The following is a 576716-nucleotide window of genomic DNA, read 5'->3' as shown; positions in this document are numbered from 1 at the left end:
AACAAAACGCAGCATTTTAATGTAATTCACTGCTGACAGACTTCTGCTCAATTAGAAAATCCGTCTTGTCATAGGTAGAGATACAGGCCACTGAATGGGACAATAGTATAGGTATTAGGTTGGCAACATCTCCTTAATATATCTTGGAGTGGAAGTGATCTTTGCTTTATTAGCAAATAGATGTGCAACTGTTTTAACTGAGGCAATTATGGACAATACTGAGCATATAAAAGTACTAAAATTATTTTTAGAAGTGACTGCATGTGCTCTGCTAGGACTGCAGAATTGTAATTTACTATACATAAGAAAGAACACAGTAAACATTGCCTCACATACGCAGCTTCTCAAATTTATATACTGTGTCTAAACATTCTGCATTTTATTTTAACTATTTGGCAGCAAATCTTACATGCAATAAACCAAAAATGAACTCATGCAGTTTCTTCATTTCTGCTGTTATATCTATGCTATTCTCTAGCCTTTGCATGGATCCCTCTGTCAACTATTTATGATTTTAAATACTTTTCTGAGTTCCCAGTAATGCTGAGTAGCTGTTTATAAAATTTCAATTTCTCCAAGGTCTTTTTTTGCATTAGTTCTTCAAGACATTATGCTTTGATAGTTCCATCACTTTCAATATGTAAGATGTGGTAAAATAAAACACCAGATTTTTATAATTTTTCATATTAAAAATGTATTTATTTTCATATTTTTACTTTCATTATTTGGCATAATCCATTTTTGTCATTACACCTGACTTCAACCCACTGTTTAATTTTTTTTCTGATAAGACACGGTGTATTTTCCCTATTTGCCACAAATCTGATTTGGGCTTTTCAGAGGGAGGAGGACCATGTGTAGAGTTTTCTAACAGAAGTGGGAATTAAATTCTTTAAACCCTTTACCTGTTCCTTCTAGAATGTTGATTGCCAAAAATAGTTCAGACCTAATGTCTTCCATTACTTATTTCTTAGTTGCGTGTCTAAACCCTCACTGACACTTGAATAACTGATGTTCCCATTGGAGCTCACAACCGTGCAGCATTATGAAACAAATGCTAGATTCCCCAGAAGCTTCCAAGAATGTTTGGAACTATCGCTTGATTAAATAACATGATCCATTAAACCTCTTTGTCTGTTCTTCCTCCAAATTTTGCCTTTCATTCATACCCCTTTATTCTCACTCATTTATATTGTCTTGTCTTTTTTTTTGTCTTCTAGCAGCCCTTTATTTTCTATTTTCAATTTTAATTTTCCATTGCCATATTTACCCATTTCACACTCTTTTTCTGTTCACATTAAAATATCTCCTGGGATTTACTTTCTAATTTCAGTTTCCTTTCATTGTCCCAGATCAACTAAAACAGTGGATGTGAGCCCTTCTGAAAGAAGAAAGGATATTTTTTCCTTCATTTCATCAGCCTCTCTTGTGAGAAAGAAGGGTGAGAATGGCAATGAAGAAAGAAGAAAGGCAGAAAGAAGGACGCCTTTACTGTGCTTACATCTAGCAGCTACAGGAACATACTGAAGGAAAAGTGTCACCAGACTGACAGATTTTAATGAAATTAGTTAGTGGAATCTTGTACCTTCTGCAGAATAAACATGAACCACTTCTTTTCCCCTATTAATGCAATGCAAGGGAAGTGCATGAGATTTAATCCTTGACATGGCTCTAGAATTTGCTGTAAAACTGACTCCAGAGCTTTCAGCAGTTTGGCAGAGGACTCAAGGGGAGTGCATGTGAAACCAATGAGAAATGGCCACAGGAAAACTATATTAAGCCAGGTAATATGACTTAGAGTTTTAATGAAGAACTGGACTGAATGCTTTTTTTTTCTTCACTATGCAGGTGATTCTTGTAGTTTGATTTAGGATGAAAATGCTAATATATGCTCCATTACTTGTGTGGTTCCTGGCCCTAATTTAGGACAGCATCAACATACTTTGAAACTGTTTCTCCCCTAACATTTAAATCATATAAAAAGTCCTTGTGATTATATATAAAAAATCATACTTGTACTGAACCAAATTCTGCCCAACTTAGTCCCAGGTGCTATTAGAACTCAAAGAGATACACTTTGATTAGGAATGGCTTTGATGTTTTCTAAGTTGCTTGAGGAATTTGGATGACCAATTCACACTCATTTTCATGGGAGCTGGACAACCATTCAATTTCTTTTTACATAGCTGAATGTTTTATCCTTCCTGTACACCAACAAATTGAAAATAATGCTCTAAAAAGCTTCACTATGTACGTTTAGCTAAAATCCCTAAGAGATGGCTTTAATACAGTTCAAGCCTCATACACAGCATCTAAGTTTCTACCCCCTAGATACACATGGCTCAGTTACAGACATAGTTATTTAGAAATCCTTCCAGTAGTTACTAAAATAACTTTGACCATGACAGAGGCTTTCTACCAGTGTTAATTGTTCAGGTTTTATACTTAATTGATGGATTTCACAGAGCAAATAATGGGGCTCTCAAAGTGTTTTGTCTAGAACAATTGAACTGTACTTACTAAGTCCATTGGATAGTTAGTTATATTTAAAAAAAATAACTGGAATTACACAACCATGGTTTTCACTAAAGAAAAAAAAAAAGGGAGAGAGGTATTCAATGAGCAGTAGGACCAAGGATGTCTGTTTTCTTACAGATGTCTTGCACAGCTGAAATTATTTTGCAATGGTGCTTCATCCTCTTTATTCATAGCATCTTCCTTCAAAACTGTCTTCCCTGTCTGTCAAAACTCCGTTTTCCCTCCTTACATTGGATTACAGGTAGTTTACATTTTGCTTCATTTCCACCTGAACATTCACATATAAAGGTAACAGTGTGCAAGGTCCTACAGTTGGGTCAGAGCAATCCCAGGCACAGCTACAGGTTGGGCAGAGAAGAGATTCAGAGCAGCCCTGCAGAGAAGGACTTGGGTGTTGGGCGATGAGAAAATGAACACGAGCAGGCAGTGTGCACTCGCAGCCCAGAAAACCAACCATATCCTGGGCTGCATTGGAAGGAGAATGACCAGCAGATCGAAGGAGGTGATCCTGCCCCTCTGCTCTCGTGAGACCTCACTTGGAGTATTGCGTGCAGTTCTGGCGTCCTCAACATAAAAAGGGCATGGAACTGTTGGAACAAGTGCAGAGGAGGGCCACGAGGATGACCACAGGGTTGGAGCACCTCCTGTGTGAAGACAGGCTGGGAAAATTGGGGCTGTTCAGCCTGGAGAAGAGAAGGCTGCATGGAGACCTCATAGCAGCCTTCCAGTATCTGAAGGGGGCCTATAGGGATGCTGGGGAGCGAATCTTCATTAGGGACTGTAGTGACAGGACAAGGGGTAATGGGTTAAAACTTAAACAGGGAAAGTTTAGATTGGATATAAGGAAGAAGTTCTTTCGTGTGAGGGTGGTGAGGCACTGGAATGGGTTGCCCAGGGAAGCTGTGAATGCTCCACCCCTGGCGATGCTCAAGGCCAAGTTGGACAGAGCCTTGGGTGACATGGTTTAGTGTGAGGTGTCCCTGCCCATGGCACGGGGGGTTGGAACTAGATGATCTTAAGGTCCTTTCCGACCCTAACTATTCTATGATTCTGTGATTCTATGATTTATACAGAGCACCAAACAAAGGGACTTTTCCCACAGAATAATAATGTGGGTCTTGCTTATCATTATATTTTACCCATAGGAATTTTCAAAGATGAACTTCATCTTTTCGTCAAACTCTATTAAATCTTGTCAGCAAGTTCTGCAACCATTGGGAAGCCTGAAGGAAAGCTGACAAAAGCACAACACAAACGCACAAGACTTATTTTTCAGTGAGCAGAACTAAAAATCTCACTGTTATCAGCATTACTGCAGTATTTCTGAGGTCTTTTTTTGCTACTCCAAAAGAAACATCTAATATTGCTTGAAAAATATTTGCATACTAAATCTGGTGATCATTTAGCATTTATAAACATTTTGTTGTAGTGTTTTGAAGATAAAAGTTAATTTCTACTCCACATAATTCAAATATACATTTCACAACAAAGAAAGGGAAAATAAAATCCCTTGTTAGCAAGTTTTTTTTCAAGAAATGCCAATCAGCCAGTTTCAAGTCTATATTAAAAGATGCTCAAAGAACTCACAGTTCACTATCATGAGCATTATGGAGATGATGTTTAGGAGTTTCCTTCTTTCTACTTTAGAGTAAGCTGTGATGATCTACAGTCATTTCAGACTAAGAATTCCCAAACAGTCTCAGAAAAGATAGGAATCATCTGCCTATACTGAACACAATTGTACTGACTTTAATAATACAGATCCGTCATGCTTGCCACAAGTAGAGATAGACCTAAAGGAAATAAGGATAAAAATACAAAAGAGAAAAAATGAAAGAAGAAAAAGTGCTAAATCTTTTAAAATGTTCTGTCCAGTTTTCTTGGATTTTTTTTTTTCCCCTCTGAAGTCTTGTCTTAGAAACAAGGCAAATATTGGTTTGCAATATATGATACATTGGGAGAACCTATAAGTATGGTCATACACTAACATGGTGGAATTTACTGCTAGGGCACTGCCTGTCTCAGATACACAGTAGGTTGCCCACTTTTCAACACAGTGCAGTTACATTTTTTCATCTGGGAGCACAACATTATAGGTAATGCTACATTCCACAGAAGTCCATTTCCTACATTTAGGCAGTGTGGATCTCTTCATTTCTGCATTAACAAGACACAATAAGGTATAATGTGCTCATGACTGTCCAAATCTGCCCTTTTTTATCAGTAACATTAACTAGCTGAATGCCAGAAATGTCAAATAAAGCAGCAAAACCAGCCATAGTAGTTTACTTTTGGATAAAGGTGATATTTCTACTCTTTTGGTACATTAGCTACATTTGAAATGCCACAGAACATGCACAGAACTTGTAATATTTTTCAAAGCCCCATTATTTATGCAAAAGTCAGCATAAATAAAGACAAAGAAGGTTCCTGTTGGAGTTAAGAGAAGTTAAAATATATATATTAGGATTGGGCAGCATCCAAAAATAATCCCAAACAAAACCCAAACCAGCAAAAAATAGGTTTCTTTCAGAGAGAAGTAGAAATAAATGCCTATAAAATTTATACGGCAGTACATAAGTCAGACCAATTCTATTCAAGGGGCAAAACAATGAATATCTTCATGGGTGGCCAAGACACATAGGCCTGTACTTCACTTCAATCGATGACCAAGAATCCTAAACAGGAAAACAGAGAAGAAAATAAATAACTTGTGAAAGTGAGCGGTAGCAGCTGGAATCAGTCTATTCCCAACCCTTTGATAAATCCAAGATATAAATAGCTCAAAGGAATACCTCTCTAAAACAAGAGTGATAGGTACATGCTTAATACTGGAATTGCCAAAGTGGCACATAACAGTTTAAGGCACAGCATTCAAGCATGGACTATTCAGGGCGCTGAGAACATTAGCAATTTGAGGAACATGTGGTAGAAGGATGATTCCAATACTGTTAGCCTTCCTTGCAAGAGTGAAAGGTGCAGAGGAAACTAGAACTGCCAGACCTACCCGAACAGCTAAAAAAACTGGCAAATTATTAGAAATATTTTTTTTCCTCACTGACAGTCAGGAAGACTTACTGAGTTTGAGTATCTCTTGATATTCATGATGCAAGGTCTAGATTTTTTTTTTCTTCTTAATTTGACTGAAATAAATTAGAATAAGCCAATTTTTTAATTAAAAAAAAAAAAAGAGAAAAATACCCCAAAACAAAACAACAAAACAAAACCAAAACAAATCTATGCTTTCAAAGTCTTTAAGACTTTAAGAGTTTTGCAGATGCAGGTATTTGCTACAGGAAAATATTATGGGTTTATGTCTACCATAAGTGACTCTTATAATTTAAACTCCATCATCTGTAGGCATAAGGTGGCAGCTCTCAGAGGTGTCATAACACATCTGCAGTACCTTTCCATGGGCTTCCACTCATGCTGAGCTCAGGAAGGAGTAGTAATGAAGACATGATCCAAACCAGTCTGAGATTCAGAAAACCCCCTTTGGCACCTTACCCTGGTTTTGGCTTCAGTGTGAGAACAATGCTGATAACACACCAATGTTTTAGTTGCTGCTAAGCAGTGCTTATCCTGATCAAGGATTTTTCAGTCTCTCATACTCTGCCAGTGAGGAGGGGCCCAAGAAGCTGGGAAGGAGCACAGATAGGACAGCTGACCCGAACTAGCCAAAGGGTGAGAAGCATCCCTGCCCATGGCAGGGGGTTTGGAACTGGGTGATCTTAAGGTTCTTCCCAATTCAAACCATTCTATGATTCCATGATTACATAAGCATTAATAGTACTTTTAAAGGGTGGAGGAACTTAAAATGTTTTAAATTATTGGTAATGAGTAAGTATTTTTTATCAAAAATATGATCAAATAAAAAACCTGAACTTTGCAAATATATTTCCAGTAATTCTCTTTTTTGGTTAGGTTAAGAAATTCATAGTCAAGAGGAGCTGAAGGCTTAATTTGTTTGGGGTATTCTAATCTAAAAGACCACCTTTGAACTCGAGATGTTCATATTTGTACTTTGGTTCTGGCCAGAAGTAGGAAATGAAGCGTGAAAGTGCAAACAAGTCAATGAGGTACAAAGCTATTTTGAAATTTGTGGGGGAAATAAATAATAATAAAAAAATGAAACGGTTTACTATAACATTTTGTGACAATTTAGATTCTGTTCTTATTTTAGCTAACTGTTTACCCATCTGATATTGGAAAGTGGTATTTTCAAGATGAATAGCGGAACGTGCCTACAAGAAACAATTCTGACCTTTCTGTAATACTAAGGAACATTTTACGAGTGATTGGGGTTCAATTACTAACTATTCAACCTAAGCTTTTTGGTTAACTGGAGCAGATTGACTATTTGAGCTTCTAAGAAATACAGATGGACAAGGTCAATACATCTCTGTTTTTCATCCAGGCAGTCAGGTAGAAAATTAGTCAACTGAACATCTGTCTTTGGTTGTTTTTTTTTTCCCTCTTCTGGTTCTTTTTCTTTTCTTTTTGATTTTATTTTCTCTCTTTCTTTTTCTTTTGCTTTTTTTCTTTCTTTTCTTCCTTCCTCCTAATTAGGCTTGTGGGAAAGCTTTCAGCTTATTTATATTGTTCTTTCAGCCCTGTAGGCTGATATTGTCCTATCATAACGTTCCACCAAGCTCTTTGTTTCTGTGCTTGCACCAGTGGCTACTGACTTTAAATCTGAGTCATTAAGAACCTGTTGTGTAGTTTTTAGACATATTACCACCAACATAAAGGTCAGGTCACCCATCTCTAAGATAAACTGCTGAACGTTATTGAGGATAAGCCTGCATATAGCTTGGAATTCTTCAGTAGAAAACATCCCTACATTGACACAAAGTGTTCATGCAAGACTGAAGTCAGAGGAATTTAAATATATCAGCCATAAATGGAAGAAAATGTGATATATGTGATAAATGTGATATAAAAAGAATATATGATATATGGTAGTGAGGTGGCTCATGTGAGACTGAGAAATTGAAGTACAATTCCCAATTTAAACATAAAGAGACATTGACACATTATGTCCCATGGGCATTTTCTAATTACTTTGAGTACCTGCCATTTTGAGGTTTATAATAATTTTTTCTATAAATCATAATGCTAATGATTTACATATGGTTTCTCACTAGATTTTTAGGGAGAAGGAACTTGCTAGTTTAATTTGAATTCAAACGTATTTTTACAAGTCCTGGCTCTAATGTCAGTATTGTAATTTTTCTACATTTATGCAAGGGCAAAGAAGTAGTGATAAAAAAAAAACACCCAACTATCCCACTAAATGTGATCTAAAATATCTCCTGTATATCAGAAATGCCAATTTTCAAAGTGCAATATCCCCAGTGAAAGCCTGATAATGATCCATTTCCAGAGATGCAAAGATGCCATTTTAAACCCAAATGGTTTTAAGATAAAGAGACTGGACCATCCCACACAATCATCTGTTTCTGTCCTCGAACATGCACATATTTTGTGAAGGGATTTAAATTTTTAGGAAAGGGGGGAGAAACACATTGACTGAATTTTGCTTTAAAAAGTAACTTTAAATTGCTATGAAGTTGTAATCTTGCTTTAAGTTCCAGGGAAATGATGTTAACACACAAGAGGAGGATCAGGAGGTTAGGATGAACCAAAAATAATTTGGAACATTTTATTTCATGCTCTGTAATTTCTTACACGATTATTTTCACCACTGTTGTGACTGTTAATGCCCTTTACTCTCATTAAACACAGCATCTTATGCCCTGTCCTCACATAGAATCATAGAATAGTTAGGATTGGAAAAGACCATAAGATCATCTAGTTCCAGCCCCCCTGCAATGGGCAGGGACACCTCACACTAAACTTTGTCACCCAAGGCTCTGTCCAGACTGGCTTTGAACACCACCAGGGATGGAGCATTCACAATTTCCCTGGGCAATGCATTTCAGTGCCTCACCGCCCTCACAGGAAAGAATTTCCTCCTTATATGCAATTTAAACTCCCCCTGTTTAAGTTTTAACCCATTACCCCTTGTCCTGTCACTACAGGCCCTAACGAAGAGTCCCTCCCCAACATCCCTATAGGACCCCTTCACATACTGGAAGGCTGCTATGAGGTCTCCACGCAGCCTTCTCTTCTCCAGGCTGAACAGCCCCAATTTTCCCAGCCTGTCTTCACACAGGAGGTGCTCCAACCCTGTGGTCATCCTCGTGGCCCTCCTCTGGACTTGTTCCAACAGTTCCATGTCCTTTTTATGTTGAGGACACAGGAACTGCACACAATTCCCCAAGCAAGGTCTCACAAGAGCAGAGTAGAGGGGCAGGATCACCTCCTTTGACCTGCTGGTCATGCTCCTTTTGATGCAGCCTAGGATACGGTTGGCTTTCTGGGCTGCAAGCGCACAGTGAAGCCGGCTCTTGTTCATATTCTCATTGACCAGCACCCCCAAGTCCTTCTCCACAGGTCTGCTCTGAATCTCCTCTCTGCCCAACCTGTAGCTGTGCTTGGGATTGCTCTGACCCAACTGTAGGACCTTGCACTTGGCATGGTTAAACTTCATTATGGATCCCTGGCTCCATTTAAGGAGATTCAGTCTCCCAATTTTTCATGAATAAAAGATAGATCTAAATGTTTTCCCCCTAGCTTTTCCTAGATCAAGGCATATATAAGTAAACCAGCATTTTTACAAAGTTAGACACTAAAAATAATTATTTCCAACCCAACTAGTGCTTACCTATTGTTCACAAACTCCTTGCAAATTCTTAAAAAAAAAAAAAAAAAATTACTCTTACTGTCCTGGGTTCAGAAGTAGCAGTCATTTTTCTCCTTCTTGGTAGCTGGTGCAGTGCAGTGTTTTGACTTTCCGCTTCAGGAACAGAGCTAATAACAACGATGTTTTGGTTTGGCCAAGGACTTTGTGAGCCTCATGCTCTGCCAGGGAGGAGGGGAAGCCTGGAGGAAGCAGAGACAGGACACCTGACCCAAACTGACCAAAGAGGTATTCCATACCATAGCACGTCATGGCCAGGATGCAACTGGGAGTTAGCCAGAAGGGCTGGGAGACTGCAGGGTTGGAGGAGGTATGGGTCGGTGCTTGATCGGGCCTGGGGGGTGAATTATCGGTTGGTTGGTGGTGAGGTGTTGTATTCTCTTCCCTTGTTATTTCCTTTATCATTGTTATTATTGGTGGCAGCAGTAGTGATCTGTGTTATACCTTAGTTACTAAACTGTTCTTATCTCAACCTGTGGGATTTGCATTCTTTTTGATTCTCCTCTCCGTCCCTCCGGGAGTAGGGAGAGGGAAAGAAGGGGGGGAGTGAGTGAACGAGCCCTCTGCCTGGTTTTAAACCACAACACTTACAAAAAGGAGAAGCAGAGAAAAAGTGTCTTAGCAAGCTGTGCCTGGGATTGCTCCAACCCAGGTATAGGACCTTGCACTTGGCATGGTTAAACTTCATAAGGTTGACATCAGCCCACCTCAACAAGCGTGTCAAGGTCCCTCTGGATGGCATTCCTTCCCTCCAGAGTATCAACTGAACCACACAGATTGGTGTCATTGGCACTGTCCGTGTCACTTGTTGAACAAGATCGGTCCCAACACCGATCCCTGAGGGACACCACTCGTTACTGGTCTCCCGCTGGACCTCGAGCCATTGACCACAACTCTTTGCGTGTGGCCATCCAGCTAGTTCTTTATCCACTGAGTGGTCCATCCATCAAATTGATGTCTCTCCAATTTAGAGACAAGGATGTCGTGTGGGACAGTTTTGAACGCTTTGCACAAGTCCAGGAAGATGACATCAACTGCTCTACCCCTGTCCATCAGTTCCACAGCTCCATTATAGAAGGCCACCAAATTGGTCAGGCAGGATTTCCCCTTAGTGAAGCCAGGCTGGCTGTGATGACCTTGTTGCTTTTCATGTGCCTTTTCATGCCTTCCAGGAGAACCTGCTCAAAGATTTTGCCAGGCACAGAGGTGAGACATACCTAAAGAAAAAGATGTCCCAGTCTTAGGGTGAAAGTCAGTAGTATTTCTTAACCAAATGCAATCAATACAGTTTTGATTCACCAGAAACATCCATGTTTGTATGGTTCTTTTTTTGTGAAACTTAAGAAACAAACTGGCAAACTCTTCTGCCTCAGGATTTAAAGAACTGTATCAATTCAACAGAGACACAATCTAGAAAGCGTGTTTGTGTTTCTAGCCAAGAATATTGCCTTACTACCTTGAAAAATAAATCGAAATTTAGTGAGGCAAAAGGAATCTTGACATTAGAGTGTTCTGATTTGGGAGGGTTTGGTGGAGGTGAGTGAGAAGCTGTGCGGTACTTAGTTCCCATCGGGGTTTAAACCACAACAGACAGGTATCTTGCCTCAAAGGAGGAAATGTTGTAAACTGAGAGGAAGTTCTCTGTTGTACACTTACACTGTTCTTGCTCTATACATTAAAATATGCACAAATATGTGCCAATTTGTGCCATTGTTTATGGGAAAGAACTAAAGCAGAGGTTTCTGCTTGCCTATGCAATGCATGCTGGTGACCCCAATGCATTTGTTTAACAAAAGCCACTAAAACATGTCAAGGGCACTGCTCCAGGCTAACCAATGAACAGATGTTTAGGTTTGTTATAGAAAGACCCATTTAGAGAATGTGATTGGGACAGCAGCTATATACGATACTGTCATGGGATGAATTCAGACAGAGCAGGAACACAAAATGGTACCTGATGACTCTTCTGTACCTGATTTAATTAAAGAATAATTTTGAAGTTACATGAGAATATTTTTAAGGGCATAATTTAAAGATAGTATCGTTAAAGTTGCCAGTGTACTGGATAGGATTTTTTCTTTACTATGGATGGAGTAACAAGGCTTTTCTTTCTTTGAGGGCTGCTAATGTAACTCTGGGATTCTGCTATCAGAAATTGTGTCATCAGTAACTGAGAAGAATTACCTTGCAGAAGCTTATTATTTAAAAATATCAGGTTGCACTCAAAACAACATGGGAGAAGCACAGATAATGTAATACCATTTTTACAAATGCATTCATCACAAAGCGTACGTCTTAATATACTGATTATTCTTCAGACTGAATGTTATGTACCATCTCTCTCATTCTGCTGAAATGTAGTCATCTCTGATACCACTCTTTCTATAGCAGCGCAAAAGAACATTTGACAATTTATTGTAGGATTAGAAATAAATGACTCAAGCCTGTCAGTATATCTTTATGATGGCTTTGTCTGGTCTGCATTTTTAAAAAATCAACTTTTTGCTATCTTTACACACGTGCAAGTAAATTTACTCAGGCAAAAAATGAAGCACTGTAATTATTTGAAAGCCTTATTTCTGTTATAAGTTTAAGAAATAACTTAGTTAAAGGCAAAATGGGAAAATCAAAAACGTAAAATTGTCAAACTATCTGAACTACCTTGACTGAGGTAATTTTAATTGCTTTTCAATGTTTGATTTATGGAAAATTCAGTCCCACCTTTTGTTCTAAAAAGCCAGGAAAAACTGAGACATCAAAAATCCTTATGGGACTGGAAAATACCTTTCCATTCAGTTGTAATTTTTAATGACTGCAGCAATGAGCAAAGACAAAATCATATTTTTAATGATAAAATTATTTTCACCCAGAACTGTTGAATTTATGGGGGACACTTCCCACTGGATTAGCAGTCAAAAATCAAGCTCCTTAGCCACCTTCTCACAGTACAATGATCTTACCTTCATCTTTAATCAGAAAAAGCAGCACAGTGCCTGGAAAACTACCATGGGCTGCTTAGTTTAATTATGTCTTGGCATGGTATCTTCTGGATCAGGAGATAGAATTAAGCTGAACTCTGGGGTTTACAGCTACTTAGAATATATTAAGACATGCTTCATTCCATCTCTATTCGGAAAAAATATCTCTTATATAAAAGTAGGGTGAAATATTTGTCTAATTTATATGAATTTAAAATGGATTCTGAAGCTTTTGAAATGTGTGTTACTATCTGTGTCTGAATTGTGCAGTAATACAACAGATGTGAAATTGATGTTTTTTTCATTCATGGGACGCAACATTTTTTTCATGTATTTTGACAGTGAAATGCTTTTTGAGTGCCTTATTTTGAATAAAACAATCTTTGATTGCAATACACATGAAGAATCACATTTAAAATGTTCTCTTTTAAAAATCTCAAAGTATTTATAAGAAATCATCAGGTGTTATCAGGAGCCTCTGAATCCCTGAAAACCAGTCTAGTACATGAAAGTCAACATTTAATGTGCTATAGTCTCTTTTTTCCGTGCAGTAGCTCCAAGGAAATCAATTTTTCAGCTTGAGGGTGTTTCGATTTGGTGCAGTTCTGTAACACTCATAAATGTTATCCAGAACACCTTCAAAATAACACAATTTAATAATCACAGATGTTTCTACTCTGTCTTCATAGCAGTGTTATAATATCATGACAATAAGATTTATCAGATTTCATGGTACCTACAACATGCACAGAGCTATTTTTGGCAAGGTTTTAATCTGACTAAAAATGAATAAAATGAATTGGAAACTGTAAGAAGACTTTGAATGAAAGTTTTGTGATATTTTGAAAATAAATGCTAACCTCTTCACATAGCTGAGATAGGATCAAATTACAATCCCATGATAACTGTTGCATTTCTGCTCCAAGATACTGAAATTTCAAAATGTTCTCCTGAATCCGGCTGGGGGATGAAATGCTTTAGAGTATAAACCATACAGGGCTGTTTCAAATGGTACTGACTGCAATTGTTCTACAAAGACCTTTGAAGTTAACATGCTGTGGTGCTTTTTCCTTCATATCTCATCATACTAGACATAGATCTTAAACTTTGGGTTCCTAAGTTGTCAATTTGTCATGGTATGCCTCTAAAATCAGTGAGTAGATGGAGATGTTACCAAGTGCTGATTCATCATTCTTCAGATCTGAATGGATCTTTGGAGCCATCCATACCTCCTCACTGACCGCAATGAGGATAATGACGTTGGAAACAGGTTCAGTTCAGAGGCTAAACACAGCTCTGATGGGTCTGTGCCCTACAGTTTAGTAGGAAGAGCTTTCCTTGTTCTTTATTCTGCTAAAGCAGTGCTGCAGGCAGGAGAAGGGTTTAGAATCTGTCCCCAAAAGTCCTAACAATCAATCAATAAATGAGAGGAAGCTTTATGTTAAAGTATGAATCAAAAGCTGTACAAGAAAGTATATGTGTCACGCTTTTAGCTGTGTTTTGTGAGATGATAGTGAAGTCAAAGATAGTCACAGATTTGGGGACATCGGGATTCTCCCTTACGTGCCTGGAGGCATAAGGCGCCTTGAATGTGAAAATAGAAAAGTAATGACTGACAGTAAAAATCCCGGAACAGAGGCATTTACCATAAGACACTCTAGTTCTCTGTCTACAGGTCCGTGCTTTAAGTACATGTTGAATAAGCAAGGTCAGTCTACATTGTCTGTATTCTCCACTTGTTCTTGTTACAGAAACAGATCCCTCTAACCTTCATTCCACTTAAATAAAAGCCTTCTACTTTTTTTTTTTTTTTGTAAGATTTAAAGAACCACAGTCCTGTGCTTGCATAAACTGCAGTTAGAAAACTGGAACCCAGATGATAAAGAGCCATGCATAATATAACATTAATTGCCATTTAAACAATACATCTGTAAGCCTTTAGACTCAATTCCAGGAAAAGCATTTCAGAGAATATAGATAGTATTGTCCATTGAACTGGCTGTAAACATGAAATTAGGAAGACAGTGAAATAATGTAAGGCAACTTGTACATGATTTTTTTGTTAACTCATCCTTTTTGTTCAGCATTTTCAAAACCTTACTAACTGCATAAAATTGTTATTCCAAAGATCACAGTTTGGCATTTTTAACCAGTCTACTGCATATCTTGCCTATGACAAGGAATCTTGCCTATGACAAGGAATATTACCCTGTATTTGCCATACACTTTTAGATCAATTACTTGTAGAGAAATCTCTTTTTTGAGTAGCATGTAAAAACAACAACAACAAAAAAATACACAATATTAAATGTAGTATTCAGTGACTTTTATCACTCGTGGGTTGTATAAGACCTATGAATATAGAAAAATAATTATGTGTGGCTGTTTGATTGACTTGGTCTGAACAGCAGTGCAGAGAGAACTCATAAACTCCTAGGTTCAATGTACAATCTCAGCTATGTTTGTCTGCAAAGGGGCATGAGACATAGTTATAGTCCAGTCCCCACCATGGCTTTCCTTCAGCAGGGAATGCAGGCATACAGACCAGCAAGCAGTCATGGAGCCTTACAGCAAGTCTACTTGTCTGTACTATTTGGGATATTGGGACTGAGATTAATAAAAAACACCTTCATCACAGTATATACTCACACACTAGCAATCTAGGACTCTTGAAAGCAAGCATAAGGTGTTTTCAAAAGAGTATTAAAAATAACTTTTACACTATTTTTAAAATGAAACTTCTTTTCTATATTTCCCATTTGCACCTTTGTCTTACTTTCAAATATTTTTTTCACAATGGTAAAATATGGAATTTAGTGCCTTTCCATAAAATCTACTCGGTGCTTTGCCTGAATAAACTGACCCAAAGGCCTTTCTCTGGATAACATTTGCAAAAGCTTTATATTGACAAACACGTGCTTTGCTTGTACTGTTTCTACCAGTGGAATTTAGTAAACATACCACTTAGACACTGGCACTGTTAAATAACAATTTCACCTTAAAATGTATCACCTGTCCAAAGCATAATTAAAGATGAAATCCTTTGGGCATTTTTATTTCTTTGAAGCTGCAATTTCAATTGTTTTCTAGAAGCAGGTTAGGTACATGCTGCATATCCCTGTGTATATTTCAATTGGTTTCTCTTAAATACCTGTAGCACAATTTCCGATATAGGGATCTTTATTTGAGCATTTTGTGCTTGTTACTGCCTACGTAGCAATTGTTCCAGTGTTGAGCATGCAGCTTGGTTGCTTTCTGGCACTTCTGCAGTGAAGCCTTGGATTAAGAGGCTCCAGTCTGAAGAGCCTGTCCTAACAGTCGCTTACCAGGGTTTGAGCACTCTGTGTCATATATGCACCTAGTATAGGGCTCCTACATTTTTTTTCCCTGAGTGACCCTGCAAACTACTGAAACCATTGATACAGAAAGGTAAACAGGATGCGCACTGAGAAGAGGTCTTACAGTGAGACTGATTCCCAATAGAAGGCAACTATTAGACACCAGGTAAAAGACACCATTTTGATGGCACAGTAAGATGTCAGGTGTACACGAACAACTGACTCTACATTCTTTCACTGGCTTTATGCACTTGGTCAAAAGTATATTTTCTGGGATGTATAAAAGGCTGATTAAGTGTCATATTTAGTTAACAGAGCAGAATACTTTGTTAATGTGAGGAAAGTAAACTTTTGTCTGTAGCAACTGGAGATCAGGAGACATGACATATTGTCAGCTATTAAAGGAAATTCTCTCAGTACAGCTGCTAGAGGATTTTCTACAGAAGTAAATTCAGTCAGTAATGCTAACATCACCATCACTGAGACACCTGAACTGTTTCTGCTCATAAGGTTGGATTCAAAGAATGTTGAAAAAAAATGGAAAAACCTTGCTCAAAAATCTCAGCGAAATGGTTATAAAATACTAAAATCTGCAGCTCAGATTTTCATCTTTTGTTTGCGCTGGAGGAGCACTCAGCAGGCAAGAGTGTGGTGTTCATAAATTGTTCATTAAATGCCTGGTCCTTGAGGGGGAGAGCAGGGAGAATGGTTGCTACTGCACTCTGTGATAGACTTCATTGAGTTCTTCCATGGAAATGGCATTTGGCTTTCTAAATACAGGAAAAAAAATGTTTAAGGTGCAGAGGTCATATTAAATCCTAACACAAACTTCTCAAGTTCAGTGAGGATCATCAAGGTCCTCTTTGCTGTTGGTCATTTAACCACTCTGCAATGCCTTTTAATCAATCTAACTGTATACAAAATTGTGGACTAAACACTGCATGGACTTCATCTCACTTACTAATACAGTGAAATAAAGCAGCTGTTATAAGGTGCACAACAGTTTACTAAAAGCAAATGAAAACATGAAAATGGAAAGTAACAAGATGCTAATTACTACTGTTGCAATTTTATAGAGACAGATGCTCTTCATTGTCTAGATAGATGCCAGAGGTTTAATGACCAAAAAAGTGAATATATTTTTTTATTTTTTTTAATTTTTTGAATGTTGGACCATCAGTTAGGTTTTATTAGAGAGAAATCTCTAGTCTGTATGTCTTATTTTGCAACTCCTAGCTGTTGTTTCTATCATTAATGCAATCCTGGGCATCCGTAAGTAATCAACACTGTAACTGATCAATCCTTCCAATCCTGCTTTTAGCAGCATGCCTGTTAAAACACCAGTGATTTGCTTTCCTCTTAGCTCTCTCAGTGACACTCCTTTTCTCTCGCTATGGTAACTCCTTTGCCATTCTCATTGCCAGCAGTTATGAGTTCACATTGCTGAGGTGTTTTAGAAGAGGAATGTTGCAACCTGGAAGCTCTATCCATGTTCAACAATATTTAGCTTCTGAATAATCAGTTATGAATGCATCTTCTGCAAAAAGATTTTGCTTATTATGTCTGGCTCAGAGGCAGAAAGCAGCTTTGGTGCTATGAATGGTGCTAATGATTTGACAAAAGAGAGTTTGCTTCATCTAGTTCCCATTTTATTAATACAGATCAAAAGTTCTTCTACATGGCATGAACACTTTATTCATGTAAAGCAAGTGACTGAGACTTGTGAGTGAGCACAGAAAATGATCTGTCTATTGTTGATAGTGTCACAGTTTTGGAGAGAATCCAGAGTGACAAGTTTCATTCTATACAGTATGATGTTAAAAAGTGGTGGACCACACTTATTTACAGACACTAGTCTCCCTCTATGCAAGTAAAGTGCAGCCATTTTCATTTTGCTTATCTCTACTTTAAATACAACATATTGCATGGGATCCATTATTTCCAGTCATTTCCACTTTTTTTCCAGTTTTCTCTGTTTCTCATTCTACACCAGACATCCACTTGAACGATATAAGCCATCTGTAGTTTGTAAAACACCTTTAAGCTATTGTTTTAAAGTTTTATACCTTTTAATGTTTTCCTATTTATTTCCTGCTGATATCAACACATGTGCTGCCAAAAGCAATCTTTGGTGGATACTAACATATTCATATTGAACATTTGATCCAGAAATTTTGCAGATAATAGGCAAAGGGAACATCTGTGAGAAGCAGATAATTTTTAATATTTATGGATAGCTCATTTCCATATGAGATGGAATCGGGTTTGTAAGGCTCTGTACAATGCTAGTAATTTTTCTATAGTCCCATCATGGTGAGGTAATGAAGGGAGCAGTGGTTCTTAAGAAGGAACACTGAGTTTATGAATTAATGTTGAAGAAAAGATCCCCACCATTATTTGATTGAAATACACTGTACAAAGAGGATGATCTTGCATATTTTAATACTGTCAGGATGCTCTTTCAAACAGGACAATCTAGTCTGGAAGCACACCTATACTTAGGAACTAGAGTATGAAGTGAGAATAATCAAGTGGTTTTTGAACTTTCCAATAGACACAGCTCTAAAGAAGAGCAATATGCTCAAAACATTATCTCAGCATTATTAACAATTTATAAATCTTGTTTCTTCATTGGCAAATAGGTCAGTTGGTTGAGCTCTTCCTCTGCCACTGGTTTAAAATTCCATACTATTATTTCACTTGGCATAGAAAGCTCACCCACCTGAGGTCAAAACAGGTTTATACTGAAATTTTTCCTAAACCCACGAATGTGAAACTGAAGATTCACTTACCTTGCTTATAAAGATAGTGAAGATGTATAAAAGTGGAACTAGATTGCTAGTCGTTAATTCATTGTAACATCAATTTTGCATGGGTTTGCAAACACACCAGCTGTAAGTCATAAATGCCTCACCTATTCTTTTTATATTTCTGCTTTCAACAGTAAGAACACCAGATGTAAATCTCTTCCTTTTCATTTCTAGGCACTGATGGCAATTATTCTATGTTTGATATCTATTTAATTATGTTTCACCAATAAGGGGAACACTTTAAGTAGCACACGATCTTTGAATTCTTTTAAAGAATGAAGCATGAATCAAAAATTCTATTTTGTGGCAGCTCCCTGTAGGTCCCTATGTTAACTAAAAATATTTAATTTCAGCTTTCTGATAAAATTTTCAGTTTTCTGACAGAAGTGAGATCACATTCTCTTATTTGTTTGTTGACATTAGCAATTCAGGATGGATTTTTGCACTCAGAGCACGTCTGTGATCTTTTGCCAGCACCTTGTCAGAACAGACCTAGGATTAGTATTCAAAGTCAAAATGGGCCTATTTCAGCATGGAGCTTGAACTTAAAGCTTGCACCCCGTCTACCACCTGGGACAGAGAGGTGGTCAGCTGATTTCTCACAACAGCTTTCTAACAGATTTTTCAGTGAAATCAACACATCCATGAATGACATTGTGAATGGGTAAAATTCCTGTAGGTAAAAGTGAAACAAATGTCTTCTACACCAGAGCTATCTCTATTTAACAACAGTGAAAATGACTTCACAGTCTCATGTCCTCTCATTTCCCTTTATTTTCCCTAGGTCTTATATCTCCTTTAAAATAGTGCTATATCCAATAGATCTCAGCCTGAAAGTTTTGATGAAACATATGGATATTGACTAAGCATAAAAAAACCCAAAACCAAAATCACTAAGTTATTCAATGAAGCAAACATGCTGCATGGTATAAAATTTATATATCTATGCTGATAGCTGTGCAAGCTTGCTGATCTTTCCTTAACCTTGCTGAACCTTGCTATGGTGAAATATATGCATTGCTTTATAGACAGATACTGACTTCTCTGCAAATCAAATGGGTGGAGTTAAATCTTCTCTATTTTAAGAAATATTTCAAAGCTTGTGGAAGGGAAGAGACTGCAGTGCAAAAAGGAAAGAATTCCAGATGATGCAAACAGGATCACTGACCAAGTATCTCCTTCAAGTGACATTTGCAAAGGACTGCAACTTGGAAACACTAAGAATGCAATTAGAACACAGTGAGGATCTGAACTGGAGTGAACAAAGGCTGAGATGATGCAGAAAGTTTCTATCACCATTTCAAGTTTGCTTCTCACACTTTTAACAGCTGCCCTGTCACTCACATGAAGTCTGAGTGGATTAGAAGGATTATCAAAGGCAGCATGCCTTCTATTCTGCTTCAAAGCTAATCAAAATTGGGTACACATGCAGTTATCCAATGCCAGCATCAATCAGAGTGTGACTGACACTGACACTCCCTGAATCAATTCCAAGATGTTGCCCTACTGAGCACAGAACTATGCATCACAAAAATCCCCACTCCCATGAGACTCACCTGGACTTAAAAATCTCTAGGAACTCGAATTCAGATCAAGTTTTTAAAATATATGACCAAAGCCAGGTTCAATTTTCAGCAAGAATGGCACATACTAAAATACGCCACATTCAACAGAGCTAAGATTTCCCAGGGATACCATTTTTTCAACCACCAACCTAACTGGATATTGCTTGTCTTAGGAGATTGTCCTGGGTTCAGCAGTAGCAGTCATTTTTCCCCTTCTTGGTAGCTGGTGCAGTGCAATGTTTTGACTTTCAGCTCGGGAACAGAGCTGATAACAAGCGATGTTTTGGTTTGGCCAAGGACTTTGTGAGCCTCATGCTCTGCCAGGGAGGAGGGGAAGCCGGGAGGAAGCAGAGACAGGACACCTGACCCAAACTGACCAAAGAGGTATTCCATACCACAGCACGTCATGCCCAGGATGTAACTGGAGTTAGCCGGAAGGGCTGGGAGACTGCAGGGTTGGAGGAGGTATCGGTCAGAGCTTGGTCGGGCTGGGGGGGGCAAGTTATCGGTCGGCTGGTGGTGAGATGATGTATTCTCTTCCCTTGTTATTTCCTTTATCATTATTATCATTGGTGGTAGCAGTAGTGATTTGTGTTATACCTTAGTTACTAAACTGTTCTTATCTCAACCTGTGGGAGTTGCATTCTTTTTGATTCTCCTCTCCGTCCCTCCGGGAGTAGGGGGAGGGCAAGAAGGGGGGGAGTGAGTGAACAAGTTACCTGACTGGGTTTAAACCACGACAGAGATCAAATGAGACTCTGCTCCTGGTGGCATATCTCCAAGTAAACATGTGGTACACAAAGGAAAAAAAAACAAAGGCACCAGACCTTAGATTCAGACTGCTGCAGAATACTTGGAGCCTGGTACATGCATATGAATGTGTTTAGAATGTGTTTCAGCCTTGGCTTCATTTCAGGTTTATTCAGAATTTCTTCCAAAGTTTCAATTCAGTATCACTATCAGCAGCTCATCTCTACATCTCCCTTTCACAAAGATCTCAAAAGACAGACTGAATCTTTAGAAATGTATTCTGACCCTAACCATTAGCAGGAAACGGAAAGGAGTGCATCCCTTTAAGTAGTGGCAATGAAACATGCAATTAACAATAAAGGAAAGATGTAACAAAACAGCTTATGCTAAAGGACAAAATCCTTATGACATCTTCAGAAAGCTCACAGTAAAACACCCACATATTCACAAAAATAACAAAGCCTATAAAATACTGTTTATGATTCTGAATGAGGAAAATCAAATAAATAAGAAATATTATTACCAAATACTGAAGTCAATCAACATGTGGCTGACATCAAAGATTGAGGCAGTTGGAAAAGTTACCTGTGAAATGAAAATTGCAATGTACAACCAAGGAACACAGACAATTACCAGAATAGATCAAACCAGAAATCTACTGAGAAATGTAGAGCTAAAATGCATCGAAGCAAGCAGATTTCCAAAGTGTCTACAACTGTCAGATGCTTAGTTTTGCTACACTTGTCACTGGTACAGTTGTCTTAGCAAAGGGGAGGATTATGGTTTTTTTTTCTTTGTTACAGAATTTAAAGTTATTACTGGAGAAGTTTCCTTAGGCAAATGCTTACCTCATTTTGTGTCTTCAGTAGGTATTTAGGGGTCATAAAAATAAAGTGCAGTGGTCACATAACCAGCAAATGTGATCCAAGAGGACATACAGAGGAGAAGATAGGGTAAAAACAGAGAAGTTTTGTTTCCTTTGCATGCAGCTTTGTCAAATAAGGTACTTGAACTGGCTGTACAAAGATCACAGTTCTAGTTCACAGGGCAGGTGGCAATCCTAGAAAGACTTTCAAAATGAGGTACCAATATGATGTTGTCACTGGAAAATAAACTTTGCTATGTAAGACTAAGAATTTTGATGTGTTCAGTTTGTTTGTAAATAAAAATAAAAACAAAAAAATTAAGGCAATGTGATCACTGTTTATAGGTACTTACAGAAGGAAAAGATTTCCAGTAACAGAGAGCTTTCTATCTTTCATAATAAAGACATAACAAAATCCAGGGATTAGAATTTGAAGCTGGACCTTTATTTTTTGTTTTGCCTTCTTCATGGTGCATAAGCAAATATTAGGATCATCCAGGCATATTTCACCTAATTAATTTCCTACCTTTGCAAGGGCATTAGGGATTAGTTCCAGTCTTTGCCTATAGCATAGTTAAACCTCATGAGGTCTAAAATTCTTTGGTCTAATGAACACCTGTAAGTTTAGAATAAAGCCTTGGTAAAACTTAATGACCTGATATAGATGATCTTAGGGTCCCTTCTGGCTTCAAACTCCAGGAAACTTTGTAATAATTTCAAAAATCATGTTTACTAACCTAAGCTGTGCTCGATATATAAGCCACCTAGCATAGCTGATCAAAAAAGAGATGTCCCCCTTGAGCCAGGAGCATGCTTTAGAGGAGAGAACAAGAAATAAGTGGCAGTTAACTGAAAGCACTTCCCTAAATCCCTGTATCATGAAATACTCCATTAAAATGTTACTTTGAATCCCTAACAAGCCTCGATCAAGGAAGTCTGGATTCTTAGCCCCAGTCCTCTAAGCATCTAATCCTACAAGAGTTCCACATCGATGCTCCTCTGTCTGTGGCGTGAAGTGTGAAAGTACTCATTATTAGTACTGGGGTTATAGGGAAAGAAACCAAGTCTATTCTCACTCCTGAAAAACACATCTTAAGAGCTGAGGGGATGTACTCCCTTACACGAAATTTAGCACTTCTGCAAGTGTCCTGGGTTCAGCAGTAGCAGGCATTTTTCTCTTTCTTGGTAGCTGGTGCAGTGCTGTGTTTTGACTTTCAGCCTGGGAACAGAGATGATAACACTGATGTTTTGGTCTGGCCAAGGACTTTGTGAGCCTCATGCTCTGCCAGGGAGGAGGGGAAGCTGGAAGGAAGCAGAGACAGGACCCCTGACCCACACTAGCCAAAGAGATATTCCATACCACAGCACGTCATGCCCAGGATGTAACCAAGAGTTACCTGGAAGGGCCAGGGCACTGCAGGGTTGGACGAGGTACCGGCCTGTGCTTGGTCAGGCTGGGGGGGCAAGTTATCGGTTGACTGATGCTGAGGTGTTGTATTCTCTTCCCTTGTTATTTCTTTTATCATTATTATTATTGGTGGTAGCAGTAATGATTTGTGTTATACCTTAGTTACTAAACTGTTCTTGTCTCAACCCGTGGGAGTTGCATTCTTTTTGATTCTCCTCTCCGTCACTGGGTGTAGGTGGAGGGCAAGAAGGGGGGGGGGGGTGAGTGGACGAGCTGTCTGGCTGGGTTTAAACCGTGACAGCGAGGAAGTCAGGAGCTTTTCTTTATTAGTATCTGTAAATCAAAGCTAAATGCTAAACCACAAGAATGGTACATTATCGAATTTAATCTTGAACAAACTCCTCCAAGTGAATTCTGGTTTCAACCAAAACCTGACAAAGTGAGAAAATACCCACAGTTCGTTCAATCAGAATGAGAATAAGGTCCAGTTACAGTAGTTCACCAGCGCAAAAGTTTGAAACCTTCAAACCATGTCTGCCCTCACAGAACAAATTCAATACTGAATACCGTAAGAACAGCCAGCTCTATTAGGAAAAATACTCACAGACACTCAAACTATGTTTCAAGTCATATGCACAATGATTTTACTTTCTGCATTTTTTTCTAACCTTTTCTGACCTCTTCTAAACCTGCCTGATGTTCCTTCCTTTCAGTCCTAGGGTACAGTTTGCTCCATCCAGCTAGATAATACATTGATACCTTCATAATCATAGAATCATAGAACAGTTAGGGTTGGAAAGGACCTTAAGATCATCAAGTTCCAACCCCCCTGCCATGGGCAGGGACACCTCACACTAAACCATGTCACCCAATGTCGTGGTTTAAACCCAGTCAGGTAATTCGTTCGCTCACTTCCCCCCCTTTTCTTGCCCTCCCCCTGCTCTCGGAGGGACGGAGAGGAGAATTGAAAAGAATGCAACTCCCACGGGTTGAGATAAGAACAGTTTAGTAACTAAGGTATAACACAAATCACTACTGCTACCACCAATGATAATAATGATAAAGGAAAAAACAAGGGAAGAGAATACATCATCTCACCACCAGCCGACCGATAACTCGCCCCCCCCAGCCCGACCAAGCTCCGACCGATACCTCCTCCAACCCTGCAGTCTCCCAGCCCTTCCGGCTAACTCCCAGTTACCTCCTGGGCATGACGTGCTGTGGTATGGAATACCTCTTTGGTCAGTTTGGGTCAGGTGTCCTGTCTCTGCTTCCTCCTGGCTCCCCCTCCTCCCTGGCAGAGCATGAGGCTCACAAAGTCCTTGGCCAAACCAAAACATCCTTGTTATCAGCTCTGTTCCCGAGCTGAAAGTCAAAACACTGCACTGTTCCAGCTACCAAGAAGGAGAAAAATGACTGCTACTGCTGAACCCAGGACACCCAAGGCTCTGTCCAACTTGGCCTCAAGCATCGCCAGGGGTGCAGCATTCACAGCTTCTCTGGGCAACCCATTCCAGTGCCTCACCACCCTTACAGTAAAGAACTTCCTCCTTATATCCAGTCTAAACTTCCCCTGTTTAATACCTCTGTATCTGATATTTGCCGATTTAAAGATCTTATGATTGTTTTGTATCATTTGCAGCAAAGTTCCTAAGCTTGCAAATATTTCAGTAAATCACAATCCAGAAAGCCATTGAGGAACTGTGTAACACTAGCTTTAAGCAGATCCTCTGACTTAGTCTTTCATGTCTAGTAGTGTCTGTCAGGCTGATCCCTTTCTGGGCCCATAAACTAAGTGTACTCTTCTTCAAGTTCTCCAGTCATTTGGTTGCAGTTGCTCAAACATAATGCTGTATTACACAGATTTGCAGCATGCCAGGATACAAGCACAAAGCAATAGATGAGCATTATATTTTCAGCACAGAGTTTTAAATGAGAAATCAGTGTTCAGACAATTACACAAGATATATATTATTATATATATATATTAGTATATTTACTCTCCACATTTGCAAGGAGTGTCATTCTACTCAAATAGAGGTATAACCAATAAACCACATTCAGCACTCATGCTTGACCAAGGTTTATGCAAACTCTCTATTTTTATAGCTTTAATTTTTATAATTTAAACCCATCTAAAATCACCATTCTGGTGTGAATCTGAGAAGGCTCAAGATTAAAATAACTAGTTATTTGCAATATTAATCTCTCCCCTATATTAACATAGATATTTTAACTTTATAAAATAACTGTAGAAATTCTTTACACTGAATTCAGAGTCTCAAAGAAGCATTTAATTTTTCATTAAGACAGCACCCGTATGTTGAATGCTAAATGCTCATGATTAACAATATTTGAATAAACTACTTACTGATGATAAGTGGCTATATAATAAATACATATCAATGTGATGGGTTCAAAACGTCACTTAGTATATTTTTGGGTATTCAGTTGGTCATTAACCTACACTGTAACTAGTGGCTGTTTGAAATATCTGTTCTAATGTTTTTGAGCTGAGGAAAAGCATGTAAAATGAAACAATTGTGTGTTAAATATATAAACCCCAAGATGTTACTCTATGTATTTACTTAATGTTAAAACCTACATAATAAATACCTATTTTGCCTTTCACAGCTGTTAAATAGGTACCATTTTATTATTTGCCCTGTAATCAGTAGAGATTAAATATCCTAATAAGTCTCAATTAAAATCATCAGATATTTATGATACTTATTGTAAAGCTCCATAAAAAATAACCTGCCACTATTTATAGCTCTCCTTAGAGTACAATGTTTCTGAAATAGACAGAACCTCTACTGCCACAAGCAACAATTTGAGATCAGGTTTATTTAATTTGTTGGAAAGTAGAGTACAATGGTGAAGTCTAATAGATGGTCAATTAATCAATTAGTAGATAGGTAACCGTGTGAGCAGTTTGTAGAAAGCGAAACACTGCTACTTTCCCCCACTCACAAGAATTTTCCTTCCTAGTACATACTAACTTATCTTTTTATTAGTTATCCAAACAAACATGCATGTGAAATGACCTCCATTCATGAAATTAACTTTATTCCAACACCACACAGGGGCATTTACAGAATACAAATTTTGTGATCTTTTGTCTTTGTAGTATTGATTAAATGAAGATGATAGCCTTAAGAGGCTGTGAAGCCCATCTGTGCTTTTCAGTCCACATTTCAAAGACTTGTATTGTATAAATTATAATAGGGAGGTAACTGAGAACCATAGTTTATTATTAAACTGTCAGTTCCGAAAGAAATTTGAACTTCAAAAATTCCTTTCTTCTGTGTTTATTGTATATGTGGATCAAAAAAAGAACTGTCTGGGAACAAGTAGTCTTTGAATAAGTCAGCATGAATTCTCTCTTACACACAAGCCACCCACCCAACATTAGAAACCTATGAAAAGATTAATAGATAGATATTAGACCTTTATATCCTGCAGTTTTTCTATAGAAGATCTAAGTTTAAAAAATAGGTATTGAGATAAATATGCAAAGAAGAGAAAATACAATGTGCGTGAAATCTTTGTGCAATTCAGGAAAGTATCATTTTTTCTGGCTTATTTATTTCAAATAGTTAGCATTTCACAATATCCAGAGTGACTATAACTGCTTAGCAACAGATTGAAGAGGATTCACACTAGATGATATATGCATGAGCCCCACCAACTAAACAATTAGCATAAACAAAACAATATCGCTATCACAAATATATTAAGGCAACAGCACAGAAAATGGATGTTACTGCTTAATTATCACCAACAAAAGGATTTATTTATTTATTTATTTGTTCCTTTAAGAGTGTAAACCAGTTGTTATGAGAGTGAAGAGTGCCGTAGTGTATGCAGTGCATATCCACTGGTTATATGCCATTAGTAAGACATGGCACCATTGCTATGACTTGTTGATGCCAAGTGAGAGATAACGTAATTTCGCAGTGGCATGACTGGGCATCTCTTTGCTGCTACTTCAAAGCGTTCATTAGCAAATTGTGATTTTGAGGGCTTAGGAAAGGAGAAAGTATCTGTTTGGCAAAGGTATGACCTTATTTTACAACAGTTCATAACTGTTTACTCATAAAAAACCTTGCCTTTCAGTGAGAGTATTTCTTATATACCTTGTGGATTGGTGCACATGCAATAATTTAAGAAAAGGACAGAGACAAAGGATCAATGTCAGTATAAGAAGCAATACCGTCAGGAGTAATCTGTAATTCCTTGTCACTGCTCTGCTGTGGAATGGCAGAGTATAGCTGCAGGCATATTCAGCTAGATATTGTTTTCACTCAGAGAGGGAGTGGCAGACTGCTGAGATCACAAAAGGCATTTTTGTTTTTCTAAACACAGCATCCCTTAAATAACCTCTCAGATAAAGTCCCTTCACCTTTACAATCTGCAAATGCCCTTGCTTCCCAGCTGACCTTGGATAAGCACAGAGCAGTGTGTCTTTTATTTCATGACATCTAGCCAACGAATTGGCAGCATTTCTTTCAGAGATGAATTCTATTTCTCTGACTTACTCCTTAGTAGTGTGATTGTAAAGTGATAAACTGTCCATTTAGATACATCTAAACTGAGGTGGCAAATTAAATTAATGCAGAATGCACCACCCAGTCAGGTGATGTTGGCAGCTGACAGTAAATAAACCTGGGTACACCACAAAACTGGTCTGGAATTTGTGATTATATAGGGCCTGGGACAACTCTGTGATATCACTCTTCCTGCATGAAATCTCAATGCATAATGAAAATTGACTGAGTCAGTAACAAAAAACTGCTGTTAGGGCATTCTCCTCCCAAATGATGCCCAGAGGCTGGGAATTTCCTCTATGTAGCATGAATTACAAACAGAAGTAGAATAGTCACAATCTTAATCTGTGATATCAGACCATGGATTAGGGCCTGGTTTTAGGAAGATCTCTGGAAGGAAAATGTGTGTGATGAGCACAGCTTACAAAGTATCTCTACTTTAATACTGCCACACTTATAACTTGTAGCCAGCAAAAGCTTCTGGATTTTGCTGAATAAAGAAACTAAACAATCTTATGTGTCATTTCACCTTCACTTTAGGGAGTGCAAGCACCTACAGATAGCAGGACAAAATGTTCTTTGGTTGCCTTAAGAAACTATATCATATGGCTATTCCTACTTTGCAATTCTGTGAAACAAACCAATTATTTTAGGTTCTGATGCTAATTTATCTCAAAGTTCCTCTGTTTTCTCCTCTCTTTCAGAAGAAAAAAAACTTTTTACATGTGTGATGAACACCAAGCCTAGTCAAACATGTGCATCATACCTATTGGGGATGGCTGTATTTTGAATATTTAATTTTGTTTTCATGTCCTCTTCTCTCATCCCATTTCCTATTTGCAGTTCATGAAAACTTTCTGTTGCTATTGCAGTTTTTTTAATGACTTAATATCCTACTGTTCTTTCCTAGAAAGCATAAATTGTAAAAGATGTACAGACTAGCCTTTTTTTTAATTGGTTCTAAGAAAGGAGGGATGAAGTTTGGCATTTTTCATTTGGACACAGTGCATTTTTATTGAAAGTGAAAGATAATGGCTTTGGCAGTTCCTTTTTAATCCAATCTACTCCTCAGTGTCCTCGAAAAGAAAATTAGAGAACATAGCCACAGTTGGCATTTTGTGATAGGGTCCATTTTTCTTCTATTGAGAATACAGACACTAGCTGGCATTTCTCAATTAGGTTCTTTTTTTTTTTTTTTTGCCTATTGATAGTGAATTCTTTTATGTGGCTTTCACTTTAAACTGCTCTATAACATGGACTGCTGAATACAGTAAGTCTGATAATTAACTGGAATGATAACATGAATAGCTGTTTGTTATAATTTCACGGTATTTCCTGTGATTGCAAATGACACCACTCTTTGTTCTAATACATGTATCTGGGAAATTGGGATTTATTTGTATAACACACAATAAAATCATTCCTTCACTCTAACACAGACAATTATAATAAATGACTATTTTTTCCTACTGTTTAGCAACTAATTTTACAGACAATTAAATTGCACTAACAAATAGATTAGTCAACTTTAATGTGAATCAATATACTTGGTTTTACTGTTTTATTTTGAAGCAAAATATGTCAACTTCTGTACATATAGTAAAATCTCTACTAGCCATTTGTATCAATGACTATTATTCAATCAACCCGCTTTCCATGGATAATCAATCTATTAATTTGGCTAAGGTGTTTGTTAGCTAGATTAGGCATGTGCACATGAACAAATCAATTGCCTTTTAAACAGGAAAGTTAGGGGAAGCATACAAAACTGGCTATGCTGATTATGCCTAACTTTTCAGAAGAAAGAGGAGGAATAAAAAAGTTACTGCAACAATGAAATTTTAAAATTCAGAATTTCTTCTTATTTCTTACAACATCTGTGAGATACATTTATGCAATTTTCCTGATACATATAATACAACTTATTCTTGCTCTTTGAAATATTTCTATCTAATGGTATGTTAAAACTAACAAACTAACAAATAAATAATAACAAACTAACAAACAAACCTGGAAGAAAGTTTGTTCTGATGTCTATTTTTGTAAAGCCCAGAAGCACTAAATTCCTTTTTGAATTCACTTCAAAGCCTAGAAAGTTCTTATTTCACTCATCAACAAGTATCAGGGGGGTTTATTGGCATATTCAACGATTCAAAAATTTTTTGAAACAACTAAAATTTAAATTTAAATAATAATAAAATACAATAATAATAATAGAATAGAACTTATTGTGGCCATACAACAAAATAAGCTGCCCTATAAAACAATTTTATAGTCTTTGGCAGAAGGATCTCTCACCCTGATGAATTAGGAAGGCCAAGAATTATTTAGACAATGCTGTGCTACGGACTGAAAACAATCCAACCATTGCAGATTTGCATAAATGTATCTTTCCTCATAGCTATCACTTTCACCAGGAGACTAGGGTAGGCATAAAATCTTGTGATGTCCTTGAACATTCATTCACATGACAAAGTAAATGAACTACTTCTCAGTTGACCACAAAACTGAGGAGAACTAATATGGCTTTTAACAATCTTATGCATCTCAAGATCAAATTTAAACATAATGATGCTCTCTTTGGCAGGAAAATCTCCAGGCTTGAAGAGTCCAGTAGCCAAGATTAGCTCATGTTTGGACTATAACTTTGCTATTGAAAGTTTACTTGTAACATCAAATCTGTCAAAACAGCCTCCGTGAGTTCCTTGATCAATATGAGAGCTAAGCAAGAACAAGAAATAAAGTCCAGGTTTACGTAAATAATTTTCCAATTAAGAATCAAATCCTGCAATAAATGTTTAGCACAAAAAATAAAAAACTAAATAAAGTTCATAAAAAAAAATAAATATCAAGATTAAGCTAGTTAACTTGGGAAGTTGTAAGCAGAAAATATTTTTAAGCTTATGCATACTTTCTACAGTGTGAACACATTTTGGTGTAGCGTCTGAACAACACTTTTTCAGAAGACAAGGTGAAGGATAACCCTCAAGGGCAGAGTTGCAAGCTCTTTTAAGACAAAGTAGAAATGCTAATCAAAGTGCAGATGGTTTTTCTCCAGAGAGGTGATTATTTTTTCATAGATCCTTTCTTAGAAGAATGGCTTAAATACGTCAACTAAACTTCATAGTAGAATTGTAATAGTACAAACTAAAAAGAAACATTTCTCAGGCATAACCTTTTCTCAGGCACTTAAAAAAGACATTTTATTTCCTGTATCAAAAAAAAAAAATCCAAAACAAACAAACAAAAAAAACAACACAGACTTACAATCGCTTCCCTTCCCTGTGCACTAGAACAAACTAACTTTAAATACCTGATGAGCCTTAACTTATGGTCATATCTCCGCACTTACTGACAGTATCTTATGCATGACTTTTCTTTAAAGCTGTGTGAAAATATTTAGCCACTTAATGTTTAGTTGCAGAAATAATGGCCTAAAAAATAACAAAAGAGTTGGTATAGAATCAGAGCTCTCAGGTAAATTCATTCTAGTAATGGAATAATATAATTTAAATAGGCAAAAATCTGATAATCTGTTGCTATTTAATTCTTTTTAATTAATTTATTATTTGTCTATTAGGTTTGAAAACTGTGCTGTTTAAAGTATGATTTTTAAGAAAAACATTCCTAAAAATGACATCAAAAGTACTTTTATTCAGCAGTTTACAGTGACATCAGTGTTGTCAGTTTATCTCAGTGTAACTAATTGGGCTTCAGTAAAAATCTTTGTGTCCGACAAAGAAAAATCTAGACTCCACATGTTAAGTATTTGTTGAAGTAGAAAAGTTTAAAATAGCAGGATGTATTTTTCTCACTAGAGGCAGCTAGAATTTTGAATACAAATAAATATTGCTTTAAAAATTGCTCTTGATTCATGAAAAAAATTGGGGGGTGGGAGGGGAGAGAGAACCCAAAAAACAAACCCACAAGAAAATGCTAAAAGCTGCATTATGTGTTGGACAGGTAAGGCAAGTTCAAGCCAACATCAGGATTGAAAGTTCCTGTTATACTATGTCCATTTCTGCAATATAGCATACATGTGTGAAAGTACAGATGGTATTGCTATACAGGGTGAATAGAAATTATGCTCTGGTAGGAATGATCTACAATATATTTTCATAGTTATAAGTTGTAACCTATACAGATAGAAGTACTGTGGATCTCTGTATAGAGATTTCCTTCAGAAAAAAATGTTTTAAGTTTGAATATGCATAATACATAGAGCCAGAAAACAGATATGTTTATATTTTTAAAAACAGCCTTTATTTTTCTAGAAATGCTGCGCTATGGCAGATGGTCAACCTAAAATTATAATTGCCCACAACTATTGCATTTACAGGCACCCCTCCTGCCTCCCTTTCGAAATAAGCCTACCAGTCACAACCCACCCACTTAACGTAACAATAATTTCTAAAGCCGCTCAAGAGCATCTCCACAGAATCTAAGTCACAATATAGCCAGAAAAAAAGTTTGTTTAGAGAAAGTCCATGGTGAAGCAATACGCCTCAAGAAAATGTTCTTGACAAAACTGCTCCTAGCAGCTACCTCTCTAAAATAAAACTTCAGCTACCACTGCCTCTATACTTGAGGGAAGCTTTTATAATCGCTAGAAGAAAACAAGATAGCCCACAGCTTATCTAACCTCTTATATTAATTCAGAAAGATCCCTGCAGATCTTGTAGACTCATATTAGGGCCAGATTTTAAAAGATATATGGGTACTGAACACCCTGAGGAACTTCTTATAGGAATACCTATGCTTTATGTCACTTCCCTGATAATCAGACCCACAGGCAGGCTCAAAAAGCATATGAAGAGAGGAAATATCTATAAGCTGACTTTAGAAGCTAGAAAGCCAAACTAATCTCAAAACCAGTAAGGCACCTGACTCTGCTCAGGAGCATTTAGCTCTTCTGAAGCTGGATGTTTACATAATTCTCCACATCTCTAAGGGAAAAGCCCCTCTACTAGTTCAGATCTTGGAAATCTGACTTGAAATATTGTTAACGGCCTTTCAATCTGCATGATCTAGACAGATAGGAATCCAGGTGTCCCACCTCCTAGGAAATTATTTCAGATTCAGTATGTGACTAATATGGCAATTCTACTGCTAAAGTTATTTCAGTCAGTCTAAATGAATTTAGGAATAGAGTTTTGGCTGCATGACCTTATGGAAGAGATGGGAGCTGAGGATGAATTTCTTATTAAATATTCATCTAATTGAAGATAAGTCAGAAACAAAGCCTTGATCTTTTCCCAGCTGAACTGTTTTAAGTGTTCGATTATAATGTTTGTCTTATATATTCTTCCCTATGTAGTGCATCTTTCAATGCTCAGTTATACAGCACGTTAGTTTTAAGAAGGGAGCTTGGATGTGTCTCCACTCAGAGCTGATGTATTGCTGGCTAGTAGTTATGCTTCTCTTCCAAAAATGAGAAATGTGCTTGAATGGCTCAAACGTCACAGAATCTAGAACTTAGGTTTTGTAAGACCTGTAACCGCTCATATCATCCAGTAAGTGGCCTCAATAATTCCTATAATTTGTGATGAAAATCAACATTAGGTGATTTGAGGAACTTCTCCTTCTGTTGGGCTCTTTATAGTTGCCTGTTGTTTGTAAGATATTTGGATCAACCCCCTTCAAAAACATGGAACTCGTGTATTCCTCCTGCATGGTTTTGCATTTTTACCTGATTGTTTTGGGGAAGCATGTCAACTGAAGGCAAGAGGCATGTCAAAAAGAACCCCAACAAACAAACAAACAAACAAAACCACTTAGACTGAATGGTTATTGTATCCAAAAATCTCAATCTCATAATGCAAAAGTTACAATCTGTAAAACTGAATGGAAAGATACTTTAAAAGTATTCTATGACATAGACGGCTGAAGAAATAGCTTAAGAATCTTACAACTGTATTAGTTTTCAGCATGAACTAATCATAAAAGCAGAAACAACAAAAACTTTATAAAAATGCTCTAATGAAGCACAGCAATGAATGGCTAGTGAAATGAGGAAGCAGCTGATTTTATATGACCAGTGGCAGCTTGAATTGCACCTTGCCACCCAGCAGGAGAGGTGACAGGACCTCAAGACTTGACAATCCCATGCTGTGAGTAAGATGTTGCTGCAGAAGGGGGAGAAGCAACCAGGTGTGCCGTAGCTGCTCAGCTAACTTCACTAAACTTGACTGTAAATGCAGTTGTAAATTATTCCCACTAATCTACCTTCTTGGATTTTTTTTTTTTTAACTAAACTAAAATTTAAAAAAAAAAGACCAAAAAATCTATTGCAGCATCTAATTCAAGTTTGAGTGGGGAGAATTACTCTGCTGAGCACCAGAAAGTCTGAGATTTCTAGGTTAGGATTCACAATGGTGTTGATGTTTCTTTATATTTGAACCTGGTCCTTTTTGCTGCTAATTACCTGAAGTTGTCAAAAGATATCAGGAGCATTCAGCACCAGACTAGAAACTCTAAATGAATCTAGATAACTATGAATAAGGAATTCTGAAGTTACCAAAGATAAGCTGCATAACATTTTTGGACATAAATTAAGACATGTATGTTTAGGCACATAAATTTAGACCATTGTAATATTTCTCCTCTCAAGACAACTTTTAAGTCTCACCCTATTAGTCTTCAGTTTCCTTCACAGCTTCTAAACCCATTCTAATTTATCTTTCTGTTCAAGAAGATGACATTCCCATTCTTCCTTATTCATTAAAATTGAGGAAATATTATAGCAAATGGAGAGGTTTTCAGATGAAGTAGGGGCAATTGAGTACACAGTTACTAAGCAAAGTTCATAGGAGCTGGGTGCTTGATTTTTTTTATGCAATTTCAATCCCTCTGCTCATAACTTTTAGCTTCATTTCCTTTGACCAATCTTTTTTTCTTAGTACAGAAATAGAAAAACCTTTGAAGCAATGGGAGTAAAAAAAAAAAAGTTTTTCTATTTTTCTGAAACCAACAAAAATAGTCAACATCTGCAGTAACTTATTTTATATGACCTTTTGACACTGCTTTCACTCATAACAGCGGAAATAGCATAGCAAGTAAATATACTGCTGTTGATCTGGAACACCAGTGATGTCAATGTTTGTGGTTATCAAGAGCACAATGAATGCCCTTGACACTTAGGGCTATAAGAAATGAGGTTTTTGAGTGATTTTAGTTCTTTGCTTCATTCTTTACTGGGGCATTATTAAAACTGAAAACTTCACAATTTTCTTATTCAAAGACCTTTTCAATAGTTAAGAATATGCTTTCAAGCCATAACTGTATCAGTCTGTGTGGTTGTGCCTTTATCAAGAAAATATATACGCATTTTGTTTGTGATGCTGTCTAAAATCTTGACAGCTAAAGAATTAAGCTTTGGAAGTGTAGATTCATTTGTGCTGTTAGTTGCAAGTGCGTAAAAGCCTCTCTTTTATAGGGTGGATCCAGTGCCACATTGATTATGCAAATAGCCTTTGTGAATGCCTTGGGCACACATTGCTGAAATTGGGTGGTAAGTATCTCAGAATGCAGGCCTGAATTTTGAAGCAGTCAGTTGTTCTTATATTCCTGCATTAGTGAATTATAAGCTACTGAGAAATCAGTTCCCTTTTTACTTCTACAAGGTGCAGCTGGCTCAAGATGTCTTAAATACAGTTTCGCTTCAGAGAACAGGCGTGTTAACAGTGTTTATACTGTGAGCAGGTGTTTTTATTTGAAAAATCTTTTTTCCGTAATGAAAAAAAATCTGGTTTTAAAATAATAAATGAAAAAGGACAAAGCTGACACAGTAGGAAAAAAAAATCTAATTAAAAATAATAAAAAAGTTGTCCTGAATACCTTTTTTTTTGTGCTCCTCACTACCCCAATGCTACCCCAATTTTCCATTTTGAAAAAAAAAAAATAAAAAAAAGGAAGGTCAGGGAATTTGGAGAAAAACTGGAGAATATAATAAAAAAATAAATTAAAAAAGCTACTTCTGGTCATCTGTGATGATGTTCACTTTCTCTGTGGAACTCCTCTTGCTTTACTACTGCTCTTTCACAAATGCCAGGCTCAGAAGGTGGTTTCTTTTGGAGATCAAGTGAAAGCTATGCCAAGAAAACCAAGACACACCTTAGGGCCAAACGATTAGCTAAATACGAATTTCCCTGTAGGGAAAGCTGATTGTATCTTTACAAGCTTAAAGGTAGGGAATCACTGAGTGCAATCTGGAAACTAAACAAGCAGACTTAAAAGGGGAATAATTGATCAGGCTAACAATTCATCAAAAGAATCCACAGAACCCTGACACAACGGATTTTCTCTCAAACACTGAAAATCCACTTAACAGGATCAGACTTAAAAAAAAACATACTCTTGGAATAAGGCAAAGCTTGCTAAGACACTGTTTCTGTGCTTCTCTTTTTTGTAAGGTAAAGAGTAATTTTTTTTTTTTTAAGAATTTGCAAGGAGTTTCTGAACAATAGATAAGCACTAGTTGTGTTGGAAATAATTATTTTTAGTATCTAACTTTGTAAAAATGCTGGTTTATTTACATATGCTTTGATCTAGGAAAAGCTAGGGAGAAAAAAATTAGATCTATTTTTTATTCATGAAAAATTGGGAAACTGAATCTCCCTAAATGGTGCCAGGGATCTATAATGAAGTTTAACCATGCCAAGTGCAAGGTCCTACACCTGGGTCGGAGCAATCCCAGGTACAGCTACAGGTTGGGCAGAGATGAGATTCAGAGCAGCCCTGTGGAGAAGGACTTGGGGGTGTTGGTCAATGAGAAAATGAACATGAGCCAGCTTCAGTGCGCGCTCGCAGCCCAGAAAGCCAACCATATCCTGGGCTGCATTAAAAGGAGTGTGACCAGCAGGTCAAAGGAGGTGATCCTGCCCCTCTGCTCTGCTCTCGTGAGACCTCACCTGGAGTATTGTGTGCAGTTCTTGTGTCCTCAACATAAAAAGGACATGGAACTGTTGGAACAAGTCCAGGGGAGGGCCACGAGGATGATCAGGGGACTGGAGCACCTCCCATATGAAGATAGGCTGAGAAAGTTGGGGCTGGAGACAAGGCTGCGTGGAGACGTAATAGCAGCCTTCCAGTATCTGAAGGGGGCCTATAGGGATGCTGGGGAGGGACTCTTCATTAGGGACTGTAGTGATAGGACAAGTGGTAACGAGTTAAAACTTAAGCAGGGGAAGGCTGGATATAAGGAAGAAATTCTTTCCTGTCAGGGTGGTGAGGCACTGGCATGGGTTGCCCAGGGAGGTTGTGAATGCTCCCTCCCTGGCGGTGTTCAAGGCCAGGTTGGACAGAGCCTTGGGTGATATTGTTTAGTGAGAGGTGTCCCTGCCCATGGCAGGGGGGTTGGAACTAGGTCCTTTCCAACTCTTTCTATGATTCTATGATTCTATAATCCTGTAAACTAATTTGACCAGTCTAGTGCCAGATCCTGACAAAGATTCTTGAAGAAAAACATGGTTCTCTTTTTTGGGAAATACACATTTTGAAAAAATACTTCTAACATTTGACCATTTCATATTATGATGTTGGAAGACTCCAAGAGTATATTGGTCTGTCTTATACTGCCTTCCTCAGCAGAGAAGTGTTTTCATATAGTTTATTTAAAATACAGGGTGGGTTGGGTTTTTTTAATAAAACGTTATAATAGTCGTTTGGATATTAACATAAAGGCACAGTAATATACAAGTTGTCTTGGGTTTCTTGAATTTCCTTTGTTGTTTTGTTGCTTGGTTTCAGGTTTGTTTCTTTTTTTCTTCACTCTAACACACCCTGAAGACAGATTGTCTTTCTTCTTTCTCTCTTCATCCTCCTGTTTATCTTCCTAATCAAAATAACATTTTGGATCTCCCTGCATCATAGAATACCAAAATGTAGGTATAACCACATTCAGCACCTACTCGCAATTTCCCATTCCTTACTCAGATCCAGTTGCAAGTATGCTATTAGTAAGGTAACATAATTATATTAGAAGTGCAGAATCTTCTTTCCTTATATCACTTCCCCTCCCCACTTCCCTTTGTGTGAGTTTCTTTCAGGAAATCTGGGACAACAAATAACATCTGTTAATTATTTTTCTGTTTTTAAAATGCTTTTTAACATGCCGTTGCCTAAACTGTGAGTTTACAGTTACCTACCTCTTGGGAAATTAGGATGTTTAATGTCTCCATCAACTGTTATAAAATATTATGCAATTATGAAAAAGGCAAAGTTTGACACAGTAATTTTATGTAGACTGATTCTGCGAAAGATTGGTCTCAAAGTGGAATGGGATAGGGTGACTACTCTGCTACTTCTACACTGCTAGCACACCTGAAACTTGAGAAGGTGTCTGGTACTGCACAGTGAACAGTAGATATTTCCCTTAGCTGAATATGTTCTATTTATGGTCACAGTAAACAAGACTGGACCTAAAAAAGTCCATGCAAATGAATATGATAATCTTTCAACATTCTGCTGAAGTCCTCACACTAGAAGCAAAATTGAAAATTATCATTTTGGTGAAGTTCTAGTGATGATAAGAAATGATTTTAGGGTTTCAGGGAGAAGACATTAATAATGAAAACTGCATATAAGGAGAATACCATACTTTCATTGTATAATTTTTAAAAGCATTCAATACTTTTCAAGCTTTTACACTTTATAATCATATGGTTATGTGTAAGATTTCCATAACAGTTTAGCAGTTTCTGCAACTACTTTATAGTGTATGAAACTGTAATCCAAATAAGTTTTGGAACCTTTCTTAGAATAAGTATTTCATAAAGTGCTAAGCAAGTGAGTGTCATTCATATTGGAAAGATATAAGCAATATAAATGTTTTCTTGTGACATAAGGCACTTCCTTTCATTAAAGATTCATAAAGGTCCTTGGAATATAAGAGGCCTTAATTGGTCCTTAATTTACTAGAGTATCAAAGTAGTCAAATATTCATTGAGAAATTAGTATCCTACTAGTCTCATCACAAGCTAACTGCAAACCAGCTAGGTCAAGAAGAGACTAGAACCTGTAATGAAGCCAAATAGAGGAAGTTGGAAATATTCTATGAAAAAAATGCATATTTTTCATACCCTGTTACCCAGTGGGATTCAATCAGAACCTTCTGAAATATTTTGCAAAATAAATGATGGCAGTGAGGCCCAATTCAGAATAACTAAATTGTTAATTGCTTCAGATGTGGAAACTCGTCGTAAATTTCCAGCTGTACTTCATATTGTAGTAGGTTACAAGGTTTTCCTAGTTGAGTATTTCTCAGCATTTCCAGCTGGAACTGTTCCACTTCATATCAATAATTAAATGTGTATTGGAGCAAAGACTAAACTACTGACTTCCTCTTTCCAAGTGAGTGCCTTAAATATTGGCTGTGGAACACTGCTGCTCTTTGGCCAAGTGGGTAAGTTACCAAAGATGGAATAGCACCAGAAAGAGTTGTTAAGTAATTCTGACTCACACTGTCTCCATCTGATGCTTTGGTAAAACGAAGAGTGAACATTTGACCCTGCATGAATGTTCTTCTGTTAACTACCAGTAAAGTTCAAAATTGTTTAAAATCTCAAAAATAAAACATCAGCTGTGATTTGAAATTCTGGAAGCTTGGGATTCCTATCTTGAAAACTCATATCTTTCTAAGATATTTTACAAAGAATAAGCACGCTACTTTATTAAGAAGGAGAAGTCCACCAGTGGAAAGTTCTTTTCTGGAATCAACCTAAAAGCCAAGAAAGGCTACTTTCCATTGCAGGGATCTAATTTGAAGACATCAGTATTCTATTTTAAAATATACTTGCTAGCAAACACTTAAGGACTGAACCAGACCTCTCTTCCTCATTTTCGTGATTTAAGTAAGTCCCGTGGTTTAAGTAAGTCCAGTCAGTAACTCAGAACCACGTAGCCGCTCTCTCACTCCCCTCCCTTCCTCCCCCTCCTCCCGGAGGTATGGGGAGGAGAATCGAAATAATGGAACTCCTGCAGGCTGAGATAAGAACAGTCCAGTAACTAAAGTATAACACAAACCACTACTGCTACCACCAATAATAATAATGATAAGGGAAATAACAAGGGAAGAGAATACAACCGCTCACCACCTGCCAACCGATACCCAGCCTGACCGAGCAGTGATCTAACCCTTCCAGGTAACTGCCCCCAGTTTATATACTGGGCATGACGTGCTGTGGTATGGAATACCTCTTTGGCTAGTTTGGGTCAGGCATCCTGTCTCTGCTTCCTCCCGGCTTCCCCTCCTCCCAGAGCACGAGACTCAGAAAGTCCTTGGTCAGAGTCAACATTACTGAGCAACAACTAAAAACATCGGTGTTATCAGCACTGTTCTCAGGCTGAGAGTCAAAAACACAGCACTGCACCCGCTACTAAGAAGGAGAAAAATGACTGCTACTGCTGAACCCAGAACACTCATGCCCAGATCAACCTGGATATGTAAAAAACCTCTGAATTCACCCATGAATTTGGTCCAGAGATTGAATCTATTGAATGCTTGGCAAAAGAGAATGGTCTATAGAAGCAACACTTAGAAGAAGATAAACAGCAGGAGACCGTAACAGCAAATTCAAGAAGTGGGAAAAATAAACCCAGAAACAACTGCTTGAGAAAGTTGAACGGTAGGAGACTTTTAACAGAAATCACAAATAACAGTGAGAAAAAATAAGCCAGAAAAGCAACTGCTAGAAAAGCTAACCAGCAGGAAACACAAAAACAAAACAGTAGTAAAACAAGGCAAGGAAACAAGAACTGAGGGAAGTTAACCAGTAAAAGATTTCAGATGATGAAAAGTAGTAGTTATACCAAAGTAAGCCAGAAAAAAAACAACAGCTAGGAGAAGGTAAGAAAGATCATGGGGAAATCAAAGAAAGAAGCCTTTTCTAAAACGAAAAAATCCTCAGTTCCTTTGGCATGGAATAGAGCTATGTATTCTGTCAGCCTCAGATAGTCACAGAGAAGAAAATACTGTATAGAACTGTTTGTGCAGAAATGTCATTTTGAAAAGATAATGTTTTATAACAGTTTCCAGGGTTACAAAAAACAATAAATATATATATATATACACATATACTTAATGTTTGTTTTATGTCTTCAGAAAATCCCCACTCAACATGTGGTTAAAACCAGCTTCCTCATATTCTACAAGTATTTCACAGACCAGTATGTACTGGGAGGGCTCATTAATTTCCACTGTACACATCAAAGAAGCATTGCTATGGGTAAAATTTGCATGGTTCCAAACAATGAGATAGCAGGCTAGAAGAACAGGCAGTGTAAACCCAGACATAGCACCAAAACCAGAGAAAATGAAGGAACTAGACATAGTTCAGGAGTAAAAAGTGGAAGGTATGAGTTTGTTTCCTTACTTATTTTGAAAAAAAACCCTATATCAAAACTTCAGTTTGAAGAAGGTAGGACTGGAGTGTAGCAGGATGGCAAAGTCAAACTACTCAAAGAATAATCAAAACATATTTACATGAAGATGGTTTCTGTTGTAATTCATCTAAGTTTTACGCAAGTTGCTTCAAACATTTCGGCATGCCTGGGAAAGGTGCAGAAATGTACTGAAATTTCCCTTCCTGGAAATGAGGGTATATGGGTTGTATATATAAACAGGTATCAATGCTGACATGCTTTCAGCATGTCAAATGGGTGATTTGCATGGGAAGTATCTTGTACAGTTAATCTGCCTTGCTGTGCAGACAAGAGTACTTCCTGCTTCAAGTCGATTCAAGTGGAAATGGGAAATGCTACTTTGCACAGATGTAAACTACTATACATAATCTTCTTGGACATATCTTGCCTCTGTTGTGAAGACGGTTCTTCACTGCCACCAGATTATTTTCTTTGATACTGTCTTAATCACAAAGAAACACATGAAAAAGTCTGGAAAACTGAAAGGATATGAAACAGAAGTAAAAAATACTCCTAATAATAATATTGGTTAAGAAAAGCTCATTTATCCAAATCATTTTTCTGGCTCATTACAGTACTTTTATGAACTTATGTGATATTAACTTTGATTATAAAAAAGTGGTTTTGATTACAAGCCAGTGTATTCCCCAATGGAGAAATCCAGTACCAGAGGGCCTCCTCACAATTAACTGAATAGAATTACTCATTTAGAAATTTCATTTAATTTTGGGAAGTTTGTGAAACACCAGTCAAAACCAAACTAAACCAAGAAGTTATAAAGACAGCCCACCCTAAATTCCACAAACAAGAAGTTTTACAGCTGCATTTTATAATCCTCCCTTTAAAAAATCTGTGCAATATTGTATAAATAAATAAATGACACAAAAAAATTAGCTGGTCTCCAAATGATACTTCCTATCTGACACAGAATAGCAAGCCTTATGTGCTTGGCAGAAAAACAAAAACAAGCTGGCTTATTTAGAATTCAGTCTGATTGTATGCAGACAGAATTCTTCTAAAGTACTTCAGCCGAAAATAATCCACAGCTGCTAAGAGTCTTGGTTTTGTGCTGCCTGTGTAACTTGGATAAATTCAACACAGTCTCCCCTGAGAGAGACAACTTGCAACAGAGAGAAGTGTCCTGCAAAGCCATGTTTCTACACCTTCTTTGTAGATGGTCAAAGACTAAACCAAGACAAAGTCCCTGATTATTTTTGTCCCTTTTAGAATTGCAGAAAATACTAAACTTTTGTCTTCTTGTAGCTTCTCTAAGATGCCCTTTTTCCACCTGGATGAGAATTTGAACATCAAATTAGAAACTATGAAAGGGGAGAATTTGCACATGAATCTAGAAAACCTATTCAAAGTGAAACAGTGTAAGCTCTTGTGTAAAGGCATAACAGTTACAGAAAATGGAAGTATTATTTGTGTACAGTGTCTCAGAATACAGCAGGGCAAAGTTTTCAACACAATGCTCAAGATTAGGCAGTATTAAAATAATTCCCATATATGTGTCAATTTAACTACTTGGATGAAATAGCAAATTTAACTTTTTCAAAATGATAGGTTTGGATTTTTTTTAAATACTTGCCTTTTTTTTGTTTTACAAATATTTTTAATTCAAAAGCACTTGTGATGAAAGAAGAAAACTTATCAGTTTCTACTCGGTTGAAATGTTTGGGGGTTTTGTTTGCTTATTTTGTTGTTGTTTTTTTCTTTTTTCTTTTTTTTTTTTGTTTGTATACAAACAGCAATGTTTCTTCATATCTCACTATTAAACTGAGTAACTTCCTATTTGGTGCGAAGGGCCCAGCGAGGCAGAAAAGGTGGTTTTGCTCAGCTATATGAACACAAATGTACACAGGATATCGAAAATTTGTTGCAGTATAATTTTTCTATTTTGTCAAAAGATAGAAGAAAGTTTACATCTCACCTATTATCAGTGGGTGCTAGGTTTTAACTGATCAGTTAGATAAATATGGATCTACTTCTGCGTTAGTGAAACCAAATGGAACCAAATTGTTAATTCTGTGATAGCAACAGCATCTTTCTTTGAAACTGTTTTCTTTTTAGCTAAGAGAGTTTTTAAAGGTAGAAAATGCTAATAATCAAGAGTAAAAAGCATATATATTTGTCAATCTGTTCATCTCTTTCATGTGAATTGAATTAGGACTTTTCCTTATGAAAAAAAAGTAACTAAACACACACACACAGCACCACCCCAAAACAACAACAGAACAGAAAAACTCAACAGCATCTCATTTACTAAGGCATCAAACACAAGCCATAGTTTCAAAGTATTTGAAAAAAGACAGTTAAATCCATGGCTAAACAGACTTTACTTTTATTTTTTAAAACTAGGTTTTAGCTAGTTTGGGGGGCTAAAGCCTCAGGAAATATCAACATCCTAGGATTAGACAAAATAGAACAATTTACTATTTTATTTATGGAGAGCAATCTCTGAATATTTAATTTTAAAGAGCTTTAAAATTTTGTTTTCTTTTTAGAGTAAAGTGTTGAAATACTTGCATAAAGGCATATTTTGTGTATTATGATGGAAATCGCTATTAACTGATTTCTGTGGTCATTGGGGTACTAATTATAACAAGCTTTAGAGAGCAACAGATATTTCTCTGGTACCTAGTACAAACACACTATGCCCCTGGCTGCTCATAATTCTGTCTCTTAATAATAATGAGCCTTACAGTCATATTATTTGTAGCAATCAGGATAAAAATGATTTGGCAGAACTGATGGAATGAATTTACATCACATTACAATTTTACCCATGAGTTACTAATTGATCAATGCTGTGTTCATTTCTATTATTGTTTTTTGATTCTGTCTTACTAATATGTACTGACAGAAGAGGAGTGACTTCCCCAAAGGGTGAAAAAGCCAGTTTAGAGTAGAGCGCTGGAGAGATGAATGACATTCGTAAGCTCTCTTTACAGAAATCCTCTAAGACTGGTTTCTGCATGCCTAGTCTCTTCCCTAAGAATGAAAGCCAATTTAGGTATAAATCTTCATCTCAGTGCTGGGTCCTTAAAGCCTTTGATTCCAATAAGAGAAATTTCCAGGGTATCTGACATTATTAAATTGTATTAAAATGAAACTCCTTGCTGAAATTCAGTATTTTCTTTATATTTTGTTTTCAAATAAGACTCCAAATAATGACAGTGCTGAAACATCACTTTTGAACACTTACCAAATAGAATATTTTATTTTTTTTTTTAAATTTTAAAATTACCTTAGAATTTGATTTTTAAAACTCTGCACATCTTCATATATGATAATGCAACCCCCCAAATGTACAGACCTCAAATGTTTGTGTATTTTAGCAAGCTTAATTTTAACTTTTTTTTTTTTTTTCCAGTTTGGACACACGCATTTTTTAAATTCTTTGCAGACAGAATTTTTATGCCCAGATATACTGATAATCACAGATTGATTTGTATCTTACTGTGCGATTTTAAAAAAATTTTAAAAACACATTATCCAATTAAGATTAGCGACCTTAACAAAATTTTAGTCTAATAGGTTTTCAATTTCTATCGTGCTTCTACAAATGCTGTGGAAAATGGGCCCTAATATTTCTGTTTGGGTATCATACTTTTAGCCTCCTATTTTAAAAGAAGTCTTCTCTTATTCCCCTCAACTGAGTAAGCTGCTATATATAATTAAAATTCATCTTTTTTTAATCTTTTCTCAGGACACAGGGAATGTTTTGCTTTCTTTGAGAGCATACTCTGCATAAATACACATATCAAAACAGTCTTTAAAATACAGAAAATGCAGAAATACTAAAAGCCACTTGAGTAAAATATATGAATTCAAACAATATATTGAAAATATATTCTATAACATATATTTAATTACATTAAAATGTAAAGAAAAACATCTGTCTCCTTAAATCAATCAGTTTCCTGATCCTCTTTTGTTGGCAGATCCAGAGATAGCTTCTCTCTTCTCACTCTTTTGTTTCTCTCACCTTCCCTTAGGCCCTATCTTTCAAGCCCATATCAGAAATCAGCTCTTTTGATATACCTGCCTTATCATACTCTGCCATCAAGGTGTCTTTCCAATTGTTCCGGCTTATAATATCAAATAATTCCTTCATTCCATAGCTCCTGGTAGGGACATCCATACTTAGTGACTTTTTTTTTTTTTCTCAAGACAATTGTGTAATGTGAGGAAAAATTTGTTAGTAATTCTTACTAATTATTCTGTATTTCAATAGTTCCAATCCAACAAATGTAGAAAAATAATTCAAAGGCTTTCACACAACATCCATACAATATAATAATAATTATTATTATTATTATTATTACATATTCAGTATCACTAGTGACCTGTATTATTTACTGGTATTCAAAAGATTTTCTGATATTACTCCACTTTCCAAATCTATTTGTTTGAAAAGCAGACACAAGGGTAAAGTCGAGACTCATTCTAAAGCAAAGAATGGTGACACTTAATGTAATTGACTCACAGGCACACCTGTGCAAATTTGAGCAAGCCGCTTCTCAGGGTCATAGCTCCTCTTCTGTGGATTGGACATAAGTCTCCTTTACTATCTTAAGTACAAGGCTAAAAGCAATTGTTCTGTGTTTGCAATGGGTATAGCTGCTACAGCAGAAAAGGATGAATAAACTCCAAGTTCAGTAGGCAGTATTTGAAAAGTTTGAAATGTTTAAAAGCTAAACATTGATTTCTAAGTAATACTGATTTTTTGTGTAAGGGCTTTTAACCCATGAATGCCAATGTTTTATATAAGAACAATTAATTTCTAATTAAAAGAGAACAGTGATGTAGACCTTTTGTTCAAAATAACATGTGACGAGCAGTACTCAATCTACTACTGCTCACTCAGTGTCATTCATGGTGCGTCATCCTCTTTTTACTCTAGTAAATTGTAGCTGTCCAACTCAACAACATACTTATTCCATGAATACAGTTTTGAAGATGCTAGTAGCTTTGGGTGTTTCAACATGTTTTGCTGGGCTGATCTGAGCACTTAGCACATACACACCTTAGCAAATTGTGGGTGTTCTCACTTTGAATATCTTAAAAGCTATACGTTTTTTGGCTACCTTGGAGCAAATCAAATACATTTGGCTCAAAAGGACATAGCCTCAAGTATCGCTTACCAAGATCTTACATGTTCACTGTTGGATGTGTGCAGCTTCAAAGTGGGTGTTGAGAGCAGAGGAACCTTTAACCCTATTTAACCCTATACTCTTTTGTTTCTGTTTAGACAGGCTGCTGGCTGATTTAGGTGTCAACATATTATTGAGTTGTTTGACTTCAGGACACAGTTAAATTGAACATGGACAGATAAAATATTTCATAATTTATCAAAAGGAAAAGGTGTGACAGATTAAGCTGAAAGGTATTGCTGCTATTTAAGAATTATTTTTTTTTGTCTTAGACATTCACATTAATATTTAGGTTTTTTCTGTGGTAGGTGAATTCACTTGACATTGCTATATTGAAAAGTGAGTATGTTACATAAAATAGGCATTAACACATAGCTACAAAGGAGTATTTTTGCCTTATCTCATATTTCTTCCACTGTTCAACGTATACTCTGCCAAGGACTCCAAACTCATGTTTCATGCACTTATAAAACAGGAGCATCCATAACCCTGATTCCTGAAATATCAGTGCTTTGCCAATATGAGGTACCTTAGTAACAGGTTACTATGTAACTCTTGCAACCCAAAAGACAGATTGCTCAGCAGAAGACAGTGTGGGGATAGGAAAATCAAGAAAGGGGGTTCAAATACCCAAGTGCTTTGCTAGTGAAAGCTGATTTATATAGTTAGTTAATTCTCTAAGAGAATCTGAGGAAATTTAACTTCCTTTCATCCCACTCCTCAAAAATCAAGACCCTAAATGTAGTTCCCTTTTTTTCTGATTTTAGTTTTTATTCTGAGGCTGCAAACAAAACTAAAAAAAAAGTATTTAATATACTATTCTGCAAAAATTATGTGAATTTTTCATTAATTTACTTGGGATGAAGTATGGAGGGCATTAGTTTTGAATAAAACATATGATCTGGTGATTAATCAAATCCCTATTCTGATAGAAGCAATAATCTATCCGTCTGGAAACTGAAGGGTATACAAGAGCAAAAGTGAAAAAAACAGTATTCTCAGTCTGAAAGCACCTAATGCTGATTTACTCAGGGGAAAAAATAAGAGAAAATAAGATTTTTTTTTCTTTTAAAAAAGGATTCATAGATTAAGGTTATCTTTGGAATAGATAACATTAGTTACATGTGACCATTACAGTAATTTAGAGAACACAATTGTCCATAATTTCAGTTGATAATCCAAAACAGTAAAACTCTTTCTCTGAAACACAATATAGCTTTCTTAATTATAATTTATATCCTGATACGCTGTCCTTGTTTTTTTTTCGTTATTAATTACATATGACCAGAATTGAATCATAGAATCATAGAATCGTTAGGGTTGGAAAGGACCTTAAGATCATCTAGTTCCAACCCCCCTGCCATGGGCAGGGACACCTAACGCTAAATCATATCACCCAAGGCCTTGTCCAACCTGGCCTTGAACACTGCCAGGGATGGAGCATTCACAACCTCCCTGGGCAACCCATGCCAGTGCCTCAACACCCTAACAGGAAAGAATTTCCTTCTTATATCCAACCTAAACTTCCCCTGTTTAAGTTTTAACTCGTTACCCCTTGTCCTGTCACCACAGTTCCTAATGAAGAGTCCCTCTCCAGCATCTCTATAGGCCCCCTTCAGATACTGGAAGGCTGCTATGAGGTCTCCATGCAGCCTTCTCTTCTCCAGGCTGAATAGCTCCAACTTTCTCAGCCTGTCTTCATACGGGAGGTGCTCCAGTCCCCTGATCATCCTCGTGGCCCTCCTCTGGACTTGTTCCAACAGTTCCATGCCCTTTTTATGTTGAGGACACCAGAACTGTACACAATACTCCAGGTGAGGTCTCACAAGAGCAGAGTAGAGGGGCAGGATCACCTCCTTCGACCTGCTGGTCATACTCCTTTTAATGCAGCCCAGGTTACGGTTGGCTTTCTGGGCTGTGAGCGCACACTGAAGCTGGCTCATGTTCATTTTCTCATTGACCAACACCCCCAAGTCCTTCTCCACAGGACTGCTCTGAATCTCTTCTCTGCCCAACCTGTAGCTGTGCCTGGGATTGCTCCGACCCAGGTGCAGGACCTTGCACTTGGCATGGTTAAACTTCATGAGGCTGGCATCAGCCCACCTCACAAGCTTGTCAAGGTCCCTCTGGATGGCATTCCTTCCCTCCAGGGTATCAACCAAACCACACAGCTTGGTGTCACCGGCAAACTTGCTGAGGGCACACTCAATCCCACTGTCCATGTCACCAACAAAGATGTTAAACGAGACCGGTCCCAACCCCGATCCCTGAGGGACACCACTCATCACTGGTTTCCAGCTGGACATTGAGCCACTGACCACAACTCTTTGTGGGCGGCCATCCAGCCAGTTCTTTTCCACCGGGTGGTCCATCCATCAAATTGATGTCTCTCCAATTTAGAGACAAGGATGTTGTGTGGGACAGTGTCAAACGCTTTGCACAGGTCCAGGTAGATGACGTCAACTGATCTACCCCTGTCCATCAGTTCCACAGCCCCATCATAGATGGCCACCAAATTGGTCAGGCAGGATTTCCCCTTATGAAGCCATGCTGGCTGTCACCAAGCACCTTGTTGTTTTTCATGTGCCTTAGCATGCCTTCCAGGAGAATCTGCTCCAAGATTTTGCCAGGCACAGAGGTGAGACTGACTGGTCTGTAATTCCCAAGGTCATCCATTTTCTCCTTCTTGAAAATGGGGGTTATATTTCCCTTTTTCCAGTCATCGGGAACTTCAGCTTGCGTAATTTCAGAATCAGATAAATTCCATAAATTCTTTAGAATCATATAAAGATATTGTGGCAGTTTCAGTCAACCACTGTGATGAATTCTCAATGAATGCCATAAATGATGGGCAACTCTCAGAAGGAAAAATTATACAAACATATCGTGTGTGTGTATGTATGTATGTGTCCACATGAATTTGAGTACAGGACAAAAAAAGTTAGCTCATGCAGTGAGCTAATTGCTCACTGCAAAAGTAATACATTAGTATTACTTTTTAAAATATCTTGGCCCTCATATTACATTTACTTTAGTAGCAGTCTGCAAAGGATTAAAAGGTAATAAAGTTTGCTTCCACTTAATGGTCAATAAAATTGACCTGCGTACACAAGTCAGAACTCCACTGTGTTTAATTCCAGTAAAATTCTGTTGTGGCATCTGAACAGAGGCTGAAATGCTGCAGTTTTACTTTTCTCTCTCTGGCTAAGTCAGAGTTTGTCTTTCTTCATGGCTTAGCATGAAGTCATATGTAATAGAATAGCATATAATTCACAAACCAAGTAAACAGAAATTTAAACATAATTATGATGAAAAAATTGTACCATTTACAGGGCTCTATATTCCATGTATATTAACTTTTCAGGTGCACACAGTTTATAACGGGTTAAAGAAGGACTGGTAAGTGTTATTTAGTATATAAAATGCAGGAGGTGAATGGGTTTCACACGAGTCATGGCTTTTAATCACATGCTTTTATGCAATTTATAGCTCATACTATTTATATGTCTACTACTTAAAATATACATCATATACTAAACCTTTATAAACTATAAATAAATAAAATCTTTAGTATTGTAGTATAAGCCAAATTATCACCTTAATTTTTTCATCTGCCTTATTCATCATTACTTTTCATTAATCTAAGAAAATAAGTAGTTTGAACATGAACACCAACAGGAAAACAAATTTTCCAATAGAAAGAAAATGGAATTAGTACATTAAACTAATAATAGAAAATGGGAAATAAATCACAATGAATTCAATTTACTATTGCCACATTATTAATACATAAATATGAACTTCCATAAGGATAAGAGGAGACTGCATTTCCAAGACATTCAAACTTCCTATAAATTTTGATTCCATAGGGGACAGTCAACTAGATAAGCAGTTAAAGGAAACATTAACTTCTGAAATCGATATGACTGTAGATGTAGCTATTCACGTGCCTAAGTGACTTGCTGGATTCAAAATATTAAACATATATATTTCATATAAAGCTTCTACAGAAATAAATCTTTCATTCTATCCCTCTATTACCCAGATCAGTCCTCTCAAATGATTTTCAAAGTGCTGTTACAATGCATTACATTTCTGGCTGAGCTGATTTTGAATTGTACTGCTGGAGTCCTTACAGAAAACTGACAAGTAGCCATCCAATTGCTGAATTTGCCTAATACCTTTTAAAGCTGCAGTGAAAATACTGATTTCTAGTTAATACTTGCCAGTAAAAATTCAGTCTCTCAGCAGTAATGAAATAATTCCTTTGGCCAAGCAGCTCTGAGACGTCTCATTTTTTTTTCCAGGCATGGGAGTAAATCAGTATGCTGTAGCCATTTTATCTTTTTAACTTTTAAATAATAGTATCCGTCACTCTTTAAGAAGAAGCAAGTTTACTACTTGGACATTTTGTGGATAATAATTACCCTGTAGATGATCTGCAGAGCATTAGCATTTTCTTACTTTTCTCACATTGGAGACTGGCTGATCTACAATGTATTTGCTAATGCCAATACAATGAGCAACGTCCATGAAGACAAATCGAAACATCAGTTCAGTCTGAACTTTACAACAGATCTGCCTCAGAAAGGGCAACTAAAATGAATTTCCCTTATAGTCCCTCATAATGTCAGCTAATTGCTAGCTCCACTACCTTAAAATCTTTCACAGAAAAAAACTCTCAATCCTTTTACAATGAACTCCAACACACTTCATATAGCATCGGTGATATAATGACACTACATCAAATTCTAAATGAATAGTTGCAAGCAGATATATTAAAACATAACTATTAAAATTTCAAATATTGGACTTTAAAACTGTTAAATGAAATAATGCGTAGCAGTACAACAGATGAAAAAAGTATTTAAAACTACAGTATGTCAGTCTATGAGGAATAAATTTTATTTTTCACAATCCATCATATTTATCACAAATAAATCTTGAGTCTTGTAAAAGGAAAAATATGTATTCACACCAATTTATTCCCTTCACAGTCAAAAAATCTTGACTTCCCACTGAATGTATTCTATTAAGAGAAAAATAAGCAAATGCTATATAGGTGCATACTTTGTTTCCTTAAAAAAATCGAATGCAGTTGTGATAAAGGATTCATAAATCTGTTGAATTAAAATAATTACAGACTGAATAATCACATCTTAAAACTATTATCTAGAATGTCTTGATCTTTCTTTCTTCCTTTCAGCATTTTAAAAGAAGCTGCAGCCCCAAATGCAAAAGGCAGTCTGTACTCTCCTTGTCTTGCTCCTATAATTCATTCCTTAGGTACCCACCTGCTAACACACAAGCCTGGCTGAGAACTTGCAGGTACACCTGAAATTTCATGGTTTTGTTCAACAAAGCTATGTAGTTGCACTCAGTGTTTCAAGGATGCAGTATATACACTAGCTTTTTAATGTTAGATAGAGATTCATGATCTCCGCTAGAACTGAAACAGATGGATTTTAAATCCAGTGGAAGTTTGTGGTCATTAGGTCAACTGTTAATTAACTGCAGACACCTAAAAACATGATGCAAAAGTTAATAACAATTAAGAGAGGTTTCAAGCTATTACTACTTCTGAAAGATTAAACCTTGAAATCTATAGATACATATCTAAGCCCAATTAGATTACTTTTGAACAGAATTTTTAGAGTTCTTGAGTTTTACAAATTCTCATCAAATTTTTCAAGACTCAAAAGTCACAACTCTGAAAAGCCATGTATATCCTTCTTCAGGTTGTCATTAACATGGTGTACGCTACCCAACAGGAAAACTATGTACTACAGGGAAGACATTTGCTTCTTGTTGTCACAGGCCTCAACAGCATTCATCATAAATACATCTCCTTGTCAAATATTAATTAATATTTACAGAATCAGAAGATGAAAATTATTTTTGTAAATACTATTTGTTACAAAAATTAAAGCAACGGTTGTTCTAGAAGCCTAATGTGAAGATAATCCTTCTAAGCACCTTATGAAAGGTCCACTAAGGTTGTTTTTTTGCCAGTCACCCCTGATACAAGACATTGCCATGAATGCCAAAGTTTAACCAAATATACCCTGTGCTACTTATATGAAATATAAGACTTTTACAGGAGGAAAAATACTACCAAAATTCTGTGGTGGTTTTCAGTATTCTAATGGTTACTAAGTTATTTCTGGTTATTTTAGGTTAAAGGACAGCAGTATGTTCTATATAATTTATACACACTAAAGACTATTATAAGAGCTCTTATTTCTCCTCAGGGTTTCTATCAGCTAACCTTCTCAAGTTTACTTTTACAATTATGACATTACAGAAGCCCTGGGAAAAAATAAATAGCAGCTTTACAGTTTCCCCTGACATTTACTTTTATTCTTTGTTATTCAGTTTCATTAGCTTGTTTAGCCACTGTGACATTTAACACATGGAATATATCTTTTACATCTAGTTACAAAGAGCTACCACATACTTAAGGGGATGATGACTAGGTTCTGCTAATCGATATTTTAGAATTTTTTTATTCACACCTCCAAAAAGTTATATCTTGATTCAGATTATAAAGGTATCTGCTGTAATTCTGGACTTGATGAAAAGTGCCTTTCCTAGCTGATGCTATAATGACTTGGTATAATACCATGTTTTTTCCTGCCCCTTCTTCCATTCATTTTCCAAACTGCTGCATAATGTTTTCCAGTTTTCTAATGAGAACTGATGTGGGGCATAAGGAAGGGAATAGCTAAAATGTTACTATCCCTATGATATAAAAGATAAAAGAAAAAAATCCTTTCATATTACAAAGCCTATCATTTCATCTTTTCAAGTCAGAATTCTTATGAACAAACTGCTTGAGAATTGGCTCCTATAACATGCAACTTTACATGTGCCTTGGAAAGAATTACAGTTCTATAATACCCATTGAGATTTACTATTATTCGTTCTGTTATCTGTGTTTATGTCTAAAATAATGTTCTGTGATTGGCGCTCGACGGAAGAACAGGTTGAACAGTTGAGTGCTTACAGCAATTTCAAGCAAAATTGCATGTTCACAAAAATGTCTTTATATAGAAGGTAAGCTAAGCATTCACAAAATCTGCAAATCTAGGATTTACCTTACAGGCGGGTACTGCACTAGAAAATCACAAGTTTTGTCTTGGAAAAAAAAATCTGTTTTCTAAGAGAGAAGTTAAATCTGAGTGTTTTCTGACTGTTCTCACCATTTGCAGCAGAAAACAATCTGGTTGTTTTCAAATGTGTTCTGACATTTCCAAAACATCTTTTTGTTAGGCCCTATGAAACAAACGTCCTTTATTAAAAACTAAGGAGATCAATGCCAAAATCACAGGTTTCTCAAAAACAAATTATGGAAACTATTTCACATGAGTCCAGCATTTTCTAAGGTTCCACTTAAACAACCAACTAAACAAATCCAAAACAAAATAAACTCTTTATGGATTCTGTATATGCTGTGAAAACCTTAATAATTAGTCATGAACCAGTATGACTAATACTCTGAGAGAGAACTAGCATTGATTGAAATATATTAGGAAAATAATATTGCATAACTCATCTGTTTGTGCAAAGATCAACAACATAATGCTACCAAACTGCCTTTAGTAATGTTAACATGATTGCTATGAAAAAGTGTATTAAAAAATTTTTAAGCAAAAATGAGGCATGCTGTTTCTCTCGGACTTCAGGCACCCAGATCCTAATCCTTGCTCCTCTGAACGTCATGTCTCTTATGTATGTAATATTCCTGAATGGTTGTGTTCTATTGTAAGAGTGACACAGTTCACTGGTAATCAGACAATGCTTTCTAAAATTTGTAGTGTTCTTTTGAGTACTTTGATTCAAGAATCAGTTCCAGCAGGTTACATTTGTTTGGGGAGTGTTGGGGAAAGTGATTTTACTATTTCTGAATGAAAACAAATGGCCAGTGTTCAGACTGCAGGTGATATAGAACATGTACCCTCTATTTTCTACACAGATACATTCATGTTTTTCTATTACCTTTTTCATGTAATATTTTTGGTTAGTCTACAAGTGTACCCACATCATTTGTTTATGTAATGCTAAAAAGATGCTTTGATGTGCCTGCTGTTGTTATGTGTAACTTTAATGAAAGAGAGGTAATCTGGAACTGAAGAACCTTCTTCAAGCACAATGCTCTCTCCTGTTATGTGGTGCTGTTACAACTACAGACATTTTTTCCCATCTTCACTGGGTTGTTTCTGCTCTCATGTAAATAAACAAAGAACTTTGAATCCATCTATACTTCTCTCCATCACGCAAGCTCACTCCTTTTCCCCACTATCTCCGTTTTCAGTTATAACAACACAATGCTGTCACTAGACTATCTAGGCTATGTTTTCTGCGTAACATTTTTGAGGTATGGCCTTTCTTTTCAATTTAAACAGGCAATACTCCCATTAAGATGTTCAACATTTTTCATCTCAATTACAGCAATATCCTTTTCCCCTTCTTGAAAAATATAAACTTGTCCTACTTGTACACTGCAAAGATCTTTTTAATGCTTTGCTACTTTGACCATTTCAGCTCTCTTTGCATCCTCCAACTAGCTTCTTTTCACTGCTAACCTTGCAGAGTCTGCCATCACACATTTGATACTGAGGTACTGACTTCCTCTCATCACAGCATATACTGGCCTCCATCCCCACTTTTAATTTTTTAGAAGATCATTTTCAGGCTTTCTGCTTTGCTAACTTTCTACTTTGCAGTCTCTTTTTTTTTTGTGAAAAAATACCTCATGGTACCCGCTCACGCTCTCCTTTTCTATGAGATATCAAATACTGACAGCATCTTCTGATTAACTATAACACTTTCTATCCTAGTACTGAAGAGCTACTGCACTGTTTCATTAAGATGTCTTCTTCTCTGTATCCAAGAAGATATTAATTTCCATTTAGATTGTTATCCTTCTTTGCTGATGTTGTTTACAGCAACTCGCACAGCACCTTCTTTGGGACTGTGGCTTTTAGGTGTCACAATGCCTAGATGAAAGGTCTCTGAGGGTAAACCACTTAAAGCTTGCAGTTGCCTCAAAAAGTTGCTGATTACTGTCGTGTAGTTTCAGTGAAGAGTGAACTATATGCATGATTCCATTTAAATATTCATCTCAAGTATGTCTGTTAAGGTAACAGTATATATAAAATCTAAAGCTTAGTGAGACACTTCACTGTAACTCATAAGGAGATGCAGGGAGAGTACAGCTGCTCTTTCAGGCAAATGATAAATGATCATTCAGATTCACGAGATGACAACTTGATGAGCAAAATGATGTTTGCACCACCCAAGCAGTGAAAAGAATGCTTATTTTAGTTGAGATAAGTTTTCAGACTTCCTGGAAGAGTCCCAAAACATCATTAGCTATAAAAGCTAAAGTGTTCCTCCAGGAAGTGTCCTACTCTAATGAGTGGAGCCTAGGTGGGCAAAAAGACAGAATATGTGACCAAGTGTCTAGATACTGCAGAAAAGTCAGCTTGACAAAGGAAGCAAACACAGTGATACAGATATAACTTAACTGAATAAGTGGTAAAAGTAGGATTGTTTTTTTTTGATTTCTTCAATTGTCTTTCATATATTTTTCTTGGCATATGGTTTGTTTTACATATTATAAATAGACACATTATTTCCATTTATTTATTTGACCAGAGGCTGGATTCAAAGCAACTGGTTAAAAACCTGATACTAGTAATCAAGCATGTCATGAATCCATATTCAAGTGACTGAGGTGCTCATCTTCTATACATATATGTGTCAGTTCCTGGGGTTCCTAGGACCTGATGATCTTACAGGTCTTTTCAAACCTAGCTGATTCTATGATTCTATGATATATATCAGTTGGTAACCTTCCATGCTCCCATACCAGCTTCATTGCCTGTTCGGTAGCTGATATCATAGGGACCAGTGGCAAAAAACAGCACTCTAGCATATAGCATATGAGATATATAATATGGTATATAACAGAGGAAGAGTCAAAGGATCTGTTACAGTGTGGTCATGCAAATAACAATGAAAGAAGACATTTTAAAGCACAAATAGGGACTATACCAAAAGCCACATGACACTAAGAGAAACTAATGGTTAAGCTGCATTAATCATGTAACATTCATTTTTCCACTGAAATTCTACTACAAGGTGAAATTCTGCTAGCATCACCCTGCTAAGCCTATTGCATATTTGTCACCTCTCGAAGATAATAAGATCCAGTGCAAGCCCTCGCTGCTGCCAGGATCTATAAAACATGAGTGGGTTAAGAATTTGGTTGTATTTGGCAACCACCACTTATTTCCTACCTTAGTGGTTCAGAAATCTGTGCAGGAGCACTAAGATCCAGAACAGTTGCATAAAGAACTCGGAAAATGACATTAATTCCCATGCAGTTACAGAGATGATTCTAATTTTAGCTAGTGATGTCACTAGTTGTCTCAAAGACATTTAGAGGAAGGGTTTTTCAGCACCAGCTATATACAATGCAAGTCAGTTATAATAGAATTTCTTTTTGGAATGCCTCTTCTAGCTGAAGAGAGAACAGAGGGAAAGCAGGTGTCAATAGAAAATTTATTAAAATGCCATTTTAATATTTTTCTGTCTAAAATAGCCACACATCTGTTTTAGTATGTCACAGACTTATGACTGGTCAGCCATTTTTATTTTATGCAACTCATTTCTCACACTTCAAGTAGTTTTCATCTTCCTGCTTACAATTAAATTGGAAAGCACAATTACATATTATTTTTGGATTGTAGGCAACACCACTTTACCGCTAATACACAAGCAGTAATTTAGTCTCTGTGTATTGTTGTTTCTGCTGTTCATAAACCAACAAGCTCTTGTGGCTTATGTCATCAGCAGAAAACCAAAGCTGAATTATAGCCTTGCATTCAATCTCTGTATTGTGCACAGAGATTGCCAGTTTTTCAGAAAGCGCAATTTAGAGACATGGGATCTAGAGACCTATAAAGTGTATTTCTTCCTGTCAGTGCCAACAGTCAAAGTCATGAGTATTCAAAAGAAAAACAAGATATAAAAGCATTTCAAAGTATACCTAGAGTTTTGCAGATTGCAGAATGCTTTCATTAATTTTCCAAGACTTTACAAAAGCAACATTCCACATGATCCACAGAAACAGTTTCAAAATTAATCAGATACTGGGGCATATCAAAGAAGGAGAGCTGGGTTACAGGAAGGAAAAACAGAAGAGGAAAAGAGGACTTCTCACAATCATATATACTAAGAATTTATTGCAAGATAAGTAGCAAACACATGACATAAACTGTGTGGTTTTTGAAGATGGTGGAACAATTTACTCATACAAGAAAGTATTCTACCAGTTTTTGTTTCAAACTAAGTTCAATAATGCTATCCAGAAGTTGCAGAAGAGGGTTAGAATCACGGATTCCCTCATTTTATTTTTGTCTCTGCTACTGTTTACTTAACAAATTAAAAGTTACTTGATCACAATCAAACACCTGAAGTGTTTCAGCCTGGGAAGATGCTTATATTCTCAAGCTGCTGTAACATTTGGCACTTTTCCAAAACCAAGTACCCTAGAAAAATTCACAGGGAACTGTTGAAAAACATATTTTGAGGCTCTGATCCTTTAACATGTGTTTGGACAAACCATCTTGTGAGAAATTTTGTTTTGACCTCCTTCTTGGTAGATGTTTATTTCAGATTTCCAAACTTAAGGTGGCAGCAACAGTAAAAATATACTTAAAGGGTGTTCCTGTGCATTGAAATTGAACATTTTTGACAGGTATAAGTTCCTGGACAATGGAAATACAGTAACAGTTTGAATTCAATAACGTAACAAAAACAAAGTTTCATATTGATAGTTGAGTCCCAAGAACACAATAATTTGCAACAACAGCAGAACAGTGAGATGTATACAAAAGCTATGTATTGTTTTAGGTAACATATCCCATTATGTGTAAGACAGAGAGAACAATTGCTTACAATTTAAGTTTGATGTGAAAGAGAAGGGTTTCTTTATGTGGCAAATAGCGTGCATGATGGTGCAATCACAAGTGGTGAGGGTGCTTATTTACACTTGAAAGATAATCCTTGCAAGGATTTTTAGGGCTTGCAAAGTATGAATCCATGTTTAAAAAGTTCAGCAGCTTTCGTGGCTTTGGGTTGGTTTAGGATTTTCTAAGATGCTCTTAAAAATGCCCCGTCCAACCTGGTCTTAACACTTCCAGAGATCGGGCATCCACAGCTCCCTTGGGCAACCGGTTCCAGGTTTATCTAAACACGAAACACACTGGCAAAACGGTAGACTGCACAAGTAATTGCACTTTAAGCATTGCATAATTTAACATGTATGAACTGTGTCAATTTAAAATAGATGTTTTCAAACTGTAAGGCTTGAATAACCCAGAAGAATTCTAGTAATGGACACTGAAAAGACAAACTAGAAGGACTGAAATGGAAAATAGTTGTCTTTAATAATAAAGATATAGCAGCAAAATCAGGTGTTCAAGAAACTTGAAATTCCAAGTATAAATCACAAAGGGTAGGTTGTAATTTAAGACTATTTTAAGACAGACTTAAGTACAATTATGAGAAAAGTTCACATAGCTTTCAAAAAAACTGCCATCAGTTTTCTGAGGCTTTATTTTTTACTGGATATTTTAGTAATGAAACAGCACCTTGTGTTTCAAAACATGATCTTGGAGGGAGTTTACATTGGAGAGAGTTTTACAGTGGAGAGTTTAGTAAGGTTTTCAGAGAAAGTTGCAGTATGTTTAGCCTTGTCTTTTTCTTTACAACCGTTATTAGGTAGCTTGGTAAATCTGGCATTCATACAACACTAACACAATCCTGTATTGGTGTCACAGTTTACAAGCTGATGAGATGCCAGATAGGTACCAAGGCAAGAAGAATAATTTTTCTCTATGTCAGTAAGATTCCAACAGATTAAATAATAATACATTGTGATTATACAAGACAAGAACTTCTCCAGCCTAAAAGACACCCAAGAACAAAATTTACAGACATGGATGACCATAAAGATATTGTGTTGATGAAGGACTAGTCTAAAGAAAACCAGGACAAGATTTTATGCCAGATGATCATTATCTGAGATATTTTCTATATATACTATATTTCCAAAGAACTGAACTCTGACATTACCATTTCAGTTCCACTTCAGACACTGTTTAGGGCTAGCTCTGAGGCTACATATTATTGTACAGTCCATCCTTCCACTGCAGTTTTATACTTACAAACTTACTCCAAAAGTCTTTTGTTTTCTCCATGTTTTTCTGAGAATGATCCAAATTCCTTTGCAAAGTCAATTACAGGCAATAGTTTTTGTGTTATTTGCTTCTATTTATATATGGTAGAGAAAAGCAGGTTACAGAATGACTGGGAAATCAGGAATGGGGGGCAATGGGCTTTCTGCTAACTAGCATACTTCTTCCAGACTTGAATGTTCAGATAAGGTCCAAACACGTGACACCCTTTAAAAAGAGTATACCTGGTTGTAAACTGTGGCAGGGACAACTTCATACCCAGACATTCAGCAGAGCTACACCGTCAAGATGAATGGTTTCTAGAAGTTAAAATGAGACATTTATAGTGTATGTAATCAATATATGTTGCTTTGAGAATAACATTATATTTCACCCTATTACTTTAGACAGAGAACATGTCAGATGTATGACTGCATATGTCAGCGCAAAGTCAGGACAAGGAAGAGTTTGATGTGCTACTAACTCCTTCTAAAACCAGTGTAAAATATACTATCATAATGGAAAACTCATTCATCATTTCAAGTTTCCTGAGAGCCTGAGACATAGCCTGAGCCAAGACATTTTGAGCTGTACCCTTCAACTACTACACCTTCTGAAAACAGACAGAATTCCAGTGGCTTAAAGCAGTTTATCAGCTGGCCTATTAATTCCAGAGTGTCAAATGTGAAATCTCAACCGTTCATGGAGAAAAAAATTGAATACTTCTCAGGCTGAACTGAAACATAAGATGCTTATATTCAGTAATAAATGCTAAATGTTTTTACTGTAAAGAGTTCTTCAGTGTTATGCATGCTTTTGTACCTTAGGAATTTCATATTAAACATTTCTTAATTTGGAATCCTACTTTGTTTTCAATATTAGAGCATAATCAGTCCCTATTCTCTTTTGACAATACTATATTCATTTCATAAGCCTACAGGACACGCTTTCCCCTTTAATGTCACCTTCTCTCTGTTTCCTTATTTCTTAGTTGTCACTTATATAACACACTGGCACAGAAAAGATGCTTCACTGTGGTGCCATGCAAATGCCAGCTGCATTCCATCCCCCTGTATGCCCCTTGAGACTGTCTTGATTTGCAAAGAGCTGTTTCCCCTTGACTCAAAATTATGAAAGAATAGGAAGGAGGTTTGAAATAACATTGGCAATCTGACAGTTTCAGTTTTGCATTCTGAGAATTTGCATATTTCCCATTAAAGCTTATTTGGCACAAGTTCAGAATATATACATTGACAGTTAATTTACAGGGTTAACACTGTAATTTTATAAATGCAAGATTTCTTGTAATTATTCCTCCCAAACTGACATCTGATATTTTCAATAGACAAAGACAAGCAGTTGCTTCAAGAAAACATCGATAGGTAGCATTTTGTAGGCAAACGTACTCCAGAAGGGACCGGTCTATTTTTGGATCATTAATGGCCAGTCCAGGTTTCAAACACTAAATTTTATTAGAGTGGAGTTTACTAAATGTTCTAAACGAGATGTCTTAACACAAGCAACAAGCTCATAAAATGGCAAAATTTTCTCAGTTCATTTTACAGGAGGCACAATTGATTACTTTACGACTTAGGAGCCACAGCGGTCAAAACTGAATCAAATTTGAGTCACACAGGTAATATGAAAAGAAGTTTGATTTTTACAGGTTTTTAACATTGGAATGAATGGGAAAAATTAAGACTACTTGGTGAATAATGTATTTTAATAGGAGAGCCTACGTTCTAGGGAAATACTTCAATTTCAACCTGCGTCCGATCTCTTACAGTGAAGCCTCTTTTCGGTTAAAAGTATGAAAGACATTTCAGTAACACTGAAAACTTACAGACTCTACAGGTTATTAAAAATGCCTCCTGCACTGGCAAATTTGTATTCGGTTTAGGTTTCCATCAGAATCTGTAGGATTTATATTATGGAATTCCAAGTGACAGGTGCTATGCAAGCAGCCATAGTAGTATTTTCTGTAAAATTCCTCTGCACTGTACTAATAAGGAACACATACCTGGAATGAAGGGAAAAAGGCTTTTGCAAAACAGATTGTGCTAATAAATTAACCAGAAGCAAAACCATTGAACAATTTTTCTTCTTTTGAAAGAATGGAAGAGAAAGAAAACAGCACCAGTACTACTACAGATTTCATCTACAAGTATTTTAATTAGTTAAACAATTTTAAAGGGAACTGTTTGCCTAACTTACTTGTATTTAAATCAATGCCTTTCCTGCTAAAATTACAGTTTTATTACTGTATTTCATACATGAACCATGTTTTTAGTTCTTAAAACTCACTGATAAGAGGGGATGAAAAAAAAGATTTTGAACAAGTAGAAACCTGTTTGATGATGCTTACAGAAACACAATTATTTATTTTAGAGGAGACAGATTATAACAATATATAACACTATATACCTCTTTCTAGATCTGTTGGTGAGACATTTGAATCCTAGCAGAAAAATAAAAGCCCTTTCTGTTGGAAGCACTGGGATTCACCTATATGCTTTTAGTGAGAGTTAGTGTAAAAGGTCTGGGAGTTTGAACCTACACAAAGCTCTTAACATTACACAACAAAAAGATTTTGCTTGAGTTTTTCGGAAAGTAACCTTTGGCAGTGATTTAAAGCCTCCTAGGTTTTTTAAACCTATTTTATACAACTCTTGAAACTTTTTTTTTTTTAATACCATAGTCTTGAAAATATTTTTTATTCTTAAACATGTTTATTGCATTGTAAAGTATTTTACCAAAAACCTTTCAGAGCAGGACAATCCTGGTGCTGGATGATTTTTCCTTTTTACTATGTTCACTACTTTGCTGGTCTGGGATTCATTCATCAGATGTCAGATCTTTCTAAGCATCCCTTGCCTGGTCCACTTCTTGGTGAAGTCACGAGCCAGGGTTACAGTTCCCTGGAAGACTGGCTATTGGCACTCCTAGTAGTAATTAGTGGCCCTAGCAGTTTGGGTCTTTATTTCATGAGACACTGTTTTTGTTCAAGGCTGTTCTTCTCAGAACTTCACACTCAACAGGAATTTTAATTAATAGTTTAACCTTTCAGGACAATGAAGTACATACAGCACAAGACTTTGCTGAAGAATATATTTACCGATGCAGTTTTAAATCAGAAACTCATATCTTACTATTGCAGTTGCCTTATGTGTTACTAGGGCAAACAAAATCATTAAAAAGACAGAAAGGTCCTTTTGCTGTGGTTTTCATTTTTCCAAGTGCAGATGATGCATGCAAAAATGACATCGATAACATTTCTCATAGAGCTGAGGGTGACAGTGGAGCTTGAGAGGGTCATTTAATAGACAGAGAGAAATAATTTCTCAAATATTCAAATGCTTTGAAGAGAGATTTAGGGGATCAAAAGATCTATGGGCTTCAGAATCCTCTATTTGGGAAAGAAATGTAGTGCCTCAGAAAAAATGCTTCCAGGACAGAATCCATCCACTTTCACCTTCTTGGACGACACACATATTAAGTCTTTTATAGTTATAAATCTTTCCATGCTGCTTTAGTAGTTCACTTGCATATCCTTCCTCATGTACATTTTTATTTTAATAACTGAGCATGGCTTAACTACATAAGACAATATTCCCAGTTGCTGCAAGTAACTCACAATAATGCAGATACTCAGGAAGCATCAAGTATTTGCTGAAAAACACCCATTACAGCAGTGGGTTCAGTCCTAAAGGTATTATCAGCTTTTCCCTGATAATGCATGCTAAAACTAGCACCAACTTTATGGAATCTGATGGATTTAGACTTGACTCCTGATGGGAATAAAGAAGCTGCTAGGAGACTAATGAGAAAAAGCAAGCTTAAAAAAATTGAGGACTGGAATATAAGCAATCATCTGCATCCCAGCTTTGCCTCAGGCAAACTGAGACCTGTCTTTTCTGGGTATACAGGCAAAGAAAGTGTCAGTATTATCCACATGCAAGCCTAGGAGAATTAAAGATTAGTGTCTGAGATTTGATATAGACTAAAGCAAAACAACCTGATACAGATTTAAAAAAAAAAAAAAAAATCTTGCTTGGCTGTATTTTCTTTCTATTCTTTTTCTACCATAGCAGAAGTATAATTAAGATGTAATATTTATATCACATGAAGGGAATAACAAGCAGGAAATAAAAAAAATAATGTTTTTCCTCAAAGTTCAGAGCAGATCCAGGTAGTCTGAAAATATACAGAATATATGCAGTATTTACAAGCTTGTTAAAAATCCTTCCATTGCCTTCTAAATAGCCATGGAAAACCAACTCAGAATTAGACAGCATATCCCTTTGGTCTCTCTACTCTAAACAAATATTTTAACCATTCTATCAACTCTGAAATTTTATACTGCAGCAGTCCTTTATTGTACCTGTGTGAAAAATTTTTGAAATTGTAAAGCAATTTTCTATTTCTTCTATCTGCTTTCTATGGTTCTTTTCCTATACAGTGCCTGTTACAGCATTCTGACATTATATCTGTGGTAGTTACTATGATGAGCAACAACATTTGGGCCTGCCAATCTTCAAAATCTGTAAGTGGGCTACTGCCTGCAGGTATATTAACCTCAAATTTTTGAGCTTCATATTACTGCTTGCCTCCATTGGGTATTTTGTTGCTTTCTTGCTCTGTTTCTTTGATCAAAAATGGATTTTCAGCTCAATGTTGTTGTCATTAAGTTTGTTACCTTTTTCCCCTTTTATAGCGTAAATCTGCTTTGTATGTGGCATTTTGAACTAACAAAATACAACACTGGAAAAATAGGCTGCACTGGAAATACTCCCTCAGAGAAGAAAGAATGCATTGCATGGCCTTCATGTACCTTTTACTGCAGATATAATGAATCCATAACAGCAACCTCTTCCTCACCCACCAAACAGCTAGGTAGATGCAATTTACAAGCAATGGATTGATTTTAGCAAGAAAGTCTCAACTGACACAGGAAACGTTCACTTCTGTGTCTGCAGAGTTGCTGAAAATTTTGTGTATAAACTGGGTAAGACCTCATGGAAATATCCAGCTGAGGATTTAGCAGATGGTCTCTGAGCACAATATATCAAACAGTTCTGTGTGGTTCCCTAATGTTATGTTCACCTAATACTAAACATAAGCATGTGGGTAAGCATTTCATCAGTATTTGGACCCAAAATAATTATCTTCTTCTGAAATAAGAGCTTTTTTCAAGATTGTTTGAAAATGTTTACTCATGAATTATGTCTATGGTACATGTGTTTAAAACATTATAGCAACAATGACCTTTCTAGCAAGCTCCGAAGGATGTATTGAATTATTTTTAGATCATTATCAGTTCTATTAAACTGGACAGCTTTGTTTTGCATGGAATGCACCAACAGCATGCACACCTTCCACATGCTTGAATATTATTTGTGAGATTAAAAAATAAACCAATACGTTGAGATAGGTGTGTTTTCCTATGACAAGGAATAAACTGAAAAAAATGACCATAGAAAAAAAATCATCCAGACATCCTCCAGACACTCTGAGCAACTGAACAGTGTAAAGAGTAAATATGCATGTAAATCTGATCTAACAAAAATCTCCCTTTAGTCCCTCCATCAGACTTTCAGAATTCACTAACAAACTTATCACCAGACCCAAACAGTCCCATAATAGTAGTGAAGTGTCAACTCATGTTTAATTTTACACATCTAAATGTTCAACAAAGGCATAAAAGCAAAATCACATATACAACTATTTAATGAGTGGCAACATAAACAACCCTGTCCTCAAAGCAATCTTGTTTGCTAAGAATAAACAGTTGGCAAGCAGGGTACTTTTCATTGATTCACTTCTCAAGATAGCCCTTTGATAGCTGATTCCTAACTTCCTTAAGGTACTGGCACAACTGTTGAGTTCTGTGTAGTTAACAAAGCTTTCCTTGTTTGGTATTGAGTTCATCCCAGGTGGGTTCAGTGACAGAGCTGGAGGCTAGAGATGCAGCTTCTGAACACACCACTCTGTTCCTTTCTAGTTTAAAAGCCCTTTCAATCTGCATGACTATTCTGATCGTTATGCTACAGGGAGAGAAAACTGGACCAGGGAGATTCTGACATGATAGAAGAATCTATATCTAGAAAACACTATGATATTTCTCTAAATACTTGTTTGCTAATTCCCATCTGTGCTGCTCCTAAAATACATTCAAACTCCTTCTCTTGATGTATAGAGACTGATAAAAATGATACATCACTCAAGCATACATACACTATTCCAGCATCAGCTGCACTGTTTGTGATAAGAACCAAAAAGATTGTGTTTATCATAAAACTCTCCCAAGCTGCACTGATCTAATAATTATGAAAATTGCATGACATTCCCACAAACCTGGTTTCTTAAATTCAGATGAAACAGTCTAAGGTACAAATATGCATGCATGCAACATGCATACACACAGAAAACGAAAGCAAGACACAATTTATTTGGATCTGAAGATAGAAAACAATTTTAATATTGAAATAAACTCTAAATTTTGGTTTATTTTCAGAGAGATTTTGTTAAACATTTCTGAACTGTCACAGGCAACAGAAAAAAAAAAAAAAAGAAAAATGCTACAAGGCAGTGAAAACTTTTTTTTTTTTTTTATGAATCCTTGAGAGCAAATATGCCTGACAAAGGAAGGTTTCATGGATAATCTCAAAGCTTTGTAAACTCTTCACTGTTCTCAGTGCAGGACAGCTTAAGAACATAGGAAACAGAAGAGAAATCTGTAGATGTTTGTCAGTAAAGTCTGCAAAATATCATATTGGAAAATATTATGCAGATATAATATTATTATATTGGAAAATATTAGAAATATTTTAATATTAGAAAATATTGGAAATTATAATTATTATAATTTGAAAATGTTATAATATTGGAAAACATTAATCAGAGCTCTAAATTACCAGAATCCCGGTCAGTATCAAGGAGAACATAATGCCATGCAGGTGTGTAACAAATAGTAATGAAAAAATCAGATTAATAATATTACCTAGCTGGGGGGGATGGGTACAGTCCTGACTTAGGGCCCAAGAAGGATGCATTACTTAAATATTACATAAACCTGGTTTCAGTGAAGCAAACTGAGATGGAGATGCTTCTATGGTAATTTTTTAAAACGACTGCTTTTACTGACTGGACCTACTACACTTCAGTGGAAGGAGTCTTGTCTAGTGTCTGCTTTTGGATGAACACAAAGAAATTACACTTCCTGCCTTAATATTTTCCTTATAATTGTATTTTGCACATGTACTCCATCCTTCCTAATTACTACTCCATTAAAAGGAATTTAAAAACTTTACTTTTAGATCAGTGAGACTGACATTGTTCTGACAGAATTTGCACTCACATTTGTCCAAGTTCGGAGTATTTCAAAGAGAGCAGATTTCACTTACTAAGAAACTAACTGAGCTAGGTGATACAGAGCTTTCTACAAAGAACATTTCCTCTTAAAGTGTAACCCACAGTATGAACTTCAATGTTACTTGAAGTAACACCTACTATTCAGTTGGTCCTTGGCTAGTACAAGTTTTACTTACCTACTTCTCACGCTGCGCAGTTAGCATGGAGAAGAAAAAAAGATCCTTTCTCATAGCTATTATGACATGGCATGTTTGTGAACAACTTCTACAGCCCTGGACTTGAGCAGAAACTCCAAGCTCATAATATGTACTTTATCAGTACTCACCATAGCAATTGGGTAATAGTATTTGTGGATCTAAACTGGTACAAAGCAAATTATTTCTGGACAAATAACAGAGCTTGAGGACTTGTATCAGTATGCAAAAAACAACTATTTAAGGTCTTGACTCTTACTGGGGAGGAATTGATCTATTTAAACACACAAATCTTTTATTCCTTAAAAATCCCACATCTTTTGATTTTCAAAATTCTTTACCAACTTCACAAGAGCTTCCAAAAGCCTGCTGCCCAAGACCTCTGTCAATAATCAAAGTGAGAGCAACTAAGACAGAAGTGGTTCATCCAAGACAACTGAGAAATTCTGGCATGTTGCTGAACTCCTGTATTTTTCAAAAAAAAAAGGAAATTTATTTGAATTGATGAAATAAGAAAGGAAAAATGAAAAATTTATGTCCCTATATCAAGTTTAACTTTCTAGTGGAATAGGACTGAAGCATTGAGGCCTGAGTACCTATAAACTTCATACCTTTTCTGTGAAAGTTATGCAGAATAATTTTCCCAACAAATTAACATTAGTTCATTATCTAAACATCAGGTTTATTCATTGTTTCAGCACTTTGTATCAAAGTAATAATTTAGTTTGCCTAAAAATCATTCTGTTTTGAATTTGTTGGTTTGCTTTTTATTGGAATTCCCTTTCTTTTGTTCTAGAGGGGAAAATAGCAATTTAGTTCCCATTTTACCTCCTGAAAAGCATGTATTGAGTCAAAACTCTCTACACCTTTGTATTTATCTCCAGATCCATGCCAAAAAAGCCTAGTATTTCCCACTTTTTTCTCAGCTTTTTCAATGTTAGGAATCTCTGAAAACTAAATGTTTTTATGGGCTTTTTTCCAGTTGGTTCTAATACGTAACAAACGTTGACATTCTTCTCAGAACTCCAATAATCTTAGCAGAAAACTGTAACTTGCCCAGCATTTCTTATGAGAGGATAAACAGGTACCATTGTGCTGTAGAGATTGTAAATAAATAATAATATACTTTGTGAAAAGTAAAACCTGTAAGACTTTCATAAGCATGTGTGTATAGTAACATGCCAGAGAAAGAAGAAAGGAACCATCCTCCCAGCTACAGGCAAGGTAGGAAAGAAGGGGAATATGAGAATAGATGTGAAATAAAATAAAACCAGAAGAAAGAAAAAAATACCACAGGAAAACATTTACTTTCAAAGAGCAGAAAAAGAGATTTGGGAAAAAAAAACCCTCATATCATCACTAGAAACTCAGTTGTCACTTTTGTTTTAACAACCATAGATTCTAAATAGTTAAAAGCCATCATCAGATGAATTCATGCTCCCTAGAAGAAACAATCTGTAACTTGGGAATATCAAGCTTCTAAAAGTCATCAACCCACCTTGTATACATTTTTATTGAAAGATAAAAATGAAAATAGAAAATAAATATACTTCAGAATTCTTCCTTAAAAAAATTCTGTTCTTTCTATATAAATATTGAATTAAATCCTGGACAGGTATAGGTAGATGGGCCTGTAGCTTCTTCTACATTCATGACAAAACACTTTAACCAATCTGATATGTAATTCAGCTAAGGACCCAAGCAACACATGTAGAAAAGAAACAAATACTGTTTAGTCTTTTCCCTCCTTCAAACAAAACTTGCCTAGGAAATTAGAATTAAGTTTAGTTTCATAAAACTTAAAGCACATAAGCATTTTCTGTGGATTTTGGTTTATGAAAAGGATGAATGCATTTGGCTGTTTTTATTACTCTCCTCAGCCATGTTTGTGGAAGTTCATATAGCAAGAAAAGAACCCAAAACCCTTCCATTTGGGCATGCTACTACAAATTTTAAAAAACTGCTTTGACATAACAAAAAAATTGTAAAAAACTGTAAGAACATCAGATAGAAGATTGCTCCATTAACAGTTTAGCATCTGCATTTCATGTACATTATCTGTAATAGCACACAACTGTGTTCTTTAACAGTTTAGAATTTATAATATTTTCCTATAATAGCCACAAAGTACTTTTACAAACTAAGGGCTCAGATTTTCTGGAAAGTAACTATTTCAAATTAGGTGCTGAAAATATTTAGCTCTGTATGCTTCTAAAAGTCTGCTCTAAATGTAGCTGTACTAGGCCCTATGATGAAGAAACCATCTCCTACTCAAGCAGACAATCAACACTGAAGTTATCGGATTTGGGAGCTGAATCTTTAGTGCTTTTCCAATGATGCATTGCACAACAGGGTAATGCAAGTAAACTTTTTTTTGTTGCTCCCTTATTTTTTATTCTTTGCACCTTGTTATAGAACCTAATGTTGTGATTCTATGGGCTTCCTCTCAAAAAGAAGGCAGTTAGGATTAGCACTACCATTTATCAATCATTTTCCAATTTACATGCACTTTTAATCCCTAAATGCTGTTACCAACTAAAAAAAAAACAACAAACCAACCCCCCAAAAAGACACAAGCAAAACCATTCATTAGAAAAGAGTTCTGAACAGTAAAATGTGATATTTAAAAAATTAATAAAATCTAAAAGACAAACTTTTCTTTTCATTTAGTTTCTTGCTTTGCTGTGCAGACCCTCCAATGCAATTAAGGTAAGTACCCAGCTTCCACAACAGAAGGACTGTATTCAGCTGGATGTGCATATACCTTGACACTGGGACTCCTAAAAAATAAATTCTTCAGATGAACAAAGGAGTTATAATTAACAATATAGCCCATAAATTAAACATTTTTCTGCTCATAACTTCATAGCTCTAGATCTGAAACATTAGTACTTTTAACTATTGTTTAATATTTCAATTAATTTTGATTAGTTAGAATAATTTTCTGTTGACTCACTACTAGTGTCTCTAATATTAAACCTCATTATTTTTTATGGTAAAAAAATGCCAATAGAAATGAGAGAACCGAAATGAGATCATATGAAATCACTTTATTATGTTTGTGTAAAAATTAAGTATTTTTAAATAGACATGAATAACCTGAGATGCAAACTCAGATGTTGATCACCTAAGTGCAAGGTCCTACACCTGTGTCGGAGCAATCCCAGGCACAGCTACAGGCTGGACAGAGAAGAGGTTCAGAGCAGCCCTGCAAAGAAGGACTTGGGGGTGTTGGTAGATGAGCTGGCAGTGTGCGCTTGCAGCCCAGAAAGCCAACTGTATCCTGGGCTGCATCAAGAGGAGCGTGACCAGCAGGTCAAAGGAGGTGATCCTGCCTCTCTGCTCTGCTCTCGTGAGACCTCACTTGGATAATAGTGTGCAGTTCTGGTGTTCTCAGCATAAAAAGGACATGGAACTGTTGGAAGTCCAGAGGATGGCGACAAGGATGATCAGGGGACTGGAACACCTCCCGTATGAAGACAGGCTGAGGAAGTTGGGGCTGTTCAGTCTGGAGAAGAGACGGCTGTGTGGAGACCTCATAGCAGCCTTCCAGTATCTGAAGGGGGGCTATGGGGATGCTGGGGAGGGACTCTTCATTAGGGACATTAGTGATGAGACAAGGGGTAACAGGTTAAAACTCAAACAGGGGAAACTTATATTGGATATAAGGAGGAAGTTCTTTCCTGTGAGGGTGGTGAGGCACTGGAATGGGTTGCCCAGGGAGGTTGTGAATGCTCCATTCCTGGTGGTGTTCAAGGCCAGGTTGGACGAAGCCTTGGGTGATATCATTTAGTGTGAGGTGTCCCTGCCCACGGCAGGGGGGTTGGAACTAGATGGTCTTAAGGTCCTTTCCAACCCTAACTATTCTATGATTCTATTTCCAAATGTCCTCTAGGATCCCGTACCATGTACACAGTGTAGAAGGCAAGAGTTGGGGACATCTGCATGTACCAGAGGAAATACACTGCTCTGTGCTCTCCATGAAATAACATGCACTGTTTTATATTAAGTACCCTATCTCCGTTGGGAACAACAGTAATTACATGCTAATTCACTTTAATGGTTCCGCATTATCAGCTGATAATCATGCAATTAACTGAAGTCACCACCAAGAAGTGTGAAGAGGTCAGAGAATCAGAACATATTCTGGTAAGTAGGGAGATCTTTAAATCGATGGTGTATTTTAACAAGAGCCAATAGAGAGATTTAAGGGGTGGTGTAATAATGATATAGGCTGACATCAAAATTAGACTGTAAAAGGACACAAAACACTGTAGAGATAATGTTCATAAACTAAGAAAACTAACCTGAAATGAGAAGAAAAAAAAAAACCCCAACCATCCAACCACTTAATCTACAGAGGTGCCAGTAAAACTTCAATACATCAGATGAAAACCAAAATAGAGTTGAAAAGTGTGAGAAGTGCGATTATCCAAATCATGGAGAATTGACAGAAAAATCTACATGAGAAAGATTTTTTTTTCTTGTACTTACACCCATCAGGATAATATTCTTTATGAGACATTAACAAGAAAAGTGTTAAGAGAAATTGGTAATGCAACACTGATCAACTGAAAACATCATTGGAAACCTGGAATTATGTCTGCCCATATTGCTCACAAGAGCTAAGTAAACACTGATGAATATCACTTCTTTTTGTAACTTGTGTTTGAGTCACACATATCCTTGAATATGCACAGATGAAGAATTATGTGTCTTGTTTGCCTATTGCAAACATTTGACATTTCATATTCAGTCTGTGTTGGTTAGCTTTGATTAGATACATGAATTACACAGGATGTTTGCTCTTTGATTGGAGCCCTTAAAAATCAGGTTTTCAGGATGAATATTTACATGTACAAGCTCAGAATTTGATCATTATGAGTATCTTTTAACAGTCCATGAACACTGCTAATTTTCTAAACCATTTTTGCCCCCAAATTCTTGTGCTTAGTATGTACAGAGAGGGAACACAAAAAAAAACAACACCCCAAACCAGAATGAGCATTGTCAAACCAAGTCAATGCAGGTATTTTTTTTACCTTTAAAGTGCTTATGGTGGCCTTATATAACGATATTATAAAATTATAAGGAAAATGCTTTTTGAAACTATTGAAGGAATTCAAGTAGCAAGAGTAGCAAGAGTACTTAGAGAAAACAATTTCAACACATGATCTGAAATCAACTTAGCCCTTTAAAACTACCTCATTTAAAATTCTGAGTATTTTTGTCTTTCTTGTGTGCTGTTCCTCACAGAATCTCTATTTTGATTTCCAGACAAACTTCAACTATCCACATTTCAAAGTTGAAAGATTTGTGTTTCTGGAATTTAAGAACAGCTTTAGCTTCTTAAGCATTCTGCTCATGAAAATATTCAAAATTACTATTATGGAAGAAATAGTCAAGATGCAAGACTTTTAGAATTTGAGTTTAGGAAGGATTATGAACAGAAAGAATAGGGTGCGTTGAGGAAAAAAAAAAGAGTAAATGGAATAACATAATGAAAGAATAAATGGAATAGCATAATAAAAGAGAAAGACCTAATCAGATATAAACATGAACAGAAACCTTTGGGAGAGAAGTGATAGCTAGGAATCAATTCAGATTTAAAATTGCATGACAGAGGATCAGAAAATGCCAATCAATAAGGATCACTTAATAGCATCAAGTGTCACTGAAAGATCCAGCTAGATGAAAAGCAATATCAAACTAGAATTAGTCAAAACAGATTTGTTGGGAACTTAAAAATGAAATATAATTTTTGATATATGATACTAATTAAACCCCAACTTTTTTCACAGAATGACTTTTGTGTTGGACCTTTCACATTATCCTTAATACTGCACAGGAATTTTTAATAGCAGTTCTAAATAAAATTAATGAGGTTAACAAATAGTATGTGGAAGTATCATCTTTGTAAGGAAAAAATGTTGTAATTACCATGAAGACTAGCCTGCTTACAAAGTCCCTAAGTATTTTTGAGCTATAACATGTGCCCTATTCACAGAAATTGTATGATGGCTCACCAAGCGTTTTTATTTGAAATTTAGTATATGTATACAGGCACAAAAAATTTACCAGTTGAGTATTTAAAATTTGAAAGTGTCTTCAGATAATTTTCAAAGGTGTTCTTTAATATGTGCAAATATTGTAATGTTCTTTAAGCTTTTCCTTTCTTTCCTTTTAATGAAAGGATATTCAGCTGACATGTCTCTGGTCAGGCAAATTCAGGAAATAGTATTTTTGGATTTGTTAAACAACGTTCTGGAATCTTAAATATAGCTGTTATTATTAAGTACCCATCTAGGGAAGAGGAAAGATAGCTAAAATATTCAGTAACATTAATTTATATGTAGCTTTTCTGTCAGTGTTTTTTGTAAATGTAAAGAATTCATACCTTGACTGTGATGCTACCATAGTAAGAAGAGATGGGGTTAGGCATTTGCTATATCCTTAAATGAAGATAAATTTTCAAGGTTCATTTGCAAAATGCATCTTTATCAATACTCTCTAACTGCTAAAGCAAAACCTTTTTTACTTCTATACAGAATTATTGTTCCACTGGTAATTATTTTTGTTTCTATATGCATGCATACTGGGTAAGAATTTAACACAAATGTCTAGTCAGAGTAATTAATCTTCAGTTACAGCAGAAATCCAATTGAAGCACTTGCGACATTTGCATTAATACCAAATGAGTTCATGGTGATTAATGCTGTTTAAAAGATATCAGAGGAACTAGTATTGATTAAGCAATTATTTTGATGTACTGAAGTTTACTGTAATTTATATCAACTTCAGTTTTTGAAAAATTTCTGTGCACATCAAGTCTCAGAATTGTCTAATCTAGGAGTCATGACTGGGATACAAAATGTACCTTCTATGACAATACAGGAAATCTTTTTCCCAACTTAGAAGACTGCTAAATAACTGTTTTCATAGTGTGTTTTGTTTTATTTTTTTCTCCTGAGACCAGTTTCAGCAAAAATTAGTATCCTCACAAACTTTTCCCCAAAGCAAGTTCACCTAGTTAATTCTCAAGGGGGATTAATATGAAATCCAAAGACTATTTGTGTTAATAAGGAAAGAAATTGGCTCTTAGCCAGCATGCCACATGCTTGACCATCTAGGCCTTCTTTGTTGATTATTCTGTTGGAGTCTACTGCAACATCTCCCTGATGATTAGTTAAAATAAGCAAAAGCAGATGGTGGAATCTGTTTGCCATAAAATTTTCAAATGGGAGAAAGGGGAAAAAAAATAATCCCTAAGGGCATGGATACAATTTGACTTTTCCTTCATAATGTAATGAATAAATTTAAGGTTAACACAACAGTCTGGATCTAAGATACCTAGATTATTGCTTTATATCCTGTTGGCTCAGATAAGAGATAAACCTTGCAAGAATATAGGCATTATAAAATAAGTCTCCTAATCATTCTGTGGTTTCTCTCAATGTGTGTGCACAGGGAGGAAGACTAGAGAACTTGTATTCTCTGCCACCAATTTTCCTTTCAGAAGACAAACAATCTTAATGTTTTTGAGAACTCTACCTTACTGTAGGTACCAAACCGAAAAAAAAAACAGGAAACCACCAAAATTACATCAACTCATGAATTCAAAGAAACGTCCAAGACTAGAAATGCAGTGAGTTAGTATTGCAACTATTTGTTTTACTGCATGAGTGATATGACAAATCTCCCATCCAGCCACTTAGGTTGCACCAATAAAATGCTGAGATTATAACTACCATTAATTATTTAAGAATGTTTCAAAGCTGCATCAGGGAGCCTCAGACTTTATATCAGGAAACATTTCTTCATAAAGAAAGTGGTCAAACACTGGAACAGGCTCCCTAGAGAGGTGGTCAATGCCCTAAGGAATCAGTAGTTTAGAGGTATTTGGACAGTGCCCTTATATATAACCTAACCCTTAATATAACCTAACTTTGGTCAGCCCCACTTGGACTACATAATCATTGTAGGTCCCTTCCAACTTAAATCCTTTAATAAATAAAAAAGAAACCCACCAAAAAAAAAACAACCCAAAACCAAACTTGTCATAACCTAGAATCTCTTTAATTGAATACCTTCTGGCAGGGCCCTCTGGGTATACTGTTTGCCCTGCTTGCACAGGTAGGAGCTATGCCTGTCAGGCTGGCACAGTCCCACCTGTGTTGCACAACTCTCAGCCCCAGTTCATCTTCTCTTTTGGGCCAGATCAAGTCCGCCACTTGCTGACACCTTTCTTTGCTATAAATTTGAAATTCTGTAGCCGTGGTAGAAAAGACCATATTCTGTTGCCCTCTATAAAGCTCAGAAAACACAATATCATTTAAATATTACCACTAAATGTTGAAATAAACCAAAAACATCATCTGGAGTATCATTACTGCAACAGCGCAGGGATTACAGCAGGCACCTGTGGCATCACAGCTACAATAAAATTATCAGCAATTGTCTACTCTTTTTGCAACACAAATGTAGTCCCCCCAGTCTAATCAAGAGTAAATAATTTGACTAATATTTAAGTAAGATATAGACACTAATTTTAAGCAACCAAACAAGGAGAAACTAGTCTTATTCCTCAGATGGTGCTCTCAGGAACATACAACTTTAATTTACAGCATGCAGATTGAAAAAGAAAAAAATAACTGGAAGAAATTAACATATGATTTCTGTATTCACAAAAAGTATCACTATAGTGATAGTCTCAGGAAATAATCTTCCCAGAAGTTATGCAGTATTACAAAACACAAAAAGGACACAAGCAATCTTACAACTGTGTCATAAGATTGTTGGATTTTAAGCTGTCTGGAGTGATGAAAGATGTCTGGAGGATCGTTAACCTGAGCCTCTGACTACACGATAGGGCAGATCATGAGAAGACACAGTCTGATAGCCATACAAACATAATTTTATAGCAATAAATTAAACTTTTTTTAATAAATGAAATAAAGCATTTGTGCAGACTTTGATCTATTTAAAATAAATATAAATGGTGCTTTCATGTAGGCATATAAAATTTAGTCTTCTTTAGAACACTGCAGGCAGAATAAAGGACTTGAAGTAATGCAGCTTTAAAGCATTGCCTCATGATAGTCCAAACCCACATTCAGATAGAGAGGCCCACTGCTCACTTTTCATAAGAACTAAAGTCACTGAAGTCACTCGAGGAAAATTATTCTTTGTGGAAAATACCTGATCTCAGAGATGAGTGATTCAAAGGGAACTCTCAAAGCATCGTCACAACCACCAAAGTGCCTGCCTTGGACCGTTGGGTTAAAGCTGTCGAGCACAGCAGGGGCTCCACAGCAACTACGTTGCCAGTATTGCAGGTATCCTGCTGAGAGCAGGGAGTTTGATAGGAGTGAGTGCAAGACCTCAGCTTAGGCAATTATCTTTTGCCAGCTCAGCCTGGATACAGCTGGGCTGAGCATGATCTCAACCAACACAGGTCGTTGGAAACGGAACGGGGGGAAATCCCAAACCAGTGTCTAAAACTTCACCAGCACCTGCATAAAATTTGAGTATCATGGTAGATCTGATTTTAAGTGTTGATGTTAGAAATATTCATAGACGAAGGAAACTACTCTCCTAAATCTTCATCCTTAACTATTACGAGAGAAAAACTGCATGTGTCAAGGTACTAACATCCTGAAGTTACTGCTGCATGGAGGCCTATCCTAGATTTCCAGCATGACTAAGGTAATACACTCTGGGGAAAGACAAAACAAAAAACAAACAATGAAACCCTTCGACAGGACAAAATGTTTTTCCTCTAAGTTTCCTGTCTCGTCTAAGTCTTTATATATTAAGTACTATATAAGTACTTTACATAATAATTGATATTATATCATAAATTCAGTGTTAATACCAAGCTCTAGCAAAGCCCAGGCAGAGTTCCATATTCCAGCTGGTCATTGACATAAACAGCTACATCCCCTCCCTGTCTGTCTGGCCTGACTTTCCTAAAAAGCCTATAACCTTCCATTCCAAAACTCCAGTCATAGGAGCCATCCCACCATATTTCCATGATGCCAATGATATATCCCTGCAAATGTATGCACATCTCTAATGCCTCCTGTTTATTCCCCATACTACATGTTTGTGCAGAGGCATCTGAATGAAGCTCTGAATAAGGCCGACTCCTTGGCTGCAGCAGGTCTGCACCTCTCTGACCATTCATTATAGGTGTTGGTATCTAATTTATAGGATTGGGATGAATCTACTCCTCCCCCCCCAACAAGCCTACTTTAAAGCTGCCTTGACCAACCTGGCAAGTCTTTGACCAAAGCAGCTCTTTTTCTTTCTTTGTCAGGCAGGCCCCATCAGCCTCCATAGACCCAGCCTCCCAATGCAAATCCCATGGTCTAAGTAACCCTGACTACGGCACCAACCCTCTAACCACTTGCTAATCTACCATATTCAATTAGCCATTTTGGGGTCCCCCCTTTACCTGGAGGATCGATGAAAAAGCTATCTGAGCTCTAGGGCCCCTAACAACCTTTCCCAGAGCTCTGTAGTCTTTCTTAATTCTTCCCAGACTGCTGCTGGCTATATCACTGGTATCCAAACAGAGCACTAGAATCAGACGACAGTAAGTGGGACAGCCTCTCACCAACCTCTCTGATCTGAACTCCTGGTAGGCAACGCACATCTCTCAAGAGTATGTCAGCCTGAGAGGTGGATGCCCCTGCATCTTTCAAAAGAGTCTCCTACTAGTATCACCCAATGCTTTTTCTTGGATGCACTAGTAGTTATCCTCTTTATTGGTGCGGCAACAGGTTGCTCTTCCATTGAGGTGGGTGCTACCTCATTAGACCCCTCTCAGCAGACCTGTGAAGCACTTCTGGGTGCAGGCATCAGACACTGAAGGAAGCCTCTTGCTTTTGTTTGTCTACTTCCTTCTCCTTTTGTTTTCTTTGCGTGAGAAATTTCTAACCTCCTGAATTAATACCCTCCTTCCTTTTGGGTTTGCTAGGGGGATGCTTGAAGCCTCCACACAGTGGCCTGCAGGTACCTCACAGTTTGAGCTTGGAGCCAGCAAACCAGCTCCCTCTCACCTTCCCTCTTCCCCTTTAGTCTCTTGACCACCTGCTGCAGGAGGTTCTATACCAGGGTGCAGCACGTACTGCCCGGTCCACCATTTATTCTTGTCTCAAGCGAATTGTTGACGCACTTCCTACAATATGAGGTCTGCACTGCAGCCCTCCCTGTCAGCTCCGCCTGGGTGAAGACAGTAATCACCTCAGACCTCCCAAACCAGGCCACAGCCCTGAAGTGAGAGCATACAACACTGCTTGTCCTGCCTACACACGCTGCCCTACTGCACACACGTTGACAGGTCACGGTCCCAGGGGCGGTGGTGGTCATCAGTGCTGGCACCGCCCCCTATGACTCAGACGCACCGTGTGCAACGCTGCCATCCCATGGGCAAGTCCTTACAAGGAGTTGGGGTTTCTGTCGTGGTTGTTGAGGACACAGTGTTCTGTCCCCCGTTCTGCAGGAGAAGCCAGGTAGGTTAACACCACAGTTTTCCACATGATTTCTCTGCTGCGTAGCAGGGGCTGAGACAGCCGTGAGGCGGGTGCAGTGCTTTTGGCTGGGCAGGCCCTGTTGCTAGTCCTCAAGACGTTGAGCTGCTGGAGTGGGTCCAGGAAAGGGCAGCAAACCTGGTGAAGGGTCTGGAGAACAGGTCTGATGAGGAATCGCTGAGGGAACTTAGGGGTGTTTAGTTTGGAGAAGGCTCAGAGGGACGTCTCTACAGCTACCTCAAAGGAGGTTGTAGTGGGGTGGGATCAGTCTCTTCTTCCAGGTAACAAGCAATAGGACAAGAGGTAACAGCCTCAAGCTGCACCGGGGGAGGTTTAGAATGGAAATCAGGAAAAAATTCTTCACAGAGTGCTCAGGAATTGGAACAAGCTGCTCAGGGAAGTGGTGGAATCATTGTTCCTGGAAGTGTTCAAAAAAGGTGTAGATAAGGCTCTCTGTGACATGGTTTAGTGGTGGTCTTGGCAGTCCTGGGGTAATGATTGGACTTGATGATCTTAAAGGTCTTTTCCTACCTAGCTGGTACTGTAAGCGCTGCTGCTGCACATGGCCATGGCCCGTTTATAGGGTTGGGGACAGAATGCCTGATTCTGAAGGGTTCTCATTGCTATTCTGGCTGGTAGAGGCTGCAGTTCATGAAAGTTCATTGTAAAAAGTTCTCTGAAAATTCCCTCAGGGCAGGCGGGCAGCAGATGCAGAGACCTTTGCCCTGTGAGTACCTGCACAGGCTGCAGCCCCTCACTTTGACGGTGAGAAAAAATATCAAAGTAATCTTAGTTATTTTTCTGTTTCAGGCCAAATTCAAGGGAGAAATAAAAAAGAAAATATTCAGTTTTGAAAGGCAGAAGACCAAGAAGAGAATTTTTTGTCCATATATTACTTGGACAAAAATTATGTCCACAGACATGTGCTAGTGTTCTTTTATTGGATTGAACAGGATTTAATAATGGCTTTGGAAATTGTATTTCAAACACAGGAGATTTGGTTTTCCAAAGTAGGCTAAGGGAGGTGTTGCAAGGCTGCTTCATGTAGCCTTATGCTGCAAATAGTGGCACATAGGAGTAACTGAACAGCTTCTATTTAAAAACCAAAGCAAAACAAAAAAAAAAAAAAAGGAAAAAAAAACCCAACACCAAACCAAAAAACAATAAAGCAGACTCCCTCTTATTCTAGCAAAATCTGGGGAAAATTTGGTAGGTGAAGGAGCTGAAGTTACACTTGATGTCCAGGTGCCTGACATAGTGTCCTGGGTTCAGCAGTAGCAGTCATTTTTCTCCTTCTTGGTAGCTGGTGCAGTGCGGTGTTTTGACTTTCGGCCTGGGAATAGAGCTGATAACAATGATGTTTTGGTTTGGACAAGGACTTTGTGGCCTCATGCTCTGCCAGGGAGGAGGGGAAACTGGGAGGAAGCAGAGACAGGACACCTGACCCAGACTGACCAAAGAGGTATTCCGTACCACAGCACGTCATGGGCAGGATCTAACTGGGAGTGAGCTGGAAGGGCTGGGAGACTGCGGGGTTGGAGGAGGTATCGGTCAGAGCTTGGTCGGGCTGGGGGGGGGGGGGCAAGCTATCAGTCGGCTGGTGCTGAGGTGTTGTATTCTCTTCCCTTGTTATTTCCTTTATCATTGTTATTATTGGCGGTAGCAGTAGTGATTTGTGTTATACCTTAGTTACTAAACTGTTCTTATCTCAACCCGTGGGAGTTGCATTCTTTTCGATTCTCCTCTCTGTCCCTCCGGGAGTAGGGGGAGGGAAAGAAGGGGGGGTAGTGAGTGAACAAGCTGTCTGACTGGGTTTAAACCACAACAGTTCTTTTGGCGCCTAACGTGGGGCACAATGGCTTGAAATAACGACAGATCTGACCGGATTAATAGTCACTCGTCACAATGCTGATTTATTGGCTCTCAAGGTTGTTCCGCTTGATCTCACAGTTTCAGTATATCATATCTTACTTCCACCCGGTATTTGCTGTATTAGTGTTTTTCAAGTGTGGGGCTTGGGCTAAGGTTTTTGTCCCATTGTACTTTATGGTAATGACTTGTAATACAATAGAATCATTGATCATGAAACTGATCTGGCTTATGTTCCCAGTGTGGTCACCACCTTTATACTTTGGGAGGTATATAATAGAAGTGCTTAGCAATTACACATCTTTTTTCTCCTTCTCAGGTGCTCAACCTGTGAAGGAGACATCCTTTAACCCTCCCAGTCCTCCCCCCAGACCATTTACATTTGAGAGTTTTGAATTTTTTGAATGGCCTTTTAATGCTGTTGAGACTCGTTTGCTGATCGTGATGGGAATCACCATGCTAGCACTCATACAGAGTGTGTTTTGCCCATGACTGATTTCAAGAGTTAAGCAGAGTCAGGTTTGGGTCTTATCTGGGGTCAAATGATGATGTAGGAGGACCGAGAGATTTTCCCTGAGGCTGGACAGCCATGAGTGGCAGGGTGTGTGGGAAAGTATGGGCAAGTATCTAGGTCAGTGGGCCCCTCCAGTACTTTGGAATTTCACTACCGAACAACTGCAAAATCCAGAAGACTTAGTAAAACACTTAAATGAGGTGTGTGGTCATTCTGGCCATACCAGAGATGGACAAATCATGGCAACGTGCTGGGGCTTGGCCTATGCTTACAGGGCCTTGTTCAACACTACCCAGCACCTTCAAAAGGAAAAGAATGTCGGCGGATCTGAGGGCAAAGCAACAGTCAGCACAGCTACTCCAGCTCCAGGCACAGCAGCTTCACTACCCCCAGCGACAAATACAGTCGTTAACTCAAACTTTGGCTGCAATGAACAGCGCAGCTACCCCAGTGACAAGTACAGCAGCTGCTCAAACTTTGACTGCAACAGACAGCGCGGTTACCCCAGCTCCAAGCACAGCAGCTACACCACCCCCAGCAACAAGTACGTTGCTACTCAAACTACAGTGGTAATTACTGCAGCCAAACCAAAGGACCAATTCATACCAATATCGGTTGCCCCTGTACGCAAGAGAACAAGCAAAAAAGAGGCAAGAAGGGTGAAGCAAGATGAAGAAACAATGAATTCACCACCCGGTCTAGCATCTGATCAGGAGTCATCATTACATGGCGAAGAAGAAGAAGAAGAGGTAACTTCTCGACCTCGGACCTCAACTGAGCTACGGAATATGCGAAAAGATTTTACCTGTTAACCAGGGGAGCACACCATCACCTGGTTACTCCTATGCTGGGACAATGGGGCCGATGGTCACGAACTAGAAGGTACAGAAGCCAAGCAGCTGGGATCACTTGCTAGAGAAGGGGGAATTGACAAAGCAATTGCAAGAGAGAAAAAGCCCCTCAGTCTTTGGAGGCGGCTCTTGGCAGCTGTGAAAGAAAGGTTTCCAACATTCCAAGGATGATGTTATGAGTCGTTTGGCCAAGTTGACTACTATAGACAAAGGCATCCAGTCTCTGAGGGAATCAGCCATCGTAGAGATGATCTATCACATCAAGCTGAATAATGGGAATACACCCATAGATCCAGATGAAGTCGAATGTACACTACCCGTGTGGCGAAAACTCACACGGAATGCACCGTCATCATATGCTCATTCATTGGCAACAGTAACCTGAAATGACATAGTACCACTAACAGTGGATGAAATGGTTCATAAACTCAGAGAGCTCGAAGACAATCTCACCCCTTCCATCATCTCAGCTGTGGCAAAACTGTCGCAGGACCTCAAACAATTGAGGGACGATCTATCTGATTTATCCAGCTCCTCACGTGTACCAACACACGTCTCAGCTATTAACAAAAGGCGTCCTATTGTTCGAGAGAGGAGATACAGGAGGTATACGCCACGGGGTACCCTATGGTTTTACCTACGGGATCATGGAGAAGACATGACAAAGTGGGATGGAAAACCTACTTCAGCTTTGGAGGAACGGGTGAGTGAACTGAAGAGGGGAGCAAGGGCCAAGACTGATCATCCCATGAGAGCTACGGCTTCAGTCTCTGGTGAGCAGTTTCCCAGATGGAGTGGAAGAGCTGATTTTACTCCAGCTCCTGTGATAACGAAGAATAATCCCTTTTACCATGACTTAAGTGTCCAACGCTGTGATGACCATTAGAGGGGCCCTGCCTCCAGCCAGGTGGAGGTAGGGGACAATCAGATTTACTGGACTGAGTGGATCAGATGGCCTGGCACGTCAGTCCCACAGAAGTATAAGGCTCTAGTAGATACCGGTGCACAGTGTACCCTGATGCCATCAAGTTGTCAAGTGGTGGAACCCATCTATATTTCTGGAGTGACAGGAGGATCCCAAGAGTTGACTTTGCTGGAGGCTGAAATCAGCCTGACTAGGAGGGAATGGCAAAAGCACCCTATTGTGGCTGGTCCAGCGGCTCCATGCATCCTCGGCATAGACTACCTCAAGAGAGGGTACTTCAAAGACCCAAAAGGGTACCGATGGGCTTTTGGTATTGCTGCTTTGGAGACTGAGGAAATTGAGCAGCTGTCCACCTTGCCTGGTCTCTCAGAGGATCCTTCTGTTGCGGGGTTGCTGAAAGTTGAAGAACAACAAGTGCCAACTGCGACCACAACAGTGCACCAGAGGCAATATCTCACCAACCGGGACTCCCTGATTCCCATCCATCAGCTAATCCGTAGACTGGAGAGTCAGGGAGTGATCAGCAGGACCCGCTCGCCCTTTAATAGCCCCATATGGCCAGTGCAAAAGTCTAATGGAGAATGGAGACTAACAGTAGACTATCGTGGCCTGAATGAAGTCACACCACCATTGAGTGCTGCCGTACCGGACATGCTAGAACTTCAGTATGAACTAGAGTCAAAGGCAGCCAAGTGGTATGCCACGATTGATATTGCCAATGAATTTTTCTCAATTCCTTTGGCAGCAGAGTGCAAGCCACAGTTTGCTTTTACTTGGAGGGGTGTCCAGTTCACTTGGAACCGACTGCCCCGGGGGTGGAAACACAGCCCTACCATTTGCCATGGACTGATCCAGACCGCACTGGAACAGGGGCAAGCTCCAGAACACCTGCAATACATTGATGACATTATTGTGTGGGGCGATACAGCGGAAGAAGTCTTTGAGAAAGGGAGGAAAATAATCCAAATCCTGCTGAAAGCCGGTTTTGCCATAAAACGGAGTAAGGTCAAGGGACCTGCACAGGAGATTCAATTCTTGGGAATAAAATGGCAAGATGGACGTAGACAGATCCCCACAGATGTGATCAACAAGATAATAGCAATGTCTCCACCAACTAATAAGAAAGAAACGCAAGCTTTCTTGGGTGCTGTGGGGTTCTGGAGAATGCGTATCCCAAATTACAGTTCGATTGTAAGCCCTCTCTATCATGTGACCCCAAAGAAGAATGATTTTAAATGGGGCCCTGAGCAACAACAAGCCTTTGAGCAAATTAAACGCGAGATAGTTCATGCAGTAGCCCTTGGACCAGTACAGACCGGGCCAGATGTAAAAAATGTACTGTATACTGCAGCTGGGGAGAATGGTCCTACCTGGAGCCTCTGGCAGAAAGCTCCAGGGGAGACTCGAGGTCGACCTCTCGGCTTTTGGAGTCGGGGATACAAAGGATCTGAGGCCAGCTATACCCCAACTGAGAAAGAGATAGTGGCAGCCTATGAAGGGGTTTGAGCTGCTTCGGAAGTGATTGGCACTGAAGCACAGCTCCTCCTGGCACCCTGGTTGCCTGTGCTGGGCTGGATGTTCAAAGGCAGGGTCTCCTCTACACATCATGCAACTGATGCTACATGGAGTAAATGGGCTGCACTAATTACACAACAAACTCAAATAGGAAATCTGTCGTCCAGGCATTCTAGAAGTCATCATGGACTGGCCAGAGGGCAAAGATTTCGGAATGTCACCAGAGGAGGAGGTGATGCGTGCTGAAGAGGCCCCACCATATAATAAACTGTCAGAAAGGGAAAAGCAGTATGCCTTCTTTACTGATGGCTCTTGCCGTATTGTGGGAAAGCATCGGAGATGGAAGACAGCTGTATGGAATCCTGGAAACAAATTGCAGAAACTGCTGAAGGAGAGGGTGAATCGAGTCAGTTTGCCAAGGTGAAAGCCATCCAGCTGGCCCTGGACATTGCTGAACGAGAAAAGTGGCCAGTACTTTACCTCTATACTGACTCATGGATGGTGGCAAATGCCCTGTGGGGATGGTTGAAGCAATGGAAGCAGAGCAACTGGCAAAGCAGAGGTAAACCCATCTGGGCTTCTGCACTGTGGAAAGATATTGCTGCCTGGGTGCAGAACCTGGTGGTGAAGGTACGTCATGTAGATGCCCATGTACCCAAGAGTCGGGCCACTGAGGAACACCAGAACAACCAACAAGTGGATAAAGCGGCTAAGATTGAAGTGGCTCAGATGGACTTAGATTGGCAACATAAAGGTGAATTATTTTAAGCCTGGTGGGCCCATGACACTTCAGGCCATCAGGGCAGAGATGCAACATACAGATGGGCTCGTGATCGAGGGGTGGACTTAGCAATGGACACTTTTGCCCAGGTTATTCACGAGTGTGAACACTGCACACCGTCTCTCCTGCTCTGAAAGGCTGTTACAAGAGATGGAGCCTGGCATCATGGACCAGATGGACGCAGCAGCTTCATAGCTACTGGTCCATGCACCTAGATCAGAGTGATGGTATATTGAAAATGTGGGATCTGAGCATGACGTGAATGGTATGGAATAAGGGGTGGATAATGTCCTGGGTTCAGCAGTAGCAGTCATTTTTCTCCTTCTTGGTAGCTGGTGCAGTGCGGTGTTTTGACTTTCGGCCTGGGAACAGAGCTGATAACACCGATATTTTGGTTTGGCCAAGGACTTTGTGGCCTCATGCTCTGCCAGGGAGGAGGGGAAGCCGGGAGGAAGCAGAGACAGGACCCCTGACAAGCTAGCCAAAGAGGTATTCAATACCACAGCATGTCATGCCCGGGATGTAACTGGGAGTTACCCGGAAGGGCTGGGAGACTGCAGGGTTGGAGGAGGTATCGGTCAGAGCTTGGTCGGGCTGGGGGGAGGGCGAGTTATCAGTCGGCTGGTGCTGAGGTGTTGTATTCTCTTCCCTTGTTATTTCCTTTATCATTGTTATTATTGGCGGTAGCAGTAGTGATTTGTGTTATACCTTAGTTACTAAACTGTTCTTATCTCAACCTGTGGGAGTTGCATTCTTTTCGATTCTCCTCTCTGTCCCTCCGGGAGTAGGGGGAGGGAAAGAAGGGGGGGTTGTGAGTGAACAAGCTGTCTGACTGGGTTTAAACCATGACACATAGTTTGTAATTTCACAGGTCTTTGTTTAGAGTTTCTACTCTATGTATCTGTCTAAACCCCAGCTCCCCCTCTCTGCCATCTTCCCACTCTCCCTCCCCGCTGTCCCCCCCTTAATATTTTGGTCTTATACACGGAAGTAAATTTTCATAAACAGGTAAATTCAGTGGGGGGAGAAATCAGTCCTAAATATACTGCATCTAAATGTATACAAATATTGGTAATCCACTGACTTTTGTCTTTTTAAATGGTAATACAGTTCACTATCAATTTGAAGTATCAAATTAGCATTAGCAGCAGTAAAGAACAACTGGAGATGTTAGTAACATTTCAGGAAAGACAGGTAAGTTTTATAGCAGCAATTTTATCAGCCATTTATTTTATAAATTTTATAAATGTTGTAAACATTAGAATCTTGTAAATCCTTTAGATGGTATTTCCAAGGATAAGCAGAGATTGTCAGAAGTTAAGGGTGGGGTTTTTAACTGAAAATTTACACATTCGCCTGGATGTGATGAAATTTAGGTAGTCTGTTTTTTGTGACTGGCTTCTGTTTGTTTGCATCAATGGAAGCATATAATTGTCCTGATTACAGTTACACTAAAATCACGCTTTTCTTTAAAAAAAAATACCAACAACCTTTTTTTTTTTTTAATTCATCAGATCAAGCAAACATTATCCACAGTTGTCAATTACCAGATTTTGTAACACTGGAACTTGTTGTTCCACCTGGGCATAGTCACATTGAAATTCAGAGAGTGGGAAATAATACCCAGTGCTGCCAGTCAGGTAGGAATCTTTTCCTCTGTTCAGCAGGAGCTTCTAGGTCTTAAAGTGTAAGATGTCTGTGGAATACTTTGGGATCTCTTTATGTATGAAAGAACATAAAAGCCAGATACCGCTACTGCTGGAAGCCAGTGAGGAGGAAATACTAATCTTAGCCCAAAACAAGGCTGGCAGATTTTGCTTGGAAGTCATATTTTGATATATAGCATATAGGAGCTAGAAAAAATTATTATTTAAATGCTTCAATATGAATATGGCATGGAAATATTTTCAGTGATTTACCCAGAGTTAGTGAACCATGAAGGCTACTCTTAACCTGGTGTAAGTTAAAGATATTTAATTTCACTTATGGTTGATACCTGTCATACTGAGAAGTGGTAGTGCACTGGAATTACAAACCCTTTAGAAAGCTGTCTGGCCCAGCAGTTGTATATGCCTGCCAAACAGTAGCAATACCATAAAGGAAGAGTGGCAATTTCTATACTTTGCTGTCAATTGCTATTTCTTGCTATCATGCATACTAAGGATACATTTTCAAACAAGTGGCTATTTTAGGAAATTCGACCTGGGAACAAGTACTGAGCTCTGGAACTTGACAAAATGATAATTTGCTCATCTCTTCTTGGGTGTTTTTCAGTAATGGATATGAAGCTTTTAGGCTCATCTACACATGTCTGAAATGAATAATTTATTACAATAGTACAGACTTACGTTGTGACCCTAAAACTCAAAGAAGGTAATAGTCAAAGTCATAGATGATAAACTGGGCCATAAAACATGCTCATTCTTCTGCTGTCTTCATGAAATGATGCAATCTTGAATGGATGTAACTCTCTTTTTCTGTGTAGAATGTAGATTAATTAAAATGAATGAGAGACTTTTGTTCTCCATACTGGAAACATGAAAAGCATCTTAGGAACTTTTATGTGGATCATTGGAAAATAAATTCTCTTAGATGTGTTAACAAAATACATTGAATCATAGAATTATAGAATAGTTAGGGTCGGAAAGGACCTTAAGATCATCTAGTTCCAGCCACCCTGCCATGGGCAGGGAAACCTCACACTAAACCATCTCACCCAAGGCTCGATCCAGCCTGACCTTGAACACCGCCAGGAATGGAGCATTCACAGCTTCCTGGGCAACCCATTCCAGTGCCTCACCACCCTCACAGTAAAGAATTTCTTCCTTATATCCAATCTAAACTTCCCCTGTTTAAATTTTAACCCATTACCCCTTGTCCTGTCACTGCAGTCCCTAACGAATAGTCCCTCCCCAGCATCCTTACAGCCACCCTTCAGATACTGGAAGGCTGCTATGAGGTCTCCACGCAGCCTTCTCTTCTCCAGGCTGAACAGCCCCAACTTTCTCAGCCTATCTTTGTGAAGCTTTTCTGCTACCTTCTAGCTTCTTATCTGGTTAGTCACTTGAATCTTCTCAAAGAGGGCAGTGAAACATGATTTATTCATGACCAAGAAGAGATAAGAGAAGATCTTTCATCTTATTGTAACATGGGACTCACTTTGTCTCTAGAGAAGAATTTTCAAATGTTCTTAAAGAACAACCTCTACAGTTGATGAGATATCATTGCTGATTCTGGGTTCAGAAAATTAGGCTTTTTATAGGTGCCTATCTGTCTCTAGTTATCCAGATCTTTCATTTGTAATCATCAGGTTTTTTTAATTGTTTGCTGCCTTTGTCCAGTGTCATTGTGATTATGCCTTCGGCACAGGCAATTCTAAATGACATCCTCATTTCTCACAGTTGGGATGTCACTGGATTACATAACTGTGCTACCCTAGTTAATGAACAACTGAAGCATATAGTTAAAATACTACCTTGGAGATGCAAAACCAAGATAAAGGACAGCCTGGGAAACATCAGAGCCTAGCCTTCCAGCTTTTCAAATATCAAATAATTTCACATGAGAAATGGGTGCCCAGTGCTTTGAAAACAGAATCAAAACCCAAGGCATAAGTCTCTCATTCTTTCAACTGTAAAGTTACCTTTAAAATGGAAATTGATCATACTAGCTATTTGTCACAATTATTTCACTAAAATAATGAAGGTAAAATCAGAAGCCACCAAATTTCTCATGTAATAACTCATGACTACAGATCATGACAATAGTGCAAGAATCTTAGTCTGATGCCTTTCTATTGAGTTATATTGATCATTCTCCTTAGAAAAAGTTTGGCTTGTTTTAGGATGTTCAAGATATCAGGGAGACAGCTGGGAATTAGAATTCCAGTAGGCCACTTCCTAATGAAAGGCAATTTTTCTGTCTTTAAACTATGATGTTCTTTATAACTTCTCTGTTGATGCTCAATATAAATCAAAGTCTTAACTTGAGCTTAAAGCTTTGTGTCTGGAAGTTCTATGGCATCCAGTAAAAAATACCATATAAAACATATCATGAGATCATAAGACTTTGCCATTCACCAAGTTCTGAATTTTTTATATTTCAAGAGTACTGATAATTCTATTGTAAATAACCTCTCATAGTTCAGGTCACTAGTGTAGACACAAGGTTTGGGGAAATTGAATAAGAAAAGCTAATAGAAGAAGAACACAGCTTTATCCTTTCTAGCTATGAAATCATTAACAATGAAATGTCCTTCCTTATAAAATCTCTCATTTCTTTCTTAAGAAAAATGTTGTTACAGTTTTAAGTCTAAAATATAATTTCCTGTATTTATTAAAAATAAACTAAGGTAGAAGGATTATAAGCATTAGAATTTTAAATAACATTAAGATTCCTAAATAATTTATAATTAAATGAATGCTTGTGAGATTATTGTAATGATGAGCACACGCTAATACCTGAAAGACTGAAGCATTTGGGATACTTTAGCATAATTAAACAGCGATAAAACCTCACTTACTGTACCACTTCTTACACCATAAACTGTAAAACTTGTAGTTATACATGGAAGAAAAGATTCTTATAATGTCAAAAGGTATTTTTTATTGTCCTTTTCCTTCAGGATTTAAGTGTGTGTCCTGGGTTCAGCAGTAGCAGCCATTTTTCTCCTTCTTGGTAGCTGGTGCAGTGCAGTGTTTTGACTTTCAGCTCGGGAACAGAGCTGATAACAATGATGTTTTGTTTTGGCCAAGGACTTTGTGAGCCTCATGCTCTGCCAGGGAGGAGGGGAAACTGGGAGGAAGCAGAGACAGGACACCTGACCCAGACTGACCAAAGAGGTATTCCATACCACAGCACGTCATGGCCAGGATCTAACTGGGAGTGAGCTGGAAGGGCTGGGAGACTGCAGGGTTGGAGGAGGCATTGGTCAGAGCTTGGTTGGGCTGGGGTGGGGGGGTGAGTTATCAGTCGGCTGGTGCTGAGGTGTTGTATTCTCTTCCCTTGTTATTTCCTTTATCATTGTTATTATTGGTGGTAGCAGTAGTGATTTGTGTTATACCTTAGTTACTAAACTGTTCTTATCTCAACCCGTGGGAGTTGCATTCTTTTCGATTCTCCTCTCTGTCCCTCCGGGTGTAGGGGGAGAACAAGAAGGGGGGTAGTGAGTGAACAAGCTGTCTGCTAGGGTTTAAACCACGACAGTGTGAAATTGTAATTGTCCATAACATTTTTTAGATTTGAGTATTTCACACAGTGTGGTTATTTAGCATCAAGAAATTACAGAATATTAAAAAAAAAAATCCAGATTAGAATGCCATGAAGTGTGTCACAAAGCATGGAAAAAAGACACGTTTTTAAGATTTATTTTGACTAGACTATAATATCTAAGATGGCACCTATGAAAAAAGAAATAACAAAAACTTGTTAATCCATTTTTACTTTTGATTAAAATTTCAAATATGTCAGATCTGAAATTCATGGGAGATGAAAGAAATTATACTGAAAACAATGGAATTTCTGAGGAAGGAGTTTTTTCATATGACAAATTTCAACAAATTTTGCCAGAGTGAAACAAAAATTGTCTCTATATGTTAAGACCCTAGAGACACTGCCATTGGTTCAATTTAATGGATTCTTTCTTCATCCCTCTCTCTTTCCCCTTGCCTCACCCCAACCTTTTTTTTTTTGTTGTTTTTGTTGTTGTTTCATAAGGGCTGCAATGTAATAAGTCGTCTGATTCAGATCATAAGAATGTGTCAGACAGTGAATTACTCATACATAGTAGTACATAACATTATTCACCTTAGTGAAAATTCACCAGTCTTAGTGGATTTTTGTAGAGACATTGAGATCCTGGACTCCTCATCTCAGTTTTGTGGTTCAAGGCTTCTCTGTGGTATGATAATGAGCAAATGCATATGTGAGAATAAATAAATACCTAAGTGGAGCAAATTGATTAGCACTGAGAGAGTAATCAGCTAAATAAGTATTTGTTAATATAGCCTTTTTGTTTAAGTTTATGTAGACTGTTACTTATTTTTTGGATAAAATAACTAGCAGATTCTCTTTGGTAGAAGAATGGGACAATATGGTTAAAATTTTTAACAGAAACAAAGAGAAAGTCTAGCAACGCTTGACTATAGAAATCTATGAACTAGTGATAATCTGAATTGAACTACAGTTAGATCAAGTACAACCAGATGAATAATCTAAGTTCCATATAGTGTGGAATGGTGATTAAATTTGGCAGCGTGAATCACAATCAAGATAAACAGTAGATAGCTCTTGGAAAGAAAGGTTTAGTGTTTATTCTACACTGAAATAAATATGTGATCCTCTCATGAGTTTTTTGTAAAATCTCCCAATGCTTTGTTATCCTTCTGTGTTGATGTTAACATCCAAGTTTACTTGATGAATTGTTACTTATTGAAGTCATCACTTGCATTTAGAAAGGCTGTCTTCATGCCTGTTTTTATCTCATGTGGTCTAATCCACAAAAGAGATTGATTGCAATACATTTTTGAAGAGGGCTGTTGTTTTAGTTTAAGATAAAATTATCTTTTTTTTTAATTTCATAATTAATATTATTAATGAGTTGCAGTATTTTTTCTGCTGTGAGAGGATTTGGTTCAGGCTGTTCTCAATAATCATACTGCTTTCAAGAGCAAATAATTTCTATCAGGTACCTTTACTCTTCCCAGTATTCCTCACACAGCATTCTTTTTTTTCATTTCTTTGTTACTGCCTGGTTGTCCTGCCCTGCTATAATTTCTGATACTCAGTTGCAATAATGAGTTTATTCAACAAATACAAAATAAGATTACAGAGAGGGGTTCAGCTTTGGTGAATTGCCAAGAAATCACAATGAACTATAGCAATGAAGTTCCCCCTTTGGCTGGGGAAGTAGATGTAGTATTTTACCTGTTTAAATAAAGAAGAAAGACTAAGTCAAGAGGAATGTGTCAGTTTTTGTAATTTCACTTTGCAGGCAGGTGGGGGACACCTGAGGTCGGAACTAAATGTATCAACTGAACTCCATAGAAATAATAGTGAAACAATTTTTGTAACATTTCTATTCAACAGGTATAGATTAGGAGCTCCTAATGTCATTGCATAACCTTTATCTTAAAGAAAGCATGACATTAATTAAAGTAAATCTTATCCTTCTTTCCTGTTTAATATCAGGTCACTGTGACCATCTTTTCCACTCTAATTCTTCTCTGCCAGTGTTACCACTTACTAGGTTTAGTAATTAATTTTTCTATTTTCTGGTAGCTTAGACTTTTATGCCCCTTAGTAAGCCTGTTCTAAAAACCCTTCACCTAACATAACTTTAATCCTGTGGTATAAAAAAGGATTCCCATATGCCTGACAGCCTCTGCTGATGACTCCTTTGAAGACACACAAAATCATAAAGATTATACTGCTATCCACAAACCTCTTTTTTTTTTATTTTTTTTTTTCCTCTAGTTTTACTGATTGCCTATTTTTCCTGGCACAGGTAATTTTCTTATCTGATTTTTAGTGAGAACATGATAGGGTTTTGGCATTTCCCCATGGTAAGGTATTTTTTGCTGTTTGTAGTCTAACCGAACAAAAATCAGAAAATGCTGTTAAATTTTTATTAAACTGTTAAGATTTTCATTAATTGCTTTGCAATTAATACAAGATTTGATGAATTCAGAAATAATATTAAAATATTATATAAAATCCTAAAAAACTTATTTAGAATATTTTTTCACATTAATTACAAAAAGAAACTGGTTCCATAAAAGGACTTTAATTTTTGCCAGAGGCATGTGTGTTTATGTGTTTTCCTTAACTGGAAATTTCAGCATGGGTTTTGCTCAAGCAGCCTACTTGGAAGTTTTTCAGTGTAACCTACTTCTCATCAAAATCACAATCAAGATGTCAATTTTCACTACAACCCTTCACAGCAAAAAGGATTATAAAAATGGCAAACCAGTTGTTGGAAAGCTCATTTCAAAACAGCAGAATTCTACTGGATAGACCATATGCAGGAACTCAGAACTATTTAATTCATACTGAGGTGAGATTTTATGCATATAAGTCTCTGTATGTTTGAATCCTTTCTTTTTATGTCATTCATTTAATAAATTTTCTTTAACTCCTTAGAGTACTTACCAGATAATGTATTAATTGAAAAGTTAATTCCATAAAGGAATACATGATTGGTGATTATGAGCATAACATAATTCTTAACTATTTCTTTAGGAAGAAAAACATCTTAATAGACGATCTAGAGGAGCATGAGGCAGGGGGATTGTTTGTTTTGGTTTGGGTTTAATGTTTGCAGTGTAAGTTAACAGTTTAAAGAAAAAAAAAGGAAAGCCCACAAAGCTGAGGAACCGTGTAGAACTTCCACTGCTGGATGTTCATGACACTGCTTCTATTTCTGCAGTTCCACCATGCCGTATCCTGTACTTGGTAAGTTTTGCTGGAGGTCAGTAGGCTGCATCCAAGACCTTTGGTTGTATCTGCTCTGGTACAGTTTGATATATAGTCTTTTGGTTGTTTTTTGTTGTGGTTGTTTTTTTTTTTTTTTCAGCTTCAGGAAGCTAGAACCTAATTCTGCAGCTGCCCTAAGTCTTCAACATCAGAAATGAATCCATGCAATACCTCAGTAACTTAAACCTTTTTCAAAACTCTGACCTAAGACCAATTTTTATTTTCCTCCTCAAAAAACACCTGACATAGAAATCAGAGCTACCCTTGAAAAATTCCAACACTGCTTAGTTCTTGGCAAAAGAAATATAAAGTTTGGAAAGCCAATAAAGGCACTTGTACTCTTTTACTGCCAACTTTCCTTGCCACACCCCCCACATTGTGGTAAATATGGAGTTTCTTTCTTTTCTATTTCCACAACTGCTGCTTTTCTTTTCTGTCCAGACTTCTAATGCATTTCCCTGGTCCTGTGATTTTTGGAGTTAAAATCAATAGAAGATGACCATGAGATTGGGTTAAATTATTCTGTTAAACACTGTATTGTTTGAAAAAGCGGAATATGGTTCTTTGGGTCACTACACAAAGTTAATTTGCATTTCCTGGAGTAATTTTAGATTATTGAAATAAATCTTAAAAAAGTTACTTTCAGTTTGAATTTTTCATGTATGTTTTTTAAAGGATAAACTAATCCTTCCTTCCCTCAAATCAATCAATCACTCAGTCTCACACTCTAAACACATCCTTCAAGCAAAGTCTTATTTAACTAAAAAAAAATCGTAGAAAAAGAAAAATAAATGGCTTATGTTTTACAGATGTTACATATTCTTCTCTTTCTTTTTTGAGACAATGGTGGTTAAAAAAAAGCAATACTGATAGATTTCACACAATGAAGGGTTCTGGCCCCTCTGTATGGAGAAATGAGAAGGGTAAAATAATACAGAAAACAAATAGAAGTAGTGAATCCTCTTCATCTGCCTCTATGTAAGAGCATTACCAGACCAGCTTTTTTTCTTCCCCTCATTTCCTCTTCATGATGACGCTTTTTCTTCATTAACCCATGCTCTTTTTTTTTATCTCATCTCTTTCGCTTTTCTTTCTGGGAGAAATCAGCAAGGGCAAATTGCTTCATAGTTAGCATGATCACTGTTGCTCTGCTTTTGACCATATCTCTTGTTACATCCTGTATCTGTTTTGCTGAATCTATCAGTTTTACCTGTATTTTTGTACTGCTACTTTGGCCTGTTCCCTGTATTGCACCAAGTCCCAATACACTACTGTTAATATAGCTATATTCTACTATAATATATATATAATAACTATATATAAATACATAACTATTCTACTACTTAATAATACAGATTATGCATACACTAATTCATTATGGGTTTCCTTGTGGAATGAGTCAACTAGTTGTCAGTTTTGGATAGAAAACTTAGGGGATTTTGACCTTTTTTATCAGCTCCTCGTGGATGATATAGATACAGGGTGTGCCAGAATTCTACCTATGACAATCATCAGCCTTTTATGGCAGCAGATCTCATGTCTCCAAGTGTCTTCAAATGTAACACCTCGGGGCATATACTGTTGTGTTAGATCAAATAAGAGATGCATTTTCTGGTTTTAATTTGTCTTTTGGTTCCTCTGTCTCCTGGTCTTGCCTTTGACATACAGCTCTATGACATACATATGTCATTCAAACATCCATTGGTGCCAGATAGGACTCAAATTTATTTGTGTTGATTTGTGGGCTATAGCCTACCTTCACTTATAAAGTTTCTGGGAAATTCAAATCCTATCAGTATCATAAAAAATGACAATTAGAGAAGAGAGTATCTGCCATTATCATGACTACTCATGTTTCAAAAGTAAGAAATGTGGCATATTATGGGAAATGCCAAGCATATTCTCAGGAGATGCCAGTTTTGGATCAAAAAATAATTACTTCCTTTCATGATATGAGAGGGTTGTTCTGAACCAAGGCAGAGGATCACATATCCAGGAGCCCTTGAACTCTTCCTGTGGTAAGTGGGATTTCTTTGTAACCATTAAAAACTTACTGTTGGTCCATACTCTGATGCCATAGTCAGGGGTTTGGCTATCTATCTTGAACATGGGACCTCAGTTAGTAAGCCAGGTCTACTGGGGGCTGGTGGAGCCGGTTTGATGAAGAGCGGCTTTGGTACGAGGCTTGCCAGACTGGTCAAGGAGGCTTTAAACTAGATGTGTTGGGGCAGCGGGGCATCATTCCATCCCGTCACAGCCAGTCAGTTGCCAGCACCTATAATAAATGCTTGGAGCAATGTAGAGATATTCCAGCTGCTCCAGTCAATGAGATGGCTTCATTTGGAGCTCAGCTCAGATGTCTCTATGCAAACACCCATAGTATGGGGAACAAACAAGAGGAATTAGAGGTGTGTGCACATCTACAGGGATGTGATGTAATAGGCATCACAGAAACATGGTGGGATGGCTCCTATGACTGGAGTGTTGGAATGGAAGGTTACAGGCTCTTTACAAAAGACAGGCCCAGCAGGTGAGGAGGGGGAGTTGCCCTTTATGTTAGGGATAGGCTGGAGAGTATGCAACTCTGTCTGGGGACAGGTGAGCAGTCCACAGAGAGTTTGTGGGTTAGGGTTAAAGGGAGAACAGCTATGGGAGACATTACTGTGGGGATCTGTTACAGACAGCCTGATCAAGAGGAATCTGTGGATGAAGCAATCTACAGAGAGATAGGAACAGCCTCACGCTCACAGGCCCTTGTTCTCTTGGGGGACTTCAACCGCCCTGACATCTGTTGGAAGGACGGTAGAACCCGGCACGAGCAATCCACGAGGTTCCTTGATTGTGTGGAAGACAACTTCCTTCTGCAAGTAATAGAGGAGCCGACAAGGAGAGGTGCCATGCTTGACCTCATGTTCACCAACAGGGAAGGGCTGGTTGGAAACGTGACTCTCCAGGGCAGCCTTGGATGCAGCGATCACGAGATGGTCGAATTCGAGATCCTCAGGACAGTGAGAAGAGCGTGCAGCAAGCTCACTGCCCTGGACTTCAAGAGAGCAGACTTTGGCCTCTTCAGGAACCTGCTTCGGAAGGTTCCATGGGATATAGCCCTAGAGGGCAGGGGGGCCCAAGACCGTTGCTGATATTCAAGGATCACCTGCTGCAAGCTCAGGAGTGTTGCATCCTGACCAGAAGGAAGTGCAGCAGGAGGGCCAGGAGACCTCCTTGGATGGATAAGGAGCTGCTGAGGAAAATTCAAATGAAAAAAGGTTAGGAAAGCTGAGGCCAGTTAGAATTAAACTTGGCTAGAGATGTGAGAGATAACAGGAAGGGATTCTGTGTGTATGTTGAGAATAAAAGACAGACTAGGGACAACGTAGACCCCCTCTGGAAGCTATCAGGAGAACGGACTACCTTGGATTTGGAGAAGGCTGAGGTTCTTAATGACTTCTTTGCCTCAATCTTAACTGGCAAATGCTCTGATCTCACTACCCAAGTGGTGGCAAGTTTGCCAATGACACCAAGCTGTGTGGTTCAGTTGATACGCTGGAGGGAAGGAATGGCATCTAGAAGGACCTTGAGATACTCATGAGATGAGCTGGTGCAAACCTTATGAAGTTTAACCATGACAAGTGCAAGGTCCTACACCTGGGTAGGAGCAATCCCAGGCACAGCTACAGGTTGGGCAAAGAAGAGATTCAGAGCAGCCCTGTGGAGAAGGATTTGGGGGTGTTGGTCGATGAGAAAATGAGCATAAGCCGGCAGTGTGCCCTCGCAGCCCAGGAAGCCAACTGTATCCTGGGCTGCATCAAAAGGAGCATGACCAGCAGGTCGAAGGAGGTGATCCTGCCTCTCTGCTCTGCTCTTGTGAGACCTGTCTTGGAAGAACAAGTCCAGGGGAGGGCCACGAGGATGATCAGGAGACTGGATAACCTCCTGTATGAAGATTGGCTGAGAAAGTTGGGATTGTTCAGCCTGGAGAAGAGAAGGCTGCGTGGAGACCTCATATCAGCCTTCAGTATCTGAAGGGGGCCTATAGGGATGCTGGGGAGGGACTCTTCGTTAGGGACTAGGGGTAATGGGTTCAAAATTAAACAGGGGAATTTTAGTTTGGATATAAAGAAGAAATTCTTTACTGTGGGTGTAGTGAGGCACTGGAATGGGTTGCCCAGGGAAGCTGTGAATGCTCCATCCCTGGCAGTGTTCAAGGCCAGGTTGGGCAGAGCCTTGGGTGGGGTGGTTTAGTGTGAGGTTTCCCTGCCCATGTCAGAGTGGTTGGAACTAGATGATCTTAAGGTCCTTTCCAGCCCTAACTATTCTACGATTCTATGATTCTGTAGTCAGTATCTGGAAAATTACTACATCTTATCTTCTGATGGATTATCACCTTGAACAGTGACTTGAGATTATGAACTCCTGCAGCTCTCTATTAGTTTGACAACTTCAAGCATGAAGGTATGAGAGAGGGTTGCTGTAGATTTGAACATACTTTTCTAATCCTTCACGAAACTAAAATGTAGTTCAGAACCACAGGAAGAGCAGTTGTGTAGAAGCCCCCTGTAGATAAATAAAACTTGGCTACACCCTCCTTAATGTAGAGTTGCCTATTTGTGCTTCTCTGTCCACATGAAGAGGACAAATAGCACTTTGTGCAAGACTGAAAGAGTAAATCACGCTCCAGGAAACATTGCTACCTCTGTTTACTTTTTTCATATTATATGTCTCATACAGCAGAGAATGCTTAATACTATGCCATCTTTTCGCATTTTTAGTCCTGCACTGACATTTTGCCAGCATGGATTGGGAAATGGAAGAAGACATGTTTAAATTTCCAGCACTCGAATCATTTACCATTTCTGATATAGAGAAAATACATTTATCATTGCATAGTATTCTTCAGAACTTTGCTGTTAATATTTTTGATCACTGAAAAGGGAAGCGTAATAGCTTGAATCTGTACTTACAGGCAGCGAATTTGCAGATAGCTCACAGTTCCTTATGATCTGAAATCACCTGTTAAGAGTTAAAATTGGCCAGACAGACACAATTTTATAGTTACTTTTCAATGATTTATCTCACAAAGCAGATCTTTGGGTTGCAGAAACTGTCAAAAACTGACTTGTAAATATTTCCTGCTTCTCACACTATCCTTTGTTTTCTAAGATGTACTTATATTCTTTTTGTTGTAGAAAACCTAATTCAATATGATCCATGTTTTGGGTTTAAATTAAGTTATATTTTTAAGTCATCATAATCTTTTATCAGGGCTATTCTCTTCATTGCTGTGAATCAATAGGAAGGTTTTACTTTTGGGTGAAAAATTGAAACAAAGATAAAAATATTTTTCCTTGGTTTACTTCTAGGTTGTAATTTTTTATACACACTAAACACAACGATAAGATGCATCATGTCTTTAGAAGCATATAACCAGTTCACTTCAGAGTAGTTTTTCATCACTGGTGAATCTCTTATGATTTTTTTTCTTTTTTTGAGTGTAACATTGTGAATGAAGAATATGCCAGAAGGTTTATTATTCTTTAACTGAAACATTCATTTTCTCTTTAAACACCAAACAGTCAGATGTTTATAATTAAACTACTAGAGATATTATATACTAGTGTGACAGCCATCATATAATCATTGGGTTATATATGCATGTCAATAATTTTTTTGTTCTAAATATGTAATTTAAAAAAAAACTAGCTAGTGGTGTCTTCAACCTGGGTCATTTTCACTTGTCAACAAATTAGATTAAAAGCATAGAGTATTGAATTTATGGAGCTGTGAACAGAAAAATAAAGGCTTGATAGAATAATACACGAACACAGAGGTTTCACATTACAGAAAGTGGAAATGGAATATCGACTCCACATAGCCTTCTTATGTTTTTAATGATAGAAACCTTGCTAGTTGTCTATATGCAAGAGTTAAAAACTCTAGTGATCTAAACTGAAGCTCTCCCACTGACTTTCTGATGATCTAGTAAACAAGTAAGTTTCCCAATTTTACAAGTTGTAAAAGCAGTGGTATTGGTGTGATGAATTTATAAAATAAAAGCACGTACTGTCAAACTTGCCTTTTTTTTTCCCTGTGATCTAGGAATAATACATAAAGATGCCATTCCTTTCTCTAGTACCTTATCTTTGTCTCAATTTCAAATAGCTTTTGTGCCTTGAATTTTTCAAGTATAATTGTCAGTTCTTATTAATACAAAGTTTTACCACACTTATGGGGATATCTAATTACATAACTTTAATATAGTTTTTCTTAGAAATAAAGCAAAGCATGATTGAGAAGGTAGTGGCTTGTTAAAACTTGGTTCCACCCCTATGACAGTATGAATGAATTAACCACTGATTTGACCTTCCCTATGCCTTAGAGGTATGATCTGCCTTTGAAGTCCACTTGAGGGCAAACTTGTTCCTTGTGCTACTTTGCACATTGAACGGAAAAAAAAAAAAGGTATTATAAATTTGATTTAGTTCATATTGAAAGTGATACATCATCTTCTGAAATGAATTAATCTCTCACTAAAAAGACCAATCACCTTCAGCTGCAGACATAGTGCATCCTCTATTAAATCAGATGCATTATTCACTGCATCATATATATCACTTGTTAATTAAGAATCTACATTTTTATCAAAGCCTTGAATTAAATACATCATCCATTAAATCTTATCAATATTGAATAAAATAAAGTGCATGTTAAGTGGAAGCATCACCCGATTATGACATGAAGCCTCATAATGCTATGAAGTTTTGCAGTGCTTTCCATTACTCAGGAATATCCTGATTTGTGCTTAGTATTTTGACAGCTTGAGATCACAGAGAAAACCTCAGCATGTGAGTAACAATTCTTGATGTCTTTTTCTTTAAGGCTAATATAAATCATTCTTAGATTGTTTGAATGGTCCCATAAAACGGCAAGGGGTGCTGTTCCTCTCAGGAGAGCATCAATGAAGTTAGATCAGAATAAGAAAAATTATGACCCTCACAAGTGTTACTGAAGTATTCTGCAAGATTCTTCTTCAGTGACATAAAATCAGTTAATAACAACTGCGATTAATAGCAACCATGCTAAATGCAGGGCCTGAGAGAGGTTTTGTTAAGGGTAAATATACAAGGCAAGTAAAGATGTGTGCTTTAACTGTAGCTGGACAATGTAGATTCTATCAGAAGTAAAGCACAGCTCCATCAAGACTAAGATGGAGTGGCTAAATGGTCCATGATAATGTGACTATACTTCTGGTTTGTGAACCTGATCAGTTACAATGAGTATCTCTGTTTCCCTGCAGCTAGCGCAGATTGTCACTTTGAAGACTGGTTGAAAGAAGACCTGAGTATACCTATGCACAAAAGCAAAATAATACTTAGCAATAAGAAAGAAATTTTCAACAATAGCTCTGAAAGGCACCTTCTAAACACAATTCATTAAAGTTCTGCCTGATTTTAAGTTACCTTCATGTCAATATTTTTTTACCCTTTTTCTGTCCTCAGACTGGGGCAAGTTTACATACTAGTTAGATTAATCAGATCTATTGGATATGTCATAGATATATTGGAAACTTTGTGTTTGTTCCTCTGTATGTTTGCTGAAATTGTATGTTAATTTTTTTGTTTGTCTTCTACCTTCACCTCAGCATGCTTTTTGCAAAGGGAAAAAAGAACATTACCAGAAATACAGTTTAATTCTTTACCCTCTTTCTGAGCCTCATCACCTGTACCTACTTGAACTCATCTTTCTTTTTTTTTTTCCAGTGTATGTATTTTTTTAGTTTCCCCTCTCTCTTTCTTCCTTTTTCTTAACCATCCTGCTCAGTTTCTACTGTCTCACACCAAAATTCATACTGTTTAAGTCAGTGGATACCTACCCCTCTAAAACATCTCCAGCTGTTCTTTTTTTGCTTGTTTTTCATTTTTTCCTCTTGTTTTAACATTTCTTTTTCCATGAGCTTCATTTACTCCATTTCACTGATACTAGCCCTACCAAATGGAAACATATTAAAGATCCACGAGTCATTCCAATTATAAGATTATTTTAAGGGAAAGTGTCCTGGGTTCAGATGAACCCAGGATATAAAGGAAATTTTAAAACCAGTATATCTGGGATTGTTTAATTTGTTAAGGGACTTTTTTTTTTATGTTTTAATTAGCTGTATTTATTTTTACTTAACATCAAGAAATGTGCAAAGTGAACGGCTCAGTAAGAGGAGGTTGAGTTTAAAGAACATCAACCATCAGACGTATGGCAGCAAAAATAGTAAGTTGTCAGTTCTGGTCCCTCGGGACTTATCTTTAAATCCTTGTCCTGGTCCCTTATTTTTCCTGACATTTTCTATAAAGGGAATCACATTTCTTGTGTCCAGTTTATGTATTGTGGTGGACGTTCACAGTTCATCAGTGTTACCTAGACAATGCCCAGATCCTCTTACATGTATTTTCTATGTAAGATACTCTTACAGCTTCCCCTGACTCACCATGTTGGTGATCTTACACAGAACTCATTGTTCCTTGTTAGTGTGGCAATTTTTCAGTCAAATGTCTTTGATGCAGCAGCATTTAATACATTAAAACATTTGTCCAAAGCAAAGAAAAAAGAGGAAATGGATGAATGAAGCTGAAAAACTCAAAAAATAAACACAAATTCTGAAACATTTATAATCTTTATCTAAAGAAAGACATTTTAAAGAGTTGTGTTTAACCTGTATAAACCTTTTCCCTTCAGAAACCAAATCAACTGGATTTATACAGTCCTAATGCAATGATTCAAGTCAATCAAAGTTTTGCAAAAGTAATTTTGATAAAGACAGGAGGTTCTGGAGATTTTCACCTTTTTTTCAAATATAGATGAAAAAGCTGTAAGGAACTACTGCCTCATCTTACCCTTATCACTTGACCAGCAGACTTAATTACTGTAGCCATTCAACCTACAAACATACCTGCAGTTGGAGATCCCTAGTATTTTTGGGATATTTGATCTCCAGAGCAAGATCCATTAAACTTAATAAATATCCTCTTTCTGTTACACAAGTAATATTCTCATGTAATCTAATTTAAAATAATTCCCTGCATTGTTTTTGTTCAGAAGGGAAAACAAAAACTAAAAGAAGTGCTGACTTACTGAAAATGGCTGTAATTATATTGTTATATTTTGTTTAGAGCTCTGTTACTCAGGGTTACATTTTAAATGAGAAATATGTGGAAAATACGGTTTATTCACTAGTACTAGAGAATGACCATGTATAAAACCTAATTTAAAAGCAGGAGTTCTAGGTTGAGTAGATACTAAGTCACAGAAAAAAATCACAAAGGGTTCTTACTTTTATGTAAATAAAGCCATGTAGAGAACTTTTATTTCAAAGAAGAGAAAATGAAATAAAACACTGAACCAAACTGTCATTCTGTCTCAAAACAGCAACAAAAAAATATTTTAAACTCAATGATATTGAAGGACCTGAAATTAAAAGAAAAGGAGGTCTGACATAAAAGAATTATCACTTCCACACTGAATCATGGGAGAATAAAAGTGGATAAAGTTATTAGATTATCTGAGACGCCAAATACAAAGTGAATAGATTGTCACAACTAGTATCTTACTGAGGCCATTTTATTCTGTCAGAAGTAATACAATAATATTAACCAAACCTGTTTGTTTGATGTCCATCAAGTCTTCATTCAAATTTCTTCTTAAGAAAACAAGCCAATACAGTGAATCACATAAAATTCTTTTATTCAACATCTCTCAGTGCAAGGTGCTCATGGCAGTAAAGCTATTTGATGGTCTAGTTCTGGAGACCAGTTTTCAGAATGTTTCTGTAGTTTATATTTTGATAATGATAATGATAGCATGAAGATCCTTATGTTATCAAAGATACATGAGAAACATTGAAACAGCCTTTGCAAAGTAGTATTGTAACTTGATACATCAATCATAAAATAGTCTAATGGCCAGATACTTTGAAATGAGTTAAATTGTACAGATAAAATGTGTAGGTGCCAAGGAAGAAGTGAAGATTTGATGGATACCATGTGAAGAGATCAAGATACTCAGAATAATCCTTTCTAAAATGATTCGTACAACTTTCCACAAAAAGTCAGCTGAGATGAAAGATCAGTCCCCCAAGTAATATCTTCAAGATTTTCTCACTGCCTGCTTCCTAACAGTCTCCTGGAAACTCTTTTCAAAAGTTTCCATCTAAACTTTTCTGTTAATATTGTTTCATCTTCTTTTCAATCTCTTTCCCCAAAACCTATTGCAATGAGAATTTTTTCATAATTTTCTTACTATACTTTGGCAAATTATTGTTCAGGTAATTAGTATACTTCAAATTGAGATCTTAATACATGGATTGGAAACCAAATAGATATTAAAACTTTTTCAATAATGTCATCCTTATTTTGCTTTGTAATTTACTTTGTGTATCCGTTCTCATACTCATTTCCAGGAAGTAAACTGAACAAGCCTTTGCCAATACCCTGATCAACCAAATGCTACTTTGATGAAGGGGATGAGAACAGTTGTCTGTTCTGTGCAGTTACCTGATGAATATTATATAGATTGATTCAATAGATCATTTCTAGTTGTTTTGTTTATGGCAGTCCAAATAAAACAATATCTTCAGCAATATAATCTCCTCAGTAAACAAAAATGCCAGCTGACTGATGGATTAGAAAGTATTTTCCAGAACTGGACATTATAAGGCCAGGTTAGATGGGGTTTTTGGCAACGTGGTCTGGTGAAGGTGTCCCTGCCTATGGCAGGTGTGTTGGAATTAAATGATCTTTAAGGTCCCTTCCAATGCAAACCATTCTATGATTCTATGTGTTTTGGTTGCTGTTGCTTTCATAGAGAAATGATCTAGAATTACCTAATTATCAATTAATTCCAAGTTAATGTGAATGCAGATTCTGAGTTTAAAACAGAGACAGGATGAACTCAGGCTGAAAGGCTATTCTTACTGCAACTACAGAGTTTAAGTTGGTAAGATCCAGGTTTTGAGATTGCTTCCTTTAGGATCAAATCTGTATGTCTATAGTCTTTCCAGTCACAGCATCAAAGTCTTAATACTGAGAATACCTTCTGTACTGGAATAAAAGTAAATACAGCAGGCAAAAATGGTAACAGAGTAGAAACTAAGTGAACTGAAACTGAAAGGGGTGGAAATAAGGGAAGCTATAAAGAGACAAAATATATTTAAGACAATGTTCTTGTGTTAGGTTTTTTCAATATAAAGTTATTAAGATTTTTTTATTTTTAATAAATGGTAACTTTCTCCTTAGTATTCTGATAGGTTCACACCAGAAATGCATGTGCATTCAAACCAACGTACAGGATTCTGTCAAGCTCATATGAATATGAATTATCTTGTGTAATACCCTTTCAAGTCTGAATTTGCTGGAAAAGTCACAGGAAATTCTGTAAGACGTACTCTCTTTTCACAGGTTTTCAGCTTCAATTAACACTAGAGTCTATAAAGGAAACTGCTTTCTGCTGTCCTGAGATTTACGAGACGGCTGACCAATATGAAAATTTCTTCTTTTATTTAAGATTTTCTTGCTACAATTCTTTTATACCTCTGCACTTCAGCTGCCTAACATACAAGCAAACCAGCCTATAAAGAGTCTTGTAGCAATAAAATATTCATCGCTAGCACACCAGTGGAAAGCCAAATCCATTTCTAAAAAACCTTAATAGATATATTTCATATTTACGGTATAATTTACATAAAGTCAAACTTACCATCTAGCCAGCTGTCTTCATCTAGATACAGGAGGTTTGAGTTTGAACATGGCCAATATTATTTATATTAGTATGATTTCATTTTAAATGAAATTTACTATACTATTCAAGCATTTCTTGAAGGCTTGTTCCTTTGTGCTTCTGTGCAAAATACAAATAATGATCTTTTACTGACTAGGCACAGTTTCTCCAGGAAACTGGTTCAATAAAAAACTAGCTACAGAAATGATAGCCAGTCATTGGATTATCGTGTCCCTAATTTTAAATTTTATCGGAAAGTAGGTAAAAGTTTGTAGTCAACTCATGAGAGATATTCTTACTTTAATTTTTGGAAGTGCTAGCAATAGAAGCTGTTTTCCTCTACATAGTATCGGAAACTCTTTGCAACACCTAGCTTAATTTTTAAAAGTGAAGTTTGTGAAAGTTGATGGAGTTCTGGAGACAGAAATCTTCTACTGAATTACTGGGCAGTTACAGAATGTGCAACAGACATTTCTTCAGCCTTCTCTTCAGTGTGCTTCAAATCTAAACGTGGTTTTCTTTTTCTTTTTTTTTTTTCCAATTTCTGTGTACATTCTGACACTTTAATTTCTTGAATGATCCTTAAAGGTATTAATTAGCTCAGAGTGCCTCATGAGAAACAAACTTAACCTGTTTCGTGGGAAACTGAGCCTGTCTTGGGTAGTAGTGCCTTTTAGTCACTACTTGATTTAAATAACTTTGTAAGGTGTTGAAACATTAGAAATAAATGAGAGCCACTATCAGGAAAGGAAAAAAAAAAAAGAAAAGAACAATTCTCAAGTTGCAGTTGATATTGTAACTAAGTACTGGTAACTGTATTCTGCAGCTGACTAAAGAAATGAGCAAATCAAAACCATAACCAAAAAGAACATCTTTTCATTGAAGTAACATCTACAAAAGTAGGCATTCCTCAGGGAAGATGGGACAGATGCTTTTTAAATTAATATTAGTGCATAGCTCTGATGCTCAATTTGTCCTATAAGGAAAGATTTCAACCTCAAAGTCAATAATTCAATTAAAAACACTGCAAATGAAACAGAAGGCCTACATGAAAACTGGACATCATAGAAATACATATAAGGAAGTACTCTGATTTAGATGATAGATTAGAAAAATGATGCAGTAGGTCTTCAGTTTTTAGTAAGAACGCATCTTGGCTCTGTGTTTGCTTGTCCTGGTTCAGTAATCATATACACTCAAGTAGCTAGGAAAATGAGGTATGCCACTTTTCAAAGTGGTTTGGTACTGGGTGGAAGAAGTAGAAATGTGAGCAGCCCTGATAACACAACCCAGCATCTCCTGCACAAGGATGTGTTCTGGGACTGACCTTGAATTCGTTGCAGTATCAGGTGACTAAACATGACTGGGATTAAATACTAGTTTTACTACCACCTTCATGACCTAGTCACAAAGAAAAGAAAGAGAAAACAAAGACTTAACGCTGAGAAGAAATCAGAAAGAGATGACCCTTCAGTTCCCACTTCCTCTATGGATGGCAGCAAATCTAAGGCAAAGTAGGGAGAAACTATTGCATTATCTCGCCTATTGCAATAAACCGACTAATTTGCCAGTAATCTGATTCAAGTACACCAGTCTATGGGAATGTTACCTGTTCTTTCAAAAAATGAGCATGTATGAGAGTACTCCAAAGACATTCCTAACCACGCTATTTGCACTTCAATAGCTGGGATCAAAAAACAAGCTCTGGGACTAGATCTTTACTTACACAGCTCCAGGTAAAGCCCAAAGACCTGCAGACTCACTGCATGACAAACACTTCTAAGATTCTCTCCCGTAAATAGACAGAATGGTATAGTGCCATTATGTAACCTTAATGCAACAGATCTTTTCTTTAAATTCTCACCATCGTCATTACTCTAATTACTTTTTCTGAAGATAACACAACTCTACAAATTGTTTTCTACACATTGAGTTGCAAGCAGGAAAATTAGAATTAAAAAAAAAAAGCTCTGAAAGAAAGTAAACATTTTTAACTAGTTTGTCTATGTTGCTAGTGATTTTTAACTTTCGCCTTCTTGTCCTAGTGAACAAGATTTCCCAATAGTGCTTTCAACTGGCACTTACAGTGCATTTGGCTTGGAACAGTATACAAGCCACATATTTACAGGAAACTCTCAAATTTAAAAACCTCATGCCTATGTTACTGAAAATCTGTAATGAATAATTACAAAACAAATCTATAGATAGACTGGATAGATAGATTACGTACATTAATACCAGAGACAAATGCTGTATTGAAGCTACAGGGAACAGTTAATCAACTGACACAGATATCTATATGGAATTTATTTGTACATATGTCACCTTGAAAAGGGGATGAATAGAGTTTTCAAGTCAAAAACATTCCCTAGTATTTAAATTCCTGCTAGTGATATCTGTAGATGTTTTAAGTGGGAGTATACTAGTAAAGGTTACTGGTTTTGTTACTTGGACCTATGTTCTTCACAGACCTAAGCTTTTAAGCATTTCAGCATTCTCATTTACAAAATTTGGCTAAATTTTACACTTTTATTTTAAGCAATAGATAAGCTGTTTTTATGAAACTAGCAAATTACAACTTTCTTTCGAGTTCGTATTGTGTGAGGTGTTCTCTAGACATAAATGGAGAGCTCTAGTGAAGATATATCATGTATCTTGCAATGATATGTATTCAAGTAATCCTCAGTGTCAGCAGTCTGAATGATTTTTCTAGACTTCCACAGATATTTTTCAAATGCTATTCAAATGCTGAATTCTTGGAGACATTTAAAATTGAGATGCCTATCACAAGCACAGCTTTTATAGGTAATCATGCAGTGACTCTGATCGGAAGCATGTTTCATGTTTGTAACGCTTTAGAAGCAATGAAAGATGTTAACATGCATTTCAGGGGACGTATATAGATATTTGCTGTAAATATTTCAAGTTAGAAGACATGATATTACATTTTAATTGAAGTTGCTAGAAATTCTATATCTTTGCCATGATTTGTTCCCATATTTTAACATGATACAAGTTCTGATTGATGATACTCTGTAACAAGAGATTTTAAACATGGGGCAGGAGGGGTGAAACCAACTAAAAGTTTCCTGGAAGTGTCAGAAAGTTTAGTAAAAGACCAGAACTGGAAATGGTGTAGTTTTCCTGTATTTCTTGCCACAGGATATGACATTTCTAAAATGAATTAACTTATTCTACATTATACAGCAAGGAGTCAAGTGATAGCATGGAGATGATATGGGATTAGGTCTTTGATTTAAAGTTGTTACTGAACAGCTAGAGACCAAAAGTTTTCGCTGTTTATTGTATCCTCAACTCAGAGATGCCACAGTACTGTATGTCTCTATTATAGAATTCCTATCACAGTGAAGCAGACTTTCCTTGCTGCTCTGGAGGCAGCCCATTCTGACTCAAAGTAAAACTGCTAAACTTGCATGGGTGTATTGGAATTCCTATATACGTAGGCCTGGATTCATGAAAGTATCTGTTACCTCGTTGCAATGAATTTAGAATCTTAAAAGACACGATGCTTTATGAAAGGAATATCAATTTTTAGATCTGCCAAGTCACTGCCTTTCAAAACAATTACTTTTCTGAAAAACAGGGATTTTTTTTTCTTTTTCGCAATTACTGCATATCTTGGTTTAAGACACAAACAGGAGCAAAAAGCAGGAAAGTTTTTCTTTTGATCCAGCTACAATTAGCCAATATTCCTGACAGTAGGATAGACTTTATTAGGAGATTTGCATTCTAATTTCAGGTAGTTATGTTCACTATATTTCAAAGCAAATTATATAACTTAATCTGTTTATAACGCTGGCAGCAGTTTGGGAATGCCCTTTGTCCTGGGTATACATGTTTATTGTTGAAGTGGCTAGTAAAATACCAGTGACATAAATTAGCTAATTACATACATAAAAAGAAAAGCAATGATTCAGTTATGTTTTCAAAGGTCAATTAAATTCTTCACTTCCAAAATCCCTTCAACCTTTATTGACACTATTTGGTCCTGCTATATTACATTACATGCTTAAACTGTCTGTCTTTAGAAATAAATCTACTATACTGATAAATCAGTGGCGATTTGACATACAAAATTTGGTAGCCTACCTCTAATCCCGTATCCCCCTTGATATGCCTAACTCACGCAGAGAGGTTATAAATAATTTAAGAGAAATTAAAAAAATACAAGTGGTTGTGGTCCTAGTAAACAGTTCAGATGCTGTTTTACAATCTGTTAAGAGAAAACAAAAAGAAAGGGAGCTTGGAGTATGTGGTTTGAATCCACAGTTTTTCAGATTGCATTATTTTGTTAACTTTGCCTCATAGAGAATTTCTGCCTTCAAATATATACTTGATTCTATAATGGAATTGCACCTTTTCCCTAAAGCTTCCCCGTCAGCTGTGTAAATGTTTATGAGGTCAGAATATTTTCCTCAATCCTTAAATAGTTCTCCCTGGCATATGCAGTCTGTGGAGATTCTTCTAGAAGTTTCTTCTTTCAGGAATAACTTCCCCCTTCTCCCCTTTCCATTGAATAAATATGGCCAATTGAAGTATATGACAACCCTGATTTTTATAGCCCTTTAATAGCTTGTTATCAGGCTGAGAGATGTCATTTCTATACATCACCCTATGAAGATGAGAATACTTAAGCTGCTAGTTAAATTCTAGTTTCCATAATTTAAATAAGAAGGAGGTCTTGTTAGGAAAGTCTCCTGACTAAGATTTACTTGCCCAACTGCTTCAAAAAAAAATTGTTCTTGTTAATCTTCCAGGGGTACTATAAAGCTGATCTTATCTCTGACATTTGGAGAGGACATAGAAGGATGGGATGAGTAAGTTTTAATGAGATTTCCTGTGGGATGCATTTATGATTCTGGTATTTATTAGTGGGCATTTATTTGAATATGATTGAATATATATCCTTTGCTCCACATGCTGTCATTCAAATTTGTTGTCAGATATGTAGAGGTTGAAGGGTTCTTTATGTTTGGTTGTGGGGGACTTTTTGTTTGTTTGTTTGGTTTGGTTTGGTTTTTTGTTGCTTTTTTTTTCTTCTGTTGTAGTTTTTTCCCCCTGGCAGGAGGAAGGGGGAAGGTTAACAAGTCAGAGGTATCCAAGAAAAAATTATTTTTAATTTTGTTAGAATATATGTGTGCAAGACACCGTTGAATAGCTATGATGTTCAGCCTTTTTCCTCTGTTGTTTTTAGTATTTACATTATTTTTTCAGTTATTTGAGTTTATATTTACTAATTTTTGACTTTTCTTAAGAAAATTGACAACGCAGGAGGGAAAGAAACATTGTATTATTTTTGAAAAATGGTATTTCAGAACATTCAAGAAAGTCAATACTTCAACAGCACTAGGAATATAGAGTTGTAAGAGGTGTGGACTGTTATGAAGTCTCATTAGTCTTACGTTTGCTGTCTAGGTAATGTCTAACTGACCTCACTAATTTCCTTGTAATAGGTATCAAATGAGTGAACTGACTAGCTTTACTCTAGTGTATCATCTCAGGTCCACTGCAAATGTGTGCAAGCACAATGATCTGCATGTTTTCAATTCCCTGTCCAGGTTGTGATTTATTTTCTTTTTTTAAAGATGATGTAATCTTTTTAACAGAATCCCAGCATGCCCATCTCTCATGATTAATGTATATATATCTACACAATGAAGGCTTATATAGATTAGTTTACAATTAGATTACATGTGTAAATAGTGTAAATGTAGTCAAGTATATCCAAGTAACCCCTTACGTTTTAAAAGGAACAAGAACCTAACCTTGCTAGGTGAAGAGACTGTAGAGGGCAATATTATATGCTCACCAAAAAGGTCTTTCATCCCTGATGTTTGGCAATCTGATTATCAAGTCCCTTACACCAACAGAATAATGACTCTATTGAAGTCAAGGAAATTACATCAGTGTATAGGCCCAGTATTTCCAAGTCACTGCATAAACTTGACAGATAGAAAATCAATAGCACACAATTCAATCATATCATTAAGCTGCTTGACAGAACGTATATATGAACAATTGATGAACCAAGTATTAAATGAAAGGGTTTGGCACTATATGAGTAAGTGTATAATTGATAATTATTGATTGCCATATGAAAACATTAAAAAGCATTCAATACTCAGGAGAGAATGTTTCAAGAGGTGACATGCAGCATAAATGAAGGAGAAAGGAAGGCTGTATATTACCAAAAAAATGTATTTAAAGAACTTGCTGTAAGTCCTTTGCATATCTCCTTTTATTGTTTGTGTGTGGTTTCAGCTTATATTTGTGCTATTTTCAGAAATGGGAAAGAAAAAAAAAAAAATTCCTGCTAATGCAAACAGATTTGGGAAAGTAAATAGAAAAAAACATACCATTGTCTCATCAGGTTTGATTCATAAGTTCTTGATTTGAAAGGGACAACCGAAACATAATATCAGTGCAAAGTAAAATTATGACTTCCATTTTGTTAAAAAACATAACAATTAGCATAATTACAAAATAAGTGATTTCACTAAAATAAAGAGCAAGAACCTCTGTCCATTAAAATAAGATTAGCCAGTAACAAACATACCGTGCATTGCAGATCACCAGGGGTCTGCAAGCTTTTCAATTGCTTTGAAAGACAGTTAATTCATTTGACTCAAAACCCATCCATATCCATGAGAGGAAAAGGTGATTTGATCCACTAGCCTCTAAAAGTAGACGTTACTAAATAGTTTCAAGGAGCAGAAACTCCTGCTGTGAGGAGCTGGGCAGCACAGAAGGAGGTTTGTGTTCTAAAACAAGTTTATTCACTTCCTCTCTCTGGTGCATTGTGGGAGTGAATTCCATAAGGTAAGAGTTAACAATTATTTCTGACTTCTAATGAACTCATTCCTGGTAAGATATTTATCAAATGGTTTGCTAGCCATATGAAACGAATGATTTTTTTGCTCCCACACAAGCAACAGTGTTACCTTAGGAAGCTAGAGCTGAAGACAGAGGGATACAAGCGAAGAATTTTTGCCCATGCCTTTTCCTCACACTGCATTTCTATGTGATGTGCACACAGCTATGCTGACACTCCCATCTGAGTGGGAGGAAGTCTGTGGGCAGTACCTTATTAACTGGAAATGCCACTGTGTGGCTCCCCATGCTTTGGGAGCCTAATCTTCTACCTCTGTGTACAGACAGAATTTTACTGCTTTTCATAACATTTGATTCCTTAAGGCCCTATGTCTACCCTTATGTCTAAACTCAGACAGCATTAAATAATATTTCCTTATGTTTCCTGTACAGTATGTGAGAGAATTGACTTAGTCTGTGCCGGTCCAGGTGACTCGATTTTCTCTGACAGCCTACTGTGAGATTGGAGCCTCTCTACTTTTCCCAAATAGCTCTGTAGGCAGCATACTAGCATGTGAAAGCTCTGCACTGATGTCCTCAAAGCTACTCAGCTCCCATATTTCACAGAAATATTTTCCCATACCAGTGAAGCACAATTCAAGGCTGTATAGCCACTCATCTTTTAAAAGGGCTGATTAGTTCTGGTGCAGTATGGTGCTGCTGCAATACCTACTTCCAGAACTAGGGTAGCCTTTGTTTAGAAATACCAGCACCTCACTCCCCTTGTGCAGTGCAGACTGGCACTGAGCAATTCTGTGGAGACAGCTGTGGGCTGTTAGATGGACACAAGCAGGTATGAGTGAAGGCTATTAGAGGCAATACCCACATGAAGACAGCAATGATGTTTACTTTCCAGGACAAATGTTGTGTCAGGAGTCAAATAAAATTAAACTTCAATAATGAATGACTAAGGCTAATAATAATGTTAGTGAGTGTGGTTACATAATTCCCCAGGTATTAATATTTCTTCAGTTTTCAAAACACACCAAAGATTAAAATTATCATTGAAGGTAAATGTAATGGTTTTAAATCTGTAAAGTCAAGAATTTATTATAAGAAAAAGTTCTTTTCCTATAGCCATCAACTGAAAAATCAGTGCTTATAGGTAACAAAATGTTTCATTCATGTATTGGCTGATTCTGACATTTTCATGAAAGTCATGACAAACTGTTTCTTCTTCAGACATACTTTGTAATAGTGAACAAAAGTAATTAGTATGTTTTGCCCACCCACTGTAATGCTTAAGTACCTATGTAATGAGAACAAAGTATTTATAAATGAAACTTCGTTGGGTACCTCAGTGGCATTTACTGACTACTGTAATTGAAAATTCGTTTTAGAGAATAAATTCACAAAATGACCTTTTTATTATGGTACTAAATTTTCCTGATTTGAAGATAAATAAAGATATAAACATCTATTGTATGTTCTCTGCACGACTTACTATTATTGTATAACATAAAAGCTGTACATGCCAGCTGATGGAAATGGTTCTACTTTCACCACTTACAACAAAAACGGAGATGACCAGGCATGTTCCTTTCCCCCAGGATACTGAAATGTGACTTTTGTAATTGCTGCTGGGCCATTCCTTATCCTAGCAGCAAATTCAGTCAAATGTTGAAAGTGTGCCCTCTAGCCATTTAAGATGCAGTCCCAACTGCAACTTTACTGTGCTTATGAGAAGGAAATCCAGAGAACATTTAAAATGAAAAATTCTTGCCAACTTCCTGAGCATATCTAATTTTAAATTTTATGCATGAAATAAGAATTAAAGGATGTCACAGCACTAGTCACCGTACAACACTAAAATAATCTGGAAGAGGATGCTCCATTTGCTAAACAAGCTGTTTCTCATTGATAAACTTTGAGAAAGTCAGTTCAACTTTGGCACACACAAGAAGAATACGCATAAAACTTTTACACTACAGTAAAAGTGCCATGTAAAAAGTTGTGCAGCTCAGCAGGAACCAAACATAGGATCTTTGCTTTATGCGTAGTTGCTGGCTGTTACTTGGCTTAATTAGTAACAATATGAATGTCAGTGGACTAGCTAATCTTAATGAAAGCAATATCTGAATAAATCAGCCTACAATCTGTCCTGTATCTTAAAGACTTCCACCTGTAGTTAGTACCTACCATTACGCAGTTATATGGAACATTAAAATCCATGATACTCAATCTGATCTCAGGGTCAGCCTGTACAGAGCACTTTTGAGATTAGGAATTAATTTACCTTCTTTTAGGTGATTGCTTAACCCCTATTAGCCTGTGGTGCTTCAGTCTTCCTTTTGACACCTCAGAAAAGTGAGAAAACACCTTTATCCTATTTTATAGAAAACCATACCTGATAATCTAATCCATCATCACTACATTAATTGATTTGCTTGTGTATTTTGGTCACTATACATAAAAAACAACAGGTGGCAGTCCTTTTCTGTAATGACCTTTGATTATTTCCTACTGTAGTCTGAAATATCATCTAAGATAGAAAGGAAAAGAATAAGTCTGTAAGTATCTAATTTTATAATTTTTCAGCCTGAGTTTTTCTTTGAGTTTCAGGTTTATAGTAATTAAAAAAAGAACTAAAATTGCTAATTTTTATTTGACTGTACATCAAAACATATTTCTGGAGATTTTTGACTACACTATAAACCATTTGGGTTTGTGTAAAGTTGTTATTAGGGTCTTTTAAAGACTGAAAATATTTTAATGAATGTGGTCTGTACCAAAAGTTTGTAATTAAAATCCTACCCATGTTTAAATCTTCTTAACTGACTGTTTGTGTAATAATTCAAGCCTGTACAATTTTTTCTTGTTCCCAGCAGTATCAGAGTATAGTTCCATATGGAGAATCACATTAGTCATTTTCCAGATATTCATCATTTCTAGCGAGCTTACATTGTAAATGGTGATGCTAGAATTTTGATTTTTTTCTGAAGTGTCGTAAGCACCACCTCCAGAACAGATGCGATTGCAAGGGAACCATTGACAGTTTATTTTTCTGCAATCTTTCGAGTTCTAGTTATTGGAATAATTCTGTGCTTAAAAGTATTATGTTCTCCCATCCTGACTTGATACAATAATCTGTTTTAGCAATGTTTTTCAGCTTTTTCTCTAGAGACTAAAGAGACAAAATCTCTTGACTTTACAGAACCTCTGCAGTCTTGTAATCCAAATAAATCTCAATATCTACTCAGTAAAAGTTTCTTTTCACTTCCATCATCAAGTTTCCATAAACATAATAAAAGTTTTAATATAATCTATGCTTTCCTTTATGATCTTCCTGTTTCTTTGTGACACTGGACACCATTTCTGTCCTTTCTGTTTAGGCAAAAATGGTAGATCTCCTCTCAGACCTTTCCCCTGAGAATTTAAGCTGTTTGAGGATACTCTTTTCTCTCCCTTTATCTTCCCACAATATTTTCTATTTTTCTGCATCCTTCACATGCTACTAAAACTCGGACCAAATTATTATTATTCTCATCTGGGTGAATTACAATCCACTCATTGTTCTTTGTTGAACTTTTATGGTATCATGCATAGTGCATAGTTACTGATATATCTGATGAAGGCATCTTCCTCATTACTGCCCCACCCAGTTTAACCTCACCGTCAAATCCCTCTTCCGCCTTTTTCTCAGTGTCCAAGTATAAGTAATCTTGGTATCATTTGTAAGGCCGTAGATGTTCATCTGTTTTATCATGGCTGATTGTCTCTTCCTATATTTTCTCTGCTTTGGAGCTTTTGCATGTGTGTGCATACACGTATGTTAAACAGACAAGCCATTTCTTTGTTTTAAAAATGTTAGGCTAAATTTCTTCCTGTTTTTGTTTGGAATACTCTTATGAAACTTATCAAAAAAGGAGGTACCACTGTCTAATAGCCACCTCTGCTGTGTCTCTTACTAAAAATATGAGTGAGAAAGTGATGGTTAGGTTGTCTATGGGGGAATTTTTTACTTATTACTGGTTTTAAAATATGATATATAAAAATATTACATTGTAACTAATTAGCTGTTATTCTTACTTCTTCCTCTTTGAGTTATTATTAATTTCCACCTTTCTCAAATTAGCTAAGACTCTTCTTATGTGTAGGTTTGTGCTGCTTTCAGCTCAAGTCTATATTATGTACTAGTTTTCTGTCTTTTTGAGCAGAATCTTCTTGATCTGGACCAGATCCCTTCATAACAGCTAGGAAGACATTTACAATAGGCTGACCTTTCTTAGTTTTCTTCCATTGATCCTTTAATCTATAATCCAAAACCCAATGAAACTAGCAATCGAAGTTATTGACTTCTGAGCATTTCAGAGCTATTCAGGGTTTTCTCCACCCACAACAAGCATATCAGAAAGGAAGGCACTATCGTATTGTTACAGAAATGGGACACTACAAATGCATGCATGCATGCATGCTGTTAAGTTTATTCATTGTACATTTTGCTCCAGGAGCCTAATCCTCTAATGCATGTGTCTTTGTCGACGTACTTGCTAGCATTACAGCTCCAGTCTAGCTTGGATCAAGCAGCCTATTCAGAGTAGTTGCCAGGCATGGTTCAGAGGTCAGTCTGCCAGATGGTGTACCCAGCATACAGTGTAGGTATGAGCTGTGCCGTATTTGGCACTCTGAGGGAACTTGATTCCTTAAACAACATCTTCACAGGTTTTGCTGTCCTGCCAGCTGAATCACAGAGGAGTGTATAGAGAAGGACCTCTATTGCCAAGTAAAGGATAATGAGGTAGTTACAACAGCATGACAAGTTCCTACTGTTATGCAGTAAAGACACAGTAAACCTTAAGCATTCTTTTTGTAGGGCACGAAAACTTGAATAGCATGGATCCGAGCCAGGCTACCACATGGCCAAGGGATCAGTAGGGTGGATTTATCCAGGAACAGATGTAGCCAGAGAGACTAATAGTAAAGTCCAAAGAAGGAGTTAGGTACTGTATTTAACTTGAAATAGTAACAATAAATTAGACACCCAAGACAAAAATTAAAGACATCATACCTTCCCCAAACTTGGAATTACACTCTTTTTTTTTTTCTTTTTTTTTTTTCTGCCCTGATGAAGCTGGTACTGGACTCAAGAGAAAAGTTGTCTTTTGAGTCTTTGCTGTTTCTTAAGTCCCATGTTTTGTGCAGCCTCTGTGTACACACTCCTAGCTTTACGCATTAAGGCGTGTATTTATTTTTAAGGAGATCTGTGTTCCATTACACTACCCTATAATTGTATGAACCTAGAAAAAGAACATGCTGCAGCAGACCCTTATTAGTAGTAAAATTAGTAGATAAAACTCTGTAAATTTTGGGATTCATGGAAATATGGACCAGAAAGACTGCTTGGTCATTGAGTGCTGTATCCTCTTCTGAAGCGGAAGTACAGAAGCACTGTGTTAGGTACAAAATTCAAGCAAAACTTCTGTTGCTGACTCCCCTCATGATTTAGAAAATGCAACTGTTCTTGTTCCTCTCTCCTCTCCCCTCACCCTTTCTTTATTTTGTTAGTCATAGCTACCTATAATCAACTATTCATTATAATGTGCAGATAAGCTGGTTATATGCAGCTGTGTAATGGATAGAGAGATGTCCAAGTTAACTGTCATGTGGAGCAGTGCTAGTCTTCAAGCACTGTAATTATATGCATTTTTCCCTCACATCAGTTACCCCAGCTTTCCATTGCTGCATTAGTGAAGAGATGATTTAAAGAATTTTTGCACTTCTAGCTTGCTTTCCAGCCACACATCATAAAGTAGCTTTCAAAAGATAGTCATAATGAGTGTTTTACAGATTGAGAAACTGAGTCCAGGGAAGTGATTTATTCAAAATTATGCAGTGAGGGACAGAACCCAGGTTTCCTGACTCACAGTTCATTGCTCAAAGCACTGTGTAATGCTAAGTTACTTTAGAGGATACCTTTAGATGGCAGAAAGGAACCAGAGTAGAATAGCATCTCCTCCTACTATTCATGTGCAGTGTGTGCAGTCAACCTCTCCATTTTCTCATTCCTCAGGGGGTCCATCATCTCTCACCTCTTGTTTGGCAGACCCTACACTGAGTAATGCTGCACGGGGTTAAAAGAAAAGAGAGAAAGAACTAGAGAGAAGGGATGGCAGCTGTGCTGTAAAAGGGGACTATAGCAGTGCTTTTTAGTCTATAAAGTGTTTAGCATTCACACTTTCCGTTTTAGAAGAAACTTTTATCGTGTCTATCACAGAGGCACCACAAGCAAGGAAACCAAGGGAAAAATAAAAATTAAAAATGTTTGCTCCTTAGGACATGACTGAGGTTTTTTTAATTATAATTTATTTGACAATTTATTTTTTCCTGCAAATATTCTTATATAATTTATAAAGTATGAATTCAATCTGTGAACACTCTCCCCCAAATTTCAGCCTCACTTACACCTTGATTCAAGTCACTCATATCCAACATTCACAATTTGACAGTTAGCAGCTGTGTGAATAATGGCAATGATTGTGGGAAAAGAAATTTCTTTTGCGAGGAATGTTGAAAGGACAGTTTTCTAAGGGAAAACATGGCAAAGATGTAAATGCAGGTCCTAACTCTATCCAGCACCTCCTATTATAGACATTCTAAGCAATTCTAAAGGTGCTTTTTATGCCTTTATGTTCTAACATATCACTCAAAGGCAGAGCAGACTAAGAGGTTACAAGCAGAAATTTGATGGGAGATTGTTAATAGGAGTAGCTTAAAAGAGATTATACTGTAAATTCACATTCTACCTGACATCATGAATATCTTTGTATATATAAGCATTGAATGGTATGGCTTCACCTATGTAGAAAGGCTGCTCTCTATCTGTCATCTTAAGTTGCTCAGCAGACTATGTTTTAGAGCCTTAAAGACATTTTTCTTTTTAGATTTTGGTTTTTTTGTATATTCGACAGAGTTCACCCAAAAAATAGCTCAAGTAAGGACTGCCCATAAGAAATAGAACACATTATTATTGAATCAAGCTTAGATTAGTTGCACAGACAAACACAGAGCAGAGAAAAACTATTTTCCTGTTACATTTTTATTAGTTTGTGGTTGTCTCCAATTTGCCTTTTAAGAGAGTCTGGATTTCTCTCTGGGAGCCTCTCTGACAACATTCGTCTCAGCTTTGTGAGTGGAGTACTGAAGTCCCAGGTGGGGACTGATTTTGCTCATGATTGGAGAATTCATAAAAATGCAATCCAAATTTGGAGGATTGAAAATGAGGAACAAACTCGTGCTTCATGTTTGGAGCAAGATACTAGTATTGGTATAGGAAGCACCTAAAGGAGATAGTTAATTTTTATATGATGAAGTTTGCTCCAAATTCTTTTTGTATAAAGTGTATAATACTAGTCTACTCCTCCCACTTGATAAAAGCATTTCATTTTATAAAATTAATATTCCATTGCATGCATCTGAGAATATCTCATCTGCATAACTTAGAATCATAGAACCATAGAATAGTTAGGGTTGGAAAGGACCTTAAGATCATCTAGTTCCAACCACCTTGCCATGGGAAGGGACACCTCACACTAAACCATATCACCCAAGACTTCGTCGAACCTGGCCTTGAACACCGCCAGGGATGGAGCATTCACAACCTCCCTGGGCAACCCATTCCAGTGCCTCACCACCCTAACAGGAATGAATTTCTTCCTTATATCCAATCTAAACTTCTCTGCTTAAGTTTTAATCCGTTACCCCTTGTCCTATCACTACAGTCCCTAATGAAGAGTCCCTCCCCAGCATCCCTGTAGCCCCCCTTCAGATACTGGAAGGCTGCTATAAGGTCTCCACGCAGCCTTCTCTTCTCCAGGCTGAACAGCCCCAACTTCCTCAGCCTGTCTTCATACAGGAGGTGCTCCAGTCCCCCGATCATCCTCGTGGCACTCCCCTGGACTTGTTCCAGCAGTTCCATGTCCTTTTTATGTTGACGACACCAGAACTGCACACAATACTCCAGGTGAGGTCTCACGAGAGCAGAGCAGAGGGGCAGGATCACCTCCTTCGACCTGCTGGTCACGCTCCTTTTGATGCAGCCCAGGATACGGTTGGTTTTCTGGGCTGCGAGCGCACACTGAAGCTGGCTCATGTTCATTTTCTCATCAATCAACACCCCCAAGTCCTTCTCCGCAGGGCTGCTCTGAATCTCTTCTCTGCCCAACCTGTAGCTGTGCCTGGGATTGCTCCGACCCAGGGGTAGGAGGACCTTGCACTTGTCATGGTTAAACTTCATGAGGTTGGCATCAGCCCACCTCACAAGTGTGTTGAGGTCCCTCTGGATGGCATTCCTTCTCTCCAGCGTATCAGCTGAACCTCACAGCTTGGTGTCATCGCCAAACTTGCTGAGGGTGCACTCAATCCCACTGTCCATGTCAGCGACAAAGATGTTGAACAAGACTGGTCCCAAAACCGATCCCTGAAGGACGCCACTCCTTCACAATTACCAATAAGAAAGAAACTGACTACATCCAGAATTCCCAAAATGCATGTTGCTCTCTTATTCTGAGCAGGATTGAAAAAAAAAACCCACAACCCACAAAGGAAAATCCTTAAGTTTTTTTTATAACCTTTCAGTTGTATCCTAAATTCTTTCCATTACACATGCAGAAATTATTTAATGTCTCAAAGTACTTTAATATTATATATAATAATTATCTCGCTTTTAAACTTGCAAAGCCACTGACCTAGAAATAAAAACAGATGGTTTCTAGGTTTAAGGTTTATATATATGTGTGTATATATATATATATATATATATTGTTACCTTACTAGAATAGGAATTTGAATCTCTTTGCCCTTCTCTGTCTGAATGTTCTCCTTCTTTTCGAAAAGTCTTCTCATCCTCCTCCTGTGGGTCCCTTTCTTTCTAACTAGATGGGAAAAACCTAATCCCTTAAATAAGGATCTCATTAACAGCAGGCACTGAAAACCCTTCCACATGTAGTCTTGCTGTTCAAGAACACAGCTCAGATCCCCTCAGGCAGAGCTGAGGGTTTTTTCTCACATTAAGATAACTAGCTTTATCAAAAATTTTAAAGAATAATTATGTCTGCTGCTGCATTAAAATGTGACTGAATTTTCTAAAGCTAGAAATAAAAGTGTTTGCAATTGCATGATGCACTGGAGTAATTTTCAGCTCATATGTTCCTCTGATTTTCAAGAAGATAATAGAAAAATATACACATATACATTGTTCTTTACAAAAACCTCATTCTAACCCTTTTCCTTGGAGGTTTCTTTCCCTGATCTGTAGAATTGTGATAGAAAACAGCAACCTACAAAAGCATAATTATGAATATGTATTATTATTTTATGAACTATAATTCACAATTTTTCAATAGCTTCCTACTTTAAAAGAAAACAAACAATAAAAAAAGAAGTAGACTTGAAATGATTAAAAACAATCTATTCTTGACCTAGGTGGAGCCAAGAAATGTTAGAAGAAAGACAAAATTTTAAATCAGGAAAATAATTGAATGACCTCTGCCTGAGAAACTGTGCCATAAATTATCTTTGCACTCTGTGGAAACATTCTCCTTTGCCTTTAGAGTAAATCAGACAATTTTCAGACCAAACCAATTTTCTAAATCATAATTAGACAAGAGGCTAAAATAGGTCTTTGTAATGGATGTGGGTTATAAATTTAACATGATATCCATAATTCATCCCTGAAGAAAGGTCCTTTACATTCTGAAAGCTTGGATAATATAACTTAAGGAGCTGGCCTGCTAAATGGTGTAACAGTCTATCTTGCTTAGTTTACTTTAGAACTTTGATTCATACTGTGCTCAGTTCCTTTCCCAGTGGGAAAGCAAGATTCTTAAACCTCTTTCTCACACTTATTAAAATAATTCCCTCCTCACCAGGGCATCAGCCTTGGGCATGCCCAGTTCTCTTGCTAATAATTTTGTCTTTTTCAGTCCTTAGATGAGTTCTGAATTATAATTGACAAGCAAAAAGCTTAATTTTTTTTATATACATACACAAATTCTTAAAATACTATGGCAAGAGGGGAAGAAACATCCACTGCTATTCTATAGCACACTAGGTATTTAGCACACAAAAAAGAGTGGGAAAGATCAGTTTGAATTGCTGTAATAAATATGTCAATAGGTAAGTATATGCTTGTAAAAAAGCTTTACCTTTTAAAAAATGTGAGTTGCAAAATTTATATTTTATGTAGCAAAATTAGAAATTCTTGGTATTTCACAAAGTAGTCAATTGAGTTTTCAGGTTTCCTTCAATATCATGTCAACCTGCCAATTAACATTAATTCATTTAAAGCAGGTTAGTTTTCATTGCACTTTCAGTTAGTTTTTCAAGTAAGCCAGAGAAGAAAGGAATGCTCTCCATAAACAGTTATCATGAATATTTTCCAAGAATTTTAAGAAAGAATGTGGGCTCTAATTGAGCTACAGTTTCTATCATAGTACAGAAAAATGTATAATCTTTTTATTTTCACAGCATTGCTTCAGGTACTTATCAGAAGTTCCTACAGTGCAAATCATAGTTAGTTATCATGAAATAAATCTGACAAGCTGTTGTTCAAGCCAGTGTAGCTGCATTTGCAAGCTACATAGCAAAATAAGAAAGCCAGAGTCTTTTTTACAGTAAATTCTAAATCTGTCATTTAGCCAAACGACACAATACTCCTCAACAGAGGAAATAATTACTCTGTCTACCACTGCTGTACCAGCAAGCAATCTGCTTACTGGATCCTTGGTGTTATATGATGTTTCAAACATTTGGCCAAAAACACCAACCACTTGCTTTGGTCTTGCAACAAATTTGTTAAGTCCATTCCATTTTTGGCCTCATTTTAGAAGCTGTGTTTCATCATTCTCATCTGATTCTTGGCCACAAGCAAGAGTGGCCCCATGCCAGCATTGTTTGTCTCACTCAGGGCTGGTTTGAGAATGTTGAATCAACATCTAATTGAGCAGACAAGCTGTCTCTATTTGCCCCTATGTATCCATTTGTGGTTTTTCATCCCCTTGTGGAAAGGCTTTCTCATAATAAGCCTTTGATTAGATTGCAAGCTCTTTAAGTCAGGTATTGTCTTTCTACTAACTGTGTGTACAGATCAACTTTAATAAGGCCTTGAAACTTATTTGGCCTTTGTCAATACTGTGATAGTAACAGATGATAAGTTTACCCAATTCCTGACTTTCAGTGCTCCTCTGTTTTTGCTCTGTGACACACTGAATACTGCCACTGCTGCAGCATTTCTTTCTTTCTGCTGTAATTGCCTTCCCTTGCTTATAACTTAGTGAATAATATATGTTCACATTAGAGTGTTTGGCCCTGTGGGAGGACCTTCCAGTGACCTCAGTATTTTTTTTCAAACATCCTACTGTATGTGACACTATGAAATAAAGAAAGTAAACAACCAGTTTGCAGCTTAAATGGGTGCCACAGTTCAGATCTACAAATGCCTAAATAGAATAAAAGATCCTTTCTGGTCAGCAATGTATATTTGATAATTGGAGCAGTATCTTGCCCTTACTTTGAATCTTTACATTTAAGGAATTTGCAGGATGACAAAATGAGGAATATTAATGTTCTCTGGGCATTTTACATAGGAAGAAAGTGACATCCTCTGGGGTAAAATGACTTGTACAAGGTCACACAAGAAAACAGTAGTACAAGAAATATACCTTGGTTTGTATTGCTATCTAGAATTAACCCTATACATAATAGATGAAATTCTGGTGAACTTAACCGCACCAAGATCTCACTGAGTGACAATGTTACAGGGCAGGTCACAAAACATTTGCAATTTTCTCAAGGTGTAAACCTTTTTACAAAAATCAGGTAATGTGCTCGCACACTATCTACAAAGGCAGGAAAGTGTGCTTAAATCTAGAAATATGAAGGCTCGTGGTTACTAAGAACACAATTCAGGGAATATGACACTTAGGCAAGTAACCTTTTCTTTATGTCATATACCATATTTGCCCCATCATTGGAGTCAGCAAACCCAAGGACAAAGAGAGCAAGCAGTAAGCCACTTGGTAATCTTCTCATGTAGCTTCTGCAAAATATTCCCTGCAGTGCAGAATTGTTCAAAGTTGCACATGCTGTGTGTGGCTGAGTGAGAAAACTAGCTGCCATGCACTGAGGTATATTGAAAAGAGAAAGAAACTCAGTGACCTGTTAATAGGCATGCTGTGTGTGGTATCTCCTGGCTACAAGTCCATATATTAGTGATCAGCTGCATCCTTTTCAAACTAGATGCTGTTTAAATTTTACTGATTGGTGCAATGGTTCTTGAGTGTGGGAGAGGGGCAGGTTTTAGAAGTTTTTCAACAGTAAGTGACTTCTGTAGGTCTCAACGGGAATAATTTTTTTCCTGTTCTATTCCCTGTTTTAATTCTTCACACTGCACGAAGATGAACAGTTAATTAAATCAAATGTAACATCCCAGCAAAGCTTTTAACTCCAGTGCTATGAATAATGAAACTAAAACACATACTCTAGACTAATTTAATATTTTGGTATCTGATATTTGTCGGCTATGGGATACTTCAGTATCTCTTTAGGAACCTTGATTTGATGCTGAGAAAATATAATTCCACTAAAATCAGGTTGGATGTGATAGGATCAATTTTTTCATCATCAAAAACTAGGAAATCATAAACTTCTGAGGAAAAAAAAAAAAGAAGAAAAGAAAAAAGAAAAAAATAGGGCCAGTGTTTTAGTTGGGCTGCAACCCTGTGATCATCCAAGAGAATTTCATCACAAGAAATACCCACCTGTAGATATTATTGCGACCTCAGCTTTCTAGTGGCTGGTTTTCTTACCAATCTGAAAGGCTATCAAAGAGTACAATGATGTGTGTAAAATGCTGCTGGCTTCACTATAGGAATATCTACTGAGTAATAGCTAGAGAAAATACTTTATTGACACAAAGAGATTTTTTCTGGTCATACTTTTTTCAGATAGGATAGTGGTTTAGATGGGAAAAGAACTAACACTGTTAAAATAATTACATAAATATAAATGGATAACAGATATTATAGAGTGATTTTTTTTTAATAGATTTCATACTACAGCATTTTTAAATTCTTCAAAAGTATGGTTCAGTGAACATAGAGAAAAAATGAATTAAAGGATTCATTTAAAACAAGGATATATCACTGCCCACTGTATGTGTACAAGTATGTCACCAGAATGCATGGCAATATGTCATGGAGGTAGCAGCTACAGTTGTTGTAGAAAAAGGACCAAGAAAAAGAATTGGATAAACGGCCTTTTGATATATCAGTACAAAAACATGTTTACAGGCATCTGTCTTTCCTCACCAAATTTCAAGTATCTCATAGTTTGAATACTCTTAATTTCTTTATATGGAAGAAGTAATCCTGGTTTCTTAGGAAAGATAGCACAACACAGTGTGAAAAATAACATCCTGTGACATGCTAATGGAGAGTAAATTTAGCATTTATACCTTTTTTTAATGAGCATAGTTGTTACCTGTTTTGCTCATTTAAATGTTGCATCATAGAATGTTTTACAAATGTTTTTCATAAAATAATGTGGGTCATTTTTTATATTTTTAATAATAGTGTGCTGAATTTGGATAGTTTCATTTGCAATTTAAGTAATGCTTTGTTCTGATGAGATCTCTGGAGGTGGTTTTGACATTTAAAAGTGAAGTGAAGAGATTCAAAGTGATTAAAGCTGTCAAATGTTACCCTAATTGTGTGACTGCAATCTTTTCAGCCTCTTTCAATGAGTGTATACATTATACACGCTGCACAGCACTTCTGTTTAGATTGAGGTTTTTTATTAATGCCATCCTGATTGACAGAAATTATTGCAAGATCACAAGTGGAACTAAATTAGTTTGCCACTGCATTCAAGTAACATGCATAGCCATGAACTTTTAAGATGCAGTTGTCTACTTAACATAGTCCTTTCCCCTCCCCCCAGAAAAGAAACCAATGCTACAGTAGTGACAGATGAGATCTTTCACATTTATACAAAGCCGTACTAGTTTATAGGAATAAGAAAGCTTTGCCCATATTAGAATTATTTTAACCTTCATTTTGTATTCAAAATGCTTCTTGACAGGTCATTTATTATAAATACGGTTCTCAGCTAATAAAAGTATCAGATGTACTCTAATTAATTATGAACAAGTCAGATTTTCATGGCTGATATTTTATTAATATTTTGCTGTGTATTCATGGAAGCTCTAATACTTATTGATTCTTTCTTGTTTCTAAGCCACTTTGCTATCTTTAGATATTCATGTCTTAGCTGTCTGGATTGGCAAAATAGGAGTAGTAATATTCCAATTATTTGAGAAAAATTTAGTGTTGTATATCTAGTGGTGTTTTTTAAGGTAATTAGGTCCAAATGCAGTCTTGCCTTCATAGATTTGTCTTACTACACTAATAGGAATAAAGGGTAAAAACAACCCCTCAAAAGAAATGTTTCATGAGGGGTTTTTATCTTGCAAAATACTTAGTAATGTTGCTGGTGTGGTTTAATAAACTGCGTCACAACTGTTCAAGCAACCAGAATAAAATGCTCTGGACTTGTATATTCCAAAATGATTGGTAACATACAGCAAAACTTAGATGGCTGTAACCATAATCAGAAGTTTTCTTGTAACGTTAACTGCAATGACAGTTATGTTTCTGAGGATTCTTCAGACAATGAATTAAGCATTGCCTGGCCTCCATAATTCAAATGACCACACAAATACTAGAAATCTTGAAGCTTAGATCTCAAATATCCTGATTAGTCATGCTGCTAGAAGAGCTAAGCAAACATATAGACTCAAAAAGAAATCAAAATGAACCTTAATACTGTGATGACAGCAACAATTACTATGACAAGTTTATCTCAACTGAAAATATAGTAGTGAGGGCATCACACTACAGAGAAAAGATTTTAATGGGTTCCAAACTCTAGATCAAACATACTTACAGCAAGGAAATTGCAATATTTGTTAATACCAAAATTTGAAAGAAGCAAGACAAAAAAAATTCTGAAAAAAGTAAAATTTGGGTACAATTCCTGTAGTAAAATGTTGTAAAGAAGCAAAGACACTCAGGCTACTGACATTCAATGTTACTTATGAGAGTTAAAGGAGGGTGGATTGCATTTCAAATGAACATTTTGTTCATGTCTATCTTGTATGTAAGATGAACGTAGTGTACAGGCATATGGTCTATCACCACTTTAATTTTCTGCATTTTTATTTTTATATTAAAAAAAACCAACAGATGATTATGTTGTGTGATTCTCAGTAGCAGTAAATTATGAGGTAAAAAATTCTTTAAAAATTCTCCAACAATTGCAACAAAGAGATAGAAAGTAAATTCTCCAAAAGAACTTTTTTTTTTCCCCTTGTTAGATTTGCTTGAAGCTTTCTTGGGCTCAGTGAATCATTTTTATCTGGGCTGTAGAGAGTAGAAGAATTAACATTTGAAATGTTAATTGTTTTAGCAGCAAATTATTATATTGCTTACTCATTGATGGTGATTTATTTTCAGCCTATTTTAATGCCATGTTTTGCATTCAGGGAATTATTTGTGTCATTGATGCCTTTGGAATGTTGCGCACTTTTCAGTCATGTTGCAGTCTCTTGACAACAACGTTAGGAATTAATTACAATTCATAATTCTAATGGTTATCAATAAAGCTCAAGTTTCAATGGCTTTAATGCCTGATGAGGGTAAGTAATACAGTGGGGTGAATAATTCATAACAAATAATTTATTCGGTGAATTTGCTAAACAATGTCTGCAAATAATTCTTTAGCTTGTTTGCAAGCCATTCATCGTGAGTATTCCCACATTTGAAATTTGAGCTCATTGGAATGGACACATGGTCTTTATGTTTTTTTTCTGCTGTCTGGTAGTAATGCTAGAATAGAGTATTTTCATTTAAAGATCTAATCATTTGCTTTTTGCAAAAAGTTTCCCAGTTTTTTCTTTAAATTGACCAGAAAGGCAATTGGCTAAATGCCTTTAGACTAAAGATTAAGTTAGGATTATTTAGGTTAGCATTTTCAAAATGTTGAGGATATTTTTTAATTTTTGATTAATTATTAGAGAACTATTATATTTTTTAAAGCACAACTGTTTCTTATCTTTAGTGTTACTTTAGAGTAAAGGCAGCAGCTGGTATTGGCTGCCTGTAACTTTGATTAGGATAGGAAGGTGTCTGAAAAGTTTCAAAATTCCACATTCTGCTGTTAGATTTGATTTTTTGTTGTGGGGTAGAAAAGACATGGGATCAATAACCTGATGTGATTCAGCTAAGCTCAACCAGTCTGTGTCCTAGATTTTATTTACCTCCTCACTAAGCTGCTTGTTATGGTGGCCATGCTTTCACATTATTTCACATTAATGGCATAAATAATTTGTGTGACCAGTGCATATGTTAATTTACCTTTGTCACTTGGGCTGCAGCACGGCCATTGCATTACTTACTCCAAGTTGACTTTTGGAATCAGCGCGCAGGTGCTAGATGCTGTGTAGCAATGAGACTGCATACAATTCTGAGGAAAAAGCTGTCTAGCTGTTTCATAGCAGGAGCTTATGTTCTGAAAAGAGAGTGAGTGAGAAAGAAAGATCTTTCCTCAAATTTTCCCCTCAGTTCTCTTTTAAATGAACATAAATCCGCAGTGGAGATTTATGTGACTCCACAGTAACAAAGCTTGCTGTTACCAAGCTCATAAAAATGTAAGAACCACACTGTGACAGACCAAAGGTCCACCTTGCTGAATATTCTGTCCTAAGCAGCAGCTAATGGAAGATGTTCAGGGAGGAATATAGAAAATTGATGAGTACAGACGGCTTAATCCCTTCTCTGTTAGATCTACCAGCTTCCGCAGCTTCCTAAGCTGGAAGCCCATTGAAAACCGCCACTGGTAATTTTCCTAAATAATTGCCCATGCTGACAACTGACATGTTCATACTGCAAGAATTACTCAGTTCTTAATGAATTACACCCTCAGCACTCTCAGAAGTTTACAAATCCCTTAAAACTATTATGTATATTTCTCATGAATCTGAGTAACTTTTGATTTTATACTCATTGAAAGAGTCCATCCACTGTGCAGCTCTAACTATCAAAGAGCATGGTTCTAGCTTACAGATACTGCAAAATGCTATGTGATATAGTAACTAAGATTGATGTGAAATCAATAAAGTAAGTTTTTCAATCTTACTTGCCATGTATGCACATTTCGTGAAAGCACGCAGGCTGCTTGTGCCATCTGAGGGAAAGTCACACCAAAGCTCTTTGCATTCCAAGACTGTTTCTGTACTAGTGGCTGCTTGGAGTTTGAACAGGAAATGAATGAAAGATGTAAAAATAAATAAAAAAAACCCAAACTTTCTTTATAAACCATATTGTTTATACTGTAATGTAAAATCAAAGTTCCTCTCCCAAGAATCTGAAAGGACTCTACTGTCTTTTAGAAGTATGTTAGATGATAATCATATAATCTTCTAACAAACATTTGAATTTGTACCCAATATGTATATATGGGGAATAAAGACTCTCTTTTATGAAGTATATAATACTCTCTTTGATGCAATAGAATTCATATTTTATCCCAGCAATATATACTGAGTTTGGAGCAGTCAGGATAAGACTACAGTGGTGAATAGTCCAGCCTGAGGCTCCATGTATTATAAGGAAAAAAAAATCCTAAACATAGGAAGAATTGTTCAGTTGTTACTAATTAATTTTTTCTTAGGTATATGTGTATTTCATGTCTGCTTCATGATCTTCTGTAGATATGTGTAGATATTTGCTTGGGTGTGAAGTCACTGAGCATGGAATAAATTTAGGAGGTTTGGCTGTGGCAGTACCAGTGTCCTTACTCTTCGGACATGATACATTTGAAACATCACTACCTCAGCTCTTTTGACACAGCTGATCTCTTCCTGTTGAATGCCTCACCCACCAAAATTGCTATCCTGAGATAAAAGTCTGACATCATCCTTCAAATGAGTTCTGAGAACTTTAAAAGTTCAACTCTTGTCAATCATCGAGAGATTTTCAGATCTTATCATTGTCCATCACACAGGGGTATAACAGTTCTGATATCCTGCATTTCCTAAGGCACAGAATATCCATCAAATAAAATGCTAGTTTGGTCTGAATTTAAAGACTGACTTAGGGGAAAGAAAAAAAAGAAAAAGGAAAAACGCCTCATTCTGTATACCTCAGAACATAGTGCCTTAGAGAAATGAGAAAAGCAAAACTGGACAGTGACTGCTGTAGTCCTTCTAATCGATCCTCAATTATATGTCAGGCATCCCTGCCCATGGCAGGGGAATGGAACTAGATGATCTTAAGGTCCTTTCCAACCCTAACTATTCTATGATTCTATATAGGAAATTTGACTTTTTTCTAATAGGAAAGTAACTTAGACCCCATGTCATTCCAGTGCAGCTGGCTGTGAAAATGTGGTCTGTTCATTTAAAGCAAAAACACATCTTCATAACCTCAATACAGAAGAAGGCACAAGAAGTGTGTGCTACATATTAAACTGGACTTTCCCCCAGAAATATTTTGTTTCATGTAAAAATACCCAGTTAAGCATGTACATTCCAGATTAGCAGAATGTATTGTTTGGGATTTGTAATTTGAAAAGTAGTGGAATGGAAGACCTTTAAAATTAGATAATTGATGCTTCTAAAATTAGACAGAAAATACACTGATAAACTCGACATGTTTTCCCTATTGACAATTCTTAAATTTTATCATTTTTAAAATGAAAAATATACTGTCTGGGGTGATTGTATTTTGGGGGATCTCTTAGAAGCCTACTCATGGCTCTTTTCTTACTGCACTGAACCATCAGCAGTGAACTGCTCCAAATTTTCTACGTTTATGGTAGATTTTTAACACAAGACATCCCCTGTAGCTCAGAACTATCAACATGTGTGATTTAAATCAGTACTGTTTTACCTATATATATACCTGACAATGCTGGCTGGAGACTACCAGAGGCCTAAGCCCTTCTTATTGCCTCTCTGGACTGTCTACCTGCTTAGCAAAGTACCCTGTCACCTGTGCCTTTCTTCAGCTCTGCACTGTGCTGCATGTTGCTTCTGCTACTGTGGCTCACTTAACAGCACTTAATAGAATCATGCTTTCCTGTGTGGTCTGGGAAGTGGATGAGAATGCTGTTCTCAGTCTCTCATTGCTCTTTTACTTTCCAGTCACAAAAGAATGACCTGAACAGGAAAATGGGGATGATGGGTAGGAGTAGGAAGACATCCTGTGTCTCTGAATCTCTTTTAAAACAGGGATTTCAAGCTACTCTTGCTGATGGAGAAGAAGTGGAGATCTGAATATCTCTCTTTTCAAGAGAAGAGATTGGATTGTAGATTCTCATCATCATGAAAGAGAGTGAATGACCTCTAAAAAGCAAAGATTTCCTTTGTGTGCCCTAGGGCACCAGTAAGTCTGAGGAAGGTTCCAGACTGAATGCAGTTTTTGTTTTGTTCAGTAACAGAAAAGTAGTCCAACAGCACGGAATGCCTGTAAGTACAAAGCCAGGCACCTAAATAGTCATGAGTCAATGCTTCAGCTTAAAGTAGGTTAGCTGCTGTCTCAGATATTGTTTAGAGTAATTTTTGGATAGTAGGAAGAAACTTTGTGAAGGAATAGCATATTCAGGGCTCTCTAGAGCAACTAACTGTAAAAACTTTTTCAGACAGACATTTCACAGAACAGACCTTGCCTCCTGAATACGAGCCCACTCTGCAGATTGGAATCCTGATGTGCTGTTTAGATATGCTGAAAATACACACTCCAAAGTATATAGTAGTACTACAAGAGAAGGAAATAAGAGTAGGCTGAAAAGCTGGAGGGGGAGAATGAGTCTGTAAAAAGATAATATTTAGCAGTTATGGGTAGCGTTTCATTTTCACTGCACTTCACAAACATTGACTGATTAATAACCTCACAGCAATGCACTGAGTCCGGTAGTACATTTCCTTCCTACTATTATCCCCAGCTGGTGGTGGTGGGGAATGTATAGAACTAGATGGGGATGGAGGGGACATATCAAGAGCTGTCTGAATTCTCAGTAGTATCCTAGAGAATTCTTCCTTATTATTTTGATTTAAGCAAATTTTAGCTTTTGAAATCAGAGCCCACAGAGTGCCTCATTAACGACATTTTGCTGGCAGTACTTCCATTTTTTTGTTTCCAATTATGAGGCAACAAGTGAGTTCATCTGTGTACAACAGCAATGCCAGTCATTCGTGTTTGCAATATATCTGTTGTTTCTGTTGGTGGAGACAGGGAAAAGAAAGATGCACTGAGAACAGGCAGTGGGTGGTATGCTCTCAGCAGCTGTCACTGCTATCAGTTACTTGGTTTTCATTTATAAAAGGCAATATGGGATCTTTAGCTTTTATAGTACCCAAGGAAGGCTGGTTGGTGATCATTGATTTTATTTAGTCCAGGGGAGCTGCTCACACACACACTACAGTGAGTTGTGTGCTTCCTGCTGCTAGCTCTCCTGCCACTTACCATTTTCAATTATTTACAAAATCCAAGGCACATCTCAGAAAAGTTCAGTACAGGCTCCAGGACAGGCTGCTGTTACAGTACCCCATCCATATGCCTACCACTTTGTAACAGCAATTGACATGAGCAAATTGCCCTAATGAGATCTGATGCATTATGAAGGCCTGGACAGTCAAAAACTATACAAAATCTGGTATAACCATCATAAGCTGTAAATGCCATGGTCATCACTTTCCCAAGTAACCACCAGTATGTCACTGGTTCTCAGCAATTTAATCGGCTTTTCTGCAAATGACTCCATTCATTTTTTGTTTGTCTTAGCTTCTTTTAAGTGCTAAGAATATGATAATCTGAGGAGATCTGTTTTCTTCAGTGAGAGAGATGACTTTGAGTCTGTCTGCTAAAAATAGTTAAGAAAAGTAAAAGACCTGCTTTTCTCCACTCAAAAGATCCATGAAAATATGTCACTAAGGGCTTCAGAAGAAGCTTAATTGCAGGTGGATATTGGGAGGAGGAAAAAAAAAAGATAAAAAGAGCTTTAAGGGGAAAGAGAACCAAGAAGGCATTCCTGGGGATACTTGTTTCCTACTTTCTGCTATAGAGCTGGAAGTTATGAAAGAATATGGAGCTGAATTCCTTACCTTCTATCTTCAGTTCTGGAGTCTTTAAGGGATCATTACAACTGTAGTCAAAGTAGGTCAAAAGAGCAACAGACCTTGAAGAAGTTCCTATGATCCCAGAAAAAGTGATTGACTGAAACCGAGCTTCTGTGAGAACTCTGGAAGAACCTAAGTTTTTCTAGTTATCTGCAAAGTTACACTAGAACAGAGAAGGAGGGAATCGCCTTTTTTCAATGAAGGGTAAGCAGAACATAAAAGAGCTGGTCCAAAAACAAAACAAACAAAAAAAAAAAGGGGGGGGGGATTAATTGAAAAGCATTTTGTTGACTGGCAAAAAGACAGAAGTCTGAACATTTTAGCATGTGTTTCTGAACGAATCATGTTTTATTTATATTGGTATATAGCATATCCAAAGATACTTCTAAAAATACAGGGCCTAACTAAGACTATAGGGACCCTGCTATATTTGCTTTCAGATAAGATACTAAAATCATACCGTCCAGGTTAGAATGCTTATATTACTAACAATCACAGAATATAAGGTCTAGTAATGGCACTTAGAACTGATCGTACTGAAAAGTGAGCACAATATAGTATGTGCGGATTTCTGCTCTCAGAAGCTGATGACATTTTCACATTTGATGCTATTAAAACACTGTCGTGGTTTAAACCCAGTCAGGTAATTCGTTCGCTCACTTCCCCCCCTTTTTCTTGCCCTCCCCCTGCTCTCGGAGGGACGGAGAGGAGAATCGAAAAGAATGCAACTCCCACGGGTTGAGATAAGAACAGTTTAGTAACTAAGGTATAACACAAATCACTACTGCTACCACCAATGATAATAATGATAAAGGAAATAACAAGGGAAGAGAATACATCATCTCACCACCAGCCGACCGATAACTCGCCCCCCCCAGCCCGACCAAGCTCGGACCGATACCTCCTCCAACCCTGCAGTCCCCGGCCCTTCCGGCTAACTCCCAGTTACATCCTGGGCATGACGTGCTGTGGTATGGAATACCTCTTTGGTCAGTTTGGGTCAGGTGTCCTGTCTCTGCTTCCTCCTGGCTTCCCCTCCTCCCTGGCAGAGCATGAGGCTCACAAAGTCCTTGGCCAAACCAAAACATCGCTTGTTATCAGCTCTGTCCCCGAGCTGAAAGTCAAAACATTGCACTGCACCAGCTACCAAGAAGGGGAAAAATGACTGCTACTGCTGAACCCAGGACAAACACCCTCTTACAATATTGACATATAAGTGATCTATTTTGTATTTTTTATTTTCTCAGGATTTTTGCATAATTTTTTAGAGGAATTCTTAACTCATACTGAAGTTTGCATGCGAAGCAACCATAAAGACCTGTGTACAAAAATGAAAATACATTTATGGAAAACTTTCTGAAGTACTCTGTCGTCTACAGTTTCAAGGGTTTTCAGAGGTTTCTTAAGGGGGAAACATATTTCAAATATAGCTTTCTTAGAGAGTCAGCCACTGATGATGTAGTTTATACCATCTTCCCAAGATACTTGATCCTACAGGTGAAGAGCTAGGTTCTCCTTTCTAGCCTCTGACACTTAAAATTAGGTGGCATTAGAAGCCCAAACATATGAAGGAATGTGTCCTATATATTCTAGATCTATGTGTACTCTAAGAAAAGAAACTAAAAGTATTGGAAAACCATGCTGGAATGAATAGAAGCTTCACTGATAACGTCAGTGGAACTTATAATCAGCCTATATTAAAACAAAAAAAGAAAAAGCCCAACAACCTTCTGCTTGAATGCAATAAATTTTTCAAATATCTTGTTAGCACTTGTTCATCCAACAACCTAAATCAATCAGAAATGCACTATAAAAACATGCAAGGAGAAATACAGAAAAGTGGCAGCATGTTACTGTCACAGTAAAGAATGAAGATACAATGTTAGACTTTACTCCAAAAAAATGTTCTTTGTGGACGGCCTCTGTGACCTGTTCACTCTGAGTAAGTAGGGTCAATAAGGAGGCCTGATCAGAAAGATCACCTTCGAGAGTAAAGAAGTCTGCTTGTAACAGATTGTCCTGTTTTGTACAGGTAGATCTTATGATCAGTCTTTAATCTTCATTGTCTGAATAAAATTTAAGCAACCAGTTTTGTGAGAGATTTAAAGTTTTCCTAAATACTTGAAAACATACCAAGACCACAAACTCTAAATGTGTTACAACTGTAAGAAAAATTGTTGTGATAGAGTGCTCATAAAGGTCAGGAAACATACACTTCTAGCTGTGATTTTTTTTTGCAAATATATTTCAGTTATTGTAGTTAATAATCTCAGGGGATATAAGGGAGTATTTTGATCCCTTTTATAACATTGGTTGCAAGTTAGTCAGTCAAAATATCAGATAAGAAAGGTTTTGGTACAGTTTTTAAAAGGGACTTCTTCTAAAGCCAGATATGTGATTCATATCCTAAATCTTTTGTTTCTTTCCCAAAATATACTATGAAGCTTAAGAAATGGTAAAATGAGATTATTATTTACTCCAAAGAAATATATTTTTGAGCTCGGAAATACATAACACTCTGAACATTTGAAGCTTAAAAAAAAAAACCGGTATAAAAATAATACCAAGACATTTTAGAATAATTACTAAAAACAGCTTCAGTCATCAGCCAATTTGTACAATACAACACATGAATATACTCATGAACACAAGTATAGAGGTTTGGAGCACTGCATAGGTGCAAAGGGTCTTCCTATGTGAATTCACCTATAGAATCACAGCCTAAGTAATAAACTGCATTTAGGACTGCAGGCTATATGCATTCATATGCACTAAATTAAAAAAATGTCTAAAGAACAGTAGAAACTGAAAACGAAGTATTCTAATGATAAAGATATTTTAAACTTAATTCATCTAGAATTCTATTACTATGAGCATCGTGCCAATCAGTTGGTTAATATTGTATTCCCAGTCTAGATTTTTAGAAATCTAGTTTTCCCAGAAGTCAATAGCAATAATAATAGCAACAGTAGCAGTAATAACAATAACATTGACCATGGGAACATTTCAATAAATGTGTTTCTTACGAAACCAAACTTTCAGCCTAAAGTTCACTTGTACTTCTAGACATTTAAGAAAAGATTTCCCTCTCTACTTAAACATGCTCTTTTAATATCAAAATATAGATGGGGAATAAAGTGGAATTTTCTGTATATGGCATAGCAAAATTTGTGGAGAAGGCTCGTGTATTCTTGTAGACAAAGTGCACTTGGGTATCAGCCAAGTTATTTTTAATAATGTAGATGTAGTTTAGGAAATATCTAGCTAGACATCTCTGATATTTAGGCATCATATCGTTAGTCATCCTTGATGAGCAAAACGGTCCTGTTATCTGGTTTTAGAGTAAGCTGAGTACCTTAAAGATTAAATTCTTGTCCTGTCAAAGTCAATGGGGAAGACAGTGGGCAAAGATTTCATCCTAATAGTTCAATGTGGATCACATTAGTATATCATGTGAGAAATTCTTTTAGCTGGGGTTTTCATGAAGAAAACAGAAGGGACCATCCAGATGTTTTAGTCACTTATAAACTGTCATTTCTATATCATGTAGGTAAACATTCCATTTGAGAACTGCTTTTTCCCCCAGAATTCAATCATTCTACAATTTCCAAAGATTTTGAATTTACTATTTGACCATAAACTTGACCACACTTGCTTGCTCTAGTCCATAATCAAATAATATTAACAGAACTTGTATTTAATTCAGTATGTACTGTTTCTTATTGAAATGAATGGTTTATACAGTTTGAAAAGCTGTTGCCATGGACTCTGAATTTAAAAAGAAACAGTTATCATTAAGAGTATTTGTTCCAAGAAACCGTCATCTGCTTTGATAAATAGTAAAATCTTGATAAAACTTTGATTCACACAACCTCTCCACTTTCTGACAGCATTTTTTAATATCTTAAACATGAAGCTTTGCAATAAATGTAATAATGAATTTCTGTCAAGAGTTCTGAAGTTTTCATAGTGATTGGGCATACAGCTAAACACAAAAGGATACCTTTTGCTTCTTGTACTATACTGAAATCAAGTTTTCATTAAACCATGTAGTTATTGAAACGTAAAACAGATACCCCCCTGGAAAACCTGAAAAATTAACTTCTGATTTAATTTCACTAAGAAGATTCTTAAGCTATTTTGCAGAGTGCTAAATTTTTTTTTTTTTTTTTTTTTAAACATGGTATGGTTCATGGATGCAGAGCTCCATTTTAGGATTTTATTTAAAAGCCTACCAAAATTAGAAATCCTCAGGATCAGTTTCTCAACTATTATAAAATAACGACTCTCTGTTGAAGTCAGTGTCAGTGTTGACTGGGGAAAATCTGTTTGCTAGTACACGTATAGTGGAGGGATTTTTTTCTTTTAGTCAGCTGACATTTTATTCAGGAAATGAAGCAGAAAACATTTCATTAACAGTGAAAGAGAATAAACCTAGTTAACACCAAACAAGGCACAGTCAAAGGATCAGACATTAAGTGGGTGAAAATTTGTATAGCTCCGTTAAAAATAATGTCACTTTACAACAGATGAGGATCTGGACCTTCCTTCTTTAATTAAAGTTTTTTTGAAGATATTAAACAAGGACTCTTATCAGGCTTTTGGGATTATTGCGTAGCTTAAACCTATACTATTTTAATCGAGTCCAAACTGGTCTTAACAAAAATAGACTAGCATTCATCAATACATGGAGAGGGTTTAATGTAAGACAAACATACCCTTAAAGTATAAAACTATTATAATTTTATTACATGCAGAGGAAATGTTCAACAAACTTGTGTGTGCTATTTGTGTGACTTTGGTAGTTCATATTAGACTCAAAGAATCATAGAATAGTTAGGGTTGGAAAGGACCTTAAGATCATCTAGTTCCAGCCACCTTGTCATGGGCAGGGACACCTCACACTAAACCATCTCACCCAAGGCTCTATCCAACCTGGCCTTGAACACCGCCAGGGATGGAGCATTCACAGCTTCCTTGGGCAACCCATTCAGGTGCCTCAGCACCCTTACAGTTAAAAACTTCCACCTTATATTCAATATAAACTTTTAACCCATTACCCCTTGTCCTGTTCGTGATAGTCCCTAATAGTCCCTCCACAGCATCCTTATAGGCTCCCTTCAGATACTGGAAGGCTGCTATGAGGTGCTCCAGTCCCCTGATCATCCTCGTGGCCCTCGTCTGGACTTGTTCCAACAGTTCCATGTCCTTTTTATGTTGAGGACACCAGCACTGCACACAATACTCTAAGAGAGGCATCACAAGAGCAGAGCAGAGGGGCAGCATCACCTCCTTTGACCTGCTGTTCACGCTCCTTTTGATGCAGCCCAGGATATGGTTGGCTTTCTAGGCTGCAAGCACACAATGAAGCCGGCTCATGCTAAGTTTCTCATCAACCAACACCCCCAAGTCCTTCTCCGCAGGGCTGCTCTGAATCTCTTCTCTGCCAAACCTGTAGCTGTGCCTGGGATTGCTCCAACCCAGGGGTAGGACCTTGCACTTGGCATGGTTAAACTTCATGAGGTTGGCATCAGCCCACCTCACAAGCGTGTCGAGGTCCCTCTGGATGCCATTCCTTCCCTCCAGTGTATCAACTGAATCACACAGCTTGGTGTCATTGAGCCATTGACCACGACTCTGTGTGCTGCCAGCCAGCCAGTTCTTTATCACCGAGTGGTCCACCCATCAATTTAGAGACAAGGATGTCGTGTGGGACAGTGTTGAACGCTTTGCACAAGTCCAGGTAGATGACGTCAACTGCTCTACCCCTGTCCATCAGTTCCGTAGCCCCATCATAGAAGGCCACCAAAATAGTCAGGCAGTATTTCCCCTTACTGAAGCCATGCTGGCTGTCACCAAGCACCTTGTTGTTTTTCATGTGCCTTAGCATGCCTTCCAGGAGCATCTGCTCCAAGATTTTGCCAGGCACAGAGGTGAGACTGACTGGTCTGTTATTCCCCGGGTCATCCATTTTCCCCTTCTTCATTCTTACATTCCCTGTGTCTGCCTTTCAAGACTTGGGTGGTGTGGTCAGAGCATTTGCTGGTGAAGACCCTCCAACAGATATCAAGGAGGTTGAAGTCCCCCATGAGAACAAGGGCTTGTGAGCGTGAGGCTGTTCCTGTCTGTCTATAGAGCTCTTCATCTATGGAGTCCTCTTGATCAGGCATCCACAGAGTCCTCTTTATATTAGAAAAATTGTTTTTATTAAAACCATCGCAAAATCCACCCAGCAACTAGGAAAGAGAGTCATAGCATTTACATTAAAGAAGCAGATATTTTGGGACTTACCCTTTTTCTTTTCTGAAAAAAAATCAAACAAACCCCAACCCAAATAAAATCACCTTTTTACCTCTGCTAGGTAAGTGAAACACTTATCAGTGCAGTCACTAAGAGTCAGACAATGAAACTAAAGCTACATGCTGATGGAATTATGACTAGTTGCTTTGTGTGTTTGGAAATGGATCATGACCAAACTTTGTACAAGGAGGTCTCTGACATAAGGCACTTCAGCACAATATATCTTTTGAAGCCTGACACAAAAAAGGCTACAACTAAGTAAAGTTAGTGCAATCTTTACAGGCTGATACCCTCTTCCTGAGCAGGGCATGCTGGTTTGAGATATTACACCCTCCCCACAGACCCCAAATTATCTCCCAGCAGCTGGATGTTGGCACAAGTTGTTGGCAAAGTTGTTTTTATGAATACTCCAACGTATGTTTACAGTAAAATCAGTCCTGCTAACTTAGGCCATCTATCAAGACTGTTTAAATAGCATAGTTTGTTTTGCAACCCACTCCACTGTATAATAGTGAGAGCAGTAAACTTCCTCAGGACAATGATCAATAGCTATTGGCAGTAACATCAAACCACAGCAGCTGCCTGTAGAGCAAATATCTGTCCATGACCAGCCTTCCATGGCCTCCAGCTTTCCTTGGGTCAGTGGCTTTAATGAAGCTGAGGCCTGTGGGCTGCCTAAACAATTTAACAGACTGGACTAATTTTTTAGAATGGATGGAGAGACATACAGGCAATTTTATTCTGAGTTTTCAGGATAGATACCTAAGAATATAAACTGTGCGCTCTGCATACTGTGGTGATTGCACTGTAAATACTGAGAATACAATTTGGCCTCCTGGTGTTGTGTCTCATTAAGGTGTCTGTAATTAGAACCAGCCTGTTCATATGTTTTTAAAGCAATGGATAGACTCTTCTAATCTAGGAAAAGTCTGGATAGTTTGTATAATGCTCTCTTTCTGGATTCACATGATCAGGAGAGCCCAGGTCAGCTTTTATTAAGGATAATTGGGGTTTATTAAGGAGAAATGTCAACTCCAGGTCTACCCTAAATGCTGTGGACTTCTTTCAGAATCTATTCAGAAGAATTAATTTTGCAGCCTGTTCATCAGGAACTGTACTGATAGGACAAGGGGTAATGGATTCAAATAGGAGAAGTTCAGGTTACATATAAGGAAGAGGTTCTTTACTGTGACGATGGTGAGGCACTGGCACAGGTTGCCCAAAGAGGTGGTAAATGCTGCATCCCTGGCAGTGTTCAAGGCCAGGCTGGAGAGAGCCTTGGGTGACATGGTCTAGGGTGAGGCATCCCTGCCCATGACAGAGGATTTGGAACTAGGTGATTTTCCAGCCCTACATATTCTATGATTTTATGATTCTGTGATTCTATGATTTTACTTGTCCCCTGCTCTGCTTGATGAACCAATATACAGTTTAAAGCTGTGGACTCTGTATTTATATTTAAGTCTACTCTGTTTTGACTTAGGAAGAAAGAAGCTAGATAACATCCTAAAATGCTAAATAAATAAATTAAACTATTTCTTAACTTCTACTGAACAAAACAATTTTCATCCCAACGAAAGTCTTCTCATAGATTTCATGTAACATGTACCATCAGTGCTCCCCATAAGGCAGTTATTTTTTATCTAAAAAAATAATTGCTCAAATAGGAGGCAGACTTAGCTAAAGCACAGCAATCCAACTTTAGTGACAGGTAGCTGTAACTTTATAAATGTATGGTTTTTTTCATTAAAAGACCTTGAGGGTTTAAGTCATGTCTGAACAGCTCAAAACTCCCTATGATGCAACCTGAGATAAAAATAAAACCATTCTTTGGTGTACCATGATCCCTGATGCTAATGGGACATAGATCAAAGATAAAAGAGTAAACTCCAAAGAATTAATACATGGACATGAGCTGATAAGCTGGAAAAACTGATTTTTTTCTTTTCTCCAATATTCCTACTCAGAAAGACTGTAAAAAGATTTAAGTCCTGGTTTTTTAGTTCATGTTTACCAAATAGGTACATAAAGAAATGGAATTGTGACAAGTCTTTAAAAATTTACTTAATTTGCATTGCTAAACCATCTTTCATTAAAGACAAGAAAATCTATTCCCAGGAATAAGACTATATTTTATCCCTACTTAGATATCTGTTACTACAGTCAGAAATGTAGGGTGCATTTCTGCAGTCTCAATTTCAAAGTATGGTAAAAAAATGAAGAAAAATATAGCTTCTCATTCTCTAGAGTAGCTTATTAACTTTCACTGGGGAATCTGAAATGTGATTTAAATAGTAGATTGAAGAGCATAGCACCTGCCCATGAAAAAACCCTAGAAGATACTCAATTTCTTTATTTTTACTAGTATATAATAAACTAATGAGACCACAAAGAAAAGCAAGATTTTTTTTTCTTTTGTACAGTCACTCATAGAATCATAGAATCATAGAATAGTTAGGGTTGGAAAGGACCTTAAGATCATCAAGTTCCAGCCACCTTGCCATGGGAAGGGACACCTCACACTAAATCATATCACCCAAGGCTCTGTCTAGCCTGGCCTTGAACACCGCCAGGGATGGAGCATTCACAACCTCCCTGGGCAAACCATTCCAGTGCCTCACCACCCTTACAGGAAAGAATTTCCTCCTTATATCCAGTCTAAACATCCCTGTTTAAGTTTTAATCCGTTACCCCTTGTCCTGTCACTACAGTCTCTAATGAAAAGTCCCTCCCCAGCATCCCTGTAGCCCCCCTTCAGATACTGGAAGGCTACTATGAGGTCTCCACGCAGCCTTCTCTTCTCCAGGCTGAACAGCCCCAACTTTCTCAACCTATCTTCATACAGGAGGTGCTCCAGTCCCCTGATCATCCTCATGGTCCTCCTCTGGACTTGTTCCAACAGTTCCATGCCCTTTTTATGCTGAGGACACCAGAACTGCACACAATACTCTAAGAGAGGCATTGCAAGAGCAGAGCAGAAAGGCAGGATCACCTCCTTCGACCTGCTGGTCAGGCTTCTTTTGATGCAGCCCAGGATATGGTTGGCTCTCTGGGCTGCAAGCGTACACTGAAGCCGGCTCATGTTTATTTTCTCATTGACCAGCACCCCCACGTAATTCTCCACAGGGCTGCTCTGAATCTCTTCTCTGCCCAACCTGTAGCTGTGCCTGGGATTGCTCCGACCCAGGTGTAGGACCTTGCACTTGGCATGGTTAAACTTCATGAGGTTGGCATCAGCCCACCTCAAAAGCATGTCGAGGTCCTTCTGGATGGCATTCCTTCCCTCCAGGGTATCAACTGAACCACACAGCTTGGTGTCATCGGCAAACTTGCTGAGGGCGCACTCAATCCCACTGTCCATGTCACCAACAAAGATGTTGAACAAGACCGGTCCCAACACCAATCCCTGAAGGACGCCCCTCGTTACTGGTGTCCAGCTGGACACTGAGCCATTGACCCCGACTCTTTGTGTGCGGCCATCCAACCAGTTCTTTATCCACCAAGTGGTCCATCCATCAAATTGATGTCTCTCCAATTCAGAGACAAGGATGTCATGTGGGACAGTGTCGAACACTTTGCACAGGTCCAGGTAGATGCTGTGAACTGCTCTACCCCTGTCCATCAGTTCTGTAGCCCCATCATAGAAGGCCACCAAATTGGTCAGGCAGGATTTCCCCTTAGTGAAGCCATGCTGGCTGTCACCAAGCACCTTGTTGTTTTTCATGTGCCTTAGCATGCCTTCCAGGAGCATCTGCTCCAAGATTTTGCCAGGCACAGAGGTGAGACTGACTGGTCTGTAATTCCCCAGGTCATCCATTTTCCCCTTCTTGAAAATGGGGGTTATATTTCCCTTTTTCCACTCATCGGGAACTTTACCTGACTGCCATGATTTCTCAAATAGGATGGACAGTGGCTTCACAACCTCATTCGCCAGCTCTGTCAGGACTCCCGGATGGATTCCATCAGGTCCCATGGACTTGTGCACATTCAGGTTCTTAAGATGGTCTCAAACCAGATCCTCTCTTACAGTGGGCCTAGGGTCTTCATTCTTACATTCCCTGTGTCTGCCTTCCAAGACTTGGGTGGTTTGGTCAGAGCCTTTGGCAGTGAAGACCGAGGCAAAGAAGTCATTCAGAACCTCAGCCTTCTCCAAATCCTGTGTAGCTAGTTCTCCCGAGAGCTTCCTGAGGGGGCCTACTTTGTCCATAGTCTGTTTTTTATTTGCTATGTACCTGTAGAATCCCTTCCTGTTGTCCTTAATACCTCTAGCCAAGTTTAATTCTAACTGGGCCTTGCCTTTCCTAACCTGGTCCCTAGCTGCCTGGACAATATCCCTGTACTCTTCCCAGGCCACCTGTCCTTGCTTCCACCTTTTATAAGCCTCTTTTTCCATTTGAATTTTCCTCAGCAGCTCCTTATCCATCCAAGGAGGTCTCCTGGCCCTCCTGCTGCACTTCCTTCTCGTCAGGATGCAACACTCCTGAGCTTGCAGCAGGTGATCCTTGAATATCAACCAACAGTCTTGGGCCCCCCTGCCCTCTAGGGCTCTATCCCATGGAACCTTACTAAGCAGGTTTCTGAAGAGGCCAAAGTCTGCTCTTTTGAAGTCCAGGGCAGTGAGCTTGCTGCACGCTCTTCTCACTGTCCTGAGGATCTCAAATTCGACCATCTCGTGATCGCTGCATCCAAGGCTGCCCTGGAGCATCACATTTCCAACCAGCCCCTCCCTGTTGGTGAGCACGAGGTCAAGCATGGCACCTCTCCTTGTCGGCTCCTCTATTACTTGCAGAAGGAAGTTGGCTTCCGCACAACTGAGGAACCTCCTGGATTGCTTGTGCTGGGCCGTACCATTGCTCCAACAGGTATCAGGGTCGTTGAGGTCCCCCATAAGGACAAGGGCCTGAGAGCATGAGGCTGTTCCTGTCTATAGAGTGCTTCATCTGCAGGTTCTCCTTGATCAGGCGGTCTGTAACAGATCCCCACAGTAATGGCTCCCATAGCTGTTCTCCCTTTAACCCTAACCCACAAACTCTCTGTGGACTGCTCACCTGTCCCCAGACAGAGTTGCATACTCTCCAGCCTATCCCTAACATAAAGGGCAACTCCCCCTCCTCACCTGCCAGGCCTGTCTTTCCTAAAGAGCCTGTAACCTTCCATTCCAACACTCCAGTCATAGGAGTCATCCCACCATGTTTCTGTGATGCCTATTATATCATACCCCCGTAGACGTGCACACATCTCTAATTCCTCTTGTTTGTTCCCCATGCTATGGGCGTTTGTATAGAGGCATCTGAGCCGAGCTCCAACTGAAGCCGGCTCATTGGCTGGAGCAGCTGCGATATCTCTACATTGCTCCAAGCATTTATTATAGGTTCTGGCAGCTGACTGGGAGTGTTGGGATGGAATGATGCCCCCGTCCCCCAACATATCTAGTTTAAAGCCTCTTTGATCATTCTGGCATCCCTCCTACCAAAACTGCTCTTTCCCTTCATCAAACCGGCTCCACCAGCCCCCACTAGACCTGGCCTACAAACTTGGGTCCTGTGTTCAAGACACCCAAACCCTTGACTGTGACACCACCCTTTTAACAATTTATTAACCTGGCCAATCCTCCTAGCTTTTTTTAGGTCCTCCCCTGTATCCTGGAGAATTGACAAAAAGACCACCTGAGCTCCAGAGCCCCTAACCACCTCCCCCACGGCTCTGTAGTCCGTCTTGATGTTCCCCAGGCTACTACTATCTATATCCCTAGCACCCACATGTATCACCAGGAGTGGGTAATAGTCCGTGGGACTTACTAGAGCAGGCAGCCTCTCTGCCACATCCCTGATCCATGCCCCCAGTAGGCAACACACCTCCCTTGAGATGGGATCAGGCCGACAGACGAGTGCTTCTGTCCCTTTCAAAGTATAGTCCCCTAGTACTACGACCCACCGCTTTTTCCTGACAGCACCAGTAGAGAACTTTACCGGTGCATCAGCTGGCTGTTTCTGGTGTGTGTTTCCCCATTAGCCTCCTGCAGGATAGCCAAGCAGTTCTGCATGGGGACAACAGATTTAGGAGGAAGCCCCTTGCTTTTAATTGTCTTTTTCCTCCTTATTTTGTTGTTTGTTTTTTTTTGTCACTAGTTCCCAGCTTCCTGGGCTAACAGCCTCCTGCTTTCCTTCATGAGCTAGAGGGGAAGCTTGAGGCACCTGCATAGTTTGGGCCTGGAGCAAGCATTCCTGCTTCCTCTCAGCTACCCTGACATCTTGCACTCCCTGCCCTTTTCTTTGCATAAACATCAGTGGGATGTACACATGTATTCACTTCCTATACTTAATTTCTAAATCCCAAACTGTTAGGAAAAAATATAGCATCATCAAGACCACAGAAAATAAAAAGACGAGAACAGGGATACAGGGAGTAATCCTGAGTTCAAGGTGACTTTAAGAGTTAAAATTTAAAACTTTTTTTGAGGAAGTATTGGAAAACTGCAAAAATTAGGGGGTTTTATTGAGATCACACCAGATTTTTAATGTAGAAGTTGCAAAATAACCTTTCATAATTGTAGTGTTTTAACACTTTTGTGGAAGAAGAACTAAATTTCTGGGGAAGGGAGAAATCCTAACTCCAGGCATGGCAGAGAACCGAATAAAGAAGTCAAAGTTGTTGATTGGATGCACAGACTTAAGATTAATATTAAATCAAAGCAAATTTTTCAATGCTTTTCACCATGATCAGAATTCTTAATCGGATCGAGTTACTGAGGGGGAAAAAATAAATAGGACTTACTACTCATGTGGCCTTGAAATTATTACAAAGTTTAACACAGTTTCTGAGATATTACTGTTCTTCATCCAAAGCTGGGGCCATATTAACTTCACTATGCTAAAATAAGTAAGGAGCTATGAAGCCTTTCAAATAGGCTTTGCTGTATGGTGTTTTTTTTGAAAATCTGGCCTTCCATTGATCAATCTGCCACTTGTCTGCTACATTCGATAAGACACCAAAGCACAGGTCATCCAAGTAAAAAACAAAGTATTTCAAGGACAGTTTTCAGAGACTATCAAGAGGTTGGAATAAAATATTTATCACAATCTGCAATTGCAGAGAGGTATAATACATTTAATAAAACAGTATAAATATTACTATTGTGTTTGTTAATTATGTTTATTAACAATAAAGTCTTAAATTGCTGTTAATCGTTTGATCCATAAAGAAGGTAAAAGTTTATGACTGCAGAAAATACCTTGGTATATAAATTGAAGTTTATTATGAACACGCTTAATGTTTTCTTTTGAAACAAGTGAATAACCACTTCACTTTGAGTGAAACTATGTGAGGTCACTAAATAAAAGTCAAAATACAAAAGGCTTGTGGTGCTGTATAGTTAACTTTGTGCCAGAAAACGTATAGAAACATTCTGAGGCAAACAACACTCTAATTTTAATGAAATTGCATAGGAATAAATTAACTGAAAATTTTCATAACTATGAAATATGGGTATTCTTAAATTGCTTCTGGTTCTAATCTGTTTTAGAAGTGTATGTTTGTATTTTCTAACCTGATTCCCTGCTGTGTCTCCCCCAAATGACTATATTTTAGAGACAGTTTATGTGCATGCATGAATTACTATATATATATGAATTACTTATTATCAAACATTTGCTAGTTCAGAACTGTCCAGATTTAAGTTTTGAATCAAATCTGAAACAAACTGGCACCTGGATAAGCATATTAAAGCACATGTTCTGTGTTAACACCCAGTTTGGCTTTAACTTCTCATATGTATCCTTCTATAAATTCCCTCCCATGGCCTAGCTTCTATGTACACAGAATAAAACAGCACAGCAATGCTATTTCTGTGTTTCCAAAATACAACAACGTGCCTGTAGATTATTAAAACAAAATCCAGGGTAGATAATTTGCTTAGTTTTAGTCCCTAATGTACAATATATTTTCCTATCTCCTCCCATTTAGTGAAATTACTCCAGAAGAAAAATATCCCTTTTTATTGAAGTATACTGGATTAAAGTGAATTATTAAAATGCATAAAACAAGACAGTAATGTATAATGTGGTTTGTGACAAAATGTACTGTAACCTTAACTGTAATTATATCAAATATATTGATTTAAATTGCATAATCAAATTGTGCAGGTAACGATCCGTATCTTTCGTAATTGGGTTGTGTGTGCAAATGTAATTATAGTAATGGTATAAAAATTTGATGATGCCATCTAGATTAGATTGAACTTTGGGTGTACTTTAAAGAATATGCAGGGATTCATAAAAAATCAGTTTATGTGGAAGTACATTGTAACACAGGACTGATGTTTTCCTAAGAATGGAGCTTAATCCCTGTTAAAAACATGGCAGAAAAAGTTCTAACCAGGAAAGCGTCTTCAAGTTTTATGTTCCTGTTAAAGTACAGGACACAGCTGATGCAAGCATTCATGGAAGACAGCAAGTCTATATTGGGTAGAAGCAATATTAAATTTTCCCTGAATGGGCTTTTGTGGCTAGCAGCAGTTTCTATAGATGCTAAGAGCTTCAGTACTCAAAAGTATTTTGAACTTTTAAAACAATGACCAACAAGATTACATTTTGCAGTGTTGAAGGGAGAAGTATTTCATAATTCTGCACAATGCTGAACATTTATTTTTAAAAAAGAAAAAATAGCTGGTCCTTTACATATTAGCAAATGGTCAGTCTTCTGGAATGACACACACACAAGATTTCTTGTGATGGCTATAGTAATGGTAAGCAATACCTATAGATTTGCTATAGTCACATATCTTCATTTCAGAGTGAAAATTAGAAGTCCTAAAAAAAATCTTAAAGATCTGCAGAAAAAAAAAAAAAATACAACCCAGAACTGTCTCCTAATTTCTGGAGAAAATTCTTCCCTTTGTTATATTTTCAGCTCACACAGAAATCATTAATCTTGATAGTCTCTATAGGTATGATTTTTTTAAAGAGCAGAATTTGGCTCAAAAATTGAATTGATTTTGTGTGGATGGATGTGACTTTTCACGTAATGGGAATTGCTTGGGGTATAAAACAGCAAATATTCACTAGAATAAATTACCTCAGCCAAAAAACTATTGTGATACAATTGTGCTGACTGAAATGTGTGTAAACAAGTAACTTCAAAAACATATTAAAAAAGGTGCATGTGTGACTTACTTTCCTAAATCTACATTATTCTCATACCAAAATCCTATAGCTGTTTTTCATTGGTAGAATCATGTATCTAGCAGAATTTTAACTGCAGTCTTACAAATGCAAGTAAGACTAATTTGTCTCAGTACTTGAGGACATAGATGTAAAAACAAAAACAAAAACAAAAACCAGCTATACAGTTTCAGTTCAATCAGATGTGTTTCTAGAGGATTCAAAAGATGTAGAGAAAATTCAAATATGTGTACGGATAGCAGTCTGTGGTTATTAAATATTCAGCTAATTAGAGTTTTCTTGTGTCAAGCACAGGAAGAAACATTGCATGTTTCTGTCACATCTGATTATGCATACTGTTTAAACATCAAGGAGAACTATTCTTTAGAATTAGGAAAAAAATCATGGAACATATCTTCATTTTCCAAGACAAAAGGTGTCTATATACTAGTGGTAAGATATGATGAAACTGGAGGAAAAAATAGAGTATTTTATTATTTATTCATTCTATTTTTCTGTCTTTATTGAGAGAAGATATATTGCATATAGGAGGTATAGGAGTAAAAAGGTTTCATATTGTTTCCTTATCTTCTCTAGGTCATATCTGAAAAAAAGTGTAAATAAAGAAGTTCAATAGAAAAGTCACTGTTCTACAAGGACAAAGTGTTACTTTTATGAAAAAGTTTAACAATGAAAAAAGGCAATAACAACCTTTGTCTGAACAGAGGAGAAGAGAAGGTGACAAGGAACCACATCTGATATTATTACTTTGCTCGAAACTGCAATATATCTGAGGGCATATGCTGGGCACAGAACATATCTTAGACATATGCAAACCATCCAGCTAGAGTTCATATTGCATTTTTTATTATTTTTTAAGAAAAGCCAATTATTCCAGTACACAGTAATAATTTTTACTTCAAACCATGCAAAGGTTCCCACCTACAGTCCATCTAAATTTTCATGCAGAAAATCTAAGTTCATGTCACATATTTTAGATACGAGGATATTTGCATCATTAAAACTCTGAGTTGCTTGAGTCTTATCATAGCTCTGGTTCTCCTGCCTACAGCACCTACAGGGAGGAGAGAGTGATTCTACCTGCTAATCCCACCTGTTTATTTCAATATGTATTCAAAATATGCGATTATTTTGTAGATGTCAGAAGCTTAATCATGTCATAAGCTTAATGATGGCAAATACCATGAAACATAGCAAAGAAATATGTACTTACTAAACTCACAGTTCTCAAACATTTCACACAAAAAAGCCTCGAAACCAGGGCTGATTAATGATTTTTCTACATACACAAAAATTCTAGAGAATAGACATATTTCTAAGTATTTGAGGTAAAAAAAAAAATAATGGAAATTATCTTAGATTCAAAGATGAACAGGAAGCAAGATTATTTTTTAACTGGCATTTCTAATTAGGTCTCTAAGATCATGTTTAGCCACTGCTATGTTTTCCAGTGTGTTGAGAACTCTGACATTATCACAAAGGTCAGTGGAGTTATACAATGACATAGTACTAAACAAGTGAGAATCATCTTGTTTGATATACTCATGAAAAAAATATTTTTTTAACTTTGATGTTTCTTGAGTTCTATGCCTCTTTATATACTAAGAAAATAGGTACCTCATGAATTTTTGTGAATAAACACTACTGGTCTAAAATTGTTTACTCCTCAGAATAAATAAAAGTATCAATTAAGATCATAAGACCACTATTAGAAATTCAGCAGGAATGATAACATTCAGATCATCTTATTCTGATTATAAAGATAATCTTGTTACTAAAGTGATTTTTAAGGGAAATGTGTGTATTTGATGAGAAATTTCTTTTTAACTTAATACCACTTCATTTAATCTTTTCCACCTCCATAAGTCAGCAGTTGTCAGAAGCATAATGTGTTTTTCTTGTGACATAATATGTTTGAATTTATTCATTTCTTTTTACTGATCTACTTATGAGCCTTGATAATGTAGAATTATCAAAATTTCTTTGTGAAGTAGTAAATGGGGTGGTTTTTGTATAAAGACATTTATTTTGTGAGTCAGATGCACAAACACTAAGAATATCACTAATTGAGAGTTAAAGGTATCAGAGAAAAGATTTATGAAAGGAAGAAAACTGGCCCTTAAATGATCAGAGGGAAAAAAGAAATTTAAATGTGAAAATTTCTATTAAAAATATTGATCTCCTTTTTATTAAATACATTTTGTGTGCAACACAATTGTGCAAGTCAAAATAAAGTTTTCTATAGTTTATTCTAGACTGAAAATCTTTTAGGAATACAATTATAGCCCTCAATTTCTTCATTCAAAAGCTTTCTGAATGAAATTCAAGATTAGGTTTTTCTACTGAAGCAGTTAAGTACTTCAGCTGTTCACAGTGCAGTTGTCTCCTAATTATACTTTAGGTAAAAGAATATTTCAGTGGTCTTGCATACTGCAGGCAAAAAAAAAACAGACTAACATCTCAGAGTTCTTGCTGGCCATTCAGTTTCGCAAGCTTTTTTACAGCAAGCTAAAATAGAAGTTACAAATACTATCCTTTCATTTCTTAGAGATGTTTAGCTTTAGAGAGATGTGTAGTATAAAGCTGTTATTGCCCATTCAGTAGAAATAATATGCTTCTTTGCACACCTTATAGGCATAAAGCTGTTGAAGAAGCTATTCTTCAGAATACTGTAATCAGCTACAAGACCTGGTTTCTAAAATCCACAGGTGTCTTTCTCAGGCTTTTTGAAAGATTAATCTAAATTATTTAAACAACTCAGTAGATATGCGCACTTACCCATGTTCACTGGTACTCATTTATTTCTAACTTTGAACTCTGCAGTCCCAGCATAATAAAATATATAATCACATAAATGGTCATCAATTTAGTGAACTAACAAAAAAAAAAATAGAGGTGGTGCATAAGCACCTGAAGTGTATGTGCATGAGAGCACTTACATAATGGAAGGTACTCCTGATTTGAGCTTTGGGAGGGCTGAATCAAGCATCTGGAAGGTAAAAGAAATATTCATTCCCATTGCATGTTTTGTGTTTAGGGCCATCAGTATAATGACTCAATTCAAATGTAAAACACGTTCTGATGCTCTATACACACTTATAAAAATTTTTACAGCTCACAGAGTGTGATTGCATATGAAATATTAACATCCTAAGAGAGTCTGGAAACAACTGAGGGTCATTACCATGCTGGCAACAAAAATTATCTAATGCACTTTCTAGAAATAGTGAGAGGAGATAAACCTGGGATATGAATATCAAATTGTTAATTGTTTAGAGCCACAAACATGCTTACACAGTCCCGGGAAAGCAAGCAAATAGCAATAGACAGTGGCAAAACCATTGCCTTAATAGATACATATGCTCGCATCCAAAAAATTATTTTTCACAAAGTTGACAGCAACATATGCCTACCTGCACAGTAATTTAAGGTTGCTATTTATAAGTATTTTGGGTTTTGCTGTTATTTATACACTTGACTTTCACCTACCAGTAAAAAAGAGCCTAGTTTGTAGTACTTCTAGTCAGTTACTAATTGGGTTTGAACTGCTGCCACTGGAGTCACTCTGCTTCCTAAATGCAGTGGGAGTTCCGTAATAATTAGAGGTCATAGCTACCACAAAAGGGTTGAAATTACAAGAACAGAAATGGAAGCTTGGGTTTTAAACATTGTTCTTGAATGTATATGTTCCAAATTTTTTTTTAATTGTCTCACAATTCAGAACATTCTTTGTGGTACTTGTCTGAATCCTCACATCCTCAGCCCAATTCCAGCATGATTCATAACCATAATTCATAGTAAACAGCAAAGTAAATTCATGGTATGGAAAGGCATCCAACTGCCATGTTTCTGAAGCTTTAATGTTTCTGAGCTTTTCTGAGACCATTTTGTGATTGCAACACACAGATAAAGATAAATCAGTTGTGAGATAATGTCACATTTTGTGATCTATATAATGACTATTACCAGAGCATATATAAGAGCAAATATTATGATCAAGACACATTAAAAGAGATGGGAAGGTGTTCATAGGATCAAACAAAACTACCAAATTCCTATAGTTAAAAATTTGGCCCAAAATGATAAATAACACCATACATAAAGGTAAACTTTTCTTCCTACACCCCAGAAGGGTTGCTCTACTGGGACTGGTACTGGATTCTTGGACCAAGTTCATTTTACCACCTTTTTTATCTCCTAAGACACAACTAAGATTTATATCCTGCAGCAAGCCCGTACAGATTACTCAGGAGATGACTGTGTTTTCACAAGATAGTTGAAACGGTAAACAGATTTCCGTTATGCTGTTATAGTGGGCGACTCCTTCACCTCTTCCAAGACATTTATGAAAAAACTCCATGTTTACAAAGTTCAGATTTCGAATATCTTCAGCAACTCATTATTGTTTGGTTCTGACTAGATATTTAAACAAAAAAATGAGCTGAAAGATGCAGCTGAGAATTTAGGTGGATGGAATCTTTCCATATATTTCACAGAGGAGTATTTACTTTGCTTCTGCAATGCTTTTTCAGGGTCAAAGGTATAAATACTGTGTTTACTTATTTATGCAATGACTCACATTGAGGGATTCTCTGAATGAGAGCTGTACAGCATGAGCAGCTCAGAAATCGGCTGTTCTATTGAAGAGCATGGTATATGAAAGTACAAATCTGAACTTCTCAGTATTCAATAAATTCTTTATTATTATTTTTTTTAATTATAAGGGTCTGCACTTTCAATCTGAGATGTAAATTTTTTAGCTCGTGCTTAGGACCAAAGTAAGTTAAAAACAAAAGCAAAAAAGACTACAGTTTAAATCCCAAAATATTATTTTTTGGTTTTGATATTGCCAAGAAATAAACAATATACATTTTATCATTGTAATTGTCTTTTAAAATATGCTAGGTTTTAAAAAACAGTAGGTCTTATGATGGAAATGTAAATTGACAAAATGAATCCTTTTCAATACCATCTTTGAAATAGCTGGATAAGTAAAACACAACTTGGCTATGGAAATGGGAATTACTGCTGTAGTGACACTATCGTTCCAGCAAAAACCTACCAGTAAGTTACCATAGATTTTGATTCACTGCTAAGTATTTTGAAGCTTTTCTAAAATGAAAGGCTGAGACAGCTGTAAAAATTGAGTCTCCACCAGTTTAGCTGATTCAGCAAGGAATTAGCCATGCTCAGGAAGTCCTTTAAAAGATACTCTATTCTAAGGCATCAAACCATGAAAATATGTGGAGCTACTGTGATTAAGCAGTGCTGAACATATGTCCACATATTAAATACTGGGGTTAAACAGTAACACAAAATCTCTGCCTCACACTGAAGGCTTTGTGGACAATATTGCTATTCCTTTAATGTTTCTGTATTCACAGACAAATAGAAAGAAAGGATAAGGCCAAGATTTTGAATCATTATATTCAGTCTTTCAAAACAATGTTCACTTCTGGTTTTGGAGCACACCAATAGGGCATTTTTTGGCCTTCCAGCAGTACAAAGAGTGGGACGACCCTTCTACGGAGTGCTTGTAGAGAAATTCCTGGTCTCGTATTCCTTCTTCTCCTCTTGAAGTGCTTAACCTTCTCTTCGCAGTTTGGCTCCAACATGTAATTATATAAAATTATCAGCACTTTGATTGTAGTGTCCTCAATTATATTAAGAAGAAAATTCTAACCTTCACCATTCTGGGAAATAACTGTTAAAAATGTGAACGCTGAACTAAAAAACAGATGAAAAGAAATGAAATACTACTAAATTCATTATCGATCACCCAACTTCAGGAATTACATAGGTATGGGCTCATGCTTTTCAATACTTAAAAACGTAACAGTTAATAGACTTTTAATCAAGTCATTGCTGTTAACAGTACTGCATTACTCTGCTGCATGATACAAGAACAGAAAGCAACTGTAAAGCCCCTAGGGTGCTGTCCTGAAATCTAGAAATTATAGCCTCTACTCTCTACTCTACACAATAAATTTAAAAGACGGAGAGTTCTATTACTCTGATCAGCTCTACTGTAGACTTCATACCTTCAGAACTGTCAGTATGTTTCAACATCTGTGCAAAAGGCAGCAAGCGTAATCCAATTTTAGCACACATTATTTCATCACCATGTTAGTATTTAGAATTCAATTATTCACTCAGTGAAGATCCTGTGTAGCTAGGTTCTAGCCTGAGTAAAGTAAAACAGCTACACATTCAACAATTCAGTGGCACAACCCGCATTTTCATTTTTGTGAAATGGGAACTACTTACAGTTTTGCATAATAGGCCCATAAAAGACCATTAAGAAGTCCTCAAGTGGATTTCCATATAGGTATAAACTTTCCCTGAAGAGACCAAAATCTCTCCATTTTTTCCTAAATGGACTGTAAATAAAGATGTCAGGAATCACTACTATATGTTAGATAAACATTGCTGCAACTTGATTTAAAGGATGGGGAAATGTGCATTCATGATACAGATATGTAGAAAATAATTTGCTAAGAAGTGGCCTTGATTTGGGGAGTCATTGATAGCATAAGCATCTGTTCTGTTCTGATCACAGTGTCTCAGTTGTGGTGGTCTGAGGCCCAGTTGTGGTAGGCTGAGTCTCAGGGTGGTCTGGGCCAAGTTGGAAAGAATCTCTGAAAAGAAGTCTTTTTCTGTTCTTTGCAGTTATTCTGTTTCCTGGGAATAACTTTTAAAATGGCTTTTTACATGGATTTGCAAATAAGTATAAGAGGGTTTAGAAGAGAAGAGCATTTTTTTCCTAGTATATCTCATCCACTTGAATTTGCAGAAATAAGTATTTTAAGCTTTGTACATAGAATTGCACTCACCGGTTTTAACTGAAACATTTTTAAAGGGGCATTTCAATTTGTATGTTTACAGAAAGTATTCTAGTGCTATCTAGCACTTCCAAACATAAATAATGCCTTACTCATATGAAAAGAAAAAGATAGACCAAACTTACTCCCATTTCAGACTGGGGAGATATCAGGCAGCTTCAGCTAGAAGCTGCATAGCCTTAGTGATACTGCTCCAGGCTAAAAAGATCTGCTTCTTCCACATCTAAGGAAAATGATAGGGTGGAAACATATAAGACTTTTTAATTTTTTTTTTTTAATTGATGTTCAATTTATACTGTCAATTTATGGGCATCTATAAATTCAAAAGTATGCTCAGAAACAACAGCGAATTTCATATTATTGGATCTCTTTAATCTGCTGTCACCCATATACTAAATGAAAAAAAAGAAGTAAAAACATTCTGTTTTCCTTTCTTTCAAAATGTTTTTTCATGTGGGTGACAGGATAGCTACTTTGAATTTTCTGTGAATTGTTTCTTTTAGCAAATGATGTCAAATCTCCATTAGGCTATATCACACTCACAGCTGGAGACGTCCAGGGTCTACCTATTGCTTCAGTTGAGCCATTCTTCACTTGTTGGGTTTTTTCTTTTGGTGTATATAATGTGCTAGTAAGTCTGTCTCATTTTAGGTTAAATATCATCTGAAATAACTGATCCACTTCCCTCAGAATATTAATTATTCCTAGGAAATACAGTAATGCATTTTTAGGGTGGCTTTCTAATCCCTTTTTTTTCATCAAAGCTTTTATATCTGCTAGGCTTTCTTCTTAATTCACTGTGGCTCTGAGTTATAAAGTTGAAAAATATCTAATTTCTCCTTGGATGTTTGCTTACATTTCCTCCTTTTATTTCTTGTTGATGATTTTTTTTTCAGTTTTATTTCCCTATTTTAGAATGGATGTAAGCTATTTTATTCTTTTTTTATTTTTATTATATAAAGAAGGTTTATTCTTTTTGATCTCATCTTTTGTTAAGAAAAATAAAATCTATAGTAGGCTTAGCTGGAATAAGATTAGATAATGAATTTTCTCATTCCTGTTTTTCCAACTTCATCTCTCCATTTTCATCTTCCAGAAGAAATGATAAAGCATAGCTATAGGAAAAGAACACAGAGCATGGGTACTGCCAAGGAAGCCTTTGGATATTCGCTATTCCTCATCCTTTTTCCTGACTCTGGTTACCCTTCTTTGGTCACGTTTTCCTCAGATCTTTCTTCTTACACACCTACAGTTTTCCTGGGTGTTTTATTTAGAGCAAAATTAAATCAGGAATATGTATAACTTCTGGGTTTTTTTTCTACATAATCATATTGCTAACTAAAGTCATTTGAAGACAAGATATAGTAAATAGCCATCTCAAAACACTCAGCTTGGCTGAAGGTTAAGTGATTCAGGACCCCTCCAATTCAATATTTAATTTAATACAAAGCATTTTAGTATACAGTAATGATTAAATTATCAATATTATATCTTCATGTTTGGTCATTTTGTAAGTTTTACATGTACATATGATTCGTCTAGCTGAAAGTTTATCCTCTTTTCATAGCTGTATTATTTTACACATATACTTAGACCTTCAAAATAACAGCAGTTTTTCTCCACTAGTGTGTTCTCAGTGCCTCCAATAAAAAATAGAAATTAGAATGAGCTCCACTGACAAAGCATATTTGGCATATTCATAATTCAAGAAATGAACTAAAATATATTGAACTTGGGTTTGCACATACACACACAAGTTTGCTACAGGAACAATAAGACTTAGTTATGTCACAATGTTCTTATATGGGTGCACAGGAGTGTTAGTCTATATGTTTTCTTACAACTTATTAAAACACAGTATTTAAGTTATGCAAGGTAGTAAGGAAATCAGATTTTTTTTTCCCAGCAGTTTAAATACTAGACATGCAACAGTCTCAGGTGTCAGTGCCTTTTGACTTATTTCTCTGAGATACCAGTTTTACAGTAGATCTAGATCTACTGAATTCAGCAGAATTATTTTCAGTTTATATAACATGACGGAAGCATAAGCCCTATCGTTACAGATTTTCCATACAGTCAGCCTCATATTCACATTCATATGTACACACACAGATATTGAGATGAACATGTAAAAATTTTATTTTACTTTTTCCAGATTCTGATTATACAGATGTTAATTTGCATATTTGGGAAAGGTAGTTTTCATCCTGGAGAAGCAGGGAGAAAAATCATAAACCACATCCCATTTTATAACTCATAAAGCATTTATTCTACATGGTTTTGTTCTACAGCTGAAATAAGAGGGAAAAAACCTCTTTCTCAACTGTCTCTGACATCAATCACAGAACTGTTCAGAAAATGAATGTTATTCCTGCATGTTAGCAGGCTGTGAAAGTAAGGCTTGAAATGGCTGCCTGATTACAAACTTAACACCAACACCTCCTTAATCAACACTCCTTAACTCCCTCCAAATAAGCTCTCTATGATGTTATGATTTATTATATTGACTATGGTTTTTTTCCATTTTGCTTTTTAGGATCTCTTAGAAAGTTGTAATTTAGTTCTTCCCCACCCCCTGCTTCCCCTTAGTGAAGTGGCTGCCTTTGATTAGATTTGCTAGGATTTAGTTCAAAGGGAATTTATTTTTATTCAGCTCCAGGAAAAAAAAAAATAAAAATGGCATGAGTCTAAAAGAATAGGCATTAATAGTTTCACTGCCAAAATAAACCAAAACAAAATCCATAGTATTAGATCACAGATGTAATTTTCTTTAATATTTTGCTTACTACATAAAAGATAGGAACAGAATTTTCTTTCCTGCTAGTCTCTCAATTTAGTTTTTGAGGAAAACCTTGAATCAAAAAGATAAGACTTAGATAAGATGTACATTTTCAAAGCAGAAGAGGCAATTTATTCACTGCAGTACCTTCCAGAATGAGCAACTATTTCTCAAGAGTTTTTGACCAATTATAAAATGAAACATGTCTTCTTATTTTGAACAATATATTCTCCCTATGTGGAACAGATTACTTATACTAAAGGACATGTTTCTATTAATACCTAGTAGAGCCTAAGAGGAGCTGCAGTACATCAAAATGCTATCTTAGAAATAAGAACATAATCAGAAAATATTCCAGACAATTACAGTCTTCTGCAATACATTATTAGCTGTAACCTTGATCTCTAACCCTGTCATGTAAAGAGTTTACCTGGTGGGCATATTATCATCTATCATTTTACAATGTGATTTTTTTCCTCTCAGATTCTATTGCATTTATTGTTTTGATGCTTTTGAAACAGATACACAGTCAGACAAACCAATTATCTGACTCCTTGCCTGCTAAGGATAAAAAATACGTTATGAATCTTAGCCTATAGGTGACTTACATATCTAAGAATGGGAAAAAGGTTCTTATACCCTTTTTTTAATTCCATGTTATTTTTGTTACCGTCAGCATGATAAAAATGTTATTTGTTATTTGCTGAAAAAACTGTGTTGCTGGATTGTAGTTATAACTGGTACTTTGCTTGAGAAATCAACTTACCTCAATCTATTAAAATTTGGAGTAAGTGTAAAAAAATACAGTTGTATGAACAATTAATTAATGCATACAATGTGATTTAAGTGTGAACTTCTGTTGGAACAATGCTTACTTACAGATGACATTATATTGTCAAAAAAAAATGTTCTTTCAAATAATTTCCAAAGAATACTATATCTAAATATTTCCACACTTTGGACATTCTCTTTAAGTGTTTGATTTTGTAGCTTTAGGAAAACACAAAGGTGAAAATTTCAGCACAATACACAACCTCTGTAGCATGGAGTCATTCAACAAATTCCTTGAACAATAACTGTAATAAGACATGGTCTTTAAGAGGGTCTTCTTATGAGAGATATACAAATTAATATGTACAGTACCTCTATGTTTTTTAGATACTAAAAAGAAACTCAATTCCAAATTAGTTCTGTTTTTTTTTAAAACTAATTCCAGTACTGTTGGTCAGATAATTGCAACCTGATTTATTTGTCAGTGAGTGAAAAATTCATCTCATTCATCTTGTCATCAACTTTCAGTACTTCTGCCACAGAAGGGGAAAAAGAAGGTGCTAGAAATACAAAGGAAGGAGATTGAAGTGCAGCAGAAATTATTATTTTTTTCTCCTGTACTTTTGACATTGGCCAGATCAATAATATCAAGTCTTAGAATGTTTTCAGCATCAGTCCATTTCAACTGTTTTGAGGCAGGTAGCTCAGTTTCATGATTATTATTAATGTGCCAGACTGAGCCTAACTGACTCTAACATTCAACAGTTCTGTGCATTCACTGCTGACCAGTAATCAGGTGGGCCTGAAGTCTGGCCACTCGAAATTCAGCCATTTTCACAACAGTATTCTTTGAGTAGTCTAGTTTGTAAGAAAATAATCTTTGCCTTTTAAATTTACAAGTTCTCTCTTGTGGAAAAGATTGTGGGCCTCTCTTGTGGAAAAGATTGTGGGCCAGTGATGAACCAGCCAGTTCCCATTGCTTTCAGGGTTGCTTTAAATTATTTGCTTTGGTAATTATTCCATTCATGAAGCCATCCCTGAAGTCTTTCAGCTTCAAAGGCATATTTGAACAGGACAAAGAACTAGAAAGAGATTTACTTCTCATTCTCTTGAGTTGACCTGGCTAAATACACTGGCAACCTTCATAACTCCTTTTGAACAAAGGGTCTTCTTCTACAGTAACTTAACAAAACTGCATTTTGTTGCTTAAGAGTATTAGTTCAAATCCATAAGGAGAAAAACAAACACCAAAACTTCACTGGCAGAAACTGATGCAAGAACTAGATGAAATAGGCAATTGTTCAGTTAGTCAGTTCCACCAAACAGAAAAAGAAATCTCACCTGATTCAACTCCCCTATTTTAGGGATTTATCAAAGAATAGTAACACTCCTAACTGCAGATATTTTTCCTACATAAAGATTTATATTCATTATCTTTTCTGCAGATACTATCACTTCTTCTAACATTAGTATGAAAGTATGAAATACTGTCTATTTTCATTTATATAGTTGACTATAGATGCATTAGAAAGCACTTTTGATACTGTAAAACTTGGAAAATCGGTAAGAATAGGAAAATAACATAATCAGGAGTACTTCTTCAGCACTTAAAATTAGCCAAAAGTATATCTTTATTTTCATTCAAGGCTTAAAAATCATGCAAACTTTGGGGATACAGGAGTATCCAGAATGAAATACAGATGCTCCAGGTGTGATTCCATATGTAGTTGTCATATATTCCATAGTTGCCCTTAGATTGTTCTAATATTTGGATATTTCACGAAGTTTATAACACTTTCAATGACACATAATGTATGGATGCATAGCACCAACTAATCCTTCTTCAACCCCTTTTACACAGTGTTCAAAGGTGCTGCATTAGATGCTTTTTGCTTAACCTTCCCTGGAATTTGCCCGCCCTTTGGGGACACATCTGCTAAGGGAAAGATGTAATGAATTGCAAATACGAAACATTTATAATGCACAGAGAAAGGCACTTCACGTTTTCCAGAGTAAATTACATGGAAATGGGTCAATTACATAATAAGAACAACAATAATAACAAAAAAGGAAAAACCTTCTCTATTAGGTCATGATACAAAATGTCAAAGTGACAAAAACTAGAAAATTCAAAGATGCAGCACAGGCAAGATACAGCCAAGATACAGAGGTTTAGGATTAGATTCCAATTATGTGTCTTCTTTTGCAAAATGACTCTCAGAATTCTTACTCATCTGCTTCTGTGAACTGCCTTTTATTACCATAACATCAAACTATAGTAAGGTGACTGGATCTCCTTTAGGACAATTCAGTTTTTAACTTGTTAACAGGGTGTTCTACAGTGCAGTTGAATTTCTTTGCGAAATGCATAGATTGCAGTCTAAGATCTCAACTTTGATTACAACTAAAGTAAAAATTATGAAATAAACGTTCAATGAAAATGTTGCACAAGTAAAAATTAAATAAAATGGTATCTTGGGTAGGATAATCCTCAGAAGGGTTGTCACAGTGTAAATAAAAATGAGAGCAGCCTACTAAGATTCTAACACCATAAAGGAGTTCTTTAAGACCTGTATTTTTTCTGAAAAGAAGACATTAGATGGGAGATTGCTTTTCCGGAGATAAACGTGAAAATTACTAAACGATAATAAAAGGATACATGAAGATCATCCTTTTTGCTTAAACAAGCCAACAGCGTGTCCTTCCTAATGCCAAAGAAAGGGAATTCTTCTGCTTCCTTCACTCCTTCCAGCAGACAGCAGATCCAATAACAGGAAAAGCCAGAGAAAACATTAGGAAGTCTTTGGGGTACTGATTGAGCAGTGAGAGCTGACAACAGAAGAGTGTGAATTGACTACTATATAAGAGCCTGTTTCTTCATGCAGTACCTCATTGTGCTAGCTTCAAAAAGAGCAGTTCTATCTCAAGAAATTGATAATACATATAATCGTCTCTTCACCTGAGTACATTACATAACTGCTTCTAATATTATAGACTTGTAGATCAGAATCTAGGAAAGAGGAAAAGCTTTTGTGTAATTTGGTAGGAATAGAATGAAGTCTGGAAAAGGGAGGGAAAAAGAATAGCAACTACAAGAGAATAAAGGAAAAGTGGCATATATGCTTAGAAAAGAAAGTAAATCAATAAAAATCTAAACCAGAAAAGATACTGATGTACAAACAAAACAAAACTATAAAATTACTCCTCAAATATAGGGAATGACTGGAAGTAGTGTGCCTGGGAGGCATCAGACTTCCAGCAGATGACCAGTCTACTTACAGGAGTTGGTTAAAGTAGGGAAGTAAGTCATAGGCAATAGTGGATCCTGAGAATAACTTTTTAGTGGGAAGTTCCAGGGTTTTTTTTACCTCTTTGCAATCATAGAGAAAAAAAAAATAAATAAAAAGAGTAGAAAACCAAAATGGGTTACCTAAGGATTTATAAATGAATATAAAATTAATGTGCTTGGCATAAACCAGAATATACAATATACCATCATATTTCCTTTGTCTTCCCATATGTATGAATTGGGTAGTATTTTCACTGACCTGTTAATCATTGTAACTATGTAGATGGAGAGAAATAGTAGCTGATTGTCCTGATTTCAGCTGTAACAGTTATTGTTTTCCTTCCTACTAGCAGGTGCAGTGCTGTGTTTTGGCTTTAGTCTGAGAACAATGTTGGTAACACATTGATATTTTATTTGTTGCTAAGCAGTGTTTACCTTGATCAAGGACTTTTCAGCCTCTTATACTCTGCCTGTGAGGAGGGGCACAAGAAGTCAGGAAGGAGCACAGCTGGCCCAGACCAGCACGTCATGTTCAGTATATAAACTGGGAGGAGTTAGCTGGAAGGGACCAATCTCTGCTCACGTTGGCCTGGGTATTGGTCGGCATGTGGTGAGAAATTGTGTTGTGCATCACTTGTGGTTTGTTTTTTTTTTCCTTTTCCCTTTCAGTTTTATATTCTCTCCCCTTGTTATTTTCCCTTTCAATATTAGTAGTAGTAGTAGTAGTAGTAGTATATTGCATTTCAGTTATTAAACTGTTCTTATATCAACTTGTGTGTTTTACATTCTTTCGATTCTCCTCCCCATCCCTCTGAGAGGTGGTGAGTTACTGTGTTTGCTTAAACTGCAACACTGATCTAGAAAATTCTACATTAATATTCTATGTATTAACTGGGAGCGAAATGTAAAGTTTGAACTATCTTTTGTCAGTATAACAGACCAGTGAACACAAACAAATGTGTTCAGCATTATCAATAGGATTTTGAAGCCACATAGTAACTAATGCTATGTCAGATAAGTTAAAGATCTAAATGTACTTTTTGAGAAAAATATGATCTCTTACTCATCATTCATTCACCTAGGAAAACACATTGTAGTGCTGAAGGCTGTATACGTGACCTATTATTGCATACATAATGGGTATACTTTCTGTTCTGTTCAGATGATGAATAAACCTTTAAATCAATTTTTTGCAAAGCTGAGTGGAAAGCAGGTGTAAGATAAAAATCCATCTTTCATCAATTTCAGATGATATACATACACACACGAATGATGTTGGCTGGATTGGCAAGAAAGCCTTTAGTGTTTATAGTACCATGCCTGGGACCTCTTCTAAATTATTGCAAGTATTTCAAGTTAAGTTAATCTGCATATGACTTCTCTTCAGTATGCAAACTGACAGTGTGCCAGAAGCTAAGTCAGCACCTTCTGATGACTATGCCAAAATTTGCATGTCACCATATTTCCATTAGTGTTTTGCTGCTCTCCTGGCAGTGGTGCCCTGTGTCTTTGCCTTCTTAACCCTGCACACTGGGCCTTAAAGAGCCACTCTCAGGCTGTGACACTGCTGAAGAAAAAGAACCTGGGTAGTGGTTGAAGCCTGTCTCTGAAAACACACCCAATGCATGCCTCCTGTGCAGTTATTTTTTGGTACCTAACATGAAGCTGTTCCCCATCGCTGAACTAAGTGGAATATCTACTTTTTCTAAATCACTAACATTTTTAAAGTCTTTTAGGGGTTTACTCAGATGATGCATTAGTGAAGTATTTTATAGATTTTCATAGTTTTTAGATATATAGAAAAATTAAGACTCTTCAGTACCAGTTAGGGAAAATTAGGAAACAGATAAAAAACTAGTTGACACAAGATATACTAAGGTGTGAGTTTACTTAGCACATGAATTACTTAATTTTAAGTTGCATCTCTATGCATACTTTTAGTTTCAGACTAAGGTCCTTGGTTTTACTATTTGTATATTAATTTCACCCATCACAGTCCTCTTTGTTTGACAAGACTTGAATGGATTTGATGGTTGATTTTCAAAAATTTGGAAAAGTACCAGCTGAAAAAAATTGATGTTGCAGAATGAATTTACCAATAATGCTATAAATGCTCTGGACACTAAAAAGGGACCATAAATTCAGCACCTTTCACAGAAAACAGATTTTTTTAATGGTAAATAAATCAAAGTTTAAAATAGTCAAACTTACTTAAAAAAAAAAAAAACACAATACCTGAAACCTTGTGCACTCAGATTTAGCCTGAAGTAAATTTTTATAGCTAAGTAATAAACAACCCAAAATAGGTTATGTAATAAAAGTGCTGACACCATCCTAACTACATTCTAGAGCTGCAAACAGCTATGCTATAATGAGTCAGACTCATTGTGTCTTTCACAGACGTGGTTTCATTTTTAGAAGTACGCTGCTGATGGCCCACATTTGCATTACATAAACTTTCATGATGAAATGTCTTACCATTTCATCTGAAAAGTATGGAAGAGAGATCATTTTTTATTTAATTAGTTCTGAGTTTGCCTAAAGGCTTTAGGAACTAGAAATTTTGCAAGCTTGTTTTTACAAATTAGTTGTGAAGTAGAATCTGTCTTTGTGTTTCTCCATCAAGGTAATGTGCTTTGCTCACATTCATCTTTTTTTTTTTTTTTCCCTAATGAGCTCTTTCTGATAGTCAGCTGCTTTTTCTGCTCTATAGTTCACTGAGGGCACCGTGTTATCTGCATTATTCATTACTGGAACTGTGGCATACCTTGGTTAGAATCTAAACACAAAAGAGTTTCTAGGCATAACTCTATGTCTTCTATAAAAATCATGAATTATGTAATGCACAAATCTCTCCACAATAACACCACTTCTTTCTCTGGCAGGCGAGTCAGCTATTTTTATTAAATAATGCTCATCTGCCATATGGACTTCAGTATTCAAGTTAATCATGAAACTGAAATACGGCAATACCCTCTGAATCTGTAAAGTAATTTTCCAATTAAAGCTTTCAGAACACCACATATACAAAATAATTTTATGTGATTTTGCACATCAAGAACAAGAGGTCTTTTTAATTACAAAACCATTACACAAATACCTGCATTTGTAGTTGCTCACCATGCTCTACATAGAATTAAACACGCCTTGGAAAAATTCTATCATTTAAGAAAGCCACAGTAGCTGCAGCAACTGCAAAACAGATGTCATTAAAGAAGCAGCTACAAAGCTCTTTATTCCTAATTGCTAGTTCTACTATTCTTATATTAATATTATATGCGCATGCTGTATGTGTTTGAAACAGGTGGTATGTGGAAAACTTACCTGAACTTTTCTTTTAGACTTGTTCTATAATTAACATTACTGAAATTAAGGAAGCTTTTGTTGTTGTTGTTTTCATATGATTTCAGATGAGCAGGATGATTTGACTCCAGGAGAAAAATATTTGTATGGTTAGACAGGTATTTGTTATGATGAATTAGAGAAATCCTTCATGATGGCATCTAGCACACTTCATGGTGAAGCATAAAAGCAATTAGCATTAGCAGTAGTTGCCAAAAGGCTACATAGTGCTTGCTGTTTTGACATACTTTTGCTGAATATTATATATGATCCTGTGTATTTTAATAGTGCGAATAAAGAAGTAGGTTTGCCTTCTGAAATTTCCTCAAAGGGCACTTTTCCTATCATGTGAAAATATACTCCACAGTTAACAACTGCATTTCATGTATGTTGCTAATTCAAAGTGACTGAAGAAGTCTTATCAAAACAAGATTTTCCAGCATCCCGGTCACACACAAAAGAAAAGTTTTCATGCTGATTCAGCATGAAGCCATCCATGGGGATAAAGTCCTCAATTTTTTCTGAAAAAAAAAAGGTTATGGGAGAATAGAGAGTTTTCATTAGAAACTTAGCTGAGTTTATTCCCAACTTGTCCTCACTTGAGTGTTTATTCATAATAACACAATGAAGGTGTAAAATGTGATAAGTGAGAGGATCACAAAGAAAGGGGTGGTAGTTCTGGTGTCTTCCAATGTTACAAGTGCTTATTCTGTGTGTGGTCTTTCCGTGTTGGGAAAGTTATTGACTAGATGCATCTGCAAACTGGATAATTTTATTTTCCTAAACTAATGAAAACTTACTTTTGCTGTCTTGGGAAGCCAATGAATAATACAATTCTAAGAGACACTCTTGTGAGTGAAGAAAGGCAGAAGGCTCTGATGAAATGAGAAATGTTCGATAAAGAAGTACTGCCTAGGTAATGCGTGTGGTTGTTTATGACTTGCTTCTGTCTGTCACTTTAAGAGGTACAAAACAAACACTTTTAAATGTGTCTGTAAGACCATGCATCGTCAGTACTTCTAGTATGATTCTTAGCACTGCTATTAAAACATTTGAACAATAAAATAGAAAAATATACAAAAAAACTTCCACAAATGATCCAAAGGCTGACAGAAATATTAAATAATGAAGAAGAGAGTTCACTGATACTATTGATTATGTTTGCTTTGGAAACAGTATAAATAGATAAACATTTTAATAATGCCAAATATTAACAAACAAGTATATTTTACAGAAAGAGTATCTAAGTAACAACTATAAAAATATTGGCATTATGAAAAATAAACAGCTGTACTTGATTTCATATAACATAAGACAGATGCAGTACATGTGTAAAGGACATCCTTGGGTCAGCATAGTCTGTTATTTTGCACTAGCTTTACCCCTTCAGAAATACTTTTTTATTGTCTGCATTCTCTGTTAAAGGGTGACATAGTTTGCAAATAGTGCAGAGAAAACAGATGTAAATGCTGTTACACTATGGTAAATAGATGAGGTAGATACTGTTTAATGTCTTTATTAAAGATGAGATGAAATGCACCCTCAGCAAATACACAGACTTATCAAACTGTGAAGAGCTGACAATACACTGGAGGGCAGGGCTGCTATGGAGAATCTCAACAGCCTGAAGAAATGGGCTGACACAAGCCTCTTAAAGGTAAATGTAAAGTCCTGCACCAGTAATAGAATAAGCCATGCAAAAGTCCAGGCTGGATGCCAAATGCCTAGAAAGCAGCTTTGGATGAAAGGACATGGCAGGTCCGAGTAGCCAAGATGTACATGAATCTGTACCGTACCCTCGCAGCACAGAAATCTGATCACATACTGTCACCTGTTAGCAAAAGCATTGCCAGCAGGTGAAGGAAGGTGAATACCCCCCCTTCTCAGCACTTCTAAGGCTGTATCTGGAGTATTGTGTCCAGTTTTGAGCTCCATCAAAGTGCCACAAAGATGGAGCACTTACAATGTCGAGGAGAGATAGAGAGACCAGAGTCCAACTGAGATAGTTAAGTTGGGGAAATCTTACTACTGTCTTCATCGACCTAGCAGAAGGCTGTAGAGAAGATGAGACCAGATTCTTCTCAGAAGTGCACAATAATAGGATGAGAAGGATGGACACAAATTGCAACATGGGAAATTTTGAGAATATATTAGAAAAAAAAATAAAATCGGAGGCTGACAAAACCTGAGGTAGGGATTCAGAGTGGTAGTGGAATCTCCAATTTCCATCCCTCCAGATCTTCAAAGCTCAATGGGGGCAACCTAGTACAGATTGCCTCTACTTTTAGCTTGGAGATGAGGCCAAATGACTCCCATAGGTCATTTCCAAATTAGATTATGTTATGAAGTTATTCCAGGATTGGAAACAGACATGACAGTTTCTCAACTGAATCTGTTAGGGCCTGTATCTCAGAATTACTACAATTTGTGAATACTTACACAAGAAATCAAACATTGACAATTGAGCACACTTAGTGTGATCTGAGGAAAGATCCAGCCTCTAGAAGCTGGAGCTAGATATTTGGTCTAGATACAGCACGCATATTTTTAACAGCACAGATAATTGACTACTAGAACAGAATCTGTGGTGAAAGAACACATTAATGGAAATCTTTAAATAAAAGATAAAGATATCTTGTTGTTCAAATGGGAGTTAATTCAGGGAAATCCTATGGTTTCCTTTAAATAAGAGGTCATACTAGATGATTGCAGGGGTTCATTCTGGCTTTGGAGAAAATGTGTCTCTGATCCTCAAGTCCCTCTTTAACATCATAATGTATATGATATACATGTTCCAACTAAGCTCTTACTTTCTCAGCGTGCTCCCCTATAGATTGTCATAGGACAAAGATAAAGGCAACGAGAGATTTTGAGCATGTTTGAATTGGAGCTGTCTCCTGTGTGTTTTAGTACAAAAGAAAATAATTTATCAGTTGGGTAGATATGAGGTCAGAGACTTTCTAGAAGCTAACAGTACAGATATTCTCCCTAACTCCAAGCCACTGGCATAGTCAGCTTTAATTACCAACAAAGTTATTATGCATCCACAAAGACAAGCCTGTATTTCTACCAACAAATACTTAAGCTTTAGGGGCATCCAAAATTAGCTTTTTTTTCTTTTTTTTTTTTTTTTTCCCTTGATACCCTGCAAAGCAGAAAATACTTTGGCTGATGAATGAAACAACCAGCTTAGGAAAATGTAACAGAAACAGTGAGCATATTTCTGTTGGAGTACAGAGGGTGACAGACCTAATGGAAAATCTAAATATAATTTTGGACCAAATTCTCCAGAGCATTCGAGCATTTGATATTTGGAATATTTTGGATCTTTGCAGGCATTTTCCAGCTCTTGAAATAAGTTCCTAAATTTTCTCAGAAAATATAGAATTCAATATATGGTTTGATGTGATCGAATTCTTACAGATGTTCTGTATTTTTACAGACCATTATCTGTCTGTAGTAAGGAGAGTTATTTGATTGCATATGCACCTTTCACCTTTCACAATCTGACATGCTTATGTGCAGATATTGCGCATATATAGTAATGTATTTTAAGCACTAAGCCATTAACCTGTTATAGTAGAGTATTATTGAGCACTCCAGACCAACACAAGTAGTGTTATTGTAATAATTTACATCAATATGTTTGAGTTATACAGAGTTATTTAATAGACTGGATTTCTTATTAGGATATTTCTTTCTAGCAGATTGGACATGCAGTGATGAAGTGTATGTAACCTGAATTATTTGACAAGGGGCTGATCTGGAAATAGTTGCTGAGGGCCTCTTTCATCTCTTGTAAAACTCAAAAGAGACAGAAATGAAAAAAGGATAAGATTCAACTAAGAAAAGTATGTTTAATAACTATAGCATGCACCCCTGATTACAAGAAAATGTTAAAAACTTCATTGTTTCTTATTGACTAAAAAATATTAATAGTTTTGATTAGGATTTTTTTTTTTTCTCTACAGGAAAAGAGAAATTGTATACAACTGATGTAATGTGATGGCAAATAAATAATACTGCAGGTCCTCCAAGCTGGAACTCCCATTGTTAATGTTAAACATTCCAAGGGGCCTCCATTATCAGATCTTTATATTTTGAGCTAATAGAAGCATAATACTAGAGCAAAGCAACAGTGGAAGAATACAGAGTCCCCTGTGGCTGCAGCTGAAGTGCTAAAAACCTGTTTTTCATTTTTAAAGTGTTCCTCTGGGCATAGGTAATGTTCAAAGAAGCATTTTAAGGATAAAATGAAACTTTAAAAGCTTCAAAATGTAGTTGTAGGAAATCCAAGGTGTTTGTGACAACTCCTGCCTTATTGATAGTTTTTATCAGAAACAGCAACATTCAGAGCTTCTCTTGCTGCACCACACCACTTCAGAAAAGGTTGGCCATGACTTTCTAGAGGATCACTGCAACTTTGCAAAATCAATGGCTGCTTTGTTTGTTTATTCCAACTGAAACACTAGAGCTTTTAAAGAAAAAAAAAATAATGTTGATACTGAGCATATACGTAAAGCAAGTGAAAACAGGAAGAACTGTGTTCTCACTGGTGATGTTCTTACGATGGTAGTGACTATGTGCAGTGCATATACTCAGAGTTGGGTTAAGAGCTTGTGACAGGGGCTACACAAAGGCAGACAGATGCCTGGGTGAACACGGACTGCAAGTGGACAGAGATGCATGTAAAACCTTCCTGATCTCACGTTTCTGGTTTCCACACAGACCTTGCCATAAACTGCCAAATTGTGAATTTTCATTGTCAATTTTTGTCTTAAACTTTATTCATAAATAAATGAAGGAAAAGGAACCTTGCAAATCTTGCGATTTTTGAGTAATTCTTGAAAGCCTGAGAAACTAGAAATTTTCACCATTTCTCAACTGAGCAGCTTCTGAGATCACCAGATTCCACTGGGAACTTTCACAGTATGACAGCATTCTCTTGCTCCTTCGGCACAATTCGTTAGTCTTTAAAATCAGCTTAAAGCAGCAATGTCAGGTTTGTTTTGGTTTTGTTTTTTTTTTTAAATCTTTATGAAGATTTACTTATAGAAGAAATGACCAGTCAAACACAAAATTTACTCACAGAGGAAATGAGAGAAAGACATACTGACAGCATAATCACTGATGTCTCATTTCTTCAGGAAAATACAGCAATTATGGTAGAACCTGATTTCTGTTAGTAAAACAAAGTGGAAAAATACAACTTTGAGGCAAATTTTCAAAACCCTTTAAAATTTTTTCAAGTAATCTTTAAAGTCTTTTTCTTCCTAAATAAATCCCAGTCAGTACACTAATACCTGTACAACTGTAAGTATGTGAATAAAAGTTTAGTCATATATGTTTGACATAGAAAGTTACCAGTAAAACTATAACACTAGACACAAATACAAAGTTTGGGAGTCAAAAGCATTTTCTGCAAGGACACACCATTATAGGATAAGAATTTCAAACTGAGATAGAGGGGAAAAATCCTCTGAAATACGTTTATCAGTGAATGACCCTGATCAGCTGTGTTCCATCTGAGGAAGATCATTACTGTAGACGTCAGGGTAGTGCAGGAGACAGGTTAAAAATGGGTTTTAGATTATTGACACTTACTTTTTTATTAAAGTTTATTTACAGCTGTGGATAAGAGAACATCAGCCAAGAATTATAGAACTTTTTAAAACTCCAAAGATTATATCTTAGAAAACCTTTGTAAAATTCATAAAGTTTGTATTTCTTGCATTAATCCTATCTGAATTGATGTCTTTTGAATGTAATACTCTAATTTTTTCTAGTTTTTCTATTTTTTATGTATTTTTATTTATGATGTTTTCTGTTGAGTTTCTATCAAATCCTAAGCCTTTATTGGGCAAATCATGTGCTTAAAAGCTTTGCTAAATAAGGAGAGGATTAAATAAGTGTAATGATTTAACTTCTTTGTCTAGCTGGAATGTAAAGGCTATAACTAGCATAGCTGCCTACCTAAAGGATGGACTTTATCTGAACTACACTTTTAAACATACAGCTCACCTGCAACTATTTTCTGTTCCTTTGTAAATCTGAGTTTTTTGCAGAACAGACATTAATGGTTGATGCCCAAAGATACGCATGCAGTTAAAATGAACCCTTGTATTCCTGAAGGGGCATGTTCCTGTCTAATCAATTGGAACAGATAAAAGAAATCTGTAAAGCACCAACTCCTTGGAAGTGAAATTTGCTTTAGGAGAGAAACTGGACTATATTTACACATAGACTGAGCTCTAAGAAATGTAAAAGAACATTGGTGATAGTTGGCTACTTGCAATAGCAAATTAAAAAGGAAAGTCTAAATACTGATTTCTAGTGGATTTTCTTTGCCAGCTGCAGCCGAGAGTTTTGTCCCAAACTTTTTTTTCATTAATAAAGATTCAGTAGAAGAAAAGCCCAGGTGCAGACGCATTTCTGTACTGAAGAGCTGATGTAAGAATATATATATATTTTGATAGTTTCTGAAGGTTATTTAGAGCTACTGTTGGAAATAAAAGATCAGTCAAAATGAGATGTAGTAATTCAATACTGATAATCACAGTAATTCATTTACATCAGTGCCCTCATCCCGAGCTGTTCTGTTAAGCTTGCTTTTAAAAAAGATGATGTTATTTTATAACTTGCATACACTTTTATCTAAAGACATGAAAGTAAAAAGTAAGCAGGCAAATTAGGGCTCACTGGGGCTTGGAGCGCTGAAGGAAACAACTTTTTGAAACAACTCTCAGTCAGTACAAATATGTAAAGAAGCTATATAATCTGTCAACAAATGCTATTATACAGACAGGCATTGCCCCTATTATAGCAGGGTATGTCTGGATATAGAGCACATTTCAGTTATGAGTTCTCAGAGCCCTGTTCATATCTAGGGTTCCTAGACAAGACAGATAATTTCTTTACATTTCTATGTAATTTTCATGATGAGCATAGATGCTCCGTACAAAGCACACATGTAACTACAAGAACTGATAATTACATTGGCAAATATTAAAAGTATAAATAACTTACCCCATAACTATTAAGACAACTCATTATTGAGTTCTAGCTTCTGTGCTACTTCTTTTAGAAGGCAGTTCCAGAAACACATTATTCTAGTAATTTAGAACTGTCTCATTTCCAGCTAAATACAGTCATCACCGTTTTTTCCTAGTGACAGCATTATCCTTTAGCTTACACTATCACTGCTCAATATTTACCCCTGCAATGTGTTTTTTAAGCAGCAATCAAATGTGCTCACAGACTTCAGTTGGTTTTGCTTAGATGAACAACTCTTGCAAAACAGGCTCCCCAGTCCCTTGATCACCTTCTCAGCCTTGCTCCGTACTTTGACACATTTAAGGTGACTTTTCTCGGACCTTGGCACCACTACAGACCCCAGTGTTCAGATTATGTCTACCCAAGTTCTAATCTTACAGCAACAATATCTCAGTAGCTGTGGAAACTGAACTCCACCAATTAGTTTCCTGAAACTTGTTGAAGTAAGACCATCAGCAAAGATTACAGAGGGCAGAGAATGAGAAGACAGAGAAAAAAAATTATAATATGATTAAAATCATTAAAATGATGTTTTAGCTTTACATACAAGAATCCTCAATAGGGATAATGCAGCATCATTGCCTCAGTCATACTTGAGTACGGCTAATGATTCTACTTTCAGAACTTAAAGAAACAAAATCCAGAACAATTTGTTTCAAAGTATGTGGCAAGGCCTATATCCTATTTTTTATACTTGTCCCAACTCAGTGGGATATAATTATTGTTGGTCTTGAGACTGTCATTTAATCAATATAATTTTGAAAATTCAAAAAATCATATTTAATTTCAGATCAACTTTGTAGCTTTCTATTATAGTGAAAGATGTTCAACCTGTGAATTTAAAATGAGAATCCATGTAGGAACTAAAAAAAGGGAACAAAAATTTCTGACACTCATTTCAGTGGATTTACTTAGGAAAAATTATTTATTCTGTTACAGACAGAAAGATACAGTAGTAGTGTAGGTTGGGCCCACACGCAGTGATTCAGTATCTGATAAAACATATCTAACTGCAGCAGATAAGTATTTTTTAAGAAATGTAGTGTAAAACACATGGCATGATAGGTAAACTTAAAAATTATGTTTGGATACTGAATCCATGATTAAATAAATCTTTAAAGAAGGCCATATTGCAGCTCTTGGGTCACAATAATATTAATAATTTCAATTCGTAAAAAATACAATATTCTGTTCACAAATGCTGGCACATCATCTAATGATCTGTCGTTTAAGACAAAGCTCTCAATGCAGTGCATTAAATGATGCAGCTGAGACCAGGACAACTTTTTATACAGAGATGAAGGTAATGATCTATTTCAAGCATTATATGACACATTTCAGAATCATAAAGGAGGCAGTCGAGTTGTGAACTTTCTAAGCTCATGCCTCCTATCAAATCAGAGAACTACTTTTCTTTTCATGCATATTTTTGTAACCCACCAACTGTTTAGGTTATCTGGTAGGGCATACAAATCAATATTTTTCATGATGATAATATATCCACCATCTTCTGTGGATATTATAATCTTCCTGCTCTTAAAAGTAAACAAAACAACCAACCAAAACCGAAACAACCAACCCACCAAAAAAAGCCCCAAACTCCAATTTCAGCATGGTTTTGCCCTAAGCAGACTTCTTTTATTAATTTCATTGATTTTCCTGTGGTTTTTTTTTAAAGCTCTTCAATCGCAGAATTGCTTTTGGAGAGCGCTGTGTTTATTTACATGGTAAAATAGGTGGTGAGCATAGACTAATGTGGCAGTAAGAGCCAGGAATACTTTGCTAATGTACTGGCTCAACAGTGCACAGAAACTACATTTGAGATGCTGAGGGGCAGATATTCAGCTTGCATAAACTGTCATAGCTCCATAGATACCAATGTCGCAATGATGAGTTATATCATCTGAAGCTTTGCCCCATAAAACCAAGATTAATTTAGTGATACCATCATCTGAAATGCCCATTATTATTATTAAATTTAAAATTGTTTTTCTCAATTATCCTACTGCCTGAAATTTGTGGATCATTTTCTATCTACATCAGGTCATGAATTTAGCATATTTTCCTACACTGTTGCTCTTGTCTTCTTACTGGTCCCAGTATTTCAGCCTACTTAGAAGTATACACAGAACCCAGACCATTACATATACTCCACATGTTTTTTCATCATTTCTGACTCTTTTTACTTAGTTTTATTTGGATGCTAATCACAAGGTTAGGTGTATTTTCAGTCCTCAGGTTACACATTACTAAATAACAGGAAGGTCAGGATAATGGAAGAACAAAGAATTTTTTTCAGATCTGCAAAGCCATTGCAGGATCTTTTGTAAGGGGTCCTTCTGTTGCTAAGTATATTTCTCTTCCACAGCTATAAATCAGTCTTGTGAATCATGCAGATGCCTGTGACCAGAAGATACGTGACTCTGACATCTAACACATTTCACTAAACAGCCTGGAGTACTTCTTTGTTATTCAAACCATGAGGTGAAAGAGTAGCACAAACCATCTGCCCAACACTCACAGACACCTTCAAGTAACGATGGGCTGGAGTCAAAGGCTGGAGATACTGAATGGGCCCTGTGAATTCAGGAGAGCGCTTTTAGAAGTTAATCAATAACTGCCCAAACTGAGCTTTCTGAAAGCTACATGGTATTTCAAAGATTTCTGAAAGATGTTCCGTTTTGGACAGTTAAAACAGATTTCAGGTATGAAAACCAGAATTGCAGCTCACCAGAATGGAACCAAACAAGTTGAAATTAAAAATGCAAACAGCTTTCTCAGTATTTTCTCAATAGAATTTCAAAAATACTAACATATTTGAATAGAGTCTTTTGAAAAAATAATGGTAATGGAAAGACTAATTATTTTTAATTGTGTTCTTAACTGTTGTTGTACTTACCTTTGAAGGGTATCGAGTTATTCTTGTATCAATGAATACAGAATGAAGTGTTTAGAGAAGAATTCAGTCAATAGTAATAAATTGCTCAAAAACTGAGCAGTGTTTTAAAATAATCAATTGGCTTTTTTGCATATTCTTTTAAGCGCCAAATCACATGAAAATACATTTCTAGGCATATTAGAAATAAGGGTCTGATCCTGAAAATAAGTAGATATGCCCATAAGTACCATACTTATTTTGAACAGGTAGTAGAACTGAGTTGAACTGGTTAGTAGAATTAGTCACAGGTACAATTATTTTGGTATATAGAGGGAGAAGGAACAGGGTGGTGACTGAAAATAGGCATGACTATTGCATGATTCATGGAAAAACCTATTGCTTTATCTAGCATGATCAGATGTGCCTATAGTTTCCCACTGAAAAAAAATATCAGTGATGTGCATTCAAGTGTTGCTTTAGTGCAACATATTTTTGTGCACCATGCTCACTGATACTGGATGGACATAGTTGTAAAAACACTCCTCTTTTAGAAACCCCAACCCAGACAGAAGTGCCTGCTATATTAGTTGAAGGCTTCTTTAAGAATTGACAAGAGATTGAGTAAAGCAAACTTAAATCAGTGTGATTTGCTGTGGATGCTCCCAAAATTACTGGATTATAAGAGTATCTCCAAAGACTATTTCTCACAAAGATAAAGAATTTATAGTACCATCTGTAACAATGACATCTGCACTGAAATATATATAGCAACTGTAATAATAGCTTCAGATTAATGGAATACCTGGAGGTTAGCTACCAACAAAGAAAACAGAGGTTGGCATATATCAGGTCAGCAGTTCTTCCACTTTTGATCAGGCAAAAATGCCCACTTGCCTTGATCATTACCTTATAATTATATTTTGAATTAGACAATTTTGCCATGGTTAATTGTGGTATTTAATCATCAGCCTATGATTTATTATTAAAAAAGCCAAAAATAAAATCTGTACCACCAAAACTAGTTTAAAAATCAAAAACAAAGACCAGGTTTTGCTTTCATTAACTGAAATCAACTAGAGTCTTTTATCCCTTTCTTCCTGCTGCAATAAAAGATGACCTGAGCCCCCTTTGAAACCAGAACAGTGTGATCTGAAGAATGAAAAAGTGTTGACTGACTGGCACTGCATGCAATAATTTGAAATGAGCATAATCTTTTCAGGTAAAAACAGGGCAGTGCATTGTTGATATATGTATGAACATGGTCCCTCCCCCACTGCCTAGGGCAGGCAGCAGAGTAGAGATGGTCTGTAATGATGGCCTGGCAAACATGACAGAATCTTTTTTTTTTTCCACAGTTTTCAGCTAATCTGTAATGTCAGACTCACACCACTACATTTTCTGCAGCTCTACTAGACCTGCTGGTGCTACTGCAGCTATGGAGCTTGTCCACAACACTTTGCTCCTGGAATCTTGGGGGATGCAGTTCTCCCAGGGTGCACAGTACCGGGCTCTGGCATCTTTGACTCAGGCTGCTCTGACAGTGCCCACAGCAGTGTGTCGTCAAACGCTTTGTTGGGAGATGCTGCTGCAGCTGCTGTACTTTGGTAGCTATACAGATTTTAGATTTAACAGTCCTGGCCACTTTCATGTTTCCTCTTGTATTAATATTACAGAAAAATAATCTGAAGGCCAGGGCCAGACAGAGGCAAGGTCCCCCACACGGATTGCATGGCTATGCCTGTGGCTCCAGCAGCTGCAGCAGCTAGTGTCCCATCTTTTATGTAGATCTTAAAACCTGGAGAGAGGGCTGTAGATTTAGCATTTTCTATCAGTGTCTCAATAGCTCTGTATTTTTAGGTATCATTCTTGCTACCTTGAAAAAGAGAGAAAACTTCAGAAGTAATGCATTTTGGAAAGGTGATGATGGTTATTCTTTCTATTTGATATCCCCTTGCTGTAGGTCATTTCCTCAAAATCCCAGATGTGAAATCCGTCTTTACCCATAGGGTCAAAGAAAAAAAAGAGCTGAGAAACAGGAATGGCTGTTCTCTTTACCCATTCAAGCACTTGAAATTATTGCATGTGACATAATCCTTTAGGTCTATGGAATATCAGAGCTTTCTTTCACAGAGGTTCACTATTGAGCTGTAGAAACAATACAGAGTTTTTTGCTGTAAAAAATGTTGCCTAGCTTGATCCAAGATATATGCTCTTGCTCATTTTCAGTGAAGGAAGTTAAAAGATGCTTGAATAAATATTTTAAAAATATAAAAAATATAAAAATAGACACAATGAAAGTACTTTTTCAGTGTTTTGAATTTGAAAAAAATAAATATCGCATGTAGAAACTATAGAAAATACTTTGTTAATCCTTGCATTTTTAAACTTTTTTATAGCTGAAAGGTTTTGAAATCAACTCGATTTGCAAAACCCTTCCTTAACTCAAAAATTTCAGAAGAATTCTTTGCTAAGCTCAGTCATTTTTTGCTTGTAATAGTAAAACATTGATTGGCATAGCCCCAAGCCTTATGTTTTCATTCTCTTTTTGCCAATTACATTTCCAGGTTTTGATTTTATGTTTTTGCACACTGACGTTATGTTTCCAGAATAACTAAATAACGTATTATCTATCTTACTTATTGCTACTTATGTTCTTGCACGTTGTATTTTGTCCTCTTTCCAGTTTCGCACTTCTCTGTTAGGCATTATGTGCTCTTTCACTCCTGTTTAGCTATTGTAATTCATATGTCCATTTAGCTGATTTATTATAATGCAGCCATAAAAAAATTGGTATTTGAAAATACAGGTACAATTATGTCCTGGAGGGAATAGCACAAATGGTTAGTTAGATGGATCTTAGAAAGAGGCATGTTAAAAATTATTATGCTAAAGTAAGGAGCTGCTAGTTTCAGCAGCACCTGAGTGTCACGTAGGTATGAACCAGAAGCCAAACAAGTGGTAATATTATCCAGACCAGAGACAACATTTTTTTTTGCAAGAAAAACATAGTTTTATGACATTGTCACTGTTTGTTCTGTTAAACTCTGTTAAAGCTCATTATATAACAGGGAAATTGCATTTCACCAATCAGTGCTGTTCTCTTTAAATGCCTCCAGTCTTACCCCCGGCAAAGATTTCATTGCAATTAATCTATTTAAACAGAGCCATTGAGAGTTTTCTTTGTCATAGAACTTCAGGAACAGGCCTTATGGCAGCTGTCTGAGAGCCAAAGGATAATAATTTTACTGCACAGCAGCATATTTCAATTACAGTATAATTAAACCAAATGTTGAAGCCATATCTGAGAATTGGTATGAATCAGGTCTTCAAACATTTCAAATTGCAGCTTGAAAGTTAGGGTAAAATTCTGTCTTCAAGTCTGTTCTGCAGTGTGTAAAGCTGCATTAGCTGCTGATTGAATCAGTATGTGGAGCAACCACCTGAAGAGATTTCTGTCTTAATTTTGTGAACCACTGAATGGTCAACAAATCCTTTCAAAGTCCCGATGATCTCTTGAAGCAGTAAGTAAGCAACACACCACTAACAGATATAGAACCTATGAGTTTAATATTTATATTCATATATTTAATAGTTAATATTCCTACAGCACAGTCTGCTAATAGACATAAAGAGGACGGATGTGGCCTCAAAGATCAATCAGTGCAATTTTTTGCATAGGACTGGAGAAGTTTATAAGGTCAGAGCTCTTGCATATTTGTCAGTTATTGTCATGAGGATATTCCTACATTTTCTAACTGAAATATAATTTAATACCGAGCTATCAAAATGGAATTAAACATATACTAACTTACCTAAGATTACTTTCTTCATCAGGCAGTCACATTCTGGTTTTCTTCACTTAGTTAGTAACATAATGTTGATAACCTATCTAAATGTGATTGCATCAGACACAAAGATACAGTTCTTATAATTATTAAAAAATTCAAAACAAAACCAAAACAAACAAACAAAAAAACCCCTTCCAGACAAAGACTTGGATTTATTTTATTAATTTTTAATTTCTGTAACATTGTCCTATGTCATAAAGAGATATTCTGGGCACTACATGAGCAAATGTATTTTAAAGGGATAATTCAGTTAATATATATGCATAATTGCAGATTGACATCATTAACAGAAATATTTAATGGACTTAGAATCAATGAACTTATAAGTAGAAATAAATTATTGCATCCTTACTGTCAAAGCAATTTCAGGTTTTCTATTCATCCTCTGTTAAGCCTTTTAGCTTATTTCAGTTTTTAAATCACACACACTAGAGCTTTAGGGGCCTGCATCTCTGTGATTTATAATACAAAGGAACAATTATTTCTGCAGGTAAAATTGTGCTTTTTGAAAAAGGTAAGATAAACAGATGTGCCTAAAGCATCCTTAGAAAATCATGAAGAAATGACTAAATGTATTACAAATAGAAATAACAATAAAAAAATACAACCCTCAACTGTCCAAACTACTCTCTCTACTTTTGTGTGTCTACCTATACAATTCAAGTGGCTATAAAAAACCTGAGAACAGAAAGCCAAAACATTTTGGATAATCCCTTAAGCCCCCAAACAGTAAACAGAACAGGTTCTGACATGTAATTTATCAAGCTGTGAAGTTTCTGTTCTTATGTAAAAAGAACAAAAACCTAGTAAAACAAAAATAAATGAATAATGTGAGCACAGTCTTGGGAAAACTTAGATTTCTAAAAAAAAAAAACAAAAACAAAAAACCAACCAACCAAACAAAAAAAAACCCAAGTTTTAGCATCCTTTCTTCAAGTCCAAAAACCAAGGCAGTTGTATTCGACCAGTAGACAAAAATATCTTTTAAACGCAGATGAACATAGAAAAAAATCTTTCCTGAAATTCCTTGAATTTCCAAGAACTTCTGAAAGAAATTTTCTTGTTTGACCTTATATTTTCTTTGGCAAAAGTTTTGCAAGCATTAACATCTACTCTTTTATAAGCGCCAAAAAAAAAGGCCTGTAGCATTCAAGAGCAGGAACACCATATTAACTACATTCTAAACACCCTGAAATACCACAGGAATGGAAAGAAAGAGGTTGTTAACACTCTCCAGAAGATTAATTTTCTACATTCTGTGAGTCTTCACCAAGTCAGTATCACCTGATGGTATTTATCCTATTCCTTGCTAAAAAAACAACCAACCAGAAAAACCCTCAGAAGCATTTGCTCTGTGTTATTAATTGTTATATACTCAGAAGAAAACATACCAAAGCTGAGTTTCCAAGTTCCTTTCCACAAAGGCTTTCAAGGACCAATCCCTTCACCTGAATAAACACACTTCATAGTTCACAGGAATTCAGGTCTTATAGAGTTCCCGATGTCTTTCACTTAATGTGTGTGGAAGGAGTTATTTGTTTAGTTTTTTGCTGTATGCATCCCAGACTTGAAGGTTCTATGAAGAATGCAATGTTTGCACCTGTGTTTCAGATTTCATGTAGTTTCTCCTCCCATTTCTAATTTTCACTAAAATTACTTAAGTTAGCTTACGTGTAAGAAAAAGGTGATTTGGTTTTCTCGCAAAGTACCCTAATAAATCCTGTTGTTTTCAAAAGAAAACCTAAAGTGTGTTTAAGTGATTTTAATGATGGTTAATGCTTCAGAAGTAATTACTTTTCTGTTGCTTTTGCACATGTTCTAAATTTTATTCTATTTTATGACTCCAGATGGAAAAGAAGACGTTTTACGTAATAGCTATAAAGAAAGGCTTTCTTTTCTGTTCTTAAGTGTCAGCGGCATATTATAAAAGATTTTACTGATGAAGGTTCCTGTCAGAATTTTTTGACTGATTATCATTGCATGACATTCCACCCCTGTGAGCTAATTTTCAAATGATGTGTTTTGGTCTTCTGCTGATTTTGCCCCAGTGGTGCTGAAAGTCACTTTCATACATGTTCTCTTTATGAAAAGTGGGTTTGTTCTGACTGTGACCTTAGTGTTGAGGCCATATTTATTTAACTTTTTTTTCCCCGTGATCTGAAGTCAGTTGCATTGTGGTCATATAATCTTCCAGCCACAGCCAAAGGACCCCTCTCACAGTCTGCAGTGACATGTCTTCTGAGAATTGTGTATTTCTCTGCACAATTAGAGCTTCAAATACTTTGTGTCACATCCAGCCAAGGCCTGTGACAGCTGTCATTCAGGAATACGCTTTCTGACAAAGAGAGATGTATAACCTCACAGATCATGCAGTCTTTATTATTTGTATTTAATTATCCTCCAGTGGGAAATAATAACTCCAGTTTTTCTTATGTTTTAGTTTGCTGCAAGGTTGAAGCTTTTAATCACATGTACATTTCTAGCTTCCTTAAAGCAGGTTTTTTTCCTGTTTGTTCCCAATCTTTGCAGCCTCAGGGTAAACTCTGCACTCTTCCATTATTAATTTAGACAGTTACAATTTCCTAGCAAAATAATTAGACAACATGTGGCAAACTTTTCTAATAAACTAGATATAAAATGAATAATTAAGGTTCTTGTTAAATCAATAACATTGATCCAGACTTCTCTTGAAATCAAATTGTAAGAGAGTAATTTCTTCTGACTTCTGAATTCTGCATCTGAGAATGGAAGACTGACACTTGATTTTTGTTTGTCAGATACTGAACTTTAAATTCTTGGGTTTTCTGTCATTTAAATTTTCTGGAAACTTGAACAACGAAACAAATCTACATATTTGATTCTCTGTATTTTTTTTTTTGTGGATATATAAAAAGCAAAGGCGAGACAGTGAGTTGAGGAGGAGCAGATTTTGTGGATGCACTATCAGAAAACAGCTTCCAGTTCTCTACTGTTGGCCTGAGATCACTGACATAACCTCATGTCTTTGTCACCATTTTAGCCCTGAAGTTCTCAGGGTTGTGTTTAAGACAACAAATTAAGCCACTGAAATATAACCTGCTGTTTTCCAGTTGCAGTTGCAGCTGCTGACACGTTCTTGGCACTGCTGCTGCTCTCTTGTTAAAAAGTTGTTCCCAAGAGGAAATGATATTTAATTGTAGGCTAGGGTTACCTGAGACTGGTTTGATACATTTGATCTGCCTGGTAACTGAATACATTCCTTTAGAACTTTTTGAAAGGTTTAATGACAACAGGAGTTTGTTCATTAGCATGAAAATTACAGTTTTGTCTTTGCAAAATCAAGGCATTCTTTGACATTCACTGATATTAGTCTGCCTTATCTTCTAGCACAAGTTCATACACCTGTAAGACTTCTTCTTGGGGATGTTATTTTTTCATGTCAGAACAGTGGCAACTGATCAATGGTGTATACACAGTTAAAGAGCTAAAATGAACTAGAAGTTACATGACCCTTGTAGCAAATAAAAACTTGTCTTGTGGAAGTTGTCAGGTATCCACAGGCAAGATCATAGATGCCGTCACCTCACTAGGAGCCTTGGTGAAAGAAGTGCGATTAGAAATGCAAAAATCTGTCAATAAATCTCTAACTGTATTTTTAAATAAGTTCTCTGAAATGAAAAACACTTCAAGAATATACTATTTTAATAATCCAATATAACAGAAAACTTTTCAGATGGTATAACTACAGGTAACATAGCTTTAAATAATTTTGTAATTTTGTGTATTAGGCACAGAATGTATCTGTAATTTGGCTGGTTTGTCTTCGGCTGTGAGTGCCAGGTGTCACTAATGCCTGCATTTACAAACAGAAGCATCACCCAGAGTGTATAGACTTACTAAAGGCATAATTCTCTAACCACTGTTTGCCTAGGACTGAAATAGGAAATGCAGCCAAACCTGTACTCTGCCTTGAGATTGCTGGTTACCATAATGACTGTTTGGAACAATTAGTAGCCGGAGTAATTTAGAAAAGCATTCAGACTTCTCTATCTGATACAAGAATCTGGCCCAGCATGTATCTGGAGTAGGACTGGAATTGTGAAGGTAACACACCGCTAACTTTGAAGCCTACAGTCAAGTTGTGCTGTGTGCATGTCAGCAGCTGATAACCAGACCCTGTATCAATCTTGTAGGCTCAACACAGAAACAAATATTTCTCATCTACAAATGGTTATGGTTGGAAGGAAATGAATCCTATTTAAAGAGTTAATCACTTAATAAATCATTTCTTCTTTTTATATATAAAATTTAGAACTTTTCTGTGATATACATTTAGAGAAATTAATCTGAATAGAATGACTAACCTCAGAATGTTTGTGCTACAATATCTCTTTGAATGTTGAGATCTGGTCCCAGGAGTAACTCACCATTATAAAATAAGACTTCATGAGTACTCTTATCAGAGTAAATGTTTTAAGAACAAAAAAAAAAACGTTGTTATGGGGGGTTTTTTTGACAGTTTATAAGTTTACTAAGATGTGAGAAATCTTTCTTCCCTAAAAGAGAAGGCAACGCTATCTATGTGAGTGGAGTATTCAGCTACTATAATTTTCCCTGATTGTGTAGTTCTGATTACACAACCCTTTTTCCACTGCAGACTGCAGTATAGACCTCCTCCTTGAATCACAATTTGTAAATTTAATATTCACGTAGTAACAGGAGCTCTTCTACCTCCAACACTGAAATGCCCTAGAATGAAGACATTTCACTTGTATTTGTACTGTAAAATGTAGTGCCTGAATGGGAACTCCTCTCAAAATCTAAGTAAAAATAAAGTTCTTAATGCATTCCAGCCTCAGCAGATGATGGATACTATTCAGCTCTGTGTTAGCAGGAAAACTCATGTCAATAGTTTCCTGATTTGGAATCTTGCTAGTAACCGTTTTCATTTTTAATGAATTGGAAAGAGAATCAGTTGGCTGGTTTTCTCAAAGAAATTACTGAAGAGAAATACAAGACTTTTCCTCTTAACAAGACCCTAACTGAAAGCACCATTTCTACCTTTTCATATACAAATTGGTAGGAGGTGATTCACAATTCAAGAATTTAAAACCTGAATAACACTATCCTGTTCTGCCACCAGTCTGTGCTTTTAACGTATTAGCGCAAATGCTTTTTTATGAATGTGATTCTTAGCACTGTGGTGCTCTTACAAAGAAAATGTTTTATGAGTTGTAGGATATATAGTACCTAATTACCTATATAGTACCTAGTTACCTATATAGTACCTAGTTACCTATATACTATTTCCCTAGTTTGCTGTTACTGTCTTATACATGTGTATCTCTCATGCATTAAAATAAGGATTGAAAATCACCAATGTCAGGGTGTGTGTGTGTATATATGTATACACATATGTATATATCCATATTTATATTTATGTATACATTTATATGCATTTTGAAAACTGCATAAGTTATACACAGAATTCAGCTGAGATATGGCAATTCTCAGTGGAATATATCTCCAGTAGCAATCACTTTGACAGGTTACAGGGTCAGTACAAATCAAAGATATGGAGGTTAAGAATAGGAAATAGGACTGAATAGTTGTTCAAAGACCATCTTAAGGTGAATTAATGATTTTACATGGTAGCATGCAACACTACTAATGGTGTCATTACATTGTCCTGTTAAAGTTAGTAAAGCACAGTAGCTACTGTAAAGCAGAATAATATCATCTGGCTTTTTACTCAAACAATTTACTCAACAATTACTCTAAAAATATACTTGAAAAAGATATCTCCTATGTGTTGAATAAAAAATGTTGATATCTTACACATCTAGCATCATCCTTATGAACATCTCAAACTCTTGGCAACATAAACTATTTAAAGTATTCACATTTCTTAGAGAGTAGGAAATTTCTTTATTTTGCAGAAGAGGAAACTGAGGCATGAGTGAAGGCTAACGATTTTAAGTTTGATCATTTAAAATTAAGCACTTACTTTGGTAATCAAACACATTTCATTTTTGTAGTTTTTTTAATGGACTGTCAGCTTTTCTGACAAAATTTGTAATGTAGAGATGTGTAAAAATAACATTTTCCTTCTTTATGATTTTAAAGAAAAGACAACCAGTGAATATATATGTGCATTTTATATATATATATACACACACATATACATATATATAGATACACTTTTTTTAAAAAGTGCCTTACAATTGCTTGTGAATCAGGTATTTTGGGGGATTGACAGTTCACTAAGATTTAAAAAGGGATTAAGTATTGAATAGAATCAAAGAATCATAGAATAGTTAGGGTTGGAAAGGACCTTAAGATCATCTAGTACCGACCCCCATGCCATGAGAAGGGACACCTCACACTAAACCATGCCCCCCAAGGCTTCATCTCACCTGGCCTAATGCACTAGATGTGTAACACAGCACTCACTTTCTAGGACATAAGATTAACCGCATGAGACTAGGGACAGTTTTCCTGTTGAGCTGTGGTATTTCATTATTTGGTAGGTGAGGATTGGGTTAGGGATCAGTTAAGTAGTCTGGACACCTATAAATCAATGGGTCTGGATAGAATACACCCGCGGGTGCTGAGGAAGCTGGCGGAGGTCATTGCTGAGCCACTCTCCATCATCTTTGGTAAGTCGTGGGAAACAGGTGAGGTGCCTGAGGATTGGAGGATGGCAAATGTCACACCAGTCTATAAGAAGGGCAAGAAGGAGGACCCAGGTAATTATAGACCAGTCAGCCTTACCTCCATCCCTGGAAAGGTGATGGAACAACTTATTCTTGACACCATCTCTAGGCATATCAAGGATGAGGGGGTCATTAAGAGCAGCCAACATGGTTTTACCAAGGGGAAGTCATGTTTGACCAACCTTATAGCCTTCTATGAGCAAGTAAGTAGGTGGATGGATGGTGGTAGAGCGGTAGATGTGGTTTTTCTTGATTTCAGTAAGGCATTTGATATTGTCTCCCACAGCATCCACATAGATAAGCTAAGGAAGTGCGGGCTTGATGATCAGGTAGTGAGGTGGATCAAGAACTGGTTGGAAGGAAGAAGGCAGAGAGTTGTGGTCAATGGGGCAGAATCTAGCTGGAGGTCTGTGACTAGTGGAGTCCCTCAGGGGTCGGTGCTGGGACCAGTGCTGTTTAATACTTTCATCAACGACATGGATGAGGGAACTGAATGTACACTCAGCAAGTTTGCTGATGATACTAAACTGGGAGGAGTGGCTGACACACCAGAAGGCTGTGTTGCCATTCGGTGCGACCTGGACAGGCTGGAGTGTTGGGTGGGGAGAAACTTAATGAAATCCAACAAGGGCAAGTGTAGAGTCCTGCATCTGGGGAAGAACAACCCCATGTACCAGTACAGGTTGGGGGCTGACCTGCTGGACAGTAGTGAAGGGGAAAGGGACCTGGGGGTCCTGGTGGATAGGAGGATGACCATGAGCCAGCAATGTGCCCTTGTGGCCAAGAAGGCCAATGGCATCCTAGGGTGCATAAGAAAGGGTGTGGTTAGTAGGTCAAGAGAGGTTCTCCTCCCCCTCTACTCTGCCTTGGTGAGACCGCATCTGGAATATTGTGTCCAGTTCTGGGCCCCTCAGTTCAAGAAGGACAGGGAATTGCTTGAAAGAGTCCAGCACAGAGCCACAAAGATGATTAAGGGAGTGGAACATATCTCCCTTATGAGGAGAGGCTGAGGGAGCTGGGACTCTTTAGCTTGGAGAAGAGGAGACTGAGGGGTGACCTCATCAATGTTTACAAATATGTAAAGGGTGAGTGTCAGGATGATGGAGCTAGGTTTTTGCAGTGATGTCCAGTGATAGGACAAGGGGCAATGGGTGTAAAGTGGAGCATAGGAGGTTCCATGTGAACATCAGGAAAAATTTCTTTACTGTGAGAGTGACAGAGCACTGGAACAGGTTGCCCAGGGGGGTTGTGGAGTCTCCTACGTTGGAGATATTCAAGGCCTGCCTGGACAAGTTCCTGTGTGATGTATTCTAGGTTACCCTGCTCTTGCAGGGGGGTTGGACTAGATGATCTTTTGAGGTCCCTTCCAACCCTTAGGATTCTGTGATTCTGTGATTTTGTTCATCTTTGTCTAAAAGGGAAGACCACATTTTTATATGCAAGTGTAAAGACAAGTGAGGAGGAAAATTGCATGAGGATACTTTTTTTTAAAGCATTACTTCAATCTCATCATTCTAAACTGAATAGTTGTATTCCTTCATTGTGATATTTTATGTTTCCTGTGTCTCTAAGGTATTTGTATTCCAAGAATATGTTACCGAAGAGTATCTTTAAATAGACCTATTTTCTCAATTTTTGAGAAAAATCTTTTTTTTTTTTTTCTGATTTCCAAATATCATAATATCCCTGTGCTTTTCAGGCAATGTATGTGGCTAGCAGGGCAATAGGTTCATATCAGAATAATTTAATTAAAGCTGTGAAATTTGTATTGAGAGCTTCATTTTCTCAAACAGCATTTTGTCTAGATTTGGAAACTGCAACACATTTATACAGAAGAAGATAGGCAGAGCTGGAAATGTATAGTTATTTTTAGTGCATCATTATAATTTCAATAACATTTTTATCACTTTCAGTGGTAGTACCATCATATATCAAGTAGAGAAGCAAAAGCAAGGGTATCAATCTCATTCAAAATTCAAGCTTTGAGTACAATACATAGATCAGCATGTACATTTACTTCACAGATAGTGAAATAGCAAATGCATCAACAGAAGAATGGTTGAACATTGAGTAGAAAGCAGTCTTTACATATTAGTAAACCATTGTTTATTATTTGCTCAGTGGTTTGTAACCACATTCATGACTTGAAAGAAGATGGGGGGGAAGCAGTAGTGGCTTGTTTCTCTCTTTTTTCTGCCTTTCTGAGACTCCTCTATTGTTTTATTTGATTCACTTCCCTACCACAACCCATTTCTCAACCGCTTCATAATGTGAGTTCGCAAGAGGTTCATAACCCAGTGGATAATGCACTACTTTGCTAAAATGTGTTTTTTCCTATCCTTTTACAAGAGAATTCACCCAGTCTGTCACTGTTTAATGTTTCACTGCTGCAATATCTTTATTTCCAGTGTTGATGAATGCAAACATGACCATTCATCAGCAGCCAGAAGACTGTTAATTTATTTACTCAACCATTTACTTATTCTCTTTGCTCCTTTTTTTGCATTCTCCCACATATGAACTAGTTCACTTTCCCAGCTGTTAATGTCTGTATTGTGTCTGTTCTCATGTGGCAACTTTGTGATTGTCAGTACATATGATATCTTGGTACTGTAATACTATAATCCCCCTCAAATGAGACCAGATACCACCTATTTACAAACAAGACTCTTTATTCCTTTTCCCATGCAACCATTTATATTTAGATGTAATTAATTTGAAAGAATTGCACTGCTAATGCAACTGTTTGGTAAGGCCATTACCTGCCTCACTGTTTTCTAATTTTTTGTCTCTTCCATCCAATAGTGTTACCTCTGTTCATAAGATATATTACAATAATAATTTCAATAATCACACAGTGGCAAATATTTAGAACATTAATGTAATGGTCTCCCGTAGATCAAAATTGCTGTCTGCCAGAACATCACTCACAGAGAAGACCACTGCTCACTATACCAGGAATGCTGCTAACAACCTTCCCTCTCCCTTTTGCTGTAAGGAGAGCAAGTGACTTAATTTTGTGACATTTGGCTAAACATCTGAATAATGAAATAACAGGAGGTGAAAAACTTAATTCATTTTAAAGGTTAAACAATGCTTGTACAGCATGGCTAGTTTGGATACTTAGGGTCAATGAAGAATCTAATACATTAATTGATGCACTCTATTAAATTGTGGCAGGTGGAAGTTTCTCATTATTTGCACTGTAGCTTCAGATTTGAATCTTGCAGAAAAATTAATCCAAACATTACACACTGGATAAAATGTGAATGTTAACTAGACTTAGTAGAAACCCAGCTGTTTAGCTAGCCATCTTTTCAAGACAAGGAAGAAACTCAGGGGATGGCAGACATGAGAACAGGAAATCTGTACAGATATTTGAAATGTGTGCTGCTGTGTCTGCTTTCCAGTGAACCTTTCAACTCAGTTCGCTACAGAGCAACTGTTGCACCCACACAGTGATCCTATTTATCTATACCTTGGCTCTTCATTCCTCTGGCTGGTACCAGGCTACACACCATTCCTTGGAAGGAATGGAGTGTGCAGTCAGTGTTGATGTAGCCAGGGACCAGGGCATGTTGTGGACGGCCAGTATCCTAGTTCAGGGCATGACTTGTGCTTCTGCACTGGAACCAGCACCTCAGGTCACAGCGTACAACGTCGCTGCCCCACAGCATGCACATAGCTCTCAGTCGCTCAGACTGCTGGTGACACAAAATCTCTGTACCAGAGACATTAATTTAAATCATTTTCTGTGAGTGAATCATTTTAACTTGGAGCCAGATAGTACTGATGTTTGCAAGACAGGCTTATTAGATGCTATTTATTTCTGCATTGGAGGGAACAATGTGGATTGAAGTCACAAAAAGGATTATAAAAACTAATTTATGGATTGCTCCAACTGGAATCCACATTTCTTCCAGGCAGACAGGCTTTTTTGTTGTTGTTGTTATTAGCTTAATGAGGATCATAGTCTCATTTCATTTCCTTTGGAACTCACTCCTTACAGCTTGGTCAGTTTGTTTTTAGAACGCTGGGTTTCATCCAACTGGATTTGGGCCCATTCAAGCATCGTATTGCTCAAGTAGTTTTATGGCAGTTTATGGGTCTTATAGTTGAAATTGCCACCTCTTCTTTAGACACTATAATTTATGATATTTAACTTGTTAAAGTAGCTTCTAAATGTGGTACCATTCATCGTCTTAAAAATACAGCAACCCAAAACATTACTAACGTATACCGATATGCACACTCACATACTCAGCACTCATATTTTCTCTAGTGTGCTTTGCAGTATTTTGAAGGTTTGTTCAGCTGCATGAAGCTGGCTAGAGGGTGTCCTCTATCAAATTGTTTTATTGATGCTTGATCCAGAATTCTTAACCAGATTCCTTCTGACTGTTCCTACCAGATCCTCATCACTAGGAAAAACAAAATCTCTTAGCTGCACTGATATAAACCCTAACTGAAGGTGTACCTTAATGCAGAATTTAGCCCTAAGTGTTTAATTCTCTTTCTTGGCTCTGAATAGCTAGTTGCTCCCAGGTCTCTCATCTGATTACCAATTATTTCTCTTTCATACACCTTCTCTCTCTTCCTCCAGGGCTTTCTTCTTTCTAGCCTGTCTCCTCTAAATACTAATTCTTGATTCTTGTCCCCATTATCATGACTTGTCCCTATCAGACCTGACTGAACATTCTGCACAACCATGATTTAAGAGAACGAAGCACCAGGGACTGTAATTACTGGTCTTCTCAGCATGTTGAGACGTGTACTGGCAGCCCCTAAGACAGTTGAGCCACTATATGATTTAAGCAAGTTAGATCACAGGAAGAGTCTGTCAAACCACTCATTTGCATAGTTAATTTGAATAACTAGGATATTCTATTAGATATGAAATGTATAATGTTTCAACAAAATTAAAGATTAAGACATTCTCTAAAATAGCAAGGAAATTTTTACATGGACAGAGGTACATTAGCAAACTTTGCAGAGGCATTTATAAAGAAGCACAGTTTTTCATCCTACAGCTAGGTAAATATGACTCAAGTAAAACTGTGGGTAATACAAAGGAAATATCAGGACAAATGGAGGAACTTCTTAAGTAGTTCACACGTGTGAGCAGAAAACACTTAAAAGTTGTGGGAAACCCATGCTGGTAGGCTGGTTTTGTTTGAGTTGTTAAACATAGATTGCACACAGTCTGGATTGGGGCAAATAGTAGTGATAATTAAAAAATACATCTTATTGAAATTATATCTAAAGGACATAAGAAGAAAATACCAGTAAAACAAAATTGTACACAAATGACAGTCTTTGCTCCAAATTTTTATTGCCTAACGGGTGTCAAGATATGATACATAAGTGAATGTCATAGAAAGGATAAAGCAAATAGGCTGCATTTACTGAGGTTACACATAAATTGATTGAGAAGGGTACTTTTGAGATTTCAGTTTCGGATGTTGATATTAAAATAGTCCTTTCAGATATACTTCACCACCACCTTCATGTTCAGTATATGCTAGGAAGGAAAAACAGCAAACCAGGCCAGAAAGCAGCAGCAGTAGGAATCCCACTTGGACACCAGTCTAGGCAACGGAGGAATCTGTTGGTCACCCATCTCTCAATATAGGTACAGACCAAGTGAATGCAATTTTGTCCATATTATCCTGTTTCTGTTAGTATTTTTCAATTCCTGTGACATTATCCCATTCAAATTAACTAGAATGAATGTTTTCCAGCAAAAATCTCATGAGAGATTAAATATTCTAAAAAATCATATCCATGCAGAATATATTTACAGAGCTTCTTATAACTATTTAGCATGGATGCTAAATATCAACAGTCTGCTTAGTGCTGGAAGCATATAACACTGTGAGATGATCCTTTATCTCAAGAATCTTGAGATAACAGTGCCCCAGTATTTGTTCGTTTGTATACTATTAATTTCTAGTGATTGTCAAAACAGTGGCTCAATTACAGACACACAAAAAATGTGTATGGCTTTGTAACAAAGTGAATATATAAAAAGAAATTGAAAATCTTGGAATTTAAGTAATAAAGTATGCACAGAACTGTTAACCTAACCTGAAGCACACTTGTAAATCTTTATTCTGTTTTCCCCCTTTCCATCAGATCCTGATTGTCAGTAAAAGTAAAATATTTAACAGCTGCTTCATCACCAGTTCATGAGAATGCCTGATCAGCTCCCCCTCCCCCGGATATGACAAAATTAACTTAATCTGCCTGAGCACTCAATGAACAGTTTCCTGTAGCAAGAAGTAAACTAAACAAGTAGGTTAACACAAGCAATACCTTACTGTCACACCTATTTTCAGCTAGCTGATCTGTATGGATGTCAGCCTATTTTAAGCTGATGGTAGAAAGGATACTTTACTCAATTCATAGCTAACCTGAATTCTTAGAGCCCCCTTTTCTTCTTGGTTTGTCTGTATAAGCCACTACTATCAGCTCCTTAATATCTTCAGTATTTAACAGATCTTCATCTTTTAAATTTGAATATCTTTAGCTCTGTAGATACTTTCTATGGATTCCTCTAAAGGTGTGTTCTGTACTAATTAAGGAATACAACTGTTATCAGTGACTCCCTGGTTGACACTAGATGTGTATGTAACCAGGACAATTCTGAAAGAGTATCTTTATTTACAGAAATGCTTTGCCTGATCAGACATTGTAAATGCTTATGATAATCTTTTAAAAGTTTTAATAGGGAATAGTATACTTTTTACAAACATTTGGAATAACCCTGATATTTTGTGTAAGTTCACCTTTAGGCATGCTTGAGAATATTTCTACAGCTCACAACTAATGGGAGGCTCTCTTTTCATTTACTGCATAATGCACCCAAAAGTCAAAAGAGATCATAGAATCATAGAATCAGTGAGATTGGAAAAGACCTTTACGATCATAAAGTCCAGTTGCCCCCCAGAATGCCAAGTCCACCAATAGACCATGTCACTAAAACCATGCAGACATTACGATAGCTTTATACATTTGTACAGAAACATAACTTCTGTGGTCATGGCAGTCGGGTTTTTTTGGGACTCTGTAATAATGATTTTTTAACTCTAAACTTGGGTGGCTCTGAGTTCTCTTATATTTGTTGAGATTAAAAAAAAAAAGAAATATTCTATATTCTGATCATATACACTCATTTTTTATTTTTATTTTTTCTAAAAGCCCTTCTATTTAATGCTGAGATTATGATAAGGGAGACTGGGGCAGAGGTTGTTACTGACTGTAATCCTATGGACTGGAGAACTGCATGGCAACTTACAAAGAGGTGAAATGATTGCGGGTGAAGTTTAAATAATGCCTAATGAAACTATTCTGGAAAATGAGTAAAATACTACTCAGGTGTTAATGATCTTGCTCCTGGCTTCGCAGTTGTCATCTCACAGTTTCAGAATGAAATAGCTTTTGGGACTTCTGGGAAGGCAGGAATAGGCAGGCCCTGAAGAAGGGTGGAGTAAACTTGTACCTCTAACTGCCAAAGTGTACACATTGGAGATTGGGTAGTAGTATGAGACATAAATGATGAGATTGAACCAGGAAACTTACAGACAACCAGAACTGTTAAGCCAGTTTCCATCCTGCACTTACTGAACAAACATGGGGGACTTCTGTTTTTCAAAGTAGACCTAGAGGGACCAGTCTGCCAGCAACTGGATCTCAGACAAGCAGCTGGCTTGTTTCTCCCGCCTGCACTAGCAATATGTGTAGAAGTACTTAACCGCCTTTTGCATGAGTGAAATAAGATAACTGATTGGTTTGAAAAGGAAATCTATTAAACTGCCAGAATGAAACTGGAGCATTACATATACCTATACAGACTTTCAAATTTACTGTTGTATTGAAATACATGGTACTTGGATACGGTTTTTACCTGCTATACCTTCAGTGCATCCTAGGCTACTCTGTTGGTGCTTGAACAACAGGATCTCAATAAATAATGATCTGATGGATATCAAGAAAATGGATTTTTTTGCATTTATTAGCATACTGAAACTAAATAGACTATAAATATTTTAATGAGGATATTTTATAAGTGCGGCTTTCAATAAATTTTAGATTTTTTATTTCTATTTTGCTTTTTATCGATACACAAAAAGTTCATTTGATTCTTGAAAAATAAATTTATAAAACTTGGTGTTTATATGCATATTTCAGTGTTGGCTAAGATTGTCAGAAGTAACAGCTAATCTTCTTTATGTAGCAGGGTGCTGAGTAGGCTTAAAAGTCCTTTGCTTCCAGAATGCAATGTAATTATAAGACGTGATTACAACTGATTATAATCAATCAGCATAGTCTTAAGTGTAATTTATGTTGCTGCAGCTGTGGTTAGATTAAATCATCATATAAAATACAATTTCTCCAAGATATGTAAAATTATTTGAACAAACCCAAATACAGTAAACTCATAATGCCATAAATATAGAGTAAATGATGCCAATTACATAATAGTTTAGAGCTGTGTGTATCACAAAATAAGTTTTCCCTCACAGAGTGTATTTCTGATTCAAGACGCAAAATTGTCTTTCTGTTACAGTGACAGGACAATCTTTCTGGCCTTCTGAACTTTTCCTTACAGCATCTGTCACATATAATGTGTCACTACCAGCACCAGAACTACCACAGGCAGCAGAGCTCTTTTGAAAAACAGAAACTAGGTATGGGTGTTTATAGAACATGTTTTAGTAGGGTAAGACCCATGCTAGCTGTCAAAAACTGCTGAGTTGTCATTGCAAATCTGCTAAATAGTTTTGTCCATTTCCTTACGCTCCATCTGTAAGTCCATGTTGTAGCTGAGAAGTGTAAATACAGACATATCAGCCAGCTTTGCTCTAGCCAGTCTGGAGAACCCCAACCATGAGCCAGAGTCAGGGCTTGCTACAAAGGGCTGCCTGCTCCCAGGGGCCAGCCAGGACAACTAACCATGGCTCTGTTTTACTCTGTACTCAAGCAACTTTTCACTATCTGTATTTCAATTGTATTTCTGATCTTGGTGAAGGGTTAACCTCAGTTTTTTGCAGTCTGCAAAGTAGCAGTAACAGTACTTACTGCCTTTGTTAGGAACGTGTGGAGGACTAATGGAATGGTTTCTCAGGTCTTTCATTTTTCCACACAATTTCAGGTCAAAGAAAATCTCACCAAAGAATAACTTGCCTGGCAATCTGAGATTAGAAAAACTACAGCATGAAATGTACCATTTCTAAATTGATCAGAATACACACACAAGGAAATTAATTTACTGCTCTTTTACAAGACACCATTTTAGCTTCTGGCTTTAATGTCAGGCACAGGTAAATCAGTTGTTTCATCCCAAAAATGACAAGAGTATGAACTTTATAATAACTTAAACAACTGGTGCTCACAGTAAAACTCTTTGCTATTAACTCCTAAGACTCTGAATTCTTGTGTGGAAGCCCCTTTGCTCAGTGTACTGAGAATCTGAAATAAAAATGTTATTTTGTATATATAACATGAAACCTGATTCAGATCTGCCTAAGTATCCTTTTCCCAAAGTTTTCTCAATTAAAAGGAAAATGTATCTGTTCCCATTAGAAAAAACAACACCACCCCCCCCCCCCCAAAACCCTCACAAACCGATCAAAAACAAACAAAGCAAACCTAACCAAAACACAAACCAAACAAAAAAACCTCTGTGGCTTCTGCTAGGACGATATTTTACTCCTCAAGTTCTTCCAGAACTAATATATTCTAATGTTCTTCAGAACACCAATATCAACTTTAAGAGTAGCACTGCTACAGCATTATCTTAGTTAAGATAAAATCTAACCAGTTTGTAACAGCAAGGATTTTTATATTTTGAGTTTGAGCTTCAAATTTCCCTAGCAATACTAGCAATTAACATCTTTAATAAAGAAATGAATGTTCTTGAAATTATAAAACATTAAGATTTTGTACCCTACTTTCATATTTAATGACGGCACACTGAAAAGAATTTACAAAAGTGTGTAAAAAATTTGTGTTTAATAATCTGGAAAGTGAGCCTTTTTAATTCATATATTTCTTAACAGAATGCAAATGTATAAAATAGTATAAAAAATATAGTATTTATAATTTTTTTTTTTTTAAACTGGTGATATAGTTCATCAATTGATATTATGTTTCCTCTGTATTTCTTTTGATACTCTCTCTGTACCCATAAGATGCTTATTGATATCCTTACTTTACGGGCTTGATTATCACAATGAATTCCTGTGCCACTGAATAATTTAATTTTGAACCTTAGTAATTGCTTTAATTCTTTGCTATTCTCTTATAGTTCAAATACTACTTTTCAGAGCAGTATCTGAGAATGACTGGTAGTGTATTGCAGAGCGTAAAAAGTGTCTGTTTGACGTATTTGTTGTTAAACTCATAAATATTGAAGAAAAAAGAAAAACAAACCAAAAGTAGAAGGAAGGTCCCTAACCTATTACCACTTTCAAAACAACATTTTAAGGAAACATGCAAAGCCCATCATAACACAGCAAAGCTGAATAACTGAGGTTGTTAGCTGCCATTGAAAGAATTAATCTATGTGTCTAAATATGGTCTGTACCCAAATGGTATTTTTCATTCAGATGATTATTCTAAATACCACAAATTTAATGATCACCAGTCCCCAGTATGATTATATTTTAAAGTATTTGTAATCTAAATATTTTTAGCATACCATTTTCAAATCCAAATGCCTGTGTTTATTTTTAATTTAACTACACTGTACCAAATATGGCATCACTTCAACATTTAAATTTGAGTGTTCTTCAAATTTCCAGTTATAAAAGTTGTTTTTCTTATTCAGTAATGAGCCTGCATTTGAGCCAAGCAGCTGCATATGAAGGCTGCCAGAGTTGCTCTTCACACACTTTTCAGTTAGCTGACTTTAAATTACTTTAGGTATATAAAAAAAATCTCTTTTACTGCTTTAAAAGGGGAGGTCAGTATAATGTCAGCCAATAGACAGAATCTTTATATAAGAAATTACTTTCTGATGCTTTGCATTTTTAATATTCATGAGGTTTTATTTAATATATTTACATCGATAAGAGCCTAAACATGGGAAAATTCAAGTTTTTCTCTCATTTATTATGAAAGCTATTGCTAGTTTTTAAAACAATTCTGGTAAAATTAAAGAACTTTAAAGTACATACCATTCCTACATGATTTTCCTACTCAAAATAATCTTGTAGAACTCCAAATACACTTCGAGTTTTAAACCAGATGTTATCTTTAAGCATGTTCTTTTCATCAAGGAGACACAAGTACATACTAAGGCCAAATTTTTAAAGTTATGTAAGCAGTTAAGAATGCACATAGGCTGCTAAGAACACCTTCCAGAGCAGACGGTAGTCTAGGTGCATAAGGAGACAGGGGACCACTGATAAAAACGGTGGCAGGAAGAGTAAAGGATATACAGATACAGCGTGATTGTTTCATCTTTCCTATTTGGATCGTCAGTTGCCTAAATACTTTTCAAATCAATAGATGCATTGCTGAATTGGAACTGGATGTATCTCTTGATCATCAGTACTCACGTATTTATCAAAATTCAGCCAAGAAGTACCATTCACTAAATCTATTTGTAAATACTCAACCAGCAATATTCTCATTAACTCTATTTACTAAGCTCCTAGTTTTTCTTAAAAAATAGCAAATTGATCTTTAAATAATTTAACTAGTTTCAAATATGGACTTTACCACTATAATGATAATTATGACATAAAATAGATTTTCCTTTTAAGCATTAATATTCTGAACGCAATTCAGAAGTTCATTTCTAAGGCAATCAAAAAAGTGACTACAGTAGATTGTTGGTGAATTTTAAATTTAATATACTTTACTAAGAAGAAATAAATGCCTAATTAAAATCAAAGTGAATTATTTCAGATGTTTCTTGTTAAATTAATAAAAAATATTAGAAAAACAGATATTTCTGTTATTTAAAAAGGAAAAATGATAGAAGAGTGAAACAACAATGACAAGGGAGAAGAGTGCAATTTTTAAATTGTTAAAATATTCTTAGCTAAAAGAATGTCTTTAGTTATCTTGAAATGATTCCTATTTATCCATAATAGGGTCAGAACCTCTCACTTATTAATTATATTAAAAATCCCTTAATTATCTTTCTCTCAATTATCTGAACAATTTCAATGTCCAGCATGACATTTAGATAATGAATATGGCATTTTAATGGTATCACTAATGCCCATATGGATTTATTTAGCAGGTACTTAAATCTCTAATTTTCAGGAGTCTTAGAACCTTAAAATCAGCAGGACTATGTATTATCAATTACCACTTTAATCAGAAGTAGGAGAAAATTTTCAAAGGGCAATAGTAGTTAAATTCTCATAACCAGTTTGTAAACCAGTAGACCTTGTATTAAAATGTGAGGAGCCCATTTGCATTGACTCAGGCTTGTGTTAAACGTCATAAAATTTAGATCAGTCCTTTGCACCCAATTATCTTCAGAAAACTGATCAAGCATAGAAATGATAAAAGCCGTAATTTCCTTAATGCATCCATTTATCCATTTTTTTCTTTTTTTTTCCCAAGAACTGCTAATCACTAGGAATACTACAGGCACCTTATACCTTGGTTAACCTATATGCAGTAAACTCTGTGAAAATTAATATTCCTAATCACAATTCTGCCTGTAAATCTGAAGTTATGCCCCACTGATTTGATTGTGACATTGAATAGGTGCAGAGATGCACCCCACTGGAGCAGACTGCAAATCTATGTGCTTGATTTTGGTCTATATAGTGATGCATAGCTTATGTCTAACAAATGTAAAATAAAAAATAACACTGCTATTTCAGTTAGTTGAGATAACCAATAAAATACTTGTAAATGTTTTGGAAATTGAAAATTTTAAAGGAAAAATTAAAAAAAAGTATTTTACAATATGGTAATATATTTATTATTAGATAGAGCTTTATCTTTTTAGACTGTGTTTGAAAACTTGTTTCCTATTTAGGAGACAAGGACATAGAGATTATTAGGCAAATGCATGGCATGCAATGTGCTGTAATTTCAGATAGATGCCAAAACAGTAAAATACTATTTTATTATTTAAAACACTATTTTCTCATTAAAATATAAGACAATGTAGTTTTGTTATCATTACTGTGTGACATCTAGAACACCCCAATACTTAACACATGAGAACTGAACCAGTAGTTACAATTTCTTCAAAGTTACTGTTTCTTGAGGACACAAAACAATGAAACCAGAAACCTTACATTTCTCCCAGTAGCATACTGGTGAATTGTGCTCATTACCTCAGTTTTCAGCTTGATAAGATTTATTTTATGCCAATAATCAGCTAAAGCTAAGAAAAGCTATCCATGGCGATTTTCACGGCCCAACATCTGAATTGTAAATTCCACAAATGGACACCTTCATCTCCTCTGCCAAATATAGAAAACACAGAGATTTCATCAATTAATTTCATTTTCAGTGTTAGCAAAATGCTTCTATTTTTAGGAAAAAATACATGTAATTTTGAACTTTATCTTTTGTAGTTTAAACAACTGCTTCTTAAGTTTGCATAGTACTTATAATCCCTCTCTACAGTCATTTAGGATTGGTACCAGTCTTGTAACTTGGATACATAATTATTAGATATCTAGACTAGATAGCAAAACTGCTATGATAAGTAATGAAATTTACATTATTAAACCACTAATTGACATGAAGAGTAAAAAAGAGAGAAAGTTAGTTAAAAAGACTTGTAACATCTTCTCCAGCAGACATGCTCATTGCTAAATCAAAGAAACCTTACACTGAATAACATGGCAATCTGTTTTTAAGAAGAATACAGTAATCAGAAGGATTATTCTGAAACTTCACATTTTAAGAAGATGTCAAAACATGATGCCTCATACAGGTATAATGCAGTACAGATTTAAAAATGAAGATCTGTAAATTCATTATATATATTTTAATGATATATTTTTTCTTGAAACACATATATGAGAACATTACATAGACAAGTATAACTCTAGATTTGTGCATCCTTTAAATCCAATTTTAAAGAAAAAAAGTCCTATCAGGAAGTCCAATTACATTTAAAAGAATGTTGTAAAATGTGGTGCTTTACAAAGAATAAAAACAACTGACTCTGTGCTCTTCTACACTCAGTATTTTATGGTGAATGTTCCTCTACTCCTCATTAGAAAGGTCTTTTTCCAAACAGCATGAATCGAGACATAGCCTAAATCTTGACTTCAATTTCTCTGGAATTAAACCATTCTCAGCCATCACCACCATGACAGACTGGTGATTGCTTTATTTACAGTGCAAACAGCCCTAAATCCTCGAACCATAAGATTGAACAACATGGCTGGGGGAGATATTACTCACCCTAAGGAGGCATTGCCACTTCAAAACATATTCAGTCAGAGTAACTCCATGTTTTGTTTATTTGTCTTAAGTCATTAAGTGTATTAAGCAGTTTTGTTTTCAGGAACATGAATATAAAGATGATGGGTGATGATAATTAAGGTCCTAAAAGGCTTTCTATGTCACTGCTGTCTTCTATAGTTCAGACAAATGTTACAGTCACACTTAAACTTGCCACTCGAAAGTGTTTGACAAGTGATATTAATTTGTCTTGAGGAGTATCTTCAGATTATTTAGGTTTTTTTATTATTTGCTACATATCAACAATGGAATATTACAAATACAGCAGCTTTTCTGTTTGTGTTTGTAGAATTAATTACTATGATGAGTTTTCTCTAGAAATCAAACTCAAAGATCCATAGCCTTCATTCCTGTTTTTGCTGTGTTCTGGTGTTTGTTGTTAACAATCAAACAACTGATGCATAGCCACATTTTTCTCAAAATCCCAAAGTGCAAATGTGACAACTGCATGTAACTTCTTAGTTGTTTGTTTCTTCTTTGTGCTAGAAGTGTTTCTCACCAAGCATTAGGGCTCCTGACCAGCCCTTTAAGTTGAAATCTAATGGTTATATTCTAAACTCTAATAACTTATTTAAAGAGTGGTTTTGAGCTATTTTGAAGTAATTCATGAGCATTTCTCACTAAATATGGAAATATTTGCTTTTAAAATTACTTCATACAGTAAGTCATAGGTACAGTTTCACAAACCCTTGTAAGAAAAACCCTGAAATTTTTAATTTCATCAAAATGGATATAAAAATATCTGTAGACCTTAAAGCAGATAACACTGATTTGTGTTAGGAGTTGCTTATTTATGGTCTAATTCTCTGTAATGTTTGTTTCTTGCTATTTCCTAACAGGTGTATTTTCACTCAGGCATTCATTTGCGATAAAAGTTATTGAAGACTGTTTTCCACAAAAGTAGGTGTTTAAGGACCAAGAGTATCATAGATTCCCTTGTATGAATCCCTTCCACTTCATAGCAGGCTTCTTTGCTTCATTTATAGGCATCATCCAATACACAAACATGGCTAAATTGACAATCAATAACATTGATTGCCTTTCACTTCCTATTAGTTTTCAGATTATGATGGACATGTCCATGAACACCTTTCACGTGCTTTCTTGAAGAATGCAGACGAACATAGGATGGCATGGCATTTTAGTTGAAAAGGGCACTGCAAGATTGAGGAAGGCAACATTAAACTGGTAGTGTGTCTTTAGATTTTGTGTAAAAGTGGAAAGCTAAGTGAGGTTGCTTTATCTGGAAATTTATGAGGCCTAAATCATATGAAAGCTTTTAAAAAGCTGTGGATTAAGATGAAACAAATGAGTAGGGGTGGACAACAGTAGTATAGTAAGAATAGAAATAAAGCATTAGCAAACTAGTTATTTCTACCTATGACTCTTAGCAACTTCTCTGTTCTCAACTCTTTTCTTTGTTGTGGAGGTCAGTTTTTTCTCTAAAGAACAAACAACTTCTGAAGTGAAGTATCATCCCACACTTTACAGGTGCCAACTAGTGTATTGATGCTGAAGTACAGGCCAGCTTGTTCCCTTGAGATAGAACTATTTTATAGCCCAGTATGCTGAATATTTATTACAGAGCTAAATTGTTTTGTGGAAATGTTTCACATTAACTCCTTATGCTAACACTTCATTTAGGAATACTGGAAATCTACAGCAGAGTGCACATTCCAGCATGATAATTTATTTTAATCCCCATGCAACCATTGTAGGAAGTTTTGTCTCAGCAGCTTTCTTTCTGAAAATGAACAGTACTGAGGTCAGTAATTGCTGGAGTAGCAGCAGGTTCCTGAATCTTAGGATACCAAATGAACAGTTTGCATAAAGGAGGAAATACATTGTGGGAAAAATTAAATGAGGGGATTTTTTTGTTTGTTTTTGAAGGAAGCTTGTATAAACTGGTTTTGTGCACAGAGGAATTGTGGAACATCAGTTTGATATCTCACCTTAAGAGCACAGTACTGTGAAAGGGGGGTTAAAAAATCAAGTTTACTAAGGAAGCAGACTTTCTTTGCCCTCTCTCATTTTTGTTACAAACCTATATACAGTAGCTAGCAGAAAGAAATTGAAGGGATAGAGACACTGTGTTCCATTTCTGAGCTACTAATGGTGGAGAGTTTATTTCTATGCTTGTATTTAGTTAAATTATTGAATCACACTAATCCTCATTATTTATATTAGAATGAAATTTGCTATTGCATGGAATAACATTTTGTTCTTTATTTATGTAAATGGAAATTAAAACACTTGTTATTTTTAAAAAATCACTATACTAGAAGAGAAATGTTTCTTTTGTATAGGTCTGGAGCAGTGAAAATTTTGGTCAAAAATTAACTTTATACTCATTGTACCCAGTTGTACTATTACCTGTATTACCACTTCTACTTCCATAATACCACCCAGTCCTACAGTAATGCAGTACCAAACAATATGCCATTTTATCTTCATTGTACTTTGAATTTCTAGAAGTGAAGCACTGCTATGTAGAGTATGTAATTCTTTGATAATGCCTCACATATTATCAGCAAGTTTGACTTCTATCTCAGGTAACTAAGTCCTAAAAATATTTGACCTTAATAGGAAATAATGTACTGGCTAATTAGGAAATCCTACAGTAAGATGACTTCCTAATAAAGAAAAACCTGGAACTGAAACTCTGTCTTGTCTGGCTACCCATAGGAAATGCACCACTAGTGCTCATAAAACTATGCACTAGATAACAGCATTGTTCCATGATAGAACTCAGTTAAAAAAAAACAGATTTGTCAGGAAAAAAATAACTTAAAGGCTATGGCTTAAATATTAAATATAAAATCATTTTGCATGTTTCCCTAACAACAAATGATTGCTTCTTTTGAACCAAGCTTCTTACATGCATTTGGCCATCTGGTTCACTATACTCTTTCCTTGACCAGGTAAAGTTGAAGTAATCATACATATTTGAATACAGAAGATCTTATGAGAACATGAGCTAGTATTACATGAACGATGGTAGTGAGTGCACTAAAAAATGCAAACATTTCTCAACGATGAATGCTTTCAAAATGTAAGCTTCTGCCTTTTCTCACAGAGACCACCCCTGCAGCCTTCCTATGGCACTACCAAAACCTTGGCAAGTACACCCACTACAATACTGCATATACAAATCTAACTTGACAGTAAGAGGAAGATCAAAGAATACATGACAGGTGTTAGTCGTGTCAGTTGATGTTCCAATGGAAGGTTATTGAAATTGATAGCAATCAGAGCATTATGAAGAGTAAAGTACAATAGAAAAGTAACCAGTATAGATTTATTCTGAAATGAATAGATTTCATAATGATGTTAGCATCTGTAGGCATAATTTCTGATTTTCATTCTGATAGGCTTCTTTTTCCTGATATTCCCACTGTTATGCAAACTTTAATGCTTACAAGCTTACAAGCAGTTTTTACTATACAAAACGTATATGAATGTTCAAAAGGAACTGTCAGTAGTCATTATGGTTCTGGCTGTGAAAGCATTTCTTCTTGGTTAGACCTATGTAATGCCATAAGATCTTACTAAATTATCTGGGACTTTCTACAGGAAACTGCAGGTAAAAAAAAAAAAAAAAGCCACAAGAAAAATCAAGATTTTACCAAATCGATACATATCATGTGAAAAAAGAGCCAGGTATATGCTTTCTTGTAGGTTTCTCTGTATCCTTCCTATACCTTTCATCTATTTACTGGTTTTTTAGATCTTCCTATACTTTGGAACAGAGACCTTGTTTGGTGATTATGTCTTAGGTGCTTTACCATGTGAGTGTCTCAAATGAAAGCATAAAACTCAGCTTAAAACCTTAATGCCTTAGCCAAAGGGATACTTAATGTTTAAAAGATCACTTAAAAGATCACTGTATGCACATAATGGAGCAGAACTGCAGACATTTTGTAGACAGAGTGAAATAAGGAAACCAATAATTTTTTAATCTTTATTTTTGTCTTCTATCATTAGATTGCCTGTCATCTACCTTCCAGATTCAACACATAGTTCCCAGGAACATGGGAAAAGAGCAGAAAGCAATGATCAGCACCTGCAAGCAGGTAGACAATGCAGTGAGAGTATACATACTTTTTGCAAATACGCGTCAATAAAACTCCAGAGCTTTGGGGTTCTTTGAAAAGATTGAAAAAAAGAACTGCAGCAGAAGGATGCTGTAATCCACAGGCAACTGAGATGGATCAGGCATTTATAAAATGCAAGCCATGACCAAACAGGTAATCCCCATTTCCCAGGTGCTGAGTCAAAAAAAAAAAAAAAAATGGAAAAGGCAAAAAAAGAAGCAAAAAATGCTTTTGCTGACTCAGGAAGAACAAATGAACGAGTTGGGTAATTATTATCTGTTGATTGCTAAGTCTAATGCTTACATTCTGATTTCTGATCCTCAAAAGAGAGGCATAGCAAAGACTGACATTTTTCAATTTTAGCATGAAATGTATCATATATCATTATGCACACATTTTTATAGATGAATTTACTTGTAAATACCTGTAGACTAATATTGGTACTATCTTGCTCTAAGAATACAAAATCTTACCGGGGCTGTTAATTTAGACTCTTGTTTAAGAAGTTTAACACTGCCTGTCTGTGGTGTTTATAGGTCTTGCGTTTAGGGTCCAGCTTTTACCACTGATTCTAACGCAAAAAAAAACCCATATCAGTGTTGATTACTGGCAGCCCCTTTCACTACCCCAGCAGCTAATTTTACAGCCAACATGCTTAAATGAAATAAAAGTAATTGTATTTCCCTGACACAGTTCAAATTATCATCTGGGGGAGTGAGGGGGTGGGAAAAGCTTAACCCTCAAACAATGATCTACCACTAGAAGAAAATATCCACAAGGCTTAAAACATTTCAAAAGTCATTGAGGTTGTATCTTACACAATTTTGATGTGAAATGTGCTGTTACACATTTTGTTTAGATTAACAGTAACTGTTCCAGTATCTGAAGGGGGCATACAAGGATGCTGGAGAGGGGTCCTTCATTAGGGATTGTAGTGATAGGACAAGGGGTAATGGGTTCAAACTTAAACAGGAGAAGTTTAGGTTAGATATAAGGAAGAAATTCTTTACTGTGAGACTGGTGAGGCACTGGAATGGGTTGCCCAGGGAAGCTGTGAATGCTCCATCCCTGGCAGTGTTCAAAGCCAGGTTGGATGGAGTCTTGGGTGACATGGTTTAGTGTGAGGTGTCCCTGCCCATGGCAGCGGGCTGGAACTAGTTGACCTTAAAGATCTTTCCAGTCCTAACTATTTAATGATATTATGATTCTATGAACATTGACATAAATTTCAAATTAGCATAGTAACATATAATTTGTATTTATACTGATTTCATTTATTTTAAAACACTGGAGTTTTCAGGATGGAATTAGTGTGGATGAAAAAGGAAATTACCCCAGATGGGAAAAAAAAAAAAAATCAGTATTTAAAAGGTTAAGGAAAAATACAGTATATGTTGATGCTTTTTAATATTTTTGGATACCATTTCAAAGGAAACATCAAAATACCTCTATGGGCTAGCACACTAAGGAAGAAGACGGCTGCTCTTGATTTCTAATGCCTGAAGTCAGGTCAGGAATACCAGCTGTGATAAACTGTAAACCAAGTATGTATAGTTTGACAAGCCAAGCAAGGATTTGCTTTCTGGAGTGTTTTAAATCTTTTGTTCTTTAGTTCTGTCCCTCAAAACCTCAAAGTTAGCTAAACACAGCCCAAGATCAGGTATGAGGTTTGTAGCAACACTAGAGCTTGTGCTGAATTTTGTGTGCACATTATCTCATCCTAACTATTTAGCTGCTGAAGCTAAGAAGAAAATGTTGAACACCATAATCTTTATTAGGGAGGAGGAATATGAATGCTCAGCAGTAACACTATATTACCAGTAATTTAAACATGCTTTCCTCTCAAAAATGTTTTTAATATCTACAGATAGATTACAATAATTACAGTCTATTAGGTTCTTTTATTATTTAAATCTTGCACTGTGATAAAAGAATAAAGTCATTAAATGTAATTATAAAGAATTTAGATAAAGAAATTATTTGGAGAATAAGTGTTTCTAAGAACAAAACCAGTAGTTTATCTGAGTATTTTCCATATAAAAGAAAGCTTTTGTGTTATTACTATATTTACTCATGTACTACCTTATAATTGCCAGTATTACTTTTAATTCTGTTCTGTAGTGCAATGGTACCATTTCCTTGTGAAGGGATATTATATTAGCAAAGATGGTTTCTAAAATGTTTAAATTAAAGTTTTCAAAAAATATATACAGTTGCACTTCTCATCTTCTTGCTGGAGATATATAGAACCATACATGGTATGTTGTTTGCTTTGTTAAACACATCTGTGTCCAAGTACTCAGCAAGTACATGTAGCCAAATATAAAGGACAACAATCGACAGCTTTAACAGTTTTGGTACACTGGGGAGACAGGATGTAGGACTTATGCAGGATCTTAGTGTCCCACACATCACTTCTGAGCAAAATCACATTCCCAAAATTCAGCTACTAGAAAAGAGACTGAAGGAGAGTTCTGCCACAGCATTTATGAGTTATCTATCTTAGGCAATCAGTATATGGGAAAACCTGAAAGGGACTTTGATAACCATTGACATTTACACAGGATTCCTAATTTTAGCAGCAAGGTTTTGATGCATTGTCACCATTTTTAAAATAACCTCTGTACGCTTCTTCCTCTTACATATGCTTTTGAAAATTCACTCACAGATATCTAGGAAAAGTAAGGTCATCTGCAGTTAGTAAGTTTTTGTGACATATTTCTATTTTTACAACATTAGATTAAAAAAAAAAAAAAAATCATTATTTTATGGTGGGTAAGCCCTGGACTTTTTAAGTCAATGACAAATAACTTATTGTTCTTTTAATAGTACCAGAATTTGACTCAAGTTCAGGAAGATGCTCTAGGCCTTTATATTTTTAACATAAGAATATAAGTAATTAAGACTATCCAGATTACTATGCAGGAAATAAAGCAACTTCTTTAAATAAATAATAAATAATTTCTTTCTCTCACCTATTGTTTGCCTTTAGTGTTGAAGCTATGCTCCTGCAAAATAATTTTAAAAGTGAAGGCAGCTTCTGTTTGGTGTTCACTTCATCCACTTACATATTTATCACCTTTTTGCAGTGCAAACAATAGAATATTTTAAAACACCATTGTTTAATGACAGTGTTCATACATAGCTCTGGTAAAACATAATAATTTATATATTATTATTAAAATTATAAAACCTTAAAGAAATCATATTGAAAAAGCTACAAAGCTCTGGATCCTGAAATGCACTCACGAAATATTGTTTCTTGTAGAGTCACGTCTTCTTGTGTCTTTATCTCTAAGTGTCTGTGAAGAAGACTAGAGTAGACTGAGGAAAGCACTGACCAGTCTTGGCTAAACATACCTGTCTTCCCTATGCTTGACTTTACTTTCCATTCAGATAAAAGTGATTATTTGGGAACATTTAAGTATTTACCTCTAGAAGGCTTCAGTGAACTTACTGGGATATAAAAGAGGTACAAAACTTTCCCTTGTGCCCTTTGAAGGAAATTCCTGGGGGCTGAGCTTTGTGTAAATCAGGGGTAAAGGTGGCTTATTAGTGGGGCTGGTATAAGCAAAGCACGTGGCCAGTGATTTGGAGAGATGACATAAGGTAAAATGCTTTTGCCTTTCCTAGATGAGCACTTCCACTGCAATCAGCAGGAATTATATATGTGCTTATTATTATATTTAGATTTCTAGTGCTTAAATCCATGCATGTAAGCACATGTGGAAATTCCTTGTGGCAATGCAACATTTTGCCACCTTTCTTTCAATGCTGTTTTGGTTGTGTAACTTTGATTGCTTTCTTAAAGATCAGTCATTCTTAATCAACTCTATTTATATGATTATTTAAATGATACCTAGTTATACAATTAGTAAAAGTGTTTAGTCATCATCTGTTTTGAACATTGAATTCCAATTTGCAAATTGAACATGTCTACCTTATGGATATTTAAACATCTTTCTCAGGCACATGTCCCCTGTTTTTTATGGTTTTACTAAACCATGAAAAAAAAGACAAAAATGACAAAAATGAACATACTTCTTGGAGCTTTGATGAAAACCTATCATCTATGAATATAGTAAACAAAATTACAGAATAGGGATGGGTCATAATACTCATGTATATTATACTTCCCACCTAGACACCGTGATTCACAATCCTGATGCAGAACTCCTGCCAAATTGACTTTGTTTCAGAACTGCATAAAAGTGCCCTTATAATGACTCAAAAATTAAAGTCTAAATATTTTGATGAGGATAGTTTCATTACATTAGGCACAGTTTAACTTATTACTCAGTGTAAATGAGACTAGGGTAAGTTGAACCCACTCTATTTCCACTGTTTATTAGTCTTGAATCTGATAAAATACTTAGCATTGATCACTGAGGATGTTGAAAATCCACACAAAGAAATACAGGCTGTAGATGCTAAACAATTAGAATTTTTTCTGCAAATGTACTGCATTTCAGAGGTTAAGTGGGTAAGGGAAAAAAACGCACAGAATATTCACCTTTGAGAGTAGATAGAAAATCTGGTTCTCAATGTAATCATGTCCAAAAATTGTTCTGTTTTCACAGCTGCATGCCACTGCACACCATTTTAAACTTTGCATTTTGGCACTGGGAAGGAACAGAAGGTTAGAACGTGTGGAACAATATGATTCCCTCACCTCCTTGCCAATAGTGGAATTAAAAGAGGCTTCACAGAGGCTGGACTCTGAAATTAATTAAGCATCCTTTTAAAGGGGGTCATAAGAGGGAAGAACTTCCATTCTATTCCTGTGTCAGCTTCTTTAAGTACTGTCATTGGCTGGGAGAGAAAGGAAGTTGAGAGTGAGCAGACAGGTGTGCAGTTCCATTCTGTTTGCTGACCACAGCATACAACCCAGAGAAGAAAGAGGTAAGAGTAATTTATCGAAGGTATAACCCAGCTATAAATCACTGTTTCCCAGAACTCAGGAGACTGGGATGATACATATCCAGAGCTCTTCTTGGGCTGGCTTCTGCAGTGGTACAGTCCAAGGCCCTGTGCTTTATGACTGTAACTGAAAGTCTCAGTCTACCCCTTAAGGCATTATTGGTAAATTATTGAAAATCTGACAATAACAAAATCACTACTGTTTCTGAGTTGGCCCTTGTTCTAAAGGTGGAACTGTCAAGGTAATTTTTATCTTATGCTTGTATACAAAAATTAGCATACAAACGTAAGATAAAAAACTACTTTGTCTTCTGCTGTTAAAAAGTCCAGCTGACAAAAGAATTGCTTCAACTTTACTTCCAGCAATATTTTCTGAGCCAACTTGACCATTTCCCCTTTTGATATGAAAGTAATTCTGTAAAGGGGATTCACTGAACCAGAAAACATACATTTGGTCTCTCTGATTTCTAGCATTCACAACCAATTGAATGCTTATAGAAGTCAGTGAAAAATAATCCCATTTGATTCACTCCTCATTTTAAGTCATTTACAATACAGAGTATACTGACTAGCACTTTCTTGTGCTATGTGAAAGTATTAAGTTTTGACTCACAAAGACAGCTGTGAGGAAAAAAGCTCTAAATATTGTTGAAAATGCATGCCTTTGCTCCCTTTCTAAAGAGGAATGAAGAATTTAGTTCACACCAGAAATGATACAAAGAATATTCTTCCAATTCATTTTTTATTCGATCAATCATAAACTAAGATCTTGGAAGCAGAATCTCCTGTGTAACCACTGTCCTCATAAGACACTACATTTTTTGTATGTTCCACTGCAAAGAACACGAGTATTTGTTTTTCTCTGCTTAATTTGTTCAGAATACTGACTTCTAAGCTTTTTTTTTTATGGGTTACATAGTATCTCTTTTCAAAGCAGACCAGATCTTCCTCTATGTGCAAAGCTGATATACATGAAGTCAAATTCCATAGCATCAATAAGGGCCAGGCATCAGCTGGGAAAGGGAAATTAGCCCCTGATTCTGATGCTGTTCTTCTAGTTTACGTAGATTTCTCATTGAACTCAAAGAGTGATTTCAAACAGAGCAGAATATCTTTGAGAAATACAACTATGAATTGAGGCAGAGAAGAAACCCAAGATCTAAACATGATAGATATCTGAACAAATTAACTTCAGAACACTGGCACAACAATACAAGAATGAATCTCAAAGAGAACTAGAAAGCTTGACTGATCCTGATATTGTGCAAAGGAATCATTTTCCTTTTCTTTTTTTTTTTTTTTTAATGCCCTGTGTTCAGTTAATACACAGAGGCTGTGAGAAATTATGAACTAGCCCATAGCATCATTTAAAAAAGTTACTTAACTCAGATCTTTGCTGCAGCTTTCTGGTATACAGCCACAGTTGGAGAGATTGCAGTTGCAGAGATCATGGAGAATATTTATATTCAGTCATGTGCTTCTGTATTTACAGATATCTACTCTGGGATTTATCATTCTGTATCTTTCCTCAGAATTATTTTGATGTTCTGTAGGTTTTGTATGGGTAGCTGTGTTTGTCAATCTTGTTACTTTTTTAATGTGTTTTTCTAGACATTTCAGAATCAGAACATTTAATATCCCCATAAGAAACCAAGATTTAAAAAAAATATTTGTAAGGAGTTGGCAGTAATGAACATGGAGCAATCCCAGGCACAGCCACAGGTTGGGCAAAGAAAAGATTCAGAGCAGCCCTGCGGAAAAGGACTTGGGGGTGTTGGTTGATGAGAAAATGAACATGAGCTGTCAGTGTGCACTTGCAGCCCAGAAAGCCAACTGTATCCTGGGCTGCATCAAAAGGAGCATGACCAGCAGGTGGAAGGAGGTGATCCTGCCCCTTTACTCTGCTCTCGTTGAGACTCCACTTGGAGTATTGTGTGCAGTTCTGGTGTCCTCAACATAAAAAGGACATGGAACTGTTGGAACAAGTCCAGAGAAGGGCCCAGAGGATGATCAAGGGACTGGAGCACCTCCTGTATGAAGACAGGCTGAGAAAGTTGGGGCTGTTCAGGCTGGAGAAGAGAAGGCTGCGTGGAGACCTCATAGCAGCCTTCCAGTATCTGAAGGGGGCCTATAGGGATGCTGGGGGGGGACTCTTCATTAGAGACTGTGGTGACAGGACAAGGGGTAATGGGTTAAAACTTAAACAGGGGAAGTTTAGGTTGGATATAAGAAGGAAACTCTTTCCTGTGAAGGTGGTGAGGCACTGGAATGGGTTGCCCAGGGAGGTTGTGAATGCTCCATCCCTGACAGTGTTCAAGACCAGGCTGGACGAGGCCTTGGGTGATATGATTTAGCATAAGGTGTCCCTGCCCATGGCAGGGGGCTTGGAACTTGATGATCTTAAGGTCCTTTCCAACCCTAACGACTCTATGAGTCTATGATTCTATGATTCTATAATAAACCACAAACTGAAACATTAAAGCAAAAATATGAATTAGAGTCATGAGCTCTTGGAAAACCTGCCCAGGCAAGCCAATGTTTAACTTTCAAAACTCATGATTTTTTGTGAAATCATTAATTTATTATGATTACCATTAATCTTCCAGAATTTATCTTCTCACTAATAATGATACCCTGTTCACCAACTAAAACTTCTCAGGGAACCTGTGAGGACTTTTTCTTTCTTTGACCAGCACTATAAGACTTACTTGAACCAATAACAAATGTAGTAGCCATTATGTTCTCCAAGCCACTATGCAATGACTAGTTGTGAAAACTTTCCATTAGTTGTTGCAGCTGGTTACCTGAAAGACACACTCAGTGCTCTCTTTTCTGTTCTTATTGTTGTCATTCTTAGTCTAAAATAAAAGTGATTTTAGGCTGAAAGTGTGTGGATGGTTTTTGTGCATGAATGAAACAAAATTCCAAGTAATCTTGCACCATGTACAGGGTCATTTTTTGGTGATACTGGCTTCTAACTGAGATTTAGTCAAAAAACATTTGTTGTTTAACAATAGCAATAATTCATACATTGAAAACAGCAAGGAAGTTTGAAAAGCTTTCAGATCAGCAATGCTTGTTTGTTGTTTTTTTTTTTTTGTATAAAGTAATTCTTTTGGCAAGACATTTTTACTTTAGTCAGAAGCATTAGGCAAATATCACAGACAATGAAAAAAGGCGTAACAATTACAGGCCAAAACATAAGCATTACTTTAAATATTTTTAACTTCTTTTTTTTGAGGACAAATAATTGGATATTCATATAAAAAATGAAAAGAAGCGTTGATAAGAACAGCTGAAGCAAAAGAATATGAAATGTGAAAGGTTAGATTAGTCCACTTTGTGACAAGAAAATTTTGTATGTGATTTTGTACTAAGGTTAATATCATCTGAGCAGTAATACAAAAGCATAGCCACACATCCATACTTAATCACATACTGATAATTTTCTCTCTTATATTAACAACAGAACCAGTATCAACAATATGACACTGGGGAAAATGTGCACATTAAACCTGAAATTATTCTTTTTGGAATAACTGTGACAATTATAATGATGAAATAAGAGAGGTAGAGTGGCACAGCAATGCTCTTTACAGAGAAATGAAGCCTGTTCTTCAATTATTTCTTGATTTCTCTTTTTTTTTTTCTCCTAAGATATACTACATATAGAGGTATAATTGCTAACAGCTTGGTTATGAAAGCAAAATAAATTATCTACAGCTGTGTAAATAACAGTGATTGAACCACAAAATAAGAGAAAAATCAAGTCTGGGTCAGGCAGAAAAGGAAATTTTAAAAATCTGGATTAATTTAAACAGACTCCAAAAATATTTCAGTGGGGTTGATGGAAACAAAGTGTTTCATAAAAAAAACAAACCAAAAAAACAAAAACCAAAAAAACAAAACCAAACCCCAAACAAACAAAAAAACAAACCAAAAAGCAACCCTCTGTAAAACACTCCCATCTATTTTCAAATTTATACAAAATTGTATAGGTACTGTCTTATTTGGCAAAAAAGAAATAAAATCACTCTCCTATATAATTCGTGTTTCTTTATATTCTTATTTCAGATCATTTTGAGTCATGAGAAAGCACATCTTTTGCACACAATCTTATTTTGTATCCTTTCTGAAATAGGAATTTCTGTCTTCCTATGGAATAATATAATTGCAAATATCATCTACATCCTGTCAGAATGCATTTCCCTCGACAGTTAGACATTGCCACAATTATCCATTATGTTGGCATGTCAGTTTCTTTTGAACTATACGATGCATCCAGTTGCTACAGCTGTTTCCAAATCATCAGACAGTTTTCTTGCTTAATGTGGTCCATGGAGGGCAGGAATAAATTATCCTGGTTCAGGGATCCGGAATGTATCTACATTGCAAGATTATCAGGTGTGGTATTCATACTGTTGCTCAGCATTACATCTGAAAGGCATTCAGAAATTGGAGAACTGAAAACGACAGGGCTAAACTGTAAACACCCTGGTAGCAATGCTAGTTATAAAAAAGAGAATTGACTTTCCATAGGAAAATGTCCTTACAGTTCCTTACTTTAATGATCCTAGTCATCCTAGCTTGTATTAGATGAACAGGAAGGGACACAATGCAAGCTGGGTTGTGCCAATGCTGTCTTTAGTTCTCTAAAAACTGGCACCAGAGAGAAAAGTCTTCCTGTGCTCAGCAATGTATAGTTCTAGGGGATCTTGGAGTGCAAAAATGTGTATTAAAAACTCAGAAAGATGACCAAAGAAAACCTCTGAGGGTGCGGGGGGGGGGGGCAGGGGGGAGAAGAGGAGTGGTGAAAAATCTTTTGCCAGTGATCCTGAGAGCCAGAGAACATAAAAGCAGCCTCAAAGCCTAGAGCTTAAAACATAACATATAGGCTCCACACAAGCCTGGGACCTTAAAAAATCATGCATCCAAGCACATGGGACCTATTCTTAGAAGCTGACTGAAGGTTCTCTGCAGGGGAAACTAGGCTGGTCTTGAGACATGGGAATTCTACCTTGTATGTGATGGAATCAGATTCCTAGTCCTTACTCTGTTGACTGAATCCCATGACTTTGATCCTCTCCAAAAATAGTATCTATATTTATAGAAAAAAGAATATACCTATTTCCCCCTCTAATAACTCAACTATTAATTACTTCAACAAAAGATTCTGTCTTAAACACAATCTTTTCAATTTGCTATGAGAAAAACTTATATTTCTTCTCTAGTTTTTTAAATAATCCAAACTAGTATCTGATATCATAGAAGCATAAGGTATTGTATTAGATGATTTAAGGAAATTAGATTTAATTAGATTTAAGGAAACAGAAGAGTTCAGAGTGATTGAAGTGTCACTAAATTTTGTTTAACCAACTTTTGCTAACTTTTACTGAGATTTATGTTTGTTTATCCAAGACCGAAACATACAAAAAGCATAATCTGACTGTAATACTAAATACAGGTGCTCCTTACAGGCGTTCAGAATGCCAATTAAATTTTGCAAATTTTACTTATTCTGCCACGAATTCATAGAAATGCTACAATATGCTGTTTTACGTGAAACTTTGCACCCGAGAGAGAAACGAACCTGATTTAACAAGCATGTTTGATCCTCCAGAGTACTTGTGCCATGGTATTTAAATCACAAATGTATTTGCATTCTCCTGTATAAGTTTATGATCTTGTATCAGACTTTGCATTTAAAATTAATGAGCTAAGAGATAACCTTCTAGAATTTTATCATGTCATCTAATGACATCTCTATGGCCTACATATGATCTCTTTGAATGAGTCAGTCTTTGTTCAGTAAGATCCGTCTGATGAGAGTGGACATTTGAGGCAAAAGAATACACTGAGGGACAGTGTCTCAAAACTGCTGACTATATATATGAATAACTTTGAGTTTGTGTTAGACAATTATCCATGTAAGGGAGATATTTTATAACAGCTGGATAAAATTGGGTTTGCCTTTTTAATAATTTTGTTCTTTAAATACTTCCTTTATATATATATATATAAAAAATGATTGTGAAAGTGTGGCAGCAGAGATATTCTAAATACCTGCAATACTGGATCAGCTTTCAGTCTTGGAAACACTTCTTTTAAAATGGTATTTCTTCACCATGTGTTGAAGTAAAAGAATAAAGTATACATTTAATCTGGTTTTTGGAATTAAGATTTTTTTATTCTTCTGTCTTAAACTGTACTGAGGTGGTCACCAGGGTTTTATATGTCGTAGAATCAACCTGCCTTTGTAATCAAGAACAGAATCATATGCTTTGTACTGTACTGCATACTACACATCAGAAGTTGCCTTTGAAAACAGATACTATAAAATATTAAGAGCTGATGGACTTCTACATGATATGCAGCAATGTGGCAACTTAACATGTCACAACATAAACAATGAAAACTGCATATATTGTATTCTAGATCAGTTATTTTCCTTCCTTGATCTTTAAGTCCCAAAGGAAGATTTAGACATAAGCTACTAATGTTGGTAAAAATTCAGTAAATCTGTCACTTATTTAGAATCAGTGTTTCCTATTGAAAATGGCCATACAAAATTATGTCCAGTAGTCTTATACAAAATCCTGGAATTAAGCCTTAATATTCACTTTTTCTTTGACACCTATGCTTTTATTAAATTCTTGGTTTTGTTCAGTTCCCCAGCAACAATAATCCTGTACGACCTTCTCTCTTTCAAGCTATCAAGAATTTTTTGCACTTGGCCTAGAATTTTTTTCCTTTTGTTTTCCTGAGAGAATATTTTTAAGCCTTTTGGTAGTCTGCGAATGTGTGACACTACTATAGAAAACAGTGCTTACTTTGAGTAAATTTTGCTTTATAATAGAAATAACTTTTATTTTAACCCCAAATTTCTACCTCCTAATTTACATCAAGTAGCTCATCTACTTGTTGACAAAAGCTTTGTGGGGATGGAGAGGTAACACATATTCTACTGAAGCTTTAGAGTTCTGATCATGTAGCCATCTATCCTCAGGAAAGGCAGCTTTTGTGGAAGACACTTGTACATCTGAGTCTTGATGGCTTCCTGTGAACTACAGAAAAAGGATGCATATTTCCACTTTCTCAAGCATGTATGTGAAACAGAAAGCAGCCAGCTCAGGACACAGGAAAACACAGGTGACATCAGGACACAGAAATGTGGACAGCTAGCCAGGCTTCATTTGGGATTTTTCATTATTTTCTATGTCTGTTTAACATTTCTTCAGTTTTTCCTGTGCATCCCTGAGGTCCTTTTTATATTTTGTTAGATTTCCATCTTGCCTTTATACAGGGAATATGTGGGGGGTAGTGTTTCATTTTGTTTTCTTTTTTGTTTATGTTTGGTGGTTTGGTTTGGTTTGGTTTATCAGGTTTTGGTTGGTTTTTTTTTTTTTCTTTGAAGGGTTCAATGAGGTTTGAAAAATTTATTATGTAGTGTACATTACTTACCTGAAATATATAATATTCTCATAAGCCCTCCTTAACCATTCAGTGTATATTTGTGAAACCTAAAGAGTAATTTGAAACTTAGATATGATATGGCAGAAATGAAAAGTGGCAGAAAATTGATGAATGAAGTTAGGGTACTGGGATTTTAGCTACTTCTATATAGAAATAAATTCATATTTTGAAAAAATAAGTGCTGTGCAACAGAACACCAAGAGAAATGCTTTTCACTGCAGTACAATTCTCTTTTTGTTCTTGTTTTCCTCCTCTCAGCTTCAGAGAGTTTTAAGGGAAGCTGCCACATGTTTCTACCATATGTCTTGTTCTGTTCTGCCTTAATTCAGTGGATAACGTATCAGCCAGTCTTCATTTTTACTGTGTTTGTACCTCAACAGCAACGTATGGAAAACAGGTTTATGAATTTTCTGACTTTCACAGTATTATCAATGGCACTGGCTGCACATTTCTGTAGCTAGTAGATGAGCCCTAAAATTGCTGAGAAACATAGAAATAGGCAGTGGCAGTGTCAACAGACAATGGTTTGTTATGGGAACACATTCTCTCCAGTGCTGTATCTAAATTCTTCAGATCAATATGTGATTTGTGGTTCTTCACATACTCAATTATCTCAGGTTTTGAAGATGTTGCCTGAAGACAGAAGAAAGAGTATTGATTTGTCTTTAATATTTTTTGAAAGTGGTGCTCGAAACAATTTTGACTTTAAATGTCATGTTTTCCCATAATTATTTTGATCAAATAAGTATAGCATTTGATAGTTACAGGCATGGGTAATTTTGCCAGTTTTTACAGAAAACATTGCAGGATCTTTGAAGAAAATAGTTGTTTAATCCTTTCTCTTTTCTCCCTTGCTTAGAATGGAAGACAAGTGATAGTTATAGTACAGTGATCTAATGTAGCCCTAACACACTGATACATTTTGAACTTTTGTGTTGTATGTTTAACGCCAGCAAAGATGAGGGTGATGAAACACTGCAGAGCACAATCAACAGAGGACACTGAAAACTGGGCATTAAATCACTGATAGTAGTTAAATATATGGCAGTGTTTACTGTTTGCTTTTTGAGAGTGAGAAATACGACAAATGCTGCAGTAAATGGAAGCATACATGCTGAGATAAATAGCTATTTTCAGTTCTGCTATTCCACAAGTGCAGTCAAAAATACTCTGAAAGAGTTTCTTTAAGATGATTTGGGAGATAGGGGATCAGAAGAGGAAATAGTGTTTCATTACTCCTTTCTTCAAATATAGAAGGAGCAAACATGACAGTTATCACCACCCCTTTAAATAAAACTTAATTCATTTTACACTGGTATGTGCATAGACGTCTGCTGCTACTTTTTAAAGTTTTCCTCCCTTAGATTCTGTTTTTATTCCTGGTTGGAAAGATTTTGAAGAGCCAGGTCAGTGACTATGTTTTCTGCAGTGACCTACTGCTCCCTTACTGGTTTGTGACATAGGAGCCTCATGGCCACAGTGCATCAATGTGAACTGTATATAGTCAGGTTAAAGGATCTTGTAAATTGAGTTTTTCAGAATGGCTTGTCCATTCTAGAAAACAATGAAAAAAATTAGCTTAAATAACCCAAATTGTTTTATTAAAAGATCTTACGTAAGAAGATAAGATTCCTACTTCATTTATTTTGTTTCTATAATATGGCATGCAAGTGAACACTTGCCCCCATCATACTTTGTGCTGAAGTTATAGCCATTTAGGTTGTAAGTGGATAACACCACTATAATTATGAAAAAGGATTAACATTATTTAACATTATAAATTATTTTCCTTGGTTCAAAATTCCCTCAGCCTCTTTTTTTGGTTGGAGTCCGATCTGTCTTCAGGTGTCACAGAAAGATGGGAAATGATGGCATTTTTGCTCCTGCTCAGCTGCAGATAAGCCAGTGCAAGGTTGGAGATGCAGAAGGATACTTCACTGCCTTGGGAAGGCAGCTGCAAGTAATAATGCAGATAGAACTGCAAAGCAGGGGAAGATTCCACCTATAACCCACTCAGTTTTGGACCCTATTCAGGAAAACACTTAAGCACACATTTCCTGCTCCTTATTATGTCCCACTGGAACTTAAGCACGTGCTTAAGTGTCATCTGGTGCAGGAATGCTTTACCAAACAAATGCATCAGAGAAATAGACTTTCCCTACCACCACCCTGCTCCTTTCTGCCTTCCTGCCTGGTGCTTCTGTCAGCACAGCTGCAAGGATGGAGTTCATCTGAGCACGCAGGCAATTACTTGCACCTGAGGATCACCATATCAGACAACAAAACAATGTGTTTCCCACAGTTTTGCTTAATGACTGTGCAGTCTACTCAGGGCTTAATGAGGTAAAAGAGAAAAGCTGTTGGTAGCTTCTGCTTATTTTATATCAACAATTAACTTCCATTGTTCTTGATCTGTGTGAATGGGTTGAATCTTATGAATTTAAAGGTATACTCATTTGACACTAATGCCTTACATTTCATCCATGCTATTATTTTCATGCTGAACAGAGGTTATTTGCAAACATGCTCCTTTTCACTTTGCATCTTCTGTTCTTAAAAGTCTGAACTGAATGCATATTGAACTAAACACTGTATATTCCACATTACTAAGCATTCCTGCCTTGATTGCTTGCAAGCAGTGATATGAAGCAAAGGAAGCTCAATTTTTACTCTTTCCTGGAGGGCTAGTTCTACTGGAGATGCTAAATCATTTAAGTACTATACATATAATCCATAGAAATGTTTTAATGGTTAAAGAGAACTGGGAAAATGGGCTGTACAGCCGAGGTGTGCTAAGTGTAAGGACATCACCTTTCTTCTTTGTCCGGTTTGGTCAAAACAGTTTTTTCAATGCACACAAAGGTTGTAGGAAGAAGCTTAATTACCAAATCTGATTCCTTCTGTTCATAATAAAATCTTTATTAAATAAGCACTGGAATAGAGCTAAATTAATCATGAGCAGCCAGACCCACCAAAGCACTTATGCGCAACACAAAAAGCTGCAGCACATAACAGTTAGGCATCTGCTCCCTGTAGCTCCTCCATGCCCTGAGCCAAGATGCCCAGGATCCTGCTGGATTTTATGGAGGCAGTTGGACCTTTTGGAGTGAGGCTCATAATGGGTTGACAGCTGAGGTGGAAAATGCTAACATTAGTAGTGAGAAATTGCTGGGGACAAAAGAAATGAATCTTAACCTGGGTCCTTCTTGAAGATCAGGGAGATTCTAATGGAGTAATGGATAATAAAGATGCCATGGAGGGTGGAGCACATCTGTAACCCTTCAGACACAGAAGGGATCTGCATGACACCTGCTCAAGAGTCCCTTAAAGCTCATCCTTGTACAAAGTGTGTAGTAGATCAATAAAAAAAACACAGTTCCTCACTGTCTGCTGCAGCCTCGCTCATCTAGAGAGCAGTGAGGTGCAGCAAGAGCAGGAGCTGTCCTGCTGCGAGGTTGTAAGCTCAGGCAACACAGTGTGTGCTGCCAACTGCATCAGGGATTTCTTCCTTAGAACAGGGCAGTGACCTAAATTCTACATTTGCTCATCTGAAAAAAAATGAAAATAATGACTACATTTACCTCAGATGCTAACTAAATGCTATTTTTTTTTTCGTGAGTACTCTACCCACCATACCATAAGCCAAAACCAAACTTGATTTTACTTTCCTTTCATCTCTGTTTAGTAAACACCTGCAGCTTAGTTTTGCTCAACTATTCATCACTTTTCTACTCTCCTACATTTCTGTTTTTTTGGCTTAATCGTGACTTGAACTATTTCAGTCATCAGTTCTTGAACATCACAGAGAATAAAATGCATATTGAAATTCAAACTGCATATTTAAACCACTTGGAATTAACAGACTGAGTATTAATTACTGATTTCCATGTAGATGTATATTTGTATATATTTACACCTATTTACCTACATACATTTATTTATATAAATATATATATTCATTTGCATATGGCTATAGTATGACTAGCTGGTCTTAAAATGCTTAACTGTAAGCAGAAATTCACAATAAATATTATAAAATTAAACATTAAATACATTAATACTAAAGCAGTCACTGCATCGACACAAATGCATTTTGCTTCCATTTTAATAAATATAAAGCATTTTTACTTCAGAATAAACTATGTATACACTTACGATAAGAAAACAGAACCATGGCTTTAAGCTAATAATCCGTTTAAGAATATGGGTGATTGTAGTTTATGATGAGGTCCTGCAATCAGTTGTGCAAACTTCAGGACTCACCCTTACTAATTATCAAATATTTTGAAAGGATTTTTTTTTTTTTATTAGAAGGTTGTCTGAGAGTCTGAATCATTTCTGTGTAAAGAAGAAATTTCTCATGTTAGTAACATTTTACTCAATGGAAATGTTTGTGCTAAAGTAATGTGAGAAGAATTTGTGGAATTATATCTAAAACTAAAGAGTTCTGTATTTTTGGCATTGTGGACATTGATGTAAAATATTAAAGACTCAGCACTGAACATACTGCCATATGCGAAGAGTACTAAAATAAGGTCTGGATGTTTCATTAACCCAAATTATTTGAAAAATTATATTTTTTGTTTAAGTCCAGGTTTGTTGGGGACTTTTTAAATCTAGTATTTAGGAAAATGGTATTTTGCTTCATAGAGGGTTTTAAATAATTATTATTTTAAAAAATATTGTTAGGAAGAGTACAAATATCAAGCTAAGATATTTTGTAAAAAGAAAAAAAAAGCTGTTATGAGACTGTTTCATTACCAATAATAGTTGTTGGTTGGTTTGTGTGAAATTTTTTGATAGGAAATAGGACAAAACTACATTTTGTATTTTATTTTGCATTAATAAAAGTCACTAATGACTAATGGTAACACTGATGAAATTGTTCCAGGAAAGAAAATTTCAGCTTGAGTGTGTTTAAAGATAACTAGCTCATGTGCAAAGGAATTCATCTGCCATTATCCAAATCAAAGAAGATACCAGAGTATTTTCCTAAGCCTAAGAAACACCTTGAGCTCTGACCTCTTGCTGCGCCAAGACTTGGGCAGCCTGGGCAGGACAGGGGTAAAATATGAACAGAAATGGCAATTTTTTTGACTGTGGGTCAAAACACAAAGTGTGCCCTTCTTCCCTCTGGGCTTTATCTGGAGGCTTCACAGGGCAAGAGTGGGATGTGGCAGCACTGCCAGGCTGGGGTGTGGGTCAAGGGCAGCTGTACTACAACTCAGGAACAGGCAGACATTTTTAAGGGATCCCCACTGTGAACACGGTACTGATGGATTGGGGTTAGTCTCAGGTTAGAGCTGCTACGCACGACCAGTAAGAGCAGAGGTGCAAAGACCATGAACCCTGTTACCACACTGGCACCACTTGCCCTGGGGCACTGCACTGCTCACCTGGTCTGGTGACCTCTGTTCCCATACTGGCATGTGCTCATTCTCAGCAAACACCTGGTGGATGTTCCAGTTGAAATCCTTTAAGTGGATGGAGGCAAACTGTAGATATGTTTTTCTGCCAAAACATTGCCAGAAGTTCACAAATTGATATTTTTCTACAACATAGTTTTTATATTTAATATCGTACACTTAGTATCATGATCGGCACTGAAAAAGAGTGAAAAAAAAGGCAAACATAACCTGCTTTTTTTCTGTACTTAGAATAAAAGTGAAGTTTTTAATTAATTACTACCTTAATAGTACCCACTTTATGCCGTGTTTAAACTTACATTTTAAATAACCTATATTCTAATGAAGAGCCACAATGTTTTTTTCTGTTACTATTTTACTCTGAAAACCCACTGTATCTATTGAAGGGTAGAAAAGGGAACAGAATGAAGGTATTTCCCCAACTGAAGAATAGAAAGACCTATCTTACATTCTATTTTTTTCTCATTAAGATTGATCTTTGTTGTGGCTTATGCAACCTCGTAAATTGCAACATGAGTTGGACATATTAATCCCTAAAAATATTGGAACTTGCTTTTGATTTCCTTCCTCTGGTTTTACACTAAATGAACTACAGTGAGTTTGAAAGAATACAGAGTTAATATGCATGGCAGAATATCTTGAAATACCAGGTTCATCCTGCCCACCATATCAATTAAAAAAACATGAAAATTTGCTATTCGCTACTGCTGACAGTGCAAAAGGCAGCAGGACAAGTTTACACAGATTTTGTCTTACCTCTTCTAACTGCTTTTGAGAAGATGTAGAAGTGCAGAGACTTAAGAGCAATTTTAAGAGCAAGAGACTGTCTAGTCATGAAATTCTCATAGGTGTTGATAAATTCTAACAGCAAAAGAATAGTTTGCAGTTTTGTTTACTGCTCCCAAACATATACTAAATGATTTTTTTTTTTAAAAAAAGAGTAGGCTAACATTACTGAAATATAAAATAAAGTTTGTCAATTAAAATGGAAAATTAAACAAGGATTACTTTAAAAAGCACAAACACACCTGACAGCTGCATCTCTTGAAAAAAAACCTACAGTTTTACATGGATCAGTTGCTAGGGCTGATCTAAAGCAACCAAGTATTTGGAACAAGCATTTTTGAACAATGTTAGCAAAAATATCTCTGTTTTTTCAGCAAAGTGTGAGAAGTTTTGGGTTTGTTTCTCTTTTGAGCAGTTCCTAACTTGTATCTGTAGCTCAAGCTTGCAGATGGATTTTTAATGACAAAGAATAGTGGTGTCATAAGTATTTCCAGGAAGCATAATCTCAGCAAAGTATTCAAGACATCGTTGCTCTTCATGGACTGCATTAGACTGAGCAAACCTAAGTAGTGTAGACCCTCACACAAGCTGAGGGGAGAGCTGTGTGTTTCACCAGTGACATGTGGAAAAGCAATCAGACACTGGATTACATGGCTGTCACTGTCCATTTGCCTTCTTTACTCACTCTAAGCTCTTGCAAGGCCTCACTGGTAATAACATTGCTACACAAAGCAAGAAAAAATGTGCAAGAAATAATGGTTTTGGCATATTTAGACTTTATGTTTGCAATCTATTTGAAAAGCAGTTGATTTTTTTAATTCTGAGTACTGTTCATCAGTTACATACTTGAAGAAATTTTTGCTAATTATAAAGGTTATCCTTAAACTGCTGGAAGGTTTATGTTGTACACAAATCACTCTTTGTTGAAGGTGACTGGACACCTACCTATACATATCCTATAACTTTATTTTCCAATGAGCTGCACGAGGAACTGGGACGTTTAAAGAAGTGGAATGCCTGCTGGCTGGGGGACACAGATTTCCCTGCACATATTTTGCTGCAAAGTCTAGGTGTGAACTTGCCAGTTCACCTGCCTGCGGCCTACTCTTTCAGTACTGTGATTCGTTAAGACACAGATTAAAGCTAGTGTCTGTATGCTTGTTTACTCCCTTCATCAGCAAAGTAGACATATCCCACAGTGAGAAACCAAACAGCTGAAGAATTTTAGGTGCTTTTTTCATACTCCCACTTGCCCAAGAAAAATCAGCATTTGGCTATACATACATGTAACATTGAATAAATAATAACAGGATAATAAATAGGATATATAATGTGCTAAATATATGGATATATGATAAATAATAGGATCTTGTCTTACTGTGGAAGTAGGAAAAGATTAGCCTCTATACACTATATGTAGAACAAATTTTTACCTCCAGTCGAAATGTATCATATAGTAAGGAATTTTCTTAACTATAGATGCAAGGCCTGCCATTGACTGGTTGAATTTTAGTGTTTTAGGACAGAATTTTGCAACTGTTTGCCATAACTTCAAACCAGCAGTAGGTAGTGCCATCTTCACTGAACATGATGGGGGGGGGGGGGGGGGGGGGTGTTTTGCTTTGCTTTACTCTGAACATGAACAACCACCAATAGGTTAGTTTTTTTGAACAGAATAAAGCTCTGTATCACATTCTATGAGTCATTTTACATTTTAACAAAGATGATATATGCACTGGAGGGATCTTCACAGTAACAACAAATTCAGTATAAAACTAACATGCTTGTAACATACAGAATCTTTAAGTCTTTTTTCTTACCCATCTTGTAAAGTTTATAACTTAAACGATAGATATTCATTAGAATGACTTCAGTGGTCACTAAACTGGATATCTAAACACAGAGGAAATAATTAAATAAATATCTATCTGTGTCTTTTAGCCTGTTACATAGAAAATATCACAAGCTACAAACACTGCTCGGCAAATGCTGTAGCTTACGAGTCAAACAACTGACCTTTCTCAAAGCTTTTCCCATTGACAGCATAGCATTTGATGAAATAAATCATAATGATTTTGGCTTTGTATTCATAAAGGAGTAAAAGATGATTATTTTCTGTGGAAATAAGCAGGTAAGAACTCTGTGTCCTCTGCAGCTGACGAACAACCCCCAAAACAGTACAGCACTCTGGGGACAGTAAAAAAAGCCAGGATTATCTGTTTCAGCCTCTTTCCTCGTACTTTTTTCGCTGACCCTTAACTAGTAAGGACCTTTGACTGCAATATAGAGAGCAGCTTAGTAATGTATCTCTCAGAGCCAAATCTGCTACTTTGATCTTTTCCATTTTTGCTTTGCAAGTTCAAGATAACTCTTTCCTCCAGAAAAATGCTCAAAAGCTCTCTGAAAAAAATTATTTGAAACAAGTAATGTCTGTTTAATATAATGTTTGCCTTAAATTAAAACGTAATACATTGCTAACTTGAATATCAAATCAAGAAACAGTATTTGAAAGAAATGCTTTTTCTCAGGGTGCCTCTGCAATTATGTGGTGGAAAGTTCCCTACTGGAGAGATAATAAAGCTCCAATATGGATTTTTAGTACCTTGGATTGAGGAGGAGCAGAGAACAAAATATATCCTAAGCAGTATATCTGAAGACTTTGTATATTACATATACGTGTCAGGAGAAAAAAAGGAAAAAGTCCCAAGAAGACAGAGCCTGTAAAATAGTCAATTTGCACGTCAAAGTGAAGTTTTTTACAATGCTTTTTCTAAGGCTTTATTTAATCCTATTTTCATTATCTTAATTGAGTGTGATGCTTCATTTTGCTGGGAGGATTTGCACTGCAGTAAATCACACAGCTCATTTTTATTTTTCCTCCTGATATTTATTCCACATTTTTCTTCATTTTAAAGTCCCCATTTTTCTCAGCAGGCCAAATCCACCTCCCATTTAAACCAAAGTTTTCCACTGACTTTGGTGGGAATTGAGTCAAACCTATATTTCCTATGTCATGTCAAATTATTAGTCTTTATCCCTGAAGTTTCCATTATTCTAACACTTGCAAGACCACTCTTTACTTGTTCCTTGGCAAAACCTTTTTGTTCATACACATCTTCCCATGAATACACCTGCTGTCATTCTAAATACAGTACTAGCTCTTCAGATAGAAGACATTGTGGCAACAAATTAGGAACCAAGAAAGCAGTTTCCAAGCTATGTGCATCTTTGGTCTCATCCAAGTCATTCATTCTGTAGTTTACATCATTAGAAAGCTTGCTAAAAAAAAACAGAATTAAAATAATTGTCTTCTGTAATTACTAGGGGAACATGCACTCAGGAAAACTTCAAACTCACTTTGTGATACCAACATTGGCAACACAATGATGAAGAGGAAGTCTTTCACAACCAGACATTACCCCATCAATCAGTTTGCAGTCAGGAGAAAAACTGACTTTGTCATGATATGGTTCTTAAAGCAAAAGTAATAAATTCTATACAAACGGCAAGCCTGCAGCATAACTAATTTATTCATTATCCATCCCAGAAAAATAATTAAGTCATGCTTTCTTTCCTGGCTCTTCATTACAGTTTAGCCTTTTTCTGCAGCAGTCAGTGACTGAATGCTTATTAAAATAAATTAGCTGCAAAACTTTTAACTCTGTCTTAAGGAAAAACTAATCCACTTTTCTAGTGGAAGCAACATTGATTAAATAAACCTAGTTTCATGCCGAGCCAACTAATTCCTTTAGCCACAGTTTCCAATCTTAAATCATGTTGTATCTGTACTAGTTTGAGATGTATATAATGAGCTGTGGGTTTATAATTGGTATTAACCTCTTTCTGTAGACATTTCAGGTATTTTCTTAGCCTGGGTGATTTTAGGCATGGAAAGAAATGACTGTGCAACCTATAGGCATTATAGCACTCATGTAGTTTATTCCAGCATGCACACACATACTCCTTCAGACATACTCTGTTATCCCTCCGATCCAGCTGTTTAGGACAGGCTGCCTTGACATGAAATAACTACATCTGTATCAAACTGCTTCAAAGTTAATGGGAAGATCACTTTAAGAAAAAAACACAAACTTGCTCATATCTCATATCAGAAATATGATATATGTTAAATGTTAAAATAACATTTGAACCTAATACACAGAGAAGCTGAACTGATGGAAAGAATTCTCTCAGACTCTGGATTTTGCTTAAGAACTACATTGTAGAAGGCCAAATGCTGCAAGATGAGCAAATAAAGCTGAAGGGATTGTCACTTTAAAAACTATGTAGAATTGCCCACATCACTGCTTTTACTAAATCTATAGGTTCACATGTTAAAAAATAAATATTTTTTAATGCCACCAGCAGTGGTCAGCTAACAGTTTGCTTAGTAAGATAATCTAGTGACAGGTCAATCACATCACACACCCAGCAGTTCCCACAACAAAACAGATAAGAATCTGAAGTGAGCTCGTCATTAAATTAATATAATAATTAAGCTAGGGACAGATCCATCACCCCCTTCCCAAGACCAACCTTGTCACAGGGCATCAGAGGGGCTGGCTGATGCAGAAGCACAGCTCAGGAGCAACTGCAGCCTGAGGGTGCTGACGTCCTCTGCTCACACAGCAATCCCCCGTGCACTGGTGCACTTCCCATGGCTCTGAATATTTATAAAACCCTTAGCCTCATCTTCAGCACCCCATTCAGCTCCTCTGCACTAGGAAGGGCATTTTTCTAAAGAACCTATGTACTTCATGGATCTTAAGTCCCTGTAGTCCCTCATTACCAGCTGCCAAAGTTTCTCAGGATGGCACAATACTGTTTTGCAAAGCAGCCGAACAGCCCACTGTTTGAGGCTGGGTTTTGTCCCAGTGCACAGGAACCATTTTGGTGAAAAAGGGAAGAGAAAATACAGAGATCTCCTCTGCCGTATACGCTGATGCGGCCAACCGCACTGGAGGCTAGAAAATCTGCAGAGGGGCAACTTCTTCAGATTACAAAAAGCCTTCATAGTGCAGGGCATGTTCTCAGCTACAGTTAATTCATCAGCAAAACAGCAAAGTACCTGATGGGCCTTGGCAACTGCTCCATCTTCTGGGCTGCCTGAGCGCTATGGGACCTCACTCGGGCAGGGAGCACAGGGGTACAGGACCTGTCACACGATTGGGACAGGAGGGTCTGGTGCTGCTCAAGAGGGCACTCTGTCTCCCAGGGCAGGCTCCCACCCATCTTCCTGCTATAATCGGCAAGACCACAACACTCCATCCCACTCAGGCACTCCTCAAACTTCATATTTAAAAATCCAGAGGTGCTGCAAGACTGGCAGAACACACGGAGGAAACGTTTTCTTTACTGTTAGTGTCCATGTTTCCCCACCACTCTTCCCTACCCCCTGCCTTTCATTCACTTCTCTTCCCTTTTTCTGTTCAGCTCGTTTTATCTTAGCCAGGCTGCAAGCACAAGGGTGGAAAGGGAATATGTCTGGTCTGACAAAAAACTCCTCTTCTGTAGACAGGAGCCCACTCAGGGACTCTGGCTAAGAAACTGTTCTACATCTTGTATTGATAATATCTTTGGTCTTTGTACTGTGCTTACAGCTGTATCACACAAATTCTACCTATCCATAAATTTTTTACATAACAGCAAACACTGATAATTCATTGAAACGAATCTGTCCAAAAAATTAAAATTTTACATCTACTAGTAGTAAGCAGATGATTTTGTGTGCAATTGTCTTTGTAGGCAACACACATTCAAGAATTTAGCTCATTTTGAGTTATTTTGTATATTTGTTTGACTATGCCAAAAATTGTTCAATTGCTCTGCATTTACACCAGAGAATTACTCACTGAAAGTAGCTTACCTATCTCAGTTGAGACACAGGAGCTAAGACAGAACTGTTTCAGAGTTTTTATTTATAGTAATACATTTAGTTCTTCTAAGAGCTTATTAGAAGAAAATATATTTGCTTCATTGATACAGTGAAGAAATTCACAACTTTCTATAATTAATGTGTTAATATTCTTGAGTGAAAAATCCCCAATCTTTAGCTACATGTGCATTTTGATAAGAACATTTAAACTATGTTTGTGTGATATACTTGTTATCTAGTGACAACTGGAGGCCTGCAATAAACTAAAGAAAACATTTCCTCTTTGTAATAGGTTTAGTAGAGATTCTCTCATCAATGACAACTCATTTAATTTGATATATTGCACTTGCTTTCTGTTCCTTAATTGAATAATCAAAAATCTTATAAGTAATTAGTCTTCAAGGTAAAAATATTTTTATTACTATGTGTATAACAAAACAGTGTTGTTAGGTAAAATCTTCAAAGTATTCTTTTCAGCATAAAGTAAAAATCATTAGTTTCTGGTAGACCGACATGTTACATTTTTGTCAGTACAAGTTCTGTGTGGAAGCAGATGTTAGACAGAGAGCCATACAAGATAGCAGGGATTTTTTGTAATGCTTTAGTCAGAATTAGGTTTTGAAAGGGAATTGTTTCTAAGAACTTGGTTGCTGACACTGGGATAAAAGTCCTGAAAGAAAGGATTACTCTGCAGGCTAAGTGACCATTTTATTTTGAGCCTGGTTTATGCACCTAAATAAAACATGTTACAGTGTAAATATATGCAGAGTTTGCCAAAGTTTAAGAAGTGTGAACTGTGTTGGTGGACTAAGTCATCAGAAAAAGGAAAACAAATGCCTTTATACATACATTGTTAACTAAATAGCTTCTTCAGTGCGATTTTAATTAATACATTAGTTTGCTACAAATATTCACAGAATTGAACTCTAAAATGATTAATCAAGTCTAGGCAAATGAGTGCATAAGTAAAAGCAAGTGTGTGCATAGTTACATATACATGCAAACAGACAGAAACATTACACATGAACCTATTACACAAAGAATTGGGGATAAGGAGTAAGTCTTCAGGCCAAGCTTTAGAGGTCTGATGGAAGTTGCCTTCTTACATTGAAAAGTGTCCTGTGAGCTCATAGAAACAACAGATGACATGGCTGGGATTGACATTTTATTGTTCATAGGGCACACATTTTCCCAAAGTACTTTCTGTTAGAATATAAGGTCCTCCCTTATAAAATTTGTGTTGGAAGTCAGCAACTCAAACATGAAACAGTGAGGTGCTGCAGTAAGAGAGGATTATTGTGTATTATTTATTCTGACAATTCTCAACACGGAACATATCTCGACAGTCAACTTTGTCTATAACCTTTTCAAATAAGTTGGTTTTATGCCCTCTTTTAAGCGTACATTAAATTTCATCAACATTTTCACCCATATATATACTATTGTCTCCTGTTAATGAAGCATTTAAAATGTTACTTTTATTCACTAATTGGAAGTTCATAATTAGCTTTTTAAAAGGAAGGTAGGTGAGAATGTGCAGTATATTCAAAGCAGATTATGTGATTTCTTTTATTACAGTGTCTCAGATTTTACCAGAATTATAGAAAATAAAAGTATAGGATAAAACATGAATACATATTATTTTTGTGCTATGTTTGTTCTTACCCTTCTGTAGCTAAAAACATTTTTCAAACATTTATTTTTAAGAATACTAAAAATCTAACAAATTTGGCACAATTTGGTTTTGAACGTCACATTGTCCCACATATATATCTATTCCTCAGTACTCTTCAGGAATATTGAGAGGAATGAGATCTGACCTGCCTGAAATTACAAACTAGGAAGTAGAAATTTTACTGTTTTTCTTCTACAGTCAGTGGAAAGACATCAACCACTATGCAGACTTAGTTCTGGGGAGCCCAGAGCTCCCTCTATCATGACTTGGAAGAGAGCACATAAAGACTAGCTTTCCACATTAGACACTTCAGACAGAATGACTCACTCTCATTATGACTCAAATTTTGTGTGAAAACATTTTCAAGAGTTTCAATGTTATGATTTCCACATCATATAGCAGTCATATTCCAGAGAGAATGAAATCTCAGCTGTGTTTCTAGAAGGCTCCAGTAATTTGCTGTCTTTGGGTTCCCAATTTTCAATGCTTGAAAGGCCTGAACTCTAGCGCATGTCGGTCTAGGGTTTTAAAGGAAAAAATTGCAGATTTTTCTTCCTTAAGCACCCTTGTTTCATATCCATACTCCACTGGATTCTTCCATATGCCAAGAAATGTATCAAAATAGGTTCTCAAGAAGGACTGTCCCAAAAGTAACACATCTGGTGGTGTTTACTTCTTGTAAGTGGGACCTCTGATCTCGTTCAAGTGAACGCAAGTCCTCCAGATTTGTAACTAGCTAAATAAGGTAATCCCAATACTTGGAAGAGCCTGTCCTTCACAGTCTTATGCTAGCACTCATTAATGTAATTATCTCTAAAATGGAAAGGATTTTCTTTTTTGAATGTTATTATAAACTAGGAATTACCTGTTTTGATACTTTAAGTTAAAATTCTAAATACTTTCAAATTAAGAGTCACGCTGTACATTTTCAATGAACTAATGTGCAGTTTTTAACAAGTGAAAATATATCACATGAAAATGATTTTGCAGTGATCTAAACCCAATTAACCTCAAAGAATGCTATATGAATACAGACTGTGAAAGATTTTAATTATAGATGGAAATGCCATGCAATTATTGACCAAGCTTGGCAGAGACATTTTATGTTGCCTACTGTTACTGCGTACTGTTAGCTTTTTAATGTGGAAACAGAAAAAAATTAATATCAAATCAGAATGGTAATTTGAAGAGTCATGGATTGAATACTTGTTGACCACTTGAAATAATAATTTCGGCAGTCTTTCCAAAATAAAATTTCCTTTTAGCTGTTATACTACAGGTATGTGCTTGAAACAAAATTAAATGAAAATATATTAGTAAAGTACCTGATACAAAGAAGCACCAATTGCTGTTTCTAATTATGAAAATGTTTGCTACTAATCTCGTAAGTCTACTTAAGAGTCTTCAGTCACACTGAGCTTTCTTACAGCCAGAAACTACAGTTTCAGAAAAAAAACAGTGATCTGAATTATTTGTGACATTTTTATAGTAGCTGGATAAAGTTCAAAATTGTTTCAAGCATTACGCAATACATACAGTTGAAACAGTGGAATGCAAAGACTTGAGTGCTTGTAAATACATCTATGGTATCTCTATTCCATTTGGAGGTTCAAACAGGTAAGACAAACAATCCTTATAAAAATATAGTGGATAAAATTGTAGCTATAATGAAACAGAATTTAAGGACAAAATTAAACATTTTCCTTTTTTCATAAGTCAATCTCTTCTCTGCATTCATCCTGTTTAACTTACGCACATGCAAAAATACAATATTCCCATTTTACAGACAAAAATGAGGCAAAGAGAAATTTAAGCATTCGAATAAAAGATCTGCTAAGGGATTGATTATAAAGTGATGTTCTTTCCATTAAGAAGCTGTGAACATAGCACATATATTGTGCTTTCATGTTATACAAAGCTCTTCTTGGGCTGCACAGGGTAATGCTGCATTTGACACAGAAACAGAATAATTTTAAGTTGTAAGGGACCTCTGGAGATCATCTGGTCCAACCTCTCTCTCAAAACAGAGCCAGCTTTGAAGTTAAAACAGGTTGCTCAAGGTCATATTCAGTTGAGTTTTGAGTATCTCCAAGGACACAGTTTTCACACTGTCTCAGGGCAGCCTATTCCAGCACTTGACCACCCTTATTTTGAAAACATGTTTTCTGATATCACATCCTATAGTTAGTTATATACTATTACAGTAGAAAATTCTCAAGTCTCATGAGGAAGAAAAGAAATCCTTAAACTAATTTAGTTTATCCCAGGTTTTTGTTTTTTTTTTTTACTGAAAGCTAAGTGGCATTGAGTGCAGAAGGCACAAGAAATTATTAGATAGAGAAGAGCTGCTATTAATTTGCCAGTATACTACTTTTGAAGGCCAGCTATGCTTGAAAGACAATTTTTCTAGCAATTGCATAGAGTCTATGTTGCCATTATCCACGTATTCTTGTGAATTTGCAAGTTAATTAAAGCCAGGGAAGAGCATTCAGAACTGGGTTTGAAAACATATTCACAGAGATGGGTTTTCATCCTTTCCCCAGCAAATTTTTAGCTTTGGAAGTTAAATAAGAATGGTGTCCTAATGATCACAGAAAGCTAGTTGTCTGCAGGGCACAAGGTTTGATCACTGTAAAATCATCATCAGAGAAGAATGGAAGAGGATATTCAGAACCTCTTTTAAAAAGGGGCAAACACGATCAGTAGGCAAACTGACTACCAGACTTGAACAGATTTACATCAGAGGGAAAGACCTAAGCCTGAGGGCTAAACAGAGACAGACAAGACCATAGGAGGAATCTTAGGACCCCTGAAAGGGCTGATCACAAACCAAAACATTCTATGAACAATTAAAAGGAAGGATGTTGCTTGCAGGGTTGTATTTTTCCCTCCTCTGATCTTTCTCCCATGTTTTGCATATGAGAAAAAAAGTAACTGGTTAAAAAAATCATGCAAATTCTGCATTTCATTTAGCTCACCTGCATCTAAAGAACAAATCATTCCTCAGGGTGGAATGTTACGAGGAGTATGCTTCTATTACAAGGATTATATGTAGAAGGAGTCTTGGTTGCCTAGAAAAAGAAGCATCTAGCATGAAATACTTCTGAGTGCCCTGCTAGTGTTTAGGAGAATATTCATGCCAAGTGACATCCTCCTATAGTAAATATGAATCAGCTAATTATAACTGTAATCAGATGGAGATTTAAATAATGCCATCAAGCCCAATTATGTAGTAAAAGCTGTGGAAAAGGCTCAGAGGACTTAGGGGCTAACCAAGAGTAAATGTTTCTCCTGAATTGCCTGAAGTGAGCCTCAGTACTCTGCAATACTTCTGTAAAGGAAGACAGCCTTAATCTTGTGCTGCTACTTCTGATTTCATTATGCTACTTCTGATTTCATTATGCCCACCACTATTGTTTTCAAGATGCCTGTCTTAAGAGACTGATTCTCTATGTAAGTTTTTGCTTACTTCTGGACTCGGTCTTGGTATCCTGAGCTCTTCCTAAAAGGGGCATGAAGTTAGCTAGCACAGTGTTTTATTTAAGGTTTATTTTGCATTCTTTCTAACAGATTAATGGCTAATTCATTACATTTTCACCTAACATACTGACTTCTTCCATCCCTGAAGCAATTAAAGCTGCTTACACTATTTTTCCTATTTTTTGAAGGTTTATAATCATAGAATCATAGAACAGTTAGGGTTGGAAAGGACCATAAGATCATCTAGTTCCAACACCCCTGCCATGGGCAGGGACACCTCACACTAAACTTTTGTCACCCAAGGCTCTGTCCAACCTGGCCCTGAGCACTGTCAAGGATGGAGCATTCACAACTTCCCTGGGCAACCCATTCCAGTGCCTCACCACTCTTACAGTATAGAACTTTCTCCTTATATCCAATCTAACCTTCCCCTGTTTAAGTTTTAACCCATTACCCCTTGTGTGGTCAATACAGTCCCTAATGAATGGTCCATCCCTAACACCATTATAGCCTCCCTTCAGATACTGGAAGGCTGCTATGAGGTCTCCATGCAGCCTTCTCTTCAGGCTGAACAGCCCCATCTTTCTCAGCCTATCTTCATACAGGAGGTGCTCCAAACCCCTGACCGTCCTCGTGGCCCTCTCCTGGACTTGCTTCAACAGTTCCATGTCTTTTTATGCTGAGGACAGCAGAACTATGCACAATACTTCAAATAAGGTCTCATGAGAGCAGAGTAGAGGGGCAGGATCACTTCTTTGACCTGCTGGTCACATTCCTCTTGATGCAGCTCAGGATACGGTTGGCTTTCTGGGCTGCAAGCACACACTGCTGGGTTAAGTTTCTCATCAACCAACACCCCCAAATCCTTCCCCACAGGGCTGCTCTGAATCTCTTCTCCGCCCAACCTGTAGCTGTGCCTGGGATTGCTCCAACCCAGGTGTAGGACCTTGCACTTGGCATGGTTAAACTTCATAAGCTCACCTCACAAGCACGTCAAGGTCCCTCTGGATGGCATTCCTTTCCTCCAGCATTTCAACTGAACCACACAGCTTGGTGTCGTTGGCAAACTTGCTGAGGGCGCACTCAATCCCACTGTCCATGTCAGCGACAAAGAAACAAGACGGGGTCCAACACAAATCCTTGAGGGATACCACTCATTGCTGGTCTCCAGCTGGACATTGAGCCATTGACCACAACTCTTTGTGTGCGGCCATCCAGCAGTTCTTTATCCATCGAATGGTCCATCCATCAAATTGATCTCTCTCCAATTTAGAGACAAGGATGTCGTGTGGTACAGCGTTGAATGCCTTGCACAAGTCCAGGTATATGACATCAACTGCTCTACCCCCGTCCATCAGTTCTGTAACCCCATCATAGAAGGCCACTAAATTGGTCAGGCAGGATTTCCCCTTAGTGAAGCCATGCTGGCTGTCACCAAGCACCTTGTTTTTCATGTGCCTTAGCATGCCTTCCAGGAGAATCTGCTCCAAGATTTTGCCAGGCACAGAAGTGAGACTGGCCGGTCTGTAGTTCCCTGAGTCATCCATTCTCCCCTTCATGAAAATGGGGAGTTGTATTTCCCTTTTTCCAGTCATCAGGAACTTCACCTGACTGCCATGACTTTTTAAATATGATGGACAGTGGCTTAGCAACTTCATTCGCCAGCTCCATCAGGACTCACAGATGGATTTTATCAGGTCCCATGGACTTGTGCATGTTCAGGTTCTTAAGACGGTCTCAAACCAGATCCTCTCTTACAGTAGGCCTAGGGGCTTCATTCTCACAGTCCCTGTGTCTGCCTTCCAAGACTTGGGTGGTGTGGTCAGAGCATTTGCCAGTGAAGACTGAGGCAAAGAAGTCATTAAGAACCCCAGCCTTCTCCAAACCCTGTGTAGCCAGTTCTCCTCAGAGCTTGTGGAGAGGGCTCACGTTATCCCTAGTTTGTCTTTTATACACAATGTACCTACAGAATCCCTCCTTCCTGGTATCTTTCACATCTCTAGGCAAGTTTAATTCAAACTGTGCCTTAGCTTTCCTAACCTGGTCCCTAGCTTCCCGGACAACATCCCTGTATTCTTCCCAAGCTGCCTGACCTTGCTTCCACCTTTTATAAGCCTCTTTTCCCCCCTTAAGTTTCCTCAGCAGCTCCTTATCCATCCAAGGAGGTCTCCTGGCCCTCCTGCTGCACTTCCTTCTCGTCAGGATGCAACACTCCTGAGCTTGTAGCAGGTGATCCTTTAATATCAACCAACTGTCCTGGGTCCCCCTGCCCTCTAGGGCTATATCCCATGGAACCTTACTAAGCAGCTTCATGAAGATGTCAAAGTCTGCTCTCTTTAAGTATAGGCGACTGAGCTTGCTGCACGCTCTTCTCACTGTCCTGAGGATCTCAAACTCGACCATCTCATGATCACTACAACTGATGCTGCCCTGGATTGTCACATTTCCAACCAGCCCCTCTCTGTTGGTGAGCACGAGGACAAGCATGGCACCTCTCCTTGTCAGCTCCTCTATCACTTGCAGAAGCAACTTGCCTTCCACACAGTTGAAGAACCTTCTGGATTGCTTGTGCTGGGCTGCATCATCAGGGTGATACATAACAGGTCATCAGGGTGGTTGAGGTCCCCCATAAGGACAAGGGCCTGCGAGCGTGAGGCTGTTCCTGTTTGTCTATAGAGCGCTTCATCCACACAACCCTCTTGATCAGGTCATCTGTAACAGATTCCCACAGAAATGTCTCCCATTGCTGTTCTCCCTTTAACCCTGACCCACAAAACCTGTCCCCAGACAGAGTTCTATATTCTCCAGCCTACCCCTAACATAAATAGCAACTCCCCCTCCCCATCTGCCAGGTCTGTCTAGAAACTAAAGAGCCTGTAACCTCCAATACTCCAGTCATAGGAGCCATCCCACCACGTTTCTGTTGATACCTATTGTATCATATCATATCCCCACTGACGTGCACACATCTCTTAATTCCTCTATTCTGTTCCCCATACTACCGCCGTTTGTGTAAGGGCATCTGAGCCGAGCTCCAAATGAAGCCAGCTCATTGGCTGGAGTGGCTAAAATATCTCTACATTGCTCCAAGCACGTATTATAGGTGCTGGCAACTGACTGGGAGTGTTGATGGAATGATGCCCTCCTCCCCCAACACATCTAGTTTAAAGCCTCATTGACCAACCTGGCAACTCCAGCTCCACCAGCCTCCAGTAGACCTGGCCTCCCACATTCTGTTCTAACCATTTATTAACCTGCTAAACCCCCTTTGCCTTTTTAAGGTCCTCCCCTTTATCCTGAAGAATTGATGAAAAGACTATTTGCACACCAGAGCCCCTAACCACCTCTACCAGGGCTCAGTAGTCCTTCTTAACATCCTCCAGGCAACTGCTATCTATATTGCTAGCACCCACATGGCTCACAAGAAGTGAATAAGTCAGTGGGATTTATTAGACCAGGCAGCCTCTCTGCAACACCCCTGATCCAAGCCCTTGATAGGCGCACACATCCCTTGAGACTGGGTCAGGCCAACAGATGGGTGCCTCTGTGCTTTTCAATGTAGGGTCCCCTACTACTATGACCTGCTGCTTTTTCCTGGCAGCACCAGTAGTAATCTTCTTTACCAGTCAGTTGTTCATGGTGTGGCTGCGTTTTCTCATTAGCTCCCTGCACAACTGCAAAGCTGCTCTGGGTGGGGACATCAGAATTAGGAGGAAGCCCCTTGCTTTTAATTGTCCTCTTCCTCCTTTTTTTTTTTGTTTTTGTTTTTGTTACTAGTTCCCAGCTTCCTGGGTTAACGGCCTCCTTCTTTCCTGCATGAGCTACGACAGACGCTTGAAGACCCTGCACAGTCTGGCCCTGTTGCAAACAGTCCTGCTTCCTCTCAGCTTCCCTGACATCTTTTAGCCTATTGACAGCGTCCCGCAGCTCAGCCGCTGCTGCAGGAGGGCCTCCGCCAGAGCTCACTCAGAGCAGCCCTGCCCGTTGTGCACCCTCCCCTCACCAGACCAGTGCAGGCACTCTCTACACTCCGAGCTCCGCACTGCAGCCTCCCCTCTCATCGGCTCTGTCTCGGTGCCGACGCTGGCCACCGCCGGGGTAGCCAGAGCAGAGCTCCCGGACCGGGCCCTGGTCATGACCGAGCGCCCACCACCGCAGCTCGCTGCGCCACGTCCTGTTCTCCGCGCTTCCTGGGGCGGGATTTTAACCACTCAGGGCTGGTGCACCTCCTCCTGCCTCCGCCCCCTGTGAGTCAGCTGCTCCCGTCAGAAGCAGTCGAGGACTTGAGGCTCCCGCTGCTCGGAGTTGAGGCTCCTGGACGCTGAGCTTCCCCCTGCTCAGGTGTTGAAGGCGTCCTCTCTTGAGCTACTCACCTCGGCAATTGAGGGCCTTAACTTGAGCTTGAGTTTGACAGATAAGCTTAAATTTTGCTTTGAAGAAAAAAAAAAAGCAAAACCAAAAAAAACAACAAAAACCCAACATAACCCCCATCCACATGAACTGCATGAGCATTATAATAAAATAACCTTGAAGAGACAACTTAATTAGTATTTAAGTGAACCTGAATTACAATGAAATTCCTATGGAAATGTGAACACCCACCTGCATATCAAATAAAGTCACAAGATCATTGCTTTTACAGTAAATACAATTTCAGTTTATAACAACTGAATTCCTTAAAGAATGTGTCATCAGAACATAATAGATCATTTCAAAGATTTAACCACCTAGGAATGCATATGTGATGCACTGGTTTATAGGAAGGACTGGGAATAAGCAAGCACTAAGAGTTAGTATGAGCTGAGTTCATACAGAATAACCTTGAAAAGTAATTTTCACCTGTTTGTGCTTCAGCCAGCCCAGCTGGAATACTGCATAAAAAGCAAAAGCCAGTTGATAAGCAGATGCTCCTTTTAAGCTGGCTGTTAAGTGATGTACCTGAATTTGCGATGGAGATAATTTCACATGGAAGGCAGAAAGTTCCTTTTGTTTTGATGTTCCTCTCATTTTTTTTCTCCTTTTTGTTTGTTTGTTTGTTGGGGTTTTTTGTTTTGTTGGTTTGTTTGTTCTTGGGTTTGTGGTGGTTTTGTAATACATAGTTGGGTTAATAATAATAATAAATGAAAATCTATTCAATAGAAAGCTGTTAATCTGTGTCCTGTTTCTGCACTTTATCTCGATAGTAAGTGCTAACTGTAGAGTAGGAAAATTCTCTCAATGTCAGGCTGAGGCTGGGGAGCATCCTGGCATTAACACAGGCATGACGGTGCACACTACGCTACAGATGGAAGCCTTGCTACCCAAGAGACTCTTACTGTTTTCTCTTTTTTCCCTGAGACACCTCAGCAACAAGAGTGCAATGGACTCTGAATTGAAACTTTGAGGTAAATGAATGCTCAGGACACAAAACGCCCTTCCAAACCAGAAAAGCTGGTGGAGTCACAAACCCAAACTTATTCTCCTCTCAGATGTGGCAGAAATGTCCCCTCCTGCTCATCTGTCTTCATGTTCTGTATTAAAACTATAATGAGTGCATAACTATATTGCTCAAAAAAACAAAGAAAAATATGAGGGAAGAAGGCAATGATTGTCAGACAGGAAAAGAAACATGCTGAGTTCAAACCGACCATGACTAATTTAGCTATGGTAAGGTACATTATTAATATGAATTTTAAATAACAACTGGAACATCATGTGTTATTTTGATAACAAATAACAACAAAAATCCAAGTAATTTTAAATAGTAAATTTCCTAGAATGTAGGGATCAAACTAGCTGGTATCTGTCAGTACATAACTGTATTTTTTCACATTTCCAGTCCTATACCTTTGGGCAGAGATGTAAAATAATTTCATTCTTAATGACAGGTTTTGGAATTATCTCATAGGAGCTGGCAGCAGCTCCTTTATGCTGCTGTGATGTAGCAAAAGCTAAAGGTACCTGCAATAGATATGAATGATTTAGTAAGTGGATCAACTTTCCCTGCCCCAATTATTCACTTAATGAATTGGTGGTGGTGGTGATGATGATGATGAAGACAATGAGGGTGCACAGTCGCCCTGTTGTGTTTGCCTTACATTGAGGTTCAGTGTTGCTTTCAATTACAGTGGGTTAAATTAGGAAAATTCTGTTGATGTCAACATAAAATGACAGCTACACTGCAGGATGAGGCTCTCTCTAGAGCTTTCTGAATCTGCTGAAATTTCTTTTAGATGTGCTATAGGGTTCAGTGTAAGGCATTGTAACAAAACACTTAATCAAATACTTAACTTTAAGCATATGTGTAATACCATGCCTGATCAGCAAAGCAGTAACTATGTGATTAATGTTAAATAAATGGGACAAAGTAAGACCATGTGCTTAAAATTCAAGCTTAAATGCTTTCGTGAGAGTAGAACATATAACTCCTTTCCTTAAAAGAGCTATATTCCAAAATCTTGGCTGAATGGTGGTGGTTATATTTTGAACAATGTTACACACAGAACTCTGACAACATCTCAAGTAGGAAGTGTTATTTCTCACTAGAAAAAAATATGTTTCCATATAGTTATATGACAAATAAACTTACGGATAGATATTCTTTGTTGTTCCTAGTCTAACATTGTGGGAGACTCCTCATATTTAATTTGGCCTTGCAGAATGATGACACTCTATTTCTTTCATAAGAATGAAAAATTGTGATGAAGTTCCCTAATTAAAGAGAGATGGTTTAATCATGAGACACTTTCATGGGGCCCTAAACCACTTATGACTAGTAAACACTGGTAACCATATTTTTTCTGTAATAAAAGCTACAAATCTGTCAGTATAAGCAATTACCATTCTCAAGGTTTGTAGAACAAAGTACTCTGTTATAGGATCCAAACTTTATCATTGGGTATCATTTGGCTAACTACTTCCAGTACTGATTTTTATTTTGCCTTGCAATGTCCACTCCTATATAGGGAGGAGCTGGTTCATTATTTGGTGAAGAATTGTTCCAAGTTTAAGTCATTCTATAAACTGAATGATCATTCGGAAAATATTATAGTATGGCTACTTTCTTTTTATTCTGTAAGCTAAATCTTATTCAGTATAAATACTCATTTCTCTCTGACCTGACACCATGTATTTCCTAACTTTACATGCACTGGGGTATCTGTAAGTATGGAGGCTGGGGAAAATGAAACCTGTCTCTGCCACCACACTGTCGAGATATTTAAAATATGCATCTGCACATTTTAAAAGTACTCTGTACAGCAATTCCAAAGACAGGCCACTAAAAAAATTTGGGTACTTATGACTTTGAGTGTTATTAGGTCCACTCAATTACTCTTTCATCTGAAATCTGCAAGTGCTACTTCAGCACCTCCATTGTGTTTTGAGACTCTATCCTCTTTTCTGCTGAAGCTTAATTTCACTCCCAATACTTGATTGCTCTCACATTTTATTATTATGCAAACTAAAAGAGACAATGTACAGCTAGTATTTAAAAAAACCCACAAATGAATAACAGGAGATTGTGAGGTTCTTCCCTAATTTTTTTTTTTTCTTTTACTATATGGTGATCAAGCATTCTTTGAACGTATTTTTTTATTGTAAATTCTGTTTAAGTCTTTCTTATTTCTTTTTCAGTTCATTACAGTCCAAAACCACCTCACTTTGAAATATGGATGTGGTGCAAAATTAATACCAGAGGTGTTCTATGTATGTGAATGTATACAGGTGCATACAAGTGTCCATATTACAGTACAAACAATAATTACAAGAATTGCCATTTAAAATATGAATAGTCTGAATAAGAAACCTTATTTTCTTAGTGCAAGAAACAGGAGTTCATAAAAACCTTCTTTATTCCATACTCCTTATTAAAATACGACCATGCTACAAAGAATTGTGGAATTCTGAAATGTATTGCGATTTAGAATAATACACCTATACTGTCTGCAGGATTAAACTTTCATTCCCACCAAACAGAAAATTGTTTTTTCAGAGACTACAAACACTGAGAAGTAACAGTTTTATTCTTATCCCAGAAGATATGTGTATTTTAAGACTGAAAAATCTTCACAGTCTGTCATTCCTTAACATGCTGAATGACCCCATTGTAGCTATACTTAAAAATATTATTCTTTACAAGGAACAATATTAGATTGAAACATTGTCTATTCAGAATTTTCTTTTATTTTAGGGGTGGGAAAGATTCATTGTCCAAATCCTACATAATAGTCTAAAGGCCATGCTTCAGGGAACACAGTGGGTTGGGAGACATGTATGCAATGCTCTGGTCATTGGTGTATAACTAAGTAGTCCAGAACTATGGTTTTCTTCAGCTCTACCTTACAAACAAATGGTAGGCTGGGTAGTGCAGTACATCCGGTGCCTTTTGGAATTTTCAAAGAAACACTTTTCCCATGTTTTAAGTAACAATGGCAGATAAAGACTGTCAGCTTAATGTCATGGCGGATTGGAGGTGTCTATTGTTGTGCTTTCAGGCAGGCCTGACCAGTCCAGCTGTGGAGCTGCTTAATCTCTGTATGATACAGCATTGTTTTCTCCGTTATCTAAACACACGTACAGACCTTGGCATCTGTCAGCTATAACAGGGGCATCTCAGAGGCACCATTATGTTTAATTCAGACGTTTCTTAAAGCTACAGAAGTGTGAAGGGACCAAGTTTTGTGGCCTTATGCTTTGTATAATCTTCAAAAATTGTATTACAAATATTTGTAAAGATCATTGTTTACGTGCTAAGAACATTGTCTATGGATTCTGGACAAGCATAAAGTGACAGTGGAGAAATAAAAATATACTAATTTTTTTTTTTTTTTTAAATATTAGAAATGCCTTGAAGTGTGATAGAGAAAACAAAACTTTCTGAGCTAAAAAAACAACTTGATTCTTAGATCACTGGGATGGTATGAAAATCACCTAGTGAGTGTATGGGAAGCTGCTGCAAAAAGGAGAAGAAAATAAAAATGCAGTGAATATCAGCTGTGTTTCATAGATGTTCCAGTGAGTGGTGATTAATATGTCTAACAAATTCATATGAGGGTACTTTTCAGTTATGTTATGAAAAGTCATTGGGCAGTTTTATTTTTCATTGGCCATGAGCTAAAACAGTAAATCAGTTAAAAAGAAAAGTACTTCTAAAAGAAAGTATTCTTGTGAAAGCCCTACAACTGAAACGGCCAAGATTTGCACAAGTCTAATTGCAATCATTGCACGGCAGGTTGCTGATTATTTTAGACTGATTTGTATGAAACATGGAGAAATTCTGAATATATTGAGAATCATGATTGATATAATAAATTGATTGATATAATAAAAGACTGCATCTGCTTCCATGAAGGAAATTGTATCCAGCTAGCTTCCGAAATTACTCAGTGTATTGCAAAAATATGCAAAATGAGATTAGGAAAAGAAAGTTCTTGTAAACTAACAAATAATTATTTTATTTGAAACATTAAAATTGAAATGGACCTTTTATTTGCTTGACAGTCTCCATAGGTATCTGCGAATGAGAGCAAGCAACCTTACAAGTATTTGATTCAATACTTGGGAAAGATCTAAGAAAAAAGTGAGAGCTTGAGAGACTTGATTATTTCTTTTGTCTTTTCCAAATACAGGTATTTTATTTTCTTCTTTCTAATCATTTAGATCCAACTATCATTTCCTTAGTTTCAAGCTCGCAATATCTTATAACCTCTTTTAGGTTTTGAGATTCCTTTTCGTTCATAGTCTAATTGCTGCAGATGTGCTGAATCTGACAGGACATAGTTTGGTACCTTCTGATGTAGGCACGATACCCCATATTCTGAAAAAGTGTAGCAGTATTAGTGCAATCATTTTTCTAAGATAACATTTCTGCAGCTTTGACCACCCCAAGTCAAGAACATTATATAACTGTGAAACTGCAGTCTTCTCCAGCTGTTTGTATTAATAGAAATCTACAAAAATATGTAAAAGCTTAATTTCATTTGCTCAGGAATCCATTCTCATACTCTATATGAAATCAGGTAGGCTGCATCTGTATCATAACTTAGGCTTGGACCAGAGGAAGATGGCTAAAACCAAACCTGATCCTTGGTCCCACTTAGATCTTCACTGTCATAACATGAAGTCCCTAAATAACAAAGGGGAGTCAAACTTCAGTTGTCTAAAAGGTCTCTCTGCATTTTTTGTACATGATAGAGGAAATCCCTCAAAAGACTTGCATTCAGCTTATCCAACTGGTATGGCAAGCTTCCATGTGCAGCTAGGACAGTGGTAGGCAGAATAAATGGCCCAAGGCAAGCCATATTCTGTACATGCCTAGGGTTTCAGCTCTTGACCCTGTGGGACCATCCCCTTATGTTTGGCCAATCATTTTGTCCAGAGCTTGAACTTCACTGAATGCCTGGAGCCAAAAAGTATAAAAATATCCACAGGTTTCTTATCTTTGATAAAGAAATTCAGGGCAGGGTAGCTGTGGCTGCATACACTACCTTATTGGACACAGATATCAAGTGCTTTGTTTCCATACAGGTGTATCTTAATAAGGGAAAAGATGTTACATACAGTTGTTTTTGCCCAAAGAGAACAGGAAGAGAAAAGGCTTCCTATTTCAGCCCTTAAAAAGGTAATAGTGTACATTTTCCATCAGTTAGTCAGTATTCCCCAGAAATGCTCTGCCAACACTTACATCTGCTCATCAAGTTTTCACCAAATGTCAGAACTCTGTGTTCCAATACACATAAGTAAGCCAGAAAGGTTTCTGCTGATAAAAGAGGAAATATTCACTGGGAACTAACAGGACTGGTAGTGTTGCAATATGGGAACCAGAATATCAGGCTTTCATCCCTGCAGAGTTGATGTAACAACTTCTCTCTCCTCTTTATGAAGTACAGATCCTTCATACTTTATATTAGTTCTTACCTTTTGGAAAGATGCTGTTTTTTAAACAGCACATTTAGAGATAGACTCTTAGCAATATATAGGCAATGCATGAAAAATTGTTAGCAGATATATGTGTTACAAGAAGCATCTTCTCTGTATGTGCCATAGTGCAAAGATCAGCCACAGCTGTGTTTCTCAAACACATCATGAATTTTGTCCTCCATGCAGAAGTAACTTCCCTAAAGGAAGGAAATATGTGGTCCTGCCTCCCGCCTGCACTAACCTGGAGACTATGTCTAAGAAGCTCCATCATAGCTTAGCTGAGCTGTGGAAATCCCAAATGCTCTTTCAGGAGGTAGCATGTCTCTCTCCCAGCTGTGGTCTCTGGCCCTGGTAGGGATCCTGAGTTACTATGACTACAGATGATTTCATTACCTTCAAACCCTTCAATATCACCTCACTCAAATACAATTTTTTATTTTGGAGGGAACAAGCAACTTTTTGTTTATTTCAGTTGAGAAAACAACAAAAAAGAAAACTTTGAGAGTAGCATGAATCTTTTAATAGCAGTTATTTCCCCTGGATTGACTCAATTGGATCATTAAATTTCTTTTGTTGGGTTTAATAGAGAATGATTGAAAAATCAATGTATACATGCTTGAGATCATGGAAATGATGATATGTCAAAATGTCAGAGGGGCTGAAGGGGTAATGATAGAGTGCGGAAGAAAAGTCTCCCTTTGACTGCTGTACTTGGAAACTTGAAAGGCTCAAAGTTTCTCGCTAAACACTGTCTTTTACTTTTTGAAGCATTTGACATTTATTGTGACTCAGTACACTTTTTTTAAAGAAAGCGTTCCCCAAAGAAACCACAGAAATTCTTCTTCCACGCTTAAAAAAAAGTCACAATATCTTAGTAACTCTTCCAAACATATTTCAACTACATGTGAAGTTCCATATGATATTCAGCAAATAAATTCAGTGATGAGAAAAAAACCCAAAACAAACAAAAATTATGGAGCTTACATAGGTTATTTCTACAGTTTTTAGATAATTGAGTGCAATTGGTACTGTAGATTTATAAAAAGATATGTGAAAGTTAAAGCTCTAACAGAATTACCAGGATATTGCTCCTTTTTAACCCGCAGAGTGGATTCAAGATTTTCTTTAAGCCTTCTCTGAGAAAACTGAAAAACTATCTAAAAATAAGTACCATGAAGTAATTGTTTTCTAATTATTTGCAGAGAACTTGAGATTTTAATATTTTTTTTAATTGATTTTGGTTGGTTCGTCTTGTTTTGCAATGCATTTAAAAAAAAAACCTAGCAAAAAAAATTCAGAAATTGTATTTCTTATTTGCTTGAGCATGGACAATTGTTTGAAAACTTCGGAGACCTCTTTTGTGACAGCACGATGGTTTTTACTTCAAGTTATTTGTGCCAGCCATCATAGTTATGGTTAACCCATGCTATCAAAGAGCTTCAGGTGCCCTGTTAAGGTAATTTACATTTCCTTGGCTGTGCAGAAAAATGAAGAAGAGAGTGAAGGTGTGCCCATTTAAAATGATTTCCCTGAAATTCATAAGATGAGACTCCACAGTTAATTTTAAAAACCATATTAAAAAAAAAGACAGAAAAAACCTCCAAACCCCAAAGAAAACAAAATAACCAACCCTGTGTATATATAAATGTGCACATATAAAAATACTTTTTAAGAGAAAAAATTTTGATGCCCAACAGCCACATGTTGATTTATAAACTGTCAACTATCTCCTATAGCCCATTGTCCAAATTACAGTTTGGAATATTATTTCAATTCTACTTTTATGGAAAAGAAGTATAAAGATAAAGGGATTGTCCCTTTTGTATTAGTCTAAGCATATACCCGTTATAAAACTGTGTAGCAAGTGTTCTATAATAGCTTCTCTCTTCATGACCATTCAACTTATATATCTAGAATTACAAAACATATTTCTTCCAATTCTGAAAACAGAAACTATCATCTTGTCTTACTCTTACATTTTGTATTATGATCACATTTAGGAGTTTCAATACTGGCCTCAAACTCCACTAGGATGTGAAGTAATGGAAGAATAAAAATATAGATTTTGCTTACAGGAGACAAGAGGTTGATAACAGACAGAAGGGCAAAGGAGATCTAATTTTCATCACAGTCATGGGATGAGGTTCTTGTAATACAGCAACTGAATTTTAGTCAAATATTTTGTAGCCAACTGACTTTTTTTTCACTGAACAATATGTTTACTGGAAAACAGAATTTCTGGGTTGAATTGAGTAGGCATTCTGTCAGATAAAATATGCATGAGGGTGCAAAAGTAACAAAAGGCTTCAGTTTTACAATTATAAAACCTTTTAAAACTTGTTTTATAGTGTCATTCCTTTGTTTCCAAATTGATACTAATGAAAAAATCTGAAGAATCCAAAGAAAAATGAAGTATTTTGTTTTGAAATTAATAGAATTCCAATTGATTTATTTTCTTAATGAGTTACCCATTAACCTCTTTTTGTTAAAAACTTAAAAATTTATCAACCTTTTCTGTTTATCTGACATGACTGTGTTTGGGTCCCCAAACAAAAGCCCATCATCCACTTATAGCAATGACCAGTTTTAAGGAAGATTTTACCATGCTTACATGAAACGGAAATGATGCCTTTGTGGATGTTTGCACAGTTCCAACTAACCCAACTATGAGCAGCAACATGACAAATCGTGATCTTTTTTGGGGGTTGTTTTTTTTTTTTTTTTTGGGAGGGGGGGTGTGTGTAAAGGTTTATGTTGTTGGTCAATAGGAAAAAGAAGACTGCAGTTTAACAGCCAGTTAATTGAATCATAGTTTGTACCTTAGGGGCTGGCACACCGATGAGCTGGAGTGGAAAGGCAATGCAGCTACATGCCTAGAGCTGCACTTAATGATGAAAAGACCACAAAGCCCCATCCTTGGCCATTGTAGTTATGTGACCAGGCTAGTGGTAAACTAGAGATGATACTGAAAAGTGAGATAAACAGATTATGTCTGGTATAACAGAAATAGAACCAATTGAATCATTCAAATTTAAAAAAATACTGTTAAAGTAACAGACAATCCATTCCAGTGATATTACAAGCAGATAAAACTATGTATTTTAGTGACTGAGAGATAGGATGATGAAAATACAATGAGATTTTGTTTTCATCTGTGGAGTCGGTCTAGAGACCATGTGAAAGAGATGTTATACAAAATTTGAGTATATCTGCATATGAGGATTAATAGCTAATATGGAAGTAGATAGTATTTCAATTAAAGACATAGAGCATTCTGGAAAAAAGAGGTTGAAAAATCAGTTTCCAAACTGGAGGAACACCAGATAATATTTATCTTACTACAATAGTTCCAGGATATTTTTAAATGGACAAATGGTCTAATTCTGTATTGGTAGACTTTCACTCTGCTTCTAGATATAAAAAATCCAACATCTGTCAGTCTTAAATAACTAATTGCATTCTGTCAATATCAAAGTAAGGCACAGTTCTACACCTGTATTCACATCTGCATATAAACATTTCTCTGTCCACTGCAGTTAAAATTCAGTGCATTGAATGAGAATGATTCCCCCACCCCCAGTCAATGGGCATAGTTAGAAATCCTTATTTATTTCAGAGTATGTAGACATGGCATTTAAACTGGAGCTGTTGCAACTCAGAAGGATTTTAGTTCAGGAGGTAGTTGGGTCAATACCTGTTGTGACAATGATGGATGCTAATAACATATTCTCTGGTTCATAATAGATTTAGTATGAAAGCATGATTAACTTTCTCAACAGTTTGGGGGGATTTTTTCCACACCAGATCTGAGTGTATGCATAATCACTCCTTATTTTAGACTCATGATGGACTTTTACTAGAGTGATTTTATCAGGTGCATACCTGCCATAAATTTCCAGTGGGGCTTCTTAGTGCTGCTATTTTTCCCCGTGAAACATGATATTACACTGACCTTCTGCTCTGATGATCAGGGGTACCCATGCATCTATACTGTAGCCTAGAAAGGTTTTCTATAGTGCCAGTCTTATTAGTCTCTTGGATAGCCATTATCTGATATTAAATCGTATAATGGAAAAATATCTACAGCCCTACAAGCTTCTTTTTTTAAAGACATAACTGACAAATTCATAATACATGATCCTGCTTTTTTTATGTCCTTGGCAATTTTATCATTGATTTCAATGAGAACAAGAACAGAACTTGAGGACTTAACGCCTTGTTCTTGGTCATTAAAGTGTAAATTAAAAATTGATGGTAATTTTGGTGAGATACCAGATGTAACTTACTCTGTATAAAGCAGTTTAGACTGCTTTAAATGTGAAATAAAATGTCACCCAAATAAAGAGAATGAATAATGAAACCTTTTGAAACTAGGCATGATCAAAGGGTAAAACTGTGTCTGGTCCCTCTTAACCTCAGTGAATGTTTTTATTTGGAAGTAGAGAACTTTGTGGTCCTTACGCTGCTGTCAGTTATGGTAGAGCTAAATTTGACAATTTCAGTATAAATCATGAATAAAAAAATAAAAAGCATAAAACATTAATGAAAATAGGCTTTTCCTTCTCAAGTACTAAAAGAATCTTGTTAATTTGGTGATGTCCTCAATAAGGAATGGCTTAAAAAATTCTTAAAAGGTCTTTTGGACTGCTGTCCATAAAAAACTTTAAAAACACCTTCTATTTATCCTTTTTTAGTAATCAATCAGATCTCTGAGTTGTCATCATGTCTAAACATTTGCAGCTGATCACGTTTCACACTCAGCAGTAAGTCTTCAAAAGGGCTCAAGAGCTCAAGTCTTGGACAAGCATAACTGAGAGGTGCAGTCCTGATTTGATTACAGTTGGTGACAAAAATTAAAAAAAAAAAAGGAAAAAAAAGGTTAGCTTTTAATGTGGACTAGGTTAAGCAGGAGTTTAAATTCAAATAATTGAATGCAAGCATGCTGCATTTACCTGGGGTTGCAAGGACACCAGATTTCTTCAAAATCTTCTAAAGATGGATTTTATTGAGCTTAAAAGCAACGTCTAATATGAATTTGCTTGACCATGAGCTTCCTTTTGGGCAACAAGCTATACAAGCTGTAAGTTACCAAAAAAACAGTTCACAGCTACTCACATCTAATTCATACTGCGGTATGCAGCCCTAAGGTGGCAATTATTTTTGAATTCTGTAACAAATAGAGGTCGATATGATGGCTAACATAGAATAGCTGGTTTTTTCCTCCTTGCAGCCTGGAGAAGACCTCATGGCTGACAATAATATGTCACCTCTAATCTTATTTCCTATTCCCAAACTATATTTTCGTTGAGTTTCTTTTTTTTTGTTATTTTATTCTGCATTCTACCATCTGATAAAGCACAAGCTTTTTCACTAAAAAGAAAAAAAAAGATGTCTGGCTTTATAGGGGCCAAAATGATTGTATGTATTATACTTCTGTTCTGTGAGAATGCTCATTTTTTTATCAATATTACTTGGGGTGGTCTGGTAATGGTTTTACTTAAATATCAATAAATTTTCTGTGGGAGAAATTAATTTAAGGGAGACTTTGTAGTACTTTTTGAAATTCAGTAGAAAAAACTTACCAAATAAATTGAATGTGTAGTGCTATCTTAAAAATACAGGTGTATACTGTGTTTTAATAACATAATTTTCAATGGTATGTGGAAAACAAAACATTGTTAACAGAACCTTCATGTTTAGTAATATTACCAGTGAAAAGATGTCTAACAGTTGGATGAATTTAAGGACTGGTTTATATAAAAAAGGACAATTTCATTACTCCAAGGCAATTATAATGTTACATGGGAATATTTTATTGTAAACAAGTATTCTCCTGCCTGAATTGTCTCAGAGCTCAGACAGTCTTAAAAGCTGCTATGGAAAAACACTCTCATATATGTGTTGTTCACAAGCCAACTTGGACTTATAATGGCCTGAGTGGCAGTCTAAAACAGATACTTGACTTGTGTCTTTCACCCTCCAGGTCAATCCTGAATATCTGGCAGATCTAATCAAACGTACTACTCCAGTTTTCTTTTGAAATTCCATTATGGCACTGCTGCCTTCCTTGACATAACATGATTCCTTAAAAAGGCACTAAAAGAGCATGAACTTTCGTTCAGTCTCACAAGCAGAAGCATAAAGAACAGCAAAGCCCTTGAACAGCTAGTTTCTCCTTGATAGTTTCATTTTTAACATCGATAAAATTTTCACCTTTGTAGGAGGTATAATATGAAGATAATCCTGGTCCTAAGTTTCTTAAAAGATAAAATAGAAAGGATAAGGAAGCTTACAAATAGAATTACTTCCTGAATTTTTGTGTCAAGGTATTTGCAAACATTGCAGAAGTGTCTCATCATAAAAAAGCAGTTGCAGAAACCTCTAAATTCATTACCGCTAACACAAGACATTTATAAATGGGTAAATAGTATGGCTGTATAGATTTTTGTAGAGCCTCTAAGCCTTTCAGGAACCACATCCTCTTTTAGAATAAATTGTCACAGCACTGCAGGTTTGATGCGCACTCACCAGAAACAGCTTGAAAAATAAACAATTAAAAGAAAAAAAGAGGTGTCAGCGATTTCTGTCCCAGTTCAGAAAAATCTGAGCCAGCACTGTGACTTCAGAGTCTTAACTTATGACTTTCAAAAATGGAGCTTTAAATCTCTGTTCTCTTAGGAATGACTAAAATTGAGTTGAATTTATGGAATGCTAATGCAAGTTTATTTTTAATCCATGAATAGAAATAATCGCACAAGGTCTATGTATGTGCCTGTTTGCATGCTTATGCACAGCTGAATTGTGACTGAAACTTTATGTCTCCAAAAGCCACAAGAAATTAGGAATCCTTAAGAGTACAGGTGGAAATTTGAATCTCCCCAGTGTACTAGTTAGTACAACTAGTAGAGGTCGACAAGAACTGACTACTTCTTACCCAAGTCCCAGATAAAACAAAATCAGAAGTCAGTTGTGTCCCTGAGAAGTATCAGCACTGGGGAAAGCAAGGACTGTAAAATTAGCATCCCTTTTTCTTTTGGATTCTATATCAAAGCATATAGTCTCATAAAGATACTCACCAATCCAGTCCCTGCTTGCAACAGGTAAGGGGTAAAGCAATTAAACAGTCATTGCCAGTATTTTATCAATGCACAGAATTCCATTTAGGAAGTACCAATCTCCTTATGGATCTGGTGGCTTAGCAAATTATTTATGATGGGTATACAATGCGCTAGTAATTACAAAAGATTCACCTAGAAACTGTTGACTCAGTTAACCTGCCAGTCAAAATTTTTGTCTAGATGCATTACAAGTGGGAATTGATGCAGAGTTTCACAGGCTATATGCATCCAGGGCTGACTTGATTTACAGAGAAACAACGAATCTTACTTAGTGTTTCCCCCCAGATCATCTGGGTATATCAATGCTCCCACTGAGTCACTGCAGAAGGGAGCTCTAGCAAGCCTCAGGTTTCACTTTGGTCTTGACTTATACTTCCAGGTGGTGAATTTATTGTTTCTTCATCTCGCTTCACCCTTTTTGCCTCCTTTTTGCTTGTTCTCTTGCGTGCAGGGGCAACCGATATTGGTACGAATTGGTCCTCTGGTTTGGCTGCAGTGATTATCACTGTAGTTTGAGTAGCAACTGTACTTGTTGCTGGGGGTGGTGTAGCTGCTGTGCTTGGAGCTGGGGTAACCGCGCTGTCTGTTGCAGTTGAAGTTTGAGCAACTGCTGTACTTGCCACTGGGGTAGCTGCTCTGTTCATTGAGGCCAAAGTTTGAGTAGCGACTGTTGCTTTGCCCTCAGATCTGCCAACATTCTTTTCCTTTTGAAGGTGCTGGATAGTGTTGAACAAGGCCCTGTAAGCATAGGCCAAGCCCCAGCACATTGCCATGATTTGTCCATCTCTGGTATGGCCAGAATGACCACACACCTCATTTAAGTGTTTTACTAAGTCTTCTGGATTTTGCAGTTGTTCAGTAGTGAAATTCCAAAGTACTGGAGGGGCCCACTGACCTAGATACTTGCCCATACTGTCCCACACACCCTGCCACTCATGGCTGTCCAGCCTCAGGGAAAATCTCTCGGTCCTCCTACATCGTCGTTTGACCCCAGACAAGACCCAAACCTGAATCTGCTTAACTCTTGAAATCAGTAGTGGGCAAAACACACTCTGTATGCGTGTTAGCATGGTGATTCCCATCACCATCAGCAAACAAGTCTCAACAGCATTAAAAGGCCATTCAAAAAATTCAAAACTCTCAAATGTAAATGGTCTGGGGGGACGACTAGGAGGGTAAAAGGATGTCTCCTTCACAGGTTGAGCACCTGAGAAGGAGAAAAAAGATGTGTAATTGCTAAGCACCTCCATCATATACCTCCCAAAGTATAAAGGTGGTGACCACACTGGGAACATAAGCCAGATCAGTTTCATGATCAATGATTCTATTGTATTACAAGTCATTACCATAAAGTACAATGGGACAAAAACCTTAGCCCAAGCCCCACACTTGAAAAACACTAATACAGCAAATACCGGATGGACGTAAGATACGATATACTGAAACTGTGAGACCAAGAGGAACAACCTTGAGAGCCAATAAATCAGCATTGTGACGAGTGACTATCAGTCCAGTCAGATCTGTTCTTATCTCAACCCCTCGTGCCCCATGTTGGGCGCCAAAAAGAACTGTCGTGGTTTAAACCCAGTCAGGTAACTTGTTCACTCACTCCCAGTGAGTGGTGCCGAGCTGACAACAATCAAGATCCGTGTCCCCCCCCCCACCGGGGCTCTCCCCTTCCCCGCTCCCGGAGGAACGGGGAGGAGGATCGAAAGAGTGCAGCTCCTACGGGTTGAGACAAGAACAGTCCAGCAACCGATGTACACAAATCACCACCGCTACTGTCAACTACAACAATGATAAGGGAAAATAACAAGGGAAGAGAATACGATACCACCGGCCAAGAAAGCGAGTTCCACCCGGAAGCCCGTGTCCTTCTGGGTAACTCCCAGTTACCCCCCACCCCGGGCATGACGTGCTGTGGTATGGAATACCTCCCTGGCTAGCCCGGGTCAGGCGCCCCGTGTCTGCTTCCTCACAGCTTCCCCTCCTCCCTGGCAGAGCATGAGCCTCACAAAGTCCTTGGTCAGGGTAAACATCACTTAGCAACAACTGAAAACATCGGATTCACCAACACTGTTCTCAGTCTGGAAGTCAAAACAGCACTGCACCAGCTACCACAAAGGAAAAAAAACATGACTTCTACTGCTGAACCCAGGACAATTAGGTAGATATTTCCAAGGACAGCTGAATTGAGCAGTACCCTGGGCTGTATACCAGCCAGCATTCATTGTGTGTGAAGGGAATTTGTGATAACCCTGTATAGTAAGTGGGCATTATATACTGCTAAATTTCAGTGTAATTCCTGTGGTATCACATATTATATTCACATTAAAACCAAATGAGCTCATCATGATTAATGTTACTACAATGAATGCTGAAGGAATTAAAAACGATTATCCACTCATTGTAAAGGGTTGCTGATAATTAGGGCTATTACACAAAAAGGTACATTTTAAGCAATCACCACAGTTAATTCATTCAGCATTATATTATGCAGTGCTGATAACAATGAGTTCTCTTGGCACTCCTGTGGTTGCCACATGCGTGTCCATCAATAACCCATTGTACTGTACCTTCACTGGTTGAGCATCAAGTCACAAACACTTCAATAATGTGCTACCTGTTGGGAGCATTTATTATGCTTTTTAAAAGTTATTTTCTAACCATTAGCAAAACACAACTATAGAAACCATTTTCAGTGCTTGTATCATGGTGCAAAGATAACTTTAATAAGTATTTTATTAAAAAGAATGTAGAATGTATGCTTAAATATGTATGGTCACTTGTGTGTATAAATAGGCAGTTATACTTGAAAGCCAGAAGTAGTTAAACCAAACAAACCACTTTATTCTTTCATCTTCTCCTTTACGAATTCCCTCCTCTATTTATTCTCACCATTTGTTGTTTTTTTCTGATATTTTGACGTGGGCAAAGCAGGACTTGTGTTTTGTAATGGCTGTGAACAGATAATTCAGTAGTATCAACTCATACCAAGAGATCCAACGTGATAGCAATGTTTGTTTAAATTTCACATAATGTTTGACATGGCATAGATGTTTGATTTTAGTGTCTCTAGTATATCTCAGTTGTGCCTGATTACCTGAGCCAAATTCAAAGTCTGAGGAGAGTTGCTGTGTAAGCTACTGATTTACATGTTCTCATATAATTTTAACAATCTGCAAGCCATTTCTTTGGTAGTAATCCTATAGTAACCCGTGGACACACTAAAGAAGGCTTTTAGGTGGGTCTGGCACTGTGTTGTTACCAATCTTGTTTACTTGCTATTTGTTGTTGGTAGCAGTGAGCTCATGTTACCTAGTCTTTCCTAGAAGTAAACATATATCAAAACCCTGTAACACCAAAAGAAACCAAAATCACCAATAATGTAAAAAACACTTTCATCTACGTCTGGATTTAGTCCAATATTTTAAGGTATGTGCCACTTAATCACAAGTTCTCCCAAGGAAGATAGAGCCTATTATTATATTTAAATTAGGCATACACTTAATCACTTTGCTGAATTAGGGCTTTAGGAGTTAGACAAAATTTGTAATACAAAAAAGCCTTTCTTTTCCTAAGGACTGCAGGATTTGCCCTTTAAGCAGGACTTCCTTGTTATTTAGTGGAAGTATAAATCACTTTTACAAATGTCCTTTCACTTGCATAACTGTCATATATTTCTCTCTTCCTTTGTATTTTTGACAGTTTTAACTTGCATAAAGCATCTAAAAATCATGTTTTCAACAAATGTATTCACCTGTGGATGATAAAATGAAAGAGGTGGAGGCTAATAGTACTGAATTATAGGGTGGCAATTCAAAGCTATAAAAAGAAAGTCTTGAGGTCTGCTGAGTGCCATGCCCATTAAAATGTCTATTTTCAATAACTGATAAGAAATGGAATGTCAGCACTCTGTTTGCTCTTTTCCTTGGTGATGCTGACAAAGATATACCTTGTTGGTATTAAGCATAGAACACCTATTTTTGCAGACTAGTTTATATACCAGGAATAATGGTTCCCTGTGAAAGAACGTAATCTTATGGTTTCAGCATAACATTAGGGACTCCCCATGTTGTTTTCAGCAACAACCACTGCATTCCTAATGATATTTATTACTCATGGAAATGCTCAGTTTATTCTCCTTGGAAATAATGTAGCTGTTTTCTGTAGATGAAATAAAATACAATTATATTTTTAAAATATTTTTCTGTTATTATTGTAAAACAGAATAGTAACAAAACCTGAATCAGTGGATCCTTCAGTGATGCAGCTTAGCATTTGTCACGCAGATACATTTATTGATGCAGCCTGCGTACTACTTAATCAGTGTCAGAATATGAAGCTTTGTCTGTGAACTTCAGATTTCAGTTAAATTCTCAGTTTTAAAAAGAATCAAAACATCAATTATTATCCAGTTTTTCTAATTCAATGAAAGAGTCCACTGAAGCCATGGACAAAAGATATCTTACAATATCAAGGACAAGTTTTAAGTTCATTATTTGTCAGAAAGAGCTGCCCATTTTTTGGTCTTCTCTATATACCAATAGTGAAATAAAAGCAGAATCCTAAAGAACTCCAACATTTCCCACACTGCTTACCCAGTAATCTTTCTGAAGACATTACAAGGGAGCAGGCTGTCTCTTGTTCTGTACTGTCAGTGCTACTATAGACATCACCTCAGTGTTTATTTGCATTTTTCTTCAGTCTTAATGTCTCATCCAACATTTGTTGAAATCAATGGAGTCAATGGCTTAGAGGGGATGTCATTTTCTGAGCCCCAGAGCTTGTCAAAATGCAGTGTTGAAGCTAGGAAGGAGTGAAAGTTGTTTGTTTGACGGGCTTTTGTTTAGTAAGATGATCTGTAAGGAAGAAGGGAGATCTGTCAGTGCTTCAGCTTCAGTTGTCGATATGCTACATTATGCTCTGGACTCCCATACCCTACTTAAATACGATAAAGGCACATTACAACCATTGCAGTTAGGTCAGGGCAAGGTAAAGGAATCTGCTTAGTGCAAATGAGAGTTACATAGTAACATAGTAAATACATTTCTAGATTTCCTAATTAAATAGGAACAACACTCTTTTATAGCAAAATTTAAAAGCAGGCTATTTATAAATATATGCTTGCAGCAAACCTAATTTCAGGAAATACTACAATTTCCTCACTAATGATGCTTTGTCATTGTGTACTTAAACACTCAGATCTTCATTTTTCTCTTAGTACATTGTTTTCAAGCTGAATTCATTGCAGCCTTGTAGATTTCAAGTGAAGACATTTTTGAGGCATTTGAGTGCAAATTAAGTGTCTGCAAAATGACAGCAAATGAGGACACTACTTCATCCTGCTTCAGGAAATTTATAAATGAGTGAACAGGAATTTTGCCAACATTTACATGTACATACCCACACAAGAGTATGTATGAGCAATTTCAAGGAAAGAATAGTGTATCCTGGAAAATAACAAATTCTCGAAATGAAAGGCTCTGAACAAAAACATTTCTCATCCAAATAAAGGGGCCTTCTGTGTTGACCACTTATTCAGCACCAATCATTTGTGTGAATCAAATTTCTGCCTGGACTATGGATTTCCAGCAATGGATATTGGAACAATGCCACCCACTACTAGAGAGCTGTAATATCCTGGTACGCTTTGTGAGACAGCTCTTGCCTCACAGAAAACTGAAAAATAGTATCTTCAGAAACAAATCCCTTTGCATGTGATGTTTTCTTCTTCTTCATAACTAAAGACATTTGCATGAGAACAAGGTCTTTGTTTTAGAAGAATCCAGCTACTTCCACTGTTTATTTCCTGACTTGAAGTCATAATCCCTGCTTTGTGACATCATGGTTGGTTACAGTGAAATTGGTTATTATTGAAGAAACAGAGGGATTAACTGCAATCCTGCTGACTCTGGGGTGGGGGGTAAAGGAAATGTAACTTCAAGTAGGTATGCTTTTTCACTTGCTAGCATTTCTGCATGGCTTTTGCTTTGACAACTTTGTCTTCTACTGAATTATGTTCCGCCTCCTTTAAATGAAAAGCTCTTTTATGTGTAGGTGGGAAGCGAGCAAGGAAAATTATGTATAAGGAAAACCAGGTGTTCACAGCTCTCTCTCCATTGTTTATTAAAATAAATAAATATATAGACAGAATGTGCTCATTTTTCATCCAAAGCAAAATGAGACAGAAAGAAACAGACTAAGAGAACACAAATCAAGTATTGAACATAGTGATGAATTTAGTTTTAATTCTGGATGTCCCCAACTATTGATGAGGGATTCTGTAAAGTAGATTTGACCACCACTTTTATTGCAATTAAGTTACTTGATTAGTGTTTTCTTTTTAACTCTCTTCTTAATTATGACTTTTTCAAACTTACAAATGTTTCAGAGTGGTTTCAACATTTTCTGAGTATGTGCTTGTCGTGAACTATCCATTTATTCTCATGACAGTGGGTGACAAAGCGAAAATCCTTCTTTATAGAACAGGATATTTGCTTATTTGGAAACACAGATATCTTTTCAGCATGTTCATATTACTCAAAACATGTTCATGGGACTAGAGTTGATAGCAAATGCCTATCATACGCTATACATTTGGCATATTTTGAGGGTTTGCCAAGCCACATATTATAAGTTTCTGCCTGTAGCTGACTTCTATTAACAGAACATACAGTGTGGTCAGTGAAGGGCTTAAATGCCCCCGGTCATCCTATGCAGCTGGTCATTTCAGCCATTAATGTGATTTAATCCCATTTGCAAATGGATCACTTTCCCTCTGAAATGTATTTGTACTTTATTACTCTTAGTAGAAAACAGATCCAAAATGAGAAGGCTGTAGGCCTTCTCAGAGCAGCCTTTCAGAGCAGCTCACCACTGATTCCCCATTTCTTTCACAAGGCCAGGTATGATCTCCTAGGCTTGTGCATTGCTTGCAGGGTACAGCAGAGCCCCTGAGCAGATGCAGCTAGTGTGCACCCCCAAACTGAAACCAGTGTATCCACAAACTGCAAACTGCTCTGTATGGGTTAATGAAACCTTTTCAGAGGCAGGTTACCTAGCTCAAATAAAATACCACACTATACTACTTTTTAAAATACAAGTTATTACCCCTAGACAGAACTGCATCATGATGTGTAAAAGTACCTGCCTGGCTGTCTCCATTGTACTTTATTTTACTGGATAGACATGCCATCAATCTCATCTCATGGGTTCTCTTTTCCCCAGGCAACTCTTAGTTCTTCCTTATGCCTGTTTTAGTTTAAATTCATGTTTCTTCACTGATATTATGAATACTTTCAGGATAATATGAATGAGTGCTTTGTGCAGAGGCATGTACTTGTTTGGTAGAAATAGCTTTCTCGATGTACCCTGGATTTATACCCTTTTTTTTCCACAACCATCTCACAGCTGTCTTGACTAATCTGCTCAGACCTCTGTCTCGTTATGACCATGATCAAGCATTCAGAATTCAAATTGCTGTTGTTAAACACTGATTTTTATTTTAAAAGGCTGCATAAAAAAACAGTCATCAAGGTACAATTTTGGCAAATCTAATAAAGTAAATTTCAATAAAGAGAAACAATGAACTGCAAAAATGTTTGGTAGCTAACGCATTTATAAAATGAATTTGAAAATGCATTGTGAAATGCCCTGAGATTCAGGAACAGAACCATACTGTTCTTGCATGTGATAACTGGTGATTGTCATTAGGAAATGTGAAGACTTGAGAACTTGAAAAGGGAATCGACATTCTTGGCACAGCTGACAGGAAACGCCTGTATTTTACCTTCTCCATTGTTGCTTACTGAAATCATTAGATATGGGTGCTTTTACAGGGAGGTCTGTGGTACTTGTCAGTTTCACATCATTAATCAGTGACAAATTTTTCACAAATCCTTAATCCCATGTTAATTCTAATAATTTTGCAAGGAGCTGCCAAAAATTACTTATTGTTCTGTTAATCATTACTAATAGGAACAGAGGACTGCCTTGAATTTCTTCACGAAAACCATACTAATTAGAAATGTCTGAATACATACCAGTCCTCAGAGATTAATTTATTCATCATAATCAGTTAATCACTTTTCCTTTACATAATTAGACAGCTCCTGGTGGAAAGGAAGACCCCTTAGTTTTCTTGGAAAGAAGACTCCTGTAAGCTGATATTAGCAGAATTATCATTATGGTTTCCTTTGAGTGCATACAGATTAGTGCAGGTGGGTTTTTTTTGTCCATTCACCACAAATGAAATCTCAAGCGAGAAACACTTTTAAAAAATGTATTTTCTAAAGCTCCATCAGGAGAAGTTTTCTACAGTCTTACCCTTCAGCTGTCCACTGGGACTACACTCAAAGATTGCTGAAGAAACTGGTAAAGTTTTAGTATTGATGTGCCCAAACAGAAAACTGCTCACTTTGCATGTAGAGTAATGCAGCGACAGTCCAAATATTTAACCCTCTTGCATATTTCAGAAGCTGAGCTTTTCTTATCCCCTCAAGAGATTTTTATATGCCCTTCAAAAAGATAACAAAAGTGTCACCACCATTTACCTGAGCAGATCACTTTTTAGGTCCCCTGATCATCCATTTTAAGAACACTTCTGTATCACAAGTATGGATTTACTCAGAAGAAGAGCTAACAAGGAAGCTGTCCCATTAACATTCTCTTTCAGGGAATGAATTTTCTACCTTTTGATGTGGAAAACTGCCAGGAATTAAATTATCCAGGGACCCTGCCTGTTGTGGTGGGAAGTGCTGTGGGTTTTGATGTCCTTTATTGCACATTGACATACCTAATTATACTGACCTGTTACAAGCCACTGTGAGAGTATAGACACTTACATGCTCTGGAAATGAGTGCTCTTGTACTCTTTCTGCTTTCTGCTAACTGTCCAGCTAGACTAGAATAGAGAAACACTCCTCCCTTCTCTCTTGTGTGTCTGTAGAGCAAAGAACACAGCCTTCTCTGGTATAAATATTTTAAAAGATAACTACTACAGTTCTGTCAACCACTGAAATAAACTGCAAGTTAGAGCAGTTGCAACATAATGATGACAGATGTGTACTGTAGATAGTTGTTTAAATCTGGATTATATCCCAAAATGATGTCTTATTTCCAGCAACTGTGACACCATCTAAAGTCTTCTAAACAATTCTACATGAGTTAAAACCTCAAAAGACATTGTTTAGAATACAACATCTTGCCTATTAGGCAAGCTAGAGACTGGCATATCAAGGACTGTCTGTGACCTGATAAAACCTATTCTGTGCCATTCTTCTCGTTGTTTCACACACAGAAAGCCCAGAGATAAGCTGTGGGGCAAAATTTCATGCTTCTATTTTGCAAATAGTGTTATTAAAGCTATTTTGCTAATAGTGTTATTTAATGATCACAGTTTTCTAAATGTTTCTAAAATGTGAGCTTATAGAATAAAAAAAGGTGGTGCATACATATACATATCAGGTCAAATAACTGTCTAAAATCATGTAAGCAGAAAATGAGAGAATTTTATATTTAGTGACTGACAAGGAACATATTATTTAAGGTGGATGCTTGAGACCTGGCAGCTTCCTGAACATTTGGGTGCTTTTCAAAGTGACTCATGTCAACAATATTAGACATTTTAAAGTGAAAATATGAAGTAAGACCTCATGAGAAAAAAGGGCATTTTTCTCAATGTATTTTTTTCATTTACTTTCCTAGTAATAAAATAAAATATTTTATTGCAATTTCTGGCTGGAAGGATAGCTTTTGTGGAGTTATACTGTCTTTATCTTAGTAACAGAGCCACTAAAACGTAAACTACTTTCAGTTTTTCAAAGATGTCTGCTTGTGTTAACTGCAAGGTTATGGTATTTGGGGACCACAGAGCTCTCAAAATCTATTTAGCAGAAAAAGCAAAGAAAGAATAAAGAATCTTTCTTATCATTAAAGCATCCATGTTCAGAAAGCTTCCATAGATATTACCCAATAGGTTATTTTTATAAAATGCCTGTTTTGCAAAGTAATGGGAAATGATTCAGATCAAATAGTTGTCATTTTTTAAATGATAGCAAATATGGATCTACAGAAAATGGCTTCAGCAGCTTTGCTGTTAGCTGTGTTTCACTTAAAGCATGTTACATAACTTTCCTTTTGGACGGAAAATGCAATGAGAAGGTGCAGAAACAAACACAGATGCAAAGATGATGTATATTAGCCAGCAGTTAAACTGATGGGCTTATAAGACATTACAACAATATGGTAAAGTATGACAAACATAGAAGTCTGTAATGAAAAAAAATCAAGCAAATGTCTTCTTCTCTGATTATCTTTACTTTTTCAGTAAAGGTCCCAAGATTTTAGTAAAATCATTTAGCAAGCTGGGTAAATGACTTGGATTAACAGAAGAGCAAATGAGGATGCGTTTTCTAGACCCACACCAAACACATTGGAAAAAAAAAACCAAACAAAACCAACCAAAATTAGACTATTTCTCTTTTGTGCCTTTATTTTAATTTCATACATTTCCTGGTTCTCATGTGAGTCAAAGCCCTGAGTGGCTGTCCTTGTCATTTGAGATTTCCATTTGTAAATGTGAGAGTTTCTGATCATTCAGATAAGATTAGGTAATTCTACCATCATTCAAACCCAACAAAAGTCAGAGCATTTGGAGTTTTGTGATTTTGAGAATGATTTGAAAATGAAACCATTGTGTGTGTATGGTTAATAAAGAACTTTTAACCTGCCAGATTCGGGGTTTCACTGAGCCTTTTTAATGGTGTGAGTCAGTTCATGCAATATTTGACTCCATTTTTTACTCTCTTTCTGGATAAGAAACTGCAGTGTAAGCTACAGGGTTATAATATTCCTGAGGAGAGAATAAACAGTTGCTTGAATAATCTAAAGAGCTCTTGTTCTCCACCATGCTGATGTTTTTAGCCACTTGTTTTATATTAAAATATTTAATTCACTTTCACTATCTTATATTGTCATCAAGAATGCTAAAACCAAAATGCAAGTATTTTCTACCCTTGTTTGGATAAAAGTGTCTAAACCAGACAAAAATACTCGTTAGCCTATCATACACTGCCTGTAACTTGCTAATACTTGCAATATTTGTAAATAAAGGCTTTCTAGTTCATCATACTGGTTTCCTAACACAAATAAAATTCTTGATAAGGAGATCAGGATTAGGATAATAAAATTTTTTTAAAATTGGCTCTTGAACTTAACATTTTGTTTTTTTATCGTATTATGTAAGTAGTCTATAGATTTCCTCTTTACAGTGGTTCACAAAGCATCCTGAGCACATAAAATTCTGGAGATGACTGTGTCTTGCTCTGAACCTATATTAGAAGAGCTTCTGGAGAAATAAGCCTTTAGAACAACCAGTGACTGGCACTTAGTCAGAAAATAGTTCTCATGACCCCCAGTGTGAGGAGGCATGAGCTTTCTTTTATGTCAACAAGTGTTGTTACCCAACCAGCATGCAAATGGATAAAAAATTTCTCATTCATTTGAACCTTTTATTTTTTTTTGTCATTTCAGGAAATGCTTGAACTTTTCACCCAAGTGTCCTGGGTTCAGCAGTAGCAGCCATTTTTCTCCATCTTAATAGCTGGTGCAGTGCTGTGTTTTTGACTTTCAGCCTGAGAACAGTGCTGATAACACCGATGTTTTTAGTTGTTGCTCAGTAATGTTGACTCTGACCAAGGACTTTCTGAGTCTTATGCTCTGCCAGGGAGGAGGGGAAGCCGTGAGGAAGAAGAGACAGGACACCTGACCCAAATTAGCCAAAGAGGTATTCCATGGCACAGCACATCACACCCAGTATATAAACTGGGGGCAGTTACTTGGAAGGCTTAGATCACTGCTCAGTCAGGCTGGGTATTGGTCAGCAGGTGGTGAGCGCTTGTATTCTCTTCCCTTGTTATTTCGCTTATCATTATTATTATTGGTGGTAGCAGCAGTGGTTTGTGTTATACCTTAGTTACTGGACTGTTCTTATCTCAACCTGTGGGAGTTACATTCTTTTGATTCTCCTCCCCATCCCTCTGGGAGTGGGGGGAGGAAAGGGGGGGAGTGAGAGAGTGGCTGTGTGGTTCTGAGTTACGACTAGGCTTAAACCATGACAAAGAGGGGTCTACTCTGTCTCTGCCACTGCTTTGAAAATCTGTTCATTTTTTCTGCACTCTGCTATCATAAGCATCATCTTTCTGATTGCAAATCTCATTTTAAGCTTAACTCACATAAACTAGGGAAGCAGAGAGTCATTATAGCATAAAGAGTAAGGCATTAGAAATACAGAATTTTATATATCTTTAATATAAAGAGCACCCACAGAAAAATTGACAAGAGAAAAAAACCACCCTTGTGCCAGTTGAATCATCACTGGGTTGACAGACCTCAAGTTATCTACAAATAAATCTCCATAGAGTTGGATTGAGAGGATCAGATTTACAAAAGGTGTTTCTGCATAGAAAAATAGAGACCATCCTAACGTTTTCATAAGCATGCTACATTTTGATAATGCTTTCCTTGGGTCAAGGAAGGAATTTATAGTTAAAATGCCATAGAAACAAAGAATATCCAGTGAACTAACTATATGCTGCTTCCCTCGGGCAAGTATGGTCAAGATTTTGCTCTGCCTGATTTAGAACAGAGACTAAACTTTGCCAAAAAACAACTTTTGGTCTCTCCTGCAGAATTTGTTTTACTCATTATGAGTTGTTATTCTCGCAGATAAAGGCCACAGCCTATTAGTTAAGGCCCTGAATCACATAGGTAGCCAGCTTCAAACCAGGTATTCACCAGATACTTCTCATCCTTTAATTCTGCATAATTTTCTTAAGCACTCTCTTTCAAAGTTTACTGCTAATTTCAGTGTGCTTTTTGTATATTTTGCATTGATTTCATATCTCTGTAAAACCCTTGAAATTTTGAGGGAAGCAAAATTTCAAATACTTAGCCAGCCTACCTTCTTCATAGCTGTTATCTCCATGCTCACTTCTATCCACAAATGCTATCTGTGCTGACAGACATGCCAAAAAGCAAATTATTCAAGGAGGAATTATTGCTATGAAAGGAAGGATGAGAAACATTGCGGAAACCAGTATGTTGACCTTGGCATTTCTACTCTTCCCACTTTCAATCCCCTTAGGCAAATATTTTCCTACCTCTGTTACCCTTTTTTCCTTCTAACCTATGTGTTTACTCTGTGTCTCTCAGGGTATGGACTGTCTCTTATTATTTGTTTAAATACTGACTAGCGTAATAAGGCCCACTCCTGGTTAGGGCCTTCCAGTGCTAACATACTACAAATAATCACTGCAAAGCACTAGAAACTTGCATGTTGGTGATTCCAATTGTTATAACTGCTTTCACCTAGTTTCAATTATAATATTTTTAAAACAGTAATTCAGAAAATTCTACTACTGTGTTATATAATTCAATGTCTTTTTAAAGAACATGACATCTGAAATAGCAGAAATGTATACATACAATATAGATTACCATATAATACTGTTAAATTTTTTTATTATATATGTCTTTATGCACTTTTGAATATTTGATGCAGCTGCATGTATATGTATTGTTATAGATACATACTTAGGAAGTCAGATAGCTAACCTGATGCCTGACTTTTGTGAATGACATCCATTATCATAAATTACAAGAAATAAGAGATTATCATGGAGTACCATGTGTATTGTTCTTTGTCTCCTTGCAGAAACAGGAGAATATTAGATTTTAAAGAAAACTAACAGTTAGATTTTAAAGAAAAAAAGGTATTTGTATTTCAGGAGCAGGAAATTGCGTGGTGAAATAGAACAGATTTGACTCAAAGTTGTATAATAATGTAGCAAAATCACTAGTATAATATAATCTGATATAATCTGTAGAACTAAATGTTATCATCACTTTTTTCATCTTTATTTTGTCTGTAACAAAGAAATTTTTTTTTTAATCTTTGACAGATTTTAATGAGAAACCTACCTTTTGCTGTGATTGCTTTGCACTATGAAATTTCTGGGCAGCACTATAAACTCTGATGATACAGTTTTTCAAGGCAACACATAAATTAAGGTGACAGTATTAAAAACAGTCATATACGTGCTTCATAAATATACCAGTCCAGTCATTCAATGTAATATTAGTAATCCCAAACATATCGTAACCTTGAAAGGACAGTGAAGTTCAGAAACTGGTAATCTATATGAGGGTATTGTTTGGCAATTTTTCTCAGTGGACCAGCCTGTTGCAACCCAAACTTCACTTCAGATTTCATTTGACTAGAGTCTAAGTCTCCTTGGGCTAGCTCAGCATTAAAATATCTTAGGATGATCAGCTGGTTTTGAGATGATTACTTTTGAAGTAGGGTTTCTGGCTCTTGTTTAAATACTAGACATTTTATTGCTTAAGTTAAATGATATTTATATATATAAAAACTGTTCTTGGCTTTCATGAGAAATGACCACAAAGTCTTTTAATGTGAATTGGAGCAGTTAATTGAAAATTTTTCTTATATTCACTTACGTGATAAACCACTGGTCAAAATAGGGAGATATGGTCAGCAGTTTGTGGAAGACTGTGGTTAGGCAGAAAACTTTTTTCAAGTTCCCTTGAGCTCAGCCTACTATCAACAGAAGTTAACACTCGTTTTAAATTTCTGCAACTAACAGTTCACTCTATTCTCATTCAGAGAAAAGCCTTCTAGTCCCAAGCTTGTCTCTCGTAAACATCAATATTAATTGCCAGAGGCAAGAAGGGGCCTCTTGGCATTAAAAAGCACATGGTGAAAATACTACAAATTCTAAGTGCTAAATGAAATGCCAGCTAAGAAATCACAACACACAAGATAATTTACATTTTATTATATAAAATGATGCACTCAAAACCTGAAATCCAGAACTACCGTTTCCTGGATAAATGCTATTTATCACTGGTCCACAGACTTGTACTTATTTTTCTTCTATCTTTCTGGCACAGTTTATTTTGCAGCCCTTTCTAAAGATCAGCCAATTTAAACAAGGGGAATGGCTGCTAACCTTAGCTATATTTCAGTGGAGAAGAGGTGAGACCAGATATGCAAGTGTCATGGCTTAACCCCATCCGGCAGCTAAACACCACACAGCCACTTGCTTACCCCCCTGCACCTCGATGGGAATCAGAAGATTCCCCCTTCTCAGGGGGAAGAGAATCAGAAGTGTAGAACTGAGAAAACTCATAGGTTGAGATGAAACCATCTTTAGAATTTAAATAAAACATAAGGATAAGGTTGAGGATAAGGATAAGTAATGAAAAGGAAAACAACAAAGAGAGAAATAATCCCCAAGAAATACAAGTGGTTCAAATTAGGACAACTGATCATCAACTACTGAATGACCTCCAGTTAGTCCCCCAGCAGTGTTCTCCCTCCAACCTCCCTCTAACCTCCCTCCTAGTTTTGTTGCTGAGCATATTCCATCATAAGTATGGAATAACTCTTGGGTCAGCTGAGGTCAGCTGTGCCAGCTATGTTGCCTCCCAACTTCTTATGCATCCCTTGAGGTGAGATAAGAGGCAGAAAAGGCCTTGCTTCTGTGTAAGCACTGCTCAGCGATAACTAAAACGTCCCTGTGTTACCAACATGTTTTCAGTACAAACCCAAAACATAGCCCATACTAGCTACTGTGAAGAAAATGAACTCTATCCCAGCCAAAACCAGCACAGCAAGCTGCCTAGCCTCGGGCTGTAGAAGACACTGACACAGGACACTTATAATCATTATAGTCATTTGGCTGGTACACATTTTGCAACCGTTACCACTATCCTATGTTCTAGCAGTCCTTAAAATTAAAATAATGGACATAAGCAATTGTAGAAAGCAAGTAACCGGGAGAGAGTGCTGGATACCCAGTTTTGAAAAAAAAATCGACAGAGGAGGCAGGAGTAATTATTCATCCTGTGTTCAGTACCTCCTCTCTGTAGGCTGCTCTCAGCTACATCCTTCTCTGTGGGCTGCTTGTTTTAGTTCTCACCTCATGTCCCTCTCTCTCCCTGCATGTTACGTATGTGCCTATCTGGAAAAGGTTTCCTTTTATTCTAATTTATAGTCTAATTTACTTTCTCAGTATCCAAGATTTTCCTTGGATCTAGGTTTCAGTCGCTTAATGAAGTTCACATGTCCAGCGGTAGAACCAGAAATAACTTGGGATTTCTGGATAACAGTGCCCTGTTATGATTTTTACACTATGACTCCACAGATACATGCATTATAAACCATTATAGCTGCTTCAACAGCAAATATAATGTAGATTTTTGTCTTCTTCGGTCCTGTTCTTAGTGTTCATTACAGAAATACAGATTGAACAAGTGTGTTTTCTTCTTTTCCTCTTGGGAACAATAATTATACATTGTTACTTTTCTTTCCTGCACATTATGCTAGGTCTAGCCTTTATACTTTGACGCTACATCATATATTTGTCTTAGTCTGTTAAAGCCTAAGGGGTTCCTATTGCTAGTTTAGATTTCAATTAACATTTTTAAACAGAACTAAAAATAGCAGCTGTCATGTTACATTCTTTTCCACCAGGAACGAAATATCCTCCACTGTCTCTAAACCATAGTCCGTAGGACAATAATCACATACTCTATTTTTCACTGAAAGAACAGGCAGAGTGCTTTGCTCTTTCCTCCATTCCCTAATTGGCATTAGTGTTTACTTACAGGGTTTTTATTCTAGATTGTGTGACTGGTATGATAATAATATACTTCTATGGATCTGAAAGTTTATAATTCTACCTAGGATCTCAAAGCACTTAACCCAAGGTAGTTATGAGCTGCTGCTTCTGTGAAATTCTAACAGAAATTAAGCTCCCAGGAACAGATTTCTCTTTAAGTATAATTATGTTTCATTTCCATAAGAGAAAAATGAACCTAAGATCATGACAACAAGGTTATTATTGTCCATTCGGGCTCAGTGATAAATCTTCTATGTATGGTTAAAACAAGTGCATTTTAACATTTTGTCACATTGGTGATCTTGTCTCATAGTAGAAAATAGGCTTGGCAGTCTTTACCTTTATTGTGCAGGGAGAATGAAAAGATGCAGTTGAAAAAGAAGAGAGGTGTTTTCTTAAAAAAAATTGTACTCTGTTCATTGAATAATCTACGAGTCACAGCATCTGGTGATTTATTTATGCCAGGAGTTCATTTTTTTCTGAGCTCTTAAAAGCTAAGACTGACACTTTACAGGAAGCACAACAAAATGTGCCTTCTTTTTTTTTTTTTAATGGAAGCAACGCATTTATTGGAAACATTTTACTTGGAAATAAACAGAAAAAAAAGGAATATTTGATAACTTTCAGGGGATTAATTTATAGCCAACCTTTCTTAACCTCTATGAGAACTTAATGGATTATTAGAATGGCTTGAAGATTATTTTATTAGGCACTTTTTCCACTTTTTCTTTCCACATGAATATTCTGTGAAGAAACCCCTAAACCATAGTATACAGTATATATATACTTTGTGATACTTTGAAGATTTGGGAATGTAGTTTTATTATCACTCCCTGAAAGGTGATAATAGGTCAAAGTTTTATTGTAATGACATGTTTGAGTTGACTTAGAAACATCTAAATCCAGACTGATGATTTAAAAGAGTTTTAAACTGCAGCATTTGGAATTTGAAAAAAACACAAACCAAAAAACCAAAACCCTCTGGCTTTAAAGAACAGTTCTATGTATTTTTTAATGAATACAGTAAAGAAGGATAACTTAAACTATGAACTTAGAATCATCAGGTATGTGGCTGGACTGAGAGCAGTGAAAAGTGAAATCCTCTGTCCAACAAGCAGGTATAGCAGTGGCAGCATGCCCCAGCTTGTGCGGTGCCAGTGTGTCAGAGGAAAGAGGTTGTCACCCTAGTTCTGCTCATGGAGAATGAGAAAATTGAAAATTTTAAGGGCAGAAACCACTTGGCATCTGAATTTTGAAAGGTAGAAATTTGCAGGTTGTTCCCAAGTTTGGCTATACTTGTTTTAACTTTGCATATTTTGAACCTTAAAATCACACTCAAAAGTACATCTCTCAATAAAACCTTTCAGTTTATGTTAACATATTTACAACGCAGTAGTTAATTCATTGCCACTGCATAGCTCCCCATTAAATAACACAGTACCCACAGATATTAGAGATGACTTTTCAACTGCAGCTATTTAGTCAGTAAATCTGGTGCACGTGATACTAAGCAAAGTCCACTGAATTTACCTGAAAGGATTCCTTTGATTTCACCAAGTTTTGGATCATGCCCTTGAGCAGTTAAATGCATCTACGCACACATGTTGATTGAGGTATTGTTTATGGGTTGTGAGGATAACTTCTGTATAAATGTAGAAGACATTTTACACTTTCTAACTCTACTCATGCACAGGTGAAATGGTCAAAGTGTACTGGCATTTTTGACGTTCAAAAAAAGTACTGCAGCCTATTCAAATGGCTTTCTTCACGGGACAGCCATGCACTCAATCAGGCCAGGAAACACAGGTTTAGAACAGCCTAATGGCTATATCTGGCAGTAATCAAAGAAGTCTATTGAGAAAGGGGGGTGGGGGTGGGGAAATGAGTGGGAAGAGAGAGGCAGAAGAAAGAGGAGTGGGGGAAATAAATGTGCCTGCTGTAGCTTAAAGCACAATAATTTAATTGTCACTATGCAATCAATAAAAATGTAACATTGTGAAGGGAGCACGACAAATATAGATTTGCTTTGTCTTAAATGGTATATACTAAATGAATGTTCCCCAAACTGAACAAGATTGACTAGTAAATTAGAAGAAAAATTGGTATTATTTTACATTTTCTGCTTACCTGCAGAAAAGATGCTCATTTGCAAGAAGAAAACTGGAAAATTGCTTCTTTTTCTCTGGCAGTCATTCTTTTAGGTCATTCCAAACAGAGGCAGCAGGCATATTCTAAAGTGATAGTACGATTCCGCAGGTGTCCTGCCTTAGGGAATCAAATCGGTGCAGTCGTCACATTGACATGAATGAATTTTATGGGATCAGGCCTTACCATTTAATATTCACTTAGAAACAAAGAGAAATATGAGAAATATACAGCAGTATAGACCCTAATACTGCACAGATGGAGTGCTAAGGTTAACAGGGAACCATGAGACAAATGGGTTCTCTCATTGCAGTCACTGAGAACTAAGCCAAAGTTTGTAATTCATTGTGAAGATGCAGGCAACCTGTAGTACATTGGTTTCTATATGAATTTTATATAAAAATTATCAAATGGTACAGAAAGTGTCATGAGAACAGTACATTCTCATTGCAATTCCAGCCTCTTTATGGACCTGTATATTTACAATATTATTTTTTGAGACCAATTCCCCTCTTCTGAACATGGTAGATGAGGAGATTTAATGAAGGAACTTTTACACTCCAAACAATTTGGGATGTTAGTCATGCATTCTTTTTGTCATTGGGAAATCATTTTTGAAGAAATAAAACAAAAAAGTTATGCAGACTACAATGCATTTTGCCTTTTAAAAACTGAATAAACAAAATATTATTTGTGTTACATTTGGTTTCACTGAGAGTATATTAGCAAGAAGATATAATCTAGACAGAAGAAATTTAATCCTGAAGTTTGTCTGTTAACACAGAATAAACAAACATCTTAACCTGCTTGTGTTTATCTTTGCTTTTGCTTGACAAAGCTCCCAATTCAGAAGGAAATTCTAGTTCTTTCAATCTAGGGACATCCTGTCTGTCTCCATAGTACTTAACATTTTTTCTGCTGACTCTTTAAGTCAGCAGCCTCAAAGAAACAACATTTTTTTCTAGAATTAATTCAGTGGCAGGAATCTGAACAATTATCCTTCAAACCTTATACCCCCAAATACCAGCAGTGCATCTCTATTAGTTTGAATAAAAAGTAGGAGCCATGAGTGGGAGAAGGACCAAAACTTCTAGCCACACTTCTTTAAAAAAGAAAGAAAACGAATCAAAACAACCAACCACAAACATCACGTGATTGATACACTGGCTGATACAATCATTTTTAAAACAATTGAAGAAAGATGGTAGAATTTTGTTTCCTTAGAAAATACCAGGATACCTCTTTTCTCTCAGCCCTGAATGCTATCAAAATGAGTTTTCTCTGGAAATGCCTTCATAAATGAGAGTAAGATTTATTGAACATTTCTCATTAAGGTGCACTGTTAATTGTGTTGTTCACAGAAAAAAGTAGAAGGTATGTGCATTGTGCTGAAAGGCAACAAATTCAAGTATGACTTGAAAACTGCTGGAAAAGGTACACGATGATTGAAGGATTTATCAACCTGTTTTGGCACCTCTACTCATCATTTAGCTTAGTATTTTGAAAGAGCTTTCATGTGAATATTGTTTTGTTTTAATAAACTTTGCATGGAGTGGACTGTATATTGCATTCTTACATTTCAAAGTCCTGCTTCTGAAGCAAAACTGCAAGTAAGTACTGAAGTCAACGGGAATTCAAAAATGTAACATAATGGATTGTGGTATAATTAGATGATAATATGCTCACAGCCTCATTTCTCATTCTTGAGGTGAATTCTTTGCATGAGGGAGAATCTGTGCTGGCCACATTTTGTGGATTCTTACAGGAACAGTAAAATGAGCTCTGACCAAAGCTATAGCCATTGTTTAGAAATTCTGAACCAGTGTCAGCTGTTATAGATAGTTGAAAGACTTCTCAGTGCACATTTTTTTATAGGACATAGTTTGCAAAATTCAAGGCTTCATACAGAAATTTCACCTCATACCTGTAAATAAACAAACTCCATGACATATTTTGTATGTGACTATGTATGTAGACATTTAGTAGTGGAAAAGTATTTTCTACATTTCCATAAACAGTTTGCGTAAACCTCCATAGCTAGAGAATCTTAAAATCCCCCCAGTGATGCTAAGTTATTCACTTGCATGTCAAGTTTCTGCAGTGAATCTGCAATGAAATAAATTGGGTCTCTTCCACAAAATGAGAACACATGTATCTTCACATCCATATATAAGTCAACTTCTTTTGTAATAGGTGCAGCACATATACATTGAAAAGAATGCATACTTTTTTTTTTTTTTTTGTACATTGATTTCTGACTACTGGCATGTTGCTTATACACTGTACTCTTACATATATCTAAATGTGGAGAATAAGGTAATAGCTATATTATTTTATATGGAAAATAATATATAGTTTGATTTATTTTATGGTAGCATTCTGAATTTATGGTGTTAAAGGAGTGTGTAGGCAGGAATAAAACACTGGCAGGCATAATGTATCTCCAGGGACAATACCCACAGTCCTTAGGACTGTGAACTAGTCCCTTAAAATTCCCAAGCCACCTGTCACGAGCCCACTTAACAGGCGTTCTTTTCCAAGGTCAGTAACTAAGATCAAAAGTATGCAATGGTGTTGAAAGTCATGACTTTCAGGGAAAAGGTACTCAAAAGATGACAAAAGACAAACACAAGGTAAGTATGTTTATTCTCTTTATCAGGGGTCATTCTCAGGATCCGATTTACCTTCAATTTGCACAGAAAGTATGCACATGTCAACTAAAATATTGTCTTCTTTTGCTTGTGGGACCTGGTTAATCTCAAATGTACAAGCATGATAATAGAAGAGGTTTCTGAGACCTGTTAGAAAAACATATCCAAGCATGATCTTGTGGTCATGTAAAAATTGTCATTCACATTGTGTGATGTGCCTTCTGGACACTTCAGAATAGGTCAGGGTCAGGCAATGATCCTAAACAAGGATATTCTGAATTCTACTACCTAATAAAAATAGAGAAAGGAGCTGATCAATTTTTGTTTGAGTATATGAATTATCATGTCTCCTTTGGGCTTTACTCAAAGAATGTAAGAAAACATCTTGGAAACTGGATGAAAAAGATATATATCCATTGTGACTGATGGAAATATATCTGTTGGCTAAATCAATGGAAAATGTGCAAAATAGCATAAGCAATTCCTGACCAGAAAATGCACTTGCTAAGTACTTCTGACACTAAGAAGCAGCGTATCACGGGTGTCTCATGAGCAGCTGACATTCAAGAACTAGCCAGACATATGTTCAGAAGTAGGGAACAATAACAGTAGCATTTCCAGGTCTTCAAGCTACTCTATTTGCTGGGATTCTTGTTTTCCTGATCTACCTGAGAGAAAGATTTTTTCTTCAAGTCCTCACAAATTTGGCAGTATGGTCCTCTGTCCTTCAGATAGTAGGCATGTCTCTACCTATCTGAATGGGCAGAAATGTGAGGAAGAGCTTTCTGCAGATCTTTGATAGTAACCCGGTAATTTAGGCTATTTGCATTACTGGCATAAAATTGGAATGTCTCAGATATTGCCCTGGGAAAGACTCTAACTCACTGCCACACTTTGTGAGCTACCACATCTCCAGGCCAACCATGTTCCTCTGATGCTGTCATTCTTACCAGAGGCTGTTCAAGGCCTTGAAAGGGAAAGGCAAGGAATAATATAAATCATTGACAGCTGCTGGGTTTTCATATTGTTAAGATCCTTGTCAGACTGCACTGTGACTAATGGTGGAATCTATCTAGTAGGAGCTTTCAACCCTTAGGACTCAGACAAGGAATCCTCCAGGTCAGATTCACAGCTGAAGTCTCTGAAAGCAGTGCTAGAACTAAGTGGTAAAGCTGCTCACATCAACATGTGAAGTAGTTCTGGTTTGCATTACTTTAGCCTTCTATATAAGTTAAATCCCAGGGGGAAGATGATGGAGAGCACACAGCTGCAGCTTTTCCTTTCCATTTTGGCAATCCCCTGTCCCTGTATAAGCCCCTACAGAGCTGTGACTGCCAGGACAAATTAGAAGAAGCAAGAGGTGACCTTAGAGGTGATGCTGGGTCTGTATGAACTCTACCCATTCAGCTTTCAAAAAGCATGTCAGTGAGAAGTGTTCCCAAGTATCTGAAACCAGACTGAACAAAACTGTGGAAAATGTATTATGGGGAACAATTACGTGCTACTAGAGGATTGGATTAGATGACCTAATGGGACTCTTTCATTTCTTAGTTCTTTGGTACTTTGATTTGGTGCTTTGGTCCCTGAGGAACAGCAGTGAAAAGGAGTTGACATGATCAAATAGTTAGTAACACTGCTTTTTAACTTTTAGTGGAATATTTTTTTCAGTATCTCTTTGCCAGATATGTAAAAAATGCCACAGAACTATGTATATTACATTGTGAAATATTAATGCTAGCTGGAAGTGCAAGGCTGATGTTGGAACTGACTAAAAGACTGTGCATTTGACTGTGCCAGTGAAAGCCAAGATGACAGGTTTTATTTTAATTTAATAAAATCTGAAGGTAGTACTGTGGAAATCTGGCCAAGGCTGCCTGGCAGACTGCCTTAAAGGGAGTCATTGATGGTTCCTTTCCCTTTTACTTTATTAGGTTCACCATTTTCCTGCATTTAACTTAAAAAAGGTAATTTCCCAAATAGCAGGATTCCTCAGTTGTTTTATTCTGCTCATCTAACATCCACATTTTACAAAACTTTCCATTGAAATTAGGGTCCCTAAAACTCACAGCATGAACAATCTGCATTTTACTAAGAAATTTCTTTTCTAAATTCAATATGATACTGAAAGTCGGAAGCACCATTTAATACATGCCACTATGGAGAGATGATGGAGAGTAGTAAATACTCTCAAGACCTTGAGGGGCCATTTATAAGAATGTAGGGTTTAAGATTTTTTTCTTTTCCTTCTGTAAGGTTGTAGATATAGGAGACTAGCTGTCAAACTGAAGGGTGGATTAAGAACCACTTGTAAACCAGTCTTCCAATCAACTATTCAATAAATAGTGTTTCATATCCATTTTTAGCTAGGAAATCAGCAGTACAAATTAGTAGGAACACTTATCCAGAATAATCAGGGCCAGGGTAAATAGATTTTACTGCTTATTCATGTCTTATCTGACCTGCTCTTTTATTTCACCCAACAAAAGACTTATAGCACCTTCCCACCTAATGACCCTGATGCTACCCATAATCTTGTCCCAGAGATTTACAGCTTCCTGTAACCCTCAGATGTATTACAGATTTGTTTTCTATAAATCAGCAGTTTCTAATCTACTTCAACCCAAATATATTCACCCCAATATCTGCTGTATTAAGTTTCCATCCTAGGATCCATGTGTTCTTTCTGAGGTGCAAGGAGCATTGTTTCCCTTAAGCAAGGAAGCTTATATGAATGTGCTTAGGAAAGTCCTACTCTCTTTTCAAATACTTAATCCTAGAAAGTCATAGGAACCATATAAAACAGGGAAATATTTGGACAAGGCCTATTCTCAAACCTGTCTCACAGACTTTTGCATTAGCCTAGCACCCTTTTTCTTTAATATCCTCTGGCAAATCCACTCTCACAAGGAAGCATCCAAATGCCTTATACTTTCCTAACCCTTGAGAAAGTGATAACTGTGGTCCTCACTCAAGCAGGTTTTGTTGGTTGGAAAATATAGTCCACAAAATCATAAAAAAGAAAGTGCAATGGCATTTTCAAAGTCTGTGGGCAATCTCTAGTAATAGATGAAGAAGAAGCAAATCTGCTCTCAACATCCTGGAGTATTGCTCCAGTCACTTGCTTGGCAGCTGTAGTAAATTGAGTAACTGGAATGGCTGAATCAATTTGTTCATACTGTGAATTCATTAAGCCTCAGAAGACAGCCTGTGGGCAGGGTCTTCAGTCATGTAAGGTTTGATATGTTTATTCATATTGATGGATTCACCAATGGTGAGCAATTTTACTATTCATTGAAATTGTTCTTTCTGATAAAAAATAATGTGCTTCCTCAGATCTTTCACTTTGTTTCAGTTAGCCAGAATGTGTGGATTTAATAACCATTTACAACATTGATTCCAATCTGGATAAAAATCCTTACAACCAAAATCGAGCCACTGAGTGGCATTATCTCTTTGACATCATGATACATGCTGTATTGAACCTTGCAATGCTTCATAGCCAACATAATGGGATGACACAACTGAAATTGAATAACAGACTACCTGTAATTAAATTGCAGCTATCAGTGTGAATACCATCTATCTAATACACAGAGCAGAAAGTGAATGGAAGTATGTAAACGCGTTTGTAATGTTTACAGCAAACTAATTAAGACTTCAGGTTCCCTATTACCAGCAATATCACTCATCTATTCAAACCATCAGCAGCTTCCTTCAGTGTTCTCTATTCTGACTGCACACATAAGACTCTCTATATGGTTGTCCCGTATCTGCTAGCAGCAAATGATTCCAAAGGTAATTTAATTCATTCATATCTAAATTTTAATTATTGTACTTTACTTTCGAGTGATTTTAAGAAAATAGACCCTTAATCAGTATAAATTATCATAATTTTGCTGATATCAGAAACAATTCCTAGTATCTGAAAACTTGGCCAGAGGCCACAACATTTAAATTATAAGTTTTAGACAAATGTAACTAGAGTTTAAGAACAGGTAAGAAAATTCTAAACTTAATAAGGTGAAAACAACATGTTCCACGTTTATTATGCTTGGACATTATAAAGCTCAGTAGTAGTAGCAAGGTGATATAGACCCTCCACCAGTATGGTCATTAATTCACCCTATATAAAAAGCAAAATATTTTCCACTATAGGCATGAAAGCATTTACAGTAATTTCTTCCCCCTGTTCTTCCCTCACAAATGTATGAAAACAACTACTACCCCAGGAAAGAGGCCAAATCAATATAAATTGCTCTCTTCAATTGCTTGGAAGGGATAAGAGATACCAGGATGGCACCAAAACCAAACAGATACAACTTTTGATAATATTTGGGTACCTGATTTAAACAAGGGTATTCAGGCTGAAAGGACCACTTTTATTACCTCTGTATGTGAGAAGTTAGCTTGGGAACCAGCTATTTTACGTGTCCTGACTGTGCCAGACAATCCAAAATGAGGTGTAACATACTTTTTGTGATACATTTATTGTGAGGAAGTATTAGTTTTCCTGTAATAACCATCTTAAATCTTTCATAACCAATAATTTCACCTTGAAATAAAAAATATACATATACCAAATTTTGGCACTTAAGAAAATATTTTAAATAACTGAACAATAGGATGCATAAAACAGGCCATCTTCCCATTTTAAACAGTTCTGAGATGTGTTAAAAGCAATCAGGTTTTTGCAAGAGACAGCAAGAGCCTTGATAGAATTTCTGCACACTTCAGGGAAGAAAGTTGTGGATTCAGCTTTTAGTTTACATCATATATCTGAATGCAAATATATATAGCAGATGATCAGCTTGAATAATCCACTTAGTTCACTGTTAACCTGGATGAATGGACAATTTGATTATTGTTCTTTTGCTTTGAACGTCAATCATATTTCAGATTGTCCTTTAATAAGAATGATTTTTCAGCACTGATGATCTTCAGATTATCTATGATCAATTTATTTTGAAATGTGAAAATTATAAGAATGAGAACTTAGTAACTACACTATTTTCTTTAAAAAAGCTTTGTAGGTTTGATTATAATGATAACTATTTTTTTTCCCATATATGGAAAAATTCAGAACTGTACATTTCAGGATATGAATCTGACAAGACATTTTGTTGCTTTTCCTCCAATGTAAAACTATATATTTTATAATTTTCTAAATTAAAAATTCATTCTTGCATGAGCATACTGTACCAGTAGATACTTAGAGGATAACAGCCCAAGAGGGAGACCCTCAAAAAATGTAATGCATATGGCAGATGAAAGCCAGTTTATTTTACACAATTATATATGAACATAGATTGAACTAACCAGTTTGGAAACAATTTTAAATTGCCCAGTGCATCAAGAAATAACTGGCTTTCTAGTCCACAGAAGGTTTTTAACCGATGACAGCTCTAGTCATATGAGAATGTTCAAAAGTTTTCCTTAGGAATGAATAGTTAATTTAAGAATAAAAGAAAAATTAAGACATTACATCCATCCTATCTGCTGCTTTGTTTTATTTTTCCTGTTATCTAGATGCAATTTTATTTATTTCTCTATATACCCATGAAGGGGTCTGTTCATTTCTCCTGGTTTTATCCCAATACCCCATATATCATCAAAGCCAATCTAACTTGTACTAAAGTACAAGTCTGGGAATATTCATGGTGAAAACATGAGAGCTTCTATAAAGATTCTTTAAAGGTTTTGATTTTTTTTAAATATTGTATATATGCAATGAGTTCCACATTAATCATAAACTTGCATGTTTAATAAACATAATGTTTTAATAAACTAATAAGAATGTTTGAGTTATATGTAGAACACAAAGAATGTGCCATGTACTTAATGATTATTGTTGTGGATTGTTCCAAAATGTTTTCTGCACAATCTAAGAACCATGTTGTAAACTCTTTTGCCCAAGGAGTTTTATTAAATTCAAATGATCCAAAAGCATTTATATGATGTGTCTGGATTGGATACTTTAGACAGTATAACAATAAGATCATCATGATATGCTGAAGTGGGCATTCTTTAGTTCATGTTAAAGTGAGGTCTTCAACTGCAATAGCTTAGAGTTATCCTGCTAGTGAGGAATCTCTATTCTGAACAGAGAGGCAGACAGAGGCCTTTTTTTGTAGCCCAGTCTAGAAAAGTTTCATCAGACTTGCCTGCTATTCCAAACTATCCTCACTATGGGCTTGATTTTACTTAAAACCTGTATAAATTTACTGTTATCCATATGGAACAAGCATCACTGAGGAAAGTAGGCAATTCCACCCTAGTGTTATCTTTGGATATGCTAAGCCATTTTCCCATCTGGTGCAAGTTAAGTTATGGCAGTTATATTAAACGATGTCAATATACACTAATTTAGAATGAGTTCCTTCATCATTAACATGAGTATTTTAGGAAACCAATTTAGAACCATACATTATGTAGATTCTCTTCTCTACTCATCATCTCCCATCTGATATTTGATTAGGACATCGATTTCCTCTTATTAAAAAAAAAAAAACAACAAACTCAACCCACTCACCTCCTTTTACCCTCTACATCCTACAGCTGTAGAATTCCACCTGGATTAGCAAATTGATTTATTGATAATAAACACATTGATCTTCTTTGCCCTTCTGCAAGCTGTATAGCTCAATTTCTCTATCCCCAGCTTTTTTCCTCCACAGAAATTTTTAGTATTAGCTCCTCTCTACTACTGGCACTATTTCTTTTTGTGAGTGACCTCTTCAAAGATTCATGTACTGTTTTTTCAGTGTTAAATTCTTCCAAATGGCTTTCCAGCCTGGAAGAAGTTGTAAGTGCTCATGCTGATGTCATGCAGAAGTTTCCCTGCTTGCTGAAGTGCTAAGATAAACAGGTCAATGCAAAAGTAGATATGATCCAGCAGTGGACTTTATGAGACACTTATGAAAGGGCAGAATTCGTCTAAAATAAAATCTCTGGGACTCAGCTCAAGGCAGCTCTACTGATAAATTGCTCTGTAGATGGGCTTACTTGGTCGGAAGAGATGTTGTGTTACAAATCCAGCCAGGTGTTGCTAACCGATGATGACAACATCGGAAGAAATTACTAAAAATTTGCTTTATCATAAAAAAGCTACACAGTCCTGTAAAATCAAAGTCCAAGACAAAGAATGAAATTTAGACACTCCATTAGAAAGACAGTCTATATACAAAACACCTAATATTTCAAAATATTATGTTTTCAATGCTGATCATCATGATTAAACATTCATATCTCTAGCACTTAGAGATCAGCTGGGTTACAGTTCTAACTGTGGCACAAATTCAGTGATAGTTCCTTGAAAAAGACCTAACTTAAGAGCTGTTCATATCGATTTCTGAGATTTCATAATTTGCTTTCACTATGCGTGGGAAAAAAGTGAGATCAAGAGAGTGGCACTACATCAAAACATCTGATGAATGTGTGTGGAGTTACAACAGGATGTGGGGATCCTAAATGTGATATTATTATTGCCATACTTCTCACCAGTATGGTAATCTTCTTAGCCTTTTCTTGCTATTGTCTTGGTTTGGATATGCCAGAGTGATATTCCATCCATCCCTCTTCATTTCCTGTATATTTTCAACAAAAATGTCTTGACTAAAGGACATATTTTGACATCGATAAAATATCATACTTTTCTAAAATTCAAATATATCAGAGGTGAATGAAAGATGAAAACCAACCAAAAAAAACCCAAAAGCCAAAAAAAGCTCAACACAAAACAACCAGACCAGGGCAATAAAATAATCTGGCATATAAAAATGAATTAACATGAAGAACCTTTAGAGTTAAGTTACATGAGATGGAAAACAACTTATAGCCCCTCAAAATGAAAAGCTTTGCTCTTTCTCCCTCCCTGGCTCCCACTGCCCTTGCAATTTGAGCTGCCCTGCTTTGTGGTGGTTCTGGTGCTTGTCAGGCCCTTCAGAATGAGCTCACTGTTCAGCTCAGTGCAATGCAGATCACTAACTCAGTGGAAATCTGCTTGTTTGTTTTTTACTGGAGTGTGAAGTAGTAGAATGGAGTCGCTTCTGAGAGGGTCAAATGAATGCCACTGAGGAGTGTGGAAGAAGAACCTGTACCTGCTTCAGTGACAGAAAGTTATTAAGGACATCTTTTACACAGCTTGACCCATATCTGAGGTAACTGTGGTTTCCACAGGCAGATGCTGATGCTGCTATAAGTGAAATACTCTGATCTCCTATACAAGGCATTCATACATAATTTTGAAATCAACTATTACATTAACTGTGAGTATGCTTTCCTTGATTTGGTAAGACTTAAGATGATAAAATGCACGTATTTAAAGAACTCAGCATTTGGATCCAGATATTATCTGGAAACATTATCAGGGAAAAGTATAAGACAGATTTAAGGCCAGAGAGTCAGCTGGTATAACTCAATGCACTATTGATTCCTGACCCAAAGCATAAAAAAGAAAGCAAAATAAGATACAGAAGTTCAGCAAAATGAATAGAATTAAGAGTCTCAAAATGTTTTCATGGAAGTATTTTCATGAGAAACTAATCTACAGGGACATTAAGTTCTGGAAGAGAGTGAAAGTCAGATGAATGTATTCCACACTATCCTTTGGAATGATTTTAAGCAATCATTGTATATGTTTACAAAGTTTTTATTCTATAAGCACATAAAGCACATAACGGGTGGATTGGATTTGGTTTCCTTTTATATAGGTCTCTTGCATGATTTCAGCAAAGCAAAGGCATGGCAAGATGGGAAGAGGTTTAGAGAGGTCTAGGAAGGCAATGATGTAAGATACAGTTTGATTGGATTGAATGTTAGCCAGCAGTACAATATCAAACCAGGATTTTCTGTTACACATGAAAGGAGGAGTTCAGCTTTCTCCAGATGAGGGCTTACAGACCCAAAACACCACATTGTCGGCAGAAGTAGAATTATCAATATCTGCCTAAAATAGATCCGATCTACAACAGTGACAGTGCCTTTGTATGCTGAGGCTACCTGGGTCCCTTGGACAATCTTAACAATGGGAGAAGTTGCATGTAGAGACACTATGTAGGAAGACACATCATTTTTACCACTAGAAGTAATTAATGAACAATGTCACAAGTACACATAATTACATTTTATAAGGTAAACTGGGGGATAGTTCAGACACCCATTGACTAGAAAAGTTGGAAAGGCCATGACAAATGATCACACTGTATAAAAATTGGAAGCACCTGTTTCTTTTGGCACGAAATGCTGAAATGAATGTTACAGCCACTTCATGAATGTGCTTTTTTCACGGTTTAATGTTAAAGGGGATGACAACAATACAGCAAATGTGTTCTGTAAAAGTTTTGTCAAAACCTGTGGATAACAAGGAAAAACAACTCCCTTCCTTTGAATAAAACTGCAGGTTATAATAAGCTTGGAGTGAAGCAGTGAGATCTGTTGAGAGCGGGTGTCAAGAAATGAGGTGTTTTATTCAAGGCTAGAGAAATTTTCACCTTTATGGATCTTCCACTATTTCTTGTTGCCAGCTGCAGAGGAACAGTGACAGAGCTGTTAAAGTTTTCAACATCTCCCATAGACAGAAGACAATAGCTGGAGAAGTCTCTCAAGACCACAGCTTTCTTCATGTGAAGGGTTCATTATTATACAAAGATGTGTGAAATAATCAACTTTCTATTTGTCTAGGTGCAATGCCAGACTAGTCCATGGATTTTATCTATGTTAAAATGTTACATTCCAGGCAGTTCGTGTGATTTCTTACAATAAAAAGTTGTTACATTCTTCCTATGTACAAAATTAAATAATTCAGTCTTATAACTTTGCCAAATGTAGAAATTGCCCTCTCAGAAATATTTTGCCATGCTAAAAAGAAACTTTTTTTGGTAGTAGAACATCTGCTGCTAAACTGCATCTGCCATGTAAGTATGAAGAATAAATACTTACACTTGGAAAGAGGGGTTTATGTTTATCCTCTCTCAAGTTCTACTTCTGGAAATATCTGAAAGTTTGCAAAACATTTCTAATATCTTTAAATCCCACTGAAGTCAATGGAACTCTTCAGAATATAGTAAGTACTCTTGTCAACAAGGAAATGTTTTCCTTCTGCATTATGCTAAGGACAATAAATCTGATAGTCACTATGTCCTATTATTTCATTTGGATAGAAAGATTATTATCTTTGTTATAAAAGGCTATATTCTTTGGAAGTATGACATTAGAATGTGAATTAAGCATGTGCATAAGGGCTTTCCTAAACAGCAATTATTCCTATGTGAGAACCTAGTTTGTGGTTGCCAAATCCATGACTAACACTTCACTACTTTTGAAGTATGAGATGCCAACTTGATTTGCAGATCTGAGCTTCAGGACTGATATCAGGATTTGAACAAATTTGGGATGGAAAATTTTGCATTTTTTAAAAGTCCATGATGTCACCCCTCATTGGTAGATCGGCAATAAGAATGATGGCACATAAGAACAAGCTTGCTGAACAGGAAAAAGGCAAATACCACAGATAAGTGAGTGTGTGGTAGGTGACATGACAATATTCTCTCAGTACCAGAGAGCGTTGAGCATTAGTTAAGGAAGGCAAGTTTTCACATCTTAAAACCACCACATCTAGGGGAAAAAAAATAAAAAATCTAGAAACGAAATTACCATTGAAAGAAATGAGAAGCACATCACTTCAGAAATATGAACTTAGATTCTCACAGACAGAATGGGGAAGAAAACTTTTACCCTCAAATCTCTTATTCTGAGATGCACCATCATGTAGAAATTTGATATTTTTTCCCCATGGTTTTCCTGTAGATGAGATTTTAGCTTCTCCCAGAGCAACTAGACTCAAAGAGTTTACACAGAATATTCTTTAATATATTTGTTCTGAATCACAACATTATATTCTGTGGGCTGTCTCTTAGTTAATGAAATAAGACACTGATGTAAACATTCAACACAGTTCTTTATTCATTCTCAGTATTCTTCATGATTTCTAGTAATGTTTCTAGCATTTGATATTGTTTGCACTATTTAAAAAATGAACTCAGTAGCTACTGCTTCAATTCAGTTTTTGATTTCATCTTGGAAACTGTGAAAACATGATTCTGTTACCACATGCAGATGCACACACACACATACATGCACAAGTGTCAGTGAGTGCATAAGAGTCAGATGGATGCTTTTAGCTGGAATAGAACCTCTCTGCAATGCAGAGCTCTTATTCTGGTCTTGTTATAATAATCACAGTTTGTTCAGTTGATAAAAGAAATATAAATTTAAAAAATCTATAAATTCTGATCAAACAAAAAATTAAAAATTTGCTGTGACTGAGTATGGCTTGTCTGTTTAATCTGGAATGCTTCTTTTTCTAATGCCTCTGAAGTCCAATGCATTTGTTCATGATCTTCAGATTCTTTACCATATCCAAAAGTCTTATATTTTTATCTACAAGATGACATTTATTAACATGTTTATATCTCCTGCAATATGTCAGCAGAAATATCTTTGTCACTAGAGGGCAGCCATCATCTTCTAGAGAGCCAAGAGAACTTGTCGTGTAAATCAAGTTCTGTTTGTAGTCGCAGAGGACATGATTCTGGATCAGTGGGTTGTGTCTCAGCTGTACTAATTTTCAGTAGAAGTAATTAGCAGGATTCCGGGTTTTTATCTAGGGATCAAATCATGGCTGGTTGTTTCAATGGTGGAATATGAAGACTTGGCAGTCTGGACTGACCAATGACTTTAAGAACCAAAATTTGGAGGTGACTGATGTAACAGAGCCAAAAAAACCTCCTACATTTTCCAGTTAATGAAATTTCAGAGCAGGCTGATGAAGTAGGAGCATTAAATATGGCTACAATGCTACTGGAAGCCCAATCCTGTCTTAACATCTCTTGTATGTTGTGCAAATGAAGAACAGGGTGTATGAGTGTTTGCTTTGCTGCTAAGTGCCTTTTGCTGTCCATAGTTGGGTATAAGCCAGTAGGTGATACTGACAAGTGATGAAGTTCAGCTCTGAAACACACCCTCTATGGTATCTGGCATCAGAGCAGAGGGAGGTTCATCTTGCCCTGCACTGAAGAATTGATGACGAGGTGAACAAAGCTTTGTAACCAAGTAAGCACCCAGTCTAACTGATACAAAAGTCCTGCATAATTAGCAGAGGGTTCTCATGGCCACCTTAATCCATTTCAAACTGTACGTTTCCTTCAATGTATCTGTGATAAAACAATCCTCAGGGGTTTGTGTGCCTGATGTTAATATATAAATAAGTCTAAAAAAAGCTGGTTTGTTGGAAACCTATACTTACAGCTCTCTTGCTTTGCATTATTGACAATTTTTTAGGTTACAGTCATTTTGCAAGGTATTAAATACTTTTACTGCTATCTGTTGTTCCAGGCTGCTCACACTCCATCCCATATGCACAAGTATGTGCATGAACAACAGAGGGCTTGACAAGATAAATACTGCACATCACAGACCAAAATTAACTCTGCGCCAGATCAAAATAGAATGTGGCTAGTCTGAAAATCTGCTTCAAACTCGCAGTAAGATAACCTTCTGAAAATCTAATATTTACATCATTTTTTGCACCTAGTAATAAACAATGCTTGAAATTTTCAGATCTTGTGAAATAAGGCCAAAGCCTATTTAAAATCAATAAAACAAGCTCAAGTGAAAGGAGAGAATTAGCATCCCATGTTTTGGTTTCCTTTTTTCATTTGGACAGAAAACCTAGTGGAATACATCATGCTGAAAATAAATGCTAGAATTGTTGGACTAGGAAAGGATGGAGGTAACAGTTGCAGAGGAAGACATAGTATTTGCTTTTATATTCTTGCCAGTGACATTAATCAGCAAGTAATCAGCATTTCATCTGGGTGTAAATGGGGAGGGAGAGGTGATTTTGCACCTTGCTCACATTCTGCATTTCCTGTCCTTGATATGCAGTCTATCCTGAGCTATAGTGATAAACAGCACTCAGACACCTCTGCAATTCTATAGGGTACTAGAAGCATAAAGGTCTCCACACCAGAAATTATAACAATTTTCCCTGTGTAGGAAAATATAAACTTCATCAAGGCCTTGAATTCCCAGTCTGAGTTTCCAGCCTCCCCTCAAAGGAGGCTCCAAAGCAAAGCCTTTGCTGCTCAGCTATAGCAACACGTATCTTCTAGAGCAGTTAGGGCTTGATCTCAAGCAGGAGGACAGGTATATGTTTCCTTTTGGCATTTTTGTGAACACCTCTTATCTCCCCATATCAGCACAAGCAGCTTTCTCCTGGGAGTAGAGTGGTTGGGAACAAGTCCCAGCACACAGCCATGCATACTCAATCACTTCTAGGAGGGAAAGAGCTCTTCCCTCCTACCCAGGCAGAGTTGCTCTATGCCAAACCCTGGCATTAATTCCTGATGCACTTCAAAGTCCTGGAGAAGAGCAGAGAAATACCTCAATGCCAATAACCAACAATTCAAAGGAAGAGTAAATTCAAGGGCTTGAAAATAGTTCAGGAGTGAAGGGTGAAATCCTACTGTCTTAAAAGAAAAGAGCAAAGAAAGCATCATCACTAGATAAATAATTTAACTGGCAAGAATGTGAAAGAGATTTTTGTGTATTTGTCTCTAGTGTTATGAAGTGGGCTCCAGCATTAAAAAGTTCCTTTCTGATTAGAAAAAAATACTTAGTGAAAAATACGAAGAAAAAAAATGTCTTTTTTGGGGAGCAAGGGGAAAAGGTTTCACATTATTTTTCCCATTGCAGGAAAACAAGCATTTTTCGGTTCTATGGCATAATATGATGTGCATTCTTTTATTCTTTTTTTCTATTGATATATTATTTAAGATTTTTTTTTCTTATTATTATTCTAGAGTTCCACGTGTATCTTTTCTTACACAGAAAGCTCAGCACTTAATACATAATATAAAAGCACAAAAAAGCATGCTTGAGGATTTTATTTTTTAATGTGAATCAAGTTTCAACCCAATGACAAAAAGTAAGGTTAGGAAGTTATTGCATTTTCCATCCAACTGTCACTTTAAAAATAATTGAGAGCGCTATATTTTATCTATAATAAGGAAAGGTGAGTAATTCATAATAATTTCTATATGAAATCTATATTTTTTTTTTTATTTCAGTGTTGCCTCGGTTAAAAGAAAAACAAACAAATATTAAATAGTTACTGTTATGTCCAGATGCTTAATGACATTTCATTCTGCCTTCTAACAGAAGAATGTTCTTAAAAAGCAGATTTTATAGTGAAGGAGCAACCAATGTGTGCTTTAGTACATCATCATAATGACTTTTTAGTCTATCTTTAATCCTTCCACTCAACGAATAAAGTAGTTCAAACAAAGAAAAAACCTTCAATATGAGCCTCTATTGGTTTGAAAACCATGTGACACACTAGACTGGCACCAAATGTGAACTAAAGGCTTATGATAAATTCAGAAGATCAATGAAGTCCATTTAAAATGCATTTCATAAAATTTAATTTACACATACATTAGAGATGGGCAAAGGCTTTCTATAAACCCTTTGGCTGGCACAAAATTACAATACATTCCTACTTGTCTGTTATGTAAATGAACCTTCCTACATATTTTTACTAGTTACAGATTAGATGCAGCTGTCTGTGTTATTTGTATGTTTTTCCGGTCCCAGAGACATCATCAAATTGTTAGTAAATGCCTTCCACTCTTCATAGAGAGAAGGACAATACTGTAAATTTCATGAACATTTCTGTTCATCACGGGACTTCGTGTACAACAACTGCTGCCCTTGGAAATATCCACCTTATCTTAAGGTGACAAGCTTTAGTGTTTTACATTTGACTATAAATTAAAGCATGTATAGAGATTGGGTCAAGATCTTTGGGGTTTTGTTTTGTTCCAAATGGTCAAATATTTTTTCCTTTTCATATAACCAGCAACTGAAGTTGAAATCAGATTTATTTTTTTTTTTACTATTTTTGTATTATATTTACACACAAGTATGTTTAGAGGCACTATTGGTACAATCGTAGAAATGTAAACTCATGAGACAGAATAAACATACAATTTTACATAAAGGACAAATATAGCCTGATGATGCCTTAGCTCAGTAGGTTTTTAACAGTATCCTAATGTAATGCTTGAGTTTGAGTCACCTGTAAGAAAAAATGTTATGCTGTTAATCAGAACAATTTGATCAGAATCAGAAGTCCTTTGTTAGCAAACTGTTCAAATTGTCTGTCATGTGAACCTCAGATTCTGATATCATATACATTTTAATAGAAATTTTAGAGATATGATCATTGACAAGTGGGATACTTTGTCAAGTGGAATGTTGCACTTACTTTCACATACTACAAATAGCTATACAGCTGAATAAACATTACATTGTATTATCATATAGATTCATTTGTTTTTTCAAGTGGTCAGCATTTTTGTGGTAACATTAACAGGTATTACAGATTTAAATGGGCACTCTGCTTGTAACTGATCGACGTGATCAATAATTTTAAGATCAAATACTAACAGCAGTCTGTTTTTTTTTTTAATCACTGTCTTTTTGTTTTATACCCATGCCTACAGCAAGATCCTGTTTTCTGTATGTAGACAGAGCTTCCTGCTGTGTGCTGTCGAAAGAATGAGAAGACAAGATGGAGAATCAATTTAAGAAAAAAGCCTTCGTTGACAAAGCTTTGCTGTAGATCAATGGAGTCTAGCTAGTTAAAATATCGCTGGTAGGAGAGATTTTAGTCATGAGCTTGGACACAATCGGTTTAGTTTCCTTATTCTGTTCATACATTATTTTGCCAGATGAAAAAAAAAAAGTATGCAAATGCCATCATTGTTTTGACAGCTGAATGTTTTTGGCTTTGTTGTGAAACAATAAAAGCAGCTTTAAAATATATTTCTGTGATATACAGAAAATCTAGGCCTTTAGTAGACCTTTTCTTTCAAAAAAAGACAGTATTTACTTAAGAGGGAGCTTGTCGATTACAGCAGAGCAAGCAACACATTTACCCATGGAGAGATCTAATAGCATACAATTCACAATTTGGGACTTAGGGGATTTTTTCATTGACTCATTTGGTCTTTTATCACTTATTGTTCAAACAGGTTACATAGCAAGCACAGAATGTGTACAAGCTGATATAAAGCACATCTTCACTGGCAGATTTATCCATATATCTGATATTTATTTAATTGTGTTTCACTAAATTTGCATAGTTGCAGTAATTAGTTGTTTCAAAATTCCTAAGAGTGTAGAGTGAAAATATGAAACTTTTTTGCTTAAATACACATTTAGGGTTATTTAGAAACAACCTAACAACTTTCACGTATGCTGTTAACTCATTCCTCATTTCAAGAAAGCAACAAAGTATTTTGGTTGTATTACTTAAACAAATATACAGTTAGATTACTTAGAAATAAATCAATCCTGCAGATGTTTTGGAAAATGAGGAGGCTGATACAGTGCTTACTGAACTTTCATGTATATGTATTGTAGGCTTCAAGCCCTTCACGTTGCAAATATCTCCATAGATGCTTAGGAATTACATCTGGATTAATATATTGCCTGTTGATTGTTCAGCAACAGGGAGAAGTTTGTGATTCAAAGTATAATAGATTAAAAAAGGGAGCAAGCAAAATGGAATTTTAAGGAATCGGAAAATAAAATGCATATTTGAATGAGTAATAACATTGCTAAATTCTGGACAAGATTTCCAGAAGTAACTGGTAATTTTAAGTATGTTCGTGGTGGAATATCAAAGCACAGGTAATTTAAAGGGGTTCAATTTGCAGAAAGAAAAGGCTGTTCCTTTTCTGAAAATCAATCTCTTAGACATTTTTTTCAAAGTTGCATCTCTAAAATCACTAATCCCTTCCAAAACCTTGGCTAGCAATTAGCATTAATCACTGCAGGCTATATCCTACTGACCTCTTGCAGACTCTGTTGCAGAATTTACTGCATCTATGGGAATTTTGTCTTTTGAATGAGAAAGGGTGCTGTGGGCTCTTAAATTTTGGATTTGGGGCATACTCTATTACTTCAGATCCAGTTCTGTTTCTGTAAATATGAGGGCATTTATGTTTAAAAGGCTTCTCCATTTAAAGTGAACATCTGTAATTCTACTGGAAAGTTAATTAAAATTATAGAAATATGTCAAAACAGGGAAAGTATAAATACTTACAGAAAAAAATCCACTATTTCTGCAAGTTATTTCAAGTAAATAATGTTAATATATAAAACCATCCTTACTGTGATTTAGCAGGCCAGAATATGCCTATATGCATGTGCACACGTTTGTATATATGTGTACTAAGGTTAAAGGTTATTTTTATTTTTTTATGCCCTTATCTTAGAGCTATCATGACCCACCTGGAATTCTCTGTACCTATTTTATCTCAAGCTATATGGCTTCAAGCAAACCTAAACAGAGGCAGCGAGGTGTCACGCAAACACATTATGTTGGCACCCAGGAGTGCCTGCAACTTTATCATTTGACAAATGTTGGCAAATTATTAGACCATTCTCTGCCTTCCTTCATCAGCTTACTTTGGAGCATGATACCAATCTCCTTGGAAAAACACATGTAAGGTCCACTGAAGCAAATTATTTATCTGTACACAGTATGTATATTTTAATGCAGGAGACAGAGGAAAAAGAACCAAGCCCACTCGCACTAGATTTTATTATTAAAAGCACACCTGTGATTCTGCCCCTAGATGGGCTTAGATTTTTCTCATTTTAATACTGAATGCAAATATGGCCATGAGGGAAACATCTGGTTTTCCTCCTATATGGGAAGGGCTTAAATCTTACTGAGTGCACTTTTATAGAACTGCACCTGTATAAAATAGGCATTGTGAGTGATAATATTTCTGTTATGCCGTGAAACCTAACAGTGGAAAGGAGTGGGTATGAAAAGATCGTGAATCCCTTGATGTTTTGGTCTTCATACCGGCAATCTGCTAAAACTGTTTCATTAAAAAATACTGCCACTAGTCATTTCTTTGAGAAAGAGACTTCCCTATATAATGCACTCTTTTACTTCTTAAACCTGCCCTCCAGAAACAGTAGAAGGAGCCTGCAAGCCACACAGCATAGAAGCAACTGTAAAGGTGCAAACTATATCCCTCATTCATCTTAATGAGGTGTTAACTTCTAATCCTAGTTGGGACCATTAAAATACCAGCTTCAGATCAGTTGACGAACTATCTTAACTCTTTCACTGCATTTGTTTTGGCATGGGATTTCTTAATCTGCTTGCTCATTACATAATTTACATTATGATTATTATCATTGTCATTACTATAATATACATAGTAAAGCCTTGAGTGAAAAAGTGAGCTATGACTTAAACAAGTTGTGTCCTCCAAGATAGGAGTTTTAATACACTTTAATACACATAATAAACTTTCTGAGTAATAAAAGGGTAGTGTTCTGATAAAGCAGTGAAGTGGGAATTTTAGATGCTCTACTAGCTGGTGGATGTAAATCTCTCTGTATGACCTTGAGAAGGTCACTTGCTCCCTTCTTGCCCTCATCTGATACTGTGTTTGTAACGAAAAGAATTGAGATAATAAGTCTACCCAAATTTACAGTGTACTGTGGAGGAAAATGAGAACTCCAGCTAGTTGAAGAATGCTGCACAAAAGTCCATAGATAAATCATCAAAACGACATTGTTTAAGTAATTCTAAGGTGCAATTTGAAAAAGCATATAAAATGTATTTAAAAAGCAGAAAAGTGAAATAATCTGAATTAAGTGAATTGATTCTGTGTGAGATATTTGTGTGTTTAACATGGGATGCTTCTTTATTCCCTGGCTCAAGGCCATGAAGCTCTGTATGAATGAAATTCTTCAGTAGGAACAGTTCAATTATTACTCCAGTAGATAGAATCGACACAAGGTAAGGGGACTCTCCTTATAAGTTCCCATCATCAGTCAGAAAAATATCATAGGATTTATTCTTTGAATCTGTTCTTCCTTGCTTCATAAAGTCTGATGGGTCACACAGAGATTATTTCTAATGTGCATTACTTAGTCTGTCCCTTTATACTGTTTATTTTTTTTCTTTGAACTTGCTATGTTCTTCTGCATTAAAGTAAAACTGCTCATTCATCTTTAAGATTGTCTAAACCAGGATGTGGGCTATGATCCTCAAAAATTTTTTTTTCAGGCTGCGCAGCTGGAGGAAACTTCCTTTGCTGCACACATTGATTATGGCTTTATTATTTGAGTGATGTATTGAAATCCTCTACTGTGTTGGGGTACACTGCTCACAGTCTAGCTTATTTATCCTCATCTTGTAGGTAATAGACAATCTTGGGCTATCTCCCATTTATGTCAGGCAGGACTAATTTCACCAAGTCAAAAAAGTTGGGCATTATATAGATGGTATAAAGAAAACTGGGATCAGTTCCTCAAGCTCACAATTTCTTGAAAGGCTTATTATTTCCCACAAAACCTTTGTGATTTCCAGGGAGTGCAAAGGTCATCTTTGTCACCTGGAACATTTTGAATCAAATCTTATTCACCTGAACAACCCTACTCACACACATTCTGAAAGCTGATGAGTCTTTCTCCTTCCAACTACTGACATCTTGGCAGGGTATGAATACTAAATTACATTGACAGAGGGTATATTTCATCTGATGTATTTATTCTTTTAAAATTCTCCTGTTTGATATATTCTTTAACATTTTTTTTTTTTTTTTTTGGACTCACTTAAAAATAGCTTGTCATTATTATTTACTAGTCATGATTGATTGAGTATTCTATTACACTTCAGCAAGTAGGTTTAAGTCTAAAATTTCTCTTAGCATAGTCATATCTACCCACCAACTTGCAGTGGGGAAAGGGGAAATAATGGAATGGCGAATCCATTTGCTCATTCTGAAGCATTTTCGACTTGTGTAAGACCAGCATGAAAGCTTCCAGGGTAAGCAACAATTTTTACTTGGAGTGGCATTCATGCTGTATTCAATTATATGACCATTTCCAAGCCACACTTCACAAGGCAACATGTGTGGTTGAAGGTTGCTATGCTATATCTTAGGACACTGCCAAGGAAAAATCCTGTGGAAGGCTGGAAGTGCAGCTTGGTCTGCTTCTGCATTACTGATTTCTTCTGAATGTATTTAAACACTATAATCTTTCAATGAGATTTTGATTAAGTGAAAAAGGGAGAAGTTATTGTTTGGCTTTACTCACCCCTTAGAATGAAGACAAAGCTCAGCTCCTCTTTGTAATTAATTCTGTGGTGACAATTAGTCTGTGATTTTAATACAGATATTTTAACACAAAAATTTTAACCCTTTCTGATGAGAAGCAATTTTTATGCTTAGGTGCAAATACCTAAGTAATATCACTTCAGAGAGAACCTATTACCAAGAGTAGAAGTCCTGAACAAGATTCCTGATTTTATTGCAGTTTTACAAGCTCTTTTCTCTTTTATATTGAGACAAGGAGGCACAAATGCACAAAATGTAATCAGTTCCAAGTAATGTTAAGTTTGATGGCTTTGTAATGGAAAATAACTGCTGTGCTTGTAGGTAGTTGACATAGTTTTAGGTCCTTAGGACCTTAGTACAAAAAAATGTAAGAAAAGTAGAACAGAGAAACAGGATGGGGAGTATCTGGGGCTAGCAGATGTCCAGGGTGGGCACAGTTAAACTAACTGATAAGTCGAAGGACAGGATGATTGCTATGTCTGTAATGTTAATTAAGCTGGTGCTTCAAAGACTGACAGAAGTTATGAAGATTGTTGGGAGAAGTAAACGACCCTCAAAGACCACCATCACATTTCTGTATGCATGTGGGAAAATGTATATATGCATGTATGTATGTATGTATGCATTTCTGGAAAATGATGTAATTCATGTGTAGCCTCATGAATATATATGTATTCCAAGTGACTATATAAGGATAGCCTGTGTAGGAATACGGTGATACACATTAGGAGGAGCTATCCCCGTTTCTCTGGGCACTGCAATAAAGAATACTTGCTTGTCAACTTGAAAGTCTGCTGGTGAATGTGTTCCTGGAGTTTTCTCTGATTCAATATCAAATGACTGTGCTTCAGGAAAAGATAGGCTACATTTCAATGCTTTTGAGATAACGTTTTATTTAACTACAAACTAATTAACTATACAAGAATTATAAAAACAAAGGATTAAACAATCTTAAAGCTTGAAAGAAGTTCTCAAATTATTCAAGTGTTTAATCTAGAAATCTAGAAATTTAAGAGAAAAATGCTTCATTTGTTCTCATACGACTTTTTCCTGATTTTGATCTTAAATCTGTCTTTTTCACTGAAATAATACCATTTAATTCAGTTCCACTCTGTGTAAGTGGGTGCAGAGTAAAGCCTCCAGGCTGTCTTGCTTTCTGGAATATTACCTCTCAGGGTTTATAAAACTGCTTTTCTCAAAAATCTTTAAACAGTATCTTTCAGTAAATAAAAGCTCACGTGCCCTTGCCTTCCAGTTATTGCTTCAGGTGTCTAGAGAACTCCTTGGAGGCTTTTGCTGCTCTGTCTAGTACAACTCAGTTCACAGTAATCACAGCAAACATACTATGAAAATAGATCACATAACCATGGAAAGATCAGCTTAATGTACATCCGAGTGTGCCCTTGCTGAGTGGGACTGGTCCCTTGAGGAATAAGACTTTGGTGTGGATGAAGGTCACTTGAGGCAATCACGGTGCAGCAAATATCCATTGATTAGTAAATGTGTGCGATTTTTGTAAAACATGCTGTGGAGTAGACTTGAGCAGATACTGACCTGATGCCAAGTTATTTTCATTTACAGAAATGAAACAAACTGTGGGCTTCTTTTCTTTAGGTATTTTTTTTTTAAGTTATTATTAGTTTTGTTCTTTGTTTCCAAAAAATCTAATGAATATACTACCATAATGCTTATCCACATCTTTACTGAAATCCTCTTTTTAACACTGATTTAATATAAGTGATAACTATAAATTTCCGGAAACATTTATGAAACATTTATATAGATGGTAAAAAGAAATTACCTAGTTCTGATGATATTTACAGTATATGCACAGGAAGAAGAATGTTTACATGGGAATGCTCACACTTCAAGAAAAAAGTTTTTAAATACAAAGGCACAAAATTACAGATGTTAAAACTATTTTGGCTTCAGTAAAAAGGTCTGAAAAAAAAAAAAGGGAATTTTAGGATGAATTCATAATTTGAATACCAGGTATGCTTCCTAGTGAGCATTTCTGAAAGACCCACCTGGATATTTACTCTTCTCCTGAGCAGAGTAAACAGCATGACTCCTTCCACCTATTTCAGTGGGGACTGACAAAGATTTTTACTCCTGGTAAGAGAGAAACTTTTCAAGGTCTTGAAAGCAGAAAGGTTTGCTTTTCTGCACCCTTATAGGCCACCAGGCTAACTGAGAATGTTTCCTAAGATGTATCTTTTACTGTTTGATTTTGCTTCCTGAGACTCTCATCACCTCATTAGGACTGGCTGTTTGATTTAAAAATAAGCAGGACTGGCAGGTTCTGGATAGTCCAAGTTTTGTCAGATCTGAATTTACTTCCCTTTTTTCTTAGAGCAGAGAAGCCACTTTTCTTTTTGATGGCTTCCTATAGATATTTACCGGATTGATTTCATTTTCTTTTGCTACAAAGAAAAAAATGAGTATGACCTTCCAGTAGACAAAGGTGAATCTTCTGGGATTTTTATTTCTTTCATTTTATACAGATTTCTAGAAAGCGATTCCACTTGCTAACTCTAGGTGGGCTCTCGGCTTTTTTGTGGGTTTTGTTTTGTTTGGTTTGGGTTTTTTTAAAACAATTTTTGTTCAACCCTTCTGCTTGTTTTTTTTTGTTTTTGTTTTTTTTTAAGAGCTATTTCTCTTGTTTCAGAGCAGCTACTTATGACCAAGCTTTTGTTTCATTTCTAAGAGTAATTAATCCTTAGCCCATTATCTGTTTCTCTGAAGCATATTATAAAGTAAACTTCAGATGATATTTCAGAAATTAATCACTCTTCATAAACATTTTCCAAACAAAATCTGGTGCTGCAAATTGGCCTCTGGAAGCTAGGCAGGGATTAAAAAGACAAAAGTATACACCTGTAAACTGCAAGAGAAACAGTAAAGATATGAAATCAATAATTGTATTTCAATAAAGCTGAGATGAGATACCCTGCAAAAATACAAGTTTATAGCCCTTTCCAGGAGATTGCACATTGATGATAGGAATGATGTTGATCCTGCCCCTCTGTTCTGCTCTTGTGAGACCTCACCTGGATTATTGTGTGCAGTTCTGGTGTCCTCAACATAAAAAGGACATGGAACTGTGGGAACAAGTCCAGAGAAGGGCCACGAGGATGATCAGGGGACTGGAGCACCTCCCGTATGAAGACAGGCTGAGGAAGTTGGGGCTGTTCAGCCTGGAGAAGAGAAGGCTGTGTGGAGACCTCATAGCAGCCTTCCAGTATCTGAAGGGGGCCTATAGGGATGCTGGGGAGGGACCCTTCATTAGGGACTGTAGTGATAGGACAAGGGGTAACGGGTTAAAACTTAAACAGGGGAAGTTTAGGTTGGATATATGAAGGAAATTCTTTCCTGTTAGGGTGGTGAGGCACTGGAATGGGTTGCCCAGGGAGGTTGTGAATGCTCCATCCCTGGCAGTGTTCAAGACCAGGTTGGAGAAGGCCTTGGGTGATATGGTTTAGTGTGAGGTGTCCCTGCCCATGGCAGGGGGGTTGGAACTTGATGATCTTAAGGTCCTTTCCAACCCTAACGATTCTATGATTCTATGTTAGCGACCGAGTTTTTCTCTGTTTATTTTTTTGATCATAGTGATTCAGATATAGTTTTGAAATTGGATGCTGTTCTTTATGAAACTAACAGGTTAATATTTGATTATTTTCCACATCTAAGCCACAGCATAACTCCAAGCCTTAAGATTTTGATAACACACCCTGTAGCTGGAGGGTACAAATGACTGAAGGAAAGCCACAACATAAAAAGATATTAATGTGTTTGGAGACAAGTTAAGCACTGGAGATACCGCAGTGGGGTGACAAATTTTACAATGAAAAAAATGACAAGTACAAACTAAAACTAAAGATTTCTGCTGGAGTTATGAAAGTGTATGACTGCATACTGCTTTGCTTTTAAAAAATATTTTTGTTCTACCCATATACAGGTTTTGTTACACAGACAATATGTTTGTTGAAAAACTGGACTAGGAATACAATGTAAGTATTGCTACACACTCAACCACTATTTCAACAGAAAAAGGAATTAATTAAAAAAATTCTAATCCTTCTTGATTGCTTAGAACTGAGAGAAATGCTAAGAAAAAGATTATGAAAAAACCCACACAAAACTGTAATGGTTTTAGATTAAAAAGTTCATATTTTTTTTGCTCCCCTCTCCTCTTCAAATAATAAACTTTACTGTTTAAAAATATTTTCCTTCTTCTCTACAATAACAGCAATAATATTTATGCAAAATATTTAATTTCCAAGTAATACATTTTGGTCAGTGATCAGATCAAAATCAGTTTAATTTATGCGAAACTGACTGGCTTCAAGGTATGCAAACCAAGTTAAGAGAGAAATAAAAAATCCTAAGTAGTTAATTATCAGTAATTTTTTTCTTTCTTTATATTGGCTGAAGATGTGTGTGGAAGGTTTCTATCTTGCCTTGTAGAAAAACCAAACCAAAGAAAACAATGCATGCTGACTCTGTTACAGCCTGATTTCTTTCACATTTCCCCTAGGAGGGCACAGTGCCAGCATTCTTCTGAACCTAGAGTCACTAACCTTATGTTCAAGTAACTCTCCCAGTACTAGGAACATCTCAAAAATTTTGCTTACTGTGACCATCTTTGGTGTGAGTTAGTAAGTGTGTTAAAACAAACAAAAGGAGATGTCACCTAGACATCTTCACATTCTTTTCCCTTTTTTAGCTTGGACAGGACCCAGGCTAAGCCAGTGTACTGCCTGATGGTCTCTAGAGGCTTTATAGATACTGCATTTGAACTTTCAAGTGATCTTTTAGCGATAAAAAAATTTTTCATGCCTTAAATTTGATGGCATATATCATGGCTCAGATAAGCTCACATTAAACGTGTTAACATATCCACATGATTTTAAGACCGAAACTGGTTCACATATATTAAATCAAAAAGTAAATGGAGGGCTGTATGTGAAGCCATCTCTGGGAACAGGTCTGGCCATGACAATGAACCAAGCAGAAGTATTTGCAGCAATCTGCAGAGGTAACAAGTCACCAGCTGCTTTCATAGTAAATTCATCTACCTTGCATTTAATATGGGTACAGATAAGACTGACCTCCTGATTGCTACCTAGATTTTCTACTGAAGAGGAAGCTGGGAATGTGGCAAGATTGCTCAGGGTTTAAACTCAGTATTTAGGTCAACACATTTCAAAGTTAGAAGTAACCAGCAAGATTATCAAGTTAACATTTTTCATTTTGTACACCTAATTATGGGTCCTTAAAACCCAGTTGTATGTCACTAAATCTTATCTTCAGAAAAAAAATCTATATTTGAAGATGTCAGAAACTGGAGAGTAGCCCCCTTCCTTTGTTATGCATTTCCAGTGGATAATTACTAACACAATCATCCAAAAAAAAAAAACCCAAACCAAAACCAACCAAAAAAAAAAAAACCCACCAAAACACACCCCCCGCCCCCCCGAACAACAAAACCTCCAAAAACCAGAGAAATGGAAAAATAAAATACCTAGAATTTCTAATGTGATTTATCCTGGTGTAAGATTTCCACCACTAACTGTGTCTTCATTCTTCTAGCTCAAAAGAGCTTGTTTAGCTCTGGAAAGCGTATGTATACTGCAATCAAATCAGCTTTCAAATTTCTTTTTGATAAACTAAACAGGCCAGATTCCAGGCATTTACTCAAAGACTTGAATAATTTCTGTGACTTTTTTTTCTTCATGTTTTCATCCTGTTGTGCACTTAAGCTTGCATACCTTCCTGTGTAACACTGGCTACAAGGATAAAAAGTACATGCCTGCTTCCACGCTCCTGTTTAATCACAAGCAATATCAACTGCTTTTGCCATGACATCTCTTTTGAATTTCATGTTAATTCTTTTTAGCCTCAGTTTTCCAGCACACAGTGCTTTTCACCCTTTGTTCTTGATGAATAATTTTTTCATAACCTTAAACTACAGTTTTTCTAGTTAGCCTAGATCATCAACCAATCCTGATCACTGTTTAACTGCTCTCTATTATTTGTCACTCTCCTAAGCAGGCTGTCTTTTGTAAGTTTGGTGTGTAGTGATTCAGAAATGCCCTCTACAACCAGATGAATAAGCATGAATAACCTGCTTTTTGAGACCTTAATTCATGTAATGTGTATGCTGTTGATGTCATATACAGCTAATATTTGAGCAACAATGTGGCATGGCTGTGAGTGCAATTCTTTCACAACCCCAGCCACTTTACATCACCCAAACTGGTAGCTTTGCAACCCAGGGCAGCAGCAGGCTTGGCAGGTCTATAGGTGGCAAGTTCTCCCTGGGAATGATTGTACCCCCACCAGGACTCACAACTGATGATGGACAGACAGGATATAGGCAAATTTGGATTCCCTTTTTCTTTTTTTTTTTTTTTTGTTTCCTCGCATGATTTTTTCCAGCAACAATCCTTGATATTTATGAAATTTGATCACTTTCTGCAACTGTGTGAAAATGTCAGCCTATTGATTAGTCATGGACTGTTGATTGTGAGAATTCACTCAAAGGCTTGGTATTCATCATTCATTATTTGAGTGGTGTGGCCAGGCTTCTGAGTCAAGTAACATTTTTATTTTTCCCTGATTGATTAATTGACCTTTTAAAAACTTCTTAAAGCTTTTTTCCAAAACAAAATTTCGCACATGAGGGATAGAGGTTTCTTTTTTATGTCTTGTCTGCTTAAGAGAGATGGCTGTGAAATAAGATGTCAGGCCACACCCAAAGTCAGTGAGACAGTTACTGTAGGTAGCAGCTCAGAAAGGAAAGAACGGTTAAGAAGAGCATAAATCAAAGTTTTATAGAAAATAACTTGGTTTGGCAAGAAAATTGACAGTGTTATACAGTATTTATGTTATACTAGCTGCATTTTAAAAACCTGAGATCAAGACATTTTTGACAGAATTGATTCAAAATGGATTGCTAAACATTTTGTAATCATCTCTAAGGTCTTTTTTTTTTATTTTGTTGTTCTTTCTCATATTTTTTACCTGGTGTTTCAACTTAACTACAGAAGATGGTAAAAGTCTTATGGAACTTATCCACAGAGACATTGTGTACTTTATCAGAACCCATTTTTTTTTCAACACTTCTACTTAGCTGTGAGCTAATGATGAAGATCCATCTTCTGGACTGTGTCTCACACGTATGAGAGATACATGTAAATATAGACTTTCTGAGAAAACACTTTGTTTTGCAGTCACACTTGATTAAGTCTCTTAGTTAACGATAACACATTGTGAAAGGCAATTAATGAATTGGTCAGTATGTACTAAAAGCAGCTTTCCTTTTTCTGCATGTTCCTTTCACATACCTAATAAATTATCTTGAATGGATCTGCATGATTTGCTTACCGGTCTTAGGCTAGAATTTAAGATGTTAGTATTCTGAAAAATCAGTATCCTGAGACCCTCTACCTGATGCATTGCCTCTTTTCCAGCCCTGTTCTGCCTTGGTGGTAGACAGAAAAGTCACTCAAGATGAATTGCTCATAATAAAAGAGAGCGAGCTGGCAAATCTTGCCCTGTCGGGAGAAGATCTCAAGCTTCTACAACAGATACCCCTTCTTGTCTCTGAATAACCCCCTTTAGGTGCCTCTACACACACTGTTAGACAGAGCTTGTGGACAGTGTACAGAGAAATGCAAATCCCACAGTTATGATAGGATGTAAAGGTAGTGAGGATTTTTAAATGTTGGTTGGCTTAGTACTTTCTTTGAAAACATACTTAATGTAGCTGATAAGAAGGCTTATGGAGATATTTTATTATTTAAATGTATATAAATAGCAAAGCAATTTATAATAGTGCATTACAAATCCGCTGAGTTCCCACCTACATTCCAGCCCTCATAGTTCTTCCCATTTTCTAACTGCCTGGGGAACAGTGGATCTTGCCACATCAGTAATCTGATGACTGAAATGTAACACCACTGTTTCTGACAACAGAAGCAGGTTAACCTGTGACAAACCTCTATTATATTTTTAAAATGCCACCAAATTTTCACCAACTCAACTCATTAGCTAATGTAAGCGCTTAGTAAAATAATTGGATTTGACATTTCCAATGTGTTGTTTACATCACAGTGTAAGCTCCTCCTATGGAAACCGCTATATGCATTGATGAGGAGATCTGGGAAAACTAACTCTGGATCCAGTATGTATAAATGCTATAAGTCCAGTATGCAACAAATACTGATTTGTTGAGCTCTCTGGAAATATTTTTCCTTACTGCATGAAAGATTTGTTTTAATATTTCCATGTTCATTTCCTTCTAAGTTCAGAGGACTAAATATAAATATGTAGGTTGATATCTATCTATTTATGTGACCCTGTCAATGCTACAAGAGCATTGTTAATCATCTAGGAATGCTCAGTGGTGATAGAAGTTACTACAGAAGGTCATTAGAAGTATTCTAACTTAAAAGCAGTTGTAAATGCCACAAAAGTCAAGCCAGAGACAATTTATGGCACTAATGTTTATAGCTTTTAGTGCTGCAGTGAATTCCTGGGAATAATATGTTAAAATTGTCAGCATATATATGGCTCTGTTGTTTTCCAGAATTTTCTGGTTAAGAGGAGTTGCTTATCTCTTTGAGAAAATCTTTGACCTGGCTAATTGTTTCTCAGGGAGATTCTATATAAGAATGTTGCACTGTAAACAATTCACTTTCAGTGCGTTCAGAAGTTTTTTTTAAAATTGTTCACTATTGACCATTACTAAAACTTTGTTATTTAACTCCTTAGGTGATACAAAGGGAGGTAGAAAGCCTGATAATTTGATTTCTTAGAGATTCCTTATTACAGAAAGTATGTGCAGGACCCAGGTCTGATTTCCAGATGAAATAGTAGAAGCTAATGCAAATATTACTTAAAGGAGTTCTGCAGTTGCTTAAATTGTGCTCTGCAGTTAAATTTCGTGCCATTAAGCTTCAGGACTAGGAAGGAAAGTTTTTCTCCCTGAAGATCAGATCAGAAGAGAAGACTCACCGTGATATTCCTGGTTTACATGTAAAAAAACCCTGAAGTCCAGAATTTATCCCTACATTATGTTTCTTCACAGAAGTGCATTTTCCAGACCCACAGGTAATATGTAGCTCCGGTTATATGAGCTATCTGCTAGAGGATGCATTCATCAAGATAAATGGATTGCTATGTTTCTAAAGGTGTTTAGTTCTGTGTATAAGAGACCATCTGTTTTCTTGCTCATATTTGTAGGCAGGTTATTTTACTTATTCTTTTAAGGTTTGCTTCATTTTGTTGAGTTTATTTTGTGTTGGGTTTGTTTTGTTTTGGGTTTTTTGCTTGTTTTTAATGCATTTAAATAAACATCATAACAAATTACCACAATCTAAAAATGGAAAGTAACTGACACAGCCCTTTTTCTTATGTTAATTATTATTTTTTAATTATTATTTGAAGGCTTTCAGTTTCTTTAGCTCTGTAAATTTTTGTTTGCTTTTATCTCCCACATTTTTGGATGCAAAAGGAAGTTTGCTATGTCTTTTCCAGAGCAGTCAATGAGCTCACTCCCTGTGTCTACCTATTAAGGGCTCTAACTTTCAATCTATCTCATCTCCCATGAAGCTCTTGCTCGCCAAAGATGATTAGAGCTAGCCAGAAGGCATAGGTTGCTGATGATCATGGAACAATCACTGAACACAACAGTCACAGTGCAGGGATGGCATAGAAGTAAACACAGAAGGGGTAAGACCACCCAACTTTTCATGATGGATAGAAGAGAGAGTAGTATTGATGGTTTTCTTGCTGTCAGGACACAGGGTCCCAGGAAAAAAAAAGCTGGAAGTTTCTGCTGTTTGCTACATGAATGAATAGTGTTTTGCACAAGGAGATTAAGAATGATGCATTATGGCCATTGATCCTACTTATTAAGGATTTCTTTTTATGAGCAGCATAAACACAAAAGATTAAAGAAAAAATAAAAAACAAAACCAAAAACCAAGAAAAGGACCAATTCATAAAATTATTTCATCTCTAGTTAAGATTGCATTGGAATCCTATATCCTGCAGAAGGATGCCATCAGGAACCATAATACACAATTAGTTAAATACTTATAATATCTGTCACATATGTCCATTAATTGACAGGAATCACTACATGAGTATTAAAAATAATATCTTACTTGGTAGATTACATTGAAGCAGCTCATTGCTAATAAAATCTGGTATTATCACTTGTGTTAATTATGACTGGATAAATAACTCCTTTTGTTTCTTAAAAAGATAAACATAATTCAGAGGTCAATTGATCTTCTGGAATGGCTGTAATATATATGAGTTTAAAATTTACAATTTTAGAATGTCCTCTAATATCCTCTTTCAAATGAACATTTCAGCAAACATTCCTGTGAGAATAATAATCCCAAAGAACATTTGAGAAACATAATCACAAAAGGAGTAAACACAGACAATTCAAGTTCACAGAACTTGAAGCATACTGTCAGTACATATCAAACAAGGAAACTTACTTATTATCAGTCATTTTTATTATAACAAATATTTATGGAATTTTCTGAGGTATTTTCCAGAACAATTTCTACAGTTTATCCTGGCTGAATATGCCAAACTTCTGAAAGAACATCAGGAACTTCTGTTTCTTTTACGCTGGAACCAAATTCTGCCAAAATTTAAAACCTTCCAGTTTTTATTTTATTTGTAAACTCTTTTGAGAGAGTTTCACAATCCCATTTTGAACTTCAGCATGGAGAAATGCCTTGAAAAGATAACTGTGTTTCTTCAGAGAGCTTCTGTGCAGTAATCAATATTTTATAACTGTCATTCCTGTTTTGTCACCCAGACTTTTCAGGAAAACAGTGGTTCCAAAACAATAAGTAATGAATGCCTAAACCCAGGCTCACCAGCATTAAGGACTGAATTGTAAAGCACATGCAAAGAGAGGTGGTAGCTAAAGGAATGCTTTAACTTTGTCTCTGAACTTCTGGGTGTTCAGTTCTTCAACCTAAATAATATTCTTTGAAAATTCATTTAATTTGTTTCAGTGGAGAATGACCATACATATATTTTATGCAATGCATTCCTGTATTTGGACTTAAAATTTTGACTTACCTGATACACTTGATGTAAAGGAATCATGTGCACTGGAACCTCTTTCCATTTTACTTCCCAGTCCTCATTTCACGTAATAATTTCTTACATTTAATTATACTTTAATGAGGCAGAAATTAACAAAAAACATGTAAACCTACCTGTATAGACATTTGATTCTGTTTATTTTCTTCATTTCAATAGAAATAATGTGGTACATATATTAGTTTTTGGTTTTGACTGCTCCACATGTTTTATGCCTGACAATAATAAGTTTGCAACTGAGAAGTTCCTTTCACTGAAGTGTTTTTGTGAATGAGAGAGGGAGATTTTGTTTACATATTATAATCTAAAGTCAGATATTTAACCAGGATAAAATGTTGTATGTTTATGGGAATAAAACTGAAAAGTCTGATTTGCTAAAATGGTAGGTTTACTGAGAGTATTAAGAAGATGGTGTACTTGCACATTGCTCTCTGCTTTTCTCCATCTCCTAGCATTGTAGCAGTATTGCTCATTAATGGTGTAAAATGCTTCTGCAAATCACAAAGCATTTTTTTTTCATTTGCAGCTTGGATTCTCATATCCTTAAAGCCTTCTAAAGGTCCTCCTCCTAAAATGTTATTACAGTGCCATGGCAGTGTTATGAAAACAGTAAGTATATGAGTCAATAATTATATGAGATGCCTGTATCTGTTCTTAGGCCACAGCAGATTAAGCCCATAATATTCACAGACAAAAGCACCACCAAGTAGATCCAGAGTGTGTTTTACATGGCTGATCCTTGCATTTAAATCATATAAACTTAATCCTTCCTAAACTATTTTAGAAAATTCTAATTTTAAATTCAGTGAAGCAGTTGTATCTCTGGTTCTTATAGTTTGCTTTGCATATAGTATTGAACCTCCAAGAAATCCTTCACAGACTGGTGATTGTTGTTCAACAAGACACAAGAGTCTTCATTTTCAAGTACAGGAGTTAAAGAGAAGCTTGTTCTAAACCACAGTAGATTACAGAGTAGTACCAAACACACCAAAAGAAAAAAACAAGAGAAATGGCACAGCACAGTTTACAGGAGCTAAGACAAAATCTCTCTGGAGCCAAAGCAATCCCCCAAAGTAGCACACAGCCTCAATGGACTTAAAATGGCCAGATTACATCAAACATTTTCTTTTCATATCCCTGGGAGATTTCTTAATAAATCTGGTATGACCATTCTTTCCATATAGTGCAGGTCTTCAGAAAATTGTCTTGTAAACCTGAGTTTTCCCTAGTCCATTACCCTTGAGAGTTCCTGATTTTATTTAGTCTGAGGCTGAATAACACTGGGCTACTGAGACTCATTAATTTGAACTCTAATAAAGAATAGTCCAATGTTTAGGTTTAACCAACTACAAGTGAAATATGTGGCACTCTGTTATTTTTCGGGATCATCACCTATGGACAACGCCACCCCTCATACCACAGCTTCACTCTCTTGCTTACTGCCTCAAAAGCCCCCTACATTTTAGTAGCCTCAGGCACAGAGACAAACAAAACTGATTCTTACCTCTTATTCCCATGACAGGGCGAGTATACTACTTGCTCCTATCAACTTGATTGCCCTGGCACTTAGTAGGGCACACATTGTCAGGGTTTTATTTTCATGAAATCAAGATGCAAAGAAGTGTTTGTAAAGCTTGCAAATGTGTCTTATTCTTAAACCTGCTGTTGCTATTAGCTAAGACTTGTCTCAGTCCATGATTTTGCTTACAATTTCATAGTGATTCAAAATCTTTTGGTTTTAATTAAAAATATTTTTTTGTGAAACTTAAAATGGGCAATATATGGTCAGAGATAAACAGTTCCTCAATTAAAAATAAGAATAAGAAAATCATGACTGTTTTTTGAACTCAAAGCAAAGTACTTTAAAATGTAATTCTTAAATCACATTATTTAGATTAATTGTTACTAATACTGAAAACACCTTGTTTTATGAATGGAAACATGTATGGCACATGACAATTAGGATTCATGTTCCGCTGAGCAAAATACAAACAAAATCACATGTTAGCACAAGAGCTAGCCAGAGAAAACACAATCAACTATAAATAGGATGTCATAAATATATAAAAAAATGAAGTGTACAATCTCAGAATATGGAAAATAAGTGTAAAAGAAAACCACAAGTAATTTTTCACATTTTAAAAAGCCAGGTACTTCCTTTTGATGAATTATAAGGTACTAAAAAGATTGAAGTTAAATTCCTTGGATATTTTCTGTGCTTATTAATGTAAAACTTGGCTTATACCTGAAAAAATATGGATTTTCTAAGTTCTAGTAATAAAAAAGCAAACACAACAATTAGTTGTTATTCCTAAAAAGTAATAGCTACTATTCTTTCATTATTGGAGTATACATCCTTTACTTCAAACAGAAGAAAACTGGTTTTATTAATTCTTATTTTTCCTCCTGCTTTCAAAGTTATGTTCCACTATTTTGTTGAGAATTAACTACTTTACATCAATTAGTTAGTAAAAGTAGAGATTGAGAATATTTCCTAGGAGGAGTTATGTCTTTATTCTTGGTATAACTTTTATACACACACACAAAAAAAAAAAGGTTTTAGAGCTTTGTTTTGAAAGAACCTGTTATAAATTTCCACAGATCCTTTAGGACTCTTGTTTAACAAATGTTTTGCTAATGTAAAAATAAGTGCTTGTACTACAGAGAAATCAACACTGTTACTACTAAAGAGTCAGTTTAAGTACATTCAACTACAAAATTGGCCTCAGGTATTCAGCTACTGAGAAGGGAGTATCAGAACAGAGGTGTGCTGAGGGAAAATGCAGACAGCTGCACTAGACTAGATACTGAATGAGGCCTTCAGATAAAAAGATAGAATAATGAAAAAAGTTCAGTTGTGTAAGTAACTGAGGTGATGATTGAAAATTAGGCTGATGAATAGCTCTTGTCCAAAACATCCAGCTGAGATACTCCAAGGATCAAAATGCAAGTCTAACATTCAGAAGATCCCAGTGGAAATCTGCCTGTTCTGCAGCCAACAAAAGTTCTGCAGTGAGGTAATTTAACAACTTGGTAGTCTTCCCAAATCTGCTATTTGCTTGTAGTATGATTAGTTAATCCAGTAAGACATTTCAATGAGCTGAACAACAATTAAGTTGTGACCTAAACTATAATTTCTTATGTGGGAAATGGGGAACTGTAGTCCTACAACGGTGAAACGTCAATGTTGATAGCTTTAATAGGGATGTAATATCTCTATCCCTCTTTATCCCAGTTGCAGAAGCAGAAAATTGAAGGAACAGAAGTGTGTTTTCTTTGGAAAGGACTCATATTGGCATGTATAAATCTGTAATATCAGATTTATATCTATCCTTAGTTCGGCAAGACTTAACAGAGTAGATTAGCCCCTGGAAAATGAAAGGCTTAAAGTATAATTAGTGAGTGCATCGAAATCACCCAAAAATAGGCTTTAACACACAAGTATGTTTTATGGTTTGCTTTGTACATCCATACAAATTCAAGTACACATTTGTTCAGAATGCCTTTAAAAAAGCTGGATAGCTCATGTTCCACTTCATCCTTAAAAAAAGAGAGGTATAGAATTTAATGATGCATAATTTTGTGCTGTTCTCTGTGCAGAGAGAAAACATTTAACTACTCACTTCCAGATCAGGAAAACAATACTGTGTGTGCAATGCTAAGACCATAGAGGAAACTAAATCTAATAAAATAGTAGTAATGGGGGGCTTCAACTGTCAGTGTATAAACTGGTCATATGTCATACTGGAACGAGGCTTAGGAAGAAATTTCTTGACATTTTAAGCAATTGTTTCTTGGAACAGCTTGTTCTAGAGCACACAAGGGGAGAGGTTATGGCCCTAAGTAACACACAGAGAGTTATTTCAAGAACTATAACTGAGCCACTAAATAATAGTGCCCGAAACACAATTACATTCAGATCCTTGTGGGAGGGACTGCACAATAACCTGACATTAAACTTTAGAAAGGAAAAAGTATTAAGTATAGGGAAATCACTACAAAAAAATCTTACCAAAACCAGAATACACGCAGTTGTAAAATAAAAGGCAAGCTTGAAAATTGCAACTGTGGAATCTGCAACATGGCAAATACTCACCCACCTTGCCTTAAGGGTCTCTGAAGACACAAGGGCTTCCTTATACAAAACTGGAAGTGGAAAGGCTTGGTACTATTAGAATGAAAGGCTTTTCTACTGCTGTGATATCAAAGATACTTCTTAACTGTTGATATAGCTACATCCATTTTTAGTCATGGCACTGGATTATTCATAGGTCTTTCTCCAAAATGTAACTAGTACTCATTAGTCATTAATAATACCTGTAGACCTACATAACCGAGTTTTACATATCATATATTCTATTTTTCTCATTTATAAAAAAATGAAATTTTGGCGGCCCTCATAACAGTTTAATTAAGTTTTCAGAGAGGCTGCGACATTTTCTTATTTATTTCAGTGGGAACAGATTTAGGACAGTTCAGGATAGCTTTCAGAATCCCACGCAAAACTTTTTTAAGGGTTTTATTTGAATTCCACTTCTTGCAACCAACGAACACTCCAAATTAAATGCTTAAGATTTTATTTTGTGAAGGCAGGCATTATAACTGAACTTTTTTTATCATTGACTATATTCAAAACTGGAAAATAATGGGATGAAGAGGTACAGATAAAGTGGTTTGGGAATTGTGATTTGTTACTTTTTGATGAAAATAAGACTGCTTGTTTTATGATGACTAATTCATATCATGTGTTTCTAGTTTTCTATCTCCATCACAATTTGCTTGCATTCTAAAGAGAGAAGGGTTTTTAAATCTTTTTATGAGATAACAAAACAGGAACAGAATAATAACTACAAGAAGTCAACAGAACACTTTTTCTTTCTGGATTTTTTGTAACAATCCCCATGACCCATATTTTCTGTCTTATATTTATGCTGTGTTATTCACTGGTGCCTAATAATTGCTTGCGTCCTTCCCATAGGACCCTGTAGCCTGGTTTCACTTTCCTTTTAAAGGTTTAGTATCCAAATTCTGGTATGGGGCATTTTCTCTTTTTTTATTTCCTTCTATTCTTTCTCTAACCTATGGCATTTCTAATAAATATACACTTGAATGATAAGTGGTTCTGCAGCATAAAAGAAGCCACTTTCATGGTAATGCTTTTATGGCTTTCTTGCTAAGAATTTCCTTTTGTGATCTCTTTTGTCAACTAAAGAAATAATTTTAACCACAAAGAATACCACTAAATTTGTGGGGGTAAGTAACAGGTTAAAGATCCTATCCACCTGATATGACAAATTACCAGTTACCTGCTGGCATCTGAGAGCTCAAAAATATTTCCATCAGAACAATTCTCCTCTTCAGAGCTGCTCAAACAGAAAACAAAACTAACCTCTAAAATGAGATTGTGAATAAACAGTAGAAAAGTCAGTTCATGACTCTGCTAATACTTACATTGTTCTTATGAATTTCATTATAATGTAGCTAATCTGCACCATACTACTTTGAAACGTCAACAGTATATGCTATATGGAAGGGAAAAATATATAACATATCAAGAGGTAGAATAGAAGGAAAGAAAACCATCCATCCATATCTCAAGGTACAGTTTCCTTGACCTCTTGAACACTTCATAAGTAGTGGTGGCTGATGGTTATCTATTGGGAATGCTGGAAAGTTGTTCCAGCTCCTGTATTAATATTTCCTCTACAGGCTGAAAGGACAGCCAAACTCCAGGCAAGAAAAGATTGCATCAAGTATTCATGTTTAATCCTAAATCAAGCTCTTTCCGAGAAATGTAGTTTCAAACTAATTATTTTTCCCAGGTCAGGAAAAAGTGGAAGACCTTCTGCTGCTTGGTTATGAAAAGGTAAAACAAATATGACTCAGACCAAACAAAAATATATCTGTTTTATATACATAAAGTCAAGAGTATAACTTTCACATTCATAAATACTGCATTAATGTCACCTCAGATTTACCTGTACATCATATGTTTACAACAATAAAGCATCCTGAAATTGACCTGTTATTCATTTTTCTTTGCTACATTTTCTTTAAATTACATACAAGGAAATTGCAATTTTAATATTGTAAAACCACAGTGTTTGACTACATATATATATATTTCCATATTGCAGTCAGCACATACATTGTTTAATAAATCAAGTGTATCTATTACATTAAAGGTTTAAATATTTGTTTCACGAAGGACCATTAAATATACAAATCAGGCTTTCATATGCAAGTCTAGAACATATAAAATTAAATATGATGTATTAAAAAAAAAGAAAATGCAAATGCACAAAACGCCTTATATGAATAAAACATTTCAATTCTAGGCAAGAAAAATAATACAGCACAACTGATTATTCCAAGGGTGTGCTCTAAGAAAGCAATAAGTGTTCAGGCAACTACAAAAGACCTTTGAACAACTCAACTGAATTTTTAACATAGGGACTACTTGGGTAACTTTTCCAGAATCATGACCTCAGATACACAAGAGCTGGACCCATTGAAGCTAATTGTAATTGCTTTCTTCCACTTACCTCTACAGAAGCAACATGGTGTGCATTTAAGGTCAAAGCAGTTCACGCATGTAAAACTGACACACATACTCAACTTCGTAAAAATTGTATGGCACAAGTGAGACTTCCAGTGCTTCCTGCATATAAAGTGGTCATGTTTTTGTTTCTTAAAACACCTCAACTTCAAGTATTTACATTTAAAAGGTTCCTATTAGGTGGTTTCTTCAGGAGAATACAGCAGATCACCGAGAGGCCAGATAGGTGAAAGATCAGTGTCTGATGAAGAGCTGTTGAAGAAAGACAGGGGACATGGCTAGGCAAGGAGCCTGTAGATAAGAGATATATGAGGACTCTAAGCATAGAACAGTCTTGAAAAAGAAATTGGGGTTCATGAATCGGGGAAACCAGAAAAGAAAGTCAACTATAAAAGAATCAGTGGCATCAGTAGGTAGAACAGAGTTACAAAGAGCATCAAAATTTAAGGAATGGAGGAGGAATATTTCTAGTTTAGGGCTGATCAGCCTCTCACAGTCTCAAGGACAAGACGATTAACATAATCAGCAGCTGCAGTTTCTGCAGAGGCAAAATGACTTAGGGTCATCTCTACTCAGAAGTACTCTGCCATCTTCTCTTCAGTCCTAAATCTATATCCTGCCACTCCTAGTTCCTTCCTGATGCTAGCAGAGCTCAGCCCTACTTATTACTATTCCTAGTTTTCACATATGTTTGAAAAGATCCAGGGTTGTCATAAGAGATCTTAGCAGCAAGTGATGCTGAAGTTTGAAAAGGGTTGGTAGGCTGTCTCTTGCCTACACCCAATAGAATATACTTTCTTGCCAAATCAGGATTGTAGTCTGAGATTCCTGTAGTCTGCTGTAATAAGTGTAGGTGAAAGCTAAATAACCAAACATGTATCTCATTTCATACTAATGATGATACATATGGAGAATGACAATCTTGTATTGCTAGAAATCAGACATGTTGTGAATCCAAAAGTTTTAGCTTTGCTGAGGAGCCCTGCTTGTTGTCAAAGTGATATTGCATAAAAGAGTCTGCTATTAAAAACCTAAATTAGTAGCTCAGCATCAAGAAGAATACGTATACAGAAGTTCTTGTCAAGTACAATGAGACTGCAATATCATCATTGAAAAGTCAGGAACAGGTCTATTAAAGTTGCTGAGCTTTAAACAATTTGTATTATAATTCTATTCTGAACATCTGTGGTGCTATGTAATAGTGATTACACTGAAAAATCAGTGTCAGACTGAGCTCCCAACTGACTGTACAGATGTCAGAGCAATGCTGGGAGGGTAAGTTAATGTTAAAGTATCACTCAAACACCGTACTGAAAACAGCCTTATAAATCTTCCTGAAAATACAGCAATTTTGTCTTCAGAGCAAGTCTGGACAGTGTGTGGTAGTAAAACATTGGAAACACCCACTGGACAGTAGAGTATATGTAAACTAACGTGCTTTCCCTGAGTACAATTTATACAACAGACTAATGAAAGAGAGGGGGTTGTGGAAATAAACTAACGTGTGACAGGGAAATTAAAGACTGTATCATAGTGCAAACATATCGGGGAAATAAATAAGGGTTAAACAGCTGGCCTTAATTCTGCTATATAATCATTTAAGGATGAGATTTGGAACTCAACAGGTTTTTTACATATTGAAATGTATATACAAAAGTGATGCAAACACATTGCAGGCTATATACAGCTGTAATGACTAATAACATATGAATTTTTAAAAGCATAACGCAGATCTCTTTATATGTCAAAGCGGGATCGATTCTATGTCACTCCTGACAGAAATTTGTCTAACTATTTCTTAAAGGCTTTCATTGATGGACATTCTTCCTGAGGCAATCTACCCTAACATTTCCCTCACTATCATTGCTGTTCAAAAATTCTTCCTAATATGTAACTTGAATTATCTTTAATGCAATTTCAATTCCTTATTTCTTTTTCTATCTGTCACAAATATGGACAGCAGATTGTTCCCTGCTTCTTTGCAGCAGCTTTCTGTATATCTTGTCACACTCAGTCTTCTCCTCCTCAGGTTAAACAATCCAGTTCATTTGTTCTCCAAGGTCATGTTTTATAAACATCTAAGACTTCCAGTTATAATCTTCTGACTAGCTCTAATTGGTCCACATTTTTATTAAGTACGGTACATAAAGCTGGATCTGATATTCTAGCAACAGACTGCAAGCTGAAGAGTACTGCTCTAGCCAAGAACAAAGGGTTACTTCACATGAAGCAATTAAAATAACATAAGTTTGAAAGAGACAGCTACCATATACTAATTTTTAATGTGGCAGATAGTTTGGGGGAATTAGTCTCAAATTAAACGAAATGTTTTTCTTCTAAACCTGTGCTTGCTTAATTGCAGTTACTGGAATATTACATAGTTGTAGAATGAAACACATCACCAGTGATGTATCGTTCACTCTAGCCCCTTCTGGGTTGTTCAAGAGTGGCAGCTACAGTGAATAGACTTACAGTTGTGCTAAAAAGCTTTTGGCTAGTGAGCCATGTTAGCTGTCATCTCAAGCGAATCCCTTCAATCAACATAATAAAATATATTAGGAAAATCCTAACATGATTAATTCATTGTAATCTATCAAACCTGAAGGAACTATTAGGATGGACAAGTCATGGATTCTTTTTATTATTGTCACCAGAGTCACAGCCGTTTCAAGAAGAATGAAGAAACAATAGGTCAGGTTGCATGCTGCCCTATACAGATTTACACTGAGGATTTTTCCCTTGGGGTTAACTAAAAATTGACTTAACTAAAAATCGACTCAGGTAGGAAGGAATTTGGAGTTAGGAAAGTAGAAGCACTTCCTAGTTGTAAAAGCAAATCTGTGTACAGAATTCCAGGCAGATAAAGAGCATATAGTTTCTGAAGCAAAGTAGCTCTCTATATGTTACAGGACATTGGATAGGACCAGCCCTGTGTACTGAAGAATTACTCCAAGCCTTCAATAAATATTTACTCTGCTGTTTAATAAAGGTTGAATAACCCCTAGAAATTGACAGTCATGTGATTGAAATAACATTCCCACAGAAGTATATAGCCACCTCTTGCAGAAAAAGATTCTGTATTTTAGTAAGCTTTTGCAGCATCTTCTTTTCTGGTTGGCTGGGGCAAGTATTGGAAATCATAGAGCTGCAGCAAACTAGAAAACATATATTATCTTTCCTTACTTCTTCCAAATAACATTTCTGTGACATCAGAGTAGCAGCATTTCCACATTAACTTTGTTCTGCTATCCTTTCTCAGATTCTGAAGCATCTTTAGATTGGCTTATGTTGACTGTACTGCACCTGAGATAAGAGTGCAGCACATCAATGCTCATTTTCAGTCAGATGTTTCAGCCATCGCTGTGTTGAGCTGAGGATGCCACATTTCCAATCATGCTGCTATTTTTTTTAGCCAGAGGTTTTCCACAATCAATGTCAGCTGGTGGCGGGGTTAATGTCTGTGCAGGGTGTGTCTCACATCCACTGTTTGCACCTATTGAACTGTCTGTGATTGCAGAACGTCAGGGTCCTTCCAGCCTGTGCTCCTTTTGGTGTGGACATGGTCCCGGTCAGTGACCTCCCTCACTTACAGAGGACCTCCCTCCCTTAGAGAGGACCTCCCTCCCTCGCAGAGGACCTCCATCTTGCTGTTCCTTGGCAGACACAAACTGAGTGAGAGCTCTGCATTTACTTCAGCTTCACACTCACATCTCTCTGTACCGAGATTTCTACAGGCTTCAGTAAACATGGTTCTTACTACTCTGTCATAAAATATTTTGAAAACTTAACACCTACAGGGGAAGAAGGACAGTAAGTCTTAGATTATAAACTTGCATGGGAGATAATGTGATTCATAGTCAATAATGATGGAGATGGCTTCATCCCAGTGCTGCACATGTACTGTAGTACGTGTCCTTAGGAATTTTATACGCAGCTCAAGCATATGAAACTGAGGTACCTTGATAATTCCTTGATAAATAAGTTATCTGCTTGTGCATTCTTTGCACGTACCTGCAGTGAAGGGCTTTCATTCTCTCAGGAACACAATAAAGCCAAAGACAAGCACTTGATATCATCTGTAAGCAGTTTGGGTTTTAAAACTTTTTAGGAAGGAAGGAAGGAAAAGTCCAGAGATATTAACATGTGCTGAGCAGGGTAAACTGTTTTACTATTACTCTAGTAGTTCTGTCTTTATTCCTCATTTGGAAAGGTCTCTTCACAATCTCCAAAATGTAGTTAATGGGTGAACCTACATTAACATTTTGATTTAGAGCAAGAATGCAGTTTTTCAAGTAAACACCTCCTTTGTTCCCATTTGCTGAGATTTGAGTCACATCACTGAGTGGTCTTGGAGCTTACGAGCTGGAATCCTTTCAAATGAAAAATAAACCAGAAGCAAAGCTCCAGGAGCAAATCCAATGCACTCTGGCCGCTAACGGGCATACACTTCACTGGAACTGCCAAGAATTAATATGAAATATCTTCCCCTCCCCAAATGCAGACATCCACACCAGCTGTTACGTTCTACAGTTCTACTATAATGTTTTAGTATGTCTAACATAGAGCCATTATGAATGATTCAGTCTATTAATAGTAATGAGGGAGTTTTCTTCTTAAGTTATATTGCACAGTTTATATTTGGTGTGTATGGATTTCAGACAGGCTCCCTGTGGCAAGATTTTACAGAATTAGTATGCTTTTCTTTAGTATATGACCCAAGATGCATGGATTAGTAATTGGTTTAATTATAACATTTAGAGTGATTTTGAAAGACTTCAGTTATGATTATGTCTCTTTCAGTAACTTTAAAATAAAATGACATTATGATATAGTGATAGGAAATTCACTGATGAAAATCGTGTTTCTCAAATGAGTATCCAAAAAGGTGCTTAAGCAATCTATAGAAACAGTCTACTTCAGTTTATGAAACATTTTCACTAAATGCCTGTAAACCTAACTTCACTATTAAATTATGTTTCTTCCTTGGTGCCAGTGAGTTGTGAAAAATGCTATAGGCTATGAGGGAAGACATCTTGTGATTTATAATACAGATATCTGTTGCAAGTCTGCTTACTATTATTATAACTTAAAATGATTCTTTACTAATCTCAGTCTTACTCTACATTGCTACAAAGAGTCATGAACTATTAATAGGAAGATAAACTGAAACATCAGGGCAGAACAAAAACATTGATGAGTTTATATACATTCCTCTAACTCTCTGATAAATAAGGCCCTTGAAAATAAATCTCTGAGATATGTAATTTGCATCAGTAGCCTGAAAAATAAGACATGCAAGTGTTTGTGGGATCTGCCTATTTGGGTTTAGGAGCATGGGGAGTTTCTACACAAGAAATCCAGTTGAGTTAGTTACGTGCTGAGACATTTGCAAGGGCAGATCCCAGATGAGGAAAACTACAAAACAGGAAACCTGAAAAAATTGTGCTGGATCCGTTTCTGAGCATTTAGGAGCTGCAGAATTAATCAAGTGAAATCACACTAGGAGCCAAGACAAATGTATGCTGCTTTCCTTTGATTACAAGTCTTCACATTATGATAATTTAAAAAGGGGGGTGAGGGGGTGGAGGGAAATAATCGCATTTGCTATTTGTCACAAATTGCAAAACGATTTTGTGATACCAGGTTAAACAAAGACCAGTCAGAGCCCTCTGAAGTAAAAAAGATTGCAATTCCTCCTTAAACAGAAATAAAAAATCCTGGGAAAAATCAGCTAGGTGACTGTTCTGTGATCTGTACCTGAATATGCAGAAATGTTAACACTGCCCTTTCTACTTCTGCAGACCTTCAAAACCAAGAGTTTTGCCCCTTTTGACCCAGAAGGAGGAAGTGGTATGCAGAGTGCCAGAAGCTCAGGAGGACACTTTGTTGAAACCTAGTCAGTTCAGGGCTTTAAATGTCAAAACCAATATTTTAACCCAATCTCCAAAACCAGTGAAAAGAGTGGGCAAAATTACTAATATCCAGTTGTGCACAGTAAATAAGATAAGGTTCTTTAAAATAACCTTTCATTCTACATTTTTTGGTGTTAAAAAACCCCAGAGCTTGGGTAATAAAAGGTCCTGCTGAAAAACAAGGAAATCAGTGTGCACAGGCATGCTTCATTTTAGAGCATAAGTGGGATTTTTAAAAGGTTAATGTTGCAACAAACAGAGTATTTTCAGCAACATTTTCCATGGAAAGAGAATCTCATCTGAAAATGCACTCATAATAGCAATGTCGATTAGAGGAATTCACATGGATTTTTCAAGTGCTTTAAACTTTCTATTACTCTCTTGCAAGCCTTCCTTTGCTCTGTGGGCTGTTTCTAGATAAATCCCAACCTCACCAAGTCAGTGGCAAATTCATTAGTATTTCACCTTTTAATATTTGTTGCAAGCTTTCACAAATGGAAAAGATGGGTAATGGTGTTCAGAGAAGACAATGTGCAAATTTCCACACACTGTATGAGAAATGGAAATAAGTAATTATTCTTTATTTTTGGCACATTTTGAAGGGGTAATTTTCTTGACTTATTCTTCAGTACTCACGCGAACTCCTAGCCATGGTATGGCTTCTCTTCTTTGACAGTGAGCTAGGGAAATGACATGCATAACATTCAGATCAGGACACCAAGTGACACAGCAAGTACTCTTACAGCTTTGACCTTCAACTCTTTTTCCACACTGACTCACACATTACATTACCCATCAGGCAGCAAAAAGCACTTTGCTGACAGAAGCTGCTTTTCAGTTATGGTCAAAGTGGTGAAAATATCCTAGGAAAAAGGACTTTTTTCTTTCCTTTCCCTGTGATGAATGCCAAAGAAAAATGAACAAAAAAGGGAGCAATTTCTTGGCAAGTACCTAATTTTTGATACAGCTATATTTTCTGCCTGATTTAATGGGAGGCAGGAAAGTGGCAAATTTAAGAGCAAACTTGAAAATAGTCATTACATCGGTTTGCTGACCAGTTAGTTCGGCAGTGACTGACCTAATTTGCTCCCTAAGAGTCCCTCCTGCTTGACATAGCAAGAAAAGGCCTGTGTGTTAAAATGTGCATCTCATTACATTATGCAGCACAGTTCTCCATAATGTGATGAGATATGACACGGAGTTAAAAAAAATGTCTTTTGTGCTTCTGCTGAGAATGTATGTTCCAATATTTTTAAAGTCTGAGAACACAGGTGCCTCAGAAGTCACACTTCTATCTTAGAAGGGCGTGAGTACCCCACTGACAGAAATTGTCCTCTGAATTCTGGCCTTATCTAACTGTCAGTTTTAGTTTTTAAAACATTCCTTGTTTAGTGCCTGGTCTGTGTTAAAAGGAAAGAAATCACTCATTCAAACACAGCTAACTGACTTTATCCCAAGAATGAAAGACTGTGTCAGTCCCACAATTGATTTAAAGCGGGCAGAGACCCACTGACCTCAGGTTAACAACAGCTAAAGACATGGCCCTCTCTATTTCACAGCCTCAACTTCCAAAGATACTGTTCAGCACCAGATTCTGGTGCTGGCTGTTCTGCTGTAAACTGAGGTGAAATCAATGTTACTTAGACTTGTATGGGTAATGTTAAGACTTACCCTGCATCTTCAGTTTTACTCAGAGGTTCAAGTCCTACTGCCTCAGAGCCAATGGGAATTTACCTAAAGACTAGCAAGGAAAACTTCAGTAAGGAACTCCTTATTTCATTTTCTGGGAGATCTGCCAAACATCTCATGTAATTTCTTATTTGTTCCTCCATCAGGTGGATAAAGCAAGATTTAGGCTTCCAGCTCAGCATACAGCTACTTGTACATACATTTTTCTGGATGTCTTTTCAGTACAAATAGCACATGTGTTTATTTAATTGAATGGGGCGGGGATAGGTTTGAACAGAGAGTTGGACGAAAGCTTGCAGATTGCTATGGAGACCTCTGTGTGTGCACATGTGCATGTGTGAGGCTGAGGGGTGGGCAGGGCATTCAGGCAGGAGGGTGAAGGGACACTCTACTCTCTGCAAATATTTGGTCAGCCCATGTCAGCAGGGTTCAGCTGCATGTATGCCAGGAGATGTCTTCCCTGAGATGCTCTGTGAGGAGAAAGTCAGGGATGGTGACGCTGTGGGTCCTGCCCTGCCAGTCCACCCCACTTCTTTCATGCCTTCCCACATCACAGGAGGGGTGAAAACCTTTCTATAAAAGGTCATGTAAGTAGGAATCAGGAGGCAAAGGGTACTATCTTACCTATTTTCTTTCATTCAAATTGATTTAAAGATCTTATGTGTAAACAGAGATGAATACTGATCAGGCTGCTCCTGAAGCCTGGACTTGGTCCTTCTTCAGTCAGGGAACATTAACTAAGAGAAACGTGAGTAAAAGCCCCCAGTCTTAATATAAAAAATAATGAGCAAAGGCATCATTAGCAGGAGGTGCACATTTATCTCCCTCTTGGGGTCTTCCCCTGCTGCTGCCCACTACTCAGTTCTATCCTGGCATCTGGCCACAGGGAGCTCCAGGCTGAAACCAACTGGGGGCACAAGGAGGCCACGGCTCCTGGATCCAGCACCAATCCTTTACTCCTTCCATCTGTATTGCTGCCCAGCAAACCACCCCCATGCAACCAAAGAGAGGTGTTTGGAGGAGCAGTCTGAAGCAATTTTATGAGGAAAAAGACAACTCCAGGTTAAGAAAACCTTGAAATATCTTGACCATATTAATGGTTTAATTGCACTGTGTTAGAAACTGGCACTTGCTCAGGAGGAGCTTCAGGGTAGCAGAGGTGAAGGCAGTGCAGGAAGAGATCTTTATCTCACACTTATTTAGCACCAAAACTCTCAACAGAGTAATGGACCAGGAGGGAATATTTTGTAACACAGTGATACATATGTTCCATAAAACAAAGCAAACTACTAACCCACCTTTGCCCTCTTGAAGTCCCCATAATTAAAACACTTTATCCTGGAATGAAGTGATCATCAGCAGGGGGAGAGAAGGATGTTTGACAGGCTGTTGTAAATTCCCCTAAGTTATGGCACCATCTGAATTCTGCAAGTGGGAGTTTCATTGAAGGAATATTTTTCAATCATGATATTATTCTGTGTTTTGCCTATGAATGGTTGTGAGTCTTTTCTACTAGGCTGTCAAGTGTCTTCAGGAAGCTGGAGAAAAAACAAATGAAAATAAAAACTAAGCAATCTCTTACTTTCCCTTGGTATACACTGGAGTGTCTTTTCTTTCCAGTCAGTTATGTGTTTGTCTTCTCTTCATTCACTCTCTTCTAAAAAAACCCCACTTCTCTGCTGAGATCCAAAAGCTCTGACTTCACTCAGTTAATGCCTCATTATATACTGAAGAAAGCCTCGTATCTGCAGTCCCTGCTATACTCTGTGTGCTTTTTGTCTCTGGGAGTGAAAGATGAGGCAGAGAGCCATAGGTGAAATCCTGGAGCCATTAAAGCAAGAGGAGTTTTGCCATTGACTTGTATGGGGTCACAGTTTTGCCTGGAGTCATTTATTTCCATCTTGTACAATGTCAGGCAGCCTGTCAAAGCTGATGCCTAGTTGGTTCATTAGGCTGACATGATCAGATACAAATTCACCAAATCTAAACTGTTGGGATCTGCATGGAGTTTAGATCAGAGAAAACAGCCATTTTTAACACCAAATTTTCAGACATCTATGCAAGTATGCAACTCATTTCTAACATGAATACATGGCGAGAATGCACCTAGCAGTTTTAAAGCAAATTCAGTTTTGCACAATGATATAAAGTAAAGCTGAGATCACAAATTGTGAACTGTGAAATCTAATTGCTTTCATACCAATTCTTCACAACGCAGCCACCAGGATTTAACTATCATTACCTTGAATTTATACCAAGGCAGTGTAGGGCTCTTAATCCTTCCTAGGAGAAAATGCTAAGAATGCACAAGTAATAAGAAGAGCAATATCTGCAAAGGTTTGGAAACTGTGAACATTATGTCAGCACATCTGTGCATCTTGTTTGGACATAGAAATTAATTACCTGGAATTGACTGGCAAAGCAAGGGGAGTTTTCAAATCCTTTGTTCAGCCTAATATACTATTGTAATGGCTATTGAAGCTCAAAATGTTTTACAGGTTCCAGATACTTCAAAATTTTCACTACAGCATTTCAGAAAACACAAAGCTGAGTGCAAATTGTACTGTATGCTTTCCAAATAACAAAATAAAACCTAAACTAGAGTTTTTGTTTTAGAATTATGCAACTTCAGTGGGGATATCATAGAATCATAGAATCGTTAGGGTTGGAAAGGATATCCTAACTACTAAAAGTGATATCTTAGGAATAACAACTCCATCCTCTAGAAATTATAAGAGCAACGGAATCTCTAAAACCTGAAGATTTAAAGCGACATTTTATTTTAGCATTTTAATCTACCTCTTGCTTTTTCACTCTGACCCAGCAAAATAAAACCAGACAATCCTCAGTATGGTTGGCAGAACAGCTCTGAAGAAAGGCTGGGTTTTTCAGGATGTATTAGTACAGGACTTTTTAATAAAGCTGTAAACTTCAGTAAAGGTGAGATGAAACTTTTCACAACATTGTCAGCCTTGATACAACCACAGCACATAGTCCTGTGTCAGGCAAAGCTACTGACAGAGGTGAGTGGGGGCTCAGATTAGAGAGGTCTACAGGGTTTGGGCATACTGCCAGTAAATCTGCATAATGCTGAAAGCCTGAGTGTGTTCACATTTACCCTCATATTAAGAATAAGTAATTGCCTTCCGATGAGTGGAGTTACATGAATGTAAAACTAATGCAAAAGGGAAGATTCTGTCCATAGGATGGAGATGACTGCTCATATAGAATAATCACCTCCACTGATCATTCCTGTATTTTTAGAACTGAACTTGAGCTGAACCTTTCTCAAGGTTACGAAACTTTCTGGTAGCATATGTCCAGGCCTCTGCATTTTTGGCTCCTGGCCTAGATAAGGACTGAAAGCACAAATAATCAGTCTAAGGGCTGTTCTCACAGTGTTTCCCGCTCGAATGAGAGAGGCAGCAGGGGGAATCTCACTGAGCTGCCTGTTTTCAGATGACTTCCAGCCCTATTTCCAGGCATGTGGGGTTTGTCAAAGAACCCTGTAGTGGACTGAAGCCTTTTCCACTTCTCCCCACTTTCTGCATCAGTTGCTGCTTTCCCAGCAGCCTGTCCAGGGGTTCCTGGTGGGACAGAGACCTGTTTGGTGGCTCTTGCTGTACTGACCATGGGTCTTGTCTCAAAGAATAACCTGTAGACATCCTGAATATCTGACATGACTTCAGTGAAATACCCTCCTTGGCACACATCCTATCACACATCATTGAGATCGCAATCTGAGTTTTTCCATAGGAAATAAAAGTACATACTTGTGCAGTGTTCTAAGCCAAATCCCAGTTACAAGGCCTTTTAATATTTGTCCACAAACTTTTATATAGTCTGCTCTCTCTGTGCCAAGAGTTTTAATTTTTTCCCCTATGTGCCTTCTCTTCCAGTCCCTTTCTCTCCCTGTTTGAAAATTGCATCTTTTTTTTTTATTGGTGAGAGCAGAGTTTTGGGGAACATGGGATGCGGGTTTTTATGGGGGAGCAAGCATGGGTAGTGCAGAAAGTCAAAACAATCAGAGTCAGCTGGAAGTCCTGAATGTGTCTCACTGATGTCAGACACAAAATCCTAAATTCTGGTCTGGGTCCCCTCTTCTGGTCCTTGAAGGATAGGGAGTTGTGGGAAGAAATCTCGTTCACCAGGGGACCTTGGATGAACAGAGGCACCACTTCTCCCCACAGGTTTCTGCCTCAGTCACCTTCCCCTCATCCTTTCCCACTGCTTTCTGAACACTTTCCCCTTCAAAAAATCTGGAAGATACATACCATATTTTGTGATCTGTTCTTCTGTCTTGTAATTTCCAAGCAATTTACAACTAAAATCAGTAGTTGCTTTTTAAGAGACAGAAAGATGCATCACTTCACAGAGGCACATATACTTGTGCCCATCAATTTACTTTTTGGGTCTCCTAAACCTGTAATAGCACTGCTATATAGGATATTACAGTAAGGATAGTGAGATTGCTAAAGTTGACTCTAAAGATGAAATTTTAAATACCTATGCCCAAGAATTACCCTTTCCTGAGTTACTTCTACAGGTTGTGCAAGTTTGCTTAACCTCTAAATGTATGAAAAGCTGTTCAGTACTTTAGCCATGCAGTTTGTGTTGGACAAGACCTGTCGGTTTTAAACAGCCACTGATTAACATTTATATCACAACTTTAATTTTGATTCTAACTGGCCTGCCGATATTTGCTTTTCAAGCCTGTTTTCTGATACACTGCTGGCCTCAATGTCCAGAATACTGCTGGAGGCTGAGTCCAATGCAATTATCACTGCACGCTATTGCAAGCATATGTTCATTATCACTGTTTTGCACAGAGCACGCTTGATGAGAACCAATTGATTTTATAGCACCAACTAAGGCATGACACAAATGTCTCTCAATGGGAACAAATTCTGGGTGAATTATTTTGCTGATTAATAAATTGAGTTTCAGGAGGGATACTACTTGTCATTCAACAGCTGGTTTTTATGCCCTCCTACAACAAAAAAAAATTCACTGCTTTTCATTAAAAACAACACCTTTGTTACAAACTAACCCAAAAGTAAAAAGAAAAAAAAAAAAAAGAATTAAAAGCATTAAACCCAGAACACTTATTTTCAGGAGAAAAGTAAAGATTACCTAAAATGAATAATGGGCTTTCTCTCCTTCCCTCCATTTCACCATATCCTGAAAATTCTTTTTTTAAGTTTAGTCCTTAAATATTTTATTTTCATTACCTGGGTTTAAAATTTTGATTCAGCAAGATTTTTTTTTTTTTTTGTTCTTGAAGCTGCCCTAATATTGCATCCTTTTGCACAAATTTGTCCCATGAAAATACATTGCTAGTTTTGAATTGCTAAAATGTATTCAGTGTTGTAACACATTTGCTTAAACATGCCAGATGGCAAGTCAGATTCCCAGAAAATCTATGCTGTTTTTATCTCTGTGTAACTCCTTTGCTTTTAGTATAGCTCCTCTAGGTAGTGCAAGTGTCAGGAATAACATAAATGTCAGGAATAACATCAGGTCTTCAAAAATCTTTTTATTTGATGCCTGCCTCTAACTTCTCTTATCAGCAGCACTTCACAAAATGAAGTTGACTGCTTTTTTTTTTTTTTTTATAATAATTGCAATACCTGGGTATAACAGTGCTGTCCACGGTAGATATTCTGTAGCTGGCACTTCATTATTAGCATTTTGATTGCACCAGATTTATCTTGAGATGAAAAGTAAACATCATTATCCTCACTGGAACGCAGTATACTTACTTTGCTCTGTAATTACAGGTCTGATCATTACCATTGCCTTTCTTCAATGACCCAGGAGTAGTAGAATATGGAGGTAGGATTAGAGTAATGTGTGATTGATGAGGGCTGCTTTTACTACATTATGTGGTATAAGTGAGCAACTAACAGATGGATTTCATCTCTATGTAACACATAAATTCCAGTATATGATAAATTTCTGTACCTCCAAGATACTGCAATGTTCTTTACAAAAATAATGTATTATTCTAGTCAGACCTTTCATTAAATTACAGTTTATGAATTTCATTATAGAGAAGTGTTTTTATCTTATAGTAAATGATTCTTTTTTTTTACTTTTATAAAGTTTTGTTTGTTGATTTTCTTTTTAATGCTAAAAGATAACAATTTTGGGTTAAAAATGCAAAGATAGAAAAGATATTATTAAACTTTTCATATTCTCATGGATCAGAGATGACTGTCCAGCCTGAGAGCTTTTCAAGAAGTTTTACTGCTAGTTGTTACATACAAGCAGACCTTTCTCTTTTGCTCAATTATAAAGGACAGATCTTGACCTATGCTCTGGAAAGGAAAAAATAACTAGATGGCTGAGGATTCTTCCAATGAAATAGCTTTTATAACCCAAGGTTGCTCCTAAGATCTGCTCTGTCTTAAATATCTATACTCAACTCTATAAAGATGGATCAAAGTTCTTTAGTAGAAGAAAACCAGACTCTCTGTTCTCCAATCTGTTTCCAGACTGTGTGTATAGATTAGAAAAGCAATAAATACATATTAAAAATCATTAAAATAGCATTTTACTGATCTGCCAAGATCTAATCACTAGCAGTGTCATTTAATACTACCCTACTTTGTTACTTTAAAAAGCTTTCAGTGTTTAAAGAGGACCATTCATGAACTGCTTTTCAAGGTAAAATTTTTAATAAAATAAAATCTGGTCAGCATATTTTTAAGGTTGTCTGCATTAATTGCTCTGTACATGTCATGATATTTTTGCACAAGTGAATCCTTGCCCTCTTTAAAGAAAGTTAAGTTTGGTTTCCCTTGTCACTCTCATAGTAGCCCAAAGTCTTACAAACTCTGCTTATTGTGTAACCTTCTTGCAGCCTGTGATAATAGGCTCAATCTATTCACTAGCCATAAGAGTAGGTCTTTTAGTTCAAGCTGTAGAAGTATGAACACTTACCGCTCTAGGATTTGCTTAGGTGTATCTGAGTACATTAAGAAGTTGGGGATTTTTTAATACTAAGACCTTATTGACCTCATTTTAGGAACTTCAAAGCAGTCTTCAGAATACCCCAGTGAGAAACATCAGGTCAAAGCACCATTAAAACTGGAAAAAAAGAATTGGATTTTGGTCCAGAAAATTTCTACATAAGGCCACACAAAGCAGAAATTTCAATTTGTTACTCAGTGTAGACCAAGGCAGGAGTTGTCAGACTTCAGTGCAACCAGAAAAGTTCTGCTAAATAACGGTAAGGACTACTCTGGGATGAGGGGGTAGCTTGTCTGAAATAGCTATTCACAACAGCTTGTTCATATCTTCAAAAGTCCCCATCAATCTCGATAAAAAAAGTAGGCATGTAGACAAAAGCCTACTTTTGGTCTAGCCTAGTACCAAGAGAGACAGACCCATGCCCAACTCCTCAGGTATCTTTACCACAAAAAAAAAAAACAACCAAGACTGCAAAATAACAGGGGACCAGTGACAGGGCAGAATGCAGGTTGGCATGCTGTGCAGCACAATCTGATCCTCAGATGCCAGTTATTGCTGTGATCTGTGGACTCTTCCTATGCAACCCAAGCAGCTGGGCTACCTCTCAATTTAACAAGAAAGCACACACCATCAGAGCACACAATGTTGCAGAAGCAGAGAAGAGTTCCCAAGTCTGACAGCACAGCCCTGCTTTTTATACAAAGGATTCACTGATGTGATAAGGTACCACATATTTAAGTTAATTGGATTTTCTTTATGTTTCTAAGAAACATATTTTACAAGTGTCTTCAAATGAATCAAAGTTCACAGTGGAGTAAATTTTACTGCTATTAATGTTTCTACATGCTTTACAAAGTGGTGATATAATCCAGCATAGTGTCTGTGTCCCTTCTGAGGTTTATCAGAAAAGACGACCTCAAGTGCTTACATGTTTCCTTAATATTGTTTCTTTTACAGCCCTTACAAAGCTCTTATGACCATTAGAAATTCTACACAGAAATCCTGCATAGATTTAGGCTGCTATTAATGTACTCAGAAAAAAATACATGGGCCTCTTTTATTCCTCCAGAAAATGAATCCATAAGTTGTTTCTGACTTTAGCTGACCTTCATGCAAGTGTTTCATGATCAGTATGGAATGTAGGATGCCTGTGTCTGTAAAATGTTTTGTTTGAAAATATTGTCCAATAACATTGATTTATGGTGATGTCTACTCTCTAAATCCTTATGGATACTGCATTAAGAATGAATGAAATAGTGACAGTACATCACTCTGTGTGAGGTGAGCAGTCTTGAAGCATGAATCAAACTTGCGCATGTCTAAGTGGAGTCACTTTAGAAACATTAAAGTTCAGAAATGCAGTTTACATTTCAGAATCTCTTTGTAAACGAATGGTTTATTACTGGCTTCAACATTTGTATCTTCTGCTTGTGCATTCAGTGTTGTAAAAAAGTATAGAATAATTTAAGAGAAGTTTCATGGTGAACAAATAGATTTTAAAATGGCAGTGAAAATTCAGGATTTTATTCTTTGTAGTTATGCATGTTATTAATAAGATTAACTGCAATATCCTGATGTGCACTGTAAAAATATACTAGATATTAACACTGAAAACTGACAAATGTGGGAGTTAAAATCAAGATTTATATCATGGCAGGTCATTCTCTATTTCTCTGGAGATGTATGCCTCTGATAATTATTTTTTTTTTTTTTTTTAAACAGAAACCATAAGATACATTGTTCTAAGTTCCCCTAGCTTTCCCGGCAGGCATCAACAGAGTGAAACCCTTGTAACAGATGAATAGCTCTCCAGTATATGTCCCAAAAGGAGGAACAGAAAAAAAACCCACTAGTGTTACACTACTGTCTGAAGGCAATTTAAAAGTACCTTGCTAGCTGAACTGAGTAATAGAAGAGCCTGCACTTAAACTGTTTTGCTAGCAGGTGTTCCCACTGCAGTGGTAAATTCCTAAGTGATTTAACCCATAATGGAGATGTCAGAAAATATGGTGATACAAAAGGACCAGTTTCCGGGAATTGCTCATTAGGCTGGAATTTTACAAGTACATGGCTCTATGTATAGTAGTAGTATTTTATTTCTGGAAGGTATGTTAAGATGAGATTCCAAATATGTAATGCAAACACACTGTAAACAAATCCAACCCTGCAAAATCTTTCACACATGATTAATCTGAGAATCCATATAATGAAGTAAATCAAAAAGCATAAAGTTCAAGCATTTCTGCTCAATTTTCCAGTCCAAATTTAGAAGAAAAAAAAAAAAAACACATGTAATTCTACCAAGATCTAGACAACCTATCTAATTTGCAAGAATCTGTCAAAATCTGTCCATTACTTGTCCTTCTAGGCATCTGGATGAAAGAATTATAAATGTATAGAGTCAACATAGGCTTCCCGAGGCCACCTTGTATTCTGCTGTATACAAGAAAACAAGTGCATGCTATGAATAATCACTTATACTTTAGCTCAGATTTTCATCTTTTTCTATGTAGTCCCTAGTCTATTTTCAACCTGGTCTATAAAAAAACACTAGCAGGCAGCTAGTGCAGACCAGATATGAATGCATTACCTATGAAAGTGAATTGCGATATTATTTCAGTTCAATTCTTTGAAATACATTATAGTTGACTCTAGACTGATGTTGGATGGAATATCATTATATGACAAAATAAGGACTCTAAAGATAAGTGCACAAGCCCATGTGTCCTGATGAGATCCATCCGCGGGTCCTGAAGGAGCTGGCAAATGAAGTTGTGAAGCTGCTGGCCATCATATTTGAAAAATCATGGCAGTCAGATGAAGTTCCCGATGACTGGAAAAAGGGAAATATAACCCCCATTTTCAAGAAGGGGAAAATGGATGGCTGGGGGAGCTACAAACCAGTCAGTCTCACCTCTGTGCCTGGCAAAATCTTGGAGCAGATTCTCCTGGAAGGCATGCTAAGGCACATGAAAAACAACAAGGTGCTTGGTGACAGCCAGCATGGCTTCACTAAGGGGAAATCCTGCCTGACCAATCTGGTGGCCTTCTATGATGGGGCTACAGAACTGATGGAAAGGGGTAGAGCAGGTGATGTTATCTACCTGGACCTGTGCAAAGAGTTCTACACTGTCCCACATGACATCCTTGTCTCTGAATTGGAGAGACATCAATTTGGTGGATGGACCAATCGGTGGATAAAAACTGGCTAGATGGCCACACACAAAGAGTTGTGGTCAATGGCTCAATGTCCAGCTGGAGACCAGTAATGAGTGGTGTCCCTCAGGGATCAGTGTTGTGACCGGTCTTGTTTAACATCTTTGTCGCTGACATGGACAGTGGGATTGAGTGAGAGCTCAGCAAGTTTCCCGATGGCACCAAGCTGTGTGGTTCAGTTGATACGCTGGAGGGAAGGAATGCCATCCAGAGGGACCTTGACACGCTTGTGAGGAGGGCTGATGCCAACCTTATGAAGTTTAACCAAGACAAGTACAGGGTTCTACACCTGGGTTGGAGCAATCCCAGGCACAGCTACAGGTTGGGCAGAGAAGAGATTCAGAGCAGCCCTGCCCAGAAGAACTTGGGGGTGTCGGTTGATGAGAGAATGAACATGAACTGGCTTCAGTGTGTGCTCGCAGCCCAGAAAGCCAACCGTATCCTGGGCTGCATCAAAAGGAGCGTGACCAGCAGGTCGAAGGAGGTGATCCTGCCCCTCTACTCTGCTCTTGTGAGACCTCACCTGGAGTATTGTGTGCAGTTCTGGTGTCCTCAACATAAAAAGGACATGGAACTGCTGGAACAAGTCCAGAGAAGGGCCACGAGGATGATCAGGGGACTGGAGCACCTCCTGTATGAAGACAGGCTGAGGAAGTTGGGGCTGTTCAGCCTGGAGAAGAGAAGGCTGTGTGGAGACCTCATAGCAGCCTTCCAGTATCTGAAGGGGGCCTATAAGGATGCTGGAGAGGGACTCTTCATTAGGGACTGTAGTGATAGGACAAGGGGTAACGAGTTAAAACTTAAACAGAGAAGTTTAGATTGGGTATAAGGAGGAAATTCTTTCCTGTAAGGGTGGTGAGGCACTGGAATGGGTTGCCCAGGGAGGTTGTGAATGCTCCATCCCTGGCAGTGTTCAAGACCAGGTTGGACGAGGCCTTGGGTGATATGATTTAGAGTAAGGTGTCCCTGCCCACGGCGGGGGGGTTGGAACTAGATGATCTTAAGGTCCTTTCCAACCCTAATTATTCTATGATTCTATGATTCTATGATATAATATGTCATTTAATATGAAATTCTTATTCTATCTTCAAAGCAGCTATTTTTTTTTCAGACTCTAAGCTATGGTGCCAGTAGAATTTCTGATGGACTACTCAATGAAAATCCTAGTTGTCTGGTATAACATGAGAACAATATAGTGTGAGAAGTACACCACCACTAACCAATACAAGAAAATTAGCTTCTTCCTTTGATAAAGTGCAACATAAAGCACAGTAGTTTCATTAAGTCTGGTTTTGCAAGTAATTTTTAGTGTGTTTTAAATCTTTAGACTAGGGCTGTTTTGTTTTTTTGGGAATGACCCTGACCTAATTTGTCACAGGGGCCTTTTTTTTCTTCCAAACATGCTCCTCCCCTTCCTCTTCCTCACATGGAATCTCTTAATGCTTCTTTTAAGATGATTAAATGAGTTCATATGACACATTCTCCTGTTTTCTATATATTTACCTTTGACCCTATCACAGGTCATATACTTAATGCCAAAATTGATATTCCTTGTAAAAAGTGTCAAGAGGTTCAACATATCGAGCCTGAAGGAAATCAATTTTAGATATAAACGGGAATGTGTAAGTTGTAAAATTTTATGCAGTAAGTTGAAAATGGTCTGTTTAAAGTCACTTTAAATGTACAACAGCAAGGCCTGCTGCAAAGGGAACTAAAAAGTTGTGTCATGAAAAGAGGAAAGACAAGCGAAAAAAACACAAACCTGGAACACAAATGCTCTTACCTGAATTCATGATTCAGCTCTCAAGCTTCCAATTATTTAAAAAGTTTGGGGCTTGATATGAAAGAGCAAGACAAAGAATACAGTTGTTTTCAAGTTTTGTTCTAAAAGTTTTCTCTTTGCTTAGGTCATCAGTGAAAAAAAAAAAAAGTTCAGTCTGATGCCTGCTAGTTCATGGCAAGGAAAATGGGAGTTTGTCGTACCCTAGTAAGCTAGTAACAGCATGTTTCACAATCATATTCTTATTCCAAGATCTAAATTTTATTTGGCTATTGACAAGAAAGATAATGAACTAGTAGGTTATCTAGTGTTTCTGGGCTCTGTTCAAGTGGACAACTCTCTTTGGGGCTTTCTATTCAGACTGACTGGTTGTGAATATATGAGGTGATCTTGAAAAAATGGGTCTTCTGAAAGATTGAGACTGTCAAAGCTTGAAATCTCACACATGAAAAGGAACATCAATAATCAATACACAGGCCAGGAAGACATGTTGTCATTTGAAAAGATGTTAATTAATTTCCAGTAGAAAAAGAAATTATGGAAATTTTAGACGTTGAAAATCAGCACAAAAAGGAAGTGACATTTTAAATGGAAGATGGATGTTAAAACAGCTAAAAGGGAAAAGAACAATAGCTAAGCAAACTTGAAAGTAAATGAGAAGTTTGTTAAAACATTAGAAGTAAGCAGCTTTTCAGATAATTCAGGCAATTTATCAGAACACCAGGTACTGAAGGAATAGCACAGAAAATGGAGTGGTTTTCATTGCATCTTGTTTTAAACCTAGAATATGGTGTAAAGATGCCACTGAATCATAGAGCACGTTATCTTGGCATGGTTATGCAGTCTGTTGAAAGGCAAAGGATGCTTTTGGCAGCTTCTAGCTTCAGGGGTATCCCTAATGGGTAAGCTTGAGCAATATCAGTGCTTCTCTAATTTTTGTCACAGCCACCTGTTCTGCCTGCAGATCCAGAGTTGCTCTGGCATTTCTATCCTTTTCACCATGATGCACTTCTAGGACTGTGATGATGGGAATCCACAAAAAATCCGTCCATCAATGGGAAGGTGCAGTCTGATTGAAAAAAAGTACATAGAACAAAAATAAACCTTTTCTGAACATTTGTGTAACTATGTCGCCAAAACACTATTTCAATAACAAAAATGTTCTCATATCTATATCCAAAGAATAACATCATTTATTGCACTAAAAAGAGGTAGGAGCAGCCAAACTGGTTCTAAGTAAACTTTACCAATTACAGACAAAGCTGTATGGTAGCTTCAAAACATTGAACCACTCTGTACAGCCATGCACTATGATTCACTAATTACTCTCCTTTATACTCTAATCAAAGCAAATACAACCATCTCAGCTTGTTTTAGCCAAACACTTAAAAGATTTTTCTACCATTTATAACCTCCTTATACAATAATTCAACACAATTATTTCTCACAAGTATCCCAGTCATCAGTTATTTCAGTGCAATTATAAACTGAATTGAGTTTTCTGTTAACATAGTAAGAGCCATAACCCAGCTTAATAAACCCTTTTGGGGGAGTTACTTAGCTCAGAATAGGTTATTATTTCACCTATTTTTCTTCTGAGTAGATCTGTATATCTATCCCATTAACAGTGCCATCAACACATGAAATGTTCACATCAACACATGAAATGTTCACATCAACACATGAAAAAAATGTAGTTATGTTAATGTCAGAGAGATGTGACAGACAGGAAATGGCATTACTATTATTATATAAAAACTAACTATTTTCCTATATTGAGAGACTTTCATGACAGAGTATTAATTTTTAAAAGTCTGATGGTTACCATCAACTCTGTAGGGCAGCACAGGCTGAACAATTCAGTGAAGGTTATACACTAAGGGGATGACAGAACCAAGCAGAGTTGTAAGACATTGTAACTCATGTTTCTTTGTTCACCCATTAGGCACCGTTTCTCAATTTAATTTGCTATTCTTTTTAATACTGTCTGAAGTAATCATAAATTAGCAGATGAAACAGAACAATGAAAACCTGGTTATTCCTTATCTAATAATTATGATTTTATTCCGTGGACTACTATATTAATCAGTTTCCTTTCCCCCAGCTACTTTGTCTTTCATAATTGTGCTTGTGCTGGAAAACGGTTGGGTTCTCAAATTACTTCAGTTTTCTTCCCTTGGGAAGAAAGAGTTAGATATTTATAGGCACTGAGCCTAGCACTACAGTTTTGAATGACAACATCCATAATGAGGCTGAGGTGATCAGCCTGAGTGCAGGGACAGAATAGAGTAAAATTATTCTGTCTCAAGTGCAGGTCCACCTTAATCTGCAGGGTAACTATGAACTACTTTTTTAGCATCTATCTACCTTAAATTGGTATCTGAAGTTTATTTGTGATTAAAAATCACAACTATTATTTTAACATCATCAACGTAATAGTTCAATAACCAGAACTGCATGGAGTAAGTCCCAGAATGTTTCAGCTCTGTATTATGTTGAGTCACATGTCCTGTCCTCCAACAGCAGGTATTCCTAATCAGGAATTGACATGAATTTCAGTGTAACAAGAGCTACTGAAATAATTAATTCAAACACATGTTCTCAAATAAAATTTTATTTCAGTAGTGAAATTAATTTCATTAATTTAGATTGGTTTTTGAGATGACTGCAGAAGACCTAAATAAAATTCCCCTGAAATCCATAAGAAGTTGGAACATTGGTTGTGACTTACTGCCATTGTGCAGACTAGTGTTTCCGACTACTGTTCCCCAATAATTGTCTTTTATGAAAGACAGTGGTGGTTTTTAAGCTATTTGCAAATAAAGCATGAATATTTATCCAAACAGTGTCTTACAGCTACAGAATTTTATGCTATGATCCTGTTGTAAGGTCAGAAGTTGAATTACTGAAGTTTTCATTCAGGACCTATAAGGATAGTGAACAGCAATACAGGTAATCTAACATACCACAGAATCATAGAATCATAGAATGGTTAGGATTGGAAAGGACTTTAAGATCATCTAGTTCCAGCCCCACTGCCATGGGCAGGGATGCCTCACACTAGACCATGTCACCCAAGTCTCTGTCCAACCTGGCCTTGAACACTGCCAGGGGTGGAACATTCCCAGCTTCCTTGGGCAACCCATTCTAGTGTCACACCACCCTCACAGTAAAGAGCTTGTTCCTTGTATCTAACCTAAACTTCCCTGTTTCAGTTTAAAATCATTACCCCTTGTCCTATTGCTACTGTCCCTAATAAAGAGTCCCTCTCCAGCATCCTTGTAGGACCCCTTCAGACACTGTAAGGCTGTATGAACAGCCTCAATTTTGTTAGCCTGTCTTCATAACATGCTACTTACGGTCTGGTTCCATAAGCACGAAAATATAATAATTCTTAGTGGACACTAACACCGTGCTGGTATCTTCTGGTGTTTTAGAAAAGATGTATAAAAAGCATGTAATTACTTAAAGTTACTAAATAAAAAACAACTTTAGTGTTCAGACCTAATGTCTTGGTTATAATGAAGGCAGTTAATGCCTTGAGCTGAAGCATAAACCTGTGGTTCAAAATAAAGACAGTTTTTCACATCTACTGTCCTAACCTATTATGCTGCATGCTTCAAAATAGTTACCGCAATTGAATTCCCAAAGCAGATGCATTTTGATAATTTTAAACAAAATGAAACTTCGAGCCTTTACGCCATAACTTCACTACAGATACTTGAATGGGCGGCAGGATCCTCAGTTCTCTAAAAACCATAGTTAAAGGACAATTTTTTGCAATCATCTCAATCATTTTAGGAATGTGTGAAGACCAGCATTTCTAACAAACAGTGCATATTTTTATGATAAATTGTATTAATGGCTGCCTCTAAACTTAGCATTAATCTATAGATTAATCATGGAAGTTGCTGTTCTTAACAGTTATTTTAGTCCTTTTTTTTTCTTGCAAGCTAACAGGGTTCATCTGTCTGATTGCCTTTTGTTTTAAAATAGTGCCATCAAAAGTTCAGTAATCTGAAATATGGAGTAAGGCACAAATGCCTACAATTTTATATAGGTACAGTTATATATATACATAAATGTACATGTCTGATTTTTAACAAAAATGTAGACATCCACAGTATGCATTCCTGAGAGAACTGATATGTATTATTACAATGACAATATCATGATTTCATTAACATGTTTTCAGGAAATGTTTTTTTCAAAGGATAGGAAGGAGAAGTGGAAAATACGGAAAGTATGATCCTTCCCAATGAAAGAAACTAAAAAGTTCAAGTTTCATAAATCAGGACTTAACCTAACGCAAACTTAGATTTTTGAACAAATACAAGTGAAACGTGTCTAATTATTCCTGCATACCGATTTCTTGAAACATCAGAATTATCATATTTCCTGGGTGTCCAAAGTGTTTGACTAGATCTAGCTGCAATATTCCATAGGATTTGCAGGCCAAAACAAAACTGACTTTTGCATAAAATGAGAAACTTTAGACTGTTGGTTGTTTTTTTCTTTTTGAAGCTGGCTGAATGCTCTACAACAGTACCCAGCTGGTCTCCAAAATATCTAGAAACTAAAATATTAACTGTCATTAGCCTACATTTGTAACTCTAACAGAAACGAAACTGGATTTCTTTTGAAATCCATTTATTTACAAGACAGATCTTCTAGGGGGTTCCTACATGCTTACATTGATGACACAGCCCTTTCCAAGTAGGAAAGGGGAGGAGAGTAGTCTATAGACCAACTCCGAGAGAGATTGTAGCTCTTTTCCCTTTTCAGTTTTGGAGATTCCGGGAAGGAGAATTGCATTTGCTAAAAACCTTAGTTGCCAAATTCAAGGAGACTTAAAATGTTTCCTTCTGAAAAACCTGCCTCCCAAACAAGTCAGGAGTTTTTTCTGGTTTTAATGCCAGCTATGAAAAGAATAGCGCAACTCCTGCCCCATTTACTCAGGAAATATATTTTCCATTTTTGTGCCACAAAACCAATTTCTGATAAGTAGAGTTTTATATAACTGAGGTTTTATTATGGATTATATTCATTAAGAACAGCCTTTTACACATACATCACCAATGTGGAGGATAGGAGCAATGGTAAGTGTGTCAAAACTAAGCATGTTTGCATTTAAAGAGGTGGGAAAGCATTAGGAGACAGTGGGGTGGTGACACCAGAAAAGTGAAAGAAGATCTGTGAGGAGTGAGAGAAAAGAGACAGCCCTCAAGCACAAAGCAAAGCAGCAGGCTGAGGTGAAAAAGTGAAAGGGAGGCTTGAGGTAAAAGGTGACAGAGGATCAGAAAGTGTAGTCTGGAAATCTATATAAAGGGAGCACAAAGCTACTCATTCTGAAACAAAAAGTTGACCCTCATCCCTTCTATGGTTCCAAAGGAAAGGGGAAACTGTAGAAAGGAAGGAGCAACAGACTCATCTAAGGGATTGAGCATCATATCAGAGAGACATATTTTAATACTTGGTGCTGGATTTTTACTGCTTGCAAAATTGCCTTTTCAGATAAAACACATGAATAGAATTTATAGTGTTTCATTCTTTAATAGAAACCACACTTTATGCTTTTATCAGTTCCATCCTGCATTTGTTGTGATATTCAGCTCATTTCCCTCTCAACACACTCATTGCAAAGGCTTTTTGGACAGGAAGAGTAGAGAGGGAAATGCTTTAAATGCTTGCAACGTTTATGTGTAGTACTGCTCTGGAAATTGTAGAACACCTTTCCAAATAATTTCTTTTGCTGTGGCTTTCTAGGACAGAGTTAACTGCAGTGTGCTCACTGGACAGAACACTCCCATCAATTTGCTTTGTGAATGAGACAGCATTGGCAATATTAATAACCCATTAAAACTGAGACTTTGGCACAACCTTTTATCCTCATATAAAATAATCTTTAACAAACCAGTGAAATAAAACCTTTCTTCCCAATAGAAGGTTTAAGTTGCAGCCCAAACAGGGTCAATATTACCCACCCTTTCAAATTTTCCTTGCACAGAGGCATTTAAAGGCAATTTCCACTCTTAAAGTTCAACAGAAAATGCTGATCTGCTGTAGAGTTACATTTAAATGCACATGGGTCCACACAGACATCTCTTTTTGTAGTATTCATAATTAACACCTTCGCAGGCCGTTGCCTGTTACTGCTTCCTAGTGATACAGGAAATTCTTTCTCTTTGGTGTAAAGGAAGCCTTAGGAGAATTAAATCTTCAGCTGTATTAATCCAGGTGCTTTGAAGTTCGTATGGAATTCCCCAAGAAGCAAATGTCTATCTGAATTTAGAATTTCAGTGTTTTTCATCACATACCATACTGAGCATAATGATGATTCTGTCAAAACTTTCCATGAAACAAGTTTTTGTTCTCATTTTACTCTGATTTGAAGGCTGAGCTTCAATACAAAACAAATTTTCAAATGAAAATCATTAAAATAACTTGCCAAACATTTCAGTTTGAAAGTGTCAAAACAAAATTTTCGGACCTTAACAGAACGTCTTTTTCTTCCCAAAATAAAATTGTCGAATTTGTCAGATTTCTGTAAAGCATTTTGCTTGGACGCATTGGCATTTTCTAATCTCTGGTAAAATGTTCTGTCAAAATATTCCCAGCTGGCCCTATAATAAGGCAATAGAGATTTCTACCAGTTGAAGTCAGGTCTTTTTGGTTAAGATACAGCCATTATGAAGAGAAATATGTACATACATATTTAAAATTTTTATGTAGACCCTTGGTTTTGTTATTCTTCCTATAGTTTTCTTCAGTATTAAAAATTAAATATCAGGATATTAATGTTCTTATATTTTCAAGTAATACGTTTAAGTTACTCTGTAAAAGCACTAGGAAAAAAAAAAACAAACTCAAAACCAAAACCACACTGTACTTTAAGAAGCACATTCAGCTGTTCTGGGCCAGCCTTTCTGAAGGAGATCTTATGCTTTTTTTCATTCTCCACAAAACAGTGCACATTATAAAATAAAATGCCATAAATAATAGGAATGTGCTTCAAAACAAATGTCCGTGGTACTAAAAGATATTCTTCTTAAGAGTGCAGCAATCTACTAATTTGGTCAGGTTGGCGTAAGAATCCTATGAAAAAATATTGTTAAAATGAGCATTTTTTTTTTCTTTCTGAATAAAAATCTTCCTTTGGTACATTAAAATCCTACATTTTGGTGGTATTTAAAACTATGACATGTCACTTACATGGAAACAAACCCTTTAATGACTCTTCCACTAACATTATCTATGTCATTCCTTCCCTGGTACTTCGCTGAAATCATTATGCTGAAGTCCCATCTGGCTCTGACGTCAGAGGGCTGCAGCAGAGGCTGTCTTTTTTCCTCAGTAATCTGTAAAGATTTTATTTTTTTCTTCATGGATTTTTAAATTGTGAAGTGAAATTGATGAGTAGGCCACGAAGTCATTCTACCATAAGAGAGAAAATTGCCAAAAGATGACAGAAGAGAGTACGAAAAGGAGTAAACAGAACTGGACTAAGGAATGAAAGCCTCTTTTCATAAAACATTATTTTTTCCATTTTTTTCCCTCTGAAAGTCTCTGTGTAATATTGGTTTTAGTGGCCAATTTCAGCTTCAGCTTGGGTTGGATTTATTGAGAGAGAAAGCTAGAAAGGCTGGCATTTCTGAGGTGGTACAGCACAATGCAGAGCAGCTGCACAGCCCATCATCCTTAGCTCCGCAGGAGCATTTGCCCTGGCCAAATCATGGAATGGCCAAGGCAATTCTGCTCTTCAGACTCATCCTCAGTGCATCATGAGCCATTAATACAAGCCACCCAGCACTGATTTTGTAGCATGCAGACTCTGAACAAATAAAAGTAATTAAAAACATCATTTGGGAGGATGTTTATGCAGACCTTATCAATGAGAAATGAAGTTAGCAAGAGCATATACTAGGAATCTCCTAAATTAACTTATTTGAGAACTTATAAACAGGCTTACTCATTTCTCTAAGTGATCGGAAGGGGTTGTTTGAGGTTCCCAATTCAATTAATGATACATTATTTTGAATGTTTAGTGCAGGTACTAGTTTTATGATATGCAGTTCCCTATTTTCAATATATAATGTCCTGCATCACAGCCACTGAACATGATTTGCCCCAAACTGTACTTTCCTAGCCACATTCCAGCTGATGCTTTTAAGACCCTATAGCAAGGCAGACTAGTGAAATGTTGCTGACAACCAGGTCAAAACTTCCACAGCCTTGGCTAATACATATCTGGAGATGCTGATGCAATTCAAAGTGGCCAGACTGTAACTTCATTTTTTCCTACTTGGCAGAGTGATTCACAGCTTCCTCTCATTTTTTCCAGTAAGTTTATTCTCAGTGAAATCCAAAGAGGTTAAAAGAAAACAAGATCTGAAAAGAAATGAGGGGAAGAAGCAGACAGAGGGCAAAGCAATGATAAGCAAGGGAATAGAATAAAAACAATGAAGAGGAAGCATTGAGGTCCTGAGACTTACATTTATAGGAAGCATAACTTATATACATATTATCTGTTCATGTTAAGACACAAGCCCCATTTTGCTAAGAAGATATCAACGCTCTGAGTAAATATATACATTCCTATTATAATACAGTAGTATTTTACATGAGTAGTAGTGCTTTCTATGAATTTAAAAGTCTCAGAAATTACAGTTCCACAATTTGTAGAAAAATGAAATGAGAAACACTGTTCCTATCAGAAGCAGTCAGCCTGAAGTAGATTGCAACATGACAATTCATCCCACTTGAGGTTTTTATCTCCCTAAAGACAGCTAAATACAATCCTAACCAATTATTCTTTCTTTTTTCTTCTTTCACCTTATATAATTATTCTAAAAATCCTGTGCTTTCAATACAGTATTGTTCTAAATCTGAAGGAAGTTTTCAAAATGACTAATTTCTTTTTTTTCTTTAAGCAGAATTGTGATATGCATTTAATTTCATAAACTTAGATGACATGGGAACAAAAGAATATCTTAAAACTACTTCAAGCATTTCTATCACTGACAGAGTATGCTGAATATAACATATAATTTTCAAATTTAATCTCTTGAACTTGTATGTTTTATAATACTGAGTTTACTCATTGAAAATTAGATACTGTCTGTTGGAAAAAAATTTCCACCCAGAACTTTATGAAATTGTAAACTGGAAATTTTCCCCATTTCTTAATGAAACCTATTCTTAGAATGAAGTCATTTAAACATTTGAGGAATATTTTTGAGTTATAAAATAAGTAAAGTGACAAGCATGTTCAACTATGAAGCTTCAAGTACGTGAAGGCTGGGATATCGGTTCCATCTATATACTCCTTTGCCTAGAAATCCACACTCACTTGGCTATGAGGCTGGGGAGATGAGTGAGTGATAGCTGAAGTTAATAAGAGGCTGTTTTTCTAGTATAGTAGGTAGCAGCTTATTCCTTTATTGCCTATTGCCCAGTATATTCACCTTTAGATATCACTCCTTTTTCCCCTAATAGAGAGGCTTTGCTTCCAGCATAGAGCAAAGCAGCCACTCCAGGGTTTGGTTTTGGGTTTGCAGTTTTTTTTCCCCTTTTGAAAGGCAGAGGTTTGGTTTGGTTGTGTGCTCGGTGGTTGCAGTTTTGAAATTTAATTTCTCTATTTTAATTAAAAAATTTGGTAGAATTACTTGTGTCTAATTACTTTCAATGTTCTTAGCCAGTCTCTCACTGACATTCATTGACTGATATTTCATAATTTACTTCTAATATGGAATCAAGTGTGGACTTGTATTCATGTTACTAGTTATTGATACCCTATTTGAGAAATGCTAACTGAAAGTGCCAGCATGTACTGCATAGATATATTAGACAAAAAACACTCACCTGGAAACAGAAAAAATAACCAACTCGGGAAACTCAGGACAAGTTAGTGTGCGTTTGAAGCATGGTTTAGCATGTAAAATAAAAGTTTTCATATGATGCATACATTATAAGTTTTACTTCATGACAGTTTCAACTGAAACACCTAGTAAAACAAATTACATCTGGAGATAGTTACTGGCTCTTGTCTGTCTTCTTTATTATCATGTAATCTCCTGGATTTTTCTTCCCGCACAGTGTAAATACCCTCACTACTGCGCTGTACTTTCCCTGTTATACAGGCATCTTAATTCTAAGAACTAGTCCTATTTGTCATGATGGGTATCAGCATTACAGTATAATGAATACTCTCATTTCCTCTAATTTTTAATAGAAAGTTTAAGCAGTTAAACTTTGCAATCCACTGATGCTCATTAATGACAATGCGTACTTTAATGCTGTATTTATTATGCAGCCATGCAGACAGAACATAAAAGATATTCTGAGGATATTTTTTTAGTCTCCAGTTCCAAACACTGCAGCTAAAATGTAAAAAGACCTTGTCTTCTACATAGATGTAGTGTTTAGGGAATTTTCAGATGAACTGCTTTGGAAAATTGAAGGTTCCTCTTTTTCTACATTGAAATGTCTTCCAGAAACATGGATAAATAGATATTTGGCCTTTCTGTTGGTAGAATACATCATCATTGGGAATCAGTCCTCGTTCTCTTCTGCTTTGCTCTAGCTCTTCAAGACTAGGCAGAAGCAATCTCTCCACCTCCTTCTATGAAATACTGAAGCAATTGACTTGACAATCCAGAGCAACCCTGTGGAGAAGGACTCGGGGGTGTTGGTTGATGAGAGAATGAACATGAGCCGGCTTCAGTGTGCGCTTGCAGCCCAGAAAGCCAACCGTATCCTGGGCTGCATCAAAAGGAGCGTGACCAGCAGGTCGAAGGAGGTGATCCTGCCCCTCTGTTCTGCTCTTGTGAGACCTCACCTGGAGTATTGTGTGCAGTTCTGGTGTCCTCAGCATAAAAAGGACATGGAACTGTTGGAACATGTCCAGAGGAGGGCCACGGGGATGATCAGAGGGCTCAAGCACCTCCTGTATGAAGATAGGCTGAGAAAGTTGGGGCTGTTCAGCCTGGAGAAGAGAAGGCTGCGTGGAGACCTCATAGCAGCCTTCCAGTGTCTGAAGTGGGCCTATAAGGATGCTGGGTAGGGGCTCTTCATCAGGGACTGTAGCGACAGGACAAGGAGTAACAGGCTTAAAATTTAAATGGGGAGTTTAGGTATATTTGGATATAAGGAGGAAGTTCTTTACTGTAAGGTTGGTGAGGCACTGGAATGGGTTGCCCAGGGAGGCTGTGAATGCTCCATCCCTGGTAGTGTTCAAGGCCAGGTTGGGCAGAACCTTGGGTGGCATGGTTTATTGTGAGGTTTCCCTGCCAGGTTGGAACTGGATGATCTTAAGGTCCTTTCCAACCCTAACTATTCAATGATTCTATGACAACCATCTTTGATATGCTTTGTGATCATCTCCTCTTGAATATTTTGGTAAGCTACATCACCTCATGTACTTCTAGAACAGCAGGCTGGATCTGGGATGGTCCTTGCACTGTTGTTAGCTGTAATACCAGCTCTCCTAGTTAATGTGGCTCCACTGCTTTCATACTCCACATTTTGCATAACCTTGGTTAGTGTTGCAAAAAGGAATGCAGGATTAGCCCTGAAAAACAATTTGGTCTCCATGATGATTTAATCCTAGGCCTCTGTGAGGAAACTTTCCGAAGGTGACCATTAGAGCTGTTAAATTGTTCATTGTGAATATTTACTCCAAATACTTTTTCCTGGTTGAAAATGACTCCTGAGCCAGGTCCTGTTGTTGTTTAGGATTAACTGCCAAGTAGAGTAAGAGAAAAAATCTCCAGCTCTGGTTTAGTTACAAGCATTTGCCTGCTCCTGATGATAACCCGATGTATGTGATTTTGCACATACTATCAGTCAGGATGATTAATCAGATAAAAAGTCAGACCAGAAATAAACATTTAAAAACAGACACATAGAAAATGGTGAAAGCATAATGCACACAAGTCTATATCTTAGATGATAATTGTTTTTGTTGGAAATTATTTTCTTTAGGTTTCAGGCTCTCTAAATTCCAGTAAATGATATACCACAAGTAACAACAACTGACCTTGCTGTTTCTGTTCATAAAAATTGTCAAAATTCATCTAGCTGGAGAGTACACTATGATAGTGACATTTGCTACAAATACATTTGCCTGTAAGGAGAACACGTTGATTGCACTATGTTGGTTGCAGTTTTCAGAGTGGTAATGCCTTTCAGTCACTACCAATCTGGCTAATAAAACTCAACCTGATAATTTAGATGTGAAAGACTATCATGCCATTATTACAAAATTCCTGAGCTCCTGCTCCCTCCTGGGACTACTCAAAACTAGGTGCATTTTTGGTACCACAAAATGATAAATTGCAGAATATTTCTAGAGTTTAAATATTTCTGAGAGAGCAATTCTTCACTCCCTCCTGTTTACAAGGGAAATACTGTCTACAAATAATACGTTACATTAGCTGTCCTCTTTATCATAAAGCCATGTTGAATACTTGTAACATTTATAAAAAGACACCAACTGATTGCAAGATGAACGTTACCCTTGAGCAAATTATGAACACATTTATATCAGTCTTATGCATTTGAAACTAATTTTCTGGTAATATCAAAAGTGTTCATAGAATTAATTTCCTGTCAGTTCAGCAGTATTCAAGTGAATATTTTATGATTTTGCATTAGCTGTATTTGTCTAGAGTTGTGACATGATCGAGTCATTCTCTGAGGGAAACACATTAATAATTAAACTCTGTCCAATGTGGAGTGCTAAAGATGACAGCATAATTGTACATTTCAGAGACCATTTCACAAGGCAGAGAATGAGAATTGCCCTGCCAACATTTAAATGTCAATTTAGAATTTCTTTCTAAAATTAAAACAGTGTTGCAGAAAACAAAGAGAAAAAAAGAGGGGAGAGAAAAACTGATGTCAAATTTGGTACCTTGTCTTCTTTTTGCTTTCCATTTCTTTTAAAATGTGAACTAAATGTAAATGGCATTACAAGAAGAAAAGGATAAGGGAGAAGGCAGATATATGATCTTAAGATTTTTTTTCTCCCCTTTCTTTTGGCGATATAATATCATTGCTGGTTGTAGTACTAGAGCTGTTTAGATGATAAATGCAACATGCATAGATTAGCTCCAGAGAAAATACTGCTGCCTGACACTGAAAGCTTTGATTGGTTTCAGCCCTTACATTTGCCTCTTTTTTGCCCTGATAACTTCAGCAGTATTTTAAGATTTTAATCTACTTGCTAGTCAAATACCATGGATAGATCACTATATTATTTATTATTTATGTTTCTTTTTCAGGTTCTGAAAGTAAAACATTATTGGGCTTTAGCTAAGAGATCTCCAAAATTTTCAAAGCATATATTTTGGAACCACTTAAGTTTCCCCAATGAAAAGTGCCTGTATTATCCTGGAGAGACAGCTGAGCCACATTTACAGATTGTGTATGCAGACCTCCCAATGAACATGTACCCTTTAAAAATGCATAAAATAGAGACGTATCAGTGTTTCTGTAAGCCTCTTTTTTTTACTCCCACCGCTTGTGGCTGACACCATGCCAAAGAACTCCCTTTTAGACTAGAACCAAGGTGATACCTCCCTCGTTCACTTATCTTTCTCCTTACAGCTTTAGACAAAAACCCAAATAAGAAAAGGTATCTGGATGGACTCAGGCAAATATGAATAACTTTAAGAATTCTCCTTACAGTCCATTTGCTTCAGATTCCTGCCATGCTGCCTTTGTCTTCCATTTTCCCTACTCCTACCTTACGCTTACAGATCCCAATCACTTTTCTTGCATGTTCTTTTCAATTGATACCCTCCTGGCAAATCCTTAATTTCTTTTCATATTAAAAATTTAGCAAATTACGTCCACTTTCTACAATCTCTGGCGACTCGTTCACTAAATCTTTCCCCTAACCCATATTTTTCATCTCATCTGTTTAGATTATAAGCAGTTTAGGAAAAGAATTTGCTCCTCTGCCTCTGTACCTCATCTACCACAATACTTGCTACTTGGCCACTACCATCTGAAACATGATTGATCATAATAATTAATTTCATTTTGTTTCTCTCAACCCATTTATATCTCTGTGGTATAATTCAGGAACATTTTGGGACAAACAGGAGCTCTTAATGGACAAAATGCCTGTGTTTTAAGGAGCATGTTTCAGATTTCTTAGCATAAAGATGTAAAAAAGGGGCATTTGATCACAACAGGGTGCTGGTTTCAAATTTTGATTCTATTTTACTTGACAATTAAGTGAAAAGAAAGTGAGCAGAAGAGAAATTGCTATGATGCTAAAAGTGATTGATACCCCTTATCACTGAATATGTTCATAGTTGGGATCTCACTAGAAATACAGTTCTCAAGTACTACTTAATTTTGCATTTGCTAAAGTTTAGCATTTTTAACATTTTTTTTAAATATCTGTTGGATGACATCCAAAGGAACCTTGACAGGCTGGAGAGCTGGGCTGTGCAAACCTCATCAAATTCAGCAAGGACAACTGCAAGGTCCTGCACCTGGGTTGGATCAATCCCAAGCACAGATACAGGCTGGACAGGGAGTGGATTCAGAGCAGCCCTGAGGAGAAAGACCTGGGGCTTCTGGCTTAATATGACCCAACAATGTGTGCTTGCAGCCCAGAAAGCCAAACATATGCTGGGATGCATTAAAAGAAGTGTGACTAGCAGGTCAAGGGACACGATTCTCCCCCTCTACTTTGCTCTTGTGAGACATCACCTGCAGTACTGTGTCCAGCTCGGGGGCCTGCAACATAAAGAGGACATAGACCTGTTGGAGCAAGTCCAGAGGAAGGCCGTGAAGAAGATCATGGCTGGAGTGTCTCTTCTATGAAGACAGGCTGAGAGAGTTGCTGTTCAGTCCAGAGAAGAGAAGGCTCCAGGGAGATGTTATAACAGCTTTCCAGTACCTAAAGGGTGGCTACAAGAAAGCTAGAGAGGAACTTTTTACAAGGGCATATAGGAATAAAAAAAGGGAGAATGGCTTTAAAGTAGAAGAGGGTAAATTTAGATTAGATATTAGGAAGAAGTTCTTTACTGTGAGGGTAGTGAGACACTGGAACAGGTTCCCCAAAGAAGTGGTAAATACTTCATCCCTGGCAGTGTTCAAGGCCAGGTAGGACAGAGCCTTGGGTGACATAGTCTAATGTGAGGTGCCCCTGCTCACAGCAGGGGGGTTGGAAGTAGATGATCTTCAAGGTCCCTTCTAACTCAAACCATTCTGATTCTATGCTTCAGGATTATGTCTCTTTTTCCATTTAATAAAATATGGTTTTATGAATATATGTTCCTATGCTTTAAGGAACAGTATAAAAAAAAATGTTATTAAAACACTAGTAATTTTTTGCACCTAACTTTTTACTTCTGTTTATAGAGTAAGCTCACTATAGATTACTGAAGACAGTGAATGCTGTATGTAAATTCATACAGCCATCAAAACACTTTAAAATTTATAGCTAAAGCAATAGATGTTACTTCTACAGCGATTATAGCTCATGCAATAAATATCAGTTCTAACTTTGCTGTGAACTTATTTCAGTAAAGATCACCTTACTCTAATAAAATATTTGACCAGAGAAGAAAGCACAACTGATCACAGTGTTCACTACGCCTTCCAATATTTCTGAACACGTTTTTATCATGTGTCTTATTCTCCACACTTTCAATAATTGAAGTCTCTCCAGTATTCAGATATTAGAGCTTGAGAACACTCAATTGCTTGTGTTTGTTTTTTTTTTTCCAAATATTTCTATAACATGTTAGGATAGACAAAAATCTTTTTCAACTGTCATTCTTTGAAAAGCGTGTAAATAGGATCACACAAGGTACTTAGTGATTCACACTGCTAGGAGGCTGATAAATTGTTCCATTTTAAATTTCAAGAGTATCTAAGGAAGCTGATAGGATTCATCAGAATGATTCTTTTCCTTAGAAAGAATTTTAAACTACTCCTCCAGAATGTTCCTTTTGAGGTAATTTGTCTTTGATTCCAAAGCACTCATCTAGAAGAAAGTGATGGCATGACCCTGTAAGTATGCAACATGTAACACTTAAAATTCTGCACTTCTGGGACACAGCATAGTATTTACACCTGGAATATACTTGTCCACTAGGTCCCTTTGGTCAGGCTGTGGCCCAGTGAGAACACAGAACACTGAAAACACGGGAATATAGTTTAGTAAATATTTATAGATCACAGGTAAATATTTATAGATCATAGGTAATTAGCAGTAATGAAAATGTTAATGCTAAAGCTTTAACAAATTTAATAGTTATGCATGCTTATCCTGGGAATAATGCAATACAAACCCTACCTCTGCAGTAGAAAGGACAGTGGCTTGATTCTTGGTCTCCAGTTAAGTTCAGTATTTTTTATTTTAACCACAGACAGTTTAATGGTAAAGAGAACTTTGTGAGATTCTGTAGCAGCAAAAGTGTAGGTTTTCCGTTTCTATGAATTTTCAGATTGGAAATAAAGCCTCTACCCAAGCATTCCTTTGGGAGGAATGAGAACTGGCCATGCTGTAAGTCAAAGTCAGCTCCAAATATAAAAAAATCCCCTACTTAAAATAAGAACAAAAAAATGCCATGTCAAAAAATCTGAACTTGAATGAAAGGAGGGCTGCTTTGTAGCACTTGCAGAGACAACTGAGCCAGTAGCTGCAGCATGAATCTCACATGCATTTCTCTTTTCCAGTCAGGTTCTTCCTCAGTAACTGCTGTTTATTTCATGGACTTTGGCAATCCAGCAGTCTAGGGGAGAATCCTTTACTTAACTCACACAGAAGACCCTATGTACTTGTTTAGTATACTTTAATAATATAGGTGTTTTATGACTAGAAGTAACTTCAGTCTCTTCTTACTATTCCACCTTTTCTGCAACTGAAACCTCAATTAAGATGTCATTTTCCCCATCTAATGTCAATGTTGTAGATTTTTCAGCTCTATTGACATCTTGCTTCTTTTGTTTTGCGTTACTATACCCTAGAATTTGGTATGCTGAGCCTTATTCTTGCATTACAATCTATGTACATTGTTGATACAGTTTCACTCATAAAATTTGTCCTTGCATGCATAGCTAGAACTTCATTAATGCAAACAGGAGCACTTCTGCTATTATTAGTGACATCTAACAGAGTGAAGTTCTCTTCATAGCCAAAGGAGAGAGAATAGCTTCCCTAGACAATGATTCAAGGCACTCAGAATCCAACTTTTCTCCACTCATTGCATAAGTAAATTAATATCCACTGTCAACAAATTAATGTTCCGTTCCCTAAAATTAGAATTTTAATAGACAAAACTCTTATTAGTCAAGCAGCAGTTTATACTTAAGTGTTTTTGTATGGAGAAATAATGACTTTGGATAAAAAGACTAAAAATACCTCTTCTAATTTAAAACAACAACCACCCCCCCCAAAAAAAACAAGACAAAAAACTCAACAACCTCCCTTCCCAAAACAGATTCATTTTACTTCCTTTAAGTGCATGAGGAAACCTTTCAAAAACAACTCACTGCCCATCCAAAACACTGGCTATTTATAACAAATGAGTCTTGTAGGAATTAATTCTGGATCTTATATTTCTGCTAATGATGATGATTATGATGAATAATTGGCTTTTGCTGTTGCTTTCTGCTGATTCCACAGTTCTTGGTAGACATATTATTGCTACAGTTACTGCTGCTGGTCCAACTGCATAATGTGAGGTGAATCCACAGAGATAGACACAAATAAACTCTTTAGCAGCCAAGTGAAGAAGCCTGTAATTTCACAAACAGGAAATAAAATTTCTGGTGGTCATCAGGTACTGCAAGAAGGTTTACCACAACAGAGCACTGTGAGAAAGTTCTGGAAACAAGACCTGGAAGTGCCCCTGTGTCTTAATTCTTTAGAGACCTAGGTTTCGGTTAGGGGTATTTTTGAAGTTAACTGATATAGCCATGTATTTTTAAAAAAGTGATTCAAGAAGGATCTTAGCTTTATTGACATCTCTGACTCAGATGTAATTGAGGTTGGTAGCACAAATGGTCACTACCAGAGCCAAACTGTGTCATGACTATTGCATTATCTTCCAGTAAGTGATTCCCAGGCATATTTATATTTATCTCTTTGTAAATACTCCATGTTTTTGCAGTGATTTATAGCACTTAACATTGTATGGCTCTGTTTAATGAACAGAGATACCCTAAAAAACCCTGAGAACAAAGTAAGATTAACATATTTTTAAAAAGACAGAAAACTTAAGCAAATATTTTTGATCTAGGTCCAGTAGTAAAATCTTCATAGTTACAAATACTTTTTCTGATCAACTTAGGAACCTAGAAAGATATCAACTGTTTAAACCAAGACATCGATTATCTCATTTACAGGCAGCTTAACATCATAAAGATCTAATGACTAGCAGGATACTACATGACACTGTCTTCTATTTGTTTCTTAATAGACTTCTGCAGCACACAAAGCCCCTGTCATTAGTGCAGTTGATATTTGTCATAATTTAGGGAACTTCTATAGAATTAATGAACTACTGACAGAATTAGAACATTACAGTATTTCTTGTAAGTATGTGCTACTAGGTATTTGAACTTGCAGACAAGGCTCCTAGAAACCCTCACAGATCTGAGCACAGATATGTTACTAAATCTTAATAGAAGTCTGTAGAGACTGAAACAGCTTTGCATAAAAGGTATACTCCTCAGGAGAGCTAATTTTCTCATGCCTGTCTGCAAGACGCTGGTGTCTTTCCACACTGCAATTTCCAAAGACAGAAAAAAATACCCTGAAAGTTTTGGTAAGGAAAAAGATAAAAACTCTGAAAGCTGTGAAAAACAGACTTGTGGCAGCATTTAGAATTTTGAGACTGTAGAGGGAAATTCTAATTTTGCTTTCACAGCACGACAGAGGGCCATTGTTTAAATGTGGAACAACAGTCAGAAATAAAAAACTGCAAGGTTCAAAAATGCAGGCTAAGATGCATAAAAAGGCCTTACGTCCATGGTGTCCCAAAGAATACCCCAGCAGGACCAGTGATTTGTTTTCCTTTTTTGAGGCTTACATCCAGATACATGGTGAAGACCAATGATTTTCTCAGAAGCTGTATGCAAAGACCAACTGAACGTAACATTCTAAGTGGTAAACCAGAAAGTTCTTACCATCAGAGGTGCACAGAGGATGCTTGGAGATGCACTGGTGTGACACTGAGATTTTTTTGTTAGACCTTGAAGACAGCAAGCAGATTCAGCCTGTTACAGCAGTCTGGTAAATATTTTATGTGAAAACTTAACAGAACTCATAACTGTCAAAATTGGTGACATTTTTAAAATTTCCAAGGATTCCCAATAGCTTTATTGTTTAAATACTGTAGTATTGTAGGTAGTATAAATCATTAATTCAATTAAATCAAGGAAAGAAACAACTTCTTTATATAGTAAAGAGAAATTAATAAAGGACTGTGCTTTTTCATTGTAGCTTAAGACACAATTTATACTTAAATAGCTCCATAGTTCCCTTGTTTATATGTTGTGACATTCACTAGTAGACTGCCTTGAAAAGAAGTTCTTATCACTGAGGGGACTGACTTTTTTAACACCAACTGAATTCAGTGGCAATATTCCCATCTTGTTCAGGGGATTCAGCAGAGAGACAAACTGAGAAATTAATCCTGAGACCAAATATGCCATTTGCAGCCAGGATGCCACATGACTAAAACCCATATCAGTAGAGTGTTGTTTATTTCAGTGAATTTTATTTTATTATGTGTTTTTAAACTGTACGTTTTGTACAGGACAAATACTTGAGAGATGTAAGCTTCCCCTATTAAAATTACTTGTTTGTACAGGCAGAATGAAATTTACCAACACCAAACAGTTGAAAGTATCCCAGTGTGTGACAAACAGGCTCCCTAGTCCCCTCCCTTGACTTAGCATGCTCTGACTCTGTTAAGGAACGGTTTGCACTGGAACCATCCCATGGGCTGACATGTAAATCTTAAAAATATCTTTGATGCCCATCTGCTGTAGTGCTTCATTTTTAATGAAAAAGGAAGGTGCCAACCATAAGTAGTTTTGATATGCCAAGTCTTTCCCATAATGCCAGACTGTTACATCTCATAGGAGTCAATTTAAGCAGCCACATATTTCTAGGACTTGTTTGTAAATTTATGATTAAATGGCCATAGAGATGATGTAAAAAAAAAAACAAAACAACCAAACCCTACAAACAAGAAAGACCAATAACAGGCCATTTTGACAATTAAGTTGTCCATGTAAGATTGTTAGCTTCGATATATTCTTATGAATTTTGTTTAATTGGTTGTCCATGCATGTACAATATTTGCATTCAGAGATAAACATCCTTTTAAAGAAAAATTGTCATTTCTCTTTTCAGCTGGCACGTTTTTTTTTCCTGACCAAGTCAAGCCAAATCAGGACATTACCAACACAGTACTAGACACTAAAATTGAAGAGATTTATTTTCTTGTGGGGTTTATATCCTGTAGACATTTAGTAAGGAAAACAGCATAAAATAGCTAGGTATTAGCCTGGAATACTTCTAATTCTGTATCAAACTTGCTTGTCCATGCAAGTTAATATTTACTATCCATTTCAGTAACAGTCCTTAAAAATCTGAAAAGTATTTCAGTAAAGACTTAGCCCAGTCATGGGAAGTAAAATAAAAATATCCAGATGCTTGGGACATTTGTCAGCATTAATTCAGAGAACGTGACAAAAATAATGTTAAAAAACAGGCTTCAGAAAATATTGGGAATAGCATTTCAGAAGTTTGGGGTTTACTTTCTTCACACTTTAGAGCCTGAGAATGGGAGTTTCTATAACCCCTTGCCTCAAAGAAGCATTGAAATAATGTGTAGGTTAGATCTCAAATATTTAAATAAAGTTTAAAAATCTCAGAAGTAAAGTAAATCCAGGTATTATTGACGCATTAGCAGTGTCACAGAACTTAACAATTCAATGAAAATAGAGAGGTAGTAAAGAGCTCTGAAACTTGGATTATTTCTTCAATACTGCCATAGAAGCACTACAGATTTAGTACCCTATTCAGAGTATGATTATTCTATAACCATTTGTATTCCTTCTATAAATTTGAGAAAGGCTTTCTCTACAAATGATTAGGAGATTAACTTTCCTTGTGAGTAGGTTCACATTATGCATGGTCAAAGTCATATCACAGACACACATGGAAAAAAACATTTCAGGGGTTATAATTACATTCACATGTTGGCTAATTAGGCCCTCAGGGGCCTAGTTCCTAATTATAAGAGGGTATGCAAGAAAAGACCAGTAAAAAGAGTATGTATAGAATGAGTATGAGATTAAATGGGCTATGCCAGCTGTATAAAAGCCATAAAGCTTGATAGGAAGGGAATGCAGTTACTTGCCAAGTATCTCTAAACCATGAATGTTTTTTTTTATGTCATTATCAGAAGGAGAGGGGAGGAGGCTGTGTTGTTTTAGGGAAAGTCTGCAATCATCTATTGTAGCCTCAAGTGGAATTTCTTCGTAATCGTGAGAAAATCAAGTAATGACTGAGTCAGATGAGTAAGAATGGGGAAAAAAGAAGAGTAACTTTTTACAACTTTGGAATCCAAAGAAGGTGAAAGTAACAGAGGAAAAGAGGAAGAGGAGAACTGCATACTATGCATGTGTCACTGAGCCTATTAACCAGAAATGAAATGGTCTAAAAACTTTGAATATTTGTTAATTAAAATTGCATAAGCTTTAATGACATTGTTTATTAGTTTAGCTAAGGTCAGATTTTTTATCTCCCATAATTGAAAACTATACTTTATTACCTTGATTATACACTAGGTAAAATATATAGGCTTTACTTTTTGCTCTATATCTCTCAGAGAGAAATGCCTATAAGAATAAATTACAGACTTTTTACAAGATGTAATTTATTTTATATTACATCAGATGGTATCCTTTCGACATATCTATAAAATTCTCACTGTTTATAGTAGATGTGTATGTAATATTACATTACACCTCATAAGAAAGAAACTGGCTGGAACCCTGAAGCTGAATGAGAATGAGATTGTCTTTATCTCTTAAACCTGTCATTTTAATTTTCCACTCTAGACAGTGCTGTATAAGTAGCCTGACTCAAGTTCCTAGTGCCTGTTAGACCACATTCTTGTAACATTTTGAATTTAGTACCTAATCAAATTGCTTTGCTTTCAGTATTCTTATCTTGATTTATACGAATGAGTATATGGTATCTTTCTAAGTGTACCCAAAGGAATACAGTATTTTACAGCATTCTAAATGCAAATCCTGTTTTCTTATTTATGTTGTGGCCAGTGTAACCACACCATTAAAAAGAATTTAAAATTAAATGCAGAAAAATTGAAATTACAATTTTAGCATTCTCACTTCTTGAACAACCAACCTGAAGCTCCACAAGTTGTAACAGCATGAAAGCACTGTGAGTGAATAAGACTCCACATGCCAAACCTGGTGTTTGTGAAGTTGAAATTAAATGCCCACCTATAAAAAAAAAGAAAATGTGTTTTGTGTCTAGCTTAAAATTTGTTTTTAACTGCCAGAGTTGTAATCATATAATACTGTAGTTGAAAACAGTTATAAGACTATTTTATAAAAAAATTGGATCTTACTTTCACTGTGTATTTCAGCCAAATCTGAAATGTACATTTAGAGTCTAGCTTTGCTGCTCATCATATCTTTGATCTCGTTGCACAGTATGGACCAAAGTTTTGGATGACCACAGGCATATGTGCATTCAAGATACATAAGGAATAAAAGGTATCATTGGTGTAGGAGTTAAATAGTCCAGCTGCTTGAGCTAGACATTGCAAGTAGTGGTGGGTGGAGAGGTGAGGGGGAATATGGTTATTGGTACCCTAGCAAGAAAACATTTCATTAGTTTCATTCTTCCCATTGTACACTAACAAGTTCCCATGCAAGGACATGAATATTGACAGGGCGTCTGTGGTGACACATAAGTCTACACAAAAGCATCATCTAACACAACTGTAAGGTTGATGTCATCCTGGGATCTGGGACAAAGTAGTGTTTCTCATTTAATCAGATGTATTCTAAGACAGACTATTTTGCAGGGGTAGTAATCTTGACAGTGCTAATCATTTTGCTGTCTTTAGACTTCTGACCTAACCTACTGACCTAACCTAATCTGTACTGAGTACAGACACAGTTTCTTGTAAAAAGGTTCAGTAGAGCACTGTTAAAAACAGTTATATATATTGACCAAGAAAAACACACTTAAAAATTATCAAAATAGAATAAAATTCACATGTGTATTATGAATCAATATATAGCTCTTCATTTTTATCCAGAGAACCTTAGGAATTCCCTAGCTACAGGTAATTTTGATATTGTAAGTTTAATACATGGAAAATTATGCCAGAAACAATTAAAAAAATAGCTGAAGAAATCTTTGCAAATCACTGAGTTAACATCAAGAATGGAAACAGCTACTAGTCAGGGTTCATACTGAGGAAGGTTAAATAAACATGCTGTAATAGAAAAAGGAATCTATGGACAAAACAATTCATAATTCAGGAAAAAAAAAAAAAAGAAATGAGGAATTGTGTGTAAAAGAAGAAATTCAAGAGACAAATAGACCAAAAAAGTTCCACTCAAGTTTGGTGGTTACTTGGTGAGACAGTTCAGAACTACCCCCCCAAGGTAACAGTGTTGGAGTATAATAAGGTAAGAACTCGTATATCAAGTCAGAATAATATGAAAAAATCCCATGTCTAGACAGAGACCATTTTAGCAAGTTATTTTGCAAATCAAGAAGAATTACCACTAGGCAACAGGATGTCAGTCATGGTTTGTTTGTTTTGTTCTTCACAGGGCCCTGGAAATGAAATTTCAGTTACCGAAGACTAACTAGCTAATAGAACTGGTGAAGCTAGCAGAAAACAAACACTCAGAGACAAGAAACTAATTTCCACAGCACGAGTGAGGTCACTAAGGAAGGTAGACAAGGAAGAGTGTAATCTTTTGGATCAGGTGTTTAAGTGATAAGAGCTGTATTTTTTCCATTTTCTACAAGTGCAATAGGCGTAAGAATGTTTTCTTTCTCACAGCTTTTCTTTCTTACTGCTCACATTCTAAGATTTTTTCACAACTGTTTCTTACTGCATGGCTGTACAGCTCCTAATATTTATGGTGTAAAAATCATAAATTATGGATTTTGTCATTACCCACTGTAATCAGCCAAATAACTATATTGTTTACACAGTACCACCTACATCACTATCTAAATATAAGGCACTTGTGCAGTCAAACACTCTACCTCCAATGTAACTTTTTTCCCTTGGTGGCCAGAAGAATGAACATAGCATTCAAAAGGAAATTATTCTAATAGCACAGCATAGATAACTTTTACATGGTTATATTAGTTTAATGTTATTTTAATGGATTAGGTTCTTCTTACCTTTCCATAAATGAAAGGTATGATAAATAGCAAGTAATGAAAAAATGAGATATCTTATTTGGCACTGCTATTTCAGCAGATGATAGAGTTAATATGAAAGTTTCATTCACAGAAAAAAATAAAAGAAGAGGAATGTGGAGCCTCTCAGCTAAAACTGTTCAGGATATCTCTAGTTTGAGGGATAGTTAAGACCACATAGATACAGGGAAGAGTAGACCACTGCCAGGGGCAAACCAATGCACCATTAATAGTCAAGGAGACTACTTCTCAGGAGATTATGCTTAATTATCCAGATTTTCTTGAACTACTTTATGAAAAATTTGGACATCTTTCCTTAACAAGTGCACTTTTGTCTATTAGGACAGGAAAAAAAAATGCCAAGATTTTAATGAAAGAAAACAAATAGTTACATTTCAAGCAAACTATTTATCTGAAAAAGAAAGCAATATGCCATGATAGCAATCCACACTAACCCTGAAGGGATAGAAATATATGTTAAGTAGCTAAACCAGATATAAAGTTTTAACTATTACAAAGGAAAATTGGAAACTGTATCTGCCTTGGGTTGTGTTGCAATACAGACATCAGACACAAACCTTTCAGTTACATTTGCCTGACTCCTTTTGCCCTCCACAAACTCCCCCAAATACAGTAAACAGGAGTCTGAATTGATCAATTGATAAAAAGATACTGACATGTCTTCAATAATGTCAGTAATGTCCATGCTGAAGTTCCCTGGAAATTAACTCTATGTATGTAGTGCTCTGATGAATAAAGATGTACATTCAACTTAATTTCCAATTGTTTGGAGCAATAAAGTAAGGCAATTAAAAGTTGAGCCTGCTGCACAGCTGGGTCAGTTAAGATTTCCATATTCACTCCTGCTTGCTGGGATTTTTTGGTTCACCACTTTCTAAAGACCCTGTTTCAGCTTTACTAATTGAAAAGCAAGGTATATATCTCCGTATTATCAATGCTTCTCAGGAATAGGAGCCTTGTGAAGGTATTAAAGAATTTGTTCCACTACACAGAGTCTGCTATCCAATATGGGCCTTGAAAAGAGTGCAAGTTCACAATCCTAAATTAATACTTATGTATCAAGAGACAGATTTATATCCTTTACTGTGAAATAATGTATTTCTTCCCTTAAAAGACTTTTTCACTAGATATGCTGATGTAACTTAAATGCGGCCTGTCACCACTATTATATACCTGAGTATGCAGTTCTAAGAAACAAAACCACATCAGCAAATGCTCAATAAATAACAGGCCTGAAATATCAAAAACCTGCATTATAATCATAAGCAATTTCAACTCTATTTGCTTAGTTTTTCAGAATGTCTTGGTACAATACAATGTATGAAAAAGTTAAGCCATAGGAAACTTTAGGATATGAAACTTTTTCCCTTCTGTCTCTTTTGCCCTATTTGCCCTCTTTGCCCTCTTTGCCCTCTTTTATCTCTGGATTGTGAAATACAGATATAACTCATTACTTCTGTTCTCATAGTCCAACTGACTGAGACCACATTTATCAGTTCAAATTAAAACCTCTGATTGCTCAATTTTAAAATATTTTGCTGATGTCAGGCTGCCCTTCAAATTTTTGTCCTGCCTGCAGGGTCAAGTTGCTGTTCTGATGTACACAGTTCTACGGGGCAACATTGATTTACACAGTCTTGATAATTCAGCTAAGACCTGTAAATTTACAGCATTATTACCATTATATTTATTACATTATATTGCTAGATATCAGTTGGTTGTTCAGCTCCATGAAAACATCAGAATATAGCACAGCAATAAGAAGTCCATTGAAATATTGGGGCTTCAGAAAGACAAGCTCATTTTCTGAAGAAACAGCCAGTCAGGTAACTTAATAAAATCCTAGTTTTCATAACAGTGAAGTTTTTAGGAAAAGGATGACAAAAAAAAAACAAAACAAACCCAAACTCTTTGAAGGAACTTTTAACAGATCCTACAGGATCTCTTTTTTCATAGAAGGCTTTATTTAATCTGGTTTTAAGTTACCCAAGTTATGAACAGGAATGTAAAGTCAGAATTTAAGAATAAAAATTAGTTTGTTTATACCTAAAGACCAGAAGATAGACCAAGAGACCTAAGCCTTTTCAAAGCAATTCTATTTCTCACAAAGTCTCATATGATCAGCTAGAGAACTTTCACCTCACAAGCCTCATAAGGACAATAGAAGAATAGAAAGAACATGAACACCTGCTTATAGCAAACAACTATTTACATATTGCCTAGCTACAACTGCAATACAAGTCTTCATTTTCAGCAAGAAGTAGGCTATAGGGTATACTCTAAAAGAATAAACCCTTACATTCTCTAAAATTGTAAATATTTTCTTAAGTAATACAAAGCAAAGAAACCAAAAATCTCCCAAAAGAAGGGAATGAAGAACAGAACAGCTAACAAAACCCCAATCATCCTATTTCTTCCAAGTACCTTACACAAAATGAATTAGTTTCTTCTTAATACGCACACCTCAGAGCTGACCTGAGCCCTTTTATTAGTCCACCCTCAATTAGTCTCACCAGCGTATTTTATAAAACTGGGCTCAGTAAGGCACTGTTCTTTTGGGCTAGAAGGGCTTATGAGATAAATTAGGGTATTGCTCTTCCATCTTTAATGCTGGGGTTTTTTTTTAATCAGGAAGAAATATTTTAATGGCTTTTCTATTGCAACTTTTTATTTGGGGGATTATTTTTATGAGATAAAGACAGATGATGTTTAACAAAAAACTGTAGCTTAAATTCTAGAACATTATGCAGTTTGTATTACTATTCAGCATTCAACAACTGTTACTTTTAATTCAAGTCTTCTACTCCTGTTTTCTTCTAGATAAAGACTAAAATAGAACGGTAAGTTTATAAAGGTGTTATTTGGGATCTTTCAGACTTTTCCTTTTCCTTTGTAGAAAAAATTTTTCAACAGTACGTACATGTTAGTTAAGGCTGTTCTTGTTTGCTTCACCAAGTAGTAAAATATACTCTTTATGTTTCCATAAATATATTTCTGATTGAAAACTCATTTTCAGTTTATAAATATTTTAAAAAGCTGTGTATTACTAGTGAATATGTATAAAATATCTGTGAATGTCAGGTTGGAGCACATCAAGTTATTAACTATCTATCTATCCATGGAATGGTAGCAATAGATCACTTCTTTAATATGCATTCAAGGTCTTTGGAATATAGAGCGTCATTTCTCTTGCACAAGGAAAAAATCAGGTCACAGAGCATGTAATGTCTTACACCTACTTCTTCAACCTTAAATACTTGAAAGCCTGGTGAACATGAATGGTATGATTTTCTGCAGTATCTTATGCTCTTGTAGTCTAAGCTGTATCGTTTTAGGTGCTGGAGTTTTTCCTGCAAATGGCCTGTGTTCATATTTCCCCTTTCCTAGAGTATTTGTATAAGAACTGCCCTTGATAAAGGTGTATAAGGTCCCCTGGTTTAATGGAGGGGGAGATACATTGCATATCTTATTTTTAAATCACAGTATGCAGAAGCGTTTTTGCGTCTAAAGGAAGGCTTTACAGCCATGACAATTTTAATCTAATTTTAGAAGTAATAAAATTGTTTCCAATATTTTCAGGATTCAAGCTGCTCTAAATTCAGCCTTAGAACATATTGGTAGATGATCCTATCAATTTATTAAAATGCAGAAGTCAGATACAAAGGGACACAACTCAGTTCCTCTTAGCAGAAATATTCAAAGTGTGAAGGTAGCTAGATACGAAGAAACTCTGTTCTGCCCTTGGGGGCTCTGCACAGTGACCCGTCTGCCCAAAGAGATCTGGTATTGTGAAGTCTGATTCCTGCCCTTATCAGGAGCAGTAGGGAAGCAAACCAATGTCTTACGGGAGTGCTAGCTTGTGCTTGCTACCTCCCAGTGTGTTGACTGCAGCAGCCACAGCAGAGCTGCTATAATTAACATACTTCCCCTCTGAGGTGTGGTGGTGGAACAGGAGCAGTAAAGCAAGTACAGTATGATTAATGAACAAAACAGGCTTCAGAATTAGTCAACCTGGGCCTTCATAATGTTATATTATTAAATCCACATATGTGGGTAAATATATGTTTTATATGCATAATATTATTTCAATTCGTATAGTTTGTTATTCATATCACAGAATCATAGAACAGTTAGCGTTGGAAAGGACCTTAAGATCATCTAGTTCCAGCCCCTCTGCCCTATTTAACCCCCAAACTTTTTTTATTTAATTTAGTTTGCTTCTTATGCAGGTGTCATTACTTTTTAACTAGTAAGAAACCAACCATCTGACATTTCATTTTTAATAACATTTATGAATCTCTGAGGTAGAAGAAATCTACACACATTTTTAGAAAAACAACATCAGCAGGAATTAGAAAATCCTTAGAAATGCTTTGAGCTTCTTTCTGAAAAGAAAAAAAAAGTTCTGCTTTTTCTATTTACTTAAATGTTCATGAACATTTTAGATTTAAAAGAGCTTCTGAGAAATAAACACCTTTCTAAAACCCTTAGACCTTCAAAATGATTGGTGCTCGTGATCTTGGCATTTCTCCATTTCACTATATCTGTCTGTCCATCTTTCAGCTCAACTGGAAAAATTACTTATGTAGGTGATATAAAAATAATTAAATTCCCTACCCTTTCTGAGGTGACTCAGAAATAGGTTAATTGGAATTCATTATATACAGGCGATAAGTTGAAATAAGTGGGCTGAAGATTTTTAAGTTCTACACATTTCCCGTCTCATGTAGCTTTTACTCAGATGCCTTCAGCAGATTTCAAAGTATTAAAGATCTAGCCAAGTACAACTTAATCAGATTTTCTGATACCTTCCAAAGAGAACAAAAACCTTGTTTTCTTGTAATATAATCAGTAGTTTTCTTTTTATTAAATTAGAAATATTTGAAATTTTTCATTTATTCTCAAAATTATTCTAATATAATTTTTCTTCTCTTCCCAAAAGTAACTTGCTCTCCAGTTTTGCTTGAGGAGAATGTCTATTTCATTTTGTAGTGGTTCTATTCTTTGACCTTTCAAGTGATTTACTCCTTTTATGATACATGGCTGCTCTTAATAATATCCATTACTGAGAATGTGAACACCTTTACACCTTCACAGTACCTATTTGCCAAGCCACCATTATCTGCTAATTCAAGTCCTTCTGAAAAACTTGCTCAGTAGCATAGAAAAGTGGGTAAATATCAGTTAAGAGTGGGTTAGTACCCTGCTGAAGTAATTATATAATCCTTTCTGTGTAAGCCTTGACCCAACTTGAACTAACAATGTGGCAATGGATTAAAAATGTTGGCTTTCAAGAAAATTTTACAGATCAGTGCTTTTACTTGTGCATGATCATCTTTTCTTTTTCCAAGTGAAACTTTTATTTTTCCATATCACTAAATACAGTAGAACTTAGGCAGAATAAAGTTTGCCTATTCCCTCATGCTAAGAATGCGGAGATATATTTTTATTAAGCAGGGACAAAGTCAAAGTCATTTCTTCAAATACAGCATGTTAGAAAAATCTTGCATTCTTCATGCTACCTTCACTTCTGCAATATTTTCATTTACCTAATCTTTAGTTGTTGGAACTAAAATAATTCTTCTCAAAATATGCTTTCCTCACCTGAAATCACTAATGGGGTATTTAGGTACTATAAGCACTGTTAATGTAAAAGCGTGGTAAGTTGACTGCTGTCAAACTACAGAACAAATGGAAATCTTGGTAAAACACAAAATTATCAATATACCTTATGGATTTTAGCTATAATGACTATTTCTGATATGCATTCTGGTAACTAAACATTATGACGCTGTGCATAAGCTCTTCAAAATTCAGCACTGGAGCTAATTTCAGAAAGAAATGGAAAGCTTGGGAGCTATTCACCTTCTGGTTTTGTACAGCCTTGAAATCCTCCTCACTGTTTTTGGAACACACATGCAAGATTCAGACAGTTTTCTCCAGTCAAACTGTGTGCTTTTCCTGGGTGTCTTCTTGGCAGATAACATGAGAATTACTTGAATCATAGATCAAATATGTATAGCATTTCCAATGATTTTCCTCTTAAGTATAGAAATAAACACTACAGAACTTCAACTCAAATTTGATGGATGTAAACTTTTTTGGTTTTGGCACAACTTCTCAATAACTTCACCTTCAATTTTGTTAATGATCTGCAAATAAGCACTTCTGGGCGACCAGAAAACTATGGGAAATATCAGAACTTTCTGTGACTTGCTATTTTCATTATGGTATCATGTAAATCCAGTAGATATCTGGAGAAATATTAGGTAAATAAGCATAGTTTAAAAAGCCTTTCCCAGAGATCTTACAGTTTCATTGGATGAGACATATACAGAGGTAAAAGGAAAAGAAAATATACCTCAGGTTTACATGACAAACAGGCAAACAATTAGAAAATGCTGACTTATTCCTGTAACTGCAATTTTGTGAATGGAAAGTAAGAAATAAATAATATATAAACAATCTTTTCTATTACATAGAAACAAGAATCTGTTTTATTTTGTGATTTACAAAATTGTGTGGACTGCTTTTCTGAACAAAGCTTTTTTGTTTCTAATTTTTTCTTGTTTGTTTTGTTTGGGTATTTTTAATAAAATTTACTGAAAAGCCATGCTATTTCATAAAGTGCATTTGTGAAAAGACAGGAAGATATCAGACTAGTATCTGATGCAAATCTGAGGTAAAATTGGGTCATGTGACCACACTTTTTTCCCCTCACTAAACATTATGATGCTTATTTTTTTAATGCCAGGGACAGAAAAAGGAAGTATTAAATACTATTAACAGGTCTGGGAGTCTTCAGTTAGGAACTGTTGCTTGTTTGGTGTGCTTTGAGGTAAAATTTCAGTAGATTGTTTTGACCTATTGATCCTTTTTTTTTTTTTTTGATTTCCATAAATGTATGGCAGAAAAGTGCACTACAAAGCATGTACTGGGTTATAAACATTGAACCTGTGGGCCATGCTCGCCAGATAACATTTGCAGCAGGAGTTACTTTCTGCTTCAGCATGATTTTCTACACCAAGGGCCTATCATTCTCCTTTAGCCTTTAAAGTTTCAAAAGAGAAGCAGATACAGTGCACAATAAATCTAGACTACAAGAGGTATTTAAGAAAAGCATTTGCATCTCTAGTGTGCTTCATTTGCCTGTTATTGGAAATCTAGCAAAGACCACCAAAGCAATTTCTCAACAGCAGCAGTAATAGTGTCTCTAGTTATGATTCTGATCTAGATGTTCAGTTATGACTATTGTAATTAAAGAAAGGAAGAAATATGTTTATACCTGATGACACATGTGATACACATGGAAACTTGAACTTCAGAACAAAATTATGTTACTTCCTTTGTTCAAAGAATCAAGAAGAGAAAATAATCATAAATGTGCTTTTTAACAGCTCTGCAAAGAAACTCATTTCTACTTTCAGTAAAAAATAATCTAATGTCACAATCATATTAATATTATTTTTCAAAGTTAACGGACTATGTGTGGAGGTATATGTACTTTTAGTAACTACATAAATTGCAGAGGGTTGCATGGATGCTAGGAAAGATGCATAAACTGATTCAGAAGTTAAATGAGATTTATCTGTCTAAACCTGTTAATGATATTTCTGTTTGGTAGACTGGGTCAAATGAAATGGTGGGTTTATGCTCTTGTTACACAACTGGCTTGCTCTGTCTGGTAGCTCATCTCTGATGTGCAGACGATGCTCCCATTTATTGGCAGAAAAATAGTCAAAAAACAAGTATGATCTGACCAATGATTTGTCTATTGAATAATGGGAAAGAATACAGGTTGGCTCAGGAGTTTGCTGTTCCACGGTACAAGGAAAGAAAATTCTTGCAGTACAACATTATATTGTTTCAAGGAAGATGTAGGAAAAGAAGTAGAAAGCAGATCCCAAACTGTAAAATGAAACAAAAGAGACCATTCCATAGTTATAACAAAGGTTTTCTTAACTAGACATGCAGACAAAAGTCTAACATCTGGGCTGAGCCAAAGCATTCAGGGAAACCGTATGTTCTTCTCATCATTGAAACTGCATTAAATCAAGAGCAGAATCACTGTGTTGTCAGCAGAAATATATCTATGTACATAAGAGTTCTGTGCTTGCTAATAAAACTGACAGCTTATTGCAGCGAACTTCATGTGATACAAGCATGTTTGTCTGTTGCAGTATTGCAGTGTCACTTCTTGGCTCACCAGTCACCTGCATGATGTGGCTCAATTACAAGCCTTTATAAATAAATAACAAGTCAATCTGACAACTCACAAACTGATTGAAATAAAAAGTATGTTGAGCTTTGTGAATTTTTAATCTGAAATAAGACGTATGACATGTTACAATGATAAATATGTATAAAGCATCTAAACCATTTTTCACATGATCTAATTTACATTTAAAATATCTTTAAAATACATCTGATTTGAATGCTATATACTTACAGTATATTAAAAGAAAATTGAATGAAGTTAGCAGATCCAATTGCAACTGAATTTTGTTGTTCCTAGCCATGGGGAATACTTTCTGGGTTTCTGAGGTAGAAATCTACCAACTTTCCTTAGACCAGTAGAAAGACCCCAGCAAATGTTTTGTGGCAAAAATTGTTTTGCACAAGCCTGTTACAAGACTTTTGGGCTCTCATTGATATCAGTGCTCACCGCAGACTCTACCAGGAATCAGAGAATGTGACAAGTTTCCACCACCCCTGACAGCAGCTTTGCTTTATATTTTCAACCGCACTACTTGAGGAACAAAAATAAATCTTTTGAAATGAGGCTCTGGGAATTAAAGGGTTACATAACTCCAGATGATTCCAACTAAGCACACAAAATATTTTTTTGACTCTGATTGTTACACATGTACTATATATACTTAACTGCGTTCCTTGGAATTTGATAGTTTCTTTGTATGGGAAGAATTAATTCACTTTGGCTCTAAGCTATCAAGGACTGAATATCACAAGAGAAAATACTTTAAATCTCCTAATCCCTAAGAGGAGTTATAGTAGAAAGTATTGGATCAACTTCATTTCTAAAGGGTCAATACAAGGACAAGTGGTACAGTCTAATGAATGTTTGAAACCCCTTATGTAATTAATGGTTTCAAGTGCTGCCTTCTGTGTCTTTTCCTGTTAGTTTTTACTAATTTTGCTAAAAATTCTTTCCCTCATTTTGCATTTTGATATTTTTAATCAACATTTTCCAAATTATAATTTCTACGTAACTGAATCTTTCTTCACAGCAACACCCGATCTTTATTTTATAAACAAAAATCTGACCATCCATTGCAAATGGAAAGTGCATTGCAGAACCCTTCCAAATCCAGGCTAAAAAAAAAATACATATATATATTGGAAATAAACAGAAAATAATGGTGGAAGGGACCTTGAGAGGTCACCTCATCCATTCCCTCTGCCCCAAGGCAGAATCAGCTAAACCTAAACCATTCCTGACAGATTTTTGTCTAACCTGTTTTTTGAAAACTTCTGTGACAGGCATCCCATATTCTCCCCAGGCAATATATTCTGGTGCTTAACTTTCCTTTTAGTTGGAAAAGATAATTTTTTTCACCTCATTTTGTTGGTTTTTGTTGGGTTTTTGTTGTTTGGTTTTTTGTTGTTTTGTCGTTATTTTTTTTTCCATATTATCGAATTTAAATCTTCATTGCTATTTCTTAAGCTCATTATTTTCTGTCCTGTACACCACAGATATGGGGAAGAGATTATCCCCTTTCTCTTTGCAGCAGAGTTTTATATACCTGGAAAGTGTTAAATGAGAGGAGGAGTTAGGAATACTAAAAATAACCTCCAGCAGAGCAAGTGACCAGTAGGAAAAAAAAAAAAACAGATACAAATGCAAAATACATTGGAAGGGAGCCCAAACAGGCAAGCAAATGATAATGATCTGATAATTTGGCTAGACAGAAGGGAACTTGAATAGAAACTGCACATATGTGGCTCATATTAGGTATCCACAAAAGATATGCATGATTTCTGGCATACGGCATCACAAGCTATTTAGTTTAGCAGTAATTAGTTGTAAACACTGGTGCAAAATTCTGAAGGATGAGATTTTTTTTTCTGGAGTTTCAGTGTTTTGGTGTTTAGAAGACTGGGAAGAAAAATACCCCTCAATTTCTAAGAAATATAGAAACTAAGAACACATAAAGCTAAAAATGTATGAGCTTGAGGCAAAAGGTGGAAATTAAAGTGTCTAAATTCTAAAGAAAGGTAGGTCATGGAGTTGAAATTCAGTCAAATAATAGTTTCAGAGAAACAGTATTAAAAATATGATACTGCTCCACAGAGGTTGATTTGATTGCATCCTAAGGACAAGAATAAATAAAAAAAAAAGAAATATTCAGGAAAATACCCACAAACCAATAGCTTCTCCAATAACAGAAGAACAAACACATAGTAAGAAAAAAATTATATATATATATACATACAAAAGAATTTCAGAGACTTTTCAAAGTTTCATAGCAAGCATCAGATTCAAGATTACATTCAACACACTGCAAATAGCTAGAAGCAGGGCTTGTCTGGTTTTCAAGAAACTAAGAGTTTGGGTAGAATCACAGCATGTAAAGCTTGAGGGATACTTTCAGAAAGTGGGAAAGTAAAGATGGTAACTATTTATATGAAAAACAACCTATGTTATTTTGTGCTAATGCAGACAAATTAGCAGGAAACTGCAAATGCAAATCATTGCATCTTTAAAGCTGATTCAGTTAAATATCTTGATAATATTTCAGAGATATCAGCTTTTGATGATGAAGCTCCTATGGCAAGGTTGTTTTATCATCTTAAAAAATCAAGTCCCACATTAATTTTGTATGTTACAGCAAAAGCAAAAAATAACCCAAACCCATGAATTCTTTGTAACAAGACTTTCTTTACTGTTAATTTTTCCACTTTTTTATTGTTGGCAATTAAAACCACATTCTGTCTTCTTGCAAGGTGAATAAAAATTAAATATTCATTTAAATAATCTCCATGCTTATGTTCAATAATCCAAAGATAAAATATTATCGATGTGTTAAATTATTAAACATAAATTACAAGCCTAAAGCTTTCAATTTGTAGAAGTCTCCAGTGTAAGTCATGGCACTGTCATCTGCTAATTAATTTTTACAGTCTAAAGCTGTTGTGGCTAAATATATACACATGCAAAGTATCTATAGGAGAGAAGACCTTGAACAGTCACCCATTTTGTAATTATTTTTTTTTTCCTCTTCTTGGAACTAAATTTCATTCAGTAAAGAAGTACCTAACAGCAACCTTCCCTTCCCTTTAAGAGAGTGGTATTTGATGTTTTTAATCTTCAATGTGTTCTCTTTATTCTCCCCTAGTTCCATAGGAGACATTTTAGAAGAAGAATTTGGATGGATCCAACCTGAGTATCCTGTGGTTCCTGTGTGCAGGATCCAGCTGAGTCTTCTGGAAAGGAAAGAGGGCCTCGCTGCCTCCCCATGCGTCTCTACAGAAGGCTATGCAGAGACCTTGATTATTCTGCCTTCCTGTAGGTACAATGAATTTTCTTTGAAAGTGTGCCATGGGAAAGTGCATGCTTCAGTGTACCATATTAGTATTTTGCCTCTGATAGAGCTGGCCAATACTGGGAATATATCTGTATAATACATTTAATTTTGCAGTAAAAAGAGCTTTTAGACAGTCTTGAATACTTTTAAACCAACTGATTTAACCAGACATAAAGGTTAAAGACCAAATATGGAATCAGTCACTAAGAGAAGCAAATATAACAAATAAAATATTAATTTGATTAATTCTGGTGTGTATTTTCCTCTTCAATCTGTATGGTAATAGGATTTACAAATACATATCAAGGCAAAAACAAACATTAAAAGTATTGATTTATCCAATGCTATTGAGTACAAAAGCACCACAGAGTATAGTGAGCATAAAATACACACAGAGATAAAAGAGCTATTACAATAAGCAAACTGATAGCAAACAACAAACAGAAAAAACACTGCTTTTTAGTCATGCCTTAATGGGATGATTGCATTCACTAGCTTTTCTAAATACAGATTTTCACTTACTGTAAGTAAGCCTTAGGGATATTCATCAAAAAGTGTTTCCAGTAATTAGAACTTTGTGAAGAATTAAAAAACTTGACAGTACTGAGCAGCAATGAAAACAAAATTCTAAGGTTCATTCATGAGTGTTCACAAGCTGAAATATGAACTCAAGCAAGCAGTCAGCTCCTTGGCAATGTCTCAACACACACTACTTCAATAAATCATTGCATTTGAAAATGTAAATGTATTTCTCTTTAGTAAGTGATCATAAAGTTTCCTGCTTAATTTATGATTTGAATATATTTCTCCATCCAAACACTGTAACTTCAAGATGTTTCCCCGGAAAATTCATGTATCCATATACAAAAATGCAGGGAGAAAAAAGAGAAATGTGAGAGTATTTTGATTATTTGCAAGCTTTACAGTATAAATTGAATTCTACTACCTGTATATTACATGAAAATTAAGTTCAGTGAACAGCAGAGTACAGTCAACAGTTCTTACCTGTTACTGTATGACATGGGCTTGTTGAAAAGTGTGTTGACCACTGTTGAGCTTTTTGGGATGAGAGCTATTGATTTGTTCTGACAGGAAGGTAAGACCCTGAAAATAGCCTCCATAAATGGATTTTCTGAATGCTAGATGTGCTGGGTAAAATGTTCTTTTGGGGAAGAACATTTGTTAACCTTTTGATAATCTGGTGGTTTGGTCTTTTCTAATTCCAGCTGTGGTTTCACATGCAGTTGATAGAAAGGACTGAATTAAATGTGAAAACAAAGACTCTTGGTATTAAAATTAAAAAAAGGGGGAAAATATCACTAATCCAAACCCACTGTGTTCTTAAAATTCAGAGATTTGACCAACACTAAGAAAAAAAAAAATTGTATATGGTGATTTGTGACTCTACCACATGAAATTAACTTCTTGTCACCTACCCATGGTCCTTTCTTATCTGATGCTGTATGTCTAAAAGTGCTTGGAGAAGGGAAAAACAAAAGAAGCTGTTAAACCAGTCTGTCTGGTTACCTGGGTCGAGCTATTACAAATTTTATTGTGTGAGTTTTAGGATCAATGACTGTTTTCCATCTCCTTTTACATTGATTCCCTTCTCTGATTTGTTTTGACCTGAAATGTTTAGTTTGCTTTCCTGAAAGCATCTGGAAGGTCACACTCTCAGGTGTTTCATTCTGCAGAGCCCAGCACAGAGCAACATGTGGTGCTCATGGCCCGTAGCACCATGCAAACAAGCTCTGACAAGAATGAACTTACAAAGGAATACAGGGAAATGTCACACGGCAACATTTTCTAGGCATAGGAAGCTGTCTAACGTATAAATTGTTCTCAGGTTTTGTGTGCAATAACGGCATCATAAAAAAAACCTTCTCAGCATCGTTCTCAAAGTGTAGCTAACCTCCATAGGAATCTCAGAGAAGAGAAACGCTTGGAAGTCCAAATATGGTGAGGTAAGCAGTTGAAAGGGGAGGGCCACTTGCACAGCAAGTTCAGACTTGCTCTTGCACAGCACAGAGGTCTTTTTGTTAGAAGAGGTATTAAATAGTCAGCCCTCTAAAGGCTGCTATTTAGTCTTTTTTAGCCCTTCTGTGCAAGTCAGCAGTGTTCTTGTTTGGCCCCAGGTCCAATAAATTATTGGCTGTTCCGAGTTTTAGGTGAGAGCCTGGTCAGACTGGCAGCTGGCCTCTGTCACCTTTGTTGTCCCATCTTGGGCTGTGGGGGGCGGTGTCTGGGGGCGTCTTCAGCAGAAATCACTGATGCCTTAAGGGTAGAAATTAGTCTGGCAGGTGGGATGGACAGCAAGTCCCAATCAGGGACCATTAGCAATGGCCAGGTTGCGAAACAGTACTCGCTTTTAAGCTTGTAGACATTTGCAAAGCAAATTTGTTTTCTGATCCTCTTTATTTTTCTTGCACATGAGGTGTTTGGGGCACAATGTCTAAGACATTCAAGAGTGGGGTCCCAGGGTTCAGGGTGGCCTTGCAAAGGTTGCAGAGCTGCCCATGTGCAGCTTCAGGCTGGCATAAAATCAGAGAAATCTTTAAAGAGCAGCTTTTTAGAATTCTCCAAGCCTACACATTGATAAACTGGCCTTATTATTTGGTAGCGTATCTCTCTTAAAGGGCAAACACGTTGCCTTTAACCTTTGCTGTATTACTTCATATGGCATTTTTACCTTTGCAGGTGAGTCGAGAAAAAATACACTGAGTATTGCTAAATCAATGATAGGGAACTAAAAATGAGAGAGCAGCTGGTGATAGCAGCTACCAGAAGCAACAAACTGCTAAGGCTGCCCGTGTCTCATTCACAAGCTCATTCTAGATCTAAACTGCATGAAGCAGTTTGTGTTTCATGCCAGCTAGATGACATGGATTGTAGATTTCTGGCTCTTCACAAGATTAATGGGCTTTAAACTTCAGGCAAAACGTGTTCTAACAGGGTGCTTATACCAAAAAGTACGCTGTAACTTTTCTTTTGAGCGGTATTAATCCTACAGGCTGTTACATGTTCACTCCTTCATCCCTGTAATGAAGATAACCTGCCTCTTGTGGCACTTGGATTAGATCTTCCTGGTGTTTATAAAAGATAACAGAGGTCTCTTTAGGACCCTCTGGAAAGCTCAGCAGCATTAACAATGGTCTCTCGCTTTATTTCAGTGCTTTCAGAAGCTTATGGTTTGAGGTCAGCTGAGGCAAACTGGCAAACCTTAACAAATTCTCTGTTGGCATCATTTCTACCTTGGCAACATTTGTTAAAACAAAAGGCTCAAACTAAAAAACTCCTATATTTCCTTAAATTGCTTTCAGCTCTTATTGTGACTGAAAATGACTGACAATCTGGAGGGACAAGCTGCCCTGACTTAAACATTCCCATTTAATACAGTGCTGCTAGAAATGTACTTGTTATGAATCTGTTCTCATAAATTGCACTAAATAATTTATGTGCTGATGTGTTTTGGAGTTTAGAAGTCATGACTGCTTCAGCACTATTGTGTGATGGACAGGAAATAAATACTTTGTTTTATGCTGATGTATTCTGAGGGTTGGAGCCGGACAGATTTAAATCAATTTGTGATAAAGGCACTGTATACCAACACATGATCTGGAGTATGAGTAAATAGAGAAAAGAAACAATTAAGGACCAGCTGGGGATACAGACACAAAGAATTCTAAAGTAGTAGGCTTTTAAGCTATCAAAACTGCAGGATTAGTGGGTTAGGGATGAATATGAATCCTTGTGGGCTATATATGAACTCTTGGGAACCATTCCTATTCCAAATAGTTTACATCCTTTCTAAAAGTATATAAACTAATACTCTAAACTTCACACATGTGTTTACTGATGAGGGCACAAGGGAGCTTTCCTTCTTCAGGTAAAAGCTAGAGAGAACCTGGGAAGGCTCTGAGCTGGCACTTTCACACTGAACTTCAAAACAAAGCAGAAATAGATTCAGAAAGGGACTAGCATCGAGCCCAGTCACTGCTAATCCGCAAGCCAGCTAAGCAAACAGGAAGAGAACTGCACCCAAGAGAACACGATTTCCTTGTGCCTAGGTGTTTCAGTGACTTTCGTTGCTGTGAGGTTTCAGAAAGTTTACCAGCTTTATTATAGAAAAGAATTTTATACTATAAGGTATTATGCATCTATATTGCATATCTATCTCTCTATAATACTACTGGCCAATTCAAGGAACTTGGAAGTTCCAGTTTTTGGGTCCTATATATTGTCTGCCCTGCAACACCAGGGCCACATGCAATAGACATTTGTTCAACAGATACTCAGGTTTGCTGGGAATTGTATCCTGTGGTGCCTCCAGATAATATTCTTGTCTGTAGCAGATTTTTCTCACCTGTATCATCTGCTTGCTCCTTCAGGGGGCCATAAAGCTAGTTCAGGACAATCTAATTCTCCCCACAGAGATACTCGGTCTGCTTTGTGGATGGCCAGCATCTCCTGTCAGTGCAGTGGTAGGAGGACATAAGTTACTAGGGCCTCACATGTGGCTGGACACATCAGATTCTGGGGGGTCTTGGTTGCAAGACAAACAACACTAGACCTACATTGCGGGCTGTAGCACAATCTTTGCTTTTCACAGTCATTTCCTATTCCATAGGGGTTATGTGTACACTTTTGCAGCATACTTAAACATACCTAAATAACAAAGGTGAATATACTCTCTTAGAGACAAGTTAAAACTGAATTTTGTTTTGTGATTTACAGAGCTAATACTGATTCCTACAGGGAGCCTATGGACATGAAAACTGACACCAGTGTTTAGGTATAATCATGTCCTCTGTACAGCTGCTGTGCAAGAGGGAAGGAGGAATCAGACCATCCCACTCAGAATGAGCTAATCCTTGAATCATGGAAAAAGAGTTGTCTGAAGCCCAGTCAAACTATGTGACTACCTGTCCTGGGAGCATAACTCTGCAAACGGCGGAATAAGTGAATGTGCAAATGTGTGGTTTTTGCAAAACCAAATAAAACACACTGTAAAGAAGAATCTAAAGTCTGTCCTGAGATCTTTATGCAGTCATCCATAGACTAAAGGGCAACAGCTGCAGAAGGCTCAAGGGAGCACTGCGTCACCTGTGAAGGTCCACCAGTGTAAGTGGCCAAGGCCTGTGAAAACACTAGGAAATAGCCTCGGGGCTGCTAACCCTGTGACACTACTGTCCACAGTAATTGCCCTAGCCATAACATGAGGTTTATGCTCTATGAGGAAACTGTGGGGAACTGTAAGGGCTTTGTAGTAAAGGAGAGAGGTATGACAGAAAAGCAAAGCATATGCAGAAGTCGGAAGCAGGGAAGAGATTTGAGTGCGCTCACTTTTTTTGGCTTGGGCTGGTGTGTGCCCATCCTCTCATGAGGACTGAGATATCTGGAGCACCTCCTTTCATGCAAATGGAGAAATTGCTCTTTTTTCGTGGTCTGAAGAAACCCGTCCCTCTGGAAGTGGCTTCCAGCCTGAATTAAGGTTGCCCCTTTAGCCCTCCTTTTTCCCTGCTGAGCCCATTCCAGGCTTCCCACTTTAATTTTGGGCTGTGAAATCTAGCCATCTTTTTGTCACATTCCTGGTCATTATTGTGGGTGAAGGTTTATTACTAGTGTAGATTGTTTCATATTCCAAGATTTCCAGCAGTTTTTCAACACAGAATTGGAAAATCTTTTAACAACTTATACAGAGTTGGCTGCTTTACAACCAGCAATTAAATTAGGCCAAATTAATCTGGGCAAGAATCTTATCTCCAATATTCCTCTACAAACCTGGAGGAGGCTTTCAGATTATTCTGCGTTAGGTGAAACACAGAATCTGGCACTTTATCCTCTACCAAACAGATGCAATTGCACTACATATTTTCTACCTTCTTACATATATTTACTTTTAAGGATATCAGTGGAAAATGCCATCAATGGATACATTCTGTCTGATTCCTAAAAGCATGCAGTAATATAAAATATTTATTTTAGAGAGTGAGATACTTAATTGTACTCAGACACCTCTGGAATCCACTCTCATTCATTTCTGTATGAAAAGCAAACAGACAAAAGTCTAGCTGACAGCTTGCCAACACACTAATTAACTTTCAGCTGCAGCATTCTCAGTTAGACTCGCTCTCAACCTATACAACCTTCCAGGAAGCACAGCAATGAAATGCAGCTTTAAAATATAGAACTATACAGAATATAGAGAGTTCATGGAAATTAAAATGTTCTGCACTTGAACATGGGTTATTCCTTTTTATTATTAATATAGGGAAGACCTGTGTGTAATTCGCTCATGGCTCAGTAACTCAAATTTATTATTATGCCTCTTTAATTCAGGAAATTCAAAGTTCCATTCATTATCCACATACATAAGTCTCCTCTTTATTGTTCTGCTACTGCATATCTTTCCAAATATGTACTTTGTGCAGTGGAGTACGGTACAGGTGGAAACTTTCCAGTTTTTTAGAGACAAAACCTCATGGCTGAGTAACTCTTACAGACCCCTCCACTTTCTAGTGCTTGCTTAAGTGACATTGCTGTTATTTAACTCTACCTTTTATGTTTTGCAGGCTATTCAAACTTTCCTCTAGTGTAAGACACAAAAGGTGTATTTATGAGAAAAGGATTCTAAATGAAAATTACAAATTTAACTCATATTTGTCCTCCTTTGTCTTTAACCAAAATTAGTCCCCTCCCACCCCCACATCTGCTCTGCTTCTGGTCTCTTCCCCCATCTCATCTGCTCCTGCTCTCTTTTCCCTCCTCCCCCATCTGCTTGAACATCACTACCCCTCCAGGGATCCCTTTTCCTCTGTTTGACTCCCTATCTCTCAGCTGGGCTTTCCTATGCTGTCCGAATGAAAAACAATAAAAACAAATGTTTATGATGGAGAAAGAAACACACATGCTATTGCTAGTGAACTTCTGAAAATTCATTTTCCTGTTCTTTGCAGAGAAAATGGAAAACACATCTTTGACTTCTTAAGCACAATAATATCATACCACATCTGAGTCTTCTTAGAAGGTTCGGGCTCTTTTAATGGATTCAGTTGAGGAATTGATTAGACAAGCGCCCCAAATGTTTTGCTCACAGTAGGAAGCTTTATTCTTTTGTCTCGTTACCATGTCCATTGTTAAGAATGCCAAATATCAAAAGCACCTCCTCAGTACTGGGTCAGACACTGTTTTCTTCATCACTTCTGGGAACTGAAAACACGGCTGAACTGGCTTTGATGGCGGCAGGTTCAGGGAATGATGAAACTGCAACTGACATCAAGTTGCAAAGGTCTCTGAAAATGCCGTTTTTCACACTATCCATTTTACATGGGTCCTTTGACTATCCTGCAGTTACACTGGCATGAAAGCAGCACAAGGGTAGTTCCCTTAATATCAGAGAACTTATTTTCAATTATTTTACTGTTGTAAAGTCTTTCCCTATACACAGTATAATCACTGTGGCCTACACCTCAATTGTTTGGCACTCGCTAAGGCAAACTTGTCAAAGCATTGTGGTATTTTTCAAGTATTCATCCATGGAACATATTTTAGTAACAAAATTTCAGGAAACATTTTTTGGTTTTTATACAGCTTAAAGCAATAATTTATTTTGACCAGTCCTTGTTTTGAATATACCTATGTATTTTCAAGTATCCATTAAGTAAGACTTAGTAACCCTTGTTTAGGAGTTACAATACTATATTGCAGAAAGCCTTGAACTGTTTTGCCTGGAGACCTGTCAGTCTTATTAAACAGAAAATAAAAAAAGATACGTATATTGTTAGGGGTATCTAGCTCCACGGCTACTGCCTGACCTCCCAGGCCAAAGTTAGGTCAGTGGAAATGTTTTTCAAAATCATGCAGAATTGAATAAATTGGCACTGAGCACACATGGAACAAAAATTAAACGAGTGAAAAAGTTTTCCATAATACTGTGGCCCATTTTAGGGTAAATTTGTAATTTGAATATTAAAAATATTGTAAAATTTAATTCCATTACCTTTTGGTGTTACTTCATTGGTACACTGATTGTTTGGATGGTAGATTAATTACATGTCATAAAGTTTATGGTCATCAAATACATTTCTAGCTAATTTGATTTTAAAAGCTGAATACTGAAGAAGAAATGTGGTTTTGTTGCATACAGTTTCCTATGTTTCACTGTCATTCTTTATCCAAGGAAAGGATCTGATGTACCTCAGGAGATAAACCAAATAAGAATCAGTTTTCTGTAAAAAAGATAGCTCTACTAGGTCCATGATGACTTTGGCAAAAGCAAATGTGCATCTTCAGAGACTCTATGCCAAATATATATCAGGAGGAAAATAGGTTTTAGTAAAAAAATATATAAATTTATTCTTTAAAACATATTTTTAATAAAATATTTTATTTTTAGATTTTTTTTCTGAATTAAAAATCATTTGAAAACATTCCATGAGTAGTCTTCAGTTTGTTGTTTCTCTATCAAATACAGGGAATATACAATCCCTGCAAGCTTAACAAGATTTATGTAATTTTCTTGCATGAGAGAACAGGATTATAGAGAAGGCAGCCCCAGTGATGTTTCCAACTTTTAACACAAATTCAGCTACCTGTTTTGTCCTGTGGATTTACAATGACTTCATGAATAGCTGAAGGGACTTCTTCTCCGCAAAGTGATTGGGAAAAAGGAATAAAAAAAAAAACTATACTGCATATTAAATATTAAAATTATTCCTATAATATTTTGTACATTAAGTATTTTGTAACAATTTAAAATATTTAATGAATGTTTAAAACTTACCTGAAACATACTTTTTATTTTTTTCTATTTTATATATGCCAGTATAATGATTTGCTGATTGAGTCCCATGGGAAGTGTTCTATAGCTCTTTTCATCAGATTGGGCCTGACTGGATATAAGTGATTGCCCAGAAAATCTGTGACAGAATAGGAAATGGGTCCCAGATTACACAATTATTAGTCCTATATTTTTAAATAAAACTAGTCTCCCAACAGAGGCCTCATTTATTCTGAATTTATTCTGAAGTTAAATAATACTGTGAAATTGAACTATCATAAAGTGAATTTTCAGAAAAGATATCAATCTGACCTGCAAAGAGAAATTAAAAACCTGATTTTAGGAGTTAATTTGTTTTTTTTTTTGCCCAATAGTGCTAAACCAGATAATTTTTCTTTAAAAGGCATATAAAAGCAAAAAGAGGAATAAGAAAATATTATATAAAGGCCTAATGAGGAAAATGTTCTGTATGGATTTTTTTCTTTAACTATGTAATTATTATTGTATGTTTTATCTGAATAAACAAACCCACAGTATTTCCAAGGATGAAAGGGCTAAAGACAGTAATCTAAATACAATCCAGTGTGAATGTAAAGCTTTCTCTGACTAGTTTCTTCTCCAGATGGTTGGTAGTTTTTATTTCTACATCATTTAGAAAATCCCATTAGGACTCTAAAGCTTTAGTGAGGACTATAGAAACCTTATCTTTTGGTTTTCTGTATTGAACAGAGCTCAATATTTTGAACAGCTGAATGTTAGCATCCATTTTGTTATCACTAGGTAAAGGTAACAGCATAGTAATTTGAAAATAATAGAATAACAGAATCATAAAGTCATAGAATGGTTTGGGTTGGAACCTTCAAAGGTCATCTAGTCCAACCCCCCTACAATGAGCAGGGACATCTTGAACTAGATCATGTTCTCTACTTTCCTGTGTTTAAGCATGCATATTGGTGCCACCTGATCTGCTGGTATTTTATTTCATACTTTTCTCACAAAATGATCTCTATGTAATTTAATAAATGGGGGGGGGGGGAGGGGAAGGAGGGGAGTTGCCTTTAACCATGAATGAATTTGGGCCTTATCTCTTATCAGACAAGGAATGATAAATGTTGATTTATAGCTCAATGTCTTGTCACAGGATATCAGTTTGACATATACAGGAAATATCCATCAATTTTAATAAGTGTTGCCTCTCTATAGAGTTACACAACCCATAAAATTTTCTGTAGGAGAAAGATGTAATGATGCTCAGTAATTACGATTTTAGAACAATATTTAAATGCTATAAGATTCAGTTTTGTACCTCTTAGTATAAGAAAGTCAAGATGTTAAACCTGCATATATTTGTCTATGCAGCACTTAAATGGAACAGAAGTCCGGTACTTTCGTAACTTGATATAGCTTTACTCTATTTACCAATAGCAATGTAATCACTGAGCCAGAGCTGAGTATAGAATCAAAACCCAACTAGGAATATGGGCAAATCTTTTTGCTCCACTAAGTTGAAGTTGGTTTGTAGATATTCATGCAATGTGAAGCATATAGCATGTCTAGATATGCCTAAATGTAAGAAAACGTAAAGATAAATTTAACTACATTGAAGAAATGAGATAAACATTTGTCCTCTATAACAACATAGCTGGATTTAACGTTAAGACCTTTTTTTTTAAACTTGGCCTTACTAAAGATGCTACACAATCAAGTAAGACACTGATCTTTACATACTGCACAACTAACTGTGCATCACAACAAAACTGCTAGTCAAAACTTCAGACCAGTGAAATTAATAAAGAGCTGTAATATCATCTGCTTCATATATAAGAGGACGACTGTTCCCTGTTTTTCCTCACAATACTAGCACAAAGGTATTTAAATATAGTTGGATTAGATGATCATTGTAGGTCCCTTCTAACTGAAATATTCTGTTCTATTGTAACTATTCTACTTTAAATAAATCAAGGTAAAACACAAATGCACTTTTTGAAGAAAGCAAATGGACACCTGCATAACGTGAAGTATGGCAGGAGAGCACCAAATGAAAACCTTGCACCAATGAATCTTACTGTTTCATCGTAGAATCATCTTCAAAGATGTTGTTCTTGACTAAGGACATCATTGTCTGAAAAGGAGACAACGTATTTTTTTAAAAGCTCCTTCTTTCACATACTAGAAAAGAAGTTCAATATCCTGGATATGTATTTTTTTTCTTTAATTCTGCTTTTAATGTCAGGTGCTTCACTATTTTCTTGATCTGGAGAAGCAGAAAAAATATATGCAATTAACTGTAGTTTAGCTCTATGACTTCGATTTTTAAAATCAGATAGATTTCGTGAACTTTGGATGCATACCGCTAAAAATAATACATATTGAATATTTCTGAATAAATACAATTCAAGGAATCAGTTAATTGACAATCCACAACTCAAAACAAGGTTCGAGTAAATTATTCAGTGTGAATTATTTGCTCAGCTCTCTTCATTATACCTTTGATTTGCTTGGTTACTGCTAAACAGACTTACCCAGAATACGGTATTTTCAGGGACTGAATCAGGATCAAAAAGGTGACCTTATCTTACACCATCAAATTTAGGAGGCCTTGAATTATGAAATCTTAATGTTGTTTCTCTTTGAAAAGATCATAATCTATTTTTTTTTAACCAGAAAAACTTTCATTTCTTTTTTCTTCCTTAGTATGTAACATATGCAAATCAATGACAGGAGACAGCAATCATAAGCAACCTTAAAATAACAAATCAGTGAGAACAAGCAATAGCTAAGGAAAATATTTTCTAAAAACAAACTGAAGTTTTAACTTTCAGTTATTCACTTAGGAACAGGGAATTAAAAACCTCCTAATTTTATGAAACAAAACTCCTTCTTAATTCTTCATTTTCTGAGTGTGAGGTAAAGATTATTTTACTATTTTAATTACTAAACATAATCAAGTTTTCATGTTTAGCTGAAAGTATGTATGAGATGGCTGTGGAAACAGAAGATTCAATGATTTGGAGGTTATGGGATTCGACTGCACAACACTTCTATCTCTCATATTTTAAAAGATGTTTCTTCTTATATAAAAACAAAGATCTTGTTGCTTCTAATTGAATTAACTCTGAATTTTAAATGAGAATTGGAGGCTTGGGGAGGGCATAAATGGACTTAAAAGCCTGCAGCAGCTAGTGCCAACCTCTTTTAAGAGATTATCTTTTAAACCTCAGATAGTCCAGTGCTGCTTGATGGACTTCTTGAGGCTGACAGGGTTTCAGCTGAAGGGAAGCATAAAAAAAAAAAAAAAAGCAACTATTTTGTCTCCATCTTAAAAGATTCTTCCCGTGTGTATATAATACAACAGGAGAAGAAGACATTCAGAAGGTGACTTTAAATAGGGATTAAAAATACTCTTTTTAATACCTTTGTTTTTGAAGATAGGTGCAGTTACATCAATTCCTCAAAGGCAGCCAGCAAAAATGGTGCTGAAAAAAAGAGCTGAAATGCTATTTTGCAGGTTGTCTACAATATTTTATGAAATAGTGAGAGAGACATAATCCTGAATCATAGAATTATAGAACAATTTGCATTGCAAGGGACATTAAAGATCATCCAGTTCCAACCCCTCTGCCATGGGCAGGGGCACCTTTTACTGTACCAGGTTGCTCAAAACCCCACCCAATCTGGCCTGGAACAATTCCAGGGATGAGGAATCCACATCTCTGGGCAACCAGTGCCAGTACCTTATCACCCTCATAGTCAAGCACTTCTTCTTAATGTCTAATCTAAATCTACCCTCTTTTAGTTTAAAGCCATTCTCCCTTTTGCTATCTCTACATGCCTTTGTAAAAAGTCCCTCTGCAGCTTTCTTGCAGGCACACTTTAGGTACTGGAAGGCTGCTATAAGGTTGCTGGCTGCCCAGAGCCTTATCTTCTCTAGTCTGAACAATCACAACTCTCTCAGCCTGTCTTCACACAAGACATGCTCAAGCTCTTCATGGCCTTCCTCTGGACTCACTCTAATAGGTCTATGTCCTTTTTATGTTGCAGGCCCCAGAACTGAACACAGGACTGCAGGTGGGGTCTCACAAGAGCAAAGCAGAGGGGAAGTATCACCTCCCTCAACCTGCGGATCACTCTTCTTTTGTTACAGCCTAGTGTTGGGTTGACTTTCTGGGCTGCAAGTGCACACTGCCAGCTCATGGTGAGCTTCTCATAGACCAACAACCCCAGGTCTTTCTCCTCAGGGTTGGTCCCAGTCCATTCCCTGCCCATCCTGGTTTTGTGCTTGGGATTGCCCCGAAGCAGGACTTGAACTTGATGAGGTTTGCACAGGCCCACATCTCCAGCCTGTCCAGGTGCCTCTGGATGGCATCCCTGTGCTCCAGAGTGTCAACTGTACCACACAGCTTGGTGTCACCAGCAGACTTGTTGAGGGTGGACTTAATCTCACTGTCTATGATGCTGACAAAGATTTTGAGCAGCGTCAGTCCCAAAATTCTACATGACCTCCTAATGACAAACACCTTATGATTGAGGAAGGCTTAGGTAAAGCAACTGAGCCAAGAAAGAGCAATGGTGAAAAAAATGTATTTTGCTTTCTTCAAGGTTCTAAATCTTTGTGCGCATTACTTTATTTCTTTTCACAAGAATATAATAGGATGTTGTCATCTGAGTTAGTAGTTTGACTTCTGCTTAAAGATGGTAACAGTTACACTTTTTAAAGGCAATAGTAATAGAGTCTTATCTGGGTAAAAGTTGCATAGATATGCAGAGACTGTAGTCCCTGCTGTTCAGAACTTGCTTTTGGTCACTCTTGGTCCTATAACTGGTGATACAGCTGTGTCAAAGAAGACACTGCCCCAGCTGGAATGCACCAGAGAAGAAAATGGTCTCCTGAGCTGAGCCAGGTACAGGATGAGACCCTCATTTCCCAGCTAATACAACCACCACCTGAGAAAGACAAGTTGAAGGATTAGTAAAACAAGAGTGTTTGCTTAACTGCTTTGGCAGGTGCTGGCAATCAGCCTTAACTTGCTTTAATGGCTGTTTCCTAAGGGCTGCTGAAGTTGTTCTGTTCCTTCTGGAGTCTGAACCTGACTGGAATTGATTCAGTTACTGTGTGAGGGATGGCTGTGGTAGTGTCTTTTGCTATGGCCAATATAGTCTGTAGCACTGCCCCTGTCACTAATCTAGTCACCCTTTTCTCACTTTGTTTTCTTCATGATCAAGAAGAGATACGCATGCATTTTGTGCATTAGGTATGTACGGTACAAGAATGTGTGTTCATATTGTTTGTTGAGGCTGCTTGATTTATTTAAAAAATATCTACTACTCTTCTGCCTGTAATTTTAGGTTCTTTTTTTCACAGTAAAAATCTTGTACAAATGTTTTAACAAAGCTGCTGTCAGCTACTGACTGATTCTGTGTTTTACATTCTGTTTCCAACTTGGCATAAATCCTAAAATTAATAAAATGATGTGGTTCTCTTGGTAATTAAAGCTAGATGATTATTCTACAATAATAATCCTCTTAAATAGTGAGGCATATAAACAACGGAAAGATAATTCTTTGCTTAGCAATTTAATATATTGGCAAATAAAAAAAAAAACAAACCAAAAACAAAACCAGATTACTTTTGAATTGATAAACAAGTAATCCTGTTTGTTTCAGTCAGAATAATGAATCTCCATTTGGGTAACAAATGAGCATTTGGCTTGTGACCCTGAAGATATAAGGGAAAACTTGGATAGTCCATGCATTCAGAAATAACTATTTTATTAATGTGCTGATTCTGAGCCTAAAGCATACATCATAGCTAAGGATAAAAATCTGTTTCATCCTCCTGACTTCATATATCCTGATAAATGCTAAACAAATAAAGGTGTAAAGGATATTGTACCTGTAAAAATTCTTTTTTCCCTTTTTTTTTGTAATCCTAAAATTTACAGGTAAGCTGTCTGTGCTATAAACATTACACAGATCACAGCCATTTTTTTTGTAAATGTATGGTTGATTTTCATTTTTTATCTTGGAAGAGCAAGGCAGGTTCCTTAACACAAGCAAAATTACTTCTAGTGCAGAGGCAATCAGCCTTAGGCATGAATACTTCCCAGAGGTAAACAGCTATTTGCTGAGAGAGAAGAGGATGGGAGAAGGAGCTGGAACAGCTGCTGTGGTACATGATGTGGCTATGAGTATTTTGCTGCCCATTGCTAACTGAAGGGGGAGAGCAGTAGAGAGGGGACTAAAGGGTTTAGCAGTCCCATTCACACAGATGCTTTGCAATGGAGCTCACTAATTATAGTGATGTGGCATACTGAAGCCAGTTGTTGTAAGGGCATGGAGAAAATGCAAAGCTATATGTAAAGTGCAATACAAATCAACTGCATGGTCTATATGCAGCATGTCCCACCCTTCCTAGGTAGCTGTGTGAGCAGAAAGCCAAGCATATCCTATAAACCTATTTGTGGGCACAACCCAGTGCAGAGACCACAGGCCCTGTATTCTTTAGCTGTGATTGATGTTCAGATTTTGATCTTTAAATATTTATGGTAATAATCTATTTTATTATCTATTATGTCTATAACACTCTGACAAACTGAATAGAAATATAAGGGAATGTGGTTGCTAATAAATCATACAAATGATTTATTACTTCTTATCGTATTTCACACTGATATCAGAGAAGGTGGGTTGTTTTTTTTTATTCCAAAATCTTTGCTTCTTGTGTAAATAGGATCACATACGGTAAAAAGAAAAATAAAAATGGTAGGTAATGGTCAAGTGTGCATCAGCCAGGACAGTGGTGGTGCAGTTGCCAACAGTACTGAGAAATAGCTGAAAAATTGATTCATACTGAAACTAATGCAGTGGTGAGGTCTACCATGAAGCCTAAAGAGAATAAGCTTAGGTAGTCCAGCGTTGTCTGTTTAGGCTTCAACATTTCTCCTTTTCAAGTAAATAAGTATAAATCATTGCTACGTTGTTGCAATCCTTTTCTGAAAATAAAAGGCAGTACAGTGGGAGGGAGCTGAAACAAACTGTCACCTGGAAATCCCAAGTCACACATTTATCACTTCTGTGTAGAATTCTTTCTCCTTTGTTGCTTATACCACAGATTACTGGTTTTGGAGCAAATAAATATGTTTGTTCTATATATTCTGGGATGAAATCACAGTTAGGTTTTATTCATATCCTCTAGAATATGTTAGGGTTTTATGTTTACATTATTCAAAGAAACGCTCAGGTTTACAGAAAGCAAGAGGAGTTCTGCTCTGGGGAAGCTCCTTAAATGGGCTCCTGCATGCTGAAAAGCTTTAATATACCTACTAGTTGTCTGTTTCCTGCTCTTGGAATCATTTTCTTTGATAATTCATGTGAGTTTTGAATGTAGAAATGGACATACTCTCTCTCAACAGGACTTATTTAATCCAATTCCTGATGTTATCATCACTGACGGCTTTTAGGGAAGCAGCTGTAGTTTTGATTTATGTCCTCAAAGAATTGGTCTGTCAAGGAACATTTCCAAATATGTCAGGACACATAAGCCCTTACCAAAAGGGATCCCTTATGAAGCATAAAATGATAGGATCAAGGGACTGCATATGTTTGACACATTTCTGATTTAAAACAATGTATGTAACCCTTTGGGTTCTTAAATACATTTTTGTCTATTCCAATCAGTCTTAAACCAAAAGCCTTTGAAGACAATGCTAAAGGTGGTACGTAAAGTCAACTTCTCAGAAGAACCTCTCAGGGAGCAATTAGATTGATTAATTTTGTGTAATTCATTTCCATATCTAGATCCTGGTAAAACATACACAAGGCTTAAACATTTCCATTAAAGTTCATGCTATATGACTTAAAGACTTAGCTACCACTGCTTATATCTTTAACTATGAAAAGTTAACAATGATATTCAATATGCCTCAGTGGCAGCTCTTAAATCATAAAAATAAAATTGTCTTAATAGGCTATATCACTCACAACTCCCTCTGACCACTTTTCATGCATTTTTTACAACAAACTAATCACAAACTTGGTGAGGTGGTGCAACTTATGGGTCAATATATTATTTTACTTACAAAAGTCCTTCTACAAGTTGTAACTACTATGGTGTAATAAATCAAAAAGGAATTTTTGTGAAGACCTACTCTAGAAAATTTTATTACATACAGGTTACTAGTGATGGTGCATGCAAAATTACTATTTTAAGATCTTTAGGAATAACAACTTCCAAATGGGTTACCTTATTCCATTTATCTCTTCCCTGATGAAAATATATAAACAATATGAAGTGGCTTTGTTTAATTACAATTTACAAAATTATTTTATTACCTTTCAAGTAAAAGATTGTATAGAGACCTATCGGTCACACATCTGACCTCATTTACATTAGCTTACAACTGCAATTATTTATGTTATTCTGGATTTACGGTAGTATAACAGAGAGTGTATCTTGTAGAAATAGGCATAGTTGCCTAGGTTCTGGAAAACAGAGCCTAGGCTTTAACTGTTCCAGCACCCTTGAAGAAAATATCTTCCCTTCCTGAAGATTTATTTTTTTTTCCTTTAAAATAAGGAAATAAGCATCTCTAAAGAGTGAGTATTAAAACCTAATTTAATCAAAATACAAGGCTAGTGAAAGTGAACTGCATGTATAGTTTCAATGATTTTTTTGATCCAGTACCTTTTTTGGATGCACTCACATTCCCATCTTATTGTGTGTCTGTATGTAGAATCCAAGACAGTGGCTCACAGAGGTAGCTATGAATGAATCTTGGATGTGCTTCATCATTGAACACAGTCTTAACAGAGAGGCATTTGCTTCTAAACGAGAGAAAGTTTAACCTGAATCTTTCCCAAAGCAGAATGCGTTTTTTCTCTGCTCAAGTCTTGGTTTCTGTAATAAACGTAAAAATTTGATAAGACAGCCTGTCTCCTGGATAATCAAGACTTCAGTTATCCAAGGAAATTTGCAATGCAGTTACCAGACATGGGATAACAAGGTGTTTCAGTATTGAGGAGATCGTACTGTATTTGGTAAGCTACCATAAGACCCATGTCGAGGCAGCATTACAAAGAGAAATTATGAGTGTTTTAATTAAAATAATCTTTCCCTTTTAAGGATTTTCTCCTGGGCCACTATAAAGCAAATATCCAATGTTGTCAAGAAACATGTTCTGACTTCCTGGAACTTGTTTATTTCTGACTGTTTTGATGGCATAGATGATTGCTGAATAGTGGTTTGATGTCCTCTTTCCTTTTGTATCCTTACTAAAAATCTGGTAAATTGTCCATAGATTTCTGCTCTCATGAGACCTCACTTGGAGTATTGTGTACAGTTCTGGTGTCCTCAACATAAAAAGGACATGGAACTGTTGGAACAAGTCCAGAGGAGGGCCACTAGGATGATCAGGGGGCTCAAGCACCTCACATATGAAGACAGGCTGAGAAAGTTGGTGCTGTTCAGCCTGGAGAAGAGACGGCTGCGTGGAGACCTCATAGCAGCCTTCCAGTATCTGAAGGGGGCCTATAGGGATGCTGGGAGGGACTCTTCATTAGTGACTGGAGTGATAGGACAAGGGGTAATGGGTTAAAACTTAAACAGGGGGAGTTATATTGGATATGAGGAAGAAACTCTTTACTGTGAGGGTGGTGAGGCACTGGAACGGGTTGCCCAGGGAGGCTGTGAATGCTCCATCCCTGGTAGTGTTCAAGGCCAGGTCGGACAGAGCCCTGGGCGATATGGTATAGTATGAGTTGTCCCTGCCCATGGCAGGGGGGTTGGAACTAGATGATCTTAAGGTCCTTTCCAACCCTAACTATTCTATAATTCTATGATTTAGTTGCATTATCAGATCACAAGCTGGAATGACAACAAAATTCACATACTCAAAATAAAAAGAGATTTTTTTGTTGTGTTTTTCTTTTTTCCTGGAAGAATTTATTTATTTATGGATGAATGCTTCAGCAGGGTTCCCAGTGGTGTCTTCTCATGCTGCTATCACCTGCTGGCATTACTGAACCCATCAGGAGCTATTGGAGGTATCATAGATTTCTTTCTTCACCTTGTTAAGATCCTCAATATAAGACCCCCCTTCTAAGCTCAGATAATCATTTGATATGAAATGTGTCTTAATTTCAGTACTAGCAAAATTAAATTATTGTGAGTTGCTTAAAAACATGGCAGCTAATAAAGAGACGCATGCTAACAGGTATTGTATAATTGTACCACATATTCCTGTTCTCATGGGGATTGAAAGTCTGATCTGAGACATCACTGTTGAACCCTTGTTACAGTACACTGTGAAGTATTCAAGTTCACTTTTAGTTCTTTTACTTCATATTGGGAGTTTGATGGGGGGGCGGGGAATAAGCAGTCTGTGCCGGTCCTGGCTGTGTTTATTCACCAAATATTCATATGTAAAATAACTTGGTATTTTCCAATGTTGGCAACCCGATGTGCCTACCAAAATTATATAAAATTACTATATAATGGAGGTGACCTTGTTGGGGGTTTATTGGGGGTTTTGGTTTGTTTGCTTGTTGTTTTTTTTTTTTGTTGTGCTGTTTTTGGTATGGGATTTTTTTTGTTGTTGTTTCAGTTTTTGTCTTTTTGTTTACATCACCGACAATTTAAAATATCAGAATGACAGAAGAGAAAAACTGGCATCTACTTTATTAAAAAAGTAAATATAATGAAGCTGTAGAAAAAGCAGTGCAGAAACTCAGGTTTTTATTCCAGGAGGTACTTTGTTTCTACGAAGTACTTATGCAGACTGTGCTTCTAGTGGATTAATATAAAAAAATGAGGTGACTTCGACTAAATAAACTAGCATCATCACTATTATGACTGAAACCAAGGGATTATAAAATCAGGGGACAATGTATAAGGAACAGTATCACTTGTCCCTTATATTTGCTGTAAAAATTTGCTCCACGGAAATTGGGGTGAATCCTTCATGTGTCAGGTTCAACTCAGCTGTCACAAGTCTACTTAAGTGTTTTTGTGTTGGTACAAATGTAAATGAGACCAAAAGATGTCTACAAGAGCAAATACAAAAAATATTTCCATTGGAAAACAGCAAGAACTAATATGAGAAGATCTGTAAAACAAAACTGCTTATGTGGGCATCCACACATGTGAGTATCTTTACATTGGAGTATCTATATGCTCATTTGCAACTGGAGTGCATTGGGGATGTTTCTGCAGCTTCTCTTATAGTGCAGGTTTTTTCAGGTCATGTCCTCTGAAATGCCTTCAGAAGAGAAAACCACACCACAGTTTGCAGACAGACTTGGAAAGGCTGCTTTGGAAATTTACTGCTGATCTGGTTCAACATGAAACAAGGATGCACCTTTTGTGTTCACAAAACAAATATCAGGATGGATACTGTGCTGCCTGCATTTTCTGGTGATTTGCATTACTGATATCTGGTATGCAGAATGTATAGCCCTCAGTGAAAGGTTCAGGGTAACACTATTTTTTTTATTCAGTTCAGTGCTGTTTTATTCTATTAAAAATTCTGTGAATAATACACTCAATTTGTTAAGCAATAATTCCATTTATCACAAGCATTTGTGTGAATGGAACATGATTATTCCAGGTTTGTAGAAACCAAGTTTGAAACAGAACAATGAATGCAGTCCCTGAAATTCACTCCTAGAGAAAATGAGCAAATTCTTGAGATGTTCAAGCAGCCTTGGTGCAGTTTATGGTACTGTCTTTACTAAGCTGAGTTGCTCAAAGTAATTACAGGACTTAAAGAGAAAAGATAGAATATCTTCTTAAATACAGCTAGCATAATACTATAGATACGTTACAAAAATGTCTCAGAAGAGCAGCTGGGGAATGCTTGTGGGGAGCATATGTATGAGCTTGAAGAAGCATATGTATGAAGTGAATTTTATTACAGAACAGATGTCAGATATGTTGAACTGTGATACAATGTAGATCATTTTATTGGCTTCCTTGTAAATGACAGTTTTTAAAGAATACTGACTAATCTCTTCATCTTTCTTACACATCATCAAGGGAGAGATAAGTCAGTGATCAACTTCCTGAAGGGATGAAGAACCCCTTCAAGGTGAAGAAGGCCCAGAGAAAAAGGCCACTTACCTTAAGGCAAGGTAACAAGAGGTTGAGGGGGGCATCCGATGGTGGGTTTGGGGGTCTGTTTGTTTTTTTTTTTTTTTTAAAGCTCTTCACAAACGGGCCCTTGAAATTTCTGTCTTTCCTTTCTGAGGCCCTGGATCCTGAAGGGAGAAAGAGGATGAAAAAGCTCATAGGAAATGTTAAGTGATCTTTATTGACCTGTGACTTTTGTGTAACCATGGCCTCTGGCGTGTGACTCAATGTGTGTTTCTTGTCAAAACAGGTAAGGGAATTGTGTGCTGCCCTGAAGGAATGTATAGTGTGCGTGTGTGTGTGTGTGTGTGTGTGTAGAGTGCTGAAAGGCAAGAGACTGATGTGAGGGCTGAAGTGAGAAGAGGAAGATACAGGAAAGTGCAAGAGGGAAGAAGTGCTGTGAAATTAATTACTTCTTGTTTCCTCAGTGCTGGTGGAGGATTGCCAGAGTGATTGACTTTGTTATTAATTCAGTGTTGTTCCTCCTTTTCCCCCTCAAAATTTCATATTTATTTTGATTCAGGAACCATAGAGTATAACTTCATTCAATATTATAGAATAATTTTATTCAATATTTCTGTAATTGTATGCAATAATTACTGTATGTACACAACCTATCTGGAAAGATATAATAGGTTACATAGGAATAGGCTATGTAGGATAGGCCTTACCTGTGATGGTTGAAACCCAGGCACAGCTACAGGTTGAGCAAAGAAGAGATTCAGAGCAGCCCTGTGGAGAAGGACTTGGGGGTGTTGGTTGATGAGAAAATGGACATGAGCCGGCAGTGTGCACTCGCAGCCCAGAAAGCCAACCGTATCCTAGGCTGCATCAAGAGGAGCGTGACCAGCAGGTTGAAGGAAGTGATCCTGCCCCTCTACTCTGCTCTTGTGAGACCTCGCTTGGAGTATTGTGTGCAGTTCTGGTGTCCTCAACATAAAAAGGACATGGAACTGTTGGAACAAGTCCAGAGGAGGGCCACGAGGATGATCAGGGGACTGGAGCACATCCTGTATGAGAAAGTTGGTGCTGTTCAGCCTGGAGAAGAGAAGGCTGCATGGAGACCTCATAGCAGCCTTCCAGTATCTGAAGGGGGCCTATAGGGATGCTGGAGAGGGACTCTTCATTAGGGCCTGTAGTGACAGGACAAGGGGTAACGGGTTAAAACTTAAACAGGGGAAGCTTATATTGGATATGAGGAAGAAATTCTTTCCTGTTAGGGTGGTGAGGCACTGGAAGAGGTTGCCCAGGTAGGTTGTGAATGCTCCATCCCTGGCAGTGTTCAAGGTCAGGTCGGACAGAGCCTTGGGTGACATGGTTTAGTGTGAGGTGTCCCTCCCCATGGCAGGGGGGTTGGAACTTGATGATCTTAAGGTCCTTTCCAACCCCAACTATTCTATGATTCTGTGAAACAGTTCATACCATTAAGGTAAATGTAGAAAGTATTGTCCAGCCAAATAGTACTGTTTAGAAGGGTAAGGAAGGTCTTGTATTCTTCCCAAAGATTAGGTCAGCAATTAAACCAAGGAGCTGAGGACCCAGTCAAACATTCCTGTGAAGAGGTAGAGCCTGAAAAGGCACAAGAAAGTTCTTCTGAAAGCATTATAAGCAGCTAATTTAGTATTGGCTGTGTTTCTGACCTACCACCAGTGGTCCCGTGGTGTTGTGCCAGAAGCACAGGAATATCCAGGGAAAGAGCTGAAGATATGCACGAGCATCTCTGAGCTCTGCCATCTTGGCCACAGTTAAAAAGGGGAGACAAAATTAAAGTGGTATTTAAGATGACATAAAAGAAATATGGTTTACATATGTTGCTCCTAAAGCCCTCTGGTTGGGGGAAAAATAACCAAGTAGGTGAAGTAAAACAGGCTTGTACAGAAAACCTACAGCAAAATCTGGCAAATCTGCAAGAGATGCAGGCACCTTCCTTCAGTTTTGTGGTGAAGAGACATGTCAAGTGCTACACCATTTTGCTTTTCTGCCTGCTGGAAGCCCAATTCTCAAGAATTAATTTTTAGACAGCAAAACTAAAATACACCGAGACATTGGGCACTTGCTAGGCAAGAAAATTTGGGCCCTCTGCTCCTTAAATTGCTAGAAAGCTTCTTTGAAACTGGAATGAATGAGCTGGGTTTTATCAGGTGGGAGACTTTGAAAAATGATGGAGTTGTCAGCAGATTATTCATACACAGCTTCTATAGGCTTGGAATAACTCAAAATGATTCTTGAAAATCTTGTCTGTGAGTCAAAAACTTGAGTAAGGTAGTTCCGGTCAGCATTTGAAGGTAAAATGACAGAATAGATTGAGGCTGATTTTTGAGGATATGATCTCAAAACCCCTGAAATGAAGAATGATTTATTGGACAAGACTAGAGTGACGTGAGTTTAGAGGAAGCTCTCGCAAGAAGATAACAGCGTTCAATTGCCATAAAGTCTGCGGCATTATGTGAAAAATAGATTGGGCTCTTTGAGTACAGCAAGATTGAAAGGACTGATCAAGAATGCTTCATACAAAAATGATATTTTTTCTATTGGTTTCTGCTGTTAATTTTTCTTTTTGTAGGGTCAAAAATAGATGAGAATTTGAGGATGACCTTCTGAGATTGGAATAGGTCACATGCAGGGCTGAAGCTAAGGCTTCCTCAAATGGCTGGATTAAGATTCACTACAGGACATGTATCCCTGTGAGCTAATTGATGGACAGACTTGAACTAAAGAAAAAGCATCAGTTAGACTAAGTCTCACAATATAGGTCCTCTTGGGGTTGGCTTGTTTGTTCTGCCCATCCTGTTAGGATGGTGAGGCACTGGAATACGTTGCCCAGGGAGGTTGTGAATGCTCCATCCCTGGCAGTGTTCAAGGCCAGGCTGGATGAAGCCTTGGGTAAGATGGTTTAGTGTGAGGCGTCCCTGCCTACGGCAGGGGGGTTGGAACTAGATGATCTTAAGGTCCTGCTGTGGTTTAAGCCCAGTCAGCCATGCAGCTCACTCGCTCACTCCCCCCACTGGCTCCCCCCACTCCAGGAGGGATGGGGAGGAGAGTCAAAAGAATGTAACTCCCAGGGGTTGAGATAAGAACAGTCCAGTAACTGAGGTGTAACACAAACCACTGCTGCTACCACCAATAATAATAATGATAAAGGAAATAACAAGAGAAGAGAATACAAGCGCTCACCACCCGCTGACTGATACCCAGACTGACCTGAGCAGTGATCTAGCCCTTCCTGGTAACATCCACCAGTTTATATAGTGGGCATGATATGCTGCAGTATGGAATACCTCTTTGGCTAGTTTGGGTCAGGTGTCCTGTCTCTGCTTCCTCTCAGCTTCCTCCCCTCTCTGGCAGAAAATGAGTCTCAGACAGTCCTTGGTCAGGCTAAACATTATTTAGCAACAAGTAAGATCATCAGTGTTATCAGCATTGTTCCCAGGCTGAAAGTCAAAAACACAGCAATGCACCAGCTACTAAGAGAGAGAAAAAAAAACTACTGCTACTGCTGAACCCAGGACAGGTCCTTTCCAACCCTTACTATTCTATAATTTAACGTACATTTTGGCTTGGGGAAATAATGAGAAAAGATAACATTCAAAGGAGGATTTAGGGAAACAGCTTGAAGAAAATGAAGCATATGAAGAACACTAACACAGAGAGTTGTATGGACCTTGTTTTTGACCTTTTTGAATGAGTTTTCTGTGCACTGCTTTTTGAGATTAGTTGTTGTATTTACAGACCTTGTTGAAGAGGAAAAAGAAAGGATGAAAGTGGTAGGAGGGGGAAGACAGCTCACTGGTCCCTACTGTAAAAAATATCATCCAGTCCTTGTGTGGTTACTTTTTCTGTTCTCACTTTATAGAAATATTTCACAAAAGACAATTTCTCCTTGTGCTTCAAGTTGACTCCTGATCCCTCACATCAGATTTACCTAACTGTTTCATCCTGGAAGCAGTGAGATCAGACCTGAGAGTTCATGTCAGAGGCAGCAGTCTTTCTTCCAGATGCACCTAAGTGGCAAACAACAAAGAGCTTCCAAGCTTGCAGGGGTTTGTTTTTCGCATTTCAAAAACATCCACTCCCAAACACCTGACAGTAGTAGTTGCACTAAAGTGTCCCACAGAACAATCAATCTGAATTGCAAAATATCTCATAAAACAGCTTTACTCCCACTGGTATTGCCCTCTGCCCCAGAACTCAAACCTAATTTGAGGAATGCTTAGAGGAATAAAAATTCAAAGGATTCTTCAGTGCAAATATATTGAAGACTGATTTATAAATCACAAACAGCTTTGTCTTTTCTATTTCTATGCCTCATGAGCATCACCTCAACTTACAGAGTCAGGCACTCTGGCTTCAGTATCTGCATGCTTTATGAGCACATGAAGTGTTAGGTGCCTGAAGATAAGGTATGCAAAAGGCAAAAAGCTGAACAGCAAGCCAGGAAAGATAAGTGAAAGCAAGTGTTAAAAACAGATGAGACTGTCAGCCACGAGCCTGCAATCCCCTTTCCTCAAGCCAGGATTTTGCAACTGATGGCCATCTCCTGCAGTTTGGTGCCTAAGCCACTTCACAAGGCAGGCTTGATTCCCTGATTTGAAACTGAGTTGATGGTAGATCTCCCATTTCTCAGAAAAGTGTCCCAAGTATTGGCTTACTGGGAATTCTCTCTCTCAGAATTTCTCTCCTATTGAAACTGTTTCACTTTGTGTAAACAATTAAATATTCATTAAGTTGGGGGAAAAAGAAGGGAGGAGAGATTGACTCTATAGCCTGGTAGTTAGGGCAATCATGTGGGAAAGTCAAATTCATGTCCTTCTTCATTTAATTATTTATACCAAATGGAATAGTGTCAGCTGGGGGGGAGTGAAAGATTTACCTCAGACTGCGCTATGGCCTAATGGTTACAGCAGACTCCCAGGAGGGTGACAAACTGGACTTAAATCCCTTTGTCTGCCTGAAATAGGCAGGGTTATGAACTCGGGTCTAGAAAACCTACCTGCTCTTTTAACTACTAAGCCATTAGTGGGGGAAGGAGCTACTTTTTTTTTTTTCTTTCCAGTAGATCCTGATGGTTTTTGATGGTTAATGGATTACTTTGGCAGATGTTCTTACAGCTAAGATAACCAGAGGAATGCTTGGGGTTTGATGTGTGTGTTGGTTTTTGTTTGCTTGTTTTAATGGAGTTGTCATCTAGGAAGGCTTCTCATCATCAGCAGTTTAGAGATTATGTGGTAGTTTGACCAGTATGTTTTGATTCAGGAAAACCTTTAAGTGTAGAAAAAAAGAGTAAACATGCTTGAGGTTAGCTGATGACACTCTGGCAAGCAGGAAGTTTGCAAAGCAATGCTTTCCACCCATTCTTGATTTGTACATTATGGCAGAAGTGTAAACTCTAACAAATTAGAAACTTTGTGCAGTTAGGCAAGTACCATGTTTAAAGTAACGCTGGCTGAGTTAACTTTGGTAGTATTTTTCTTTTTTAGTAATTTTCTTATATTTAATCAGCTCTAAGATTACATTTTATGTCAAGTAAAGTTAATGTATTATAGGTCCTACTTCTTTGAGAACCATAGATTATATTTAGGAGCTAGTCTCCATTTTAATTTGTTTAAGATTAAAAAGCTGCATGACCATAAGTTGTGCTAGCTTTTGACTTCCAGAATACTCCCTCCTTCCCCCAAAACCTCCTAGTGTGCTTATTTTTAGAGATCATTGCTTCATTCTATTTCTCAGCTGACAAGATTGTATTGTTGGGTCACCTAGCATTGTAATTCATAACCCTAAGTATTTGGGACCTTTACTCATATGACAACATCACAATTTATCTATTTATCTATCTTATTTTTTTACAAAAACTGACAGAATTTTTATGCATCAGGTATTCCGAGAAAAATAACAGTAAGCTATGCTGACACACATATCCTTTGGGAAATGGGTGTCCTTGAGATGGTCAGCTACTCCTCTGACTTCAAAAAAAACCTCTTCAGGCTGATTCATTCACTATCCATTACTCCAGTCACATTATTTCATGTTTATGTAACCCCCATAACCCATATGGTAATCGACGGACAGGTTTGTTTCCGTTAAATTAAAAAAAAAAAGAAAAAAGGGGGGTGGGGAGCTTATTAGGCCTACTTTAATGGTTGAACTTGACAATCTTATAGGCCTTTTCCAACCTAGTCGGTTCTATCATTCTACTTTGTACACCCAAAATTGATGGTGTTGCTTGGGCCAGTACTGTTAGCAATTTTGAACTTTTAACTGTGATATCTCATTATGCAGGTTAAAGTTGTAAGGAGAGAGAACAGTCAAGTGCACTATTACTATAGCCAATATTATCACAACACAACTAAATATCACAGCATAAATCTACTTTGCTGACATTTTAAGATCATAATATCGTATTCCATCTTGGGGTACAAGATTCTTTCACTTCACACCAGTTTGTAGCAAAACAAATATATCCTGGTTGTATACCATGGTAGAAACTCTTGGAAATAAAACAGACCAGAATAGGCAGAGCTCAGTTTACGAGGCTTAGATTTGTAATGGGTTAATTTCCACATTTAACAAACAAAGACACACCCCTAAACCACTGGTTAAAACTCAGTTATAAGGAAGTAAATAAAGATATTTTGCTGTCAGATTGGAGAGGACTGACTGCAGACTCTTTGTTTGCCAAGTATCTTGCATGGTGCAAACAGATCAGGGAATGATATGGTTTAAAGTAGATTATAATGACAGATGTGATATCCTTGGGAGAGCATATTCCAACTGCAGTAGATTGAGGCAAGGTTGTTGGGAGACCCCAGAATAGAATAGGGTATTTCCAACAATAGAAAGAAATAAAAATGTTACCTGCGCGTACTTGAAAATCAAAATTCTGCTGTCTGGAAACCAGTGCTTGCAGTATCTTTTGGTGGCTTCTACTTCTCCAATAGAAAGAATCTAGCCTAATCCTCAAATTAGAGTAGATCAAATATAGTTAGCTTATTATTCTTCTAAATTTACTGATACTTTAAATTATATTGTATGTTTTAATTAAAAATTCACTGGCGATGATTTTTTTTTTCTCTAAGTTTTGCTTGTAAAAAAAAAAGTCAACTGATGTTTTAAGGTGATAATTAGGTTACTCTGCAGACAGATATTTTATCTCCTATAGAAGGATATTGGAGATATTGTATTAACCTAGGCTTTTAAAAGTAAAGTCTAAACTAGAGAACTGAAGAGAGATTCTTCTTTGACCAAAGAAGAAATGTATGTTGCATGTCAAACACCTGCAAATCAAAAGTTCTTAGAATGTTGTCTTCACAGGGAAGAAATGAACTGCTGGCTTTAGGACTGTAAGTGCACTAGCTCACAAATCCCACCTGAGTAAAACAGAGTACTTTACTTTGTACTGCTATGGCATTTTCACATCCAGGATTACGGAATGTTTTATAAACACTAACAGTGGAAAAAAAAGACAGGCATGTGTGTAAACTAAAATCAGACTTGTTCAGTTTATCTGTTTTCCCCAAATCCCCTATAAAATCAGTGGCAGAGAAACCAATGAACAGACATACTTGAATGGCAATTTCCTGTCAGCACAGGTGTCATGGCTTAAAACCCAGCCAGTAACTCAGAACCACACAGCTGTTCATTCACACCCTCCCCTTTCCCCTCTCTGGGTGGGATGTGGAGGAGGATCGAAGGAATGTAAACCCTACAGGCTGAGATAACAGTTTAATAACTAAAGTACACTATAATACTGCTACTACTAATAATAATAAGGGAAATAACACAGGGAGAGAATACAAAAATGAAATGGAAAAAAATCCCAATAAACACAGGTGATGCACAATGCAGTTGCTCACCACCCTCTGACTGAATAATAAATATCAGATATTGTCCACCCTGCACTCCCTGTTTGTTTATGCAGAGCACAGAAACACTAGAGACAAAGTAATGGCCTGATCCAAAGTGCATTCAAAACAATCTCCAATTTGCTTGCATGCACTTTGGATCAGGCAGTGACAAGTGCAGAGCTACTTTGCAGCAAATCTTCCAGAGCATGATCAGTGGGTCATTTATTTTTTCAAAGCAAGTAGGAATTAATATTTTTGATCATACTTATTCTGTATTCTTTTTTCTATATAAGCATGCATTTCTTCCCCATGATTTCAGTGTGAAGCTATTTCAGTATCAGGAAGCTGATAGAATATGACATAAAACTTAGTATGTTTTCTGGGAAGCATAGTTTTCAAAGTATATATTTAATCTTCAGACAAATAATCCTTACTGATAATTACTGACTTCTACGGACAATATATGAAAGTGAGCAGAATGATGCCATGCTAGTAACTGCCTATTTGGTAGAAAGATTATATGGGGAATGAGAATGTGACCATTGCCTAAAGTGAATTGCACAGGTCTTGTAAAAGGTTTAGGGTCCTCCATTTACCTGTATAATCTCACTTCTCTGCTTACATTTGTGAAGGTATCTATGGCATCATCTGTTCTCACAACAGTGATTTAATACAGTGGCCATGTTGCACAATCAATGATTCACATTCCTTAGCATGTGCCCCTCTGAAGCCAATTCTTGCTGCATTTCTTGGAGAAAAATGACAGAGAATAAGTAAGAAAATAAGCTCTCTAAAAGCAAGCAGCTGGTAATTTCTGGAAGTAACAGAAAGGAAAACATGATTATCTGAGAGCTAAATAGGTTTAAGAGCATCATGCTCAAGTATAATTACCACCTGATATTTAATGGGCCAAGCAAAAAAGGTGTGTCAGCCCCATCTAGAGCATTCTCAGGTCTCCAGATGCATGCTTTCCTAGACATACCTTCAATTCCAGCTAAGCCTAACAGAAATATTAGCTGTTTCATATCTGATGGTGGTGCCTATTGAGAGAAAACATAAGTCTTCTCCAAAGTTCATAGCTGCAGTCTTGCCAGCTTAGGCTTCATACAAGTCAAAGTGATTTGGTGTTCAGCAGTTGTCCCATATCCACATAACTGTATGTGTGTTAATAGCAGTAAAATGAAATTTTTGCAACCAAAATATTGTTAATGTGTCATTAGTAGTGAATATATCTGGAACTGAAGAAAAGTAACAAAAATATGATATATACATAGTGACTTCTAACAGGAGATATATTTGAGACTGATGAAACATTTATCTAAAGAAAAGTGAAAAATCAATTAAGTTATTTTAAAAGTAAAGATTTTTTTCAAGGTTATGATATATGTAAGCAATCTATTGTTAATAATACATTGTAACAGTATATATTGCTGTGTTTATTGTTCTAGCTAGTGAAATATAAACTGATATGCAAAACTTCAACTGAATACTCAGTTCCAAAAAGAAAAAAGTTTTGTTTGGCTGCTTCGGTTTGTTTTCCTTCTTTCTCTATATGCATATTTTTTACAGTGTAGAAACATCAGCTCTCTTGATTCATCCTCATTATATTTCTGATTGATAAAATATCCACAGCAGCAGAAAACGGTACACAAGGCTGACCTGCACAGGTATTTTCAGAGCAGTATAACAAAAATATGTATCTTATGTACCTGAAAACAAACCCTGTACCTTTCACAAGGAACACACGACACTGGATATATTTTCAGAGCCAAAATATTGTCTGGTGTTAAATACCAGGCCACTTACTTTGGTAAAATCAAGGAAAGCCTCTCTGAAGTATCTTAGAAAGAGTTTATATGGCCTTTCTCACATGAGTAAAGGGACTCATAACTACTGATATGGGCTCACAAACATGTCTTTAGATTCACTATAACTGATTACTTCCTATTCTCCACACAACATTTTTCCACAGGAAGAGTTAATTTTCATGGAGTATATTGACCTGTCCTTCTTACAAACCTGCCTGGTAATTCACAGTGTTATTCTAGGTTTTGTTAATCTCTGCAGTCCTGAGTAGGAATATGTTTGTACATTGTGAAGATAATATGGAAAGAATTTTTGATAGCACCAGAAGTCACGAAAGCTAGGAAATCTGCCAATATTGGTTGAAACCCTTTTAATAACTAAACAAAAATAATAAAAAGGATATTACTGTTTCCCCCTGTACCTTCTCTATAGAACTGACTTTTGCCATGGCACTTTAGACACGTGACTTAAATGGCACTAGATTTAGATGTGAGACTGTGTTATTGAAATTGAGAACTTAAAATTCATGCACCATCCAAAAGGCTTAGTTTAGATTAGTGTACATAATATTGCTTTAAGTTTAACTTGTATTGTGGTGAATGTTATCCTGTTGCGGAGAGAGAATAGGTCCAGCTCAGTGTTTTTGTGGGTTGTGTTTACTGCTTGTTTTTCTTACTCAGTGATGTTATTTTCTGGTTTGGTCATAGAATAGATTATTTTCAGGTCATTGAAGGTAACTGAGATGCCCTAAACCAAAAAAAAAGTATGCTAGGCCCCCAACCACCTGAAAGGCTTCTGATCCTCAGGGTCTGTGTACTACTGTACACAAAATTTCCTGCCAGAACCAGAAAGCAATCAGCTTCCTCAGGTTCCCAGGGTTGCCCAGGGAGGCTGTGAATGCTCCATCCCTGGCAGTGTTCAAGGCCAGGTTGGACGAAGCCTTGGGTAAGATGGTTTAGTGTGAGGTGTCCCTGCCCGTGGCAGGGGGGTTGGAACTAGATGATCTTAAGGTCCTTTCCAACCCTAACTATTCTATGATTCTATGACAACATGGAGAACCTCTTACTGCTTGCTCTTGTGTCAAGTACTAACTTTGATGTTAAGGAGGATATTACTGACATGGATGAAAAGTACAGTCACTGACATCCTACGGAGAAAAAAGGTGTGAACACAGAAATTTCAAATGTACGGACAACCTACCAAGTATATATGAGAAAGGAAGTTAAGACAGGTATTATCTCTTTCACCTAAAACATTTGGAACAAAATACTCTGCAACAGCATGAATACATTGAAAAATGAACCCTGGAATCATCTGATGGGGCAGAAATCCAAGTATTCTTAAGGTATCTGATTTTAAACAGAGACTGTTAAAGACAAATAGAGAAAATATCAAAAATAATCAAATAGATATCTTCTACTTTAAATCTCTAGATGATTATTTAGCAAAATTTCAGCTGGGCTAAGTCAACATGTGCACCTGTATTCTGGGCACTTAAAATCTGCAAAGTTTTGCTGGGTGAGATCAATGTAAGGCCTAAACAAAGCAAAGATTAGCTTGACTTGGGACATTGATTTGGCATAAATTTCACATTTGACATTTCTAGTTTTAGGATGCATTCAGTTTTAAAATTCAGCACTTCAAGTATATTTAATCTTTGGTTAGAAGTTTATTTTTAAAAATGTTCATATTTTTCTCTCTCCTATAATATTCAATGTATTATTTGGTTATTTCTGCAATATTTGTGTATATTGTGTTAGAATAATTTCACAGGTGGAGAAATTTGACACTGGAAATATTTTTGCATGTCAACTTTTTATGGCAATCTTAATCTGGCTTCACATTGAACATACATTATTAAATAAAATAGTAAGAAATAATTACATTGATTCACAATGGACAAAAATTAACAAAATGAGAGTGGTGGCCAAGCAGCAGGAATATAGCAACAGGAAGTCAGGGAAGACTGGTGCCCAGAAAAGTAGACTCAACTTTCTGCAGCTGACTGGGAAAACAGTAATAAAATGTTTTTTCCTAGATGATATTAGCAAGTCTAGTTTGTCTTCAACTAGTAAGATGCTCTTAATGAACACACATGCTAATTCAGGCACAGTCCGTGAGGTACTGGTGATCTTAGGTGTACTCTCCCTGCTCAGTTCAGTAAGGACTAACCTGGGGGACTAACTTCCCACCTTCCTTTCTCTTTGTACATCTATGAAGAGGCAGCCTTTTCTCTCGCCTTCTCTCTAAGACTGCAGTGAGAGTCTTGGTTTAAGTACACTTTCTAGGGAACAATAATATCCCCATTAGTTGTTTTCTTTTCATGAGTCCATTCGGAAGCAGTATGCTTAAGGAAACTTATAGCTAAGGCTGACAACTTGTTGATTTCCAGTTCTCCAGTTGCTTTGAAATATCTTTAAATGATGAGGCAGACAGATGTGTGTCCAGAAAGCCCACAGCTTCATCTCTCACATATCTTATTTCAGATCTCAGCAAGCCACCAGAATTGTTCTTTCTCAGACTGAACAAAAAATGGGCGTCTTAACAGAGAAATAATCTCAAAATCTGTGCTAGTTTGTCCTAAACAGTAGATAATCACTAGTGGGCAAAATTTTTATTTATAGCTATGCTATCATTTTGCAGTAATTGTACTGAATTTAGTTACTTCACCTCAAATAATACGAAGACCACCACTTTGTTCAGTTTTCAAGTATATGGATAATATAAAGCTGTATCTAAGTACTTAAGGATATTTTGGTGGAAAAAAAAAATTACAATAAATTTGTCTATTTTATAAAATATGAACAGGCGCAATAAGTAATGTTTCATTAATGTCACATTTTTCAATATCACAAGGTTGATCTTGGACTGAAGGGGGCAATGATATTTAAATGATGGGTGTTATTCTACTTAAAAATCTGAGATCAAATTTATCTCACTATGCTTCTGTAGTGACAGATGCTTACATTTATTATTGAAGTACAATGAGTGAAAAGTGATTCAGAAATTAAGCTTTTAATGTTATTGTCAATAGCTTAGGTTTTATTTCAGTTATAAATGAGAAACTTTCAGACAACATGAGCAAAAACATTCTCACTATGCTTAGGGAAAACATTTACTTCTATTACTACATTTTATCAGCCTTTTAAAAAGAAATGCAGCACAAAATAGTTGATCACCGTCATTAAGTGCTTCACTGAAGCACACTTTTAACTGTCTCATGCAATTAAAATATTGAAAGAAAAAATGTATTCATATTGTTTCATACTTGGTTTAAAGTTACATCACAGTTAAAATTAATGAATTCCATCTGTTTCTGGATTCCATTGCAAATTTTTCCACAAGGAATAATGTGTTGCCCAAAGGATAGATATATTTATTCTCTTTTTTTCTGAAAACTTTGTTATACCTGCCACAAACATTACCTGCACAGCTTCTTGGAAGTCAGGTCACCATTGTAGTTGGCATGAATGTGATCAAATTGCAAACCTAGGATTGGAAGCTACTGTAGACAGGGCCATCGTAAAACTATTTTGAAGTGCACAGATTTCAAATCTAATATTTCTTGTTAGTAAAATTCTGAAATCAAAAGCAAAATTTGTATGCGATGGTTTGCATCTCTTTATATGAGTTTGCATCAGAGTTACTGATTTCTCTTTTATAACACTAAAGTTCTACTTCACTTGCAAGATAAAATATTTGAGAACACAGCTTCATTTTCTAAAATATCTAAAAGTAACTATGAGCAATGCAATTTAAAGAAAAAATAAATCAAAAAATCCAAACCCCATACAGTCAAGTAATCTTAAAATATGTCAGGATACTAGGCCCCTTTCAAGTAGCATGAGGATGTGCCAAAATATTTAGCAAGAGTAAAAAAAAAAGTTCAGCTAAACTGTATTCGCCCTTTTTAACAAATAAAATGGAGAAGACTTCTATTGAACTTGGGTATCAGAAAACCAGTCAAATAAATAGAAGAAGCTATCACGCAAAGCTTCCCAGCAAGCAAATTAACTCAAGTGCCTAGTATAGACATTTTTTTTTTTTTCATGGACAGGAATTTGCACATTAAGAGCAAAAGTTTGCCAAATGTTTCTGTGAACAACTCAAAAACAATACTATCAATCATTTCTAACTTGCAGGAATGCTTGAAACCTTGGGATTTTTGCCCTGCCAAAGAAATTTTTCACAAAGATGTACTCAGTGATTTAGGGAACTTGCAGTTCCATTAGCTCTTCTGCGGCTAGGTTTCCAGGCTTGTCAGTCTGCCACCTTCCACAGATTACATTTGTGAATTTAAAAACAAAAGCAATTCCTGCTCATTTCTTCTGCTGTCTAGGATGCTATTATTAATTCCAGATATTATGCTGATTATTTGCATTACAGTAGTCAAAACAATGATGAGGTATTTCCCTTCCAAGATTGCATCTCATTCAAAACAAATTTAACCCTTATGTTTTGAAGCACAAAACCACAAACTTTTAACTATTGGAATTTTATGCCTGGCAATATTTTAAACAGCTACATTCCAATGCAACTGTATCACCTGGAAATTCCAATACAACTGAATAATCTGTTATCTGCTGAAAACAGCTTAATTTTAATATGCTGCAGTTGACTTAAAGGTTAAGCGACCTCTTAAAAGAATGTGAACTTGTGAATTAGGGAGTTCTTATACTCTCAGGTGGCATTTTATTCACCACAAGACGTAACTGCTAATGAGCTCCCTAGCTAGCAAAAGCTAGATGTAAAATATGTAAAACTTGAAATGTCTAGTGTTTCTGAAAAATATACTCTGTGAGCTTGGCTTATTAGGTAAATTATGATAGATCAAAAAAGGAAAGGGTAAAACCAGGTGTCAAAAGCTGAGAATGACCAGCCAATTTATTTTCTAATGTTATTTCATGGTCTACCTTTATTAAAGTATTTGGTTAATACAATTTGCAAATAAAAGATTAGTTCATCTTAAAAGTGTGTTGGATTAACATACATGAAAAACTCAGTATGATGGCTCAATATGCCAAGAATAGGCTCATTATGTAGGAACCAATTTAATTTTTTGGTTTTGCTGTTCAAATCAAGCTTAAACAAAGTGAAGAGTCCTGGCTTTGAGTATTTAGGCCAAAAAAAAAAAAAATCTTTCCTTTGGGAGTTCATCCCTGAGATAAGGAGAAAAGGATTCTAATAAGAACTGCAGAATGTGCTATAGCACACTGCACTAGAAAGCTAAATCACTGATAAGTGCAAGAGAAAAACCTCAAAGGACAAATTGCTTGTGGGAAAAGTGACGTCTCATCCCCTTGAGCATAGTAAGCACTCCTACTCTGAACACTAAGGCAATAATTATTATGAGTCCCTAATTTGAAAAAACAGTAAAGGAAGAATATAATCTCAAACCTGTTCCACAAAGTATCCAGACATGTGCAGAGCTTCTATTGGCTTCAGTAAGACTCAAGCAGTTGGCTGTACAGCATCGAAGTCAGTGCAAACAGATAAATCCAAAAGCAAAATAATAGAAATGTAGCTGTGTATCTACATGTTTTATGTTTGTGGGTATTTTAAAATACCTATACTAAATTAGTTTTAATGCTTTAGTTAATTGTAAATCTACAATATGAAAAGTAGAGTTTAAACTATAAGTTATCAAGTACAGTTAGGACCACCTCCAAAAGAGAGATACAGATGCATTAAAATGGGATTTCAGTCCAGCACAAACATCCAGAATGAAGAGAAAGGCACTAGGAAGTTGTAGTTAGTTGATGTTTAAACCTAGAAGCACCTGAGTTCTCCAGATGCTTTTGTTTGTATTATTCAAGGTTCCCAGATACGATTTTTCTCCTTTTGGAATATTTTTACATTTCCTTCATATTTTCAGAAATGCACTGCTCTTCCTGCAGTGTTCATCCCAGGGCTGAATACTCCTCTAGCATGCAGGCTGGCACTGACTAGAATCTTGTTCAGTTTCTTTCTCATTGTGATGAAGGTTAAATTTTCCTCTGTCCTTACTTGGGGACTGTGCCTTAATTGCACTGATTATATATTTCACATTACAGCTCTGGGACCAGAACCCCTCTAGGTGAGTGATGTAGTTCCTAAATTAGACCATCTCTCCCTGCCTGTGAAGTACAGGAGTGGCATAGGCAGATGCCAACGAAATACAGCTGTCTAGCATCCTGCTTTTAGTCCAGTGGCTATAACACTCCCAAGAGAGACAGAATCATGACTTTGAAACTCTTCAGCCAAAGGCAAGTTTAGAAATAGAGTATTCTGTATATGAAGATCACTGCCTCCACCTCAGGCTAATATTTTAATAGAGAAGAGATTCAAATGTGAAGGTGATGTATTTGTTCCACCTGGAATGCCAGCCACCTCTGAGCATCTGCAAGTTTTACCTCTAGCTCAGCAATGAGATGCTTAAAGAATCCCCCTTTGGGCTTGAGAAGTGTACGAAGATTTTCTGGCAAAGATTTTATGCTCCATCACACTGGCGGAATTTCGCCTGTGTTCTGGTCTTATTTCAGGGGAGAGAATGAAGGCAGTGTTACAGGGATTATGAAACTGTGCTTTGGGGCTTGAGCTGCTATGCTCTTCCTTGAAGGGTCTGTGGGTCCAACTCCTGCATATAACAGATTGCTGAAAGAAACAGAAATCATTAATATATGTTAACCAGCAGCTCTTACAGCAGTCATAAATATTGTTTTAGTTATAACAGATTATGCTGATCTATCATTGATTTCTATAATAGGCTCCTTTTATCTGAGGCTAATTACAAACGTGTTCTCGTCTCTCAGTACCAGAGAGATACACATGTAGTTTGATAAAAAAACAAGTCATGGTAGATGGTACAACTCGATACAGAAGACTCATTGGAAGCTACCAATTATACAGTTTACTTTTATAGATATCACAGTGAAGCAGTAGTACACCTTTATAAAATAGCATGTAGTACATCTTTATAAAATGGGCTGCTACAAAAATAAGCGAACTTCAAATATTTCCTTTCTCATATATCTACTGACAAGTCTGATAGCTAAAAGACAGTGAGAAACTTAGTTCTGCAGTTTTGTTCTAAATCATACTATTTTTTAAAAAGAAGTATTCTGTTATATGAAACTTGAAGGTGGTAATATTTTTACACATGCCAGCTTGTAATATATATGTATATATTGAAAGGTATCAGAAACTTAAACACAGTTTCCTATTAAAAAATAAAAAATATTTTTTTTAAATTCTAAGTGATTCAGAGCAGCCCTGCGAAGAAGGACTTGGGGGTGGTCAATGAAAAACTTAACATGAGCCAGCAGTGTGCGCTCGCAGCCCAGAAAGCCGACCGTATCCTGGGCTGCATCAAAAGGAGCGTGACCAGCAGGTTGAAGGAGGTGATCCTGCCCCTCTACTCTGCTCTCATGAGACCCCTCTTGGAGTTTTGTGTACAGTTCTATTGTCCTCAACATAAGGACATGGAGCTGTTGGAGCATGTCCAGAGGAGGGCCACGAGGATGATGAGGGGACTGGAGCACCTCCCATATGAAGACAGGCTGAGAAAGTTGGGGTGAAAGAGAAGGCTGCATAGACACCTCATAGCAGCCTTCCAGTATCTGAAAGGGGCCTACAAGGATGCTGGAAAAGGTCTCTTCTTCAGGGACTGCAGTGATAGGACAAGGGTGTCGTGGTTTAATCCCAGCCACGCAGCTCACTCTGTCACTCCCCCCCCGCCTTCCTCCCCTCTGCTCCAAGAGGCACGGGGAGGAGAATCAAAAGAATGTAACTCCCATGGGTTAAGATGAGTACAGTAACTAAGGTGGTAACACAAACCACTGCTGCTACCACCAATAATAATAATGATAAGGGAAATAACAAGGGAAGAGAATGCAAGCGCTCACCACCTGCTGACCAATACCCAGCCTGACCCAAGCAGTGATCTCACCCTTCCGCCTAACTGCCCCCAGTTCTACATCCTGGGCATGATGTGCTGTGCCATGGAATACCTCTTTGGCTAGTTTGGGTCAGGTGTCTTCTCTCTGCTTCTTCCCGGCTTCCCCTCCTCTCTGGCAGAGCATGAGACTCAGAAAGTCCTTGGTCAGAGTAAACATTACTGAGCAGCAACTAAAAACATCGGTGTTAGCAGTGCTGTTCCCAGGCTGAAAGTCAAAAACACAGCACTGCACCAGCTACTAAGAAGGAGAAAAATGGCTGCTACTGCTGAACCCAGGACACAAGGGGTAATGGGTTCAAACACGGTAAATTCAGGTTAGATATAAGGAAGAACTTCTTTACTTACTGTGAGGGCTGTGAGGCACTCAAACAGGCTTCTCAAGTGATAACTGCTCCATCCCTGGCAGTGTTCAAGGGCAGGTAGGACAGAGCCTTGGGTGACATGGTTTACTATGAGGGTTCCCTGACCATGGCAGGCTGGTTGGCGTTAGATGATCTTAAGGTCCTTTCCAACTCTATATGATTCTAAGTTGCAGGATTTCTGTTACTGTGGTGCTTGTCAGTTCATAAGTGTAGAGTTCACATACTAGTAGCTTCTGTTTTGGACATTACACATCTCTGCTGTGTATGCTATTACCCAATATTTAAAGAATAACAATTGATCAAAATTGATTAATAAAAGGATCTGGGCTGCTGAAGGTATGATTTCTGACCCAGTACAACGTGGTGATATTAGAGTGAAATAATTTGGAAACATAAGGTATAAAGTACCTTTTGATTACTACAAATTAAATGGAACAGCTGATGGGAAATTTTCTTTTGCTTAGTGTCTCAGCAGTAAGGCTTCTCAGAAAAGTAACTCTAAAATGTGAATGGTTAGAAGCACCTTTAAATTTCCTGTGCTGCTGATGGCACTTGACTATCAGTACAGACAAGCTGGCTTTAACTTTTTTGGGTCTTTTTGTACAATATAAATGTGAATAAACTTCTGCTATATTTTGTCTCTAGCATCAGTATTTTCTATTTCTATTTTTAGTTTCTTTTTTTTTCTTCTTCTTCTTAGGAAACGGCTTATTCTTTTGCAAGATGGCATATAACTCAGAAGTCTGCATCACTTTATCTAAGAATATTCTTCATTTTCCCAAATGTCTACTGAGCAATTGGGCTTTCAAGGTACTCAGTAAACTGGTATTATTTGCATATACAGTATTCCCTAAGGTCTTCATCTTGGGAGCACCATTACTTGCATTGCATGCCCACCACTTTAGACAGCAGTTTGATTTTTAGTCCTTAATTATACAGCTATTATTTAAAACTGTTTCTACCATTAAAAAAAAAAAATGTTAACAGATAATTGGGAGTAAAAAACCCAAATGCACAGTGAAAAGACAGTGTAAAGTTAGCATACTTGTTGGTAAATCTCTGTTCTCAATCAGCAACAGCTGCAGTTTAATTAAACTCAACTGTTTGCAGGTGTTCACAAGAGAATATTGTATAGATATGTATGTACATATACAATTCAGCTGAAAAGATTTACCTTTGTAAAAAAAACATAGGCTTCTAACACAGAGGCACCTGTCTCTGTATTCTTGTGATTAATCCTCAGGTTTCTTTCTGATATGTAAGGATGAGACATTATCATAGAAAAATCCACATGAAAGCACCATAAAGCAATAAGGGAGGAACACCAGCTGTGCTCATAAATACAGACAGTTAGTATAGCTGAAAAGCATTATCTGTCCTAAGACTGGTATTATAGTTAGGTGAGTTTAGTGCATCAGACAATACGAAAGGATTTAATATGTATTAAAGAAGGAAAAGTAAATACAAAAAAAGACTTTTTAAAGATCAGGACAGCTTTAGATATTGCATGGATCAATAGTAGTCTCATCACAGGTAAAAGTTCACTACATAGCATACTTAGCTGCAAGTTCAAAATGTCAATAAAGGTGTGTAAAATTTAAAACCAGGATATGTTATAGGACAGCTGTACTTAACTTTTGGTGTTCATGTTATATATATATACTTCTACTCACCTGAGGTGTTTGTGAAAGTTGATAAGAAACCAACAACACCAAAACATTTAAAGTTCATTTATTGCACACTGTTTAATGATTTAGTCTAAAAAGGAATTCTATAAATACACATGTGCCCATGGAGATTTATAGCTAGGTCAGAATACTACTTCCACGTCTATTACTAATTAATTAGGTGCAAATAGCAAAAGTACCTCAATGACAAAATCTATCATTTCAGAATTCCTGTAATACTGTGGCTGTATCAGCAGCATTTGCAAGTGCCCAATTAAAAAAAAAAAATAAAAAAAAGAGGAAAAAAAACCACAACAACAAACTACAAAAAAAGTAAAGGATTAATTCTTACAAACTATACAAAACTCTACACAGTATATGGTCATTCGCGATCTCTAAACAATGTTTATAACATATAACTGGAATAAAGCGTATGATTAATGCATGTGGTCATACTGCAGCAACTCTATTAGGCTGCCACAGATTTACCCACGAAACAAATTGTTATTAGTTTTAATTTGAAGGGGAGGGGAAAGCTGGAAGTCCTTTTTTATGATAGCTACTTTATTAACACATTTAATCTTCATAAATGTCCAAATTATTTTTGTTATTGTTCAAATTAAATTCTGAAAGTGACAAACAGTAGGATATGGCAACAATCAAAATTTACCTGAAAGCTTCTTTATGCTATGACTGTTGTGATCCATCGTATCATCCTGGTGATTAATAAACGAACTCTTGCATAATAAAATCTTTTCTTTACTTCACATATATGAAATATGTTTCATTCTTTGTACCTGCAAATGGACAGTTTTAGGAAGCTTAGTTTTAACCAAGATTATTTTTGAATTATCTGCTTCTTTTCTGACTGTCAAAATTTAAAAATCACGATCAAACAAACTTAGGTAAACTGAGTAGCTTAGCTCAGACTTACACTTGATCATATAATAAATTAATTCTTATTAAGGGCATATCATGGATGTTTATAAACACTGTTTAATAAGTTGGGACATTTAAAATGTTTATTCTTGTCAGAATAACCTACAGTTAAATATATACAGTTATATAATTTTTAAAGGAAATATAGATTTTTATATTACAGGTCTGTCTTCTAATCCTTAAAAGATTAGCAACACTGTGCTTTAAATGACTGGTATGTTTGTTGAGAAGCTTGATTTTAGCTATTCTATTATTGATGGTAACTCAGTGGCTTCATCTAGACTCAGAGTTACTGCTGGGTCCCATTTTTTGAGATGTCCTATGTATATTTATTTCTGGAAAAAGTAAAAACAAAATGTGACTAACTTTTAAAGTGGATTTGTTTTGGGTTTTTGGTTTTTTGGGTTTATAATACTAAAATATGACCACAATATCCAACAAATACTGCACGTATTATTTTAATTTTGTTCCACTCATAATGGGCAGACGAGGTTTTGAGTTTATTAGTAAGCTAATGTCAGCAGTTTGGGGTTTTTGATTGTCAATAAAAATGCAATGTGGTATAATTAAGCAATAATCTAGTGTGCAGAGCATTTTTAACAGGATAAAGTCATGATCAAGTTGAGCAGAGTCAAGGGATTTAATGTTAAAGCAGAAAGAATTTTTCACCTAATTTGCATTAAAAAGAAGTTTGCTAAAATGCCAAAATAAATGATGTGAAAAAACAAATGAAAAGGCAACTTTTAAATAAAATTAGTTCATATAAAGTTTAACTAAGGGGCTATAAATTTGTACATATCCCTTATCTTTTATTTTACTAACTTCTCAACCACATCATTTCCATCCACTTCAGAAGGAAACAGCACAGGGAAAGAGAGGGAGTACACTCAGGGCACAGCCATGACTGTGTAGGAGATAACGTCTACTTTTTAATTCCAAATTAGTGTTTAAAACATTTCACTTGGGTCTCTTTTCTTTTTGCTTGGTAAATTAAATCTTTCAAGGCCTCTAACAACCCAGAACTTCCTGTAAAACTGATGTTTCACTTCAAGTGAAGTGAAATGAATTGCTTAATAGAAGGTGGCCCTTCTTAGTGGCACAGTAACAGTTAAGAAATTATCTCTTCAGTAGGTGCCAGCTTGGCCAGAAACACTGGCTTCAGTGGGGAAAGCATAGAGAGTCCGTTATAGCCAGTTTTTCCTGTTCAGTGCCTCCGACTCCAGCTCAGTGCAGTGCCACTTTCCAGACATTTTCAATGCATTTTCTGTAAAAATGGCTGACATAAATCCATCTTGCATTAAGTGAAAAAGAACGAGGAGAACCCAGTATCAGTGGTCTTAAAATCATATGTGTCAGGCTTTTTAAAACTGTGTTATCAAGGAGTTTATTCAAGTTGCAGAGCCTGGTGTGACTGTGAAGCATTGCTTTGGCTGGCAGGGGGGTGTTTCATACGTGTTATGTGACACAGCAGTTTAAACCTTCCTAGCCACCTTATGTCCAGTCCATACCCAGATACACCAGTTCTCAGCCAAAATAAAAAGCAATTAATTTTCTTGCAAAGGTCCAAAGATATAAAATATATAGCTGCACCTATATGAAGAAAAAAACCCTTTTTTTTTAAGATGGTGAAATAATAAGAATCTACCTGAAACATGAAGATATCTTTATTACACTGAACTAAGGAAAACATGATTTTAGTTTTCTGAATTGTTTTGACTACAGAAACACCACTTAGTATCTCAAATTGTCAGAACAAGATAATCCACAGCAGGCTATATCTGATGGCAGAAGACAAGCTTTCTCAAGGTAAACGAAGGGAGTTTGTCTCTACTCTGTTTTCATTTCATTCCACCCTCCTGATATTCAAAGATGGTAAGGACACTGCAAAGAGAGCACAGGAAAAAAGACAGCAATTATTTCCCCTAAGGCTTACCTAGCTGGGAAATGAAATAAAATGAAACTATAGGTGGAGGAACAAGGAGCGATAGGAAAGAGAGCTTGAAGGCAGAAGTGTCATTCATGTGTTAGGGTAGTGGGATCCCTTCCTTGTGCACGGTCCATTCTCTTTCTTCATTGTTCCTTCTTTGGAAAGACATCCAGATAACGCATTAGTTCCCATTTGGACCACTCTTATCATTACAAACACACTGAAAAGTGACAGATAATTATGCTATTTGCAACTACAATAGCTAGAGAAGGCTTAGTTGAATACCTTTTTTTAGTACACAGAGCTAGTCTAAAATATACTATTTTGATAAAAAATACATTTCCAAATTAAATCAATGATAGAAACAGGCTGGTTTAGGAGGCGAAATAACTTTGTATTGCATCCAGAAAGTTTTTTTTAAAAGGCACAGAACAGTCTGAGAAAGTTACAAGGTGATTTAATGCTCAAAACATACTGACTTGGATTTGTGATCTGCTCTATCTAGCCAGCTTCTCTGATATAAATTTCCACAGATTTCAACTGAATGATGATCAAAAACTGTTTGCGTTTTCAGATAATTTAGAAAAATGCTTCTTTGTAAAAGGTCTTCTATGCATTTGCTTTTATTGTCAGTTGCTAATTCAGAAGTGTGGCTTTTGAACAAAGTTGGGTTCCATGTATTGAAAAAGTGACTGCAATTTACTCATTCAGATTAACTATGTGATTCATCATCCTGTAGCATCTTTTCCAGAGCTGTGTCTTAAGTGATGACTTATTGCCTGTTTGCAAAGAGAAGTGAACGGTACAGAAAATGTAATCTACTTTTCTGCTTTGGACTGAATTTATTGTTTCCTAATTGGAATGTCACATACAATGAATTATTCAACAAGACAGTCAAAAGGAATATCAGTTATAAAAAACAAACAAAATCACTGCATTATTGGTTCAAATTCAAATAATATTAATTGGGCTAAGTATTTGCTTTTTGTGTATGACAATTATTTTTCAAGTAATCAATGACAATTCTTATTGAAGTTATTTTGTCAACTGAAAACAATTTTTTTCTAAAGGAAGTGAAGCGCAAAGATGGTAGATTAATTTTTACAAGGAGTAAAACTGTTACTGTTCATAAAAGATGTATTAAAGTGTGTTGAATGATATTATCACAAGATTCTTGTCTTACTTTCCTAAACTAATTTTTAGCCAAACAGCTTGCATCTTTCTTCCACAAGATTGTAGCATATGTTGTACTTGTATGGACTGCATAGGGAGAGAATACACCAGGTAGAGCATAAATATGTGAAAAATATAGTGGAAGAATAGAATAAGTCCGTCAATATCACTATAGGTAACAACATTCTAGATACTAGAATCTCCTACTGATATGAGCAAAATAAAGCCTTTTTTTTTGTCTCCCATTCCTAAATGTCTACATAGTGTTGCCTCACTGTTAGAAAAAAAAAGCCATCTTGTTTTAAAGTAAGATATTTTACATTAAAAAATAAAAGCCGTTTCCTGACTCTGAAATAAAAGCATATTACATATTTTATATATATTTATAAATATATATTTATATAAATCAATATACATTTTAGAATATATATTGATCTATAATTATGTCATATAGAGCATATAGTATATTTATAAAGATATATAACTATATATTTTATATATTTTTATAACAATCAGGTTTAACTTTTTCACCATGCATTTGGTTAAAATTCTAGGAAACTGTCAAGCAGGTTTTGCCAAACATACATGTTGCAACCAAACAGGTTAAATCAACCATTTTCCATATATTTTCATTCACTGCTGTAAGGATGGAAAACTGCATTGTAGGTCTAATTATCAGTGCTTCACCTGCAAAGTGGGTATCTAGTTTTGTGCAACATTTTCATTTAAGACCCAGGAGATGGAATATATTTATTAAATTTGCAGACAGCACCGATGTAATGGCTTTCAAAGGTACAATTTAAAAATGTTGTGGACAAGTTGGACAAAATGGTCTGAAAGAAATGAGACAAGAGCAATAGGGACAGGTACAATGCTGTCAACTTGGGCAGGAATGGAGGACAATGTATCATGAAAAAATATGAAGAAAATACAATGAGGATTATGATTTATCACTGTTAGAACCACAGACACAATATCATACCATTATCAAAAATTCTACCTCGTAACACATTTAAAAATAGCAGCAAATGCCAAAATAATACAGGTTGGTTTTCAGGAGCAGTGGGTAGCTTACTTACCCACTTTTAAAGCAGGTTTGACTTTTTTTTACATTGTGAAGTCTATTTTCTATGCCTCTTGCTTCTAATTCTTACAGCCTGTTGGAACCAGGCAGAGATTTTAACAGTTCTACTGAATCAAACCAAATCAATCAATGAAGTTTTCAGCACAGTTGTTAACTGGAGCATTACCTGCAGGATGTTCAAGGTAATCATCCAGCTGCACTCAGAAACAGGATAGCCTCATCTGGAGAACACACTGCAGAAAAGAGAAACAAAAAAATCCAGAATCCTTACGAACAGCTGAAAAAAACTTAGTTAAAGGATGCAGATAATGGCCACAAGCATAAAAAAAAACTGTTGCACAGAAAAAACTGAATAAATGGTTCCACTTCTAGTGAATAAGATGGAAAGTAATGGACTTGAACTGCAGCAAAGTGCATTTCAATAAAATGTTATGAAAGACTTCCTAATGGCAAATGTTCTTTTAATTGTTGTGCTCAAACAATAAGCAATCTTCCCCACACTGACTCAATCCAAACTCTAATATATTGCAGCATGAAATTAGAGTGGAAAAGCACCTTCAGATGTCACAGGGTCAGCCTCTTCAAAATGACTTGAAAAAGTGTCCTGTCCTAAACACAAGCATAACAGACTAACCAACAAACACTTTAACAGCTTAGTTAACTGATTTTTTTAAAAACAATCTATTAATGACAGTAATGGAAAAGGCTGAGGTTCACAAAAATGTTCAGAAGAATCCATCCAAAATACATTGTCTCATCCTCTAGTCTAAGCAGAAATTCTGTATGATTAGAGACGACATGCAGTATAATTAATACATAAAGAGGATAAATTCTAGCCTTCAGTTATGGAATCATAATCAATGCATTAGTGTGCAAATCCCACAATGTTAAAAAACACAGTTTAAAGTACTTTTGGATTATTCTAGCTAAAACGTACATGAAAAATGTAAATCATCATTAAAGCATTTATTTCCTACTTCATTATACATGCAGTTTGCTGGTTTTTATTTCAACTTCCTTTTAGTAATATATAATCATCCTGAAAAATGGTATATTGGTATCTGAAGAGAAAGGCTGTCTTTGTTTAGCAACAACACAACTGCAGGACAGGAAAAAGTACTTTACAATGTCTCAATTGGATTTCAGAGATTACCTAGAAATTGTTTTTGCTGAGACTGGTAACAAAGATGACAGTGCTTCCTGATTTGGGTTTATGGATTCTAACCAACAACCACATGGAATGAAATCAAAGCATTTTATGAAATTTCATGGCCTGTCATTTTTTAATTGGATGGCATTCAGAAATGACCTTGAAGAGAAAATTAGGCTGATTTAATTTTAATGGTTTGCAAAATATGGTTTTTAACTGTATTTTCAGATGTAACACCCAAATAAGATGGAAGATAGATAAATGTTGTGGAACAAATTTACAGCAAATATCAATCATGACACTGATTTTACATCAATTTCATACTTGGAACTATGCATAAAAACCTGAAAACTCACTACCAATTTTCCTATATATTATTCCAAGATTAAATGTAATTTCAACTGTTTGACTTTCAGCTCACAAAATCTTGGTACCATAAATATTAAAACTGTTATAAATATTGATTTTAAAATATTGAAGCTTTTCTGTAAATATAATAGATTTAATATATTTTTTAAAAATTACCTCTTAAAAAAAGATGATCCCCATTCAAAACTTTTGAATACATGCTACAAGAAGTGATTTTATCCCATTTTTTTCAACTTGAGCAAACCTGTAAGTTGTATAGTAGAAGAAATGCACATAAGTGAGATGAGATTTGTATTTTCTAGTTACATGTGTCATTGTATTAATGTGGACTACTGATTTTTCAAAGATTGCTAAAATTATGAGAAAAATGGAGGTAGAAAGCTAAATACAACAATGCTGTTCATGTGAGAACTGGGATCACAAACCAACATGGTATCATCTGTGTTGAGGTCCCACTGTCTAAAATATGGATATTAGCAGTGAACAAAAAAATTGTGTCAATTCTTATTGTCTAGGTTATCTACAGGATTATCTTGATTGGCAGAAACGTGTATCAGTAAAAGTGTCTCAAGATTGTCTGATGTTTTGCTCCCCTCTTCTTTTGTTGACAAGAGTTTGATGAATGAGATAAGACACCCAAGCTGAAAATCCTGGTAAAACTACTTTTCTAGTCACAATAAACCCAGTTTATTACATACTGCACAAAACTAATTTAACTGGCAGTACAGCATGTATTACTGGAAATAGCTTCTGAGGACTCGTACTCATGAAATACTTGATTAAAGAAAGCTTTGTTGGTAAATATATTCTGAAAACTGATCATGCAGTATCTGAGAACGAGGCACAATACTAGAACACTATAAATAAGATTAAGTGGTAGGTCCAAGGGAGAAAGTAGGCAGAGTAACTGATTATATATAAAATTAAGACATTTGTGTGATTAATTTCTTTTGTAACTACTCAGTGTTCCCTCTTTCTAAGTAAAGGATAATCAACAGCCGTGAAGAGGAACTGGATCCAATTAATAAAATGACTACTCCATTTCCAGAACATTCAACCTCAGAAAGCAATGTGTTATTGATAAATGTGAAATGCGTTTAGGTCCACTGATCAATTCTCTCTTTTAGATACTTACAAGTGCTTTATGTTCCTTAGCTTAAATTAACTTTATCCATCCAAATGTAATGAGTTGTTTAATCTTGTTATAGAGTGCTTTCTAAATGACTATGTTCATATGCAAATATCCATTGGACTCTGTTTCTGAGTTATTATTAGCAAAACCAGTGTCACTTACATAATCATACTTTCTTTGAAATAATCAGGAATCTGAAGAAATATCTAATCTTTTCTTCAGAAGAAACGATGCTATTGAGATTATTGGTAACTTGCAATTTCACAACCTGTTTAAATAATTAGGGTTGAACATAATTAAAGTGCTATGTTGCAACTGAAGAGTTAAAAAAAGCAAATGGGGCAGTTTAAAACAATTAGAGTTAGCACTGACTAGCAACATTAAAAGGAAGCCAAACTTGTATATTGTCTTCCTTAAAGAAATTCTTCTTAGATTTACGGTCTTCAAAAAATTGTCTTAAGGAGCAATTAAGCTGTTTTATTTATCAACAGGCTGATAAAAAAAAAAAAAAAAAATGGCTCGGAGCAGGGGTATTGCCTTTCTGTTTGGTTTTGGTTTTTCTAAGGGGAGAAATGTTTAAACATAGGAGAACCAAGTTGCTTTCTTGATTAACTGGCTGATTAACTGCATACTCTACTCATTTGTGTGGTACTATATCATCTATTAGCAAAGCAGGGTTTGCACTCCTCCGGGACAGGTTACTGTCGCCTCTACATATGTCCAATTCCTCTTGTTTATTCCCCATACTACAGATATTTGAATAGAGGCATCTGAGCCGAGCTCCAAATGAAGCTGATTCATTGGCTGGAGCAGCTGGAATAGCTCTGCATCATGCTAAGTATTTATTACAGGTGCTGTCAACTGACTGGGAGTGTTGGGATGGACTGATGCTCCCCACCCCCAACACATCTAGTTTAAAGCCTCCCCAGCCTGGCAAGCCTCCTACCAAAGCAGCTCTTTCGCTTCCTCAGCTCCACCAGCCTCCAGTAGTCCTGGCCTCCCAAATCAAGTCCCATGCTCTAAATAAATAAACCCCTGACTATGGCACCACTGTTCTAATAATTTCTTAACCTGCCAAATCCACCTGGCCTTTTCAAGGTCCTCCCCTCTGACTTGGAAGACCAACGAACAATCCGAGATCCAGAGACCCTAACCACCTCTCCAGGACTCTGTAGTCCTTCTTAATGATTCCAGGCTGCTGCTAGCACCTACATGGACGTCTAGAAGTGGGTCACAGCAGGACTTACAAGACCAGGCAGCCTCTCAGCAGCATCCCTGATCTGAGCCCCCAGTAAGTAGAACACCTCCCTTGAAACTGGGTTACTCAGACAGATGGGTGCCCTGTGCCTTTCAAAGTAGAGTCCCCTACAACTATGACCTGCCGCTTTCTCCTGGAGGCACCAGTAGTGATCCTCTTTACTGATGCATCAGCAGGATGGTCATTTGGTGCAGTGTGCGTTTCCTCATTAGCCTCCTGCAGAAGTGGGAAGTTGTTCTGGGTGGGGATGCTGGATTGTGGAGGAAGCCCCTTACTGTTGTTAATTGCCCTCTTCCTCCTTTTGTTTGTTTTTTTTTGTTACTAGCTCCCAGCTTCCTGGATTAATGCCCCCCTCCTTTTCTGCATGCACTATGGTGGCCGCTTGGGGCCCCTACACAGTTTGGGCCTGAGGCAAGTAGTCCAGCTCCCTCTCAGGGTCCCCGACATCTTTCAGCCACTGACAGCGTCCCGCAGCTCAGCCTCTGCTGCAGCAGGGCCTCCACCCGGGATCATCGGGTGCAGCCCTGCCCATTGCGCACAGTCGTGCAGGCACTCTCTACACCCCGAGCTCTGCACCGCAGCCTCCCCTCTCATTGCCTCTGTCTGGTGCCGACCCTGCCACCGCCGGGGCAGCCAGAACAGAGACCCCAGATTGGGCGCTGGCCCTGAAGCAACCCCTCACCACCCCGTTCGCGCTTCCGGCACCAACTGGAGCTGCTCCCTGGGGCGAGTTGTACCCGCTCAGGGCGGGGCCGACCGTCCTGGTACCGCCTCCTGTGAGTCCCTGCTCGCTTCAGCGGAGCTGCCGGCTCCTGGGCAAGGCTTGGCGAGGGCTTGGGGTTCCCTTGGTGTCTCTCGCCGCTCAGAAGTGAGGCTCCTGGACGCGGTGTTTCCCCTCGCCCCGGGGTTGAAGGCTCCTCTGGAGCTGCTCACCTCGGCAAATGACCAGTCTTTTGTATTGACAAGCAGAAGCTATGTAATTGTAAATGCTGTTGAATAAGAGCAGCTTGTGGGACTTGAACAAACTTTTTAAAGTGGAGTTTCTAAGACCTCTTCATAAATAGGAAAATGTAGAGAACTGCTTAGACCTTTTACAATTTTATTGTGCTGTGGTTGTGCTACATTTTTTTTCAGTGCATGCCATTCAGAACTACATAAATCACAAACTATACAAATTATAGTATTATTGGCAGCTTTAAAGAACTGAGCTGAATTGATCTTGTTTCAAAGTTCTTGGTGATGTAACTGTATAGAACTGAGATCCTCCAAAAAGTATGTGCTTCTCAAAATCCAGTCTATGGTTATATACATTTATTAAGGGTTTGCAACATTAATGTCTACTGAAAGGTGCTTGATAGTAACAGCATGGTCTGACAAAACTGAGGATAGATATTTTTTTTATTAGCCAGTGAAAGATTTACATCATATTAAATCAGCATGACAGTGTCTAGTAGCAAAAGTTTTTAGTGGGAGATTCTGAGTAGTGAAATAAACCTGATGTCCATGGGTGGGAATACCATGTAAATTGCCTTCAGTTATTATTGAGAGCAGCTTTTATCTGTACATCCTGTTATCTCTGATAGCCAGACAATATCTTCATACCTGTTTTGAATTACTGCAGCTTTCACTGATGATACATGTGGCATCTTGGATAAGGTTAGAGTTGGATGGGAATTTGTTAATAGAATAAAATTAAATTATAGAGTTGGATAGATATGGTTGTATGGACAGCTGGCATTGGATTTAAGCAGTTTAATATAATTTTTGTACTGCAAGGTTAAGTTTTATAAAAGTTCTCTGCAACTGCACTGAGCTCCTCAAGTATTTATATTTTGAGTTTCAAAATAAATAGATGCACTACAGGTAAAATATTGGTTAGGAGTACAAAGCTAAAATTTTAATACTGTTTTATAAACATGTTAATAGATCTTAATAAGTTTCTGGTTTCTTAAGACACTTCACCTGAAGGACACATACTGGTCAACACCTACCAGAAATCAGAGTATGTACATTCAAGAATCTTTCTATCATCCCCGGAGTAATTGTGGATGAATCCTATTTACATCATACCGGTACTACTCTGAAGGCGTCTCTCATCAACAACACGGGCTGATGAGGTGTCTGTTTCTGGTGCCACATTTTCTCTGTATACCAAAGCCTCACCTGAGATTTGTTTTATGCATCAGCTGTTTTATTTTGGGGGGTGATCCAGAGTTATTTATTTAATTATGACTGCAGTCTAGTTCTGAAAACCATTTTCAATACAAATGATTTTTAATTTATAGTTAACTTGCATTCACACATCCTCCCATCCAAACATAAGTAGTTGGACATAAGATGGTATTACTGCTTTAAGTAGTCTATTTGAGTTAATAACTGTCACAAGAAAGGAATAATATTCCTGAGTGATGATGTACAAAATGAGCTGTCAGTTTTATTATCCACCTTAAGGGTTATAGGATAGCAGAGTGAACCTAAGTTTGTCACTGTAGAAAAACAACTCTCTGTAAAGCCCTACTTTATTCACAATCTGTAGCTGGTTGGTTGGGTTATAAAGGAGTGTATTTAATTTTCCAGATTTAACTATGCACACAAGTACTTTTAATCAAAGCTTCCCTGGGTAGTCAGTCTATAGTCAGAAAAATAGACATATCACTTATAATAAGAGATGGAGAAAAAGTTTCTCCCTTGCCCTACAAGTGCATACCAGCTAGCAGAGAAAAAGCCTGCTTTTCTTCTTTGGTTTCATTTGACAAGAAATCCTGCACTGGCCTAAGTGACTAGAGCAATGAAGAGCAAGGACTTGAGATCTTTAAGTATCCGTCCAGGGTAGAATAAAGTGAAAGGAATCAGGTTATCCATACAAGACCGTAAATCTTAGACTCCTTAATTGCTAGGAGCTCTCACAACACAGATATTTCTCAGTCCAGTCTCCAGGAGATGAACTGCTGCCAACTTATCCTTAATTAGTTTTTCTGGATCATACAGTTTGCTGCAATATGTGTCCTTGAGCTACTCTGAGGAGATACTGAGACATAATAAGTTTTACTGTAACAGGTATAAGGTAGGTGGTTCTTGCTTGGAATGGAGAGCCATCTTTGTATACGCAGCCCAGGAAATGTATGTGGAACATCTGCAACCTAACAGCTGTTTTATGTCACTTTGGCTGGATCAAGGGCTTAAAATGTGCTTAAGTAATCTACTGCAGCTCTTACTTTTACAAAGTACATCTGTGCTGACAGTTTTTCCACCAGTGGACTCCCATACATGTTAAAATGATAAACAAACTAGTCTAAAATTGAGGTGATAATGGAAGATACTAGAAAGCTCAAAGATAATTCAAGTTGAAATGATACTCACTTAACACTTCAGTATAATTAATGGCTTTGGAAGAAAAGTTTCTCTCAAATCCATAAAGCTGTCTTGTTTTATGCCTTTGTGATGCACCTCACTGATACACAGTTGTTGAAGTTCTGCCTCTGTGAGTTGTACATAGTCTATTATTTGGTGATAACAATGAACATATTACATTTATGCTTCGACGTTTTAAATGTTGTCTTGCCAAAGGATAATAGACATTCAGTTGTCACTGATCATATAGAACCCAGTAAAATACTTAGTAAAATCAGTAGGGGGCTTCTGTTGACTTAATAGTTCTTGTTTTAAGATAATAACAAGCTACATACAGAAACTAAGCCAACAGATTTCTAATAATTATTTTTCTTATAATTATTTTAAGGATCTCTTCTTTGTATTACACACATCGATTTTATCTATTCTAAATGTTTTTATTTTTTTTTTTCCATTTTAAAGTTCTTAGAAAGCTATTTACCAATGCAACCGTGCAAGGAACAACATTGATGAAGAAACATTGCTAGGCTGGAGTGAGAAATAATATCTTCACTTAAAAAAGAATGTAATATCAGCTATCAGTTCAAGCAAGGGTAGAAAGGTAAAATGCATTAAAAAAAAATATTATTTGTATCACCTAGCATAAACACATCACTCAAAAAATGAGATACCTCTTTTTTTAATAACTTTCTCATTCTCATTTGTCTCATATTCCTTCAAGCAGACTCACATAGTCTCTTGTCATAATCTTTACCTACATCTCATCTTATATATTACATATTCAAAAATGTATTGATAAGAATTTATTGCATTAATATTTGTCTCAGATATTTCCAGATTATTTTAACTGAAATAGTGTCTCAAACTTTAGTAGTAGCTTAGTTTTGATATTTTCATCATATAGAGTAAAAGAAGAGAATTTCCAACTTAACTTTAAGAAATAAATAGGATATGCACTGCAAAATGATTAGGTTTTGTGCACTAAAATTAGAAACTGTTGAGGGATTGTACAGCATGAAAACGTCTGAAAAAATGTCTGGTTGCACATTTTGTGTTTTTAAAAAGTAGCCAGAATGAAACATTTTAAAGCTAAATGGAATCCATTCACTTTACCTTTTAATTTATCCAAACAGAAAGGGGAAAAAAACCAAAAACAAGATGGCAGGATCTTTTCACTAGGAAATAAATAAAGAAATAAATCTGTAATTATAGTTGAATTTTTATAAACCAGAAGTATTTACAGTGCCAGAGAGCTTCAATCCAATGATGAATTATTTTAGATTATTTTTAAAGAACTGAAAACAAAAGGAGTTAAAAACAGCATTGTCACTTTGGGACTGGAGGAGAATGGAAACAGAAATTTAAGTTTCAGATGCTAAATTATTTAGGAAATATGTGCACCAGATATGTGCTCAGCCAAAGGAAGGCAATGAAATTAAAATAAGGGTTGGTGTGAAGGACAGGGAAAAAAAAGAAAGCTAACTATGAGAATGAAAGGTGTGTACTTGCTAGAGAAACCTGATTGCTGGAATAGATCAGATTTCCAGATTAGTGAATGAAGGAAAAATTGCAAACATAATGTAAATCATTTAACACGCTGTTTTACAAAATCCTACATTCAAAACTCTCAACTGTCTTGTTTGAAAGATTTGCGTGAATTTTAAATGGACTAAAGAACTAAACAAAGAGCTATAATAGAAAGTGAGATGATGATTTGGAAGGAATTATTTAGTTTGAACTGCAAAAATAAGTAATGACTCCAGTTTTAACCAACTTCCTTAATGGTCTGGAAGGAGAAATATGCATCATATGGATGGCTTTTTTACACTGTGCTAAGTGGCACTAAAATGAAAACACTAGTAAGGGTAGAGGAAATAATATAAAAGTTGATCATGAAACACTGAACATATAGAAAAGAAGACTACAGAAAATCATTGACTTGGGAAGAATATATGCCACAGTACATTTGGAAGAGAAAAGATGATTGAAATGGTGATTAGGAGGTGAAGAAGAAAAACCTTAGAAAGTGTGTACAGCTAAGCACACACAAGTGTGTGGGAATGCAAACAAAGGATGCACTTGAACAATGGTTCTCTCCAGTGCAAGAGACAACCACTATGGACCGACATATTCAGAAGAGGTTATGGTCTCTAGAGGATTTTCAAAAGATCTTTTTTGTCACTGTTGTTTCAGCTTTTAGTTTGACAGGCTATGACTTTGAGCTAGGCAAGAGCAATGTGGCTGGCCACAGAATCAGAGACCAAAACTTTTATGTTTTGCATTTTGTTAAGGATTCTTTCACCCCCTTAATCTGTAGAATTATTTTTTCCTCATTTAGTTCCCCCTGGAGAGTCTGCTCTGTTTATCCCCTTCTCAGGCAACTCCTGCTAACCCACTCTTTCCTATGCATGGCTCATGCTTGCTACATCTTTTCTAAAGTTTCGCTGTCCTTTCTTTTCCCAGTTCCTTCACCCTGAACCTCTGAGCCCTTCTCCTTATTCTGTGCTGAGAACATTTTTCAATCCCTTGAAAGGATTTCACTCTTTAAAGATGGTTCTTATGTGAAGCCTTTGAACTTTAGGATGGTCCTATAAGCCACAAAAGTTGCAAGCAGAACAATTATTTTATTTGAATTTCACAGAGAAGACATTAGGGCAAAGAGAAGAAAGTAACTTCTAATTTGTGTGAAAAGAAAACAAAACCTCTGAACTGAAGGTAAAATATGCAAAATTGAATGTTCTAAGATAAAAATTCTCAGCGGAAGAATAAAATAGGAAAATGGAGATCTGCTACCAAGGCATTTATTCATGGATGTCAGGGTCAACAGGGAGCTACTATGGCAAAAAACAAAGCACTTCCTCAGCCAACCCTGGCTCTGTCAAGTGGGATTGCTGGGCCTGGGGGATTGTTCTTACTTTCCTTGAAAACTGCAGCTACTTTTCCCGTATAACATAACTCAGCTTTCGCAACTCCTTTTCAATTGTATTGTGATTATCTGCTTCTATGAATCACAAGGCTATGTTCTGAGGTACAAGGGCTATATCCGGAAAGGGTGTGGATTTAGGAGTTTTGCAATCTTGCATACTAGATCGCAATATAGAGATAATATTTGTAACATTTTCAAAGGAAATAAAGAATATAATGAAATTACTTAAGTTCAGCCTGTGTCTTTGCAGAATACCTGAAATTAATAAAAGTCAACCAAAGTTTGATTCATATATCTTTATTTTATTTTAATTTCTGCATGGCTTATTATATTTGAGAAATTCCTACTTTTAGAAATCCTTTCTAACTCCTCAGGTAAAAGAAAGCAGATGGTCATCTCTGCCTGTTTCTTACTTGCTATTTATTTTCTATTTTAGTTTATGTCACATCTTCCTAAAATGGAGTTTTTGTGATTGATTTACTGTGATTGATCACAGAATAGTTTTTGGTGTTTCAGGGCTAAACCTCTGCAAAGCATTTCAATTAATAGCCTGTGGCCTCCTGCCTGAAAACATACCTGAGGCATGCATTAATGGACCAATAAAACATGGCCTGTCATATCTTAGTGCTTTATTCCCATTCCATGTGAACAAGAGTGCTCCCAGAGTTTGCCACAGGCAATCTGGTATTTCATCTCTGTGTCTGTTTTAATCTCTGATAGATTTTATCCACTTTCTATCAAATCATGAACACTGGCATTATGAAGAGTTTTTTTCATATTCATTAATGTTTTACTTTTGTTCTGTTTGGTTTTTCAGTGTCTTTTCATCCTAATCCTTTAAACATAATCCATTTATATAAAAATGACATACTTGCTTCTCAGTGTTAACTAAAAAAAAGGAAAAAAAAATCAGTTGCTTTATTACACTGAAATTTTGGCAAATTTCTGATTTAGATATAGTTCAGCTCATGAGTTTCAGTGTGTAAGTAAAGAAACATTTGCTTGCTAATTACAACTCTTTCCATAAAATTTGCATACTTCAGCAATAATAATTATACAAGCACCTATAATGATGATCCTTCTCATCTGTGGCACAATTTTGGACCCAAAATATCACATAACTTCTCCAACACACTAAAGAATGACACTTGAAAGATTGGACTGAATAAATGCTAGATGACTCCCCCAAAACATGCTCTGCAATATCCTCCAAATGAAAAAGACCTCATTTTTTTCTCCTGCTTTTTTCTGCTCTGTGAGTCACACAGCTCTGGGTGAAAAATTTAAGAGGAAAATCAATCACTTCCCAAAAGCCACTTTGAGAGAGGATTTATCTGAGCTGATCTTAATCTCCAAATTTATTCATTTATTCATTAGCAGTATCTATACAAATAGTTTATTTCGTGATGTCCATAACTATATACCTTCTGATTAATATCTCCTAATTTTTAAGACTGGGCAAAGACTCAGCTGTTGGTCTAATAATCCATAGGAAGGTAAGTTGAGCTGACCCTGAGTGTCTGGGGCTGGTCCACAAACCAGTCCCTCCAAGTGCCTCAAATATATTGAGGACAGTGTTTTTTTTCTCCAGACAGTTCCTCCCCATGTGGTGGGAAACAGGCTGTTGCTGCATCGTGTTGAGGAGTACGGGTGTGCAGGGAACCCCTCAGGACACGTCACCCATTCCTCTGCTTCCCCAGACTCCACCCAATAGCAGCAATCAGTTAATACACTAACCCTGGAGTCAAATCGTGAGAAATTCCCATCCCCATCACTTGCAAAAATGATGGATAATCACATTTTAAGCACCGGCCTCGGAGAGTGCCAAATATTTTCTCATTCTAGTTTCTACCTTTCTGTTTTTCACACAGCAATGAAAGCTGTTTTCCATAGAATAACAGTTTTTCCACCCTAGGAATTACTCTGTTTCTATTGGTAAATGGGCATAAAATATAAATGTGAAATATTTGGCATAAAATAAATCTATAAAAATTGCTAGTAATTATTACTATGACTCCATTTCAGAAGTCCTTATTCACATAAACCTGACATTGCTGTTGTAGTTGGTTTTCCTTCAAAAAAAACACCTTAGAAAAACTCACCCACATTGGGCAGGTTCTGTGAGACATAAGAAAGCACACACAGTATTTATGCTTAGACTGAGGCACTATTAAGAGGTATATTAGTGCCAGAATTAAATAACTTGACCACAAGACTTGCAAACAGTACTCCTGGCTGCAGTTCCACCCTTCTCGTGTTTTCTGATCAAAGTACTTCAGTGCTGTGCAAAGTGAGACTATGCCTGTCCAAGACACATGGTCAGTGTTCTTTATTTTTGTCAGTTCCAGAATAAAATACAAGTTATACAATCATCAGGTGTATTTCAAGTTCAAAGCATTGAATTGAATTTTGCATCATTTTTATGAATACCTTGTTCTTTTTATTAGGATCTCACAACTTTTATTAAAGAATTATTCTAAAAATCTGAAAATAAGTGATAGTTAGCTGAGAGTCCTTCATATGTGTAGGTCATTTTTCAGTGCTGTTTACAAAAATGCCTGCTGTACTGAAATAGTGTGTTCAGTCTAGTAAATGTATATTCAACAGATATTCCCATGATGGCAAATGTAAAGATTATCAAAAGGCCCATGGCACAAAAGATGGTATGACTTAAGGTAACTAGTGATTTATGGCATTGTTGCTTCCCATCATTGAGGAAATGAGGCTTGCGACTGACTAATGTTTCTTTTTATTTTGTTTGCTGGAAGCATTTTTAACTTCCTCTTGGGGTTTTTCAGAGCTACATTGTGTGATATTCCCAAACTATTTTTGCACTATTGTTTGATTATAATTATAGTTGAACAGAAGTAAAATCTTGGGAATACTTTTAATTTGCTTAACTCCTTCCTGTTATGTCTTGTATCCTAATTGATTATTGAAAAGAGTAGGTCTATTTAGAATCTGAGCAATCTCAAGGATAGCTTCTCTTTGCTTTTATGACTTTTAAAAAGAACAAGACATAAAATTAATTTGAACAATGCTGGGGAGACTGCCTGCTGCCCAGAAACCTGCAGCATAGGCCAAGGAAACCTCAAGAGGAGAAAAAAAAACAAGAGGTTTTCTTCATGGAGTTTACTCCATGTCACTCTGGTGATGGCACAGAGAGGAGACTAGTAACACTCAGACACTCTACAGTAAATTCACTCTCCGTGTATCTGGCAATTCCAGCATCACGTGCTCAGGTCTTTGTGCTGCCTCCAGAGCTTCTTGCTGCTCTGCATCTGTCAGCACTGTCCCAGTTGATAAGTATCTCCAGCATAGATGTCTCTGGGACTCTTAAAAAGGAAGAGGGAAGAGTTCTGTACCTTTCCTCAGAAAGTAGTAGATCTAATCTATATTAACTAACAAACAAGCACATTCCCTCTGGTACAGGTGGGTGGATTAAATTGCCACACAGGATGATGTGGCACTCACGTAATGAAAATATATTCTGGAAACTGCTTTTGTATCCATTAATGGTGTGAGAATCAGCTTTGCCTTAATTTGTGAATTGTCTGAGTTGGGAATAAAAGTACATTTCTTTAGTGATGATTACCAGCCTCAGAGAATGCTTCAACCAGGGAGAAATGCTGATTTGTTTATGAGGTCAATGAAAAGACATACACCCAACAGTGCCTTCCTAGCAGAGCTTTCAGTTGCATTCAGTCATTTTTTATCTTGAATTGATAAAGTTAATGCAGAGAATCAAAGCCAAGCTTCTATCCCCAGTAAATATTATGATCGTATACATCTGCAAAGCACACAAACTCTGTCCTCGCTTAAGTAGAGCTTTCAGAAAACCTAAACACAGTACTTGATTTATGAATACAGGATGGCATGTTTGGGCTATTGATATTGAAATAAATGTTTTGTGTATTAAGTTTAGAATAAATTATTGTACCCAAAATAATTTTTAGCTGAGGTCATAGTTATTAACAATATTTAGCTTTTTGATAGTGATCTTTGTTCATATATTTCAAAGTTTTTTCAGACAGCTGAAATTATTAGAACCTGTCTCACAGACAGGGAAACTGAGTCAGCCAGTGAGCTACACCTACTTTTTCTTTCCCTCCACCTGAACAGTAGTGTCAGTTCCTCAGTCCTGCATTACTACAGCTTCACTGGAAATCTGTCCAGACCAGCTCATTATAATATGGATTGGTAACATTCCATGTCCCCCCCCAGACACTTCATAAATGACTTTTGCAATTTAAATATAAATGCCAATCTGCATTTTCTTTCTCAAGATGTTCACACAATCTCAGAGGGTCTCCCTGTCCTAGTAGGAGTACTGACCCACTTAATGGCTTCCACTGCCTCTGTCAATTGCTCTGAAACTTTATTATCCCACTTTGAAGTTCTGGCATTCACAAATTATTTTTGGTTATTTGGTTGGTGTGTTTTTCTGTTTAGTATTATTTCACTTTTCAACATCATGTGAATATCCTGTTCTTTGACATGCACCTGAGTAATGTTCATCAGAGTTTAATAATCCTTCATCATCTTTAGTCAGGGAGATTACATAAATAACCCTTACAGACTTCCCATACAGTGATGTACTCGCTAATTCAGCAGTTCTAAAATTATTTTAAAATTGTAAACTGTGCATAGACAGAAGTGGGAGAAGTATAGTAATGAACCACGGTGCTTTTACTGTTATGATGGAACTGTTACTAATGCATACTTTTTAAGGAAATCTAACCTGGAAGCATAGATTATCCAACAGACAATCAGTTTACACTCTTTGCAGGACATCTGAGCAACCATTTTGGTAACACACAGATGTTTTACTTTTAGGTTTTGATTAATTATTGATAAAATTATACCTGTATTACACCAGAATGAGCAAACACAGAATGGTTTTGCTGTTTATGAGAAAATCTTTTCAGTATCAATAAAGATTAATTTTAAGAAGGAGATATACTCTTATCACAGTGAGATTTTCTTCAGTTTTGTTGCAAAACAAAAACCTAACCCCTGCTCTTCAGTTTACTGTCTAAATCTCCACTCTATGGATATATGCGTGTAAATTTTAAGTCTGCTCTGAAATTCTTAATTCAGACTTTTTTTGAGTGAAAGTTGGACTTCAGCTGGATAATTATTTTAATTTTGGAAGACATATTTAAACCCCAAATATTTAAGCTAGCTTATGGAATCTCAGTGCTTTGCCTGGGTTTTGCTAAATTTCATCCTATTCTTCTTCAATTTCCAGCTGGTTCTCCAGTCTCTTATATTGAGAACCACATTGATTTTTTAAAAGCTGAAAATTTTCTTCGCTGAAGCAGCTGCAGGATGAGATCCTTCCATTGCTATGAAAATTTAGTTACATCATACAATTTGACTTCTTAGAAATCACAAGAATAGTTACATTCTTTGCAGGACACAGGAATAATTGTCTCATATTTCAAAATATACTTAAAAAAAATCCCTCTTCATTTTCCTTTAGTTCAGCCCTATTAACTACATCTAAAATGCACTTGTCAGTGGCTAGTAAAATAGGGACCTTAATATTGGCCCAAATTTAAGAAAAAAGAGGTTTTCTTGATTCAGTGTACTGACTCAGAGAATGAGTTACTGCCTGCAAAAAGGTCACAGTAAGAAAAAGAAATCACACTCTGTTATACACAGACCCCCAAATAACTTATCAGCTCAAACCTCCTTATAAAGATCTATGATGTGGTACGGATCCTGGTAATATGACTAAGTAAGTAACTTATAACCCTGCTTATTTTATGAAATAATAGACAGACCTTGGCACTATAAATGCAGATTAAAATAACTCTGTTAAGAAGCTAAAAAGCTTTGTCATAATAATGCAATAAGAAAATCATATTCCAAAGCAAGACAATATCATAACATTTTAAATGCAGATCGAGACAACAAAAGTTTTATATACAAAAAAGATTTTTAAGGCATTTTTCTTAAAGCAGTAATCAATATCTGCTAGTTTCCAGTCTGTTAAGAAGGTCAGCAAACAGTCTCTGAATAAGTAGGTCACTTGTTATGGTCTTTAGACCTTTTTTTTCCCCCATGGAGATTTGAAGAACTGATTGGTAACATTTTATTCAATAATTTTGCATCTTTTTGGCTCTAGTGGAATTTTAAGTGCAATCAAGTTTTCTGTATGCAAAAAAAAGGACCACAGCACCTCAATTAATAATCTTCCACTATTAGTTAAATTACTTCACTTTGTCTGTACTTCTCTCCTTCCTCTTTAATGTAGTTACACATGACTATAGCATCTGAAAGGTAGGTACATTCTTTTGGGAGCTGACATGAGAAACTGGAGTCATTTCTAATTGTCTTAGAACTCACTTTCCTAGTGCTCATTGGGTCACTTTCTGCCACTTTCGGCCCTAAGTGAGGCCAGTACACACACAGTATCTACCCTGTTTACCCTATGAAAGTCCATTAAGTTTTGTTCAGTTAAGAGCAATAAAAACACGTCCTACATACCCGAGTAGTAGCTTCAAAGTAATGAGCCAGATAATTAATTCTGAATTTCAGTGGGAATTCTACTAAGTTCTATTGCAGCCATATTAACACTAAATGAGTCTATCAGAATTAATATTCCTGTAATAAATATCAAGGAGTTAAGAATGATTAAGCCATCATTGTTATCTGTACCATGATAAAAAGGCAAGAAAGCCTTAAAGAATCTGTAAAGATTTGCTTGGTCCTTACATCATACATGGTAATGTATCAAGGCTTGTCTGCATGCCATAGTCAGAGTGCAGCTGGTTCAAGGAAATATGAATTTATAGCATATTTGATAATCTGCAGTAGCTCCCGACATGCACAGAGTATAGCTGAAGTTAAGGTTGCTTGTTCTATTTTTGAATTAGAATAAGTTACTTCACATGAAGATGCTCTCAGTGCTGTATTCTCTGTCAAGTCAAAGAAAAATGCTCTGCTCAGTGTAATATTTGCTGATGAAAACCTTTTCCTTTACATGACTTTTCAAAGAGTAGGCAGCATTCAGTATGGGTCACAGACCACAAACTTACAATGCCATAATTCATCTTTGAAGTAATTATGAATCTGCTTGTCTTCATCCATCATAACTTTGAATGGATACTGAGGACTGATTACAAAAATTCACATTTTCGTTTGCGAAGACCACATCACTAGACTGAGGAGGGAATGTGGATAGGTAATCAAGCTGCTACATTCAAAACACATCCTTCATTTTCATCTAGTTGAAATGCTACAATAGGCTGTACTTGACTTATGTTTTCAGTGACCCATAAAGGAGTGTATAGGTAAAGCCAAAAGTACTGTGACTATTTAGATTCCTGCTGACAGTGTAAATCTGAATATCTGCCTCTGTGCTACCTTCTATTTTATGGATCACTACATGCACCATGATACTTATGCAAGATTTAGGCATTAAATATTAGTCACAAAAATTAGCTATGATTTTTTTTTTTTTTTTCTTACAAAGCAACATGAAGGAAAGCCATGGACCTAATTGGCTGGAGAAGATTTAACCCAATTCACTTTCCTCTCAGTAACTATGTATTTTCAGACTATCAGTCTTCTTCAACAATTAGATTAATGCGTCTTATCTCATCCTATATTTAAAAATTTCAATTTTTAAATGTATTTCTACAGTCATAATTAAATGTAATTAAAATAATTATTTCTCAAGATTTTCCCTGTGAATATTTCTTATTCTCTATCCTTTTCCCATTTCTCCTGCATCCAGACAAAAGAATAAATCACATTATAGTCAAACTATAAAGCTGCTAGTCTGTACTGGGCTTTCTTTAATCAAACCTGAATGCATTATCTCCCTATTGAATCTTGTTTCTTTTCTGTTGATAAATTGTCCCTGTGACTGTCTCAGAGATACATAAGAGAGTCAATTTTAGAAAATTCTGGCCCATTGATTGTATATCATCAATCATTCCAGCTACAGAGTTTGGAATAGATATCAAAAATGTTTGATATTTCATGCATTTTGGCAGTATTGTTAGCAAAACATGAGTCACCTGAAAGCTAGACAAGTGAAAGCTTGGCATGATCTCTGTAACATTCAACCAAGAGAACTACCTTGGCTACAAGTCTAAATTATCTATATTTGCCACTAATCTAAAGTTTTTTCTGTATAGCATTAAAACTCCTTTGTTTAAACAGAAAATCTATGTAAACATACACCTGCAAAAAATAATTTGGCCAGGGGAAAAATCATAAACAGAAATCCTGGAAAGAGAATGTTTAAGGATCAGAAAGCTCAAAAAAAGGAAAAGAAACACAAATGGATGAAATAAAAACAGGGCAAATTCCTGAGGAATGTAGGAGGCATTGGGTGGGCTGGTCTCCTCAAGGCCATAGGCATCATGACGAACAGATCACATTATAAAGACAGGCAGCAGAGTCTGGCTTAAGAATTGTCAAAACGATATGGAGCTAGCCAAAAAGAATTGCAAAGGCTGTGAAAGATTGGCCACCAGCAGTGAGAAATCCTTCCATTCCAACTAAAGAAACATACCTGAAGAAAATTAATTAGCTTGTTTGCCTGAAGTTCATTGTGGTTATTGAGAACTGATCAGTTGTTGATGTGTTATGATGACAGATGGTAGAATCATGTAATTCATATGTTTTCACTGTGCCACCTGAATACTGTATTCCATAAGTCTTATTAAGAGAAACAGAATTAAGCAGTGGCAAGAAAGGTCAGCTGCCCATTTCATCCTGGCAGTTGTACTTGGGAGATCTTGTTGGAGGCAGAAACTCTACCTCACTTGAAAGCTACCAGTTTGTTTGAATAGAGAAGCTTCTGGTCAGTGTGTAAACAACAGCCAGGTAATACTAATAATTCTTTTGTTTTCTAATCATTCTAATATTTTTTGTTCTAATCATTCTTTTATTTTTCTAATCATTCTTTTGTTTTCCTGGCGACCCACAGAAAATTCTGTGGATTTTTAATGCCTGTAACACACAGGATAAGAATCAAAAAAAAGCCCAAAACAGTAAGTATCGAAGAGTGTAATCTGCTTTCACAAAAGGTTGACTGAGAACAGCCAGCATGCATCTACTACAATAAGACTTGTCATGAAGGTCATGAAGTATGTTCATATTCCATGGTTAGATAACTTTATCCATGAAACTTTAGAGTCAAATACTTACACTTCAAATTAAAAATGATTTCTACAATAGGAATATATAAGTACCTCATTTGCTGTATGTTCTTTTCCACAAATTCATTGACCAGAATATTTGTGGAAAGTAATCACAGCAGCAGTGTGTACACAATTTAAACTAATTCCTTTAAAATCAAAAGAATATTCATAGAAATGTTTGCTGTGTTCACCAAATTCTAATTAATTCTTACTTTTCACATCTGTGGAAATCAGATAAAGTATTAAAATAGAGAGTCTGAAGGAGTAAAATATCATTCTTCCACTAGTATGTGATTAACATATTGTCAAGTTACACCTTTTAGAAACAATGTAAAACCTTAACTAGAAATATTCAATTCAATTATATTGCAGGAAGCCATTGGCTAGCTTATTAGTATGATAAAAGTATGGAAATTATTGCAGTTTAAGAACACTGGGGGGGGGTACTAATATGCTAATTGCAATTAAAGCCTGATATCAGTTCCATGTAGGAAGTCCGAGGTGATTTGAATGAGAGCAGAAATGTTAATTAATTGAAAGGTTTTTACTTCATATTACTAAGCCTTGCTGATGAATCTGGCAAGAAAGATTACTACTGCTGACAAAAAGACATCTAGAAAGCGTACCACTTCATGACAATAAATCCAAAAATCCAGCAGTAATATGATGAGTACCCAACTGGGTGGTTGCTTTTGTACCCCAACGACTCAGGCTGTTTCTTAAGCCAACATTATCTTTCATTGCTCCTTCATTGTGTCAATGAAGCACTGTAATATTAGCTATTAGGTAATTAGTGGCTTTTGGTACATCCACCAGAATCAAAAATACAAATGTTTCCTGCTGGGAAGCAGCAAATATCCAGTAATTTTTGCTAATGTTAGAGACCTTGGGGTAGCATCACAAAGTTGCCTTCTCCCTACTCAAACGGACAAATCATGGAGAGGGGACATTGTCCTTGGTCCTTTATGTTCTCCAGAATGTCCTCCCGAGAAGTCACAACTCTTCTGGTTCAAGCCAGGTCCTTACAAAGTATGCATGAACTACATTAGCTCTTTTTTATTATATATCCTTCATTCAAGTAGCTTGTACCTTAACACATAAATTATTAAACTTTTCCACATCAAACTTCCCTAAATTATATCACATTCAGGCTAAATATTGGTCAGCATGACTGATTATGCTTTATGCAAGCTGAAAACTATAACTACACGTTGCAAGCAACAATAAAGAGACTATTGCAGACAGCAGCTGCATCTGCCTGAAGCAAACATTTATCCTTGCTGTGACAGCATATGATGGAAAGCTTTTGTTTGGTTTTTGTTGTGTTTTTTTTTTTCTCTTAGTATGTAGAACCAATGTAACCAAGATTTTTGGTTTGTTTTTTTTTTCTCTCTTTCTTCCATTTATTTATATCTCTAATATAAAAGACTTCGAAATACAGAAGAAACACATGCTAGAATTAAAACACTTATCATTTAAAAGATCCAGTAGCAGACAGAGGAAGTAATATAGAGAAATCTCCTAATATATCCTTATTCTCTTTAGTGTTCCTACAAGCTGGATCTTTGCAATGGGCCATTAATGAGCTTTAGTTAAGATTTAGAAATGAACTTGAACATTCAGCCCTCCAGCATCTGTATAGAGGAGCTGGCAATCTTTGTTGAAATCGATGTGTGTCTCTTCCTCCCTTTCAGCTCTCTGACAGTCTCACCTCCACAGAAAAACCAAGTTGCCACATAGGTCACTGTTAGACAATCTGTGCCATAAAATAACCTTGTGGTTAATACTGCAAGGTTGTCTCTGAGCTACAAACCAAGCATTTGCAAATGGACGTCCCCTCTACCGTTAAAAATGCGACACTCAGAAAGTCTTCTTTAGGGCTGGGGGGAAGGAAGAAAGAGTCAAATATTAATTCTATCTTCCTACTGTTCTGTACTGCACACCTCTTTTTCAGTTGTGTATTCTGATGCGTATGTGTGTTGCAACTTCCAAACCCACAAAAATAAAAAGCGAATGCTTTTTGTCATCTGCTTTACTTACAATGTTAGCAACTTTTCTTCCCAGGCCTTTCATTTTCCTCTTTAAAAGATACTCAAACATATATCAATAGATTTCTTTGTGACTCTAACTAACTTGAGTTACATATTATTTTTCAGCAGTAGTAGGTGTTGAAGAATTTGAATTGAAATTTGAAGGTTCCTGGCTCCCAAGCCAGCAGGAGATGAGGTTTAATTGCTTGGAAATACATTTTCACAGCTGATACTGGGGAACAAAAAAAGTCTGTATGTCAAGAGCCTCTAAGCTAATCATTTAGCCATAACATGCACCACCCCATACCTGGGGACAATGTAACTGTTAACAGCTTGAAGCTGTTGAAAAAACACACCAGTGAGAAGGTTTCCTCTATTTTTCTAATGCTATTCTTTACCCTGAATAAACTAATAGAAATGTCTTATTCTCAGTTCTGTCAGTTCAAATGAAAACAAGTGTGTTCACCTAGTTTTAGCATTGGAATTTATTAGATCTGAGACTGCTCATTAAGGTAAAAATTTTGAAGTTGCTCAGTTGTTAATACACTGCCTGTATAAACTCAGGGTCTGGTTGTTATATCTGGTTACACTCCAGAGACTGAGATTTTGTTTCCAGCACTACAGATCAGGTCAAGAATTGCCGTAACAATTAGCCATTAGTCACTAGATCGCAATTTACCATAATAAGAGGTCATTTCTTCTGAGCATTTTCTTCCTGGAAAGGAAGAAAAAACATAGTAAACTGCCAAGCTTCTGAAAATCGGAGTGTGGAAAAGCTGAGTATGGCTTCTGAAAAGATAACAGTGATAAAGTTTTATGCTTCTTTTTTGAGCCTACCCCTTTTATCATGGGCAGGTTCTGCATATATTGACAGTGCCCAGTATAGTAACTGTCTTCTTTTTTTTCAAATCTCAAAGAAGTTGGAAACCTATCTAATCTCACAAAGAATCAAGCAGATTGTTCCTGACTCAGTAGAGGCATGTGAAAATGATGCTGAGAAACTTGTCCTGCCTAACGTCCTACTTGTTTCTGGTGTAATTATTACTTTCCCATCACTTAAATGAAGGACAGAACAGAGGCATGGGTGTACTTCTTTCAGGGTACTTCACTAACTGACCTTTTTGCACCCACCAGAAGAGAAGCCAAACACTGCAGAGGGCCACCAAAGCGGATTTCTAAGCACAGGAGATGCAGTGAGCATGGGAGCTTGGCTTCCATGTTGCTGCTGATTCAGTCTCTGAAGTAGAAAAAGAAATAAATGGCACTTAGGTAGAGGCATGCTCTCCTGCCACACAGGAAACCTTGTAACAACTCCCTGACACCAAAAAGGGTGTTGGTACTCAGCAGTCCCAGATGCGCTTGAGCTTTGCTGTTTTGTGGAAGGAGCAGCCAACTGTGAGGTACTTGGACTGCTTGGCAAGACTTTGCTTCCTGCTCTCCAGAAGAAATATTTTGTTTTATTTCTGCAGCTGAAAAAAAATTTTGAGGGAAGCTTCAAAACTTAGAGGATGTATGCTGTGAACTGGCCTTACCAAAAAACAATCTTTGTAATTAATATAAACAGGGGAGGGATCTCATGTCTATTGGTAGCTTAGCTAGCAATCAGTTGACAGATAGTTAAGTATAGAAAGGTCAAAGGTCAGGGCTTTTAAACTATAGGTTGATGATCCCTTGGGGACAGTGTGGTGTGAAAAAGAACTTGGTATGCATGATGTTAATGGGCATGATCAGCCTGCCAAAATCCATTAGCACTCACTTTTCCTTCAAATAAGCAGTAAGCTTGCTTTTAGTACTTTGTTTTCAAAGCAGATTTCTTATCATTCTTAGTAATCCTTTATATGCATGAAATATTTCATTCCTTATATGATAAAAGATGATTTTTCAGGAATTGGTAAAATGCATGCTATATTCTTCAACTGGGTCTGTTTAGCACATTGAATATAATTCTGATAAGCTTCAAGTTAAGTTGACGACTTTATAGAGAAAAATAGTCTTACTGAAGGTGCAGCTTAATGTGTGGAGCACCTTATTATCTTTTGTAAATTTCTTGTTTATAGCATGACAAGAGATCAGAACAAATTTGAATATCCTATTTAAAAGAAAATCTGAAATATTTTAGTCCTACTTTACGGCTCTTAGACCCAAAGTGTTTTAACTTGACATTTTCTCTGGATATTTTACGAGATGTTCTTTGACTCTCTAGATAGCTGTAAGGGAGAGAAAATTCATTTGTTTTTAACATTTGTTCATTGCAGTTTCAAAAACACTTTTTATCATGACCTTGAAAGTAAAGAAGCTTGTAGATTTTTTTTTATGATATTCATTAGTAAGTAAGGCATAAAGAATGCTAATACAATATAGATGAAATATATGAAGGACTGTATTTTTTCATTATGTTAGAAAACGAGATGTGCAACTGAAATGACAAAAAGGTGTGGCATATGTACCTAAAATAGTCTGAAAGCTTAAATTAAGGTAGGTTAGAAAGTGTAATAAAAGTAAAATGAAAAAAATTTCCTAGCAGATAATAACGTATTTGTAGCAGTTATATAATGCTGAGTTTAAGTGTGATTTAAATCTCCTAAGTAAAAAAGCTATTACATGCAGCTTTGAATCTGACTTCTGTCAGCTTCAGAACATGCATCCTACCATACATTTCCATCCCACATGTCAACATTTAAAAATAGGTTTGGAAAATCAAATGAAATCTTTGATGTTCACTGTTGTAGCTTTGGATGTTTATAAAAAAATCAAATAAATGCCTCCTGATATGTAATAAATCTTGAATTTACCTCCCCAAAGATTACATCTGTATCTTCAGAAAGGCTCAGTCAGTCTGGTTCATTTGATGGGAAGATGCATGTCATGCGATACTTGATGAGAAACTTGTGAGCATACTTTGGCCATGTCTGCTTTGAGCTGCCAGATGGAATTCTCTTGGGTATCTTTCCTTTTCCTGTGCATCAGAGCAAAATAATATTTTATTGTTAGTCATAATTAATAATTCATTGAAATGCACCAAATGAACACACAAAAAAAGAATGTGCATATAAATCTTATTAGGTCCCTTGATAAAGTCACAGTGTGCTTTTGCATTTTGAATTTCCAGGCATATATTATATCATCCAATATTGGAACAAGCTGAGAAATGTAATATAAAAATTTGATAAATTGCTTTCTGTCTGTAAATGAGAAAACAGACTTGTAAAATGTGAAATGAACCATTCTGGCAAAGTAGAATTTGAGCTTAGAGTGTAAACACTTGAGTTAATGGCTAGGGTATCTCTAAGTCTCAGAAGCTGTGGTACACAGGGAGGGTGAAAGTGAGGTTATGGAAGCTCTTCAATATTTTACTTTGAACATCCTTACAGGCATTAATTAGACAGATTACCTGTTATGCATGGTGCAGTGTGCTGAACAGTTTTAAACTGTCTTGTCCTCAAGGCAAATGGAAGGCAAAGTCAGAAAGAATTACACTCTACACAAATAACAAAGAATGTAAGTAAGTGTTATGGTAAAAAAAATGAAAGATTCCCAGCCCATATACATTTTATGCTTTAACTTTACCTAGTACAAAAGAGTCTTAAATATTTCCTGATCATTTGAATTTATGTACCTAACCTGTCCACCTCTTCAGTGCCTCAATCAGTGAGAAACCATAATGACATTTAATGTTGTAATTACTTGATTTTTTATTGATGTTGCTTTTATGACTGAGGAAAATGGAACATTAAAATTAATAAATGCTCTGTAAGTGGATTTTTTAAATCTCAGGACAATTCCATACCTATAGTAGAAAACATAAAGGAACAGCAAGTACGTTTACCAGTGTTTCCAGGACACAAGTGTTAACTTGCTGTATATATGCTAAATTCCAGAATCTGTTTAATCGGTTTATTCAGCCAGCCACCTACAGGGAAGGTCACCATGTCAAGCAATCCTGGATGGTATTTTGTGTGAATTGGGAACAGAACTTTTTAAAGGCCAGAGGTTTAGGAACATAAACCAGATGTGCTCATTTGAAATAGTCTACTTATTAAAAAAAGGTCAAGCACTTAGATCTTTTTTAAGTCTTACTGTCAGATGCGCTCCATAAAAGTAAGAATTTTACTATTCTGATGGAATAAATTTCACAAATTTTTTAGATGAAATATGCTTTCTGATCTTTGCCATAAATTCATCACTTTCCTGTTTACAAAACTGTTCCAGTCAATAATTTTCACAGTGTAAATCTAGATAAGACTTTGGTTAGTATGAAGATGTTGTTTTGGTGTGTGTGGAGGTTTCTTTCCAGTTATATATGTCTAAAAATTGACATCTAGCCCATAGGAGTCAAATGAAATATCATTTAATTGTTAATGCAGTTTAACTCCATTGGTCTGCCTGCTAAACTGTTTTACTGAACTGCTTGAGTGGCAGGATATTATTTATTACTATACTCAAATTTGTGAATACGATTTCTTAAGACCTTTCAAGAAGTTGAAAGGTCTTAAGAAATCCTTTCAAGAGGTATGGGGGGAAGGAGTCAAAACGTTTTCCAACTTCCACCCAGGGTACTGAATATTAAACTGTGCTCTATCCATTCTGCTTAAACTAGTAGTCAACTCCAATGCTCAGAAGTAGCCCAGATCAGCAGAAGCTGACAGCATCCCTCTCCTCCTATTTTCAGCCTCACCATTCTTGCCAGAGCCCCTCAAATGAACAAAGCAGAAAAAAAAAGAAAAATCGATACTTGATACAGCAATCAAAACTTACAGCAGAACAGAGTAAATGAAACACCTAGCTTTGGTGACATACAGCAAAGGATGTATAACTGATTGTTTGCCACTAAATGTCTGTAGTTCTGCTTTCGGTGTTGTGGATTATATAATTATGGACAATTTTCTTATTTCAACTACTTGAAGGTGGCGGGAACCCTGGAGTTGTAATAAACAAAAAGCAAATCCAATGGTTGGAGATGATGTTTTGCCTTCTGCTTGAGCTACATTACTCTCTGTCCCTCACCAATACTGAGTAACTACACAGAACAAGAACAAACCTAACCAGATAATGGGCTGCTAGAAAACCAAACACATAAAACCCCAACATCAGCAAAACCCAGACAGATAACAAACCCCAAAATAAGACTTAAGAACATTTTTGCTAAGTTTATATTCAGATGCTTTTTTCTTCTGTTCCTCATTTGAATAACAGTTTTTGCAGTGGTCTTTATTCATAGTGAACTGCAGATGACTTGCTATTTCTAGGTCAGGAACATTATTCACCCTTCAATGTACATTTCCATTTTTTAAATATTTGAATGAAATTCTGGGCTGTACCTATTTAACTTTACACAGAAGAAAACCCTAAGCACTGGTACACACTCAACAAATGTTTTCATGCAAAGGCTTATCATAACATATATATTTTATTTTATTTTAAGGGCACTATAATTTGTTGGGGATTTTTTTATCTTTGAAAGGTTAAACAAGTGTTTGGAAATATTTTTCCTATTTTCTCTGATGTAAGATCTGAGTAGAATATATCTAGCATAAGCCATTTCCCAAAAGTTTTCCTTGGATTTCTAGTGTTATTTCTGAGAATTAGAATCACAAAATTTGTCATATTTGATAAACTTAGAGCATTCTTCAAAATTGTCCAAAAAGAAGCCAAATTTTAAACAAATGTATTTTCTTATTCTATATTTTTATGGAGATTTCATAGACTGTAAGTACAAAAACATTTGAAAAAAATGAAAAATTCTACCAGTTTTAATACTTTTTACAGACATGCGTACTTTCAAGGTATAAAAAAACCAATGCACAAATAAATGAAGAAGTCTAAAAACCTCCTTCTAGTAGGATTTATCTCTATTATTAATGTTATTATTTCTTAAAAAGCACATAATTGAATTGACCTAATTTCTTCTTTGGAAAGCTTATTGATCTGGCATATTGTCCTGGATTTAGCAGTAGCAGTCATTTTTCTCCTTAGTAGCTGGTGCAGTGCTGTGTTTGTTTTGACTTTCAGCCTGGGAACAGAGCTGATAACACTGATGTTTTCAGTTGCTGCTCAGTAATGTTTACTCTGACCAAGGACTTTGTGAGCCTCATGCTCTGCCAGGGAGGAGGGGAGGCCCGGAGGAAGCAGAGACAGGACACCTGACCCAAGCTAGCCAAAGAGGTATTCCATACCACAGCACATCATGCCCAGAGAGGCAACTGCGAGTTACCCGTGTTACCCAAGAAGAAAGAGCACTCTTTCTTCTTGGTCAGGTTCGTTTCGGCGAGTGGTATCGCATTCTCTTCCCTTGTTATTTCCTTTATCATTATTATTATTGTTGGTAGCAGTAGTGGTTTGTGTTATACCTTAGTTACTGGACCGTTCTTATCTCAACCCGTGGGAGTTACATTCTTTTGAGTCTCCTCCCCATTCCTCGGGGGGGGGGGGGGGGGGGGGAAGGAAAAAAAGAGGGGGGGATGGGAATAGAAACTGTATGGCTGACCGGGTTTAACCCACGACACGTATTTAAGTATTAAGCACTTTTACAGTCCCAGTGATAAAGCTTAGAAACTTCTGGTTTCTTTTAATCAATGTTATTAACTGGAACTGTGCGTACCTGACACATGAGTTTCAGAGGTTGAATTCATGGAATTTTCTTGAAGTTTGTATCTTGGTATATGATTTGGTTCATTATTACTTGAGGATTAGTTCAATCTTCTTTTTAAGGATAAAACATAAAGACAATATAAGGTTAAATGTTTTTTAGTTATACTCTTTATACTTGTTTGTTGGGTTTCTTTGTATTGGTGGAGTTAATAGCAAATATTAGCATTTCTCTATTTGAGAGGAAAATAGTACATTTCCTTTTGGGAAGACCTTTTAAAAAAAAAATTACAGAAAAAAAAGTACATGATGTATCAAAATTTTAGGGCTTTAATAACTATAGTAACTGCAAACACATCTGATGGAATGTGCTACCTAAGGACAATGCTTAGACACCCAGGGCAGTGCAGTGATGAATGTGACTAGATAATGTGAGAAGTCTCAAAGGAAAATTTACATGAAGCAGTGTGTTATATTAGACAGTATGCTGGAAAGCTGTAAGAGAACCTGGATTCAGCAGACCCTTCTCAGCTGGATTTGCCCTTCTGTGAGGAGCACCCTGCAAATAGAAAATGTTTCCAGAGCTAGGATTTTCTGACACCCCCAAGTTAGCAGTGAAGATAAAAAGGTCTGTTTCATATTCTCTGACCCATAAATCCTAGTTGTCTCCTTTTCTTAGTTAAATTGATATAAAATCAAGCACCTTCACATTATACAGTATTACTTCTGAATGTCCGCTTCATTCTTGTTCTTGGATAGGAAAAGTTGACCTTACTGATATGAACTTGAAATAACTTCAGTGATGGTCAGAAATACCTGGAAAAACATCTTTTCTAATGTAATTTAATTGGTGTTGGTTGTTCAGAGGTTTCTACCAGTATAGTTCTGGCCTCATTGGACCAAAGTCTTGATGTGAATTGTCGGCAAAAAGCTCACTGACTTGCCCAGAACAGTGATTTTGCAATGTAGTCTGTGTGATCCTGCAGTCTTTAAACACATGTATAATATTATAAAGACAAAAACAAAAAAAACAAACATTTTCTGTAATTGTGCTCTTCAATTTTATTTTTTATTTCAGTAACATCTTTGACTTTAGTCACTGTAATAATTTCTGAGGCAGTAGAGCATTGCAGTCCAGGATTTTATTTTATGAGGCACTGTGAAAATGGAAAAGATGTCTTTACCCAAAAAGATGTTATTCTTTTCCACTTTCTCTGACAAAAAGTTTTAGACTGTTCACAGTTATCTGCCACCTATGCAGTTTAATACTGCTTCCAATTATGCCAAAGTAAACGTATGCTATAAAAACCTCTGCTGCTTTATATTCTGTGCATTACCTAACAATCCTCTTCCCTGTTTGCCTTTTATGCTGCTGTTATGCTCTGGACTGATGGTTTCAATGATTTTCCTATTCCTGATCATTGTGCTGGATGATTGTTCTATTAAACTCAGAGTCCCTAGATTGGTTCCTTGCTTCACACCTAATTATTTTATATTTATCTCATGCTTATACAAAGTCATCTGAACCTCTTTGGTTTAAAAAAATAGTGGGATTCACAAATAAGGAAGCTGAGAAGCTGTTTTGGTTAGTGATTTATGAGTTACAACAGTATCCTTTAGCAGTTTTAGAGAATTTTGTTGATACCAAAGAAATAATTCCATCAGTTAGTTGGTACCTTGCTGAATTCAGACATGCCCCCAGTTCTCCTCACCATTACTTTTTGAAAAACACTGGCTTTTGCATATATACTGTGGAGCTGCTGTGTTTTCAGCAGCGTACTGGCAAAGACAGTTCTATACAACTTTTAAGTATTTCTGATTGATCACAAAAGTATGAAATAAAACTCCTTCAGATAGTTCTATTAGAAAAGTGCTTCTACAAAAACATAGTTTTGGAAGTTATGGTTGTTAATTTACATTACTGTTTTCATGACCATTTTGGATATATGAGAGATGTTTAATATTAGGTTATTTCTAAAGTTATTGAAGGCCATGTAATCTTCTGGACTCCATGGGTTTTATTTTTTTTTTATTTTTTAGCTGAAATGTTCCATCCATTTTTATTTCTTGAGAATATTACTAATATTGCATTCTAAACAGCTGTAAATTATGAATGTTACCAATGCCTAGGACAGTGCAAATTCTTTGCACTGGATATAGGTGCTTGTCCACCTAATATTCCATAGCACCAGAAAAGGTCTAATGTGGCAACTGAGGCACGGACACCAGTTGTGGTCCAACCGAAATCATTTATTGAGTAAGCTTACAGGCTTTTTATAGACCCCTGCCTAGCAGTTAGTAATTGTTAGTATTGGTTGGTTTCTTTTCGGGACTTTTCACAACATCATATGCTTTTCCCAGCCAATGACATTACTGATCACGCGCCTTTGCAACCAATCACATTATTGTCCATGTGCCTTTGCTTGGACAATTTGTCCCACACAACATCCTTGTCTCTAAATTGGAGAGACATCAATTTAATAGGCAGACCACTTGGTGGATAAGGAACTGACTGCATGGCCTCACGCAAAGAGTTGGGGTCAATGGCTCAGTCCAGCTGGAAACCAATAATGAGTGGTGCCCCTTAGGGATTGGTGTTGGGACCAGTCCTGTTCAACATCTTTGTCACTGACATGGACAGTGGGATTGAGTGTGCCCTCAGCAAGTTTGCTGATGACACCAAGCTGTGTGGTTCGGTTGATACGCTGGAGGGAAGGAATGCCATCCAGAGGGACCTTGACACGCTTGTGAGGTGGGCTGAAGTTTAACCATGCCAAGTGCAAGGTCCTGCACCTGGGTCAGAGCAATCCCAGGCACAGCTACAGGTTGGGCAGAGAAGAGATTCAGAGCAGCCCTGCGGAGAAGGACTTGGGGGGTTGGTTGATGAGAAAATGAACATGAGCCGGCTTCAGTGTGCACTCACAGCCCAGAAAGCGAACCGTATCCTGGGCTGCATCAAAAGAAGCGTGACCAGCAGGTCGAAGGAGGTGATCCTGCCCCTTTACTCTGCTCTCATGAGACCTCACCTGGAGTATCGTGTGCAGTTCTGGTGTCCTCAACATAAAAAGGACATGGAACTGTTGGAACAAGTCCAGACGAGGGCCACGAGGATGATCAGGGGACTGGAGCACCTCCCGTATGAAGATAGGCTGAGAAAGTTGGGGCTGTTCAGCCTGGAGAAGAGAAGGCTGTGTGGAGACGTCATAGCAGCCTTCCAGTATCTGAAGGGGAGCTATAGGGATGCTGGGGAGCGACTCCTCATTAGAGACTGTAGTGACAGGACAAGGGGTAATGGGTTAAAACTTAAACAGGGGAAGTTTAGATTGGGTATAAGGAAGAAATTCTTTACTGTTGGGGTATTGAGGCACTGGAATGGGTTGCCCAGGAAAGCTGTAAATGCTCCATCCCTGGCGGTGTTCAAGGCCAGGCTGGACAGAGCCTTGGGTGATATGGTTTAGTGTGAGGTGTCCCTGCCCATGGCAGGGGATTGGAACTAGATGATCTTAAGGTCCTTTCCAACCCAAACCATTCTATGATTTGATGATTCTATGAATTTATTTGTACCGCGATGTATAAGCAGATTTTTCTGTTACCACTTTCTGTTACATTATTACTTTCTATTTTCCTTGAACACACATTCTTTTGTCCCTTTAGTCCACATTGGAGACTTTTGTTATCTCCTGGGAAAGTCCCGGGTACGACATTACATCTTTGTCTTCAGTAACTTCTTTGTTTCAATATCTTTAGTTCTTGGAGATTATCTCAGTGTTTTAACTTTAGTTCCTCTTGAGTCCCATGGTTTGCAGCTGATGAGGGTCAGGATGTCTGTGCTCTCGTCCAGGTCTGCTGGCGCAACTTCTTGTGCAACATTCCCCATAGTCTAATAAAATGTATATACAAAATTGAATGTACCATCCAAGAAGGGAAACTCTCAATCCCACTCCCAAAAGCATTACTGATTAAAAGAGTATATTTTTGCTTAAATACCATTTAATGCAGCTGTTAAATGCTGTGTGCTACTTTTCCTTCTAGTAGTCAAACTTATTCCCTGTCTTTGTCAATTTACAAAGCACACCATCCTTGAGATGTTTTTTTGAAGAAAGGCTATTGCTTCAATATATGTATTTCAATAATTAATGGAATGATAAAGTAAGACTAGATTTTACTATATGTTCACTGAAAATGTAAGAAATGAAACTAACAGGAGCTGTTTTTAATAATTTATTGGAACCAATTTTTTAAATATAAATTTAACATTTAAAATACATTTTCTTTTTTATGTTTTCTGTTAAATTGAAGTTAGTTACTTTAGTCACCATTGTGATATACTGAAAAACACACTCCATAAAAATGTCCTTTATGCAGTAATATAAACTGTGTTCAAACTAAGGTTTCATAAATTGTGAATCCCTGGTTTGGATTAACATTGTAAGTGATCATTAAAGTCCTTTATTTAGCAATGTTTTACTCTTTACTGGTTTCAGTTATAAATCAAGTTTTCTGTCAAACAGAGCTTAGACAGTCCATATCCTGAGAGGCAACAAGGAAAATGTTTGCAAAGAAAATCTCAACAGACATCAGAGACAATTGGAATTAGGAGAGCATTAAAGAGGGAAATAATATGCAGCAAAGATAGATTGTTGTTTTCCTGGTTTGGCTTGGTCTGTTTTTATTTCTAGCAAGATGCTCCTTTGGAGCCTTGCTGTTATAAAAATCTTCACATACTACTTTGCTCTTGAGATTTACTACCATTGAAACATAGTCTTTATGTCTGTGGTAAGAAATTACATTCCATTATATTTAGGGTTGTAAGACTTGATTCTGACCAGCAAAGTGGAGAACATGCAAATGGTTCTTCTATTGACTTCATAGTAGAATTACTCTTGGACTTGAGTGTCTTACTGGATAGGGGCTTCTTGTGACAACAATTCAGCAATCCTACTTGAGAAGTGGTGAAATCATTCCTTACCAGTAAGATGTATTTTTCTTGTCAAGAAGAGTTCAGTTCATAGTAGTCCTTAACCTTTTGCCCCTCATATTCCTTGCTGATATCTAATTTGCTTAATTTTGTTTAATGACTTGCTGAAGAAAAAATACAGCAGGTATACTTGCAATGTTGTTTAGAACATCTAGCATGTCTTGACATTTTGCATCCTAGCAAAATTACAATTATAATGTCATTAAGTATACCTAACATGCCCTGACACTCTATTTAGAAGAATGAACATGGCGTTGAAGACTGTATTCCAAAACCATTTATGTTCCTGCAGTATGCATAGGAATAGTAATTCAGCAATTGAATTTGGTTTTGAAATCAAACTTCCAAGTGTTTTAAGGATGTTTATTACAGAAACAGAACATACATTCAAGAGGATAGGATTTGGTAAGCACTTTTTCCCTTACAGTATTGACAGAAATATTTTGAAAACAAACAAACAAACCCAAGTAAATGCTAATCAGAAATTTAAATTGTCCTTCGTATACCAATAACCTTTCTCACTCTAAATGAAGATATTTTTGGAAGGTCGGTAACTAATGTGAGCAAATGTGTGTTGACCTGAATATTTATCAAAGATGAGTAAGAATCGCAATCATTATTAAATCTGAAGAGGTAATTGAATATACCTTTTCGGCAATCTTTCTATTTCTGCATGGCTGAATGAGAGACAAGATTTATTAGTGTAACCAACAACTGATGGCATGAAAGAGCAGAGTTAAACTCCAATCTCAGTCTTCCTCCAGGACAGTTGGCAATATTCTAAGCAAGCACCTGAAAAGTTCTACTTCAGTCATTTGTCTGTGACTTAATTCCTGTTTGCAAAACAAATTTAATTGTTTTACAACAAACTGCCTTTCTCTGCCGGATTGTTGTGACAATATGTACATTAAACATTGAGGACTATGAGGAGTGTACAAGAAGAATCAACACCCCGCAGGCTGGCCATGCATACAACTGCATACTGATTAGGCTGTAAACTCTTCAGCTTGAAGGCTGCTAGCTCTGCCCTTCAGTCCAGAAAACTTTGCTGAGCCACAATTTAGGGAAGTACCACACAAGCTTACTTTCCCTTTCCTCAGCTTGTTTGGTGCTGAGAATGCATACTTAGCAATTCTTCTTAGGATGCTTAGTGTCTTAACATATCTTGCAAGAAAGTCAAGACTCATTCTTGACATCTGGCCCTCAGTGTCATTCTGTGGCCAGATGTCATTCTTGACATCTAAGGAGAAAAAATCATCTAATCATCTTTTAATCATCTTTTAATCTAAAGAGAAAAAATCTTGGAAAGCACAACTCCCCTCAAGGGCAGTTCTTTGACAGGTTGTGATACATCAATAAGAAGCACAACTGTAGATTACTTATTATACCATCAGATAAGTGATTGAAATGAAGAAATGTGGCTAACATTAGTCAGGTTTGTTGAAGGGAGTTTTAATGTCAGCCCCAAACAACAGCATGGACATCACCTACAACTATATTAGATACAGGACAGAAAATACAACTCAGCAGCCAGATGAACAGCCTGCTTCTCCATTGTCCCTGCAGTGCTGGTGAGTCTGCCTTGAAAGAACACCTGAAAAAGTGACCCAGCTTTTGCAGGTACAGGGAGGCTTCTGTAGAGAAAGCAGCAACCTCAGTAGTAAATACTTCATTTTTCCCTCTTAGTATAGTTCTTTTTACCAAGACTGCTGTTGGTACTGTATCTTATTAGCCGCAGGTAGCCCATAGCCCTTGGGCGCTAAAAATCTGTTACTGTGATATTTATTCCAGAGCTGCAGACTGGATGAAGAAGGGAATAAGGCAAGATTGACTCTGGTAGGCTGGGAATTTTACAGAAACTGTGTTTCACTGAATATATGGATTTTAAATGACTTTATTAGAATTTTCATTTAAGTGTTTCCTAAAATCTTATTGTGATATTATTAACAACATACAAAATTTGAAAATTGAAAATGCAGAGATAAACAAATTATTTGTTACAAAAAGGGCCTCACAGGTCGCTGGGGAAATAGAATATTCTAATTCTGTTTATACCAGCAGGAATAAATTGTGTTTGGTAAACATAATGTTAGTCATTTGCAAACATGAAAAAATGGGGCCTTTTTTTTTTGTTTGTTCGTTTCAAAGACTTTGCATAGTACCTTGAATTTTTTTGACTTAAACTGAATTTAGCCTAGTAAAACTTTGGCTGTAGACAGAAATTCCCTTCTATGTATGCATGCGTTTTTCTTTTCCCTCTCTTATCTCTTTTTTCTTCCCTTTTTCTTTCTTTCCTTCGTTTCTTCTTTTCTTTCTTCCTTCCTTCCTGCCTTTCTGTCTTCCCGCTTGCCTGCCTGCCTGCCTTCCTTCCTGCCTGCTCGTTTTAGATATTTGTCCCAGTGCTGTTATGCTGCCTTCCAGATTTCATGCTTCATTTTTTAGCTTCATTGGCTCTTATCATTCATATTATAAATATCAAACCTGTATGTCTCAGGTAATGGTACTCAAATTACACATAACAGAAGGAAATCTCTAAATAAATAAAGTCAGTTTGAAGAGTTACTAAGCTGTCATCTTCCTAATAAGCCACTATAAGAAGTAGGTCATGTCTTAAAAATATCAACTAGAAAAACATCAAAGTTACTTTCTTTTAATTTTCTGTTTATTGTAAGACAAATTATCTAATTGATATTTTAAATAAATGAATATTTTCCAGAAAACACAATTTGACAGCCTTTCAGATTTAATAAGTCTTTGCTTCTAAATTTGGAAACATGCATTTTCCCACACTCTCTTCTTTCAAAAAAAAAAAAAAAAAAAAAAGGCCAGTTCTATTCACCTGATTAATACAGAGCAGTTTCTGTACCATAGTGCAGCCAAGGGAGAGATGGATTAATATGTCAGCTAAAATTGACAGTAGGACTACTAGTAACCTGCTTGATATAATTCCGTGGGGTTTCAGGCCTTCTAGGTGAATGCTTATAACAGGAACACTTGGTTTTAAGTAAAGATATGCAGTTGCTAAAGTAGCTTTTGTTCTGATACAGAATACTAAAAATAGGAGCTTGTAAAAGGCAAACAAAAAAAATAAATTAATTCTTCTCTTAAATAGTTGTTAGAGCAGTTTTCTGTCTTATTCCAGGGACTGGTCCTAGATCCTTGCTTAGAAAAGACAGAATTTTTAGAATGAAAAAACTGTCAATATTGAATGTATTTATTATAATGTTAATGCACATAAGAAGGGACTTAATTTTTAATCTCAGCTGGCATATAAAGAAAATAAGGAAACAAAACTGGAAAATGACACAAAGTGCCTAAAGGAGTGGGTGTTTGGTTGCATTCACTAGACATCTAAGCAGGTGACATTATAAATGCAGGTGTTTTCAATGCTAGTTATGTGTCAAGTAAGGTTTATAAAATATCTAGTTTTCTTTCCAAATACAGCTGAATTCTTGCCCCTAGTGTCCTGTCCAGCCAGGTGTTAAATATCTTGGGATGCAACTGGGGTTCAGCCCCTCAGGAGGGAGAGCTTGGTGAGTACATAATGCAAGAGAATCAATTCCAACAGCAGTTATTTTGCCCATCGTAGTCCAAGCTTGGGTCAGCCAACTGACTGTCTAAGAAAGAAAGTGAAGTACAAGAGGGAGCTGGTTCAAATGCAAGCCTAGCCCTTCAAAGCAGTATGAATGCACTGGTGAGCAAAGCCAGTGTAGACATTGCTTCAGGCTTTCCCTACTGTGATTATTTCATTCTAGCGTTTTAGGTGAAAATCAGTTCATGTAGGTACAGCCTCATATCAAAAAGGTTTGCATTATTTTTATTTGAAGATGCTATGTGTAGTAGCTCATAAAGCATTAAAAGAAAAGCCAAAAAAAAAATTTGGCGGTTAATTATGTAAAATATACAACCATGTATAGACAGGCTCCATCTCTCATACACAGTCCAAACATATGTTATAAACAAGACCAAAAAATGTATGCTGCAGTCTAACCATGGCCCTAATTTAATAGTGACAACAATCTAATATCCAGAATTTAAACTGAAGTTTTGCAAGTACATTTATCAATGCCTCCTGCTTACTGCCAAACATTAATTCTTCTATCAGTGCTCTCATTTACACTGTCTAAACAGCTATATTTCTCACTTAATTCAGAGAATGACCTTTTATAACTAAGAGGAAAATTAGCAGCAAGAACTTAATGGTGTAAGATAAAAATTCTATTCAATCTGCAGTAACAGTTGTTTTTATTTCTACAGGTTTGTTTTCTGAAAGGTATATATTTGTCATCTGTGGTGTTCTGAAAGACTTATCATACAAGGCCATAAAAAAGCAGCTCCTTTGCTTAGATAACTGTATAACTGGAGATAGATCTCCAATGAATTTATCACCCACCCCCATGGAGGTGCCTGGAATGCGTTGCCAATGTTGTAGTTGCTGCTAGTAGTGAGGATCTGCAGATCAGCCATCCAGCATAAGGCACAAGGTACTTGGATATCCTGCCTCTCATCTGGCAGACTTAGACTTTCTAACAAGAAGAAAGACAATGAAGTGCTGGCAAAAAATCCCCTAAGGAGCTAGCAGGCTCCTTGGCTTCAGGGCAGGTAGCAACTGCCTCTCCAGGAGCTGCCCGAGGACATTGAGGCCACACATCTGTTCATCTCCATTTAGTTAGACCCTAAAATTAAGCACATGGTTTAAAGATTGTAATGCTTATGTCTGATAGAGAGGTAAAGTGCTGAACATCTGCAAGCACAGGAAGATTTTATGAAGCCAGACGTTGCCCATTAATTACACTTGGCCTCTCTTTGTATGATGTCCCAAGGCTCCTCATGTAACTATGAGGGTCGGAGCCTTGGTATGTCTCCAACAATGACTGTAAATGAAACAAAATTTGATTTGCTTTAGTTTGGTCATCATTACAGAGAGTGGTGGCTTTGGCTACTGCTGTCTAGGATGTTCAGCCTGGGGAAATCATTTGTAAAAGATTCAGCTGGAATTAATCATTTGACTGAACCTAAATATGTATAACATTTCATTTTCATCTCGGTTAAGACAGAAATACCCTAACACACAGCTAGTAATTTGAAGAGTTTGAACAAAGGAAAAACATTGGCAGTACAGAATGTATTAATACATAAGATGCCTTATTTTTCTCAGGTGGGAGTTTATCTGGAACTCCAGAAAAAAACTTACAGCAAGTGATGAACAAAACAAAAAGGTTCCATGCAAAACAATAAAGCTTCTACAGAATTTATTCCTAATTTTTAGAATTTCAAGGGGAACTACGCATTTTTTTATATCTGTAAAGCCTGCAACAATAATCTACAGCACTGTTGTGCATTATTCTGTACTTAAATATTTGGTGGTTGAAAACCTGGGTGAAATAGATATTTTCTGTTATATTTTGTAGGGCTTTCCCATAGAATCTGATGACATTTGTAGAGACTATTAACATGTACTAATCATGGCCAAGACTTTAACTGAAGAAAATTTTTCTTGATTTCACATAAATAGAAAAGTGGCCAAGCTGAAAATATAATTTAAATGTAGTGAGCTCTCCTTAACCATTGGATAGACAAATGTTCCCTTGCTAGCAATATACTTAAATGTATAATACATTAATATCTGGTTTTTAGAATATACAAACAAAATTGGAAGGCATACCTAAACAGGAAAATAATTGCCTGAAAAATGTAGGTCTTGATGGGAAACCAGTGGGTTAGTCCATTTAATTCAGCAAGCTTTTGATTGTTCTTTAAACTTTTGAACCTAAGGAGAACTGAATTTTCCTCTCTTGAGCATGGAAAAGATAGACAAAATTATCTCTTTCTCTAACAGTTACCTGAATCATTGTAATAAAACACCCCAAAAGCCTATTTTCATGGTTTAACCCCAGCTGGCAACTAAGCACCAGTAGACATGCACTTGCTCTCTCCACTCCTGCTGTAATGGGAAAGAGAATCACAAGAGTAAGAGTAGGAAAACTTGAAATAAAGACAGTTTCATAGGTGAAGCAAAAGCTGCGCACAAGCAAAAGCAAATCATGGAATTCCTTCGCCACTTCCCATCGGCAGGCAGGTGTTCAGCCATTTCCAGGAAACCAGGGCTCCATTCTGCAAAATTGTTACTTGGGAAGACAAAATGCCATCACTCAAAATGACACCAGCCCCCCACCCCACCCTCCCCCCGTCCCGCTTTCATCTTCCCCTAGCTTTTTATGCTATGACATAATATGGTATGGAATATCCCTTGGGTCAGTTGGTGTCAGCTGTCCTGACTGTGTCCCCTTCCAACTTCTTGTGTGCCCCCAGCATAGTTTCGGGTGGAGTGGGGTGAGAGGCAGAAAAGGCCTTGATCCTGTATAAGCACTACTCAGAAATAAAGAAAATCTCTGTATATTCAATACTGTTTCCAGCACAAATTCAAAACATGGCCTATACTAGCTACTATGAAGAAAATGAACTAGACAAAACCATCACAGATGTATACTATATACTGTCTAGAAAAGGGCAATACAGATCTCTCTGAAGATGGTTGTATACATTTTGAAAACTTGAAATTTGAAAAGATTCCTAAATATATTAGTTACAGTTTATTCTTCATTAGATTGTTAACAGGTTAAGTACAAGGTTGACATTATGTGTCCTTTGCCTGTGTTTTAACTGTCCCCAAAGAAACCTAAAATTCTCTTGCTTCCTTCCCCCTTCTACCAGCAGCAGAGATCAAATGGACTGCTAGATTACAATAAATGAGTAGTAGTGGCTTGATCTGATTTTACTATCTAAAGCTCACCAGTAGAAAGCCTTCCATAGCTCTCTGCGAAATCCTTTGTCTCTCCAGCTCATACAATATTTTTGTGAGGGCATGGAGAAGGGTGAGGATCTATCAGCATATATCAATGATTCTTCCAAGACATTTGTTTTCTAGATTAGTTTTGGTTTATTCTTTCATCCTGGCAATCACATGCATGCCATGATGACACATTCAAAAGGACCAGTCTCCACACTGGATTCAAATGCAGTGCCAGAAGATATTCAGCTAATGACATTGGGAAAGACTATAGTGGAGGGGGAGGCTAGTTAACCAAATGTTTTTTTACTCAGACTCTAACCTGAGTGTCAGGAAAATACCACCTGCCTGAAATACCCTGTCCAGTATGAATATATGTTAATTTTGCTGTCTGAATCTTCAAACACAGTCCCATGGTGATCTATCTTGTCATGTAAACATTAATGCTGAATTTCATTTTGTTTTCTCTAGAGAAATAAAAACATGACTTTGTCATGACGGTATTCCTGATGCACATTAGTATGTGCTACAGTCTTGTCCCTGCCTGTGCCTCAGCACCTGAACATTTGGGAGCAGTGCTGATGGGGGTGAGGTTGTGACAGGGGAAATGAGGAAACATTTAATGCAGAATGATAGTTTCACTAATATATAGTTTACTGTTTCATAGAAATTACAGATTGAAGAAATCTTGTGTATGGCTTGTGCATTCCTCAAAATTGTTCCTATTCCCTATACTACACTGATACGTCGCCTAATTTCATTTAAAAAGAGTAAAGTAATAGTTACACACATTTTCCCTTTTTTTTTTTTGTTACAACTTATAAACTCTGCCCACCTGGGATTGCTAAAAGCTTCCCCTTGCTGCACTGCGGTAGTTATGAACAACTATCTTTTCCTCTTTATTACTATTCTGGGGAAGAGAGTGTATATCTGGGGCCAATATGGTGATTATTCATAGTACTCCCTAGTTAAACAGCTTCAGAGGTGAAGTTGCTCTGAGTACAAGTTTACAAGAGGGCCTTGTAACTTTCTCTTGAATGGGGTTTCCTTTACTTTTTCTTCTTTTTTTTTTTTTTTTCACAGATAATTATTTCCATTTATCAGCCTCAACCTGATACAGTAGTTTACCTTCATAAGTCTAATTAATAGAAAACATAATTGTTTTCTGCTCCTAATCTCAAAGTATAAAAAGTGAAAAAACACTAAGAAAAACGTTCAGCTACACAGATATCTATTCCTTATATATAAACTTTTTCTAGTTTAGAAGTGTTGGTTAGGTTTAATGTTGCTCTGAGAAAGATAGTGCTGAATACCATACACATTTTATGTATAAAATAATTTTATTTACTCAACTGCACTAATAGTCCCAAAGCATTAATTAATGAAAATCATTTCCATTACACTCTACCATCAATTCCCTAAAAACTGCACTATAACATTCTTTAAAGAAATATGCGTTTTTCATGGTTCAACTATTGTCTTGGCAAATATCCAGACCAGTGAATAAAGACAATAAAATACCTTATAATAAGTTAGAGGCCCCTGAACACTTTTATTATACTGTACACACTGGAATCAGTGCAAGAGTTTTTAGATACTATAGTCTGGGAAACCATCTGGTTTGTTCTATTTTAAACAAAGAAAGCCATTTTTATATTCCTACTTTTCCCCTTATTGGAGGGGAACACTTATTTTGCTGTAGTGAAGATTGTGTCAGCACTTCCTTTATTAGATCCATTATAGGAACCAAAAGAGAAACTGGAGAGTCGTGAAGTGTCTACAGGTGGGAGAGAGGGAGGCGTGAGAGCAGAGCAGTCAGGGACCTTCTTGCTGGCCCAGCTGTGCACGTTAGCCCAGCTGAGCTTCACAGGCTCCAGTGACTTCATCAGAGCATCTGTAGGTGAATTTCACAAATGTAATGAAAATATTCAGTCAGCACTTGGTGCAGAGATCATCAAAGGAGCAGGAGTCTATCCACTGGTGTCAACTGGTCATGTTTCAGTGACTAACTCATGTCCCTGGGTGAGATCACTTCCCACGGGGGCAATTATTCAGGCAGAGCTGCTGGGCTGGGTTTGGGGACAGATATGAAAGGGAGGGAGCTGCTGTCTGCAGAATATCTGCTTGGAATCATTCCTGAAACAATGCCAGAAGCAGTGTCCCTCTGCCTCCCACACCATGGCTTGGCAGCTAGTGCGGCAGCAGCAAGGCAGGTCTCTGGGCCCCACAGTCCCCCAGGCTATATGGTGGGCAGCAGGGTGTGCCATCTATTCTGTCACCCTGCAGGCCGAGGATACTTGCCTGTAGTGAGAGCTTATGCCTGAGCCTTACAATTGCTGGTGTCTTGTGGTATCAGTAAAAAATAACAGAAAATAAGGAGAATGCCCATGGCATTTCAAAATTTTGAAGAAAAACACTCCAACCCTGATATGCTGTAGAAAAAGTTTCAGGAAATGTTAAGAATTATTTTTTTGTTCCACTTCAGAATTAAATAAATATGGAACTGCTATTATTTCCTGTGGGAATTTTTATCCCCATGAAGTAGATGATCATGTTGATAAATTCTAGCTTTTGTTTCTTTGGAGAATTTTTTAACTATACTTCATGTTCAACTAGTCTTACAGGAAGATAAATATCAGTATTTTGTATTTAAAACACAATCACTTCCCTCTGAAGATTCCTGTTTTGCTTTTCATTATGGCAGAAAGTTTTATAATACATTATGGTTTATTTATTAAGAAATATTGACTACGTCAAGTTGTAGACCTGAAGGTCTGTCCTGTACAGACTGTCATTTAGAATATACCTGATGCAGAGACATCAAATGGTAACATAATGGGAACCTTGCTAAAATATGGTATAAAGGGAACAAAATTCTTTTAAATGTCCCAAAATTCTCAAATATCATTATTGAAGTACAAAGTAATAGATGTAACAAATGACTTTTCTATGTAGTATACAGCTTCGAGTATTTGAGAGAACTGATGAGTTTCTTGTTAAGCTTTGTTGACTATCAAGTCTTGATAACACATGAATAGTGTAGGCAGCTAACCTCCTCAATGTCTACATTTGAGAAGTTACTCCTTCAGCTGACGTTTCCTTCATGATAAATAGCTTGTATAGGAGCTTCCATACAACTTCTGTGCCAAGTCAGCTAACTCATCTTGAATCACCACCAAAGGTGGTTTAAAGTAACTGATAAGTTTTGTGCTGAAAGTGGCTTTCAATTACATTGTCTGTCGGAATTGCAGCAGTTTCCTTAATAAATAAAAATCTGGTGTGTTCACACTCTAAAAATGGTTTATTTTGATTAATCAGGTTGGTAAGGAATCTCCAGTTTAATTCATGTGTGCCATTTTTGAACTATCCTCTGTGCACAGAAAATTACACACTTATCTAATTAGATTAAAGTCTTTCCATGCCTGCAAGTGGAAATCCATACTTATGGCACAGCCCTCCACAGGAAACAGCTTTTCTATACCATACCTTTTTATACTTGAAAAAAATAAATATTTCTCTTCAGAGAATTTTCATGAGAAAATGGAGGAATTATTGGTCAGAATAGCCTCACATGCTAACTTTAATGAAAGCACTACAAATACATATTTGTATCAGGCCAGGAACTTGAATGTCACATTTCCCTAAGAGTCATAAAAGTCACTCTTCTTAAGACTTTTCCTCAGTTTCAACAGATAGTATCTTTCAACTGAAAAACATCTTTTCAACAAAAGTTTTGAGGAAATGATTTTTTTTTGGTGCTGCGAAAGAAGTTCCTGATCACAACTTCCATCATCTTTCAATAAGAAATGTTTATATTTGTGCTGCCTTTTCTCTCAGTTTTGTTGTTGTTTTGATGTTGGTTTTTTTTTGTCTGTGATTTTAATATGCATTTGATTGATCAGGTATGTCAAGCAAAAAAAAAAAAGGCTTTTCTTTGTAAAGATGACTGGCAGCTTGCAGCACTCCAATTCTACATTCAGTCATTTAGTAATCTCATATCTTCATCCCTGAATCTGGCAACAGACGATCGTGAAGTTCCCATGCTGATTATTCCTACTTTGGGATTTGCATAGGGCTGTACCAAACCACATTCTGATCACAAACTGAACGCTGCTCTCTGAAATTTGGCACAGCAGGTTTATGTTGTCTTTGCCATACTTGAAGAAAGCCTTGAGATATCGTCAGCTCCGCTAGGATTTGATTCAAATCTTGCTTCAAAGGCTTCTAGAGGACAATAGTGAGTGGAGACAGGAGTTGCTCTTATGGAAGGTAGCTGAAAAAGCTTTCCTGGGTTGCTGAGATTGCTTCATCACATTCCAGAAATGTTCATAATTCAGTTTTTCTGTTAGCTCAAGATCTCAGAATATCATGGCACAGCTTTGTCACCAACTAGATGAGTGACACAGCAGACCTCTGTTCAGTAAGAAATGGCTTACAGAAAACATTTTAATCCTGATCTTCTTTCCACCCATCATTGTTATCCTGGAACAATAAATAAATGTTGTGATTTACATTTTTCATATGCTGGGTTTAGAAATATCTAGTACTGTTTACTCCAGCTAAAGTGACTTTAACTGAAGTTAAGCTTTTGCCTTGATGAATCACTGTGAAATGTTATAATCTGTTTATCTAGTTTTGGAGAAGTCATTCTGGTCTGATCTTGCCAGGTTAGGTGCTGAATGGTGAAGTCAGCCACATGTATGAAATTGCTTTCAGATGGCTAGCATGGAAGTTGAGCTTAATCTCCACGTTTATCTAGCTTTTATGAAACCAATTTTCAAGCGAGGGGATATTTTATTTTATTGCATTTACTCATCTTGATTTCTCCTGTGACCAAAGAATTCTTCCCCCAGCTGCTTTGTTCTTAATTGTAAGTGAGCAATTACTTCAGGATGTGTTAACTTTTGCAGCATAAGCTATTCCCAGAACAAGAGAAATGGAGAAAGACAGGGCATGCCCAAGATGTTTCCAAAACTCCCCTCTTGCTATTTGTATCTTTTTTTTATGATGCAATTTCTTTTACAGTATTAGTCTTAGCAGGGTGGTTGCAATGTGATTTTCACAAATGAGATTTTCCTTTCCCAGTTATGTTGTACTCTATTTATGGTTGTTCCACTAAAATTTAACTTCTAAAGTTTTTTTTTGTAGGCTTGACAATTCCCTTGTCTTTCTGTCTCTCATGAAAAATGCAATGATTCAGCTGCATCTCTTTATAGTGTCCATTAAATGCTTTAAGAGATTCTTGTGAAGTCTTAGAAAGATACTCACTAATGAGGTATGATTGCCATATCTTGGCTGAGTATTTACAGAGGCACTGACCTGTTCATTATAAAATCTAATTTGGAAAGATGTGGCATTTATATCTTGTTTAGAAAACTCATAATTCAACAACAACAACAAAAAAATCTTATGTAAACCTATCAAAGCACTGGTAAATACTTTATGAATGAGGGTTCCATAAATGGAAGAAGTTGTTTATAAAAACTATAAAATTCGCTATGCCTTTTCAGACATTTTTTGGTCTCACAAAATTTGTGCAAAGTCATGCATTCAGGAAGCTTCAATTAAGCAATTTATTTATGCAAATGGTGAACATAGTAAGTTAATTAGAGCAGCAATGGGTGTTTGCTAGAGATTCCAAGTTTGGCAGGCTAATCACTCCACTCTGGCATGCTGCATGCCATTTGTCCCTTAGGCTTCCCATAAAAATCAGTCAAAACTCCTCATAAAAATGACAGATTGCTTTAAATTCAGGAGCTGTGTCCTGAATATGTTCTAAATAGGATTTGGTCTTGGGGGAGGGAGCAGGGAGTATGGATTTGTAATCAGAAGCTGAGACCCAAGGGAGAGGACTAAAGCAGACAAGAAGGGAAGATGAAATGAATATATATGAAGCATCCAATGAGCACTTTCAAGTAGAGCATGACTCAGGATTCAAATTTCTCTATATATACACACAAGACCCAGACTCATGCTTTTCAATATCATACTGTATCTGTTGACACTCCCACAAAAAGGGCAAGGTAAATGTTTAACTGAAGAAAGAAAAAAGAAACCCATACCAAGAAAAATCCATGTGTTTACATGGTATTTTATTGCTTTCTGATTCAGGAAGGAGATGATGCTAGTTAAGGCTGGTAAAGAAAGTAAATCTCTCTGGTACTTCAACCACAGAACACCAATGTGCTTAGACGTTTTTTGAGTTTTGAGCTTCAAAAGCTGGCTACCAACCCACTGTGTATAGTATAATTTTAGTCCCTTTCATTATACAGTGATAAGGTAGATTCATTTACATGTAGTTGCTGGCACTTTTATTTGGTGTCACTAATTTTATTGTTCCACAAATAGTCAGATAATCCTTCTGATTATTATTTATGCCTTGAATTACTCAAAGTATAAAGACATTGACTGTCCAGATTTTTTATTCTGTAGCTCTATCAGTTCAATGTTTTTTGTTTTTTTCCTCCTATTCAATAAAATTGTTAGTTCTGATGCTGCATTTACTAATTTTTTTTTCAATTTTTATTGGCTTTTTGTAGACTTCAAAGGATAAAAGAAATTCCATTTAATTGCTCAATTTTGTCATACACTGTTGTGAGTTGCAAGCGTATACTTCACACTGGCCTTCCAATAATTCTGGCAGCATTTGCTGAAATAGCAAATTCATGGGGTCAGAGATTCAGGAGTAGGCCACAATCCACATGGCACAGTAGCTGGAAATTCAGGTTGCCTATAATGTGTGTGTGTGGTCCATTTAAAATTCATTAATTGATCCAGATGACATAGGACATAGGAATGGGAAAGGCATAGAACAGCCAGTGTCATATCCATAAAGCTGTGAGGATATTACAGTGAATTTAACATGTTTTCATTGCATCATTCATAACTCTAATGAAAATGTAATGTGTTTGGGTTTTTTTTACCGAAGTACATTCAATGTTTGTAACTGCAAGGAAAGAGCTGCATAGATACGTATGCACAGGGGAGTAGTGATGCCTCTTAGTAGTATATTTTATTTTAGGTATAATTATTTTCCAGGGGGATTGTCACAATTAGGTCTTTTTCACATCGGTAACTGCCTTGCAGTTCTGATAAAATAATGGTCAAATGTCTCACATCACTCTGCAGATAAATGCTGATTTTTTTTTTATTTTTTTTTTTTTTAAAGAGAATTATTACATTCCTCCGTTTGCTGGGATAGACCTATTTCTTCACTGTTTTCATCCTTTAAGGTGGACAACATGTTTTAGTTCTTCCTTTCTTTCTCTCTCCAGCTTTTCAGTTTCAATCCAACTTTTAAACAAGAACATCATCTGTTGTTCTCCCTTCTCACATTTTTTTCCACTGACACGTTGCTTTAATATCAAGAGACACTGAAGATTTTCTGTTTATTACTGGTGAAAAGGCTAGCCATCAGTTCATCCCAGGGGGTGTAGCACATATGCAAATGGAAGGAAAGTATAATCTTTAAAAAGGAATTGATTATTGAAACTTTGATGAAATGTAGTAACTAAAGTGAGGAATAAACCTACAGTGACCTTCCTGAAAAAGTTTGAAACTCCATATAAATCTCCTAATCCTACCTACAGCTCCTCTTTTATAACTACTACATGCTCTTATGTCACCTTCTCCTGTAACTTTGTCTGTACTCTTGAAAAGTCCGTGTGATAACTCAAAAAGAAGAGTGATCCCTTATTGATGTGCAGTCTTTTCTCTAGCTGATAGTGAGTACTGGCACAAAAAAAAATTCTTCCAGAAGTGTTCATTTCTGGGCAGTACTTTGTTGGCAAGTGACAGCAGAGCTGCAGTGCAGGTGACAGAAAAGCCACCTAACTAAAGGTTTGATGATGAACACAAGTCTAAGAGCTTTGGATTCACAGAAGTGGCTGTGGCCAATTTCTCTTTTGTGATTTTCCTTTTTTGACATTTCAGAGATGAAGCTTTGTTATATACCACAAATCTATGCCAGTGGACCAGGGAGATAAGAATTCACTAAGATATAAAATGTACAGACTAAGAAATGAGTGAAAAATTGAAAAGACAAGAGTGAGTTGGTAGCTTGTTGCTAGTGAACTATAGTACCTTGAATGGAGAATTAGGTATTTGGAAACCCAGTAAAATAAAATATAAGCTGACTATGCTGAGAGAGAAAAAGCTGAAATATTTAAACCTCCCAAATCAAGACTTATAATAGATAGACCAATTCAGCTTTAACACAGGAGTTCTACAGATAAAGTATGATCTATAGTTGATGAAATACCATTTTCAGCATGTTATACTGCGCTTATATACTTTAGTAAATAAAATGAAATGTCAAAAGGATGTCCACACAACTACCAAATGACATACAATAATATCTAATACAATACGATCATATACAAGAAAACAATAGGAAAGAGAAACTAAACTTACTAAGAACTAGAAGTTTGGAAATAATAACCTTTAATACTGGTATCATTTAATCTGATTTATTTTCTGCTGGTGTTAAACAATCTCACCCGAATAATTTCCACTTACCCAAGCTACTCCCTCCTTTATATTGATCCATGTTCCCATCAAATAAAGAATCAAAAGTGTCTTATCTTGGCATTTCTTCTGCAGTTCAAAGAGGATTTGTTGCCTTGTCTGTTAAAAATTTGAGCAAAGGATGTATGTTCAGACCAGTATAATTTTTCCTGTCTCACATAACCAGCCTGTTATACAAGTGTCCTGGGTTCAGCAGTAGCAGGCATTTTTTCTCTTTCTTAGTAGCTGATGCAGTGCTGTGTTTTTGACTTTCAGCCTGGGAACAACACTGCTAACACCGATGTTTTTAGTTGCTGCTCAGTAATGTTTACTCTGATCAAGGACTTTCTGAATCTTATGCTCTGCCAGGGAGGAGGGGAAGCTGAGAGGAAGCCGAGACAGGACACCTGACCCAAACTAACCAAAGAGGTATTCCATACCACAGCACATCATGCCCACTATATAAACTGGTGGATGTTACCAGGAAGGGCTAGATCACTGCTCAGTCGGGCTGGGTATCGGTCAGCAGGTGGTGAGCGCTTGTATTCTCTTCCCTTGTTATTTCCTTTATCATTATTATTATTGGTGGCAGCAGTAGTGGTTTTGTGTTATACCTTGGTTACTGGACTGTTCTTATCTCAACCCGTGGGAGTTACATTCTTCCGATTCTCCTCCCCATCCCTCTGGGAGCAGAGGGAGGAAGCGGGGGAAGTGAGAGAGAGACTGCATGGCTGACTGAATTTAAACCATGACAAGCCTCATGGAAGAGGTGGTGATAGGGCTGTCATTCCACCTGGTTTTCCTTCCCATTCCATCACACTCCAGATATTAAGAAAATCCCAGCGGAGCTCCAAAGCATTTATTTTCTTCTACAAGTTCCTACAATTAAAAGTAACCCTCGTAAAGATGATTCTACCCGATAAATTGAAAAAAAGGCAAATTACCGTTTGAGTTATATCAATCGATTCTTAGGTATAATGAAATAAGTTCAATCTAACTTCTATCAAATATCTCTAACAGACTTGTTCTTTCCATCAGACTATCCACAAGGAAAATGTCACATCAAAATGCTATAGTGTCTGAAACAGCCATGTTCTGGCCTGTCAAACTCTACACTTACATTTGCAAATTAATTTCATTGGACTTCAAGTCATTATATAATAATCTTACAGAATAAATGTCATAACTACGTTTTAAGAGATTTGGCTTCACTGGAATCTGTGATCAAAATAAAAATCTGATCTTTTTTTTCTTGGACACATAGTTTTGCACAGTGCTGAAATGCAATAAATGTTTAATTAATAAATTTTAATATAATTAATATCCTCTAATGTTTAATCCTTTCAAACATAAGAAAATTTCCTTGATTTTTCCTCAGGGGGAAAAAAAATCCAACACAATGTCACTAATTTTTAAATATGTTTTACCAAACAAGTTCAGGTCTTTTTATTATGTTATTGCCAAAAGTCAAGAAATTCACCTTTTGGAAAAAGGTAATTTGTAACTAAAATAAATAAATAAATAAAAGATATAAAGTAGTTAATTTATCAAGCAGTTTTATTAACCTGTATCTAAAACAGAGTAAGATTTGTTGCAAGTCTCTACAATTGAATTCTGAAATTGTCTGGTCTTATTTTGCAGACGTTATGTACTTAACTTGTTAATAATAGAAATATTGTCACATTCCTTTGTGCTAGTGACTTAACAAAAACAAATCTTCTGGGATGTCGAATCAGCATAAGACTTGCAAATGTCAATTTAAAAATAAAACTACAAGGTTTTGTATATTGCATTTTAATTTGTTCATTTAAGAAAGGAATGTCGCAATTGAACCTGAGAAAGGGCCCTCTGTTGTACTAACCTGTGAATAAAACAAGCAACCAACCCCCAACAGCTTTCTGAAATTTCCAAATTAACTAAAAATCAACAAATTCAAATGTTTTCTGCAGCCTATATGCTCTGGTATTAGAGCACAGCGACAGAAACACATGCAATCTTTAACAAGAATTTGGTTAACATGGCATAAAATAGTGCTCTGGATAAATACAGCATGCCCAGCCTCCTATTCTACATGAGTGGGTGCATTTACATACACAAATATTTCCTAGAAGGCTCCTCAACTTTTTATTTATTTGCAGCTAATATTTGTTGCGTGTGCCCTTTTCAGAAGCAACCTTCTCTTCCAAAATCCTTTCTGAGTGTAAAAATACAGATTAATATATTTCTCTATATTAGCACAGCTGTGACCATTGATAAGCCAAATATGTGATATAGGTCCTTTTTTTTTTTCCTCTTTTATTTTTTCTTTACAATATACATGGTGAAGCTCTAAAGAAGCACTTTTACTCAAACGAAAGAATTTTTTAACAACTGCTTCTATGGAAAAGAGAGTGAGTCCTGTGAGAATAATGCTGAGCACTAAAACTTATTTTGCATGAAAAATATCACAAGCAGCATAGAGACCTCTTATGATGCAATCATATTGTTGGCGCTCTCCAGACATGCCGTGTTTTAAGCCCAGTCGGCAACCCAGAACCACGCAGCCATTCGCTCACTCCCTCGCCCTTCTTCCCCCTGCTCCTGGAGGGATGGGGAGGAGAATCGGAAGAATGTAACTCCCATGGGTTGAGATAAGAACAGTTCAGTAACTAAGGTATAACACAAACCACTGCTGCTACCACCAGTAATAATAATGATACGGGAAATAACAAGGGAAGAGAATACAAGCTCTCACCACCAGCTGACCGATACCCAGACTGACCTGAGCAGTGATCTAGCCCTTCCTGGTAACATCCACCAGTTTATATAGTGGGCATGATGTGCTGTGGTATGGAATACCTGTTTGGCTAGTTTGGGTCAGGTGCCCTGTCAGACTAAACATTATTTAGCAACAACTAAGATCATCAGTGTTATCAGCATTGTTCCCAGGCTGAAAGACAAAAACACAGCACTGCACCAGCTACTAAGAAGGAGAAAAATGACTGCTACTGCTGAACCCAGGACAAGAGGAAAAAGAGACAACACACTAATATTACCCTGATCTTTTTGAAACCATGTAGAATAAATACATTGATTAGTAAGTGTGATCTGTAATTCCTGAAAATGAGCGTTGTGCCACTCAGTTTTTCTGAATGTTTGCTGCTATCTGATGGAGAAAAAATGAAAGACCAACAATATTCTTTACAGTGGAAATTACCGTGTTCACCAAATAAAAGTGGTTACATGAGAAGATTTACACCATGCTGCTTGACACGATTAGTTTGGCATTATATATCAGTGCTTTGCCTCTTTAACAATTCCTCCGTATTAGAGCTCATACTACAGATTGACCAGTGGTCATTTGAGGAAATATATTAGTAGGCCATCACACTAGTGTCAATACCCACCTGCCATCACTCTGATTTTGCAAAAAAACTAAAACCACAGTGGACTGAAATGAGTAATGTCCACTTGTTAGATATTAATGCAGCTGATGTGATCATAATTATCCTTACATATTCTCATCAGCTTAGTATTAGCATGTTAGCTGTATTAAATACACTTATAGGGATCAATATGAACATCTTAATAAAAATTATATGGCTGCCACATTTCATTGTAGTACAGTGTAAGGATGCATCTACTCTTTGAAATACAAATATATATATTGTCTTTTTTTCTTAGAATAGTAAGACCAATTGGATTGGTTGGAGATGCCCTACAGTTTCCAGTATTGTAAATTTTTAAGGAAAGACTAAAAGACTAAAAAGATTACTGAACCTATCAATATCGACACAGATATAGCTGAAATTTCCTGAAAGAGTGAGAGATGCTGACATCCTTCCAGTCTCTTCTTTTTTTTTTTTTTTTTTTTTGTGTGTGTGTGTGTGATTCTAAGGAATTTGTTAAAGAAAGAATTTTTCTGATAAGCTGTTTGAAATGCAACACTGAAATATATTTTAAAGGCATTATACAAGAGTGTATAAACAAAAAGTCTAAGAGATTAAGGAGCACATAGCTCAATTTCAGAAGTGTTTTCTCATATCCAGGGACTATGGATTTTCACTAGGGTGTGAGAAATTGAAAAGTAATTTTGCCCCTATTCAAATGAAAAAAATATATAAAATCTTTGCAAGGCTTCTACTACCTGTATAGGTAATGGAAGTACAAGAGGGCAAAAAGACCTGCTAGACTTTACTCCTTTCCCCTATTATTCACTCCCAACAGTTAAACAGAATATGACCTGAAGTTTACTGTTAGTAAATCTAAATGACACTTTTTTTGTCTGTCAAGGGAAGATAGCCATTCCTTAAATTGTAAATTATTTCTCTAAAGTCTTCTTTCTGAAATCTTACACCCTAAAAAGAAGTTGTCTCAATATTAATTGTGGTCTTAGTTTATAAACAATATTGCTCAATAGTGATGTATTTTTAAAACATGATTGAAGAAACAATCCAAAATACAGTGGCACATAATTCATCACAACTTTCCAAATCAATCCCCTATAGAGAGGAAATCTTCCTGTAATAGAATTTCTTCATTTTTTTATAAAGATTTTTGTTTTCTATGTCTTTTTCCTCATTGCTATACTGTAAGACATGACATCTGTCCCTGCTGCTGTCTCCTTAACTTTTGGAGTTTTGCATGCTGCCACGGGGAAATTCCATTCCAGGTTGTGCCTCTGTGCACAACTCATGTTACATGAAAAGCAGAAGCTACATACTTTGTTCCTGCAATTTACTTGATGAAATAAAAATACTTCAAGGTTCTGCCTGAAGTACATTTTTCTCCTATTGTGAGTAACAGAATATATCATCTATGGCTAGTGCCATAAGTCCAGGTTTGGTCAACATTGTGTTGCAATCATCAGATTGTATTACATTTTAATGAATTACATTTTCACATAGAACAAGAACAATAATTTGACTGGAATACTCAATACAACATAACAAGTATGCTGTGCAAGTCTTCACACAGACTAAGTTTAATCTTAATTTTGATTTTCGGTAATTTCTGAAAATCCACATAATAATTTGTGATGGATACCTGAAGTAAATTTGACATCTAAACTGCTCTGAATATTTCATTTCTAAAAACAGAAATCCCATTTCTTAGCTTTTCTGACAACAAAACAGAGGAAAAAAAATAAAACAAGGAACTGTGTACAAATATTTCCATGCCTTGTTAAGACTTAAATGTCGAGGCAAATATTTAGCAAGGTAAAACATCTTTCTTACTTCCATTATACACATCAGTCCACATTTTTCTGAATTAATACTCCCCCTTCTTTAGCTCTTTCTATGCCCGTGAGTGGTGCTTTCTTAGCATACATGCGCATTACAAAGAAATGACGTTGTCCACCACTGTAAACTTGAGTAGCTCAATTGATTTTCGTAGTACCAAGCTGATTTACACCATCTGATGAACTGACCCCTAGATCCTTACCTTTTTTACAGCTTCATGTCAGATAATTTTTCTTTGCACTGTTATTTTTTGACAATGCAGTCTAACTGGCTTAATAGAAAAACAAGAACTAATTAGTTCAGTTTCATGCCCAAGGAATCTTTAATATGAGAACATTTTTACTAAAACAGTTGAACACCTTTAGCACACCCTCTCCTTCTGTTAGTAGCACATGTTACCAAAATCGCAGTCATTCTTCCCACTTCAGAACTCAGGTGCTTAATTACTATTTTACCTGGAAAAGGAATAATTAAATGTCCTTCTTACTTGTTAATGATGTTAAAATTGCTAGAAATGTAAATGCTAGTGGGTTTTTGTTGCTTTCTCTCCACACACATCCCCCCCCCCCCCCCCCCGATGGTGAACAGTTACCACTAATATTGTTAAAATTTGAAGACATTTACATTGTTTGCAAGATTCAGGGTTCAAAACTGAACCACAGCAGAACAAAATAGAAAAAAATTATACAAGGCAGAGTTGCACCACTAGTAACTCAAACCACCATCAGACAGTGAGGCAGACTGACTTAAAGTTTTCTTTAAATTTCTCTTGCTTCACACACTTTTTGTCCTGTTCCATCACCCAATGATTTGTACAGATTATATGAAGAAGCAATTGACTACAAGTCAATTGATATTTAGATTGGATCCAACAAAGTATGCTACTTTTGTGAGTTAAATTATAGAACTCGATGATTGATATTCTGGGCCATAGTGAATATGGATAAATCAGAATATGGGTCCTTAGTTCAGGTTGGGTTAAATATTAGGACAGATTCATTATATAAGAAGGAAAAGGATCCTAGTTTCATTATTCATAAAGGCTCTCATATTTATGTCTAGCGTCTACTTTTTTGTGAGGACAAGGTAAGAATTTTTCCTTAATGGGAACCTGCAATAATAATCACAGTCATGAAATATTTTCTGGCCTCCCAAAACATAGAAAAGTCTTTAGATACAAGAACTCATTGTTAAAACCCACTGGGAGCAGAGCAGGAAGACAAAATTATTTCATGGTCCCTTAGGAGCCAACATGTTAAGATCATAAGAATCTCTTTTCTGGTTTCTTCATCTGATTGACTGACTTCCTAAATATTTCATAACGCTTTTCTCATCATCATCTCAGAAGATGCCACAAATTCACCAGGTAATTTGTCTTAGATCTGTAACTGATTTGGACCTCATCCCATTTGAAAATTAAAAGACAACGAACTTGATTTTTACTCTTGACTTAATAGAATTCAGTTTTCAGAAGTTGTGTTTATGCCTTTTTGACCAGACAAATTAGCCATTATATCTTCTTAAACAATTCATTAGTTACTAATGGCTGCAGTGACATCTGCTGATGACAGTGAAGCTGATCAAGTAATGCTTTCACTGCTGCTAAATTCATCCACTCATAAATTCCTGGGTTTGCAAAGAGCAGAGAGGAGCAGGCAGAGATTTTCTCTTGAAGAACTGCTTATTTATCCAGCATTCAAACATCTAACTCTTCCACCACAACCTGAATCCAGGAGTGTACATGCATTTGAGCTCTATGGCCAGGAGCTAAAGGTGAAAGTTGTAGAGAATTTAATTTACATTGGCCTTCTACCTTTATGTCTTCCATCATATTTGAGAAGTTATTCTTTCCATTAAAATGTGTGTACACTGAGAGACCATAAAAGGAGACAGTCTGTTTGGACAGTTGTGCTTTTCCCACATAGCAAAGCCTATGCTCAAGCACTGCAGTCCCCCCAAAGCCTGAAAGACGCTACCCGTATCTATACAGCTTCACTAGATTGCTCCTGATTTTTTTAATCTACACATGCAAATACCTAAAACACATCAGTATGATAGGTGAGAAATGTTGCCTAATTCCTTAAAAGCTCACCAGTACTGACCCTCCTCCTCTACAGATGGTGAGCAACATGCTTGCATGACACACGCTGTCCCCTACTACAACCCAACCTGATCCTGGGCACATGTGGGAAGCAACTAGTAGCAAGGGTCCAGAAATGTGCTGGGAGGAGTGCTAGTCATCAAACCCTCTGGAAGACTGCTCTGATCCCATTTAACTAATAAAGGCATGAGTAACACCGGGGACAGTGTGATAAACCATTCAAGGTGTACACACTCATAAAACAGTCCTACCATTATAGGCCTGATCTCTGCTGTACTCACAGGGTAGAAGCTGGGAAAAAGTCTGGGTGGTTACGCTGTCTTAAAGATTCATACAAGTTATTTTCTTGCCACTGGTAGCAGATCTGGTAAAAAATATTTACTAATTTCTATTGCTAGAAGGGCTCCAAGACACCATATCATATAGCCACCATACATGCTACTACAAAAAAAAAAATAAAATACTAGAAGGTGAGAGAATATATTTTTCTTTTCTTGTAACATGTAAATACATGTTTGCATGTAAAAGCAACAGCTGCATCCTGTTGCTTTGTTTCCAAAGTTTATGATTATTCCCACTCTTCTAATAAAGCCTTTTTGTTGTTTTTTTGTTTTCACATGGCCTCGGATTTTCTTGAGATTGTCAAACTTCTGACTGTAAAGGGTATTGAAAGCATGTTTAGTTTCACTATGCTTTAAGCTGGTTAAATTATGCTTCAGGAGAGAAATGAAGCATACTGAAACCAGCCCTTTTGCTGCCATTAGCCAGCTGGCAGAAGGGCTATATATAGATTACAGACCCATGCAGAGATTTTCTGAACATCCTGAAAGGATAGTACGTAATTTACCATGTCCAGCAAAGATGCAATGGACCTAATATAGCTTTTAGGTATATCTAAGGAAACCAACTGCTTGTGGGTTTATTTATTATTTCATCCCTCACTGGCAACATACAACCATATGCCCTCAGTTATCAGAGAGATAAAGCGGTTTTGTGATCTCTGTGAATAAGGAGACTTTGCATTTTCAAGGAGATAATAAACCATCATATGCTATTATGAGAACTTTTTATTGCAGCAACATTTTTTATTTAGTTTGTGTGTCTAACCCCAAAATTTTTTTCACATGTAAATATAAGGATGGAAATGGAGCACAAGTACAGGCCCAGATCATGATACCTGTCCTGCACAAGCAGAGCATGACACTTGCATGCTTCAGTTTGGCAAATCTCACTTGACTTCTATAAATTGAGCCTCATGCTGAACTTTGTGTAATCTAATGCTTTGGCTCTCCTCGTACAGTCATTATCACTTCAAACATTCACAATTTTGCAATCAATTTACTGAAATGTTTAAAAGAAAAAACCCAACCTTAAACAGGAGTTCGTTTTAAGGTGCTTCATTGAAATAAAAATGTCAGTGGTCAACTCCAATATCTACATTAGAAAAAACTTAGATGAAAGACCTTGAGAAAATTCTTCTTTAGTATTTCCAGGAACTGAGTTTTTTTTTTTCCTTTAAAGTACTTTCAAAGTGTAAATTTTTGTTTTCAGATAGAAATTCATGACCATTCTGGAAATTTTCAATATTTTTAAACGTTTTTCAACCTGTGCAAATTTGTATGAAATAGAAAAACTTTTCCCATTCAGCTGAATTACAAAGTATTCATAGGATAATTCCACTAAGAAAATTATTTAAAACACAATAAGTGACCTCAGAGAATCACTCAGCATACTGAATTTCCTCTTGATATAGCAGAGAGCAATTAGATTTTTAGAAGAAGAAAGAAAATATATATTACCTGTTCATGCTGCTAATGGTCACGTCCACAATCCAGTGCATTTAAACAGTTCCTAGTGATTTAATAATTGCCATTCTCTTACAAAAATAGCAATTTTCTCATACCCCTATAGTACAGAAGCAGTTTTCTAGTGTGTCTTCATCTGCAATTATTCATATTCAGTAACTTGAATTTTTAGAAAAGGTTTTTCTGCCAAATCACTTTAACTCAGTTTGTAATCCTGCTTTGCAATTTGAAAGTTGAACAAATGTTTCTAGGCTCCATTCATAACATAGGAACCACAATAGGAATGACTTCCCAGCCCACTGAATTTAGTAATAGCATTTTTTCCTTTGCTTGTGTCTAAACTCCAAGTCCACAATACTGGGTTAACCTTTGTTTGTGAAAATAACTCTTATATGGAGGTAGCCTTCAACAAACAAGGGAGTGCCAAATATCCCTGTGGCCGCCTACTGCATACACAGTAGTGTTTCCACTTTGTGCATTCTTTGAAGTTCAAACAATACCAAGTGAATTAGCTCCACAACAGATAATTTTTTTTTTACATGTTCTGTCAAAAATAAATTGCATTATCCTTTTTGCATCTCAAGTACAGACATGAGGGTAAATCTTTAATTGCAGACACAGCTGTTGCATTGCTTATAAAACACTTTTTCACATAAATACCCATGCATGTGGAATTGTACTGTGGCCACATAATACACTTCACTTTAAAAAAGGTGACAAAAGTCAGCATTTTTAATATCTGGGTGAGAGTGACAGAAAATCAACTGTCTTAATGATTATGAAATAATACATAATGATATACATATTCCATTCACTTCACTTTAACCACCATTCAAATAACACTCTTCTTCTAATCCTATTTTAGTCCAGACTAACTCATTATTTTATTCAATAGTCTCATTTTGACTAAAATACCACTCATCTTTCTCTCAATTTTGGATTCCCAACTCCTCATCCTATTCGTGAACTAGAATAACTATAACCGTGTGCTCAGTCCTGCAGATTTGATAACAACAGAAAACCAGGATCAGGAAGAGATTCTTATCTCCCTCTCCCACAGACAGCAATGCTTAACTTCTGCATATGCCTTGCTGAAATGTCAGTTGGGATAAGACTGCCCACTGCTCTTTGACTAAGTGCACTGCAAGATCAGCGTTTGGCTCAGTAGTGTCCCTACACAGGAGGAAGCTCTTAGCTTGCCTATGCAGCAGTATTTGTGGCTGTTTAAGGGCAAAACAATTCTGTTAGATTTGTGCACTGGTCTAGACAGATAAACAGAGCCAGTGGTACTGAGGCAGCCTCCATCTCAGTGCAGTCCCTAAGGCCTTTGGTAGCTGAGCAAGGTCGAACTGGCAAACTGAAAGTGTGTCAGGATCAGGTTTAAAGCTATCCTTAAGGCACAAACTTCATCCCTGTCTTCCATCCACTGCAGAAGTGGGTGAAACTCATACAGGATGTTGCTGAGGGATGCTTGGGAGAAAGGGAGCACGTGAGAAAAGGGCATTTGGATATGTATTGCTGAAGGCTGAAACATTTCAGTATTTCCTGTGTTATTAAATAAGAATATAAAATGCTTACTGTTAAATTAATGCTAATCATATGATTCCTTTTGATTCTATTGAGATTTGGATGAATTTGGTAATACCTTAAGTAATACGGTATGGGATTTTTTATTATATTTTAAGATCGTAGTGTTTACAATACTCCATACAAAAACACAGCTGTTGCACTTTTGTTTTAATGCCTAGATCACATACCAAACTAGCTGTCTCATAATACATGCCATATTTTGGAACAATTCTTGGTCTTGTGCTATTTAAGGATTAAAAAAAAAATAATAATAATAAATCAGTGCAAGTAAGGAGGAGGAAGTGTCACTGTTGCCAAATGACCTGTATAGAATGACCTACCTCTTGTTAAGCTGGGCATGAGCAAACAATGTGTGTTTGAACATGTAAAAAATGCAGCATTCAGAGAAGTGACAATTTTGAAAATGTTTTGGAATTGTGCTCAGTAACTGACTGAACATGAGCTTCTTTTCTGATCTCCTGATCATACGACCACATCCATCTTTACATGAATAAACAATATATCTAGAGTAAGACTATAATTGATGTTCACATTCGACCAGAAACATATGATAGAAAAACAAGATTAGTTTTTAATAACCTGAAAGATTCACATGGAGAACAGAAATTTGATAAATAATGAACGGTTCAGTCTAGCTGGTAAAATAACTGAATACTGAAGTGAAATAATTTTAGATGTTTTTATGAATCTTTATGAGCAAGAGTAAATAGCTCACTGATGACTGTTATATAGTTACTGTCCTTCACAATTTGCAAGTTAGGACTTGTAGATTACTTTATAAAATTTAGGTTCTGTTTCAGATATAAATTAATTGAGGGGTCTTGTAGCCACATCATTACAGGAAACCAGAACAAATTATCATTCAACTCTCATTTTACAGCATGAATGTTAGAATCTGAAGCTTCTGCCACTGAAACCAATGGGAAGTGCTTCACAGACTCCAGTAGGGACAAGGTGAGGCACCATGTCTTGCTGACATTTATGCTAAAACATTTCTTTCAAAGGGAAGCTTTTATAACTTCCCATCTTCTTTTTTTTTTTTCTAATCATTTTTTTTACTTGAGGAAGACGACAGGAAAAAAAAAAGAGCTAAATTCTCAACTGTTATAAATTGGCCTGTAGACTTATTGGAATTCTACCAAATTATACCTACTGATGATTTGGCCCATGAGTCTTAAACTGCGGGATAAAACAGGAACTCTCAAAAGGTAGAGGTAAACAAAATCATTTTTAGTCAGTAATTAGTCTTCTAAGCATAAAGAACCTTAATGAGCTGCAAGCAACTGAACTTCAGTGCATTGCTCTTCATGTTTCATGTTACTTTATTAGATTAGCTTGCAAATTAGCTTACATTAATGAAAAATAATTAAACTTAAACCAATGGAAATTAAATGGCTTAACTGTAAAGGCATTTGAAATTGCTTTTAAAATTAACAATGGGGTTTATTCACTGATCTTTCCATGCTTAAAGTTTAGCAACAACTTCTTTCTGTAGATGGATTGTGTCTACAAAGCGCTTAAGGGCACCTTTGTAAAGTGACATCTCAAGTCTCTAGTTTTTAGGCTTTCCCTGTGAGCTGTTCATTGTTCAAAGCAAGCTTGGAAACATTTAAGCAGTACAATATAGCAATGGCAAAAAAACGTATCGCTACACTATGGCTGGCAGCTGCCGAATAATTTTCTATGTATTTGTGATCCATGCCTGCTCATAATAGTAACTCAGAGGATAATTTCAGAGACAATTATGCATGTATACTTTGTGTACTTCACACAATTTGTTTGGTGATATGCTAGAAAAGGTGGAACCTTTAACTTTATTTGAACAAATGTGTGTTTTGATCCCTGTAGTAAGTTACATTACTCTTACATGGAAAAAAATAAACAGTATTGAATAGTATGCTTTTAGTATGCTCTAGAAACACAGCTGAAGTTGTTGGAGTTTGTTTTTCCTATGTATTTTGAAATTTTTCAAGTCTATTGTAAGTACATCCACCTGTTACTAGTAAAACATACCAGAAAAATTGCAGCTTAATTTATGACATGGAAAGACCATACATTCATTCTTCACCTGATTTATAGGACCCTAAGAGAAAATGTAAATGTAAGAAGTCTGCTGAAAACACGGAGCTTCCAAAAAGAAGTGAACAAAAAAGAAGTAAACCAAAAAGGGAAGTCCCTATATCCTAAACAGGCGCAACAAACCCTAACCAACATATAGGCATGAAACAGACGGGGCACAAGCCGTGTCTCCCCACTTGTGAGGGCAGTTCACAAGCTCTTTGCAGTTAAAAATTCACAATGGCTTTGTGAATCCAAGTATGATTTGAATCAATAGGTTGTTCAATGCCTGCAAGGAAAGAGGCTGCTGGAACAGCTGTGGAGAGACATGGAAGGAAGGGACTCCTGCTCCAAAGTACCAGTACCCATTGGACCCCATAGAATCAACAGCCCCTCTGTTTTCAGCAGTCTCCTGAGGACTTCAGTGGATCAAGTCATTCCTGTGTTGAAAGCTGGTCCTTCCATTACATGACACTCAAAAAAGAAAGATTAAGAAAATCTGAGCAATGCCTTGTGGTGCTCTTCTGTAAGGGAGCGTATTTAGAATCATAGAACAGTCAGGGCTGGAAAGGACCTTAGGATCATCTGGTTCCAACCCCCCTGCCATGGGCAGGGACACCTCACAGTAAGCCATGTCACCCAAGGCAATGTCCAACCTGGCCTTGAACACTGCCAGGGATGGAGCATTCACAGCTACCTTGGGCAAACCATTCCAGTGCCTCAACACCCTTACAGTAAAGAACTTCTTCCTTAAATCCAATCTAAACTTACCCTGTTTTAACCCATTACCCCTTGTCCTATAAGTCCCTAACGAAGAGTCGCTCCCCAGCATCCCTATAGACCCCCTTCAGATACTGGAAGGCTGCTATGAGGTCTCCACGCAGCCTTCTCTTCTCCAGGCTGAACAGCCCAAAATTCCTTAGCCTGTCTTCGGGCCCACTGTAGGAGAGAAACTGATTTGAGACCATCTTAAAGATCTGAACGTGCACAAGTCCATGGGTCCTGATGAAATCCATCCGCGAGTCCTGAAGGAGCTGGCAAATGAAGTTGCAAAACCACTGTCCATCATATTTGCGAAATCATGGCAGTCAGGTGAAAATGGGAAAATGAATGACCCAGGGAATTACAGACCAGTCAGTCTCACCTCTGTGCCTGGCAAAATCTTGGAGCAGATTCTCCTGGAAGGCATGCTAAGGCACATGAAAAACAACAAGGTGCTTGGTGACAGCCAGCATGGCTTCACTAAGGGGAAATCCTGCCTGACCAATGTGGTGGCCTTCTATGATGGGGCTACAGAACTGATGGACAGGGGTAGAGCAGCTGATGTCATCTACCTGGACTTCTGTAAAGTGTTCGACACTGTCCCACATGACATCCTTGTCTCTAAATTGGAGAGACATCAATTTGGTGGATGGACCACTCGGTGGATAAAGAACTGGCTGGATGGCCACACACAAAGAGTTGTGGTCAATGGCTCAATGTCCAGCTGGAGACCAGTAACAAGTGGTGTGCCTCAGGGATCGGTGTTGGGACCGGTCTTGTTTAACATTTTTGTCGCTGACATGGACAGTGGGATTGAGTGCGCCCTCAGCAAGTTTGCGATGACACCAAGCTGTGTGGTTCGGTTGATAATGCTGGAGGGAATGCCATCCAGAGGGACCTTGACACGCTTGTGAGGTGGGCTGATGCCAACCTCATGAAGTTTAACCATGCCAAGTGCAAGGTCCTACACCTGGGTTGGAGCAATCCCAGGCACAGCTACAGGTTGGGCAGAGAAGAGATTCAGAGCAGCCCTGCAGAGAAGGACTTGGGGTGCTGGTCGATGAGAAAATGAACATGAGCCAGCTTCAGTGTGCGCTCGCAGCCCAGAAAGCCAACCGTATCCTGGGCTGCATCAAAAGAAGCGTGACCAGCAGGTCGAAGGAGGTGATCCTGGCCCTCTACTCTGCTCTTGTGAGACCTCACCTGGAGTATTGTGTGCAGTTCTGGTGTCCTCAACATAAAAAGGACATGGAACTGTTGGAACAAGTGCAGAGGAGGGCCACAAGGATGATCAGAGAACTGGAGCACCTCCTGTATGAAGATAGGCTGAGAAAGTTGGGGCTGTTCAGCCTAGAGAAGAGAAAGCTGCGTGAGGACCTCATAGCAGCCTTCCAGTATGTGAAGGGGGTCTATAGGGATGCTGGGAGGGACTCTTCATTAGGGACTGTAGTGATAGGACAAGGGGTAATGGGTTAAAACTTAAAGTTTAGATTGGATATAAGGAGGAAATTCTTTCCTGTTAGGGTGGTGAGGCACTTGAATAGGTTGCCCAGGGAGGTTGTGAATGCTCCATCCCTGGCAGTGTTCAAGACCAGGTTGGAGAAGGCCTTGGGTGATATGGTTTAGTGTGAGGTGTCCCTGCCCATGGCAGGGGGGTTGGAACTAGATGATCTTAAGGTCCTTTCCAACCCTAACTGTTCTATGATTCTATGTGAGGTGCTTGAGCTTCACGCTTTGCACAAGTCCAGGTAGGTGACATCAGCTGCTCTACCTCTGTCCATCGGTTCTGTAGCCCCATCATAGAAGGCCACCAAATTGGTCAGGAAGGATTTCCCCTTAGTGAAGCCATGCTGGCTGTCACCAAGCACCTTTCATCCAGATTAAAACATAAACCTATCAATACCAAGTCTTTCATGAACAAGCATGTAAAGAAAGAAAGGGCTTACTGTTTTGCATTGTAATTTACCATTATATGCTTTCTGGAAATAAATGGTCTACAGTGAAACTATGTATTTTAAAAACATAGTATTTTAGGAAAAAACATAGAGTTTACAGATTAAAGAATCAGGCTTTTATTAAGTACCTAATTTTCATAAGACTTAAAAGCTATCTCATTCATTATTTCTGGGGTCTAGAAGATGTAGGTTTGTTCCTTTTTTAAATAGCCAAGAAATAAGACATGAACTATGAGATTCTTAAAGCTACAAAAAATATCTCTTTGTGTTTTCTTTTGAGGGTGAAGGTAATTTTTTTAAGAAACCTCCTTGACAGGATGATGAAGCATAGTTCTTTTGTTTTTTTCTCCACTGTGTGTAGCCATGAGTTGAAAGCTAGGCATACTATAACACATTGACTGACAACTAGATTAAAAAGAAAACAAAAAAAAAAAACCACCACCAACAAAAGCCAAATACCCCCCAAACCTCCAAAGACAGAAATAAAAATTAAAAAAAAAAAGAAAAAAAAAAAAAGAAAGAAAAACACAACAACAGCAACAACAAAACCAAACAAAAAAAGGAGGAAAAAACACCAAACAAAACTCCTAAAACTCCTAGGAAATCAGATCTTTTAATGGCTCCTAATGGGATTGTGAAGCAGCCTAGGACGCTTAGGTATCTAGATATCATCAGGCAGTGAAATTAAAAGAAGAGCACAGAAACAATTACTGCCAAATGGCTCTTAAAGGATGTTGTCACAACTAGACATATTGGCTCCACAGTTGTATTGAAAATTGTATATTTTCTGTATCATGATAGATTATTGTGCTTCATAAAATTAATAAATGTGTTTCAAATGTTTGCTATACTCCACACATCAAAGCCTCCAGAATTTTAGTCTGTGCTTTTAAAATATGCATGATAATGAAATTAAGCAGTTGAACAGAAAGAATTTATTTGACTCAGCCTTGCACTAAAAAATCATGAGGGGTATTGGCTTGATAACTGGCACTGCATGGAGGCAAGTGCTTTCCAAAAGCCATGAGGCCATCACTGCTCTCATTACTTTCAGTAGATTCAATTCTACTTAAATTACTAGTCATGTTCTCACTTCCATGCTCCCCACCATTGATGTCATGGGCTGTAAGTAAAGCGGAATGGTATTTTATAGAGCTTTTACTCTTTCAAGATGAGGTTAAATGGCTGTTTTAAGTGTTCCATATGAAAATTATTCTTTTTTTTTTTTTTCCAGAAACTATGCATTGCCTCCATTCTGCATAAGATTCCATTCACTGGAAGAGTAGTGATGGCAAAGTTTCAAGTAGTCTTATCTTTTAAAAAACTCATTGGTAACTTAATCTATAACTGCTCCAAAATAAACAGGAATTTAACTGCAGAACACAGAATAAAACCAAATTTCCTCTAATAGCTGTAATAGCAATTTTAATGCATAGGGACTGCTTTTCAGTGTTCAAAAATTCATCATCTGAAATTTTCAGAAATAAGGTAATAGTACCATATTAAGTGTCATTACCTTATGTAAAAATATGTAACATAGTTATGAGAGATCATAAAAATGTTTGGTTTTCCCTGTGACAAAAGACTAAATCTGTCATAAGAACCTCACAAATTCTAATGTTTTAATATTTTCAATCTGGGGACAAAGTCAGAACTTGCTCTGAAAAGCAGACACTCAAAAATGATTCACTTCAGTGAAACACTGTTTCCACTATTGATGGAAAACTTCTAGCCTTATTGAAAATGCGATCAGTACCTGGTTTATTGACTGAATGCTTTGAAACAGATCATCAGCCATGGACTGAAGTGTGCACTTGCGTAGCAGTTTCATACTTAGTATTTTGAATGTATTTCATCTTCATACAGCTCCTAGAGATAACAGAAGTTAATATATCTCCCTCTACAGAACTGCTGGGAATTAGAGAAATATTATCCCCATTACACAGATAAAAGTGGTAAAGGTAAGGATTACAATTCACAAAGGAATAGAACAAGGTCCTTAACACCAGATGACTTATAGTCAGAAAATTGCTGTGTATTTCTGTTTGCCCAGCATACAGTACATGATCAGGCCTAGCTAAAGATGGCCTAACAGTATCAGTCTTACTTTGTGCCCAACAACTTTGTGAGAGGTTACTTCCTTTGGAAACATAATTCCCAAATACTTTTCTTGCAACACTGCAGTCTCCCAAATATAGTACAGGTTTGCACTAACAGCTCTTGAAGATACATGTGGGCGCTTTGTATTTGAGTCTTTAGCTTAGATAGTTAATTAGAAGTTAAGGCTTCCAAGCACACTTCAGAGCAGCCCAGAACTTTCTATGAGATATAAAATTAGCTTGAAGTCTAGGCCTCTAGACAGACATAGTTTAAATATTTTATTATATAATCTAGGCCTTCATCATAGAAGCACTCTGGAAAACCCCATATAGAAAGTTCAATCCACTTAATTTGCAAGCCTTTATAATAAAATCCAAAAGTTTTCATGAATGCATTTGTAGATTTATTTTTCTAGGTCCTTCTGCTTCACTTTGTTTCCCCTATAAATATCCCTGGGCTTATAGGTATCTACTGTTTCACTCAATGTAGACATATTAAAGATTCATCTGTGTTTACAACTAATCATTATGTTTACATGTTTTCCTGATAAAGATATAGTCTTTCTGTCTGTGAGCACAGCTTAATTGAGGCAACAATTATTAATGAATGTACAGCTGCCTTAGTAAGTGCACGTACTAAGAGTTTCTAAAGAACACTAAATGTCTTCAGTTCTGGTTCACATACTCTATTCCTGAAACTCAAAGAAAGCTGCCAGAAAGAGTTCACTTGTCAGACACCTGCAGTCCACAAGTAAACTTCAGTTAGTTGAGTCATAGAGAGGGAGCTACACTCATAGATGCTAAATTTCACTGGCTTAAGTTGTTATTTTATCCTGCTGCCTTACAACCTTTCTTCTGCTGCCTCTCATCAACACATACAAGGATTCAGGCTTCCCTATCTTTTGCACTCCCTTAAATGAACATACACTCACCCACAGGGCTAGCACAAAGAGACAGATCAAGGCCGTTTCAGCAGAAAAGAGCAACCATATTCTATCCCTCTCCTTCAGCTTAGCAAAGCAAAGAAGGAAAGAGCACTTAAATCTTCAGAGGAGTCTCAGCTGGAGTACAGCTGCCTTCATCAACCTTTTTCTCAATACATATGCAGCACCTGGCACAAAAGTCATGTCGCAGATGGTAACCAATCTCACTAAATGATGCTCTGTGGTTTGGCTCTCTTGGTGCATGGACTGCCCCTTAGTAGATACAGGTGATTAAATAAATTAGAGGAGCCACACAGTCAGGGAGAGACTTGCATCTTCTTCATAAGCATTCTTCCTGGCTGCACACAATAAATCTCTCTGTAACTGAGAACTTGGCCCATGAGTTTGAATCTAGGTGTGCATTCTTTCCCTTTTTCTCTCATCTGAGCCATGCATTTCTGATATGTCCACATGGAAGGGATTATACTCAAACTTCCTTCTCTTATTTTCCAAATGTGTTTGGAAAGCTGGCTGTAAGCATGCTAATCGAGTGGTGTGTAGTTGGAGGACGAAGTGGAGGAGAATCCCAATGTGACGCTGCTGGGGCATGCACACGGACAGCTTGAGCCAGCCAAAGGGAAAGGCTGTAAATCATACTCAGAAGGAGATTGATGATGTTTGTGGAACATGTTCTCAGGGTGCCAAAGAGGTGTTTGTTCCTGAGGCTTAAGAATTATTTTTGTGGAAGGCTTTTATCATTAAAGTTGATGATGTGCCTACAACCAAGAAAATAAAAGAGTGATGCTTGCAACAATGGAGTGATTTGTATTCTTTTACATGACAAAAACTCTCATCATCCATCCCTTTGACAGTTATGATTTGTTAAAGTTTTCTCCAGGGTGTTTGTAACAAAGATTTGAATTTATTTTTATGTGATTTGCATCTTTATTTCCACTATGTATGAAATCTGTAGTATTTAGCAGATCTAGCTTATAGTTCATAGCTAATTTACATACAATGGAGACCTCTTAAACATGTGGCCTTTGTGTATAATAAATTCATTCATTGTAAGAGGCTGGTTTGCTTTATGAGGTGTTAATTAAAGTTGTTCTCAACATAAGATAATGTAGGCAAAAAAAAACACCAGTATGCAGGTAGTCCTATTAACTGAAGAACTTAATTTAGAATTACTTATATGCTGCACTATTAATACTTTTATATTTGCTGGACAAATACTGAAAAATCATAAAGAGCAACTAAACACAGAAACAGATAAAATTAGACACCTGTTGTGATATATATATATATACATGAGCACTGAAGTACATGTTTTACATGTGCACATGGCTTACACCTCAGTAATATATTTCTGAATAATGATAAGAAAGGAATACTAAGTAAATGCTTACCTTGTGTTCTTACAGGTTTCTTGTATCTCATGTTTTATTTATTTAGTTATGCTAATGTATGGGAAGAGAAATATGAAGCTAATCAATATCTTCTGCAGCATCTGTTGTTTAAATGTAGGTGTGGGGAACTCAGTGTAAAAGACTGCTTTATTGTACTAATCAGATGTCTATCGTGGTGGGTCATGGTATTGTTTATTTTACATACACACTTACTAATGTGTTTGGAGGTCTGAATAAAAGTATACAGCATAATAAAAGATGAAGAAGGATATGGTATGTTCCAGTGTAAACAACTTTAATAGTCTTCACCCATACCCCAGAGTTTATACATGGTGACACATTAATCATAGTCATCATAATATTGAATAACTTGAAACTGTGTAAAAATAAAACATAATTGGCAAATTGTTACTTCATTACCGCCATTTACTAAACTCAAAATATACAGACAGCTCAACTGTACTTTTCAAAGCTCAGAAAGCTCATGCTGATTGAGTGTTGGGTGAAATGGCTGAGCTGAAGTGCACAGAACACTTACAAATATATCAGCAGGATTTTAGCGTGTCTGTAGTTGTCTAGACTAACCTTACCCACCACAGTGTTTTAAGTCCTGCAGGACTAAAACAAAACTGAACTTTACAGAAACCTAGTTGTAACTCTGAAGCATACTTGTTCTCCTTACTAAAGTTATGTTTCATGTTTACAGGCTTCCATGAAACTTAGTTTTAAGGTATGACGGAATGAGTATCAGTAACACAGCAAATTTCATACAAAGATGGAATGGTTTGAGTTGTAAGGGACCTTAAAACTCATCCAGTTCCAGCCACACTGTCACAGGCAGGGACAGCTTCCAATAGATCAGGTTGCTCCAAGCCCCATCCAACCAGCCTTGGACACTGCCAGGGATGGGGCAGCTATAGCTTCCATGGGCAACCTGTGACAGTCCTTCACCAGCCTCATACTAAAGATTTTTTCCTTAATATCTAATCTAAATCTGTTCACTTTCAGTTTAAAGCCAGTACCCTTGTCCTGTCACTACATGCTTTTCTAAAAAGTCCCTCATCCACCATCTTACACACAGTTGTGTGTGTCTAGCAGTTGCAATGTGAAGTAAACAACTTACTCAAGTCACTCTGGCTGGGAGAGAAGGCAAGTGCTACCTTATTAAACCAAGCCAGATGACTCCCTTGAGCATCTTCATTTTCCCTTAGCACATATAACGATTCTTTGTTGTTACCACTGAAAACTGTCATTCAAAGGACAGAAAATATATTAGACATATATTAAAGTAGTAACCCTGGACCAAATATAGGGTACTATCATGTTCAATGTTGCAAAAATATGAAATATAGCCTAAGCTTGATATTACAAGGAATTAGACTCATATATAGCATAATGCATATAAATGTACCATTAGGTAATAACTCATCTATTTTACACAGATTTCTTTTAAAATAAAGATCAAATTTGCTAAATGTTATGAAAAAACAATATTCTTCTGTGCATTAGAAAGGCCAAAATGATTTAGAAAATTGTTCCTTTCTAGAGCCTGTTGATGTCTCTTAACATTTTCATGTTTAAACATCTGGAGCAGTAAAGATTTTAATTTGAAAAATCTTGGCAGGATGCATTACTGTGGTTGCTTTAATACATATCCATCTTCCTATCAACCTATAAAAAGAATTAAAATATTTAACATAGCCAGCCTTTAACACAATCTCAAAGATCCAGTAAAGCTCCTGTTCAAAGGAAAGAGTCATTGAATATGCATTGTGTTCAACTCCCTACATATACTACACCACATAAGCACCATCAGCTGATTAAAAGATTTTCTAGAGAAAATTGAAAGTATAGCAAAGAAGCACTTTTCTTTGTAAAATAGTTCAGATTGTCTCAAACTCTTGAAAAAAAAAGTGAAATTCAATTAGTGAAAATACTTAAAGCTGCATTTTATCATAAGAAAAACTAGAGTACTGATAAATCTATGTATATAATGATAAGCACAGTATTGTCTTTTTTTGCCATGGTATTCAAGATTTTATATTCAATTTTTTCTCATACATTCCTTTTCACTTTATGTTCATTCCCCATCTATTTAGATATTACTAAATCACTTTTGGCCTCCACATAACTGCAAATACTTAATCTTAAAAATGTAAACTTCCTCTTTAAAAAATCCTAAGGAACAATAGGGTGTGCAATGGTAAAATAAGTTCAGTTTTGCTCATTCTGAGAAATACTGTCATAGAAATATAGAACAGTTTGGGTTGGAAGGCAACTAAAAGGTGATCTAGTTACAACCCCTCTGACATGGCCAGGGACATCTTCCAATAGACCAGGTTTCTGAAAACCCCATCCAACCTGGCCTTGAACACATCCAGGGATGGGGCAGCCACAGCTTCTCTGGGCAACATGTGCCAGTGCCTCACCAATCTCACAGAAAAGAATTTCTTCCTATTATCTAATCTAAATCTACCCACTTCAGTTTAAAGCCTTTCCCCCTTGTTCTGTCACTACATGATGTTGTAAAAAATCCCTCTTCAGATTTCTTGTCAGCCCTGTTAGGCACTGGAAGCTGCACTAAGGTTTCCCTGGAAGCTTCTCATCTCCAGGCTGAACAAGCCCAGATCTCTCAGCCTGTCTCCATAGGAGAGGTGCTCTAGCCCTCAGAGCATCCCCGTGGCCCTCCTTTGGACAAAGTTCAACAGGTCCATGTCCTCCTTATGGTGGGGACCCCAGAGCTGAATGCTGTCATTTCACTTCTTGTTTTGTTTATAGTAAATACTTTACAGGGGAACCATATTACTTGAATTTTTACAAACCTGGATAAATACTGCTTATCTCAAATATGAGTTAGAATCATAGAATCATGGACTAGTTAGGGTTGGAAAGAACCTTAAGATCATCTAGTTCCAGCCCCCCCTGCCATGGGCAGAGACACCTTGCACTAAACCATGTCACCCAAGGCTCTGTCCAACCTGGCCTTGAACACAGCCAGGGATGGAGCATTCACAGCTTCCCTGGGCAGCCCATTCCCATGCCTCACCATCCTTACAGTAAAGAACTTCCTCCTTATAACTAATGTAAACTTCCCCTGTTTAAGTTTTAACCCATTACCCCTTGTCCTGTCACTACAGTCCCTAATGAAGAGTCCCTCCCCAGCATCCTTATAGGCCCCCCTTCAGATACTGGAAGGCTGCTATGAGGTCTCCACACAGACTTCTCTTCTCCAGACTGAACAGTCTCAACTTTCTCAGCCTGTCTTCATACAGGAGGTGCTCCAGTCCCCTGATCATCCTCGTGGCCCTCCTCTGCACTTGTTCCAACAGTTCCATGTCCTTTTTATGTTGAGGACACCAGAACTGCACACAATACTCCAAGTGGGGTCTCAACAAGAGCAGAGCAGAGGGGCAGGATCACCTCCTTTGACCTACTGGTCACGCTCCTTTTGATGCAGCCCAGGATACGGTTGGCTTTCTGGGCTGCGAGTGCACACTGCCTGCTCATGTTCATTTTCCCATCAAGTAACACCCCCAAGTCCTTCTGGGCAGGACTGCTCTGAATCTCTTCTTTGCTCAGCCTGTGCCTGGGATTGCTCCAACCCACTTGTAGGACCTTGCACATTGGCATGATTGAATATGATACTTCAGTTATGCCAAAGCTTTCTTGCAAGAAATTTTTTTATAAGATATATGCAAAATTACTTTACCAACTGCTGAATTCCATGTATGCCTGCAGAAGATTGCACTTTTCTCACCCACTTGGAGCAACTGAGGCTTAGGATTATGCAAAGAGCATCACTGGTCACCAGAGGATGCTCACCAGGGACAGCATCATCTAGGCCACCATTTTTACAAGGGCCTGTTTCAACTCCAGGATTGCAAGTTCCTGGATCAGAAAGAGAATGGAATGTCACTGACTCCTTAAGCCGCCTATTTTGTCAAACAGAAGCATTTGACTTGTTTTTCTGCTCTCTCCTCTTCTCATTTACAACATATTTTCCCTTCTAGTGTCTTCATCCTGGCTTCCAAAAGTGTAGACAGATAACAGGTAGCAGTTAAAACATTGGAATATGAATTGCATACAAAATAGAGTGAATGTGAATCTAGGTTTCTGAGGCTTTCTACTAAATATTGGTATTTTCCCATGAGCAAAAAAAGTATTTCCGTAGTTACTTCTGGTAAGAATGTTTTCTGGTTTTAACTCCTCATAAACTTCTTCATTTAATAGATAACTGGAAAAAAATGGCTAGTTGTTAAGAATTTCTAAAATATATTTTCTTTTAGTATGAGTTATATTTTCATCTATGAAGATTATAAATTATTCTATCCAGTTGTCAAATTGTTCATAAAATGTCTGATTCAAAGTTATAGATTACTTCAATATCTCATAATTCTTTATTTCAAACCATAGTTTTAATATTGAACTTCTGCTCTGAAAATACTTACTAATAATTAATTTGTCTGGGGTGAAACTTTTCCCCAATTCATCTCCTCCATCTGCTTGCACATACTGTGAAATTATAATCAGCTGTAATTTGTGACAGAGACGTGCCAAACATTTCTAAAACAATTTGGAAAGTGGCAGACTGGAATTCTTGCCAACTTGCTCTCCATGCAGATGCTACTTGTTCTTCTCGCTTTCCTCACCAAAGCTGAGTTTAAAAAAGAAATCTTGAAGTTCTGTTAAAGCAATATTTGTGGAAACCACTTCATACTTTTTTGTTCTCCTCCTGAGTTGTAAGAATTTAGGGACTGAGTCCAAAGCTCATGGGAATCAGTGGAAAAATTCCCATTGACTTCACTGGAGTTAGCTTAGATGTTAGATATGTCTTCCACAGCTTCCAGCTGAACCTATTAATTATAGACACAAAACAGGCAGTATATCTCCTCAGAGATGTTTTTACATTTACTTCAGACTCACTGGGTTAAAGATGAGTTTACAGATATTAATGACTATTACACTTAAGGTAAATAACTAGAATTTCTTTGATAGCAAAATGAATGCAATGGATGTTCAGAACTGGGTAACTAGCAATTATTTCCTATTCTAGTTTTTCTTGAATTCAAAACACAATACACAAATTCATTAAGAAAGATTATGAAAAGATTAAACAGGTAATTAAACAAGATTATCAAACAGTGATGAGACTTGTGGATTATAGAAACTATATTATATTCCTCTCATGTGATAACATTATGTTGAAGTTTCCAGTTGGAAAAATGTAGATCACTTGAGGTCACCAGTTTCAAACTACTTTAAAGTTGTGAAGGGTGAGCAACATCCGTAGTTAACCAGCTTGTTTAAGAGCCCAAAGCTTGCAAACTTTGACTCACGCACATTGATTATTGTCAATAATCCAGTCAAAAGACTGGAACTTAAGTCTTCTAAGACATCAGAATAACAAACCATTCACTTGTTTGAGGTGGTTACCTCCTCAAAGCACAACAGATGACACAGGAATCCCACTTTACGACAGACATGGAGACAATGTAACATAAACACTAACAATAGTATTTAGAATGAATCCTTTTTTTATTTTCTACATGCAGAATTTCTGAAATTTTTCATTTGGAAATTTCTTGGAATGTATGTCTAAAATTGTAAAAAATTAAAATAAGACATAATTTCAAAATGAAAAAGAAGAAATTTTGTGTTGCATTTCTCTCTGCTGGAATTGAGTGTTCAGCTAAATGTTGTTTTCTGTAACTTTCTCATTAAGTTGGACTTCATAGTTTATAATTCCAAGCAAAATGCATATCTGGGATTAACCAAAGGAAGAATATCCAGAGTGCTAGATGGAAAGGAAACTTCTGGGTGCTGTAAATAGTCTTATTCCTTCACCATTTCTAACAGCCCCAGGAAACCATGCCGACTGGGAGCAGGGTTGGGTTGCAGGGTGAGCTGCCACTCAGGCTCCTCTGCACAACTGCACTACAAGTAGTCCCTTTTCCCGTCCCCCCGTCCCCCGTCCCCCCCCCATTTTTACCCTGCCTGCCTCTCCTGGACAGTCACACTGCTGCAGTTGTCTTGGTTTTGTGGTCCTTTTTCCCACTGCAGACAAGGCCATTGCTGCATCTTCAGGTCACAATATTTATTAGGTTTTACCTCGGCTGCTGAGGCTTATCACAGCTCTCTCATGTATTAAAAGCAAAAGGGAACTCAGTCTCTCCCATTGCTATTGTCACTTCTGTTTGCTTTTAGGGTAACAAACTGCATACATTTCAAGTAATTAATTGCGTGGGAGCAAATTGTTTCTACTATATTGGGAAACTTTGTTTATTCAAGATGTGCATAGTCTTCTCAAGGTAAAGCTCACGTCTACAGAAAAAATTGCCTCAGACTTAAATGTGTGCTATGGAACCTTCTAAAATGAGGATTTAACATACTAAGTGCATTTAGATATGCTGTTTACTTCCATTTTATAAGGCTGTACAGTTATTTGATCTAGAGGCACACATGTAAGAAACAAATAAATTAAGATTATCAGAGGAAAGCTGGTATAAGAGGTGCTTTCTGCCAAACAGTTCAGCTGCAGGACAGTGGGAGCTTGCCAAAATTTGTCAGAATTATTTTCTCGCTAAACCCCAAGGTTTATAGTCCAGTTCATTTACTCTTCTTTATAATTTTCAGCCCAGACCACCTTTGTCATTGTGTGTAGGTAAAAATGGATTTCCTTTAGTATCATGTGTACCATGCCTCTCATTTCAAATATTTTTTATTTTCTTCAAACAACTTGAAAATCCCTATCTGAGTCAAAAATAGCCACTGATTTATCACTGGACATCAAAGGATTTAACTGGATACAAACCAAATAAAACTGAAACCCAGGCTCTTCAAGATCTTGAGACAGATAGATATATTATAGCAAACAATTGAGTTTATATTGAGAAGTGGGGCTTTTTCTTCTAGTTTCTAAAACTTTTGCAGGCTTTTCTGTAATACTGCAAAGGTACTTCATGTTTGTAAATGAAAGATGCTTCTCACATGACTCCAGGATGCAGGACTATTAAATTCAGAAAGGTACTGCAAGGCTTAAACTGCATTAAGTTAACTGGACTGCAAAAGCCAACTGTCTCACAGAAAAAATGATGTATGATTGTTACATCAATCAGCCTGTTCCTTATTCTAATTCTTTTAAAGTACAATTATATTTCTTAGCAAAAGTTTTTTCTCACAGTTTTCCAAATAGAGAATATCAACCATACCTACACATTGTCTAGTATTAGTTTTATACCAGATTAAATAAAGCAAGAAAACATGAGTAATATCTTACTAGAACAACACAGTGTGCTTGTCCTTTAACAACTTCACCAGATCAGAAAACAAAATGAATATGACTTTTCAGGCACAGAAAACAAATGCACCATACTTCCACAGCCTTATGCATCACATTCAGTAATGTTACTGGGCCACCTAATGACCCCTTCTTTGTATTTGACTTGCATAAATATATCAGCTGCTTTTTAAATAGCTAATATATTATTAAACAGATTCACAGGTTTTTAGTAATTATCATGAAAGTAAAGAAGCAATGTTTTATGGCATGAACTAGCTCTTGTCTTCTGGTTCAAGCTAGTACTACAGCTTGCAAAGAGAAGGCTCAGAGTTTTCAAAATGTTGGCTGCTATTCTACCAATACTGCTACTGTTTTCCATACAGTTAATGAAATCTTAAAAATTCCCCTTTATAATTTCTGTCAAAGAAAAACCAATAAGAGTGCCAGCACGGCTTTAAGGGAAATGCCGACCTCTTCCATTTAAGGGAAATGCCAGCCATTTTGCCCATATCTCCTCTGTGGCAGCTCTGTGCTGAGTAGCAGCAGAACATTTAATTCAGTATACGAGAACTGTGACTTCTTTGTGACATGCCAGAGTGGGAGATTGGTATGGAAAGGGAAACGGAATAAGCACAGCATTTAAATTAATTATTAGAAGTAACCTGTCTGTGATGTGCGAGTAAAAATACTGAACCAAATTCCAATCTTACATGTCCTGGTGTAAATCCAGAGTAAATCCATCATATTCAATTTATACTGAGATAAAACTCTCAATGCTAAAACTTTCAAATGTGAATTTATAACTGGTGAAAATATTCTCACCTCATCAGTCACAAGTTACATGGTTTACTTTTTCTAGTGGATTTTCTGCCATTATAATCAGCTTTGTCATTCTTATCACACTGCCTGAAAACTCTGTTTATATTCATAAACAAAAAAACATACCGGGGCACCTATCCAGCATTTCCTTAACAAAGGATAAGATGCTGGTGAAGCTTGGCCGTCTCCCTGTTCTGAGGAGAGACTGGTCAAACTGGGAGTCACACGTGCCTGGGGAGTCATGCACAGAGTTCAGAGAAACAGTTTGTGGAAGGAATAAAAAGTCTGTCTGAGATGTTTAAGGAGTTAGAAACTCTCTTAGCTGATGTACAATGCAGCTACATGAACAAGTTGCCATGAAGTAACAGAGAGACTTAATTTAGGATTTGACACATGAATGGAAAGGTGAAGTTTTAAACATAAATCTGGTGCAAATCACACGCTGAAAGCTTCATACAAACAAGCAGACTGTACATTTGAAAGTGTGAGAAGCACTGACAGACAGGCATTTGAAAATGTGATAAATGGAGTCTGGATTCATTCAAGGTGAGACTGGCTATAATTGGGCTAAACCAAAGGAGCTGTGAGAGTTTTCCCAGTTCTTCAGGATAACGTCAGTTTGGTTTGATATGGCCAAACTACTCTGGGGTTTATAGCCTTTTCAGAAAAGCTTTTTAAATATTTGGTTGGGGTTTTTTTACAAGTAACGGCCTGTATAAACACTGTTTTCCCAGGTAAACATAAAATATCTTAACACATTTTCATTAATGCACTTGCTTTCTCAAACCCTGTAAATGTAAATTTTCTTTCAGGCTATCTCAAATGTACTATGATGTAAATGCTTAACTACAGTTATTTAGCTATAATAGTATCTAACACTCTTAAAATATGCATTTATTTTAATATCTGAAAGTTAACTAGGTAATTGTACACTTTGTAAGTGGATTTGTACAATTTTTATATCAGTATAAATCCATTTATAGAGTTAACATTCCAATGAATGTTTTTTAACAAAGGAAAAACCTCACAGGGTAGATCAGCACTGGAGCTGAATGTCACCTACGTAGAGTAAATTTAATTTGTGTACGTATGGAAGAAAATGACAGTTCCTGGACACTATGTGTCATCATTTTGTGTTTCTTCTATTGAGAGGTTAATAAGAATATATAATCAAGATTAGATATATCTACAAAAAATAAAAAAGCCACTTTTTCATTTTCAATAATAATATACAAAATACAAGCCTGTGAGTTTGACAGCAATGCATAATCTGTTGTAAGGTGCTAAGGAAAAAGCAACTAACTTGTAATATGAGGAAAGCAGCAAGTCACTATTTTGCAATTTTTCTCATTCATACAGTTTGTAAGTTGAATCAAAGTTGGTAATGTCTTCAGTCAGTTAGCAAAGTTTGAATACTCCGGTTCTATATTACACTCACATTATCATACTTTATAAGATAGGCTGACAGGAAACTGCATAAAGCAGAACATATGCCGAGTATTTGACACAGCGTCTCACCAAAGGCCATTAAAGAAACTAAAGGCAAATTCTCAGATAGATAAATAACTGGATAAAAACTGGGGTAACAACTTTGCTGAGGTCACTAAAGAAATTCAAGAAAGAAAATGCGAGATTATGCTATGAAGACTTCAGAAGTTTCTCATATAACGAAAGGTTAAAAGACTAAGAACAAATAAAACTAAACAAATGTAAATTGAGGCGGGGGAGGGGAGTCCCTAGTTTTCCTTATGCAATAGCTATTTCTGAAATGACAGTTACTCTAAGCAATTACAATCTGTCTTACAATAGAAAGTTTAATTCTTTTAAAAAGTAGTCAAAAAAACAAATCAAATGGATTATTAGAAAAGAATAGAGAAGAAAACATAAACAGCATCCACATCTTAAGCATGCACATTTCGTTTCTGTCTATATCCTCTGCCTTGAGAAATTATACAAAGGAAGGTGCAAGGATGATAAAAGGTGTGGGACAGCTTCTGTACAGGAAAAGCCATGATTAAATGGACTAGCATCCCTTAGCCTGAAAGGCTGTAGAAACATCAGTGAAACCATGAGTAGTATGAAGAAGGTCAATTAGTGAATACTTGCTCACTCTGTCTTAAAAAAAAAAAAAAAGTTACAATAGATAAAATTAGCAGGTGGCAGGCCCAGAACAAGCAAGAGGTGCCTCTGCAAAGAATGCGCAATTAAGCTATGATACTACTTGCTATAAGATATTGCAGATGGAAAAGTTTGCATGGTTTCAGACAAATTTGTGACAGGAAAATCTGCTTAGGACAATTAAATGCAGACACCATTTCTGCAGTTCAGCAACTACCTGAGCCACAGATGGCTGGAAAGTATTCTGCAGAATATCCCAACACATAATATCCATATCTACTTGTCCTGCTCTCGTGTACTTTCATTAGGCATCTGGTACTGGCAAGTGCTGAAGAGAGAATCCTAGCCTTGACAGAGGTGTGGTCTGACTCCATATGGGCATTCTTATGTTCTTATATCAATCTGCATATGATTTGGTAAATGGGAAATATATGTGCTTCTTTATTTAATTTGTTTAATTATTAACTCATTCAAAATACACACAAGTTGAGAGCTCAGTATTACTTTTTTTGGAAGACCTAGCCTATGAAATCAGCATAGAGATTTGATAAGGCCTCAATAACATATAGTAATCATATACTTTGTTTCCTTCAGGTTTTGCCATAGTAAATAAGATCTCATTAGTTTTGCTGATTATTCATATATAAAGACTCCCAGTGATTTTGTTGGTAGCAGTGGAACTTATCCAAACAACTCCAGGTCAGAAATATTGGTTACAGTAATTTATGTACTCTTACATGAAACAAATGCATGTGCCTTCTAGGAAACAAATTAGGTCTAGTTCATGGTTATATTTCCAGAAATGGCTGATCAGATAGTCACTTCATTTGTTTTTATCCAAATTGGCTTTGACGCCATTTTTTTACATTCATGCATGCATGCATTCATTCATTTACAAAAAGGATATTTTGGATGGAATGCATGCAAAGTTCTAAATCAGATTTATTTTCCAAGTGTAATTTTTATGCATAGCAATGTTTTGGCATTCGTCATTTGTAATGGAAAATGAAATTATGCACATCTTGAGTTTAAGCATATAAGAAAATAAAGACAAACATGCACTGTCCATAAACAAGATATATTGAAGTCTGCAGGATTAGGATGGACTTCCTTAGATGATTTTGTAGATTCTAATAAACCTATATACTTCTTTAATAGCATAAATATTTGTAAATGTGTGAATAGTAAATTTACAGAACTGTAAGTCTGGTCAATCAGCACAATTTCAGAGGCCAGGCTAGAACTGATGTTTATCTGTACCTAGCTGTGTGTTCATATATGTATTTATTTTACATATAATTGTTTTAATTTCAGCAAGAATTATGAGTAAAATACCTCACTGAAAAAGCAGCTTTTACCTGAAAATTGAAATTTAATTACATTTTAATGATGTTTATGCAGCTCTATTGACAAATCCATAGAATTTGATGGAATCAAGTAAAATTACCTCCACATACCCATTTAGAGACACTATGTCTTACCTAATTTACTTGAAGTCAGCAAAAAACTAATTTGTGTAGACAAATGGTTTGATTGTTTTGTCACATTGGGGAAATCAGATAGGAAAGAAGACAAAAATTTAGCTTTTAATGGAAAGGGAACTCATTTTACCTTTTTTTCACTATCATTCAGAATACTTTTGAAGAAAGTTCTGAACATCAAACTTGTTCACAGAAAGTTGCTGAGGCTTTTAAAACTTACAATGAATTTAGATAAAAGTTAATTTTGCTAACTGAAACCTGCAAGATCTTTAAATATGATTATATTTAAGGCAAAGCAAAGCACTAAGCTTTTTTATGAGGCAAAAATTTGGCTCCCATGTGGATAATCTGTGAGGTTGCTGGACCGTTAGAATACAAGGAGGGAATCAGACATCTCATTGTATTGTCACTGCGGTAGAGGTGTTTTGGAATCTGTTTCCTTAAATGACCACAAGTAAATGGTTACATACAAAGAGAAAGTCTCCAAATGCAAGGTGGTTGAAAAGGCTGGGGGTCAAAACCAATCAAATGAAAAAAGCCATCTTGATATTTCCTTGCCTAGCAAGCTAATGCAGGTGACATCTATTTCTATGCCAGAAGCATGTAAGAAAGAATTCTGGTGATATCTACTTGAAATTATCAACTCAATGACTCCTTAACATTTTGACCAGGTTTATGATTACAGCTCTCACTTCCAAAGTGGAGTGATTTGAAGTCCGACTCCACTGTCAGGAAGCTCTAGCTGTCTGATCACCATGGCGCATGGCATAGTCAAAATAGTAGATAAATTGGTGAACTATTAAGTAAACTTTAAAGCAGGTGGAAAAAGTGGCCAAAGTGCTGGATGAAAATGAGTACCATGAAAGTCCAGTGGACAACCAGCTACTAGTGGCATCCTTCAGTGTTTAGTACTGGGACCAACAATCTTTGGCAATGACCTGGGCAACGGAATAGGTTCCATTCTCAGCAAGTGTGCAGATGAAGTCACACTTGAGGAGCAGTTGATATGCCCTACTCTTAACTCTCTTCAGCATTTTGAGATTGCTGAGAGAGTACTCTGCCACTTTTTGGTCTTTCCCTTACAGTTTAGGTATTGATGTACTGAGCGCATACAAAGAAGTGCTACCATAATGGCCGAACGATTAAAGCATATGATATGAAAGGACAATAAAAAAACCTGGGTGGTTCAGCCTTAGAAAGAGAAAGCTAAAGGGAGACCTTGTACCTTTATTTCACTACCTAATGGCAGAGTATGCAGAAGACAGTGACAGAGTCTTGTTGGAAGCGCCTAACAGGTCAAGAGGCAACAGGCACGTATGGGGCGTTCCAATCTCATATAAAGACAAACTTGCTTTGCCATAAAGGCAGCCTCAACAGGGTCCCAGAGGGGCAGTGGAATCTCCATCCTGACAGATACTCAAAACTAGATTGGACAGTGCCCTGAGCAACCTGGTCTACTTTAAGCAGAATTTTGGACAAGACCTCTGGAGGTCACTTGCAATCTATTTTTTTCCATGACTTCATGTACTCTTTAGCACCCACCACCAGTCCACTCACCCCAAAAAATTCATATAGACCGTAATGATTCACAGGATTATTTTTTATTATTTTTTTTTATTACTGATTTTGGCTTCTATGACATATTGAATTTTAGTCCATTAGTGAATTAATATGGTGAGGTATTGTCCTAGCTGATCAAAGAGTTTAAAGAAATGTATTTCTGACTGCCTGATTTTATTAAATAGTACACTGAACTGAAGAATCTAAACAGAAAGAATGTTTTTTTCCAACAAGTCTTACTTATGCCCTTAAATATATTTGAAAAGCCTGTTTTATGTAGTGTAGGGTTTTGTTTAATCTCCCATGAAATTTAAATATATAATTAATATATTATAATGATTAATAAACTCTGGGATTGTTCATTGACAGTGATTTCATCATATGAACTCCTGAAAAGTGTTCATAACAGTCTGCTTGTTCCATATCTTTTCAAAAATCTTCTTTACAGTGGAACATTTACAATGGAAATTGCATACAGACCAGTAAAGTGAGTAAGTTTCTAAGTATACCTTGGCTTGCTTGCTGAAGAACAAGGGTCAAGTTATTTACACAGAAGGGTAGACTGCAGCTGTGGAACTCAGCAAATGATACAAGCACAATAAGAGTGACATGCCCCACAGTCACATTACAGCCTGGATAAAAATTACAAGAAGTACGCTTGATAGCTGCACTTAGAAGTCAATGAAAGCTCAGTAGCCACTAACGACAGCTTCTGATGGGGATATTGTTGAAAGCAAAGCTTACTTCCGAGTGGCCTCTGCTTCACCAGTTGTGCTGGTGCAGCATTCTTACCTGTCTCCACTTCACCTCCTAGAGGTGTGTATTAAAGTATTGTGCATGCTGTCAATCATATGAACATCCACACAATGTGTGTACTTACTGTATATTTGGTAACATCTCCAGTCTAATCTCTTTATATGGGTCTACAGAAACTACAGTAATCCAAAAATACCTGCCAGTTTGCACATAAGTGACATGCACAAAGAAAGTGGATATAACTTGTATTAAAATTATAATAATATAAAGTAATAATTAAAACATAAACTCCCAGCATTTAAAATTAAACAAAGTTCAAAATAGCAGTATGTTCTACTATTGGCCTTTATAGTCCTTGATCAGTGTCACTTGTAGTGTTCACTTCTGCCTTTCCAGACTTCATTCTCTGAACTCCTGTCCCTCCAGCTCTCAGTTCCATACTGTTGTGCTGAAAGATCAGAGGTTATATACGAGAATTTCTGTTGAAGTTGGATGTTTTTATTGCACTACAAAGTATGGCAGCCCAGGACCAGAGCTTTCTATGACAGCCTGGGGTAGCCTTGGATAAGCATGATCCACATTTCTGCTGATCTTCAAGCTGCTTCGGATTGTAGGACATTATCATGAGTACAACCTTTTCTTGTAACTGTCCCTCTGAGTAGCGTAGATGGGCAGGGACAAGGGGAAGCCATGGAACTTTACCACTATGGCATTTCCATTAAGCCAACTAACTGGGGAGACACTGCAAGCCCCCACAACTAAGAGGAGTCCTTGGGCTGATTCAGACTAGATAGACAGAAAGCAATAGTGGATTTAGGACAGTTTTGTCTCCTTATATTCATCTTTGATGTACCCAGCTCAACTTCGGTACAACTGCAGGTTTAGTCCATTGAATTTGTATCAGAACAAAAAAACAGTTGCCAACAAATCATTTAAAGACTCGTCAGACTCTGGGACTGAGGCAGACAAAAGCTCACTAGTGATCTTTATACACCTTGATGCCAGCATTGAACTGCTCATTAATCTTTCTCTAGAACAACCCTGTAGCGTGACCTACATCTTACTTGTGCTAATAACATTTCTATATATCTTGCTTCATTTCATGAATCCTATGCTGAAGGCCTCAGTTTTAATAAATTGTATAGTTATATTCCTTTTGACTGTATCATTCATGGTGTGTTGTTTTAGAGGCTAGTTACACAAGAGAGAATCATTTTGTTACTGAAAAAACTGTTTTGGCCTCATTAGCTGAGCAAACAAGAGTGTGTTTGAACCACAAGCCCCTGGGTATAGCAAAACCTTGTCTCATCCTAAAGTTGTCTACTGCTAGAATGGAATCTGCACCGCAGAGGTGTTCTTGAGACCTTGGGTGTCCTTTTAAGCCTCTGGGTGAATAGGAAGTGCTGAATGGACACAGTGCTGAGATATCTGAAATTAATGTAAGCCATGTTAACATATAAAAGTAAAAATGCTGCAAATGAAACTGCAACTGATTTGTAAAGAAATAGAAGAAAATGTCCACCTAATTTTAGCAGAGGCCTCACTGCATCAATTTCATTGAAAGCTAGGTTTACAGGGACAAATTTGTCAAATAAAATTGCAAACATTTTTCAAAAATCTTTATAATTTTGCTCAACCCTGCATATTACATGATCTGTAAACCAGAAAATTAAGAAATCAAATCGTAAAGTTTACACATAAAATTAGTCTCTATTAAAATTTTGTAGACTATTTAAATTCTTATTATTTTTTGCAAGTTCTTGGACTTTTTCCTCCTATGGTACTAAATAACTTCTTGACTGTTTTGTGTATCTGATGAGATTGATGAGACACATTTACAGTTACCATTTCTCTTAGACTCAGAGTATTACATTTAAATCTAAACACAGTTTGGAACTAGCTCTCTTCAGATAGTATTAAAAACATTTAGTGTTATTATAACTTTACTCAGGAAACAAGTTCATTCATTCAAGTAAACTGTGGTGCTTAGGGTTTTACATCCCACTGAGCTATTAAGTTGTTAGATTGCCTATACATAGATTTTATTTTATTCAGAATATATGACATCAATGCTTTTTAAAAGGTTTTGAGGACTAAATTAAATAATCTATGGTAGCACTGGAGGAAGCCATGAATATTCACTCTTAGGGTCCTATTCTGCAAAGTGCTCACAGCATCAACTCACATGCTGTACCGTACAAAAGGCATTCAGCATTGTGAAGGGTCAGACCCTTCATGAGAGGAAAGGAATTACTCTCTGTTCCCGTTGAAGCCAATTGTTCTTTGGCTGTTTACTGTAGGGGCATCAGGAATTTTATCAACAGCTTTTCAAATCTATTATTACGATCCTATGTATTTTAAACAGTTGTTCAAGTAGGATTTAGTCAAACAGTTAGAAATACAATGACTACCATAATCATATCAACTAGCAATTTTTATCATTGCATATTTTTATGATGGCCACTGCCCAGTGATTTTATAAAGGTGAAGGTATAGAATCATAAAATGATTAGGGTTGGAAAGGACCTTAAAATATGGAATTTTCTATCCATAATGGACTTCTTTCATTAACCTCATCAGCTAATGAGACCACTGTGATCTGAAACCTGACTGTGTCTATCCCTTACAATTTTCATCCAGTTAAACTGAATGCAGTTTTGTAATCAATGTACATAATTAAGTCTTTATGCCAAAATGGATAGTTCAGCATGATGTCTATATTCAAGCTGCAGTATAAAGAGCAAGCACAGATTTATTGAGGAGGATTAGGGTGGATGTACAGCCTAATGCAACATGAGTGCTCCAGCTCACGAGATCTGCACTTTCTGTGGTGTAATAGCACTCTTCAGTGTCTGAATCTGGCCATAACAGACTGTGCTTTCTTAGTATAGCTGCGCTTCCATTGTTTTACAGACATACGTAAGCAAAAAAAGACGAAAAATGGAGTATAATTGGGTCATAAACATGCCATACTTGGGACTCCTCTGTCAATGCTCATCACAGTGAGTAGGTGCCGTCTCTCTTCACCTCTATCTATTGCCAGCAGCAATGCCATTAACCACTTTCCCAAATCCAGTTCTGGTGTTTTTAGTACTTTTCTTTCAAAGGAGGACAAAAGGAGTAGAGAAAACACTCTTGCCTCTTGTCCTTACCAAATTTGAGAAATTCTAAATCCTTTTCCCAGCCTTTCTAGAAAAAAAAACAAAAAACAAAAAACATGTTGAGTGCTCTTAGCTTCCTCTGATTCATCAGACAGGTATCAACCAACAGTCTGAACCTATTTTGTGCATCTGTGGCCTCTGCTAGGGGAAAGACAAAAACAATCATCTCAAACTGGCCTGTAGTTATGTGGGAAAAGAGAGTTTCCAATACAGCTAGATGATGGCCAGCAAAATCCTAACAACAGAGCACAATGAGCTCATTCCTATAATGACAGAAGGTTCTGCTGAGTAGAATAAGGAAAGTATTCTGAGGCACTGATTGTCAGGGGGCCAAAATCCTACCAGAGCCCTTTTTCCTTAAATATTGTCTCATTCAGTGCGCCTTCCAAATGAAAGAAATGAGTCCTTCGGGGCAATTATGCCTGACTAGACACAGCACAACAGCCCTGAAGTTAAGGGACTGCATTCTGTAAATGGCACATCCTGATTTCTAGCAAATGTCTCAGACACATACGAACAGGTTAAATTGTAGCGCAAAACCAACCAAGAATTGCAGGCCAGCTGTGAAGAGTAAATGGAGTGATAAGATTATTACTGTATTGAGGAAGCAGAACAGAAAATTGAAATAAGAATTTGTCTGTGACCAGAAGCTGTAGAGACCCTGGTGTCTGGCCATTGACTAATATTATGTTTCCTCATAAGCTTCATTTATTTCCACTGTTCATTGAGTTGGTTCTTACTAAGATTTTGAAATAGAAACTTTTTTTTAGTGTATTGCTGCAGCACCTAAATCTGTGACAGTGTGCAGCTGCCCTTCAGTTTGCCAGAGACAGCAGAGGACTGTGTTCTGTTATTACTGCGATCATTTCATACACTGTTGTTTTAAAACATTTTAAAAATCCTTTCAGAAGGTGTTTGTCTATTGCATTTCAATTGATGCTTTCCTTTTATAATATCTGAATGTGGCTGGAAAACCGAAGATGCTTGTGATCTGCCCAAATAGGGAAAATAAGGGAAGAAAAAAAGTTATAGACATCATATTGTCATTTTTGCTTCCTATTTTAGTTTATACTCACAAAATCACACAGGATCACAAAGACAAATTGTTTCGAGAAAAGCCAGGACATCATAAACTTAGCTTGGCTTATTTCATGGTAATTCATTCATGTGAGAGTGACCTGTAAAAATGTTGTTAATGAAGAATTCGCCATTACTTGTTAAAAAGGCAATTTTTTGGTGCACTGTGCCGGAAACCAAGTCTACTTCTCAACACCATGTGTTTTCATGCCTTTCTCTCGAGATCTTATCAAGTACATTTTTTAAGCACATATTTTACCATTCTTTTCATGTTTTGTAAACATTTGCAATGATACCACTTGTGAACATCTTTGATGGTGCTTTTTAGTTTTACTGCAAAATGCTTAAGAATTGGAAGCCGTGCTGTCTGCTGAACTTGATTCACAACTTACATCTCCATGTGTTATTGTTAGTGCTTAGTAGCAAGTAGAATTATCCCCATCTAGCAGGTGTAACATGGCATCTGTTGAGCCCCTTGTCCTCAAAGAGAAGCAAGCAGGGGGAGTCCCATAGCCAGAAAATTTGTAATTAAGTAAGGCAAGACATTAATTCTCTCTTAAATCTATGCACATGGTTTTTGTGGAAATGAACAAGATGTGTGGAGAGGCAGGTTTTCTCAATTACCAGGGTTAATAATCATGTGCAAATACAGACTCAGCTAAACCCCACACATATGTCGTAATGTCTACATTCGTCATGCTTTTTTTTTTTTCAGCTGGGTGTACAATATTCATCCAAAATACCCATAAAATACTGACTGCAAAAATCACATTTTATAGCCTGCCCCAGGAATGTTTGCTTTAAATTGTTTTAGACTGAGAAAGTTTCATTGTGATCAGGACCCAAGAGATATAAAAGGACCATAAAATATGGGTCATAGTGTGAGTTTATAAGCTAGGCTTCTACTTAATTTAAATTATAGTGGCAGTGTAAGAAGTTGTGGTTTACCAATAGTGCTGTTACGCCTTGAGTTAAATGCTTGCTTTCCACTGGCAGCGTCAAGTACCTGCCTCTCTTCATGGAAGAGTTAAATGCCTTATGTGTGGGTGTCCTGTAATTCACCATTTGAGAAAAATAAAACTTCATTATCAGACATAAGAACAAGTGCTGCTGACATCTCGTCTGAAGAAGCTGTGCATGTATTTCAGTAGCAGCTCCATTTCAAGTTCCTCTCTGTTCCTGGATGAGTGCCAGTGTTCAAATCTCTGCCTGAAGCTGGCACATGCTGCTTCTAAGAGGAGCAAGAGTTTAACATCCTTATTGAAAATTAAAGTGTGCCTTGTGATTGGACCAGATTGGATAACTATAATTCTATGATTTATAATTTCTTTAGTTAGACATCACAAATCACAATTAGAAATACCACAAGATTAATCTCTTTTAAGTTCTGAGATGTATCTGCTGAACTTCTGAAGCATAAGGATATCTTAACAAAAGAGGATAGACTATAACAGATAAACTAGGTTCAGTAATCTTTTGCCATATCTGTTTGGTGGTGTTTTTAAAAGATTAAAATGACAGAAAAAGCCTTGATCAAATCCAGTAAGCTCTAGAGTTTAACCCAGATGTCTAATACCACAGTACATTATCCTGGCAGGAATGTCAAGGGGAAAATCAAAGCAAAAAGCATTTTATTTTACCTGCTTGTAAGTCAAACTCAAGTAGTTCTGATTTTACTGATGCTTTAAATATTTGCTTTCTTATGTTTTCTTTAGCTTTGAGTATTGATTTACATGGAATCTCAATCTACATTTTTCTTCCAGTGGGTTAGACTTTTTTCACATAAAACACCTATCACAAATATGTTGACTTTGACAGGGGATAATTTTGAACAAAAAGTGGTCACATATTCTCTAATTGTTGAAATTTTGTGATCAGGACTTTGAGAAAATGTTTCTATTTTCCAATTTCAATATGTCATATCAGAAAATACAAAATGTCAGAGCCTGAATGAAAGGTTTTGAATCAAATCAAAACATTTTTTCATGAGTCTTTTGTTTTGCCTTTCTATTATGTTCTGCAAAAATCTTAAAGAATATGTGCCAATCAGAGAATTTAGTTACTGTTTATACCCAGTTCCTACAGAACTTAAAATAATTTTACAAAACATAGCTCTCTATGTCATGATCTGCTACCCTTTTCTGGCTAAGAACACTTTTCTGTCCAAATGCACAAGCTAGGTGGCAGTTTTAGCTGATTAAAATGCACAGAGGTGTTAAGTGTGGTTGTTCATTTACACGAATTACAGTTCTGTCTTACCCTCTGTAGAAGTTGTGAACATGCACCATATGGGACAGGAGAAATCAGGGTTGAAATCATGTCTCTGTTTGTTGATTTAAAGGTGGACCATGGTTCATTTAGACTTTTTAGAGTAGGATAAATTTCAGCTATCTTGGAATTAATTGTAGTTATTCCACCTATCACATATCATACATTCATATTTAATTCCAAACATTATAGAAATTTGCCTTTTATGTGGATTAGATGATCTCAAGTGTTTTTTCTGAGTTTTCATTAAAAAAAACTTTATAAAAAGTCTTTAGGAAATACTTATGTAATTGTCCTCTTCTCCACACTCCCTTTTTGTCAGTGCAACTGTATTGAATTTAGTGTGATAATCCCGATTTGTGTCACAGCTAAGCCTCTCCTAGCTCTTTCAATTCTAATTGCTCAGAAGTAGAAGGATCTGACAGACTGTGTCCAGCCTCCTCTTGCTGATAACACTTTTTCCTTCTCTTCCCTTTTCCTCCCCTTCTTAAAAAAAAAAAAAAAAAAAAAAAGGAGTTGCAGGGTAAGGTGGCCTTAGCATTATAGGTGTATAGATCTGAAAGTACTTTTACAAAGTGCTGCCCATTTACAAAAGTAAACTGTAAGCATCAATAGGAGATGAAAGGCCTTACATTATAGCAAGAACTTGTCCCACACTAGTGTTAACATGTGGTGTCTGAAACGCCTACTGCAGCATTCCGACATTCTCAGCATTGTACAGGCTTTGACACTGAATTATTGTACTTCCTGGAAGAAAAGATAGAGGTTATAGAAAATAAAGGGAATGTGACACAGAAACAACCCGACAAAAGCTGAATGTACAGCTCACTCGGGTTCTCAAATGAGCAAACCTTATATTCATTCCCCATCTGCAGCAGGTTTCCCTGACTGTGAGATCATGTTAGAGATAAACCTGGAAATCAAATTTCATGCCTAAATGCCTGGAAACATAAAAAATAAGCCCCTTAAATTTGCCCCCAGTTGACCTGGGTACAGCCACGCCGCATACTTCATCAGGATCATTATTCTACCCTCTTCTTTGCAGGTGCCTAATAAAATATTTCTAGCATTATCCTCACTTGGCTATGCCACCTACACACAATGATCTCACTACATCATGCAAAAGGCTGTTGTCTCATTTTATGTCATAATTCTCTGTGTTTGTAGCAAACGGACACTGACTTCCTCAAGAGATCTAAATTCTAAGCTGTGGCCTTTTTCTATAATTTTCCCCAGGGCCTTTGGACCATGTTTGGAAGCCCTGAAAGGGCACGAAGAATGTGTTTGTCCTTTGGATCGAGCCATCTGAATGCCTGAACAGAATAGGACTGTATCTCCTCCCTCAGGCTTAAGGTATATTTAAGGAACTTGTCAGCTCCATCCATGAAACATTTGTCTCAAAGGCACTATCCCCAGAGGGCACTTAAAAGCAGAAGAACCCTTTAATGATTTGTGAATGTACTAATGTGAGAGGGGAGGTGATTTTTAAACATAAAGGAAACATTTCAGGAGACAAGCAGCAAACTTTTTGCTTAGCAGAGACAAAACTTTTTCTAATGTCCAAGGCAAAATAATCTTATAGGGGTGTTGACAGGCTGAGAGAGTTGGGCTTGTTGAAGTCTCTGGTAGACCTGATAGCAGTCTTCCCACACCTTTCTACATTAGTTGTGGGCAATACTGTTATCTTTTCAAACTAGTACAGGTGGCATGCTGGCTGGTGGGAGAGGGAAGAAAAGGCAAGCCATGCTAGCTGCAGGACACAATGTACAAGCTATCAGGAGTCTGGGTATGTAGGCTGAGTAACCTAGAACAACTTGGCATCAGGTCTCTGAATGGGAATGGAATGTATCAGACAATGAACTGCTCGGAAAGGTACACTGCAGCCCGCTTTTTGACCTAACAAAACTCAAAGCTGTATCAAAAAGCAATGTGGAACAATACTTTTGTTTGTATCCCTATAATCAAAGGAAAATCCTTTCAACAATGAGGTAAAGTGAATAATACAGAAAAGGAAACCCCTTTGACTACAAGGCATTCAGGCTGCACAGGATACCTTCAGGGACCACTGTATTCTTTGGAAATTGGGTACCTTTATGTTTTTAGGAATTATTTTTCCTGTTCATGCCACTGTTGTTTTGGCTATTTTCCAGATTCTTTTTTCTTTTTTTTAAACTATCATCAACATACAATGACATGGTCACCTTGGCTATAGTAAGATTGATTTAAAACATTTCTGAAGTCAGAGCCATTTCCTTTAAGTATTTAAAAAAAGTAGAATAAATTTGTTTCCTGGATGCATGAAAATTCAGATGAAAGCCAGTTTTCATATTCTTTCCATACGGTGAATCTATATACAAAATATTCAGGTTACGACAGTAGCTTGACTCTGAAGCTAAACACAACCATCAGTCGCTAAGGGAGGAAAGATGTATTTTTCCCTGCTGTGACATTTTCAAACTTGTGCAACATTGCAAATATAGGTGTTAGTTTTTGCAGTCTGGTGTAGTTTTAGACCTCTAAAAATTTTGGGAACAGAAATTGCCTTCTTTCAACGTCTTGCTATATCATGGCCTTTTCTTTGTAACTGGGAATGTTTTAAAACAAATCTAATTCTCTCTGATTTCTTCTTCCTGATATTTCTGTTTAAAAGATGAAATGAAAAGTAAAAGATGTAAAAGACAAAAACTGTGCATGCACACATTAAAAAATACAGGCAAAAAAAATGCTGCAAGTTTGTTTTTCACCAGGGACTGCCTTAATTAAAAGTTGTTCCCTAATTTCTGCTAATGTTTCTAATTCAATCAATGCCTTTCTGTGACCTTCAGTGCTAGCAAGGCTGCAGATCACTTTAAACTGTAAATTACCTCACCATCCTGTAACAAGACTTTACATTTATTCTTATATACGATTGTTATGTAGTTGGGTATTCCAAATGAAATTATGAAAGTCGCATAAATTTGTGTTCTGGACAAATCAGGACATATTTCTTGACCTATTAGAATTTCAGTGACTTGTTAAAATAGCAAAATAAATGTCTTGTCCTCAGCACATTTTGAGAAAGCAACAGAAAAACAGAAGATCTTAGAACTTTAGAGATTAATATATTTTTAATGTTTGAGGTCATTATTTATGGTAAACATTTTCAGATGGTTTGCATTCACTGTAATAGCTAGTTGAAACAAGGTTTCCAACTGAGCCTTTATTAAGAATGTTTTTGTTTGTAGTAAGATTTCTTCTGATTTAATATTGCAGCTGAAATTGCTTGATACCCTTCAGTGCCTGTGATTGAATATAATTTTGAAGACAGGCTTTCATAATTTTTCTAAAAGAAAGGAGGGGTACCAGTGATTGTCTAGGGGCTGGAGGATGCAGATGGAAGAATGAAGAGGGGAGGAACATAAGGGAAGATCTTATTTTCAGAATTTATTTGTAATGTCTCCAGCATGGTTAGTTTGATTTTTCCTCTTGTGTTCCAGACCACAGGTGTTTCCCATTAAGACAAGTGAACTGACTTTACCGATATCCTGCAGAGCTGTGGCACAGGATACCTTCTGTGAACTGCCAATAATTATTTGTCCTGGCTTTGTTTCTGGAGATTCTACTTAAATTGGTTCAAAAGCTAGTAATCTGTTTCATCCCTGAAGATTAACCCCCATGAAAAAAAAAAAAAGAAAAAGAAAAAAAAGTGTGCTCCACATAATAGAATAGAATAAAAAAGAACTGGTAATATCTTTGTTAAACTAGGGAATGGTTTTTAAAGCGTTACAAAAGGAGACTTTGGAAGAGCACTTAACATGTAGTGCCGCAAATAATGCCAATTCCCTCAACAGCCTACGCGACAGACAATGGGACTGGTGATAGATCTATACCTGGTAGGACCTAAACCATTTATTGTTTACAAATGCATATATTATAAAACATTCTGACTGCAATATCAGCTCTAAGTAGTTACTTAAGCTATAATAAGATTTACAAACTTCATGCAGCCTTCCATCTCTCGGGCAAGACCACATGGACATCCATCCATTTATTTCATGGGTCTTTGGATCATATCTTTCATGAAAGATATCATTCAATATTATATTTAGGTGTAAGTTCTTGCACTGCACTTTTTGTATCCAGGTTGCAAAATGAAAAACCTCTTATTTTCAGCACTCTGACCACAATCCCAATAGTCTCAAATTTCCTCTGAAAGTTTCAGTTCAGCAAAACGCTTGAAGGCTTTATAATGTCAGGGCCTGCAAGAAGTGCTGCTTCATAGGAAACTCCAGAACTTTCCAGGATAATTGTCAGAAGACTAAAGAGGACAAAAATTGATTGCCTTTATAAAATGCATATTTATGTCTGTGTGAAGACCTAAATCTTTTAATTTAACTTTATTTAATATTTGTCTATGACATTTCTAACAACCATATAATTGAACTTGGAAGGTGAAGCCACACTGTGAACTAGCCATTTAAAAATCCTGTTCACAATGTTCTCAGTTATACTTTTAGTTTGGCATGATCTTGCATAGATAATGTATCTAACAAAAACTCAACAATCATTCAGTCTTCTACTATAACATGGGCTACTGTGCATGGACATGCAAATTCCTTTGTCATCTGTATGATTTACAATGAATAGATTTAAGAGAGAAATTCAGCCAAATCCTGATCCCATTGACATTGAATTCAATAGGAAAATAGGTTGGAGAAAAATGCTATTAGCTGATATCTATTGATATGTAAAAACTAATTCAGTCCATCTCTGCTTTGATGCTTCTCCTAATAAATTTGAGTGCATTTTCCATAGGCAGACAAAACCAGTGTATTTTATCTTAGAATTAACTATTGTGCAGTCACTTAGCTCATGTATTGCATACTTTTGAGATTTTTAAGTTCTACAATAGCATAACTTCAGAAGAGTACAGCACAACAGAAGCCCCAAGTGGTATTGCTACTGGTTGGTCTCCAAAGAACATTAAATATTGGACAAGCACATTGAGTTTTAAAAAGTAAAACTAGTAATGAGACATAATTTAATAATAACTGGTTGAAAATGTAAAATGACATAAAATGTGTTATTGATTTCCTCTTTTCTTTCCTACATTCCAAGAGACACAGGTTATGAATATGCTGCAGTTAGTATTCAAGTGTGAGATAGTTTCAGCCACAGGCTCATACATGGCAGTAGGTCTCAAGCCAAAGGACAAGGCTATCTTCATACTGGCAGTGGTGCAAATGTTTAGATAAGATGCTGAGGTAAGAGTTATCCAGAGAATAAATTGTATCACATCATGGCCAACCCCAAACATACAGACACAGGCCAAGTGGTGCAGGTCATCTTTGGAAGCCTGAGCTATCTGTAATTATGCTAATTAAGGTATTGCAAATAATGTTGCTGCTGCTAGTGCTAGTACTATTGGCCACAGCAGTGTCAAGCCTGTTACGAACTCTCAGACTCACTGAAGCAGCTGGGTAAATGCCCAGATGTTTTTCCCAGAAGAATACATATGCCATTTTTCTCCTCAAGACTATTTGTTAAAGATACTCCAAATATGTGCACAGTCTGCAGACATCACTGTCCGCACAGTTTAAATATATCAATATATTCCACTGCTAGCATTCTCTTCTAAGAGGTGGCAGTTCTTGATGAACAAACACACTGTGCGTAGTACCTACTTTGCAGCAAAAGCTCTTACAGATAAGCATCAGACATTTTTTACAAGGACCCGAAACACAAATTACAGAGACCCATAAGGATGTGACTGTATATTATGTCCAATTATTAAATACTTTCTCTGCCAGGTTGAGTGCACTTTCATTGAATGATTTCATTCCTTCCAGTCCATCCATCCAGAAATTTATCATATCTGAGGTAGGTTACAGTTAAGACATTTTTAAATGGCACAGTAGAGAGCTAGTACCTCTATAAGGTAACGAGAACAGATTCTGTCAACACACAAACACTGATACAAGCTCCTGTACCAAATGGTCCCTTGTGTAGCACTAGGTTACTTTCAAACTCACATTAACTTCCACTGATTTCATGTTCAATATTGGAATTCTAAGAAGGGTCAAGTCCCTGATGGAGTCAGCTGTCATTCTAAATATAGTACAATTGTGTTTTGTTAAATCATGATAATAAAGCAAAGGGAAGGGGAGAATAAAGCAAAATGAAAAAAAAAAAAAAATACAGTGACCAGGGTTTTAGAGCAGGTCTACACTGTCATTTTAGTTTTACCCATGAGAGAGCCTAGGAAGCACACATCTCCCTCAGCTCCAGCCACATGCTATGGTTCATTTTTCAGAATAGTCTCATGATTCATAAACCGGATCTCTTTCAAGGGAAACTCAACTGGAAGATACAATCCAAGACTGCAGTGATCCCTAATGTGATCCACATGCTTATTCAGTTCAGAGCATCAGACTAGACCTAGTCCAAAATAGTTTCCCAAAACACATTCAGGAATTTTGTTCTCCAGCCCACTCCTGCTGGGCTGTGCTACCTACTACTCACAGAACCTTACTCATCTCCCTGAGTCCTCCCACGAAGAAGTCAGTCAATTGATCTGTGAGTTTTCTGATTTTCATGGGTACATGTTTATTCATCCCATGACAAAATGTTTCTAAAGCTAAAGAAGACAAAATATAATGCACCAATGGGTTAATAAAGAGAAAACAACAGGATACCTAGAGCAAGCTGGGTCTTCTGCTGCTGTAAATCAGTTTCCCTAGGTTGACTATAGTGGAGGTATATGCTGATTTACATTATCTGAGGATATAATGCAGCAGATTCCAGTAATTCAGATGCTGATTTTAGCTAGAAGTATGCATATTATAAACACATGTTTGGGCCCTAAGGGTACTTTCGGTAATATTATTTGTTCTTTGAGAAAAGTATGCTTGGGTCATTATAGTTTGCACACATGTGTGTTTACATTATTGGAATTTAAGACAGTTCATCTCGAGCTGAAAGCCTTTTCATATCTTAACAACTGTCAATCACAAGTCACAAACTTCCAAGTAGTATCTAGCAACTTATAATTACTGATAAACACAAAAGTGATAAAGAATGAAACACAAGGAAATTAAATTCAAATAGCTTTTAGTACTATGCATGCTATTTTTATTACAGCAGCAACATCTCCAGACACTTGCCATTACTTTTTGCTTGTTTTTCTATTCACCTACAACCAATTTAACATGTTTTTAAGCAATATATCTGCAGAGGATTTATGTAAGGACTATATATAGTTCTGGAGTTTTATCTCTTTGGTCAAAATCCACTGAAATAATTGAAATTCCTTTCAACTTCTTTTGGCTTTGAAGGACTTACAATATTTTACTACATTTAAACTGTAGCTGAAGAGCTCTAAAACTGATGAGACCTCATCTTGATATTACAAATATGCTGATATAACATTTTTAAAGGGTAAAATTATACCAATAAAACCAAGGATGTAAATGCAGTTGTATTGTGTAAAAGATTATATCAATATAGATACTTCTTATATAAGTCAGATTGATATTAAATACCTTTTTGCTGACATGATTGTGCCTGCAATGGTGGTAGACCATATTGTACCCTGTACCTTTCTGCTTCTTACTGATGTCCAGGCTGGGGATTCAGCTGTGCCAGAGTCCCTACCTTTGGCTCCTGGGTACCACCACACCACAGAGACACCTGGAAATGTAGAAAACATGCTTAAGGGACTTCTTTTTTTTTTTTAAGATGATGGTTGAATAGTGTTAGAAGAAGATGAATACCTCACTTGAGTCCATAGGTTAAGGTGTGTATTTGAAGGATTTTTGAAGAATCAGTTGCTGTGATAAAAGAGCTATTTAACATAACTTTATCAGTATTCTGTTATCAAAAGACCAGGAATGTGATGAAGTAACTCATAGTATGATTTAAACCCAGAGTAGGAAATCTGATATTAAATGAACAGAATAACTATTACAGCTTTGCTAGCATGCAAAGTTTCTGTCATTTAACTGACTGATTTCCCAGGGCTTTTTTGCTCTTAAAAGTTGGTAGAGACATTATAGTTTTATTCATTTAACTATCCATCAGCAGTTGGCAAATTTCAAAGTGACACTTATTTTGGCTCCTATTGATCACATTCTTTTCACAGCTTTTTCAGTTCCTTGAATTTCCTTTACAGATTTTATTAAATTTATATGAACATTGAATCTGTGTCAAATGTGACCTGGGAATGACCCTAAACATAATGAAAATCAAAACCATTTCCCTGTTTTCATTACTAGATTTTAACCAATTATTTCAAAATGAGCTCTCTCCCAAAGGCTAAAAAAAAGTTAAAAAAAAAAACTCTTTGTGTCATAGATGATGAAATGGACACACAGTGAAAATGAAAGGGCAGAAAGTGCTGATAGTAAACAGAAAGCAAGGCAGCATATTAATTTTGTCCCCAGTAATATTTTTCAAGTACTTTTTTATCGATTATATATCTTAAAGGGCAAATTCTTACTTTTTGCATATGAAGTTCATTACATAAATTGAGTATCTGGCTTGTAGATTTTTTATAAGCTAGCAGAGAGGAGGAAGCAAGGAAAGAATAGGGGAGAAGGAAAGGGAGATTTGCATAAACATACATATTTCCAGAGCCAAACATTTGAAGGAGTGTTTTTTATAGTTCAGCTGGGACAATGCTGGTTTGTACACTTCCTTTGGTGTTTGTTTTAGTTGGGGTTTCTGGGTTCGGTTTTTTTGTTAGGTTTTTTTTTTTCTTGTCTTCAAGATTTACACTTTCAAACAAAATATTTATAACTGGAGTCCCACTTGTCTGCTTTGAAAAAAGAAATGTACTAAGAGCTCGGTTACCAGAGAACAGTGTAATGAGTTCAGAAAACATATGCTTGAAATTTACTTTAGGTTTGCAAATTTTACAAAGATTTTTACCCACTGGGAGTAATGCAAGTGCTTTACTATCTGAATTAAAAGGATAAAAAGGGCAAAAATTTAAACTGTACAAGCTGATAAAATATAGTGTTCTTATAGGAGCCTGACAGATGATTTCTTGGATCCATGGATACAGTCATAGATATCCATAGATACCCAGGGACACCTTACGCTAAATCATATCACTCAAGGCCTCGTCCAACCTGGTCTTGAACACTGTCAGGGATGGAGCATTCACAACCTCCCTGAGCAACCCATTCCAGTGCCTCACCACCCTAACAGGAAAGAATTTCCTCCTTATATCCTATCTAAACTTCCCCTGTTTAAGTTTTAACTCGTTACCCCTTGTCCTATCACTACAGTCCCTAATGAAAAGTCCCTCCCCAGCATCCTTATAGGCTCCCTTCAGATACTGTAAATCTACTATGAGGTCTCCATGCAGCCTTTTCTTCTCCAGGCTGAACAGCCCCAACTTTCTCAGCCTGTCTTCATACAGGAGGTGCTCCAGTCCCCTGATCATCCTCGTGGCCCTTCTCTGGGCTTGTTCCAACAGTTCCAGGTCCTTTTTATGCTGAGGACACCAGAACTGCACACAATAATCCAGGTGAGGTCTCATGAGAGCAGAGTAGAGGGGCAGGATCACCTCCTTCGACCTGCTGGTCACGCTCCTTTTGATGCAGCCCACGATACGGTTGGCTTTCTGGGCTTCAAGCGCACACTGACAGCCCATGTTCATTTTCTCATCAACCAACACACCCAAGTCCTTCTGGGCAGGGCTGCTCTGAATCTCTTCTCTGCCCAACCTGTAGCTGTGCCTGGGATTGCTCCCACCCAGGTGTAGGAGGACCTTGCACTTGGCATGGTCAAACTTCATGAGGTTGGCATCAGCCCACCTCACAAGTGTGTCAAGGTCCCTCTGGATGGCATTCCTTCCCTCTAGGGTATCAACCGAACCACACAGCTTGGTGCCATCGGGAAACTTGCTGAGGGCGCACTCAATCCCACTGTCCATGTCAGCGACAAAGATGTTAAACAAGACCGGTCCCAACACTGATCCCTGAGGCACACCACTTGTTACTGGTCTCCACCTGGACATTGAGCCATTGACCACAACTCTTTGCGTGTGGCCGTCCAGCCAGTTCTTTATCCACCTAGTGGTCCATCCATCAAACTGATGTCTCTCCAATTTAGAGACAAGGATGTCATGTGGGAGAGTGTCGAATGCTTTACACAAGACCAGGTAGATGACATCAGCTGCTCTACCCCTGTCCATCAATTCTGTAGCCCCAGCATAGAAGGCCACCAAATTGGCCAGGCGGGATTTCCCCTTAGTGAAGCCATGCTGGCTGTCACCAAGCACCTTGTTGATTTTCATGTGCCTTAGCATGCCTTCCAGGAGAATCTGCTCCAAGATTTTGTCAGGCTCAGAGGTGAGACTGACTGGTCTGTAGTTCCCCGGGTCATCCATTTTCCCCTTCTTGAAAATGGGGGTTATATTTCCCTTTTTCCAGTCATCAGGAACTTCACCTGACTGCCATGATTTCTCAAATATGATGGCCAGCGGCTTAGCAACTTCATTTGCCAGCTCCTTCAGGACTCGCGGATGGATTTCATCAGGACCGATGGACTTGTGCACGTTCAGATTTTTAAGATGGTCTCAAACCAGTTCCTCTCCTACAGTGGGCACAAGGTCTTCATTCTCACAGTCCCTGCGTCTGCCTTCCAAGACTTGGATGGTTTGGTCAGAGCCTTTGCCAGAGAAGACCGAGGGAAAGAAGTCATTCAGAACCTCAGCCTTCTCCAAATCCTGTGTAGCCAGTTCTCCCCAGAGCTTCCTGAGGAGGCCTACATTCTCCCTAGTCTGTTTTTTATTTGCTACATACCTGTAGAATCCCTTCCTGTTATCTTTAATGCCTCTAGTTTTATGCTAGCATCAATAAATGCCTTGTATTCTGAATTCTCTTTAAGGTTTGAAGAAAGTAAATTACTGAAATAAAAATATCAGAAATATATGAAGGGATATTAAAACCCTCTGTGATTTACAAGCTTGCTTTAAAAAGGATGTAGGGCATTTTTGTGCTATGCCAAAAAAGATAGGATTGCCCTTACAAGCAATAATTCTTCTAACCACTTATACAAAAGTTTTTGGAAAATGCAAGCACCTCAGGAGAATCAGAAGCAAAATAACTGAGCTGAAATCCTGGACACACTATAGTTGGTTTCAGCCCAGGATGGGAAATGTGTAAATGGCTTGAAATATCTGTTGCCACATTGTAAAAACTGCACTATTCTGAATTGTCAAAAATACAAATACAAATAAAAATGTTAATGGTAATTTGATTACTAATGAGACCCAATGCTCCTATCTTCTGACAGTTCTGGAACCATTCAGGTGGTCTTCAGTTTAGCCTTGGTGTTAGAGATCCAAGTTATTTAAAAACCCATTATCATAACGGAGTGAGGTCCTTTGATGACAAAGAAGCTAGACTGAATCATTAGAGATTTGTATTAAGTTAGCTAGTGATTAATAAGAATTCAGTGTCTAAGCTTATAACTAAGACAAGTCCTTAATTAAACAACAGGTTAGCTGACAAACATCAGAGGAAAGAGGCTGTATGAGACAGGGAAGCCATGTTTTCACTAAGGCTGATTAACACATATCCAGCTGATTGGCAAAATGTTTGTCAGAATGCTTCAGGGCTATTTTATTTCAGCCAAAGCCTTAAAGGGACAGATACTCTTACAAAGATTATTGGAGGAATGATGGCATTTGACCAGATGAGCTCTTTCAATACTCTTCAGATTATGCTGAATATCTAATTTGTTTAACATAAATGAAAATAGTATATATGTATAGCTGTAAATTCAGCTTTTAAGAAATTAATTTATCTACTGTTAATTTTTCAATTTTCTTTTACTGTGTCCAGATTTGCCTGTGCCAGTGTATAAAAATCAGTTTTCCCTTATTTTTCAGCAACAACAAAGTCATTAGCAAGGCTTATAATATGAACATGTTTTCTGTTGCTGTCATTATTGGTGATGAGGTATGAAACATTTCCAATGAACCTAAAATGCCAAGAGCAGCAAACAGCTCAGTTGGATTTTTTTTTTTTTTTCCTAGCTAGACTACTGCAATTCTCTCTCAACTGCTGGTCTCCCCATGGGCAAATACAACACCTACTAGTTGTGCAAAATTCTGCCTTTTTTTTTTTTTTCTCACAGAGAGTCACACTAGAAATTATCACTTGTACATTTAATCTGCTCTGGGTTTTTTTTCAAAGTCCATAATTTGCAAACAAACTTTTGCTAGCATATGCCTGAGGTCTGTTCCCCAAAATAGAGAGCTGACCCTGCATTGTGAATATTTCATTTTATCCACAGATTACTCATTCTGTCATAGTCATTTTCTTTTCTTCTTCCATTTGACTCCTCCAGGTTTTCTGTTTTCAGCTGGTGACAGATATAAAGTAGATTGAATAACCATTACAAGATAATGCCTAATCTTCAGTGAGAAGTTTGTCCTACAGTCTTAGAAACATGTAACATTAGATTGAACAGTCATTATAACTACAGTTGGGGATGCTTCTCAATTGTTTCTAATTACTGTCATTCTAGGAGCTTCCTCTTACTTTAAAGGAGTAGACAAACACCATATCATTACTGTTTATTGGTTTAGCGATACAAACTAAGATTTTTACATCTGAATTAATTGCAAATATTATATGTCTGTTTAATTTTAAGCATGTGTTTAAGTTAAATGAATTTTTATTGAATGTTTGTATCATACAGCCATGGCAGAAGCTGCTGGTTGCGTGTTATATCTAAAGAAGTTTAAATTAGTTATCTTGGTAATTGCCTGCAGAGTATTTCAGCTGAGCTTAGCTCAGGCTAATGACGTGAGGATGTTTTCAGCCCTTGAAGGGCTGGAAAGAAGAGACTGTGACATAGTCTGAGTTCTGGACTGATGGTAATTTACCACTGGGTACTCAGCTGGTTTAAAACTATTTCTGGTATGCCTACATGAATTCTGCCTAGAGAAAGTATGGTAATGGAGACCTGCCCTTGCTTTAACATCAGCCAGGTTAAGTAGATAGTTTGACCACGAGCTTGAGGTGCTGTACTAACCCATGAAAGGAAACAGGTTTGATTGTCTTGCCTAATCATATGGAAATGTTATTGAGAACATCATACAAGTAGAAAACTGGACTGGTGGATGATTTACAAAAACATACTATGTGTACAGATTGAAAAATTGAGATGCTGGTCAGTCCCTCCACCGAGGGAGCCTCAAGTTCTCGACAGGACCTGCCCAGGAGCCGGCAGCTCAGCGACGCCAGCAGCTGACTCACAGGGGAAGGAGCCAGGAGCAGCGGCACCAGCCCTGACTGGGTAAAAACCTGCCCCAGGGGGCGCGGCGGGGCAGTTTGCGCGGGGTGGTGAGCGCTCGCAGTACGACCACGGCCCGGTCTGGGAGCTCTGCTCTGGCTGCCTCGGCGGTGGCCAGCGTAGGCACCCAGACAGAGCCGATGAGAGGGGAGGCTGCAGTGCAGAGCTCGGGGTGTAGAGAGTGCCTGCACTGGTCTGGTGAGGGGAGGGTGCACAACGGGCAGGGCTGCTCTCGGTGCTCCCTGGTGGAGGTCCTCCTGCAGCAGGGGCTGAGCTGCGGGATGCTGTTAATAGACTGCGAGATGTCAGGGAAGCTGAGAGGAAGCAGGAATGCTTGCTCCTGGCCCAAACTGTGCAGGGGCCTCGAGCTTCACCTCTACCTCATGAAGGAAAGAAGGAGGCCGTTAACCTGGGAAGCTGGGAATTAGTGACAAAAAAAAAACAACAAAAAAAAAAGAAGGAAAAGGACAACCAAAAGCAAGGGGCTTCCCCCTAAATCCCCTGTCCCCACGCAGAACCGCTTTGCTGTCCTGCAGGGGGCTAATGAGGAACTGCACTCGAGCCAGAAACAGCCGGCTGATGCACCGGTAAAGTTCTCTACTGGTGCTGCCAGGAAAAAGCGGTGGCTCGTAGTACTAGGGGACTCTACACTGAAAGAGACAGAAGCACTCGTCTGTCGGCCTGACCCCATCTCAAAGGAGGTGTGTTGCCTATGGGGGGCACGGATCAGGGATGTGGCAGAGAGGCTGCCTGCTCTAGTAAGTCCCACGGACTATTACCCACTCCTGGTGATACATGTGGGTGCTAGGGATATAGATAGTAGTAGCCTGGGGAACATCAAGACGGACTACAGAGCCATGGGGGAGATGGTTAGGGGCTCTGGAGCTCAGGTGGTCTTTTTGTCAATTCTCCAGGATACAGGGGAGGACCTAAAAAAAGCTAGGAGGATTAGCCAGGTTAATAAATGGTTAAAAGGGTGGTGTCATAGTCAGGGGTTTGGGTGTCTTGAACACGGGACCCAAGTTTGTAGGCCAGGTCTAGTGGGGGCTGGTGGAGCTGGTCTGATAAAGAAGGGAAAGCAGTTTTGGTAGGAGGCTTGCCAGACTGGTCAAGGAGGCTTTAAACTAGATGTGTTGGGGGAGGGGGGCATCATTCCATTCCAACACACCCAGTCAGCTGCCAGAACCTATAATAAATGCTCAGAGCACTGTTGAGATATCTCAGCTGCTCCAGCCAATGAGCCGGCTTCAGTTGGAGCTCGGCTCAGAGGCCTCTATACAAATGCCCGTAGCATGGGGAACAAACAAGGGGAATTAGAGATGTGTGCACGTCTATGGGGGTATGATATAATAGGCATCACAGAAACATGGTGGGATGGCTCCTATGACTGGAGTGTTGGAATGGAAGGTTACAGGCTCTTTAGAAAAGACAGGCCTGGCAGGTGGGGAGGGGGAGTTGCCCTTTATGTTAGGGATAGGCTGGAGAGTATGCAACTCTCTCTGGGGACAGGTGAGCAGTCCACAGAGAGTTTGTGGGTCAGGGTTAAAGGGAATATAGCTATGGCAGACATTACTGTGAGGATCTGTTACAGACCGCCTGATCAAGGAGAACCTGCGGATGAAGCACTCCATAGACAGATAGGAAAAGCCTCACGCTCACAGGCCCTTGTTCTCATGGGTGACTTCAACCACCCTGACATCTGTTGGAAGGATGGTACGGCCCGGCACAAGCAATCCAGGAGGTTCCTCGATTGTGTAGAAGCCAACTTCCTTCTGCAAGTAATAGAGGAGCCAACAAGGACAGGTGCCATGCTTGACCTCGTGCTCACCAACAGGGAAGGGCTCGTTGGAAATGTGACGCTTCAGGGCAGCCTTGCATGCAGCGATCATGAGATGCTCGAATTTGAGCTCCTCAGGACAGTGAGAAGAGCGTGCAGCAAGCTCACTGCCCTGGACTTCAAAAGAGCAGACTTTGGCCTCTTCAGGAACCTGCTTAGTAAGCTTCCATGGGCTACAGCCCTAGAGGGCAGAGGGGCCCAAGACTGTTGGCTGATATTCAAGGATCACCTGCTGCAAGCTCAAGAGTGTTGCATCCCAACCAGAAGGAAGTGCAGCAGGAGGGCCAGGAGACCTCCTTGGATGGATAAGAAGCTCCTGAGGAAAATTCAGTTGAAAAAAAGAGGCTTATAATAAGTGGAAGCAAGGACAGGTGGCATGGGAAGAGTACAGGGATGTTGTCCGAGAAGCTAGGGACCAGGTTAGGAAAGCTAAGGCCCAGTTAGAATTAAACTTAGCTAGAGGTATTAAAGATAACAGGAAGGGATTCTACAGGTATGTAGCAAATAAAAAACAGACTAGGGAGAATGTAGGCCCCCTCAGGAAGCTCTCGGGAGAACTGGCTACACAGGATTTGGAGAAGGCTGAGGTTCTGAATGACTTCTTTCCCTCGGTCTTCTCTGGCAAAGGCTCTGACCAAACCATCCAAGTCTTGGAAGGCAGACGCAGGGACTGTGAGAATGAAGACCTTGTGCCCACTGTAGGAGAGGAACTGGTTTGAGACCATCTTAAAAATCTGAACGTGCACAAGTCCATTGGTCCTGATGAAATCCATCCGCGAGTCCTGAAGGAGCTGGCAAATGAAGTTGCTAAGCCGCTGGCCATCATATTTGAGAAATCATGGCAGTCAGGTGAAGTTCCCGATGACTGGAAAAAGGGAAATATAACCCCCATTTTCAAGAAGGGGAAAATGGATGACCCGGGGAACTACAGACCAGTCAGTCTCACCTCTGAGCCTGACAAAATCTTGGAGCAGATTCTCCTGGAAGGCATGCTAAGGCACATGAAAATCAACAAGGTGCTTGGTGACAGCCAGCATGGCTTCACTAAGGGGAAATCCTGCCTGGCCAATTTGGTGGCCTTCTATGCTGGGGCTACAGAACTGATGGACAGGGGTAGAGCAGCTGATGTCATCTACCTGGTCTGATGCCAACCTCATGAAGTTTGACCATGCCAAATGCAAGGTCCTTCTACACCTGGGTCGGAGCAATCCCAAGCACAGCTACAGGTTGGGCAGAGAAGAGATTCAGAGTGGCCCTGCGGAGAAGGACTTGGGGGTGCTGGTCGATGAGAAAATGAACATGGACCGTCAGTATGTGCCTGCAGCCCAGAAAGCCAGCCGTATCCTGGGCTGCATCAAAAGGAGCGTGACCAGCAGGTCGAAGGAGGTGATCCTGCCCCTCTGCTCTGCTCTCATGAGACCTCACCTGGAGTATTGTGTGCAGTTCTGGTGTCCTCAGCATAAAAAGGACATGGAACTGTTGGAACAAGTCCAGAGAAGGGCCACGAGGATGATCAGGGGACTGGAGCACCTCCTGTATGAAGACAGGCTGAGGAAGTTGGGGCTGTTCAGCCTGGAGAAGAGAAGGCTGCGTGGAGACTTCATAGCAGCCTTCCAGTATCTGAAGGGGGCTATAGGGATGCTGGGGAGGGACTCTTCACTAGGGACTGTAGTGATAGAACAAGGGGTAACAGGTTAAAACTTAAACAGGGGAAGTTTAGATAGGATATGAGGAGGAAATTTTTTCCTGTTAGGGTGGTGAGACATAACTTCTTTATGATGCTACAATCTTTGGAAGCTTTTTAATTCTTCAGTCCTCTTCTTCATGACATTTAGGAACAGTTAGGATACAAGGCTGATCATCAGAAAGCACCGTTTTGAAGGCCTTCCATAACACATTTGCACAAAATTTATGTAATCATAGTAACAGCTGGTTCTGTTTCCAATTTATTAAAAAAAAAAAAAATTATAAAGGGAGCAGAGTACTGTTTCTCTCAATGAAATATCTGCATAGGTCAAGCAGATGCTTTTCAGTGCATGTTAATCTGACAGATGAATGGTAACAGCACATCATACAGACTTATGATTGAATTCACTGAACAGTAGTAGTCTATAAACATTTGAATTTGGAGATTAATGCCTGAAATATCAACCACAGAATCTCACAACGTTTCTTTCACATCAAAGGCAGATAACAGTGAACAAATCTGTTTTCTTGTCTGAGACAATGTAAATGCAGGAGCCAATCTTGAAAGCCATGACCACAGAAGAGTTAGTAGGATGGACACAGGGGAACTGCCAAGAGAAGAATGTTTCAGTGAAACAGCATTTGGGTCTCAAAGGCCACAGCTGTTTTTCCTCTGACTGCAGAATTCAACCATATACTGTTGAAATGAATGTAGTACACAGGCTAACAGCTACATCACACTCACTATTTTGGTGACAGTAAAGGAAATTTTTACCTACACACATATGTAATGCTCACAAGACCCAAAAAGTTTCAGGCACCTTTAAAAAGTTATAAACAAAATATAATTTTTAAGCCTTCAGACAGTTGAGTAGACAGAGACACAATAAATACCTTCGTAATAAATTCCTAGTGGTGTTTGATTTCTTTTACTGGACAAGATATCCCCATTCCCATGTGAACACGAGAGATGCATGTACATTTAATAAATGACTTTGTTCACTCCTACAGCTATTGGCATTTACTTTTCCTGTTGTAAAACCAGAATAGAAATGGGAAAAGGGGCTTGAACTGAAATATTAAATGTACTTTTTCATGGGACATTTTGTTGGCTTTGGTTGTATCTCCATATACCCTGACGTTTGGGAAACTTGGTTCACGTTATTGCAAAGAGTATTTTTTCCTCTTCAGTGGAGTTCAGATAGAGGTTGTATATTCTCTTAAGTACAATAAATGTCATGATGCTCCTGGGTGGCTTTCCATTGTATGTGGTCCTGTACATCTCTTGCCAAGTTTTGACTGTACATTCAAGACTTTTGGACAGGGTTACTGGGAGGAGACTGAGTGGATCACTCTCTTCTGCTGTGTGTTTTAGGAAATCAGTTCTACAATGTTAACTTCAGGAAGCAGAAGAGACATCTCTCTATGATATTTATAACTAGAAAGCAGAGTCTCAGGTTACTAAGTATGACAGATATTCTGCTGCGCAGTTGTGGTTCCTTCACCTGCCTCAATTTTGATAAAAGACTGCATGCCATGTTTCAAGACTAACTCCACTATTAGCAAGAAGATTGTCTTTAAAATGTAGGATATATGCACTATTTATCACTTGTAATAAAGACTGAAAATTAATTTAATTGTCTATATCCTATAGTTACCGAAATGTGTGGAGTTTTTATCAAAACAGAAAATTTTGAAGTAAATTAATTGATTTTAAAGTACTTGTATGGATCCGCTGACTTCATATTCTCATCAAAATTATGATAGCTCTGATTTGTCTTCAAAATTTAGTCTATAGTAAAAATATGCAGTTATGTGCTACTGATCCTGCACAACATAATTATGTCTGAATTTCCATTCCTGAGGTTTTCATGAAAGACATTCTTAATCTGTTCTATTTTGTGCTAAAATAATTCCCTAATGATTGCAGTATATGCAGAATATAATATAGATACACACGTACCAAATTGCTTAACCATGAATTGTGGCTATAGATTGGTAGTATTTAAAAAATATGATGCAGGAAATTTGTTTACTCCAGACTAAACAGAAATAAGGAATCCCAACTTACTCCCAAACACGTACAAACATGCACAGATGTAGAGTAACTTGAAAGAGTACACAAAGAAATGGCTTTTTGCCTTCGTATATATTATGTGCTATTAGGATCGAGTTATAAAACTATGTATTAATGGTCCCTACCTCATGAAAGCAGAAAGAGGAAGTTCAGTGTACATCATAGTCACAAAAAAATACACAGAACATAGAAACATGCATTCAAAATGTGAATACATGGTGGGAACATAACATAATAATGAGAAAACATCTGAAAACAATTATAACACTAGCTAGCAGGGAAATACGTCATTCCTGCCTCAGGATGTCTACTGGGGGCTTTTTTGTTAGTATTTGAAGATCTATACACATCTGTGTGCAACATTCTGTGCAGAACCTACTGCTGGAATGTTCAGGAAAAATGTTGTCCAGGAATGTTTTAACATCTGTCTAAAAAATACCTGAACTTCATTCCAGTATGCCTACCTTAAACTATGCTAGAAACATTTAATTAGTTTTTTAATGATAGTATACATCTCTAAAATGCTGTTTACATGCCTTTGGAAAAAGTCCGTCCACTCTGAAAGGCCAAATAATAGGAAATCCAACATATGTGATGGTTTCCTCTATTTAAGCTCTGATTTCCCATTTTATCATACTGCCCTTTACTTTCTCCATGTTCATTTGACCTTCAGCATCTGACCCCCCAGCTCTGCTTCATATCATTGTTTTGATTCTTGCTGTTTTCTGCATGTACTCTCCCTGTTCTGGGTTCATTCTTCAAGAAGAGGAAAGCCAAATGGCTAGCGGGATCAGAGAAAAGTGAGTAGCATAAGGCCTTCCTTTTAGTGAAAGATCAGTTCTTTTTTGCCCTTTATATATTTTGACTAAGATGTTCTAAGCTACTATGTGGCCACACAATATTAGCGATGAGATGGAGGATTTATTAGGTACTAGACATGATCTCAGTTTCAGGTAATCTGAAAACAGTGCAGTCCTACTTCTTTTGGTATTGAAATCCAGACCATAGCAAATGATGGAAGGAAGGGCAGCAATTTAGGTGAGGGGGACAGAAAGAAAAAGGCATAAAGCAGAAACAAGAACCTAAATTGCAGACTCCATCTGGAAACTTATATCAGAAGTACTGCTGCACAAACACCAATGTTGACACTTGGTAGTCACAGAGCACTTTGAAAGAAAGTTATTTCTTTTTCCCTCTCTTATCTGAAGTAATATTAGCTTTAATTAAAACAGTGAATTATTGCTTATATTTTAGAAGTGGTAATTTTAAAGCATATTCTTTAACATCTATTTATCTGTACTTTTGAAACATACGTCCAGAGGGATCTTAAAATGCTTGTGAGGTGGGCTGATGCCAACCTCATGAAGTTTAACCATGCCAAGTGCAAGGTCCTACACCTGGGTCAGAGCAATCCCAGGCACAGCTACAGGTTGGGCAGAGAAGAGATTCAGAGCAGCCCTGCCCAGAAGGACTTGGGGGTGCTGGTCGATGAGAAAATGAACATGAGCCAGCAGTGTGCACTCGCAGCCCAGAAAGCCAACCGTATCCTGGGCTGCATCAAAAGGAGCGTGACCAGCAGGTTGAAGGGGGTGATCCTGCCCCTCTGCTCTGCTCTTGTGAGACGTCACTTGGAGTATTGTGCGCAGTTCTGGTGTCCTCAACATAAAAAGGACATGGAACTGTTGGAACAAGTCCAGAGAAGGGCCATGAGTATGATCAGGGGAGTGGAGCACCTCCCGTGTGTAGATAGGCTGAGGAAGTTGGGGCTGTTCAGCCTGGAGAAGAGAAGGCTGCGTGGAGACCTCATAGCAGCCTTCCAGTATCTGAAGGGGGCCTATAGGGATGCTGGGGAGGGACTCTTCATTAGGGACTGTAGTGACAGGACAAGGGGTAACAGGTTAAAACTTAAACAGGGGAAGTTTAGATAGGATATAGGGAGGAAATTCTTTCCTGTTAGGGTGGTGAGACACTGGAATGGGTTGCCCAGGGAGGTTGTGAATGCTTCATCCCTGACAGTGTGCATGACCAGGTTGGACAAAGCCTTGGGTCAGACGGTTTAGTGTGAGGTGTCCCTCCCCATGGCAGGGGCGTTGGAACTAGATGATCTTAAGGTGCCCTTTCCAACCCTAGCTATTCTATGATTCTATAATAGGCATTAAAATAACTGGATCCCAAACAATCTCATATTATGAAGAATACTCTCCAGGGAAACGTATATGCACATCCACACCTACTGACGAGTTCTCTTTAACGTTCTGTAGTATTCAAAATATTCAAGTCAAATACAGTATAATGCTCCACATGATGAACTTCTTAATGCCTTCCATGCTCTGACTCCTCTTTGATATTATCTGGAGCTGGAAATTTTCAACCTTAGTCTGAGCTGTAATCCATGTATCTGTCCCTCTACAAACATACCGTTATCCCACTCCAGTTGCACATATACAATTTCAGTTGTTAAACTTGCAGGAAGGCACTGATCTTGACTTGAAATGTTTCAAATACACTTGACAAAATCCAGAAAGATCTATGGGTATGGGACTCAATATTTACTAGTATTTGAATCTTTCCAAGGTAGATTGACAATGATATCAAAAAGAGTGTTCATATTTAAGCTTTTCCTCCAAAGTAGACTTTTAAGATATTTCTTTCTGCATGTATCTTCCACTGTGAGATCATACTCCAATCTTTCCACTCAGTCAAAACACTAAAGAGCCCTTATCCCCTCTTGGTTTATTTGGTTTCATAGAAGTTGTAAGAATTCAATTTTTGATTCTCTTCTTAATGTGCTTGAAATTGGCTAGTGAATAAAAACATCAGTAAGTGATCCTAAATAGACATATGCATCAAGTGATTGTGGAGACATAGGAAAAGAGACTGAAAGCAAAGCAAAGGTAAAGAAGGCATACAACGTATGGATGTGCTCAGTAAAGGAATACAGTCTACCTTTCTATCTACAGGTTTTTGCTTTCTCTTTTGGAGCAAAGAGCAAGCAGTTTTTAGCAGACTAATGACAGCTCACCAAAAAGAAATGGATCTCATCTTAAACGACAAGCAGATAGCCTTGTCAGAAGAATAAATGTATTTCTACTGACAATACTTACTTTAAAATGAAAATGTTTGTAGGTCTCACAAAAATAACAGTCTACTAGTAGCAGCAAATGGATTAAACTCTAAGAACTGCAAAAGAAACTGCATTAATGAAAATGTTATTAGAAAAAAAAGTTCTGAAGGGAAGAGACAAAATGAGGATGAGGAAGGAAGCGGCTTGGAAAATATCAAATCCTATTTCACTGAATTGAATAATGACAGAGGAGAAGTTGAGAGTGTTGGAAAAGTCATGGTGATGGAGATCACAGAAAGAAAGTGAGTAATATTGTAGAGGAAAAACTTGACTGAACAATTTGGTGTCCTTCTATGATGGGGCTACAGAACTGATGGACGGGGTAGAGCAGTTGACGTCATGTACCTGGACTTGTGCAAAGCATTTGACACTGTTCCACACGACATCCTTGTCTCTAAATTGGAGAGACATCAATTTGATAGGTGGACCACTCGGTGGATAAAGAATTGGCTGGATGGCCACACGCAAATTGCTGTGGTCAATGGCTCAATGTCCAGCTGGAAACCAGTAATGAGTGGTGTCCCTCAGGGATCGGTGTTGGGACTGATCTTGTTCAACATCTTTCTTAGCAACATGGACAGTGGGATTGAGTGCACCCTCAGCAAGTTTGCCAATGACACCAAGCTGTGTGGTTTGATTGATACACTGGAAGGAAGGGATGACGTCCAGAAGGACCTTGACATGCTTCAGTGGTGGGCCAATGCCAACCTCATGAAGTTCAACCAAGACAAGTGCAAGGTCCTACACCTCGGTTGGGACAATCCCAGGCACAGCTACAGGTTGGGCAGAGAAGAGATTCAGAGTAGCCCTGAGGAGAAGGACTTGGGGGTGTCGGTTGATGAGAAAATGAACATGAGCCAGCTCCAGTGTGTGCTTGCAGCCCAAAAAGCCAACTGTATACTTGGCTGCATCAAAAGGAGTGTGACTAGCAGGTTAAAGGAGGTGATCCTGCCCTTCTACTCTGCTCTCATGAGACCTCACCTGGAGTATTGTGTGCAGTTCTGGTGTCCTCAACATTAAAAGGTCATGCAACTGTTGGAACAAGTCCAGAGGAGGGCCACAAGGATGAATAGGGAGCTCAAGCACCTCATGTATGAAGACAAGCTGAGAAAGTTGGGGCTGTTCAGCCTGGAGAAGAGAAGGTTGCGTGAAGACCTCATAGAAGCCTTCCAGTATCTGAATTAGTTCTATAAGGATACCAGAGAGGGACTCTTCATCAAGGACTGTAGTGATAGGACAAGGGGTAATGGGTTCAAACTTAACCAGGGAAAGTTCGGGTTAGATATAAGGAAGAAGTTCTTTCCTGTTAGGGTGGTGAGGCACTGGAATGGGTTGCCCAAGGACGTTGTGAATGCTCCATCCCTGGCAGTGTTCAAGGCCAGGTTGGACAGCCTTGTGCAACATAGTCCCTGTGAGACGTTCCTGCCCTGAGGGGGGGGGCGGGGGGGGTGGAACTTGATGATCTTAAGGTCCTTTCCAATCCTAACTATTCTATGATTGTATGATTCTATGGCTGCAGAAAAGTGAAGGGCTTCAGGAGGCCCAGTTTAGGAGTATGGACAGTTTCTGACTGTGTAACCTGTCACAGTGCTGAATGGCAATGAGTAGAAAGGAATGTGTGAGATTTCTGAGGATTGATAGACATGCACAAGACAAGATTTTTGGCTGCTATAAATCCATGAAAGTTCAAACACATATTTTAAGCCAGCTCATAGCTGAAGGTCCAACGGCACTGCTTGCAAAGAGGTTCACTCACACTTTGAATCCACAGTTGCCACCTGGAATGGCAGGTAGCCAAATGCATGAGAACAACCTTAACCCAGGGAGAATAAACATAACAAGTTCCTAAGAGTAGAGTGACTCTTCTTCTCCAGTGAGTTTCACAAAGCACTTCTCACCTGTGTATCTGGGCCATTATTCTTAATTGCATATAACACAGAATTTTAGAAATAAACTAACACTTTTCAAAATCCATAGCCACTGAAGTTTAAAATAGAAATATGCTTGGCTTACTGAATCATTAAAGAAAGCTTGTGAGAAATTAAGCTATTTTTTATTTATATAGTATCATAACTGCAGTCTAAATTTTATTGCAATATAATATACTAAAGATTAAACCAAATCCCTGTCCAGAAAAACTTATGATATAAATAACAAATACAATAGCTGGTGAAACATACCAATTTTTCATGCTTAGGTATTTCAGAAAAACAGCCAAAACTAATTTTATAAACTTTACAAAACAATCCACCTCTGGGATTAGCAACAAGCATGAGAAATTTCAGCTGAAAGAATGATTGTTTCAGCAAGTTAGTGGCAGCTCAAAATAGAAACCAATAATGAAAGTGCCTTGTCGACCATAACTATTATAATAGCAGCAAAATGTTATAATGAGAAAGCATCTAATTGTTTCTTTGTTTATTTTTTTCTTAAAAAGTCTCTAAAAAGATGGATGAAAGACAGGAATCCAGCATCTCGCCTTGCATAAACCAACGTAGATACATTTTAAATACGGCTCTTTGAAAATCATGTTGCAAAATATACCTCAGAATTTTTTCAAACACTCAGCTTTAGTACTCCTAATAAATATTTCCTGTCTAATTTTAAGCAGTCCAAGCTTCAACCAACATGTTGAAATTAACTCAATTTTTAACTTGCCTTGTATGAATGTTGTGGTTTAAGCCCAGCTGGAAATTAAGTACAACGCAGCCACTTACTTCCTCACCAGGAAGGGATCCCAGTGGGATGCGAAGGAGAATCAGAGGGAAAAAAAGTAAAACTCATGGGTTGAGATAAGAACACTTTAATAATTGAAATAAAATATAATTTAATAATAGGAAAGAGAGAGAGAGGAATAAAAATAAGCAAACAAACAAAAATCCTACCCAAGTAATGCATAATACAACTGCTCACCATCTGCTGACCAGTGTCCACCCCATCCCAAGCAGTGATTAGTTCCTACCAGGTAACTCTCCCCAGTTTGTATACTGGGCATGATGTTCAGTGGTATGGAATATGTCTTTGGCTGGTTAGGGTCAGCTGTCCTGGCTGTGCTCTCTCCTGGCTCCTTGGGCCACCCTCACTAGAAGAGCATGAGACACTGAAAAGTCCTTGATCAGGGTGTTACTCAGCAATAACTAAAACATCAATGTGCTATCAACATCGTTCTCACACTAAATCCAAAACACAGCAGCGACTAGGAAGAAAATTAACTCTATCCTAGCTGAAATCAAGACAATGATTTAGTGATTTAATCAGATAAACACTTAAAATGATGAAAGCTGAAGGCATGCAATCGTACCACCCAGCATCCCAACAGACAAGCTTTTCAATGCTTCTGAGATCTGGTCTCCTTAAACTCTTTTTAAAATGACTAGTTTCTCCATGTTTTAAACAGTTCCAAGAATTTGCATAAAAAGATGACCAGTTAGCGAGGTAGCCAACCAGACAGTACTGTTAGCACAAGATCACTTGTAAGCAGAATGGCAAGGTGGAATTTATTTTCTGAATTTGCCAAGGTTTATTCTCCAGTGTTGCACTGCCTGCTTTGCTTTTGCATAAAATGCACGCATTCTCTTTACTTAATCTGTGTACATTCTGTTCTATAAAGCTAAAAAAACAACCTTTCTTCTCTGTTCAGTATTCTCCACTTTTGCAATCAGATAGAGAATGTTCATACTAGATAGGCTTTAAATGTTCCCTTTGTTTTCTTTGTACTTGAAATAAGATGTTTTTTTAAAGTTTTGCAGACTTCTGAAGGAATAAGCACTGTTTTGGGATTGCCCCAGTTTAGAGCCTGTCACCTGCTGCATGTGGGTTCAAATGCCAGGGATGGGTTGTGAAGCAGTGCTGCAGCTGAAGGATGGGTTGCCTTTGAGTATCAAATCCACAAATCAGCTATCCAGGAATCACACGGGAAGTGTGGCACCACCATTCTCTGTATCAGTTCAAACTGTGAACTTGAACATCACTCTTCAGCAATACAAATCTCGAAACTGACATTCCAGGAAAAATTCTTGTGAAGGAACCTATTTCCTGATAGGGACAAAGGCATGGATTGCTTTGACATTTTACAAATATGTCTTCACCAGGATGGAAAGCACTTTGAAAATACTTTATTTTATATAGCAACTAAGTTTAAAGTAGTTGCTCTGTACTTGCAAAAATACCTACAGACAATAAAAGGACCACATTCTGGAGATAATGAGAACCTATGATGTTCACAAATTTCCAGAGAAGTGCAAAAATTAAAAAATTTCAAGACCAAACCCCGACTAGCTGCTATAATACAATAGGTCTTAAAAAAGAATGGAAATTCCCCAAAGCGTATCTACATTAATATGGTGCTTAGATTTCACTTTTAGTTTTACATAATGTTCCTGAACCAAAGAAAGTCATGAAACATTTTAGTGAGAATCATTACCAGAGTGGAAGGACTCAGTTTTACGCAAGAACTTAGCATTTTCTTTTGGGCAAAGACATTTTAGTGGATATATTCATTGTTTAGCCAAAACTAAATATGAATCCTTCACCAAAGAAACATATTCCCCCTTATAAAAAAACTATCGTGTCCCCACTGTGGCATTTTAAATGCTATATCCAATTTAGCTTTTTAAACCTTACATTATTCTAAATCACTCTGAGTTCCTTCAGAATGTGAGCTCTTGAGACAGAGACTGCCATTTGTAAAGAATCTAACAAAATGTTTATCTGTTGCCTTTAGGGCCTCATAGAATAATAGTAACAACACAACAAAAATAATAGCAACATTGACAATCAATTTGAAAGGTAGGATAGGATATATAAAATTATCATAAAGTAGTTTTGACTCAGCTGTAAGTAACATTGTTTTCAAGAGTATTATTGTGCAATAGCTGGTGCGTACATTTTTACACCTATATCCTATATCTCTACTGCAGTGGGTAGTCACAACCATTTGCTCTCATCATCTCCCTAGCTGAAATAAAATTTGATATAAAACATTTCTTTGGGGAAGAAAATAGAGATACAACATTGTATGTATGATTGCATAAAATTCATGGGAAAGTGGGTGTGCTAAGAGTTGCTTAAACAATGGATGGTCACTTTATGTAAATCTAACTTTTTGCAGAGTTCAATCAGCAAATTTCATAAAGATGTGTTCCTACAGGTGTGAAGAGCTGACTATGTGTGCACAAGGTCATAGAAAGGACAGGTTCTTAATACTGCCATAGTAATAGCTGCTTTATAGTGGCAAATTACATCTGCCTAGCAACAACAGTGAATTGTAAAAGTAAAATACAGCACATTAATGTGATGAAGTTTGTTTCCACCATATCAAACATCTTCATTAATACTCTTTTTCACTGTATGTATCTGAAGGAAGAAAGCAATTAGAAAGCTTCAGTTTTCATGTTAGAGCAGGGAGTATTTGATCAATGGTTTTATTCATTGAAAAATGCAGATTTATCCTAGCCCAAAATATTTTAAAAAAATTATGTTAAAGTCAGTTAATAGTTTCAACTAAAAAATAGTAATTAGTAAAAAATTTACATTTTGTTTCCATACAGTATTTTATGGGAAGATAATTTTTTTTACTAAAACATGCAAATTAAACAAGATATAACATTCAAGCCATTTTTTCTGCTTTTCATTTCAAAGAGAAATATGGAAAAAAGTTTTGTTTTAAATATTCCGTTCAACCAACAATGTGAAAAAAAAAACAATTATTAGTATAACTCTATTTACTAATATTCTATGTGGAACAGTAGATTGGATGAGTAATCTTATCTGTTCCCACATGCCGCCTCTGCTTGGTTATATATCTGCTGAGAAATAGCAACCTTGATCTTCCAAAGTCTCATAGGTTTCAACCTGACTGTCTTACAGTAGCAGTATAGACTTAGTAGAGAGTGGAACTGAACTAAAATGAATATGTACTCTTCTCACATGATGGAGGGTCTCCATAGTAATGAAGATAAGCATTTGGAAAGACACATCATCATTTCTGAGGAAAAACATACAATTTGACCTGTATAAGTCATTTTAAGTTAGTTTTCTACACAAATATTTCTCATAATGAAATACTATGAAGGTGTATGATATTTAATGATTTCTGAGGGGATGAAGATTTCTGTTTCTATGCTTTCTACATGACTTCACATGGACATGAACATTGTATGACAAGGGGGAAAAAAAAAAAGAGAGAGAGATAAAAGAAATCCAGTTGTAGCCCAGGGATATGGACAAAGTTTTGAGGTAAATGTTTGGGATGTAATATAGTGCACCTGTGAAGTGAAATGTCAAACAGGCAGAATAAGTAGACAGTAATGCAAATGTGAAGATAATATAAAATTCTCAAAATCAATAAATAAACTTGGTGAAATAGAAAATAATCATTCAAAATCCAGAGATCTATATGGGGGGCAAATTGGCCTGTGACAGATTTTCTAATCCGTATTCTATTCTGCTTCTGCTCTTGGCTGCTGCTGTATTCAGGATGACATAGTGCTTGGATCACAAATGCAGGTCAACGTATGATTTCTGTGGTGCCACTATATTTTTAAACATGAATAAAACGTACAAAAATATGAAGAAGCACATGAAGGAACAAAATACTCTCTCAAAAATTTTCTCAACAGTGAAGACATAAGGAATGAGGAGTCAGAAGCAAAAAATGTGAAGTAATTTCACTCATTGAGGCAGGACTTATGAGTTCTAACTACCAAACTACCTGTCATTCTTTCTTTTCCATTTTAAAGTCATTATTATTAGGAATGAGTCTCACAGTTATCAGATGAGTCTCTGCTCATCTTCATCAAACTTATTCTACTTTCCCAGTCTCAGGAATACTTTTGGACAGCTGATGCTTTTCTAAAAATTGTTCTTTTAGGAAGCCATATCTTTCTTTGCTACCCAAGACTAATGCTAATATTTTCTCCTTCACCCTGGATGCACCTGTTGTTTTTGAGTATCCTAGTCAGACAGAGGTTTTTCCACATTCTTAAAGATTATAGTTTCATAAGACACAGTTTTTCAATGACACCTTATATTGCTGGAAAAGGTTAATTTGCAGCACTCATTTTCAGCTCTGGAATGACCCCAAATAACAGGCTTTCAAACTGTACAAGTTTATACCCAAAGAAGTCTGAATTAGCATGTTATTTTTTACATCTCCCTCTGAGCCCTGCCCTGGTGGGCTCTAAGGCACCTGGCCTCCCAAGCAAGAGAAATGAAAAATAAGTCTCCGCAAAAATAAAAATTTACATAATTTACATAAAAGTTTTTTGTTTGGTTGGTTTTGTTTTGTTTTGTTTTCTCTGTATTGGAAGTGTTGTATCTAGAATATACGATGGCATGTTGCTGTAAAAAGCTTCTACAAATATATGTTCAGGACAAACTACAAAAATCTGCATGCCTTCTTCACCACAGAGGCTGGATTCCTCCATATTCCTCATTTTCCAAATTTAATAAATATTTACTAAAAAATAATATCTAGTTTGGGACATAAGATATCTGCATTTAAACTCCCCTAAAATGACTTCAGGTACATAAGAACCTTGAAAAAAATATTGTCCTTATTTTGCAAAAGATATGGGGGAAATATTTTATACCAAAGACAAACTGGCAGGAATTGTGTGCGGCACTAGTATGAAAGAGAGGTGGAGAGGAGCAAATATGGAAAGAGGGAAACTCAAAGAGAAGTAGAAAAGAACTTATAGAAAAATAGAACCTAGAAAATTAAGGCTAAGAGAAAAAATACAGACTAGTGGATATGGGAAGGATAACAGTGGTGTTCCTGGCAAAGAAAATATGCTCACCTCTGGAGTTTTAGAAATGAACAATAAAATCATTTCTCAGTAGCCTTCAGAGTTCTATGTAATAACACATTTTCACAATACATTTCAGTGAGAATTAATGTCCAACTCCACTTAAAAATATGAAATTGAAGGTTGGGAGCATGGGAAGAACTGAATGCCACTGGACCAACTAGCTATTCCTTTATTGCCTTTGGTATTCAGATGACATTTACTCTTACCCTTTTTTAAAATCCTGGGGGAATTGCTGAATTATATATGCACATATATATCCAGTACAGAGAGCTGAAAAGTACAGTTTGCCTTCAGGGCCTGCAATTAGGGATTTGCTAAGTCAGCTATATACTGCCGGGGAATCAAGGAAATCTCCATTAGAATGCCATTATGACCTGGAGGAAAGCTCTGCATTTCTTAGCACCCTTGCTCTATATATAATCTATTATACTCCAGAATATTTCTCTATTTTTGCAGAAACATTTATCCTTAATGAATATTATTGGAAGTTCTAATAGGTTTGTTTAGATCAGCATAAATGCCCTTCAATCATCTGACCTAAGGTGGCCCAAACTGGGCAGTCATATGATGGGTCTGGCAGCCTTCCCTATTGGCATGTAGACCCTTTGGCAAGAGTGGGTTGAGCACAGTTCACACAGAGCTGCTGAAATAGCCGTTTGATAAGACAGCAATTATTTAAAAATTGTCAGTCAAATCAACATTAACGCTCCTGCCTGGTTTGCTCTCTGACCTTCAAATAGAAATGTTTGTTCACAAACAGCTGGTTCTTTTAATCTCCACATCACTGTTGTGTGAACATTTATACAAAAGGCATAAAGGGAGCAATAGAACAGGAGGAAAAGAACAGAGCTTGATCATTCCTTGAAAAATTTTATAGTGATGTTCTTGGTAATTGTAATCTGCACTTGGTTTTATTTCACATCGGGGTCTAAGAACCAATAGGAAAGATTAAAATTGCTGCCATAAAGTATAAAAGGAGTTTTTCATTAACTTATAAAATAAATTTACGAAATGTGTTATGGAATTTTTTCACCCACTTGGAAATTTTGCCAGCATGAATAGGTAGTGTGAAGTCCATGCATAGTAACATGCATGCAGAACCACACATGCACATGTATTCTAGGTATTTATTAAATATGCACAAGTGAAAGTTCTCATGTGATCAGAGAGGATTTGATTAACTGAAGCTGGTGAAAGTGACCTGAGACAATATTTTTTTTTTTTCCTTGATCTGAAAGAATTTTGTAGAATAAACTACTAAATTTCATAGAATAAATTACAGGTTCTAGAAAACTCTCATGTTGGAGGAATCTCCTGTGGGAGAAAGTATCCTGACATACCAAACATGGTATCCAATCTATATAAACACTTTTATTCTACACCATTATTTTAATTCATCTACTAGAAATTGTTATGTGGCATATTTTTATCTTATTTAGTATTATCTCATATGACACTCTGCAGCATAAAGGAATCTCCAGGTATGCAGAAAATTTTGGAGCACAAGCACAACCCGAATCTGCCTGTTCTGGCTGCATTAGGAAGCACGCTTCTCTTTAGGAGTAAACCAAAACACACAAACAGCAGTTAACATAATCTAGAAGGATTCCATTGCACAATCTAGGCCTTCCATGAATACGCCAAGAACAGCGCCTCCGGAACCTGTCACCTCAATAGTTCTTGGGAAAGATATAGAATAAAGGAGTTAGCATTTTCTGATCATTACCAACTGCTTTCCTTTTAGGTTGAACCTAATATTTAATATATACCTGTGCAATCTGCAGAGTTTTCTTGGTAACTTCAACCATTCCTTACAGTACTCGTATACCTACCAAGATCTATAACAATGTGGAAAGTTTGTGTAAAGGTAGATAATGAATTTCTTATGAATTGAATAACGGATTCAAGCCATTCAGCTGAATTGTGTGAAATGTATGAAACACAGAGCTGTCTTACATAAGTGACAGCAGAGCAAGGCACTCCATCTAAAAAAAAAAAAGCATTTGCTGAAGGAATGAAGTGTATCTAGAGATCAAACATCATTGTAAAGAGGTAAGAAATCAAGGATTTTTACATATCTTTCTCTAAATTTCCCAAATGTGCTAATCCACAATTCAGACTAATGGCTTGTAAAGTTTCTCCTTAAAAAAACAAAGCGGCTTTGAGTTGTAGCAGCATAAAATGTCTGAAAACAGCACATTCCATTTTTATACTTGCATAACTTAGAGACAATTAAACTGACTTTTTTCCCATAACCTAATAAAAAAAAATCCACGCTCAGTTTAAAATCTTTGCCTGCCAAATGAAAATCAGAAATATTTTAAGGAGTTATGAATCTATGAAAATAGGATATATAATAGAAGCCCATACAGACCTGTAACTGCAGAAGTGCTAGAGGCACTAGCTGAAATACAAAACATCATCAACTAACTTATTTCTTCATTCATGTCTCTTGCTAAGTGTTTTGCTACTGTAAATGCTTTAGATTGTTGTATAATTTATGCAAATTATTAAACACCTGTTCTCTTCCCATAAAAGGAGGATATGGAACAATCTCTTCAGTTTAATTGATTCTTGGCTTGAGTTGTCATTATTTTCTCGACAACTACAAAGAAACTGTAGTTCCCTAATGGTCAGATATCATTGGTAAAACACAGATGTTCAGAATCTACCATTCTAAAACTGATATATTTTTGGTGATTTTGTTGAGGAAATACCATTAAAACACAATTAGTGAGTCAGTGGTGAAAAACAATGACAGATAAGTTCTCACCATTTGAATTCCCCTTCCTTGCAGATGTGATACTGCTGGATAATGCGATTTGGTCAGTTGGGTCCTACCTATCTGAGTTTTCTGGTGCATCTGTCAGTAAAATTTTTTAATGTGTTTCTTCCATAAATTGCTATCTGCTGTTTCCATCAGGACAGTGCTTTTAAGAAAATGTTTAGGAGAAGGGAAGCCCCTAGGAGAAGGTAAACTTCTAAGTTGGAGGTCATGCTATTAGTTAAGAAAAAATATGCCAGGTTTCATATGCAATTACTTTTGCCCTTTGTCTGTGAAAGCAATCATGATTTTATTCATATCATCATGCAAGCTAGAGTAGTTCTGTGTGATCCTCTCTGAGTCAACATGGAGAACCTTCTTTTAGAAGTTCATAGCTGCAAATTGCCACTGGGAGAAGAGGGCACAATGCCCAGTAATCATAACCTGTTCACACATGGGATGAATTCAGGTGATCATAATCACTAATAAAATTCATCTTACCTGCTTACTGGATCCCTTTCTTTCATTCTGTTTAGCTACATCACCTGGGATGAGCTGAAAAAACTGAATCAAAAGACAAAACTTGAGGTCAAAACACCCTTGTAACATCAGTGACAGGGAGCTGTGGTTTCTCAGCCTTCTATGTGGTGCTGGCATGGGATTTGTAATGGAATTCCTGTAACTCTAAAATACAAAATGGATAGAATAATGAATAAGTACAACTTGTTGGAGGAATTAGATCCATTCACATTCTAAATTTTGGTTTAATCGTAGTCATTCTTACAAGCTTTTTGCTTTGTATCTTCTGACGGATGAGTTCAATTTCTCATTTAATTATTGAACCAGTTCTATTTTTTTATTTTTGCATACTGACTTTTTTTTGTTCAATTTTCTAAATTTGCTCTATGACATGATATGTTAAACATTTACTAACAGTAAAATATTAAATATTAAAATTAAATCATATTTTATTACATATGCAAAGTTCTTATTTGGGGAGGGTTAAATTTGAAGATTTGAACCAGTTTGTAAATGTCTGACCATTTGTTGATTCTGGCCTCCCACACTGTTAAGTACTCTGTGGGAATGTACAATCTGGAGTTCAGCTGAAAAGGGGTAATTTTCATACCCATACATTACACTTGTCTAACAAACAGAAATCAAACTGAATGCACTGCACTCAGTGAGCATAAGAACAGCAATTCAGCATGGTGATGAAGGCTGGCACATGCTTGAAGACTCAGTTATTAGAATTAACCTGATTTAGAGGAGAACTTGGCTGCCTTATTAGAGCATTGCCAGACCTATGTTGAATACAGAAGACAAGACATGACTAATTTGAGCTTTACTGTAGTTTCATTCTGCTCTACCTGAAGTGGACTGAGCAAGTGAAAGGCAGAGAGGTTTCTAAACAGAAACCATCACACTTATGAAGTAAGCCAAATTTAAAGTGTGAGTTCTATCACCTCATGGCCCTTGTTAATTTCCTAAGTCCAGGTGGGACTACAGTAAGAATCATAATATTAGAAGAAATTTTATTGTCAAAACTGTGGTAGACATGGTAGACATCTGAAATTTTTCATTAAATGTAAAGAACAGTGTCCTGATCTCTTAGCACTGCATGGCATTCATTCTCAGGGATGCTAGTTCAACTTCCCACAGCTGTGCTTTTACAAGTGACTGTGTCCTGAGCACAGAGGCTAATACAGGAATTTGGTCTTTCTACTGTTTGCACAGCACACAGCATATGTTCAGATCTCAACACATATGTGTATACTCTTTTAAGCCTTCTCCCCATGCCAGATGATTGTCTTCAGTTTGACAGCAATCCCCTTCCCTGGGACATAATTCCTGTCTTTAATGTGGAATGAAGCTGAAAGCTGGAAGACATCCTCTTTGCTTCTATAAACAGTTTTGGATGAATGCAGCTTACCCTGTTTGACAGGTTTTGAGTTTGACACTTTTTAAGTAACAATGGCTCCTCAGTTTTATCTAGCTTTAATGTTTGCATATTAATGTACTTGATATGTAATAATAAATATATCTAAATAATTATTAAATATAATAAATGTAAATATTGTACCATCAGAAAAGACTTAAGGCACAATATACAAAAACTGCTCCTGACTATTTGCCTCCAGGATCAAAGAGCACCTAAAGGACATTGAAAAAGCAACATCTTTCTCCTGTCTAGCCATTGGAGGTGACTCAAAAATAAAATGTCTGCTAAACAAGCTACATTTTTTGTTGTAATGAAAATTATTTTCTGTCTTCCTATCACGGCAGCATGGGTGATATTACCTTTTGGTAGGTAGAAATGTTTTCTTTTCCAAATGAGTTTGGTTCTGCATAGCCCTTAGTTTAAGACTGTAGAGGATGTGTTCAAATCACTTGATACTGAAGCAATTTCAACTGACACACAGCAAGTGTTTAACAGAGCACAGCACTGTCTGTTCTCTCTGACTAAAAGAACTATTCTAAATAGAGATCTCTCACACATACATGCAGCCATGTGCCTTACGTGTATGTGCATACATATCAGCAGCTCTGCAAGTGATCCTAACAAGAATTGTTTTAACATACTCAGAGTTTGAACCAGAACCTCTCTGATTCTCAGCTACACTAGAAGTACACAAAGAGCTAGCAATTTAGCACAGTATGCTTTGTAATTAGTTTAATCATTGTCAGCATGTAACTATAAACTAAATACCAATTAGCCATCTTAACATATCGATGGCATTTTTCTTAGTTGTCTTTTGAGTTAAATATTCTGTGGAAGTAAGATGAGGTGTCCTGTGAGTAAAAGGAAGGCAACTTTACACATTTCTTAAGATGTACAAATACAGGAGCTACTAGATGCCTGTAATAAGAAAGCAAGTTTGGTATCATTTACAAATCAGCAAAAATGGAAGGATTAAGACATTCAGAAGAGCAATTGTGCAAATGTTTGACAGCAGTGAATGGGAGATTAGGTTGATTGCAGCACATGGTGCAGGAGCCACGGTTGGAACTGCTCCAGAGCTCAGGGGTCTTCTGATCCACAGATCTGGCTCAGATCTTACTCAGGTTTTAAGCGGCTGAAGGTGATTTTAATATCTGCTAGATTCTCTGTGTAGAATAGAATAACAAGTGCTTAAAAGGGAGAGAGAGAGAGTGTCATCTTCTTATACTAGTGTAATGTATGATTGGAAATACCATTCATTTCCAAACTGAGCCTCTCTCCTCAGCTACTCTCATATTTTTCTTTTCTTAGAGTAATAAAAGATTGCCACAGTCTGTTGAGATAAGCAATGCAAAGACATTTACCAAAAGAGAATTTGACCCAGTGTAGTAGAAGCCTCTGGTGGCACAGCCAGTAACATCCAGACACAGCACAGCTCTTGAGATGTGAGAAACTGTCCCAAGTAAAAAAGCCAGTGAGCAACTTTGGGAGGGTTAAGCAGCTCCTGATGCCTCTGGAAAGATCAGCCAAAAAAAAAACTTGAAAAACTGCATAGCTGTCTTTTAAGGGACAAGGGAGCTATGGGAAAAGCTGCAAAAAGAATAACTATTCAGAGATGGACTGTTGGAGAGTGAAGGTCACAGAATGGTAATTAAGAATAGAAATGGCAACAGCAACAGCAGAATCAATTTTACCTGACCAGAACAGATGCAAAAATTGGCCTTTCTTTGTACCAGCACAGGAAATTCTTTTTTATCTCCTCATCTGATGGGCAGGAGTTAGGAAAAAGAATTGGAAGGGATTTCCCCAGAGACCAGGTGTTTCCTCTCCTGCTACAGCAAAGGGAAAAGAGTTTGTTTCATTTTGTTGTGGTGCAGTAATGCTTAAAAGGACCAGTTTTAGAAGAAAAAATCCCACTTCCAGTCATTTATGATTTATGCTGAGACAGCACAGTGCCAGCGTTTCCAGATGTTCAGAACTCTGCTGGAATACAAAATCTATTTCCAAAAATTCCTGGGGCCAGAAATGCAAATCTCATTCACACTCACAAGATCTTACAGACACAATGCCTTGGTGCTATCACAGGACTGCTCATAAGCACTCACCAAGTTGGAGGAAGCTGCACACCTCCATGTCCTATAAGGTTCTTCAGGCTTTCTAAAACCTACAGATCAGATAAGCAGCTTGTGTCAGTGAGCTGTAGTTTCCACACAACTAAATCTGCTTGGCTTCCATGTCAGCTAATCACGAATTCAACTGCACCCACTTACTTCCACTAGGGATCTGTCCCTGATCATCAATGAGGACAAATTTCTTGGGCTTATCTGTGCTTCAAGTTTTGTATCCAGCCTCCAACATGTGTTCCCTTTTCTATCTGGAGGGGATTTCGCCCATGCCCTACTTTATTCCAAGAAAACTACATTTTGGTGCTTAATTTTTGTCATGCAAAATGAGCTTGCCACAGTAAATTTGACATCTGGGATGACAGTTTTGCCTTGAATTGATTTAAAAACACCACTAAGCAAATCTTGATTTCTCAATGGGCATATTCACTGTGCAGAGCTATTTCTTCTAGTATGTATGCATGTGCATACATACATATACATTTGTTCCTGTATATAAACATACACTTGAGGTCAGAATAAGGAACACAGAGAACCTACCATTGAAACCACAAAGTGAAATTAATCTTGAGGTACAGCTTATTACCTCTTGCAGTCAGGCTGTTTATTTTGGTCCACATGAAGGCCCACATCTGAAAATTTGTCAGCAATATATTTTTCTTTAATGCCGTCATCTTTACTCTGAAATATTTAGATGCATATCTAAATGTGACCTCTGGGGCCACAAAAAGAACAGGAATAATGAAGCAGTTTGAAAGTTATTAGAAGCACTGTTAGAAGTCAGAGAAATGACAGGACAATTCATAATCATCCCTTTGCATGAAGCCATTTGATTTTGTGGTATGAAAACTACAAATAGTGTTTGTGAACAAGACATCTTCAAATTTGGCACAAGAATATGTTCATTATTCCCTGTAAGTAAGACCCCATTATGAGTAATGATGTGTCAAAAGTCACAAAAATGTTGAAATTCTACTTCATCTGGAAAAAAGTAGTGCACAATGAATCTATGTGTGAAATGTATTAAATCCAGACTAGAATAGTATTTCTGTCTCCATTAGCAACAAGCACCCAAGAGGATGCAGTGACTGACTTAAAGAAAAGATTGTTTGTGATATGAATGACAATTTCCGAGAGACATGCCAAAGTGGTGGCACAAATATTCAGCCAGTCTCCTCCCCTGTTCCAGTTCAAGTAGCAAGCCCTGTGCTGTGGTTTCAGCTGTAAAAGTTATTTTTTTTCTCCTTCGTAGTTGCTGGTGCAGTGCTGTGTTTTGGCTTTAGTCTAAGAGCAGTGCTTATATTACACTAATGTTTTAGTTGTTGCTAAGTAGTGCTTACCCTGATCAAGGACTTTCAGTGTCCCTCATTTTGCCAGTGAGGAGGGGCACAAGGAGCCAGGAGGGAGCAGAGACAGGACACCTGACCCAAACTAGTCAAAAGGGTATCCCATCATGCCCAGTATATAAACCGGGGGAAGTCAGATGGAAGGGACTGATCACTGCTTGGGTTGGATTGTGTATCAGTCAGCGGGTGCTGAGCAATTGTATTGTGCATCATTTGTGTTTATTTTTTTTTATTATTTTCTCACCTTGTTATTTCCCTTATTGTTGTTATTGTTATTATTTTATATGATACTTTAGTTATTGGACTGTTCTGATTTCAACCCATCCACATTTTTTCGATTTTTCTCCCCATCCCACATGGAGGAGGCAGGGCTGGGGAGGAAAGGGAGGGTAAGTGAGTGGCTGCATGGTGCTGAGTTATCAGCTGGGCTTGCCATGACACAATGCCAGCCAAACATCTTCATATTATTTATTAGTCTATTTTCACATGTAGAACCTTTGTGTTAGCTATTAGTGGTGATTCAGTAGCACTGCAGGTTGAAAGTATATAAGGAAAAGTTTACTCCAGAGACCTCACTTTACCACCAGTTCCTTTACATTTTTCATCCTCTTTAGTAGCTGTCCCACCTATGATTCTTTTCACTGAATTTGCCTCTTTAATATGCACATGTCTGACAATTCCGGTTATGCAAAGATTTATTTTCAATGAACAGTCACTTGAATAGGTGCAGGCTACCTGAGAAATGAAACTATAGCTCTCTCGGGGAAATTCAAAAAAACCAAAACCCAACATGCAGGTGAAGCTTCCAGATATGATAATGTTATTAACTGCAAAAGAAGCATAAGAATTTGGAAGTTTCACCATACATAAAGAATATTCATTCCCTGTGCCTAAACATACATGAATTATTTTTCATGGTATTAAAGTTCACTAACTCAGATATAGGTCACTTGAATAAGTAAACAGTCCTAATAACTCTCTTCAGGGACTGAAACCTCTGCTTCACCTAGGACCAAGCAGTTTTCATGCACTTTTCTTTAAAGCTAACTTTAAATGTGCTTATCTGCATGTATCAGAAAACAGTCACATTATTAATAAAGGATGTATACAACACTAGCTTATTTGTTCATTTATGTTCTATGCATGCATGTTAAATAACTTCATTAATTACTGTTTCTTATTTCTGCTTCCTCATTTCAGTTAGTTGTATAGCCATAACAAATTACATTTTCAGTTCAAAGTCAGTTTCTTTACTTTTTTTCCCCTGCTACTCTTTTCCCTTAGGTTCCAAAAGTTTGATTCTGATTTTGCAGATAAACATTCCCAACATGCAAGACCCTGTTAACAGAAGTTCAAAACAAGAACATAAAAACTTTTTGTGAAAAAGTGCACTATAAATGTGAACAGTTTTAGAGTTTATTTTGTAGGAAAAAAAAATTCCCAGATTGTAGCTACCTAATATTTCGGATGCATAACCGTAATAATGACGACATTTGCTTCTATAAATTGGAGTCAAATGAAGGTAATTTCCATTTTCATGTCATCAGTCTTTCAAACTTGAAAGTCTGCATTAGGTAACTGCTTCAGTTCTCCAGAGTGAGTCCCAGAGTTCTCTGTAGCAGAGAATAGAGTTGTGCTGAGGGGTGTCCTCCAAGGTATTTAACTTTTGGCATAGATGTGTGTAAAGCAAAGGAACAGGGCTTTTGTCTAATCCACAGCATATATTTTATTTGCAGCTGATCCCTTTACTCCCTGTAATAGGAGCTAAATCTTCACACCTGACAGACCCTGACAAAGGCCTGGGGACTGAGCAGTGTGCAGGCTTAGCCTCTTCCATAGTGGTCTGAAAAAGCCCTGGCAATCCAGTGTTTTCATATTAAACCTTCACAAGGGAATCCACCCTGAAAACCACGGGGAGTTTTAAGTCTCCTTCTCCCTTTTCACAGTTAGACCTAAAACTGCTGTTGCCCCAGGACTGTGTCTCTGGGACTCCTCCACAGCTTATTTTTATCAAACCAGTTTGAGATGGGCCCCCTTATAAGCTTACAGCAACTGGGAACCTGAGCCAGAGAAGAATGGCAGTTAGTTATTAGCAAGGTCTTCCAAGGCAGCCTAAAGGGGATTATCCACCAGTGTTTGAATATCTAGCTATCAATTCACTGCAGTTCTAGCAAGAAAGAGGAAAAAAAAAATCTAGTAAATGACTAACATATGTGCATAGAGCAGAACCTTAGCTCTAAATGTACTAATAACTGTGACTTCTTGTACAATTTTTTTTTTTAAGAGGTCAGAGGAATTTAACAAACAAGGTACTACCAGGCTTCCTGTTACTTGTAATTACAAGAATGGGCGATCTTTCATTTTAATAGGTCACATACTTTTTTTTCTCTTGCCAGCATTTCTTATGAGCAGACAACAAAAAAACAAAATTAAAACTAAACTCAGGAAAACATTGCCATTTAAAACTTTTAGACTAAACATTAACACTGCTGGTATGCTAGGAGAAACAGGGACAAATCCTGCCCTAACTCCAAGAGTGCAAAGGGCCAGATAGCAACAGCATGATGTGTAATAAATGAGATGTCTGGAAAAGGTAGGAAAAGGATAACAGAAGAGGAGGCATTGCAGACACGGGGAACAGTATGAAATACAGTTCAAAGACTATTTGTACAGGGGTGTCTGAAAACCCTGTAGGTATGCACAGCTATTACTGCTTTCCCCCAGCAGATCTAGGGACAATAGAAATATAGAAAAATTTGCGGTTAGTCAGCTGCAGTAGTCTCTTTTGGGAAGTGCTACTGAGGTTTACTGTCTGTCTTAGCTAATCCTTCCTTACTTTTTTCATGGAAGATCCACAATTTTGTGCTTTTGTATCTCTAATGTCAACTGAATGTGAGATATAAGGTATAGATTGAGACACAGAAAAAAGATATCAATGTTCTTAGAAAAAAGAACAAACTAACTTTTATTTTTCTTTACGTGCTGATACCTTCTACAGACAAGGGTATACTAAGAATAATTGATGATCACCACGGTCTTTCCTTGGTAATAACCACAGAAAAATTGAGTATGGATGCTTTTATTTACACTGAAGATCTTAAGTTCTTCCTGTATCTATTAAGACACATTGATTGTTATTACTACTACTATATATACATAAAGCTCCATTACAGTTATTTTTCGCTGCACATCAACAGCTTATGCTGAAAAACAGGGAGAAAATAAAACCAGGAACATAGGAATTGTTACACATCAAGCAGGAACTTGTTATTGTGGTGTTTGTACTTATGGCACAAACTGGTAGAGAAAGTATTTTGCAAAAAATTGTACTTATAAAAACTGTTATTACTTAGTACTGGTACTGAAATAATTGGAGAAAATATGTTATTGCTGTAAATAATTTTTAAGAATATTAACACTTTATTAGTAAGTCTTTAACAGTACCTTTTAAGAAGTCTAACATTAAACCCTGCATCTGGAGAGGATTGAATAGTTTGTGGGATTACTAGATGGCTCTATATGGAGCCCTTCATCCTCCCACTTCCAGCTCCAATCTGAAACCACCTAGCTCTAGCAAAAGCCACCAATGGGCAGCCCTCTGGAGAGGTGTTCCCATCAAGCACAAGCACCACCATGAGTAATTAGTACCCTTGTTTTCTGCAGAAGTAGAATATTGAAAGACTGAAACACTATTCATTCAACCCCCACAATAGAAGGAATTCCTGTTCCCTGCCCAGGTGTGTTTCAGGTTTCCAGGCTGTGAGCACCAGCCTCCCTGCATGATCTGTGGCTAGAGGTTTCTGCTCCCAGCTGTCTCCCATAGCTGGTCCTTGGCCCTGCAGGGAAGCTGCAGCCTGTTCAGCTTATCCATGCCATGAAATCAGGCACCAAAGCACACTGATCAGCTGCCAGAAGCTGGTTTAGGTGTTAGACCTCCAATGGTTTGAGCATGTACAGTGAGAGAGATGTTGCATAAGCAGTGCAGTAGCAGAGCTCAGGAGTACCATGCTTGCAGGGTCACTTTATCTAGTCTCTTATAATGGAAGGTTATTGTGCAATGATAATCAGTGTAGCAGGGATGACAGAGGAGACGGTCATGCAGGACTGACACTGTAAACACCAAACCAGCTGCAAAGAGCGTGGGGTGTGTGGGTCAGGCCAACAGTGGTAACTTCTGCAGGTAGGGACTGCCCCGAGTCCCTGGTGTTTGCTGGCTCTCACTCTGTCATTAGCACTTCTGCTGTGGACAAGATGAGATACATGTGTCAGAGGTCCTGCTGGAGATGCTCCTTCATGACCCAGGCTTTGGGCAGCTGCCCTGTATGTGAATCATACTAACAGCAGTAACGAGCTATTAAGCTGAAGTGGATTGCTTCTCATGGGTGTACCACCACTTTCTATGAGTGAAGGCTGCTCCTAGCACCTCATCATTGGCCCTTACATACCATTTTTTAGTGCTGGATTTTTAGAATAAAGAGGCATGCAGACTCTCTGCTCTAAGGGGTACCTGGCTCTCTTCACACAAGTGCTGGGAACCCATCTACCCTAGTGAACATTTTACAACATGGCCCCATGCAATTTTGACTGCCAAGAACAGCAGTGACAGCTGGTTTAGTGCTTACAGTGTCAGTACTGATTGTTTCAAACCAGAGGGGAGGCACACCACCAGGGCAGTGCTTTGCCTCTGTCTGCACAGTACACATTGTCAGTAAATCACGATTTACTAGCATTTAGGGCCTGATCCTACAAGGTGCTGAGCACCATATGGCACACACGGAGCAACCTCTTTTCACACACCCCCTAAGAAGTCAGCAGTTTTTAACTTTTACTTTTCAATGAAAAATACTGCAGGTATAATAGACTAAATTTTGTAATAAAAAGTGAAAGGTAGCAGCTAACACAGCACCATTTAAGGCTGCATCTGGAATACAATTGCTTTTTAAAACCAGTGGGGAAAAACAAGATATGGAGCATCAGAAGAGGGCTTAGAATGGAGACCTTTAAAAAAGAAGAATGTGTTATAAATAATAAAAACCTATACAGTTTTACATGATATAAAACAAATTCTGTTTCAGTGCCTTGGTGGCATTAATAAACCTCTCAGCTTTGTTCTTCTGGTTTATGAGATTGCCAGCACCCCTCTATGGAATTGCATGCTTTTCCACTACAATGTAAAAAATCATGAAGACAGTTTTTCAATATTTTGTTATTGTTTGACCTACAGATTAATATGCCTCTCTAGAATTTGCATCTCCCCTATTGTCTTAGAACAAATTACAGCACAATAAATGCTGTTTGACTATAGAGTATTGTGTAACATTTTGCTACTTGCAGTATAGTTATGACTGGCTCCTGCATCAGCAAAAATGATTAGAATAAAAAGTTAAATTTTAGGAGCTCTGAGATTGCAGTGAGGTTATAGATCAGAAGGTATTTTCTTGCACTAGTGCCCTTGGGCTCCGGAAAACAATCAGGCTGTTAAATGTTAATTTCTAAATTAGTGAAGCCTAAGCCAAATGGAGGCAGGTTCTTCAGGCTGGAGTTACTATGTTCATGAAAAGAAAATAATCAAGGACAGCTCTGTAAAATATTTTCTGCAAAATCTGAAAGAACACAAAAATACCCATGTTCAGTATCGATTCAGGGTGCATTCACAAGGTTTGCTTCTTTTCATTACTGTCACTTTGGGGAAAATTTTCAGCGTGCTTTATAGTTCAACACTGAAATCAGGAAAAAAATACTGCTTCACTTGTTTTTATGTGAAACCCAGTAAACTTTAACTCTCTAACTTGGATGTTGCTTAGAAAATGTGATCCATTGTATGTCAAAATCATTTTCAGCCTGAGGATCATCAAATAGCAGTTAGTAATTCTAGGAAGGAGAGACAAGTAAGTGAGAGCCTGGGAAGAAGTGATGAATAACCGGGACTGTTCAGAGCAAAGAAGCAGGGCAGGAAGGAAGCCCAGGGTGTTTATGTGAGCAAAAGAATTGGAAGAAAAGCCAGGAGAGCTGAGGGAAGTTAGTCAATGTAGCAGCAGAAGGAAAGAGAAAAATATTAGGGATTCTGTGCAAGGAAGGAAAAAGTCATAGTGCCAGAAACACTGTGCAAGGGCAACTTGCACTTAGGAATGAGTGACCTGTCAGAGAGTTTGTGTGTGAGAGAGTGGTGCACTAGCTCTAGTAGTGGGACAAGACTACAGTCACTAGGGACCAGATGCCTGGAGAAAGCAATGAGGAAGAAGCAACACATTTAGGTTTTGAGACAAAATCACTGGTAAGTCTATATGAAAAAATAATAATAATAATTAAACAAAGCTTTAAGCAAGAAGAGGAGCATCAAACAGGATGGCTTTAAGTTATTTTCAAATTGTAGATATTCGTCTTGTGCTACAGCTGAGGTATAGAAATAATGATAGTCACTGAAAAATTAAACACAAAGCAAGAAAATGAAACCTGTATGGATACATAACCACCCTTAACTACATGTGTTTAATGATCATAACGATTTATGTATACTGCACACAGCTACAGTCATGCTCATGGGATGAATGATTTTCATAAAATAAAAACAGCTGTGGGGAAATATTCTCAAACTGTAATAGTAACAATAAAAGCAGTAAAATTAAAAGATGTACCTTAAAATATTGTTCAAGTTGACAATCCATATGCAACTATTTTTTATAGCAGATACAGCTCAATTAAAATGCAATTATAAGTACAATATTTGCTCCATATTTTGTGCATGCTCTGAGAATACCACCAAATACTCTAATATAAGTTTATCTTTTTAATGAGCTTTGGGTTATTCCATGAACATGTGTATCTTAATAAGGACTGTGCATTATATCCTCTATGGGACATTGAATAATGGCTGAATGTAGACATGGCAAAATAATTTGGATGGAGTGAAAGGAAGAAAAGTAGAATAAGAATGAAGGAAATTTGCATACAATAAAGTTTCCCAGCAATGTGATGGTGGGAAGCAATGTAACTTTCAAGCTCTGGAGGGAGCAGAGTTCCATTACAGAAGTCCTCGGACGCAAATGAAAGTCTGATTCCTTTTGACACCAGGTTTGGCAAGTAAAATTATTTTCCTGCTTGCCAGATTTCCAAAATTCCCGTTTTCTTCCTGAGATGACCTAGACCAGTTAGGGTGAAGCAACATGGAAGAATTAAAGCACTCTCCTTACATCAGGGACATGAACATCACGTTTCCATTGAGTGGTATTCACCCATGTTAGTGAGTAACCAAAACTCAAGGAATCAGTAATTTGGGGGTTTAGCACTATTTTGTTGGAGATAGTAAGTCTTCAATACATTGTACACATTTTGGGGCCACTGAGAAAAGGTAGAAAACATCAGGCAGGGTCACCTACAGAGCAGATCAACAAGATCTAACTCATTGCTTTGTGAAATTCTTAGATCCTACAGCTCTGATGTTTGCCTTAATAATTTTTTAATTGTGAGGTAGTTCACTTTAATCTTTTCCCCTCTCTTTCCTTCTCTCTGCTTCTTCCACTGCTTTTCAAAGCTGATTGATAGGTTTATTCTTATTAAACTGCTACATTTTGACAAAAAAAAATATTATTTCACCTTTAAAATCAGCCATCTCAAAAAAAATCATGGTCATTATGAAGAATGTCAGGATTAGCAACTGCAGGAAATATCACTGTTACATATCAAAATTATTTCTGTCTTTCCCTCTATTTTTTTTTTAAATTCATAGGGTACAAGATGTCTTGCATACCCTTACAGCAACTGTCAACAAAGATTAACCTTTTAAGGACAGCCATTGCCTGTGTGTCATGAATTTTTCAATATCCTTTCTTTTTGTAGTAGTTCTGATCCTGTCTTTTTCTGTTTCTATCATTATGCCATTATTATAATCCCACTGAGGCCTTCTCAAGTAGAATTAGAACAGCGCTTAATTACTGGAATTAGAAATGACAAATATCACGGTTTTTATCCAGTTGATCTTACCTAAACTCTTCTGTTTATGAACTTGAATAATCTTGAATCAATGACTTCTAACTTTTTCCAAAGACTTAGGGTTCTTTTTTGGCGAGGGGTTTCCTCTGTACTTACTTTCTCCTTTTTTTCAAAGTAGAACTTTTTTGGCTGTATGTGCACTATCTATATTGCAACTTTGTCTAATTCTGCATTACTTGGTGTCTTCATTTTTCCTAGCACACCATCACTAATCACTCATTTTTGACTTGCAACTAACAATGGGTTCATGCATCCACAATAAAATCACCCCAAATCTTTACTTAGTCTCTCATAATTCTACCTGTTTCATTATGGAATTTTTCTTTATCTCTGAAGTTGGCTTATTAGTCTGAATGTTTGAGAAGTTTAAGCAAATTTAAGAAGATTAATTTTCATCATTGGTGCATCTGATGCTTAGATGGATAAACATGACCTGAGCTTGGAAATAGCTGATTAGGCTCTGTACATTATTCTTTGATACAGAAATTGTGTGGGAGAGGAAGAAGACAGCACAGGCCCAACCAGTTTTTTTGTATTAGACATTCCTCACCTTGCTGTTTTCCATTCTTAACTTGTCCATCCAGCATCTCTAGCACTAGCATGCTACTATTGTAAGGCAAATGACAACAACGTATTCTAAGTCTCTTAAAAAAATAAAAATAAAATAAAATAAAAATAATAAAAAAACCCACAACTCTATGGTGAGGCTAAGTATAATATGAAGTTAAACCCCAAATCTCTAAGACCTTCTTACTTTTAGATACCAGAAGGCCTGTTCAAATGACTCTAAGCACAACAGTAGGTTATAATTTAGAGCATCTGAATTGCTTTTAACGCACTGAAAAACAGAGATGTCTGAACAGATGTGATGCATCTGTGCTGTGCATTATTTCTGCTATTTTAAAACAGTTGCATTATGAACACAACTATGAAAATAGTATGATTTTTTTTTCCTAAATGCTTCCAGTCATGCGTTTATTTCTTCTCAAAGGATTCTCTGAAGAATACCTTAATCAGCCTTGTACTAAAATATTGTCCTGTAACCCATTGTTTAGGAATACAGAATAATTTGAAAATTCTGTTATTTGAAAGCTTCACTTTCCTTTTATACTGGTGAGTATGCAAACTTCTAGCTTTTGTTTTCCTTCTCATTTGGCATGAAGTGAATTTCATAAAATATTAATTTAAAACCTTTTAAAAATCAAGTGATTGCTAGAGAGAGGAACTATATAGAGTACTGTGAATTCTACTGCAGCGTTTTTCCTAGTGATTTCCCTTTTCTGTTTCACATCTATATGATTTTCACTCCAGTGTCAATTTTTCTGAGCTTCAGGAGCCATTTCTGCCCTGCTTCTAAACTTTTATGATCCCTCCTATTGTGGTTTAAAACCAGTCAGAGGGCTCGTTCACTTACCCCCCCCTTCCTGCCCTCCCCCTACTCCCGGAGGGACAGAGAGGAGAACCGAAAAGAATGCAATTCCCACAGGTTGAGATAAGAACAGTTTAGTGTCCTGGGTTCAGCAGTAGCAGTCATTTTTCCCCTTCTTGGTAGCTGGTGCAGTGCAATGTTTTGACTTTCAGCTCGGGAACAGAGCTGATAACAAGCGATGTTTTGGTTTGGCCAAGGACTTTGTGAGCCTCATGCTCTGCCAGGGAGGAGGGGAAGCCGGGAGGAAGCAGAGACAGGACACCTGACCCAAACTGACCAAAGAGATATTCCATACCACAGCACGTCATGCCCAGGATGTAACTGGGAGTGAGCCGGAAGGGCTGGGAGACTGCAGGGTTGGAGGAGGTATCGGTCAGTGCTTGGTCGGGCTGAGGGGGGGCGAGTTATCGGTCGGCTGGTGGTGAGATGATGTATTCTCTTCCCTTGTTATTTCCTTTATCATTATTATCATTGGTGGTAGCAGTAGTGATTTGTGTTATACCTTAGTTACTAAACTGTTCTTATCTCAACCCGTGGGAGTTGCATTCTTTTCGATTCTCCTCTCCGTCCCTCCGAGAGCAGGGGGAGGGCAAGAAAGGGGGGGAAGTGAGCGAACGAGTTACCTGACTGGGTTTAAACCACGACAGTTCTTTTTGGCGCCCAACGTGGGGCACGAAGGGTTGAGATAACGACAGATTTGACTGGATTAATAGTCACTCGTCACAATGCTGATTTATTGGCTCTCAGAGTTGTTCCTCTTGATCTCACAGCTTCAGAATGTTGTAACTTACGTAGAGCCGGTATTTGCTGTGATAGTGTTTATCAAGTATGGGGCCTGGGCTAAGGTTCTTGTCTCACTGTGCTTTATGGCAATGGCTTGTAATACGGGCGGGCTCCAGCAGCAGGGCGGGACGGACGTGGCCGTGGACTTGTACCTGGCCGTCCGGCTGCTCTTCACCGTCCTGGCCCTCACCCTACTCTCCATCTTCGTGAGGCTGCGGGGAGCTGCGGGGGAGCGGCCCCGGGAGTCGGCGGCAGCCGAAGCGGCCCGGGAGAGCAGCCCCGGCGACCAAGCGGCGGCGGGAGCGGGGCCGGAGGCCGCGAGGGGACGGCTGCCGGTGGAGGAGGTCGGGGCGGTCGAGGAGCAGAAGGAGGCGGCTGCCGAGCAGCGGGAGAAGGCGGCGGAGGAGCCGAGCCCCGCGGAGGAGCCGAGCCCCGCGGAAGAGCCGAGCCCCGCGGAGGAGCCCAGCCCCGCGACGGCCGAGAGCATTTCCCGGAAGCCGCCCGCCGAGCCCCAGGAGGATGCAGGAGACCACGCAGCACTTCCCAGCAAGGCAGAGGAGGAAGAGCTGGACTCAGGAAAAGAGAAGCTGGCGGTGGGAGAGCCGGCAAGCACAGCAGCTACACCAGCCCCAGTGACAAGTACAGCAGCATCGTTTGAGAGTTCTGAAGGTTTTGAATGGCCTTTGAGTATCCTTGGGACCTGCCTGCTGATTGTGATGGGGATCAGCATGTTGGCACACACACAGGCTGTGTTCTACCCACAACCATTTTGTCTGATCTCAAAAGTTAAGCAGAGTCAGGTTTGGGTCTTGTCTGGGGTTAGACGAGGATATGGGGGGACCAAGAGGTTTTCCCCAAGGCTGGACAGTCATGAGTGGCAGGGTGTGTGGGACAGTATGGGCAAGTATCTAGTCCACTGGGCCCCTCCAGTGCTTTGGAAGCATCGGAGATGGAAGGCAGCTGTATGGAGTCCCCAGCAACAAGCTGCAGAAACTGCTGAAGGGGACAGTGAATTATTTTAAGCCTGGTGGGCCCATGGCACTTCAGGCCATCAGAGCAGAGATGCAACACAGAGATGGACTCATGATCGAGGGGTGGACTTAGCAATGGACACTATTGCCCAGGTTATTCACGAGTGTGAACACTGCACACAGTCTCTCCTGCTCTGGAAGACTGTTACAAGAGATGGAGCCTGACATCATGGACCAGATGGACAGCAGCTTTATAGGGACTGGTCCATGCACTAAGATAAGAGTGATGGTATATTGAAAATGTGGGATCTGAGCATGACGTGAATGGTATGGAATAAGGGGTGGATAATGTCCTGGGTTCAGCAGTAGCAGTCATTTTTCCCCTTCTTGGTAGCTGGTGCAGTGCAATGTTTTGACTTTGAGCTCGGGAACAGAGCTGATAACAAGCGATGTTTTGGTTTGGCCAAGGACTTTGTGAGCCTCATGCTCTGCCAGGGAGGAGGGGAAGCCGGGAGGAAGCAGAGACAGGACACCTGACCCAAACTGACCAAAGAGGTATTCCATACCATAGCACGTCATGCCCAGGATGTAACTGGGAGTGAGCCGGAAGGGCTGGGAGACTGCAGGGTTGGAGGAGGTATCGGTCGGTGCTTGGTCGGGCTGAGGGGGGGCGAGTTATCGGTCAGCTGGTGGTGAGATGATGTATTCTCTTCCCTTGTTATTTCCTTTATCATTATTATCATTGGTGGTAGCAGTAGTGATTTGTGTTATACCTTAGTTACTAAACTGTTCTTATCTCAACCCGTGGGAGTTGCATTCTTTTCGATTCTCCTCTCCGTCCCTCCGAGAGCAGGGGGAGGGCAAGAAAGGGGGGGAAAATCGAAAAGAATGCAATTCCCACAGGTTGAGATAAGAACAGTTTAGTAACTAAGGTATAACACAGATCACTACTGCTACCGCCAATAATAACAATGATAAAGGAAATGACAAGGGAAGAGAATACAACACCTCACCAGCAGCCGACCGATAACTTGCCCCCCTCAGCCCGACCAAGCACCAACCGATACCTCCTCCAACCCTGCAGTCTCCCAGCCCTTACGGCTAACTCCCAGTTACATCCTGGGCATGACGTGCTGTGGTATGGAATACCTCTTTGGTCAGTTTGGGTCAGGGGTCCTGTCTCTGCTTCCTCCCGGCTTCCCCTCCTCCCTGGCAGAGTATGAGGCTCACAAAGTCCTTGTCCAAACCAAAACATCATTGTTATCAGCTCTGTTCCCAGGCCGAAAGTCAAAACACAGCACTGCACCAGCTACCAAGAAGGAGAAAAATGACTGCTACTGCTGAACCCAGGACACCTCCCCACAAATAATAATTCAAAGTAGAACTTTCTGGTGGTACTCTGGAGTTTCCATACCTTTTTTTCCCATTGTTTTAATTTAGTTTATCACTCCATGCATCCCAAATTCTTTTGCAGTCTGAGGCACACAAAATATTGAAAAAAAAATATAGTTCAGAAAATACTCACATATACATAAGATGGTGGAAAACACCTTCACAAAATTTGTTTATGCATGATAGTCAAATATAAAAAGGGGGAAGAAAGCATGTGGTTTAAAGAATTAATGCTATAGGAAAGGATGCTTTTATGAGCAGCTCATAGCTGAAATATTGTTCCAGACCAACCTCTATCACAGGCATAGTTCTATTTAGGCTCCAAACTCATGCTGATTTCAAAGAGAATTAAGGAGCCTAAATACCATTACAGGTGTGGGTCTGAGTATTAGGTTGTTGGTGTTGTTTTTTTTTCTTTTTTTGTTTTTTTTTTTTTAATTATTGAGCTATAAAATGGGGATAATGGCACTTCCTTTGCTTCACATGCAGTTAAACTTGGGTATTGTAAAGATGAGTACAGTGGAGAATATAAACTGTTCAGATACTACAGTAATGGGAACTGTAAAAAAAAAAAAAGCCTAAAATAGAAAGAAAATGATAAAAGTACATCATAAAAGTCTGGTGAAATTGAAAAAGACAGTGAGGGACTGCCATCAGCCTGGGAAAAATGTCTGGATAAGCTAATGGATATGAATTAAGCTCCTGTGATATGGAGAAAATTTTAAAAGACTAGGGAATGCACCTGAACTACTGGCTTCTTATCCAAAATGAGTCTGAAACAACTGCCAAACTACAGAAGTTTTTCTCTACCTATTGTTAGTTTTAATGAATAGATGTTTGCATATATAATATTGCATTTTAGTCTACATCAACATATTCAATATAGAATCATATTACAATAAGAAATTCCTGTTAAAGGATCACATTGTAAACTGAAAATATTTTCATTTATTTCTATCTCAGAATCTTTTCTACATGAAAGTATTCTAATAAATGTGTATATTTGTGCATGAAAGAAACATTTGTAAGAGAGAACATTTCCTCTGCATTTTGTACAAAGAGAGGAATTCATTCTTCGGCTATAATGCATTTCCATTCTTACACATAATTGGCAATTTGTGAACGTATTTGAAATTAATTTTTAAAGCATAAATCTCAGCTTGTAGACTGAAGTTGCAGGAGCAAGGTTTGTACTTCTTTATCAAAATTAAAATGTATTTAATTGGGGGAAAATATTTTCATCAAGTTTAGATGAAAAAGCTTTTCTATAAATATTCATAGTAAATGACTGATGTATTTGTAATGTAGCACATAAAAATAATAATATTTAGGTGATGTGTTTCATTGATATCATATGTAATTTGAAAATGAGGGTTCATTCTGGTTGAACAAGTATGAAACAGGTTGAAAGTCTTTTCCTTTAGCCAGATGTTCAAAACCCCTGGAATTTTTTTCAAGCAGGCCTTTACCAAAGCAGCCTGAATTTTTTTGCTACAGCTTTATTTTGGAGGAAGGGTTTTGGCTGTGACTTGTGCAATCCTGAAGGAAGAAATCCAGAAAAAACAATGTTTCAATAAGATGTAAGGTGAATTTCAAAATGATTTCAGGTCCCACAAAAGGAGCAAGCTTTTGGGTTTGTATATGAGCCTAACAGGGCAGTATAGTCTCCTGAGATGACTAAGACACAATGATTCGTACAATAAAATACTGAGATTTTTCATTTTTAGAGAGGGCACACCACATCACAGCTCACTTCTGATGTGTCATGATTTAAGGCCAGCTGGCAATCCAGAACCATGCAGCCGCTCACTCATTTCCCACCCCCACCCTCCGTGCCACCCCCACCCCCACCCCACAGGGATGGGGAGGAGAATCAAAAGAATGTAACTCCCAGGGGTTGAGATAAGAACAGCCGAGTAACTAAGGTATAACACAAACCACTGCTGCTACCACCAGTAATAATAATGATAAGGGAAATAACAAGGGAAGAGAATACAACCGCTCACCACACGCCAACTGACACCCAGCCCGACCGAGCAGTGATCTAGCCCTTCTGGGTAACTGCCCCCAGTTTATATAGTGGGCATGATGTGCTGTGGTACGGAATACCTCTTTGGCTAGTTTGGGTCAGGTGTCCTGTCTCTGCTTCCTCCCGGCTTCCCCTCCTCCCTGGCAGAACATGAGACTCAGAAAGTCCTTGGTCAGAGTAAACATTACTGAGCAACAACTAAAAACATCGGTGTTATCAGCGTTGATCCCAGGCTGAAAGTCAAAAACACAGCACTGCACCAGCTACTAAGAAGGAGAAAAATGACTGCTACTGCTGAACCCAGGACATGATGTAATAGAGAAGGGAAGACAAAAGGATTTACCTGTGCTTTCTTTGTCCCTCCAGTTGTTCCTTGAGGAGTAGGAATAGGGGATAACAGGGTATGATCTCTGCCCAAGTTCCCCTTAGGTATTGTGCATTTGCCTTTACAAGGTTGAAAATATGGTGCCAGAAAAAACTTGGCTTTAAAAGGTTTTACTTAATTTCCTGTAGGTACACAACAAATTTTTGGTCTGCAAAAAGATCATGTGAAAAATCAGTCAAAAATTGTTTTACACATTCTTTTCCTAACGCTGTATTGCTCAGTCATTTACAGGTTGTCAGCAACATGGCAATCTGGTTTTACAGGAATTCATAAGGTGTTGTGGATTCAACAAGATAGATATCTACATCTAAAGAACAGAGAGCATTATCAAACATCTCCAAGTCCTTTGGTGGATTTTATGAGATCATGCATGGAAATTTGTCATTGCTGTATGTCAGCCATCAAGGACTGCTCTTGTATTGTTTTGGCTATTAAAATAACAGCTTTCAGAGCCAATTTACAATCTAAAATAATTCACAAAGCAGCAGCACTTTGTACCATAAAAATATATGCCAGAGATAATTGGGCAAGGTGGTGTCATGTTACATGTGTGCAGTTCATTAATTAACTGCTTGAAACTGCTATAAAATAATAGCCATGTCATCAAGATGAAACTACAAACGTGCAAATAATATAAAAGTGCACTAAGAAAGAAAACAGAGCAGCTGTTATTAAAGTATCCTCAAGTTACTGTTCATTTTTACTGCCCTCTTCTCTGGTCTTTCTGGTGCCAAACCTGAACCTCAACTGGTACCCCAAAGGCCTTTAGTTTATATTGCTTCTGGCAAGGACCCTGTTTTCTGTGTGGAATGCAGAATCAATTTGATTTTACACTATTGTATTTTAAGTGCACAGTGATCCTGATCCACAACTGTGCCAAGTTTACACTTACAGATTATGAAAATATGGCCAGAAAGTTGACGGGCAAACTTCACCAAATATGACAGGGAAGTCTGGGAGTTTATTCTTTTGAGGTGCTTTCTCTGGGGTCAGTTTTATTTTTTGCAAAACATTTACAAAGTTTTCTTTCCTGTAGATTCCTTTTGTGTTGCATTCCTCTACCTTTTAAATACCCACATCAAAAAAATCCAAGATCTTTACAGCCTAGTTTTGCACTCCTGATGCTGAATGTTGAAACAACCAGTGCAGAATCTACCATAGACCAAAAGCTCCTCCAAAAACGCAGAGGCAGCAAACCCCCACAGGGGTTTGAGTCTGTGTCTCTCATGTCTCAGTACCCCCTTCACAGATCCTGACATAATCCCTGTCTGTGTTAGCAGGTTAATTGTTAATACTGAACTTTGTACACTGGAATGATGCCTCCTGCCTCAAGAGTCTGTGTTTGTCAGGGTTAATCTTCAGTGGACTATTTATGGAAGTTTACCAGCTGCTTTAAAGAGAACAGCTGGAGTCAGTCTATGAAGAAGGTCTTATTTTTAATTAGCTTTTACTACACAATATAAACTTTAAAAAATATTATAAACAGACATTAAAGACTGAATACAGTCAAATCCTAAAGGCTATGCATGGGCAGGAATTCCAGACTTCTATTTTTATAGCATAACTGATGTACTGCCTGTGTTTAAGAGCAGTAGAAGTCATATTTATCCAGTACACTGTGAAGATTTCAGGTATAGATATAGGTATAAGGCAGAGTCTTTTCTGCCCAAGAGTGCCCTGGAGAAGGAGCAGTCTGATGCTTCTCATCATCAGAACTTTTTGCAGTCTATCATAAAGAGTATGCGCACAGACATCACTAGCTTTTGCCAGTGTAAACCACTGCAAAGTAATCCTGACAAAAGGGAACTATGTCCCACCCTACCCCCTGCCTGCACAGTGACTTTTGATCTTGACTCCACATCATGTTTCTCTTTGCAAGAAAATTCTTGTGAAATAAATACCCTGTCTGTCTAATCAAAGATTTGTAACATGTATGAGGCTTTAAGTACAAAGCACTCTATTTTTTTTTAAACTCACTATTAACTTGAATTATTTGGATTAACAGAAGGGAGACCAAGCTACAGTGACACATGATGATCTGAGAGTGATTATGCAGTACATGTTAAAGAAAAGTAGATAAGTGGTTTGTTAGAATTATTAAATGTATTACTAAATGAGACCTGGCACTGTGTGATGAAAATGAGAATATGTGGGTAAGCAACAATGATGACTTTCTCAGTATTATACCATACTTTAGCCTGTTTGATCTCTTTTTAGTTTCAAATTTAGCTTTGTAGAGTAATGCTTCATAAGGCAACCCATCATACCATTATTGAATATTTGAAAGAAGAAAAAAATGTAGCTTTAATAGGATCCAAGGTTTTTCAGTGATTGTTCATGAGCTTAAAAAGATGAAATATTTCCTTGTCAGTGCTTATTCTACACCTGACATTTCTCATATTTGATCAGTTAATGGTTATTGCCCACCTTGCTACTTTGAAAGGTCAGATAAAAAAGGGTTGGTAAGTCTCCTTCAATTGACAGACATACTGGAAAAAACTGTTCACATCTATATATCTCTCTTTTGAGAGGCATAGATATCAATATTAGCACTTATCAAGAGCATACTTAAGATAATACTAGCAACATGTCTGGATGCTATCCAAACAAAGATCTATGATGTAAGATTACCACATGTAATATTTTGCTCTTTTGAGTTAGATTAAGATACTACATTCTACTACATACATTTCTTACGAACTCATTCACTACGCAGAGGCTGTTCTAGCCAGACTAATTCTAACAAAGCTAGTGAAGAAAAGGCTTTCCCAAAATTAGAGAAAATTTCTCAAGCAACAGTTGTTAAATATATTTGGTGGTTTTCCAGTTATAAAGAAAAAAAACCCAAAGATGTGAACATTCAAGGTTCTCAATGCAGAACATGTATTCTTTCTGGAAAATGTTCTGACAATTTTTGAGAAAAGAATATGCAGATGATTCCTCACACAAAAGTGATGCATCTTCAAGGGTTTTTTTCATTCTTGTTAGCACTCTTGTTCATCTGAGTGCTGCATTTTGTCCTAAAATGAACACAATGATTACTTTTTTAAACTATTATTTTGGCCCACATGCAAGGATGCTCTTCATGGTTCTCAAATCTGCACAAATGCTGACAGCCATTCTGTCACAATAACTTCTTCCTAAAGCATTAAGGACAGAAAACAAACAAAAATCATGGAACCAAGAGAGCAAGCCCATTAACTTGCACAGTTTAATTGCTTTTTGTGCAAGTCACCTCTCATATACATTTATAATTTACCTATTTCCATTTCTATTTCTTGGTAAAAGTTAAGAACCAGGTAGGATTTTAACCTGTATCTCCTCCCAAAAATAGTGTATAAGAAGTATAAAACTTAAAAACCTGCAGTGAACATGGAAGTATTACAGAAATTTTGCAAGATCTGTGTTTTGCAGAGGGGTTTTGTGTTGCAGCTCCCCACCTGAGAAACCAATTCCTTTAAACTACAGACAGACCTTTATATTATGAATATAAGTTAAATGGCAAATTCCAACACTCCGTTAGAAATTTTGCCTGTATGACCTGCTATATACATATATATTGATGAATACACCCACTGCTAACATCTAGGTCCTTCTAGAGAGAAAAAAAAACCAGCTATACTTTTGTATTAATAGCATTAAGAGGGTTTCTTTTCAAAAGCAAAATTGAAGAAAAAGGCTAAGAAGTCAAATTTTAGTATTAGCATAATTTTATTATACTTCATTATTTCATATCTCTCCATGCATTATAATATATCTCTCCATGATGTCTCTTTTCATCTATCTCCTTTCTCAGCTAAATAGGTATAATTGTTGTAATCTCTTTTTATAAGAAGTCTTTTCTTTTTGCTGTCTTTCTCTAGTACTTTTCTTGCTATATCCATTTTTAAGGTAGGATAACCAAAGTGAGCATAGCACTAGAAGTAAGTAACTTCATTTGATATACTGGTATATATAATGGTTTTAAGGTTCATGCAGAATATTAGTTACATGGTTCCTTTTGTTCATTTTTCAAACTTCAGTCATTTCAGGACTTCAGATGTTCATAAAAGTGTAGAGGTAATGGATTATCCCCAGATCTACCAGAGGGCTTACTGAAATATAGATTAATCATGATCAACAGAAAGAGACTTGGTCTGTCTGGCTAATTTCTTTTCCTGTGAATTTGAATAGAGATTTTAGCAACTTACTTAGGATATATGCATAAATGCTAAACATAAAACACAAGTGATGTGAGGTTATAAATACTATATATCTAGTTTAATTATTGGTTTATTTGAAATAAATCCAACTGCAAGAGAAATTTTGCTTACATTAACCCCATTACTCTCCTTTGCAGATGTAGGGCATGCCTTCTCTGCACAATGAAGTATGGTAAAAAGGCATATGAACCAATACCAGCCGGCCCCAACCTGCATTAACAAGTCACTGTAACATTGAGAAAGCAACCAGAGCTCAGAAATAGCTTTGCTTTCCAGTTAGTTCTTGCTCACCTACAAGTTCTTACTCACCTACAATATTTACAAAGTGAAATTCTTTTGATTCTGGCACTCAGACACTCATCAGGCATTTCTTACTTAAATGCAAAGGGTGGGCCATGGACCAAATATCTTCCACTTTACTGTAACAGCTCAGCTTTAAATACAAATAGACTTACAACTTCTTCTGTCTTCTTGTGAATCCTTCTCCAGGTCTTCATACTACAGCATGCTCTGGTGTCTCCTGAGAGACTATGAGCTGACAAGTCCTGCACTAGTCAGAAAGCCAGCACTTCCATGATCCACTAGAAAAGTATTACTTTCTGAACAACGCATGAAGCAGCTGTTAGGAACACCAGTTTTATTTAGTCATTATTCTGTATCTGGCTCTGCAAATGCAGGTATGAAGCCTAACCCAAAGGTAAGGGTTTTTTTCCCATAAATGTGAAATTATTCACTGAGAAGCTGAATACAATGCATATGGCACAGGGCTCTCTTAAAATACTACTCATAGTCAACATCATGTGAAAGATGCTGGAGTTAAAAGGATTAGTTCATCAGCTGTGAGCCAGTATAAAAGGTAATCAGTATTAAAAGGGACATTTCACAGGAAAGTATCCAAATCCAGTAATACAGAACAGAATACCAGGCAAAGAGGGTGTCATGATGATTGCTCAAACCTGGGATCTAAAGCCATGTATGATATGACCCTATGCAGCAGGAATTTCCTGCATGTTTTTCTGTACTTCCTAACTGTGGACCCCACAGTCTAATTCCTAATCAAAGGATCCTCTTAACCTGACCTACCATTTTCTATTTGTCATTGTAAATCTCTGAGCATATCTGGCATTCCTTGAACAGTTAATAACCCCACCTCAGCCTCTGTGAGTGATTGAATTTGTTCACATTAATCTATATTGCTGTCCAGCTTCTGACCCAAATTCCCCATGCTTCTTTTGTCATCTTTTCTTTACAATTTGAACCCATATGTACCACTGGTACTATTCATCTTGGTTCACAGTGAATGATGATCTCAGCATCACATTCTTCTTGCCCAACTCTTTTTCTCCAATGTAGAACAAAACAAGACAAAACCCCCTTTTCTTCTATTAGGAGTGTGACAAATAAGAGATACAACAGTTGGCGCTATACTTCCTCTCTGGCAAACATTGAGAAAGTGAGTGCTTGTCAGAGCTTTTGAGTAACAAGCTATCATCTGTCACACTTTCAATAATTATTCTGATTTCCAGAAATGAGGAAAATCCATCTAATTTTTAAGTGAGGCGTATTAAGAAATCCACTGGATAACTAAACACCACAAACTGGATAAGGTCTCATAGTTGACTGAGACTTCGTTGCACATGAAAAAAGTAAAAAGGTGGTGATAGTAGTTTCTGATCTAATTCAGAATAAATTTAACCTTCTGTCTAGTTCAAATGAAAGAAATATGTTCTGTGTTCATTATCCCTACTCATAGTTGAGCACAATCATCTGGAAAGGATGCCACATGTAAGCATATCACCCTCTAGCTTATACAAACACGGTACACAGGGCTTTTTGACATTAATTGGATCCACCCAATCCTCACATGGAGGCCAATTTGGTACAAAGAAAATTTGTGCACTTTTCACATGCAAGACTGGGATTCCATATCAAGTTGATACAAACATTCGCTAATTAGCAGCTTCTGCATTGTCACCTCCAAGATAAAAGTTACCAAGTGCCCACCCTCTTTTCCTAAATTATTCTTTGGCAGGCAGTGTTTCAGGCAACATAAAAATAAACCCCTTTCCAAATTGCTCCAAGGTGACTTGTACCTAAGGCTCAGCAAAACTGCCAGTTCAGACTACAGGGAATCTCCATCTATGATGCCCTCATCACTTTTACTTTGCAGAATTCACTTTAAATTAAAATAAAGAGAAAAAGACATATTTCAGATGAACTAAAACTTAACTAGCCAGTTTTATTTTAAGTAGTGCAAAGTAATGGCTTTGTAAAGGACAGAACTGTTGTAAAACAGTTTCAGATTATTACACTTTACATAAAAAACAAACCAGAAAGAACAAAGCTGATTAGTTTGCAAAGACAGAGGCATGTTAGTTGCTCAATAAACATTCCCTGAAATAACATACACATAGACCTTCTGACATATAAAAAAAAAAAAAATGCAAGAAATAAAGTAATTAACAAAAGAGTCTAAATACAGTGATATGGTGTGTAGTATTAGTCCATCATTTCATAGCCTTTCAGTTACATTAGTTTTTTTGATTTTTTTTTTCCTTTAATGGACAAATTATTTGTCCAGAAAATATCCCTGGAAAAAAAAAACATGCCCAAAATATTTCACAGAAAAGACAAAAATGGGAGTAATACAAAGGTCATTGCTTGTCCTTCACTTTAACTGTAACCTTCTTGTAGGAGCAGGGAGATACTGTTTTTTTATAATGACTGTGTAGTAGCTAGACAATAGTATCATAGTCTGCAATCGGCATTTTTATATGTGGTGGCCATCATCATTAAGTCACACAGAGATGCTACTACTGACTCAGATACTACAGAAAAAAGCAGAAAGCTATGCTTTCGCACACAGTCACAGCTTGTGTATACCATCATCAGCTACATTCCTTCCTTAGTAAGAGACACCTATGTAATATACTTGACAGAGACTGCAGGCAGAAGTAAACGCATAAAAAGTTCAAACACATGCAAGTACTTCAAAGGAAAATGTTATTTCAGGAATCAATATCCTATGCACACATCTATATCAGGCATTTTTTAATATATAAATTAACTATTCTGAGAAAGTTGGGGAGATTCTGTATGTATTCCCAACATGTTATCAAAAGGCAACTTATGTTCCATCATATATGGCAATTTCACTATCTTTTATAAAGGGAGAAAAAAGGAAAACAATGAAATAGTCATGGTGAAAATGAGATTATATGGATATACGGAAATGCTGATATCTCCCTATCCAGAGATATTTCTAAAAATTAGAAATAAGCTGAGGTTGAATCACCAAGGAAAAGAAGGTTATGTAAAATAGAAGAGTCCACGACCACAGGATATGCTGATGTTCACCAAAGAGTATCTTCCTGGACATGATCATATTTATGGAATACACCAATGTATTGTATAAAAGTCTTTTTCAAGAGTTGGAACTATTTGTTATTTTTTCTAGTTCATTCTATTATTATAGGTGTTTTTTTTCAGTTTTCAAGAGTCAAAGTATAGTAAAACTCTTACCATTTTCAAAAATTAATGTTTGTTTATAGTTTGATGAATTTTAAAAAAAAATCAATAGTTTCACAATAATAAAAAATCTTTAAAAGTGTCAATTTTTTAAAACAGTTTAAAATATTTAGCATTCCAAACGTAGTATTGCTACTAATAATATAGCTCAAGAAAAACAAACAATACTATAGGACTGCCTTGGCAGTTCCATTTCCTAAGAAACTACCAAGTAGAGCTAGACTGAAGTCATTTTACCTAAAACAGTTTCTTAAAATACATCTGCAAAAATCATAGAGCAAATCCTTTCTCTTTTTCAATTGACTTCTACTTCTGAAGGCTCATAAGCTTTAGCTATTTCGCTCACAGATATGCTTTATCCTAATGAAGGTAAAATTAGCTGTATTCAAGGTTTTAACTGATAAGAATATCCTTTGTTACCTTTACTCAAAGTTAGCTCTATGCAGTTTTGACAAGGTAAGCAAATGAGGACCTGGGCTCTTTCATGGCTTCCAGGGAAGAATACTTACCTGGGGGATTTCTACAGTCTTACCCTGACAACCTGACTGTTAGCTATTAGATGTGACCCACAATGGTAGCATCTATGATAACTGTGCCTCTTAACTTACCTCTATCGCGGTATGCCAGCTGTTTTCTAAATCTGGAGACTGATAAAAGTTTAGATGCAATGATCATGTAATTATGTCAATTTTCTAGTGTTTTTTTACTCATGTACATTTGTATATGCACCTACCATATAGCTACATACATAACAGTAGCTCTGTACTACTGTTTTAATTATTCAGAGAGGGAAAACAATTGACCAAATAATTTATATTTTCATATGGTTTATGAATAAGTAGTCACAGGAATGGATGGATAGGTGGGTGAGTATATTCATGAATAGACAGGAGTATACTACTCGATGTGCATTTCTATGTGTAAGTAAAATGGTATTGAATTTCCTTCTTAAAAAAAAAAATAGAAGACATGGACTGAATGTCATCTGTCTTAAACCAATAACAAAAACCTTAAATGAAGTCATCTCTACAAATGCATTTCAAATAATTATAAAAGTAGAAAAGATGTATTTATCCTAAAAAGCTCCATGATCTCAGGTGATTAGATGCTTAACAGACCTCTAATAATTCAGCCACCCAGTTGTACTTCTCTGCTCCACTGCATTTTTACTCCCTACTATTACATAAGGGAACTTAGGTTTGATTTTCAGCACTTGACCCAACAAACTTCTCTCAGAGAAAAAGCCATTCCATCAATATGGAAGAAATACAATAAAGCAAAAAAAGAAGGCGGATGATCTGTCAAGCAATGAGAGTCTTTTCTCCACTGGGAGAGTGTACCACTTCCACAGCACTCTCCAGTCCTTCCTGATCAGGGAGCTGGTGTTTGCATCACTTGAATATAGTGTTATTTAATATAAAGAATAATAATGGGTATTAATCTGATGTGATTAATGCATATGAAATCTCACATCATATTTATTAGGAGTGCAAATCATGAATTTCTAGCCTAATAAGAAAGATTAATTGAATCAAGTGTTTAATTTCCTCTCTTCAAATCATATCTTGATGATTCATGAATTCCATAGCAAAGTCATTTGCATTATCATATCATCAAGAAATACAGTTAGTTGTTAGAAAGATAAGGTTGGGAGACTAAATTTAAGTTTCAAAAGACTGTATTTTGTTCAAATGCAGGGTACATGTAATGGGTGCAGTAAGCTGACCAAGACAAAACATTTGATCCTATCAGAAAAGCAATATCACTTCTATTTTCTGTAACATGAAAGTATGGATCTTTTAAACTACTCTGACACTGCATCGAAGTCTCCTTGTTCTTGTACTGTGCACATCAGGAAGTGTAAAATGTTAAATAATCTCTGAAACTGCCCTAGAAACTCAAGTTAGCTTATTATAAGGTTGGTGGTTTGGGGTTTTTTCTCCCCATGTTTGAAAAACTTCTTTGTTTCACTAAGGGCAAATCTCTTGTGTTTTGTAACGTTGTTATTGAACAAGTTTAATGATTTGCTGAGGACCTCATCTAGCAGCATTACCAAGCAACATGAGATTAGAAATGTATGGTGATGTAGGCTCTCCTAGAATAAATGAAAATATTTTATTCAGCTACCAAGAGGGGTCTCCTGAGATCAAATTAGAAGCTAGCTGTGAAGGGAGATGTTTAGGCATGCTCTGGAATTATTTATCAGCATTTTCTGCTTGTGTAAATTAAACAAAGGAGAAAGAAAACAAGAGGTTTTTAAGTAATCTGACTGCTAATGATATTTCTGAATTATTCTCAGTTTAATAGTTAATTTGCAATGATAATAATTGTTCCTGCCAAAGCTCCAATAGTGTCAATTCTATCCTTCCTGAAATGAACTTTCTTCAAGACCTTTAATGGACAAGTAATTGCAAATTTATGGTGGGCTTTGTTAATTTTAAATTTGTTTTCTTCTTGACATTTCTTTTAATTTAATTCAATTTTATTACATTCATCAGCAACTAGAGAAACTGACTTAAAAGTCCATTAAGGAAGGATAAATGTTTGGGGGTTTTATATTGCACTTGTTTATCTTTATTTATAATGAGTCTGTGCTTCCAGATAGAACGGAGGCATTTTAATTATTACTTTTTAACAGTAATGTGTGCTTTCTTCGCACTCTTTCAGGGTAAATATGTTTTAAATTCTTCTCACCCAGCTAGAAACTGTTATTGTGATTTTATTACTAAGGTACTATAATCTGCCCTGCAAAATATTTAGAAAACTATGAATGTGTTTAAATGGAATACTCAGGGGGCTAAACTTAAGCATTGTTAAGCCTGTATGACAAGCCAGTAGAGAAGACAGTTGGTCCCTAAAGGAAAATAATATTGTAATATATATCGCAGATATTCATCATGAGTGAAATGCAACTCTATGAAAAATCTTGTTCTAGCTAATTGAAATGAAAATTTCATCCTGGACTTGTCCACAGAGGGCACAGCTATCTCGGAGTTGTAGTTTGCTGGTATTGTCAAGCACACTGCCAATAAAATTATACTTATTTGAGCTTCTCAGGGAGTTTCCATTGTCAGGATCTTCTGATTTTTCAAGTCAGGACAGTCAGTTCCTTAGGACTCTGTCAACTCCTGTATGGCTGTGACAGCCTGAAGATGTCTGGCAGGCCACGGAAAGCCCTGCAGAGGGTCCCCTGGAGGCAAGAACAATGCCTTCCACTGCAGGAATGTAAGACAACTTGATCACTGCTCTCCTTGTTCTCTTCAGCCAAGGGTTAACATGTTCATGTCCTGTGCCTTTTGTTACAGAGAAACTACCACTGGATGAAACTGCCTCCCCAATCACTTTGCCTTGCTGGAGATGACAAGGAGAGCAGTGACCAAATAGTCTCACATTCCTGCAGTGCAAGGAGTTGTACTTGCGTATTTTCAAATAGCAGTAGAGGAAAGGAGGCATCTCTGATAAATACAAATATTACCTGTTATTATAAGTGATTTGGAATACAGCTTCTCAGCTTGCTGTTGTCTTGCTGTAGTGTCTTTTTGGTTCCAGCCATGGATTAGGATGGGCAATGTGAGCCAGTAAAATGAAGACTGTCCTTACTCCCCAAAACTTGCAATCTGACACTGGTCAAGATATCTGAAAAACATTGATTTGCTCCATAAAGCAATGCGCTATTAGAAGCTCTATAGTCCCTTCAGTGTCTTTTCTTAATGCCTAGTTTCAGCCCCTACCAAATGTCCACTGCTAACTTCGAAACATCTGAAAATGAATGTACTGGAAAAACCGACAGTCCCTCACACGCTAATATAACAGAATGAACAGACTCCCACTTGTTCTTGAGCTCTCCATTTTATGAGGGAGAAAAGGAGAAACATTTCTTGGCTCAGCATCTCCTCCTCTGCATTTCTGCCAAACAAAATGCTTGACAAGTGCAATTTTACAGCACATGCTTGATGTGAACATACTGTCACCATGTTTGGAATTAACAAAAAAAAAGTTACTTGGGAAAAAAAAAAAAGGTCGTGAAAATGTTTTGGTTTCCTGCATGTCCTTGCAGTTTTCTTCCTGCTCTCATTTCCTTTCCAGATTTCAGTGAAACAGAAGTTGATATCTCAGAAAAGTAAGGATGCTTTGTGGCTTCTGCCAAAAGTGCAGCAAACTGGTAAACTTTGAAGGCTGCGGCACAAGCACTCCCAGTACAAGGTCTGCCGCAGTAACTGCCTGGTGCTACCGCTCTTACAGCCCCAGTAGGCAGGCCAGGATCAAACTGCAGATTCCCTTCTAAACTCTACATGTTGTCCTTGGAGTCATTAGACTAAGCTCACCTTTAACCGGAGCATATTGGCAGGGCAGGGAAGATTTTATGCTGCTTCCCAAGTTGTTCTTCTGGCTGCACAGAACTGACCTACATTTTCTGTTGTAGAACTGTCAATTCTGGCACTTTTTGCAAGCACCAGAGATATGTCTCTGCATTATATAGGTGCATATTTTCATCAAAGAAAATAGAAAATCATCTGTATGACCTCAAAATTAGGGATGAAGCTGTAACTTTTTGAGCTATAAACCCTGCACATGTGTAGGATGCTCTGCACTGGGGTTTTATGAGTCATAAGACCTAGCTCAACTTTTTTATTTCCTATATTTCACTGTGATTATGAAAGAAAATATACATTATAAAATAATGTGGTATGAAGTTCTCTTTTCACTGAATCCATGACCATTATATCCAGCCTCCTTGTGAGCATAAGTAAGTCAAATGGATATGAAGATTGGAAAGAACTTGGCTCAAAACCTGATGTTCCTGACTCAAGTGAGTATGCATTTATTTTCTTTCCTTTTCCCTGTTGGGAGGGAGGGGAGGGGGGAACCTGCAAAAAAAAAAAACCCAACAGCCAAGGACAGAAAGAAAGAAAACCTGGAAGATTAAGCCTGCTATACAGGATTTGCCTCTGTGCTATTCACTAAATCCTTCCTTCCCAAGGGAAGGAATGATCTGATGCTATGTACATTCCCACAAAGCCTTTCTGAAACACACCATTTTCATTAGCTGTTCAGATATTGGTGAATGCATGTAATGAACCCTCTTCCTCAAATGAGATAGTGTGTAAGGAAAAAGCTTAGTTATTGTGGAAGATGCAATAAATTTTGCTGGAACAATTTTGGCATTTGCCTTGTCCAGCATCAGAGACCCACATTCTCATCACAAAAGGCCAGCTGCTACAAATTTGGTTCACTCATCCTGTGTTCTCTCAACTTGACTGATATAACTTAATAAAACCTTCTTCATCAGCCTTCTCTGTTCTCCCACCTCCCCATTCCTGGGAGGGTCTGTAAAAAAAACACCACTGATCAGATTATCTTCAGCTATTCTGCTTCAATCATATCAAATCACTCCTTGAATCTTTTTATCAGTGTCTTTTTTTTTAACAACATCAAATTCAAGATCATTTCCTGTTTGAAGTACCACAAAGCTTCATTATAAATCACACAATAAAGCTGTCTCTTCAGTTTCATATTTGTTTTTTTTTATTCTTCATTCCTGTTTGTCACTGCATTTTTTATTGCTTTCTTTAACAGCCCTTCTTTAGGCAACAATGAGCTAATTCATGTTCTCCCTACACTCCACCCTTTATCACCTTCTAATCCCCCCATAAAATTATTTTCACACAGAAATTCCTGTTGTGTTTTCCCTGAAAAATCATCTTGGCAGACCTTAAATTATCAGCACCTGTCTTTGTGAAGTTTGTCTCTAGGCCATATGAGGGCTTCTCTATGCTCTCTATATTTGCCATCATATGGAAGTGATTGATTATAATAATTGTAGTTTTTACATACTTTACTTAACTGCTTTTTTGATGATGCTCTTAATTTGGTAGCAATATAAATAAGATATGTCCTTCTCTATGGATTCATTACTGTAATACGTTTATTAGAAGGAGGGAGTTGTTTACAAGTTCTGTCATTGTACAAAACAAATAGTATGGAAATATATTCGAAAAGCTCCAGCTCACGAATAGATATGACATACTTCCAGAAACATGAGTAACATGTGTGGCGATATTCCTAGAAGAGATGACTGATGGTTTCCAAAAGGTAACGGGCACTCACAAGTTTTTGCGTACTGCTAGCACAAATGGTGCTTACTACCTGATGACATCAATGCTCCTTATATCACATGTGAAAACATGTGTCAAGATATTAAATTTTATCAGGATATGCTCAATTTCAGTGGCCTGTGCCAGAAGTTCTCAGTTCAGTCTGTAAATAGCCTGGCAATAAAATAACATGTTGAACTTTGTATTATTTCTCTCCCATACTTGTTATTGTTTCCTTGACAAATTAGCTTCCTATTAAAAGAAGTTGCTGTTACCTTTAAATCCACATGAAAAAAATCTTAAAAGCAAAACAACATAAACATGGGAGAAAATGTTGGGATTCAGTATACTGTAATACAGATTTAAAGTATGGTTCTTTCTATTTCTTTATCTCCTCCCACTTTGCTTTCCCTGCCCTCTTATGTAAGACCACAAGATTTTCGCACTAGAATGCTTGGTGATCAGCTGAAAGATTTCTATAATCAGAACAAAGGTATAATAACCTTTTTATTAACCTACATCCACTCAAGATGCAGCCTGAAAAAATGGTAACTTAACTGTTAATTCCTCAGTGGAATGACTGCTTCTTTATCCTTTGCCTATGAAGACAGAGCAAAGCCTCGTCATTGAACAAACAAGGAACTTCAGGGATGTGGAAGGGGAATAGGTAAAAATGTAACTGATCATTATCTTCAGCCAGTAACTGGCAACTAGATGCTCTTGTAATACACCAAGACTTACTCAGTAATACAGGGCTTTCTGCTAAGAGGGAGTAGAGCAGGCTGTCTTCAGTCAGAAGAAAGAGATGTACAACTATGTTTAACTCTGTTTTCACTCTGCAAAATTTATTGAACATTTACTTGTCAGGCAGGACAAGACCCAATAAACCAAGTGATCATTTTGCTTTTAGCTTTGCATGGATATTTTTTTCAAAAGCTGAATTAACTAGGCTCAGTCTGCAGCTGAGGTAGTTGTATCTCAACTGTTGCGCAATATGTTTCCTTATCTGATCCTGTAGAGCAGTAAAAAAAGGTCTTGGACTTTGCTTTATGCACACTTATGTCCCTGGTATTGTCATTTAGGGGACTGCAGATATAATATTTTCATTTTCCTACATGGCCACTTGTTTTTCCTTCTTCTCCTCCCAAACTTCTAAGGAAAAAATGATTATCTTTTTTTTTGGGGGGGGGGTAAAAAACAAAACAAAACAAACCAAACATTTATATCATTTTGCTGTTTCAGACTAGGAACACAGTTGGTCTATACAGTTGCTGCACAACACATGCTGATAGAAAAAACCTAATGAACGATCATAGCAATTAACAAGAATTATCAATGTTAAATTCCTTTCCTGGAGTGAAAGAATAGATTTCTGCCTGATAACCTGAGAACTGTATCAAAATTTTGAGCACTATCCACTCTTTTGAGAGCTGTGGAACTGTGGCTTTTTATCCTGAGTTGATTTTAAAAGAATGCCTGCCATTTTCATGAATCCCATTTCATTATTTTAGGTTGGGGGGGTGTGTATTTAATTAAATTTAAATTCTATTCTATTCTATTCTATTCTATTCTATTCTTAACAACAAGAGAAAACAAACAGACTTATCCTGATATGCCATAGCTGTGGTGAGCAAAAGTAGTCAGGTTTCCCATGAACACACCTGAAATCTGCTGGTTTGCTCCATGTTGACAGTGGAATGATGTGAGAAGTCTAATGAAAAGACAGTGAAATGATAATGCAGATGTATGTGACCTTTTCCACTGAGCTGGGCCCCAACGTTAATAGAGATGTTGTCACCATTGAAAGGCTAATCTAACACTAGTCGAAGTAAGAACTGCACAGGCTAAGTAGCTGATTGTTATTCTTGGTTGGCACTCCAGTATGCTGACTCCATGACGAAATACAACATTGCAAGATTGTAAAACATCTCAAAAAGAAAACTACAATCAGCAGTTCTGAGTCATACCAACAAAAGCAAGAAAACATAGAGACAAAGAACTCTCCCTAGTCTGATTTTTTCATGTTGTGTCTGGGTATTGCAAGATTTTCTAATACAACAAAATGTTCACTGAAGAGCTGTGATGTATCTTTGCCTCTGGGGGTGAGCTAAGGGAAACTCATGTATTAAGTTTCAAGTTCTAACAGTGCCAGAACTTAAGTACAGATGAACCTGTCACTATACTGTGAAGGAGCAGTACAGGTTTCAGCCAAATATACTTGGCTTTCTTTGGCTGGGTTTCAACAAATACTGCAGGCAGTAAATTTGCTACATGGGATTTCCCAGCTCTAAGTCTACGGAGAGATTTGACTCAGAAAGACAGATCAGCCCAACTTAAACCGATCGCTTTGGCTATGAGCCCATACCTATGTCTTTTAGTCTTCTGGTAGCTTTTGATACAGACAACCTGAGGTGGCATTACCTACTTTTTGGGAACTTTTTTATGATATCTCAGGGATACTCATCTTTCATTATCTTTTGACAAAGGTCCACCAAAATAGTTCTGCTGTCCTGCGTGTAATTAGCTGCCATAATTACTCATACATACTTCTGGCAGCTGTATTAATTTCACGCTGTCCCTATCCTCCAAAATAATTGACAAATTTTAATATAGCATCAGAAAATGTTCTTGATTGCCTCAAAGAAAGACAAGACTTTGTCTACATATGTGAGAGTTTTTCACCAGAAATATATGGAAATATATCAAGCACTGGGGAAAAGGAAACAGAGAAACCCTTCACAGTTTTAGTGGGGATATATTTTGAACATTCTGTTCTGTTTTCATCTGCCTGATTGGAGCATGGAATGCTCAGAATCCAGCATTGCTTTCAAGAATTAGAAAGAGCAATTAAATTAACAGGTTTGTCAGAGCAATAATAATTTTATTATTTCTATATAACATGGCAGTATCTGAAAGCCTCAGCTAAGAATATGGATTCATTTTGTTAAGCCTTGGAGAAAAACATAATGATGGTCTCCCCTCTCCACTCCAAAATGTAAATGGATAGAGCAAACAATATTTCATAAAGGAAGCTCTTACTGCTATTTTATATATAAAAGAATAAGCCATAGACAAATGAGTTACCCAAAGTCACAGGAAACCTGTGACAAACTGACCGACTATGCCTCCCCCAAGCAATGTGCCTTAAATACAAAGCTATCCTTCTTTTCCAGGCAGCAAGAATTTCTAATCATGCCACTCCTGATAAAATATGCAGGCTTTCTGAAAAGGAGTGATTTTCAATTTACTGATAAATTAGTAAACATGATTCCTGTGGACAATTGGAAGGATATTTTTGGAAATAGCTAACATTAAAAATAACCAATTTTTCACTGCAGACATAATCTATACCGTATTTGAATATGCATTGATAGTTCAAAACTACACAGTTAATGAAAATAAAATATATTTCAATAATATTTAATACATCTGTAATTCATAGAACCGTAAATACAGATTTATATCCAATATATCATATGCTGGTGAAATGCCTGCATAAAAATGCGTGAACATTTGTGCTGTAACAACTCTGTCAAAAGAACATCATGGTGATCATTTGGCAACACGTACATGTTGTCTGATGAACTTCACTATAATTAATTATTACTGCTAATGAACATTTGATTAAATTAATTTTCTAAAATATACAAATGATTAAGTGAGAATATGAGAAGATTTACTGCACGTTTTGACAACAGTAAATTCTATGTGACATTTCCACATGTTTAATATAATGAAATAGTAAAATCATATCCCTTTATAAAAGAATTTCTGAAGAACCTTTTGGAAAGCTCTGTTCTAATATACATATACCCAGGAGTCATTTGAATGAGCTTAAGATAACCACAGTGCTGACCCTGTGATACATCCCTGTCACCATAAAATGCGGCAGAAGAATATTAGAAGAACAGAAATAATACCAGAGTGGAGCACAGTAACAGGAGACGTTGCCTTCAGTTCAAATTCAGGGCTTAGTATAAGAGAGCTTCATACCTCTCAAAACACTTGTTTAAGTCAACCCTGACTTGTTTAAGTCAACAATGTCCATTGTACATTGCACTACAGGTTTATCAGCAATGAATGGTAGAATACATTTTCATTGAAATCAGAACACATAGAAATAAACAACTTGAAACAACTCTGTTACTTATCTCTTACATTACAATCATTAAAATATTGAACTGGTGCTGGGCATCAATTTGCTTTTGTTTCAGAATATTGATCCTAAATTTGTACTAAGCAGATTTTTTGAGTTATAGCTCCACAGAGGAAATTAATTTCCTTAAACTGTATTTTTACAACTCAAAATACACAAATGCTTACCTGCTCTCTGAGACTGCAAAAGAAAAACCAATTCCCCTTCATGACAGTCATTGCAGCAGAGTTTCTCCCAGTGATGATGGTGACTCTTGGAATGTGGTAGCAAAACAGAAACCCTAGAAGCTGTCATCTATCTCCTCAACACATGGGTTTATGTCAACAAGGATTCTGTAAGGTTCTCCCTGCTGGGCCAGGCATAAGGCACATTCAGAAGCCCTCCTGCACATTTTCATAGTCACCTGATACTGAACGTGTTTGTTAATAGACCAAATGAGTCAGAATTTTTGGGGTGGAAAGCAGAAGAATATTGTCAAAAAGACAATTTGATCACATAAACCGCTGTTCTTCAGGAAAGCAGGATAAAGTGACTTTTTTCTGTGATATCTGAACTGCATGTCAGATTTAATATATGAATATTGCTCCCTTTGTAGGACTCATTGAAGCTTAGCTTGCATGGCTGCTCAAGAAAATAAGCAGGCATAATCCTGTATTTGGCTTTCAGCAATGCCAATAGCATCCTGTTATCTTGTTTGATGCTAGCAGCAATGTGAAATAACCTAATTTTCAGAAGTAAATCAATACTCATTTTGACAATAATGGTAAATTATTAATAACTGTAATACAAAAAAAAAAAGGACAAATGCAACCCACAAGAGAATGCAGAGAAACGATAGCAACATGACATACAGGACAACATTTTCAATAGTAAATAATGTGTTTGACTTAATTTTGATCTTGTAATTCTGTAAGAATGTTAAACTTTCTGAATAAATATTCAAATTTATTAAAATGTAGAATTTTATAACAAACTTTTAATTTAGTCTTCTAATGAGTCTAAACCCCACCAAAAATATTATCAGTTTGTGTTTAATCATCAGTAATTTTACCACTTCACTAGGAATGTGACCTCCTTAATTTATCACATAGCCATCGACACTTTTTACTTCTGTAAGAGCTCCTTGCTAAGGTTACCAGATCTTTTACAAATATCAGCAATTTAGCTTACCCCATTTTCATGCACCTAGTTATTTACAATCTTTATAGTAGACGTTACAGAAAGGTGACATTAATTGTTAAACTGTGTGCTTTAAATTGCACAAAAAGTTTGATTATATAGAAGCAGAAACCAAATTTTCTATCATGCTTTAGGTGCTAGTCTGTTCCAAAAGTTTCATTCAGAAGTATGTAAAAAAAGTCTTTGAATCTGAACTTACCTACATATGTAAGCATGGATGTTTATCACAGATCAACCTTTAGTTTCTAGCTGACCCTCTGTGGGTGTATGCTGACTTTCTCTTAGGTTTAAGATCAATTTCTGGCTGTTATTGTCTAAATACAAAGCTCTTACTCATACAGATAAAGCATTCCCTTTCTACACATAAACATACTCATGATTTTGTAACAGCATCTGAGTAAGACCCACAGTATTTCACCGATATTTTGGAGAATCCTTCTACTGGGAAAAATGGTGTCTGTTTGCATGTGTGTGTGTGCATCACAAATATTACAGCCTTCTTATCTCTTACATCTTTAAAAATTTATATAAACTCCTTTATTGTGGGGAAAAGAACCCAGAAATGACTGAAATACTTTAATTTTCCATCCAACATTTCCCTACTCATTTAGCTAAAGGAGGCAATAGCTATTGACATACTAACTGTGGATCAAGAGGGTTCTTGTAGTTATATCTCTAATTCAGTCCTCTTAAACCTAGCAGGAGATTTGGATTAATCATACTGGCATCAATGATATAAACAGACAATTCATCTTGAACCATTCAATAATCTTCAGCAAATGATTAATACACTTTTAATCACAGAATACCTGGTATGCTTGCAGTCAATACTTCTCATGAGTGTAAAAAGATACATTATTGCAAGCTACAGATCGGTTTCTGTTTTGCTTGATCCAACTGAATGCATCTTGGGTTTATTTGGGAAAGGGAATTTAATGACTGAATTGTTTAAATCGAGGAAGAAACGACTGTATAACATTTTGCTGATCTTCTTCCAGCTGGATCAAATTGAATATAGAAAATATATTGGTATTTCCATTAGTGAAATCTTTATTAGGTCTATAGAATCCAAAATAAGTGACCCCTCTGTGAATTCAGAGTGAGTGTGGTAGTGTTCTTTCTTTAGGGCATAGCAACATTCTTTCAGGAAAGTTTGGCAGTCATCCATCATCAATGCTCTCCTTGGAGGTTATCATGCATCACAGAGAAAGGGCCTGCCCTCTCCCTGCCAATAATATTTGCCTCCAAGGAGAAAATGCCCCCTCCTGACAGCTCTAGCTTTCCTTCTCTGACAAATCCATAGTCCAGCAGGAAGTGGCAAGGTGCCTATTGCTGCCCTTTTTGAATATCAGACCTCTAGGCATTTCAGCATGCCATTATACCATGAGAAATGTAGGATGAGGCAGGACACAATGTAAGTGAAATGTCAAAGGTTTGAGTTCAGTTTGGCTTGAAGGATGTCCAAAGGCTCAGATCACTTCTTATTTTAACCAAACTATTTGTAATAAACATTGTCACTTTGTTGGTAATGCAGCATGTTACATTTGACTGGGAAAAAGAGAAATAGTACCTACCCTAGGTGCAGAAAAACACCTTCTGTATTAGAAAGTAAGGTTGAGATCTTTTTCTACTACTTTATTTTTTCTCTCTGTTTGGTCCTAATTAGACCACAACTATGAAAATACATACTGTCTACTGGTCTTCACTTTTTAGTTACAGCTTGCTTTCTTAGAAAAGCTTAAACAGAGAAGCACATGGATATTATGCTTTCCGCTGAAAACTTAATTTTTGGTTTTCATGATTCTTCTCTTCTTTAATCTGAACTAAGTGTCACTTTACATCCCTGGCACAGTGGGTTCTCAGTGCTACCACAATGCTGAAATAAATGTGCATATTGTGCTCTCTACTCCAGAAAATACAGAAAATACAATGTGGTTGTGTTAGAATTTGGGGGGGGGGGGGAGGGGGGAATGTGTGTGTGTTTGTTTCTTTGAATAGGTGGTGTGAAACATCATACTTTTCAAATAAGACATAGACTGTTAGATAAAATTTATTAAATTATACTACTGATTAGTGAAACTGTTCATTTGATCCAAAAATTTATTTGTCTTTCCAGAACTCAAAAAAGGACAGCTAATAAATTCCCTTTCTATTAATCATGCTCATTATTATGCACTTTTGTCCCTAATATCTAACTGATATCCTGTAATTTGGGATGGTTTCATTTGCAGACTTAGAAGAAATATTTCTATTTGGAACAGCTAATAAATTGCCAAGAAAGATATCCAGGTTCCTTAATTGCATCCATATTTTCTCTCAAATCTGCCCCATCTTGAAAATGTATTTTGAAGTATCATCAGTGTGCAATGGCACTCCTTTTGAAATTGGAATATGCCAAATTTTTGTCCCGTTGGTTGGCAGCAGTATTTTGTTGACTGGACAATAAAGGTGAGATGAAAAATGCATTTATTTCTCTGCCATAACATCAAATAATGCAGAAATCCTCCAATGACAGCATATTAGATGCTATTCTGATATTCATTACACATAATAATGAAACTAAGTTTTTTTATTATAGTGCTTATAGTTATTCTCACAAAAGAAGTAGTCTATCCTCTTCAAATATCCTCTTCAAATCATTTCCTCCACCTCAGATTTTATAGTAATATGGTTGATTCCATCTCCTTGAAACTTAATCTTTAATCAGATATTTTATTTGGTATCTAACACCATGAATAAAATCTACACTGAATGTCACAGGTATTGAGACTTTCAGCTTGAGGTTAACATTTCTCAAAATATTTA

General features: G+C 37.0%; 1 long non-coding RNA gene across 1 annotated transcript; it reads right to left on the bottom strand.

Moving 5' to 3' along the window:
- Positions 1-125837: 125837 nt before the first annotated feature.
- On the bottom strand, positions 125838-129557 carry LOC134159780 (uncharacterized). The gene is made up of 2 exons (XR_009963301.1): positions 129261-129557; positions 125838-127486 (listed from the first exon to the last, which is right to left on the bottom strand). It is a non-coding gene; the product is annotated as an uncharacterized LOC134159780 (long non-coding RNA).
- Positions 129558-576716: the final 447159 nt, after the last annotated feature.

Source organism: Pezoporus occidentalis, unplaced genomic scaffold (genome assembly GCF_034315485.1).
Source record: "Pezoporus occidentalis ecotype Australia unplaced genomic scaffold, CSIRO_AGI_Poc_V1 ctg151, whole genome shotgun sequence".
Lineage (NCBI taxonomy): Eukaryota > Metazoa > Chordata > Aves > Psittaciformes > Psittacidae > Pezoporus > Pezoporus occidentalis.
The sequence above is the reverse complement of the archived record's forward strand: the minus strand, read 5'-3'. Positions and strand labels throughout refer to the sequence as shown.